This window comes from Eumetopias jubatus, unplaced genomic scaffold (assembly GCF_037043125.1).
Source record: "Eumetopias jubatus isolate StellerSeaLion01/CBP00866 unplaced genomic scaffold, mEumJub1_p1.0 scaffold_16, whole genome shotgun sequence".
In the NCBI taxonomy this organism is placed as follows: Eukaryota; Metazoa; Chordata; class Mammalia; order Carnivora; family Otariidae; genus Eumetopias; species Eumetopias jubatus.
The window spans coordinates 27281667-27855859 of record NW_028274822.1 but is presented as its reverse complement, the minus strand read 5'-3'; the positions used below and the strand labels follow the sequence as shown (position 1 = coordinate 27855859).

Here is a 574193-nt window from a genome sequence, read left to right as displayed (position 1 = left end):
CAGGATCATGACCTGAGCTGAAGGCAGTGGCTTAACCAACGGAGCCACCCAGGGGCCCATCACTCTTTTTTTTTTTTTTTAAGATTTTATTTTTAAGGGGGCACCCGGGTGGCTCAGACTGTTAAGCATCTGCCTTTAGCTCAGGTCGTGATCCCAGGGTCCTGGGATCGAGCCCCGCATCGGGCTCCCTGCTCAGCGGGAAGCCTGCTTCTCCCTCTCCCACTCCCCCTGCTTCTCTCTCAGCGTCTCTCTCTTGTCAAATAAATAAATAAAATCTTTAAAAAAGAAAAAAAAAGATTCTATTTTTAAGTAATCTCTACACCCAGCGTGGGGCTTGAACTTACAACCGGGAGATCAGGGGTTGCACGCTCCACCTAATGAGCCAGTGGGCGCCCCCTATTCACTTTTTTAATGGTGTCTTTTGAAACACAAAGGTTTTTAATTTTCATTAAGTCCAGTTTATCTATCTCCATGCAGTAAGCTGGGGCAGTCAGAGGGCTCACCTTGTTTTTTTCTCTTCTCTTATGAATTAATGTCCTGTGCTTCTTTGTTATTCAATGTCTGAAGACTATAGCTTCCTATATGAGACAGAGCACAGGCAGGGGGAGAGGCAGAGGGAAAGGGAGAAGCAGACTGCCCACTGAGCTGGGAGCCCGAGGCGGGGCTTGATTCCAGGACCTGGAGATCATGACCTGAGCCAAAGACAGATGTCTAACCATCTGAGCCACCCAGGTGCCCCCCTACACACATATTTTAAAATGGTTCCCTCTAAGGGGGGGGATGGGGCTGAGGGACCGAACGTAGGAGGGAGAACTACTTTTCATTTCATGCCCTTTTGGACCTCTGAATTTGTACTATGTGAGTTTATTACAGATCACCCCCCAAAAAAATTAAAAAGAAAACTCTTCAATATTATTTTTAACTTTTGCATAATTTCCCATCAAGTGGATATACCAATGCTTCCTTAGCATTTCCCTAATGCATTTAGAAACATTAGAAACATTACTGTGATAAATAGCTTTTATATGAATCTTTGTTAAAATTCCTCATAGTCAAATTATGGTTCAAAGAATATAAACATTTTTAAGGTTCTTGGCGTATAGTGCCAAATGCTTTTCCAGAGAAGTTGTATCGTCTATACTCTCAGCGGTGGCGGAAGGGGAGGGTTTCCCCCGAAGCTGGATGGGATAAATGGGTGGGGTAAATGGGTGGTCAGTGGCCAAACTAACAAATACCCAGTGTAATCACCAATTTTCCTTTCACACTTTCATGCCATCTGATGTCTACATCCCTTTTCTTCCTTTTCCTCCCAACCCTTTCTAACCATTCTTCCTTAAAACACTGCTTTCTTATCTCTCCTTTCCTCACAAAGCTACCAAGTTTCCCTGTTGCCCCTCGGAATGAAGTCCCAAACACCTCTGCCTGACTTTCAAGACCTTCGGCTCTACCCTGACCTTTCAGATCTCTTGCCCAGCTTCCTGCCCTCCCCGCTCTCCCCACCCCGAGCCAGTCAGGCTGTTCCCTGTTCTGCCACCCTGTCTTTGCCCACGCTTAGGGGGCTACCTGGGTCACTCTTCCTCCTGCTGAAGTTCCACCTTGTCACCACTTCCCCAACTTCTCCAGCCCTGGGTGTCTTCTCACTTCTCGAATCTCTAGAACTTGTCATCCCTATCACACAAACTAGCCCTTAATAATGTATTACTTACATCCTAATGTTCCCTAATTTCTGCTCCTCTTGGATCTCTTACCTCCCCAAGAAGACTTCAAAGCACCTCAAGGTAAGACTGACATTCTCTTGTGTACTCTCATGGATTGGACGATGATGGATCCAGCCAGGGAATTCAGTAAACTCTCTCTGATCATCAACAGCACTACCAATATTTCTTTCAGTCCCCAGGGTCTGCTCCCTCCATTCCAGAAGGTAGGGGCAAACCTGGTGGGAGTACTGGCCAAGTAGCTAAAGCCAGATGGGATCCCTGGACCAAGACCTGGCCAAGCAGAGGCCAGGGTCAGAAAGCATAAGAGGGCGGGAGTCAGCTGTGTCATTCGGTCTGCCGAGTCAGTGTGAAAATAAGAGGCTGGATTTTGTCACTAAGTTTGGAGGCTGCGTAGATGGAGGAACGGAGCAGAGGGTCAGGTCAGGAACAGAATACAAGGGACAAACATCCAGGAGGAGGCTGAAGGGCCCAGGGGCTCATTGCATGGTGGGTGAGGAGGTTTGGCTTGCGTCAAAGCAAGGGTTAATGGTCAATACCATCAAGATTTGAAATTTTAGGGCACCTGGGTGGCTCAGTCCTTGACCTCTCCCTCTGTCACTCCCCCTGCTTGTGTTCCCTCTCTGGCTATCTCTGTCAAATAAATTTTAAAAAATCTTTAAAAAAAAAGATTTGAATTTTCATAATGTGAGTGAGGTAAGGGACTCAAAGGGTCCATTCCTGGTCAAAGAAGTGTAAAGAGGGGAAAAGTTGGATATCTGTTGTCACAGAAGATAACCTACTGCACGCAGAGGCTTGTTTTTTTTGTCAAAAAGTCACCATTAAGGCAAGCCACAGAACAAATTTATAGTACATTTGTCCAGAAAGGATACATATCCAATATTTATATAAGGAACTTGTAAAACTCAAAAGAAACAAACAAAACCAGACAACTTGATTTAAAAAAGCCAAACAGTCGTAAGAACTGTTTCTAGAGGGGTGCCTGGGTGGCTCAGTTGGTTAAGTGTCTGACTCTTGATTTCGGCTCAGGTCATGATCTCAGGGTGGTGAGATGGAGCCCCATGTCGAGCTCCACACTGGGCGTGGAGCCTGCTTAAGATTCTCTTTCCCCTCTCTCTCTCTAAAAAGATTAATTAATTAAAAAGGACTGTTTCTAGGCTGGGGCAGGAAATACAAGCCTAGAGCATCTTGTAGTGTCAGAAAGTGACACACACGCAGAACAATTAAAGGCATATCAAAGGAATACAGGAGCCAGATGAAACCTCCCAGTGGGGGCGCCTGGGTGGCTCAGTCAGTCTGCTTTCGGCTCAGGTTATGATCCCGGGGCCCCGGGGTCAAGCCCCGCATCGGGCTCCCTGCTCTCCCTCTCCCTCTGCCTGCTCCGGCGCCCCACCCCCGCCCCAGCTTGTGCTCTCTCTCTTTTGCTCTCTCCCAAATAAATAAAATTAAAAAGAAAAGAAAAAAAAAACCTTCCAATGGCCAAAGCTGGAACAAACAAAAGAAATATTGGATTATGAGATTATAACCCAAAGTAGGAAACAACTAACCACAAGTCGATACTGATAGAAGTGGGTGCCTGGATACATATATAAATGGAGAAATATAGATCTCTTGGGCAGAATTCCAAATAATCTACATAGACAGTCTGCCTTCACAGGGATGGAGCATAACTGCTCACCTTTTTTTTTTTTTTAAAGATTTTATTTATTTATTTGACACACAGAGAGAGCGAGAGAGAGAGAGAGAGAGAGAGAGAGGGAGAGAGCACGAGCAGGGGGAGCGGCAGGCAGAGGGAGAAGCAGGCTTCCTGCATGAGCAGGGAGCCCGATGTGGGGCTCGATCCCAGGACCCTGGGATCATGGCCCGAGCTGAAGGCAGCGGTTTAACCAACTGAGCCACCCAGGTGCCCCATAACTGCTCACTCTTTAGTGGGAACTGGGAATAGTGGCTTTCTTCCAAAGAATGCAGTGTGGAAGGGACTGGGGAGAGAGCAACCTTACCATGACGAAGCCTGACAAACAGTACATTGGGCAAGTGATCAAGGTTAACTTCAACAGTGATCATTCACAAAGGAGAAAAGAAAAAACCCAACAACAATGATAATTCATGTTGATAGTACCTACCTTTGATGTCATGTGATTAGAATGGTGCTTTATGTCTGTGGTCTTCCACCCAAAACTCAAAACTTCAGTCTAAACATGAGGAAAATGCCAAACTCAAACTGAAAGACATTTTATAAAATACCTGATTAAAACCCCTCAAAACTGTCAAGGTCACCACAAACCAAGAAAGTGTAAGAAATTGTCAGAGCCCAGAGGAGCCTAAGGAGACATGAATAATGTGGTACCCTGGATGAGATCTAAGGAAAAAAAAAAAGGACAATAGGTAAAAGTTAAGGAAATCCAATAGGGTAGAGGAGATATAAAGTAAAAACAAAACAAGAAATCTCAGTAAAATAAGGACGGTAATCCATAGTCTGTCCATCTTGGTTCACTAGTTATGACAGATTAACACCACACTAATGTCCTATCATGATAACTGCCTTAGCGCAAGAAGGCAAGAGGTCCGCTTCAGTTTACTAGCCGGAGTTGTGCCAGGCCTGAAGTGGTACCTTTGGCCAAATCAAAAAGGTTCATACAGAAACCTGAGGATGCCAGCGTTCTAAAACAGACCTCCATGTGGTATTACGCTAAGTGAAATAAGTCAATTGGAGAAAGACAATTATCATATTCCTCCCTAATGTAGAATATAAGGAATAGTGCAGAGGATCATAGGGGAAAGGAGGAAAAACTGGGAAGAAATCAGAGAGGCAGACAAACCATGAGAGACTCTTGACTCTGGGAAACAAACTGAGGGTTGCTGGAGGGGAAGTGGGTGATAGGCATTAAGGAGGGCACGTGATGTGATTTGCACTGGGTGTTATATGCAACTAATGAATCACTGACCACTACATCAAAATAAAAATAAAATAAAACAGAACCTCCATGGCTAATAAGATTCACCGGCTAACTCCAGGGCTCCTGGGGAACATGACTGAGGTGGGTACTGCTGGTTGGTCTTACTCTGCCTCAGAGTCATACCCGTGCAGAACTAAAATAGCAGGCCCGGGACTGCTGTCCTGAGAGAAGCCAGCTTGCAAAGTTAACCCGTTGCTGGTGTCCGGGAACTTGCCTGGTAAACAGTTTCCTAGGGGCGCCTGGGTGGCTCAGTCAGTTAAGCTTCTGCCTTTGGCTCAGGTCATGATCCCAGGGTCCTGGGAGGGAGTCCAGCATTGGGCTCCCTGCTCTGCGGGGAGCCTGCTTCTCCCTCTGCCTCTGTTTCTCATGAATAAATAAATAAAATCTTGAAAAAAAAACTGTCCCTAAAGGCTCAGAGTGGCTCACTGTGCCTAAACTGTACAATGTGTTTTAGGCTGAACACCTGCTTCCTCCTGGGAGTCTGGGATTTGGGTATGTGGTTAGGCAGAGCATGCCTACATGTCCCATCCCGGTAAAAACCTTGGGTACTGAGTTTCTAATGAGCTTCCCTGGCACTCATCACGTATATTGTCACAATTCATTGCTGGAGGAATTAAGTGCATCCCACTTAACTCCACTGGGCAGGGACTCTTGAAAGTTTAGGCCTGGTTTCCTCCAGACATCACTCCATGAGCACATTCCCATTGCTGATTTTGCTTTGTAGCCTCTCAATGTAATAAATCATAGCTATTCAATGAGAAGTTGGGGAACAAGATATTCACATAGTTTTAAAAAAAATACGGAGTGCACCTATTGTCATGAGCACCAGGTATTGTGTGTTGTATCACTAAATTGTACACCTGAAACTAATATTACACTGTATATTAACTAACTGGAATTTAAATAGAAACTTAAAAAAATACTATTATAAAAGATGCTCGGGAGATAGGGAGATTTTAATATGGACTGCATATTATTATTTTTTAAAGATTTTATTTATTTGACAGAGACACAGCTAGAAAGGGAACACAAGCAGGGGGAGTGGGAGAAGCAGGCTTCCCACTGAGCAGGGAGCCCAATGCAGGACTCCCTCCCAGGACCCTGGGATCATGACCTGAGCCGAAGGTCAACGACTGAGCCACCCAGGTACCCCTGGACTGCATATTATTGAATCAGTTTTCTTAGGTATGTTACTGTGGCTATATAGATGGTCTTTTTTTTAAAACAGGAGAAAATCATATGTAATAGGTGTATGTACAGGGAATCCACACGGTAACGGAATTCTGAAGACAATGAGGCAACAGGAAACTCCATATGAGCTAAGGGGAAGGGTAGGGGCCTGTGGGTACAAAAGGGAGAAAACTCACTAGCAAGATGAAAGGAGATGTTTGCAAAAACAAGACTGTTCTATTATGCAGATGAGTTGAAGGTCTTTATTCTTAGGGCAGATTTTTTTTTTTTTTTTTTTAAGAAAGACACTGGGGCGGGTGGAGTGGGAGGAAGCGCAGAGAGAGAGAAAATCCCAAGCAGACTCCACGCTGAATGCAGAACCTGATGCAGGGCTCAACGCCATGACCCTGATCTCATGACCTGAGCAAAATCAAGAGTTGGACGCTTAACTAAACTGAGCCACCCAGGCGCCCCCAGATGCTGAAATTTTTTAGATAAAGTATCAGAAGTGTCAGGATGCTTGCAACTTACTCTCAAATGGTTCCCCAGAAAAATAAAGCAAATGCATCAAAATATTAACAAGTGGCATATATTTATGACTAGTAAATGAGTGTTGCTTGTACTCCTCTTCCAACTTTTCCTTAGGCCTGAGTATTTTCATAACTGGTCTACCTCTTGCCAAAGCCAATTCTTCCTGAACTCTTTTCCAGTTCCGTAAATAGGGATACATTTTTTAATCCAAATGGCACTTTGTACTGGTCACTTACTACATCTCATATGTACTTCTGTAATTACCCAGCATTTTACAGTTATTACAATATATTATCGTTTGTCCTCCCCATCCCCTAGGGAAGTTAAGAGGGTTCTGTTACTCATTTTGTATCCTCTTTAGTGCTCATCTCATAGTTGAGCAATACATAGCTAAACTAAGCACTACGTTAAGATATGCCTATCTTAATATTCTTACATAGATTACAGAGCTGAGACATTAGAGGCCTTCTCCGGAACTAGACTTTATAATCATCAAATAGATTTTAAAATACGTATCTGAAAGCTATAAAACCTCAAATTTCAAAGGTCAAGTGCATTTCTCAGATAATAAGCTGTGCAAAAACACATTTTATGACAGCCTTTTGGCTGCCCCACAGCAGGGCCATTGGGCAGAATATTTAGGCCCATCTGTGAGAACAGCTGGGTGCCTGCAAGGTCTCCCAACCTGCTGGTCTCTAATAAAAAATAAGATTTGAATCTCAATTTGTTTCTCCTGGTTCACTTATTTTGGGCTCTAGCTCAGCAAAACTATTTTTTGGGGGGGAACTTTACTGATTTAAGGAAACTCTTGTCATCTCCTAGCACATTTTCTTCCTTTCCCCAACCACTGCCTCTTAATGTCTAAACACAACGTGGGCCTCAAACTCATGACCCCAAAGTCAAGAGTTACATGCTCCACTGACTCACCCAGCCAGGCGCCCCTTCTACAATTCTTAATCTTGATGAGTAAATGACTTAAAGGACTTAACAAATTACTCCAGCTAGTAGATAGTAGAAACCAAAATCCAGAGGACCGTTCACAGAAATTCTTCTCCTAGGGTGTGTTTGCTCTTAAGACATTGTTTGTCCTGCTCTTATTAGACCAATTAAACCAGACCTACTTTAAAATAGTCTATACAAAGACCCTACTCAAGGCTCAGATAGGTAAAAATGAGCATTTCAGCTTTCATCAGATCATAAAGAAGTCATATGAGCGGAATTTATCCCAAATCATAATCTTCTCATAAATTGTGGAATGTGTAGTATAGATGTGCACAAAGTTCTTATCCGTTGGGTGAAATCAATAGGTTACACATATATCATCAAAGGAAGTGGCACAATTGCAATATGGAGCTGACAAAATAACTGAAGAGAAATGAGTTGCCTTCGGGAAGTAGAAGAGGTTGGGGGTAGGCAAGCAAGGGATTTCCATTTCTCATACAGTCCTGTCTTGCCTTTTCTTTCTTGAAAGTATATACCTGCTTAACAATTTAAAAAGGAAGAGCCCAGAAAAGACCCAGGCACGTGAAACTTAAATACAACACAGGTGTCATGGCAGGTTACATGAAGGAGTCATTTAATAAATGGAGCTAAAAACTGGATATGAAGATGGAAGATTTCTGACCTCTACACAAAACATAACTCCAGCTGGACTGGGACAATCTTGTTGTTTTAAGTAAGCTCTACACCCAACGCGGGGCTCAAACTCACAACCCCAAAATCAAGTCTCTACAGACTGAGTCAGCCAGGGGGTCCAGTGACAGTCAATCTTCTGCTTCAAACATGGCTAAACTACGGTACCGTTTTTGGCCAAACACCAGTCTAATTGCCGTGAAAGTATGTTTTAGACATGATTAACACTTAAAATACTATGAATAAGATTACTTTCCATAACATGGGTGGGTCTCATCTGGTTGAAGGCCTTTAGAGAACCTGAGGTCCACCAAGGAAGAAGGAATTCTGCCTCCAGACCAACTCTTCCCTGGGTCTCCAGCCTGTCCAACCGCCCTTTCAACCTTGCCAGCCACTACAATCTCTCTGTACTCAGCCTATCTGTTGTATTTCTCTCAAGAACTCTAATACCTGGATTAAGCTCTTAGGTAAAAAGAGCAAACCTTTAAAACTCTTAGTAAAAAATGGTTATCTTTGTATACTGTAGGGTAAAGATTTCCCAAATAAGACCGAAAATACTAATCAAAAAAACAGCTTGATTACATTATAAACTGCTGCTTATAAAAGGTATGTTAAAGAATACTAAACAATAAGAAAATATTGACAAATGTTCATCATTCTACTCTCACTCTGTCTCAATCTTTCTTAGCATTTTTTTTTTCATTTCCTTGAGAATTTTAGTTGTCTTATCCTTTTCCTGCCTATAGTCTTCTTGGCAGAGAAGCCAACAAGACTCTTCAACATTACCAAATGTAACCTCTGCCACATATCCAGTTACCTAGTTTATGAATTCTTTAATCAATCACAAAGCACTCTAGAATCTTACAAAGAGCTCAACATGCTTACTAATTTCTCAAACTAATTTCAGTTCTTTTAAAAGAATCACTCAGACTACAGAAAACCACCAAACGATATGGAACCTTTATTTTTAAGGTAATTTCTGTACATCTGGAGTATGAGAGTAATCCTCTTACAAATGGAACTGATTACTAGAATAAATGACGAAAAAACATAACTGGTTATTTCATGTGAATCCACAGGAGTTTAAGCTTCAAATCCAGCCAAGAAGTTTGTTACAATCTCTTTCAGCTTAGCATCTGACTGTTCTGAGATCTTTCCATCAGTCCTATTTGGAAATGAAAAGCAGTTCATCAGTTCTGACCTAAACAAAAATCCAATGACTAGCTACAAGATTCAAAAGAATTTTAACAAGACTTTTTATCTTAAAATTTACAAAAAAGAGGCCATCAATTGTGTTCATACCTTATATTGCCCAACAGGGCCTGGTGCTGGCTGATAACATGAGCCAGGAAAGCATGCTCAAACTTTGTGATCTTGCTGGGCTCCAATTTATCAAGATATCCTCTTACACCAGCATAAATAACAGCCACTTGTTCTTCAATAGCCATGGGAGCTGAAAACAAAAGAATGCCAAGTAAGTTGCTCAAATAAATAAATGCCACATTAACAAAGTCAGAAAAACTTACCTTTTCCTTCTAATTATTAACATGTCTCTACATATCACCTACTCTCTCTTTCTCTGTGACAAACTCCACATTAATACTTTTTCCCACTTCTCTCCCCAGGAAACAGTTTTTTCCTTGTATTTGCAAGCCTTAAAGTGTAATCTGTGGGCATACTCCACAAGCACTGTTTATCAGCTGGCAGCATTTATACTATTTGAGATATAAATAATCTGCTGAAACTTCACAGCAAGATTAAAAAATACTAACATACTTTTAAATCTGCCCAATTCCATTCTCTCACAGCCAAGGAGGAAAGGGGGGGGGAGGAAGAGATCTAATAGGTTTACTTCTCAAAAGAGAAATATTAAGTATATTTAATAAGTTTTCCTGGTTATTCAAATGACAGACTGTATTGAAAGTACAACAGGCATTAATCACATTCAAAACACTGTATCCTTAATGAAAGAACACAACCTATAATAGCTTGTAAGGAGCTGCGGGATACTCCCAGGCGCTTATGCACAGTACACACATGGCTGACATGAAAGAACTCACAATACTGTCCTTGCTTCAGCAGCTCAGTCAGTCGCACGCCACGACTCAAGAGTTGCTGAGTGGCAGCATCGAGGTCAGAACCGAACTGGGCAAAAGCAGCAACCTCACGATACTGAGCCAATTCCAGCTTCATGGTCCCTGCCACCTGAAAAACATAAATGGTCAACTCGTGAAACACAAAGATACCCAACCCACTGACAAAGAGCACTATACAAATACATTATGATTTTAGCCTAATGATATCCCTTCTCCTTGACAAAGTGCTGCAAATTACCTGTTTCATGGCCCTGGTTTGGGCAGCAGATCCAACACGGGACACAGACAAACCAACGTTAATGGCAGGACGGATACCTTTGTAGAACAATTCTGTTTCCAAGAAGATCTACAACATACAGAAAATGACAAATGCTAACAAGCTTTAAAAAAAAAAACTATTTTCAAAATTAAGCCAAAAAACTGAAACCCAACATCTCCAAGGAAAAATGTTAAGTGTCTTCTCATCATAAAGAGCCCCTCCAATCTTTCCCAGCCATATCAACTTACATATTCTATTGCTAAGATTAGTAAGAGATGTGGGGAGAAAAAACAGGCGACAAATTTCTATTAAAATATATGCAGATGAAGTGATTTGGCCTCTGAGATTTGCTTCAAAATTATCTAGGGTGAAGAACAGTAGTGGCTATAAATGAAGCAAAAATGAAGTTTTTTGGTAACAAACTGAAATGGGTGAGAGATATGCGGGGTTCACTATACTGTTCTCCTTACTTTTCTAAACATTAAAGTGGAAGGCATTTAACAAATCGTTCATCAACACTAGTTTCAACCAATGCCTTGGAATCATCCAAAGCTTTTACATTTATTTTAATCATAAAAAAATACCTGTCCATCAGTGATGGAAATGACATTTGTTGGAATGTAAGCAGACACATCACCAGCTTGTGTTTCTATGACTGGTAAAGCAGTCAAGGAGCCACCACCAAAAGAATCGTTCATTTTGGCTGCTCTCTCTAGCAGACGGGAGTGTAGGTAGAACACATCACCAGGATAGGCCTCACGACCAGGGGGCCGGCGGAGCAGCAGAGACATCTGACGATAAGCAACAGCCTACAGTACAGTAAAGGGTTATAAAGTCCAATTACTAGAAGCTAAATTTTGTCACCTTCAATTGTGGTGCAAACATACAAACAGATTCTAAAAATATGTATCCTTTGACCTGTTTGGATAAGTCATCGTAGATGATCAAAGCATGTTTGCCATTATCTCTAAAATATTCTCCCATAGAACAGCCAGAATAAGGAGCCAGGTACTGAAGGGGAGCAGCATCAGAAGCAGTAGCTGAAACCACGATGGTGTACTTCATAGCATCTGGGAAGAAAATAAATTTTAAGTTTCTCAAGGTTATCAACATTTTGATTTTAGAGACTATTATAATAAAAATTAAGTGCTTTACTACATAATTTACCGAAGTCAGATTAACCAGAGCCAGACAGCACCTATTTTAAAGAAAGTCACAAAAACCTTAACATTTATTGTTGTTTTATACTTTTACTTGTTTTTGTTTTACTTATTGAATTACATTAGAAATTTCAGTTCATTAGGGAGTAATTAAAACCAGCCTTCATTAAGTAGACGCTATCCTAAGATTAGCAATAATAGGACTCCCAGAGAACAATGAGACTAAAGTTCTTCCTTTTTTTTTTTTAAAGTAAACCCTACCCTCAAGGTGGAGCTCGAACTCATGACTCCCAACACCATGAGTCGCATGCTCTATCGACTAAGCCAGCGAAGCATCCCTGGACTGAAGTTCTTTAATACCTGCATCTGTAAGTCTCTTCACCAACTGGGCAACAGTGGATCTCTTCTGACCAATAGCAACGTAGATACAGTATAGTTTCTTCTTTTCATCAGTTCCATCATTGAAACGTTTCTGGTTAATGATTGTGTCAATAGCAATTGATGTTTTGCTTTAAAAAGAGAAAGTAAACATAAATCTTGGTAAGTACTTCAAAGGATTTCTCAACTTAAGATTTCAGTATACTGGGGCGCCTGGGTGGCTCAGTCGGTTAAGCGACTGCCTTCGGCTCAGGTCATGATCCTGGAGTCCCGGGATCAAGTCCCGCATCGGGCTCCCTGCTCAGTGGGGAGTCTGCTTCTCCCTCTGACCCTCCCCCCTCTCATGCTCTCTCTCTCTCAAATAAATAAATAAAATCTTAAAAAAAAAAAAAAAGATTTCAGTATACTACTTCTAATCCTCATCACATTCCTCTCTCTCCGTTATATCCAAAGCATTTATCATTCCAAGCATAAAAGTAATCTTTCCACAAGTAAATTTTACTTAGAATGTTTAACAAGCTTTACCCAGTCTGTCGGTCACCAATAATCAGCTCACGCTGACCACGACCAATTGGCACCAAGCTATCCACAGCCTTAATACCAGTCTGCATTGGTTCACGCACAGAGATTCGAGGAATGATCCCAGGGGCTTTCAGGCCAACTCGCCTACGGGTCTTGGAACCAATTGGACCCTGTTATACAATAAAAAGGAGCCCCCAGAACAATCAGTTTTGACGTCTCTTAGAAGCTACAACCACATCTGATAGCTACAACCACACCTAATAACTGTTAAACGTACCTTTCCATCAATGGCATTACCAAGGGCATCTACAACACGGCCCAACAGCTCCTCGCCAACTGGAACATCCACAATGGCTCCTGTTCTCTTCACAATATCTCCTTCCTTAATTAGTTTATCATTTCCAAACACGACAACACCAACATTGTCAGGTTCCAAGTTCAAAGACATACCCTACACAAAAGATACAATTGAACCCCCATGAAGCCTGAGTAGTACTTCTTCCCCTAAGTCAACACTACATGATATGAAAACAGCTAGTTAAAAAAAAAAAAAGTAGACTTGTACTTTAGATCTGATTTACTCAAGTATTTTTACAACAAACAACCTTCTTTGATCAAGACTTAAAACAGCAACATGTTCCCTTGAATACTCTTAGGATAGCATTATGATAAGCCTAACATGCTCCTTTACTGCATCCTCAAAAGAACTAAAAAAAGCAAAGAAACTGAACAGGTCAAGCTTTTTCCACTGCATTTCTTTTGTCAATGGCTTTTGAACCGGGTGATCAGCATGAAATAAAATGATCAACTGGAAATTTTAAGACACAGTTGATTTGCATCTTTTTATGTAAGTAGCACCACAAACAGTTAAAAAAATTATAATGAGAACTCATCAGGTTAGTAGAAAGTGAAATTAAAAGCTACCCAAACAAGGACAAAATGCCATAATGTAACAGTGGTGGGTCATCTCTCATCATTACAACTTTAATTCAAAATATAAAATTTTTAGGTCCCTAATCATTACTAAGGAAAAAGGTTATTCCAGGAACTGAGTCTGGTCAGTAATTAAAGCTCTGTAGAAGTACTTAGAACAAATAGAGGAGTATCATGGAATATCACTGCAGGTAATGTTCAATACAGCAGTCACTAACCACATGTGGCTACTTAAAATTTGAATTAATTAACACCATCTTACCAGAAGTCAGAGACACTTACTTTTCTCTCCAATTAACACATCTCTACATACCACCCACTCTTTCTCTGCGTGAGAAACTCCACACTGTACACACTCAATATCCTCACATGTAAAATAGTTATTATACTTAAACAGCACAGACATAAAATATTTCCATCATTGCAGAAAGTCCTATTAGACAATACCAGACTCTTAGATCTTTAAAGTTAAAAACGAAACTCTGAGTTCATTTATTTCAGCCTCACCTTTCAAAGCTTTGTAACACTGAAGATACGAGAGGCTAAATTTTTAGCCAAGGTCTAACAGCTATGGAGAAAACTTTTGGCTCTATAATTATTCTTCCATATTAAGGCTTTTACCATACCGGTCACTAGTCAGAGGACCAAGACTATCTTTTCCCATGTGTGCTAAGTGGGTAAACCTACTCCCCCTGTCCTATCCAGATATCATGCTGCTTTCCTCAGAAAACCCATGACTCCTACCATTTGTTTTCATCCCACTGGCCAACTAGGCTCAACCTAATGGAAAGAAGGAGACTTCTATCATCAGAGAGCTCCTGATAACTATACCACTAGCTTAACAATAATAGGTCTACTCTTACAAGAAATACAAAGTCAATGACTTTCAACTTTCCACCAGAAATCAATTTAGTTGGAAGTTATCTAATGCTTTTATACGATCTTAATGTCTATAAAAAAGACTTCTTAGAATTTGGCTGAAGGTTTAGTCACTTTTTTTATTTCAGCACCAGTGGCTACAATTTTTGTACACATCAGTCCCTAGAGTAAAAACTTTGGTAACCAAGACCCTTAAGTTTATTCTTTTCACAATCTATGATAATGACTAAATACTGAAGAAGTTGAGATTTAAAGTTAAAATACAAAAAACACTAGCACAATCTCTGAATTACTAAATGAGTAACTCAGAAACCAATCCTAAAACACCAAAATCTCGTTTTACCTTTAAACCTGAAGAAAACTCTACCATTTCTTCTGCCTGAACATTTCTCAGCCCATGTACACGGGCAATACCATCACCAATGCTTAGGACACGCCCCGTCTCTTCAAGGTCAACAGAGGTATCAGCTCCAAGAATACGCTCTTCAAGGATAGAGGACACTTCGGCAGTGCCTATTGAGAGAAAAAAATCCATTGCAAAAATAGCCTTGTCTCAAAATAGCCTTGTCTCAAGATCTTTTTTAAACCCACTTTACCAACAACATAAAAACTAAAGTTTTATAATCACAATAACCAAATTATTCTAAAATGTAAAATGCATGATTCTATTCAAGCTTGATATTTACCACTACTATAAAAACAAATCCAAGTGATGGACAGAAAATTTCACAAGACAAATGTAAGCCAGGTAAGAAGCTAATAAAATTAAGCAACACCATTATAGTAAGAATTTTCATTGTCTACTCATTTGGTTTAATTTCTAAGGAATTTATATCTAAGGAATTAATATCTAAGGAAGTTGAAACCTGACTTTTTGGCTAAACTCTGCAGGAAGCTTAAAAATGCAATCTATTTTTTTTTAAGATTTTATTTATTTATTTGAGAGAGAATGAGAGAGAAAGAGCGCACATGAGAGGGGGGAGGGTCAGAGGGAGAAGCAGACTCCCTGCTGAGCAGGGAGCCCGATGCGGGACTCGATCCCAGGACTCCAGGATCATGACCTGAGCCAAAGGCAGTCGCTTAACCAACTGAGCCACCCAGGCACCCTATTTTTTTTTTTAAGTAGGCTTTACGCCCAGCATGGAGCCCAATGCAGGGTTTAAACCCATGACTCTGAGGGGCGCCTGGGGTGGCTCAGTCGTTAAGCGTCTGCCTTTGGCTCAGGTCATGATCCCAGAGTCCTGGGATCGAGTCCCACATCGGGCTCCCTGCTCAGCGGGAAGCCTGCTTCTCCCTCTCCCACTCCCCCTGCTTGTGTTCCCTCTCTCGCTGTGTCTCTGTCAAATAAATAAATAAAATCTTTTTAATAAATAAGTAAATAAATAAACTCATGACTCTGAAATGGAGACCAGAGCTGAAATCAAGAGTGGGACACTTAACCAACTCAGCCATCCAAGCACCCCAAAAATGCAATCTATTTTCAAAAGAAACCGTTAACAAAGTATGAATATCTTTCCCTTTATAAAGACATGCAAATACTTACTATTCTTCGTCTTAGCGTGTGCAAGATTTATGTATTCACTTGTTTAATCTTTAGTTCAAAGCCCCACTCACACATTCCCAAAGGAATTCCCTAACCTACAGAATCTTCCCATGCTCACCTCCCCACTTCTCTATTTGCAATGTGCAGATTTATACGTTGCCACATACAGATTAGCAGCAATTACCTTCCAAAAACATAAACGTAAAGGTTGTTTTCTAATATTTTTTAGAAGAGGAAAAAGAAATCTTTCATAGTTCAGAAAGGATGCCCACCACCTGATATGTGTACTTTCTGTTTCTACCCAAGGGCGATTGTATCAGAAAAAAAAAGGCTGTAGTATCATGAAAAAAAATATTTCACTAGAACAAGACAACCTACCAAGAAAAAAGGGCTAAATGGCACATTACAGGCAAAGAATCTGATATTTACAGTAACTAAAATTAAGAGAAAAAAATTAACAAATGAAAATAAAAAACGGGGCGCCTGGATGGCTCAGTCGTTAAGCGTCTGCCTTTGGCTCAGGTCATGATCCCAGGGTCCTGGGATGGAGCCCCGCATCGGGCTCCCTGCTTAGTGGGAAGCCTGCTTCTTTCTCCCCCACTCCCCCTGCTTGTGTTCCCTCTCTCGCTGTCTCTCTCTCTCTGCCAAAAAATAAATAAAATCTTTAAAAATCTATAAATTAATTAATTAAAAAAATAGATTAAAAAAAGAAAAGAAAAAAAACAAGTTCTGTAACCTATGTAACTTATTCTTTCCCTTATTGACAAAGCAGTAAGTGTGGTGTATGTAGACTTAGAAATAATGACTTACCAATCTTCTGAAGACGAGTGTTAGAGGCATGGAGGTTCCTTGCAGCAATGAAGGAGGATCCCAAAGCATTTTTGGAGACCTAGTGCATAAACAGTTTTAAAAAGTTTATTTAAAAGGGGCGCCTGGGTGGCTTAGTCAATTAAGCGCTGCCTTTAGCTCGGGTCATGATCCCAGGGTCCTGGATCCTTGATCAACTTATCGGTGAAAATATTAATTGTATTCAAAAATATTCTGCTTAAAACTGGAAAGCTAGTAACCGCATGACAAAGTAGCTTTTGATATGTGCAAAAATGTTATTAAGCAGCTCCTGGTAACACAGTATTTTATAAAAGGCATATTTTAAAAACCAACAGTTACCAAATTATCTTTTCTTTTAAAGGCATCAGGTACAATTATTTCATCTTTCTTTTTTTAAAGAAATCCCCTTTATTTCTTTTTTTAAGATTTTATTTATCTATTCATGAGAGACAGAGAGAGAGAGAGAAGGGCAGAGGGAGAAGCAGGCTCCCAAGGAGCAGGGAGCCTGATGCGGGACTCGATCCCAGGACCCTGGGACCATGACCTGAGCCGAAGGCAGACGCTTAACCATCTGAGCCACCCAGGCGCCCTATTATTTCATCTTTAGATATATTTCAGTTGAACTGTGGATATTCTCAGGAAGATAAACTGCTTCCTAAAAGGGGGAAATATCAAGCCATACCTATTTTACTTTAAAAAAATTAAATTAGTAAATGTTCAAGTTTGATTAGAAATTAAGCATGGTTGGAGCGCCTGGGTGGCTCAGTCGTTAAGCGTCTGCCTTCGGCTCAGGTCCGAGCCCCGCACTGGGCTCCCTGCTCGGCGGGAAGCCTCTTCTCCCTCTCCCACTCCCCCTGCTTGTGTTCCCTCTCTCGCTGTGTCTCTCTCTGTCAAATAAATAAAACCTTTTAAGAAAAAAGAAAAGAAAAAAGAAATTAAGCATGGCTGTGGACTGTTTTTTCCTGGTCAACAAAGCCTACGACAATCTGGACCCCCTCCTTCTTCAAGTTGTAACGCAGTGATTGGTCACTGTCAATTCTGAACCTACTACTTTTTATAGGACCAGATGAAAACTGTTAAAAATGTTCTTTTACGACTACTTGTATTAGAACAGTAAAACATCCAGTGTTTACATGTTTAAGATGGAAACTGATACAATGTCTAAAATGGAAAAAATAAGTAAATGTAAGCCCTAACTTCAAGGCAGATAAGTAAGGAAGGGAACTGACCTTTACAGGCATTTTCCAACCTATATTCTATCTTAAGCTCTCAATTACTGTCTAACGATTCCTCAAGGACGAAATCTTAAAACATGTCAAAGTACCACAAGACAAAGCAAAGTCTTCTTTCTGCCTCAGACAATTTAGGCTTCACTGCTGTCACGGTATCGGCCACATGAAATGCACATTTGCACTGTACGGCCTTTCACAATCGTTGCAGTGTTCAGCACTGAGATCGCCTACTAAGTATTCAGAAAAGCACCTTCATTTATGGCTTTCCCCCGAACCGACCTCCGGGCAGAGGTGAAATGCCGGGGCGTCCTGACCTTCATACAATGTCAGGCTTCCCTAGGTCGCTTCAACTAGAGCTACCAACAGTGCTCTGACCTTCAACGGGGCAGTCCCGGAGAAGCAGCGGGGACAAGCCTCCCCGTTTCAGAGCAGGTGTCGGAGAACTAGCGCTCCAGCCCTGACCTTCAACCAAGGCCCCCTCTTGGACAGCTCTCAACCGAAGTCGTGAACACCCCCTGAGGCCCCATCTCTGCACAGCATCGAGGTCACCACCTCCCCTGCACCGCTCAACACCGTCCCACAAGGATGGCGAGCAACAGGGCCCTTGCGCCGCGGCCCAGTCCGAGGCCGAGTAGCCAGCGGTGCAAGATGGCGGCACCCGCCAGCCCCTCACCCTCCATGCAGCAAGAGCTCTCGAATCAGTACATCACCAGCCACCCGCCGGGCCACCTCCCTTCCGCCGGTTCCCCGCACTCACCAGTCCGGCCCGCCGAGGGAGGGCGCGGGCCACGGCCGCCGCGACGCGCACGGACAGCATCTTTGCACGTTCTCCTTGGGTTGTTTCTCTGCAGCCGCAGCCTCTGCACTGACTGGGACAAAATGGCTGACCGGCGAGGAAGGTCAAGGCAGCATCCCACCTGACCCGGAAGTACCGCCCCTCGCGTTCACCCCCGGATGCGAATCTGCCTTTTGCGGGACGGTTGGGGAGGAGTTACTTTTTTAAAGTACCGTTTTTAGATTTAAAATTAAAAATGAGCGATTAGACCTTTGTCAACTTCGGCCCAGGCTTTCGTTACAGATTTATTTTGACCTATTGAGTTGACCTTGTGGTTGCCCCTGGCGACCATGTGGGTAGTCGAACCCCCTACAAAGAGGCTCTCAGGCCCAGTCCCGGCTGGGGACCGTGTAGGTGTTACCCTGTACTAGGACGCAGCTTGTTTGGAGGTGACGGGAGGCCGACGTTGTGGGGTCCGAGACTACAGCTTTTTTTAAAGCCTTGTAGCAAAATAAACGGTTATCACCGGGGGCTTGCGGAACTGGTTAATCCGTAGATCGCTGGCCGCACCCCCAGACCCTCTTAAAGTCGAAAATTTGGAGCAATCTGAATTTTTGAGAGGCGCCCACACCATTCTACGTGATCCCTTACGCACTCAAGTTCGAAAATCGCAGTTCTTTTAGATTCTATCTAAATGAAATCTGTATATTAGAACAAATTGTTTAAAAATGGTAACAAACACAAGTTCAAGAAGAGTGGTTGCCAATTCTACTGAGAATGGTGCAGAATCAGAAGTCTCACCCCAGACTGAACCAGGATTCAAGGTTTCCTCTACCAACAACTAGTTTCAGGACAGCAGGGACTATGCTTTTACATTTGGAATAAAATGGGGGCGCCTGAGTGTCTCAGTCGGTTGAGCCTCCACCTTGGGCTCAGGTCATGATCCTGGTGTCCTGGGATAGAGTCCCGCATTGGGCTCCCTGATCAGTGGGGAGTCTGCTTCTCCCTCTACCCTATTCCCCTGCTGGTCTGCTTATGATCTCTCTCTCTCTCTCTCTCACCCTGTCTCTCTCAAATAAATAAAATCTTAAAAACCAATTTGGAATAAAATGGAAATGATAGGGATGCCTAGGTGGCTCAGCTGGTTGGTTAAGCATTTGCCTTCTGCCTAGGTCATGGAGCCTGCTTTTCCCTCTCATGCTGCTGCTCCCCCTGCCTGTGCTCTCTTGTGCACGCTCTCTCTCTCTCTCTCTGCCAATAAATAAAATCTTTAAAAAATAATAAAATGGAAAGGATAAAGAAAAAACACCTTCCTATACCAACACATTAACATTAGGGCAGAACTCCCTCACCCATACACAGAATTTTTGCGCTACAGAGATTTTTATGATATGCACAGAATTGTTGGGGGGGGATATTGGGTGTCTTATCTGGTTTACACCCAAAACCTTCATTTGGGTGGAGCATATGAATATCTGGATTAAAAGGGTCATGTCCTAAAATATAGCTTGCAAATGTATTGTCAGCAATCCCTTCTCTAATATTCTATTCCATTTTCGAGGTGAGCATCCTTCTCCTTATGGGTAAGTATAGGCTAACAGGAAAAAAAATTTGGTTTGTAAAAACAGAAAGGTTGGAGGGGTATTTTGTGAAATTTGTAGTGATGAAAGTGGACAAAAGGCATAAAGATAACTTTTTCCCCATACTCGGGGCTATAACAACTTACTTGAAATTTGGTTCCTGAGCAGAGACACATTTGACTAAAACAAAAATAATAAGCAAGCCATACAATATGGTATTGGCTAGTTAGTAAAATTCTTTTGGAAAAAAAAACATTTCATCATTTTAAATATGCATATGACTTAGAAGAAAGATATTTAGTGCTAAGAGTAATCCCCAATTTGATATTAAACCACATATACCAGACTATTGAGTACATGGTCTATGTTTCCTGATGTTTCACAGTATACTACAGGAGGCTGCAGGCAGCAGTGTGGTCTAACTAGCTTTCAAATATAAAACAATCAGAGCCAGAACATTATGGTCAGACTCTAGCTCTACTACCTAATCTTGGTCAAGTCACTTAATCTATGTGTGTGTGTGGTTTTTAATGTGAAAATACGTAGAATAATATGTTCATCTATTTTTACAGGGTACTTGTAAGAATGAAACTAAAATAGGAAAACATAGAAAACTACACATTGCTGTCTCTGTAACTAAAGAGAAACTCTCCTGGCGTTAAATACGGTGATGGAGGGAGAACTTTAGGAAAAGCAAGAAATGAACGAAGAATGGCTGAGTGGCAGTGACAGGGCCAGCAGTTGGATGCTGTCAACTGTTTTTTTTTTTTTTTGCAAAGATTTTATTTATTTATTTGACAGAGAGAGACACAGCGAGAGAGGGAACACAAGCAGGGGGAGTGGGAGAGGGAGAAGCAGGCTTCCCGTGGAGCAGGGAGCCCGATGCGAGGCTCGATCCCAGGACCCTGGGATCATGACCTGAGCTGAAGGCAGATGCTTAAGGACTGAGCCACCCAGGTGCCCCTGTTTCTTTTTTTTATTTAAGTTTTATTTATTTAAGTAATCTCTACACCCCAAGAGGGACTTGAACTCACAACCCAGATCAAAAGTCCCACTCTTCTGATTGAGCTAGCCAGGCACACCAACTGTCAACTATTTTAAAACAGTCTCCAGCACATGTAGCTCTTTGATAGTGGAAACAAGGATAAGACTGCTGCAGCTCATATCGCTAGGGTAAAAATAAAAATTTTAAGTCAATGCACTCCTTGTGGAAGAAACAAATATCTGCTATCCAAAAAACAAGTTTCAGGTATTTTTTTAAGACAAATGATTCAAGTCAGAAATAAAAATATAAGAAAGAAAAAAACAGCCTGGTTCTAGACGGCTGTCCTCCTCTAGGAAATGATACCACCGAGAGCAGAGAGGGCCGCGTGGCGGCAAGCTCATGGTGCTGGAGTCTTGGACCAGCCTTGCCCAAGGACTGAGAGGCCCCCTATCCTAGTAAAAACTACAACTCCCAGAAATCCCGGGCCCAGAAGGGGGCGGAACCAACGATGTGTAGGCGGGGCCTTCAGAGCTAGCTGTGAACTTCTCCCGCGAGGAACTTCTCGAGAAGTGGCGGGAGCGGCGGCTATGGAAGCACAGGAAGAGAAAGAGGCGCAGGTGATGGGGCGGGATCGGGGATTTGTGGCCTCCTGGAGACGGCATCTTTGACACACTCTCCCCGTCCGCGGATCGCCTGGGCACACCATGTTTACTTTTTTCCTACTCCTACTCTGCTGGCCCATCTTTGGTGCCGCCTTCACGACCTGCGAGTCCCACTCTGCTTAGACCCCCGGGAAAGGGCGTTTCCCTTCCTTCGGGGCTTTCCTTGCTTGGACTCAGGCTTGGAGAGCCGTTGAGGAGCCCCTTGGCACGAGATACCTCTCAGCCGACTGGAGTGGGACTTCCGAATCCAAAGCCACTTTCCAGCCAAGCCTCACCGTTCACTGCTGCTTCCTAGTAGGATTTTCACACCTGACCTTCCTCATCCTGCATCCCTACTCTAGGTGCCTCTGGGTACAGCGGGGCTTTTGGTGCGTTGAGGGCAACTCTTTTTTCAGACTTTGCACCTATAAATATGCTTTGGCACCTTCATACTGAGCTTAAAATCATTCGAGTGATGCAAATTATTAGCCTATACCGCTTTGTAGCTTTAGGGAAGGGTGGATTGTCTTCTGATTTTGTTCATTGGGCTTGCTCACTTGTTTCCTGACATCTGGTATCTATCTCCGTAAAGACAAATTATAATGTGAAGTAAGTAGGTTGCCAGAATATTTCTAGAGAACATTTTGTTTGCTTCTGATCACTTGTTTCTCATATTTGCTTCATGCTATTACAATAAACAAGGCTTATAATACTTGCTTTTCTTTTAATGGTTAGGTTGCTGCGTGGTTGAAAAAAATACATGGAGATCACCCCATTCCACAATATGAGGTGAATGCTCGGACCACGGAGATTTTACATCACCTTTCAGAACGCAACAGGGTTCGGGACAGGGATGTCTACTTAGTAATAGAGGACTTGAAACAGAAAGCAAGTGAATATGAATCAGAAGGTGAGATTAATTACAGAATTTTGAATGAGCTAATAACTCGAGGTAACTACATTTTATAACACCAAAGAATACAAAATTAATTTAGTGTAGACTGCTTGTTAGTTTTGCTTCTTATTTCACACAGATTTGCCTCCCACTCCATTATATAGCAACTTAATAAGCCATAAATTTAATTATAATGTAAATTTTATTGGTACTCTGATACCATATAGTAACCCCTAAAACATGTATCTAAACTTAGCCTGACATAAAAGGCTTTGGTTTTTCACTTACATACCTTTCTGGTCTGTTTCCGGGCTCCATGCTTTAGTTTAACGAGCCATCAGGACATCTGAGGTGGCAGCCATGAACTGCAACACTTGAACAAATCAGGTTATCACTATGTATTCATAGGATTGCATTAGAATTTTCTGCTGTGCGTATGTGTCTTGAAAAAGTACATTCAAGACACCTGTTGTTTTTATAATACAAACTACACACAAAAGAATTGACAAAAACTTTCTATAGGTTGGAATATACAAATGAGCAAGAGAGTGAGACTTACAATTGCCCTGTATTTAATTATGTGTGTGGCATGTGTTACATGCAATGTTTTGAATGTAGTGCAGTTTATATTGTAATTCTACTATGTATGGGCTTTTTCCAATTTTCTTTTAAAAATCAACATACAGCAGGGTGCCTGGGTGGCTCAGTTGGTTGAGCGACTGCCTTCGGCTCAGGTCATGATCCTAGAGTCCCTGGATCGAGTCCCGCATCGGGCTCCCTGCTCGGCAGGGAGTCTGCTTCTCCCTCTGACCTTCTTCCCTCTCATGCTCTCTCTCTACCATTCTCTCTCTCTCAATAAATAAATAAAAATCTTAAAAAAAATTAACATACAGCAAAATTGAATTTTGGTTTTAATTCACTGCTTTCAGCATATATATATTACATTTCTACGATATGTAGATAATATGTATATTATTTTATGCAATTGCTTTTTAAATCAGGAGAAAAAAATATGCATGTATGCTCTTTATAATTCTATAGCTACCTTTTCTGATATTCATTGTTTTTTTGTGTGTGCATTCAAGTTATTGTTTGGGGTCACTTGCTTTTGGCCCACAGAACTTCCTTTAGAATTTCTTCTAAGTCAGGGGGCGCCTGGGTGGCTCAGATGGTTAAGCGTCTGCCTTTGGCTCAGGTCATGATCCCAGGGTCCTGGGATCGAGTCCTGCATCAGGCTCCCTGCTCCTTGGGAGCCTGCTTCTCCCTCTGCCTCTCTCTCTCTCTCTCTCTGTCTCTCATGAATAAATAAATAAAAAGTTTAAAAAAAGAAAATTTCTTCTAAGTCAGGACTGTTAACAAATTCTCTGTTTTTGTCTATCTGGGAGTCTTTATTTTGCATTCATTTTTGAAAGATAGTTTTGCTAAATGTAGAATTCTTCACTGATAGTTTTTCTCTTGAACACTTTGAATATGTTATCCCATTGCTTTCTGGCCTCCATTGTTTCTGCCGAGAAGTCAACTATTAATCTTATTGGGGTTTTCTTATAAATAACAAATCCTTTTTCTTTTGCTGTTCTCAGGATTGTCTCCTTATCTTTTACTTCAACATTTTTACTTTGATATATGTGTTTGTGGATCTCTTTGCATTATTTCTGCTTGGGTATGTTGAGTTATTTAATTTTTTGTTGAGTTATTCCGTGGATGTGTAAATTATTGTTTTTCAATAAATATGTTAAGTTCTCAGGCATTATTTCATTATTTCTGACTGTTTTTTTCTGCTTCTTCTGGATTCCCATTGTGCATACGTTGGTGTGCCTAATGGTGTTTCTCATTTTTCTGAGGCTCTTTTTTTTTCTCACTTTTTTCCTCTCTGTTCTTCAGCTTCCATAATTTCTATTGCTTTAATTTCAAGTTCACTTATTATTTATTCTGCTACTTCAAATCTATTGTTCATCTTTTTTTAAAGAATTTATTTATTTATTTGACAGAGAGAGAGATAGGGAGAGCAGGAACACAAGCAGGGGGTGTGGGAGAGGGAGAAGCAGGCTTCCCGCTGAGCAAGGAGCCCGATGTGGGGCTCGATCCCAGGACCCTGGGATCATGACCTGAGCCGTAGGCAGACACTTAACAACTGAGCCACCCAGGTGCCCCTGTTCATTTTCTTTAGTCACCTTCTCATTTTAGTTATTGTACTCTTCAACTCTAGAATTTCCATTTCATTTTTTTTTTAGCAATTTCTATTTCTTCTTGATAGTCTCTATTTGATGCAACATTGTCCTCATACCTTTTGTTACTTCTTTCATCTTGGTTTCCTTTGGTACTGTGAACTTGTTTGCATGGCTGTTTTGAAGTCTTTTCTGGTAAATCCAACATCTGGTCATTCTGACAGGCAGTTTCTGTTGCTTGCTTTTTACCATGGGTCATGCTTTCTTGTTTTACATTCCTATATATTTTTTGTGGAAACAGAACATTTTAGATAATGTATTGTAGCAACTCTGAGTACGAGTCTCCCAACACCCCAGCCCCCCAAAACTTGTTGTCGTTGCTGTTTTCTTATTTGTTTAATGACTGACTTTTTTTTTTAAGATTTTATTTATTTGACAGAGAGATAGAGAGAGAGCACAAGTAGGCAGAGAGGCAGGCAGAGGGAGCGGGAGAAGCAGGCTCCCCGCTGAGCAGGGAACCAGACGACGCTGGGCTTGATCCCAGGACCCTGGGATCATGACCTGAGCCAAAGGCAGCCGCTTAACCAACTGAGCCACCCAGGCGCCCCCCGACTGATTGTTTTTAATGAAGCCTGTTTACCCCTGATGGTGTTAAGCCTGTGATGTTGCTCCTCAGGGAGGCATGTACTTAAGTATCCCCACAGTCACTGTGGGATATCAGGGGTTTTGGTAGGACTGTCTTCCTCTCTTTCATGGACCACATCCAACTGTGCAATTCTGCTAATTGACGGCTGATTATTGTTTCCAACAATGCTGTGGGACATAAGCTACAAGCTAATCCAATCAAATTCTGGCACCCTTAAAGGTATAGTTTCGGAGGGCAATGTTTGATATTTGTTGTGACCTAAGAATGACTTCTCTTACATGTCTTGTTTTCTGCTCCTCCCATGCAAACTAACTAGCCTACAGTTTAACCCGTGTCTTGACTCTTCTCCCAATTGCTTTTTACTATAACTTCCACAATTCTTTAGAGTCTCTCTAGGCTTGGACTTCTCCAGGCTCTGTTGCAAATGAATTCAGCTCCTTTGGGAAGATACTGGGAATTATCTCTTCTGTGGCTTGCTTCTTCCTCTGCCCCAAATCTCTGAGCCAGGGGTCTGGAGTTGGAGGTAGAGACAATAGCAAACTTTTCTCTGAGTGGCACTGCTGGTGTAGATGCTGAGTGCTTGGTGGACAGGGGAGTTCAGCAGCCTTAGGTCCTCTTGGCTTGCCTTTCCTGGTATGGAATCACTACCTCATGAGCCTGGTACAAGGGCCCTTGGGGTAGGGTAGAAGCTCATGCAAGGTAGAGCTTCCATTCCAAAAACAGTGGCTGGGTGGAGGAAGAGAGCCCGCACCTCGCAGCCACATTCACCTAGGGCTTAGTCTCAGCAACAGATAGCTGGTGGCAGGATGAGAAACATTGAAGTCCAATTTCTCCTGGACAGAAAGCCCTCTGGCTGGGAGCAGGGGGCATGGAGATCCCTGTGTTCTTAACTACAACAGTCTGGATTGGAGTCTCCACCTCACTGAACTGGGAGGGAGAAGGAGAGGGTGGTTTTGGTTTAAATACCACAAACTTTCACCTTCTTCATTGAATTTTCATAAATTTTCTAGAATGGATGTTTATTTGCTCTTTGTCCTTAGAACCATTTTCAGAGGCTTTAAATCATTGCGTTTTGGTTCTGGTTTTCGTTGTTGTTGTTTTTACATGGTTGGGTTTCTTGTTTTGTTTTTTACAATGTTCGCCTGTTTCACTGGGGGGTGGGGGGTGGCATGCAGATCTCTTTGCACTGTTAGGCTACAAGTCTTAACTCCTGGTCAACTGATTTTTGACAAGGGTAACAAGGCAATTCAGTGGAGGAAAAAATAGCCTTTTCAAAGACTAGTGCTGGGAGAACTGGATATCCACATGTACAAGAATGAAGTTGGACCCTGCTTCATACCATATGCAAGAATTAATTCAAAATGAATTAAAAACCTAAATGTAAGAGCTGAACCTAAAACTCAGAAGACAATGTCAGTGTATGTCTTCAAGATTTTGAATTTGGCAATGGTTTCTTAGCTATGATTCCCCTAAACACAAGCAACAAAAGAAAAATTAAATAAATTGGACATCATCAAAATTAAAAACTTTTGTTCTCAAAGAATACCATCAAGTAAATGCAAAGACAACCCACAGAATGGGAGAAAGTGTTTGCAAATCATATCTGATAAGGGACTTATATCTATGACATATAAAGAACTCTTACAACTCAATAATAAAAGGATAAATAACCCAATTTAAAATGGGTAAGGAGGGGCGCCTGGGTGGCTCAGTCGTTAAGTGTCTGCCTTCAGCTCAGGTCATGATCCCACGGTCCTGGGATCGAGCCCCACATCAGGCTCCCCGCTCTGCAGGAAGCCTGCTTCTGCCTCTCCCACTCCCCCTACTTGTATTCCCTCTCTCGCTATGTCTCTATCTGTCAGATAAATAAAATCTTTAAAAATAAATAAATAAAATGGGTAAGGAGTATGAATATACATTTCTCCCACGCAGATATAAAAATGGCCATTAAGCCAGCATTATTAGACATCAGGGAAATGCAAATGAAAACCACAATTCTACTTCATACCTACAAGGAGGGCTACAATCAAAAAGAAAAATATTCAGATCTTGGATTATCATTTTATTGATCATTACTAAGTTATGTGAGTGACCACTATGCAAAAATAATAATGATCATAATAACTGTTGTTGAAGATATGGAGAAATTGAAATCCTTGTACATTTTTTTTTAAGATTTTATTTATTTATTTGACAGAGAGAGACACAGCGAGAGAGGGAACACAAGCAGGGGGAGTGGGAGAGGGAGAAGCAGGCTTCCCGCTGAGCAGGGAGCCTGACGCGGGGCTCGATCCCAGGACCCTGGGACCATGACCTGAGCCGAAGGCAGATGCTTAATGACTGAGCCACCCAGGCGCCCCTCCTTGTACATTTCTGGTGGGATTTTAAAATCATACGGTCGCTTTGGAAAACAGTCTGGTAATACCTCAAATGGTTAAACATAGTTACCATATGACTAGCAGTTCTACTCCTGGGTATATACCCAAATATGAAATGAGTAAAGACAGAATGTAGGTTAGTGGTTGCTGGGGCTTCATGGGTTGGGGAATTGGAATATGATGACTAAGAAATGTGGGGTTTTTTGGGGGATGATGAAAGTGTTCTAAAATTGATCATATTGGTGGGTACACAACTCTGTGAATATACTAAAAACCATCAAATTGTATACTTTAAGTGGGTGGATTGTGATAAGATTTCAATAAAGCTATTAAAATTAAAATAAAGCAAACATCTTAGTCACCATAGAACTCTTATATCTTTTCAGCCAAGCATCTTCAGAGCCTTCTCATGGAGAGTGTGAATTTTTCCCCTGCCAATCTTTCAAGCACTGGTTCTAGGTACCTGAATGCTTTGGTTGACAGTGCAGTGGCCCTTGAAACAAAGGATACTTCACTAGCTAGGTAATTCTCATGACAATTTTAATATCTGTAATCATATATATTTTAATGTCTTGACCTAAGGACTTTTTGTTTCTCTGGGTAATTCTATATAGGAAATTAACAATAAATGCAAAATTTACTTAACTCCTCCTTATCATTGCCAGTGAGTATGTGTAATTAATTCAGATAAACTTGGTGTTGTTTAAATTTTCTTCTTCTAAGATTAGGTTTGTGAAGGTTGGTACTCATGTATATTTGGAAAGGGATTAGGTATCACTTACATTGCTCCCTATGAATAATAAGAAAAGCAGTAGGCTAAATTATATCTGATTGAGCATAGTGAATTTTTGAATTTTGGTTATGTCCCCCTTTCTGGGTACAGTAGGTTAAGTAAGTAGGGTGACAGGCATCCCACCTATATAATAATATTATTCTTTTCCAACAACCCTAAGAGGAAACTGAAGCTCAGGAGAGGTGTGTTAAATAATTTCTCCAAGCTGGTAAATGGCAGGATTGGGATTCCAACCCAGTCTGACACCAAAGTCCATATGATTACCACTGGTGGCCATGTCTTAGCTAGGACTACCACTGTAACTTATAGAGAACTGTATAGCTCTTCTACTTAATTGCCCACATAAGGACTTGGAATTAATATATATGCTCAGAGGGTAGCGTTTTAGATATAAGAACATAAGACTATATTGCAGCAGAAATCTAAACTTGAAGCAACTCAGCAGACACCAAATGCCGGTTAATATGCTAGGCATATAACCCTAGCTATGTACGTATATACATACATATATATGTACATATAGATAGATAGATAGATATCAATAGGTGTGTATACACATACATACACAGGCACACGCAGGCACTGGGGAAGCAGAGATGAATAGGATAATAACTGTCAGCAAGAACAGTCTCTGCTCATGGCCAAATAAGGGAGATGGGTATGTAAAACTCTAGCATAGTTTGACATCTGTAGCAATACAAGAATGTACCAGCTGTAGCTAAGTAGCACAGAGAAAGGAGTAGTGAGTTCCAGAATGGGAGTAAATCTTATTTGAGTTTTGAAAGACAAAAGGAAATTTGCCTGAAGAAGGGCTATTCAGGCAATGGGAACAGCATATAAAAAAATGCATAGAGAAAAAAATGCATGGAGGTATGAAACAGCGTGATGATAGAAAAACCCACATAGAGATGTAGTCATTGTTAGAAATGAGGAATAATTGTCATTATTGTCCTTAATGTCCATTTATATGACCAGATTCTTTTTTTAGTTTTATCCCTGCAGTGAATGATTTGACCTCTGATCTTTTCCGTACCAAATCTAAAAATGAAGAAATCAAGCTTGAATTGGCAAAACTTGAAAAAAACCTAACTGCAACTTTAGTGTTAGAAAAATGTCTACAAGAGTAAGTAACCAAGTTGGAAGTGGTGACAATGTTTATTATAAAGGCAAGACACCGTCAGATTTAGTTTTGGCAGTGGGTATGATTTAAAACAACACATTAGGAACTGGGGTCCATAAATGGTTTTCTAAGTAAAAAATGACTTGGATGTAGATAGGGGTTGGTTAGGTACAGACTTTCACCTTTTACTTCATATAATTTTTACCTTTTTTCCTCTTTTACAAATAGCTTATGTTGTTTTTTTTTTAAGATTTATTTATTTATTTGAGATTGAGAGAGTGTGAGCGAGGGTGGAACAGAGGGAGAGGGAGAGAGAATCTTAAGTACACACCCCACTGAGCAGAGAGCCTCATGCAGGGCTCAATCCCTCCACCCCGAGATCATGACCTGAGTGGAAGTGAAAAGTTGGATGCCTAACCAACTGTGACACCCAGGCACCTCAACAAATAGCCTAGGTTTTATAATTTTGAAAATTTTATGTGAATTGTTTTTTTACTTAAAAGTTATGGTGCAACTTAAAGTCACATCATATTTTGTTGCCCGTTCTTATTAGAGCTCTGGTATCCCTCTTTTTTTTTTTTTTAAGATTTATTTATTTATTTTAGAAAGAGAGAGAGAGAGAACGTGTGTGTATGTATTCATGAAAGCGGGGGCTGGAGGGCAGGGAGGGTTATAGGGAGAGAATCTCAAGCAAACTCCCTGCTGAGCACAGAGCTTGACGTAGGCGAGATCTCAGGGCCCTGACATCATGACCCGAGCCGAAATCAAGAGTCAGACACTTGGGTGTCTGGGTGGCTCAGTCGTTAAGTAACTGCCTTCGGCTCAGGTCATGATCCCAGGATCGTGGGATCGAGCCCCGCATCGGGCTCCCTGCTCGGCAGGAAGCCTGCTTCTCCCCCTCCCACTCCCCCTGCTTGTGTTCCCTCTCTCGCTGTCTCTCTCTCTCTCTGTCAATTAAATAAATAAATAAAATCTTTAAAAAAAAAAAGAGTCAGACACTTAATCGACTGAGCCACCCAGGCCCCCTAGAGCTCTGGTATTCCTCTTGATTCTCTGGACCTTCTTTAGGTCACAGTTGCCCCAGAGATTAGATGCTGTAGATCTGGAACGTGGATATGCACAAGTAATTTGATGGTATGTAAATTTACTTAACAAAGATTGCGTATTTATATGCAAGGCACTCTATCATGTCACATTTAGGAAAGAGGACTTTGGGACCTCCATAATTCATGGAGGCTTGGATATATTAAATCAGTTCTTTAAGCAGCAGGTTTACTTTCTCCAAGAATGATTGGCATAGATTAATCTTAAAATTACTTAGTATTCCTTGAGAAAAATTCCAGGTGGCAACATGGAGAGGAAGATGACCTGGAAGAATACATGGTAGCTAGTCTGGGATATAAAATATGTGGTAGAAAATCCAGCGAGTGTATTACCAACTTTTGGCTAATCCAGAGTTGAATCCCAAAAGTAGTGGAGTTTCTTCTTTATAATAATTCCACCAAGGAGAAGAAAATGTTTTCAATTTTACTTTTTATTTATTTTTTTAAAGATTTTATTTATTTATTTGAGAGAGAGAATGAGAGATAGAGAGCATGAGAGGGAAGAGGGTCAGAGGGAGAAGCAGACTGGGACTCGATCCCAGGACTCCAGGATCATGATCTGAGCCGAAGGCAGTCGCTTAACCAACTGAGCCACCCAGGCGCCCTCAATTTTACTTTTTAAAGGGATCTGAAGAAGGCCGAGTTGCATCTGACTACAGAAAGGGCCAAAGTTGACAGTCGTCTTCGGAACATGGACTTCCTGAAAGCAAAGTCAGAAGAGTTCAGATTTGGAATCAGAACTGCAGAGGTTTGTACGAAGGACTGAATATATTTAGTTTTTTTTTTAAATTTTTATAAAGATTTTATTTGTTCATTTGAGAGAGAGAAAGAACATGGGGGTGGGGAGGGTCAGAGGGAGAAGCAGTTCCCTGCTGAGCGGGGAGCCTGAGGGGGGTGGCGGATGTGGGGGGGCTCGATCCTGGGACTCCAGGATCATGATCTGAGCTGAAGGCAGATGCTTAACCGACTGAGCCACCCAGGTGCCCCTATTTAATTCTTTTCCGATTTCTTGTTGACCTTCATCCTTAAAACTAGACAGTATTATTCCTACCTTTTTACAGATAAGGGAACTATGGAGAAGATAGGTAACTTGCCCAAAGTCATGTAGCTGCTTAGCAGCGGATCCAAATTCATATGCAGGCAACCAGGCCCTGAAGCCCAGACTCTTAGCAGTGCACCCATCTTATGGCAGATCTGTGACTGTTTGAAATGATCCACATGCTGCAAAGAAGTGCTTAGATGCGGGGCTCAGTCATTAAGCATCTGCCTTCAGCTCAGGTCATGATCCCAGGATCCTGGGATCGAGCCCCGTACTAGGCTCCCTGCTCAGCGGGAAGCCTGCTTCTCCCTCTCCCACTCCCCCTGCTTGTGTTCCCTCTCTCGCTGTGTCTCTCTCTGTCAAATAAATAAAATCTTAAAAAAAAAAGTGCTTAGATGCATGTATAGTTTTTCATCTGTGATTTATAGCTTCTCATTACTGTGTTATATATGAAAATATGAAATGATGGTCACTTTCAAAATACTGTTTTTAACCGAACTCTGTTTTTTGGAATTCTAGGAGCAACTTTCAGCCAGAGGCATGGATGCGTCTCTGTCTCATCAGTCCCTAGTGGCACTTTCAGAGGTGAGCTCAGTTTAACCCAATTTAGCTTTCTTTAAAATCTTAGTGCACAATCTGCTTTTTCATTTGTTTCTTTGTATAGAGCTTTGTTCACTATTGACCTGTTTTTCTTTACCTCTGTACTTTATGTTCACCAGTATTTATACCTTTATTACTTGGTTAGCTTTAACTATCCTCACGTTTGTTTGGTTTCCTTTATTTATTACTATATGCTAGAAACTCTTTGCTAGAGTTGGTTATATGTTATGGATTTGTTTATAAAATAAATTTATTGAGGGATTATGGGCTAACCATCTAGGTCCCCTTCTCCTTCCACTTACAGTAAAAATGCAGTCTGAAAACTTCTATAGGATGCAATTCTAGGTTTTTAGGTTGTATAAGTGTCTCATTTATTTTGGTGGGAAGAGGGAGTAAGAGGGGTTTTGTTTATTTTATTATTATTTATTATTTTATTCTTAAAATTTTTTACACTTTGATTTTTGGAATCTAAAGTTGACAATTCATCAATACATATTTGAGATCCTAATTGTTCCCTTACATTCTGATTCCTCTTTTTTTTTAAAGATTTTATTTATTTATTTGAGAGAGAGAGAGAGACAGAGCGCACGCACACGTATGCAGGGGGAGGGTCAGAGGGAGAAGCAGACTCCCCGCCGAGCAGGGAGCCCGATGTGGGACTCGATCCCGGGACTCCAGGATCGTGACCTGAGCCGAAGGCAGTTGCCCAACGAACTGAACCACCCAGGCCCCCACATTCTGATTCCTCTTAATCACATTATTCTGTACTCTTAGACAGCGTACTTAGATCCTCTTCTCTTTCTTTTTTTAAAGATTTTATTTATTTATTTATTTGAGGGAGACAGAGGAAAGAGTGAGAGCATGAGCGGGGGACAGGAACAGAGAGGGAGAGGAAGAAGGACAAGCAGAGTGCGCTAAGTGTGGAGCCCGGTGTGGGGCTCGATCCCAGGACCCTGAGATCCTGACCTGAGCCAAAACTAAGAGTCATACACGTAACCATTTGAGCCACCCAGTGCCCCTATTCTCTTTTTTAAAAAGATTTTGTTTTTAAGTAATCTCTACATCCCATGTGGGACTTGAGCTTACAGCCCTGAGATTAAGAGTCACATGCTCCATGGACCAAGCCAGCCAGACGCCCCACTTAAATCCTATTCTTAATAAATGGGAGTATAACTTTCCTCTTGTAAGCGTCTTATAAGGATTATTTCCATTGGAAAGAAGTTTGTTATTCATATATCTTTGAACCTCCTTTGACCTGTTGATACAATTCGATACATTATTTAAAATATCTTAATGTTAATGCTTTATTATGTTTTATTTCAGAAATGAGCAGTGTTTAGTTGCATTATGAATATCTCTATCGCTCTGTGACTCCTGTGTTTTTTCCACCCCCAGAAATTGGCAGAACTAAAACGACAGACTATACCTTTGAAGAAAAAATTGGAGTCCTATTTAGATTTAATGCCGGTAATTATTTTTATGAATTTAAAAAAAAGTCATCTCCAACTTTCCCCAAGGGTACTAAATGATCATGAAAATACCAGGTCCATGTTTAAGGATTTAAAGTCTGCTAAATTTCCATATTGTATGTTCACTGGATACACTTCTATAAGGTTTTTGCCTTTTGAAAAAGACTGTTGCACTTTTTCTCCTTGAGTCCTGGGTGATGCATTATAACCTCTTCTTGTTTTATTTTTCTTTAAAAGAACCCATCCCTTGCTCAGGTGAAAATTGAAGAAGCAAAACGGGAATTAGTAAGTAGTTCCATTTTTTTTTCTTCTGATTTTTTAAAAAGAAAGAAAAAAACTGCTGATAAAGCTCCCTTTATCCTTCTTTCCTTCCTACTCAGAGGTAAACCACAGTCCCAAAGTTGCTATGTGTCATTACCATGCATTTAAAAAAATTTTTTTTTGTTTGTTTTTTTGAGTCAGCTCTACACCCAATGTGGGGCTTGAACTCATGACCCCGAAATCAAGAAGAGTCACATACCCTCCCAACTGAGCCAGCCATGCACTCCACCATGGATATTTTAAATACTTTTTTGGATATGTATATATATTTCTTTTTTTTTTAAGTTTTTTTATTTATTTGACAGAGAGAGACACAGTGAGAGAGGGAACACAAGCAGGGGGAGTGGGAGAGGGAGAAGCAGGCTTCCTGCTGAGCAGGGAGCCCGATGTGGGGCTCGATCCCAGGACCCTGAGACCATGACCTGAGCCGAAGGCAGCCGCTTAACGACTGAGCCACCCAGGCACCCTATATATTTCTTTCCATAAAAAATACATAGTGAGGGCACCTGGGTGGCTCAGATGGTTAAGCGTCTGCCTTCAGCTCAGGTCATGATCCCAGGGTCCTGGGATCGAGTCCCGCATCGGGCTCCCTGCTCCTTGGGAGCCTGCTTCTCCCTCTGCCTCTCTCTCTCTCTCTCTCTCTGTCTCTCATGAATAAATAAATAAATAAATAAAGTTTAAAAAAAATAAAATAAAATACATAGTGATTTTTTATCTCTTTTAAATTTTTGCATAGATTTTCTTGGCTGGAAAAGAGGGGTCAAGAGACATAGAATATTTTAGGCAAAAGAATTAACAAAGGTATAAGAGCTAAAAAAATGGAGGACTTGTCTAAGCTTTGGCAAATGATGTAGTCCAGATGCTTAGGAGTATACAGTGGATGATAGGGCTAAAGAAGATCAATTGGTTTATGATATAAAGGATCTTAAATATAAAGAGGGTTGAACTTAGAGGCTCTAGGGGACCACTGAACATTGCTGTGTGTTTATTTTCTAAGCCAAAAAGAAATGTGATCAAAGCTATGCTTTTTTTTTAAGATTATTTATTTATTGGGGTGCCTGGGTGGCTCAGATGGTTAAGCGTCTGCCTTCAGCTCAGGTCATGATCCCAGGGTCCTGGGATCGAGCCCCACATCAGGCTCCTGGCTCAGCAAGGAGCCTGCTTCTCCCTCTCCCTCTGCCTCTCTCCCTGCTCATTCTTTCTCTTCTCTCTCTCTGTATCTCTGTGTCTCAAATGAATAAATAAAATCCTTAAAAGAATTTAAAAAAAGATTATTTATTTATTTATTTGACAGAGAGAGAGAGCCAGTGAGAGAGGGAACACAAGCAAGGGGAGTGGGAGAGGGAGAAGCGGGCTTCCCACTGAGCAGGGAGCCCAATGCGGGGCTTGATCCCAGGACCGTGGGATCATGACCTGAGCCGAAGGCAGACACTTAACGACTGAGCCAGCCAGGCACCCCAAAGCTATGCTTTTTGATTAGGACAGTTCTTTAGAAAAATTATTCTGGAAAAAAGAAAGAAAGATTATTCTGGAATCAGTGTATAGGGTGGATTGAAGGAGGGAGAAAGAAAATTGCAGAAACTGATTGGCCTATTTTGACCAGGGGAGAAGTAATGAGAAAGTGGCAACAAGAGTGGGAAAGAGGTGACGTGAAAGAAGTTGCAGAAGTACTTTGCTCAAACAGTAGATGTCAGAAAGATGGGTTCAGGGCGCCTGGGTGGCTCAGATGGTTAAGCGTCTGCCTTCGGCTCAGGTCATGATCCCAGGGTCCTGGGATCGAGTCCCGCATCGGGCTCCCTGCTCCTTGGGAGCCTGCTTCTCCCTCTCCTTCTCTCTCTCTCTGTCTCTCATGAATAAATAAAATCTTTAAAAAAAAAAAAAAAGAAAAATGGGTTCATGTATCTTTATACTGATAACAGCGACTCACCTCTCTAAAGGGTTTTTCCCCCTTGAGACGTTTATTAGAATCAGGAGTCTGAAAACTTTTGGGGTGTGGAGAAGGGGGAGATATAAAAGCACGAATTATCTAAAAGCAAATTTAATATTTATAATGGTATTTGTTTAATTTCTTTTCTTTTTTAAGATTTACTTATTTATTTTAGAGAGAGAGCATGCCAGTCGGGAAAGGGGCCGAGGGAGAGGAAGAGAGAGTCTTAAACAGACTCCACGCTGATCATGGAACCCAGTGTGGGGCTCGATCCCACAAGGCTGAGATCATGACCTGAGCCAAAATTGAGTCAGACGCATAACCAACTGCACCACCCAAGTACCCCTGAAATTCTGCTTTAATGTTTTTCTTTTTTGCTTCCCTTACTTTAAATAACACTAGAAGTTAGACCACCTGTTTTATGTCCTTGTTGATAGAATTTATGGTGTTGCTTTCTTCCTTTAGGATACCATTGAAGCTGAACTTACAAAGAAAGTAGACATGATGGAACTGTGACCAGAGTCAAGTAAGCTTCGTCTTCCCTAACAGAGTACATTGAGTAGGACTTGAAAGAATTGTTTTCTCTTGGCCTTCCTTAATAACTTAACTCCTGTGTTCTTAGATGAGATAATAATGTCACTGTTGTTAAACAGTGGTTTCTGGTTATATATTGTATTTCTGTGCCCAAATACATAGTTTTCATATTAAAAAGCATTGTGGGTTCTCTATGTTGCTGGCAGTTAAGTATCCCTCACTGGGTCTCTTTGGTGAACATTATGACATTTGTCATGCAGTCACTTATGAGGTCAGCTAAGTGAAGAGAAGAGTTCTGCAGCTCGGTTATGTTTCTCCCACTCCTCCCTCCAGGGCTCTGCTGTCGTTCCTTCTGATCAGCTCACCTGCCTACTTCCAAATGTTAATATATGCAGGAATTTAGTTTATGAAAGAGCTGACCTTTTAAATCAGTAGTGGAGAGATGGATAATTCAACACATGGTGCTAGATCCTTACTTTATACCTTATGTCAGGATAATCCCAAAGATCAAAGATTTAAATGTTAAAAAAAAAAAAAGTGAGAGGAACCATGAAGAAGCTTTAATGTTTTGACCCTTAAATAATCGTACATTCAGTCGGTAACATGCATCTCAAATCCAGGAGCCGTAAATGAAATGATAGAAATATTTGAAAATTTGGAAATATTAAATATTCCCGTGTGGTAAAATCTTTAATAAGTAAAATCAAAGGACTTCACAAATGTGGTGTAGGGAAAAAAATTTTTCACCATGTTCCTTTTTTTTTTTTTACTATGTTCCTTTTTGTACCTTTAAGAATTTTGCACCATGTGATTAGGAAGCAATCAGTTAAAAAAAAAAAAGAAGAAACAATCAGTTTTGCTTTGTTTGCCATCAGTTTTTTAAAGATTATCTAAATGACCTTAAAAATTTCCCTCTGGGACACCTGGGTGGCTCAGTCAGTTAAGCATCTGCCTTCGGCTCAGGTCATGATCCCAGGGTCCTGGGGTCGAGTCCTGCATTGGGCTCCTTGCTGAGCGGGGAGCCTGCTTCTCCCTCTGCCTGCCTCTGTCTCTCTCTCTCTCTCCGATAAACAAATAAAATCTTTAAAAAAAAAAAATTTCCCTCTCCTGCGGCGCCTGGGTGGCTCAGTTGTTGGGTGTCTGCCTTCGGCTCAGGTCATGATCCCATGGTCCTGGGATCGAGCCCCGCATTGGGCTTCCTGCTCTGTGGGAAGCCTGCTTCCCCCTCTCCCACTCACCCTGCTTGTGTTGCCCCTCTCGCTGTCTCTCTCTCTCTCAAATAAATAATAAAATAAAAAATCTTTTTTTTTTAAGATTTTATTTATTTGAGAGAGAGAGAATGAGAGATAGAGAGCACAAGAGGGAAGAGGGTCAGAGGGAGAAGCAGACTCCCTGCCGAGCAGGGAGCCCGATGCGGGACTCGATCCCGGGCCTCCAGGATCATGACCTGAGCCGGAGGCAGTCCCTTAACCAACTGAGCCACCCAGGCGCCTGGGAAATTTTTTTTTTCTTTAAAGATTTTTTATTTTAGGGCGCCTGGGGCGCCTGGGTGGCTCAGTTGGTTAAGGGACTGCCTCCGGCTCAGGTCATGATCCTGGAGGCCCGGGATCGAGTCCCGCATCGGGCTCCCTGCTCGGCAGGGAGTCTGCTTCTCCCTCTGACCCTCTTCCCTCTTGTGCTCTCTATCTCTCATTCTCTCTCTCTCAAATAAATAAATAAAATCTTTAAATAAATAAATAAATAAATAAATAAATAAATAAAAAATAAAAACTGCATCAGAGCTTGCCCTGTCTTATGGCTCTGGAATTCTGAAACCACTATGTAAAGAAACTTGGACTGTTGAGGATGAGAAACTACATGGAGCAGAAACAGGTAATTCCAGCTGAGCCCTGCCCCCACCCAAGACCAGACAGGCTGCCAAACTGCCAACTGTGTGAACAAGGCCTTCTTAGACTATCCAGCCCTGGCCATGCCCCCACCAGCTACAGATCTCAACCAAGCTGGCCCAGGCCACAAAGTCAACCCATAATATCATGAGAAATAATAAAAATGATTGTTTGAAAGCTTATTTTAAGTTTTGAATTGGTTGTTAGCTAATTGATAAAAGTAGCTTGTGACATAACGTTCAAAGTAAAAGGAGAGCAAAAGATATACACTGTAAGAACCAAAGAAACTTGGTACCAGCAGAATTTTATAAAACAGTAATTATATTAAATGTAAGTGAGAAAGTGTTTTAGTTAAAAGATCAAGATCAAAAAAATAGGTTTTTAAGAAAACCTCTAAGTATATTGCCATACATGAGAGAAATATCTTAAAAGTAAGGATAAATGGATCCACAGATATGATACCTTACATACTTCTCTTAGTAATTGATAGAACAGGCAGGAAAAAATTACACAGGATATGGAATATTGAAACAACACAATTAACAAACTTGATCCAATGGACATATAAAGAATCCTATACCAACTGCCACTAGATACATGTTCTTTTTAGGTGCATCCAGAGCATTTACAAAAATTGTCCAGGGGTGCCTGGTTGACTCAGTCAGTATAGCATGTGACTCCTGATCTCAGGGTCATGAGTTCAAGCCCCACACTGGGCATGGAGCTTACCTAGGGAAAAAAAAAGTTTGTCCAAATGGTGGGCAGGAAAAGAAATCTCAACCACTACAAGAGCTCTGAAATCATATACAGCATATTCTCTCATCACAATGCAATTAGATAAAAACAAATAACTAAAAAGTTGAATGTTTGGAATTTAAGAAATATATTCTAAATAACCGATAAATAATAATATGAATTAGAAAATATTTAGAACTGAACAATTATGAGAACTATATATCAAAACTTGGATTTCTGCTTTTTGCTCTGATGGAGAAGAGTGATTAGATTGATTGTCTTGCTTTACACAGAAAAACAAACAAAAATAGGAAACTATAGGGACTCCTGGGTGGCTCAGATGGTTAAGCTTAAGCCTGCCTTCAGCTCGGGTCATGATCTCCAGGTCCTGGGATCGAGTTCCACATCAGGCTCCCTGCTCAGCAGGGAGTCTGCTTCTCCCTTTCCCTCTGCCTCTCCCCCTGCTTGTGCTCTCTCTGTCTCTCTCTTTCTCTCAAATGAATTAAAAAAAAAATCTTAAAAAAAAATAGGAAACTGTAGTCGTCAGACACTGAATAACAAAGAAGCACAGGACAGGGGCGCCTGGGTGGCTTGGTTAAGCGTCTGCCTTCGGCTCAGGTCATGATCCCAGGGTCCTGGGATCCAGCCCCACATCGGGCTCCCTGCCCAGCGGGGAGCCTGCTTCTCCCTCTCCCTCTGTTGCTCCCCCTGGTTGTGCTCTCTCACTCTCTCTCTCTGTGAAATAAATAAAATCTTAAAAAAAAAAAAGCAGCACAGGACATTGATTCATAAGAGAAAAAAACAAGGTGAGCCCTCTGACTGCCCCAGCTTACTACATGGAGATAGATAAACTGGACTTAATGAAAATTAAAAACATTTGTGTTTCAAAAGACCCCATTAAGAAAGTGAATAGGGGGCGCCCAGCTTGCTCATTAGGTGGAGCGTGCAACCCTTGATCTCCGGGTTGTAAGTTCAAGCCCCACATTGGGTGTAGAGATTACTTAAAAATAAAGTCTTAAAAAAAACAGCGAATAGGGGCACCTGGGTGGCTCAGTCATTGAGCGTCTGCCTTTGGCTCGGGTAGTGATCCCAGGGTCCTGGGATGGAGCCCCGCATCGGGCTCCCCGCTCAGCGGGAGGTCTGCTTCTCCCTCTCCCACTCCCCCTGCTTGTGTTCCCTCTCTCGCTGTGTCTCTCTCTGTCAGATAAATAAAATCTTTAAAAAAAAAATGAATAGACAATCTGCAGAATGGGGGGAAATACTTGCAAATCACATATCTGATAAGGGACTTATATCCAGAATCTGTAAAAATTCTTACAACTTAATAAAAGGCAAACAGTCCAATTAAAAAATGAGTAAGGGATTTGAACAGACATTTCTCTAGTGAAGATGTACAAATGCCCACATAAGTACATGAAAAGATGCTTGACATCATTAGTTATTAGGGAAATAAAAATCAAAAGCACCATGAGATGCTACCTCATACTCACTAAGATGGCTAGAATAAAAAAGACATAGTAACAAATGTTGGTGAAGATGTGGACAAATTGGAACCCTCATACACTAATGGTAGGAATAAAATGGGACAGTTGTTTCGAAAAACAGTTTGGCAAGGTCTCAAATAATTAAATATAAAGTTACTACATGACCCAGCAGTTCAACTCCTAGGTATATACCCAAGAGAAATGAAAACACAGGTCCACACAAAAACTTGTATGTGAATGTTTACATTAGGATTATTCACAAGAACCCAGATGCCCACCATCTGATGAGTGGACAAACAAAATAGGGTGTATCCCTACAATGGAGTGTTATTCATCCATAAAAAGGAATGAACTACTGATTCATGCTACACCATGGATGAACCCTGAAATCGTTATGCTAAGTGAAAGAAGCCAGTCACAAAGACCGTATGTTATAATATTTGATTCACATGAAATGTCCAGAAACAGAGACAGAAAGCAAATTGATGCTGCTTAGGGCTGAGAGGATGAGAGAATGGGGTGATAGCTAAAGGGTACAGAGTTCCTCTTGAGGTCATGGTTGCACGTGTCTGTGAATATATTGAAAACCATTGAATTATACCTTATTTTTTTTTAAGTGGGTTCCATGCCCAGTGTGGGGATGTTCAGTGCGGGGCTTGAACTCATGACCCTGAGATCAAGACCTGAGCTGATATCAAAAATAGGACACTTAACCAACTGAGCCATCCAGGTGTCCCAAATTACATACTTGCAATGGGTGGATTGTATGGTAAATAAAGCTGTTGAAGGAAAGGTATGCAGATTAAAAAAGTAGAGCTGTTTCTATTTGCAGATGAAGTTAGTGACGTGAGCATCCATCCCTGGAAGGGGATGTGAGGTGTGGGCAAGCAAATATCCAAAGCAGCCCAGAATTAAACCTTTTGTTCTAATTCCATTTCTAGGTCTCTGACCTGCATATTTTCTGGAAAGATCAAATATACCCATATGGAAGGGTTTGGGGAGCAGTGTATGAGAAGGAGCCTTTGTTTTTTTTGTCTCTAATTCTGGCCCCTGGACTGCATGTCTGTCTATAGAGAACCACTGCTTTACCCCAAAATACTTCTGCATTGATCTCATAAGTACAGAGACATTCTTAAATAATCATAGTAAAATGGTCAAATTCAGGAAATTTAACATTGATAAAATATTACAATCTGATAGATAGTCCCTACTTAAATTTCTCTAGTTGTCTGAATAATGTGCTTCATAGGTAGGGGGATGGGTGAAATAGATAAAGGAGAGTAAGAGATACAAACTTCCAGCTACAGAATAAATAAGTCACAGAGGTGAAAAGTGCAGCATAGGAAATATAGTCAATAAGACTGTAAAAATGTTTGGTGACAAATGATGACTGACTGCACTTACCGTGGTGAGTACTGAGTAATGTATAGAATTGTTGAATCATTACATAATGATTGTACACCTGAAGTTAATAGAACACTATATGTTAATTATGCTTCAATTTTTAAAAATGTGGGATGCTCAGGGGCACGTGGCTGGCTCAGTTCATGGAGTATGTGACTCTTGATCTCGGGGTTTAAGTTCAAGCCCCACATTGGGTATAGAGATTATTTAAAAATAAAATCTTTAGGGGCGCCTGGGTGGCTCAGTCATTAAGCGTCTGCCTTCGGCTTAGGTCATGATCCCAGGGTCCTGGGATCGAGCCCCGCATCGGGCTCCTTGCTCCGCGGGAAGCCTGCTCCTCCTTCTCCCACTCCCCCTGCTTGTGTTCCCTCTCTTGCTGTGTCTCTCTCTGTCAAATAAATAAACAGAATCTTTTAAAAAAATAAATAACTAAATAAAATCTTTAAAAAAAAAGTAGGATGCTCAGGTGGATAAAAGTTTTATTAAAAAAACAAACACAAAAAAAAACAGGCTTCCTAACAATTGTTTTTCCAATCCAGGGCCATACATTGTGTGTTGTTGTCTCTGTCTGAAGCCAGCTTTTGATACCTGGTTTTGACCATTTTGCTTTTAACTGTTTCATTACACCCCCATTTCTAGGTCTGTGAAACTTTTCCCCTCCAAATGAGCTAGTCCAGCCAGGATGGCACAAACCTAGGGACTATGCATATTGAGGTCCAAGCCCTGAAGAGTCGCTATGCTTTGCCCCATGTTCTGCCCTGTGGGAAGGGCAGTATTCACAAGAGATTTGCCTTTGCCTATACTAAATTAAGAAGTTGTGACCTAGGCAGGGGCTCAAGTTTCCAGCAAAGTGGGATTAGCTATTACAGCTTCTGCGGCTTGGGAGGCTGGTGAAGCTCGATATTGGGTAAGAAGTGCAGCATGAATGAAAAGATGTTCCTCATCAAAATGTGTCTGAAGCTATTTTAGGAGTGGACTGAGGATTGTGTGTGTGGATGTCCTTGGAGCCTGTTTGGTTGCCAGGGGATCTTTTTCTTGTGATTGATCACGGGAGCACGTGACAGATGGTGCACCACAGCCTGGCTAGGACCCTGTGCCTACATGTCCTGGCTTTGATGAAACACCACCCAAAGAGGCCACTCTGTCAGCTATATTTAGTACCATGGTGCACGCATGTCCTTCTGACCTTAGCTTCCTCTCACGTTGTACAGATAATATATTTTTAGGTTTATGTCACAGCGCCCAGCTCTCACATTTACAGTTTTCTTTAAATTCTGCAGCAGTGGTCTTGGGCTGACAGCCTGCCTCCACCGTGGTGGGAAAAAGAATTGCTCTCTCTGCCTTTTCAGGATCCAGATTTTCTACAGCATGTTCAGACGCTGAGCATGAAACCTCATTCTTACACGTCCTAGCAATGTGACCTTAAGGACGTCATGTAAACTCTCAGGTGTCCAAAGGATATAATAGCTGCCCTCCCTCCCTTATCACTCATTCCATTCGTTCACTTATTTAGCAACAAGCTTTATTAAATACTGTGTGTTAGGTTGTGGGGGCCTCAGAGATAAATAAGAATTTCCCCTCAGTCTCAGAGAGGCAATTTATAAATTCACAGAATATCAGACTGGAATGAATTGTCCAGTCCAAATTTTAGTCTTATAGACCAGGAAACTGAGGGCCAAAGAAGTAAAATAACTGCCCAGATGTCACACCCAGTCACTGACCAAGTTGGGATTAGAACCCAGATCGCTTATTTCCCAGCCCAAGGATCTTTGCTCTGTATCACCTGCTTTTAACTAAACTGTAGTGAGCTTCAATTTTCCTTACATAGCCTTACATTAACATTGTAAAATTAGTATCAATGATTGAGAAAATATACAGTAATTAAAACCTAATATGAAGTCAGAAATTAATACCATTTTGGGGGTACCTGGATGGCACAGTCTGTTAAGCGTTCAACCCTTGGTTTCCACTTAGGTCATGATCTCAGGGTCGTGAGATCAAGCCCCATGTCAGGCTCCATACTCAGCATGGAGTTTGCTTGGATTCTCTCTCCCTCTCCCTCTGAGTCGCCCAGGTGCCCCACAAATGTATATTCCTTTTTTTTTTTAAGATTTTATTTATGTATTTGACAGACAGAGACACAGCAAGAGAGGGAACACAAGCCGGGGGGGGGTGGGAGAGGGAGAAGCAGGCTTCCCTTGGAGCAGGGAGCCCGATGCGGGGCTCGATCCCAGGACCCTGAGATCATGACCTGAGCCGAAGGCAGATGCTTAACAACTAAGCCACCCAGGTGCCCCTCAAATGTATATTCTTTTTTTTTTTTTAAGATTTTTTTATTTATTTGACAGAGAGAGACACAGTGAGAGAGGGAACACAAGCAGGGGGAGCGGCAGACAGAGGGAGAAGCAGGCTCCCCGCCGAGCAGGGAGCCCGATGTGGGGCTCGATCCCAGGACCCTGGGATCATGACCTGAGCCGAAGGCAGACGCTTAACGACTGAGCCACCCTGGCGCCCTCAAATGTATATTCTTAAGTAACTTTCTTTTTGAAGCAGAACACATATGGCAAAATCATAAGTGTATAGTTCGATGAATTTTCACAAAGTGAGTATACCCATGTGTACATCACTCAGATTAGGATACACATATAGAATATCACCTAGAGACCACCTTCCATACGTACCTCCCAGTTATCAATCTCACAAAGATAATAAAAATCACATTAAACAAAATCACATGGGTTAATTTACCCTGTTTTAGAACTTTATTTAAGTGAAATCATACAGCAGTTACCTATATTGTGTCTAGCTGTTTTCATGCATTATATATTTCACATCTGTTGGCAATGTTGCAGATAGCCAAACTTGTTTATTTTGACTGCTTTAAAGCAGTGATTCTCAGTGGGTGGGGAGGGGGTTTAATGTCTCCTCCCAGGAGACATTTGGCAGTATCTGGAGACATTTTCGGTTGTCACAACCGAGAAAGTGCTACTGTCATCTAGGGGAAAAGGCTAGGGGTGCTGTTAAATATGCTACAATCACAGGTTGGCCGCTCATGCTTGTTGACCATCTGGTTACCCTATTTTATGAGTTCCTTGTTGAGTATTTTGCCCATTTTTCTATTAGGCTGTTTGCCTTTTTCTTTTTGATTTGTAGGCGTTTTTTTTTTTAAGATTTTATTTATTTATTTGACAGTGAGAGACACAGCGAGAGAGGGAACACAAGCAGGGGGAGCGGCAGACAGAGGGAGAAGCAGGCTCCCCGCGAGCAGGGAGCCCGTTGCGGGGCTTGATCCCAGGACCCTGGGACCATGACCTGAGCCGAAGGCAGTCGCTTAACCAACTGAGCCACCCAGGCGCCCTCTTCCTTCCATTATGTCTTAGTTTTCAGTCACCGTTTAACAAAATTACCACAAACTTAGCATCTTAAAACAAAACATTTATCGGGGTGCCTGGATGGCTCTGTCATTAAGCATCTGCCTTCAGCTCAGGTCATGATTCCAGGGTTCCTGAGATCGAGCCCCACATCTGGCTCCCTGCTTGGCAGGAAGCCTGCTTCTTCCTCTCCTACTCCCTCTGCTTGTGCTCCCTCTCTTGCTGTGTCTCTGTCAAATCAATAAAATCTTTAAAAAAATAAAATAAAACAAAACATTTGTCATCTCACAGTTTCTGTGGGTCAGATGTCTGGCCACAGCATATGTGGGTCCTAGACAAGACTGCAGTTAAGGTGTTGGTCAGGCCTGGGTTCTCATGTAGGGCTTGACTGGAAAAGACTCCTTCCCTGTTCATTCAGTTTGTTGGCTGAATTCATTTCCTTAAGGTTGTAGGACTAAGGGCTTCTGTTTCTTGCTAGCTATCAGCTGAGGCTGCCTTCAGCTCTGAGTAGCTAGCTACCCAAAGTCCCTTGCCAAGTGAGATCCTCCAATATGGCCACTTACTTCTGGAAGCCAGCAAGGGAGTTGAGACTCCAGTAGACAGCAGCAGGCAGGTGCCATGATCTTTTTTTTTTAAGATTTATTTTTTTTTAAAGATTTTATTTATTTGACAGAGAGAGAAATAGTGAGAGCAGGAACACAAGCAGGGGGAGTGGGAGAGGGAGAAGCAGGTTTCCCACGGAGCAGGGAGCCCGATGCGGGGCTCAATCCCAGGACCCTGGGATCGTGACCTGAGCTGAAGGCAGATGTTTACCGAATGAGCCACCCAGGTGTGCCAATAAATAAATCTTTAAAAAAGGGCGCCTGGGTGGCTCATTTGGTAAACATCTGCCTTCAGCTCAGGTCACGATCCCAGGGTCCTGGGATTGAGCCCCGCATCGGGCTCCCTGCTCTGCAGGAAGCCTGCTTCTCCCTCTCCCCCTGCTTGTGTTTCCTCTCTCACTGTGTCTCTCTCTGTCAAATAAATAAAAATAAAATCTTTAAAAATAAGTAAATAAATACAATTTATTTGTTAATATGAGAGAGAGAGGGAAAGTGTGTGCACATGTATGCATGCAGGAAGGGGCAGAGGGAGAGAGAATCTCAAGCAGACTCCCTACCAAGCAAGGAGCCCAACACAGGGCTCAGTCCCACCACACAAGATCATGACCTGAGCCAAAATCAACAGCTGGACGCCCAACCGACTGAGCTACCTAGGCGCCCTACCATGATCTTATATAGCATAATCGTGTAATCTCATCATTCAGGTATTCACGTAATCATGTACTTCTCATCACCTTTGCCTTATTCCCTTGATTATAAGGAAGCCACAGGCCCTGTCTGTCCTCAAGAGTGGATCACACAGGTCACGAACACCAGGAGGCAAGAATCATAAGGGCCATCACAAGAGTCTATCCACACATCATTTCTGCCAAGAAGTAGCCTGTTCATCTTAACATTGTTCATTTGAAAGTAATGTGTATTTTTTCAGTGGCTGCTTTTAAGATTTTCTCTTTGGTTTTCAGAAACCCCATGATATTCTAGGTGTGTTTTCTTTAAACTTCTCTTAAGTTTCATAAAACTCCTTGTATTAGTGGCTTGATAGTTTTCATCTATTTGAGAAAATTCAGCCATAATGTCTTCAAATACTGCTTCTGCTTTTTTCTCTCTTTCCTTGCTGGTATTCCCAATTACCCACACATTAGCCTTTCTCACTGTATCTCATATGCTTCTTACACTCTTTTCTGTATTTTCCATCCTTTTTTTCTTTCATTTTTTTGTCTTTTTTCTCTCTTGAGTTGGATATTTGTACCAACCTATCTTCTAGATTACTAATCTTCTTCCTGTTAATCTGCTGCTGTTAGGCACTTTTTCCCCCTCCCCCAACCACCCCAAATCAAGACACAGCTTTTATTGTATCTTTAAAATATCACAAATAAGTCGGAGGAATCATCTGGCATCTTGCTGTTTCTGTAGCTGGGCAACTTAGCTCTTGTTCATCAGCCTGCTAAACTGTGTTCCTTTCTCAGAAACATAGATACCATCCAAACATTTTCTGGTATCCTTGTTTTTAACTGTTGTGGCTTACTGAATCAAAGCAGCTGAATTTGGTACAAGTTCAATGTCATTTCCTTTCAAGAATTAACTCCCCTTTCTGGGCTCAAGATACTGAGCAAGCGATGCTAGGCCTCATCTGAATCCCATGTGTATTTTTCACCCAAGAAATTTTGGATTTCAATAAGAGAACCATTCTCCTGAATAACAACATTGATGAGAAGTGAGCATACGTAGACCACATCTTATAACAGAAGCCCAGTGTAACACCCTTGATCATGTTCTCTACGTGACTACACATAGTGTGAATGGTAGCCAGTTCCTTTCTATTTCTCTGCCATTTGTCAACTCGGAGCCTCTTCTTTTTCCTTCCAAGGAGACTGAGATCTACATTGATGCGTTTGAAAGTCCTCCACAGGGTTTCTGTGGGGCCCTTCACAATAACAGTGCATCCCTTCAGAGTGATGTCGACATTTTCTGGAATGTCAACAGTCTGTGGAGAACAGTCGTCACTCTCACAGTAGATGCTGCAAAAAAGAGAACCTTGTGAGACACTTCTGTTGTATTACTGCCCAGCTTTTCAGCGTTCCTCTCCCACGCCATTAATGATTCAGCACATTTCTCAAAGCGGTCAGGTAGCAAGAATTTCCTGTCCCTTTCGGGAAAGGAAGAATCAGCCAGACTAAGAATCAAATTGATAATGAGACAGATTAACAGGAAAAGTAAAATTTTCCTGCATACGTGGAATCCACACAGACATGGAAATTCCAAAGATAGGCAAAATGGGGTATATATGTCAGTTTGAACCAAGGAAAAGGGGGTAGGGGTCTGGGACTTCAAAAGGAAGGAATGCAATTTACAGGACGATGAAAAAAAGTAAATGGTAAATAAATGTTTGCTGGGCCACTAGAAAACAATAATGGCACATGGAGAGGAGTTTGATCAAACAGACCTTGCTACGTTCCTCCCTGTCCACCATAACTAGTTCATATCATAATATAGTTATGGTGAGAGCTTTTTTCCTGGAGCAGGTCCTCTATGAATTCTTTTAGGCAGTTGTGGGGGAGGTAAAGAGCTTTTCCTGAACTTGCTGGATTTTGATTGTTTTTTAACTCAATAATTTTCATGCCAAAATGGCCCATCTTGGTGGGGGGGCCTGCTCTTGGCCCCTAAAACACTCAGTTCTTAGAATTTCCCTTCTCTCTGGAATCTTGGCTCCTTGGCTCCTGGGCAGCTCTCTGATGCCTTCAAACAGAATTTTCCCTTTCCATTTTTCTCGGCTTTCCAGTTGTTCTCAGCAAAAGGATTAATCCACCCACTTAGGCCCACTTTTATACTTTAATGTAGATTTCTCTATACCACCCCACCTGGTCTGAAATTTATACTTCAGTTCACATCCTTTTATAGGAAGCAAATATCTCACAAACCAGGTATCATCAGACATATGTTTATAACTGGCTTATAGACCTCTGCAACACTGTGGACATATGAAGTGCAAACACTGTAGGGGCGCCTGGCCTAGAACATCGTAGAGCAATGCAACTCTTGATTTTGGGGTTGTGAGCTCAAGCCCCACCTTGGGTGTACAGCTTCCTTAAAAAAATAAAAAATAAATAATTTAAAAAAATATTTTATTTATTTGACACAACGAGGCATAGCAAGAGAGGGAACACAAGCAGGGGAAGCAGGAGAGGGAGAAGCAGGCTGCCTGTGGAGGAGGGAGCCCGATGCGGGGCTCTATCCCAGGACTTTGGGATCATGACCTGAGCCGAAGGCAGACGCTTAACGACTGAGCCACCCAGGCACCCCTAATTTTTTTTTAAAGTGCAAACATTGTAATTCATCTTTCTTCTCTCCTTTTATTTATTCACATGGGACAGAAGTACCAACACACTCATTCAGTTCAACACCAGGTAGATGCAAATGTGGGAAAAACTCTAAGCCCTCCGTTCATCTAATAAAGTCATGGCCCAAGGAAGAAATTCCAGAGGGAAGGTGTCTAGCCTTGCTCTCTGAGCAACAATATCTGTTTGGAATAAAATGGATTTCTCAGAAAAAATGTATGAAGCCAGGTATGGCAGGGGGCTTTCTTTGCTATTTATCTGAAATTCTAACTTAACTGGGTATCTTGTATTTTTATTTGCTAAACTGGCCACCAGTGTGTATTCTCCCCTGATGGTCTCTCTAAAAGAGGATTGATTCCAATGTAATGGAAATCTTGACAATGGGAGTTATAACTTTCATGGTCATTAATGCAAGTAAAAAATGGAAATAAATTTCGTTTTGAACCCAGCCCCTTACCGAATTATCTTATCGTTCTAATATTTTTCAGTTGGTTTTCTTGGTTTCCAGTTACATAATCATTTCACAGCAAATAATGATAAATTAACTTCCTCCTTATCAACTTTGATTCTTCTCTTTTTTTCTTAGGAGGTACTCTCATATTAATACCAAAGTGGTGATGGTGGTAACAGTTAGTGTTTTAGTCATTACTGCTATGTAACAAACTACCCCCACCCTGACATATAACAACCATGGATTCTGTAGATGGGGAATCTGGACAGGGCACAGTGGGCGTGACTTACCCTTGCTCCTTACTATCTGGTGTTTCAAGTTGGGAAGATTTAAAGGCTAGGGATGATTCACTAGCTGCAGGGTGGGATCATTGATGTCTTCAATCAACATGGCTGAGAGTTTTGCTGGTCCAGTCGGGCTCTGGCCGACACATTTACACATGACCTCTCTAAGTGATCTCTCCATGATAGCTAATTTGGGCTCCTTCCCAACATGGTAGCTGGCTTTTAAGAGTGAACATCTCAACAGAGCAAGGCAGAAGTGTATTGCATTGTTATGATCTAACCTTAAAAATCACAAAGCATCACTTACTTTGATCTATCCAAGCAGATAGGCAAAAGTTCAAGGGCAAGGGAGAAACACAGACTCCCTACCCAGTGGTTGGATTGTCAGTATTACATTCTAAGAAAAGTATGTGGGTAGAAGATATCCTTGAGGCCAGCTTTGGAACATAAAATCTAACAAAAGGAATGGCCTTATTGTGTTCCTGAGTTGAATAGAAATTCTTCCACTAAAACTTTAAGCCTCAGTTCCAATTTATTTATTTATCATATCAAAGAAATCCCCCTATTCTGATTTTATTAAGTTTTTAAAAAAAATAATAGGGGTGCCTGGGTGGCTCAGTCAGTCGAGTGTCCAACTCTTGACCTCAGGGTTGTGAGTCCAAACCCTGCGTTGGGCATGGAGCCTACTTAAAAAATTTTTTTTCATTTAAAAGTAAAATTAAAATACATAAGTAAATAATAGATGATGTGTTTTCTCAAAGGTCTTTTCAGCATTCATGAAGCATCTATTGAAGAGGCATCAAAATAAGATAAAAATGAATGAGGTTGTGTTTGCTCTCTTTGAGCCGTGTCTACAGCTGATCCCTTCATTCAGTGAGTATTTCTGAGCACTTACTGTGTGCCAGACCCTCTGCTAGGCACTCAGACGGAACACTGAGCCAAAACAGAAGTTGGTTCCAGCCTTCAGGAAGCTTGTAGCCAAAATGATCCAGATCCAGTTCAGTGTCTGAAATCTGGCTTTTGTGCCAACAAATGCAGGAAGGGAAGTTACTTCCCACCCTCCCATCCAAATCCCAAACAAACTCAGTAACTTGGTCCTGCAAACTCTCATTTCCGTGCCATCCAATCACTGGTCTCAATTGTGTTTGAAGACATGGGGCATTTACATGTATAATTTTAGCCATCAGAGGGCAGTCACAGTTAAAAAACACTTTCATAGGGCGCCTGGGTGGCTCAGTCCTTAAGCGGCTGCCTTAGGCTCAGGTCATGATCCCAGGGTCCTAGGATTGAGCTCCGCATCGGGCTCCCTGCTCAGCGACAGGCCTGCTTCTCCCTCTCCCACTCCCCCTGCTTGTGCTCTCTCTCTCTCTCTCTCTCTCCCTCGCTGTGCCTCTCTGTCAAATAAATAAATAAATAAAATCTTTAAAAAAGAAAAATACTAAAATAATAATAATAATACTATAAAAAAACAAAAACAAAAAACACTTTCATAGGGGAAGAAAGAGAACAAACCCAATTCTTGAAAGGCTATCCCCAGGGTTCCGGGGCCAGAGTCAATCCCCATGGTGGGATTATTTCCAACAGAGACATAGCCCAGCACCCAAACCACTCTCCCACTTCGGGCCTGGGGATCCCACCAATTATCACAAGGCTCTGTTCCCTTGAGTGGAGGATGACGTCATGGAAACTGACATGGACCATAATGAAGTAGATCAGAGGGTCTCCCAAACTAAACAGTTTAGAAGAAGTTAACTACATAGGAACCTCCACAGGGAGGGGCCTAGTGTACCCACATACCCACCTCCTTTCAAGTCCTCACTGAGGAGAGTCAGTCAGTGAGCATTTATAGAGCAGTGTCTTCTCAACAACCAGCCCTGTATGGGCAGGGGTAAAACAGACTTGTTCTGATTACAGAGAGGCCTCGCTTACACAACATGAGAAAGCAGTAAGGACAGCCTCAAGGCAAAGAGCGTCTGTTCCAGGGGAAGCGCACAGGAGGCCACCCAAGACAATAGCTTCTCCAGATGCAGCATGCAGCCCTGACCCTTGGGGTCCTGCCAGTGAAGGTGGTGCTTCCAGAAACCCCAGTCCTTCTCTTTCCTAGCCTAGAGTGAATGATCTATTTCCAGCTTGTTTTGTTTTGTTTTGCTTTTTGCTTGTCTGATGTGTTTTATCAGAGCCCCACATCCCCTTCCCAATCTGGGGCTTGAGCAGCTTTGGGAACACATAAGCAACAGAGACTTTCAGGCTCCTTCCTACCCAGGCTCCTCCCCTCTCTACATCAACGATAGCAAAGCCCGCCTAAATGAGAAGAGGGAGAGGAAGGAAAATGGTTAGTATCTCAAAAATATTCTCCTCCCGGGTGCCTGGGTGGCTCAGTTGGTTGAGCGACTGCCTTTGGCTCAGGTCATGGTCCCGGAGTCCCGGGATCGGGTCCCACATCGGGCTCCCTGCTCAGCGGGGAGTCTGCTTCTCCCTCTGACCCTCTTCCCTCTCGTGCTCTCTCTCATTCTCTCTCTCTCAAATAAATAAATAAAATCTTTAAAAAAAAAAAAATATTCTCCTCCCACAGGATTGCGAGACTGCACAAGACTTAGCCTGAGACTGGCATAGGGCAAGAACCTGATGAGTGTTAGTTATTCTATGTCCGCAATCCCTTTCTGGAATTCCCCAAGCTCTAAAAGCCCAAAGGTCTTTTATAATTCATTTGGCAAAACTAATCTGACCTGAATTCATCTGGTGACAAAATCTCATCTGAACCACAATGCCACTAATTTTGGTCCATGTGTACCACTTGGTGTGAGTACTCATGGATTCCGCTACAGAAATCTACAATGCTTGATCACAGGGTGTTGTCCCAAACTCCACTGCATGAGTCGTTGAGTCTATGATGTAAGCACCTGATTGTCTCTCTAAAATCGAACATTCTGAATTCTGAAACATAACTGCCTCTAGGACCTGTTTCTATATGAAATCTAGGTTCTATATCTTATCTTTCCTATTATCTAGCTATGTGATATCGATATGGTAGACTGACCATAGGGTGGTCCTAAGATTCATGTCTCCTACATTATGCATGCCCTGTATAATCCCCTCCCTTTGAGTGTGGGCAGGACCTGTGACTTGCTTCTAAGTAAAAGAATATGGCAACGGTGAAGAGATTTTGAAGATATAATTAAAATCTCAAATCAACTGATTTTTTTATTTAATCAAAGGGAAAATTATCCTGAGTGAGTCTGAGTTAATCAGGTAAGAGCCTTTAAAAGAGGGACTAGGTTAGGGCATCTGGGTGGCTCAGTCGGTTAAATGTCTGACTTGATTTTGGTTTAGTTCATAATCTCAGGGTCATGAGATCAAGCCCCAGATTGGGCTCTGGGCTCGGTGGGGAGTCTGCTTGAGATTCTCTCCCTCTGCCCTTCCCCCCACACTCTCTCTAAAATAAATACATAAATAATTTTATGTATTTATTTTTTTTAAAGAGGGACTAGGCCCTTCCTGAGGTCAGAGGCTCTCAGATGTTGGCTTTGAAGAAGCGGCCATGTCATAAGTGGGTCTCTGGAGAGGGCCATGTGGCAGGGAACTATGGTCAGTCTTTCATCACGGAGAGTATCCAGCTGACCACCAGGAAGAAATGAGGACCTCAGTCCTGTGACCATGAGAAGATGAATCTTGCCCGTGAGGGAATTCTGCCAACAGCCCAAGGGGGCCTGGAAACAGATCTTTCCCCACGGGAGACTCTGATGAGACAGGAGCCCCAACTGATACCTGGATTCCAGCATAACAAAACTGGGAAGCGGTGGACCCAGCTAAGCCAAAACCAGAATCCTGATCCATGAAAGCTGAGCTAATAAGTGTGTGTTGTTCTAATCCACTAGATTGGGTCATTGGTTATGCGGTATAGAGAACCAGCACATTGGAGACATCCCTTAACCTCCTTGGGCTCTGGTTATTCATCTGCAAATTGGGGAAGCAGCTGGTCACACCTAGCAGCCTCTCCAACTCCTGCCTTGGAGACTCGATATACGGGGCAGATGCTGGGTGCTTCGGTGTTGGGAGGGAGAATGATTTTTTTTTGTGGCTGAGTGGATGCAGGGAAGGGGCCGTGGATGCCAAGGTGGTGTGCCGTTGAGGCTTCTGATGCACAAGCAGAGAAAAACGCAGGCAGCTGAGGACTCACCCTGAGTCCCCAGTGACCTGGCTGCCAGGCTGGATACTGACCACCGCGGGCATTGCTTCTGGCTGCAGGAGCCATCGTCTTTCAGAAGCGGGAAAAACAAGCATCCTCGTTGCCCTGCTCTGTAAGGGAAGCTTCGCCACCCTGGGCACCCGCCCCCATCTCTGTCAGTTTAGGAAGGGACAGAAGGTCCCCTCTCACACTTTTCATCTCCAGATACCTAAAGTTCTTGGGTGGGCGGCCTCAGGAACCGACCTGGGGAACTCACGGGGAGCTGAGTCAGGGAGGGTATCGGGTTTCCTATGAGCTCTTGACAAAGCTCGAAAGTAGGTGAGGTTGTGCTTCCGTGTTCTCCCACCAGGCCAATCCATCATGTCCCCTTGCTCTCCATACTCCTGCTCCTGTCACAGGGGCCCCAGACCACTAACATGCCCCAGAGCTGGCGCATCAACTCTCTGTCTTGCCTCCCCCAAATACTCCCTCAGACACAGCTGACAGGCTCGTTTGACTGGCTGAAGCAATTGTCCCTTATTAAATTCCTTAGGGGATGATCTCATTAAGCCTTGTTATGGGTCACTTCTATTTCAGGGAGAATAAATTTGCTGGAATCTTTCTATGGGCAGCTAGTTCACTGAAACCTGAAGTAGGGGTGGGGGAAGGGTAGGCACGGGCAAGGTGGGGAGCAGGTGGGCAGTGGGACTGGCTGGGTGAGGAGCTAGGAGCTGGTGGAAGCTGTGTCTTATTTCTCAGTTGATCTCACACTAGAGGAGAAGGAGAAGGCAGGGGCTCCACATGAGGGGGACCGATAAGACGGAAGACACAGGCCATGGACCAGGAGGGGAGATAAAAACAAGGGCGCCCTGCAGCCTGATCTGCAAGATAGCCTCCTAGCTGCCTCCCAGGCCTCTGGGCCCAACCCTGCCCAACACAGGAGTCCAGACTGGCATGAAGTGATAAGGGCCTAGGCCAAGATGTGGCAACAGAGATGGAAAAGAAGGGGATGTGAGGAGACTTGGAAACCAATTTAATACGAGGACGAAGGAGAGGAAAGTGCCCAAGATGACCTTGGAAGATCCCTGGGGAATGGGAAGAAGTGCCAGCAAACAAGCCCAGCAGGCGCCTCAGATCAATAGCAAGCTCACGGCTCTACCATTTGAAGAATCCCTCTTCACCCAGTTGGAAAAAATGACTGTATCCAGTCTTCTGGCTCTTCAGCCATGATGCGCGCAGGCGGTGAATTGGGTATCCACCGTGGCCTGGCCCCTCTGCTGGGCACTGGGGACGCAACTATAAACAAGCACACTGCCCAGGCCAAGCGGCTCCAGCCCCTTCTGAGCAGTTAGCCCCTCTCAGAATGTTTTACTTCAATTCCATTTCAAACAGCTGTGCTGATCCTCAGCATGGGCACTTCTCAGGAGAGGGCATAAAGACGGAGGAGAGTTTTGTCGGGGACCTTAACATCAAGTGAACTTGGTATGGCTGGAAGACAGGTGGCAGCTAATTAGTCGAGTGGCCCCAGGCTGGTGTCTTGAACTTGTGGACCTGGCTTCCTTCACCTGTAAAGGAGAGGGGGGGATTAGATGATTCCTGGAAACTCTCCTACCTTTCTTTCTTTTCTTTGTTTCATGGATGGACAAGTGCTGCGACAAGTTTGATTTCTACAGAAGTGGAGGGTAGTCCTTTATTCCAGAAAACAATAGTAATGTGAGCACCCACAGGGTGGGCGTGGGGTGTGACATGGAACCTCTGTTCCCTACTCCTCGTGTTTCCATGTGGAGCTGACTCCATTGAGCCACATTCCTGGAGTCTCCCTGGTCTCTCTCTCTCTCTCTCTGGAAGAAAGACATATGATTGGGAAGTTTGAGGGAAGGACCTGAGCATGCTACACTAAGACCAGCTTCCCAAGTTCACATGTTGAGGCCCTAACCCCCAGTACCTCAGAATGTGGCTGTATTTGGAGATGGGGCCCTTAAAGAGGGGATTAAGTTAAAATGGAGTTGTTAGGGTGCGCCCCGGTCCACGATGGCCCTTGTCCTTAGGAGGTTAGGACACAGACCACACAGACTGAGGAGGGGCTAGCTGAAGACACAGTAGGAAGGCCATCTGCAAACCAAAGAGACCTTAGAAGAAACTAACCTTGCTGACACCTTGATCTTGAGCTTCCAGCCTCTGGCACTGTGAGGAGATAACTTTCTGTTGGTTAAGTCCTCCTGTCTGTGATACTTTACTATGGCAGCCCTCGCAAACTAATACAGTATTCTCTTTAGGACTTGCCTGACTATGGGGATGTATATTCAGAGTGGCTCGTCATGCACCAAACCTGCTTCATGGGGGACGGCTGAGTCTGTCCAGGTCTGTCTGCTGCTCGGTGAATGTCTGTCTGCAGTGGCTGGGACATATCAGGAAGTCCCTAGGGATGGCACATGTATACCGTGTCCTCCAATCTAGTTTGTATCTTTAAATGTTCATCTATTTCCTGTGTCTTATTTCTCAGTTGGTCCCAAACTAGAGGAGGAGGAGAGTCGGGGTTATTTATTGTACCTTGTACCTCCAGCCCCACCCCAGGAAGGAAAGGAAAAAGCACCATAGCCTATGTGACATATTAAACCCCTCTCCCACAGATGCCCTCACCACTCCCAAATGGGCACTCTGTGTCCAGGCCCACTCATCCCCAGCGTGGCCTGGCTCTTAGAGTCCACGGGGGATGCCCACCTATTATATATTTCCTCTTCTTCTCTATGCTGCAAAATTCTCTTCATTCTTCAAGTCTTGGTTCAGAGGTCTCCTCCTAGCTGAGTCTTCCTTGGGGCCCAGGTCTTGCTTGAAGCTTCCTCATGTCAGTTCCTATGACTCGGTACATATTTCTATTATTTTGTCATACCATCCTAATGTTAGGTGGCCTCGTGTCTGTGTTCTCCACTAGGACAGACTAGGCTGAGCACGATACCTGGAAGGACTTCCTCTGGTCACATCTCTGTCCCCAGTGCTAGCTTGGTGCTTGGCTCCAAAGCAGGTGTCCATAAAGTGCTGGAGTATGAATGAGTGGCAGGATGACATTTTTGACATGTTCATCTGTGTGTTTCTCATAGTTTTCCACCCCACCCCTTCCATTTCAAGTGGATTGGCTGGTTGGTAATTCCTTCATTTGGGCTTGGTGTAAAGCAATGACTTCCTGTCCTTCAAAAAAAATCTAAACTCATTGGGTTTCATCTGTGTGTCCGTGTGTGCGCGCGCGTGTGTGTGTGTGTGTGTGTGTTGTGGGGGAAGGATGGGAGTAAAGAGGGGAGATGGCTTTTGAGAAAGAAAACATGAAGGCCTAGAAGGGGAGGGAGGTGTGGGTGCCCTCACCCTTGCACAGCCATCCATGATGGAGGTGGCCAGTCCTCCTTTATGGGGTGGGAGCAAAGATTTCTGCTTCCCAAAAGAACATGAAAACAGAGCCAGCTGCCACCCATCACTCTCTCTTTCTCTCTCTCTCAAATAAATGAATAAAATCTTTTTTAAAAAGTTCAGCAATGACTGACATGGTTTTTCCTGCCAGGTGGGGGCCTCAGAGTAGAAATTAAATCGACTTCTAGAACATAAAGAAAGTGATGTTTCTTGCACACTTGAGTTGGGAGGACTAGATTATCATCCACTAGAAATGAATTCTGGATCCTGCAAGTCCTGAAATGTTTCTCCCTTTCCCCCTCTTCTGACCTAGAAATTTTGCCAAGACCTGACTGGTTCAGAATTTAGCCCCTCGTCCCCTCATCCGTTGCCTGGAGTGTGGCAATTTGGGGAGAACTTTATCATTCTCAAGACTGTATGGTGACTTGTCCTCTGAGCAGCCTGGGGCAGCCCCAGAAGGCGAATCCTTCAGGCATTGGATGTTCCCTTCCAGAGACTCAAAGTCCCAGTACGGAAAATTGTATCCTTCCCTCAATGAGGATGGAGAGTAAAGGTGCTGCTCAAGGTCAAGCTCCGTGCATGGGAGGGAGAGGCACCCAGGGAGGCCAGAGAAGAAGCTCCACAGGGAAATGAACCCAAGTGGGTAGGGGGTAGGGGTGAGGTTGTGTGTGACAGGAAGGATCCTTCTAGCCGGCACTGGGCCACTGGGAGCAAGGTGCCCAAGAATGTCGTGAGATCAATAGAACTCTCTCTCTCTCTCTCTTAGGTGCAGCTAGTCACCTCTACTGCAGTTAAGACCTCTTAGAAACCATAAACATCTCTTTCCCATCTTTAGCCTCTCTCTCGTCCCTGCTTCCCCCTCTACCTTGGTGCAGAGCCAAAGCTCCCAAGGGATGGTGTGGTAAAAAAATGTCCAACTTCCTCACCCTCAGTTGGCCCAAGGACACACCATCTGTCTCTGAGGTAGACTGGGGAGGACAATATCTGTTGAGAGGAGGAGAGCAGACCAGCAAAGAGAAGAGAGGAGGCTGAGTGGGGACTGGGTGGGAGAGAGAGAAGAGAGGGAGGAGAGCCTGGGTTTGGGTTTGGGTGCCCCCCCCAAAACAGAGTCTGAGACAAGAGCTGTACACAGGTAGTTGATTTGTGAAGCTCCTTGGGAAACAGTGATATGAGGAGAGAGGGAGAGCCATTCCGGGGGAATGCTACCACACTGGTCTCCATGGAGGCTGAGTGGGACATGGTCCTGCTGTTTGCCTCTGAGGAGCGCTGCAGAAGGGGCCACAGAGTTGTCCACCTGAGGGAAAGAAGACGGGACATTTATCCATCAGCTCTGGCCTCTGCCAGCTGAGTGTCACCCTGTGGGCTGTTGATTCCTTCTTCCAGGTTCCTCCAGAGTCGACTGTCTGCCCCAGGAGGGAAGCCCCAGGGCAGGTGACATTAGCACACAGGGGAGCCGGGGCACAATGCAAGAGCAGAGGGTGAAGCAGAAGATGCAGCAAAGGAATGGAGAGAGAGGAAGGGAACGAGGGCGGGTGATAGGGAGGGGAAGACAGGATGGACCGAATAAGTCCCTGTTTGGGGGAGAGCTACAAGCCCAGCAGAGGCGGCCCAGTAGCCACTGGGACCGTCCACAGAGCTCCTGGAACTGGCTGGGGTGGGCCCTTGTGTCATCGCCTTGTCTGCTACCAGGCGCCAGCGGGCATAGGGCAGTCTTGGCAGTGACGGTACATCTCCCCCCACTGGGAGCCAGGAGCAGCCTCTTTGGGCCTTTCCAGGAAGATAAAAGTTCTCAGTGTTTCTGGCTCTTCTAGTTCAACAACATCCACTTAGGGGTTCTGGCTAAAAACACACCTCTCCCAAGAGGCAGACTGATGGGCTACGACTACACAAAAGGATCATGACCTGCCAGAATGGAAGCAAGCTTCTGGCATTCCTTGTGGCAATGGGAAATCCAGCTGGGGGCATGGTTGCTGCCCCTACTCCAAACCTTCAGTGCTGGGCAGATTTGAGGAGACAGGCTCTTGAAGCTTCTGAAGTTTAGAAAGGCCTGGAACATTCCATATTTGTATTCTATCTACACTGTAGACCCAGGCTCCTCCCACCATAGAGTAGGACTCTTATTACACAGCATTGACCTTTCCTTCTCTGAAGTATTATCGTACTACTAATAATCAATAGCCCAGACTGATCTCTCGATTGTCTTCTTCTTCTTTTTTTTTTTTTTAAGATTTTATTTATTTATTTATTTGACAGAGAGAGAGAGAGCAAGAGAGCACAAGCAGGGGGAGTAGCAGAGGGAGAGGGAGAAGCAGGCTCCCTGCTAAGCAGAGAGCCCGATGCAGGGCTCGATCCCAGGACCCTGGGCTCATGACCTGAGCCAAAGGCAGAAGCTTAACCAACTGAGCCACCCAGGCACCCTCTCAACTGTCTTCTTCTTTTTTTTTTAAAATAATTTTTTATTGTTATGTTAATCACCATACATTACATCATTAGTTTTTGATGTAGTGTTCCATGATTCATTGTTTGTGCATAACACCCAGTGCTCCACGCAGAATGTGCCCTCTTTAATACCCATCACCAGGCTAACCCATCCCCCCCCCCAGAACCCTCAGTTTGTTTTTCAGAGTCCATCGTCTCTAATGGTTCGTCTCCCCCTCCGACTTCCCCTACTGCTATCTTCTTCTTTTTTTTTTCTTAACATATATTGCATTATTTGTTTCAGAAGTACAGATCTGCGATTCATCAGTCTTGTACAATTCACAGTGCTCACCATAGCACATACCCTCCCCAATGTCTATCACCCAGCTACCCAATCCCTCCCACCCCCCACCACTCCAGCAACCCTCAGTTTCTCAACTGTCTTCTTAATGTTCTTTTCCCTTGAGTTATTCTGGACTTCTTTAATTGTAAATTCCAAAGCTTCTTGGTTCCCAGTACACCAGAACTACAAAAGAATTGGGTTGAGGCTCCGTAAGAATGTATAGATGAATGTGTCCTCCTAGGCTGTCAGATTGTTGTGATTTGAGAATTCTGAAAAACCTGGCTAACAAAAATACCTCCCTCCTCCCAGCTGACCTGCCTTGCCATCTGAAATTCCTATCTTTTATGTCATTCCTTGATGGCTTCTAGAGAAGCGTTTATGTTAGTTGGACAAAATGCCATCGCCTGGGAGAGGTCACGTGTTAGTCAGCTGTAACTCTAGTAAGAATTGGGTTCCTTAATTAATTGTTGTTAAGATGTGGAGACTAGAAGCCTTAGAGATTGAGTCCTAGGCCAGGATGTTTTGGTTGTCAGAGGTGGGGAATAGAGAGGCAAAGAAGGCTAAAGTCCTGGGCTTTGAGTGGTGGTGACAACACTGACTGGGTCAAGGAGGGTCCTGGATGTAGTAAGCACAGACGCACCAAAGAGAAACGAATTTTACGGTTTTGCCTTAGGTAAGGCCAATGGGTACATCCCATGAACAAACAAGATCTTAGTTCTCTGAGGGCAGGGACTGGCCAGGAGACATCTCATACATCCTTCAGACTGACCCACAGTGCATGCGTGTGTGTTCTCTTGGGAGCTGGCTTTGCACACACACATCACTCCATGAGGCCTCCCCACCAGCTGGTCTTTTGCCCTTCTGGTGACTTGAAGGACTCACAGCAAAAACCACAAGCAGGATTAAAAAGCCAAAGCGCCTCTACTGAGTGCTTTAAGGGACACAACAAGCAAAATTAGCCAAACAAAAACATTTTTTCCGCAAAATAAAAGGGCTATCTTTAAGTCCCCCTTCTCTGCCTGAGGGTTACTCATGATTTTCAGTAAAGGACAGTAACTCTAGAGGAGGGAGGCCTTTGGAAGCTGCCTGGTGCTGGCCGGCCTGGCTGGTGAGGGCCCTCCCAGCCTGCTGTCCCCACACAGGTTCTGTAAATCTCTGCTTTGTCTTTTTCCCAGGGGGCCCCATCCTGTTTCTCAAAGCCTGGTGCCTTTGCACTGACTCCTCAAGAGAGGAGTCACATGAGATACTCTGCTTCATTTAATTTTAGGTTATTGTTGCTGCTGTCAGTCTATTGAAGTACTTTAATGAATGCTTGTATTGTTCTCGGGCTGGAGCCTTTTTCAAATGATCAGCACATTATAAAACACAATAATGAGTCTAATTCCCACCACCCCCCAACACACACGCACGCACACACAATGGCATTGCTAAGTCCCCCAGATATGTACGGTAGTGAAGAGTCTGGGATTTAGGGGCAGCCGAGCTAGGTTTGGCCCTGACTCTCCTGTTCAGTGCTGGTGACCTTGGGCAAGTCCATTCATTCATTCATTCATTCATCCAGTAAGCATTTATTCAGTATCTCTTTGTGTTAGTCATATAATCTCTGCAAAATGTTTTTTTTTTTAAAGATTTTATTTATTTGACAGTGAGAGAGAGAGAGAGTGCTTGTGCATGAGCAGAGCGAGGGGCAGAGGGAGAAGCAGATCCCCTGCTGAGCAGGGAGCCCTGATGTGATGCAGGGCTGGATCCCAGGACCCCAGGATCATGATCTGAGCCAAAGGCAGATGCTTAACCGATTGAGCCACCCAGGTGCCCCTCTCTGCAAAATGTTAACAATGCCTGCTCTCACTACTTTTCCTGACTGTTTAGAAGACCTAACGAAACCATACTTGTGAAGTGTTATAGGTAAGCTCTGAACACGTTTGTGCTGTTGGCATTCATCAGCAAAACGCTTTAAAAAAAAGCACTGGAGGGGTAGCGGAGGAGAGCCCAAACCCAGAGTCTATACACTACTTGTACAAGAAATACACCTATTCCGGGGGCGCCTGGGTGGCTCAGTTGGTTAAGCGACTGCCTTCGGCTCAGGTCATGATCCTGGAGTCCCGGGATCGAGTCCCACATCGGGCTCCCTGCTCAGCGGGGAGTCTGCTTCTCCCTCTGACCCTCTTTCCTCTCGTGCTCTCTATCTCTCATTCTCTCTCTCTCTCTCAAATAAATAAATAAAATCTTTAAAAAAAAAAAAAAAAAGAAATACACCTATTCCGGGCTGTCTGGTGTGTCCCATACTTCGGGAGCCCAGCCTTTCCTCAAGCCAGACTTTGCCTGGCATACCTTTCTCTTCATTTCTGTCCTTGGAAACCCTGCTTTCTCCAAGGCCCTGGTCGAAAGCTTCCTCTTCTACAAAGTCTTCCTTGCTCTTGGGTCTTCATTTCTTCCTCCCACATGTCCTTCCTCTGCTTTGGGGATTGCCACGTCCCACTCGTGAACTCTGGTGATTTGTTTCTAGATTGAGCACTGTTACCAGACAGACAGCAGTGTTCTGGAAGGAGGTGAGAGGTGTCCTGTTCCAGGAATCCTGGAAAAGATCTGGCTCTGCCCCTTCAGCTCATGTGAACTTGGTCAGGTGCAGTGTCTTCTCTGAGCCTCAGTTTCTTCTTCTGTAAAGCCTACCTGCCCTTGCTGACTGTGGGGAGGATGAATGAGATGCCACATGTCAAGTGTGCCTTGCTTTTAGTGGATAGGCTTTCAATAGATGTCATTTATTTATTCGAGAGAGAGAGAGAGAGAGAGAGACAGAGGGAAAAACAGGCCCCCCAAGGAGCAGGGAGCCCTATGCAGGGCTCGATCCCAGGACCTCAGGATCATGACCTGAGCTGAAGGCAGCTGCTTAACCATCTGAGCCACCCAGGGGCCCAATAGATGTCTTTTAAATAAAATTGAAGGGCATTCATGCAGACTTCTGTGGGCTCTCCTGAGACACAAATAGAGGGAGTAGCCACTTAGTAGGTGCAAATGAGGAACGTTGGGACAGTCTCTACACAGGATTTGGTACCTGAAATATCATCAGGAAAGGTGAATCCCTCCTCACAGGCACTCCTTTGTGTTCCAGTACCATGGGGAGAGGTGAAGCATCAAACCACTCCGCCTCCCCAGGTGTTGGGTGCCGGCAGCATTGACCTGCAGTGAAAACGTGGAGACACCACAGGGGAGCAAGGTGAGGAGTCTGAGATTTGGTAGGACTGGTCTTGCTTAACACGACATTTATTTAAAACCAAGTATGTTCATTTTTGGTCAAAGTTTTTATGATCGCACCCATTCTCTGACAAGAGGTGGGTGTTCCAATAATTCAGTTCAATTCCCTGAGTTAGTGCAGACCCTACAAGAGGGCCCCCACTTCAGATGCCAGGAGCAAGGGGCATCCCCAGGCTACCCACATTTATGCCTGGCAGACTATGGATTTGGGGGCTCCCATGACTCTCCCATAAGTTCACTAGAATGTCTCACAGAACTCAGGAGAGTATTTTACCTATGATTACTGGCCTACTTCAAAGGATACAACTCAGGAAGAGCCAAATGGAAAAGAAACATGGTGGGGTTTGGCGCAGAGCTTCCAAGCCCTCCCCAGGAGGGCCACCCTCCCAGCATCTCAGTGTGCTCACCAGCATGCGGTCTCTGTGAATCCTATCATTCAGGGGTTTTTATGACGTTTCATGAAGTAGGCATGATTAATTAAATCAGTGGCCATTGGTGACTGAATTCAACCTCCAGCCCTTCTCCCCAGCCCGGAGTGCGGGTGGGGCTGAGTGTTCCAACACTCTCCTCGGGAGGTTGGCTTCTCCAGCAACTGGCCCCCATTCTGAAGCTACCTGTGGGCCCACCCAGAGAACCCTCATTAGCATAAACTCAGGTGGGGTTGAAAGGGCTTTCCTAAGAATGACAAAAGGCACTCTTATCACTTAGGAAATTCCAAGGCTTTTAGGAGCTCTGTGCCAGGAACTGAGGACAAAGACCACACAGTTTTAATTATGCCACAGATCCCCTGATGTTATTCTTACTTAAATATCATAGTTTTCAGAGCTGGAGAGGGGAAGGTGGGGGGCCGGGGACCTTCTCCATAAGGCTGGTGTTTCCATGGCACTGAAGCCCTTGAGTCTTTTCTTTCAAATCCCAGTGTGTCTTCGGAACCATCCTATCCGCCAACAAGGAAGGGGCTAGGGCTCCAGGCCCTTCCCTTCTTTCCTAGTGCTTTCCTTCCTTCTCCTTCAACAGCAACCGGATTGAGCCTTTCCCCTCCTAGAGCTCTCCCTGCCCTGTGGTTGGTCAGCGTGGGGTCAATTCCTTGTTGTTCGCGGGCAAGGAAGGATCTGCTGTCTGAGGTCTTGATCATAACACTTAGCAGAGGGCAGAGGGGGAGACGGCACACCCTGCTTCCGTCCTAGGGCTGAAGGAATGCAGCCCAGATGCCCTACACTCACCCGCAGCCCCCTACCTCCCTTCCGGCAGTTCCTCTCCTCACTCCTCTGCAGTCCAGCCACAGGCCGCTTGGCCCGAGGGTTGTTGTCCTCCAAACATCCCAGGGGCTTTTCCACCTCTTGCCCCTTTTCCCTCAAGGTCAGCTTCTCTGCATATTTTTCTGTCAGTCACAAACATTTCTTGGATTGTCCTGTCTGCCGCGCTGTGTGCTGGACACCAAGGGAGCTCAGAGGACAGAGGCAGGAGCTTTGCCCTCAGGCACTTACTCTCTTGTCCTGTGTATCAGTGCTGGCTCCTCCCTCAGGCATCCCTCACTGCCCTCGACTGCGGGCCTACCTCCTCCCAGCCTCTCACCCACTTGGCGTCTGGCACCACTTGTCTTGACATCCCTTCAGGCTTCTGGGTCTCCCCAGCTCGATGCTCAGACGGACTTCCTCCATTCACACCCGCGTCCTCGTGTCTGCCACAGAACAGACACTGCCCTCTCTGGTGAGTCAGACGGGTGAGGAGGAAGGACATGCCCAACAGGTACACGGGGGCACACGTTACCAAGGGAACAAACAGTTCCTGAGATGGGCAGTGGGGTGCATGTCCGAGGAAGCCCTCGCTCTTTCCACCCTGGAGGTCCCACAGGGTCGGGTCCTGTGTCACACAGAGCTAGTCCCTACATTGAAAAACGAGAGGACAACACACACTTGTTGAGAAATGTTAAATTGTCCATTACGTTTATTTCCACGTTTTAATACAAGTTATAGACTTTCCATATAGAGGGGGTGTCACGGGGGTCACCTGATTGGAAAGAGGGACGGGGAGCCCAAGACAGAGAAGCCTCACTCAGCCACCCCAGAGAACAGGGGAGCTGAGGGAGGTGTCCCCTCCCAGCCAGTCTCAGCCACGAACGGCTCCACTCTCACGGCCCCTTCTGCCCTGTTCCGTTCTGGTTCCATGTGAACTTGGGAGCTGAGTAGGCAGCATCATTGTACTTAACCAGTGTGAGTCTGGGTGCCTGTGGGAGGTGTGTGGCTGCAGTGTTGCCATCAGAACAAGGGTCCTGTTTATGGAGTGCTCTCTCTGAGGCAAGAATTGTGCTGATAGCTTTACATATGCAAGCCACCTCATTCCTAGCCCTTACAAAAGCCTGCAAGGTAGTGTCAGGAGTCATCTGTGGTGAACAGGTGAGGACCCTTATGCTTGGCAGGGTTACCGAACTGCCCAGGGGGTCGCAGCTAGAGGGAGGCAGACCTGTAACCAAATTCAGATCTGTCAGATTCCAGAGCCCCTAGTGCTGATGACCATGTGACCCTCTGCTACTTGGAATCCTTAGAATGTTCTGGGTGGCCTTCCACATGGAGGACATAATTTAATTCTGTGGAATAATGCTCTGAGTTAAAGTGGGTAGTGTTAACTCTGGAAGGGGTGACATTTCTGAGGTTATGTGGCTAGCGCAGTGCAGAGGTTCAACGCTTCCCCGTACAGCGCATACTGGGAGATTGTAGTGAATGCTGGTCATGCTGGGGTTGGAGGGTAGAGGGGTGGGTGGTTACGCTGAGGGTGGGGTAGCCTGGTTCTTAGCAATCTGAGAAGAGAGAGAGGGGGCAGCCTGGAGCCCACAGATAAGGGTTCTGTCTCTCCGATCTCCCACTTTCCTCATCTAGAGAGTGGTCCTAATAGTAACGTCCACCTTACAGGAGGAAATGGCAGAAGTAACCTGCTTGGTCAGGAGGGAAGGGCCTATAGTCAAAGCAAGGCCAGCCACGCTCTGATGCTACCGTTCAGGCCACCATTTCTAACAGGCACCTGCTGCAGACCCAGTCCCAGTGCTGGTGGTACACCAGGTGTAAGCGGTGATGCTAGAGAGTGATTCAGACAGGCCCGGCCTTGGCCTCCAAGACTTGGGACCTAAGTTGAGAGAAGAACCACCGCTACGATTCAGTAATAACACTGCAGGTAGGCGAAGGGATGAACATGTGTGCAGGCTGGTGTCTCTGAACAGAGGGATCATGTTCAATTTCTGGTAGAGACAATGGGATGGAGGGGGTTGCTAGTGATGGGGGGGTAGGGGGGCTGGGCCAGGCTGGTTTTATGGAGATGGGATTTCAGGAGCTTGGAGACCTGAGCTGTGGGGTCTCCTAGGGGAGACCCCACAGCTGTGGGGAGACCAGCTGTGCTGCACGTGGGATTCTGGGAGACAATTCAGTATGTCTACAGCCTTAATGAGATAAGATTGTCAAGGAGAAGTTTTAAAATCGAAGGTATTAGCCCACATTTATTCTTTCACTTCAAGACTGACAGGTGTGATCTTCGTAGTAAAATTTTCTTTTTTTCTTCTGAAAGAGCTTGGGCTCTTATCACTACCCCACAACTTCTCAAATTCCTTGAGGACTAAGGTAGCAGGGAAATAAGTGAACAAAGGGATGAAAAAGTGAGTGAAATATACATAGACAAAACGTTTATTAGGCAGGCAGTATGTTCTCAGTGAGTCTCAAAGAGGTAGGTGGTGGTAGAGGTTGGGAGAGCAAGCCCTAGAGTTGGACTGTTTGTGTCGGAGTCTTGTCCTGCCACTTACTGATGTGTGACCCTGGGTGGGTCACTTTAACGATTCCAGGCCTGTTTCCATTTTTGTCACCTGGGGCTGGTAATGGTACTGAGCTCATAGGGTTGTTGTGCAGATTAAATGAATGAATCCATTTAAACACATGCTACAGTGCCTGGCACACAGTGAGCATTCAAAAAAAGTTAGCTATTAATATAAAATTATTTTTATCAATGTATTCGTTTAATCATGGATGGAAAACTCCCATGCTTGTGGGCAGTCAGCATAAATGAGTGAACTGGGGGAGCTGAAGCACCAGATCTGAAGGAGAGACTGATGTTAAGGGAAATGTGGGGCCAGCGCTGTGATTTCCATAATCTCCTCTTGGGTAGTGTCACCCCAGGTGTCAGCACGGCTCCTGAAAGAGTGAAGACCTTCTACATTTTCTCCTCACGCTCTTATTTATTCATTTACTTCTCAAAACCCTGACTTTGGGAGCGCCGGCCCTTGCTTAGATCTCGAATTGCGTTTTGTTCTCCGTACCTCTGAGTCCAGTACGGGCCAGGTGGCCGGGCGCCCACTTCACCTTTCCTCCAGGTCCCGCGTACAGCACGTTTCTTTCAATCACAGACCTAAAAGAAGGGCCTCGAAAACTCAGAGTACCCGGGTGCGTCACCCTGCCCACGGTGAAGTGCAAATGAGAGGAGTGACTCTGCAGAGGTGGAATTTGGGGCGTTTGCAGCGCGCGGAGGGGCGGAGCGGGCTCTCCCCGGCTGACCCTGACTCACCAGCAGGTGGCGGTCTATCTGTCAGGCCTGCAACGTAACCGACCAAAAACTTGAACGGGATGTTGTTGCCACTGCAAGAGACTAGCGCAGCCGAGTCTCCTCGAGCCAAGCTGTCGGCATCCGCGAAAAAGTGGGGAGAGAAGAGAGCGGACCCCCTGCTGGAGTCACTCAAGGATTCAGACACTACGAGCTTCATTCGGGAAGGCTTCAGAAGGGGTGAGTACCGAGAAGCGCACGGAAAAGGGGGTGTTGTCCTTCTCTTAGGGCATTGTCCTTGGCTTGCACTGACTGGTTTCCGACTCTCTGGGAAGGACAGTTCTGGGAGGGAGCTGCCTGATCAGATGGATGGAGCGCGGGAAAGAAGCCGGGGAAGCTGGTGCCTGCGCGTCAGGCACTCTGCAGCGGGAGGAGCGCGTATTCCCTTCCGCCAGATGGCGCTCTCTGGCTTTCCCTCGGCCTCCCGCTCCAGTCCCGGGAGGCCGCCGCCGCAGCGGCCGCTCTAGCCGACCCGTGCGGGCTCTGTGGTTCCGGGCGGAAGTGAGGCGCCGAGCGGAACGGCCTCTGGTGACATTTTCTCCGGGCGGCGCGGACGAGTGAAGGGACTTGGAGGTGGAGGCTGTGGAGGTGGCGAGATTCGCTTTAGCCTCGGCCGGGCTTTGACCGCGACCCTCAGCTCGCCGCCGGGGCTTGTGCTGAGGAGGAGAAGGCGGCGGTGGCCGTCGCGCCCCGAGTCACCGCGGCCCGTGGAGTCCCGGTCGGGGGGTCGGTGCGTGCCCCGACGGGGCGCGCGGAGCAGGCGAGGAGGTACAGAGCTGCCGCGGAGCGCAGGTGAGTCGGGAAGGTGCGCAGGGCTGGGGCCCGGCTGCGTCCCGGGGAGGGGTCGAGTTGGGTTGGAGGGGTGCGGGCCGCGGGTGTGGGCTCTGCGGCGCCCGGGCTCCGGGGTCGTGACGGGCCCGGCCGGCGGGCGCAGAGTGTTGGCGCCCGGACTTGGCGGGACGCACGGCCCGGGTGGGGGCTCCCGGCAGGAGCGGAATCGCTGGACGCCTTGTTCGTCCGCCCGCTGGTGACCCTCGGGTCCTCCCAACCCGGCCGAGCTGGCGGGCGGAGCTTCCTCTCCCCTTCCCGGGGTCGCGGGTCCCTCTCCCGGGGGGCTGCGAGGAGGCTGGTGTTGCCGCTGCCCACGGGCCGCGCGGGGGAGCGGCTTTTCGGCCCTGGAGTTGTCTTCACGCAACTTTCCGGCGCCCCGGCCCGCGGGAGAAGAGGCGGTGGTAGCCCTGCCAACTCTGCCAGCTCCGCGAGCCGGGATCTAGCGCCGACACCTGTCCCTGCTCCCAGGAGCCCAGGCGGCCTCCCCAGCGCCGTGGCCTAAGAGGAGGGAGAAAAGGCTTCCTTCGGCTGGCGCCGCTAGCCTCTCGGCGCTTCCCCTACCTTCGGTCAGCAGACGCAGCCGGTCGATGGGAGGCATGTGTCAGCCTCCAAAATTGACCTCTTCTGGAGAGTTTGTCAACTTTATGTAGAAAATCGGCGAAGATGTAAACTGACGGGCCCGAAGTTAAAGATCGTTGTCTTCTTTGACTCTTCCCGGGGGTTTTTCACTTCTCTCCAGTAGCACTTTATGCTTTGTAATTTATTTCTTATAGCACCGACCTCAGTTTATGGTTGGGGCCGCAGCCCCCACGAGAAACCGCAGGTCGTTCATTCTCTCTTTTAAGTCCTCCTCTCTGCTGTCGCAGAATAGAGGCTCGCAGGTTGAACGAATGAACCTCTCTCTCTACTTGTTCTTCCAGATCGAACCGCCCGAGCAGTTTATGCTTAATGTGCTTTTCATTTCTTGACTGAGCTTTTGCTTTCTGAATCCATCCACCCAGTAGGATGAAAATCTCACTGATGATGCTTTGTCAAGGTTGGACCTCTTAATTACAAATACATCTGGCAGTTTTGCTTAGGCTATTATTGTGTAGTGTTGTTGGGCACATGCTAACAGTTTGAATCACTCCCTTTCTTCTCCTGGGATATTTTAAGGATGGAGGCTATTAACTTTCTAATGTAGTTTTGCTGATCTAGGCAATCTGGATTCCTCCATTAAGAGCATTGCCTTTTGGTTTAACAAGCATTTTTAGAGGCCTACAGTTGATAGTTATTTCCTGATGTCCTGAGGAGTCACAACGCTAACCATTTGTTAGTGGGAAGTGTAATATTTTGTGTGTCTAATCTGGCCAATAGGATGCTTAGTTGAGTGCTTTATGCACAGTAGGTGCTCAGTAAATAAAAAATTGAGTTAAATTTTAGTTCAGGAAACTAAGATGGAATTTACTGCAATGACCTATCATGCTTTAAAAAGAATCTTAGTGAAATTTCATGCAGTTCCATTGAGAAATAAAAATATTTTAGCCATTTTTATTGTTTGTTATTTATTTATTTATTTTTTAGAGATTTTATTTATTTATTTGACAGAGAACAGAAGTAGGCAGAGCAGCAGGCAGAGGGAGACGGAGAAGCAGGCTCTCCACCGAGCAGGGAGCAGGGAGCTGACATGGGGCTCGATCCCAGGACCCTGGGATCATGACCTGAGCAGCCCTTAACTGGCTGAGCCACCCAGGCACCCCTATTTTTAGCCATTTTTAAATCAGAGTGCTTTTCAGTACCACTGTACTCTTAAAACTTCAAACTATACTTATTTTTCATAACATTAACATTTTGTAGATGTAAACTTCAATATAAGTGTATACAATATGAAAGGCAGAGAGAAATTTCCAGGTAATTATATCTAAAGTATCAGCTAAATGATTTCTTAATGAAAATATTTTTTTCTGACCTCTTTTTGTGAAAAAGAAGTGGAGCTGGAAGCTTTCCCCAGTGCTAGCTTCATATTACGTTCACAGTGTAGTTGTTACGTTACTGATTTAGTTTATATTATTATTAAATGCATTTATGAAAGTGTTCTAATGCTCTTTGTCTTATACTCTTCGTGATTAACCCAAGATCTGATATTAAAGATAAATTCCTCTTAGATTTTAATTTAATGCAGTTCTCTTGGAACTGAGTGCTCAGTATATGTCCTTCAAAGATTTTATTTTATAAGTGACATTGGTACCTTAAGTACCATACAGTCTACTGTATGACTAGTAACTTCTCCAAGCTTGTGTAACTTGGAAATTTAGTATTCAAGGAGTTGTTTTGCTGGGATCCTAAATCTTTCGGTTTTGTTCTGACATCTGCGTGAGTAAACTTGATGTATGTGGAATTAGAATGTTTTTTTATTTATTTTATTTATTTTAATTTTTTTTTAAAGATTTTATTTATTTGACAGAGACACAGCAAGAGAGGGAACACGAGCAGGGGGAGTGGGGGAGGGAGAAGCAGGCTTCCCCGCGGAGCAGGGAGCCCGATGTGGGGCTCGATCCCAGGACCCTGGGATCATGACCTGAGCCGAAGGCAGACGCTTAACGACTGAGCCACCCAGGCGCCCCTAGAATGGTTTTGTTTTTGTTCTTTCTTTCTTTTTAAAGTTTGGAACAGGTGTATAGTAGAGACCTAAACCCTATGTTTGTAATTTTGGCAAATCATCTTAGACTTCCCTAATTTTCCTGCATGTGATTAGAGATGTGAAAATAAATGTATATTCATGCTTACGTGCTTATGATTGACAGTACTTGAGAAAACCTGTAAAAGATTAAAAATGTGGTACTTTTTTTTTTTTAAAGATTTTATTTATTTGAGAGCCAGTGAGCATGAGCAGGGGGAGGGGCAGAGGGAGAAGCAGACTCCCTGCTGAGCAGGGAGCCTGATGGCTGGATCCCAGGATCTGGACTCTGGGATCATGACCTGAGCCGAAGTAGATACTTAACCGACTGAGCCACCCAGGTGTCCCAAAATAGTGCTACTTTTAAAATTTTATTTTTTTATTATTTTTTTAAGATTTTGTTTATTTGAGAGAGAGAGAATGAGAGGGGGGAGGGTCAGAGGGAGAAGCAGACTCCCTGCTAAGCAGGGAGCCCTGTGTGGGACTCAGTCCCAGGACTCCAGGATCATGGCCTGAGCCAAAGGCAGTCGCTCAACCAACTGAGCCACCCAGGAGCCCCTAAAATTTTTATTTTTAAGTAAATGTTACACCCAACATGGGGCTCAAACACGATCCTGAGATCGAGTCACATGCCCTATGGATTGAGCCAGTCAGGTGCCCCTCAAAATGTGCTATTAATGTGTTTTCTTTTGAACCGTACCAATTATGGGATTCTGTATTATTTTAGGAAAGAATCTGGGCCCAAATAAATTTTCTTGGATAGCTGTAGTGAAAATGAAATAGATATATTAGTAATTGGGGAAGAGCTATTGAAAACTTTGAGAAAACAGAGGACAACACATTTAGGTAGAACCTCTTCTCACAACACTAACTTACTGGTTGCCTACTGTGTGCCACTAGTGCTCTAGTTGCTAGAGATACACTGGTGAGAAGGACTGACAAGGTCCTGGTGCTAAAAGAACTTAAACATTTAAATCTGACTTTGAGATGAGTTTCCAGGTGGGCCTTCCAGGCTAGGTAACAGCTTACCCAAGGTCATGAGTGTCGATCTTGACTGGTTAAGTGTGGCCAGTGCCTTGAGTTTACAGAGGGATAGGTTGTGAAGGTACCTTACTCTGCTAAAGTGTTATTTTCTTTCAGGGGAAAAAAGCTAAGGTGGAATATGAAGGAGGTGATAGGCATTCCTTTTGAAAGATTTTCTTCATCCTTATGTTCAGTGAGTAGAACTGTTACTGGTTCAATTTTATTATTATTTTAGAGAGAGCAAGCGAGTGAGCGAACGGAGAGGGGCAGAGGGAGAAGGGGGAGAGAGAATCTTAAGCAGGCTCACTGTGGGGCGTGACAGTGACGCTGGGCTCAATCCCAGGACCCTGAGATCATGACCTGAGCCGAAATCAAGAGTCAGACACTCATTTGACTGAGCCACCCAGGTGCCCCACTGATTTTCATTTTTTATTTTGGGTTGATTCTTACTTGTCAGATTGGTAGTTATTTTTCTTTAGTTTTTAAATTCCAGTCTTAAATTTAAATTTGATTGTTGTCATGAAACTTTTCTAAATCCTTTTAAGGTTTATCTTTAATTGTACCTACATTCCTTACTCTTTCAGGGCTCATGGTAGATAGGGGAAATAGTGTTTTCTGATTGTGTGGGCAGCCTCTCAGCACAAGTGGGATTGATGTTCAGTTTTCACACTCAGCCTACAGATCCTTGTAAAAGGAAGGAGCAGGGTGAAACTAAGAAGTATTTTATATTCCTTCTATATTTCTGGGCTAAGGGAGGAAATGTGTGTTGTATATATTATACATATTTTTCATAACATATTAGTAGTAGATGATAATAGTAAACATGGTTTAAAAATAACACAAAATAACCAGCATACTCAGATTTGACGATTGTCTTGTTTAGGATTTGTGGCTTTATAGTGTTCATTTTAAGTTTTGTTTCTGTTCTCTTTCATGTCTTTATTTAAAACAGGGACCTCTGATTCTGTCACTTAATAGCCAAGAGATAGATGGTATAAATTCTAATTTATTAATTTGACTTGATTCAATTTTAAAACTACCTGGATGGTTATTTTCTAGTTAAGATTAATTAAAAGTAGAAACCTACCACAGAACTGACTTATTTGTATGTGGGGGTGCTTATACCTGGTTAAATCAGAAGCCCATTTACTGAGTACTTAGGTGCCAGGTAGGGATGGGTAGAAAGAGAAAAGAAACAATTTCTGCATAAGGTACTCAAATCTAGTGAGCCAGATGTCCTGTAAGCTTCTTTCGTGCCCTAAAATGTGAAGAAAAGTAGGCTATACCAGAAAAAAGTACGGTATGGAAAAGTGTAGTATGGAGTTGTCTTTTCCTTTATAAAATCATTTTATTTTATTTTTTTAAGATTTTATTTATTTATTTGACAGAGAGAGACACAGTTAGAGAGGGAACACAAGCAAGGGAAGTGGGAGAGGGAGAGGCAGGCCTCCCGCTGAGCAGGGAGCCTGATGCGGGGCTCATGACCTGAGCCAAAGGCAGAAGCTTAATGACTGAGCCACCCAGGCGCCCCTAAAATCATTTCAAATAAGGTATTGGAGAATGACATTTTTCTTCCTCCTTGCCCGCCCCTCCCATGACATTTTTCTTAAATAGGTCTCTAAATGTGAAAGAAAATGATTGGAGACTTGAATTTTCTTTTTTGTATTGCCAGTTCATTTATAAAATACTTTCTCCTCTGCCTGGAATTCAAGTCCGTGTATTAGTAAATTAATTTTGATTGTTCGGAGAGCAAGAAAATTAAATCTTTTAAAACTTATAGCAGTCATTCCTAAGACTGTGGATAAACTAGGCTTGTGCTTAGGTAATTTAGAGTTTTAAGTTTTCATTAGCGTGGTAAACATTAGGGAAACAAGATACTGACCAAAGTGTCCAGAAGTTATTTTATACTGAGTTGTCTGGTTTAAAAAAAAAAAAAAAAACTTTTATGATGTTCTGAGTCAGCATTTTGCTAGGTGCCTTATAATTAGAGAAAGGTATTGTTGGGGATAGGGAAGTTGGGTGTGGACTAAAACTCTGGGAAAACAGGACTGTTTTCCTGTCTGTATTAAGAACAAAAACCTCATGTGGTTAAGATTTTAAGTGGTATCCTGTCTGCCCTAGTTTTAACCTAGCATAGAAGCATAGTTTATTCTTACATCAGTGCTTTATCATCAAGGGTTTCCCATTACTTTATTACACTACAGTCCATCATATAATTGCTATGTTAGGTTTTTGGCATCATTTATCTTGGGGACCTCAGGTCCTAGCATGTGGTGACCCATCTTTATCCCATCTTTATGTGTACTATATTCTGAGGGAGATAGAAATGGCCAGAGCAGAGATCTTGGAGGAAATCTAGAACCTGTGTTTTAAAGTATCCTTGATTTATACTGATGGTGCTTTTGAGTACTTAGAGGGTCTTACATCAGCCATAGTGCATTCTTTCCTTTTGGTATTTCCTTGGCTCTTGATGCTAGTTTATTCACAGTCTGAGGCTGGGCCAGATACATGTCAGTAGTGGTAGTATCTGCAACATGAAGTGATTTGAGCAGTTATTATCACTCTTGGTCTATTTATAGAGCTTGTATCAGTGGAGAAGAGGTTGGCTGGCAAGCAAGCAAAGCCACTCTCTTCCCGTGGTTGCAATCTCACAATTTATATTTCAGTCTGGGTGGGCCAAATCCATTCAGCTGCGTTAATTTTTAGTGTTCCTTTTCTGTACTCCAATCTTTTAGCACTGCAGTTTCTTAGTCAACTTCACTCATGAAGGAAAAAACCCAAGTAACTATTATCACACTGAAAATATTTAGCAATAATTCCTTACTGTCATATGATATTTAGTGTTCAGATTGCTCCATTGTCTCATAAATGTATTTTTATACTTATTCTCACTGAATCAAAAAAGGTCTGTGTATTGTTTGGTAATCTAAAGGTCCCCCCCCCGGCAAATTGTTGAAGAAACAGTTTTCCCCATTTGAATTTGTCAGTTACATTCCTATGGTGGTTTTAAACATGTTCCTCTGTCCCCTCGGTCTCTTGTTATTTGGTATTAGGTTTAGAGGCTTGATCAGATTCAGTTTCTATAATGTATATTGTTTTTTTTTTTTAAGATTTTATTTGAAAGCGGGGGGAGCAGGAGTGGGAGAGGGAGAAGCAGGCTCCTCACTGAGCAGGGAGCCTGATGTGAGGCACGATCCTGAGATCATGACCCAAGCCCAAGGCACTTAACCAAGTGAGCCACCCAGGCACCCTTGTAATGTATATTGTTTCTCTCCTTTTTCTTTGAAGGGGCAAAAATATACCTTATCGATGATGTTGAGTAATTGCATCAGGAGGCACATAACATTTGGTTCTCTGTGGTGTTAGCAGCTGTTGATACTCATTGCTGAGCTGCATTACTTAATTACTCCTAATTCCTCACTCTGAATGCCTTTCATCATTCCCAGTTCTGAGGCTTTTATACTGAACCTTGTTTATAGCCTTTTCAACCTCTCCCTTTTGAGAGCTAAGGGGACAGATGAGTTGCTGTGGAGAAGAGGGCTATTTCCGCTACATTGTAATATTATAGGGGGTTTATTTCAGGCCTGATCTTTGGTTTCTGCACTGTTCATATTATCCATGCTACCTACACCTTCTCAGGGGAAAAACTCACCCCAAATCCAACAAATAATCAAAAGAAGTCCTTTGGGAGCAAAATTTGTTTTGAGATATTGGTGCTTACTAAGATAAGAGTACTGTTGTCATTAAAGTAGGTTAGTGGGCACCTGGGTGGCTGAGTTAAGCTTCTGCCGTTGGCTCAGGTCATGACTCCAGGGTCCTGGGATCGAGTCCCTGCATGGGGCTCCTTGCTCAGCGGGAGTCTGCTTCTCCCTCTGCCCCCTCTCCCACTTGTGCTCTCGTGCTCTCTCTCTCAAAAATAAATGAAATCTTAAAAAAAAATTAAAAAAATGAAGTGTGTATATATAAAAATTAGAAAAAAGGTTAATTTTTCTATTTCAAAAGATTTGGCAACATCACTGTTATAGACATAATGGACTCTCTTCCTAGAACTGAACATCTGGGGAGGGGGGCTTTTTGTGACCTTTAGTAAGATAATGCTGCTTTTACCTTATTTGTGTTATGTTGCCTTTTAGTTTCATAGTGTCTGATTTTTGCATCTTTATGCATAAGTTCACAACATTTATATACAGTATTCTAAGGAAACAGATTTACTAGGCTATTAGCAGTGGTGTCTGTTTTTGTCTTCCGTTTTTATGTGGAAAGATAAAGGAGAGTTACACTGTCAGAAATCATGTTGACTCTGTGTAATGGAATACGTTTTTATATACTAGTTGATAGTGCTGTTAAGCAAAGAAGGGGTTTCTTTAGTGGTCTTGGTGATTTTTAAAAATGATTCAGTTCATCAGTTTAACAAATATTTATTAAATATTATGTATTAGGGAAAAAGCATTATATATTAGGAACTGTGAATGAACTGAAGATGATTAACATAATCCCTGTTTTCAAAGGAGATTGCAGTATAATGGGGCTGAGGGGGGTGAGTAAAAACATTTGCACAAGTAACTGGTTTCTTTTTATTGCTTTCTTCATAATGTGCTGTTTCCCTCCTCCCCCGTGTTTAAGGTTAACTCTTAATTTCTTGGGCTTAAATTTTCTCGGTGTGTGTGTGTGTGTTTGCTTTAAAAATCACTCTCATAGCAGTGTATGTGTTGTGTGCCACAGTCAGAAAAATCAGGTAATAATTAGTAGGTGCTAATTTTTTGGGTGATTATTTATATTGTCATTCTCTCCCACCATTAGATTGTCATACTATCTGTTCTGATACCCAACTTGTCTGACACTGTAGAGTCACTTTATAATCTTTGACAGTTGCCTACATCAGCAGGAAGTAGGCATACAGAACTGTTTGAAAGCCATTCTAGTTTTATTTTCTTGGCTTGCAATGTGTCTCTTGGTCTCTGTCTTCTGTTCATGTTTATATTTTAAAAAGTAAAACCATGCAAAACTTCAAAACACCTTAACGTGGGCTTTTTTTTTTTTTTTAAGTTTTTAGGTGTAGGGTAGGCTAAGTTTGGCAAAGAACTTAGAGAGTGGTTTTAAAGACCCATAATTGATTGTCATGGATTTTGCTTTTTTTTAAATCTTGGTCCCAATTACTAGGAAAGTTACTACTGCTTAAAGTGAGTCAGTAGAATATGCAGGCTATAATCTATTTTATATCTTAACTGTCTTGGAGGCAGAAATTTCTATTCTCTTAGAGTTAAGCTGCATTGTTGGTGGTGGTCTCATGATTTTTCTTTTTTTAAGTTCCATTCATATAAGAAGTGTTTTTACAACAGCATAGAAGCAGTCCAGTTGCTTTGATTTTTAGTGCTAGGAGAGTGCATCATTTTTTTTTCTTCAATCACCTATGCATTCATTTCTTTAGAGAAAGAGGTAAACATCAGAGTATAAAACCAAGGCCAAAATAACTTTGCAGAATTAGACTGTGTCCAGGAAACCAGTCACAATTCAACTGGATTGGACTTCAACACAGAAATGATTGTGTTCCTCCAAATAATCTTCAATTTTGGAAGCTTACATTCTTTGAATATGTGGAAAGATAAATACACCTTCTTCTGCTGTCAGTTGCTGAGAAAGAACTTTGTTCTCCTGATGGACCAACACTATTTCTTTTTTGCTGCTCTTTTCCCTTCTCCTTTCTTTGGTTTCCCCTTGCCACGAAGCTTCTTTAGACGCAACTGCTCATCCCTGAAGTCCTGGTGCTCGTCTCTATAGAGGCCAAGAAAACATACAGTCCCCATGAGCGCAAAATAAGTGTTGTGATTTGGATACCCGTCATAAGTCTCCTTCCTCTTGGCCAGAGGCTGCTCACTGAACAGTTTCACCACTTTCATGGATTTGGAATCAGTAGGCCTGGCCACTTCACCGAACAGCCGGGCACTCAGACGAGTCATGTGCAAGGCATATTCTGAAAGTGAAGACATTTCTTGAGCAGCAAGGAGCAAGAGTCCCTACTCACGACCTTCCTCTCCCGTGCGCTCCTCTCCCGCAAGAATGCATCATTTTTGAATCATAGATTCAGTAATAAATGCATAGTTGAGGGGTGCCTGGCTGGCTCTGTCAGTAGAGCATGTGACTTGATCTCAGGGTTATAAGTTTAGAGCCCCATGTTGGGTATAGCAATTACTTAAAAATAATTTTTTTTTTAATGGAACAGCCTCTTTTTTTTTTTTTTTTTTTAGGGGGGAATGGGCAGAGGGAGAGGGGGAGAGAGAACCTTAAGCAGGCTCCTTGTCCAGCGTGGAGCCCCATGTGGGTCTTGATCTTACAACCCTGAGGTCGTGACCTGAGCCGAAATCAAGAGTTGGATGCTTAACCCACTGAGCCACCCAGGTGCCCCCAAAATAAAAAGTCCTTAAAAAAACCCAAAAACAAACACCTGAACAAACACATATAACTGAATATTTAAACTGTAAGCCAGCTAATAATATTTGGATTTCAAAGCTAAACCAATTAAAAAAATAACTAAAATATTTGCTTAGACTGCTGTGAGGCTATTTGGACAGCACTTCCCTTAATAACTCCTTCCCTCCTTTATATGGCATAGTTTTAACTTTTTTTTTAACCATTTTATTTTTATTTATTTGAGAGAGAGAGGGAGAGCCCCAGAGGGAGAAGTAGACTCCCTACTGAGCAGAGAGCCTGATGCGGGGCTTGATCCCAGGACCCTGAGATCATGACCCTGAGCTGAACGCAGATGCTTAACCGACTAAGCCACCCAGGTGTCCCAGCATAGTTTTTACTTTTATTGATTAATTGTACGGTATGCCTTGGGCATGGTTTTAAGTAAGTACAGTATGGAAAAGTATACTGCTTGTGTGGTTTCTGTAAAGTGAATAAAAACAATGGATATTTGGTTTTAGGGAAAGTTATCAGAGTAGCCCTGTTTACTTAAGTGTAAAATGTTGATATATTTTGATTTACACAAAATTTTTTTTTTTTTTGGTTAAAGTTTATTATTATTTTTTTTTTAGTAATCTCTACAGCCAGTGTGGGACTTGAACCCATGACTCCAAGATAAAGAGTTGCACCCTCGGGGCACCTGGGTGGCTTAGTCGGTTAAGCGGCTGCCTTTGGCTCAGGTCATGATCCCAGGGTTCTGGGATCAAGCCCCGCGTTGGGCTCCTTGCTCAGTGGGAGCTTGCTTCTCCCTCTCCCTCTGCCTGCTGCTTCCCCTGATTGAGCATGCGCGCTCTGTCTGTCAAATAAAATCTTAAAAAAAAAAAAATGGCACATTCTTCCAGCTGAACCAGCCAGGTGCCCCACAAAACATGTATTCTTGTATAATTGTGGGTGAAACCAAATTATGAAGTGGCTTAGTATTTATTTAAACATTAATAGCTTATATTAATTGAGCCATAGATTTAAACCAGGAAAAAAATGGCATGTTATTTGCATTTCCTGTAGCTGCTATTGAAAAAATATTTGTCACTTAAGCCTTTATCATTATTATATATATCTGAAAGGCATGTGTTAAGCTAATATGATGCATTTGTAGATAAAGTTAGTGCTGAAGTAAAGGGTAACTGCACTTCTGGCAGAGTTCGTCCTTAAAATTTTTAAATGGTTGGGAAATTATTAAAAAATAAGGGATTTTAAAATGCCAATGTTTGAAAAAGCAAAATGTCCTCAAGATTCTATTTTAATGAAACTTATTTTTAAAAAATGATATCAGAGGCCCTAGCAAAATATCTCTTGCTTAATAAATACTGAATATAAATATATGTTGTTCAACAAATATTAAGTGTCTGGTAGGTTTTGGGTATTTTTCTAGATGCTGCAGATACAATAATCAGTGGGACAAATCCCCTGCCCTCTTGTATCTCATATTCTATGAAGCAGACAATAAACTGTAAACACAAATGAGCAAGGTAATTTTAGTCTCCTTTTAAAAAACAGAATAATGGGATATGGGTGAGAGAGGAGGTGTTTTAGTATATTTAAGGAAGGCCTTTTAAAGGTGAGTTTGAATTGAGATCTGAAATATAAGAGCGAGCCAACTTTCAAAAAAGAGCGACAGGGAGTGCTTTCCTGGTAGTGGGAACAGCAAGTGCAAAATCCCATGAATCAGAAAAGATCTTAGCATGTTGAAGAATTTGGAGCCTAATGAAGCAAAATGATGCTGAGGTGAGACTTGAGCAATATATGCCTTATAGGCCTTACTGTTGAAACTAGGTCTAAGCAAGGAGCAGTCTTGTTTACCTTCTTTGGTGTGCAGTGTAGATGTGCCTTGATTCACACAGAAGAGATATTCTTGTATATTTATGGGCAAAACCCAAATTTTAAATATCAAACCTCAAATACATTAGGAAAGCTTATTTTAAAGGAGTCTATATGAAAGCCTTATCTTTAAAGTGTATAACCTAAATGATCTTTTGTAAAGATCCAGATGTTCAGAACTTCATTTTGGTTAAAGGAGGCTACTTGTGTAGCACAATCTAGTCTTAGGTTAAGAAGCAGGTTGGAAATTCAGAAACTGTTCTAAATATATCTATCTAAATCTATCTAAATATATCTTGGCCATTGACCTATATATTCTTTTCTTAGAAATGAGGATTATATATTTCAGGTTAACTATGAGCAATAATTAATAAAAATAATTATAATGTTCTGGAAACCTAAATGGAATTGTTTAGGTAGTTGTCAGTGCAGATAGACCACTTATTGTGTGTATCTTTTTAAATTATAGCCTTTTTTTTTTTAAAGATTTTATTTATTTATTTGACATAGAGAACAAGTAGGCAGAGAGGCAGGCAGAGGGAGAGGGAGAAGCAGGCTCCCTGCTGAGCAGGGAGCCTGATGCAGGACTCCATCCCAGGACCGTGGGATCATGACCTGAGCCGAAGGCAGCTGCTTAACCTGCTGAGCCACCCAGGTGCCCTTTAAATTATAGCTTTAAAAAAAGCCTACAAATAGGCAATAAAATAGCCATCAGTTCTTAAAAATGGTGACTAAAGGCTTTTCAGTTGAAATCGCCTATATCTTTTCTTGCTTTTTAAAATATTCCTTGAGGGGTGCCTGGGTGGTTCAGTCAGTTGGGCATCCAACTCGTGATTTTGGCTCAGGTCATGATCTAATCTCCTGGGCGGTGAGATCGAGCCCTCAGTTGGGCTTTGCACTCAGCAGGGAGTCTGCTTGGTATTCTCTCCCTCTACTCGTGCATGCTCTCTCTCTCCCTCTCTCTCCCTCTCTCTCTCTCTCTCTCTCTCTCTCTCTCTCTCTCTCTCTCTCTGTCTCACACACACACACACACACACACACACACAGATAAATCTTTATTTATTTATTTATTTTAAAGATTTTATTTTTTACTTGAGAGAGCCAGAGAGAGAGAGCACGAGCAGGGTGAGGGACAGGGGGAGAAGCAGACTCCCCACTGAGCGCACAGCCCAGTGTGGGGCTCGATCCTGGGATTCTGGGATCATGACCTGAGACGAAGCAGACCCTTAACCAACTGAGCCACCCAGGTGCCCCAATAAATAAATCTTTAAAAATAAAATAACCCTTGAAAGTTTTTGAAACATTGAGGTCTTGGCTAATTCATGGTTGAGTTTTATGCTGTATCTAAAATTGGCAGTAGTCATCAGTAATAGTGCTTACAGGCACTAGTTTTCTAATGGTGAGAAGCAAAGGCCAGAGCAGTGCAGATTGCTCTCATGTCGACTTTTCAGTGAAGTCCGCAAGTAAATCCGTTAGCTGTGCTGGTTTTCTGTTAGCAGCGATGACTGTAATATGTGTATATTGTAGCATCCCATGCATTTTTTAAAAAGCAAGAATGAGATGTAATAGGTTCATTTAACTTTGATTTTGATAAGTCCAGTGTGCAGCTGGCCTCTAACCTAGTTGGAGCCGGGAACTCATTTGATATCCGGGCACTCTTTTTCTGTTTGTATACTGGCTTCTACTGTCTACTGCTTTTCTTTGTGGGCTTCATTTTCAGTCAGGCGTTCCTCTCATGAGAGCACAGTTGACTTTCCAGCAGCTCCAAGCTTACAATTTCCTCAGCATTTAAGAAAAATGAATAGACTTTATATTTTAGAGCAGTTTTAGGTTTGCTGAGAAATGGAGAGGAAGTTCCTATATACCTCCTCTTCGGTTTCCCTGTTATTAACGCCTTGCATTAATTTGGTACATTTGTTAACAATTATGAGCTAATATTGATACATTACAAAGTCCAAGTTTATATTAGGTCTCACTTTTTGTGTTGAAAAATAGAGATACCATACCACGGAATAACAGTTCTGTGGATTTTGACAGATGTCTAATGCCTGTCTATCATTATGGTATCCGACAGAGTAGTTTCACTGCCTTACAGATCTCCTTTGCTTCACCTGTCATTCCTCCCCCTTCTCCATTTCTCCTTGGCAACCATGGGTTTTTGTTTGTTTTTTTTTTTTTTGACTTTATTTATTTTAATAGACTTTATTTCTCTTTTTTAGTAGTTTGTTTAGAGCAAAATCGAACGGAAGGTACAGAGATTTTTCCATATGCCCCTTGCTCTCACACATGCATAGTCTGCCCCATTATCAACAACCCCCATCACAGTGTACGTTTCTAACAACTGAGGAACCTGCATTGACACATCGTCACCCAGAATCCATAGTTAACATTAGAGCTCACTCTTGGAGTTGTACAATTTTTGGGTTTGGACAAATTTATAATGTATATCCACCACTGTAATATTATACAGAGTAGTTTCATGCCCTAAAAATCCTCTCTGCTCCACCTGTTCATCTTTCCCTCCTCTAGACCTCTGGCAACCACTGATCTTTTTACTGTCTCCATAGTTTTGCCTTTTCAAAAATGTCTTATAGTTTGAGTAATAGAGTATGTAGCCTTTCCTATTGGCTTCTTTTACTTAGTAATATGCATTTAAGTTTTTTCCATGTCTTTTCATGGCTTAATGGCTCATTTCTTTTTTTTGTTAGAGAGATTTATTTTACAGAGTGAGAAAGCAGGCACAGGTAGGGGGAGGGGCAGAGGGAAAGGGAGAGAATCTCAAACAGATGCCCTGCTGAGCTTGGATCTCGAGATGAGGGGCTCAGTCTCACCACGCTGAGGTCACGACCTGAGCCAAAATCAAGAGTCAGATTGGACCCTTAACCAAGTGGGCTGCACGGGTGCCCCATAGCTCATTTCTTTTTAGCACTGAATAATATTCCATTGTCTGGATGTACAACAGTTTGCTTGAATGGTTACCTGCTGAAGGACATCTTGGTGGCTTCCAGTTTTTGGCTGTATATCCTTTAGCGCTTTTGACTGAAATCACAATATTGAAAGCACTCTTTTTCTTGACTTTATTACTGTTATCAATAACAAATATTTATGTCTCCCCCCCCAATGGTGTAAGAATTTATTACTAGTTTTTCAAAAGATGCCAAGTGTTAGAAGAAATTTTTCTCCTAGGCTAGGACAAGAACAGGTCTGTTTTAAAAACAATAAAATGCAAATTAAATGTTTCTCTTTTGTTAATCTAGCATTCAATGGTTTACAAAATATTTTCTCACACATTAGTGAAATTAATACTCAAAATAACATTCTGAAGGGGGGTGCCTGGGTGGCTCAGTTGGTTACGTGTCTGACTCTTGGTTTTTGGCTCAGGTCATGATCTCAGGGTGTGAGATTGAGCCCCACGTCTGGCTCCGTGCTCAACAGGGAGTCTGCTTGAGACTCTCTTTCCCTTTCCCTCTGCCTCCCGCCCCCGAAAAATAAATCTTAAAAATAACATTCTGAGGTTAGTACTGTGTCATTTTCTAGCTGGAAAATAGGCTCAGAGAAGTTACATGACTTGTCCAAAGTCATACAGTTGCTAGATAAAAACTAAAGTCCTTTTACTGTAAATCTTGTGGGTTTTGCATGGCACTTTGCTCTCCCTTTACTTTATCCTAACATGTTTAAGTGTTTCAAAATCTGCAGATTCTCTGTATAAACTCCTCTGTATAATCATGATTTGTTTCTCTAAGTCCAAAGCCCTTACACTTTGGTTTAACAAAACTACCACCTAATTATTTATGAAAAAATAGGATTGAGGATTATCAATAGCAAATATTTATTGAGCAGCTCCTTATTTTAAGGTATGGTGCTAGGTGGGATATACTGTGGAGTGATGAGTGGTAAAGAACTTGCTTCTGTGAAAATCCCAACTCCAGTATTGACTTTGTGCAAATTCCTTAACTTTACCCCATCTGTAAAATAGGGTGATAGTATCTGCCTTATAGAGTTGTTGGGGGTGGGTTATACATTTAAATGCTTAGCTGATTTTCTGGAGACTAAAGAGTGCTTTATTTTAAATATTTTTACTTATTTATTTGACAGAGTGAGAGGGAGAGCAAAGCAGAGGGAGAGGGAGAAGCAGGCTCTCTGCTGACAGGGAGCCCGATGTGGGGCTTGATCCCGGAACCCCGGGTTCATGACCAGGGCCACCTAGGCTCCCTTATTTTATTTTATTTTTTAAAAGATTTATTTGTGAGAGAGTGGGAGTGTGTGCGCACCCATACAAGCGGGGGGAGGGGCAGAGAGATAAGCAGACTCCCCGCTGAACGTGGGGCTCGACCCCAGGACCCTGAGATCATGACCTGAGTCGAAGCCAGAAGCTTAACTGACTGAGCCACTCAGACACCCCAAGAGTGCTTGATTTTAATGTTATTATTTATATGTATATAAACAGATGTAGTGTATCCTTGGGCATCAAACAGTTCTATGCAATCATGCCAAAGGCTGGATTATTTGCAGTTATTTTTACTAAAATGTAAGATTAGCACTAAAATAACTACTAAAACAACTGCTCGTCTTTCCTATATACATGCTATTTATTGAGAAGTGTCTAAATAGTGTGTTGAGCAATACATGTCTATGATGCTTTAGACTTTTTAAAGCATTCTTACATTGTTTCTCTTAACCTGCAAAATCTGTATTTCCATTCCCTACTCAACTTTTTAAGTTTTACAGATAAGGAACTGAAGAACAAAGGGAGAGACTCATCTTAGGTTACATAGTTAGTAGCAGAGCTAAGGTTAGAACCCAAGTTTCTGACTCCTACCTAAATTATTTTTTTCTTTCTCTACTTTGCTGCCTTTCTTTTTCATGTCATTACTTTTATATAAAGTGAGAGTCAGGTGCAGACAAATAGAGACAATGGTAACTGATTCTCAAAGATTTGAATTTTTCTTTTTTTTAAAAATATTTTATTTAAGTATTGGAGAAAATGAACAAGCAGGGAGAGTGGCAGGGAGAGGGAGAAGCAGGCTCCCTGCTGATAGAGAGCCCAATGCAGGGCTCTATTCCAGGACCCTGGGATCATGACCTGAGCCGAAGGCAGATGCTTAACCAACTGAGCCACCAGGCGCCCCAGTATTTGAATTATTTTTCTAATTCGTTGTTTTATTTGGTCTTAGGAATGCCAAGAATACTTTAATGTTATTGGCAGGAAAATCCATCCCCAATCTCTGCTGAGTTTTAGACCTGAATATTAAATACTTAGTGCTTCTCCCACATTTCTTTGTATGTCTCAAAGGCACTTGAAAATCCCTAAGCCTAAAACCAAACTCTTGATGTCCTTTTCCCCTCCATTCATTATACAGGTCCTTTCATGTTCCCTTAGTGATTGGTTCTATTGTCAGACTAGTTGCAGAATCCAGAAACCAGAGACTTGTTCTTGACACCTGCCTTTCTCACTCCGCATATGTGCTCTATGGTCTCGTCTGCATCCACATCTCTCTGTTGCCAGTACCATCAGTCTAGAGCTACTGTAATTTTTTGCCTTGCCTTCGAATTGTTCTGTTGACATTTATTTGTCTTCTTTTCCATCCTGTCCCTGCTATGCTGCCAAAGTGCTCTTTTTGAAGTACAAATCAGCTTAAATCTATATCTCCTTCCTCTCTTTTAAAACAGTGGGTTCCTATTTACTTTTCAAGGAAGCCTTCTTACATCTTTTAGGCTATGTTACATTCCTCTTCCTTTTCTCTTTTTATGGTGCCAGTATATCTTCTCTCTGTAATACTTACTATAGTAGTAAATTTTATATTTATTTGTGTGATTATTCAACTGTGTGGTTGTTCAGTTGTCTCTTCCTTAGACTGTAAGTACTGTTAAGGTACTATATATTTCCTAGTGCCTGGCACGGTAGCTGACACTAGGTACTCAATAAATATGTGCTGAATACATGAATGTATCCAGATAACATTGTAGAGAAGTGACATGTTAGTTCTGTGAGGGCCTTGAAGTGAAGAAGAGAATAGAAAGGCTAAAAAAATACTGTTTCTTGAAATTTGACTCTGTGGTTGTTATGTATTAGGTACTTTAAATGTGTTACTCATTTCATCTTGACAAGGACTGAAGTTTCATAAACAAGGAAATTGAGGCTTAGAGGACATTAATAATTTGTCAGTGGACACATAGCACTTCAAATTCCCTTTTCTAGTGTCAGGACTGGTGTTTTTATGAACTTTTTCTTTTTTTTTTTTAAAGATTTTATTTATTTGACAGAGACACAGCAAGAGAGGGAACACAAGCAGGGGGAGTGGGAGAGGGAGAAGCAGGCTCCCCGCTGAGCAGGGAGCCTGATGCGGGGCTCGATCCCAGGACTCCGGGATCATGACCTGAGCTGAAGGCATACCCTTAACGACTGAGCCACCCAGGCACCCCTCCACTATGATTATTATAATAGCCCAGGCAGTGGGTCATGGTAGCTTCAACCAGGCAGTAGAGAAATGAAAATACTTGTAGGATGTATTGGATGGCCAAGTTGATAGGACTTGGTGATGGAATGGGATTTTGGGGTATGTTTTTGGATTTGGTAATGAGACAGAGTTAATTGTACATTAATTGCTTGCTAGAGGAGAGGCAAGTTTGGGTATTTTTTTTAACATTAAATTTGCTGTATCTTTGAGATGATTTAAATAGAATGTCAAGGATGCAATTGATCATCAGGATTTGGGGATCTTTGGAAGAGCCCTTTGGGCTAAAGGTGTGAATTTGGGAGTTAAGGGTGTGGATGATACCACTTAGAAGTACAATAAGAGAAAGGAGGGCCTAAGACTGGGCCATGAAAAACTAAATTTGGAGCTTCTGGGTTGTTGAACACTAGGAAGTTGGGGAGAGTGGCATGCCCGGAGAGGGCATGGAAGCTCCACATACTTTCCCTATGTGTCTCTTCATCTGGCTGTTGCTTCATATCCTTTAACAAACTGGTAAATGTCTATTAGTCCACCAAGATGACCTGGTGGAAGCTCCTCAGACGGGGGTTATTAAAGCAGCAACTTTGGACATGACACACCCAGGGCCCTTTCCCACAGATAATCCATTGTTGAAGTTGAAGAACATCACTCTTAACACCTCACGTTGGAAGTGTTCCTCATCAAGCCAGATGACAGACGATGGAATATTTGGTTGAACAGATGATGGAATATTTGGCTTCTCTCAGTGGCCTTCCCATTTCTAATGACGTGGTACTTAAATGATCTTATGTGGGCTGAGAATTCAGTGGGATGAAACATGGCAGTTTAAATGGGGAAAAAATTCTTAAAAAACATAATTTAGAGAGATGAGAATAAGTCAGTAAAGGAGATATAAGTTGGTTGAATTGGAGAGGAAGGAGGAAAAACCAGAGTAGTGTGATGGTATAGAAGTCAATGGAAAGGGATTTTCAAGGAGGGAATGGTCACCAGCATCAGATACTGCAGAGAGGTAAGGAATGAAGACTAAAAATGTCTCTTGGATTTAGTGACTTGAAATAAAGGTAGTTTTAGCAAACTTTAGGTGGAATGATGGGAACAGAGATTAGATTACATTGGGTTAAGCAGTGGAAGATAAGGAATTAGGGATGCTGATAGATCCTAAAGTTTGATAGTTGAAGTGAAAGAACAAGAAAGGTGTGCTTTTGGGAGTGCTTGAGTGGCTCAGTCAGTTAAGCGTCCGTCTTGGTTTTGGCTCAGGTCATGATTTCAGGGTTGTGAGGTTGAGCCATGCATGGACTCTGTGCTCAGCGGGGAGTCTGCTTTAGGTTCTCTCTCTCTGCCCCTCACCCTGCTCATGCTCTCTCTCTCTCAAAAATAAATAAAATCTTAAAAAAAAGAGAAGTGTGTTTTTGTGTTTTTTAAAGGTGAGACTTGGACATATGTTTCAAACTTTTTGTTCTCTTGACAGTCTTTGCAGAGCAGAAATTTTTAATTCAAATAAAGTCTTTTTTATGGGTTGTGTTTTTGGTATCATATTTAGCAATTCATTGTCAAACCGAAGTTCACCTGAATTTTCTCTTGGTTCCCCACTAGAAGTTTTATAGTTTTGCATTTTACATTTATGTCTCATCCATTTTTGAGTTAATTTTTGTGAAAGGTGTAAGGTCTGTGTCTAGACGATTTTTTTTTCATGTGACTGTCCAATTGTTCCAGTACAATTTGGTTAATAGACTTTATGCACTGAATTGCTTTTCTTGTTCTTTTGTCAATGGTCAGTTAAATGTGTTTGCATGGATCTATTTCTGGGCTCACTATATTCTGTTCCATTGATCTGTGTTACCCGTTCTTTGGCTAATACTACACTGTCTTGATTAGCTTTTATAGTTAAGTCTTGAAGTTGGGTAATGTCAGTCCTTCAGTCTTCGGTATTGTGTTGACTATTCTGAATCTTTTGCCTTTCCATATAAACTTTAGGATCTATATGTCAATATGTGCAAGATAGCTTGGGGATTTGATTGGGAATACACTGAATCATTAGATCAGGTTGGGAAAAATTAATGTCTCAACAATAATGAGCCTTCCACTACATGAATATAGACTATTCCCCCATTTGTTTATAACATCTTGAAGGTTAAGAATAGACAACGTTGATCTGTGGTGATAAAGTCTGAAAAATGGTTACTTTTGGGAGAGGGCAGGTAATGATTAGAGATGGCATGGGGGAGGCTTCTGGAATTTGGGGAATGCTCTGTATCTGTGTGGTCATTATATGGGTATGTTCATTTTGTAAAAATTATCAAATTATATATTTAACAATGTGTGTACTTCTCTTTGGTAATATTTTCAATATTTCTTAAAAAAAAAAACCTTAGAGTCTGACTATTTTGATTAAAGAGCAGAAAACTTGTATCCAAATTTGTATTTTAGTGGTCCAACACCTACTTAGTAGCTTTGAAATTTTGTGGGTATAGTTTTTGGGGGGAGGGAAGTAGGTAAGGAATTTAAATATTGAGGCTAAGAGCAGACTCATATTAAAGGTTTTGGTGTTCCTTGTAGTTGTTTTTATGTTAGGTTTTTGGTCATAGGTATAGACAGAATTTTTTCTTAGTATCAATTTTAGACAAAATGAAAAACCAAGGTAGACTAAATCTTGAGAAAAAATCTATGTTATAAATTGTATTTGAAACAGTGTTCTCCCAGGGGTGGTTTGTGTAAGCCCTATCACTTGGTATTTGACACTAGATTAGATAAAACAGTAGAAGGTTTCCTGTTTGGAAAAATCCTACTTTATTGCAAGGAAATAGGATCACTTGTAAGGATTTTTTTTAACTGAAATTTTTGTGACAGAGGAAATATTATCTCTTCTACTCTAATGGTCAGAAGCATTGTTATTTTGTCATTAAAACATTGATCCTCTTTAAAGTTGCTTTTGGGGGGGTCGGGGTGGCTCAGTTGTTAAGCTCTGTCTTTGGCTCAGGTCATGACCCCAGGGTCCTGGGATCAAGCCCTGCATCCGGCTCCCTGCTCCACGGGAAGCCTGCTTCTCCCTCTCCCACTCCCCTGCTGTGTTCCCTCTCTCACTGTGTCTCTTTCTGTTAAATAAATAAAATCTTAAAAAAAAAAAAAGGTAGGGACGCCTGGGTGGTTCAGTTCGTTAAGCGGCTTCCTTCGGCCCGGGTCATGATCCCAGGGTCCTGGGATCGAGTCCCACATCAGGCTCCTTGCTCAGCAGGGAGCCTGCTTCTCCCTCTCTCTGCTTCTGCTTCTGCTCTGTCAAATAAATAAAATCTTAAAAAAAAAAAAAGTAGCTTTTTTGTCTAAATAGAAAGCCGTATTTAATGCATTGTTTTGTATAAGAGCAATGTTGGAATTCGTGAATTATCTAATACTGTGGCTTGTACATGTGGAGAAGCAGTGTAAGTTAATGGGTTCGTATAGATTGTTTGAAGCATTAGCTGCTTATATTTCTTACAGGTCTAGGGTGGTGATATGAAATAAACAGATGTAAGAGTGCTTACAATTAAAATGCCTGATTTTACATGACTGTAGAGGAAAATTGTACCTAGAAGCAGTTTCACTTAATGGGCTGTGCTGGTGTCAACTTGTGGTTTCAACGGAAAAGTGCCTGTAGCAACAGTAAACTTCTAACAGCAAATGACTTCAGTTTGCATTTGTCACATTAGGAAGGACAATACAGTTTCAGTTTATTCATTCATTTTGTCATTATAATGGTGTAAAAGGATGGTTAGTTGCTCATTAGGAGTAAAATTGAACAGCATAAAAGGCAAGCCTTTCTTAATGTTGAGTGCTTAATGATTTTATATATACTGCTATGTCAAAACTCTCAGGAGGGTTTCCTGTAGTGGTTGGCCTTAGATAAGACCCCATCAATCATGGTCCATTCTCACAATGCTAGTTCAGGAAGTTGTTAAACATCTCAGACTGTATTGTGAGAAGGAAGACTTTCTTCTGTGTGTTTTATTGATACTTTCATATCTTTTTTTCCTCCAAGGATAATTGTTTTACCATTAGTTTATACACTAAAGCAACAGATTCACATTTAAAAAAATTCTGTTTAGAATTTCTTCTCTGTTAATTTTATGCTTTCTCCCTGGATTAGCTTATATATTCATCTAGCACCTCTATTTACACTGATAATGTCCAAATCTGTATTTCTGTATTTTTTTCTTCGAGACCTATGTTCCTAAGTATTATGTAGTTCAAATTAAAGTTGCTTATTTCTCTTTTTACTTTTCCATTAGTTCACATCCTTTTTTTGTTTTTGTTTTTGTTTTAAAGAGAGGGAGAGAGTAAAAAGGGGGGAGGGTTGGGGTAGAGGGAGAAAGAGAACCTTCAGCAGACTCCATGTCCAGCACAGAGCCGGACATGGGGCTCAGTCTCACAACCGTGAGATCATGACCTGAGCCGAGTTGGACACATAACTCACTGAGCACCCAGGCGCCCTCCAGTAGTCCACATCTTAATTTGGGGTTACCCTGTACCCAGTTGTAAATGCCAGCAACCACCCAGGAGTGGGGTGTTCCATACTGTCATATGGGTTGAATTGGTTGATAATATTCAAGTCTTCTAAATTCTTCTTGACTTTCTGTCTTGTTTTATCTGTTTACAGTGAGGGCTAGAAATCTGCAACTATTGGTGTTGAATTCTCTCCTTTTCATTTTGTTAGCTTTTGCTTCATATATTTTGATTTTCATATTTTCCTGATATATTAACCTTTGTATCATTATGAAATGTCCTTTTTTGTCTCTAGTAATATTTCTTGTCTTAAAGTCTATTTTATCTGATGTTGATATAAACATTTTAGCTCTCCTATGGTTGCTCTTTGCATAATATATCTTTTTCCATTTTCTGTTAACCTATTGTATCTTTGAACCTAAGGTATGTTTTTTAGACTGCATACAGTTGGATCTTTTGTTGTTGTTTCGTGTTTTTACAATTGGATCTTTTGGAGCCCAAGGCGGGGCTTGATCCCAGGACCCCGAGATCATGACCAGAGCTGACGGCAGATGCTTAGCGACTGAGCTACCCAGGCGCCCCTACAATTGGATCTTTTTTTATCCATTCTGACAATATTTTGCTATTTGGTTAGAGTATTTAGCCATTTATATTTAATACAATTATTAATATGGTTGGATTTACATTTGCCATTTTATTTTTTAATGTCTCATTTGTTGTTCCTGTGTACCTTCTTTACTGTCTTTTTTTGGGGGGGGTTTTAACTGTATTTTTTGAGGTTTTTCTTTTTTCTTTTTTTTTTAAGGTTGCTCTAGGGATTGATTATATCTGTATCTTCATTTATCAGTCTTCTTCAAATTAATATTTACTTAATTTCAGTAAAATATAGAAACATTGTACCAGTAGAGAGGAGCTCCATCTTCTCTCTCCTTTTTATAGTATTACTTTTATATATGTGACATCTCTGTGTGTTATAAATCTCAGTGTTATAATTATTGCTTTTTGCAACCATTTATTTTTTTAAAAGAAGGTAAGAGAAGAAGTAATCATTTATAGGGTCTTTTATGTTAACATACATATTTACCACTTTTTGTTGTCTGCATTTCATTTTGTGGATTTGAGTCACAAATTCTTTCCTTTTAGCCTAAAGAATTTCCTTTATTATTTCTTGTAAAGCAGGTCTGCTACCAATGAAATTTCTTACTCTGCTTATCTAGGAATTTTTTTTTACATTTTATTTTATATTGTTTTATTTTATTTTATTTTTTGCAATCTCTCCACCCAATGTTGGGCTCGGACCCATGACCCTGAGATCAAGAGGCACATGGTCTTCCCACTGAGCCAGCCAGGCACCCCCATTAAGAAAATTTAAAAAAAATTTTTTTTTTTTTTATAAAAAAGATTTTATTTTTTTTGACAGAGACAGAGAGGGAACACAAGCAGGGGGAGTGGGAGAGGGAGAAGCAGACTTCCCACAGAGCAGGGAGCCTGATGTGGGGCTTGATCCCAGGACCCTGGGATCATGACTGGAGCTGGAGGCAGACTCTTAACAACTGAGCCACCCAGACGCCCCCCCCCCCAATTTTTTTTAAAGTAATCTTTATGCCCAACACGGGGCTCAAACTCACTACCTCAGGGTTCAAGAGTCACATGCTCTACTGACTAAGCCAGTCAGGTGTCCCTTTTGTCTTTGTTTTGGAAAGAATATTTTTTTTGGATATAGAATTCTTATTTTTTCCCCTTAGCACTTTGAATGTCATTCTACCTTCTGGCCTCTAGTGTTTCAAAATGAGAAATCAGCTATTGATCTAATATGGTTTCCTTGTATATGATGAATTTTTTTTTATTGCTTTCAAGATTTTTCTCATTGTCTTTCACTTGTTTGACTATGATGTATCTATGTGGATCTTTATTGAGGTCTACTTTGAGATTTGTTGAGCTTCTTGGATATGTGTGGATTGATGTTTTTCATCAGTTTAGAGGATGTTTGGGGCCATTATTTTTTCAGGTATTTTTTCTACCTCTTTCTTTCTAGGATTCCTGTTAAACACATGTTGATATTCTTGACATTGTCCTTCATGTTTTAGAGGCCCTATTCATTTTAATCTTTTTCTTTCTATTCTTCAGATTGCACAGTTTCTATTGACTTATTTTGTTCACTGATTTCTTTATTCTGCCATCTTGAACCTGTTATTGAGCCCTTTTCCTGAAATTTCTTTTCAGTTTTATACTTTCCAACTGCAGAATGTCCATTTGTTCCCCTGTTAATAATTTGTTCCCTTATTGAGATTCTCTACTTGTTGACTCATTGTTATACTTTTCTTTAATTTTTAAAATGTACTTTCCTTTAGTACTTTGAGCATATTTAAAATAGCTCTTTTGGGGTGCCTGGGTGGCTCAGTGGGTTAAATGTCTGCCTTCAGCTCAGGTCATGATCCCAGGGTTCTGGGATCGAGTTCCGCATCGGGCTCCCTGCTCAGCAGGGAGCCTGATTCTCCCTCTGCCCCTCCCCCTGCTTGTGCTTTCTCTTCTCTGACAAATAAATAAATATTTAAAAAAGTAAAATAGGTCTTTCGATTTCTTTGTGAAATTCATCATCTGAGGACATTGTTTTTCTAGTGACTGCTTTTTATCTCCTGTGTATGAGTCACATTTCCTATTTTTTTCAAAGGTCTCTTAATTTTTTATTGAAAACTGGACACTTTAGATAATATTTTGCAGCTTTGGATTCTTACTATTTTTCCCTTTAAAAGGGTTGCTGTGTTTTTGTTTAGGTAACTGGGATGAATCTGAAATGTCTCTCCTGCAGTGTGTTGTTGTTTATGTCTCTGCTCAGTTTTTTTGTTTTAACTTTTCAACCTAGCTTTCTGTTCTTTGCTCTTGTCCTTTCCAGCATAGTTTACTGGTCAGCCAGTATTTGGACAGAAATTGTGCTCAAATACCTCCCTCCAGTAAAGATTTTTGGCATCTCCTCTGCATAATCCTGTAGCCTTAGCCAAGAATATGCTTGACCCATTCATGATCACATCCTCAGGCTAGTGGATCCCTTGATTGCCCTGTCTGCCTGCTGCTTAGATTGTCACTTGCACCTATAATGCCCCTGGGTGTAGGTGTGGCCCACCATTCCAGATTGAGTGAGGCCCCTTTGTAAATGCAAACACAGATCCTCTAGGCCTGTGCCATCTAATTAGGCAGAACCTATTGAGCTGGGAGGTTGGGGGGGGGGAATGGGAGTGGCCCCAGGTAGGTCCCCTACTGTTCTTTATAAAAATCCTGCAGGTTTTTATATTTTAAGATTTAATTATTCATTTGACAGAGAGAGAGAGCTCACAGGCAGGGGGAGGGGTAGATGGAGAGAGAGTCCTGAAGCAGGCTCCCCGCTGAGTTGGGAGCCCAACACGGCTCCATCCCAGGACCCTGAGATCATGACCTGAGCCAAAACCAAGAGTCTGCTGCTTAACTGACTATGCCACCCAAGCGCCCCAAACCTGCAGTTTTTTTTGTTTTTTTTTTTAAGATTTATTTATTTGAGAGAGCGCTTGTGAGCGAGTGCGTAAAAGCAGGGGGAGGGGCAGAGAGTGAGGGAGAAGCAGACTCCCCACTGAGCAGGGAGCCTGACGAGGGGGCTGGGGGGCTCCATCCCAGGACCCTGAGATCATGAGCTGAGATGAAGGCAGACACTTAACTGACTAACCTGCAGGTTCCCCAATCCTGCAGGTTTTTAAGCATCAGTACTTCTCTTTGGTGCAGGCATTTGATAGATTTCCAGAGCTCTGAAGTGTTTTTTTTTTTTTAAGATTTATTTATTTATTCGAAAGAGAGCACGCACACACAAGTGGGAGGGAGGAGAGAGAATCTCAAGCAGACTGCGCCCACTGGGGAGCCCGACTGGGGGGGGGCGTGTGGGTGTGGGGGGTCCCCAATGCAGGGCTGATCTCATGACCCTGAGATCATTACCTGAGCTGAAACCAAGAGTCAGGTGCCCAGCCAGCTGGCACCCCTGAAGTGGTTGTTTTGATTAATTTTGTTTTGCTTTATAATTACATTTTGGGGGTATTTTGGTGACCCTTTCCCATGCTCACAGCCAGGTGTCTTGCCTTACCAATACTTATGAAACCCTACATACTCATCATCTATCGCTGCTTCTTCACACTGAGGTAACCACTATCCTGACATTTTGGTTATCATTCCTGAGCTTTTTTTAAAAGTAGTTTTACAGCACAACTAAGTATCCATATATATTATGTCATTTCGTATTGTCTTGTTTTGAACTTTATATACATTGACCGATACGGGTTTTTTTTTTTTTTCAATTTGCTTTTTTTTTGTTTGTTTTGTTTTTGCTTATTGTTTTTATTGTTTTATCCATGTTGATATAGTTGTCTTTTGTTTCTACTGCTATATGCTCCTTTACTGTAGGAATGTACCACGGCTTATTTTTCCATTCCACTGTTTGTCAGTAGATGTTTTGTTTTTGTTTTGTCTATCACAGAGACAGTGCTGCTATGACACATGTGTTTCTCTAGACAGTGTTTTTCAAGCTTTTAGGTCACCACCTATTGGGTTGTGAAATCAATTGACTGAGTCATGAACAACACTACATTTTTTAAATATATAGAATGAAAAAATATCTGAGTGCTTTACATAAGTTTCTGTCTCATGAATGTAACCACAGGAAGCTCCAAACTCCTACGTCACCCCTTATTTCCTACACTCTAATCTTCAGAAAGTACTGCACATTCCCTGTTCTTTCCCTCCCCTCCTTCTCCACCTCATTTCTACTTCGGTTCATCATCAGAGAAATCACCAATATTCTTAACTTCCTCTCTCAACTTCCCCTCACCTTCCTGCACTAGTAACACTGTGGCTTTCCACTGAGGGCACAGCTTCACCTTGCAAGGGGTGCCTGTGCTTTTTTTTCTCCTGCATCCTTCTCTGGCCTGGATTTCCTTGTTCCTCATCGCCACTTTTCAGATAATTTTCCTCTTCCATTAATCCCCATACGGCTGTCCTCTTTTGACCACTGACTGTAGTGATTTTTGTTCCTTGCTTAGCGTCATTTTGTCCATTATAACTCTTGTCTTTAATTCTTCATGATTTCAATATACACAGATGATCCTTTTGACACTGCCCACTCAGTTCTGTGAACTCTCATAATGATTTTGTTCTCTACCTCAGCCAGTTATTTTCACAGTCATACTCTAACCAGTGCTTCTCGAACTATCTGTTGTGAAGGACTAGTATATATATATATTTTAAAGATCTTATTTATTTATTAGAGAGAGGGGGGAGAGAACTTGCGTGGGCGCATGAGCCGGTGGGGGGGAGAAGAAGGAGAAGCAGACTCCCCCCGCCCCCCCCCCGGCCACCCCAAGCAGGGAGCCCGGCATGGGGCTCGATCCCAGGACCCTGAGATCATGACCTGAGCCAAAGACAGACACTTAACTGACTGAGCCACCCAGGTGCCCCAGAACCAGTGTATTTTTATTTCCAGTCCGCCATTGGTGGATGTTTGTGGTAAAATACAATTAATTAGGGTGCATGGGAGCAGGGAGCTGCCTCCTCCCTCTGCCTCTCCCTCTGTCTCTCATGAATAAATAAATAAAATCTTTAAAAAAATACAATTGTTTACTAGGAAATTGAAATGCTGTTTGTGGTTGTCATGACATGTCATGACAATACCAAATTGCTGTATAAGTCTCTAATCAATTTTCTTAATTTTTGTACTTCTCTCAGTGCAGACAGTCCTTTAAGAACACCACTTTGAGTGGCACTATTTTAGATCTCATCAGTTACCAGTAAATGCAACCCTTCTGTAATCCATTTCATTCGCAGTGTTCTTGGACTACCACCTTCTCTTTGCAGTTCACTATAGTACCTTGACTCCACTGGGATGTCCATTCCATTGGACATTTTCACTGCCCTGTACCTTCTGGATGTGATCATTATAATCATTTCCTTGTATACACTCTTGTTTTTTTCTTTGCTTAGTAAAACGAGAATTCTGGTTAAACCCAGCTTCTTCCTCCTCTGTGCTTAGACTTACACAGCTGAATTTCAGAGGAGAAAAACAGACCTGTGTGTGCCAGTCTCACTTGAAGTTCATGCTATAACCCTTAAAGTGGACCTTTATTATTGTCTGAAAATCATATACTGTAACTTCTCTGGTGTCTTCATTTTCACCATACTTTTTCACATGTGGTCTTCTGATCACCCTCAACACCACCTCATTCATCTTCACTCTTAATGATGACCTTGCTTTCTACTTACCTGAAAAATTTGTAGTCAGAGGGAACTTCATAGATTGCTGTTGTGTTTATCATTGGGCCATGAAATTAGAATGACACCTTTAGTCTTGACAGTTTCTGTCTTAAGGTCTGTTTTGCCTAATAATCATAGAGATAAATAAGCTGGGGGATTATGTGATTTTTGTTTCATTTATATATTTTTTTTACTTCTTTAAACCTTTATAAGTCCCTGTGTATGGAATATGGACATTAAACAGTAACAGTTTTGCAAAGTGCCGTGAAAGAAAAGAGGTGTGTAATCTTTTTTCCCCCCTAAAGATTTTATTTATTTATTTGACAGAGAGACAGCGAGAGAGGGAACACAAGCAGGGGGAGTGGGAGAGGGAGAAGCAGGCTTCCCGCTGAGCAGGGACCCCAATATGGGGCTGGATCCCAGGACCTGGGATCATGACCTGAGCCGAAGGCAGATATGCCTAGCGACTGAGCCACCCAGGTGTCCCAAAGTAGGTGTGTAATCAATATATAACAGAGATCCTATTAGTAAGGTACCAAAGGCTACCCCAAGGAGATGATACTTATTATCTGTGAAGAGTAGCCAGCAAGGGGGCAGGCACAAAATGAGTGTGAAAGGCCAGAGATCTGAAAAAGCCATTCATGATACATTCTTTGTATCTGGAAGGAGTTAGGGTGTGAGTGGCCCAAGATGAAGCTGGAGATGTGGGCAGAGGTTTTGGGCAGGTAAGAGCAATCACACACTACTTTCTCCCCTTAAGTTTGTGTTAATAATCCCTACCTAGTGTGGAAATTGAGTAGTATTGCAAATTATTCTTTTTGACACTATGTAAATTACTGTGCTTAGCAGTTTTATTCTCCTCACATTTTCTGTAGCAAGTGTTATAATCCTTTTCCATTTTCACAAACCTCCAAATGTGCTCTTTTCACCTTGTATTAAGTTTTGCTGACCAAGAATGAGGTCTGATATGAGAGAAACACCCTCCAGATTTTCACAGTAGCCTCATTTAGCCTTATACTTTGTACTTTCCACTCCTTTTCACTTAATACTTTCCACTTCCCTGTCTCAGAGGGGCATTGTATTGCTTCCTTTCCATGGTTTAGCTCTCCTACCTGTGCTCTTCTTTCATTATCTTAGTTTCTTAGTGAACACAGGACTAATAAAACAAATGCTGCATTTTGATTTTCCAGAACTGAAGGCCTGTTTTTAATTAATTAATTTTTTTAAAGACTTTATTTGAGAGAGAGCGAGCGCATGTGCGCACCCGAGTGGGGGGTGGTGGTAGAAGAATAGGGAGAAGTAGACTCCCCGCTGAGCAGGGAGCCTGATGTGGGTCTCAATCCCAGAACCCTGGGATCATGACCTGAGCTGAAGGCAGGTGCTTAAGGGATTGAGCCACCCAGACACCCCTTTATTTTTATTTATTTTTTTTAAAGATTTATTTTAGAGAGTGCGAAAGAGCGCAAGTGCTCGGAAGAGTGAGTGGGGGGGGGTGGAAGGGCAGAGGGAGAGACCCTTCAAGCAGACTCCTACTTGAGCACAGGGCTCGATCTTACAACCTGAGATCATGACCTGAGCCAAACCAAGACGACGATGCTTAGACGATGATGCTTAACTGGCTGAGCCACCCAGGCATCCCTGACAGCTTGAGTTTGAAAATTATTGCATATCATCCTTTTTAAAGGGGAGAGAGAAACTCAGATAAAACTCAAGTTGCCTTGAACTACTCTCCTTTTGGTCATCCCCCTACTCTTGTAAGACATTTATAAAATACTTTCTGTTTATGTGAAATCTAAAAAAACCCCTTTCTATAAACATGTTATATTTGCCTTGTAAAAATATTGTTCTGCCTGCTGTATAGAGCACAGGTTTGTGGGCAGGAGCAACACTGAATATATATAGACAGGAGATGATGATTGTTGGTTGTTCCATTGAAAAATAAATTAAGGAGGTTGTGGTTAGAGTGGTTGACAGTGGATATGGAGAATACTAGGCTAGAAATATGAGGTGGGACTGATAGGAATTAGTGAATGATGGGATGCAGTGAGTAAAGGAGAAGGCATTGTCAAGGGTAACCCTCAGGTTTCTGACGTGAGCAACTGAAGTATTAGTGGTGTTATTTTTTTTTAAGATTATTTATTTATTTAATAAATATATATATAGAGAGAGAGGGAGGGAGGGAGAAAGCTTGCAGGCAAGCACGCATGCAGGGAGGAGGAGCAGAGGGAGAGGGCAAGAGACTCTTAAGCAGATTCTGCGCTCAGCACAGAGCCCAATGTGCACAGGGCTCAATCTCACAACTCTGAGATCAGGACCTGAGGTGAAACCAAGAGTCAGATGCTCAACCAGCTGTTCCAGCCAGGTGACCCATAGTGGTGCTGTTTTTACTGAGCTAGGGAAAGATAGAGAAGGAGCAGTGTGGGGTAACTCAGAGATGACTAATTTGGTTTTGGACATGAGATTATGGTGCCTTTGTGAAATCTAAATGCAGATGTCAAATGGCTTGTTTGGGTAGACTGGTATAGAGCTTGGAGAAGAGCTGAGATGGAGAGACAGAATTACTAGTATAGGGATGGTATTGGAAACTGGATGTAGGGCGCCTGGGTGGCTCAGTCGTTAAGCATCTGCCTTTGGCTCAGGTCATCATCCCAAGGTCTGCAGGAAGCCTGCTTCTCCCTCTCCCGCTCCCCCTACTTGTGTTCCCTCTCTCACTGTGTCTCTCTCTGTCACATAAAATCTTAAAAAAAAAAAAAAAAACTGGATGTGGAAGAGGGTTACTTTGAGGGGTGTGAGAAGGACCTAGTTCTAGGACTAACACCCAAGGTTTGGTAGAGGACGTTAAGTCTATAAAGTAACCAGAAGAAGGGAAACCTGGGAAACCAAAGAAAAACATTAGCTTAAGGAGGAGAGGCGGGTGGTTAAGCATAGAATGCTGCTTAGACATCAAGATGAGGGCCAAATTGTTCGTTTGCTTTAAATGTACCAGGGGTCGTTAATGACCCTGATAAGAACTGTTCTACAGGTTTAATAAAAGCAGATGTCAGATGGGATTGGGTTGGAGGAGTACGAGAGGTAAGGAAATAGAGGCAGGGAATTTAGACAGCTCTCAATGAGGTTGTGAGAAGAGAATGGTTTCTGGAGGAGATGAGAGGTTGAGGCGGTAAGTAGAATTTTTTCAAATGAATGAGTAAATGGATGGATGGACGATCCATTTGAGTGTGAGAAGTTGATGAATGCCAAGGAATAATCACTAAGGCTCTAAGGAAAGGAGCGGGGATTAACTGTAATACCCATGTAGAAGGGGACCGCCTTTAGAGTGGAGGGAAGAACAGCATGGTGGAAAATGTTCTTCTAAGGAAATAAATGCTGTATGTTATATATTTACTACTTAATTGTGAATTTACTATTAAACTGGGTGGTCGAGAGCCTTTTATCCCATTTGTAAGATGCAACTATCATTCAATAGTTTTATCTTTTTCTACTGCCAGCTACTTTTGATTACCTCTACCAAGAAAATCCACGTTTTTTCCCGGACCAAAAACAATATATGCAGTAAATACTCTGGTTGTTGGGGAGGATTACCCTGTACACATGACATCTTTCCCCCATGTTTAGAGTACTTTATTTTTATTCTACTGCAGGGAGTTTTGTTAGAGCTTGTATTTTCACTTCCTGTGACTTTTTTTTCTTGTGTTTTATGAATTATGACAAAATTTCACTACGGGGGGAGACTCTAATAGACTTCACTGACTAAATTTGACCTAAGCAGTAGTTGGTATCATGAGCAGAAAGGTACCAACTCCCTTTTTCTTCAGAAGACTTTAAAGTAGACTTTTATGTTTGAGTGGGGTTTTGAATAGGCAATACTTGTACATGATAGTAGAATCAAGAGGTAAAAACTACGTACAGTGAAAAGGTTTTTTGACTCCTGTTCTCTCATTCGCTTTCTTTCCTTGCCAAAGTAGTTGGTGTTAACTATTTTAAGTATCCTCCCAGGGATTCTGTACATCTACAGATGAACTCACATATAAGTATAATTTTGTTCTTTATTTACACTAATGGTATAATGTACCTTTTTTATTCATTTAACATTATGTATTGAAAATTGCTCCATATTAGTGTATTAAAGAACTTTTTCATCCTTTATGGGCACATTGTATGGACGTATCACTATTAGCTAACTGGTGTCCTATTTATGGTTGATGCTAGTGTTTGTGATTAAAATTGTTTTTTTAGGCAGCAGAAGTCATTGTAGATCTAAATAAACTTAAATATAAGGATCTTGAAATGAAAGATAATTGAGTTGTCATATTGAAAGACAATGATAATGTCATGTTTTCTTACAAAGAAAAACAGTTTAGATTTATTTGTCCTACCCACACAATTTATTTACTGAACAAACAGGAGTTTTATGGTCATATTAACATATTTACCTTTCCACCTGATGTTATATTATGTACTTTGAAAAGGTCCAGTGCTTCCTGCTTTCAAAAATTAGTTCGAGGCTTTTGATTCTTGTGCTTTATGGCTGACATTAATTTCATTTCTCAAATATTTCATCTGTAAGAAAAATTTTTATTCTGGAATATATAACATCATTCTCTACAGAAGAATCAACTCTTGTTTCTATTTAGTTACAAAATCTTGGTTTATTCCTTATATTTGGGGTATTTCATATCTCAATATTTTATTTCCTGTTTGTATTGCCAACGTGCTTCAGTTATGACACTGGCAGTTTGCCGGTTTAACTTTTACTCCCTCTGTTGGCTTTCAGAGGTGTTACATTCCTTTTGGAATGGTGTTAGGAATAACATTTATGCTTTTTTTCATTTAAGTCAAAAATTAGTAATGATGCAAATATGAAATAGGCTACATATGGGATTGTTTTACATTAATGGATGTTTCCGGTGGCCATGAATATTCTGGTTTTCATGAATGTGTTGAGGAACCTTCATCAGAATGTCTGTTTCATCAGCAGCTGAGAACAAGGCCATGAAAAACAAAAAATAGGAATATAGAATATTCATGTTTATAGTATGCAAAAAATAGGCGTGGCATGTTAGAGCCATAAAAGGATTTTCTGAATATCTTCTAGTTGCCGTCTACCATATATTAAACTGTCAAGTAATAGAATTGATAGAGTGAAGTGATGAAGATGTCTTATGGCATCTGATTAGCACATCATCTAGCTCAGTGTTTGTGTCTGTTACCAGTGGGACATCATGATAATTGCCTTCTATAACATTATATGTACAGAATGAGGTATTTACTTGCTTTGCACATTCTTAGCACCATCCTTTTAAAACCAAACCATCAGTTAATGGAGTTTGCTTTGTATAGGTCATAGCTCTTGTAGTTAAAGATTATGTCCTGTTTCTCCATGATTAAGTAGAGTTGTTGCACACTCAATAGGGGAAGGATGTTAGGTTCTAAAGTTAGCATATAGGTGCACCTGGGTAGCTCAGTCAGTTGAACATCCAACTCTTGGTTTCCGCTCAGGTCATGATCTCAGGGTGTTGGGATCCAGCCCTGAGCTCAGCGAGGAGTCTGCTTGAGATTCTCTCCCTTTCCCTCTCCCTCCTCCTCTGCCCCTCTTCCAGTCATGGTCTCTCTCTCTCAAATAAATAAAATCTTAAAAAAAGAAAATAAAGTCAGGGACGCCTGGGTGGCTCAAGTTGGTTAAGCGGCTGCCTTCGGCTCAGGTCATAATCCCAGAGTCCTGGGATCAAGCCCCACATCAGGCTCCCTGCTCCTTGGAGAGCCTGCTTCTCCCTCTCCCTCTGCCTGCCTCTCTGCCTACTTGAGCTCTCTGTCAAATAAAGAAATAAAATCTTAAAATAAAAAAGCATATAAGGTGGAAAATGTGTGTAGGGTGTTTTCTCTTAAGCTCCTTAAGTCATTCATAGACTAGAATGTACTAGGTTTTCTGGGTTCACAAAGTAGTTGATCTGTATTTAGTGGCTCTGTTTATGAAACAAAACATGTTGAAACACTAGACTCACATTCAGCCTGAAGAGAGGTATATGGGAACTAGGAAGGATTGTGAGGAAACAGCATAGTCAGGCCTGGCCTCTTAATACCCCTGTAGAGCAACTCTTCCTGAGGGGAATAGCAGATAGGTTTGAAGCATACAATTACTTTGAGTGCTCATTTGCCAAATACATATAATTGAAAGTTTTTTTTTTTTAACGTGTGTACATTTGATGTTACTCCACTATAACGTCCTCTCTTTGAGGATTTGAATATAAAAGTAATCATTCTAGCTAACTTTTTTTTTTTTAAGATTTTATTTATTTATTCATGAAAGACAGAGAGAGAGAAGCAGAGGGAGAAGCAGGCTCCCAAGGAGCAGGGAGCCCGATGCGGGACTCAATCCCAGGACCCTGGGATCATGACCTGAGCCGAAGGCAGATGCCCAACCATCTGAGCTACCCAGGCGCGCATAGCTAACTTGTTTTTGAGACTAGTTTTTTTGAAGCATTCTTTTTCATATATGTTAAAGTCAGAACATACACATTTAACTGTATCGGAGTTTTGAGGACCCCTTTCTTGAACATTTTAAGTAACGTTTTAAAATTGAAAATCCTTGTTTGGTTCCTTGCTGGGCTTGCAAGTTCAGTAATTGAGGATTAATATTATGCCATTTTTAGTAGTTGTGTATGCTAGTATTTTGATAGTACTGAGTCCTTTGAATTTGACTGTTAAGCAGATGACAGGTACATTTTAAAGGCCTGTGTGATGGTAGCTTTTGCTACTAATTTAGAAAGGTAGGCATGTTGTGCTGATTAAATAATCTTCCATTTCTGTTTATTGATTTTGTGTGTTTTTGTACAGGTTACTTTCGTGTTGCATCTTTGACCTAGTTTCCTAGACTCTGCTCCATGATTTAACTTGAAAGTCTGAAATGAAGATGGAGGAGGCAGTGGGAAAAGTCGAAGAACTCATTGAGTCTGAAGTCCCACCAAAAACATCCGAACAAGAGACAGCTAAGGAGGAAGATGGATCTGTAGAACTGGAATCTCAAGTTCAGAAAGATGGGGTAGTGGATTCTACAGTTCTTTCTTCAATGCCCTGCTTATTGATGGAACTGAGAAGGGACTCTTCTGAGTCTCAGTTAGCATCCACAGAAAGTGACAAGCCGACCACTGGCCGAGTTTATGAGAGTGACTCCTCTAATCACTGCATGCTTTCCCCTTCCTCTAGTGGTCACCTGGCTGATTCAGACACGTTGTCTTCTGCAGAAGAGAATGAACCCTCCCAGGCAGAAACAGCGGTGGAAGGAGACCCTTCTGGAGTGTCTGGTGCCGCAGTCGGGCGCAAGTCTCGGCGTTCCCGATCTGAAAGTGAAACATCTACTATGGCAGCCAAGAAAAACCGGCAATCCAGTGATAAACAGAATGGCCGAGTCGCCAAGGTTAAAGGTCATCGGAGCCAAAAGCACAAGGAGAGAATCAGGCTACTGAGACAGAAAAGGGAGGCTGCTGCGCGGAAGAAGTATAACCTATTGCAGGACAGTAGTACCAGTGATAGTGACCTGACTTGTGACTCAAGCACGAGCTCATCAGATGATGATGAAGAGGTTTCAGGGAGCAGCAAGACAATCACTGCAGAGATACCAGGTAGAGGATGTTTTTTAAACTGACTGTAGAGCGACCGATGGCATTTCTAAGATGTCAGGCTCAGTTAGATGAGTGACACTTGAAAAAATCCAGGAGACCTGCAGCTCTGTAAATTTGAAGACTGCAGTGTATTAACAAGACAAGGCCAATTTTAAAAACCTGTTCTGAGGTTTCTAGTGCACTTTAGCACGTCAGCAAAAAAATATTTAAATGGTTAATGATAGGGACAAGATTATTTTTAAGTAATGGAATTTCTCACACGTCTCTTTCTCTGTAACACATTATCTGAACTCCCATCATTGCCTTTTTAGCACTGCTTAGGTTTAATACTCACTGTTCAGCATTATTACTAAGTAAATTCTCCTCAGGAATAGGCACTTTGCTTTATTATATAGCCACTGTACTCGAGCTGATGGTGTCTGAAATGACATGTTCTATCTTCCGTTAAAGTTTTCTAGTATCTGTTCCTCCTAGAACAGTAGTTTTATGAGTTTTCCCCCAGTTCAGTGCATGATGAGATAGTTACCTTGTACATTTTTCTATTCTAAGTTGTCCCTTGCATTGGAAAGAATGCCTTTTTGCAGTATTTTCCCTTTACTCTCCCAAGCTTTAAGAAGTTTGATAGAAATCTGCTTATTCTAGCTCTCACTGGTATAAGGGTGTATAATTTATTACATGTTAGACATTATCTGCTTTTTCCATATTATCATGACTGGTACTGTGTACTACAAAAGCAGTCCTGAGATTTCAAGGTGGAAGAAAGAGGAGGTCTGAATGGTTCTTAATTGGTGAATTCTCGTTATTGAAGAGACTCTTATGATTAGGAACATTGTGTACCTGGCATTTAATAGATGATGACAGCATTGTTTATTGCTACATTAAAGAAGGGGAGGTTTTGATTTTTAAAATTTTATGGGTGACTGTTCTTTCCTCTTAGTTTTCTGAAAAGTTTGTTTCTACACATGAAGACAGCATATTGCTGATCTACAAAGAATATTTCAAGAAAAATCATATTGGTTAATTAAGCCTGTAGCCAGCCAAACTTACAATAAACTCAGTAACAAGAATGATCCTATAGGTGTTCATCTTATTATAATAAAAGTCTCATCCATATAGTATATTAAATATGAGTTTTTAACAATTAGAAATGCTTAGTGTTTTAATATCTGTTGAATTCCTTTGGTAGTTCCTTGTGTTAAAATTGCTGGGAAGGTGGTTTATTTGAAGTTCATCAGTTGAATGCATGAGAGAAGCAGACTTTGGGGTTGTTCTCAGGCAGATTCTAGGTATATTTCAGTTTTGCATTTAATATTTTTTAGAACGGTTGATTAACACCTGTAAAATTGTTTGTTCATGCATTCTTATGTCCTGTGTTCTGATCTATTAATCAAGATCATAATGATACAGTGCTTAATTTCACTCACTAAACAGATTTTAATGTAACCACCCCAGTATTTTGCCTCCTTATGGAAAGGGAGAAGAAGGTGGGTAAACAACAAAATAGACCCAGTTATAGAGGTGGCATGAGAAATGTGTTCATGGGCACTCTCCTGTTTGGCTTACATAGATTAGGTGTGCTTTGTTTATATTATCTAAACCTCTTTGCTAATTGACTACTTTCACCAGTGTTTAAAACTTCTAAAACACTGGTGGTCTGTTTCTCATCTGTTCTGAATTTTATACAAACCAAAACACCAAAGTAAGTTATCTGAATCTATGATTTAATTTCTCTCGTTCACACCATTTAGTAAGTTTGTCGCTTTTGAAAGTTTGTAGAGTTTTCTAAGGTAATCCCTGGAAAATCAAATGGTAGGTAAGGTGCCGGGCCACTATATATGACTGCCTACACTGTAAATACAGCACAGTTTCAGGAGGTACTGTTCATATAAGCGGGCATGCAAAGCAGCAAGGATGGAACAGCCCAAGTTTAAATATTAGGAAGTTCCTTTCAACTGTCTATATTGCTATCCCTAAAAAATTGTGACATCGTGCATTTTTAATGTAATAATTATGTGTATGTCAGTTTCCTGAGTCACATTATGACTTCAGGGAAGGGGATACACTCAACCTAAAAGTAAGGGCAATTGTCGAAAAGTTGTATAAATTGTAAAGATTGGATAAATTATGCACTGACCTGAGTGCAGCAACATAGACATTCAGGTGAACTTAAACTGGATGTGCCTGACAGAATCTCTTGGATGTTGACATTTGAATCAAGCTGTTTACACAGAATGGAAATCAAGAGGAAAAGTAAAAACTGAGATTCTTGCTATCCTTTTTCATCAAGGTACAACTAATTTAGTAATTCAGAAAATGCTTCATTTATAAGCTTTGTCAGCAGCATAAACGTTGAAGGAATTAGGCCAAATGTTCTTATGCCAAATTTACAATTAATGCATTTTCTTTTTTCATTTTTATTTTTTTATGCATTTTCTTTTAAAGAGTGAAAATGATGGAGACTTCTGTATTCTATAGTGCATGATCATGCTTAATTGAGCTCGATATCTGGAAATAGATGTTTATGAAGATTGTTTTTTACTTAACAGTTAACTGACAGGCAGCTAATTAATTATCCACACTGAATCATTCTCTCCATGAGGTTTTTGAGACTATATTGCTGTTTTAAGAATCTGTTTGGAGATATCATACCAAGATAATTCTGGCAGTTCTTGCATTTGGGGGACTTAGAGATGAGCAAAAATATAGAGTATTTTGTAGTGAATATTAATGTGAAAATACTTTGTAGGGGTCTTGTGTATTCAAGGCTTTTAATCAAATATCTCATTTATCTTTATAGATGACCTTTTTGTACTTTTAATCACTCCTTGCAGTTTTATGGTGGGATGTCACTTCTCTAAAATCACTTTAAGTTGAAACTAGTTCTGTAAAGTCCGCTCTTGCAGGGAATTTTGATTTTAGTGAATGTGAATAATGGACATCGGACTCCATTCAGTTAAAGAAATCAGTTCTCTGAACAGACTTACTTACGTCCATCAGTGTACATGGGCAGCAGGGAAAAGTTTTTCCAATAACTTTTTTTTAAAGATTTTATTTATTTGAGATAGTGAGCAAGAGAGCAGGAGTGAGGGAGCAGAGGGAAAGGGAGATGCAGACTCCCCACTGAGCAGGGAGCCTGATGGGGGCTCGATCCCAGGACCCCAGGATCATGACCTGAGCCGAAGGCAGAGGCTTAACCGACTTCACCCAGGGGCCCATACCTGTTGTTTTTAGCATAGAGTAAACCTCAGGGTGGCTTCGTCTTGTCTTGGCTATAATGACCTGCTTTTGTGTGGTTTAATAGTCCACTGTATAAATGCCTCTTCAGACTGAGGTTCCAAAAATAGAATCCACCTTCATAGGTAAGGGTCAGTTTTGTTTGCATTTAGAAAATCTAATTTTGCATTTAGGAAATACCTATTTCAGAGAATGTCAGGGAGGCTGTTGAGGACAACTGAGATCACCTAATTCTCAGTCCATGTGGCCAGGTCCAGCCCCACTGAAGCCAGGATCTCAGTACCCCTTACTCACCATACACACTTCTGCGCTGAAATGCACCCTGATAAGCTATTATCTTACCTCACAGTGTTTCTGAGGCAGAGACTTACTATGCTTCATCAATTAATTCTTGTTTGAAAATAAAAAAGAATTTTTTTAAGTAGTAAATGCTTTGTAGAAAATTTTGAAAATAGAAAAATGTGAAGTAAAAGATTAAAATCATTCACAATCCTGCTTTTGTTAACATTTGAGTATGTTGCCTTTCACAATATGTAACAAAATTTATCACCCTATGTATACTTCTATCTTCCTTTCCCTCTTAACATTGCGTTTTGCACATTTTAACTAAACACAATATTCTCCCTAAAATGTATGGAGTTTGAATTATTTAGTTAACTATAAGATAAATTCCCCAATGTTTGGCCTTTGGGCTGCTATTATGAGAAAAGTCTATGAATACTTTAAGGCTCTTGACACATACTGTCAAACTGTTTTTTAAAATATATTAAGTTTATTGCATCCAGGAGTTTGTGTATTCGTTGCATTATGTTCTTTTTATTGAATATTTATGTTTTTAAAAACTCTTGCTGAGGGGCGCCTGGGTGGCTCAGTCGGTTAAGCGTCTGCCTTCTGCTCAGGTCATGATCCCAGAGTCCTGGGATCGAGCCACCTGCATCAGGCTCCCTGCTCAGCGAGGAGCCTGCTTCTCCCTCTCCCATTCCCCCTGCTTGTGTTCCCTCTCTAGCTTTGTCACTCTCTGTCAAATAAATAAAATCTTAAAAAAAAAAAAACTTGCTGATTTGATGGAAGAATTGTATCCTAGTGTTAATTTCCATTTCTTTGATCACTAGTGAAGCTGAAAAATCATGTTTGGCCATTTGTTATTTTGGTAAACATTCTATTCATATTCTTTGCACATTTTTCTTCTGCCACATTTGTTTTTCTTACTGATTTGTGAGGGTTCTTAGCCTGTTGAGGATTGAATTACTTGAAATATTTTTATATTAAGCAGTGGCAACTCATGGGAGAAGGCCCAAACCCACATCAGCAGTCCTATAAATTTTTTCCTAGATTGAATATGAGTGGCTACAAGCTCCACATTCCTATTTTAAGCCTCTTATAATCTTACTGTATTTTGGTGGCTATTTAGGAGACTCACTAAATACATTGATAACAAATACACTGAGACATAGTAATCAGGTGAAAACTGCCTATTTTCAGCTTAGTAAATGCAAACAAGGCAGGTGAAATCCGTGCAGTTTTCAGTCTCACTATAGGTTAGAATCACTTGGGAGCATTTAAAACTAATGATGCCCAGGCCCCACGCCAGACCAATTAAATCAGAATCTCTGGGTTTCACCTAAGGCATCAGCATTTTTTCCAAGCTTTTTTGAGATACAGTTGACGTATAACATCATATAAGTTGAAGGTGTACAATGTGATGATTTGATGTATGTATATATTGCAAAATGATTACTACTGTAGGTTTAATTAACAAATCTATCACTTCACATAGTTATAATGTGTTGAGAACTTTTAAGATTTGCTCTCAACAACTTTCAAAAATACAACACATTGTTAACTGCCGTCACCATGCTGTACATTATATCCGAGAACTTATTCATCTTATAACTGGAAGTTTATACCCTTTGATCACTTTCACCCATCTCCCCATTCAGCCACAATCTACTCTATGTTTATGAGTTTAGTTATTTTAGATTTTACCTACACGTGAGATCATGCATATTTTAAAGCTCCCCAGGTGATTACAGTGAGCAGCCAGGGCTGAGAGCTACTCTTCAGTTAAGTGGTGATGTTAAGTCTCCCATAGCTAAAAATCATTGTGAAACTGGTAGTCTGACTCAGTTTTGTTACTGCTAATGGCAGGTTATGAACAACAGAGTCTAGTTTTTAAAAATCATATTAGTTATAAAAACCACAGCACAGTTTTGTATTAATTAACAGGCATAAGCATTTTTTTCTTTTACTCCACTTAAGTGATTATTTTGAAAGCATGCATTGTTTAAATGTGTTTTCTCTATGGTATAATGTCTGGATAATGTTACCTTAAATTTGGAAGCTTTGCAATCTTACTGGTGGGTATCTTTTGGCAATCTCTTATGTTAAAGCACTGAGGTATTATTTTTTCAGCCTGCTTTTCCTAACTTCCTAAAGTTGAGTGCCTATATTAACTGTGTATATGCAAAAGTGTAAGCTTTGCTTTCAATAAGTCTTTTTCTCAAAGTAGGATATATCTTAATATTAATAAAAGGATACATGTGTGTTTAAGGTGAGAATATGGTCCCTGTTTTTTTTTTTTTAGAGCAGTTTTAGGTTTATAGCAAAATTGAGCAGAAGACAGATACTTCCCATATATTCTCTGCCCCTACATATGTACAAACTCCCCCACTGTTAGCACCGCCCACCAGAGACAGTGAAAAACCTACATTGACATTATCATTCAGAGTCCATATTTACATTAGGGTTCATTCTTGGTGTTGTACATTCTGTGGGTCTTGACAAATGTATAGTTAATTGGTCCTTGATTTTAATACTTTAAAATGTCTTGTTTATCAGTGTTTATTGCTGGTAGTCATTTCTATGAGGCTGCAACTTATCTCAGTATCCCTAGCATAAGTATTCTTATACCATTTTCTGAATTCAGCCATTTTTCAGTGTTTGCTGAAAAATAAACAGCACCAGAATATGAAATAGATCAAAGTAGCCATCGTAATTTCCTGTCCTATACACTTAAGTTTATCCAGCACTTATAATGGGGATAAAACCGCTTAAAGAAAGTTTAATATTCTTTAAATTTCATTTAGTGTTTCCATAAGCCAAACACAAATTTTGGGGAAAGTATGTTTTTCTTGAGAAAATTTTTGTATAAACAAGATTTTCTTTTTTTTATTAAAAGATTTTATTTATTTATTTGACAGAAACATAGCGAGAGAGGGAACACAAGCAAGGGGAGTGGGAGAGGGAGAAGCAGACCTCTCGCCGAGCTAGGAGCCCAACGTGGGGCTCGATCCCAGTACCCTGGGACCATGACCCGAGCTGAAGGCAGACACCCAACGACTGAGCCACCCAGGCGCCCCAAGATTTTTTTTTTTAAACGTGAGGACAAGGGATGGAGTAGTCAGGGGAAAAGGAAAAATATGAACTTAGAGAATAATAAACTCCATGAGGTTTTTATTTGCTAAGTAGAATTGGGCCAAAAATTTGTCCCATAGCCGTTTAGGCATTGGAAAGAGGTGGCGAGACTGATTAAAAAGTTCTCATTATCTAGGAGAAACACTGCTATTCTTAATACTGAGACCTGGGAAATTTTTCTTTTGCGTCTTTATAAAAAGCCACTATGAGATAAAGTAAACCATATTTTCAGAAATACCCTGGAATAAATACAGTAGAGCATTTCATAGGGCTGTTCTTTATAAGACTTCTTGAGATAGGTAGAAGGGTTAAGGCCAAGATTGATTTCCATCATTCATTTATTCAGCGAATATTTGAGCACCTATTATGCAGCATGTGAGTGCAGCAGTGAATGACATATTAAGTCATAGAACTTAATCTTTTTTTGAGGAGACGGATTATAAATGAATTCATCAAATACACACTATGGATAATAAAGGAGGATATAAGAGATAAAGATTGACAGGTGGAAAAGCTATTTTAGATAGTACTGTAGTCAAGAGTGGTCTGACGAGGTAACATTTTTTTAATAGCTCCCTAAAGAGGTTGGCATAATTAGTTTTATTGGAGACCCAATCCAGTCCAAACCAAAGATAATCTTACCTAGTTCAAGGATAAAACAGTATATGTAGAGGAACATATCCTAAACTGGAATCCCATGAGGTGACTTCCTACTGGATATTAATAGCTGTACACTGTTCACACATTTGGAAAGTGCTGGACCATGTCGAAACAGGTTTCTTTACTGCAGGACAACTCGGAGCCGTTAATGTGCTCTGCAGAGGGGGAGGATATGATTTGTAGCATATCCTAAACTTAACCACAAAACTTTTTTTTTTTTAAAGGCATACCTTTTAGCACTTGCACAGACCAGGGTTTGTAAAAAGCTGACCCAGAGGCATATACGTGGATTGTATATATTCTTTACGTAGTTTCCCATAAGGAATATTTTTAAACTTAATTATAAGAGCATTTGATAAGAATCAGTAAGTTGAGAATTAATTGATTTATTATGGGTCGGCTGTGAAAACAGCTTTTAGAATTTCAAAGTCAAAACAGTGAAAATACTCAGGGATATAATGGTTTTCAACCAAGTGAATCACCTGGGGAGCTTAAAACAAATAAAACAAACCTTCAGTGCCTAGGAGCCCTGGATTTTGATATTTGTTAAACCACTCCAGGTTTTTATGTTCAGCAAAGGTTAAAAACCACTCTTACAGATTAATAATTAGTTGTGTAGTAACAGAATACAAGTTGCCAGGCAAATAATATTGAAGCTGTGAAAAATGGTAGTGTGTTATTTAATTTTTCTTGGAATTACTTTTGTTAATTTAAGTGCTTATCAATGCTTTATATGGCTCTTTCTAGTAATGCTTAAGCCATTTTCCTAATTAAGCATGTCATAATAAATATTTTCTGAATTAATGATGTTTTATCAAATGGGCCTCAAATGTCTTTAAAGCTGACTTCAGTCATGCTGGGGGATCTGAAGGAGCGCCCAGGGAAATTCCAGGATTACTTGACAGGGGTGCTGTGTATGATAGGAACTGCATAGGCAATGCCCTGGAAGAGGCCATGAGCTGTTTTTCCGAGATGCAGAGGCAGACAGAGGAGCAGTTTCACGTGTGGATGGAAAAGCTAACTCACCTTGACACTGGCGAAGAGAACAAGCAGCTATGGAACCCAGGGAACTTAAAATGCAACTAGTTGGCCAAAGAATTTCCCCTCTCACCCAGTCAGGTGCTTACATGCAGATGCCTGATTTCCAAGAACTACCACAGCAGCCCTTTGGTTCTTGTGTGACTTGTCGAAATGTTGACAGTACAGTAGAATTCCCAAAGACTTATAACGGTCTTCCAGTTAACTTTGCCGAAAATGGGAACATTACAGAACAACCTTTGAATCTGTCACAAAGTCAATTGTGTTTACTATCTGGTTTTTGGCTTGTGTAAGAAGGAATATGGTTTTGCCTATTATAAGTTTCTTTTGATGGTGTTTAAAAAATTATAATAGTAAACAGTTTCTTTTAAAAATTAGCTATTTAAGACAGCAGAGTTGGATAAATTTTAGCTTGTGTTTTGTTACATATGGTTGGAACATAGAACCATATTTAGATGATAATAGGAGCAATCCTCATCTTTATGCTTTTTTCATGCCAAAAATATAAATAAGATATAAGATAGGGAATGTTAAGTGAATCCAAATAGGTAAGTGATTAATACCTTGAGAATCTCTTAGCATTTATTCTCTAAAAACACTATGGACTCCCTTCTGTTTCCAAAGGAGGGAATCATGTAATTAATCCCACTCTGAAGATCATAAATGATGAATGTACTGCATGAACATTTTTATATCATTCTAACGTATGTCATTTAATGAATGCATTTGTTGCTAGTCTTTAATGATTTATAACTTTCAATAACATTTGTATGCAGGAAGAATGAATTAACTTTTGAGGAAATGTATACTCTACCTACTATGCAAGATATTGTAAAGAAAGCAGAATAGAATGGAGTTTTGAGTATATGCATGAGATTTTTCATTGCTACATAGATGAATTTTTATCTTGAGCATTAACTTAAAGCTCAGTGCCTGAAGCAGTAACCTGGCAGACATCATTCAGTCAATTGTCTGGTACCCTGATATAAAGGGTACTTCTAGAGGAAACAGATGAAGTTGTCACTCTATTAAGCGTGTGTATTGAATGGGTTTTTAAGTTACTAGTGACTAAGTGTATTAGCTAATGTACTACCGATTTAATTTTGTTTTTTAGCCCCGGACAGAAAATAAACGGCCCTTTGGCATGTTAAAGGGCCCATAGAGTATGTCAAAGGGGAGAAAATATCACAGGATTGAAAGTCTTGCAACATGATAGCTGTTTTTATGTGCGGCCTGGGATTGGGAAATATTGGTATTTTATCTTTTCTGGGTTGGTAAGACTATTGTGAGAAACCGCTGAATTAGGATGAAATTTTTTAGTAGGAATATGTAACTTTGCTAACACTTTTTTTTTGTTTAAGATTTTGCTTTATACTGGATTTACTTACAATAAAAATTTATTAGTCTTTCCCTTCAAATTTATAACTTGTAACTTCTCAATATGAAAAAGGTTAATTATTTTAATATATAATGAAGTTACAACTTTGGGAAAACTCTAATTCTCTGTTTTGTAAGAGGAAGGATGGATAGTTTATATAAAAATGAAGACCTTTATTTTAATAATTTATCAGTAACTTTACTCAGAAAATTGTCAGTACATTTTCTATTTAGTTCTTTATCCAAATATTTGCAGCTTCTAAATTAACTGTAATAGAACAAGTCAGTTTTTTTTCTTTTCTAGTTTTTATTATTTGGAAAATAAACTGTGATTTTTTTTTTTTTTTTCTTTGTAGAAACTGATGGATGAGAATTGGGAGTTAACTTTGGGGGAGGCTTGTTAATGTGCTCCGTTCTCTCTGAAGAATGTATGGTAGGAATTGGTGAAGAAGACTAGAAGTCTCTTCTCTATTGTGTAATGACTGTCAGATTTCCTGAACTTTATATTTGACAAATAGGGGTAAGGTTTGAACACCAGTGCAACTTGCAATAAATTTCTTAACATCAGTTAAGCTCTTACATAACGTTAGTATGAATTTTCACCATAAGCTATATAGGAGTTTATTATAACTGATGTATTTTTCTCTGAAATGATAGTGCAACATTTGTAAATGACTTCAGCCAGTATTTTTCTTTTTTTAGATTAAGTTTTATATCAACAGGAAGAACATACTGGTTTGGGATGACTGACTAGATTTTAACTAATCTGTAATCTTCACTTGAATTTGAAATATTTTCAGGGAAGTTTGTTCTGTCTTCAGTTTCTTACTGGGATCACGGATTTTACTAGACATGGACTTTTAGGCATAAAAAAATGTTAATTTAGGGCTCCTGGGTGGCTCAGTCGTTAAGCATCTGCCTTTGGCTCAGGTCATGATCCCAGGGTCCTGGGATCGAGCCCCGCATCAGGCTCCCTGCTCCACAGGAAGCCTGCTTCTCCCTCTCCCACTCCCCCTGCTTGTGTTCCCTCTCTCGCTGTGTCTTTCTCTGTCAAATAAATAAAATCTTTTAAAAAAAAGTTAATTTAGGGGGGTGCCTAGCTCGCTCTGTTGGTAGAGCGTGCAACTTTTGATCTCAGAGTCATGAGTTCAAACCCCACATTGGGCATGGAGCCTACTTTAAGTAAAAAATAAATAAATAAATAAATAAATAAATAAGTTAATTTAATTTCAGCATGTTAACGTGACTACTTTTTAATGCATGTATAAACTGCTTTAAGCACTCAGCAGGTTTCTTTTTTGTTTCATGATTTAATATTTGATAATATTAAGCATGTACTGCTATTTTTTATTTTTAAAATAGAAAATATGAATTCATCTTTTAAGAATAACACAAATTATTCCTGGTATTGATTGGATATATTCTAGTTTTTGTTATTAGATAATTGAGCAAAAAGTCTACAGAAATATTTTTTGCATTTAAGAGAAAAAATGACAAAATTTCAGTGGAATAGAATTACCAAACATAAGTTTTAATAATTGATATTCTAGGTAGGAATGACATTTAGGATATTTGGGAAGGTGTTAAACAATAATTTTGGGAAGCCTTTCTACATAATTTTGGATAAAGAGGTGAAAAGAGTTTTTGGTAGAAAGAAAAGGACCGCCAAAATATATTGATTTCATTCACAGAATATATTCCAACATATTAAAATTTATTCTAAAGTAGAATTGGACACTTTGTGGTTTGGAGTGTTTAACCTTAGGAATAATTTTGTAGCAGAAACATACATGCAAATTTTATCCTGATTTTCAGTTTCTCACAGTGCCTTGAAAATGTGTTGCTGTCTTAGGGAATATTGTTTTGAAAAACAGTAAGTTTTTATATGAGTTGTGCTTTAAAATGATTACACCTTGTCCAGATTGCACAATTTAAAAATTCCTCTTTCAAAAAAGTTTGTCTTTATATTATGTATATTTAAAGAAGTATCAAGTGTTGAAGTAGTTTTAATACTTATTTTTATATGACTGCTGTTGTGGATTAGTGAATTCTCCTTTAGTGAGGCAAAGTCTGTATCCCTGAGATTATACCCCCTCATCCATGGGGATTATGTTCCAAGACCCACGTGGATGCCTGAAACCATGGATAGTACCAAACTCTTCATATACTGTTTTTTCCTATACAAACATACCTGTGATAAAGTTTAATTATAAACTAGGCACAGTAAGAGATTAACAACAATAATAAAATAGAACAGTTATGATAATATATTGTAATAAAGGTTACGTGATTGTAGTCTCAAAATCTCTCATAGTACTCACCCTTTTTGTGGTGATGTGAGGTGATAAAATGGGTAAGTGATGAGAGGAAGTGAGGTGAATGACACAGGCGCTATGACATAGTGTTAGGCTACTGTTGACCTTCTGACCATTTGTCAGAAGGAGGATCATCTGCTTCCGGACCGCTGTTGACTGATGTAACTGACACCATGGAAGTGAAACCACGGCTAAAGGGGACTGTTGTACTTAAAAGGACTACAACTAAGAAGTGGGAATGACTTTTGGATCATGTGTGGCATTTTAGTGTAGGTATTGTTTTAGAAGTGCCTAGTGGTCTTCCCTAATGTCTCTTGAATTCCCTTAATTTTCCTAGAATTTTACAAAGGGTAAAAAATATCCTGTGTGGACCTTTTTGTAGTATATAAAGGGCTAATGCTGGGAAGAAACTTCTTTCAACCTAAAACATTAATCTAGACGTGGTTGAAATGCTTTTTATTTAAGAATATAGTCCCATATTTGAGCATGTCATTTCTTTAATATGTACATATGGAATTAGGTGATGATTTTTAAAAAGGGGCATTATCCCCTCACTAAAGGTAAATGTGCTTTCAGATACTCTGTCTACAGACTTCCTGCCTAGTTTGTACTAACTCAGTGTTCTAAAACATTAGATTTTTAATCATTTTAAGAGCATTTAACCAGCAGATTAGAACGATCTGGTTATTCGAGCCACTTGTTAGATAATAAGTTTCTTAATTGTATTGATGTGTATTTTGTGCACATTATTAAAAATGAGTGAAATAAAAGCCCAAATAAAATTTTAATTTAGAACACAACGCAGTGAAATTAAAATCTTAAGATTTAATGTTTTGCATGAAGTGTTATTTTAACTTAGAAGTAAAGGATTCTGTCATTGAAAAAGCCTGTTTTCTTGTTATCAAGTAAGAGGAATGAGCCTCATCTCAAGGATGTGTGTCTGCGCGTGCGTGCGTACACATGTGCCCATTCAGAATTCTGAAATAATTTCTGTATTTTTATTAATGTTTTATTTGACAAGTTGTTGGAGACAGACAACTATGTAATAGTCTTACAGGGATTTTAATGGATTCACATCATTAACATCCATTCATTGCTTCCTACATGTATGTAAGAAAAAGAGTTGCCTACATATAAGCCTAGTTAGGGTGATTAAATTGGCGAAAAATGTTACTTTATGGATTTTCTTTTTTTTGTCGAGTAAAAGTTTTTGACCTCTTGTTTATTTCACTAGCAGACTGAGTAAAAAATAATTTTGCTTCATTGCTTTTGTCATTCTCTACTGTTACAGGTTTAACAGTGGAGATCCAGATCTCTGGGTCTAGGTATATCTCAATTTACCTAAGATTTATTACTTAAAATTTGTATGCAAGTCAGAATATTAGAAATGAAATAATTTTAAATGTATTAAATCTGCTTGTTAATAAAAGAAATGCTATAATCTTTTTGTTGAGCAAATAAAGCACCCAAGTTGATATTACTGATAATTTTCATTTTTAATGTATAGCTGAATTTGCCTAATGGTACAGCTACATGGAAGTCATAGGAAAGATGGCAAATAGGTTTCTTGCTGTCATTTGTTTAGAATAACAGATTATAGGTAAGCTGTTTTAAAGATGGTGACCTTTTAAAGTAATTGTACCTGTTACGTTTTGTTTAGCTTATATTGATTTCCTTCTCTCCTGTTTGAGTTATTTAAATGATACAGTGATGGCAACAATGAAAAAGATTTTGTGGAATGTCACATATTAGAAAATACAGCATCAAAACCATTTCAGCCAATTTATTAAACTTGAAATTTTTTTACTGTTCAGTAAAAATTTTCTTGAAGAAAAATTCATCTCAAAATCCTTTCTAAAAATGGCATGTATCCATAATCATTGTACAGATAAGAAACTTGTCTTCTTAATTTGACTAGAACAAATTATACACAACATGAATAACTTCTGAGTTTCTATACTTCTCATTTTTCTCTTGATTTTTGTTTTTAATTTCTCTGACTTTTAGGAAAGTTATTGGGGATTGAAAACAAGCTACTAGTTTACTAGCATTGAGTAAATCTTATATTAAATTTACCACAACATAAAATAGAAGACATCCTAAAAAGTGAGGGAATAATAATCTATAAGGAAATATATTCTTTGGTAATGAAATCTTATAACTTTAAGATTTGGGGAGAATGTTATCAAATAACTGATTTTATTTTATCGCATTTTCTTTATATCTTTTACCTAACTGCATTTGAAGTGTAATAACAAATCTAGATAAATAAAAGTTTTAAAAAAGAAATGTTTCTTGTTACTCTGTTGAGGACAGCATTGGTTATATTAGTGATTCTCTACCAGTTAATTCACATTAGGTGTTTGGGAATCAAGAAGCTTGCTTTTCCATAATGAAATGATGGTATTAGTTTGTAGTTAGAGTAATTAATAATAGGTTTTACATGATTTTTTTTAAAGATTTTATTTATTTATTGACAGAGACACAAGCGAGAGAGGGAACACAAGCAGAGGGAGTGGGAGAGGGAGAAGCAGGCTTCCCGTGGAGCAGGGAGCCCGATGTGGGGCTTGATCTCAGGACCCTGGGATCATGACTTGAGCTGAAGGCAGATGCTTAACGACTGAGCCACCCAGGTGCCCCTACATGATGTTTTTGAGATAATTTTCAGGTTTTTTGTAATTGGTGTATTGAGAAAGGTAATAACAAATACCAGTGTTAATACAAAAGTTGAGATTCTTTTCCTTTACATGTCCTAGTAAGTTACCCTCTTAAAAATTGAGGAATATTTGGAAAATAGAATTTAGACTGCGAGGAGTAATCAGAAAGGAATGGAGGTATCTTTAGGAGGGAGCATAGACATGGAGATGTGGCTAAAATCATACCTAATTTTTATGTCCTTCCTATATGTAATGCAGCTATTTTAGTTCTCTATAGATCTGAATACTAAAGCAGTAGGTTGTGAGTTTGTGTCTGAAAAAGGAAGAAAAATTGAAAGATGGTGACCTCTTCAGGTGCCCTGTTTTCTATATTTTTAGGGTTTTTTTGAACATCCAGATATGTATTACCCAAGTTATCTCATGAATAACCTCCCAATTTTCCCAGCTTTATAGTTAGTGGTGAAATGTTAAAATTAAATTTTCTTTCTTGCAATCAACTTTCTAACAACTCTGATAATCTTGAATATTTGCTTTTACCTCTTTGATCCTTTCAAAATTAACTCTTAGTATCATAGGTAACTTTTCTGGGTGGACAAAATGACTTGTCATTTACCAGTATGATATAAGGACAGACGGAATGCTTAAAACTTTATTCCCACCTTGCAAACTTTATAGTCTCAAAAATTTTAATAATTGAGATGAGTATAATGGAAAAAGTACAAAATAGACATTGACTCAGTTTTATTTTGAAAATGACTTAATGCCAAGTGCCTGGCTGGCTCCATTGGTGGAACATGTGACTCTTGATCTTGGGGTTGTGAGTTCGAGCCCCACTTTGGGTGCAGAGATTACTTAAAAACAAGTAAAAATTTAATTAAAAAATAGAAATGACTTACTGCCTAAACATAAATTTTCAGTGCATATTGCACATTTCATTTCCATTTAGCCCTGTTTTCTCAGACAATTTTCTTTTCACCGAAATAGCTTTTGATATTATTTTGCAGAAAATACACACACACAGTTTTTGGTATTTAAAGCTATTTTTCTAGAGATGGCACTTTTCTATATAGATTTTTGTTTTTTTCTGGTAGATGTAATTATTCGTCTTTTCCAGGAGCTGCTTTGAAAACGACTGCTTTCTGTTTCTTCAAATTGTTGTGTGTGTGTGTATATACATACATACACTTTGATAGTAATAAAAATATAGCATAGTATTCTCAAGTATTTTTTCTCATTTGCAAATATAAATTTTCACTTTGGTAAGTATTTTGGTATGTAATGAAAAAACCTTCTCTCTTGAGTAGGTTCTGCTAACATGCAGATTTCCTTCTGGAGGTTTGCCCTTTCTCTCGATTCCTCATACCCACACTCTTATTCCCCCACACCTCATTCTCTCACCTGGCCACTACACACACATACTAAGAACCCTTCTTTCAGGTGTAACTGTTTTCAGTCTATCTGGTTTGAGGCTAAGTGTGATTTTCATTATTGTCTTGATGTTGTAGGTAATGGCACTGGGCCTAGGCCCTCTAATGACTGTGGCAATAGAGCTTGTATGGGATCATTTAGCAGTAACAAGATAGATTTTTCCTCTCCTCATGAGGGGTTCAGGAGATTGGCTGTAATAGGGACAACAGAAGGAATGTTCTCTGGGCTTTACTGTATATTACTATAGTCATAGAAATGGGAGTTGAAGGGGCAAAGCATCTGTTGGGCCATTTGCCCCACCTTTCCTTGGGCCTAAGACTTAACCAATAGAGAAAGAGAAGTGGCATTTCTAGGATGTCTGGGATACAAGAGGAGTTCCTGTCTCCTAGATCTAATCACACTTCATACTGACAGCACTGACTGACGGCACTTGTTTTAGTGGGAGGGCTCTGTACGCAAGGATGGTGCAAAATATGAAATAATCCAAAAATGTTCTCTATTTGTCTTTGAAACACTTTTATATGAATACATCCACTGATAGGACACTTCAGACAAAACTAAAAGTAAAAAAGCCCCATTTGTGGTGATCTCAGTAATCCTAGCAGAGCATTTACTTCACAAGTTGGGTTAATCTTATGACCAGTATGAGGCACCAATCCAGACAGTGATGTTTTCGCAAAGCTGCTTGCTTGCAGGCTCTGTAGGGCAGAATTTGCATGTAAAGAAAAGCAACCAAATAATAAAGTAGGGCAGGTGCTAATTATAATGGAAGGATAGGGCAGTGGACCAGTATTGTGCTGTTATGTCATCTTTAACTCTTGCCATAACCTTGTGAAGAAACAATCTTACAGCTAAGTAGTAGTAGGCAGGACTTTTAGCCTATTATGTTTGCTGCCAAAGATCTTTGTGTTTCTTATGCTGCTGTCTCCTGTATCTTCCCAGTTCCCTCAACACTGAACAACTGTAATATAATTGATTCTGCTTCCACCTAAGTAGGACTTAAATCTTTCATCTGTAAAACAAGAATGGTAATTATGTATTACCTTATGTAATTTAAAAATTGTGTGCTTTTGATTATCAAATTTGAAAAGGGGTTTGTCAGGGATAAACATAGTAAAGGATGTTGGTTTTATTTTGCCTCTTTATTTTTGATTCAAATTCTTTCAATGAGGTTTAAAAGAATGTAGTTTTTAAAAAGAACATATTGAGAAAACAAATTCATAAAATTAAACACCCGATGACAACAGAAGTACAGAAGGTTTAAGGTCCATAAAAGTGTACACTTCACTATATCAGGAATGTGTGATGACACAGACACATCTGTATTTATTATTTGCAAAGTTAGAACAGTGTTTATAGGCCAGGAGGTCAGTGAGAGGGTCCAAACCTATTTCTAGCATAAAGTGGACTAATTGATGTTCTTAAGGCAGTGGATTGCTTGACTTTTAATTTTTCTTGCCTTATAATCATAACGACCAGCAAAAATTTCAAAATATTTCGATCGCGAGGAGAAACATCACTTTGATTAACCACAGACCAATAGTTATTAGCTAATTGTGTCAAATATACCTTTTTGAGATATGCTTTTAATGATTATAGAAAAACTAGTAAGTTCATTATTATAAATTTGTGTTTTAAGATTGTGACAGACTTCAAGGTTAGCAGATGGGAGATTGTGCAGTTTGGCTAATCCTTAAATATTGTAACATGGAATGTGCTTACATTAATGATTAAATTTTAAATTGGAAATGTTTCCATGTATAACTACTTAAAGGGACTATTTTGTTGTTTTTGAAAGTGAAAATAATCTTAGTAGCAGTGCAGCAGCGTAGAGGAATAATCAAGTGGGAGGGAGGACAGTATCTCCCTCTTTATTCCATCCTGTAATGAATTGTTAGAGTCAAATTGGAAGCATAGTCGTTGCTTCTGTTATTAATGTGTTGAATTTTGCTAGCTCCTCCTCAGTGGCTTTTTTCCCCCTTTCATTTAAAAGGCAGATGAAATTAGTACAGGATCTTACCTGTCTCTTAATTCTGCTATGTAGCAAGAATCACTTTTAAAAGAATATCACAAATTATCACCATCAGTTAGCTAATACTTAATGGTTAAAGTCCACGCCCTGATGTTGAGTGCTTTAAACATACCTTATTTAATCTTGGTTTGCTAATGATAAATGTAAGATGACCTTAGAACACAAGATTCTTTTTTTTAAAGATTTTATTCATTTATTTGAGAGAGAGATAACGAACAAGTAGGCAGAGAGGCAGGCAAAGGCAGAGGGAGAGGGAGAAGCAGGCTCCCCACTGAGCAGGGAGCCTAATGCGGGGCTTGATCGCAGGACCCTGGGATCATGACCTGAGCCGAAGGCAACGGCTTAACCAACTGAGCCACCCAGGCGCTCCAGAACACAAGATTCTTAACTGTGGTTTCTTGTTGGAAGAAAGATAAAAAGACAACCATTCCTATTAAAGTTTGTGTAGTATTGTCATTGTTTTGGATATACTGGAAATGAGAAATGACACTGATGATAATTTAACTTGTAAGTGTAATTAAAATATGAAAATATTACTGTCTTTGTTTATGATGAATACTAAATTTAAGCTAAGCTATAAGGTGTGCTGTTTGGAAATAATGGAAGATACAAGAATGAAGCCAGATAACAAGTTTATGCTTGTATTTCCTACTGATGAAGACTTTCAGACAAGTTATTGCCATGGGTAGGTGATGTTAACTCTGCATGCACATATACAACTATACTCTTTGCATGACTCTACATGTAGGAGTGGTACAATTTTGACTTGACTGTTGACCTGATGCCTCAATTTGGTGGGTTGGGGTGGGGGGGGTGTGTGAGCAAGAGGTTGTGAATGGTCCTAGTGGTATAAATTTTAAAATAAATCACTAATTTATTGTAAAAACAACACTTAACTGAAGCCTTTTTAAAAATAGAACATTTGGTCAAATAGTCAATATTGTACTTGACCCTCATATCTTCTGCACCCAAGTATTTGGACATCACACAGTATCTTGATTCCATAATAATCATTTTGAACTCTGACGAGAACTCCATAAATGATAGAGCTTTCTTTTCCTTTTTAGAAAAGAAAAATATCAAACATGAACCAATTTTTTTGCTATTTGAGCTAAAATCCATTACCAACTGATACTGAGGCCACACTATTGAATTTTATGAACTTGATTTACCCTTTTGGGAGAATTGGAAAGTATTTTTAAGTAGTCAACTGAAATTGTCATGATCGTCAGAATTTCATATTGTGACATGTCTGTTCTTTATACAGTGGCTCTTAACAACTCATTTGCTTTTATTTGGTCATTTTTATTTTAAAAATGTTGCTACATAAACCTGTGATTTGAGAACTTTGCTTTAAGGGATAAATACCCCAAATGTGTTCCATCTTTTGTTCAGTGACAATTTACACAATGGATGTTTGTATTAAAACTAATCTTTCATTGTGTTCTATTTTAATGATTCATTGGCGTATGTATTCATAGTCAAGAGTTTCATAAAATAGGCGTGTTTAATGTTAAACAGTCTTGATCTTAAAAAATCTTTATGGAAGTACATAATTTGCCTGCACTTCATAAATAGCTGTTGGGGGAGAAACTGCATTCTTTTATTTCTGCTTTATTCTAAAATGGAGATAGTAGTAAGGGATGTGTTTTATAATTGAATGAAAACTGTATTTTTGCTTTTTGCTGTTGCACTAGAAAAAGGGTAGCATTAGCATTTTAAAGCATGTATCTGTTCTACAAGCATGAATATTGAGTTATTTTAGCATGAATCACTGCAGTTTAATTACTCTGGAGCTCTGCTGCCTTTTTCAGTTAGTTAGGGTGATTTGGAGGTAGAAGGGATCTCTTATTTTCCAGTAAGAACTTCAATGTCTTCCTCTAAAATAACCCATAAGGTTGCATATCATTGCCTTGGAGCGTGAGCTGGTTGTTTTTCTCAGGAAAAAGAAAATTTGTCCCTAACAAGACATCCAAAGCAAAATCCTGAAGGTGGATTTTGTGAGTATTTTCTTTTTTGTAGAATGTTGTAAAATATATAACATCCCTGATATTTGTAAAGGGCTTTACGGGACATAGTCAAGTAGAACTCTTAGTGTTAGCCTTAGTTCTTTAGAATAGGAAAATACGTATTTGATTTTCTTCTCTGAATCTATTAGTGACTTTTTAAGTACTAGCTATTAAGAGAAAGAACTAGATTCATTCTCTTAAAAACTATAAAATGAGTTTTAATAGTTTGCCTCAGTTTTTTTCCTTTAAAAAATCAGTTTTACTCTCTGTGGAGTCTTCCCCTTTTTCATAATCTTTTGCTCTTTAGAAATATGGCAAGAACTCAATGTAACTTTGTTCAGTATACTGTTGTCCTCCATTCTTCATAATTATACTCCTTTTCTCCTTTTCAAATGTGTCCCTCATCTTTATAAGCTTGGGTTATCTTTTCCACTTTCACATCATGTACAAAATATTAGGTGTATAAAGTGCAGCTTTTCTGACCAGATAGAATAATAAGATAAAGGCAACTGGCATTTGGAGGGCTCTTACAGAAGTATTTTTCACCCCAGAAGTTAGATACAAGTATACATTTTCTTTCCTCCCTAGATGGACCTCCAGTTGTAGCTCATTATGATATGTCTGACACCAGCTCTGACCCAGAAGTGGTAAATGTGGACAATTTATTGGCGGCTGCAGTAGTTCAAGAGCACAGTAATTCTATAGGAGGCCAGGACACAGGAGCTACCTGGAGGACCAGCGGGCTTCTAGAGGAGCTGAATGCGGAGGCAGGTTGGTCTCCCTCCCCTCCCCCTCTCTCCTGGTGTACTGTGCATGTGTCCCAGCAGCTGTTTTCCTTGTAGTGCCCCTGCCAATGAGAGCAGGCCAACTAGACATCTGGCATTAGATGATTGTGACTATCCAGGGTGCCATTTGTAACTGAAAAGGATGTGGGTAGCATGTCATTCATCTTTCCTAATGTGAAGGAAGCAAAAATGAGAAATAATGGTAGGCATAGGTAGATTCCAGTAGACCTATTTCTTGGGTTAAAAATACTTCACATACGTTAAAAATCGTCCAGATGGCCTTAATACTCCTCCCCGCCCCTCTTCTCCAGGGGCTTGCTGCACTTAAATCTGTACTGCGACCTTACCTTGCAGTGTGGGGAGGGAGCTGATTAAACTGGCCCCTGGGGGCTGCTGCTGTGCGGGGCTGCAGTGTTTCTTCTGCTTCTTGGTGTGCCTGTCACTGTCAGTTCCTCTATGGTAGCTCTCACGTTGTCTCTTCCAACCCTTTTCATTCAGTTTCTGCTTCTGGTATCTCAGGAAAATCTCTCTCCCTCCCTGTCTTGCATAATTTATCTGGGCTCTATGATGATTCTGAAGAGTGATATTTACTCACTAAAAAAAAACCATTGCATTGCTTTTGAAAATATTGCCCAGTGCCTCCAAGTCTCCTTAATTGTGTTCCTCAACACTTTTTCAACATTCTTTCTCATTTAAACCTTTTTCTTAAAGCACTAGTACTTAAGTTTGAAAAGAGAGGGGGAGGGGATTGAGAGACTGCTTTTAGTGTGCATTTTCCTACTTTAGTGTTACAGAAGGATTATAGCTTCCTAGTTAAATTATAAATTGCATTGGCTTTTATGAGCTTCTCTTATAGTTTAATCACTACCTAAAATATTATGTTTATGGGTTTTACAAAAATAATGGATTTAGAACATATATATATATTGAAATTGCTAGGAAATAAGAAAGGAGACAGCGCTCCACAGATCATTGCCCTTAATTCTTCCTTCCATAATCTGATTGGAACAAAATAAAAATCTCTTGTTTGTTGAGTTTCTGCTTAATTTATTGTAGCTAATTTTGGAGCAGGACCTGACTTTAGCTTTAAATATGTTTTGACTGCTAACTGCCTATTTGACCTTGGACAAAGTGTCCTCTGGACTTCAGTTTTTGTATGTATACATACTTGCTTTGCCCAACAAGGATCTTTTAAGGATTTATTAATATGTATAAGTACTTTAAAAATTAAGCAGTAATTTATATTAAAGGAGAGTAGTTTGACCACATTTTGTGCAATATATATTTCTAAGTTAGATGATTTGTTCTATACACTGGATAGTTTATCTTCATTTTTCTTCTGTTCACCAGTGATCCATTCTACTTCACTTTTATTTCCCTGTTTCTTAGTCTTACCGTTAAATGTAGATCACTGTATAGTAAAGTCTTGGGGAAAACATGAATGATTACTTTTTGTTTTGTTTTTCATGTAGAGAATTTTAATATTAGTTTGAGCCATATGGAATTGTTAATATTTGACCTATAACAAACCCAGCAGTTTCAGACAATTCAACCTAATAGTGCAAAGATGTAGGCTTTAAAGTATCCTTAAAGTTACCAGTATCGGGGATAGCATCACATTTTTTTTTTTAAAGATTTTATTTATTTATTTGACAGAGAGAGACACAGTGAGAGAGGGAACACAAGCAGGGGGAGTGGAAAAGGGAGAAGCAGGCTTCCTGCTGAGCAGGGAGCCCGATGCGGGGCTCGATCCCAGGGCCTCGGATCATGACCTGAGCTGAAGGCAGACGCTTAACGACTGAGCCACCCAGGCACCCCGATAGCATCACATTTTAAGATTCAAGTAATTGTTAGCTTGATTGTTTAAAACATCACTAGCCTTTATGTACTTAATTCTATTTTTGATTGTTTTTTTTGAATTTCAGTCACAAATTTTTAAAGAATATATCACTCAGGTACCTTCTTAAGAGCCACCATTCTTAAATGAAACATTACAAAAATATGTAATGGAAACACCCACAGCTTCAACTCTGTTCCCTTTCCTTTTCCCTCTCCATTCCAAAGCTGTCTTGAATTTGGTGTATTTAATGTTTGGTATTCCCGTGTGTTTCTTTATATTTTTACTGCATTTATTATGTCTCTGTAAACAAGCATGTTTTAATACTAATTGATATTATATTGAACGTAACGATTTGTAACTTGCTTTTTTCAACATTTCGTGTTTTGTTCTTGTTGATAAATATAGCTCTAGTTCATTCATTTTTCACTGCTGTTTAGTATTCACTGTATGAATATATCATAGTTGACCTACCCATTCTCTTTATTGGACATTTAGGATGCTATTCCAAATGATGCTACCATTAACATTTCTTGTACATGTCTTTTGGTACACGTATGTGATTAATTTCTTTAGGATATGATATATAGAGAACATATGCATGTATTGGGCCACACATATTGTGTGTAGATTTTTGTATATCATCACTGTTCAACAGATCCTCATCACATTTTCTTATGAAGCCATATATTGGCTCAAAGTCTTTTCTAAATCTGACAATCAGGTATGTGAGTGATAAAACTTAATAATACACTATGGTCTTGATATAATTGTCTTAGTGGGAGCCCATCTCGCAAATTTTGAATATACTTAACAGTGCCACAACAAAATGTTAACAGAATTCATGCTTGCTTGCCAGTTTATAGTTTTGAGATTTGAACTCTAGCATCAATGAGATGTCATTCTTATGGTTTGAGTTTAAGGTAAGTTTTTTTTTTTTAAGATTTTATTTATTTCGGAGGGAGAGAGAGACAGGGAGGGAGGGAATAAAAGAGAGAATGAGTGGGGGAAGCAACAGAGAGAGAGGGAGAAGCAGGCTCCCCACTGAGCAGGGAGTCTGATGCATTTGGATCAGGACCTGAAAGGCAGACGTTTAACTGACTGAGCCACCGAATTGCCCCCCCTTTTTTAGATTTTTTTTTTTTTTAATTTATTTGCAGGGAGACACAGCGAGAAAGGGGAACACAAGCAGGCGGAGTGGGAGAGGGAAAAGCAGGCTTCCTGCGGAGCAGGGAGCCCAATGCAGGGCTTGATCCCAGGACTCTGGGATCATGACCTGAGCCAAAGGCAGACGCTTAACGACTGAACCACCCAGGCGCCCCCACCCAAGTGCCTCTTAAGATAAATGTTCTTGTGGTTAATCTGAGTTGTCCTACTCTCCCTCCCAACAAAATAAAAACCCAGTCACTGAACAGACTCTTCAGGGGTTAATCAGTAGCATTTCAGATCAGGTGTGCAGCCCCACTCCATTTAGGATGCTATAAGTATTCCTTGGAGATAGAGTAGCTTGCCTCTTTTTCCAGGCAATTAGACAATGATTTTTTTTTTAAGATTTTATTTATTTGAGAGAGAGAGTGAGTGAGCAGGGAGAGCGGGGGTGGGAGAAGGAGACACAGACTCCTAGCTGAGCAGGGAGCCCGATGTGGGGCTTGATCCCAGGACCCTAGGATCATGACCTGAGCCGAAGGCAGCTGCTTAACTGACTGAGCCACCCAAGCATCCTAGGTGATGTTTGTATATGGAAAAGAGTTTTTACTCTTCAGTTTTAGTTTTAACCAAGGAAAAGAATTGAGATAATAGGAAAGCCAGTGGTCAACAAAAGACCTAAGCTTTCCATTTCAGCTGTTGTCATGTGTTTCCTTCTTTCCTGATGCTAGAATTGAACAGTGTAGTAGGTAGCAGCCTGCTGCCAACAAACAGCCTGGTTTGAACCAGCAGCCACTTACATACTGTGTGAACTCAGGTAAATTACATAAAGCCTCAGTTTTTCTTCTCTGCAAACCGGGATAAAACTAGTATCCATCCCAAAAGGTTATTGTTCCCATTAGGTGAAATAATGTCCATACTGTACTTAGTGCAGAATACAGCACAAGGTAGGACCTCAGGAATGCTGGCCGGCCTTATGTTAGCGTACGTATGCTGAAGTAGGCTGAGTAAGGAAGTGATTAATGGACCTAATCAGTGAATTTCTAATTTACTGTTCTGTCCCGGAGTGAGTTGCTCTGGCCACAGGAATTTCCTATACTTGGCCTGAGCATAAAAATTACTTAGGGTGCTTCTAAAAATTCAGAATCCTAAATTTCTCCCTGAGGATTCTGTACATAGATCTGGTATGGGGTCTGGAAAATCTGTTTCTAGTAATCACTCCCAGGTAACTCTTGTGTTGGACATGTTGAGGAAACTGTATCAGTAAATAGGAATATGGCTTAATTTTTACTTATTGCTAGTAGTAGTTCACTGTAAATGTAAAAGTAGATAAGGCTAAAACAAGCAGAAATCTGAAGTACTCTTGGTATGGAAGGCTTATAATTGTGGTAAACTAAATTTATTTAGAGTGAACCCCCCCCCAGAAATTAAAACTTTTATAGAAATGATATGTTTTTCCCATCAGCCTTCTTATCAAGAAGGTAGCCCATGAGCATGTTCCCATCCTTAAAATAGGGATGATGATCTTGATTTGTCCAGAACACTAGTTATAGTGCAGAGAAACAAATCTTGGGTTTCCTGTTCTTAGCCTATGGCTTTTTATAATCAGACCAGAATGGCCATGTTTCTATTAATAGCACTTTGAAGTCAGTGTATCAGTCTTGTGAAGGAGACCACATTTGGTCAGGTTTCGCTTGTTTTTACCTGGTCCTTATGAACTCTAAGATTTTAGTTTTCTGACCCTCTTTTGCCCTACTTTTTAAAGTTTTTCACATTCTTACTGAAAAAACTAAATGCAAGGTAATAATTCACTTGTTTTCAAGCTAAATGAACGATGACTTGAGATATTAACCTTTTTATACCTAATATGTCGCTGTCCTCCTGTCCTTTAACGTGCTGCAAATTGGCTTTGGACTAGTTCTTAGTAGATTTGTGATTTTAAAAGTAGCTACATTATTTCTTTTGAAGACAAAAAGAAAATGTTTGCCGTGATAATTTAGTTATTATTTTATGCTGTTTTCTTTCTGACTTGTGTATTGAAACGGTCTTTAGAATTTCTCATAGAGTGAAAGAAGTTATCTTTCCGAAGAGCTACACAGCCAGCTGCCCCCATAGTTAAATAAGTCCTCTGACTTATTTTCAGTTTACTATATGGTAATTGTGGTATTTACACTTTTTCTACAGGGCTTATTCTTGTCCTGCAACAGGAAACTGATTATTGCCACTGACAGTATTCGAGAACCCCAGAGCATCTTTGAGGCTCCGTTTTGTGTATGTTTTAGCCATTGCTCTGTCATTGGATTCCTGTGAGGTCATGGGTTGGAGGGTTGACAGTGGAGGATGGCCCAAAGGCCAGAGAATCTGAAGCTGTGCACAGGAACTCCCAAAGGAATGTATGACATACTGAAGAGGGTTACGTTGAGAGAAAAGGACTAATTGCCCTGGCTCTGAAATAGACCGCAGAGGGGATATATTCCTGGCTCTTGGAGAAAGCCTTGGTGTCTCTTGTAGAGCATGGTGTCCCATAAACTTGGTGGGGTCGCAGCTGACTTACTATCTGAGTGGCACATTTTATCTAATGGCTCTGACGAGAAATGTGGCAAAACTCTCACAATCATTAGTCTAGAGTTAACATTCACCAGGAAATTTGTGTTTAGCCCCCATCACTTAATCTCAGCGTCCCTTATTTTATTTTATACTGATTTTTAGACTAAAGAGTAAAAATACTGGCCACAGGAGCCAACCCTGATTTTAAGTGATCAGTTTTAGAACATCACACAAGTTCTGTAAATATCAGCAGGGTGGGATTACAGTTTTTATGGCCCAGATTGTGCTAACAAAATGGTTTGACTTGATGTAATAATGGGAAGGTGGTATGTAAAATACTAGTTTCTGGATCCATAATGGATGAATAACGTTAGAAGAATCTTAAATATTGACGGTAGTTACCTTGTTTTTCTTAAGATACTATAGTAAAATTGTGAGTAAAAGTAGCATAGTAATTTTTCATTTCTTCCCCTTTATTATTTTTCTGTTCTTCCCCTTTCTTTAAACAAAGAAAGGCAAAGAGATATTTCCAGATCTGAAGTGAGGCTCTGTAGGTGATAGGGTCAGAATGAGGGGCCTAATCAATAAAGATTGGTTATTCAGAAATATTGATGACTGAGACAGGACATTTCATAAGTTGGAATTATAAATTAGAACTGTAGGCTACCCTCAGATAAAAAAAAAAGAATTAAAAAAAATTGGAACTATGGAGAGAGAACTGAGCACAGAGATACTAAGAACTAATTGTGTCATATTCTTGTCATGTTTTCTTAATTACTGTTGAAAAGATTTGAGTCTTTTCAAGGAGGAGTAGTTTAGTTATAGCAACCATGATTCCTACAATCTGCCCTTTTAGTTTGGTTTAATTCAGTTATCTTGTTTATTTTTATTTTTATTTATTTATTTATTTTTTAAAGATTTATTTATTTGAGAGAGCGAGAATGGGAGAGAGAGTACATGAGAGGGGAAGAGGGTCAGAGGGAGAAGCAGGCTCCCCGCCGAGCAGGGAGCCCGATGCGGGACTCGATCCCGGGACTCCAGGATCATGACTTGAGCCGAAGGCAGTCGCCTAACCAACTGCGCCACCCAGGCGCCCTCTTGTTTATTTTTAGGATGGTAAGGGCTGAGCCCCTTGCTATGAGTCTAACCACAGGGAGTGTTAAGTGCCTCTTGAGCCTTGGCTCCCTAGAGAGTAGGTGTGGAGAATTTGGGGGTGGTTGTCCACATGAATAACAAGCACTCACATAGTCATAAGTAATCATGGTAGCAGGACTTAAAGTGGAAAGAGAGAGAAACTAACCCCGGTGCCAGTAACGTTCCATGGAGGGGTGAAACTGTCCTGTAGTTAGTATTTGGAAGTGCTCTGGGAGATGGGGGCTGCTGGTGTTGTACATGAGGATGGAGGGCAGTATTCGTAAGTGATTGTGGTCCCCCAACTGTGGCGTAGGAGCAGCTTCCAAGGACTACATGGTTGGTGGCATTTTCAGGAGAGTCGGATTTCCACAGGGAGGTGAAAAGTTCAGTGCAGTTTTCCATGGATCTGGCATTCCAGAGGGCAGTGGAAAGGTTGTAGGAAGGTAAGTGTGGGTGGCTGGAGCAAAGGAGAATAACAGTGGAGTGGAGGATGAGACAGGAGAGCAGTGGATGGGTCCCAGAGGCTTGTGTTTGTGGGTGGCCAAGAAGATAGAATTACAGTGTTTTACTTCTCATAATCACTGGTTTTCTTGCTACCTCTTCCTCTTGCTTTCTCCTTTTCCACGGGGGCTCTTGTATACTCTCATGCTGTTACTTCCCTTATACTGTTCTTCCGCCTCACTGACCCATCACCCAGCCCTTTGCCAGCCCCCTGCTAGCGTCACTTCTTGCCTGCTCCAGCATGTTTAAACCCAGCTCTCCTGTGCCATATCCCCAGCTCCCTGTATAGCGGGCTTTCCTGTTGCACCTAGCTGGCATAGTCTGATCCCTGGACGCACACTTGGAACCTGTATCACTCTGCTTAGCATAGCTGGAGAAAATCAAATAGCGGCAGAATCGTGGGTTGAGTTAGCTTCCTAATCTGCAGTGTCACCCTGGCTCTCAGTGCTGCGCAGCAGATCCTGTCTTTCCTTAGGCAGTTCTGTCTTCATATGGCTATTTCACTTTTCTGAACCCTCACCCTGCAACCCACCCACACCTGTGCTCTGCACATGGCCTTGCCGCATTCTTCACAGATGAACCTTGCCTCAGCCTTCTGCCATCACGCCTGTTTCTGCTCTGCCTTTTTTCCACATATGGCCGGGTCTCTCCCATCTTTTAACGTTCTTCATACACACACATCCCTCTCCCTCAAACCCATTTTCCTTGCTCAGTACTATCCTATTGCCTTTTTCTTCATAGCCAAACTATTTAAAATGTGTCTGTTCTTCCTTCCTTTCTGTTATTCTTCAGCTTGCTTTGCTACATTGGGTTTAGCCCTGTCACTCCTCTGAGGCTCTTCTTGCCAAGGTACATGTATGGTCATCTTATTGCTGATTCTAGTGGACTCTACCTAGTCCCTCTTCTCATTGGGCCTCTCTTTTGGGCACTGATAAGCACTTCTTCCTAGAAATGCTCATTCCATGGTGTCCTGGCTTCATATTTTAAGGTTTTCTTTCTACCTCTCACTTAACTTGGTGAGCTCCCCTTCATCTGTCCGTCCTTAATTATTGGTGTTTGTCAGGGTTCTGTTCTAGGCCTCCTTCACTCCTCTGCTGCCCTTTGCCTTCCCACCTACTGCCGAGGACTCTATTTCCTCCCCAGACCTCTGACCTGAGCTTTAGAATAGTAACCCCAGCTGTGCCTGTTGGACATCTTAGAGGCACGCCATCATCATGTCCTGAGCAACCACCCTCATTTGTTCATTGGTGCACTGAAGGGCATTGTAACTCTGTCCAGTTACCTAAAGCAGAAACCTAGCCATTATTTTTTGCTAAGTTTGTTTGTTGATTTGCCTGATTCCCAGCATTACTAACCCTCTGTATATACATGTACACAGATAGTATCCCCCCATTTTGTTTCTTTACTAGTTTAGGCCATAGTAGTCCTTTCTCACCCAGGAAACTATAGCAGTCTAACTGGTTTTCTTGCCTTTCATAATTCCCTGCCCTGATATTAGGTCCATTTGTACACTCCAAAAGGAAATTTTTGAAAATGGAAAACCAGATCATGTCACTGCTTAAATTCTTCAGTGGTTTCCTACTTCTCAAGTTCAAGTCCAGACACCTTACCTTCTGAGCCCTGCTGACTTTCTCAGCCTCATTTCCCATTACTGTTTCTACTACATTACCCCACATTTTAATGAATTATTATACCCTAAAGGGCAACACAGTGTTCCTTACTGCTACTTTTCCTCACCTGTGCCTACTCTTCCCTAAGAGCTCTGCATCCTCGATTATTCCCAAGTCTGGGAAATTTCCCTTTTCTGTGTCTTTAAACGTACTCCTTACTTCTCTAACAGAGCAATTTTCAAGCCATAGTATGATGGACTGCTTTTTATAATACCTGAGTATATTGTGAGCTAGTTGAGGGTAGACACTATATACCTCCTGTCTCTGTTCTCCGTAATATTCCTAGCACCTAGTGCATAGCCTGTCATAAACAAGTATTTATTGTAGGAACAAATAGATGAGGTAAATTGTTATAGTTGTACAAAGCAAGGCTGCTCAAAAGATTGAATATGGACAAGTTGAAGGTTTGAAAAAAGACTATCAATTTATATTTCTTCCTAGCAGTGCAGTAGGAACAGTACATGTGATAATAGTTGTAACTTCAACACTGAACTAGAAATTGGACAAAACACTTGACCACAAGCAAGGTATTGGGGTCAGAGCAAGAATCTGAGTTTACCAAATCAAGACTTAACCATACATACTCCCCATTTAAGCAACCACCCCAGATTTAACAAAACTGGGTTTTGTCTGGTGAATGCTGCCTTTCATATGCTCGTCGGATTCAGTTATTTCCCCACTGCCAATATTTAGAATCCTATTTCTGCTGTTCTTTAATAGAGAAAGTCAAGCCCTTGCAGACTGTAATATAATCTCAATCACCAGTTGTATCTGGGAGCCATTTTAAGCTTTGTGGTCTTCTGTTTTCTCATATGCATCATAGTCAACCGAATAAAAAAAGATAATATTAAAGAATTGTAAAAAGAAAAAAAAAAAGACCCACAGTTATATTCAAACTTGATTGCCTTTTACCAGCTTTCACCCAGCACCAAAATATTTTTATAGTGTTATATGTGACACTTTCTGTGTTATGCATACACTTCCCCAAGTTTCTTCGTAGGCAGTAGTCACTGTCTTTGGACATCATTGCATTTTGCTTATTTAAAGTTTTTTCCCTTAGGCTAAATTCTCAGAGATGGGACTGCAGGGTCAGAGGGTTTAAAAATTAGAAGGCTTTTGCTTTGGGACTGTCTATAACTTTCCAAAAGGGTTATACTGAAAGTTCTCAGGAGTATGAAAGTACAAGGTTTCTCAGTGACCTTGAAGCATTGGAATGAGTGATGTGAAGGGGGATGAGGGAGGGGGAAGTGAGAGTCGTGTGTGTAAAATCTTACTGATCGTGGTTTATATGAGGTGTCACCAAGGATTTTATTTTTTTTTAAAAGATTGATTGATTGATTGATTTGACACAGCGAGAGAGGGAGCACAAGCAGGGGGAGTGGGAGAGGGAGAAGCAGGCTTCCCGCCGAGCAGGGAGCCCGATGCGGGGCTGGATCCCAGGACCCTGGGATCATGACCTGAGCCGAAGGCAGATGCTTAACGACTGAGCCACCCAGCCGCCCCAAGGATTTTTTTTTTTTAAATATAGAGACATAATATTGTGTCAGATGACAATATATTTAAATAAAAATACCTTTTAAAGAGTAATTGAAAATTTGTACCTGTTGCAACTCGGTTTTTTCATAACTCCTAGATATTCTAAATTTCCGAAAGGCCAGAACACTTAAGAGCTGGGTACATAGACTGAATTATTTTAACTCTTGTTAGAATTGTTTATATCGCTGTGTACTTTGCTACTTGCTCTTAGCCTTTATTGAGAGAGTTCTATGAAGCTCATGTTTTCGGTGCGTTGGAGAGTGTGTTTTACTGCACCATGTAATAGATGCTTTGTGAAGCCCCTTGTGAAAAAGTTCTTACATGCCCCAATGCCACAAATTGTTACGCTTTTCCAAGAGTATGTGGTTTCCTTCTGTCTAATAAGAACTGTCAGCAACGTACAGGTTATATTTCAGTTGCTCGGAACAAAAACTGTGATCTGCCTCTAGCCTTTTCTTTTAGATGTGGTTTAGATTTTGTCAGCTCTCCATTCCTTTTGAGAAAGACTGTTAAAATTGTTTAAAATTTAAAATTGTTAAATCCTTCATAAAGCATTCCAGTATAAATATGATATTAGTGAGTATTTCTGTTATTTATTCCACTTATGCCTTTGAACATTTCTGGTTTAGAATTTTGTTCTACTAAAATTCACCGGTTAGCAGTAGAGAACCCTGTTGCCCCCTAGGTGGTGACAAACCTGTTATACAGGTCATTTAAAACAGACAGGAGTTGAATGCAAAAAGCATTGTGGAATAAAATAGAGTATTATCACAGTTTATATATACCTATTTACTAAAGTACTCAAAGTTTTTTTTTTTTTTTTCTTCCTAAGGAATAGAGAGCCAGAGACTTGACAGTTTCACTCTGGTGAGCTCTCTTACAGCAGTCCTGTTTCTGTGATTAAACCTTGATGGGAAATCTGTCAATGAGTTGTTCAGGCTGCTTGTAGGAAGTCAAACTGTAGAGCTTATTTTTTCCCCCTTCTCTCTCAGGTCATTTGGATCCAGGATTCCTAGCAAGTGACAAGACATCAGCTGGCAATGCACCTCTCAATGAAGAAATTAATATTGCCTCTTCAGATAGTGAAGTGGAGATTGTGGGAGTTCAGGAACATGCAAGGTAGGATATTAAGTGGAGCATTCTGATATTTTAAATGTGAATTTGATTTTAACGAGAAGCCAAGTGAGAAGAAAATGGTAGTCCTCATGGCATGGCTGGCATGAATGGTGGGAGCTATCTCTCAGCTTCCTTTGGCTTAAAAAATGCTTTTTGATTAGACATGATATGAGCTTCAGAATGTGTTGCATATTGTCTCCTATCAAAAACTTTTCAACCATACATGTATGTGAAATAGAACTGATGTTTTCCTCTTTTATTTTTAGCAAATGTCTAGATAGCTTGACAGATTTTTCTCTTATGGCTTAAGTATCACCCTACTTTTCCCCCTGTCATTCATATTTTCTTGCCTTTCACTTTATCTGGAAATCTTTTGGGAGCAAACAATTGGTAAATATACATCGGACATCATACCTCTATTGCTTGTTTCCTAAAGCACCTCTCCTTATCTTTCATTAAAACTTGTGAGTTGCTCTGTCTGTTCCTAACATAGTAGATTTCTAGTGATGTTCATGTGACTCAGGCAGTCCTCTTTTTTTAGGATTAAAAAAAGCCACAAGATGTCAACTTTGTGTAGTATTACAAAAATTTTTGAAATTTGTCATTCTTTAGGTTTAGGGGTGAGCAGACTAGCCCACAGGTCAAATCTGGTCTGCTGCCTGTTTTTGTATGGACCTTAAGCACAGACTGGTTTACATTTTTAAATGGTTAAGGGTAGGGGGAGGGGAGATCAAAAGAAGAAGAAGGTTTTGTGACATGTGAAAATTATATGAAAAGAAATTCAAATAAATTGCATTTATCCATAAATAAAATTTTATGGGAACGGAGCCATATTTGTTCATCTACATATTGTCTATGGCTGTTGCCCTCCAGTGACAGTGTTGAGAAGTTTCAGCAGATGCCTCATAGTCCTCAAAGCCCAAGATACTTACCTCTACCCCCTTGTAGAAAAAATGTACTGACTCTCGCTTTAAGATAATGTTCCTAAGAATTAGTTATAGCCCTCTCAGCGGTACTCCTGAGGAACATTTCACACACACACTAAAGAACAAAAATGTAGACTTTGGAAAATCTGTATTCTACATTAGCAAACAACTTTTCTCCTGGGCCACAAGAGTTAAGTTGTGATTTCCTGATTGCCCCAAGTAGGTATATGATACAATATCTATATTACCTGGCTCTTAGATCTGATTTTATTCTTTGGTTAGAAAGGTAATAAAACATTCACCAGCATTTCTTCTGTCATGTATATAAAAGGTGAACTTAGGAGTGGAGAGTGCAGGCAAAATACACATGTGTGTAACTTGAGGCTATGTTTGTCTTAATGAGAACTGATCTAATTTCTGAGAGCATTTTTCAGGTCGTACCTGTTGGGACTTTAAGGATGTAGAGTTAAGTCATTGTTTAATATGTCTTCTCCCCAAAAGTGGCCCGTACTCAGATGTTATCAGACTTAAACACTTCCTCCTCTCTCCTGTGTTTATGCCATAAGTATGTCTGCATGGCTGCTTCCTTTTTTCTTTCCCGTTTTTAATGGTTATTTCCCCTATTCTGGTGGGAAAGAATTTTCATTCTTCAGTCTTTCCTTAATCTCCTTCTTTGTCCTTTTTTTTCTTCCTTAGTCAAGAACTTTTCCCTGTTCTCTCTTTTCATCTATTCGCCACATGCCAACTTATCCCTCAGATGAGAGGATAGAGCTTCTGATTTTTTCCTTTACTTTAGCATGTGTTTGCCATTATTTATTTTACCATTGTTCCTTACAATATAGAAGACATGATTATCCTTTAATCCCTACCATAAACCTTATCTTGCCTATTAACAAATTGATAGAGGTAAATTATCTTCAGTTTTGCCAGGAGCACATTATCCATTCACCAACTTCCTCTTGAGTTACATTTCATGTTTTAATTCACTATTAGTCATGTGTTCCTACTGAAGTAGCAAAGAGTAGGTAATAACCTGTGTTGCTTACCTGATCTCTTTGTCTCTGAGACATATTACTTGGTCCAGTTCTCTATTAACTTCTATCAGATCTCCCTTCTTTACTGTTTACTTGTGCCTAGAAGTGTTACAGAGTGAGCCACCTTTCTTCTTGGCTTCTTTGTTCAACTTTTCTTCCATCATAAACTCTTTAGCTTCTTTTTTTCTACCAGTATTTTGGTATCTGGAGTTAAAATTATCATTATATTTCTGTTAAAACTTGGAAATTTAAATTCTAAGTTCTTACCCACCACACACACACACACACACACTCACTCTCACTCCCTCTCTCTTTCTCTAGTATACCCGTCTCCATACTTAATAGGTCTTTTATCCAGATTGTCATTTTACTCTATAGACCTGTTTGTTCCACTCTTAAACTAAGTCAAGTGACTGGCTACGTTGTAAATAATACGCTGTAATGTTACTTTCAAGGACTTTTTCTTTACAGGTTCTGGATCATCAGGATATGTTTTATTCTGATCCTTTGGTTTGGATCCTGTGGAAATGCTATCTTAGAGGTGACAAATTGATTATGAAATCTCAGAGATGGTGATTACTGCCCATATGATAGAATGTACAGTTGGCAAGTTTTGTTTGAGTACTTTGAACTGACTCCTGTGTCATTCTGAGGGGATCTTTTATTTTGCTTTTTGGGCCTAGCACTGAATAGAGTCTCACTGGCTCTTTTATGTCTTTCTGAACATTTTTCCAGTACTTTCTTTAGATGAAGCCTGACAGTCTTTTAAATATTTGAGATTTAAAAATCTGAGAAGCAGGTGGGGGGAGAAGCTCTCTTGGTTGCTTCAGAGTGACCACTTTGGCTGCCTGTATCTCATCTGGAATTTATTTCTTTTACAGGTCTAGGGTTGCAGTTATGAAGTATTGATGGGCTTCTGGCAGGGTTATCGCTTGGAAAAAGGTTTTAGGTTTTGATCCACATCTTTTCTAATTTGATTTGCATGCATAGATGTTTTGTGTGGATTTGGTTGTCCTGTTCTTATTTTTTCTTTTGATATTCTACCTTGCTGTGGGCTTTCTGAGAGTTTTTAAAAAACTCAGACGTGGTTCTTGAATTGTTCTCTTTGGGATTGGGATTGCTCTGACTTGAATTGTGTTGCCATTTTTCCATATTGGAAGCATTTTGTGTCACATTGACTCAGTAGTTCTAGTTATGTTGTGTCTTTTTTTTTAAACAGTTCTTCTTTTCTCGCATGTTAATATCTTTCCCTCCTTTTTAAATTTAGATTTTGATATGTTCTCTTAGTTTCTGTGTTTCTTCTAGTCATAGACTAGAAAGCATGTCTTCTGAACTAATGGTTTGAATGCATCTTTTATGGCTGTCTTGTATTGCTGTGATTAACTCCAGACATTACCTAAATGTTATCATTTCTAGATGTTAATTTTGGGACAGTCCATTTTCACAAGATGTTCTTCGCCAATGAGATAGAGACTTTTCCAGCACCTCTAGTTCCTCTGTGCCCATTTAATTTTGCAGAAGTTTTAATTTATGACCCTCTGCCAATATTTTTCTTTGTCCTTGGTCCTTTTTCCTTTTCTTCTACTAGCCTCATTGGTAATTGCCCTAGGAAGATGAATGCATACAGAATAGGCCTTTCTGTTACGGAACTGTTGGAACAGTTTCTTTGGTACCTGTCCTGTGAAGCTTTTGGGAATAATCAGATCCTTACCTCATTTCACTGTAGTCTTTGGTCCTGTGTTCATTTGTCTTAATGTTGGTTCATCTCTCAACAGAAGAACTGATGCTAGAATCCTTTTGCATTTAAGACTGATTGCTTCCTAGGACCAATTGCAAACATTAATCTTCAAAAAAGCAAGGGAGACGGACAGGCATTTCCCTGAAGCCAAGGATTCATTTCATCTTCACTTAAGAAAAATAAGTAGGAATATTATCTAAGAGGTCACGTTCATGCTCTATAAATGAGAGCAAAAATGATTAATGTTTAAGGTTGTTTTCTTAGGATAGTAAGGTAACTATCAAAAGCTGATCATCAGAGCCTGCCCTCTTTTTGTGTTTTTTCTTTTCCACTGTGAAGTCTCTCCTTTATTGGTTTCAGTATATGAAGAGCAGGAAATTATTCTTTCAAAACTTATTATTTATAAAGTAAGTTTTTTTGGGGGGAAGTGAGTCCTAAGCATTTTCTTGGATATGACTCAAAATATGACTCTAGGTTATGTTTTATGCCTATTGCCCATCATACACAGATTCGATGGCTTTGTGAAAGCACAGCCGGTATCTGCACTAGAATTGGATTGGATCAATTAAAAAACAGCTGAGTATGTTCCCACGCCAGATCTTTCATCATACAGAAAAGGGTTTTGTGATAATCCATGAAACTGTATTTTATGTTCCTAGCCTTACCAGAAATTTGAGCCTCTCGTATCCTTCTTTATAGGGCATCTCTATAGGGCTGATAACAGTTGTTCTGGTCCCTTTTCCTCCTGAAATTTTTTCCCTCCCTATCTGGTATAAGTTGATCTATAATGTACACCATCATATAAAATAGTTGAACTGTTTCTCCAGCATTCTTTTGTTTACCAGCTTGGGTCTTTTTGCCCTGTACTTAAAAAGGAAATGTGGTAAAAGCCTTGTTCTGGCCTCATCCATCTCTTAGCTACCATTTTATTCAAGAAGGTTGAGGTCATTAAATCACAAAAAATTTCTTGAATGTTTTATTGGCTTATAACACACACAGAAAAGTTGTAAGTGTACATTATACTTTTTGCAAACTGCCCACATTCAGGTAACTAGTCCTCTGATCAAGAAACAACTCCATCTTCCATTTACAACCTTCCCACCATTGTGCCCCCCTGTGACTACCAGCCTCACTTCTAAAACGAGAGTTTTGCCTGTATTCAAAATCTTAAAGTCGATACTAACCTTAGAAGTCATCTTAGAATACTCTTAATATTCCTAACAGATACCCTAGCACTTGCTTGAACGTTTAAAAGGCAGTGTATTCCATTAGCTGTAAATGTTGTGTAGTAATGATCATCTAAAACTTCCTTCCATAAACTGATTCGTGGTTGTTAGTTTGCTCTTGAGATCCCTGTACAAGGTGGATCACCTTCTTCCATGGTGATTCTCCCTTTTTTGGGAATTGACCTTCCAGTTGCAGTTAAATAGGAGCTGAGAAAGCTTTTGACTGAAGATGGGATCATCACATAATCCAGAGAATCTAAAATTTTGAAATGAGAGAAACAGACAGAGGGTTGAGGCTTGAATCAAATGAATGAGACCTAGTTATTCCATCATCCTTAGGTTCTTTGAGGTGCTCAAGTGTCTTTCCAGCAAATTCTTTTTTTTGCTTAAAGTAGTCCAAGTTGGTTTCCAGTAACTGGATTCTTATGTAACATAACTACAGAAGTGATCTAATTCAGAGAGTTGAAGTGCCTCATCTCCTTATTCTCCTTCTGTGTCTATCAGTCCTCAGTGGTATGTACTGTCTCTACACCTCTCACTCTCCTACTTTGAGTATGTTCTAGAATCTGCTTTGCTGTTTATTGAATGATTCCCAGGGGCCAGGCAGTGCTCCTTACAATCAGACATAGTATAGTGCTTCAGGTGCAGTCTGAGGAAGGCACAGTTACTTAGTGGAAAATAAACTCCCTGATGGAGACCTTTTTTGGGGTCCTGTGCTTAACTTGCTTAAGACCCTGGACAGTTGTTGTATGGCCTTGGTTTTCCCTTCTGTAAAATCTGATCCCTTTTATTTTATTTTTTAAAGATTTGTTTATTTATTTTAGAGAGCGCACTCAAGAGAGCAAGAATGAGAGTGAGCGTGGGGTGGGGAGGGCAGAGGGAGAGAGAAACTCTCAAGCAGACTCCACTATGATCTGGGAGCCTGACACCGGGCTCAGTCGTGACCTGAGCTGAAACCAAGAGTCAGACGCTTAACCAGCTGAGCCACCCAGGAGCCCCTGGATCAGATCCTTTTTAAAGCCACTCCCTTGTATGATTACTTAGGGAGCAGTGCAGAGTAAGAGTTGGGACTAAATACCTCTTTTATTTTGGAGATATTTCTAGGAATTCTGCCAAAGATTGCATTGATTCTCTCTCTAGCCATTCGTTCTCTGAATTCTGCTAAGTTCTAGCCTCCTTTAATTAGTACTTGTACAGATGAGCTTTTGAATTGTTGAAGAACTTTATATATTTAAATTGTTAATCTGGGCCTATTTTTGCACTTGGCTTTACACTCACTATGTTTTGCCTTATCTAATTTAATACACACATTTGTAAAGCAACAAGCTGATGTGAAAAGCAGTGGACTCAAGATCAGACCTGGCTTGAAGCTCTTTGGCCCACCACTTTCAAGCAGTGTGACCCTGGGCAAATCATGTAACCACTTGAATCCTGTTTCCCTTTTGGTTGAGTATGGATAGTAACTTCTCATAGGTCTACCTCATAGGTCTGTTGGGATTGTCAAATGAGGTGAGACTGCTTAAGAAACTCAGTATGCTAGTGCCATCAGTCATCAAAACCATTTCTGTAAATGTCGCATGGACTCCTTTGGCTGACATTCTTTTGTGATTACAAGATCACTTCATCTGAGTATACTTAATGGATTGGACAGATCTGGATTAGTCTTTGGACCTTATGTCTCATATTTTAGTGCTTTTCACTAGCTAATCTTTGAAACCATAGTAGCCTCTGGGTTAATAGCTACTTTGCCCATTCTGAACAGATAATGGGCTCTGGTATGGTAACAAATCCACAGTCTGCCCCTTGCTTTGGCCCCAGGGGATCTGTTTCTTGGCACCTCTCTTGGTAAAGGAGTAACTTTCAGGCTACCTTTGTAGGAGCAAGGCCTCTTTGCAGGATCTTAAGAGTCCTTCAGCAGTTTTGCAACTAAATCTTATCCATTGTTACCGTAATGTTCTTTTGCATCTGGTAGTGCAGGTAGCGGTGGGTAGAGCTGGAATTCTCCAGTGATCCAGCACCACTTGTTGTACGCAGCCTGTTCCAGCAGCTGCTCAGGACCCACTGTAGTAGTTTATGTGACTAGAATCCTACCAGCTGTCACTTTCACGTATATTACACAGGCTCTGGTCAGTAAGTTAGATGTGAGGACCAAAGTAGCACCAAAAGCTTGAGCGGCCTGCCTTCCCTCTCATCAGAATCCAGAGTCCCTCAGTGATTCATCCAGGAGGCTCGCAGTTCTAGCATTTGATTGGAATGTGGAATTCATTATGTCAGTGTTTCAGAAACCGTTTTCTTCCAGTGAACTCTTGGTGAGATTTATCAGCAAGGCAGTTATGTCCCTCTGATAAAGCACTTTTAGAGGACCTTAACAGACGGAGCACTTCAGCCTTGTTACTTTCCCTGAACTAAAATATAAAACACATAAGCAGTTCAGATGAATGAACCAGGTGTTCTGTTGTGACCTTCAGGATAAGGGAAATTGATCCTTTATGCATGACCTAGTACTTATAGACTCCTAGAAATCCAGTCTGTAAAGGAGTATTACTGTTACTCTCTTGGAAGATATTATTCCCAGGATGGCATAGAACTTATTTAGGAGAACAGCTTATACCTATATTTCTTACTGTTTCATTTGGTTAGACTAAGATTGTTTGGGTATCTTAATTTTGCTCTGGATTTATATTCTGCCCTGTCCTGAAGACCTCAGAGGTTTAATTGTGTTAAGAGAAACATTATGTTATCTGTCCATTTCAGTAACAGATCTAGACGTAACTCAGGAGTTTCTGAGACAAGACTCTTGTCCGTTTTTAGGCTAAATTGAGAGAGCCGGGCAGGTAGACAAAGAGGGAGGAAGAAGGGAAGGATATTGGTTGTGAGTTTCATGAACTCACACAGTAGGCTTATCTTTGTAAAAGTATCAGTCAGTGCTACTGAAGCCATATTGCCTTCTATTTTCCCTGTGGTGGGATTAACCAGGCTTATGCTTTTGCTCTTCACCTTGGTTGCAGGTGTGTTCATCCTCGAGGAGGTGTGATTCAGAGCGTTTCGTCGTGGAAGCACGGTTCCGGCACGCAGTATGTCAGCACCCGGCAAACACAGTCATGGACCGCTGTGACTCCCCAGCAGACTTGGGCTTCACCCGCGGAAGTTGTTGATCTTACCTTGGATGAGGATAGCAGACGTAAATACCTACTGTAATACACGGTCACTGTGGTTCCTCTGCACTGTTCCCTTCCACTTCCTCCTCCTCCTCTTTGTGACATGGAAGTTCATTGTCATAGCTTCAGCCTCAGAAGCTGTTTGTGGCATTTGTATAATCAAAACTCATGGAAAATTGCCCCCCTCCCCTCCTTTTTTTTTTTTTTTAAATTAAAAGAAGTCACTTAGGAAAATAACTTAGCACAGAGAAAAGAATTTCTTCTTTCCCTCAGTAGGAATATGAGGATGATGAATTTATTAGAGAGCTTCATGTTACTTGGTGACTTTTGATCTTAGGAAACTCTGCCTTCCTTTTAGAATAATATTTTAATTACCAGGTGAAATGGATATCAGTTTTTGAATCTTGTATTTATTTTTCTGTGTAATAAAATTAATATCTAGGCTTGACCACTGTCAGCCCACCCATTGGCACTCCTACCTTAGGGCATTTGCACATATTTAGTCAGGTCCTTCTTGGCACCTAGTAGGGCATGTGCATTTGAAAACCTGTCCTTAAAAATAGAAGACAGAAGTATTACTTTTCTTTTAGCTTAGTCTTCTGCCTTCTTTCCTGACTTTGCTCCTGGCTGACTTCCCATAATACAAATAATTGATACGGCCCTTTGTGTTTATAAATACTGCTAAGGTGACTTAGTTGGTCTCCTTGTTGCAATAATTCATAACTCTTTGGAAAATGTCTGCTTTTGGGGCAGAGGCATTTCAGATAGATACCCACCATGAGGTTTTCTGGGCATGGGAGGAGAGTATTAAGAGATCAGTAGGAAAATCTCTCTCTCTCAACTTTTTTTCCTGGTTTGTTCAAATAATGGGAGAACACAGAAACCTATTAGGTAGAATATGAAGAGTTGCATTCACTCTTAGACTGTGGGCACTTACAAGTCTGAGAAGACAGTGCCTTCTTTCATGCTGGTCTCTTCATACAGGAGGAACAACTGTTTTAACACTTGAGCTGAAATAGACCTGATGCTATATTTGGGTCTTTTTCTCCTCTACCATCTAAAAGTGGAAAAAGCAAAATGCACCATAAGAAACCAGATGCAAAGCACATAAATGACACTGTAGGTTTTACAGTCTCTCAATAAGCAAAGAGTGATAGGAGCTTCAGGGAATTCAGGAAATGCCAGTGTTGGAGTTTTGTGGCATTAGTTACTACCTTTTTTCCTCTAACATGTTGTAGTTAGTAGTGAATTCTTTTACAAGCAATACCTAGTTAGAACACTATGTACTGTGCACAGGGAGGAGTGAAGTACTATTGGCTTAGAAGACCTCATCTTTTGTTTTTCCGTGGTTTTTGTTTGCTTTTCTTTTGTTTCCATACTTGCCATATAACATTGCTGTAGCCCTTTGCTTCCCTCCCCAGATGCCGTGGTGGCTCTTCCTTATCATAAGAGCATGGAATTACCATTTTCAGTTGTCAATCAGTGGACACACATGTACCAAGTACCTGTCCTGCGTAACGCACGGTGCAGGGTAGGTGCAGCGGGGCTGCCAAGACAAATGGGGACACCCCTGCGTGCACATGCTTCAGAGTCCGCCTGGCTCCACCTGCCTGGCCTTTTCTTCTTCTTCTTCTTCTTTTTTTGGTAAAGACTCATTTAGTCCTTTACCCTTCTTCCTGCTGCTTTCGTTCTTCCATGTACCTCTTCCATGGGAGTGGATATAAGCGTGTGTCCTTTGATCTTCTCTGATAGCCTCTCATTTGATCTGGCCTCTGTTCTTCATCAACTTTTTATTTTCCTGTCAATCTACTTTTTAATAGATCAGGCTTTTAAAAGATCATGAACCTCCAGTTTTAGCACCTCATATATCAAGTCTCTCACATGGCCACAGTTTTAGACAAAAACCAAAGATCCAGAGGCCAGCGCGAAATAGGACCTTCTGCAGATTCACTACTGGTGTATCCTTGGACCTTCATATTTTACTTTAGGATTAATTTATTGAATTTTACTGTTACACGTTGTTTTTGACTTGAATTAAAATGCTAGACAAAGCAGAAATGTACAATTTCTGGTCTGTGTTCTCCAGGAAAATCATTGGGAAATGAATAGAGTGGATTATATGACTTGAAGTTTTTGCAGCTTATTTTTTCCCCAGCATCAGGGCAGAGCCCCATTTTAAAGAATGTTTTCGTATTATCTATTCTTATGTTAATAGTGTGTTTTGTCTACTTCCACACAGCAGGTGATTTCCCATGACATGCTTTCTTTAGCCCCTAATAGTCATCCTCTAAAGAGAATTCTTCTGGTGTGCTGTGTGCACTGTGGATTGGGAGCAGAGAGCAGAGTCATAACCAAGCTCTTCTGTGGCCTTTTGCTTTTACACCAGGTCACACTTTTCCCCGCACCTGCCCCTGTTCCAGCATCCTGACTACCTGACTTGATGCACCAGAGCAGGGATTTAGAAATTAATATGCAAAAGGGGGAGGGGAAGGGATGGTAGAGACAGTCAACTCTTTTCCCCTGCAGGGTTGGGATTTTTCCACCTACTAACTAGAGAGAGACTCTGTTTCAACTCTTCTTTCATTGCCAGATCCAGAAGAGTGGGGGTGTGGTTTCTGGCAAGGCATTGTACTGATAAAATTCTGTGGGTAACAACTCCTGTGACATTTGAAATTTCTCTTAAAGGGATTGTTGTTAACCAAAGTGTTGGATTTGGTAGCGTAAATACTTCTTTATGCTTCACAGAACATTGTTCAAAGTAATATCTCTGCTAAAGTGGTGCACTTGGGTCACAGGTTGGATTGTGGCACAAATTCAGTTAAGTCCCTTCCTGCCCTCCGGTTTGAGAGCACAGAGCAAGAACTGGCTGTCGCGTCCTTGTTGCTGCCCTAGAACTAGAACACGTACATGCTGCTCACCAGCAGCTGTCTTCTCATTCTGATGGAAGGGGCAAGACTGAATGGACTCCAGTATTCGTTACAATTGAGCATTGCATAAACTCGGCTTTTATTGTTCTCAATTGTGAATATGAACCCTCTGATTTGCTAAGTTAGTCAGTTGTTCACTGTTACTTTTAGCAGATTAGCACCATAGTTAACTTAAAAATGAATTTGCCTGCTTTTTATACTGTGTCACAAGGTTTTTGAAAGAGCTGGGGACACAATGTTGTCTTTTACTTTAAACTTTTTTTTTCAAATGCAAGGAGCCCGTAATTTCTGTTTTCTAGTATGTGTATGATGTGACTTCCATGTATATATAAAAATGCGCCCTAACCAAACTTCCTCAGATTGTGCACTGTTTGTTTAAAATAATCACGTATTTTAGTCCAATGCTGTTGTATTTTTCATTTTATTTAAAACACTACATACTTCTTATTCTTTTAACAAATTTTAAAGGGTAGTGATCTTAAAAGAAAAATCACTGGATAACTAGGAAATATTTTTGTTGTTGTTTTGTTTTTTAAAGAGTACAAAGGTCCTATGAAGCCTTTTGCTCCTCTTACCATGAAAATGAAATGTTAGCCATTGTATGGCTAGGAACCAATGCACTTGGTGGTTAACAGGTCTGCTGTTGCTGGAGTGTGAGCGTGGACTTGATGCAGTGACGACAAATCATTGCTTAGAATTAATGTTTTAAAATGTGCAACTGTAGTTTTTAAAACAAAATTTAGTTCTTCTTTACATTCATTATTTAGTTTTTGTTTCCATTTAGTATTTAATGGTCTTTGGAGAAAAAAATAATAAAACAGAGTGTTATATATATATTTTTTGGTGCAAGATAAGATTTTCTGTTTTTTGAAATAAGTCTGTAGCATAAAGGTTAAACTATTTTAAGACAAAATAAAATAGAGTGTATTTAAACAATGATAATTTCTGAGGATTTTTTTTCCTATCTGCTTCAGTTAATTAGATGGTGTCTGGAGCAGCTTCTAAGTTAGCTTTTGGATGTGAAAGTGGATTATATTTTGTTAACAGATCTTATTGGCATGCCGACTTTTTCCAAGCAATAGTTGTATCCTACTCCCAAGATGTTTTGCACGTGGCTGTTGGTGTGTTCGATCTAGATAAAAGTCGCTTTGCACTGGCTTTCCTCTAGCCCCTGCCTTCCTTTCCAGCTAGGACCAGTGAGATTTCAAAGAGAGCAGAAAACTTCCTAGCACCTTTGCTCCTGGGCAGAAAACTCAGCAGACTGTTACTTCCCAGGGGCCAGCACCAGACGCCCAACTGCATGCACTTTGCATGTGGTTGAACATCGAATCAAATATAGGGGGTATCAAAACAGCCTAAAGAACTTGTCCTTTAATTTGGTTCTATATTCAGGGGTTTTATTTAGCTATAAAAATTATGGAAACTACATATTGACATCACATGACTTTTTTCATTTATCTTCATGTTAAAGGGAACAAGGAACTGAGGGGAATGAGGCCTGTTTTTACTAAAACACCACTCCTGGGTCTCTTCATGTTCCTCGGGAATTCTTGGTTCTACTTGCCCTGGAAAGGGGTCCATTAACAATGAGGAAATGCAGTGTTAGCAGTTGGGAAATGTTTTCAGCATTCTGGAACGGTTCTATTGAACTGCCTTGTATCTGAGACCTCGACATGTTAGTGCCTGTGAGAAACTCTTCTTTTCTTGGACTCCAGAAGAAAACTGTTTATCTAGGGCCCTGCTTTTGATCCCTTTTGCCCTCGGATGCCGCTTTTATAGAATGAGCAAGTAAAATAATTTGTGGCTAGTTCTTAATCTCATTCTGCCTTCCTCCTTCTATGCTTGGCTGGCTTTTGGCCTCGCCTTGCCTTATTGGTGTGTTTTTCACGGTAGATGACAGCTATTTATAACTTTACTCCTGAGAAAAATTATAGATAATGCTTGACCAAATATATAAATAGCTCTTTGGCTCCAATTTTGTAGCTGAAGTAAAGTGAACCTCTTCTAGGTTTTGTTGTGTGTGTGTGTGTGTTTTGTTTTTTAAAGATTTTGTTTAACGCAGAGAGCGCACAAGCAGGGGGAGCGGCAGAGGGAGAAGCAGGCTCCCTGCTGAGCAGGGAGCCCGATGCGGGGCTCGATCCCAGGACCCTGGGATCATGACCTGAGCCAAAGGCAGACGCCTAACGACTGAGCCACCCAGGGGTCCCTGGGTTTGGTTGTTTTAACTCTATTGCTCATCTAGGAAGGAGTGAACTTCCTAGGTCATTGGTAGGTCTGACTTTCTTGACTCCATGTTTGAGAGCACCAAGTCACAGAGTCTGAGAAGTTCCTGGGCTACAGTGGACCTTTGGCTGGGAGAATCGGCTTATAGCAGAAGAAAGCAGTAGAAAATACCAGAAGGAACAGTGGGCTCGGACAAAGATGCAGGTGATGATTTGTGCGCCTCCTAGAGATGCAGAAAGAGGACCCATTTGCTCCAGAGGCTGTGGCACTGTTCGGTTCGGTGCTGCGATGGTGCATCTCTGCATAGGCGCAGGCCTTGTAGATGGAGGGGGCTTTAGGCAGGGATCCCTTTGTGTGATGAGGATTCACTGTTTCTTTGTTTCAGCCTAGCCTTGCCATCCCCCATTTGGTGGGGTGGGTGAGTGAAGGGTCAGCACGAGTGCTGGCAGTGAAGTCAAACCTCAGAAGGGGGCTGTGGCAGCAGCAACCCATGTGACCTCAGATCCTGGCCTGCTGGTTGGGAATACCCTTTGCTTGTAAATTATGTCGATCTAGCTTCTTATTCTTTGGTGAAAGAAGCTATATGATACCAGCTTTTTCCTTCGTGCTTTTGATAATTGACACTTGAGAGGAGTCATTTCTGTTTCCTTTCCGTGATGACTCCATTCTAAGAGTGGGAAGGTGAAATATTGTTCACTGTTGAGCCCTCACACTTGTAATGGAGTCTGAAGCAAGCAAGTCTGACATTAGGATGGACCTTGGGACCTGGAGCGCCAGGGGCCATTAGACCAGAGGCAGGGAGGGTGTGGTGGCTAGTGTATAAAAAGCTTGAACCAGAGACTAGGAGACCCATGAAAGACTATCTGACCACCTAAGGGAGTTAATTTCTATACTTGTAAAATGAAGAATTTCTCAGATCTCTTGTCTGAGACTGAAAGGTAGGGCAATGTTCTTTTAGGAGATAATTTGTTGTTCTGCAAAGCCGTTAGGCTTTTCAGGCAAGAATTCAGGAGAGCGGCTCACTGCAGGAAGCTGTTCAGAGGACTACAGTTCTGTCCTCTCAGACTTTTGGAAGGCATTGGTTGACTAACGCTCACAGAACCTTGACTTTTGACAATCTCTTTTGTTTTCAAAGTTTTAAGAGTGTTTATTTCAAAATTTCCACATGGGAATAAGGAGTGGTACAGATTGTTATCCTAATTTTGCAGATTGGAAGACTGAGAACAGAAGAATAACAACTTTTCCAGATTTGCATGGCTAGACTTTGCAAGAACAGATTTTTTCTATGGTCCAAATTAGGACTTTTTAGCTTTAAGAAAAACAAAACCTCTTTTCTCCACCTGGTTTTCCTTCATTCTTTTTGCTACTGATTCTACTTTGCTCTGGCTTGAGAAGAATTGGAAGTCTTCCTGAGAAGGTAATGTTTGATTGAGTCCCTTTACTCCTAGGTAAGTGGTCAAAGATTTAAACCTCAGAACCACACACTTGAGTATGCTTCCCAGCACAGGCTCTGGAGTGACCATGGAAACTTTTTCCATAGATAGATTCCGTGTCTCATAGTTTGTGGAACGGGAAACTACAGATGGCCAGTAAACATAGGAAAGATGCTTGGTTGGGCTCACTACTAATTATGGAAACACATACTTAACTTTACAGGATGCCATTTCACACAGGCAGGATCGGGAATACATTTAAATCCAACCAGGACACAGAAGAGTGGCAACTTACTTGTCTTTTTGTGTGAGCATAACCTGCTACAACTACTTTGGAAAACAGTGGAATTGTCTAGTAAAGCCGAATATGTGTATACCTCATGTATGGGCTGAATGTTTATGTCCCCCCCTACCCTACCCCAAATTCATGTGTTGAAGCCCTACTCCCTGGTCTGATGATATTTGGAGGTGGGGCCCTTGGGCAGTAATTACATTTGGATAACATGGGAGTCCCTGTGATAGGGTTAGTGTTCTTATAAGACAAGGAGGAGACCTGAGCTTCACATGTGAGGACACCGTAAGAAGGAGGCATACTGCCAGGAAGAGAGCTCTTACCCAAATCCAACCATGCTGGCACCCTGGTCTTGGACGTCCAGACTCCAGAACTGTGAGAAAAAAAATCTCTGTTGTTTAAGCCACCCACTCTATAATATTTTGCTATGGCATCCTGAGCTGACTAAGGTGTCTCATGACCCACAAATTCCTCCACACCTTGGGATAATATTCTTGAGCAGGTTTTAAACGTTCGTGGTAGCCTATATAGGGAAGTCATGAAATCAGTTCAAGTGTCTGTAAACCATCTTTTGTTTATTTAAGGGAATAGAACAACACAGCAGAAAACAGTATTATTACATGAAACTTTTGTTATATGCTGATACACACCTACACGCAAGTAAGTATATGTATGTGTGCAAAGGGTCAAGATACAAAGCACATTTTTTTTACTGGGGGTTGTAGTCAAACAGATACGGAAAGCCATGGTTCTAGAGAAACTAGTTTATGTGCTCAAAAATATTTAGTGTCATTTTCCCCAGTTTTTGGCTGTTTCAACATGGATGTTTATTATTTATTTATACAATGTTTAGCCACTGTGGAAATTAATGAACGAGATCTATATTCATATACTTAGAGCAGTTTTATCAACATAGATAAATCTCCATGTAGAAAAAGGAAGTTTCAGATTATGCGTTACATGATGCCATTTACATGAAGCTTAAAAGGACAAAACACTACATATTAATAAAGGATACATACACGTGTAGTAAGACTATAAAGAAATTCATGAGAATAATAAACACCAAATTCAGGGTAATGGTTGCTCCCAGAAGGGGAGGTGGGGTGAGAGGGGACACGGGGACTTCAACTTTGTGCGTGAAACTTCTTAGGTTGGGTAGTGGGGGCACAGACGTGTGTTATTCTTTGTGCTTTTTCATGTATCTTAAATATTTCATAATAAAATTAAATTTTTTTCCTCTGTCTCAAGTAGAAAGAACAAAAGCTCCTTAGGACTTCCCAGATGATATTAGTGGGCATGGGTAAGATCTGAAGCTGATTCTTTTTAGATGTCCTCAACACTTTTTTCCCCCCTCAGCACTTGTTGTATATGTTACCAAAAGCACAAACAACAACAAAAAAATAAAACTGGTGAATTGCACTTCATCAGAATAAACTTTGTGCTTCAAAGGACACCACCATTAAGAAGACAAAAAGACAATTCACTGAGTGGGAGAAATATTTGCAAAACTTTGTCTGGTGAGGGACTTTGATCTAGAATAAATAAGGAGCTCTTACCAGTCAATAATAAAAAGACAAACCAATAAATGGACAAGGGATCTGAATAGATGTATGTCTTTATACATCTATTCATGGTCAATAACACATGAAAAGATGTTAAATGTCATTAGTCATCAGGGAAATGCACCTCCAAACCACAGTAAAATACCGCTTCACCACTCCTAGAATAGCTAGAATCAAAAAAGTCAGATAACATGTCGGTGAGGAAGTGGAGAAATCGGGAGCCTCGTATGCTGCTGTGAGGTGGTGTGGCCACTTTGGAAGATGGTTTGACTGTTACCATACGACTCAGCCACTCCTATCCTAAGTATATCCCAAAAGAAACGGAAACCTAGGTTCACACAAAAACTTAAATCCAAGTGTTAATGGCAGCTCTAGTCATAGTAGCCAAAAGGTGGCGACAATGCAAGTGGCTGTCAGCTAGCCGCTGAGTGAGTGAGCAGCGTGTGATCTAGCCGCACAGTTGGGTATCCAGCCGTAGATAGGAATGAAGTACTGATACATGGTACAGCACGGGTGAACCTTGAAGGCAGGCATATCAAAGAAGCCAGTTACAAAAGCTCACATATTCTTTCATCTATGGGAAATGTCCAGAATGGACAAATTACAGCAACAAGTAGATTAGTGGTTGCCAGGGCCTGGAGGGGAAGTGGGAATAGGGAGTGAGGGCTAATGGGTTAAGTTTCTCTTTGGGTGGGTGAAGAAAATACTCTAACATTCCAGAGTGGTGATGGCACACCACTCTGACTATATTAAAAGCCACTGAATTATTACACTTTAAAGGGGTGAATTTTATGGTATGTGTATGATATTTCAGTATATCTGTTAATTGAAAAAATACCAAATCCTTTGGAATCAAGAGGACCACGCTTTTTAAGATGTTACTATCTTGGCATGAATGGGTGCCACACACTGCAGAAACTGGGTTTAGGTAAATTACAACCCAGTGATGAAAAGGGACCCAGGAGACCAATGTGACAGGAATTGAAGGCAAGCAGGCCCAACTTCAGTGCAGATCGCCCTGCCCCCAAGATGCAGCTTTGGGAGGGGACCCACCCTCCGAAGAGAGTTGCAAAGTGCTGAGGTTTCTGTGCAGATCAGATTTACCACTGGGGATGAAGGTTATCGTGAAAGAAACCAGCTCTTCCCTCTAAAGTGCGAGTGCATGCCCCCGGCCCCTGGCCCTGGCCCATAAAGTTTGCAGCCACCTTCGGGCACCATGTCTGACAGCCAACACCCTGCCAGAGTGGCCCTCGCCGCATCCTTCGGCCAGTGAGGCACGGTGGGCGGGCCCGGGGCGGTTTCCCACTGCCCTGCGAGGTTCTGCTGCAGCAGTTCCCAAGTGTGACGGGCCCCAAGTCGCTGTCACTGTTCCGCCTGGGAGCCCGGTGTTCCCTAGAGGGCTTGAGGCGGAAAACGTGTTGGGACCTTGGCTTTTAGGCTGTGCCGGGTAGTACTTGTTCTCTTTCATCCCAAAGTGGATGACTAAATTCTACCAGTCAGCTTTTTGGGCCCTTGGCAGAGTACCTTAGTTTGTGAAGTTACAAATGTGAACCTCCCCCTCTGATGAAATCATCCCAATCCTGTCGGCATAGGCACGAGCCAGGCAGCACCAGAAGGAGGACGGCCCGTCACAGGCTGCCGCAGCAGTTGTGCAATTAGCCCTGTCACAGCTAACCTGCAGATCCTGACGAAGTGCCCAGGGCGGTGGGGAAGGCATTCAGGCGGCTCTGCAGGGGCAGCTGACCAACTGCAACTGAAGGATGTTGTTATTTTAACAACCAATAGAACCAATCTGGTGTATAATCAGATGATCCCATCTTGCGTTCTGTGCCACCCTCTGTGCCACCCATCAAGTGGGGATGATAGTACCCGCCTTACAGGCTTGTCATTAGAGGGGTGAGTGAGTGGTGAGTGAGTGACGTCCAAACCGTGCCCTCTGTCTTGCCAGCCCTGCTCCAGGCAGTTGGCTGGCTCAACCAGGAAGTGTGTAGATCAAATAAAACTAGGCTGTAGGCTGCTAACAGTTTCCCAGCAGCAAGACTAAATCCTTACAATATTCTCGAAACAAGTGAAGTACTTTCAAGAAGGCAAGCAACAGTTCGCACCTGTGCTAACTGGCATGGGGCAGGGGGGAAAAAGTTCCAAGGTCTGGATTTGAGTCCTGCCTTCATTGCTCACAAGCTCTGTGACCTACTACCATCGGCCACCTCTCTGGATCCCAGCCTTTTGTTCTCTGAAAGGAGGATACATGCACGCCTACCATGGGTCGATCAAAGAAGATCGTAAAATAGCAGAGGATGATTCGAAGCACTTCAGAAGTTACAGACCCAAATGATAACAAAGCAGGGTTGGCGATGGAAGCAATCATTGGGCGAGACCAGTGGGGGTGTGGCAGAGTGCAGAGAGCCTGGGCCTTGTCTAAGGGAGAAGCTGCATCTCTTTTGTGAGAAAGTGCAGGCTTGATGTTGTCAGGTCTGTGGATTTTTTTTCAAGAGAGAAAGGGAATCAGGATTTTTAAAATGCAAATGTGAAATTTCTGATCTGTGTATATTTTTGTGTGGCCATGGTCAGACCTGCTGAAGATACAACCTGAGTAGATCTGTTGGTACAGGAAGAAATAAAAAGGTGGACCTGTGCCACCCCCACCTCTCCTGCCACCCCCACCCGCACCCCAGTCTTTTTGCATGGGATAAAAAGCAGGGAGCCCGAGTAAGTCTGGTGCTCCAATCCTCATTCTGTACAGGTTGCTGAGCCTTTGAAGCTGCAGGTGAGCCTTCGCTGTAAGGGACAGTGCATCCTAGGGGCTGTGGTCGCTCGCAATCTTGGTCTAGTGTATTGCCTGAGTACATGTCTAGTTGGCTAGGCAGTCAGCCAAAGGGAATAGAGGCCAATTCCGTGTCATCAGCCCTGTAACCTGGATCAATCCTAGTTGACCTCACTCAGCCAGAAAGTGTGTGGGCCAAAGAGAACTTGCCTGCAGGTCTGATTTAGCCTGTAGGCTGCTAGTTTGCTATCCCCGTACCATGCAAATTTCACTGGTTCAGCAAACCCTTAGTAAATACTCGCTATACGCTGGGCACTGCGCCAGTCCCCAGAGACACGAAGGTGACTGGAAGCCAGTCCTCATTCTCAAGTAGCTTTGCTTTGTCTGGAGTAACAAATCATTGTCACAAAGCCTAACAGGCGCTGAGACAGAGCTCCGTGCAGTGGGAACAAAAGGAAGGCTGCCTAGGCCAGCATTGGGGTGGAATGAACAAATGGGGAAAGAGCTCCTGCAGAAGGTGACGGCTGAGCTAAGTTCATGGGAGGGGTAGGAACGGTGGGGTCTGAGGAAGTAGAGAGTGGAGGATGTGGTGGGTGTCGTTCAAGGCACAAAGCTTAGGTGAAGCATGAAGGTGAGAAAGAGCAAGTTTGGCTTAATAGAGAAGCTGCCAGTTGGGAGAAATGGGGTGAGTGGTGGGGAGTAAGCCAGAGATCTAGTTGGGAGCCCTGTGGGGAAGGGCCTTGAATGCCTCACTAACATCCCACAGACACTCTGGGTACTGGTCTCCCTCAAGAGAACAGGAAACTTACCCTCAGCCCGCCTACAGTGAAAGGCAGCAGTGTAGCTCTGAAGTGATGGGAGCACTAAGGTGTTGTGCAGAGGGGAGGAATGAGAGCAGCTCTCCCTTGTGGTAAAATGGGTGAATGAACTAGAAGAGACCCAAGGTTGGAAATGGGGAGTTCGATTAGGAAGCTTCTGCAGGAATTGAGCAGATAAACGAAGAAGGCTGCATCAAGGTGGTGAGAAGGAGAACAGGGAGGAGAGGTCTGACTGAAGAAATCAATGTAAGAGGTTGAATCTTCAGGACTTGGTGACAGAGAGTTGGGGTGGTGCAGAGCATGTGAATGAGGAACAAAGAGGAAGCGAGGAACTCCCAGGTTATTGTACCCACTGAGGAGGAAATGCTGAAAAGGGGTCGAGAAAGGGGTCAAGTGTGGAGAATGTAGCAGAGGCTTTGGGGTGTCCCATGTCACCTTCCTCTAAGATGAGGACAAGTTATTGTCCTTTGTATCCTCTGCTGTTAGGAAGGAGACAGAGCACTTGATGGACCCCTTTGGCTTTGGGACACATATATAGCATATTTGGAAATACTAATCCAGTCCATTCATGGAGTGACTTGGAGCAGGAAAGGGCTTTGCAGCAAGCCTGCTTCCCAGGCAAGCTGCTCTGTGTGGACCACGCAACCCAGCAAGTCCAGTGGTGCTACAGGTATCCATGGTGGGTAAGGATGCAGCATGGAGTCTCTGGCAAAGCCCCAGGAGGAGAGGTGTATCATGGACCCGATAGGTTCAGGAGCAGGACTATGCTTTCTAGTCCCCATTTGAAAAGCAGCTCCCAGCATGCTCTTGGGCCCTGACCACAGGACGTCAGTTGACTGAGACCTTGGAGTTGCTCATCATGAGCAGGGTTTTGTACCATTCATGTCATAAATTCATTTGACTCTAAGATGGAAGTGGCAACATCTAGAATCAGGTGTCAGCAGGGCCAGGGGCCACAAGTAAGCTGCACAAAGAGACTCGCTGCATATGCCTCTTCCCCAGACCTCCAAGGCACACCCTCCCCCCCACCCCCCGCCACCGTTGCATTGATGTCTCTCTCTCAGTTCGTGCCAAGCATTTTCTTGTGATCAGCTGATGGAGGAAGAAAGGTTTTAGGCCTGGTTCAACGTGCTGGTGTTGGCCAAAAATGGACTGTGGGTTTCACTAAAGCCCCATGCAGGGTAGCCCTGAAAGACAGTGGTTCGTGGAGCCTTTCCAGGTGGGCAGAACTTCAAGCAGAACACCTGTAATTCAATGTGGTTCAGGGGGAGAAGTGTGTATTTTATAAGGATATGTATCTTGTGCAGTGGCCATCAGTTGGGTTGGTTGGTTGGTCAGGTGCCTGAAAAGAAAATGCCGAGAAGAGGGAGACAAGGAGCTGTGGGGAAGGGGCATGTGGATTGTTCTTTGGGCGTGGGCACAAAGCGTGTGGGTCTTTGTGTTCACGCTCATGCTGGTCAGAGTGCACCCACCACATGGACAACATGGTGCTCCGTGGAGGTCAGCCTTGTCCTCAGCCATCCCCGGGCTTGCGTGCTGAGCTCATGCACGGGGTAGCCATGGTGACGGATGGAGGCAGGCAGGGGTCTGGCGGCAGCAGCTCCCCCTCGAAGGCGGTCTGGCCCTGCCACTGCTGACTGGTCTGTGGGCACAGAGGCCCTGAGCCCTTGACCGGCGTTCAGCTGCTTGCCGGAAGTTGATTACGTTGGGCCCCTCCCCCCCTGGAAAGAGCCGCTAATCCTCCTTCTGGGGATGGATACTTTAGTGTTAATCTGAGTGTTTACAGACTGCCTGATTTATTTACATGTGATGACTCATCGCCTCAGATCAAGAGGCCCATTTCATGACAAAGGAAGTACAACAGTGGGTGCAGGACGGCGGGACGGGCTGGTCTGGTACATACCAAATCGCGGGACGCAGCGGACCGACTAGAGTGATGGGACCGTTGGCAGAAACTCAGCTAAGATCCCAGCTGGAGGAGGACACTCAGTTGGGCGTAGTCCCCAGAATACAGCCGGTGGGCGGGGCTGTGTCCCCAGTCGTGGGAATACACGGGTCCAGGAGTCCAGGGTGGAGGGCGGGTTGGTCCCTCTCCCCGCCACTCTCTCTGCTCCGCTCACACCAGGTGAAAGGGTGGCTGGGACGCAGGGCTTCGGGGCCTGGCCGTGTCAGAGAAGGGCCCCTGACAACAGCCATGGCCTGACAAGGCTACGCCCGCTGAGGCTCAGAGCACTCAGGGATGTGGGTCTGAGTCACTCGGTCAGGCGACAACCTCGACTAGCTGACAGAAACATCTAGAACAGGTGGTGAAGGAGGGTAATGATCAGCAGTTTCAGCCTCGACTTGCACCAGTGAGTGGCTTGTGGTGAATCCCACCGACTCTCCCATGCACACTATTGTCACTAGATTATGGCTGGCCACTGCCTTGAAGACTCGGTGACGGAATGGACTTCATGGGGCACAGGTGGGTTGGAGTGCAAGGGGCGGATCGGGGTAGACCAGTTTGGGTGCCCTGCATCACATCCTCTTGGTCACCCTCTGATTTCACCTACAGCCATGGTGGATGTTCTTGGTGAGCCTTCACTCCTGTTGACAGCACCCCCATTGAAGCCCAGGGAGTGTGTCATTCTCCTGTCTATTCTAGCACTTTCCTCAAAGCCACAGAGGTCTGTTTGGCTTGCATGGCTCAAAGCAGCCCAGAAGTTTGGGGAGTTAGTGGCCCTGGGACAGCCCTTAACGACGAAGTATGGAAGCCACTGGCTAGATGTCCCCCCCCCCACCACCACGTGCCCTGGTTAGGGGCTGAAGGCCCAGCCTTACATCTTTTGGTTGGACAATTCTGGGGGCCATTCTGTATGTCTCTCAGGAGATTCCCAGTGGAAGTGAGCCCCCACTGCTCCCAACGCTGACTTCGTTGTCGGGCCTTACATTGGCTTTTCCTCCTTTGCTCTTTCACTGTCTGTTCCTCATTCCCATTTCCTGAGACCACCTCCCGATTAAACCACCTGCACCCAGTCCTCATCTCCGGCTTTGCTTCTGGGAGAATCCAAACTAAGACAAGAAGCAAGTGTCTGCGTCCACTCTGCATCTGACAGGCTGAAGAGGCATCTAGGGAACAGGAGGCAGGTAGGGGCCACAGGACTTTGGGAGATGCAGATTTATATATTAGCATAAGATGGCAGATAAAATCACAGGCCCAGGGAAAACCCATATTTAAGAGGTCAGTGAAAGAGAAGCACCCTTTAAGAGCAGTGGTTTCAACCAGGGGCCATTTTGCCCCCCAGGGGCCATTGGACGATGCCTGAGGACATTTTTGGTGGTCACAACAGCGGATGGGGAGGGGTAGAGGAGGCGCGGACGCTGCTCTTGGCGTCTGGTGAGTGGAGGTCAGGGATGCAGCTAAACATCCTACAGGGCAGAGGGCAGATCCCCATTACGAATGACCCAGCCCCAAATGTGAATAGTGCTGAGGGTAAGAAACTGTCCTGAGAAGATTGCAAAGGGGCGGCAGAAGGGGCGGGAAGAAAACGGGGAGGAGGTGGTGCTGTGACAGCCAGAGTTTCGCGGGGCCAGAGGGACGGGCAGGTCAGTGCTGCCGGCGGGTCGGGAGGGCGGGACCCATAGCTGCCTACCTAGCTTAGCAGCAAGGACCTTCACCCAAGCAGTTCCGCCAGCCCTGAGGGGCAGAAGTTGGTTGGTGCGGAGGGGGGCCCGAGTGGAAGGCCGTTAGTGAGGACAGGACAGAGCCACCCCAGGAGCTTGCAGGCGAAGGACAGGAAGGGCTGCTGGGACTAGCGAGCAGGAACAGCAGAGAGAAGAACGAGTTTACAAAAGATCCCGGAAAGACCAAACATCCTGCGTGTGCGATGATCAAGAACCAGGGGCCACGGGGACCGAGATGACTGATGGTAGACAGTGCCCCTGGGCGTCCGTGCTACCAAAATCCAGAGCACAGGGACACTCACTTGGGTCAAGTAAGAAAACCTTCCTCTGAGGTTGGAAGGAGGCAGCTGTAGGGAGAGAGTGTAGCCTGCTGAGGGGCTAACTTGGGGCCTCTTTGTTCTTTAGAAGTCTAGGAGCCGGCTGCCTGCAGGGCACGCGAAGGCAGAGGTGCGGCAGGGCGGGAGGCTTGTTAAGAAGTCCCTGATGCTAGAGGGGTGCCTGGCTGGCTCAGTCGGTTAAGCGACTGCCTTCGGCTTGGGTCACGATCCTGGAGTCCCGGGATCGAGTCCCGCGTCGGGCTCCCTGCTCGGCGGGGAGTCTGCTTCTCCCTCTGACCCTCCCCCCTCTCGTGCTCTCTCTCTCTCTATCTCATTCTTTCTCTCAAATAAATAAATAAAATCTTAAAAAAAAAAAAAAAAAGAAGTCCCTGATGCTAGATTACATATGGTGGTTGATTGTATTGCTCTGCTCGCCCAGAACAGTCTCCTTGGGAAGTTTGTCCTTTTTCTTGCCTGGTGTGTTCCAGAGGTGAGCACAAGGGATTGTGGGCCCTCCAGTCTCCCCTGAGACGCCAGCTGGCACTCCTCTTCTCTGTGGAATGCCTGTGGAGACCCAGAGTTCTCTGCCGAGAGCTTTGTGGACTTGGGGTTTAGGTTTTGGGGTCACCTCTGCCTCTTGGTTCCCGTGTCTACATGCGCTCTCTGTTCTGCCACAGATTCAGACTTGGAGGTGAAACCCTTCTCTCCTTCTGCAGAACCACCTCACACCAAAGGTTTGGTTCGTGGCCAGGTCTGGGTCTTGCAGCATCCACCCTTGAGCCGTTGTGTGAGCACCCTGCTCTTCCTCTTCCCATCCCTCTCCCCACCCCCGTTTACTCAGTCCTCCTGAGTTCCCCAATCCTGAGGCTTTGCCCAAACTGTCAGGGTGCACGGTAGACAAAGAGAGCTTCCTCTTACGCATGAAGGTGTGCTTTCTGGAAGACTACAGCTTCATCAGTTGGAGTGTGGGGGCCTCGACGATTTATGCCCAAACCCACTGCAGCTACTCTAAACCCCACTCTCTGAGATCTAGTCTCACCTTGCAAGGTATTAGCTCTTCCAGGGACCGTGGAGGGAGAAGTGAAAAGGCAGAGCAAGGCTAGAGGCCAAGAGGCCCGAGTGGGAAAAGGATCGCAACCCACCCAACCCCCTCCTGTCTCCAGAGGCCCGGCTTAGGGGTCAGGAGGCCCGGCTGCGGGAACTTTTTCCCCTGCTTGTCAGCCTTGTGGTCTTCGGCCTCTGTGTTCCCATCTGTACAGTGAGGAGAAGGAAGGGAGGAACAGAGATTTAATGAAATAGGATCTATGTATACCTGCCTCAGAGTAGCTACTTAATCTGTTCTAGATGCCACATTCCTCCTGCTTCTGCAACAACAAAACAAATGCGAGTCTTAATGATTCTCATCTGGGTGCTCAGAATCATTAACGAAATGTTTGGTGGCCCTCCACCCCTTCCTTCTCCGGTGCTGGTCAATCCGTCAGCAACCCACACCATCCCTCGCCACGAGATCTGCATTTAGTTTGGAGATTAAAATGAATTCGTATTTCAGGGGCACCTGGGTGGCTCAGTTGGTTAAGCAACTGCCTTCAGCTCCGGTCATGATCCTGGAGTCCTGGGATCGAGTCCCACATCGGGTTCCCTGCTCGGCAGGGAGTCTGCTTCTCCCTCTGATCCTCCCCCCTCTCATGTGCGCGCTCTCTCTCTCTCTCTCAAATAAATAAATAAAATCTTTAAAAAAATAAAATGAATTCATTTCATCAAAAAATTATTTTGTATTTTGATTGGTCATGAGGAAATTGCTACTGCCTCCCCCCCCAACCCACACACCCAGACAGGGCCAGACCCCCTCTCACCAAGGGGTAGTTTTAGGGCTCCTGATGCAATTCTGGAAGCGCCCAGCAGGGGGCAGCCTAGCTCTTCTCCGTCTCCTGCTCAGTGGCGAACTGCTGGCTGCCTGGAGACTTGGTGGAGGCTCTCTACTCGAGGGTTTGGCAGACTCTTTTGACCGTGACCCACAGCTGGACGTACATTTTTACATCAGTACTGGTTTGTGCACATGTTTATCTTGCTAAGCATTACTTACCCTTACTACATGGGTGCACTCTGATCTATTTCTAGGATGGACATTGGGGAAGATATGTGCTACGGTGAGCGCTGTGAATTGTGTAAGACTGTTGAATCACAGATCTGTACTTCTGAAACAAATAACGCAACATATTTTAAGAAAAAAGAAAAAGAAGAAGATAGCAGGAGAGGAAGAATGAAGGGGAGTAAGTCAGAGGGGGAGACGAACCAGGAGAGATGATGGACTCTGAAAAACAAACTGAGGTTTCTGGAGGGGAGGAGGGTGGGGGGATGGGTTAGCCTGGTGATGGGTATTGAGGAGGGCACATTCTGCATGGAGCACTGGGTGTTATGAACAAACAATGAATCATGGAACAGTACACCAAAACAAATTATGTAATATATGGTGATTAACATAACAATAAAAAATAAAAAAAACATAAAAAAATAAAAATAATAATAAAATACCTAGGAATAAACTTAAAAAAAATGCTACTCACACCCACCAATAGATGGACACCTGTACTCTGAAACCCACTGGGAATCTAAGCCCCGGGAGTGGGGACGGGGAGGTGGGGTGGGGTAGGGGGATAGATTTGGGATCACCTAGGGTAGGATCTCGCAGTACAGTGGTTAAAGGTGTGGGCTTGGGAGCCAGGCTACCTCCTGGAACCCCAGCTCTGCCCTTTCTTCCATCTGTGGCCCTGGACTCCACCCCTCTGTGCTCCGTACAAGACAGCTCGGCTTGTACAGCTCCTTTCCCATGCAGAAGCAAGGATTGCTGCAGAGTGCCGATCACCATGCAAAGCCTGCCTGGTGTCTCACGGACTCACTCATCCAACATGTGTTGGCCCGGGTTACCGAAGAGAACTGGGCAGAAAGCTCTGGGCCTGGCAGAGGTAGCTGAAGAGCGCACAGACGATTACAACAACGTCAGAGCTCAGCAGCTCTCCGATTATGGTCCCAGCAGCAGCAGAAGCTGAAACTTGTTAGAAAGGCCATCTCGGGCCTGAGCCCAGGGGTATAAAATCAGAAACCCGGGGTCAATGCTGGTGCACACCCAATCTGAGAATGACTGCCAGAGCCTACCAGACTTCGCAGCACTTGAGAGTCACCTAGGGGCACCCCATACCAATTAACCATAATGTCTGGGAGGGGGAGCCAGGCATCACAAGTTTTTAAAAAGATCCCCAGGTGATCCCAATGTGCAGTGAAGCAGGGGAACCATTGCCCCAACCCATGCCTGGGCAGGCAGGGGCGGCGGCGGTGGTGTGGTGGACATCCGAGAGAGCTTCCTGGAGGTGGTGTCAGGTAGGCAGCAGCCTTCAATGCAGTGGCGGCTTGTGAGCACACATGAGTTCGAGGGGAATGTGGAGGGTGACGGAATTGCTCATGCCCACAGAAGGTTCTAAAAGGACTATAATCTAGTGCTGAAGAAGCTGGGCTCTAGACACCAGCCGTCTGGCCGGGAGTCCTGCTGCGCCCTGACTAGCTAGTGGGACTGCAGGCAAGTTAGCCTGTGTGCTCCTTATGCACGTGGGCTTCCTGTGAGGATCAAGCACCTATAAGAAATGTTCCTTCGGGGCACCTGGGTGGCTCAGTCATTAAGCGTCTGCCTTTGGCTCGGCTCAGGTCCTGATCCCGGGGTCCTGGGATCGAGCCCCGCATCGGGCTCCCCGCTCCACAGGAAGCCTGCTTCTCCCTCTCCCACTCCCGCTGCTTGTGTTCCCTCTCTCGCTGTGTCTCTCTCTGTCAAATAAATAAAATCTTAAAAAAAAAAAAAGTAAAAAGAAATGTTCCTTCTTACTGTCGGGATGGGGTTATAATTGTAAGTTGAGCTACAGGCCCAGACACGAGCAGAATATCTCAGGAGATGACACTGGAGAGATGGGACAAAGCCATGGGAGGCTTTACCACCACGCTCTGGACCCACAGGCTCCAGGGAGCCTCGGGGAGAAGTGTGTGGAGAATGTACTAGAGAACAGCGTGGCCACAGGAGTGTGGGTGGGGAGGGGGGGTGTGGAGCCCCGAAGTAGGTCGGAGTGATGGCGGCCGGCCTGGCAGAGAGGGCTGGGAGAGGGCCTACTAAGACGGGGCAATGGGATCCGGAGATGAGGCAGGGTCCCATTCGGGGTCAGACAAAGAGGCCTTCCGACCCTCCCACTCCCCCCGCCCCTTCCACACGCTCTTCCCGGGCACTGCTGGGCGGTTTGCGTTCAGGAGGAGCCGGTCCTGGGTGAAGGGCAGTGAAGGCTCATCCAGGCAGGTGCACTTCTTGTCCCTCGAACGTGTCATGCATGTTCCCACCTCCAGGCCTTGCCCACGCTTCTGCCTCTCCTGGCTCTCAGAATCCTGCTTTCAACCCATGCCCCCCCTCCTCCACACACACACACCCCAGGGCTCACCTCCTTGAAGCCTCCTGACCACAGCGACTGTCCTGGGCCGTCGCCGCCGTGCCGCTCACTCCTGTCGTCAGTGTTGTACCCGGGCCACCTGCGATAGAAGCACCCGGAGGCCAAAGAGGGTCTCAGGATGCCCGGCCAAGTGTTTTGCTGAGCAGATGTGGGGAGTAAGCCCCCCTGATTGGGTTGGGAGGGAAACCCAGAATTCAACTACCAGCCAGGAGGGGCTTGTTGAGAATTAGATGATCAGAGGTGTCAGTGGGGGCCTGGGCTCCGAGGGGCTCGGTAGGAGAGAACAGACCATGGAAACTTCTCAGTGTCCACCTCCCTGGTGTCTCCGGGGGGGGGTTAGGCACATCCCTCTTGTTTCTGTGATGTGGTCCCTCCTTCATCCTGCAGCGAGGGGTGGCCACAGCTGGGCCCTCTCTGCACCCCTGCCAGGCCCCTCCGAGGCAGCTTCTCCCAGCACCTGGCGGTGGGGGTGAGGGGTGAGGCCAGCACCCAGAGAGGGGCAGGACCAGGGGCGGCTCAAGCAAGACCACTTAGCCTCCGAGGAGGCTGACTGTATGCCTGCGGCCCTGTTAGGTGCTGCCCAAGAGGCACCAGAAATACTAACACAAAAGCCCCAGAAACAACAGGAGAATGGACCAGTGAATTGCATAACACAGACGCCAATGCCTGGGGTTATGTAAGGAAGTGAGAGTTCAGACCCAGACAAACCTGGGTTTGTTCACCGGCCGAGGGACGGTGAGGAATGTGAACCTCTCCAAAACTCCGTTGCCCCGTCTGCTAAATGGGGATCACAGTAGCACCTGTCATTCAAGTGATTAAAACTTCAATTGCATAGATTCAAATATATGATACAGTGATGAACTAAGTGATACATTGTGATGAAGGATGTAGAGTCCTTCAGCAAAGCGTCTGGCACAGAATGAGCTCTACTGGGTGGGAGCTGGTACTGTTGCTGCTGTTTGCTTGGTTGTGAATGGTTACAGTTCAGGAAAGGGTGAAGCCACTGAATGATCATGAATGGCCTGAGACAGGACTCAGTAGGATGGGTTAGAGAAGAGAGGAAGGACTAACCAGCCAGAGGGAGCAAAATGTCCGGATTTTCTAAAAGAAAGGATTATGACTGCTGGGATGTAAGTTTAACGTCACTCAACAGCATTGTAGAATTATCAAACAGATGGGTTGGGAGCACTTTACAGAGAACCACGCTTTTCTGGAATTAATTCATTAAATCGTGTCAAACCAAACTCTCAGTGACTTTCATTATCAAAGGATTTTGTTTTCCATTCACTCAGCATATTTATTGTCAGCATGTTAGGAAAAGCAGAGCATATCTTGGCAAGGCACTCAGTGAAGTTTTCCATGCTCTCCGTGTGAACATGAGAGAGATATACGAGCAGGGTGGTGGATGGGTAGGCAAGGTCTGTAACAATACGAACAGTTTCTCCCCAGGAGCTGGATGAACGGATGGACATCACCGCGGAGAGCCATCCCTATGGCAGGTCCCCGAGCTCTAGTCCTGTCATGGAGGCCCCGGAGGAGCCCATGATGGGGAGGGTGGTACACTAGAGCACGTAGTTGGCACTTACGGATTCAGGACCGATAATCTGATGGATAACAGCATATTTATGGGGATGAGTGGACACAATACAATAATTAAAGTCACAGAACTCCTGGAAAATCAGTGCTACCACAGGGAGACTGGCGGGATTCTAAAGGGATAGACACACATTTGCTTCTTCATTCATTCCGTTGCATGAAATTTCTTAAGCCCTAGCTGTTTGCCAGCCACATGTGCACCCTGATGGGAGCAGGTCTCTGGGGAGCTGAGCTCAGGACACACCAGAAGATGAAGGCAAAATGGGCAGTCGGTCCCTCCACACCCAGGCGAGAGGATCTGAGTCTCAGGCGTAAGAGTGGTGAGAATGGAACTTCCAGTGCTTATTTTAAGATAGTCTTTGCTTGCTTCGCAGTTGCCCTGGGGGTCCTTCCTCAGCACCCCGCAAGGGCAGAGTGCACGGGAAGCACTCAGCGAACATTTGACAGGGAATGGGACTGTTACTATGGTGGGAGGAGGGCCGGAACTGAACCCCAGACGATCAACAGGGATTCCGTTACTTACTTAGTGAGGCCTTCATTGCAATAAGTATAACCTGAATGTTTACCGCGTGCCTGCTGCCATATTGCTCCAAGCTGATGCTGCGAACATGAGACATAGTTTCACCCTAGAGGGATTCACAGTATGACAATCTGACTGGGGAGAGAGAGACAAAGCTAGCCAGAATGAAAGTGCTTATAGGAGACTGTTATAAGGTGAACCTAGATAAAGGTATAATTAGTACCTTTAGGCACAATTAGGAAGTAATTAGTCAAAGGCGCCACCAAAGAGGAGATGGCATTTGAGTTCTAGGATGGCCCAGGGTGGGAACGGGTAGAAGGAATTCCCAGCATATGGAAAAAGAGCAAGGTACAAAGTATAGTCCAGGAATGGCAAGGTCCTTCTCAGTCGGCTTTGTGGTGCATTTACTTCTGTCTCTTCCCGCAGGGTGGTTCCACACCTGTGGGCCCGTACCTCTGTCGGGCTGTAGCTGAACCCCTCCTTCCCTTCTCTGAAAACTGCCCCACCTGCATCTAACACAGTTACAGCAAGAGGAGTCATGAGCACATACACATCTGCCCATCAGGCCAGAGTTGATTGGTCCAGGGATGGGGCTGTGGCCAAACTGGACCACTCAGGGTCTTCCTGGGAATTTGAACTCAGGACACCAGCTCCCAGGCCAGCCTCATTAGTCTCTTGTGGTCAATGTAAATTTGGGCGTTATGGGGTCCTGGGAAGGCCCTAGCAATGTGTGCACATGGCCATATAGTTTTATAGGATTTGCAAAAGTAAGATAATTTTCAATGTAATTGGTTAAGTCCGCTGTCTCTTTCCTTTCCTTCCCTCCGTCGCCTCCTCTCATGATGGATGGTGTTGGAGTGGCTCTGGGTAGCTGAGAATCTAGCTAAGGGGAAGTGGAGTTGAAGGTTCATTGAGTTAGGGTTAACTGGGATCCCTTTATGTGATTTGTAGCCACATACAGCTATAGTCAGTGTAGAAACGGCTTCGGGAATATTCCTGTGGCTCACTGTGATCATCAGGACACCCAGGGACAACATGAGCTATGGAACATGTGGGTAGTGCAGGAGAAATGATGGGTTTGAAATGTTTGAAATGATGGGTTCTTCTGGTTATCAGATACATAAAAATCAGAAACTTTTGGGGTTTTTTTTGTTTGTCTTTTGTTTTCAAAGATTTTATTTGTTTGAGAGGGAGAGCACAAGCAGGGGGAGCAGCAAGCAGAGGGAGAGGGAGAAGCAGGCTCCCCGCTGAGCAAGACGCAAGGACCCCGGGATCATGACCTGAGCCGAAGGCAGCCACTTAACCAACTGAGCCACCCAGGCCCCCAGAAACTTCGGTTTTATTGATCCTATAATTGACAAAGTTCTCTCCTTGCCCAAAGTCTACTCAGTCTCAACTGGGCCCTGACGGTTGGGCTTCCACATTTGTGTTTGCACGGTCCAATTTTAGCAAGAACCCTGCTAAGTGAGTTGAGCCTGAATTCCCCAGCCTCCAGATCTGGTCACTGTCATCCTCCATTAGCACCCAGGTGATATCTGAACACCCTGGCCTGCCCTCAGTAAGAGTCCTGTGAGGTCAGCTTAACCAGAGTCCTTTGAGGGCTCCTCTGAATGATTTTCCACCCAATGACCCTCCCCTGCTCCTTGGCTAGAAATTCCTATGTTTCCAGCTTGTGTGCCGGGTTGAGCCTGATCTGTCTCCTCTACTACAAAACCTGCTGTAGTAGGCTGCTTCAATAAAGTCTTTCTTACCCTCTTTCTCGCAAGTGTCATGACTAATTTTTTTAACCTAATACACACCATACTTTTTTTTTTTTTAAGTGGGAATCACATGCAATTGGATATATCAGATTTTTTTGTGTTTAAATTTCTGGCTGATTTGAACAAGAAAACTTGAAATGCCCTGAATTCCCATAGCTCACATACAAAAGAAACTGATAGACATTTTCCCAAGTTTTGTGACAATCCTAAACATATATATGACAATACCAATAATCATTTGTGACCGGGAACCTTTTCTAAACTATCCATAATAGACAAACAAATTTGGATCAACCATGCTAGAGGAAAGACTGGAATATTTTTGCATTTTCTCTGTGGAAAACCATTAGAGAATGGTTCCAAGCAGAGGTCATCAAACAGGATGTTTGATAAGCCAAAAAAAAAAAATATATATATATATATATATATACACATATATATAGGAGTAACGTACAGTATAGGTAGATTCAGCTGCAAATTCATTAAACTATTGTTTTTTTTCCTGGATTTGGTGATATATTTGGTATTTCTTAGCTTTATAACATTTGTAAATTTGTTATGCTTTCTTTTCCCATTCTAGATACATTTTCAGGTTTGGACCCATTTTGGATCTGTCATTTTGTACTCTTGTTCTTCCAGAGTCTACCTGGAAGAACACCTCCCACCCCCCAGAAATGCAGTGTAAGCTTCAGGCCCCTCCGCCCCCTGTCCCGGTCCTGCACGTCTGTGACCTGGTCACTCTTTCGGCCCCTGTGCCTTTCCTCCCAGGCAGGGCTGGTGGCCTGACCTTCTGCCAAACCTTCTTCCAGGACGTCTTAGAGATGAGCTGGTTAATCCCGCCGTGATCTCTTCTGCCTGAAGAGAGGCAACGCACGTGGCATCCATTATTACATTTGGTCCTTACTGCAAACCATTAGGGGAAAAAAACCCGCTCTTTTTATTATGGGAATGTTCAACTTTCCAGAAAAGGAGGCAGAATAACATGGCCCATGCTGGCGGGTCGGGCTTGGTGAGGTCCGGTGGCACTGCGCTAGCCAGTGGAGGAGCCAGAAGGTAAGTCTCTGCGGTCAGAATCCTCTCTCCTTGCTGCCCCCGTGCTTCACAATGCTTGACATGTATGATTAGGGGGTCACATCTGTGCCCTTCTGCCAGGCTGGGAGCCAGGCGGAACCTCTGACCCATGGGGCCCCGCCGGGAAGTCAGCAGGAGCCCTGAGGCTTCCTTGGGAACATGAAATGGGACCTTGGCTACCTCTCCTGGAGCCTCCCTCCTCCTGGACAGCAGGCTTGCAGGCTGGTGGGGGCAGCATCAGAATCACTGGGGGGGGGGTTGCGGTTCCCAGCTATGTTCTGTGCACCCCACCCAGCCTATTCTGAAACAAGCCAGAGTACAGACCAGACAGATGCATTTTGGAAACTTCCAGGCAAATCTGACACCCACCCAGTTTCAGGATGAGAACCAGGCCAGAGGGGCTCCTGAGAGTAACCAGGAGCCTGCAGGGGCCCTGATGGGCTCGCAGCCGAATGGAGCCACCCGCTCCTAGAGGAGCACAGAGCCCGACGGCCTGGGGGGAGTCCCTGACCCACCTCTTCACTAGCCTTTGGATCCTGGCAAGTCACTTGACCCTAGAATCTGCCCGCTTCTCTGTATATGGAAATCACTGGAGCACTTTACCTGAAATGTGATAATGCTCAGAAAGCATCTAGCGCAGAATTTGACACATACGGCTCAAAAATGTGAGCCACTGCCCCTCCTTCCTACACTGACATCAGCCAAGCGTGAAGGGAAAGGTAGACAGTGTTCCCTTCCCCGAGGCCCAGGCCAGGGATGGGCTTCCCTCCCTGCCTCACATGGAGGAGGCAGGAAGCCAGGCGGGGGCCAGGGACTCATCCTGACATCCAGTCCGGCCAGTATCTCCTTTCAGCTCAGAGCAGCCGGGACCACCCTCTTTTGTCTGGGGCTGGGGAGACCAGTTTGGGGCAATAGTCTCTGGTGTCACCCATTCCCTGTCCCTTCTGCAGGCAGCTGGGGGTGTCCTGTGGGGCAGGGGAAGCCTGCAGACAGTCTTTCCTTTTCAACAGGAACAGGTGGGCAGCTGAGCCAGAGAAGGAAGGGGGAGGGCTGGGAGGGTGCTGCTGGAGGCTGTTTTTCTCAGGCTCCCCAGCCTCCCCTTTCCCTCCTCTCCGGCAGCCCTGATCCCTGGGGTGCTCAGGCCCTCATGCTACCAAAGAGCCTGTTCAGGAGGATAGAGGTTTAATAAACTCATTTTCCTGAAGGCGTTGAGGACCGAATGCACTTCATTTCAGACAGGGCAGTGCCCTGTGGTGGTATTCTTCAAATATCCTTACTCCAGTGCTCAGGCTCAGACTGGGGAGAGCCCGGGGTCTTGGAGTCCTCCTCCAGGTAGGTGCCCCCGTGGGCCGCCAGGGCCAAGTGCGTTGGAGAAACTCAGCCATTCCACAAGGGAGGGTCTCCTCAGCTAGGAGGCCCCTTCCATGGCCTTCTCCTCCTCAAGCCAGTCGGGGCGGGAAGCCCACAGGCAGGCTTCTGGCCTGGGGGGGCCACCCTGGACTTGCCCCCACGCCGTTCCCCACCCCCAACAAAGGCCAGCACCTCGGGCATTAATCCGAGCCTGACTGGATGGGCGAGGACACAGGGCGGCCACTAGCCCCGCTGGAGATTAGGTCCGACGAATCCCATGTTTGGGGCCCTGGCTGGGCCCTATCCCATCAGCCATTGGACCCGCACGGTCCTGTGTGCTGTATCCTCCTGCCCTACCCTCAGGCCTGTCTCGTGTGCCCTGTACGCACGTGGCAAGAGGAAACAGCTTTGATGTACATACGGCCAAATGGAGGAGCTTAAAACTGAGCCAAGAGAAAAAAGTCAGAGTGAGAGCTATAACACAACCCAGTTACATTAATTAAAACTACATGTGGCCCAAACAAGAATGTACATGTGTCAAAAACAGGAAACCTCTTAGGAAGGTGCCCTCTGGAGGGAGGGAGAGAGAGAGAGAGATGAGGGAGCGGGGTCCAAAGGAAATGGGCGAATGGGGGGAGAAGGAAGGAGGGAGTGAGGGAGGGAGGGAGGGAGAGAGGAAGGGGAGGGAGAACAAGGGGAGAGGGGGGGAGGGGCAGGGAAGGGGCGGGAGGGAGAGGGAACATGAAGGAGGGAGAGAGGGAAGGAGGCAGAAGGAGGGAGGCAGGGAGACAGAGGGAGGGAGAGGGAGGGAGGAACACTCTTTACAAATCACCACTGGATGTTTCTTCTGGGAATAATTTGGATTTACTTAACACGTATATTCTTTCATGTAAAAACATAAGGCCTATACAATTTTCAAAAATGGGAAATGTGTTGATTTATAATTTCTTGAGGACATATTCCCCACCCCCTTTTGTCAAAAGCCATGTCAGGTCTTACAGAACAAAGGGCAGGTACAACGTTGTCTTTAAAACGTAGTTTATTTATTTATTTTTTAAAGATTTTATTTATTTATTTGACAGAGAGAGACACAGCGAGAGAGGGAACACAAGCAGGGGGAGTGGGAGAGGGAGAAGCAGGCTTCCCGCGGAGCAGGGAGCCGGAGGGACGGACGCGGGGCTCGATCCCAGGACCCTGGGATCCTGACCTGAACCGAAGGCAGACGCCTAACGACTGAGCCACCCAGGTGCCCCTAAAACGTACTTTAAAGCCGAAGCGGCAGCGAGTCTCTGCATAAGCGAAGGGAAGGGCTCAGTGAGGAATGTGTCACAGATGAGCTGTCACTGGCCACACTCTCCTGGGGTCGGCGCCATTTGAAAGTGCTGCTAGTGAGGTTCAGACGTGCAACACGTGAGGGTACGGAATGGTGGGGCCTGAGCCAGGTGGAAAAGAGAAGAACCGACAATGGAGAGTTGTGTGCACCTGCTCTAGAGAGCTCTGAGGAGGGAGAGGATTCTCGTAGCCTAGATGACTCTGATCACAGATCAGATCAAATATCACCAAACATACGAACCCGCACGGAGGCTTTGCATGGTAGGCTGTGATCAGGGGTGTTAGTCCAGGAGGCTCCCCGGAGGAGGTGAGTGCTAGAAGCCAGGGGCTGATCTGGCTGGACAGGAGATATGGTCTCAGAAAGCAAAGGTAGCTGATTTGGACCCCTTGATCTGCAGGGAGACAAGTGAGACCATCTTCCCAGGCACACTCCCTTAATTAGCCTTTCTCAGCACCTTTGAAAGGGGGTGAGGCCAAGGGCTGCGGCTGAACCTGGAGTGGGGCATCATGCCTGAGATAGCTGAGCAGTTGCATCCACAGTGGGAAAGAACAAACCTACTGCCCCCCACTGCTCGAACCAACCAGGATAAGCGTAGCCATGACAGCTTGGCAGGCCTTAGCTGACCACAGGTCAGGCAGAACTATGACTCCGTGGAAGGATGCTGGGGTGGCCCAGGAAGAGGGCTGAGTAGAAGGTGTCAGAGCTCCGCCTCCAAATCTAGGGGTCAGAAGGTGCTGGAAAAGGCCCTGGAGCCCCGGCCACACCCTCCTCTCTCCCAGCCTTTCCCCATGTGCGTCTGTTTGCCTTTCTATGTTTTTATAGTTTGGATGGCTTTCTAAAAGTCACCTCCTCTGTGAAGCCTTCCTGGATGCCAGCAAGCAGAGAAGTTCCTCCCACTTTTTTCATGTCTCTATGAAACCCTCAGGACACTGTGTGGAATTCTTCTCTCCTTCTAAACTATGACTACTGCAGGCATAGGACCCCTAGTCGCCCAGATGGGGCCTGGCCCAGAGAAGGTAGGTGCCACACAGTAATAAGAAAATGAGATATCCCTAATATATAAAGAACATTTAAAAATTGAAGGAATAAAAGACATTTAAAACTCTGTAGAATGGACAAAAGATATGAACAATTCACACACAAAACACAAAAATAGCCCTTAAACATAAAAATATTAAGAAAAATGCTGATTTAAACCACACTGAGATACCATTTCTCACTCCTCCGATTGGCAAAAATGTAGCAGCTCCACGATCCAGTCTGTTAGCGTGGCTATGGGGACATGGGCTGTCTTACACGGTGCTGGTGGGAAGGCCAAATGGCACAATCCACAGAGAAGGATTTGTCAAGACCTAAGGAACCCGTGTGTACGTTTATCCTTCACCCCGGAGACCTGCTGCGCGGGCTTACCTAGCTTCACCTCCACAGCTCGGAGATAGCTCAGCACGCGGCTCAGAGCGGCGGGATTTGCGATTTTCAGACAGAGGCAGCTGTCTAAATATCAAAGCAGGGAGGCTGGTTGAATAAACCAGGACATCCACCCTGGGGGATACTACACAGCTCTGGAGTGAATGAGGATAGGTGAACTCCAGGCAGAAGCTTTTAACCTGAAGTTCATGGGCAGACTTCGTGGAGTCCAAGAACCTGCCAGATCACATGAGATTTGCATCTGTGTGTATTTTCACTTTGGAGACAGGCCCATGGTTTCCATCTGAGAGAGCTGTGGCTCTCAAAGAGTTAAAAATCACTGCCCCAGATGCTTCCAGCATGAAAGGTCTCTCACTGATGTTATTATGTCGGCTGGAAAGAGCCTTCGGTATTTTAGGGGTGGGGGGATGAACATAGTGAAATTAGGGTTTTAAGTACCTGAAAAAAAATTTCAATCTGGTAACAAATACCTGTAGAAAGTGTGTTTTAAAAAGCTGAAAGCACACACACACACACACACATCAAAAATTAGAACTTCCCCATAATTATTCCACCTGATTAGCATTATGGTAGCTTTTTATTTTTAGGTATAGATATCGGAGAGTCCACTTTTAGACAACAGGCTTGAGCGATGGAAACTTGACCAAGGCACAAGGGCCCACAGCCACCTGGCTGAATACACATGGGCCCAGCAGGTGACCCACCTCGAAATATCCAGGGGCCCTAACTGACCAGTGGGCTACTCACAACCAGTCACAGTTACCGAAAAAGGGAAAAGCCCATACTTCCCCATACCGCCCCACCTTCCGCCTTTAAATACAGCCGCCACCCTCTGCCTTCTTGTAGGCAGCGGCCTCTCCTCCTTGGCCTGCCTGGGATGCTTGCTGGGGCATTCAATCATTCAATAAACTTCTATCTCCTGTGTTCTGCCTCAGGTGAATTTTTTTTAAAGATTTTTATTTATTTATTCATGAGAGACAGAGAGAGAGAGAAGCAGAGGGAGAAGCAGGCTCCCGAGGAGCAGGGAGCCCGATGCGGGACTCGATCCCAGGACCCTGGGACCATGACCTGAGCCGAAGGCAGACGCTTAACTATCTGAGCCACCCAGGCGCCCCTCAGGTGAATCTTTTAACCACCGCCCCACCCACCGCCCCTACGCCTCCAGCTTCCACCCAATCATCACCGCACATTTGGGGGCCCCCATCCAATCCGACAGACACCAGAGACATGATATGAAGCTGTTTCCTCTGACATTCATTTTCGTGGCTGCAGAATGTCACACATGGGAATTTGTTTTTGTTTTGTTTTGTTTTTGTTTTTTGCTAGAGAAGAAAATCGTTTTAAGGGTGGCTGTGCTGAGGGCACCAGGTTAGTAAGGATCTGACGCCAAGAGAAGCCCCAGGAGGCGTTGACCGAGGGTAGAAAGCCCTTTCACTAGACGAGGAAACCGAACCCCCAAATGGGGATGTGCCCTCTGAGCTCTTTTCCAGTTATTGACAGAGGAGGCAGGAACTCCAGGGTTTCCAGCCTGTGAGGGGTCAGCTCTGGGAGGCAGCTTCCCTGGGGGCCCTCCCATCCTGGGAAAGGTGGGAACTAGGCTCCCAGCCCTGGCCTCCCAGCGGGTTGGGGGGAAGGAGGAGGGGTGGAAGGCTTGCTGCAGGTGGGGAAGGAGGATCCTTGGCGGCTGGAGCGGGGAGGGGCCTCAGGCTGGGGAAGGGAACGTCATTTGCTGCCGAAAAGCGGAAAACCCCAGGAGGAGTCTCCGGCCTAGCTGCTCACCGCCGCCCCCCCCCACCAAGTCTGGGGCTTCTCGATGGGAGGGGCAGGTGCTGGCCTCCAGGGCACAGCTGCTCTGTGGTGCTGGGGTGACAGGTGGCTGACTGGGGCACCCTGGGAGGGGATGGGAGTGGGGAGGACCCAAGGAGGAACCGTCCCAGCCTCTGGCCTGGAGTCTTCAAGCTCCCTCCCCTCTCCTCCTTGCCCTAAACAGAAGGGAGCTGGGATGGCTTTATAAAGAGGGGCGAAAGTCTGGGGGCCCGCAGGCACTGTTCCGAGCTGGGCAGCAGGGGCCAGGGGTTCCTTGAAGCTGGCTCTGCAGCCGAAGTCTGGGGTTGTTGCTCAGCTCCGCCACATTCCGGTTCTGTGACCTTGGGCAAGTGACAGCCTGGGTGCCTCAACGTGCCTGTGCCCGTCTGTAATCTACAGCATAATAATAGAACTCAGTCCGAGCCTGAAAGAAGGTGGAGTTAACAGTGTCAAGTTCTCAGAACAATGCTGGCACATCCTGCGTGCCCAGGAAGTGTGAGCGCTGATTAGCGTTCGCCTCTTTCCCGTACAGGGCCTGAGGCCTCGGCAGTGCAGCTCCCACGGGCGGACCGCTGGCAACTGCCAACAGGGAACATTTCGCCTCTCTTTTAAGCTTGTGCGGGTGCAGGTAGGTCCTGCCCTTGTCGGAAAGGCTTCTGTTCCCATTATGTCTCCAGTGGGAGGAAGGAATGCCTGGAGCATTCCTTTTCAGCCCCCTTGGTGTCCTGTGACCCCAGAGACACATGGATGAGGGTGGGGCAGGGGGATGGGTCCCCTCTTCTGCCTCAGTAAGACGGAGCTCAGTGTATGGCTGAGCACAAGCAGATTGGCTGGGAATCGTGTATCAGCCGAGAGCAGGCCTGGAGTGTGTGTGTGTGTGTGTGTAAAGAGAGAGAGAACTTGTGTCCATCTTTGTACTTCTGCTTCCTTGGTCTATAGCTGTCACTAGAAACACCTGTCCAGCTATGGATGACATTTCCAGACCTCTGCTCTGTCTTCCTGTGGGTGGGGCCATGGGCTTCATTCTTGCCAAAGGCACTGAGTAGAGGGATGGCTGTTAAGAAGCAGCCAAGGGATGGCTGTTAAGAAGCAGGGATGGCTGTTAAGGGCTGTTTAGGGACCCTAAATCACTAGGTGGGAAATGCTGCTTGCATCCCAACAATGGGTGCTCCATTGTTGGGAACTGAATATTTGTGTTACCCCCTCCCCTGAAAATTCATATATCGAGGCCCTAATCTCCACTGTGATGGTATTTGGAGGTGGGTCTTTGGGGAGGTAAGTAGGTCGTGAGGGTGGGGCTCTCACGAATGGGATTAATGCCCTTATAAGAGGAGCCCCGAGAGAGACCATCTCTCTCTGCCATGTGGGCACACATCAGGGAAAGTGGCTATCCATGAACCAGAAAGCGGGTCCTCAGCAGACACTGAATCTGCCAGCACCTGTAGATCATGGGACTTCACCGCCCCAAGAACTGGGAGAAATACATGTTGTTGTTTAAGTTGCCCGGTCTATGGTCAGCCCGAGCTAAGACACTCACTATTGGATAAGGAGCGATATATTCTGAAATGTTTGAGGTTTATTAATTACAGCAGCTAGTATTACTCTAACTCATGCATAGGAAGATGGGGGTTAGGGAAGGCTTCACACAGATGTTCAAACCTGAGCAAGGTTTGAAGGATGAGCAGAACTTCCAGTGGTGGAATCGGGATGGGAGGGCAGATTTCTGCTCAGTAGAAGAAAGAATTGTTGGCCAGTGATAGTTAGCCTTATAAAATCTCTGTGACGCGGGGAGTGTGTAAGCAGTGACTGTCAGGAATGTTACCCTGGGTAGCGTGTGGGACCAGATACCCCCTGATGTCCTTCCAGCTTCATAAGGACCTGGGGTACCCCACAGGTTGCCCAAAATATCTCCCAGCTTCACTCAGGGCTCTCCGAGCCTGGAGCAAGAACCCACTACTAACTACCCACAATGACCATGTTAATTGGGTATACTGAGAAGCCACCTACAGTTCCCACTGTGGTGAGCAGGCTGTGTACCAGAAATCTCTATGTGAGCCAGTTGTTTGGAACTCAGAATGCGTTTTCCCATAGAAACCAAGTTATAAATGGTGGTGGTTTTTCAGGTCAGTCCACAAATTTCTACTTAACTCATCATGTTCCTGAAGTTTATCATTAGCAGTACAATGTTAATTGCCCTGTTCACCTTTTATAGTGTGGTTTGTTTGAGAAAATGCATTTCAGGTTCCAATGGGGGGATGCAGGCATAACATCTCACTTCTAAGTGGTATCAAGGGGCTGGTGGCTCTTTGGGGAGATGGAGGGATGGGGCAAGTGTTTCAGGCACCAGGAGCTCCTTAGTTCTGCCCCACCATAGACAGAGGGCTCCATGCCCCAGAGGCGCCAAATTGAGGCACAATGGGCCATGTCCCAGCCATAAGATGGGGCGGGAGCAGGAATTCAGACACCAATGGCTGCCCCACCTTGTTGGAGCAGATCAGTCATAGTACCTGCACATACTCAATGGCCTTGCTCAGGAAAGTAGCTGAACCCTGACTGGTCCAAGCAGGCCCCTGATTGCAGGCAGCCCATGTGTGGGTCACTTGGTTACCATCTGACTGGAGCGGCTCTGCCCATGAGGGGCCATGGTGGTGTGCGGAGCCAATCCACGTGGCTACCTCCAGAATCCAGACTCTGGATTAGAGATGGGCTGGGTCAGCTGGTAGGCAGGAAGGATTGGAATGGAGACACACATTCATCAGTCAGGGCTCCAGGACGTAAGCACCAGGTGCTGACTCTCCCTGATTAAACTGAAAAGAAGTTTCTGAAAAGCACACTGGGATGCACACTCTAGCAGGCCCTGTCAGTGCCCTGCCCAGACCCCTCTGCATTCACGGCCACTCATCAAGTCTGCTTATGGTGACAGTCTTTGGATCTCTGACCACAGGGAGCGCACTGGGCCCGAGTGCAGGGCAAACCCAAAGTGCTGGTGAGTTCATGCCCCTGGAAGCAGCTCTGAGCCAATGATGGATGGGGAGCTGGTCAGAAAGGCCCCTTTCCTCAACTGAGCTAACTCTGAGGCCTGTTCCACACTCTCTCCAGAGCTCTCCCCAAGGACTGAGCTCCAGTTGCCCTGAGCGGTAACCAGCTTGATATAACAGTTATCTATTGCTGTGGAGCACCATCCATCCAAAAACTGTGTGGTGTAAAATAATAATGATGAATTATTTCTCATGATTCTGTGGGTTGGATGACAACTCTGCAGTTGGTGTCATCTTGTGCAGCTGTGTTCCATAGGAAAGAAGGTACAAGATAGCCTCGTACGTCTGGCAGTTGGCTGGGGGCCTCAGTTTCCCTCCATGTGACCCCTCATCCTCCACTAGGGCTAGACCAGCTTCCTGGTGAGGTAGTCTCAGGGCAGTGTTCAGAAAGGGCCCAGGCAGAAGCTGCAAGGCCTCGTTAGGCTCCAGGACTCATTCCGTGCCTCTTCCACTTCTATTCTATTGGTCTAAACAAGGCCTGAGGCTGGCCAGATCCACGGGCTGGAGAAATACACTTCCCCCTGGATGGGGAGCATGCTGGGTACTGGATGGGACGAAAGGGGATCATGAAACAACCCACCACACCCGCTAACACATACTTTATTAACTTCCTTCTCTAGCTCTCTTCCTCTCTTCTTTTTTGTAAGATCTTATTTATTTATTTGAGACAGAGCAAGAGTGAGAGAGAGAGAGCAGGGGGAGGGGCAGAGGGAGAAGCAGACTCCCCGCTGAGCAGGGAGTCTGATGTGGGACTCGATCCCAGGACCCTGGGATCATGACCTGAGCTGAAGGTAGACCCTTAACCGACTGGACCACCCAGGCGCCCCTCTCTTCCTCTCTTCTACCATTACTTCCCAGGAGAAATAGTTACTAGTTACACTTGAATATTTGAATCACTGTCTCCTCTGGGGAACCTAAACCAAGATCCATGCAGAATCACCTGGAGAGCTAGGAACCAGGTTTGAGGCTCCACTCCCAGGAAGGATGGCCCCCGCCTAGAGGAAGTCAGTGCCACTGTCCCCAAGCTAGATGCCTGTGCTATCTGGTACTTTCTTCTTCAGGTGCTCACGTCTGCTCCGAGCCTGGTGTGAGTGATACTAAATAATGGAGTCTATGTCACCCGCCTGAAGCCTTACTGCCAAGGAGGCTGCGGAGGCCAGGGTTGTGGGCTTGGCTGTGGGGAGGAGGGCTCATGAGGATGGAGATGCCCCCAAACGTAGCAAGGACGTTCGACAATGTCCGCTTCCCACCCAGAGAGAAGGTGAGGGAAAGAGTGGCACCAGACAGGAGGAGGTCCCCAGAGCTGCCCCTGGGGGCTTTCCCTGTTTGTCCTGTCTGTTCCAGTGTCAGTCCTCACGCTTTCTGACCATTATGTCTTCCTTTCTTAAGGTGGTTTAGGTGAGTCTTGATTTCTTTCTACCGAAGTCATCCTACTAACAAAGCGCAAGCTCCCGTGGACACAGGCACCGAAGCCATGGGGTTAGCTGTCCCACCTGGGCCTGGAATTGGTACCGCCAGACCTCCTATGGAGAGTGGCAGCTTCCAGGAAACCTCTCTCTCACCGAGAGGCCACCTGGTCATGTGCAACCGTCTGCCGTGGCCCCTCAAAGACGGCATCTGTCCACATGGCACCAGCATCTTATGAGTATGAGTTCTTTTTTAGAAAAGATTTATTTATTTATTTATTTGAGAGAGAGAGAGAGAGAGCGCCACACAAGCAGGGGGAGAGAGAATCTCTCATGGCCCCATGGCCCACACGGGGCTCCATCTCATGACCCTGAGATCACAACCTGAGCCGAAATCCACAGACACTCAACCAACTGAGCCACCCAGGCGCCCCCATGAGTATGAATTCTTATGAGTATGTTATGCTTTACTTCTGGTGGCTGTCTTGCTTGTTAGTTCATCTGTTGGTTCATTTGTTCACCCCACAAATTGCTTATTGTATATCTTGGAAATATTCATTCTCTTGGGAAGAAGCTCCGATGCAAAGCTATTAAGTAAGAGCAAATGCATGAGTCTTTGTACAGTGCTTACAGATAGACATTGGAACAATTTCCAAGTCATAGCCTTCCAATATTGCTGTACTTTTATTTGTTTAATTGATTTTAAAAGCCAATATGATGCATACACAAATTTGGAAAGTCAGATAGTGCTAAAAGTCTTATGACAGTGTGGTGATTCCTTGCTCCACCTTTCCTTACTTTACTAGTTCTCCTCCTTAAAGGCAACCACCAAACTCCGTTACTGTTTCTTCTGGAATTTACTCATTCCTATATGTCTGAAGAATATGCCTATGCTGCTTTTGATTACTTAATTATAGGTTTAATTAATTGATTTCTTATTATGATAGATGAAGTTTAATGCTCTTACACTAATGTCCTCTCTCCTTCCCCTCCCCCAACTTTCCAATATGTTTTTGGGGTTTGTTTGTGTTTTTAGAAAGGGTGAGGTGAGGGGAGGAGCTGAGGGAGAGGAGGAGAGAGAATCCTAAGCAGACTCAGGGCTCGATCTCACAACCCTGAGATCATGACCTGAGCAGAAATCAAGAGTCGGACGCTTAACCGACTGAGCCACCCAGGCGCCCAGTGCTAAAAGTCTTATGACAGTGTGGTGATTCCTTGCTCCACCTTTCCTTACTTTACTAGTTCTCCTCCTTAAAGGCAACCACCAAACTCCGTTACTGTTTCTTCTGGAATTTACTCATTCCTATATGTCTGAAGAATATGCCTATGCTGCTTTTGATTACTTAATTATAGGTTTAATTAATTGATTTCTTATTATGATAGATGAAGTTTAATGCTCTTACACTAATGTCCTCTCTCCTTCCCCTCCCCCAACTTTCCAATATGTTTTTGGGGTTTGTTTGTTTTTTTAGAAAGGGTGAGGTGAGGGGAGGAGCTGAGGGAGAGGAGGAGAGAGAATCCTAAGCAGACTCAGGGCTCGATCTCACAACCCTGAGATCATGACCTGAGCAGAAATCAAGAGTCGGACGCTTAACCGACTGAGCCACCCAGGCTCCCCTCCAATATGGTTATTTTATAATTTAAGTCAACATTCAGAGTCTATAGTATTATGCCTATGTGAAAATTATTCACAGCTGAGCTTTGTAATTCGTGCTATTCTTTCCTTTCTGTTTTCTCTGGCCTTTGTTTTCCCCAAAGTTAATAATTGCTTTGTTACTTTCATTTGTCTAACTTACTTTCTTTTTTTTTAAAGATTTATTTATTTATTTATTTGAGAGAGAGAGAGAGAGAGAGAGAGAGAGAAAGAGCACTAGTGGGGGGAGGAGCAAAGGGAGCAGCGGAAGGAGAAGCAGGCTCTCCGCTGAGCGGGGAGCCTGCCATGGGGCTCAATCCCAAGACCCTGAGATCATGACCTGAGCCGAAGGCAGATGCTTTAACCAACTGAGCCACCCAGGCGCCCTGCTTACCCTTCTTTATAGCCATTGCATATTCTTTCCATAGTACTCTTGTCCATAAGGTCAGTCATAGGAGGTAATCCATCATTTCCAGTTTTTTCCCTGGAGCTGTCCTTCCTGGAGACCTTCGTTTTCCTTTAGTCTGGATTTGCTGTTCTCCAGGCCTCCTACCCAGTGCTTGTCTTGGGATTTCCTTTTGCTGTCATCCTTAAAATTCCCTTTGCCTCTCTCTGGAGTTGGGGGTCTGTGCGTCCTGGATCTCATGGCTTTCTCTTCCTCAGTTTTTTACACTCTTGCTCTGGTAATGCACCTTGTCTGGCGAACAATGGATAGCAGCAGAAGGCATGATGATGACCACTCCAGTTTGGTCTGTCTGCCCTCCAGAGTCTCCCTCTGTCATCCTCCAGAAAATGCCTTTGACTTTTCTTTTGGTTGGATCTCTTGTTTCCTGCATCCATCTTTCTTGGTTTTAGTGGTGAACAACTTCTAGTAGCTTCCTGAGAAGGGGTTTGCACTGGTGATCTTTGGAGACTTTGCATGGCTGAAAAATACTCCTCTCCTACCTGATTAATAATTAGTCTGGACATAGAATACAAGGGTGGAAATCATGTTCCTTTAGAATATTGAGGGCCTGAGGGTTGCTGGAGTGGTGGGGGGTGGGAGGGATGGGGTGGCTGGGTGATAGACACTGGGGAGGGTATGTGCTGTGGTGAGCGCTGTGAATTGTGCAGGACTGTTGAATCACAGATCCGTACCTCTGAAACAAATAATACATTATATGTTAAAAAAAAAAAAAAGAAGATAGCAGGAGGGGAAGAATGAACGGGGGGAAATTGGAGGGGGAGATGAACCATGAGAGATGATGGACTCTGAAAAACAAACCGAGGGTTCTAGAGGGGAGGGGGGTGGGGGATGGGTTAGCCTGGTGATGGGTATTAAGGAGGGCGCGTTCTGCGTGGAGCACTGGGTGTTATGCACAAACAATGAATCATGGAACACTGCATCAAAAACTAATGATGTAATGTATGGTGATTAACATAACAATAACACAATTAAAAAAAAAATATCGAGGGCCTTGCTTCATCATCTTCTTTGCCAGTATGACTGCTGAGAGGCTCAAATCCATTAGAAGCACTGACCCCACATTTCTCCCTGGAAGTTGACCAGATTTTCTCCTGTTCTCAGTATTCTGAAAACTCCTAGTGATCTACATTGGGATGGGACTGCTTCCAGCCACTATGCTGGAAGCTCAGTGGGCTATTCAGTCTTCATGGTGCAGAATTATTATTCTTTTTTAAAAATTTTTATTTATTTAAATAAACCCTACACCCAACATGGTGCCTGAACTCACAACCCTGAGATCAAGAGTCACATGCTCCTCCGACTAAGCCAGCCAGGTGCTCCCATGGTGCAGAATTGTTATTATTACTTTTTAAAGAGTTTGTTATGTATGCATGTCTTTAGAGCATGAGCAGGGGAAGGGACAGACGCAGAGGGAGAGAGAGAATATCAAGCTGACTCTGTGCTGAGTGCAGAGGCTCAGGGCTCCATCTCACGACCCTCAGATCATGACCTGAGCTGAAATCGAGTCAGATGCTTAACTCACTGAATCACCCAGGCGTCCCCCATGGTGCAGAATTATTAAGAAGACCTTGGGAACTCACTGTGGGTTGCCTAGACCTAAGCCAGGGCCCCTATCTCCAGCAATGGCAAACATCAGGTACCCTGAATCCAGTCTGCCTGGTGCCTCAATAGCCTATGATTACCCCCTTGACAAAACTGCTTTCCTACAGTTGCCTATGAGAGGGAGACCCCGTGAGGAGGAGGTCCCTCCCCTGGGACCAACTGCACCCTGGCCCCAGCAAACCTCTCTGTGGAATCATGGGAGATTCAGGGGCTCCCACTGAGTTTCCCGTGTCTGTTCACATGTTTAGGATTTCTAATCATTCTTTTTTTGTTGTTCTCTAAATGATCTTTTTAAAAAAACACACTTCCATTCGAGGATGCAATGTCTGTTATTTCTCTGGGGATATTAATGATCTTTTAAAAATCTTTTTTATCTTTTCTGCTGCCTCAGTTCCTTTGGTTTCTAGATTCCTTATTAGAGGTCTTTCTAGGAAGTCTGGTAATCTTTGGTTGTCTGCTCATAATTACGTATAGTGGTGAACGGGGAGGAACGCGAGCGCTCATTGGAGGGAGCAGTGACTGGGGCACTTTGACTTTGAGCCTCACTGTAGGGTGATCTTGGTGGACCTTCTGTTGGGGATCCTCTGGGTCAATGTCTTTATTTAGGTTTTTCCTGTTGGATGGTCAAATGCCCAGAGAGTTGTCTTCTGATCTCCTGCCTGGAGAGCAAAGACCGGTGCCAGTCCCGTGGGGGCTGGGTTGGGAAGGAGAACTGGAGGGTAGGTTTCAAGGGATTCAAGACTGAATCCCTGCCTGAAGACTCTCTTCTCTGCTTTAACTTCTGCGGAGAATAAGCTCCAGCCCCTGCCCTGAGGGAGAAGGACAGGTGTCCAGCACTGCAGAGTTGGGGAGGGGCCTGGAGGACGGGCAGCTTCCCAGGTCTCCCTGTCTCCACCAGCCCCCTTCCCCCCAGCTCCTCCCAGGGCACTGCGGCAGTTAGCGCTTGGGCGCACCGAGAACTCTGCAGTAGAATTGGATCCTGGCTGAATTTCTCTCCCTCTGGTTTTAGGATTTCGCTCCCTTGGGGCTGCCCATGTCCAGTTACCACTTGTCCATTTCCAGCCCCCCCCCCGCCAATATGTCACTGTAAGCTCCTGTCTTCTCTCCTCTGACCTTGTATGTTTATGTCCTAAAAAAAAAAAAAATCTTTTCATTAGTTGTAGTGAACTTTGGAAGGGAGCAAGCCTAGATGCGCATGTTCAGTCTGCCATGGCAAGTCATCATAGCCTCGCTATATGCTCCAACTAGTCTACCGAGTGACCAGCAACTCGCAGAGGCTCGGTCCTGCTGACCTCTCTCTGCCGCAAAGCAGTTCAAATTGCTGCAGCTGGGAGGCGGAGACAGGTTCCCTCGGGACAGACCCCCAGAGCCCCAACCTCTCGGGGTCTGTCAGAGCCCCCACACCTGCAGCCCCTTCACAGGGAGCTCGGAGGGAGGGAGGCCCAGTACCCACTGGGCAAGTGGGTACTACTCGGGTGAGAAGGCATGGTGTCCAGCCAGGCGTGTCCAAGGACAACCCAACCCGCTGGCCTGGGTGGATAGCACCCTTTGCAACCACGTGGCTAGGTGCTGTGGAGAGCAGGGAGGATGGACCACACACTGGAAAGACGCTGACGTTATTCTTTCTGGGCTTCATTCAAATACTGCCTTCTGAAGCCAGATCATTTTGGGGGCTTAGGACCCTTCTTTTCAGAACTGGGCCTGATTCTTTGTCAGGTTAACTCCTCCCTGGTGATGATGTCCTCCCATATGTTGGCAGAGTCTTCTGGTGCCTGAAAAAAAAAAGGCTGTCTTAGTCAGTTTGGTACTTTGCTATAACAAAGTACCACAGACTGGGTGGCTTATAAACAACAGAAATTTATTTCTCTCAGTCCTGGAGGCTGGAAGTCTGAAATCAGTGTGCCAGCATGGTCAAGTTCTGGTGGGGACCTTCTTCTGGATTGTAGAAAGGCCAACTTCTCGTGTGTCCTCACAGGACAGAGAGCAGAGGGGAAGCAAGCTCTCTTAGGACCTTCCTCTTTTTTTTTTCTTATGACTCTTCTTTTTTAATTTAAATTTTGTTAGTTAACATATAATGCAATATTGATTTCTGGAGTAGAATTCAGTGATTCATCCCTACATACAAAACCCAGTGCTCATCACAACAAGTGCCCTCCTTAATACCCATCACCCATCTAGCCCATCCCCCACCCGCCTCCTTCCATCAACCCTCAGTTTGTTCTCTGTTGTTAAGAAGCACTTACGGCTTGTTTCCCTCTCTCCTTTTTCTCTTTTCCCCCTTCCCTTATGTTCATCTCTTTTCTTTCTTAAATTCCACATATGAGTGAGATCATACAGTATTTGTCTTTCTCTGACTTATTTCACTTAGCATAATACACTCTAGTTCCATCCATGTCATTGCGAATGGCAAGATTTCATTCTTTTTGATGGCTGAATAATATTCCATTGTATGTGTATACCACATCTTCTTTATCCATTCATCAGTTGGTGGACATTTGGGCTCTTTCCATAGTTTGGCTATTGTTTTTTTTTTTTTTTTTTTAATCTAAGACCTTGCCGTTTGTTGACTTTTTTTGAAAAAATCAAGTTGTAAACTTTTATTACAAATTAAAAATGAGGTTCTTAAAAATCTCAACTTGACCAGGTATGAAACAATTTAAAAACCTTTAAAGGTGTATTGAGAAAAACCAGGCTTTAAAAACAAAGCAAAACAAAACAAAACACATTTGTCATTACCAAACAGAGACGTCTGTAAATAATAATAAAAAATAATAAAAATCTAATATTTTCTATATATATTCTAATAAAAATCCCATGCTGCATAGATATTGCAGATAGTTCTATTTATCTGGTCAATGGTCGAAAAGCAAGCATTTAAGGTCTTCAGCTCCAATCTTTTGTTCATTCCTTATTGCTGGAATTTCATCTTCATTTCTTCGCGGTGGATGACTAAGCCGGATGCTGGTAGAGTTGGTAAGCTGGCATTTGCTCAGCCCCGCTCTGCTCAGCCTCCGGAGCGGGGCGAATTCTCAGCTGGTGGATTGGCTGTTGTTGTCTCTTTGCCATCTCGTGGTTTAGGGTTTTCTGGGCGTCTGTGTCGGTAATTGAAGTTGCGGCGGTACCGAGGTTGAGGTGGTTGCTGACCTTGGGTCTCCTCTCCTTGATTTTCCTTATCTTCCTCATTGCCATCCTTTCTAGGCTCTCTTGGCGAGGAGGACCCCTGCGGAATCGTGGTCTATAGCCCTGGCACATATTCTGTCTCAGTGGTCTACCTTGTTCTCCTGCACCCTGGTTGTCAGCACCTTCCATCCCTTCTCCCTGCACAGGAGGGTTGGAATACTGTGGTCGCCACCCAGAGGGTCTCCGCATGTGGTGGGAACCGGTGCCATTGGGCCTGGCCTTCAGGAGCACTTTCCGACCCCTCGTCCTTTCTCTCACTATTCAGGTAATTCTGCTGGGAATTGTATGGAGGACGCCTGCACTGGGGAGCGTGTCTATAATGGTTAGGGTCTGCTGCTTATTTACTGCTTTGCTCTGGAACTCCACCAGGGCCTGTCACATCTGCTGCCTCCGCACCCTTTTCTCCTTCAACAACACCAAACTCCACAGTCTCTCCCTCCCCTACACCGTGAAGGTACTTCCTGGGGTTGTTCTTCTTCACGGCGGTCTGGTGTACAAATACTTCTTCCTAGGTGTCACTCCTGTTGATGAAACCATATCCGTTTCTTACATTGAACCATTTTACTGTTCCCCAAACCTTCATTGCGATGACCTTCTTGTCCGCACCGGCAGGTGCCTTCGATGTGAGGCTTCCCGGGGTGTGATGGTAACTAGGCGGTGGGGCTGCTCAGGGCTCTGTGGGGTCTGCTCTCCGCTCCCGCTACCGATCGAACTCCATAGTTTGGCTATTGTTGATAATGCTGCTATAAACATCAGAGTGCATGCACCCCTTCAAATCTGTATTTTTGTATCCTTTGGGTAAATACCTAGTAGTGCTGGTAATTAATTCCATGTTCCACTTTTTAAGAAACCACCATGCTGTTTTCCTGAGCCTGACTTTGAAATCCACTAAATGTGCCCTCCACCGTGAGGCTTCAGTCCCCAGCTCTCTGCCCATCTCCTAGTTCAAGATCAGCCAGGCCCTCCTCTGTGTTCAGAGGCACATGTGCATGACAAACACAACCCTTGTCAGGCTGTCTTCTAGTCATCTGTTTGCTGGTGTCTAGGCTGTAAGTGCCCTGAGGACAGGGACGGGGACATCCCCGGTCTCACATCCCCAGAGCATCGTGTGCGCTCTTGACTCAGGGCGAGCCAATCATGACATGAATCCGTGTTTGTTTGACTGACGGGGTCACCAGCTGCTCACCCACCCACTGGCCAGTTGTCTGTTAACTGAGGGAACAACGTAGCACTCTCCCTCTTCTCTCTGCCAAATCACATCCTTTCATTCTGGGCTGGAAAAGAAATAGTCGTTACTTCTCTGCCCGTGAGGTGATTTAAGTGTGGGCTTAGGGATCGGAGGCTTACTAGTTAGGTTGCTACGGAAAATTTTTTGAAGCTCTCTGAGCCTCAGTTCCCTCATCGGTATAATGGGGGTAATACCGGGACCTACCGCAAGTGGCCGCTGTGCAGATTGAATAGACAACGTTTAGCGCAGTGCCGGCCCCCCCAGCCCCCCCCGCCCCCCCCCCCCCCCCGCCTCCGCCGCCTTGTCTCCCTGGGGCTACCACGTCCTGGCCGCCAGGAAATGCTACTGTCCCCGGTACCCTCACCGCCGCTAATTTCCAGGTGTCTCACGGTCCCCTGTCCTCCTGGGCCTGCAGGGACCTGGGACTCATTCGTGCAGCCTTGGATGGAAGTACGTAGCATGAACCTGCTGCCGACCCCTGGCGACAACCCTTCAGACTCCCGTCAGCCATTACTGCTGTGACCTCACTTAGGGGCGGGTCCTCTGGGTCAGATGCCCAAAAGGGTTTAAGAATCCAGGGGTCAGGGAGCGTCAGCCCAGGCAGGGACTCTGAAGAGCACCCGGATGAACGCCTCGCTGTACACGCATGGATGCATGGGCCCCAGAAGGACAGACACAGGAGGTAGGAGCCCCTGGTCACCGGAAGTCTTCCCGCTGAGTGACACTCGTGGGTGATCCCCTTCCTGAGTTGGGGGATGGACTGGCTTTTGTAGACTCTCCCTTCTGGGTCTGAGAGTCCCTGAGCCAAGGCCCCCCACGCAGCCCTTGTCCCTGTGGATGGCAGCTCATTTCCTTCTTCATTCAGTTTGAACACTCCCCATCTGGCTTTGCTTTGGAGCAGTTATTATTTGTAATCAACATCAATTCAGCCCTAATGATGTAACCTGAACACATTGTAGGGTGAAGTCTGCACCACAGCTGCCTCGCAGGGGGACATCCCCAGGTCTGGCTGGCCTCTGACCTCTTCCTACCTCCGTCTGGGTCCATTAGGGGGTAGGGGCTGGGCCTTTGCCCTAAGCCCTTCCCTGTCTTGAGGACCAGCCTGTCAAATCCACCCCTCTGCCAGGCCCAAACGTGCAACTCTTTATCTTTGGAGCCCGACCCAGGGCACCCATACTACCCAGAGAAGCAGAGACAGGGGACCCAGGAGAAGGGAGAGGGAAACAAAAGGCTCTGCTAGTCAATTCCGAGGATGTGGTAAACATACTGAGGAGGGCTGAGCACACACTTCCTGAGCTATGGGAAGACTCAGCTTCTGGAAGGTGGACAGGTCAGAGAGGAGCTGTTGCGTAAATTTACTTGAACATTTACAGCTTTCTCTCAAGGCCACTGAACCCAAAGGAGTGAGGGGCAGTGGTGTTTTAAGGTGCTGTGCCTGATTTGGGGACAACTGTAGAGGGGATGGGCTGGGAGAGTCTGGGCCCCTCAAGTTCCACTGGAAAGTGAGGCCAATACCTCCAACAGGGCAAGGGGCCGGCCTGGCCTCTGGGGGTTGGGACATAGAGTGACTGATGCCAGCAACGTGTGGTGTCCTGTGGTGGAGTGACCAGGCCTAGGTGGCAGGCCCGGGTATAAATTTTGCACCCTGGACTTGGACAAAGTGACCTAATTTCTTGGAGCCTCGCCTTCCCCTCTGTGCTCATTGCAGGGAGAGATGAGAAGCATTGTGAGGGGAGGCATGAGGATGCCTCTGGGAGGCTCTGCCCATGGGAGGCTTCAGGCCCCAAAATGCCTCATTGCCACACCCATCTCTTCCCTCAGCGCCGTCCCGGGCCCCATCTCCCAAAGGATGGATCACCTAATACTAACACGGAGTTCACTGTGGGCCCGTCAGACGCTGGCTGCAAAGTCAGAAAGTAGGTTGAAGATCAAAATATTGGCCTGAGAATCTGATTTTTTTTTTTTAAAAGAAAATCCTCAATTCCTGTTGGATTAGAAATTCTTTTGTTCTCCCTCAGCAGGCCCAGAGCAGCAGAGCCAGAAGGGGAAGTGTTTTTAAAGTCACTCTCTTGCTCAAGATGGCACAGCGGCTCCCCATTGCCAATGGATAGGCATTGAACAGCCACCCGAGCTGAGGTCTGCGGGGTGCTGTGCCAACAGACGCAGCAGAAGCTGCCCTTGGGGCCGACAATCTAGCCATCACAGCTGGGCTCTTCCCAGATAGCCCTCACCATCTGCAGGAGATTTACCAGGGAGGAGGCAGGGCTTGCTATAATGCAGGCTCCTGGGGCCTGCTCTGGGACCTCCTGATCAGACTCTCAGGGGCTGGGACCTTTTAAGCAAGTTCTCCATATGATTCTTATGTACACTGAAGTGTGAGAACCAGCCCCTCAGGACAGTAAATCTAGGGACTGCCCTCTGCCTCCAACATGGGTTTCCACCCCTCATGCAACCCCACCAACCAAGAAGGGAGAATGAGGGAACTAAGGAGTGAGATAAAGTTGTAATGTCCCCCTTGCCTGCAAGGGCAGGCTAAGCCATTCATCCTGTCACACCCAATTTGTTCCAGCCGCCCTTAACATTTGCTGATTACATTCAGGCACATTCCCCCCTGCTCTTCTCTTCCTCATGGCCTCCTGATGTGCATGAAAGTAGTGCCTCTCTTTAGGAACTTAGAACTTACACATTTCCAGAAGCCTGAACAAAGCCTTGCATGCCACCTCTGTCTAGTACCCACATAGGCAGGAATCAGTGGTCATGTGGTGATTTTATACCTGCCTGCACGTGGGAGGAAGTGAGAGAAGGCTATAAAGTAACAATGGCTTCAGCGAGATAGACAGTGAATTCTTTTCCATTTTAAAGAAGTCACGGAGAGGCCAACTGGGGCTTACTGAGTGGCTTTATGCAATCATCCCGTGTCCAGGCTCTTTGAAACTTGCTTCTCCACCAGCTGCATGAGATTCATTATATACTGTCCATTTCATGGTCCTAAATGGCTGCTCTAGCTCCAGCCCTTACAGCCATCTTCCAGGAAGTACAAAGGATAAAGAGGAGAAGAAAGGCTCATCTCTTTGCCTTGGAGAATACTTCCTGGGAGTAGCACATGAACTTTTGCTTTCAGCCCATCAGTCAGAATTTAGTTATGCAGCTATACCTGGCTGCAGAGGAATCTGGGAAATGTAGTCATTATTCCCGGTGGCCATATGTCCAATGAAAAGTCAGACATTGTATGGTAAGGAAAAAGGGGAGAACGTATAATCGGGGCCGCTAGCACTCTGCAGCACCATTGTAGTCTTCCTCAATCTGGGGCATGTTTGCTCTGGTGATCCTTACATTTGAATTGATTTATGAATGTGTATGATTGCCTTATGTCTAATAAGAATGCAATCAGAGAAAATGTGGAAAAGATAGTAAGAGAATCAGATAATTACAAAGGGAATGAGACTAAAGCATAAGTTTTCAGAGACAGGTATATGTAATCACTTTGGATTTGGGAGCAGAGGGGCTTGGAAAGCACCTTTGAAATCTGACATCCTCATAAGGGGAGGAGTGCTCATAGAACATTCTTTCCCTGGTTAAAAATGTCAGGGGTGTCCTCTGTTCCTCCTTTACACTCCTACACTTTGGATCAATGTGCTGTTCCTAAGTCTGACTTCCAACCTCAGCTCATTATTTATCCCGCTGATTTCCTAGGCCCTAGAATCTGCCCCCACCCCCGTTCATTCTGTGCATAGATGGATTCCTCTTCCTGATCAGCTCACCCCTCTGCTCAGAAACCTCCAGGGTTCCCCATACCCTACCAAATATATTCTTAATTTCTTCACCAGGCACACACACACACACACACACACACACACACACACACACACACACACACACACACACTGTAGTTTCATCAAATAAAACCCCTCGCTGTTTCCCTGATTCACCGTGTGTCTTGGCTTCTTTGGGGCTCTGCCTAAGCCAGTCAGCACTGGCCTTCCATATGAGGCTTTGCCTGGTTCCACTGGCTCCTGCCACAGAAAAACATGTCTGGGCTTGCTGATGGAGGATGAGAGACATGTGGAGCAGGGCCACCCTGCAACCCCCAGATTGGCCGTTGTGAGAAGCAGAGCCAGTTCAGATGCCTCAGAGCAGAGGGGGGCCGGCCAGCCCGCAGATCTGTGAGAATAAATGCTTACGGGCTTCTTGTGTGCCCCTGTGATTTTACAACTATTTCTTATGTAATATTTTTGCAGCGATTGTTAACTGATCCACCTGATTATGGACATTCAGTGTGAATACCTGCAGCATTTTCAGTGCGTTTTTTAGAGTACTAGTCCCTTCTACCTTCAGTTAGGATTAGGTGTGGCTATGAACACAAAGACCCAAAGAAACTGTGGCTTAAATAAGATCAGAGTTGATTTCTCTCCCTTATGAAGGTCGAGAAGCAGGTAACCCATCATGGTGAACTGGATGGTGAGCTGGAGAAGTCCGTGTTGCTGAGCACTTGATGCAGCAGAGCAGGGACCGTCCGAGGCCCTGCCTGGGAACTGACAATCGGCCCGAGCTTCTGGCCTAGGCCTCTGTCCAATACGAAGAACAAGCACCATTTCCTAACTTGCCCAACCACAGGAAACATCTTTTTGTGCGCCTGCAGAGTACAAGGATGTGTGCTGGCTGTTTGGTTTGTGCTTTATTTTTTACTTTTATTTTTGGAAAAATTTCAAATATAAACTGTACTAGTCAGGGTTCTCCAGAGAAACTGAACCAATAGGATAGATAGAGTGAGGGAGATTTATTATAAGGGTTTGGCTCATGTGGTTATGGAGACTCAGATGTCCCACAGTCTGCCGTCTGTAAACTGGAGACCCAGGAAAGCTGCTGGTGGAGTTCCATTCCAAACCTGAAGGCCTGAGAACCAGGGGAGCCAATGATGGAGGTCCCAGGCCAAGTCTGAAGGCCCGAGAACTAGGAGCACTGAGGTCTGAGGACAGGAGAAGTTGGATGTCTCAGCTCAAGCAGGAGAACAAATTTGCCCTTCCTCCACCTCTGTGTTCTACTGGAGCCCTCTGTGGATTGGATGATGCCCACCCGCACTGGGGAGAGTATCTCCTTTACTCTGTCTACCCACTCAAATGCCAACCTCTTCCAGAATCACCCTCACAGACGTCCGGAAATAACGTTTCGCCAGCTCTCTGCGCATCCCAGTCATGTTGACACACAAAAGTAGAGAGAATAATGTAATGAATCCCCATGTGTCTGTCATTCAATTTCAACAATTACCATCTCAATGCCAACTTAGTTTCACCTATACTCCTCCCCCAGGAGAGGTAAGAACCTTCCAGACTTTATGTATTTATTAAAATAAATACATAAATAATTTTTAAGTGATCTCTACACCCAACGTGGGGCTCGAACTCAGAACCCTGAGATCAAGAGTCGCACGCTCCACCAGCTAGGCCAGTCAGGTGCCTCCCAAACATCGTTTAATATTATCTGCAAAGCATTTGTAAATACAAGGATGCTTTGTGTAAACATAACCGCAATACCATCATCCCATCTGAAAAAACCCAATTCCTTAATATCCTAATATACAATGTCCGCATCTGCCCAATTATTTTTATAGTTTATTCTAATCATGTTGCACAAAAGTCTAAATGCTGCATTGGTGGATGTATCCCCTCTGTCTCTATAGGTCGCCCCTCTGTCTCCTTTTTTCTGCCTTATCATTCATTTTTTGAAGAAAAGGGTTGGTTTGTCCTGTAGCATTTCCATGATTTAGATTCTCCTCATTGCATCCAATGGTATCTTTTATTTTTATTTATTTATTTGAGAGAGAGCAAGCATGAGTGGGGGGAGGGGAAGAGGGAAAGGGAGAAGCCGACTCCCCGCTGAGCAGGGAGCCAGGACCCTGAGATCATGACCTGAGCTGAAGGCAGATGCTTAACCCGACTGAGCCACCCAGGCGCCCCCAATGATATCTTTTAATATGTTTCTCACTTTCCTGTGCTTCCTATCAATTGGGAATTAAGATCTAGAAGTTTGATTAGGCTCAGGTTCCATTTTCTGAAAAGACGACTTCATAGCGGGCAGGCTGTTCTTCTATTAGGAGACATGTCACTTCCCACTGTCTCTCTTTTCGTGACGTTAACAGCTGTCGATGGTCATTGCCTAGAACTATCATTTCACTATGATGATATTCTCATTATATCATTTCTTCTTCATTTATTATCCAATACTTCTGTAAAGAGAAACTTCCCCTCATCAGATATTTCATTAACCTGAAGTAGAGTCCATAGAGGAAAGGCAGATGCATGCTGGATTCTATTTACCAGTTGTTTGTTTGCCTGTTTTAAATGATTTCCTGGCATCCTCCAAAACAACTCTATTTTCTAAGAAAGCCATCCCATAGAATTCCTGCTTCCATCCCTTTCGCCAGGACATAGTCACAGGAGCTCAACTCACTGCCAGGAGGGCTGGGACCTTCAGCCCTTAACCTGGGCAGCCGGGAGCTCAGAGAATTTCCCTATTACAATGGAGAAGGGGATCCGCGGCCCCCAGGTCCCTCTCCGTTCCCCGTCGGCTCATCCCTGGTTAAGGGCTGAGGCAAGCTCCTGGCACACCAGCTCCTGTCAGAGCGCGTGCACACAACACATGCGTCCCCGGTCCCGTCCCACCAGCTCTGCCTGCCCCGTGTCCCTGCGCTGTGCAGAGAGCAGAGCTCTCTCCTGCGGACTCACTCTTCCCATGCTCTTGTTACTGCTCCCCTTCCTTCCCCCCCCTCCTCCTCCTTCCCTCTCTCTCTCTCTCTCTCCCCACTCCTCCTCCCTTCCTTCCCCCCCTCCTCCTCCTTCCCTCTCTCTCTCTCTCTCTCCCCCCACTCCTCCTCCCTTCCTTCCCCCCCTCCTCCTCCTTCCCTCTCTCTCTCTCCCCACTCCTCCTCCCTTCCTTCCCCCCCTTCCCTCTCTCTCTCTCCCCCCCACTCCTCCTCCCTTCCTTCCCCTCCCTCTCCTCCTCCTTCCCTCTCTCTCTCTCCCCCCACTCCTCCTCCCTTCCTTCCCCCCCTCCTCCTCCTTCCCTCTCTCTCTCTCCCCCCCCACTCCTCCTCCCTTCCTTCCCCTCCCTTCCTTCCCCCCCTCCTCCTTCCCTCTCTCTCTCTCTCTCCCCCCCCACTCCTCCTCCCTTCCTTCCCCTCCCTTCTCTTTCCCCTCCTCCCCAGCTCCTTCTCCTTCTGCTCCTGTGTTTACTTCTGGGCCCAGTTTCATGTTTCGCCTCTCTCATTTTCTCAGCCTGTTTAGGGACCACTCCTGTCCTGCTCTGTCCTGAAGGATTTCTTGAGACTCAAGCCCACCTTGACTTTGGCCTGACTCATGGTCATCCCTGGTTATGGGCAGCTGTTCTGGGATCCCTCTTTATTTTCTCAGGGTCATGCCCTGACTCCCCAGTGTCAGTGCCCCACTGTGCCTCTTCCCGTGCGAGGAGGCTGCATCTGGAACTCTGGCCACATTTAGCACAGAGGCTGTTGTGACTCCAGTCACGGAGGGGCATTTACTGAAGTCCAGCTGGTTTGCACAGATTTTCAAAGCTGGGTCTACCTGATGCCAGCCCAACCTGGAGAGGAGCAGAAATTCTGTGGTCTGTCTTGGAAAATTGTTCATGTCTACATGGCTGATGTGCTGAATTTGCTTCCGTTTGTTGAATAAAATGCAACGGTGGTCATCACCCAGATCTAATATTGGGATCTTAGAGGAGTAGCTCTCGAAACAGATGCGTCTGGGCCCCAGAAACATGAAGCTCTGTAGAACCCCCTCTGCGGGTGGCCAAGATGGAGGCAAAAGAGAGTGAGGAATCCCCGTGTGAGTCAAGGTCCAAGGGGACAATGCTATTTCTACCTTAGAGGGTCATGTTTCTCCAGTTTGGATCAGGAATTACAGATTGACCTTCACCTTCCATTGTTTAAATATATCTTCCCACTAAGCCTGCAAACTTGCTCTAGGTCTTGACTTTGGCAGGGGGCAGGAAGCGCACATAAAGAAAAAACCCCAATGAATGAAATATTTCCACAAATCTTCCTATTCTCAGGAATCTGCTTTATTGTACTTCCGTGGACTTTAACTAATGGGAAGAAGGTGGAAAACAGTCATCCTGGCATGATGGAGAACCAGTGGGAAGTAGCAGCAATACTAGGCTATGTGCCAGGAAATAGGGATTCTTGTTCTAACTTAGCCAGGAATGGCGGTGCCCTTGTTCATGACCCCAATTCTGAGCCTCAGTTTCCTTACCCATAAGACAAAGAGATGGGTAAAACAATAATCATATTTCATTCTTGGGGATACACTATATGCCCTGTTTTAATGCTTCTAGAATCTTCCATACTCTTTTCAGACTCCACAGTTATCTTCGCATTTGACACTCACAATACACCTTTAAGGTACTGACAGGGGTTATTATTATTCCCATTACACAGATGGTTGCACTGAGGCTGAGGAATAGTAAACTCCCAAGCTTTCGTTGGTAATGAAACCCCTCCTCCTAATCCAGAATAGTTCCTTCTAAGCAGGAGGCTCATGCCTGTGCCTGAATGTGGGCATATTGGTGAATGTGGGCAATCTGTCTGTTATGTTCCTCCGCTGTGTGAGTGAGAAGGGTGCGATTAGTAGTTGGACTCATGATTTCCCTGGGTTTACAGGGAACTCATTGATGTTTGCTTTTGTCGGATGGATGTTCCATGTTATGGTATAATTTACACTGAATGCTTTAACTAGGCGATCATAAATAGTAACAGGAGGGCCAGGGGTAGTAGGCAAGGAGAGATGGACCAATAAAGGGGCAAGAATTCAGAGGTGAATTGTTGGCACTATTGTATGTACTCTGTAAGTACGACTTCACTTGGTCTTCACATTAATTCTATGAGGAAGGTTGCTATAATCATGCCCATTTTACAGATATTGAAACCAAGGCCTAGAGAAGTTAAGCAACTCGTCCAAGCTAGTAAGTGGCCGAGCCAGAATGTGAAGCCAGGCAATCTGGTTTCAGAGTTTATAGCCTAACCACTCCGTTGTCAAGGTCAGATTGGGTAGTCATATAAGCCTTTGTGAGCTGCTCTGGTATAAATTCAGATACCAAAAAAAAAAAAAAAAAAGAGAGAGAGAGAGAGAATGCCCCACTCAAAGCTACAGGGTTGCAGGGAAAGTGGCACACCATATTTTGCTGATAGTATTGACAATGAGTTTCATCTTTTTGTGAGCAATATGTGGCAAGACCCATAAAGTTTCTCCATATTTGTCAATTTAAGAATGCCAACCCTAGGGTCTCCTGGGTGGCTCAGTTGGTTAAGTGGCTTACTCTTGATTTCCGCCCAGGTCATGATCTCAGGGTCCTGGGATGCCCCCCCCCCCCATCAGGCTCAGCAGGGAGTCTGAGGATTCTCTCTTTTCCTCTCCCTCTGCCCCTGCTTGTGTGCGTGCTCGCTCTCTCTCTCAAATAAATGAATAAATAAATCTTACAAAAAAGAGTGCCAACCCTAGAAGTTTGTTCTAAGCTTACAGCTCAACAAAAGCAGCAAGCTATAGGCATGAAGCTTATTGTGTGATATCCAGTAATGCAGCAAGTGCAATGCCCAAGAATAGAGCATGATTAAGTAATTTCACAGAACCTTCACTAGTTGGAATACTATGAAAACATTTAAAATGAAAATTATGAAGGTAATTGTGTAGAAGGATGGGGAACTGTCTCTGATAAAATGTTAAGATTAAAACACAGAATAAAAAATATGTAGATTTCGATGACCAATCTGGTCTCTATGCATATTGGCAAAGCCTGAAATAGAACACGAAATACTTCTAGTAGCTAGGTGTTTGTTAAGGTCTTCTTATTTTTTAGGATTTTTATTAGTGGTGACATTATGTTTATTTGACAGATCATGAAAACAGGAAAGAGCTGGTGGCAGAAGCTTGTTGAAATGACCCTCAAGAGGTGGGGTGGGTCTGGTGGGCAGTCCTCCCCCCCGACTTCACCCCAGAGTTCTCTGGGGGCAGCCGCAGGTGTCTGGGTGGAAAGAGGTCTGAGAGTTAACGTGTGCCTGGGACGGAGAGAACAGTGTGCCCTGGGTCTGCCTCACCTCGCTCTTGCCGTTCTTTGTCTCAGCTTAGAAGCCACTTTTCTGCGGTCAACCCAGTTGCCACCCCCCACCCCCAAATGGGCTACGTGCCCCTCCTAGGTGTCCCCTTCCCCAGCACTCTATGCTAAGCTCCATGTCTACACCTAGCAGGCTTTTGGGTGATGGCATTTATATTGCTGAGGCCCCTCTGCACTACAGGGGTTGGGATGTCAGGGGGCTGGCCCTGCATGGCCCCCTTAACGCCCTGACACAAATACCTCATGTATTCAATGAATGATCATCTTTTGCCTTGTCTCTAAAATGGGGGGAGCCTGGGTTGTATTAGATTCCTTTTAGCTCCATATGCTGTGATTTTACTATCTAATTTTTATCAGACTCATTAAATAAAGGAGCCACCGGGTTTAAAGACAAGTCCCAATGTCGGAAGTGTCCTCCATCTTTCCACCTGTGGATGGGCTCCCCAAGCGGACTCTGGCCTCGGTGTGGACTATGAGCGTGGTCTGGGGTCACGCTGGGAATCTTCATAGCACGTGGGCTGAGTGTGCCTGGACACAGCCTTCGCAGTCCACCTGACAACAGGGCTGTGGGGAGTGGGGGGATGCTCTTCACTTCAGTCCTGCCTGTACCTGGCAGACCAGCCACAGGCCACATGTGACGCGGCGGCTCTACCTCCACTGTGAATCCTAGGAGCCTGCTAGCCCTGATGTCATGTGTGCCTTCGGGGCTGAGGAAGTGGGCGTGTCTGTGCACATGGCTGCTTGTGCCCCTGTCAGAGCAGGGCGGAGGGAGGGTGACCAAGTGGCTCTGGGTTTTCTGGGTGAGTGTGTCTCTGTATGGAATCAGTGCACATTACTTCAGTGTATGAGTGGATTTCGATTCAGCAAATAATTATTGTGAGCTTTGTGCTCTGCAAAAGCAACAAAGCGTTGCCACGGGCAGGGAGCCTGGGAGTGTACATATCTGCATTGTGTGTCCCCTCTGTGTGTCTTTGGAAATGTGTTCTTGGCACGTGTCCTGCCTTCACAAGGCTTTTGGTGTGTGCATGTCTGTGTGTCAGTGCCTGGATCCTGTGTGCGGCTGCTCGCTCGCTTTCCACCTTCACTTGTGCCCGCAGTCAGGCTCTGCACGTGCGCCATTCCCCATGCGCACGTCCCCGAGTGACCTGTGCGCGGTGTGCAAGGACCTCCGGGTCGTGTGCACTTGGTGCGCTCGTGCCAGTCTCTCCGCACGCACGAACGCACCTCCACATGTCTGGGTGCACGTCCCCCTCAGTGTGTGCACGTTCCGTGTGCACGCCAACCGTGTCTGTGTGCGGGGCACTTCACGCGCGCGCTCGGGCCTGCGGGCGGCCAGGGACCCGCGCCAGGCTCCACACGCCCCGCGGGGCTGACCTCCTCCCCACCCCCGCGCCGGGCCGCGGGCCTCCGCGATTGGCCGCCCGCGCCCTCGCAGCCGTCACCCCTCCCGCCCCGCCCCCCCCGCCACCCGCGCGCCCGCGGTCCCCGCTGTCCCCCGCGGTTCCGGCGAGGCCGCGCCGCGCTGCGCTCCGCTCCCATTGGCTGCGCGCGCCTTTGTGTGGCGGCAGCTGCGGCCCCAGCGCCTTTGAATGTCGAGAGGGGCCGGGAAGGGAGCCTTTCCATGGGCCATCTGTCTCCCCGCCAGCCGCCGCCCCACCGCCGCCCGCGCCCCGCGCTCCGCCTCCCGCCCCGGCGGCTCCCGCAGCCGCGCCGCCGCCCGCGCCCGCGCCCCGGAGCCGCGCCACAAAGGGCCCGCGCGCAGCCGCCGCCGCCGCGCGAGGAGCCAGGATGGTCCTGGTCCACGTCGGCTATCTCGTGCTTCCAGTGTTTGGCTCTGTGCGAAACAGAGGTATCGCTTTTTCCTTTCGGGGTCCGCTTCGGAGCGTGGATCGCCGCAGGCACCGGGGCGGGGGCGGGCGCCGCGGGCGGCGGGGGGCTCAGGGCACACCCGTGGGGACGCAGGACGAGGGGTGGCTTCTCCCCTCTCCCTTTTGGGGGACCCCCCAGTGTGGGGGTGGCCGCCCTCGTGGGAGCTTTTGTAGTGAAGTTAGCGTTTGGCGAATTTGGGTCCCTCCCTCCCCAGCCCCATTTTTTATTCTTTGCGGCGGACGCGATTCCCCCAAATCACAGCCCCTTCCCCTAATACCTAGCCCTGTATGATCGAAAGAAGGAGAGAGATACATGACTGTGTGCGTGCGCGCGCGTGTGTGTATGTGTGTGCAAGCGTACTTGGCTTTCTGTTATTTGGTTTTTTTGAGGCATATGTATGTTTTGTGTTATTTGTGTTTGTATTCCTTCATCTTTTGGTTATCGCTACCGCTGGCTGGTTAGCTGGGATCTGGTATCTGCCCTATCCCGTGCCCCAGCCCCCACCCTCTGGTGGCCACTTGCACGATTTCCCGTCCGGTCCCATCGTTTTCTCCCCTTTAACCCTTTTTTGTATCGCCCTTGTGCTACCTCCCTTCCCCCCCCCCCCATTGTCTTTGTATGACAGTTGCATTTATGGATTCAAAATGCTTGGGTGTGTGTATGTGAGCGCGTGTGTCAGGGTGTGTGCGCCTCGGAGTCAGACGTGCACTGCTGTGCACCCCTGGTCCCGGCCGGAGCGGGGTGCCCGGCCCTCGGGTGTTGCGCTGTGTGTGCGGATGAGGTGCGAAGCTGCCCCCACGCCGGGCCTTTGCCCTGGGCAGGCGTTGACAAAGCAGCAGGCCGGCGCCGGCTTTGTTTTTAACTGTGATACATGGGGTGTGTTTGCACGGTCCCCCTTCCCCACATCCCCTTTCCCTTACATTCTGCTCCAACAATAGCTTGGTTTCCCCCTCTTCTCCCCCCCCCACATTTCTTCCATTTTCTTTTAATCAAAAATTCCCACCTCCCAAAGCGAATCCGAGATGCATTTAGATTCATTTTTTTTTTTCTTTTTGTATTCTGCCTCTGGACTCACATTTCTCTTCTTGGAAATGTTTCTGTTACCCTCTCCCACTCCAAGTCTGCTTAAATCCCTGCTGGCTGAGGCCCTCCCCCACTCCCCCCTCCCTCACGCACAGAATGATGTCTTCCCTTTGCGACCAGGGCTGCTCCTTCGAGTCAGAGCAGGGGGTGGGGTCGCGGGGCGAGCGCTTTAGTGCGCCCCAGGGGCCCGATTGGGCAAGAAAATGAAAGCCCGGCCCTCTTTCTTCCAGCCCAGCTGTCCCCAGCCCCACGCCTCTCCCCAGAACCTAAAAGGCAAGGTTGGCCCCCTTAGGCCTGTTTGAACCGCAGTTTTTTTGTGTGATGATAGAATGATGACATTCTGCATTTATCAAATCTTTTTTTTTTCTTCATTGTGTAGCTCAGTGAATGGTCAACTCGCTGCTGTGTGCGCTGTGACCCTTCTGCCTCCGCATTTAGCTGTATTGTGACACCCCTCTTAACCATCTCCTGTCTCCATCTGAGGAAAGCATTGCTATTTAAGCGGCAGTATCCCTATCTCAGGCCGGCCTAGCGGTGGAGGGGGTGTGTATGGAGTAGGTCGGGGCGGGGGCGGGTGAGCTCTCCCTGGAAATGTCAACCCCCTCCCCCAATACACAATTATGTCTTCTTACTTGGCATTTCCTCTTAAAACGGGTGTGGAACATTACACTAGGCAGAAATTCAAAAATGATTAAGAAGGATGTTGAGCCTGAAAGTATAATTATCCTGATTAAATCATTATCATCCTCATTAATACCACAGATCTCTAAATACCATTGCAGGATGCCGATTTTACGTTTTGAAATTCAAATTGCTCAGCTGCCTTTAAATTTCATTTTTAATATGCTCCCCCCCAACAAGGTCCCCTCCCCGCCCCCCCAATAAATTCTGCCCCTCAGTCAAAGTTTACTTTCATGGCAAACACGCCCACAGGAAATTCAAGGGCTGAGGGTGAGTTGGGCTGTGGGTAAAATTTAGCACAATGAGATAAGAATTCATGACCTTTCGATAGAGGATACTAATGCTTAACCCAACAAGGTCCTACACCACAATCTTCTTGTAAAACTATTAGATAGCTTGCCAGCTTAAGTCTGTTCTTTTTAGTTTCCATTGTAGTAGTATAGGATGTAGGCCATTTCAGGATAGATGTAGAGAAATAACCATTTTTGTATCTTCATCTTGTTTAGCTGAGTACATTGCACTGTAAATCCCTGTTAAGTGGATTCCTTTTGCCTTGGCTTGGAGGCTCTGGCACCCCATTTCCCACTTACCTGGGTGCCCGTCAGCTAGCTTCTTGGCAGCACCCAGGCATAAGTGAAGAGAGTACATTTAGTCGGAGGCAAAAAATAATAAGTATATGTATATATGTATATGAAAATCTTGAATGAAATAATGGTTGCTGTTACCCCATAGCCTCTGAAAATTTGGTGCAGCAAGGTCCCTGGCTTAAGGGGGAGCCATGGCCATGGTGTCTTAATTGTTTAATTGTACGATGTCAAGAGCATCTTTGGACATCCGCCCTGGCCCTCAGAGCTGCCCCTTTAACAGCCGGCTCCCTTCTGCTGCCTCACCAGCCGGACCTGCTGGAAAACTGCAACAAAACGACGGCAGTAATGTAAGAATAAGGCCCCTACTTCGAGGGTCCTTCCAAAAGAAAGTCCCAAGTGGCTGCCCCAGATTGCCATTTGGCAATCTGAAAAGAAAGAGCAAAAAAAAAAAAAAAAAAAAAAAAAAGAAGAAGAAGAAAGAATCCCCAGCAAAATGGTTTTCCATTAAACAGGGATAGTGTGTTCTGCTGTGCTGAATTACTTCCTGTTCTTATTTTGTGGGTAATTTTTTCTGTATCAAATATCCTTTTGGTTGTGTATCTTTTTCACCTTTTCTTGTACTAAAACTAAAGCATGATCTGTATTTTTTTACATCCCCCAGTTGACAATGTACAGCGCTCGGTTAGAGATGTCACCCTGCTGAAACGTACTGTGGTCGTGTAGCCCGGGCCATCTGCTCATTGTACGCTGCTTTTGTTCTGTTGCTCCTTCCGAAGCATGGTGGGCCCAGCCTTTTTTTTTGGTATCGTGTGCATGATGACATTGTTACACACAGAATCCACTAATACTAATATACAATCTCTCAATAAAGAACTAGTTTTCCTATATTAACCTAGTGTGCTTTTTCTCTTGCTGTTTCCCCATTTATTGTCGTATCCTGCTGTTTAGATTTTTTCCCTTGCTTTTCTATCCCCACCCTCACCCACCCACCCACCCACCCACCCACCCACCCACCACTCCCACCTCCCATTGTAAGATTCGAGTGAATGCCTTTTTTTTTTTTTACTTTCCTTTCTTTATTTCCTTTTCCTTTTCCTTTCTTCCTTTCTTTTCTCTTTCTCTTCTTCTTTCCTTTCCTTTCTTTTCTTTTTCTTTCTTTCTTTCTTTTTTTTTTTTTTTTTGGTGGTACAGATATGGTGACTTTAATCCCAACTAGTCCGTATCTTTTTACAGTAGACATCTGGGGCCATGGGAAAGGTCAGTTGCCCGGCCACACCGAAACAGCTCAACCGTGTAGAGACAACCCCTATCTTTGGCCACCTGTGCAGCCTGCACATTTCACCATAATTTCTGAGTTAACACGGCACTCGGTTTGTGATGCTGGTGAAGAGGTGGGGATATAACACTTAGGTTGAGAAAAGGGATACTGTTCTTAACTAGCAATCTTGTAGCATTTCAGACTCGCCTGAAAAACCCATTTTTAGTTGTGTTTTAACTTTTCCTTTTACTGTCTCATTGATTTACTGTCCTTATAAACCATGCCGGGGGTAACATGTTACATGTAGTTGAAGCCATGGTCTAGAATTTTAAAGTACCCTCTTCTATGTACATCTTTAAGTTCTTGGGACCTGCAGTGTAAGTTTTGCATTGAGATCCTGCATAAAGAAAATGTTGGGAACAGAAACCAACTCAGACCACCCCCCACATTTATCCCAGGGTCAGCAGCCTGACCTGTTACCGTAGAAATAAGAGGGTCTGTGTCCTCTGTAGGCTGTAAGCCAGTTAAAGCTGATTATAGCCTAGTTCCCGGACAGCTGCCTCATCTGTGGTCCTAGTGCCTCTCTTGAGAAAGAAAGCCAGATCTCTGCCGTTGTCTAAGTGTGTAGGGGTGTGTGTGTGTGTGTGTGTGTGTGTGTGTGTGTGTGTATAGGAGGTGGGGCACAGATCAGGAGGGAAGTCAGGACCTACCCCCAAACTGAATTGGAAGAAGAGCCCTTAACGTGTATCTGTTTTCCATAATTACATTTGAGAAGCCAGTGGAGAGGTATTTTTCCCCCAGAGTGGAACCCAAATTCAAGCATTTGTCAATTACACCTATTCAGTTTCAGCCCAGAACAAGTCTTGCTAAATGAGGCATTTTAGACACGGAGGAAATAGGTTGATTAAAGAAATTCTCAGTTCCTCCAAAGGGTCATCATTTTGGAGCTGTTCTTCCCAGACCATACCTCCTCCTCCCTCCCCCAGGCTGTCTCCCGGGGCCCCTCTGCCCCACGGCTGGCATTCCTTCTCCACGCAGGTGCACCCTGCCTGACCACAGTGCTGCCTTGCCTTCTTTGTGGCTTGGTTGGACTCTCCTCTCCTCCCATTACTGCCCTTTCTGCTCTGGCCCTTTGTTCTTGTGCTCTGCCCAGCCTGGGTGGGAAAGCTGAGCTGATTTACTGTGACACATGGACACACATGGAAGTTCCCAGCGGAGGCTCATGCTGTAGTTGGTGCAAGAAGAGATATGCAGGCCTTCAAGGATTTTTTTTTTCCTTCTTCTCCTCCTCCTTTTTCTTCTTTAATTTCGATTTACACAAAACTTTTAATTTTGTTCCTAGTTTGAGAAAGCAGAAGCAACCATTCTCCAACCCATCTTCAAAAGCGGTAAAACTACCCCCCAAAATCAGGTGATGACCCTCGTTTTTGTCCTAGAGAGCAGTGGCTATTATTAGATTGATGTTAACCAGCTCTAAGATTCTACTTCTCTAGATTAGTGTTATATATGTCTGAATTAGTTAATCGATACATTGCACGGATGGGCTCGTAACCTAGCAATAATATAGAAAGATAGTGGGGTTAATGGGAAGTCATGTTTCAGCAATTTATCAAATGCATACTCTATTTTCACCCAGATTGTCAGAAGAAACACATTCAGATGAAGAAGCCCTTTCCCCCTTGACTGGATGATCCAATCATTACAAAGCCATTGTACTTTGTATCTACTCTCTCAACCATCTGACACATATCCGTTTTAATAACTTTTGACTCCGGGATTTTGGAAAAGCCATCTGTTACTTAGATCCTACACCATAGACTTTCTAGTGAGAAGAAGCACAGCTCTTGTTTACCAGTCTTCTTTTCAAACAAAAGAATTCGTGAAGCTAGCAGCAGATAAGGACCACTTAAATGATGAGTTTTCTTAAATAATCGTTATCCATAAACCAGCCAATACTATGAATCCCTCGAGATTAGGGGAAAAGACCATCAAGGGTCTTGATGCTCCAAGATGCAAGTGACTGAGACTGGGTCACCTCTCTTCGTCTTACAGTTTGCTTACCTCCTGCCCTATCCTTTCCCCCCACATCCTTCCCATCTTTAAATTAAGGTGTCCCACTGGAAAACTCACTGGTTTCCTGCGCTAGGGAAGCAAAACTCCATGCCAGATCCAAGTGCATTGTGAAGCCCCTTTCCTGGCCAGGAGACACAGGCCCCCGACTCCAGTTCAGGGTGTGACTCTGGATCTCTCAGTCCTACCTCACTTGGGCTTGCACAAAGGTGCAAGACATTTGTGCCTTAGTTTTTCTGTGGATCTAACTAGCTCTTTAAACATTCCTGGCTTAACATAGTACGAACGTGAATCAGTGTTTATTGGTTTCCAGCAGGGCTTTGCCACAGAGGAGCCAATATATTTCCATGAGAGTTGGGGGAGAGGGGTGGGGACAGCTTGCCTTAGAGAGACTCTAAGGATTTTCTGGATTACTTAAGAACCCAAAGCAAACATTCGTAACCCCACAGCAGAATCCACTTGCAATGCCTGTGACTTCGTGTGTTCAGTCATTCGTTCATCCACTCACTCACTTGTTTATTCATGTAGTTAGTGGGTGTTTACTGAATACCTACTTGGGGCCAAGTTAAGGGGGATACAAAAGCAATGTAGGACCTGGGTGTCTGCCCTCCCAAGGGAGGCTTATGCTGAGGCTGGGAGACGAATGCTTAGGAAACCGGATGCTGTCTAAGATGTTCTGTGCCAAAGCACCCAAATGATGGCAGAACATCCGGACTGGGTGAGGTGGAAAGCGCCTGGGGCCATCCGGGGGTTAAGTTCTAGTCCTGTCTTGGCCCGGAAGGGTGAATTTAGACCACTGCTCTGAGCATCATTCAAACAGTGACCATCCTGATACCTGACAGGGTGTGTTTAGACTATTCAAAGGCACCTGGCACGCAGCAGGTGCCTAGGGCCTCCTGGATGGCTGCCCTCCATCCCCCATAACCCTGGGAATTTATTGGTGAGGGATTAAATAAAGTTTCAGAAACAACCTTGCTGAGGAGGTGGGTTAAGATGTGCTTCAAAGGGTAGTGTGCTTCAGGAGGGAGGAAGAGGGAGAAGGGCTCTAGGTGGGGGTGGAGAAGGAGCGAGACTTTGGCTAAGGCCAAGAGGCTCTGCTGATTTGGCAAGAACAGGAAGTGCATATGAGGAGGGGTGTGTATGTGTGTGTGGGCGTGCATGTGTGTAGGGGTATGCGTGCAGGTCTGCTGCCTTGCGTGGCCTCAGGAGGCACGGGGACCATTGTCTGTCTTTGAATGGTTCTCCCCAGAGCACGGCTCTAGGAGTTAAGCAGCACAAGGTCTGGAGAATGTGGGACAAAGGGCCGGAAGATACTTTGAAGCCAGTTTCGGAAGGCCTCGGGAAGCTCCGGGAGAGTTTGAACTTGCTCCTTTAGCCATTGGGAGCTCTCTGGGGAGAGTGGTATTTCAACAACTCATTGTGGCAGCCGGTGACAGAGGGGTGAGCCTAGGGGCTGAGGCCAGGGAGGAGGCCATGGCAGGCTTCCGGGGCTGATGGAAGCCTACACCAAAGGTCTGGGGGATGGGAAGGACGGTTCCCACGAGGAGCCTTACCATAAGAAGAAGTGAGCAGAACTGAGTCCAGCGGAGGGGACAAACCAGGAAGATGGGAGCAACAGTTAGTTTCAGGGAGAGATGAGTTCAGTGGGTTTGAGATGCCAAGAGTGACAGAAAGAAGGGGACCATGGCACTGTCCTGGGATTAAAGACTTCTAGTAAGTACCCGGTGGGGTTAGGAAATTCACTTCAATAAAAATTCTTCATGTTTCCATGACAACTCCTCAAAAACCTCTCTCTCCAGTCTTGGAATCCCCTTATCTGGTTGTATGCACACATCTTTAGTCAGGAGGCCATTCTCTCCGTGGCCTGCCTCTCTTGCGACATGGACCCCCTGGGTGCTGCGCCCCGCTGTGCCCTGATATCTCAGCCTGAAGGATTTTCATCCAATCTCACCCCTCTTGAGAAGAGAGACTCCAAGGCAGGCAAGTGCCAGGGTCACGCCCTCATGGGTTTGCAAAAAAGGTTGGCTCTGCCCATGTGAGGAGGAAGAACCTGGGGGTTCAACAACTTCCATCTAGGTTCGATCATGGAAGGACTAGAATGACATTTTGGGAGGGGAAAAAATAATCTCAGGCGTCCACCCCTCTGAGATCATGCCAGTGAAATTCCTCCCACATTTCTGTGCATACATATATGTATATTTTTGGTCAAGCTGCAAACACAGTAATGCGCAATCCTGCATTCTCCATTTTTTTTTTTAACGTAACATGTCACAGCCTTTTCATGCTTTCCTATGTTGTTTTGACAAGCATCACTGTTCCTGGCTGCACAATATTCCCCATGAACCGTGACTCTGCACCTGGGCTCGGGGCCATGGGAGGCACTCACATGGCCCTGGATTGCAGGGCTGCTGTGGGCCCCAGGGGAGGAGAGGTGGGTGGCGTGGGGCTGACGGCTCCGGAGCCTCTCTGCTCACCATCAGCCCCTCCCATCGGTAGGCCCAGATAGCTGGAGGGGAGGGCAGGTCAGAGAGGGCTTGGGGAAGGAAGAAGGTTTGAAGCCACTTTTGAGATCTGAGTGCTGGTCTTTGTTCTGCCATAGACTTCTGTGATCTCGGGCAGGTCAACGTCCTCCCCTGGGTCTCGGTTGGACCGCCAGTCACATGGGGAGGATAGACCCATCATGTCCGTCCTCCAGGACTTGTCCCGTGAAGTGATGCGTGGGAAACAAAGCGCGAAGCCAGCCCAAGGCAATGGTAGCAATAATGAGTGGCGTTTCTTGGTGCTGGGCCTCAGATGGGCCGTGCGGTGCAGTGGGAACAGCTGGGGCTCACTGTCCTGCCCTGCCCCGGGGTGGCCTGCGGCCGGCTGACTACTCCACGCACTCACTTGCTGTCTGCCAAGGGAGCTAATGGCCCAGTGGTCCCTTCCTGCGTGAAAACACTGGGCTTTCCCTAGATGTGAGGCACCCTTCATTGCCTCTTTGACTTTCCACAGGGGTAGCAGCCGTGCGCTCTTTAGTGCCCGGTGGCTAGACCACCTCCCCTGGGCAGCCGGGAGCGCTGTGGGACGGCAGGGGGCATGGCCCGCCAGCCCAGCTCAGGCTCGCGTGATGCCCGAGTGAGAAGTTCCCCTTGTTCCCTAACGCATCCTTTCCCTGAATCATCCCCCCGGGGTGCACCAGCCCGAGCAGGGGAGCCACCCCCAGGGTGGCCTGTCCCACTGGGGCTCAGCCACTCCTCCGAGGTAGCGGGGTGCAGCTAGGAGAGGAAGTGGCGGCTGCTGACTCAGCACCAGCCTGCCACGTGGAGAGGGGGTGGAAGAACTCTCTCAGGCTGGGAGGAAGTGGGAATTCGGCCGACACCTGTCTCAAGGAAGGGCAGGAAGCTTTGCAACAGCTGCTGCTCCCAGTCTGGGGCTGAGAGTGGGAGGGAGGGAGAGGGGGGCGCTCTCCAGTGTCCCTCCCCCCAACAGCCAGCTTCGCTGGGCCTCTGCTCCCCCAGCAGCCGGGGCCTCCATACCACCCTCCTCAGTGCGCAGGGCCTGACTGTCTGTCCCCTAGGACCACCCCTCTCCTAGAGCAACTGCTCCTAGGTTCCCAAACACTGTGGGCGGGAATGGATTAATGCCTCCCCCCAGGGCTGCCGATAGCAGGAGTCTTCCTGAAGCCAAAGGGTGGTCCTCCCGAAGAGCCCTCAGCCTCTAAGGCATTCCCTGGAGGCCGAGCTGGAATGGACTGGCCAGGAAAGGGCCCTGCGGAGCAGAGCTGAGAAATCCGACTCTGGGGAAGGTGAGGCATGACAGGGGGAACACTGGTGTCCACAGACCCTCTTCAAGGCGCCCGGCATGGCCAGCCACCCCCGGCTCAGTAGCCTGTGCTTGGTGGTGAGGGAGACCGAAGAGGCAGCTGGACAGAGCCTCGGCCTCGACTGAGTCAGAGCTCACCAGAGCCCCTGCTGAACCCCTGGTTAGGTGGGCTGTGGCCCTGGCCTCCCCTTTGGTGGACCCATGTTCCTCGGGGCATAGGTGGAAGTCAGGCCTAAGGGGGGAGCTCGGTTCGCTGGTCTGTAGGGAAGCTGGGCCTGGGAGGCGGCACCTGCTGGACTTCCTTTGGCTGAGGGGATAGATCCTGAGGCTGCCCCCTGCCCGGGAGGCAGGGCTGGAGCCAAGCCAAGAGGGGAAGGGCAGTAAGAGGCGGTGGGAGGGGGCTTGGGCCCCCCAGAGCCTGAGGAGCCCAGCCTTCTCCCTGCCAGGAGGAAAGGGCTTACGGGAGGGGTGAGAGGAAGAGAGGTCACAGGTGGTGAAGGGGACAACAGCCAGCCAGCCCTCCCCTGGGCAGGTGAGCTGGGAGTGTGATGGAGAGGGTGGGCGAGGAGCCCAGACACGAACTTGGGGTGCATTTTCCCATTCTATCCCCACCGCATCCTGAAGGGCCCTTGACCTGTCCAATCTTCCCCAGGAGACAGGTGGAGGAAAGAAGGAGCATGGAGGATGGGAAGGTGGGAGGAAGAAGTTAGAGACATGCCCTGTTGTCACTGTCCCCACTCCTCAGCAGGGGCCGCTCATCATCTCCTGAGGACTCACGACGTCTGTGTCGGTCCCTGCAGAGTCCTTCCTTGGGCTCACCATGGCAGGGTGGTCCTGGCCTGCCCTCTGGGAGCATCCAGACTACAGGGGAGCTGGGAAGGGTGTGCAATCCAGAGCAGAACCCTTGACTCCCGGCAAAAAAGGGGCTTGCCGTGCCCCAGCAAAACATGGCGTGGTGTCCAGTTTTACTGCTAAATCTGGGAGAAAGGGGGTTTTATATGAGTTCCTTGTCTACAAGGAACTCTTAAGTCACCAGTTGCAAATGTTGCATGAACTTTGGAGTGAAAATATAGGACTCTGATGACATATTTCATGCGGGCGGGCCAGACAGTAGCCCTATGGCTGGGGGCTGGTTGTTTCACACCCCTCTGACATGCGGGTACTCCTGGGGAAGAGTATGAGGAGCGCCAGGTGAAGCAAGGTCTCCTCGTCACAGAACTGGAAACCCTAGCCTGTCCAGGGGCTGGAGTTGCAAAACCAGCTCCCGAGTGCCCCAGTCAGGACTGGGCCCGGATCTTGTGACTCTGGGGGCCCGTGCTCTTCTTGGGTCTTGACTCAAGGCGAGTTGGAAGCGGCCCAAGCTCCAGCAGCTCCAACAGGGGTGGTGGAGTGATGCTTTGTCGGAAGCACAACTGGGTGAGGCTGAAGACCCGTGTGGGGCTTGACTGGATAGAGAAAAGGATGGTATTTCAGTATGGTGGCCGATCTGCCATATTGTTCCCTAGTCCGGGGGGCTAGGGCCAGGACTGGGAGCGAGGGTCTGAGCGGGGAGGTGGACAAGAATGCCATGAGGAAGCATGTGAGGGAGGCTTTCTTGTGGGGGAGGCCCAGCCGGGCTGCCCCCGGGACTCTAAGGACCCTCATTGTTACTGTAGTAAAATATACACAGCGCTTCCCTCTTCTCTGCGGTTTTGAGTTCGCAGTTTCAGTTCCCCCCTGTCAGACAGTCCAGAAACAGAAGCTCCTCCTTCTGACGTGCGGTCAGAAGGTCGGTGATAGCCCAGCCTAACCCGACGTCACATGGCCGCCCAGTGTCCTTCACCTCACTTCCTGTCCTCACGCAGGCATGTTCCCACCTCGCATCATCACAAGAAGAAGGGTGAGGACAGTACGGTGAGCTATTTTGAGACACAGACCACATTCACATAACTTTTATTAGAGCGTATTAGTACAATTGTTGTAATTTATTCTTAGCTATTGTTAATCTCTTACTGTGCTCTTCTTCTAAATTAAATTTATGCCAGGTATGTGTGTATAGGAAAAAAAACATAGTATATATAGGGCCCGGTGCTATCTGCTGTTTCAGACATCGACTGGGGGTCTTGGAACGTATTTCCTGTGGATAAGGGGGAACTAGGGCAGAGCATAACATTTGCTGTTTGAACTGCCCCCCCCCCCTTTTTAAGATGTTATTTATTTATTTGACAGAGAGACACACAGCGAGAGCAGGAACACAGGCAGGGGGAGTGGGAGAGGGAGAAGCAGGCTTCCCGCGGAGCAGGGAGTCCGATGCGGGGCTCGATCCCAGGACCCTGGGATCACGACAGTGATCTGATCTTGAGCTGAAGGCAGATGCCCAACTACTGAGCCACCCGGGCACCCTGTGTGAACCCTTTGAAAGTGTACAATCCACAGGCATTGAGTGTACTCAGAACGTTGTGCCACTATCACCACTTTTTACTTTGAAAACCTTTTCATCACCCCAGACAGAAACTAAGGGCTGCCTTGACTTTGAGGCCTGCTCCTGGGCCGGGCAAGGCTCTGCTTGCGGGCTCTCCTTGAGGACAACTGGGGACACTAAGTGGTAGCAAGAAGGGCACCGATCTTGGCATCCAGGAATCTTGGGTTCTGGCCTAGCCAGGTGACTCTGGACCTCCCCGAGCTTCATCTCTTCGTCAGAAAAACTGGAGATGATTGTTATGGGTGCCGGCACCAGGGGGAGGTGAGGATGGAGACCGGATGAAGTACAAGGCACTCGGAGCCCTGGGCGGTGCTTAGCCAGAGGTGGTCATTCTCCAGCTCCCTCTGAACACACACCCCGTTTGCTCAGGCCTGGAACCCTGGAACAGTCTAGGGGGTCCTAAGGGAGTGCAAAGGGGCAGACAAGAGAGGGCCGGGCATGTTTCAGAGTCACTGCATAAGCAGTTAATGAGAACCTAGGATGGGCTGTGGGCAGCCAAGGCACACACAGCTTCTGGCTCACAGCCTCGCTGGGGAGAGCCCTGAGCACCCCTGAAGTGGGTGGAGAACACAAGCTGGGCTCCGCAGAGGGCCAAGCTGATGGTCGTGCTGGCTAGAAAGCCTGGCCCAGCCTGGAGGCAACTGGTCAGGGCTGGCACACGGGATGGGGAGAGGTCACTGAGGCCTGGAGAAGCCAGGAGAGCCTCCTGGGAGAGGCAGAACTGGAGCCGCTCCCCAAGAGGGAGATCTGAACCTCTGCTGCCTGGGAGAGTTCTCAGGTCAGCCTGCCTTCCCGGCCCTGTGCCCCGCCCCCCGACATAGACCCTGATCTGATCCAAGAGGTGAATGTTCAGAGTCCTGTGGCTGTCATCCTTGTCTGATTTTTTTTTTTTTTTCTTTTCTGGAGCATTGGGTCCTCTCATTTCACTGTCATGCCACCCATTCCAGTCCCTTCCTCCCTGCTATCTCCCCTGGGCCTGGCCATTTCCCCTGCAATTCTCTGCCCCCTCTCCCACCCCTGCCTGGCCAGGCCGCCTGAGGGCCCCAGTGGGTCCACATGCCATCCCTCGGGTACACCGGCAGAGGGCGAGGATGCCCCGGGGGAGCTGGGGGCTTCGTGACCGCCCTCTCAAGTGGGCAACCCTCTCAGGGCACTGGTTCCGTTCTCTGCAGAATGGGGTGCTCCTCCCGACCTGCCGGGCTGAGTGAGGATGAAATGAGGTGGGGGATGGACGATGTCCACCCTGACGCCTGACCCAGGCGATGGGGCTACTCTCGTCATACGTGGCTGTCTGCTAGGGAGTTGCCACGTACAGAATCCTCTGCCTGCTTCTAGAAGGCACTCTGAATTTGGTAAGGGGAACAGAGGGGAGGAGGAAAAACTTCTTTGAGCCCAAGTGTTCTCATCTGTAAAATGGGAACAATTCTGATCAACCCACCTCCCCTCCCCGCACTGGCCCCCAACAGGGTTATACTGAGGCTGAGATTTGATGGTGGATTTGTTCAGCTCATCTGACAGCTGTGCACGGAGCATGTGCCCCGGGCCAGGTGTTGTGCCCGGCCCTGGGGACACAAGGAGAACAGCGACAACAAAAGCACCAGCAGATGCTCCCCCGGGCACTTGTCTGGGCCAGCCACTCTCCTAAGCTCCTTACCTACCCTCACCAGACCCAGTGGGAGGGGAAGCAGATGCGCGGACAGACAGGAAGGTCCCAGGTAGGTACTGGGTGCTCTCCTAGCCTGGGGGAGCTGACCCCGAGCTGAGTCTTAAGGGATGCGTGGGCTTGCCCAGGAGAAGGGGTGGGGCAGCGTGTTGCGGGCAGAGGGGCCGCGGGGGCACAGGGCAGGCTGAGGAGCAGAATGCCGCCCCCGCTAATCCTGCGGGGGAGCTGGGGCTTTGTCACTCCTGGGTGTCAGCATTGCAGTATTGTCCGCAGATCTGCCTGCCGGCTCGCTTTTGTCAGGAAGGAAGTGCACACGCTCTCCCCAGAGGTGTATGTCCTGAGCTTAGGGCTGAGGGCAAGCCCAGGGCTGTGCCGTTGAAGGCCTAGGAAACAAGGTTGACATCTCGACAGCCCCCCGCCCCAGGAAGCCATGAGGGGGCAGAGTAGCCTCCCCCACCTTCCAGGGGTTTTCATGGTCTCCTGCTGGGAGGGCCGGCAGGGGTCCAGAGGAGGGCAAGGTGAGGGGGATGTGGCGTCGAGTGGGGGGCGTCCTGGAGGACAAGTGGGTGGAGCCGACCCTTGCAGTAGGGCCCCGGGGTAGCGTCTTCCACTCTATCCATCCAAACCCTGGGACCCCCTGAGCTGTTCAAAGTTGTTTCTGCAGAAGAGTTACATGTTCCCCCAATGAGCAAACTGCTCTGTGCGTCACGCCTGTGGCGGAGAGCCCCGATGCGTGCGAGCACGCGGACAACCCCCCACCCCCACCCCCCGCCTCTACAGCCAGCCCTTTGGTTCTGCCTGGGTAGCACTTCCCCACGCTAACTGCCGGCAGACCTGTGTGTGCTCGTGTGAGTCCTAAAACAGCCCTTGAACTTGGTGCATGGAGACTGTTTGGGAGATGCCAGCCCGGGAACTGGGTCATCTAGCTCAAGGCTGGCCCAGCAACTCCTTATACTGCAGAGAAATGGCAGCTAAGAAAGGCCATGGAAGGTGGCCCATCTGTTGGTGACTGCCTGTCTCGAAGTCCTCTCCCCGCCCCAAGTCTTCCTCCTAGGAGGGCCATCTTTACCTGCCGAAGAGAAGACTGTGAGATCGGGAGGTCAGGGGTGAGCCCGTCACTCCCTCCCAGCGACACCCTTGCTGGCCAGCCCTGGGGAGCTCTGCCAGTGGCCAGGGAGCCGAGGGGGCCCTGGAGGGAATGGCCTTGTACCAAAGCCCCACTCTGCTTCAGACTTCCCTCCTACCTTTTTATATTTATGACCTTGTCCAGGTGCCATGGCGGGGGGCTTTTTCCCTGCCCAGCTGTGAGCCCCCATGCCCCTTGGCCCCCAGCTACGTTTGACACACAGTCTACATGGCACTTGATATTCACATACTTGTGCCTCCAGATGCTCAGCCCCAGCGCGCACTCAGCCCTGAACGGTCCCAATGTAATATGCATTCATACACAATCCGCACACGGTTAGGACACAGCACACACTCTCAGTCACACTCATTAACATCTGTGCTGGATGGGAGCATGGAGCACCCACACACACATTCACAGATGCCAATCAGCGCACACATCCCCGCTTGGCAGCCCACATATATGCATACACACCGGTACATCCATGACACCTACTTGCATTATCTCACAAAAGGCAAGCTTAAATGTCCCCAGATGGGACTTCCTTCTCCTTCTTGTCACTGACATGCCTGCCACCTGTGCCCGATGAGGCCCCCATCCCACCATCACTGAGTTCACACAGTTAATCGTCCAAAAAAGAGATGGAGACCTTCAGCCAGGATAAAGCCGCGAGGCCTGAGCCTCTCCATATGCCGCTGGCCAAGTTAAGGGACCCAGACCTGCCTCAGAGCTGGGCCGCGTGACACCTAGTTGTCCCCATCTCAGGGCTCTGCTTTCTCCACGGGGCCTTGCTGAGGCCCAGGAGGGGCAGTGTCTGTGTGGGCTAATGTGGGGGGCATGGCTGACTTGCCGGGGTGTCCACTATAGTCACCTGATGATGGATAAAGCAAACCGCAAAAGCCCCTTTTGGATGTCAAGTGGCCTGGAGGGCTTCATGGAGGAGGTGGGGCTTGAGCTGGGGAGAAGGCTGAGGACCGTGCCATCAAGAAGCAAGAGAGGGGAGGACAGGGAGGTGGGGAGGCCACGTGAAGAGCATGGGGAGGAGTGAGCGTGGCTGGCAGCCTCCCCAACCCAGAGAACCCCAGCGGTGATTATGGGAACAGTTTGAGCAGAGATGAGAGAAGAAGCAGCGAGGTCTGGAAGTGGCCAGTAGCCCTACGCTGCTGGGATTTCCTCCTGCCGACCTGGGAGACCCCTCATTTAGTGCTCGGTTTCTGCACCCAGGTGGTTGGGGGAATTAAAGAGACCATGCAGTATTAATGTTGCTGCCTTGTTTTATAAAGTGTCCTAACAAGATGGTAAGCCAGGCACACTCAGTCTTATTTACAACTGCTATTATTTCTCTGACATGGAGATTAATTTGATGATAGCTGTTTATAAGCTCTTCTATCATCAGATGGGCCCATTACCTGGGAGGAGAGGAGGGCTGGATTTAATTTGTGAACAGTGCGCTGGGTTCTCCTGCTCCAGAGTGTGTGTGGGAGTCATGGTCATAAATCACGGAAGGCAACAGCAGTGAGGAGACCGGAGGCCCGGGAGCTCCCTGAGCCGGTGACGTGCGGGAGAGGCATATCCCAGCAGGTGGGCAGGTCTGCAGGCCCAGGGAGCTAGGTGGGGGAGCACAACCACCTGTGCAGGGAGAGAGACACTGGGGGGTCACCCAGCCAAGGAGCTTCCAACTCTGGAATCTACACCAAGTAAGAATCATCTGGGAGCTTATTAAAATGCGGATTCCCCTAGCCTAGGGGTAGGGCTTGGGAGTACCTGAGTCTGGACTGTTCTCAGAGGAGGCCTGCCTGGTATGCTCTTGCCTAGACGAGTCTTGGCCTATGGATGGGCCAAGGTGGCCTCCAGGTTCCCTCTGCTCCGAAAAAAAAAGGCTTCTCTTCCCTGGATTTCTGGAGAGAAAAGGACAGAAGAAGGGCCGGCAAAGAATGAGCAAAATGGTAAAGTTTGCAAAGGTTGTGTCCCTGCACCCATGGGGCCCCCCAGCATTGTTGCCACTCAGCTGGCTGTGAGACCCTCCTGCCCAGCAGGAGAGAAACATTAGTTCATGAATGTTGTCCTTCTTTGTCCCTCTGAGGGCTTTATAGGCATCACCTCTCAGGCATCTTATGTCGATCTTCGGGTTATCTTTTATTAAAGCCAATTGAAAGATAAGAAAACTGAGGTGTTGCAAGAAGCAGTGTTAAATTTCATGGCCTAGAAACTGAGGCCTGGGTTTAAATGAAGCTTGGACATGGCTGTCCTTTCTATGACCTCAGGCAGTATTCCTAACCTGGAGGCAGGCCCCCCCCCCCACGGACACCGCACCCCTCCGCAGAGAGTAAGATTACTGCGTATGTTGGCGTAGGGATCTGTAAGAACTTGAGGTGCTCAAGGAGCCCTCCTGCTCCATGGACCTAAGCAGCCTTCCTCCAAGGGCTGGCTCTATTTTCCTGAGGGGGGCCTCTGGCACAGAATGCAATGGATCTTTCTCCACTGGTAGCCTGGCAGATCCTGTCCCTGCAAGTCAGTGGGGGAGATGGGTTGTGGAGGACAAGGGCCTACCTGACTCACACAAGGAACCCTCATCTTGCTCTGATGGGTGGCAGTGGCCCATGGGCAGTGACCTTGCCCCTTGCCTTTCCCCTTGCTTTTCCTGGGCCTGTCCCCAGGATGGCGGCTTTATGCCCTCTGCCTCCCAGGCCTGGGCCTTTCCTTCCCTGTCCGCTCTTGGCAGCTTTTGCAGGGTTCTGCTGGGGGGACTTCTGAGAATTCTTCGGGCCAAACATCCTCATTTCCGTCTCCTTGGGTGCCGTAAGCCCCATCCAGGACACTTGCTTTGAGGAACTAGTAAAAGCTCATAAAATGGGAAGGGAGCCAGTACAGACTCCATCAGATGCCCTCCCCTAGTCGAGAATCCACACTTGTGTTAATGTAGTCTAAGTTTGTATTAGCTGTTCTGGGCACACAACACCCTTTTATCGAGCTTAGTTCAGGTGGACCAGAACTCTCCAATCTGCCAACAGCTGCTATGGAGACTCTTTGTCTTAGCCTAGTGGAGCTGGTTTATTCAGTAAGGTGTAAGTTTGGCTCTGGTGACCACGATGCAAAATAAAGGTGGCTTAAAGGGTGTAGCAATTCTCTAGAACAGCCTGGAGTTAGTGGTCCTGGGTAGTCATGGTTGGTGGGTACTTGATGTCAATCATTAGGTACCTCCACTCTTGTTGCTCCACCCCTCCCTAGGGTGTGGCCCTTTTCTGCATGGTCCAGGATGGTTCACCCCCACGTCCACTTTCCAAGCAGTGGGTTGGAGGAAGAAAAGAGAGGGCAGGCGGCACATAACACAACGCTGCCTGGTACCCACTCACATCCCATTGGTCAGAACGGGCCCACATGACCATGTGTGGCTGCAAAGGAGGCTGGGAAATGTAGTCGTCATTCTGGAAGGTCATGTGCCAGCTAAATTTGGGGGTTCTGTTACCATAGAAGGAGAGAATAGATATTGGGAGACAAGTCGTCTTTGCCTCAGTTGGTTCTTAGACCCATACATTAGGCCTTACCGTGATCCTAGTTAAAGATTGTCCTGTGCGTGCACTTCTCCATTTAGTGTTGCGGTAGGTGGGCTAGCATGCTCCCCACGGCTTCACGAAGCCCCAAGGTGGGAAGGAGAAGCCACCCTCCCTCCACCCTGGTATCAAACCCCTGTGCCGTATTGATGGCATGTACGCATTCATTTAATTACAGATTCTTGTGGTCCCGGTGACTAGCTCTCATTTTGCATCTTGCTCACAAGAATGTAGTAAGGTGTTAGAGCAGAGGCTGAGGTGATGACTGGAAGTGCCCAGCCCAGGAGGTGGTGTGCAGTAGACCTTCAGCAAGTGCTGTGTGTCCTTGGGCAAGGTACTTAAACTCTCGGTGCTTCAGTTTTCTCATCTGAGAAATGGTGATGTAATCGTGGCCAGCTGCTGGGGCTGTTGGGGAGATTCAGTGAGAGCCCACAGGCAGCACTGAGCCATGGCTGGGGCAGGGCATGGTAACTGCCACAGAGGCAGGATGGCTTGGGGGTCAAGAGCACAGGCTCCAGGTCAGGAGGCTGGGAGAGAGTGAGGCTCTAACCTCCTGAGAAGTTTCGTGAGCCACATGGGATCCCTAGAGCTTTCCGCACAGGTTCCTGGTAAGTAGTGGGCACTCAATGAATGCTAGCTTGCTCCCTGGGCCCCACCCTACCACCCCTGGTAAGGGGTATGACATACCAATCCCTGAATCCCTCCCCTTCCCTCAGCAGGTGGTTGGTGGAGACATGGGGAAGGACTCTGGGAATCGGAGCGGGGGTGATGGGGCCAAGGAGCTGCCGCTGGGTAGAGGACAGGCCCCATGTTCCGGCCTCAGACCCTCTGCTGTGGGAAATGGGATGTGCCTCCGGGAGCAATAACTAGACCCAGACTTCCCACATTGAGGGCTGGGAACATGTTCCCGGGGCTCCTGGTGGGTGGCCTGACTGCACCCCAGGTGATTCTGTCTTTCTGTCTGCCAAGACTCAGCTCTCCGGGTTTTTACTGGAAGCCTGGAATGGTAGGACTGGAAAGGACCCAGAGAGATCTGGCTCATCACCCCACCCCCTCGTTTTAGGAAACAGAGCCTGGAGAGAGGCAGGGGCTTGGCCAAGGGCCCTCAGCCAGGGTGAAGACCCAGACCCTCCTCTTGGTCTCTGTTCTTGCTCCTGAACCAGGGGGGCAGGAGCCATGAGCCTCTGTGTTCCCCACTTCTCTTTGCCCTCCTCTGCCTTCTGCCCCCAAATACTCTGTCTCTTCTCAGGCTGCAGTCACCTGTCTGGGGAAGGCCCAGGGAGGGGCCCGCGCATTAGCAGAGGCACCTGCGGAGCGGGGTTCGGGGGACAATCTCTTGGGGGAGCAGCTACGATGGGGAGGGGGCATTGCAGGGTCAGGGACTGGGGGCCTGGGCTCACAGGTGTGCGCCGAAGGACGAGAGTGGGCACCATGGGACTTGCCTCCTAGGGTCAGGGTGGAGATTAGCTGACACAAGTTTGTGACCTGTGAGGGGCCTTTCAGGTTTGAGGGCTTCTGTCCATCAGGGCCGTAAAGGTGAGGTTTCTTGGGCACGAGGCACAGGATGGGAAGGAGAAGAATCATGGTCAGGATGCGTCGGCACCAAGATCAAACAGAGCCATTGACAAACAGGAGAAACAGGAGAAATCTTGACAAGAGTCTCCATAGTTGGTTAGAATCTTTCTGGGGTCTCTGCCCCACACTTCAGGCTGTTCACACAACATACTGCTGTTGTCAGCCATCAGTAGGCTTCTGAGCTGTACGCACACTTCTTGCATTTCACATCTCTGACACTGGAGTGCACTTGATCAATGCCCATGTGTTCTAGTTTAATTGCCTTTTAAAAATCTTTTTGTTGTCGATAAGGGGATGGTTCACCATGCAATTGACGGCCTCCTAGAACTGATGAAATTTGGCAGCTTTTTTATGCCCCCCATTCACAAAGCTTTGGGGGCCACCAATAAGTCTGTAGGACTCTCAGAGGCAAACATCAGTGCCAAGTGTGTGATTCATAACATCTAGGTTCCTTTTTCAACCTACACATCCCCCTTCGTCTTGTTTTTAACATTTCACGACCCTCTCTTGAGTCCTTACTCAGGGGGATGAGCGCATTGGGGAGGGCCGGAAGTCAGCAAATTGGGAGACAAAATTCGTAGGACCCGTTGGATGAGGAGCAGCCTTGTTAACATTTCTGGGGGCCTTGGGTTCTTTGCTGGTCCGATGGGAGGAGCATTCTCTTTCCGCCTTACTCTTCAGGGGCTGGGGAGGACCACAGTGTACACTTGCTGTCTAAAAGGCTCTGGAAAGGTCAGACCTGCCCCAGAGTTAATATTCTAGGAAAAATGCGAACTTCCTTGACTTTCCCTCCCTCCCCAAACCAACTGTCCAAGCCCCCTTCCTGTGCCTATCAGAAGATTGCTGATCTTCTAGATAGTCAGATGACCCTTCAGGGATGCTGATGCCTCCCCCTCCCGTTCCTCTGTCTCCCAGTGCCCTGGGAGGTCCCTTGCTGGGCCTCTGCCATCCCTGAATTCAGTGTCTGCCTGGCCTCCTGGCAGCTCCCTCCTTGTCTCCACCCCTTGTGAACTCAGCTGCCCCCTCAGGACCTTCCCCAAGCCCAGCTGTGCACACGTGAGCCAAAGCCTTGCATGGCCCCACGATGTTTGCGGGACCCCAGCACCAAAGTACCCAGGATGGCCCCGCCACGTGGGGGATTTGACCGGTATGGATGATGATGATGATGGTGGTGGTGAAGGTGATGATAAAGATGGTGATGAAGGGCCTCTAGTGGTGGGAGGAGGCAGGGCCTTGTGATGGGGCTGCTCTGCCAGGCCAAGGCCACGGGCCACTCCTTGGCAGGGTTCCCATGATGCTCGGCCCTAGGCCAGGAGGAGGTTGGCTCAGGGCAGGTCCAAGCTGCTGCCATTCCACCCTCATTGCCCCCCTTGATTTATTACTGAAATATTTATTAAGGCCCTACTCTGTGCCAGGAACTTGTAGAAGATGACAAAGAGATGGCTTTATCTCCCTGCCTTTCATTCATTCATTCGTTCACTCATTCCCAAATGTTGAGTGAGCGACTGACCCTGTTCCAGGCATGCTCTAGGCTCCAAGTTTGCAGCATCTGCACCCCGACTTCACGGAGCTGACCCTCCAGCGGGGGCTGGCTGACGGCGAATAAGTAAGCAGGTCAACAGCATGCGAAGGCGACACGCGCTAGGGGGCAGGATAGCTCAGGGCATGGGGGCAGTGATGCTGGGGCGGGGGTGCCAGGAGAGGCAGGGGTGCTTACCTTACGTCCACACTGGGGAGAAGCTCTGTGGTCAGCGCGAGGCGCTGCGCGGAGGGCAGCGACAGAGGGCCCCAGAGGCTGTAGGGGGCCGAATCTCGCCTCCCTTGTGAGCACGGCCGAGTCTGGCTGCTTCCTGCCTCCTGGCTGGGCTGGAGGGTCCCCCTTACCGGGCACTCTGAGCACAGCCTCAGTCCGTCCTCCTATCCCTGGGAGGTAGATCCCGTCATTATCCCTAGTTTACAGATGGGGAAGCTGAGGCACAGAGAGGTCGCCAAAGCCTACACAGCATGTAGAGGCCGAGCTGGACTCAGACCCAGGCAGGGGACCCCAAAGTCTGAGTTGTCACCACCCTGCTACGCTGCCCCCGTATGTCGCGGTCACACCCCTGGGTCCAGTGGGTTCTCGAGCCCTGCCACCAGACGGCTGCCTCTCTCGCCCTCACCCCTCAGGGTAGGGGTGCTGACTGGTCGGGGTAGCACCCAGCACGGCATTCAGGGTCTTCCTCGGTGCTGGGCTCACTCTCCCTTTATATGTGAGGAAACTGAGGCCCAGAGGGGCAAACTGACTTGCTCTGAGCCACATACTAATTAATAACCAAATAGGTTCAGGGAGTCTCCTCTCCTGCCTCCTCGTCCCTCTGTCTGGTTTCTTTGCCCAGGAGCGTCAGGGCTGGTGGCCGGGCCATGGGAGGGGGGAGGCTGGGAGGAGGTGCGAGCACGGCGGGTCCGTCCATCTGCTCAGGACCATCTCCGGGGAGAGGGCAGGTGACGTAAGGGGGACTCGCACGCCCACGCCACCAAGGACGCCCACGAGTCAGGCCCACGACAGGCGGTTGAGAGTAGAGTGGGTGCCCGAGTCTTGGCGCCCGTTCCCGGGCCCCGCCTCCCCAGGCCGCCTTCCATGGCACTCCCCTCTGCTCCCTCATGGCGCTGCCTCTTGTCCCCCTAACTCCTGGCCTCCATTTGAGATCTTGGTCAAATCTGGTCGTGGTGTGGAGACCTAGACTTTACACTCAGGGGAAACTGAGACCCTAAAGATTGGGGAGGCTTCCTCCAGAGCCAGGTGGAGCCCTGGTTGGGAGGGCAACGTTCCGTGCCTTTGGGCTGCAATGGTGGCCTCAGGTAGGGACAATGGGTTCTGCCATTAGGGTTACCTGGGGAGCGGGACAAAATCCATATTCCCAGGCCCTACTGCACAGATACCTTTCTGAGGTAGGAATCTGTATTCTCAAGGACCTGTGACTTTTAAATGCAAATGAGTTGTTTTGTCATTAAAGAAGAGAGACACGCACCTGCATCTGGGAAAAATGTAAGCTGTAGGAGGACTCATTGCTGAGAGCAGGCTTCTTTCCTGTTCCACGGCCCTCTCCCCACGGGTGACGGTCGTTAACACTCCTCCTAGATTAAGCAGCAGGGGCAGCCCTTGACGGGGCACGTACTGTGTTGAACAGAACCCTTCTGTCCCTGCCTTCTGGGAGCACAGAGTCTAGTTGAGGTGACGGGGTGAAACAGATGACCCACAAATATGCATGTCGTCATGAGAGGGGAGAAGGGTCCCGACGACCAGAATGGGGTATTTGGAGGGAGCACAGCAGGGATGACCTCGTTTGGCTGTGCTGTGCTGGAGGGGGTGGTGGCAGAGGGGCGAGGATTTCCGGGTGTCCTATCCAGGATGCCAGGGGGTTCTCCTGCAACCCTCAGGCTCCACTCACTTCTTTCTCTGTGTCTGGTGTACAGAGGGGAGCAAGACTCCTCCCGATGTTTCAGAGTCACCTTCCAGTTGGGGACACAGGACATCAGTCTTGCTAAGGATTGTACTGGCTGCTTTAGGATTGTCTTAAGGCTAAATGAGTGGCTTAAACCAATAGAGATCTATTTTGTCACAGTTCCAGAAGCTAGGAGTCTGGAATGAAGATGTTGGCAGGGCCATGCTCCCTCTGAAGGCTCTGAGAAGGATCCTTCCTTGCTTCTTCTCTCTTCTGCTGGTGGCTGGGAGTCCTTGGCTTGTAGACACATTCCTCCAATCGCTGCCTCTGTCATCATGTGGCCTTCTCCCTGTGTGTCTCTATGTCTCCACGGGGCCTTCTTATAAGGACACCAGTCTCTGGATGAGGGCCCGCTCTCTCTCATTGTGACCTCATCTGAACTCGGTCACATCTGCAAAGACCCTATTTCCAAATAAGGTCCCTTGCATAGGTACAAGGGGTTTCGACTTCACCATGTCTTTTCGGCAGGACACAACTCAACCCACAGCAAGGATGAAACATGCGGGCCCCGGAGTGACCCAGCCTGGGAGGGCAGTGAGGGCTCCAGGAGGGGGGCCCTGGGTCCCTGCAGGCTGTGGTGGGCAGGGCAGGGCAGCCTCAAGAAGGGGAAGGTCTGGATGGTTGGGGAGGCTCCAGGTACGTGGGGAGGAGGGTGGAGCAGAGCAAGTGGATGCGTGAAAGACAGCCCAGAGGCAGGAATGCACCAAGCACACACAGCCATAGGGAAGAGGCACCAAGGACCTCCTCAGAGCTGCCTTCTAGAACTGTGAGTCCAGGAAAATGAGGCCATGGCAGTTGGGAAGCCTGCAGCACATCCTACGGGTCACCCGTTTGCTCCTCCCTTGAAGTCAGTGAGGGGGGCTCCGGGGGTGTCCTCTGTGACCTTTTCCAACTGCTGGCTCTGGCCTTCAGATATAGTGGCTGCAGAGAGGGGAGAAGTGACCATCACTTGGGCTCCTGGGAGGAATAGCACCTGTCCCCAAAGCCCAGAGCCTCTGGCCCCTTGATGACAGGCTCCAAACACTCAGGACCGTCCCTTCCTTGCCTTATGCCCACACAACTAGCTCCTTTTTCCATCTTTTCCCTTCTCACACGCTCAGGGAGGAACCTGCAGGTGGGATGACACCCACCTTGTTCCCCGGGGCCTAGACAAGGATTCGCTCGGAGGATGCACACAAGAAATACTCTTTTGACTTAAAAAGAAGAGCACAGCGAGAAGAGAGACTCCTGACAATGTCACCCTCAGATCTTGTCCCTGCAGAGGCCCAGACCCCCCAGCCCTTCATGCAACCACTGTGTCAGGAGGACCGGGCTCCCGTCCTGACACTGTGGCTGAGCTGAGGTGGCACTTGGGTGAGGAGCCGCCCCCTCCCAGGCCTCAGGAGTCCTCCCTGTAAAGTGGAGGCAGCCGTGCCCACTGCACAGGGCTCTCATGAGAAGGAAACGTGAACAGCTGTCCAGAAGCTAGAATCATGCACTTTGATTCAGTCTGACAACCTGAGACCTATGTCAGGCCCAGGGGGCTCAGGATGGGCAAGACAGGCTGTGTCCTGCCTGCAGGGGTTATGGATGGTCTGCTGGGATGGATTTCAGCTGGTGCAGGGGTCAGGTTAAACCACTCCCCAGGTGGTAGCCCATAAGAGGGGAGTGGACTGATGAGGAGGAGTCAGTCGGGCAAAGAACGGGAGGAGAGTTCTCAGCAAAGGGAATGGCATCTTGGAGACTAGAGCCCATGGCCTGTCCTAGAAGCCGTCTGGTATGGTTGGAGCATAGAGAGCAAAGGCGATGTAAGAACTGAGGCCAGAGCCCACATGGACTCCACCTGAAAGGTGGAGTTGGCATTTTCTGTGGTTTAAAATCCAGATTATTTCTCTCACCTGTGTAGAAGTCTGGAGGTAGCAATCCAAGGCTGGTGGGCTTCAAAGTGTCAGAGAGTCAGGCTCCTTCTAATAATTGCTCTGCCATTCATGACTTCCATTCCCAAAGCCATTTGTGGCCCAAAATGGCTGCTAAAGCTCCAGCCCTTGTATTTTCATTCCAGCCAATACAAAGGAAGAAGGGGTGAGGATGCCTTCTCAAATTAAGGCATTTCCTAGAAATTACATGTACCATTTCCATGTAAATCCTGTTGGGCAGCTTGTAGTCTCAGAATTACATTTAGCTTTAAGGGAGGCTGGGAAATGGTCTTTATTCCAGATAGCCACGGGCCAGCTGAAAACGAGGTGTTCTATTACTGTGGAAAGAGAAGATGGATATTGGGAGATAAGTCATGGCCTCCACCATAGTCATTATGGTTAGTATTTCCGTTGATGAGGGTACTCTGGACCCAGAATGGCGACATGCATCATGAATCCATGCACTGGCATCATTGAGAGGCTTCCACTTCACTGCCCCAAACAGAGCTAGCCTTGTCCCACTAATGTGGTCCATTCAAGGGCCCCCCCACTCCTCCACGGAGCCTTCACTCTCTGCCAGGATGTTGAAGGTGTTGGAGGTCTTCCCTCCTGCTGCTAGGTTGGGAGGAGGGATAATGTCTTTGTGGCCAGCCATGGAGGACCACAGGGGGACAACAGTAGACTCAAATGGGTAGTCAGACTCAAATGGGTAGTCAGACTCAAACGGGTAGTCAGACTCAAACGGGTAGTCAGACTCAATTGGCATAGCATTCCTACTGCTTCTGTGGGCTAACCTGGGAAGCTAGGGTTCCTAAGAAAACGCATTTGGAATTCTATCATATCGTTTACAAACAAACCTGGAAACCCAGGTTGCTTGTGTCCTATTCTCAAACATTTCCATGGCAAATCCCTGCTTTCCAGCCTTGCCCTGCTCTCTTCTCTTTTGGGCCCAAAGCAGCGGGTAGCACCGGGCAAAGGACCCCAGACTGCGGAAGTTATCAGAGCTTCCCTGGGGGCCAGGAGGTGGGGTGCTACGGGAGAACCCCTCCCTGCCCCCGGGACTGCCCTTCACAGGCACATGAGGTGGGGTGAGGAATTCTGTCTGGGGTGCCGCCAGCAGTCAGACACTGGAGGGGCTGGTCTGGTCCCAGGACCCTGCACTGGGAAGGAGAGGAGTGCCGTCCAGCCTGGGGGTGTTCCCACTGCTCTCGGGGACCCATGGGGACTGCAGCGCGGTGGAGGAGGGAGGAACCCAGGGGCCGGGCTCAGCACCCCAGCTGGAGACTTCCCACCGGCTTTCAAAGGGGACTTTCATGGGACAGGCATTTAAAGGAAGATCTCTGCAAACAGAAGTTGAAGACTCCAGCCAGCCCCTCAGTGAGCAGCTGATGAGAGGTGGGAGATGGGCTGGGCAGGGGACAGTGACTTGCTGGAGACCCACACTGCGGGCCGGCAAAGCCGGGGTATGAGCACCTTTTCCCAGACGCCCGGTGTCTTACCACCGTGCACCACATAGCCTGCAGTCGAGTTGGATTAGGTGCTAGCTTCTTGATCTTCTGAGAGCCCTAGGTGCTCTAAGCGGGGCTTCACTCCGGCTCCAGATGGGAAGATGAAAAGGTGAACGCTCATCCTTGCTCTCCAAAGTGAAATTTTATTTTTATTTTTGGTTATATCTATATTCAATTGACGTGTAGTTAACAACAATGTTACATTGGTTTCAGGTGCACACCAGAGTTCCAAAACAAAATTTTACCTCAATCCTTGTGAACATGCTCTTCTAAAAAACAGAAAAAATAGTAATTATACATTATGATATGGAAATCATTACGTATGTGTATATACATCATACATATATGCATATATGTTTATTAATATTTGCCTGGGCACCATAGGGGCATGATGTAGTACCCAAAAGGCAGAGGGTGCACACAGTGAAAGGGGGGCTTCCTCCCCTGTGTCCAGCCACCCAGGGGCCCTCCAGAGTTTCCTCTGGACCGTGTCAAGGACTGTCATGCTCATTCCGGTCAGCCCTGTTGATCCCTGTTAATGTGATGTTCAGTGTGGTTATTAAGTATACGTGATTATGAAAGGAGAGGAGCAGCGGGGCCGACTGTCCAGGAAAGGGCCTGTCTCACTCAGCATGGGGTGGTGGCCTTGGTGTGAGGGCCTGTCCCCTACCCACGCATGGGCTAGCAGACCCTGAGGCCTCCGGCCCCACCTCTGCTGGCTCCTGGGAGAATGACCCTCCAACCATCCTTGGACCTTAGTCTACTGGACTAGCAAGCGGATCTCCAAGATGCTTTTCAGCTCAAATTTCCCTGAGTCTCTTATCTGCTTCATGCCCCATTTCCCCACTTAAAGCCATTAAGAAATAGGGCAGCATTGAAGATAATAGCTCACTTATGTCCCAGAAGGATTTCAAAGCATTTACACAGTGCGAGCGAAATGGAACTCAAATTCAGCTGTGGTTGGCCTGCCAAAGGCACCCCCTCCTGTCCCGTCCCCACTCAAATATGGTGGCAGGGGAGGCCCCAGGCCCTGGGCTTGGGAACAGGTCCAAGGTGACAAGGGGCTGGAGGCAGCAGCTTCCGTCCGAGGCCAGTCTTTTCTCCACCAGGCCATGAAGTAGGCCCCAGGAGGCCCACGGGATGGGTTCTTGAGATCACCACGATTCCCTTCAAGGTTTTTCAAGAAAGTTGGTTTCTTCCCCAGCTTCCTTAGACCTGGGTTTGCTGTCTTAGAGCCAGCTGGGAGAGTCCCTCAGGGGCGTTCCTAAAAGGAATAACAGACTTTGACAAGACGCTGGCCTCATAGGAGCGGGTCGGTAGAAGGGCGGTGGGGATGTCGTGTGGAAAGGTCCCACTGGCCCCAGGACCTTGGCCCCCTCATTCGCCACGCCCGCAATTCCATCCTGGGTATCGTCCTCGTGCCTCACGTCCTAGTCTTGAAAACCCTGAAAAGCGCCACAGAAGCCACCCAAACAGATGGGGGTGCAGCCACACCTCACTCATTGAACCAGTGAGAGCTTCAAGGCTTTGTGACGTGCAGACTCGGGGTAGCTCAGCCTTGGCCAACAACGCTCTGGGAACACGATCTGGTGAAGAGACAAGAGGGAGCTCTGCGAACCATCCCAAGTTCAGTGGTGTTTTAAGTAGGTTGTGTTCAAAGCGCCTGACAAGGTTTTCTTGCCGGCAGTCCCCTCTGGCCCTTTTCTTTAAACGACAGAAGCACAGCATCCTCGTGCTGAAAGGCTCTTAGAGGTGTCTTCGCTCAGCCCTCCACTGGGCACAGGTGGAGGCTGAGGGTCGGAGGGGGAGAATCAGAGGATGAGGTGCTGGCAAAGAGCCAGCCAGACCCCAGGGCCCTTGTGTGGATCCACAGCTGCACAAAGAGTGTGGAGCGGGACCCAGGCCAGCCCCTCTGTTGCCTACAGCAGGGAAGCTCCCCAGGGCCCGGTGCAGGACCGACACACAGTAAATGCTCAATAAATATGAGTTGAGCCAAGAAATGGGAATTATAACTCATCTAAGTCAGAGGGGTCTGGATAAATGTGGCTTTGCTGTGCTGCCAGCCGAGAAAATCCCTCCTTCCTTGGGCTTTGAATGTGGCTCTGAAGATGAGCACTCTTAATTTGCTCACCTCCTTTGACTGCAGAGGAAGCAAAAGCTGTCTCCTACCTGGCAGAACAGATGGCTCTTTTCTAGATGTTCAGAAGATTGGAAGGAACACACCCCAGGGCCCCCCGCCGGGTCTGCTGTGGTTGGCAAAGCTCCGGCCTGCCGGGCGGGGGGCGGGGGGAGGGGGCTATGCCGGCCAGGAAGGGGAGCCTGTCCCCGCTTCTCATCTTGAGGCACCCACGAGTCAGGACTTTCCCTTTGGTCTCTGGGTCCCTGACTCATCCCTGCACACCGCCCACCCCCACCCATGTGTTGGTTGATCCCTATTCTGAGCGCAGCCCTGTTGTGGGTGCAGGGGAGGGGACGTGGGGGAGAGCAGGTGGTCAAGCCACAGCCCAGCCATGGGGGGTTTATGGGCAGGTGGAGGACTCTCATTGCCATAGGGAGCTGGCCGTGTCTCCCCAGCCTGGCTGCGAGCTCCTTGAGGACAGGGAAATTGCCTCTTTGCCTTGGGTCTCCTTGGACTGTCTGAGCAGAATTGAAAAGTTCACACGGAACAGCTGGGGCCACCAGTGAGAACGTGACCTCCTGACTCACCTCTCAGAGGGCCTACAGCCTGGGCTCTTCTCCCTGGAACCCCTTTCCTAAAGACAAAAGGTCTTCTGAGATCTTTTCTCCCCACCCCCTACCCATGTACTTCCTTGCCAGCCAGAAGTTTGCTTGGATCAAAAAATCCTCAAGAGTTACCCCAGATGTGTTTCAGTGTTCTAACAAAGCATCAGAGTAAAGGCTCCAAGGGCGTAGAGCACGCACTCTGACGTGACCACAGAGTGCCTCATTTTGTGGCACCTTCCAGGACCTTTAGTGGCGCCTGCCTCACACAGAGGTGAGGTGACCACCTGGGCATGTGGTTTCAGGTCATCCTCCACCCCTCATCGCGAGCAGCCCTCCTCCATCTGCTGCGTGATGCCTGGATTTTAGGACTGGTTTACAGTTGCATTTTATTTTCTTCAGAAGTGCCCCAAAAAGGGGATGGAAGCTTTGTGGAGTCTCCTCTGGTGGTTTTACAAGGTTGCCCTTAGGCTCCCTCTGACAAGCTGTCCTTGCGTGTTGGTTGGGGGTGGTCTCTTTGCTGAGGAAAACAGCCCTGGGTGCATAGAAACCAGGGGAAGCAGGTCCAGCGGATTCGTCCAAGCTCCTCCTGCCTGGGCCGGAGGAGAGGGGCCTGGACAGCAGGGGCCTAGATGAGAGGTGGCCTCAGCCCTGGCCTTGAGGTTCCCAGGTGTGCTCTCTAGAAACTTGAGTTCCCTATCTGCATTACCCACCCCACACCCCTGACTCAAGGCCAAGTAGGGTCAAGGGTCCAGGGGTTCTGTTCTGGGGGGGACTGATGTCTGTCTCCAGAAGTTTCTGAAGGAGACTTTTCTATGCTAAGTAAACACAGGTAATTATTTCTTCACAAGGATGCTGGCTTTTGCCGTGCGGGGTCCCGGCTTTGAAATCTGGCCAGGTACCTTCTCATGTTGTGACCTTGGACATCTCACTTCACTTCTGGGCTTCCACATCCTCCTTCAGAGCTCTAACTTTGTGGCCAGATTTTCCTGAGAGTACAGGGTGTGAGCAAGGGACACCGTCATGACTGCAGGCAAGGGGTAGAGCAAGGTGGTCGCCCTGAGGGAGGTTACAATCATTTGCATTGCAAAGGAAATGTCATACCTTGTGAGCAAAGGATGGGGTAATAGTACAAATTGGGGTCTAATTAAGAGATAATGTTTGGGATGCAGGCTTTAGTCCTTTGGGAGATTAGGGGAGGTGAGCTGGGAAGGACTGATAGTGTTCTCTCCCCTCCTCCCCAAGGCCAGCCCAGCCCAGCCCCAAAATTGTTCTTCCCAAATGTCCCCTCAGATGCTGTAGTTCATTTTGTGATAAGCCCCTGAGAACTTGGTGAGGGATCAAGGAGAATTGCTCCCAGCTTTCCCTATGCTCTTAGTATGTGAGAGTGCCCTGTAATGCCTTCGGGGGGATTCCAGGAGAACTGCTTGATAGCCCAGTGGTCATTAAATGCAGGAGTCAGGACAGAGGAATAGTAGGATTTCTGAAAAGCTTCTAGACTAGGAGGAAGGCGATTCTTTCTGGAATGGCCCAAGGATAGCTGCGCCTTGAGATTTTTCTCTACCCTTCCTAGTCTTGGAATTAGGTTGAATCCATCCATTCATTCACTCATTCATTCATTTACTTAGCACACACATACGGATGGTCCACTGTATGTCAGGCGCAGAGCTGGAGCCTAGGGAAATGGGGGCAAACCAAACAGTCCTGGAGAGTGAAATGCAAGTCTAGCAAAAAGCCTTCTGTGTCCTGCGGGAGAGAATGGATTTTCTGAAACTGGCTTGGGGCCCAGTCCTCCTATTGAGCTTCTGGGATTCACACCAAAAGGAAATTCATCATATACTTAATTTCTAAGAAAAAGGAAATAAATCACCAAGCAAAACAACACTGTGGACCTTACAAAGCAAACACAACAGGAAGACACTGGGGTTGGGTGGATGATGAAAGTCTCCTTCCAGGCTGCCCATCTGCGGGGGGGATGTGGGATCTCTTCTTACAGATGCAGCGTTTTGGGGCTTTTCCAAGGACCTTTTGGGATTTAGCCTTGTATTCCACTGGTTCAACCCCCTCCAGATGTTGGGTAGACCAGATGACCCCTGAGGTCTCCATCTGCTTTAAAATTCAACAATCCAGGGATTTTCAGGATCTAAGCTCAAACCGGAAGATTGTGTTAATGTTCAGCATGCGTGATGGAGAATCATTTGTCCATAGCAGTGACCCGGAAAGTGAGCGTGCTTCTGCTTGGAAGAAAAGTGGCTCTCTGTTCCGTGCATTTGTGCCAAAGCCCTGTGCTGACACTCTTTGAAGCAGGGTTGAATTGGTTCTTGAGAGAGAGAGATCGGTTTGTGGGACTGCTAACCTGGTATCTTCATAATCAGGCAGTGTCTTCATAGTGAAAAAGTAGCCGTCAACCTGGGCCTTACCCCATTGTCTAAAGCTTCCAGCATGATGGAGTGAGTTGTGTTTGAATAACCTCTGGCAACATACTCCACCAAACTGGCCTTGGCTTCTTCCCCACCTGCAGCCTGTGACCTGCACTTTAGCGGAGACCAGACCCCAGCTCCCCTGAATATCAGGTTACGGGTATGCCACTCAAGACTTCCTGAGTGTCAGAATCTCTTAGATGTTTGAAACAATTCGGATGGTTGGTCTCTTCTTCTGTGTATTCATTGCCGCTGCTCCAAGTTGGGAGCAGGCATCTCTACTTTTAACCAACTCCCTCCATGGGTTTGATGCCCAGCTAAGGTTGAGAACTGCTCCCTGAGGCTCTCCAAGGGTGGTCCCCTGGGCAGCTCCCTCACCTGGGAGCTTGTGAAACATGCAGGGTCCTGGGCCCCTCCCCAGAGCCGCTAAATGAGAAGCCATCTGGTGGCTCAGGTGCCCCAGGCCTTGTCGGCTTCCCTGGATCCCCACAAGCCCTGTGCTCCTGCAGAGAAACCCTTCCCAGGTGAGGCTTGTTGGAAGTTCACTAACGGGGTTCACCCGTAGAGACGGAGGTTGGGCCTGGCTGCTACTGGGCAAGATGGGGTTGGGGTCCTGAACAGAGAATAAAATATGTTGGTTAAATCATTTGCCCTTCCCCCAATCTCCCCTTTCCTGCGCCCACCGCCTGCCCACATCACCACCCTGGCCCCCCGGAGCTGTGGTTTGGGAAACCAGGAAGTCAGGACAGGGTCAAGTCAAGGGATAGAGAAGCAGGAGGATGCCCCCAAGTGCCCTGGCTTCCTTGTGGGCCGGGGCACCCAGGTCACCTTGGTCCGGATTTGTCATGGGCTTTGTTCCAGGCCTCATCCGCTGTGTAGCAGGAGGGCAGCTGGAATTTCTCCTGCGACCGTTCTGTTCTGCAGTTCTGTTCTCTTCGGGACAGCTCCACGGAGGTGGGTCTTTTCTGTTGCTCAGAGGGTCCCGGAGCGCTTACGTGGTACCAAGGCCTGGCTGCCAATCAAGATGTGGGTCAGCCTGCACCGAGCATCTGCATGATGCTGGGGTGCAAGCCCCGCTCTGCCGTTCATGAGCTGTGTGACTTTGGGCAAGTCACTTAGCCTCTTTGAACCTCATCGTCCTCACGTTTGTTTACTCATATCCATTCAACCAATAGCTACTTTGAAGTAAGCTGGACTTGGCCACACGTCATTTCTGAGAGCTGGCTATGGTGTCCCGTACGGACCATGTCAGGAAGCATCCCGAGGGTGAGGCAGATTCCTTTTAGGGTAGAACAAAGGGACCAGTATCTACATGGGAATGTGCCATTAGGGGGCACGAAAGCGCTGCTGGGCTGTGGGGTGGCTACAGGTCCTTGAAGGCTGGACTGCCTGCCATGTCTCAGCAATGCCAAGTTCAGGGGTGCTCGAGAACCCAGGTCCTGCGTGGGACCCTGTGGAGGGTGCCGATCGGTATGGTAGCACATTCTGGAGAGAGCCTGGTTGAAGAACGCTGGAGCTCAGTTGGAGTGCATCCTGAGGCAGGACCCTTGGCTTCTTCCTGTCTCAGTGCTGGGAGCCATAAACCTGCCACTCTCCCTCCCAGAGGTCCTGTGGGGACTCAATGAAAGAGTGCACAAGACAGTCTGGAAACAGTGCTCTCGGATGTCAGGGCGTCATTGTGTCCCCCACGACCCCTGTGGGGGGCACCCATGCTCACTCCCAGCTCACCGCACATTCTGGTTGGCTTGGGTCCTGGAAGAGAGGGCCACCGGCTGTGGCCCTAGCCACGTTTCCATGGCAACAGGCAGGCAGGGGTCCGGAGAGAGGCTGGCCTTGGGGGGGTGGTTAGGGGTTCTCCTGTGCGGGCTTGGGGGAGGGGAGGCAGGGCTCCTGAGCCACGCCTGTTCTTGCTCTGAGCCCAGGAATGAAAGGTTCTGTTGCCTCTGGCCAGGCTGTTTTATCTACACGTGTTCAATCTTGTGCATTTTGCAAGGGACAAAATCCATGTTTCCTTTACCCTAACCACACTGCAGTGCTGTTATGTAAGGGCTGCGTGGTGTCCAGGAGGCCTCCTGGGGCATAGGGAAAATAAGATTCCTCACCTCTGTGGCCTCCACTCTCTCTTCTCTCCCCGAAGCCTTTTGGGGGCGTCACCAACCCTGCTCTGAAAACAGGAAGCACATGTGTGCGTGCGTGTGTGCGTGTAGGCCCCTGTGTGTTGGAGGATGTGCTCAAGGGTGGGCTTCCAACTCCAAAGGTAGCAAGTGCACAGAGGGCTTCCCCATCTTCTTGGTACCCACACGAAGCCTCCTGAGGGGATGCAGACTCCTCGGGGGCCTCCAGGGCCGTGAACTTGATGACTTGATGCCATGGCTCTTGGTCTAGCGTGGCTAATGCTCAGCCTTGGGGAATGATGATGCCAGCCAAAGGCTCTGGATAATAACAATGCACATTTCCACAGAGCTTCGTGCAGGCTTGCTAAGGTTGCCTTACTTTTTCATCCTGACAATCACCTTGAAAGCAGCTGGCCCCCAGAAAAATGAGGAAAGTGGGAGCGCAGCGGTGCTGAGGGACTGGGCTGGGGTGGCCAGGGAGGGGTGGGCTCTGTCCGGGCCTCCCGACTCCCCAGCGGCCCACGGGGTCCTGGCTGGGAGGACTGGCCTAGTTGGACACATCCCAGAGAACATGTCAATGTGATGGTGTCTCTTGCCATTGATGACCCAATTCCAAGTGATGTGACGACAAGAAAGAGCACGTGCTGGGGACACAGGGGGGCTTGATAAACCCCTGCTGACGCCGAGAATGGGGCTGAGCTCCCCAGTAGAAGCTCTACGGGCTCCAGGGACAGCCTGCCGCTAGCCATTAGAGCAGACCCGTGTGTAAATAGCCCTGTGTGGTTCTTCCCAGGACTGGACCCTTCCCAGGATCCAAGCAGGAGGGAGGTTGTGAGTGCAGGGCAGCCGGGCCAAGAGCGGCTCAGTGTCTGGGATGGCCTGCTAGGCCTCGGACCCAGCCCCGCGCCCTGAGCGCTCCGGCAGCTGCCCGCGTTCCCCAAGCAGATGGGCAGTTGCTCCCACAAAGGGCATGTATGGCGCCCGGGCTGCCGTTCCCATGGCAAACTTGGGCCCCTCGTGTTTCTAATTACCCCTGGTGTTCTTTCCTTCCCTCGGTGTGAGCAAGGCCAGGCTGGGGCATTCTTGTCATCCTGGCTTCCCAGCTCCCCTCCCTACCAAGTGTCCCGGCATGGAGCCCTTCCCACAAACAGGAAAACTGGGCCCAGGCAGCTGGTGCGCCAGCCAGGAGGGGTGGCTTTTGTTTTCTATGAAAATCATCCTATTTTAGGACCTCCGGCTGGCTCAGTCTGTGGAGCACGTGGCTCTTGATCTCAAGGTCCTGAGTTCAAGCCCTACGTTGGGCATAGAATTTACTAAAAAAAAAAAAAAAAAAAAAATTGTTCTATTTTCATTGATTAATTATTGTTTATGGTGGCAAAATAGACATAACATAAAATTGTAACCATTTTAGCCATTTTTTTTAAGTGCACAGCTCGGTGGCATTAAGTATATTCGCATTGTTGGGCAAACATTACCACCATCCATCTCCAGAACTTTGTCATCTTCCCCAGTTGAAACTGTTCCCCATAAACACTAACACCCCAACCCCCTCTCTTCAGCCCCTGGCAATCTGTACTTTACCTTGTGTCTCTACGGGTTTCACTACTGTAGGAACCTCGTGTAAGTGGAAATAGACAATATCTACCCTTTTGTGACTGGCTTATTTCACTCACAATAACGTCCAACAGGCTCACCCATGTTTTACTGTGTGTCAGAGTTTCCTTCCTCAGCCAGGTGGCTTTTTAAATACCTTCTCTTTTGCTCTAATTCTTTGATTTTTAAACTTAAAAAAAGGGCTCAGCTGTTTTCTTCCCCACGCAAAATCTCGCCTGGAGGCCCTTGAGTAAGGCCCACGAGAGCAGAGGTGCTCTGGCTGAACTGGGGGGGTGAACCCACACCCTGAGTGCGGGGTCCCTGGAGACCCTCCCTGGGAGCTCCTGGGTCCCGGGCAGAGCTTCTGCCTCGGGGAGCCCTGCACGTCTTCGAGAGGGAGCAAGCTTCGGTCCCGGGTCGCTGCGGGCCCTGGCCTCCCTCCATCACTCCACTCCCCTCCTGCCTCCTTGGCTTTCCTTCCAAATGTCCTCTTCATGTCTCTGGACCCCAGCCAGACCCCTCGGACCAGAGAAAGTTAAAAAATGTCCTTTGCTGGGGGATCTGGGGTTCCTTCTTGCCAACCTCCCCCAGCCTGTGTTTATCAGCGTCTGTCTGTCTGAGTTTCTTCTGAGACATGGTGGAAACCTCCTGTCTCTCCTCCCCACCGGCCCCGCTCACCTCCTAACACCTGCTATAGCTCTCCTCCACGCAGAGTCTTCCGGCTCCTTCCAGGCTGCCCAAGCCCCACTCTGTTCTGCTCCCGCTGGCCTCATCCATATATTGGCTCTAGATGGTTCCTTTCCCTTTCATCAAAAATTACTTGTCCTGAGCTCCCTTTCCTTAGCACCGTGCGAGTATTCATTGCCATGTTAGTTGCTGCATGAGTTTATGGGCCTCGGGGAGCTCTACGTTCATCAGAGACTCTCGGTTCCTGGCAGTTTTCGGGGGAATGTCCAGAGCACACAGGGAATTTCAGACCCCGCGGCAGGCAGGCTCGGGGGTGGGGCGTGATCCTTGGGGTTGGGAGCAGCACACGGACTGGAGTCCCTTTTGGGTGTCCTGTAAGCCCATCGCGGCAACCACAGCTCTGCTTCCATCACACGGCTGTGGATCGGTGGGTCAGCTATGATGTGCTGGGGAAACCACAGCGCAGGCTGAGACCCTGCCCTGCACGAGACTGTGAGTCTGGGCACTTTACTTCACCTCCTTTTGCTTCCATTTCCTTATCTGTAAAATGGGACCATGATGTCCGCAGGGTTGTCCAGGGACAAAATGAGATAGAGCCTGTGAGTGCTGGGGCCAGGCCGGCACAGTCAGGCCCAGCACGCACCGGCCACTCTGAGTAGCACCCTTGCCGGTGGCTGGGGGCCACCAGCACCTCTCTGCCCCTGCTGTCCGCTCGGAGCCTCCTCTCTGCAGCCCCAGCTTCTAGACAGCAACGCTGTTGCCTGGCGTTCCTAAAATCAATGCACAGCAAGGAGGGAGCTGACACCGTTTGGCTACCTTCTCTGTGTCAGGAATCTCTGGGAGGAAAGTGTTAGTATGCCCACTTTGCAGACAAGGAAACCGAGGTTCACGAAGGAGCATGACCAGGACCACATGGTCAGGACAATGGCAGAGGACGCAGCGTGGCTCTCGCCCGCCCAGCATCCGGCTTTGTCCCTGTCAGGTGGAGGCACGGGCATAAAGGAAGCAGAATATGCAGCTTCTTGGAGAGAGAGTTTTGTCAGGATTTGTTTTTTTTTTCTTTTTTTAAAGATTTTATTTATTTACTTATTTGTCAGGGAGAGAGAGAGAGAGCGCACAAGCAGGGGGAGCGGCAGACAGAGCAGGGAGAGGGAGAAGCAGACTCCCCGCTGAGCAGGGAGCCCGATGCGGGACTTGATCCCAGGACCCTGGGACCACGACCTGAGCCGAAGGCAGGCGCTTAACCGACTGCGCCCCTCAGGCGCCCCTGTCCAGGGCCTTTTGAAGCCTCCTGGATGGGACCCCAGACCCCACCTGTGCATCAGAACAGTAGGCTAGAATCTGTGGGATGTTGCAAAATCATGGGCCAATGACTGGAAAGGAATTTCCTTTTTTTTTTTTTTTCCTTTGGAAAGGAATTTCTTTTGGGGCCTCAATTCAGTTCATTTGAAGTTAGTTCAACAAACACGGGGTTAAGAATATTTTATGTGCAGGAGCGCCTGGGTGGCTCAGTCGTTAAGCATCTGCCTTCAGCTCAGGTCATGATCCCAGGGTCCTGGGATCGAGCCCCGCACTGGGCTCCCTGCTCCGCGGGAGCCTGCATCTCCCACTCCCCCTGCTTGTGTTCCCTCTCTCGCTGTGTCTCCCTCTGTCGAATAAATAAATAAAATCTTTTTTTTTTTAAGAATATTTTATGTGCAGAGGATCAGGGGATGGCAGAGGCCCAAAGATGCAATACCCAGCCCCTGTCCCGGGGGCGCCCTCACCGCTGGGAGGAGGTTGCTGCATTGGGTGAGCAGGCAGAGAGGTTAAAGTATTGGCCACTCACCTGAACTCCGAGTCAGCACGCGGTCTGACGATGGGCTGTTTTCAACTGTGAACATATGTATAGGAAAGGTCTTAGGAAGGTGTAAATTGTATCACATTTTATTATATCTTTAGTAAATAGCCTTTAATGAAAAGAATAATGTTTCATAAAACTGAGACTGGATATTTGAGATGTGATGTCATCCGTCCCTCCTTCTGTCCTCCCTCGTTTCTTCTTTCTCTTTCCCTCACTGCCTAGTCTTCAACAGGTAGCCACTGGCACCTGCCACGTGCTAGACACGCAAGCTTATTCTAGCTACAGGTTGCAATAAGGAGCTTATAGTGAGGTGAGGGAGACAGACAAAAGGTAATATCGAAACTGAGACTGCTCTATAAAAGTCTACTTAAAGAAAAAGACAGGGACACCTGGGGGGGCTCAGTCAGTTGTGTCTGACTCTTGGTTTTGGCTCAGGTCATGATCTCAGGGTTGTGAGATGGAGCCCCGAGTCGGGCTCTGTGCTCAGCACAGAGTCTGCTTGAAAGATTCTCTCCCTCTGCTCACCCCCACCCCTTTCTCAAATAAATAAATAAATAAATCTTTCTTTAAAAAATTTTTTTTTAAAGATTTCATTTATTTGATGGAGAGAGAGACAGCGAGAGAGGGAACACAAGCAGGGGGAGAGGGAGAGGGAGAAGCAGGCTTCCCGTGGAGCAGGGAGCCCGATGCGGGGCTCGATCCCAGGACCCTGGGATCATGACCTGAGCCAAAGGCAGACGCTTAACGACTGAGCCACCCAGGCGCCCCAAATAAATCCTTAAAAAAAAAAAAAAGACAGTATCAGCATTGCTCCAAAATGCCTACTCAGGGAGGTGCCACAAGAGCCCTCTGGAGGGTACTTTGCCTAGTCCTGGGGCAGGGGGCAGCTGGAGGAAGTTTTCCAGGAAGAAGTGATGTGGGAGAGGTGACTAGAAGGACAGCAGTATTTTGTCGGGTGAAGGGCTGGAGGATGAGGTGGGGAGCTGGAGAGAAGGTAACAGGTAGAGAGAAAAGTGTGTATAAAGGCTCTATGAACCAAATGTATGGGAAGTCAAGGGAGGGTGTAATTAAATTTGCTTGGGGGCAGAGGAAAGGGAGATAGACAAAAGCTTCAGGGAGGGGCTGGTGTTTGGGGCATTGTAGGATGAGTAGGAGTTTGATAAGCAAAGGTTGAGGGCACTTTGAGCAGAGGGAGAAGCACGTGCTAATATATGCAGGCTATATTTAGAGGATGATGTTCAGGCCATCATGTCTGAGAGAAAGAGTACAGGGAGGTGGGACTTGGCATGATCAGGAATCTCTGAGAAAGATCTGGGGAGTAGGAGGGAGGTGGTAGGACACCAAGTAGGTGATAGTGGGCTACAGGAGGGAGGTGGTACAGGAATGGAGAGGCAAGGCTGTTTCAAGAGGCCCTTGGGAATCGGGTGGCGGGTCTTGGCAGCTGATGAGCCACAGTCGTTGAGCTGAGGCCAGTGGAAGGTGGCCGTGGGCTTTGCATCTTGAGCTAACTACTCTGCAGATCCTAGTGTGGACCTCATTAATGCTCCAAGGGACCCCCAGCCATTTATCACTTTGTATTGGGGGAGCAAGATTGAGGGTAGGGTTCAAAAGCAAGATAAGGACCCCACACATCCGCTCGGGTGGCCTGGCTCTAGTTCGCCGGGTAATACACGGGAGTTTCTCCTCTTTGCCCATGCCACAGGGGAGAAAAGAGGCTGTGGGCTGTGTGGCTGCTGAACGCACAGAGCCGTCAGGGTCAGTGTCAGGGCCAGAAGCCAGGCACCTGGGGCATGTGTTCTAGAACATTCGTCCCTCTGAACACAGTCTGGGAGAGGGACAGTGGTGACCTGTTGTAGCCCTTTCTCTATAACTCACCACGAGATTGGAAAAGCTTCAGGGAGCTTGAGGGGAAGCTCTGAGGGGTCTTCACCGCCGGATGTCAAACCGCCTCCTCCCCCAGCATGGCTCAGATGAGTAAGCAGCTGAAAGTAACCACCAGTCAAGGGGAGGGACTCCAGGGCCCCGAATGGGGCTCACCTGCTCCGAGTTAGGGGAATGCCAAGGGGCAGCAGCCGACGTCTGGTCCCCAGGATGCATGGATGCAAGGCAGGGAAGGAAAGGGACAGCTTTAGGGCCTCATTGTCCCTGCTGGGAGCCCCCAGTCCCCCTGCGCTGCCCCCCATTCTACTCTGTGATAAGAAGAGCTGGAAATGACATGGTCCTGGTGAGTCACTCAGTCAAGGAAAGTTCCCCTATCTCTCTTTGGGGGGGCATTTAGTCCAGAGGATGTCTCCACTTTGACAAACACATCCTCTCCTTTAAATTTAACTTGAAATTTAAGAGAACAAATCAGTCTCATAGGGCAAAGTGCTGGTTTCCTCTCATCCCTCCAGACTCTTAGAGGTCCCTCCCTCCTCCCTTCCCACCACCCTCCCACCCTCTATCCATTTTACGGATGAGAGAATAAGCCCAGAGAAGTTGAGCGAGCTGCCTGAGGTCACACAGTGCATTGGCCTGGCACAGCTGTCCTGGTCCTCACCCCTTTCTCCGGACCACAAAGGAAACTGAGCCAATGCATGAGCTTGTGCCTTTGGGTGGGGACCCCTTTGGGTGGGGCTGTGGTCTCAAGGAGCCAGTCTGGTCCTGCCCAGGCTAGGGGCCGGAGGGGGAGCCTGCCTGGAGGAGCCGGTGCCCCGGGCCCCCTTTGGTGGGTGCAGGGGCATCCACTGGCCTGAAGGAGCCCCGAGGACCTTGCTTACGTTTTCCCTGAGAGGAATAAAGTAAAGTAATAATGACGATGACAAGCACAAGGTCAACAGCAGGGGTAATAGTAATAGTAATCGCGGGCTCCGGCGAGCTGTTCCCGTGGGCCAGGCGTGGCTCTCAGTGCTCCACCTACGTGAACTCTGGCCCCCGGCCTGTCTGTCCTTAGATCCCCAAGCTTCTGAATCCGCAGCCTTAGGGAGACACTGTGCTCCCTGCTGGCTGCCAGAGAAGCTCAGGTTGGGTGCGGGCTGGGAGCCGGTGGCTTCTGAGGTCCCCCCACTCCCAGTCTCTGGGGTCCTGGAGCTCTAAACGCAGCCTGCATACCCTGGGCTGGCTGCCGCCGAGTGGCCCCCCACTAACTACGGGGAAAGAGAGGCCGGAAGGCAAGGCGGGGTGTCCACCTGTGTCAGGTCCCCGTCATCACACTCTCCCCAGCCCTGCTCCCCAGAGCCAGCCCCACGGTGCAGAAGGAAGGAAAAGGACAGAGGGGGACTTACGCAGAATGTAACCCCAGCCTGGCTTGGGTTTCTTTCTCTCTCAGAAACAGATCTTTCATAGAGAACATCCTAGATCCTTTTTTTTTTTTTAAAGGTTTTATTTATCTGACAGAGAGAGAGAGCAGTGGTTGAGGGGGTGGGGCAGAGGGAGAGGGAGAAGCAGACTCCCCGCTGAGCGTGGAACCCCACGTGGGGCTCGATCCCAGGACCCCGAGATCATGACCTGAGCCAAAGGCAGACGCTTCGCCAGCTGAGCCACCCAGGCGCCCCTGAGCATCCTTGATCCTTGGGTTCCTCTGGCCATGTGCGGGAGTGTGGCAAAGCCTTTACAGGGTGTCAGTCTCCCCGGCTGTAAAATGGGGACGATGCTATCCCTCTGACCCACGGAACGAGAGGAGGGAAGCAGAGCTGTTCTAAGTGAGGCGGGATTGCGGCGACTGCCAGCCCGGTGTGGCGATGAGCCTGAGCACGTCCTCTGTTGTCCGCGGTTGAAGCCAGGGTCCTTCCCGACTTGCTGATCCAGCTCTGGTCCCTGATGAGCGAGGCTCCCCCCAACTCAGGCCACCAGGGCAGGCCCCGCCCCCCGGAGACTGTGGCCTGTGCCGGGGGCAGAGCTGTGCTTCTGCACCGCCTCCCTCCCTGCAGTCCCGGGGTGCAGGCTGTCCCTCGCTCTGAGCTTCCAGGGCTCTCAGCAGCATCCACGTCCTCCTCTTTCCACAGAGTCCTCCTGGAGGGAAAAAGCGCATCTTTTAAGACTCTCAGGAATACAGCTTTAGTGGTGGGATTTCAGGGACCCCCAGGGAGAAGGTATTTTTGGAGAAATGCACTTTTCCCTGGCTCTCGGCTTCAGATGCACTGCAGAGCGCAGAGCCCCTGGCTGGGCCCCCACTGCATCTGCGTTTCTGCAGACCTGTGGTATTCAGAGATGAGATTTTTTATTTTTACAATGTATGTCATTTAATGTTTTAATATTAATACCTTCATCTAGTGTCTGTCTCTTATTTTCCCATTGCTTATTTTACCTACCGTTAAGGGTAAAATCCTGCCCGCTCCAAGACCCCCATCGGCTCTGTGGACACTTGCCTAGCATGAGTTTTCAGCTCTTCCAGCCATCCCCGTCTCGGGTCCATCTCATCCGCCACAACTTCGGGAGGCGTGGTCTCCTCCCCGCGCAGGGAAAGAAAGAGGCTTAGGGAGGGCCAGGGTTGGCCCGAGGCTTCCCTCCTGGTGAAGAGGCAGCAGAACTGGGCTGAGATGAGCAGAGCTGAGATGTCTGCCTCTCACGGCCCCAGATCTGGAACCTCACGCACACTCCAGCCTGCCCAGCCAGCGCGGCCACATCACGCCCCCCCCACCCCCGCCTCCCGCCCCGTGCCCTCCGTCCTCTTATGCGCGAGGCCAGGGTCAGGCCAAGGGTCCAACGCAGGCCAGGGTAGGAGCCCGTCATGTGAGACAGACTTGGGGGGATGGTTGCCCAAGAGGGGGCTGTGGTCAGCCCCCATCCAGCTGTGGGAAGCTGTTGGTATTGGGGCTGAAGACAGAGGGTCAGGCCAAGACAGTGTCAAAGTCAGATTTTCAAAATGTTAAAGACATAATTCTCCTACAAATATATGGTGAGTACGAGTCAAAGAATTACTTAAGTTGTTTATGAGAGAATCAGCAGGATTTATATACAAATGCATACATGTTAATGGAAAAAAAAGAATGCTAGAGTAAAATTGCTAAATTGGATACTAAACTGGTAGTTTCCATTGAGCAAAAATCATTTGCGCCTTACCAGGTTCCTGAGGATGATGTCTACCTTTACAGAGACTGGGTTCCATCAACAGTAAACAGTAAGTCAGATAAAGTTATCTTGCCCTAGAAAGCCAGGTGACTCTTAGGCAGGACCATTTGTGTTCTAGTATGACTTTGAAAGCATGCAGTCTCCTTTTTTGTCTTATTTTAAAGTTTTGGGTATTTTTCCTTAATAGCAGGCAAAAACAGCCAAGAGGTAAAACTGAAGGATTCCAGCCAGAGAGAGCCCAAGACAGAGATGACACTGAGGATTTTTTACCATCCAAGGCCACTTCCCCACCTCTTCTGGCCCTGCCCCACCTACTTGGTTGACCCCTCCCTTCATTTAGAACATTCCATTCTGGTAATTAGGATAACCTGGACCGGACACTTTATGATGAACATGGATCCGAGAAGGCTGGAGACACCCAAGGGCTGATCTGGGACTCCCCGTAGGTGCCCAGTCTTCCTGTGGGGTGTGGGTGTGTGCGTGCACGTGTGCGTGCGTGCATGGGATTCCACTCTCTTCTCACACACAGGGACCCTCTCCTTTAGAGCTCTGCCACGCACTGGGGCTTGAGAGCCTCTTCTTTTTTGAAAGAACCCTGGCCCTTATTGTCTACTCTTCCAAATCCATTGCTCTTTCCTTGACTTTTCCCCACAGACATATATTCCCCTATTCCTGCCCCACCACAGAGTCCCACACGTAGCACCTTCCATGAAAGCAAACTCCCTCCCTCAGGTACACTGAAGAAGCATGGCTTCCTGATAGAAAGGGGGTCCATCTCTATCTTCCACTTCTTCCCACTTGGGGCCAAGGCCAGCCCCTTCTGCACTTTTGCATGAATTAGAAAATGGCTTGCTTCCCCCAGTCAGAGCCAGGGCGTAAACACAGCTGCTTAAGTCCTGATCACTCCTTTGCAAGACATCTTTGTGCCCGACACAGACAGCACATCCACATATAATGGCCCCATTCCCTCCCCCTCAGAGATTTCTAGAGTAGTCTCCAGGGCCCCCTTCAACCTCTTGGTTGGCAAACCTTTTGAATTCTCGATGGGAGGTAGTCCAACCAGCACGGACATATGTTCTCTGAGATCCTGCTCTCCACACTCTTATCTCTTGAGCTAGAGACAAAGGTTCCCCGGGCAATGTGAGGTCAGGGGCCAGAAGAAGCCCCTCCAACCCCAGCAATTATAGGGCTTCTTCCTGGGCCCTAAATCAAATTGCATGGGAAAGAGAGTTACGTTGTACATTCTTTTGGGAGATGAGAGTGGTGGCGCATCTTCACAGTTGGGTGTAAATGACTGAGAACAGATTGTCTTGACTGGAGGGGCTCTGGGAACTAGGAAGACGTGTACGTGTGCGCGCACATGCGTGCATGGGCACACGTGCAGAAAGCGGTTCTAGAGAGGAAGATGATGTACAAGGATGTTGAGGCCAAGACTAGGAGCTTTCCATGTTGGCTCTGATGACCCTACTGGACAAAGAACCACGTCTGGAGCTTCTAAATCCCGCAGGTTTTGCTCCTCTCCGCTGATGGGTGGAAGGAGGAATGAGCCTTGTTTGAAATGCACAGAGAGAAAATCTAAATCTAAATACAAGCCTCACAGTCCCTGATCTGAACATGTCAGCTCTCTCACCCTCTGGAGTGTGAGTGGAGTATCCGCCACCTCTCCCGGAGCCTCTCTGCCACTCCCCCACCCCAGCCTCTTGCTCTTCTCCTACGGTTTTGGCAGGACCCCCTGGAGGTAATTAATTGATAAATCAGTGTTTGCCTTCAGCTTGGAAGAGTGATTTTTCCCCCCTCTGTAAGTGACAAGTGTTTCAGCTGAGCCCAACGAGGTGTCTGGGGCTGGAGGGGTTGCTTTTATTAATACGTGCCAAGAAGATTGTAATATCATCTCCATAAAATGAAGGGACAGGGCTAGATGACATCATGGTGGTATCTGATAACTCTGACACTCGGGCGACATGGACCCCATGTCTACAGGAGGAAGCTTCCACGCCATTTGGGCCTTCCGCGCAGTTGTTTTGCCAAAAGGAGGTATTGGGGTCCACCCACAGCCTCATGGGGCCTTGGCAGTAAATGCCTCGGCCCATCAGTTAAGGGGGGAGTGTTCTCCCGGGTAAGAAGGAAATGGGTACCCATTGTGCCACGGTTTATTCTCTTTCTCCTGGCTGCCTCAGTGCCCACACTGGAGAGGCAGGCTGAAGGAAAGGCTCCCTATCCATGTACAAGGATCTGTGGACTCTGACACCTTGGCTACTCTCTAATCATCAACATGGTCACCATCATCGCCATCACCTCTGGCATTCATATATTCAGGTGGTTTATCAAATAGCCACCATATACGTAGTTGTCCCATTTGAGGCATAAATTCCTGCTTTGATGGAGTTGGGACAGACATAATCATCATTATTTGACAGGAAGTGGTGGCTCAGAGGGCTTAATATCAATGTCCTCCTAAGGCCGCAAGTACTGGGGCCAGAACTGGAATCCAGCTCTCTTTCCATGGTATCTTATGACTTGACCCCAGATCCATCCATCCATCCAGTAGATAATTACTAAGAGCCAAGCATGTAGGTAGGGTTACAGCAGTAAACAAAAATAAACCTGTTCCCTGTCCCTAGCTGCTATGGGTTAAGTGGAGATTCTCTTTTCCGTAGATAGAAAGATCCAAGGTGGAGAGTGAAGGCCTGGGCATGAAGCTCTCAGAGGAAGATTTTGCTTTCCCTTCCTATCACTTCCTTTTTCCTTCGGCCCACAGCAGACCAGTTTTAAGTCATTTTGATTTCTAGAAACTTTGGCATGGTGAGCAGGATTTGGGTAGCAGCAGGGCAGCTAAACACTAGCCAAGGGGAGCAAGGACACTGATGTTTATAGGCACTGCTGGGTGCTGGTGCTGACCAGGCATTTTGCAGACACATCTCATCTAATTCATTTCTCACGACATCCCCGAGGGAGAGTGGGTCAGGTTCAGAGAGACAGTGATTTCTAGGGGTGCAGTATGATGTCCTGATGTGCCTTTTCAGCCCACGGCTCTGTTCTGGCCAGCTCAGCAGACAAGTTTCTTGATGACTTGTGGTTCTCAACTTTAGTGTCCAGCCACATATGAACAAGACCGATGACCAGAACCCACCTCTAGAGGGTCCCATAGTGTGTGGGGGGGAGGTTAAAATAAACTCCTGCATTAAACCAAGTTGCTCCCTCTGACCCCAATGCCATGATTCCAATGCTGTAGTCCCCTGAAGTTGGGAAAGCAGCTTTCCTCAAGACAGTGAGAGCCTTTGGGAATAAATCCAGTATGAAAACAGTGCTTAGCTCTGGGGATGAGGCATTTGGTTAGAACTTGCAGTATTCAGCGCTTGTAAGGGAGAAACTTGTCCAAACTTTGGTGCCGAGGTCCTCTTGATGCTGTGAGAAACATGGAAAGTCCCGTGCTTCCAAATCCGCCTGAGCGCAGGTCTGGAAGGTGGGAAGAAGTGAGGACAGCAGATCTGAAGGAGGTCCGGAACTGAGCTGGCAGGTTGACTGAGGGGTGCAAGGGCCCAGAGAATGGGAACAGACAGACACCCCAGGTGGCTGCCATGGCAGAGGCAAAGGCTAAAGGAGAGAGCTTTCCTGTGTCTGCCGTTGGGGACTTCTGAAATCCCAACTTCGGGGCTCCCAAAAGCAGACTCTTGAAGCAGAAGGTAACCTTAGGGGTTATCTACTTATGGGAACAGCCAATGTGGGGCACACAGGCTGCCAGCCAAGTTCCGGGTGGCGGGGGGAGGGACAGACATCCTCAGTGGCCACGGCAACCTTCCCACAAGCCTGGAGGCAGCTTCAGAATTCACACAGCACTGCAGCCGGGATGTTCCCAGCTTCGAGCTGGCACGGGGGTCCCATGCTTGCCTCTTTGCCATTCCCAATCTAGATGAACTCCCCCATTGGAGCCATGAAGAACAGGAGGCTGAGAGAGGCTTGCTCAATGGTTATTTGGAATTACTGCTGGGAAGTGAGAGAGGGTAGCTGCGTAATAAGATGCCCTCGTCAAGGGGGGCTGGGTCCTGGCTAGGTAAGATTGACCTCTCCTGTATGGAACGTTGCCTTTGCCTTGAAAATTCACCACTCACATGTTATATTACAGGCTTGACTATCTGGGAACTTTTTAAACCCACTGCTTCCTGGGTGCATTTGGTCCTAGGACCCTTTCGTGGCCTAGAAGCTGCTCAGGCCTGCAGGACAATTTGTTCCTGAAACACACTTTGGGATCTGCAGGGTGAGCAGAAAGAGATTGGGTGGCAAGATGCTCATGCTCTGTTTTCAGGGTCTGCCTCAGCCAGGATCAAGGACGCGGGAGGACACGGGGATGGTCCTAAATAAAGCAGCCCTCAGTTGGGGTCTGTGGGGTCATTGACTCATGGCTTCTTCTTGCTCTGGTGGTGTAGGCTTCTCAGGTGGGCCTGTGGGTGGTGTGTGTGTGAAGGGGGTGGGCAAGGGCCTGCTCACCAAATCCTTGTCCACAAGAAAAAACATCTCTTTTGGAAGGTCGTTTTAAGATAAATCAAAGAAAATTCCATTTCCCCAGAGTGAGGAGTAAACCTAGAGAATCAAGAGACATGTTTGTGTGGAGAGGTGGGTGTGAGTGAAAATTTAACACGCCACTTAGGGGCGGTCAAAAAAGGAGCTAAGAACACAGAGGTAGAAAAGGGAAAAAGAAAAAAAAAAAGATACAAAACACTGAAACAGCTATCATGGAGCTCATGTGCTCAACCCTGGGGCATAGGTTGCCCCAGATTTCTTTGGATTTCTTTCATAGTTTATTGACTCTTAGTTTACAAAGAGTTCTACCAGTCTTGGTGCTCAGTCCACAACAGATTGAAAACAACAAGTTGGAAGGGGAAGGACGGGCTCAGGGACAGCAGAACTTATAATGGAGATGACTGGGTACATACTCGTCCTGTATCATAACTCACCATTGGGTAATTCTGACCACGAGGAAACGGGAGGATCCATTATATTTGGTTACTATAAGGAGTTAGGAAACTAAGGGAGCCTTTAGGAAAGATTTCCATACTAAATGATGGAGATTAAATGGGTAAGTTTATGTCATGGGGAAAATTCACGTATGTGAATCTTTCTCAACAAGGCTGATAAATGAAGCATCGCTATAAATTCTGAATGCTCTAGATGCCTTCCCCTGGGACAGATGCATAGCATGTATAGGAAGCAGAGCGTGGCCGAGTCCTCTGGTTCAAGTCCTTCATTCTGTTAGGCACAGAAGGGGAGGCAGGGTGGGCAGGAGCCAGCCAGTCAGAGGCCCACAGCTGATGGAGAGAGGGACAGTCTAGCTCTCCCCTGTCTTTCTCCACTGGGAGTAAGCCCCACAGCTTTCCCTAACATCGCTAGACCCTGTGACTCCCCCTCGTCCTGTCTGCCCGCATCCCCCCTCTCCCCCACCTCCCCGGTGTGGAGTTGGCATAGGAATGGGGCATTGTGGGAGATTCTGCCAGGGTGGGGGGTCTCTCAGGAAACCGACTCCATCAGCCAGCCCTGGTCTGACAGCAGGTGACAGTGGTTGGAGATGGGTCACTGCGTCTGTGTCCTCAGGTGGCATGGCTGGTTTCACAAAGCTCTGGCATATAGATTCTATTTTCAGTGGAGCTTGATTTTCAAGCTTGTGGACTTCCGGCTTCCTGTGAAACGGAACACTCACCCTCTCCGAGCGATGGAAATAGGCCAGTTTCTTCTATTTTTCTCACTCTAGGACAGTGAACCCATCCCCCCTGCCACGAGCACTTCCGGTGGGGACTAAGGAGACAGGAGGGGAACGCGGGAGCGGGGGACTCAGAACCCGGGAGGCCTGGGCTCGGGCTCCTGTTGCAGCTCCAGTGAGCAGGGAGCCCTTGCTCTGCCTACTCGATTGGCCTCATCTGTAGAATGGGGCTCTGACGCCTCATAGCGGGGTGAGGCCCAGACCAGATACTGGATGTGAATCATTTAGGAAGCAGTCGGTGGACGGCGGTGATTCTTCTATTAAAGGGGATCCTTACTGACTTGCCATTTAGGAGAGCGGTCACTGGAATTCTTGAGAGCAACACGCACGGTGGAAACACTTCACCTTTCATATTGGTCTGAAAGTGTGACAGACTGGGTTTGAATCGGGTTCTGCTTTGGCCAGCAGGGTGGCGGCAGGTGAGAGCTGCTACCTCACAGGGCTGAGGACAAAATGGCGCCAGGCCACGGCTCCCTCAGTGGGCGCCATGGCTTCTTGCTTTGTCATCTCCGGCTCCCTGTTCACTAGCACTTCCGTGTGGGCCGTATTCCACAGGAATTATGTTGTTTAGTCTTGAGACGGGAGATTGGGGTTCTAGAGTCAGCGCCTTCCCAGCGGCCTGTAACCTGGAGCAAGTCCTTCGCAGGCTCTGGGCTGTAGGCTCTCTCTGTTGGGTGGGAAGGACATTACTGCTCCCTTAGGTTGTGAGGAGAATCAGAGCCGAGGCTTGGGGAGCCTGGCACGGTGCCTGGCTCACTGCATGCTCCCGCTCTCAGAAACGACAACCCTGATGTTCCTGCCCGGGCTCCAGCCCCAGTGTCTTCATTCGGGATGTGTGTTGGACCCACTCTGTGCTTCCCCACCTGTGCCCCGGGGAGCCCCGGGGCTCCTGGGAGCCTCCTAGGCAGACCTTGGAGGGGGCAGGGGTGGTTGGCACAGCCAGGTTCTCCCACCTTCCCTTCAACCTAAGCTGCCCTGCTTGGGTCTGTTGACATTTAAAATACATTTGTGCAACACTGACCAAGTGGTCACTTGGGCTCTTTCCAGGCTGTGCTGTGTGAAGAGCTTTGGACATGTCGATCTCCAGACAGTGTCCTCTCCACACTTCTCTTCCCAAGCCTGGCCCCCACCACACATGCAGCCACCCCCACCCAGACACACCGCACACACACACCACATACAGCACACCGCATGGACCGCACCCCATAGCACACCACATACCCCACCTACATTGCACAGCTTACACACCATACCTGTCACACACCCAACGCCACACTGCATCATATAACGCCCACCACACAACATACCCCACAACACACACAACATATTCACCTCACAACACTACACACACGATGCACACATGGAACCCATGCTACACATACCTACACACAAACACCACACCCCCACGTACACACATCCCTCCTCTCGATCCTGCCTCCATGCCGTTCCCCTGTCAGCCCCTCCCCTTACCTGGCCTTCACTTTCAGCCTGCCTCTTCCCCAGAGACGCTTGGCTTACGCAAGGCTGCACTCTCCTTCCTTACTGGGGTGTTTGACTGGATTCAGCTGGGGGCTCCTTGCTGCCCGGAATGGCCCTCCGTGTCCACCCTGTACGCTCCTCCAGGCTAAGGCCCTCGGTGCCCTCCTGCGGTCACTTGTTGGCCATACTTGGTGGGAGAGGACAACACTCAGTGTTGTACTGTTTGCCAGGTCTTGAGAGCCACTCTTGGAACCTGCGAGGCTCTCTGTGGCAGTATCCCAGGCCCGCTGGCCTGCCTGAGGAAGCCCGTGCGTGGGGGGCTGGGTCAGTACACAGGGGACGACCCGTGGAATGAGGTCGAGCCTGGCAGGTGCTGCAGCAGCCTCAGGGCAGATGGAGACACTGTCCCTGGCCCCTGCCCAGGTACCCAGCTTGGGACTGGGCCCATGTGAGCAAGCCACCCAGCGCCCTCACTCCTGCTTGCAGGGGGACAGGGAGCCTCCATGGAGCTGAAGTGCGGGAGATGCACGGTCCTGGCCTGTAGGCAGTGAGTGACTCCTGGTCCTCTTCCCCTCTGGGTCCAGCCCCAGGAACACGAGAACCACCATGTAAGAGCTCGGAAGGAAATAGGAGTCCCCGAGGCAGCCTCCCCATGTCATTGGCACAGAGACCCGGAGGCCCCCAAACTCACTCCCCGCTGCACAGCCCCTTGGTGCAGGATAAGGCCTTTCCAGTGGGGGTTCGGGGAGGGGGGAGCTATGTCCTGCTCTATGGGCCTCACACATTCAGATTTTTCATGGGTCAGGTTTGCTTCATCGTGGCTCTGTATTTAACAGCAGAAGCATGAAGGGGCACTGTGTTATGAATTCTAATATTTGTCAAGAGGATATGCCCACTGGTTTCATTCTGACAACATCCAGTTAAGTTTGAGGAGAGCTTCGTGGTGTGAATCTTCCCAGCCCGTTCTGGGAAGGTGTGAGGACAGCCTGGGGCCCTGGGCCCTGGGCCAAGCTGCATCTGACCAGGCGACCTCTCCTCCTTCCCAGCAGCTCTGTGGGAGGCAGGCTGCCCAACCACAGCCTCCCAGGGGGCAGACCCCGTGTGCACTCCTTCCCCGTGTTCCCACCTCCTTCCTCTATGGCCTCACGCCCTGCCCAGGCCATGGCCCCCTCCTCTGCCCTCCAGGGAGGACCAGAGCTGGCCCATGTACTGGTGAACTCACCAAAGGGCGAGGTCTGGGACCCGCTGTCACCCCACTCCAAATACTTGTCCAATCTCGATGTGTCCTCCAGGTTCTAAAACCTCCCACGCAGTGAAGCCATTTTCCAATTCCTAGGAGTGTCAGCTACTCTGCAGAGGTCAACAGGGCGATGGCCCAGTAAGTAGAAAAGAGAGTAGACTCACAGTGTGGAGACTGGAAGTCAGGAGAACTCATCTTGGACTCTGGAGTCTGACAGACCTGGGTTCAATGCCTGTCTCCGTCACATTAATGGCTGTGTAGTTCCTTAAGCTTCTGAATCTTGGTTGATGTGAGGCTTAGAAAAGAGAAGGTGCCCACTGCCTGGGGTTGTAGGTGGCTCTAGGGGCACTGGTTCCTGGCATTATGAGAAGCAGGGAGAGTGGCCTTAGGTGCCCTAACCTTTCCCTTTAGCTTTCTGCTGCCCAGGAGCAACCCCAGGGCATGGGGAGTGCACACTCTGCTGCAAACCAGACTGTCACAAATTTCCTTCCTCCAGAACCTTCTCACTTGGGGATGGTGAGATGATGAGGGGGCTCCTACAGAGAGACAGACTTGAAACAGGGTGAGAATATGAACCTCAAGAGATCAAGTGCATGCCCTGATTTCACTATAGGAGGCCATCTTTCTGGGACACGAGTGCGAGCCCTGGCCTGGGCATCCCGCATGTGTCCCAGCCCCCTGCACCAGCTCATTGCCCAACACTGAGGTAGCTCCTTCCTTCTAGCCTGCCAGGTGGCCCTGACATTTGATTGGTCGCTGCTGGGAAGGCCTCTCCCCTTCCCTCCCAGTCTGCTAGCTGACACCCAAATGACTCTTCCAGACTTCTGCTTCTGGGGGGTCCTGAGTCACCAGGCTTCCTTGCTCCCCCTACAGCCCCATTTGGCTCCTAGCTCATCTCCTCACACAGCTGCAATAGAGGAGATTTCTGCTGAGATCCAGACTGATCAAATAGAATACAGTCTCGAGTGGCTTGAAGTATGTCCATAACTAACCATCCTGGTGGTGTTTTCCTACTTCCTTCTATTTGGGGATTAACAGACCCCACCACACCCCACCCCAAATCCAAACAAGCAGGAATCCAGAAAAGACAGAGCTTTCCCTTCATGTCCCGGCCACTGTGCAAGGCCCACTGTGGATCCTGATAAATGGTCCCATGATTATTCCTGCAGGAGCCAAAGGCCTTCTTAATTAACAAAGGAAGGGTCCAGTGTATTTCACTACACGCTAGTTCTTTAAAAACAGATGCCCTAACAGAGGGTACAGGGTATCTCTGGGAACCTGCAACATTCAGTTAACATGAACTGTTATGTGGAACTTGGCTCCGAGTGTGCTAGAAATCCCATGCAAAGCCTCACTTAGCTTATGGAGATGGCTACCTTTGGGCCACAGACTGCCAGAAACTCAGAAATGTCCCCCGCCTTGTTGGAACTCCAGCTGGACCCTCAAGTCCATCCAGACTAGCTGAGATCCCATTTTACAGACATGTGGGGTTATGGGCTCAAAGGGAAAGGTGGGCTGGCTATCGTTGGCACCCAACGGGAGACTGCTGCTCTACAAGGGACCTCCCAGGAAGCATGCAGGGGACCTTGAACCCCACCTCTCCAGGGGCTGTGTGACTGCCTCCGCTTGCCGTGTGCCAGGGACTGGGGCTGGAGACCTTGGGGTTTCACTACTGACATTCTGGGCTACAGAATTCTCTATAGTGCGGGCTCTCCTCTGCCTCGCAGGATGTTCAGCGGCATCCCTGGCCCCTCCCACTGGAGGCCAGCAGCAACACTTGTCCCCCCAACTTCGTGACAATATCTCCATTGACTCCGTGTCAAGTGTCCCCTGAGGGGCGAGATCGCTGCCACTTGAGAACTGTGGTTTTACATGTCACCACACATAATCCTAGCAGCCCCTTGAGGGACCAGCCTGGGTTATCACCTCCGCTTTCCAGATGAACTCACCGAGGCTGGGGGAGTTAGGCAATATCTTCGCAGTTAGGCAATGGCAGAGCCAGGACCCCAACCGGAGCCTGCCACCTACCCCCGAAGTCGATGATTTTAACCATGAATCTAACCACGATTCCGGCTGCAGAGGAGGAGATCTCATTCACTCTCTGAAGCTGCAAGGAGCCGGGGATATCTGCTGGTGCTCACCTGGGAGAACGCCCGAGCTTGGGTTTGGGAAAAGGGAGCTAATAGGTTCAACGCAAGGGTCCCAACTATGAATTCTCTTCCAGGGCCAGGCAGGGATGGGAAGAAGTAGCTGAGTGGTAGAGCGGCTTGCCTTCTGCAGTGGGGCTGGCTGGCCTTGGAGCCCGTGTCTCTATCTAGGGCCATAGTCACGCTGCGTCCTGAGCCCCCAACACCCAGGGGCTGAGCACCGTAATCATCTGTTGGGGCTCACAATTCCCCAGGAAACCCCGGCAGTGCCCCTGGTCTCGTGGGGGCTCGGTGGGGTGCACTCGTGGGTGTGTGGTCCGCTGCTCTGGGCTGGGCTCTCTGGCGCATCCGTGCTCCTGCGCAGACACGGGGGCTGTCCCGGCTTTGTGCTCTGCGGGCTCGGCGACCGGCGGCTTAGCTTCGGCTTGCTCGCGTGGGGAAGTGGGAAGCAGCAATCTGAGAGGGAGAAACGAGGAGAGGAAATGGGCAAGGCCCTCTGAGGCCGAGGCTTGGAACTGGAACAGGCACGTCTGCCTCACTCTACTGGCCGAAACGAGTCACCGAGCCAGCCCAGATTCTAGGGCGCAGAAACAGACGCTGCCTCTAATGCGAGGGGCTGCCAAGTCACTGCGCGAGCAAATGGAGACAGGGAGTGGGCACCCGCGGCCATTTCTGTATTCCTTCTCTCCAACAGTTCATCCGGCCTTCTGGAAGGCCCCTGGGGGCCCAGGCCCTGTTAGTGAGAGAGGGAAGGGAAATGTTAGCAGGTTCAGGCTTCTGCAGAGCAATCCCGGCTGCCAGGATGCAGAGCAGGTCTCCTGTCAGCTCTCAGGCTGGTGAGCTCCTGGAGGATATGGCCTTTGTTCACCCCTCAGTTCAAAGAATCTAACACGTGTGACACACAGTAGGTTCTCAGTTGTGAAGTATGAAATTAATTCAATAAGTTCACCTCAGTTTAATTCAATGTCACCTGATTTCAGTGGTTTTTGTTAAGTACCTACTGTCTACTGAGTTTGGCCCTACTTAATCCAAGAGAGTCAGAAGAACGTCCAGTCCTCTGCCTGGCTATCGGGACCACGAACCAAACGTTGGGCATGACTGACGGCGCACGTGACTGAGACGACATCCAGACAGCCTTGGAAGTGCTGGCCTTGCAAACCACACCCATATTGTGACAGCCTGGGCCATCCAGGGAAGGGCGTGAAGAGGCCCGGGTCTCTGGAAACTCTTCCCAAGTTCTTGGCACCATGTGGGTTGGGTGGATTTTCTGCTGATTTTCCAAGTGGTTCAGTTTAGCCAAATCCAGCGGGTGTCTCGGCAGCCTGCTGGCTTCCCTTTTCCTTTGAAAGCCCGAGAGCTTTGGAAGGGAAATCTGAGACGGTGCTTGAGATTCACCACAATGCTGTCTGTATAAGGGCAGCCGGGATGGGAGAGGCTTTCAAAGCCCCAGATTCTTAGAAACAGGAAGCTGCCTTCTGCCAGGAGTCAATGAGGTTAGCCTCCCCCGGCCAGGCCTGGAGTCCAGGCTTCATGTTGGCCAAGCGGGCCCGTGCCCCAGGCGTCCCCTCTTCCTGCTCTCCAGTGTGAAGAGGAAGGAAGGGGCCTTAATGAGATATCATTCCTCTCTCTCATCTCCACCTTCAGCCTTTCCCAGAGTCAGGAATGGGGCCTGGCGTGGGTGGTAAAGTGGGATTCTTTCCAGATCAGGAAGTAATCAGACCACTGTGCGTGACTTCTCAGTGGTGACTGAGAGTAGAGATCACCGTGTCAGTCACTAGGTCAGGGTGTGTGGAACATGTGTGTGTTGGGGAGTGGTAATGGGGAGGTGGCGGTGTGTGTGTGTGTGTGTGTGTGTGTGTGTGTGGCCCTGGGGAGGTGGCAGGGTGCGAGGAAGGAGGCAGATAGAAGAGCAAATACTAGACCAGATATTATAGGTCGAGTGTGCATCTGGTGGCCTGAGTCTTTGCCAGAAGCTGTGGATGGTCCAGGAGAAGAAATGCAGCCCCTTACCTCACAAGGTTCCCCCCCAAGTGGGGACAAGTATCTGGCACAGCTGAGACCATTGACCAGCAGGGTTGGACAGTGTCCCGCGAAGTGTCACATGGTATGGCTGGGACATCGGGGCCAGAGGGATAGAGTGGGTAGGTGAGGGAAGCTTGGAGAAGAGAAGAGTGGAGTCAGTGGGATTGAGGGTTCTGGAATGCCGGGGAGCCCAGCATCGCTGCCTGCGGTTGAACTGAGAGCACACAGTCCAGCCCCGGGGCTCTGTGGAGACCAGTGGCCTGATAGCTGCCATCAAGGGGTCTGCTCCCCATGCCAGGAGAGGCCACACACCCCAAATGCAGTGACCCTGCCTTCCTCTGCTTGGTCCTCTTGGGTGGGGTGGGTGCTTACTGTGCGTTTTCCCTCCTTCCCCCCTTGGATCCCATCTCACATGAGACACGTCACCAATACCTAGTCACCACGTAGGCCTTGTGTAAGGCAGCGGTTCGGAAAAGGTGGTGTGATAAGGGCTGTCCTGGGAGTGCTTGGTGAAGTGTCGGGCCCCTGGGTGGCTGTCAGAGACAGCGGTGCAGCAAACCTGCCTAGGGGCCTGGGAATCTGCATCTGAACAAAGTCCCCAGGAGGACCTGGAAACTGCTTCCGTGCATTATGATTGCAAAATACCTTCAACTACAGAGTTTGCCCAGAACTCCCTCTGCCTGTGATGTGAGCTGAGCAGGGAGAGCTGCGCCCATTTCCCGGATGGGGACAGTGGAACCCATGAGGAGCATTCGCTCAGGGGCACACGGGGGTAGAGGGTAGAACTGGGACGCCCTTTTCCATCAAATACTCTCACTAGACTGGGTCAGGCAGCAAGGCCTCCTGGGAATGTGTGCACTTGAACTGGGCAAAGGCATGTGACTCCCCAGGAAGAGCCTGATTTATCTGGTTAGCTAATGTGCTGTGGGTGCTGACTGGCGGCAGGGAACAGAGTCCTGGGGGCCTGGGACACAGGATGGATAGGCTTTGACAGGCAGAGAAGGGGAGGCGATGAAAGGAAGGGTCAGCTGGTAATGACAGTGTCCAGTGCTGCCTTCGACCAGTCCTGGAGGCGAGTACTGGCTGCCCTTCTCCTTCTCACCGCTGGGAGGACCACCGGAGCGCTTTGGGCATCGTAGACTGTTACAAAATTGGAAGGCAGCTCACTTTACAGGTGAGGAGGCTGAGAGGCAGACACAGGAAACGACTCACACAATAATCAATCAGCGGACTAGGGCACACGCGTAGATTGTTTCAGATTCAATAGCCACTCATCCAGCATTGATGCACCTTCCTCCTTTCTGGTCCAGGACCTGCCCTTGCTCTTCTGTGCCATCTTGGACTGTTTCTCTGGTTTTCTTTCCAATTCCCTGATACTGAGCCCTCCCATTCTACATTGTGGTTGGCTTTTCCAAAGCACTTTTGTGTACACCATCGTGAAAGGTGATGGGGGCAAGCAACCCACTTTACAGATGAAGAAACTGAGCCTCAGGGTTAGTGGAGCTCAGCTATGGGACCAGACCCTGGCTATCTTCTGATCTTCAGGCCTTTGGCGTTGGACATTCTGACTCTCAGAGTGGGCACCCCAAGGTCACACCAGGACCCTCACCCCACCTCTTAATCTTCCACTAGTTTCATTTCCCAGGGCTTGGATGTCCTGGTTTCCCTCTCTAGCTCCAGCTCTGACTTCGAAGAATGGGCTGGGCCTTTCTGACCCTTGTTTATCACCCCTAGTGTCGGCTCCTCTCCTCTGAGCCTTTTGCCTGGACCACATGAGCAGTCTCTGGAGGCCGTCTTTGTATTTGGGCTTGGCCAGTTTCTGCATCGAGGGCAGGGACCTGACTCCTCACTTCTCTGTGTTCCCTAAGAGAGGGACTGGGCACCCGGCAGGCCTCCAGTGAATAGATGTTTATTAAGGGTTCTGATGGCTTCCTCCTGGCCTGTTAAAAGAGTGCTGTCCTTGCCCTCGTCCCCTTCCCGATGGACTCAGATCAAACGGGGAGCCTCTGTCTGTTAATGGGCGGTTTGTAAGATTGTGTGACCTGCAGAAATGGGGGAAAACATCGCCTAGATAATGTCATTTCTAGGCAGTCAGAACGCCCCCCTGTTCTCACAAGTCCCCAGCTGTTCCGAACATTCCCTGATGCGTCAATGTGCCTCTTAGTGTGGTGGGCCGAGTCAGACAGTCTGCTGGGGATGGTCTGTCGTCTTCCTCGCTCTGAACACAGCCTGAATTGTGCCAGCTTCTCGGCAGCCCTGGCACCATGCTCCTGAGGGCCAAATCCTGTTTCTCTGTTTGCATTTCTCCTTCCGTGGTCTTCTGTTAAAACGAAATGTGCTGGTAAGAGCTCAGGGTTAAGGCTCAGGGAGGCATGTACAACCCAGCTCTTCTGGGTCTTCTGGGGAGAGCAGCTTCTGGATGGGCAGGTGGAAGGGATGGGGATGGGGTCCAGGGAGGCCAAAGCCTCTAGAAACCGAGATTGCCGCCATCAAAGCTAAGCCTTGTATGGAAATGCTGGGAGGCCTGACCCTCCCATAAGGATTGAGAGACTGATCGTGCAGGCTGAGCACCCCAGGGCCATGTGACACAGGAGGTGAGGGCACAGGAAGCCTAGAACCGGGTCCCCAGGGCCCTGCTCGGACCTGCTCGGAGCTGAAGGCAAGGCTTGCTCCTCTAGGCTGTCTAAGGGGGAGGTCCTGGGACAGTGGGTCCATTACCTAGGAAGCTGCTTCACCAGCCACACCAGCCTTCCCAGCAGCCGGCCGGCTGGACGGGCCACTCCGAACTCAGCAGGTCAGCAGACCAAGTTCCAGCCAAAGTCAGAGGGTGGCATGCGACACTGTACCCCACCTCCATTTCTCCAACCAACTCTGTCCCTCAAGGACACTTTTTCCTTACTGTGGAGTTTTTCTGACCTCTCAGTGTCATTCCATTAAGAACGAAGACTCCATGTATTTAAATTCTGTAATGGATCCAAGAGCAAGAAGGCACAAAAGGAACTTGGCAAAACCCTTATCCTCTTTTGAGCAGGCAAAGTGACTTGCCCATGGTCACCCAGCAGCTCAGGGCCTCGCTCTTCCTGGACCACACCTGGGTTGGAGGATGGAGCAAAGGAACGCACAAAGGGCTCTCCCTCTGTCCTGCCATCTTCCCACTAAACCATCTTTAAGAGATGCCCACCACCTCCAGGACTACCCTCTAAGTGCCTGTGACCCTCATAGCAGCCCTGGTGGCTCAATTCCTTCCCGGGGGGCTTCCAGGTATCACGGACCTTTGAGTTGAGGAGGCCTTGGACGTGTCTTCTCCTCTGCTCCTCAAATAGGGCAGGAAGACACATCCCAGTCCAGGAGCCTGGCTGATAACACGCATCTCCTGCCAGATTGGGGCTTTTGCACTGAGGGAGGGGCCACCGGCTTTCATCTGCTCTTTGCGGGTGGGTGGGGGACTCTCAGTGAGACCTATTTACACAGAGAATTGGAAGCTGCAGATCTGATGCAGACTCACAAAACCGCTCCTCGATACCCAGCAGGAGGTCTTGGACTTGGCTTGCTCTGTGGGAGGTCTCACATGTTGTTTGGGAGGCAATGCATTCTTTCCTCCCCCGTTACAGAAAATCTTATTGAGGTCTAGGTGATGCTCCATAAACTGCATGTATTTAAATTGTAAAGTCTGATGAGTTTTGACGTATGTATATGTCTATTCCCTGCTGGTTGGCTCTTCTTGACTAATTCATTTATTAGATCAGCTACTTATTGAGAACATCCTACATGCCATGGGCTTTTCCAACCTTATACTCTCTCTAAATTCAACTCTCCAACCCCAGTTTCACTAGGTGGCCAGTTAAAATACAGGATGCTCAGTTAAACTAGAATCACAGATAAACAATGAATAGGGCTTTTTCGAAGGGGTATAAATATGTCCCAAATATTGCATGTGACATATTTATACTAAAAATCGTTTGTTGCTTATCTCAAATTATTTTTTTTAAAGATTTTATTTATTTAGTTGAGAAAGAAAGAGAGAGAGCACGAGTAGGGGGAGGGGCAGAAGCAGGCTCCCCACTGAGCAGGGAGCCCAACAAGGGGCTCAATCCCAGGACCCCAGGATCATAATCTGAGCCAAAGGCAGACGCCTAACTGACTGAGCCACCCAGGCGCCCCTGATTATCTGAAATTCTAACTTAACTGGGCATCCTGCGTTTTTATTTGCTAACTGGCAACTGTAAGCTCTACCCTCTTGTGTTGTATAGAATTCACATGTTCCCTCTGCCAAGGAACAGCCCTTCTGGTGTTTGAAGACAAATCTCAGCACTCCCGTGTGTTCTGAACCTTCCTGGTGTTTCAGGGTCCTGGACAGCACCTCCTCTGGTCTCCCTGTCGTGCATTTAATTAACGATGTTAAGACTGTTAGCCTTTCTCAAGTCACGTTCCATGGTCTCTGCCGACCTCTCATTCACTTGGGTGCCATCAGGCAGGCCTCCCCTCCAGCTCTTAGTCATCTTGAACTGTCTTGGCTCCTTCATCTATGCCACTGTCATTTCATCTTGTTGGTTTGTCCATGTCTCTAGGCCATTGCCATTTGGCATGTCATGGAAGCTAGAGTGTGTAACCTAAGCAACAAGTCCATCCCTCCCAGATTAGAAGAGATTCAAACCCGATACGCCTGACTGGTAGATCTGCAGTCAAGTAATGGATGAACAGGTGGACCTGGCCAAGGCTAGGCACGGACACCTTTGGTGTACCCCTGCAGAGAGCCCTCCCTTCCCCACTTCCTGTGGATTGACATTAACCAACACTCCCTGGGCCAGCTTACCTAAGTGGAGTATCTATTACCCAGACTACATTTCTCATTTCATCTACAAACATTTCATAACACTCTTCTTCAATTTTCTGATTCATTCATTTCAGGGAGTATTTATAGAATGCTTCCTTGTGCGGTGTGCCAGATGCCTGGTGAAAATCAGATCCATTACGCTCTGGTGTTCTTCCTCTCCCAATCGAGGTAACCCCATTGCCAAGGCCCATTCTATGGGGAACTCGACTGGCCCCTACTGTTTATCAGACTCCTCTTGCTTCCCCTTCCCTTTTTAAACCATTTTGAAATCCATTAAAAATTTGTCAAGGTGTTTTATATTCCAATTTAAAGTTTCTTGATTTCATCTCTTTTCCTTGTGGGAAAATTTAAACACAATGCATGGTTGGAAACATCTGCCCCTCCCCACCTATTCTTGATTCTGCCAAAATTGCTCAGTAGCTCTGCGGTCTCATCTGCAAGCCCTTCCCCTGTGCCACACTATAATTTAACAGAGTTGAAAGACATGTGTCCGGTGAATGTGCCGAAGAGCTGTCTGCCTTACTCTTCTTAACTTCTGCTTCTAATGAATTCTAAGTAATTTGATGGATGTAGGTCAAGGACAGGAGAAAGGGCGACAGAAAGAAGCTAATAGATAGTAAGCACTTCTTTTGCGTCAGATACATAATGCGTTCAGCGTTCATGATATCACTCCCCCTCTCCTCGAACTCGATGCAGCAGGGACTATTAGTCCCATTTTCGAGCTGGAGAAAGTGAGGCCAAGAAGTTCAGAGAAGTGAAGTCATGCAGCCGGTGTGTCTGTGGGATATTTGCAGAATTCACATCCAGCACTGTTGAGCTTCAAAGGCTGGGTTCTCTCCACTGTACTACAGACCTGTGCTGAACTTGAAGCAAGTATCATATGGCAAAACTCAGTTTTTAGAGAGATGAAGTTCATCATATGATTCTTTTTTTTTTTTTTTTTACCTAGGATCTGCTTCACAAAGTGAGTGGACTGTTTTGAACACATCCTTTGCTCACCGTATGGCAGACTGCGCTGTTGCGCTCTGGGACACAGGGAGGTTGAGTGACTTGTTGAGGATCCCAGAGGAGAATTTTTAGCTGTGGGGCAGACTGAGAGGCCAGTCTTCTTCAGCTCTGAGGGCTTCCCAGGAATCGCGGCGTCTGGGTGAGATGTCTGTGGCCCAGGGAGGGGGGGCAGTGCAGGGACTGGGCGCTGTGGAGTCCTGCGGGCCCCAGGGCGGGAGTGTGCAGGGTGGGGCGCCCCTGACGAGAGGTGGGCCTGGGCCAGTGGCCCAGGTAGGGATGATGAGGGCCATAGACACAGCTGGGGCAGGGGGCTGGGGCAGTGGGGGAAGGCGGCAGAAAGGACACAAGTGAGTGGAGGATTGGACAGAAAGGGTGCAGGAGAGAGAGACAGAGAGAGGGAGAGAGAGAGCGAGGTGACCCTGGGAAAGGTTCGCAGGCCCCTGCCCTGGCCATGGGTCCAGGTGGGATCTGTGCAGCCCAAGGGGTGAGACAGGTGGAGGAGCAGGTGGGAGGGGGATCACTTTGCTTGGGCTGGGCAGCGTCAGCAGCTCAGTGGGGCGCCCTGGCTGGCGACTTAGGGTCTGACACTGGCTGCAGAGATTTGGGGTTACCTCCAGGAGGGTAGTGGGTTTTCTAGACCTTCCCCGAAACAAACCTCCCTGCAGAACCAGCATGCCCTTTCTCCCACCCAGTGAGATTCCGCTGGGATTTGTGCATATGTGTGTGCCCTCACACACCCACACACATCCCACAGTCCCCTGCACTTGTCCACTCACACACGTGTACATACACACTCACCCCCACACGTGCACACCCTCACACACTTACCCACATACTCACACACATATCCACACACTCACATACACACCCATGTGTGCATCTTTATACACTCACCCAACACACACTCCTCTTGAACACACTCACTCACACGCTAGAACACAGCTACACATTGTGTATCCCTTACCCACGCGTCCACATCCACATGCATAGTCCCCTTACACATCCACACTCCCTCCATACACACTCATACGCCTGTATATATTTGCACACTGACATACGCATGTCTATACCTTCCCATACTCATCCATGCACACACTCCCCTCATATACACATCCACACACTAGTACACACTCGCACACGTGGTATACACCCTCACCCCCCCAACTCTCATGCAACCCATTCACACGCTCCCCTCATCCACACATGCTCACTCCCACGCCCACACTCGTACACATTCGCACACTCACTCAGGCACACAGCCTCACACACACGTGTAGCCTTTCTTGTCTCCCTCCCACTCAGAAATGGCTCCTGCTGCAGAGCCAGGCCTTCACAACCTCCTGAGAGCCGGGCCGCCCTCTGGGGACTGGGTGCCCAAGGCAGAGGAACAGCTCCACTCTCAGGTGGCCCGTACTTGGGGTGGCTCCCTGCTCCCCATCACCATCGAGCTGGTGGGCGCTGGCTGGGGCTGGAGCAGAACCTCTCGAGGATTGTCACCCTTCTGTCCCTGGTTCCAGGCCCCCAGGAAACAGGGCACCAGAGTGTCCCTGGAGGGGAACAAAGTGTAGAAACTCCAAGAATTCATAGGGAGCTTCTCATTTGTCTCGTTGTGCGGATGAGAACCTACCCTGCCCAGGGTCACCCTGCCCGGTGGTGGCAGGTTAGGGACTAGAACACCAGCAGCTGGGGCAAGGGGAGCTCTCCGTGCCCGGGTGACACGTCTGATCCTCGGAGGGGTCAGAGGTGGTCCTGTTTCGAAGGTTGGGCACAGAGCCTACCCACAGCACTGAGTCCAGATGCTGGGCTGTGGGGCCCCCCCGCCCCTGTCCCCTGGAGCTGCTGTCCCTGGGGCAGGGCCCAGCTGGCACCTGCGAGTGGGCAGTGAGGGCAGTTGTCAGGCAGCTCCAGGCACTCCCCCATCTCGCCCAGAATCCTGGGACTGACAGGGACACCCAGGGACAGGGCTGGTGTCACCCTCCTTCTGTCCCCGAACAGCCTAGTTTCCCTTTAAAAATCACTATTTATGGAGCTCTTATTTAAGAGTTATCTAAAACCCTCTCAAACCTGACTCTTGCCCTCGCCTCTACCAGCTCTTGGGGGAAATGAGGACTATAAATTGCATCCTACCGCATACAGTTGGGCTTCCTTTGATCTGCCTTGTATTCCCCTGTGTTTGAGATCTATTTGAAGTACTGGGATCAGGGAACGAGGGCTAGGGCCTCCCTTTCCAGGGAGCGTGAGGCCTTCACCCCACAGGGTGGGAGACCGGCTCTGGCCTGGGCATCCACCTCAGACCCCCCAGGCAGGGGTGGTGGCAGGTTTCCCCTCTGAGCCTGTCTCCTGACCCTCCTGATCACCTCCCCCCCCGCCCCACACACACACCGAGCATCACCACTGCTGGCTGGCCTGGGGATTAGCTCTGTCTTGCTTGCTCACATGTGCTTTCTCTCTTTGGTACATATTATCTTTATTATTAGTCTGTGGCTTTATTTCTTCCCGCATTACAAAATCCTGTAACAAGAAATTTGGAAAACATCATTCCTAATCCCATCACCCAACAAGACCATGGTAACCTGTTGGTGTCCTTCCTTCTAGATTTTCTCCCTAGGCCAATGAGGTCTTGTTTAGTTTGTTTTTTTGTCTTTTGATTTTGTTTTGAAGTTGAAGGTTAATCCCCTGTAATGCAGAGGCTGTTTCCAGACCGGTGGCTCCAGCAGTGGCTTGCATGGGAAAAAAAATGAATCACAACCGCTAATCATAGCTGGATTTTTAAAATTAAGGGCAGGGGAGCACTGGCTGGGGGCTGGCGCTGGACGTGCTGCCTGAGGCATGTCAGGGAACTCCTGCTTGGAAGGCACATATGCTCTAGGTAGGGTGGTGAGAGCTACCCTGGTGAAAAGTTGGGTGACATCACAGGCATTACATCATCACAAATGTCACAAGGCTGCTTGGAGGAACCTTGCCTATTGAGAAGGACGGCAATGTACAGCACCTTCAGCAATCCAGGGAGGCAAAGATCTGGCAAGGGCATCAGAGAAGCCTTCCTGGGGGAGGTGGGTTGGTGGCTGAACGCTGAAGTCTTTGAAGATGGACGTTGGGGAAGGGGGCTATATTTTAGATTGGGGAAACATCCTGGGGAGATGGTTGGAGGCAGGAAAGCTCCAGTATGTATGGAGGTCTGGAAGTAGCTCAGTGAAGCAGGCGGGGTGGGGGAGGGAGAGAAGGGGGGCCGGAGTCAGATGTGAAGGGTGACATCTGTCTTGGAAGGAGTAGCTAAACCAGGCACTGTGATGGAGGTTGCTGATTTAGTGGAAGTTGAGCAGGAGGAATCTCAGGTCAGCTTCAAGGAGCAGTAAAGGGCCACTGAGGAAGTGGAAGGGGGAAATCTGCCAAGGAGTAGCACTTGCCTGGCTGTCTCTTGGCCTACCATCCACCTGCGCCACCAGAGCTGGTCTCAGGCTGATCTGACCGGCTTCCACTTGGTTCCCAGCATCTATAATGACAGCCCGGAGGCAGCGGAACGTCTAGAGAGGTGAAACATTCAGCACACAGAGCCAGACTTCCTAGATTCAAATCCCAGGTCTATCCCATTAAAGCCCATGAGCGAAGACCACCAGGAACACACCCGTAGCCAAACCCAGTTAGCGTGCCAGCCCGCTGCAGCAAGGGAGGGCACGCATCCTGGGACACTGTGGGGCACCTCCAAAGGGGGCGTTAAAGAAGGGGCACCTGTGGAGTTCGGGGGCTGGGATGAATCCCTGCACGGTCTTGATCAGAGTTTGTAAACGAGCGGGTTGCTGGAACAGTCAGAAGTCGTATCTTTAGAAGGCGCGAGTCTGTTCAGAATTGCTGTCAGATCAGTTTGTCTGTGGTCTTATCTTGGAACATATGGGTGTGAAGGAGCTGGTGTCAAAGCATTTGACTTAGCTAGTCTGCGCTGTGCCGTTTATCTGTTTTGTGAGTCATTGCACGGGCCTTTTTGCAAGTTGTGGGTTCTCTTTCAAGGCTCAGTTCCCTAGTCACTGCCTACCTGCCCGCAGGGCCATGTCCTCCTTCATGTTTGTCCTTGGGCTAGTTACTGGCCCTCACTGTGCCTTGGTCTTCTCATTGATTAAGAGGAAGTCATAGGAGCAGCCAGGCCATGGGGTCCTGAGGATCGCATGGGTTAACAGGCGTGAAGCATCGAACAGTGCTGAGCGCACAGTGGGTGCCTTATACGTATCCGCCATCATAACTACTGCACACCTTCAAGACTGAGAAAAGGAATGTTGATATCCTTACTGCCCCCAAAGGAAAGAAAGCCTGCAAATTTATTTTCCACTTATGGGGGTGGGGGGAAAGGAGACACCGTGATATGAGAGACCTGGACCACAGCAGGATGGTGTCCAGGGGAGCGGCCACCGTGTGATCTAGGACACGCAAGTCCTGTTTGACTGGCGTGATCTTCTGTGGAGTAAAGGAAGGGGATGGAAGGATGCTTTGAGGTCTGAGGCACATCTGTGTGCAAATGAGGGTGGTGACACACTCCTCCTCAGTGTGACCAAGGACAGTGCAGGAGGAAATGCACTAAAGCAATGACGCTCTGGGGTGTGGATTTGATAGGGAAAGAACTGTCTGGCTCTGGGTTGTTAAGTCCCGGGGTGGGGAGCCGGAAGGGCCGTGGGCTGCTGGCCACACCTGACCAGGGTGGAAGTTGAGGTGCACTGGAGAGACCCCCCCGCTGCAACGGGCGTCAGGTGCCTTTGAGTGGCGGGGCGACAGCTTTCTGCCTCTCATTCTTCTCTCTTGGTCTTAGCCTCCCATTTATAAGAGAGAGGATTCAGAGACCTTTCAGGCTCACTGCTTTCTTCGCTGCAAGGCATTCTGGAGATCATGTTCATTCTTTCTCGTGACTGCACAATATTCGTTGAGTCCATGTGCCACTCTCCATGGACACTTGGCGGTTCTCGGTCTTGCGCACTGACAAGCTGCTGAGCACAGTTTGTACATCTGTCTCTATGGACTTGTCCACACTTAGCCGTGGGATGCCAGGTGGCGCTACCCGGGACAGGGGCTGTGCATTTGTAACTTGCGCGGCCATCCCCAGATTCCCCCTCCACAGTGGCTGCACCAGTTATAATCCCACTGCCGAGTGTGGGCCCTGCTATCTTACGCACGTGGCTGGGGTGCGGGGTGGGATTTCTTGACGATCTCTCAATATACCTATCTTGTCTGAGGCTTCATGATCCGGAGTCCTGCTCTGCTGCTGCTCCCGGTTCTTAAGGCAGCGAATGCTCAGCTGGGCTTGGCTTCTTTTCAAGCTCCTCTCTTTGCACTTGTTTTCTGCTTCCCACCCCGATTTCAGAAAGAGAGGAGAGGGGAGAGAGAGAGAGAGAGAGAGAGAGAGAGAATGAGAGAGTCCCAGGTGTTCAGTGTCTCACTAGTGATGTGCCCACAACGGTCATCATCCCAACTTCTGTGAACACACACCTTGCTTCCCACAGGAAGGGAGGAGGAGAAGAAGACCAGCCAGCTGTGTGTGTCCTGGGGCAGGTCAGAACCCTTGGGCTGCGGGGCTGAAGAGCAAACTCACTGTCTAGGTCTTCGGTGAGGGATCATCATTCTTAGCCTACCAAGGCTCCCGATACTTAAAGGTAATTTCCCCACAGGAAGGTGCTGGTGGGGCGGAGACCTCGGTTGTGACCTGGAGCCATGCCCGGAAATACTCCAAGCTATCACCAACAGCCATCCCATAGCTGAGGGGGAGGGACCTCTCCAACAAACGCAAATCTGTCACAAAGGAAGTGTAAACACAACGAGCAAGTGGGAGGGGGGTGCCTCTTGTCCCTTCCGTTCTTGTCGTTCGCATAGCGCTTGGTGAGCTCACTTTTATGCATCATTTCCTCGATTGTCTAGGCTGATGCAAGTGGTCAGCAAGTCATCCCTGCATCCCACACGTGTGTCTATGTAACGTTTACAGGGCCCTTCTCTCTCTCTCTCTCTCTCTTTCTCATACACACACACACTCACTCTTTAAACAAACGTCTCCCCAGCACCAGTGTGTCCCAGGTGCTGGCTGTGCATGGGTGACAGATGACCAAGACCCTGCCTCCACCCAGCGGAAGAGTTGCTTAGACAAGGCCTCTTGTGACAAAGGACGGGATGCAAAGTGACGAGTGTCTTAGACAAGACGGGCAAATTGCATCCTACAGACCCCTCCTCACTCCCAGTGACAGCTCTCTTAGTTTTTGTTCCCTGAGCATCGGGTGGTTTTAAGGGAGGGCAGTAGAGTAGATAAGAGAGGACTGCTCCACAGAGCAGGTGGGGTGAGGCTCGCAAGCGAGGGCTTCAGGCCTAGCGTTTGCTGGGTAACAGGGTCACTGGCAAGTTGCTCTGGGTTGGGCCAGTTTGCTGAAAGTTGAGAACTACAGGGGCATTGGCTAGAGAAGGGAAAGAGACAATACTTCCTCGGGGCCTCTACCCTTGGCCTTTGGTGGTGACATAAGGCCATCTGGCTATCATTAAGAGGCCACGTGCTTCAGGATCAGATTCTTTCTCATCCTGGCCGTTGAGAGGGAGTTGCATGGAGCCATTTGCACTCTCTTGCCGATACCCCTTTACTACTGATCCGTTCATCTCAACACATGTTTGTGAAGTGCCTACTGTGTGCCGGCAGTGAGCCAGGCAGTGGAGGTCCTGCCTCATGGAGTTGGCATTCCATATGTGTCCTCCACTGTGATGGACCACCCATCCCAGGGAGGCTCACTTGGCTCTTAGTGGGGGACTCTTGAAAAAGTCTTCACATTCCAAAGGGCTGAGGCTGTACTGATGGAATCTCAGGCACGGGTCAGGTGTTTGGGCTGTTCACCCAATGTGAACAAGAATGAAATCCTGCCCGTTCGTGACAGCATGGATGGACCTTGAGAGTATTATGCTAAGTGACATAAGTCAGACAGAGCCAGGCAAATCATACCATTATTATTTCACTTACCAGGGGAATCTGGAGAGCCAACCAAGTAAACAGACAAAACAAAACAAAAAGAAACAGACTTAGAAAAACAGAGAACAACTGGTGTTTGCAGAGGGGATGGGGGTTGGGGGGATGAGCGAAATAGGTGAAGGAGATTAAGAGGTGCAAACTTCCAGTGAAAAGTCAGTCAGTCATGGGGATGAAAAGCACAGCTTAGGGAATATAGGTAACAATATCTTACTAACTTTGTATGGTGACAGATGGTAGCTACCCTTAACATGGTGATCGTTTCATATTGTAGATGTTGTACTAAACCTGAAACTAATCATAATATGGTATGTGATAGACACTTCATTAAAAAAAATAAAAGGGGGTGTCATTCAGCCGAGTAGCTGGACATGCCTGAAATATGGCCGGGGGCTGAGCCCTATGTGTCTGTAATCTTCACATCCCCTTGGTCCCTTTCTCTTGGTTGCCCACTGGGAAGAGGAGGGGCTGGGGGACCATGGCGTCCAGCCCCCTGGAGGGGCATCAGAGATGCCAAGCTCCCTGGGCTAAAAGCCTCTTGTTAGCAGAGTAATTGCATTGGACCTGCACAGGCAGGGAGCAGAGGTATCCAAGCCAGCCATGCTATTTTTAAACGTCCTCTCTTCCCCAAGTGCACATCTCAAGCTCAGCGGGAGAGAATGGCTCATCTCGAGGCTTGGGAATCAAAGCATCACTCCCCACCTCCCCCCACCCCAAGTTTAACCAAAGTTTAAGTCTCCCCACCCTCGTCCTGCAAATCACATCTCATATGGGATCCTGCCACAACCACATGTCCTGGTGTGGGAAACGGGTAGACTCCAGGGGCCACGGGGTGGACAGGACGTATCCTGGTTTGGGCTGACTGCCCAGCCGGCTGGAGGCAGGCCAACAGCCCTGGTCTCTTGGTTGCCTGGCAGCCCTGGAGGCTCACCACTAGGCCAGTGGGCAAACATGTCCCTGCCGGTCTGCTGTCTGCCACCGTCTTTGACTCTTGGTAGCAGCTCACAGCTGCCTGTCAGGCTCTGAAGACAGCAGGGTAAGAGCAGAGAGCAGGCGCCCTCCCGTCAAACGTGCCTCTGGGAGCTGAGCCCCATACGGCGCACAGCCCATGGTGGTGGAGACGGCTCCAGGGAGGCCAGCCTCTCAGTCATGGCGCTGCGGAGGCCCCCTCCTTTGTCTGATTCTTCCCACTTGCCGCACGTCTGCTCCCTAACACCCCCCCAACCCCCCACCCCCTAGCAGCTCCAGCCATGGGTTGGCAGTGAAATGCTCCCCTGCCAGGGGACACAGGGAAGACAGGAAGGGAATTGCTGGTGGTCCCGACAGCCCCCCACTCTTGGAGAAGGACAAGGCCACCTCAGGGAGGAGCTGTGCTGGATGTGGAGTTGCTGCTTCAGCCATCATGGAGTGAATGCCTCTAGAGGTCACACCTGCAGGGCAGGTACCGCTGTGCCCAGTTATAGCTGAGACACAGAGGCCCGAAGAGGAGACGGCTCAAGGTCACTGGCAAATCCTTCCTGTCTCCCTGACAAGGGTCCTCCATGCCCCGCCAGAATTCCTGAGGCCTCGGATGTTCAGGAAAGAGTGAGACTTTGGCTTCAAAGAGCACAGCGCTCTCAGGGGCTGGAGGTGTCCCAAGCATCTTCCTGCCTTAGCTGGGGGTGGGGGGTGGGGGCAGTGGGCAGGGTGGCCAGGCTAAGCGGCCCTCTGTAAAAGTTTGTCGCTTCGGGTGACAGGTCTTGGACTCAGTTTTCAAAAGTGTTTGGTTCAAACATTGCAAGCTGGGGACCCTGCCAGGACCTCTTCTCAGAGAGTGGAATTCGAATAAGGTGGGCTGTCCCGACCCTTTCCAAGGGCACCGATTCTCAAGGTCACACCCAAAGCAGCACTGTTTATGAAGCAACATCACTCAAGCCCAGCGTTATCTAGAAGCAGACCATGTGGTGACATCTAAGGGGCCCTGGGAAGGCCCTCTCCACCCCAAAGTCTGTCTGCTGCAGCCTGGCCCATGGTGCCTGAGCTTAACACCACGGGAGGACGGCCTTCCGTTGGGTTTCTCAGCAGTTCTGGGTTGTAGGTTCTGAGTGGGGTCAGAGGACCTCCCTGGTCCTGTGGGACGGAAACCCCAGTGCACCTTGTGTTAGCCCTGACACCTGGGGTAACGTGATGACCCGTTGTTTACTTTCCTTGTGCCCCTGTTGGCTTATCGTTAAACTGGGGAGAGGGCGAAAGCTGAAACTGGGGGAGAAGAGTGGGAGACACTGTGGGCCGCCCTGGGAACGGGGGTGAAGAAGTGGGAGGACAGAAAGGGGGGCAGGACAACACCAGAGACTGACCAGCTTGCCCATTTTGCTGTACTTCACCTTTATTATTGTTTTTAAAAGCTACTTTGCGTACTTTGAAAACTACACAATATATACGCACGGTAGGAAAAGATGTATAGAGACAGAGAAAACCACATCCCCCTCCTTCCCTTGCCCTCTGCAAGGGAACCACTGTTGTTAGAGCACATGTGCCCTTCTAGAAATCGTCTGCTGCGCAGACATTATAACCGCAGACTTTACCTGATGTTACTGCAGGACCCTCAGGCTCTTCTGTGAGTGTTTGTTCCAATACCCTTCCTACCAGGCCTCCCTGGTGTGAGTCGTTGTACCCTTTTTAAAGTACTTTACCCCAGCACGTCTCCTCTGAACCCGTGACCAGCCTGGACACCGAGATGGCAGCCTCCTTATGCGTCTTACAGGTTGGGAAGCTGGAATTCAGAGAGGGCAGGCTACTTGCCTAAGGCCATCCCGAGAGTAAGACTGAACTTGAATGCAACTCACCTGGGTCCCAGGGAAGAGGTACCCCACTGCTTCCTTGCAGGAAAATACCCCACTCCCCCTTCTCGTGTTGGGTACAGAGCAGATATTTAACCAAAAAATGATCGACCTGGCAAAGCAGGGCTATGTGTAGCCATGGCCAACAGGCAGGCCTAACTGCAGCGGGCCAGGGAGCAGGCTGTGGATCAAGGCCACAGCTGCCCTCTATGTGTGTGCACGCTCACACACACACACACACACACACACACACACACACACACACACACCCCTCAGACTCCCGAAGGGCAAATGCAGCATGTAGAACCCCGTGCTCCTCATGGCTTCCCTTGCCTTAGTGGAGAGGGAGGGGTGCAATGGCAGCTGGGAAGGGTCATGGGAGAAGACGTATTAGGTTCGTTGGGGGCCACTTTGCACCCAGTAAACCTCCTCACTCTGTGCCGTCACAACATTATGGATGGGGAGCTTTCGTGGCTCACAGACACCGCCAGCTTCAGGTGTTACCTGAAGCCCAGGACATGGGGGCAGGGGGCAGTTTCAGGGCCTGGGAGAGCCCTACGTCTTTTCAAAGCATCCCCTTCCCTGGGCCTGGAAGACTTTGGCCAGAGTTTAACTGACATCACTTAATGCCCATGAGAGACCTAAAGCGGTAACCTTACCAGTGATTTGCTTATGGAGTCCCCCTTGTCAATGTTCTCGGCCCCGTATTTTGGTGGTGCGGACAATGAAAGTAAGAGAGGCTCAGCATGAGAAAACTAGACTCCCAATCCCCAGCCCTGGGCCAAGGGATGTTGGTAAGGCTCTCTGACCCTCTGAGCCTCAGTTTCTTCATCTCTAAAACGGGACCAGTCTCCACAATTCACTGTGCTGGGTCGCTGGGGGGCTGAATTTGGGAAATGCTTTCTAAGAGGTGACGCAATGTACCGATGTTACTGTCGGCATCACCGAGGCACTGAAATGGAGTTCCGGAGGGAATCTCGAGCACCTGGGGTGCCGGTAAGACAAGCAGGGAGGCAGAAAACGGTGCCCGAAGCCCTGGAGGTGGACGCCAACCTCGGACGGAAGAGTCAGGATAAGCCAGGGCTGCACCAGCTGGCTACTCAGGGCTGGGGACTGTCCCTCAGCCTTTTTGACTTTGCTGTTGGCATTTTCCCTGCTAATTAACATGTCATGGGGGTGGAGAGCAGGAAAAACACAAAACAATGGATTTGTCTCTTTGCCAGCACATCTGGGAACAGGCTGGGTGTGGGAGGTCAAAAAGCAGGCTAAAAAATCAGTGCTTCACATTCTCAAGGAAGCACATGGCCCTGCGGGGTTCAGCTCTCTGCTGCTGTTGCTGATGAAAGCACGAGGAAATCAGGTTCAACCGCAGCCTCTGGAGGCAGAGAGGAGAGCCACTGAAAGCTCTTTTGGCTTTGGCAGGGGAAAAGGGTGATGCAGCGACCTGGCCAAATATAAGTCACCCATCCATCCATCCATGCATCCATCCGTCCGTCCGTCTATCTCTCCACCCAGTAAATGTTCAGTGTGCACCTGCATACCATCCAGGCCTCTCGGAGGGGCTCTAGGTGTTTCGGGGAGGGATGAGGATTTTGCTCTCTAAACATCCAGACTCACATTCAAAACAGAGCATCACTCAAAACAGAGCATCCCTCAAAATTGAGTTCCCACATCAATAAATGGCAACATCATCGGTATCAGCTAGCTTTTTTCTATATGACAACTACTCTAAAGCATGGATTCAGAACAACCACCGTTTGTTCAGCTCACAATTCAGTGGGTTGATAATTTGGGTTGAGCTCAGCTGGGACCTCCGGTCTTGTCTGGGCTCAGTGACATATCCGCAGTCAGCTGAGACAGACTGGTATAGGATGGCCTCGGCTAGGAGAGTTTTCCCAGATTCACAAGTGTCTCATCCTCCAGTGGGTTAGCCTGGGCTTGTTTATGTGGGAGAAGCAAGGGTCCAGGAGAGTGGGAACGGGCAAGTCTCTTAGAGCCCAGCCTCAGAACTGGCATGATGTCACTTTCACTACATTCTACTGGCCAAAGCCAGTCACATGGCCAGGCACAGAATCAAGGATGGAGAAGTAGAGGCTGCCTCTTGATGGGAGGAGCTACAAATCACCTGGCTACTGTTTTGAACTGTCAGCCTACAGTCTTTGTTGCTCCGGACTGAAGATCTGGAGTCCTCTTTGTCCTCGGTCTCACATTCCACGTCTAATCCCTCAGCAAATCTAGTTATCTCTACCCTTGACATATATTTTGAATCCGACCACCCCTTCCTCCCTCTGCACCATTCTCACCCAGGTCCAAGAAACCTTTATCTCTTTCTTGGTTCCTGCTTCTTCCCATTTATCCCTATAGCCTGTTCTCAACACAGCTGCCAGAGTAAACCAAATCTTCTCACTTCTCTGCTCAGACACCCCCTTTGGCTCCTAATCTCACTTGGCCCCTTATAATGGCATCTTATAATGGCCAACGAGGCCTGCAACGAGGCCACTTGGCATCTTATAATGGCCAACGAGGGCCTGCACGATCTGTTCCCGATATCTAGCTCACCTAAGCTCTTACCACTCTCCCCTACCTCCCTCTGCTCCACCCACACTGGCCTCCAGATGGTCCTCAAAATGCCAGGCTTCTCTCTCCACAGGGCCTTTGCACTGCAGACCCGTCTGCGTGGAAAGCTCTTCTCCTGGTATCTTCATGCTGAATCCTTGGCCCCTCTTTAGCTCTTGACAAAAACATCGCCTTCTCACCAAAGGCCCTCCTGGCCATCCTGTCTAAAATCGAAACATTCCCCCCACTCATCCTCCTTCCCTGCTTCAGTTTTCTCCATGGATCTTATCAGCATCATCACTGAAGGACGTATTTTCTTATGTATCTACTTCGTGTGTAGACCAACACTGTCCAACAGAAATATAATGTAAGACACATATATAATTTAATTTCTTTTCTAGCAGCCACATTAAAAAAGTAAAAAGAAACCGGTGAAATTTGTTTTAATAATATACATGATCTACTCCAAAATATCCAAAATGTATCTTTTCAACATATAATTAATTCGAAAGTTGTTAGTGTTTTTTTTTTGTTTTTACATTATTTTGTTTGTACTAAGTCTTCGAAGTCTGGTGCATATTTACACTGGCAGCCTATATCAGTTTAGACCAGCCACGTCTCACATGCGGAACCGTCCCATGTGGTGAGCACACGGGATAATACAGAATGAGAGCACCGTCTTGTGAGGACAAAGATTTCCTTTCATGGCTGCATCCCTAGCACCCGGAACAGTGCCTGGCTCCTAAGAGGCACGCAGTCAATACCGGGTGAATGAATAAGTCAAGTTTGGAATCAAATGCAAGTATGTGGCCAGAGTTTCAGGCCCAGCAAAGGGCTACTACCGGCTGGCTGGCTTCATCCTCAGGGCTGCTGGGCAGAGCTGTGAAGGGGATAAAGACAGACTTTCTCTCCCAGCGTGGCTACCTCATTCAACACCTCCATGCTTTTCCCACCTCTCTGGACTGACGGAATACTCTGCACGGCCATCCCCGCTGAACATCAGGGACTTAATGTGTTGCAGGAGTGTAAGGAGTGTGAGCCACGCTTAACCCAAGGCAGTGCCTCCCTCCCGGGAATTTTTGGCTCCGGTGGGAATGCTATTACTGGGCCATGAATCACTTCGTCGTTCCTGGGTTCACCCCGGGAGTAGGAGGCCAGGGGTGGTGCCTCTGTGGGCAGGGAGCCCTCGGGTGGCCCAGTGCTGGGTGCCCTGGGCACGCTCCCCTGCCTGCCATCTTACTGTAGACCATGCTTGCGGCTGGCTGGGGAGCGAGGGGACTTGGGAGGAGGGGTGTTCCCTGTACCCAGCCCCGGGCCAGGCCCAGTGGAGGGCGGGCAGCGTCCAGCCTCTGCGAGGCGCTTGCCCCGGCGGGGTCTCAGCGTTCAGCCCGCCAGGTGGGCAGAGGCACTACACGCTCATTCTGCGGACCTGAAGGCCAGAGCTGAGGGCTTGTGTGGGGACCCCCTCCATGAAAGTGGGCATAGTCTGGCCCTGGGCGGGTCTTAGGCCAGCTGGGGTGACCTGATGGAAGGGACAGGGGCCTAAAATAAGTATACAGGATGCCAAGCGATGAGCTGAGCGCACAGCTGGCCTGGGCCCGCCTGGGGAAGGCCCGTCCGGTGGAGGGAGGCTGGTGCTATTACAGGCCAAGCCAGTGGCAGCCGAGGGGCAGACAGAGTCACTGGAGGTGACCTGAGATGGGCCTTTGCTGCTGGTGAGGCCTGTGGGATCTGCCAGTTGTGAGACCCCTGTAGCTCTGCTCCTCCCGGGCATCTTCTCCCTCCTCCCCCTCCCTCTTCCCTCGTGGTATCTCCCACCGGTCCTCCCAGCTCTCCCTCTCTCAGCTAGTTCAACCGAGGTCCTCCGGGCCTCCCTCCTTTGTCTCTGTCTCCGTCTCTCCCACACCCCTCGCCCCAGGGTGCTGGCCGAAGTGCCCGTGAGCAGTAATGGCTGGGAATCGAACTTAAGTGCGTCTGGCTCCCTCTGAAAGCAAGCAGATGCCCACCCACTGATGCGATTTGATTTCAGGGGCTTGGGGAGGCCACGGACTCCCCCAGTGCCTGGGCTCACTGGCTTCTCTCTGAAACCCCACCAGTAAAACTTCATAATGTGATCCTGCCAAAACACACCTGCTTCTGAGCAAGGCCCGGTCTGAACTCCTCTACACTCTTCTGAGGAGGAGTGTGGGGGAGGACTTGGCGTCAGAACAGACAGAAATGTCCTGGTGGGGAATGGTGTTACCTGCAGCCCTGTCCCGGGTGCTCACAGGGCCGGTGTTCACCTCTGTGTAGGTGGAACCTGTGCTCTGAGAACCTCGGGAGGAAGTGTCCATCACAGCAGCTCGCTGAACTTGGTCTGCCCGCTGGGCACCATGCAGGGCTAAGGTGACCGGGTCCAGGTAGCGTCCTTGCACTTCTTGAAAGTCGTTGGGGTTTGGTTGCTGTTTTTTGTTTTTTGTTTTTAATTTACTGGACTGTCAAGACTGTGCGCGGAGTACTTGAACTCATGACCTAGGAGTCGCAGCACATGGCTTACAAAAGCTAACCAATGCCATCAACAGTGCGGACCCTCCTTCCCCGGCCAGGAAGGCGAGAGGAGGGCTTCTGGTCTGGGTCTGCGGCCGCTTCCCCTGAGTGAGTTGGTTGTGATTCATAGCGACCCCCTCACATGCTCGGCCACCCCCATCCCTGCTGAACTTGACACCGGGCCCCGTTATTCACTGAAAGACTCTGACAGAGTCTTTCTAACTGCGATGTTCCCCAGGTTAGTCCTTTTGCCTTATACTTAGGCTCCCTTCGTTCCTGGCTCCCAAGCCCACCGGGGCGAATGCACGGGGCGGGGGCAGTTGTTCCGCACACTGCCAAGGCTGTTAGCAAGATGCTTCTTCCTACATGTTCCATTGTTCATTTTCATTCATTCATTCATTCATTCATTCATTCATTCAAGTTCTTACTATGTATTAGGATCTGTGCCAGGTCCTGGGAATATAGGTGAATGAGATAGACCCAGGTCTTGCCCTCATGTAGTGAGGTCTCCTGACCATAGACGCCCTCCACAAAATGCCCTTTTATGAGTGTGCTGGGAATGTTTTTGTTTTGTTTTTTAAAAGATTTTATTTATTTGAGAGAGAGAGAGAGAGAGAAAGCATGAGTGGGGGGGGGCAGGGGAGAAGCAGATTCCCCGCTGAGCAGGGAGCCCGATGTGGGGCTTGATCCTAGGACCCTGGAATCATGACCTGAGCCGAAGGCAGATGCTTAACTGACTGAGCCACCCGGGGGCCCTCTGGGAATGTTTTTATAGGCCTCTTTGGTGTTGGATGGCGAAAAGATATCTTCTGGGATAGCTGATGCCTGGAAGACGGTCCCATTCCCCATAGACATTTTTGTCTGCAATTGCAGACGGTCCCCAGGTGGCCACGCCCTCCTAGGCTCCCTGGCCCTAATTCCGGTCCCAGAGGGCGACTGGAGGGAAACACTGGCCTTTTGCAACTTGCTAGAAGTATGCAATTTAATTGTCTCAGGTCGGGGCAAGTAGGCTTTCTTAGGATGGAAATTCCCCTCCCAGCAGTGGTTTGAGAGCCTGGAATTCAGTTCCTGGGAAGAAGCTGAGCTTTTCATTAGAGATCAAAGACTGGCCCCGGGGAGCATTCACATTGCTGTTCTGGGCATATCCCCTTTGGGCATATCACTTCCTTTCTAGGCTTTGTTGGTCCGGGAACCAAACTATGGAGAGGGAGGAAAGGAGATGTCTGGCAGCCCCAGGAGCCACGCTGGGGAATAAGGTCTTTCGTGGGGTTGATCAGACTGGAGCAGAAGAGGTTAAACCAATTTACCTGGAGGAGATGAAGGAGTGGGAAGAGCAGTGGAGGAAGCTGGGTTCTGGGCAGATGGCCCACTTTCCCTCTTCCCCATCTCTGGTTTGTCTGGTCTGCCATCGAGTACTCAGCTCATGAAGTACACCCCGGACTCCTGGTCTTGCGATTCAAGACTCCCCATAACTTACCCCCCCCACCCCACATCTTTCCTGTATCACCTCCCCAAGTGTTGTGTCCTGCACATGACTGGGTCACAAAGGATGCATTTCTTGTCACACGGAACTCTGATGTGGCCCGGGCTGGAGAAGTCAGTGTGGGCCATTGGGAGGCTCAGCCAATGCAGGAAATGGAATCAGCAGGGGAAACAGGAGACCCTTGGGGGGCTCCATGGAATAGAACAGGGAGTCTGACTTGTGGCTCACTTCTCCCCTGCACCCAGGCTCAGGTCTCCAAGCTTGGGGGCTGAGGACTCAGGCTTGCCCTCTCCTTGCCGCTGTGCTCCATCCTGCCTTCCCCCAGCGCCTGGCCTGGCCTTTCCGGGCCCCCGAAGACCAGTCTGGCATGGGGAGACGAGACAGTGAGTTCGCATCCTCTCATGGTGGGCCCCCGGAAGGGGTCCTGCAGGGGCTCCCGGCCAGGCCCTGCCCCAGTGTCCACACTCCACTGCCGGGCCGTTCGGGGGCCTCTGCGTGGGCAGAACTCTGGGGAACATAGTGACATTCTAAGAGACGTCTTCCTTGTGTTGACCCAAATCGGCCAGAAAGAGCTTCATCCCTTTGCAGGCAGCTATTACCTGCCCCAGAGGGTCCTCTTCCCGGCTCCCGCCCAGACGCGTCAGCTCTTCTTCGTATCAGACCGCCCAAGGGCCCGGACCACCTTGGCCTCATCCTCGGAGTCCAGTTTACCCACGTGCATGTTCATACGAGGCGCCCCGAATTGGTGCCTGTACCCAGGGGTCTCATTCATCCTTTTCATGAGTCAAACCCTGTGAGGCATAAGACTTCCCAGGGCCCCGTAGATTTGCCCTGCTATGGAAGCGCCCAATGGGCTAGGAACCTGGGACAAGCCCTTGGCCTTTTCTTAGGCCAGCGGGCAGGCCTGAGGCTGCTGCCCAAGGAGACTGGACTGTGCCGAAGGAATCTCAGTCCGCATGGTTATTCCTCAGCCTGTCCCACCCTCCAGGGGAATGGCAGCTGGGCCCTTGTCATATCATGGCTACCTCCTTAGGCAGGAACACGCTTTGTCCTGGGAGCATTTGGGGAGACGGAGGGGGGTGAGGCAGGGGAGGTGGGACCACCAGGGCCATGGCACGTCATTTCCACCTGGACAGGTGGGTTCCTCTCTGGGAGTACCATGTGGGGACACGCATGGGCACGTGGGGCCCCGGCGCTGGCAGAGCTGGGGGATGAGCCCCGAGCCCTAGTCCCCAGCTCAGCCGTCACTAACCGGGAGGCCCTGGACGGGCCACCCCACATTTCCCTCCTCGGGGTTCTCCTCTGTTCAACAGGGCTATCCACTCTCTGAGTATCATTTAGCTTGAATATTCAATGATTCCATGAAGAACTCTATTTCCTTATAGGTGATAATGTAATCTTTACCTTTTCTGAGATCATGAGGGTCTTTCCTCCTTTTCCTTCCTTCCTTCCCCCTTTCTTCCCTGTCTTCCTCCTCCTTCCCCTTTCTCTTTTCCTCTCCCTTTCATTTTTCTCATCCCCTCCCCCTCCCAGAAGATTCCTAAGTCCCTTCTAAGAACAAAGGATATCTACTGCATCGTATTTACCCCCAAAACACTCACATCACAGCTTATTTTTGGAGATAAAATTTGCCCACGAATGAAATGTCCAAAATAAGAAGTGAATGCCACAGTGAAATGGGGAGGGGCGTCCCCTGTGGCTGGGAAGGCCCTGGAGCGCTCCGAGGGGGACGGGCATCTGCCCTGGGGAGTCCAGGCTGCACAGGGCATGACAGTATGGGTAGAGAGGGAGCAGCGCTGGGGCAGAGAATGGCTGTCAAGGGCTGGAGGCAGGCAAGGCCCTGGGGGTCCAGGAGAGGTGAGAGGGAAGGTCACACAGGGCAGAGAGAGAGAGAGAGAGAGAGAGAGAGAGGCCAGGAGGGGAATCTGGGCAAGGAACGCTCAGAATTGGGTGTTAGGATAATGTGGCAGCCCTTCGGAAGGTGGGTTTTGAAGGTCAGCACCGGTCTGCTCTGCTTCTCGCTGTGTTTAGCCCACTTCAGATGCTGGGCATCACACAGATCTCAGCAGGGGCTGGGGCAGGAGACAGGGGGCTGGGCTTCCAGCTCTGGGCCCCTGGGGGCAGCACAGCAGTCTGTTCAGAAACACCTTCCAGGCCTTTCTACTTGGCTTCCCAGTGAGCAAGATGAGAGGCCTGGCGGGAAGATGTTCATGGCCTCAGACAGCCGAGACTTTTTAGCAGGTGTATAGGATCAGGTGTCATCACTGTGGGTCACAAGTCTAGGAGACTAAGGCCCAGAGAAGTCCGACGTCCTGTCCCAGTCTGACTGCAGGGGGAGGCACCCTGGCCTCTAGGACAGGGCCCTGACGCCAGACAACTTTGCCTGGCTTTGAAAGCCTCTTTGGTAGCAGAGGCCTTCCTCACTGGCCTCTTGTGGACAGCAATCTGCTTTTAAAAGACTGGTTTTCTCTGCTGCTTGAGAGCAGCTTTTCACAAAGGAGTAAACTCTGACCCCAGCCCTAGCTTCTGGGAAAGGGCTCAGCAGGGACCAGACTTCTAGCTGTTTCCCATCCTCTGTCTCCCCACACCGTCCTGGGGCCCTTGGGAGGGAGTCTCCGGGGCACCCCCTCCCTTCTGACTCTTCGGGCCCCCTCCCCTCCCCTCCCCTCCCCTCTGCCTGTTCTGCCCCCAGCTCTGAGGGAGGGTGACGCTGGGTCAATGAGCCGAGGTTCAGCAGGAACCGGACACCCTGAGAACTGGCCTGGGGAGGATGGGACACACCAGGCCGGTTGTCCCTGGAGATCTGGAGGGTTTGGGTCCTGCCCTCCCCTCCCAGGGTCCCATCGCTATGGGACCCAGGGAGGAGCAAGGGAGCTTTGGCCCTGGCCAGCTGGTAGGCTCTGCAACAGGGACTGTGGGTAGTCCTTATGCCCGAGCCACCCACCAGCGGAAGGTGACGGTCACCAGGGGCCACCTGCATGGGCAGCAGCCCAGGCTGAAGAGATGCCAGGACCCCTTCCCTTTTCATCTGAGGGCTTGAAGGTGGTGCCTCTGGGCCCCGGAGTCTTGGGGACGAAAGCACCTTTACTTCAGGGTGACCTTGTTGGTGCAGATGAGAATACAGCTAGAATATTCCTGCAGCTCAGGAGGCTGCCTGCTCTGAAAGCCTCTGTTAGGCCTCATGGCTTTGCTGTCTCAGTCACCGTCCCGGGCACACTGACCTGTTGGCCTGGCTTCCCTCTGCTGCCGCCCAGGCCCAGCCCTGAGGCTCCCCAGGCCCCCTTGACTCCGTCCCCCGGCCAGAAACCACAGGCCGGCCCCGGGGGTCCTCTGGGCATACTGGCCCCATTTCTGTGCCACCCTCCTCCTCAGGAGGCCCCCTCGCTGCCACCCCTGCTTTATCAAGCCTCCTAGTTCCCTGGGCTCCGGCCCCTCCTTCCCATCAACAGCCTGCTTTCGGGAAAGACCTCAGTTTAAATCTCTGCTCTGTCCTTCACCAGATGCGTGTCAATGAACCTTTCAGAGACTCGGGAAATCTGTCACTGTTATCCCCACGCACCTGGCGCACAGCCATTAGCCCCAGAGTCCCCAGCTTCTTAGCTTCCCCTCCCCTGTGGGGTGGTATGGTTTCTGTCTTCTGATCCACCCACTCTCCAGCTCCCAGCCTATTCAGGCTCCCTGCCCACGAGGCACAAATCAGTCCCCGGTCCCCAGGCACTGGTGGAGCACCTGCTGTGTCCCGTGTGGGCCAGGTGGGCATCCGGCGGGCCCCTCGTCTGCGTCCCCTGCCCCCGCTGTGCAGGGCTAGACCCGGGCCTCCCTCCGCAGCCCTGCCCCGCCCCGCGCCCGCCCCTGGCCCCTGCTGCTCCCAGCCAGCTCCCCTGCCGTGCTGTGAGCACTGAGTTTCTGAATTCAAAGACGCACATGTTTTTCTTCCGTTTCCCAAACTAATTTGTGTCCTATACTTGATGGGTTTCTTGTTTCTGGGCACTCCTTCGTTCCCTTCACTCCCTCAAAATGTTATTTAGCTCATGACGAAGCTTGCAATCGATGGCATTTCAGCCCTGAGGAAGTATGATAAATGGATAGTGTAATCAGGGACATCTGGAGATTATTTTTTAACCCAAGGGAGTAACTCTAATGGGAAAAATTGTGGGTTGTCTATTGATGGGGGCATTTTGGGATGTAAGTGCTGTTCAGACGTCACTGATCACTGGCTTGTCATGCGCCCCGATATTCTATGCTGAGAACTTTCCTGCTCTGGTCTTAGAGACCAGATAGAATAGCTATTTCTGCTATTTTCACAGACCCTAAGGCCAGAGGATTGAGGAGAGCCCAGGGTCCCTGACTGGCTGTCTCCTGGCTTCAATTCCCTTCTGAGCAGGGACGCTGAGACTGAGAATCCTCCGGGAGATGACGGGGAGAGGGACCCAGAGTCCCAGAATGGGAAGTCAAAGGGTCTTTGCGGGTAGAAACTGCCCCAAATAGGGGACAAATAGACACTTGGGTTCCCCTTTCTCTTGCTGCCCATCCTGAGAGAGGGTGCCTGCTCTCATCTCCCAGTGCACCGACCGGAGGGTCCAAATGGCAGGGGAGCGCAGCCTCTCTGGGCTGGGACAGTCAGTCGGCCTTCTTCCTAATGGGCCGTCCCAGAAGCCCAAAGGCTCCCCTCACAGGGTGGGCGCCCTGGTGGCAGGATGCTGGCCAGCCCGGCCTGACTGGTCTCCGGCCAATCCGCAGCTTTCAAACCCGGAGTTCACCCGGGTCCTTCCTGCCATTCTCGTTCCCTCTGGATTTCAAACCAGTCTGCCATCAACCTGTCTCTGTGCAACAAGTCTCCCTCAGACCCCCCACAGTCAGTCAGCAGCTCTTCACTGAACGCCAGCTCCCAAAGAGGTGCGTGGGGACCCAGAAACAGTAAGACACGAAGCTCAGCCAGCTGGGGGTGGTGAGTGTGAAGACACGGCTCAAGGTAGCCCCTGCCAGGTGCCAAATGAGTGGTACAGACAGGGCATTCTCCAGGAACTCAGAGGAGGCTGGTGGGCAGGGGAGGCATTTTTGGAAGAGCGGAGAGATGACCTTTAAAGACAGGGAAGGCAGCCGGTGAGGTGTGAGCAAAGGCCCCTCAGTGGGAATGTGTGTGGTGTGTCTGGAATGTTGAGTTGACCAACGTGGATGGCGGGGGGCAAGCTTGGTGGAGTTAGCGGGGATCAGGAAGATGGAGCTTCCTATCAGGCTAAAGGGTGTGCACCTCACCTGTAAGCCATGGGGAGCTCCCCACTGGAAGACAGACCGGTTAGGAAACTTGGCTAAAACGCTTTGTTCTGTGTACAGACTTGGCTTGCTTCCTTTACAGCTGCACTCTCCAATGGGGAAGGCACTAACCGCAGGGGGCAGTTGAGCTCTTGGAAGGTGGGGCTAGTCGGAATTGAGATGCATTGTTAAGTGCAAAATCTACACTGGATTCTGAAGAGTTCCTACACAATAAAAAACAATGTAAAATATCTCATTTTTTTTCTCTCAAGTACATGTTGAAATATTAACACTTTGGATATATCGACCTATGTAATATATAGTTTTAAAATTAAGTTCAAATGTGTCTTTTTACTTCTTCGAAGGATAGCTACCAGAAAATTTTAAGTTCCACACAGTGGCTCACCTTATCATTTTTTTTGGGACAAGGCTGGATTAGAGTCTTTACAATATACTCTTTTTGTGCAATTCCCTTTCTCCATAGTCATGACTGTCTTTCACTTCTTTTGAGATTTTATTGATTGGTTGATTGATTGATTTACGAGAGGGTGAGCAGGGAGAGGAGCAGAGGGAGAGGGACCAGCAGACTCCATGCTGAGCGGGGAGCCCGAGAGACTCGGGGCTCGATCTCATGACTTGAGCCGAAAACAAGAGTCGGACGCTTAACCGACTGCGCCACCCAGGCATCCTCTCTTCTTTTCCTTATCTCTCAACAGCTGTCCTTCCCTCTTCTTGCCCCTGTCCTTCTGTCACCTTGGCCTTCTCTTTTGATGGTCGGGTGAGGCAACAGGTGGCGGAGTGAGGGAGAAGGGGGAATCTAGCGCCAGCTTGCGTAGGCCACAGCTCTGGGATTCAGCAAAGCCAGAATGCAACAGGCAGAGAGGCCCTACTTATCCAGAATGTTGGTAGAAATTGCCCTTCTAGAAAATTCTTTTCTGGCTCATTTGAGGGCAGTCAGAAATTCTTTTTATTTTCATTTGGGTTTGTAAATACTTTTAAAAATCTATCAATGACATGCACGTCATTTACAAAGTTGAAAGGCACCAGTATATAAGATACATGTAGTAATGTGTCTGCCCCGTGCCCTCCCCTATAGCCCAAAGCTCAACACACGCCACTCTTCTTCGGGTATTTACTTCCTGAAATACATAAATTACTAAGTAAATTTCTAAATAAAATTCTTATAATGCTATTTGTTGATTTTTCAATTTTGACATTATATATTTTCTCCTTATTAAGAGAGAAATGTCCTGTTCTAATACAGTTTATTAATATTTTATTATTCATATGTAAATATTGTTCACTGCTGAACCAAGTAGTGCATGACAATTGCACTTTCTTGCACAACTGTTTCTTTTCTTGGAGGTAATAACTGCTTATTTTATCTTATTTTTTGGCTACCTTGCTTTTTATGACATTTGTACAAGTTCTTACCAAATTTCTCTATCAAATTGCAAAATTCCTTCAAATACTATGTTTATGTGGCTAAATCTCTTGGTAACCCTATCATTTCCATCCCTGCCTCCAAGATACCCTCTCAGAGCCCCTGCCCTCCTGCTCCCCTCTGACATAGTGGCTGGAGCCCCTGCCCAGCTTGGGGGAGCCCATCTCTCTCAGGTGCTACCCCTATTTTTTGCTCCTCTTTCTTGGTTTGTGTCTGAGAAAGGGTGCCGAGAAGGTTGATGTTTTTGAGACTCTGCATGCTTGAAGATGTCTTTATTTTATCCTCACACTTGAGCAGTCAATAGTTCGGCTGGGCATAGAGTCCTAGATTGAGATCTTTTCTCCCCCTCAGTATCCTGAAGGCAGTTGCTCTCCTATTTTCACGCTTCCAACGTTGCTCTTGAAAAATCTCATGTTATTTTGCTCTCCTGACCCTTTGTGTGGCCCCTGTTTGCTTTCTCTCTGGAAGGTGTTAGAATCATCTTTGCTCCTACAATTTGGACATCTCACAGGTGCTTCAATGTGGGGTTCTTCTCCCATCTATTTTGCGGGGCACTCAGGGAGACTTTTCTATCGAGAAACTCAGACCGTCAGTTCTGGGAAATACTTTTTGCAACGTTTTTCATAATCTCCTCCCCACTGTTTCCTCCACCCTTTCTCTCTCACTAGTTATGTGTATGGAACCTCCCGACCCACCCTTCTATGTTTATATCTGTTTTTCTCTTACTTATTGTTTCTTGGTTTTCTCGTTCTGCTTCCTGGGAAAGTTCCCCAGCTTTATCTTCTGACCCTCCTGTTTTTAATTTCCAAGAGCTCTCTCTCTTGTTTTCTCTTAGCTCCTTTTAAAAAAATCTTCTTGTTTCATGGATCCATGAAACAAATCCATCTTTCTCGGAAGATATTAATTATAGTGTTTTGAAGTTTATTTTTTCCTGGTCCTTGCATTACTTCTGTTCCTTGGAGTTCCTTTTCTTTTCTCATTTTTAACATTTGATACATTCTTTCTGTTTTCACCCTGTAATCTTCCTCTAAGACTGGTTACCCTTGGGCTATCTGTTCATAGTGAAGAGTAGGTCACTAAAAACTGCCCAGAAACTGTGTGTTGAGTGTGTGTGTGTGTGTGTGTGTGTGTGTGTGTGTACTTTTAAATTTATGGGCTTCATTACGGAGCGGCCAGTTGGGGATCCAACCATTTTACTGGGGACTCCCAACTAGAAGTTTCTGTAAGGGCTCTTTCCGGGACCAGTTTCCAGCATGCTGGATGACAGTGCTTTCAGAACCAAGTGTCAGAAGGCGGTGCCCCTTGCTTGAGCATGGTGCTGCACACCTGCCCTCCTCTATTGGAGCCTGTCTGGCCCAGTTTCCATGCAAAATGTCAGGATGAGGGAGGGGTAGGTGGTCAGTGCCTCCATGGGAAAGGGGAGAAGCTCCAGGCAGAATTGGTCCTCATACGGACTTGTGATCGGTGCCCTCTCTCTTGCCTTCCAAAGCAGCCAGCACCTCCAATTCCTGACCTTTCCAGCACGGGTGACAAGATCTGTCCACTTCTCGTTGGCCACCCCTTCGCTGGCGCTGGATTTCCGGTTTCTCATTTCTGCTAATTCCTCCATCTGCTTTCCATCTTCCAAAAATCTGTTGATATCTGTTGCCTGCACGTGTCACTTCTACTGTTCTCTCTGTCCTTATCTACTTATCTTCTCTTTATTCCTTTGCTCTCATTTCAGTGGGGGTTGGAGGAGCAGATATGTGTTGAACCTGCCACATGTAGCAGGAAGTCCCTGTAAACATTTCTGACGTTTGCCAAGTTTCTGAAGTTTGCCAAGTCCTGTCGCCTTACTTAGTAAAGGACCCCCCCTGGCGAGAGCTGGATCATTACTCATGGAGAATTTGTAAAGGCTTTCCTGTCGTCAGGGTCAATTTTACTTAGAAAAGTTGAGGAGACTAGATTAAACGTACCCTGAACCCAGCTTATTCCTGGAAGTGGTTGCTTTTAAATTAATTATAACATTGTAACAAATTATTTAATTTTTATTTAAATAAAAATGACTTTTTTGAATTAGTCTTTTTCACAAAACTGAATGGAAAACAATGTCGGGTTGTTTGTCTCTAGAAATTAGGGCTCCCTATGGGCTGGGTCCTCGGGGAGGCTGGACTGCCTTTTCTCTAGGTGCCATCTACTAAAACAGGCTGTCGGGCCCATGAAGTTGCATGGGAGGAGGCTTACAACTCCTCTAACAAGTGTGTTGGTTTTTTTAAAGGATGCTGGCTTCTCTGTTCACCGCCCGGAACACTCCCCACCCCCTCCCCGCGCCAGCACACACAGCCCAGAGCTTCTACCTGGCAGTGGTGAGGATGAACACGTGGACCCCAAAGCAATGACATCGCTGCGTTCCAAGGAAGACGGCCAGCGGCACCAGCTGCAGGGCGTCCCCTCGGCAGGGGAGGGGCGCAGGGCGGGTCCTCATGGAGTCTTCTCTGTCCTTGCCTCTCCAGGTGCCCCTTTTCAAAGGTCTCAGCATCCTCACGCTACCTCCTGCCGCCACTTCCACCTGGGCCCCCCGCAGCCGCAGCAGCTGGCGCCCGACTTCCCCCTGGCGCACCCCGTGCAGTCGCAGCCGGGCCTCAGCGCCCACATGGCCCCGGCCCACCAGCACAGCGGCACCCTGCACCAGTCGCTGACTCCGCTGCCCACCCTGCAGTTCCAGGACGTCACCGGTCCCTCCTTCCTACCTCAGGCCCTGCACCAGCAATACCTCCTGCAGCAGCAGCTCCTGGAAGCCCAGCACCGCAGGCTCGTCTCGCACCCGAGGTGGGCGGGGCCGGGGCGGGGCCGGGGCGGGGCCTCGGCAGGACACCTGGCTCCCAGCTGCCACCGCCCCGCCGGCCGGCCCGGTGGGCAGTCACTACGTGGGGTTCCGTGCGGGAGGCAGCTTTTGCTCCAGTTAGAGGCATTCGTTTCAGGCAGTGAACGCCACCTGGACCCGACACGGGTTCCCTCGGTAGCCAGTGTGTGTCATTGTCACATCACCCAGCTGCAGGGACAAGGCCCAGGTGACTGGTGGTTTATAGTGCTCATGGTGGTCTTCTGCTCGGTGGGGGAGATGGGATCCCTCATGTCCCCTGGAGCTTCATGATCACCTGATTCTAACACCTAGTTCCCTAAGGGACACCAAAGGACACAGCTGCTTCGGCCCCGCCGCCAGAAAGCCCATGGTCTGGTTGTGGGGACCAGCTATGAAACAAATGGAGAGTAAAATTAGATAATACTGGACAAGTCACTTCACCTCTCTGAGCCTCAACTGTTAAAGAGAGTTTGATTACATCAGTGGTTCTCAAACATTTTTGCCTTAGGACCCTTCACACTCTTCAAAATTACTGAGGATTACACAAGCTTCTGTTTATGTGGGTTATGACTATTGATACTTGCCATGTTGGAAATTAAAACTGAGAAATTTAGGGCGCCTGGGTGGCTCAGTCGTTAAGCGTCTGCCTTCGGCTTAGGTCATGATCCCAGGGTCCTGGGATCGAGTCCCACATCAGGCTCCCTGTTTGGCGGGAAGCCTGCTTCTCCCTCTCCCACTCTCCCTGCTTGTGTTCCCTCTCTCGCTGTCTCTCTCTCTGGTAAAAAATAAATAAAATCTTTAAAAAAAATTTAAAAAAACTGAGAAATTTAAACCATATTTATTAATTCATTTAAAAATACAAGAACAAACTTATATGTTAACACCAATTATATCTTTTTTGAAAAGAAGGTATACATACATGTAGTGAGAAGAAGGGCTTTTTGTTTTTACATATTTGCAAATTCTTAATGCCTGGCTTAATAGAAGACAGCTGTGTTCTCATGTCTGCTTCTGCCTTCAATCTGTTGCAGAATCACATGTAGTTTCTAGAGAACTTCACCATTCACCTGTGAGAGAATGAGATTAGAAAAGCACGAAACATCCTAGCACTGTTATGAAAATAGGGGTTGGGGTGCCTGGGGCAGAGGTGAATGTTGTAGCAGGTCAGAGGGAGGACAGGTCACATGGCTGCAGTGTGCAGGGAGGCTTTCCTGTAGGCGGTAGGTGGCTTTGACCGGGGCCGTGAAAGCTGGGAAGAGTGTAGAGAAGGATGGACAGAGAAGGGTGTGGTGGGACCAGAGGGGTCCACCGGTGTGGGAAAGCCTACAGGAGGCACATCTATGTGCCCTGGAGACAGCCCAGGAAATTCAGAGGGAAAAAGTAGAAGGAGCAGAGGAGGCAAGGGAGTCTGGGTGGGACCAGTGGCCGCACCGAGGGAGAGGCCTCAGGGCAGTGGGCTGCCCCCCACCCCCCTGCTGCTGGCTGGGAAGCGTCCTTGGAATTCGGGAAGAGGGGCAAAGCCCACTGCTCTGTAGGCTGTAGGCTCAGGCTGGCCAGGGCTGCTCTGTGCTCCTGCGGGCTGGGCTGGCCCGGGGCAGTCCTGACACCGTGGGCCCTCCTTCCCTTCCCGTGCAGGCGGAGTCAGGAGCGCGTGTCTGTCCATCCTCACCGCCTCCACCCCAGCTTCGACTTCGGCCACCAACTCCAGACGCCTCAGCCTAGGTATTTGGCTGAGGGCACTGACTGGTGAGTCTTTGGGGTGCCTAAGCAAGGGCGGGGGGGGGAGGAGAGGCTTGCCTGATTCGCGGAGTTCCTATTTCCTTCACTTTGAATGGCACAGAGGACCTTGCCTTCAAGCTCCCGCTGTTGCCTGTGCCCCTAGACACACTCAAGGCCACATGGCCCCCACTGGGCCTGGTTTCAGCAGTTAGCTCAGGATGTGGCTGGATAGCATCATGTGCCCAGCTTGGGGCTCTGTGCTCAAGGTCCTGCAGGGGAGGAGGGGACAGAGATACAAAACATTTCCCAAGGTCAATGAGGGCAGGAAACCAGTGGTTTCTGGGAGGCAGGCAGAAAGGAGAGTCTCAGGAGCTAGCTAGTCAGGGAAGGCTTGCCGGAGGGGGTGGACCTTGAGGAATACACAGAGAAGAGCCAGGGCAACCCAGCAAGACCAAACACAGGCTTGTGGAGGCAGAGCCAGCAAGGTTGGAGGTAAGGACTGTGGACAGAAGCTGGGGAGAGAGATTGAGGACTTTGCTGTGGTGTATTTGTAGGCACCATGTCCTTGTCCTCCAAAATCTCTTGCCCTCGGGACACAGAGGGACAGAGGTCTTTGTTGCCCTGCGACGCAGTGTTGCTTGGTTTGGGGTCCTCCATCCCACCTGACTCTGGTTCTAGCTCCGCACTTGGCTGACCTACACTAGGGTGCGATGTGTACGCCCAAACACTTGAAAAAGACGTGCAGTTCCCTGAGGCATTTAGGTTTAGAGGGCATCACGCCTGCAACTTATTTTTAAATAGTTCAGGGAAAAAGCCCACGGAGAAGTATGTGTGTAGCTGTTGTAAGTATACATGGAGAGAGAGAGAAGGAACTACAAATGTAGCCAAATAGTAAAACATTAACACATGGGGAGTCCGGGTGAAGGGTATCCAGGAATTCTTTGGGCTGGTCTTGCAACTTTGGGGTCAACAATGTTGTTGTTTTAGAGAACGTAAAACAAACAAACAGAAAACTTCTGTGGAGAGGCAGGGACTATATTTCAAAAAACCAGAGGTGCACTGTGTCATTTTTCAGCCGTCAGTCAGGCAGACTGGGCATCCAGGAATGGTTCAAAAGTTCTGGTTGACTGCATGTGAAAGGTGCTTCCAGGGGCAGGAAATAGTTGTTCTAACGTGTTCCCATGTCTCCCAGCCCTCTGCTGGTTCTGGGAGACGCTCTGTGAAATTGAACACTTCCTCAAAAGAGAGGCTACAGGGCGACCAACTTCAGCCCAGGCTTTTTCTAATTAGCAGATTCAAATCAGGAAGATTTAATTGCAGTTTGGATTGAATTCTGTCCCTCAGCAGTCAAGTCCATCCAATTTGATTCAATTCAGCGCACACTGAGGGATTTGAACAAACACAGGGCAGCCAGCGTGGCGAGTGGGACCCGGGAGGTGACATGGGTGAGTGGTGAGCATTGTCCTGGGGTGGTGTCAGGAGCTGCGCAGGTGTGAGCCTCCCCAGCTCGCTTGCCAGCTCCCTCGCTTTTGCCAGATCCCCCGTCCTTCTGCACTTCACTCCCTCTGCCCTCCTGACCTCTGTCTGCTTGAGAAACACAAAGACTGAAGCCCTGAGAGGCCTCTGCTGGGGGTGAGGGAGGCTCCTGCCCTGAGTCACACCTGGGTTCACCCTGGGCTTTTTCTGCCTGGCCTGTCCCCACCCCTCCTAAAGGATATTTGAACCCTATCCAGGCAGCTTCTCTTAGTTGGGCAGCTTGGCCTGGGAGTGTGTGGGAGCTGCAGGGCTTGCAGGAACAATCCCAAATATGCCCCCTCTTTGGTCCGCACCTGATAACTCGACCCTGACCTTGAGCTCCGATGTCTCTGTCTGTCATCATGCTCCTTCTCTGACTCATACCCGGCTTCATACTTCCCGCTGTGATGCCCGGGTTCTGATCGCACCCCGCCCCACCGCCCAGCCCTAGCCCTGGCCAGGCAGAGCCCCCCAGAGACACCTGGGACCTGTGAGACGGCAGGTGGAGGACAAGAGCCTCCTACTGTCCTTCCCCTGCAGGCAGCTCTGCCTCGGCCAACACTCCAGATTCACCTGCGAGAAGGTGCCAGCACTTAAGCCCCCGGGAAGAATGTCAGGGTCTATGTTAGCAAGCAGACCACAGCACGCTTCAAGGTCATTGATAGTGAGTGGAAAATAAAGTTTAGCTTGATATTTAGACACAACTGACAAAAAAACTCTGCACTGAGACATTGCCCCCCCTACATATATAGACACACACACACACACACTCACACTCATACACACACACACACACACACACACATCACATCTGGAAGCAGAAATTCCTTCAATGCCCCTCGTATCTTTTTCCTTAGTTTGGATGTATTTGTTGAAGCAATGTGGGCTGCTTTTTCTACTTTCCCTCTCTCTGGATCGTGCTGGTTGTGCTCTGCTGTCCCCTCAGATGTCCCTCAGTTTTTCTCTGTTCCCGGTGCACTGGCGCTTAGATCAAGGGTTGAGCAGATTCACGTTCAACTCTTACTATTTCTTGGCAAAAATACTGAAAAGGGATATATTCTCCCAGCAGAAAGCTGGTTGTCCGTCCTTCTGTGGTGTTAGCAGCAATTGGTGATCTTCACCAGGAGCCTTTATTTCTTTCGGGGATGCAGGGAGGTGACAGATAACTCCATCATCCCTTATTCATTTATTAGCTAGAGAGCTTTTATAAAGAGAAATTTCCCTTCATCAACCATTTGGCTACCCTCGGTCCAGTTAACAGAGGAAAGGCAGGATCAGTGTTGGATTCTTCCCCTTTCTTTACTAGTTTTCAAAATGAAGCTTTGGTTCCCTGACATCCTTCAAAGGGACCGGTTTTCTTTGTATAATTTAGTATAATTTCCCTCTCATGGATCCGAACCTGTTCGAGGAGTTTCCATCTGCTGGAATTATGCTCACTGACATGCCGCTTGTCCAAGCCCTGCCCAGTGGGAACCTCTTCAGGATGGTTCCTGAATCCTCTTGACATGACCTTGACAACTTCCTTGCTTTCAGTTGTGACAAGAGGTTTCAAATCATTTTGCACATTTTCTGCTCCAGACCCGAAATTGGCCAGTTCCCAAGGAGCCTCGGTTCCTCTTCAGTTGCAAAGATTGGTTAATTTTTTACGTGAAATGAGTTTTCCTGTCCTTGTAGGAGCGGGGGGCAGGGGTCCAGGATAGCTTTCCCAGCCTCACGGCTACCGGGGCCCCTCTTCCATGTTTTCTCTCACAGTGGCACAAATATGACCTCTGCTCCCGCCTCCGCCTAACTTGTCTTCCCTTTGCTCCATACCCCTGACTGGCTCTATTTGGATCCTTCTAGCGTTTCTCTCAGGGATGGGCTTTGCCTTGGGAGGGAGCTTCGGTGCGCTCATTTTAACAAGTTTTTTGAGGCATAGACTGTTCCAGCCCCTTCAGCCCTGGCAGACCCCTTTCCTCCCCTAAGTCTCTGTTTTCTTCACTTTAAAAAGAGGGGAAGGGGCAGGTGATGCCGAGTCCCTTGCCGCTCTGGTGGTCTGTGACTCCGTCTTGTCCCTGGGCTCGAGGTCTGACATCCCTCCCGTAGGCAGATGGCTGAAGTCCACCGCCCTGTGGTTCACTGTGGCCTTGTCCCTGCAGGGATCTCAGTGTGGACGCCGGCTTGAGCCCGGCCCAGTTCCAGGTGCGGCCCATCCCTCAGCACTATCAGCATTACCTAGCGACTCCTCGAATGCACCACTTTCCCAGAAACTCCTCCTCTACGCAGATGGTGAGTGCAAGGGCTCTGCCAGGAAACCGACCCCCTTGCTGCCTGGGGGTGCCGGCGGTGGACTAAGGCCAGAGGCTCCCCCGTGTCCTGCTGTCATGCTGTCCTTCCCTCCCTGCTCCTGTTCCCACCCTGGCTTGATGGCACCTGCCAGACGAAAGCCAGTACTGTGGGCGGGACTGAGTGGGGCACTGGAGGAGGGAAAGGGGCGCAAGGTGGGCTGTGGTCTGTGGGGAAGAGGCTCGGGGCTAAGAACAGCCAGGGTAGTCCCTCATTATCACCTCATTTAGCTAATTTCTTGGGGTCAGCGCCTCCCTGGGCTTTGATTTTACTTATCTATGAGATGGCATGGAGATGCCTGCTTCGTCCCTCTCACGGCGGGGGTGGGGGGTGGCTGGCAAGGGCCTTCGTTAGGGACAAAGGAGCCCCCACAGGTGGCCCTCGGGCTGGGCCTGCTGATCCAGTTCTGCTTTGTGCAAGGGGCTGGCCTTTGTCACTGCAGGGTGCTGCGATTGCAGAAAGGGGCAGGCCCTGGCACGGCCAGCTCCATGGGGCAGAGGTGAAGACAGGCCATTAAAGCAGCTACGGACTGATTGAGAAGTCTTATCTCCAGACAGCTCGTTTGTGTTGCTGCCCTACAACACATTTCTCCCCTTCCAGCCCTTGTCTCTGCCATTAACCACCCCGTTCCTCAGTCTCCTTGTTTGCACAATGAGAGGTTTGGATGAGTGATCGCTGAAGCCCTTGTCCACTCTGAGGTTCTCGGGTTGGTGTCATGAAGCACCATCTCCTAAGAGAAAAAGCTAACATTTATTGAGCGCTTAGTGCATGGCAGGCCCTGTTCTAACCACTTTATGCGAATTACCCAGAACCTTACATGAGAGGGTATTTATCCCTGTTTTTCAGATGGGCAAACTGAGGCATAGAGAGGTTAAGTAACAGAGCTCAGGAGAGGAGCTATGATGGAAATCTGGCCCCTCCATCTCATAGCCGGGGCCAGGATGAGGTGAGCAGGGCAGGGCCTTGCCAGGGCAGGGTCAGATCCTGTTTTTATTTAAAATTTTGGTATTTTGTTCATTATGGACTTTTTGCATTAATTTTGATTTTTTTAAAAGAAATATTGCATTAAAATATTATTTACCTTGATTATTGAGTCTATTGTGCTAAAATATTATTTACCTTGATTACTGAGTCTTTTGTGCTGAAATCTGTGCTCTCCTTTGTCCCGCCTGGGTAGGACGTGGCCCACCCTCTTCACCGTCTGAGGCATGGCCTGAGGCGGTGCTGAGCAGAGGGGAAGGAAGTGGCCCACGGCCACCCAACTGCCTCGTTTGAAGCCAGGGTCTGCCATTTGGTTGCATAACTTAGGCACTCACTTTATCTGTTTGTGTCTCATTTCCCCTACCAGTAAAATGGGGGTAGTAATTGCACCCACATCCTAGATCTCATGAGATCAATTAGTCACGTGAAGTACTTAGACAGAGCCTGCCTTGAAATAAATGCCGATTCAGCTTAGTCATCTTACTAATTATATTAGTATACAGTGTATATATTTACTAATCTATATTCACTTTATTGATTTTGTTATTTTTTCTGGGGCCGGTCTGGCACGGGCTTGGTTCTTGACAAGGAGAGGAGGGTATTGGAGCAGGAAAGAGAGCACTTTTGCCTGAAGAATCTCGGGATGTGCAGATTGGCCGGTTATGGGGGGAGAAGTCAGATGCTGGACTCGTGCAGCCTGGAATCCTATCCGAGGCGTTTTCTCCCCAACAGGTCGTCCATGAAATCCGAAACTACCCTTACCCTCAGCTTCACTTCCTTGCTCTCCAGGGACTGAACCCCAGCAGACACACCTCCGCAGTGCGGGAGAGCTACGAGGTACGCCCGCTCCTCTGTCTGGCTCCAGCTGGCTCGGTGGAGACACCATTATTGTTCATTGTTCCCTCCTCCTTTCTCCTGCTGGTGGGTGGGGCATGGGAGGTTGCGGGGAACTTCGGGGATGAGAGTATGAGAGAGAAGAGAGAGCGAGTAAAGATGTTGGGGTCTTTCAGTACCAGACAAGTTCTTCCCAATGGCTATGTGAATGCCTCTTGCTAACATCTTTCAATGCCCTTCCTCCTTATTGCGTGCGTGTGTGCGTGCGTGCGTGCGTGCGCGTGTGTGTGTTTGTGTGAGTTAGTGCATGCAGAGTGCATATGTCCACATTTTTCTCTTTGTAGGAGCTGCTGCAGCTTGAGGACAGGTTGGGAAATGTGACTCGGGGAGCTGTACAGAACACCATTGAGAGGTTCACCTTCCCCCACAAATACAAGAAGGTGAGGGTGCTCGCAGGTCAGCCTGCGTAGTTGAGGGGTTGTGGTTAGGTGCTCTGAAGCTGTGATGATTTCCCAGGGTCTTCTCCCCTGTCTCCATCAGGTGTGACCAGGAGAGATGGGGGTGCCTCTCATCATAAAGGAGGAAGGCTGTGTGTGTGTGTGCACGTGGACTTGTGAATGGGTGTGTTAGGTAGGCATACAGGTGTATGAATGCTCGTATCTGAATGAGGTGGGCAAAGGGAGCACCTGCAGTGAAGATGAGTGAAGCTAAGTTACACCTTAGAAAAGAAGTCCAAGTCCAATCCCACATGGGGACAAATGGGCAACTAAGGTCAGAGCAAGAGCTTCCAATCCTCATTGAGCATCAGGATCACCTGGGGAGCCTTTAAAGCCACACGTTCAAGGCTCTACCCCAAGCCTGTAGAAGTAGATTCTCAACAGTTATGGCTCAGGAATGTGGAGTAGGATTAGGACCCAGGAATCTGATCGTTTTTTTTTTTTTAAGATTTATTTATTTATTTGAAAGAGACAGAATGGGAGAGAGAGAGAAAGAGAGAGCATATGAGAGGGGGGAGGGTCAGAGGGCGAGCAGACTCCCTGCTGAGCAGGGAGCCCGATGCGGGACTCGATCCCGGGACTCCAAGATCATGACCTGAGCCGAAGGCAGTCGCTTAACCAACTGAGCCACCCAGGCGCCCTGGAATCTGATCTTTAAAACATTTTTAAATTCAAATAAATAAAAAATTTGGAAGCAACCACGATGTCATTCAATAAGTGAGTGGATAAACAACAGTGGTGCACCCATACGATGGAATATTATTCCATGATTTAAAAAAAAATGAGCCATGGAAAGAGATTAGGGAAACTTAAATGCATATTACTAAGTGAAAGAAGCCAACCCTAAAAGGCTGCATACTGTATGATTCCAACTATATAAGCATTCTGGAGAAGGCAAAACTAGATCGTTTAAAGGTCCCTTGTTGCCAGGGGCTTTGGGGGGAGGGATAGACTGTGAATGGGGGGATCACAGGCTATTTTTAGTGAAATTATTGCATGCCACTGTAATGGTTGACACATGACATTGTGCATTTGTCAAAACCCACAGAACACTACAACAGGAAGAATGAACCCTAATATAAACTCTTTAGTTAATAACAGTGTATCACTATCAGTCCATCAGTTGTAACAAATGTACCACACTAATGCAAGATGTTAATAACAGGTCAAACTCTGTGTGTGTGTGTGCGTGTGTGTGTGTGTGTGTGTGTGTGTGTGTGTGTGTTGAGTGGGGGAGGGATATGTGAATGGGCTGTATTCTCTGCTCAATTTTAATGTAAGCTAAAATTGCTCTACAAAATAAATTCTGCCATGAAAACAAATACTTTTTTAAAAATTTAAGAATTAAAAGCTTGACAAGTGCTGAGAGACTTGGCATGGGAAAGTGCTCATTGAAGTCAAGCCAGAGCCCATCTTCACTGCCTCATGAGGCACTAGGGGCACAATGGTTGTGAGCACTAAGTGGCAGAGTCAGATAGGGCCAGTTTTTAATTTCAGTGTTACTACTGTTTTGTTTGGGCTGCTATAACAAAGTACCATCAGCTGGGTGGCTTAAACTGCAGACATTTATTTCTCACAGTTCTGAAGGCTGGGAAGTCCAAGATCAAGGCACTGGGTTCTCTTCCTGACTTGTAGATGGCTCCATTCTTGCTGTATCTTCGGATGGCCGAGAGAGGAAGCTCTGGTGTCTTTTCCTCTTCTTATAGGGGCACTAATCCCATCACAGGGGCTCTGTCTTCATGACATCACCTAAACCTAATTAGCTTCTAGAGACCCCATCTCCTAATACCATCACATTGGGGGGTAGGGCATCAACATATGAATTTGGGTGTGGGAGGCACAGACATTCAGTCCATAACCACCACCGGTAGCTGTGTAACCCTGGACAACTTACTTGGCTTTTCTGGCCCCTTCCCTGTCCTTTTTAATGTAAAATAGGAATGATGTGTTAGTAGCAACCATAAGGGGTTCTCCAGGGATTCAGTGGGACAATGCATATAACAGCTTAGCACAGTGCCTAGTATCTGGTGAGTGATCAGGGAGGGTGAACTGCTTTCACCTTGATATAAGGCTCACTTGTTCTAGGCTTGCAGAGATGCCCATGATATCAATTCAAAGACCATGAATCTTGGTCTGTGCAGATCCTCATAGAGGCATTGGATTCATCCACAAGTTATTTCAACCAACATTTTTTATCTACAATGTGTCCTATACGGGTAGGGTATTCATAGAAGAAATGACAGTATTTCAGTCACTAAGGGTATCATCAGCAAAAGGAAGATGATCATTCTCCGCAGGGTGAGCTTTAGGCTGTTGGAGGAGAACAGGAAAGGGGATGAGGGGCGTGTTCAGGAGTCCAGAGCAGCTTCCACTCCTCTGACCAGGGCATACTCACTCTTGCCAGGGCCACATACTGCACCTGCCCTCAGTGCCACAGGCCTTGAGGAGACAGGGAGAGAACACATACTGAGGATGGAAAGGGAACACGAACCAAGCCAATGACATAAAGAGTTGAGGTAAAGCTGATGAGAATAAAGGGAGAATTAGGGGAATAAAATATTATAAGAAAGAAATAAGAATTAAAAATATGAAATGATAACGTTTAGGACCCAAATAAAATGTGAAAAAGACTTTAAAAATTTAAACTGAGAGTCAAATAATAAAAAACAAAAAAATATTTTACAATAGTGATGATAAAAATAAAAAATATAAAAGAAATATAGTCATGCAGACAAATATAAAAAATAGGAATTAGGTAAAGATATGAAAACAACATACAGAATTAAAACCAATAACATTGACCTGAGAGGGAATGTGAATGAGGACAAAAAGGTACAGGCAGAAGGGATAAAATAAATATGAAATACGGGCGCCTGGGTGGCTCAGTTGGTTAAGCGACTGCCTTCGGCTCGGGTCATGACCCTGGAGTCCCGGGGATCGAGTCCCGCATCGGGCTCCCTGCTCGGCAGGGAGTCTGCTTCTCCCTCTGACCCTCCCCCTTCTCATGTGCTCTCTCTCTCTCTCATTCTCTCTCTCTCTCTTTCTCCAATAAATAAATAAAATCTTAAAAAAAATAATTATGAAATACATGCTGAGAAGAGTTACTATTAAACTAAAAGGTACAGAGATAACGAGAAGACAAAACCCAGAAGACCTAAAAGATTGAAAATACAAAAGAGAAGACAGGGTAAGATTTGAAGAGACAATAATTAAAGAAATATAGATTAGGGACGCCTGGGTCGCACAGTCGGTTAAGCATCCAACTCGTGGTTTTGGCTCAGGTTGTGATTGCAGGGTCGTGAGATCGAGTCCAGAGTTGGGTTCCATGCTCACAGTAGAGTCTCCTTAAGACTCTCTCTCCCTCTCTCTCTGCCCCTCCCCCTGCTCTCTCTCTTTCTCTCAAATAAATAAATCTTAAAAAATATATATAGATTAGATGTAGTGGAATAAGGTAAGACTATTTGTTTGAAATCATTAACTATAAAAAGGAAATCATGAATAATGGTGGGAAAATAACAGTAGAAAATAGGCAAGTAGTGAGTCTTATTAGTATCTTTTATAGAACATCCCTTTTCTCAAAGGACCAACTGAAAGAAGGCCACTCCTCCCAGAAACACAGCTGGGCTGTTAGGCAGGCAGACCATCATGACTCCATTCAGACTCAATAGCCATGATGATTATATGGGACTATGGATGTAATTCTGATTTTCTGGGTTCTAGACGAGGGAACACTTACTGCAGTGGCTATCACATGGTTTGCAGTTGGAGTATATAGGGCCCAGGGAGGCTGAGAGCAGAAAGCATAGATTTTCTTCTATGTTCCAGTGAAGAGGCTCTAATACTCCAGGGACCACATCAGACTAAGGAACTCCAGAGCTTAGGACCAGGGACTGGAGTGGGGAAACCTAGCATCTGGGCCTGGCTCCAAGGTCACAGTTATTCTGTGGGTGGTGTTTTGTTTTGTTTTGTTTTTTCTTTAAATCTTGTGACTCTTCAGATTTTTCTCTTGGCAAAATGACCTTTAAGTCTGCTTCTCTCTGGAGAGGGGACAGAAGGGCTAGTTTTCTTCCCATGGATATTATCAGACTGTTTCACTGCACAGCTTGGAGATGGGGACAAGAAAGCTGGGCTGATTTCATTCACTGATTAGATTCCTTCCTCCCCAGAATGTTTTTTAAAGCACTGATAATGTGCCTTCTGCTTGGCCAAGTGTGGAACTCTACCCGAGGAAGGGTGAACCATGGTCCACACAATCTAAGAACTTGGAACTTTCTACATAGCAGTTAATGATTTTCAAATAATTAGCATAGAATTTAAAACAGTTCAACTAAAGTCAACAAATATAAACAAAGTGACTACATGATGTCTAAACTCATTTTGGAGCTAGTGCCTATATCTTAAAGGAATTTTCTAGATAGGAAGAAATCCAACAATATAAAATAACAGTATGGTAAAAATTATAGGAGTTGAGGAATTTTGCCTTCATCTAGTAATGAATGAATAAATGAGTAGACCTTGGTAGAGTGAAAGAAATAAAGGAAGAAGGGAAGGAGAGGAGGAAAGGAGGAAGGAAGGAAAGAAGGAAGGAAGGAAGACAGGAAGACAGGATGGATGGATGGATGGATGGTTGGATGGATGGATGGATGGAAGGGTAGATGGGTAGATGGATGGAAGTTTGGGTGGTTGGAGGCTGAGTGGGTAAATGGATGGGTGGGTGAGTGGATGCTTGGGTGGTTGGGTAGATGAATGTATGTATGGATATATGGATGCTTGGGTGGCTGGGTAGATGAATGCACGTATGGATATATGCATGGATGGGTGGAAGGGTAGATGGGTGGATGGGTGAGACGTTGGGTGGATGGAGGGCGAGTGAGTGAGTGGATGGGTGGATGAGTGGACGGGTGGAGGAGTAAATGGATGAGTGGATGGAGGGATGAAGCATGCTGGACGTGAATGCGGAGGCAGAAGCCTGGAGGCAGGAATCTAGGTAGGAAAGGACATAAGGAGGAGTGGACAGTATGAGGGGAATAGGAAGGAGAAGTAGTTTATGCACAAGCCATAGTTTTGCCATGGACTGATTCATTAGACACCCAATTCCTTTCCAAACTCTATACCCCTCAGCCAGGATAACCACCACTGTATCCTGAGGCAAGGGGGAAGAGTTGGGGAGGGGGCCGGGAAAAGGGCCTGGGGTGAGCATACAAGTCTGGGGATTCCTTAAGAATTTAGGAAGACACTGACTCACAGATAAGGGAGGGGGAGGCTGTGGTCGAAAGACAGTGGTCACCAGGTGAGCTGAGCCAGGTACCTAATGCTTCTCCTCTGCTTCTCATAGCGAAGACCCCAGGATGGCAAGGGCAAGAAGGAAGAGGGGGAGGAGTCAGACACAGACGAGAAATGCACAATCTGTCTGTCTATGCTGGAAGATGGAGAAGATGTGAGGTAGGAGACCCGCCTCTTCTGTTTCCCCTCCCTTCCCCCCGACAGGTGTTAGTAATCAGTCATGTGCCGTATGTCAGGGGTACGGTGCTTGTTCTCTTGTGCGTGTGTGTGCTAAGTGTGCTGCTATAGTGGGCTATGTGGTTGTTCTGGGAAGGTGGGGTGTGGAATGTTCTAGATGTGTGACGTTTATGGTGTGGACTGGTGGACACAAAGTGTAAGAGAACAGAGTGATGTTTGGCCTGGATGGGTCTCAGACAAAGTCATGGCTTTGTCTCAGGCTGGTCTGAAAGGGCTTCATGGAGGAGGAGGGCCATGGGGTGATCCTCCCTGTCATGACTTCTCATCCCAGCCACAGCCTCACTCTGGGGCAGGGCTCCCAAGACCCTCTTTGGCCCGTCCCCCAGTGGTGCCAGTGTGGGTCCCCCCCCAGCCTGTGATAGCCGCCCCTGGCCTGCCGGGGACCCCTCCCTTTCCGCCAGTCGTCTGACCCTCCCTTCTCTTCCAGGCGCCTACCCTGTATGCATCTCTTCCACCAACTGTGTGTGGACCAGTGGCTCGCCATGAGCAAGAAATGTCCCATCTGCCGAGTGGACATTGAGACACAACTGGGAGCCGACAGCTGAGGGAGGAATTAGCCCGTGGATGCCCCATTTTCCTTCACCAGGTCCCCCCACGGCCATAGCCCTTGCAGCCAAACTTTGCCTTCTGAGCCATTTGATGTAGAGGAAAAGCCTGCAAGCACATTTTGTGGAAAGAGGAGTAGGCGGTATCGGTGTCTGAGGGAAAGGAGGGGTGGGGGGAGGACCCCCCCATCCAGAATGGTGACTGCCCCCATCCACCTCGCTGCGCGGGAGGGAGCTGGCCGTGCCCGGAGCAGGGGTGGGAAGGGGGGGCCCACGCTGCTGAGAATCTGGATGTGAACTGGAAGGTCCTAGCTGATAGACAGGCCCCTCAATCCTGTCCTTTGAAGGATTGTATATATACCTCTCGACCACGTAGAAACCATGTAGGGGTCTCTAGCTATTTCTGTGGATGGCAGCCGGAGCATGTTAGCTTAAGAAAAATATTGTGTGTGGTGCTCTAGTCATCTTGTGGTGGACATGTCGCTATTACGAATTCGCACCAAATATTTCTCATTGAGTTCCTTGTTTTGGTGCCTGACTGAACCAACCAACGACAGCCCAAATCTTCCCGTCTTTATGAGAAAAAAAGGAAAAAGGAATCAAAGGTGGGGGAAAAAAAAAAAAGCCAAATCCTGTTTCTGGTGAGAAAGGATGATTTTTTTTTTTTTTCCCCACCCAGGTTGGGAGGCGGGAGGGGGGGGTTCTTGTTTTGTTTTCGGTTTTGTTTTTTCCTTTGCTTTTGTTTTTCTCATGTTTACAGTGCATGGAGTGTGGAAGGGGAGCATCTGGGGAAGGGGAGGACTGGAAAAGGAGCAGATGGGGGGCTTAGGCGGGCCCCCGAGGGGCTCAGCCAGGGTGAGGAAGGCAGAGTTTGAGTAGGAGAAGGGGAGATTCCGTCTGGAAGGAGGGCTCCCCAGTTCCAGGGCCCAACTACTCAGTTCCAGCCATGTCCCCGGTTCCACGTGGAACTAGGGAGGGGCCCGCCTTCAGCTAGAGTTGCCCCCGTGTTCCTTGGAGCCAGGGTGTCCCTGCTCACGCCACCTTCTTCCTTTTGGCTGTGCTTAAGCCCTGTCACAAAGAGGCAATTTTGGCCACTGCCTCCCTATGCAAAAAATTAACTGGATGATGAAGATTTGTTAGCACGGGTGGTAGACACTTGGCCTTGGCCAAAGTGCTCTTGGCTAGCACTCAGGGGCTGAGGTCAAACACTGTGGACCTGGAGGAGGGCCTTCAGCTTCCTTTGGGGGGTCTCAGATCCCAATGGAGTCTCTCAGAGATGGCCCCGGTCCTGAGACTGTGTTGGCTGGGTTTGGGAGGCCCTGGGTCCCTAGTCTCTGGCTCTTTCTCTGACTCTTTGACAACCGTGGGCAAATCCCGCTCTTTCTCTGTGCCTCATTTTCCTTCTCCTTAGAGGGGAGACAAACGACAGTGCATCCCCATTGCCCCCTCTTCTACCTCACCCAGACATTGTGAGGACTGACACTCTCCACACAACAAATTCATGCTCCGTCCTGAGAACCTCCTTGGGGTTTAGGGACGGGGTGGGGGGGTGGTGGAGAGACTGACATGGAAGTTCCAAGTGACACCACACCATGTGTCTTTCTGCACCACCCTGCGATTTTTCTTGAACCTCAAAGGGAGCAGAGAGTTGGGAGGACAGAAGAGAGGAGATGGGAAGATCCACCAAATTCCAACCCCAGCCCAGTTTTCTTCACCCACAGGTGGAAAACCCCAGCCCAGCTGGAATTCTGCTCCCTTCCTTTGCCTCTCCCCCTCCCTAATTTGCACTGCCCTCAAAGCCTCCCCCCTCCCCCAGTCTCAATGCCCTCATACCAGTAAGAGAAGACTAAGGAGGACAGAATACTTATCCCATACATGAAGAAATTCTGTAAGGTTAAGAAAACCTGAGTCTGCACTGCTGCTACCAAGGGTACATCCAGCACCAATGGGTAAAAATGACTGAGAGGCAGATTTGGGCTTGAGGTAGAACCTTCTAGCACAACCAGAGCTGTCAGGCGGAGGCATGGCTCTTCCGGACACCTGCAGGCACAGAATGGGGGATGTGGCTGGCTTCTGGTGGGAGGGTTACTCAAGGATCTTCCTCAGACTGAGGCTTCTTCCAGCACCCATACTCTGGTGTTCTATAAAATCTTTACCGAGTGCCTGCTCAGTGCGGGGAAAGAGGACAATATCCCTGCCTTGAGGAACTTAAAGCTGAGGAGCCAAGACGCATATAATAGCACAAAAATGGTGACTAGCTGATGCAGGGTTAACAGCAATGAGCATTACATTGTCCAGTTCCATGGTTCCAGTGTGCGAACCGTGTCTCCAGGGCTAAAGGCTGGAGAACCCACTGGTGTAGAAAGTGCTCCCGAGTCAGGATTTCAGGGAGAGCCAGTTACCAGTAGCCACAGGGAGTGGGGAATTCTCCCCAGCCTGCGGTGACCTGGGGGTAGCCAGGGTGGTCCAGGGAAGGTCACTCCCCTCTCAGTCTGGGGCTCTTGTGCTCTCTGAGGCTGGTTCAAAAGGCTAGCAAGTAGAGGGAGTCGGCACGGAGGCAGATGGCGCGAGAGCTGGGGTGTGGGTTCTAGTCTTGGTTCTTCAATGACAATGCATGCCACGCTGCTGGGCCTCAGTTTCCCCAGCTGTAAGGCAAGGAGGTTGGGTTGGATGCTTGCTAAATTTCCTTCCAACACTCACATTCTCTGATCCTCCCTGACATCAACACATCTTTCAAGTGGTAGGACTGAGTGCCTACCGAGCTGTTGTAAACAACTTCCTGCGGGCACCAACATCTGTCTCAGAGGCTGTGAGTGGGACGCATGCGGTCCCCTCCTCCTCCCTGTACTGGGCAGGCTCTGAGTGCCCCAGGCTAACATTAGGCACTGACTGGGGTGGGGATCGCCCCAGAGGGGAGAGGTCAGCCACCGACTTTGGGGGGGGGTGGATCCTGAAGCCCTCCTCCCCTCCCCATCTCTCTGGGGCCCTTGTACCCTGTAGGTGGGCATAGGAGGGGATGTGGACTCAGGCCCCTGCCAGCTCCAGGCTCCTTAGCCGGACAGCTCTCTGGGTGAGAACCCGGGAGAGGAGTCTGTGCTTCTGCGCCCTCGAAGCCCCCTCTCCCTTTTTGGGGAGCCCTGGGAAGATGACGAAGAGGCAGGCGCCAGGCCTCAGCATCTTGTACCCACCACCTCCAGGAGGGGACACCGCCGGTATTCCTCCTCCTGCTCAACTCAAGGGACTCAGACCCTTTCCTGACTGAGACGCATGAGTGCCTTCTGGGGCAGAGCCACCCCAGGATTCAAGGTGGGCCTCCCAGCCGCAGTGCAGCCCGGGCCAAAGAGGGTCGCCAAGGACGCCAATCCACGAAACCAACCAACGCCACAGGCGGCTGGCTCGGGGCAGAGGCCCAGGCGCGGGGCTCCTCCACCTGCCGGGACCCCTGGGCCCCCCCCCCCGCCCCCGCACCCCCCCTCCCCCGGCCCAGCAGCTGTGGCAGGACTCAAGCTCCTCTTCTGCAAATGCTCCCAGCCCCCCTGCAAGTATTCTCAACTCTTTATGCCTAATGAACAAGCACAGTTTTTTCAAAGGTGAAGACAAAGCACCAGATCTTTTTTTTTTTTCCTGAAGAAATCCCCCAAGCCCCCCGCCCGCCGCCTGCTGGCGGGGCAAACACTCCCCGCGTGGGGCTGTAGCAACGTCTGTCAGGTCCCCTGTCGTGTTTCATCTCCTGCGCGTAGAGCAAATGCTAGAGCGATTTCAGCTGATAGAAAAACAAAAATGAAAAAAAAAACACAAAAAACAAAAAACATGGCACGTTGCTAGTTTACAGGGTTTTGTGAGTTTAAATGCCTTATATTTAACAATCATAATTTATGACTAACTTGTAGATATCGTGGGTTCTTATTTAATTATTTTTATAGTTGTTTTGCATTTTTAATTATAATTTATTTATTTAGAAAGGATACTAATTTTTTTTATTACTCCTATTACCTCATTTTGGCGTTGTTTCTGGGAGTGGAATGCTTTGCATGCATTGGTACGATGACAAACAACTATGAATACAAAAAAAAAAAATTTAAATAAAATTCCGCGAACTTTATTTCGTCCAAACTATCAGGGTGTGTGATTGCAAGCTGTCCTACTGTGGTGCTGGCCTCTTTGGATACATTCCATACGAAATGCAAACCTTTGATTCTGTATGCTGTGACCTAGTGAAAAACTCCAATATAGTGACTGTATTTAGCACATATATAAATATAATTTGCACTCGTCAGCAGACTGGGCTAATCCTTTCACTTGCTACCCTGGCCCCCTCCCCAAATCCCCATCATTAATCTCTTTTTCTTTCTTCCCTTACCCTTCGCACAACCTCAGCCCACCCCACCTTCATCCTCCCAGCTAGGTCCGGGGCACTAGGGGTCACTCTCTCCACTTGGGCTCCAGATCTCTCTGGTTCCAGAACCGGGCCCCTCAGACATTACCAGCAGGAGCATCTGAAAGCCAAAAAGACTGATTTATTAGAAAGAGCCTTGGACTGGGGGGTCAGGAGGCTCAGGTTCTCAGACCAGCTCCATTGCAAACTTCCCTGTGAACTTGAGCAAGTCATTTGGCCTCCTTGAGTCTCGGTGTTCTGCGCAGGGCTGAGGGAGGCGAAGGGGAGGGTGTCTAGGGTCCCTCAGACCCAGAGAGACAATGACACAGAAGGGGGGGGTGGGACACCACGCTGTGCTGTCTCACCCTCTCAGGCGAGAAGGAAGGGGAAGAGAAAGGATGGAGGGATGGAAAGAAGGAGGGCATCCTGCGGGGGACAGGGAGGCGGGATAGGCGGACACATCCTGGACACAGGACATGTGCTTTCACAAGCCTTGGTGGGCCTTTGCAGAGCCAGCTGAAATCCACGTGTTGTTGTTAGTTGTGGGGATGGGGTAGGCAGAATACCAGCCCCAAAGTGTGATGTTTGGGATTGCCACTCCAACCTGTCCTCTCTTGGAGCCCGTGTTGTTGAGCAGAGCCCTGGGACACAGATTCGGGACTCCCGGTCTCTCCTCCCAGGGTCTTCTCCTCCTTGGCGCTCTGTCTTTTTTCCTTGGAGGCTGTGGGTGGGAGGGGCTGCTGTGGAGGATGGGGCAGGGCCCTCTGGCCTCACTGCTCCTGAGAAGGAATGCCCGGGGAGGGTTTGGGGAATCGGTGGCCTCAAAGGCTGGCAGTGCCCTGAGCCCAGATGTCTTTGAGCCAACAAAGAGAGAGAGGAGGTCCGTGCCCGCAGGAGAGGCCTCTGGGCCCCGCTGTGACCCTGGCCGGGAGAAGGAGGACCACTCCCGTGCTCCCTGCATGTTTGCCTCCTCCCTTCTGTCCTCCCTCCCTTCCTTTCCCGCTCATCCTTCCCTCTTGCCTCTTGACATCACTGCCTTTGCCTGGTGGAGACGTCCATCCTCCACATGAGGCCCCTGGGATGGTGCTGATGGGGGAGGAGGCGGAGGCCCAGACTCGCCCCGCGGACGGCCCCGGGCTTGCAGGAAGTGGCCGGGCCTCGTCGGGCCCCTACGCCCCAACTTTGCTCCAGCAAGACTATGGGTCCCGTTCCCTGGGCTTCCTGCCTGCTGCCTGCCCAGCTTCCCTTCCTGCCTCTGCCCTGGAGCCTCGGAGATGGCCTGTGGGGTCGACCACCGGGGTGCGCGACCACCACACCGCCAGGCCTGGCGGACACTGCCCCCTCGGCAGGGCTCCTGGGCGGACATGCCTTACGCTGCTTTGCGGGGTCAGAGTGGGAAGGGGCCCTTTGCCCTGGCTGGGCTGTGCCCCCCCTCCCCTCCCCCCCCACCCCTCCCCGAGCCCCCGCCCTGGCCTTGGCTGTGGCTCACTTCTCAGCTCTAGAGCCAGCCGCACCGGGCCTGCTGGGGTAATTCGGTTGCCCCTGGTAAGTGAAAGGATTCTCCTCAGTGTTGATTGTCCTTTTTTGTAACCCTCCTGCTGTTCTGTTCTGTTGTGCTGTGCAACATTTTGCTACATAGACTATTTTATAGCAGAAAGCTAGAAGAATATTTATTATGAATATTAAAGCAATAGTGCATCAATGAAAAGGCGGAGACATTAGGAATTGTGTAAATGCTTAGATTCACTTTTGGTGGATTTTTTGTACTTTATTTATAACTAATAAAAATGAACTGCATTGCTAACTACACCTCACTTGTGCAGGGTGCTTATTTCTCTGCGTACCCAGGGGCATCTGGAGAAAGCCTCTCACAGACCTGTCTTTGTCTAAGAAATGAGGTAATATTCACCGTTTTCCCATCCATTTTCCTCGCTGTCTGTCCCTGTCGGTCACCTGTTCCCCCTTCTCCCTCCCCTCTTCTCCCTCCCCTCTTCTCCTCCCCCCCTTCCCCTCCTCCTTCCGCCTCTTCCTTTCCCTCATCCCTCCCCTCCCCTCTCCTTCCTCCCTCCCCTCCCCTCCCCTCCCCTCCCTTCCCCCCTTCTCTTTCTTCCTCCTTCTCTCTTATTTATCCTTTTTTTTTTAAACCTCTTTATCGCTCAAAAAATCTGTTCAGTGCCACGGACTTAATTAACCTGCTTCCTAAACTTTAGTCTATGAATCTTAAAGGGGAAAGTTCTCATTTTTGATCAGTTTTCAATTGTAATCGCTTGCATTTTGAACTAGAGGGTTCCTCAGCTTCTCTGTGAGGGAGGACTTTTGCTTTCCAGCAGCAGGCGTGGATTTCTTATTTCTTTGTAAGAGCCCAGGATACCCTGCGTCGTGGTCTCAAGTCCCTTCCCAATGTGTGGATCAGTGAACTGAAAGGTGACTTTCTTTCATCGCCTGAAAACAGAACTGATATTAGTAAGCCTTTTCTTTTAAGTAACTGACTTCACTTTTTAGAGCAGTTTTGGGTTTACAGAACAAGGAGCAGAAAGTACAGAGGGTCCCCCGTGCTCTCTCTCCCCCTGTAACTAACACCTCTCCTCAGTGGGATACATTTGTTACAACTGATGAGCCAATATTGAGACATTATTATTAACGAAAATCCCTAGTTTGCAGGAGGTTCAAATCCCTCGTCGTTGTGCAAGCGAGATGATCCAAAATGCTGTCTGTAGCCTTCCACACAGTTCCATCGGTGTCTCTTGATCCAAGAACCAGGGCTCTGTCTCCAGTGCCGAACGCAGCACTCACCAGGACCCGGCGTGGGGACAGGGCAGAGACGGCTCCCTTCCCTGGTCTTGCACACTGTGAAAATGGGAATGGCAGACTAGGCTCCCTCCAGCTTTTGAATTCTGCAGCTTTCTAGTTACAGGCCCTGCATCCCTCCATTATCCCTATTAGTCTCTGTGCATCCCCGTGGTGGAGGTGACCCTGGGAGGCCAGGCCTGGGCTAGCTTTGGGCTGGGGGGAGGGGGCTGGGACACTAGTTCTCTTTCCGTGGGTACCGTGCCCCCCCAACAATGGGCCGATGCACACCCTTCCTAATCCCCTCCACCTCGCTTCCCCCAACCGTGCTGAGGCAGCGCCTGGGAGGAAAGAGATTCCTCAGAGAACAGCGAGGCCCGAGACTCCCAGTCACGGAGAAGGTCCCCCCCACCCCCACCCCGGGATGGGACCTTAAGTTAAGGAAGAAGAGTCTCTGAATTAGTCAGTGTTCTCTGGAGGAACAGAGCAGTAGGAAGTATATTCCAGCGGGGATTTATTGAGAAGAACTGGCTTGCATGACTGTGGAGGCTGAGTCCAAGCACCTGCTGTCTGTCTGCGGGCTGGCGGCGTGGGAAGGCCTGAGCACCAGCAGAGCCCACGGTGAGAATCCCAGTCCCAGGGCAGGAAAGGGACAGAGTCTCCCTTTCTCTGCTCTTTGTTCCATTCAGGGCCATCTACCTTCTGAGTCAAATACTAATCTCATCCGGAAACCCTTCTGGCCACATCCCCAGTGACATTGCGTCTGGGGACCCCATGGCCAGCCCAAGGAACCATTCCGTTTTTCTTCCCCTCAACCCCAGGGAGCCGGTGCTCTGCTCCCTCCACCCTGGTCTCCCTCCCGCTTCTCCCCAGCAGGCCTGCTCCCTGGGGGAACCCCCACTGCTCCTGGGAAGTAGGAAACAAGAAAGTTCTCTTCCCTGGGCATTCATTTCCCGCCGCCCCCCCGCCCCCCACTCCTCTTGCCCTCATCCACATGCCCCAGGAGCAGCCTTAAGCCCAGGAAATAACACTGCTTCCCCACACTCGCCCTGCACTTGCTGAGCGGCCTTCTGTCTCGGGAACCACCCCGTGGTCCCCACCACCGGCCTGAGAAGCTGTTCTTTCCTCTGTTTCACGGATCCAGCTTCCATTCAGAGTTTCTTTTGCGGAAGGCCCTGCCCTTGGGTTTCCTGAGCCACCTGTTAGCTGTGTGACTTTGGGCAAATTACTTAAACTCTCCGGGCTTCAGTTTCTTCATCTATAAAATGGGATCATGTTAGCGTCTGCCTCATATATGTCTTTATGAGGATTTGATGAACTAATATATGGAAAGTGCTTACCACATGTCTGGTACCTAGTATGCGCTAGATGAATATTAGCTGTGATGGTGGTGATGATGATGATGATGATGATGATGATGATGTTTAAAGAAAATCCTTGCCTTCCATAGTCTTTCTCCTCCGTCCTCCTGTTCTCCCCTCCGTCTCCATTTCCCAGAGAGTTTTCCAGGCCCATCAATGTCTACTCTTCCCTTCTGGCCACCCTGGCCATGGGCAGCCACCACCAATGGCCAATTCAGTAAGAGGGTTGGTAGCTAAGACCTCAAAACCAAGACTTCTGGAATCTCACGGCTCTGTAGCCGGCTTTCTTCATTCATTTGGAGACTCTAGAAGAAAAGCCACACTGAGGTCTTTAGGCCAAAGGCACAGAACTCCTCTTCCCTCCAGCTCATAAGCAGTACCACCTCCCTCATCATCCGGGTGCCCCTATCCAAACTTCCCCTGTTAAACTTAGGGCAAAAAGGCTCTTTCCTCCCTTCCTTTCCAGGCTCTTGACTCCCTTTGTCCAAAGCTGAGGCTCCCCCACCTGTTCCCCGAAGCCCCTTACCTTGCCCTCGAGGGGCATTTGGGTGCCTGCCAGTGGTTGATGCCCGGTGCCATGCTCTGCCAAGGGGTTGGACCAGATGGGGGTACCCGTTCAGGATGCACACACAGCACAAGAGCTCCTCAGGACGCAGGGCGCCCACAGTAGTTCTGTGGGTGGGCCCCACAGAATCAGAATTCAGAAGGTGTGTAACTGAACTGAGCCGAGTTTACTTTTATCAAAATCTTGGAAGAAAAATGTTGTTCAGCCAAAGAGCTGAGGAAATAAAATTGGAAGGTTTTTGTTGAACCTACTTAAGAGCAGATGTGTTTTTTAGACCTTGGTGCAACAGTTTGTATGTAAATAACTTGTGCTAACTGCAAATGAGTCTTATCTTTTCTTTGATGTGGACCCCCCAGGGTATTTATTTGGAAATACTTTGTTAGCAGTTACTCCAAAGCAATAGAATTAAGGTTCTCTCCAAATATTCCTTAAAGTAGACTTGTCTCTAAAAAAAAAAGTAGGCTTGTCTCTAAATCAGGAGAGGAAAGGTGGAGCGGATAGGAAACGTTGTCACTCAAGAAGCCATCCTTATAAGAAGCTCCGAGCACAGCGAGTTGTCGAGTTGTCGGGTGCCAGGGGGATCTGGGGAGCGAATGAGCAGCTCTGGCCGGGATCCAGGAAAGGAAGGGAGATTCTGGGGGAGGAAGAGACCGGTCCTTCCTTTGTTTCCTTTACCCTGGGTCCCAGTGAGGGGCTCTGTCTTGGCTGGAGGAGGGGTGGCGTCCAGCACCACCTGCCCGTGGCCAAAGGCCCAGCAATGTCCCTGGGGCTCTGTTGGCAGCACGGCCTCGGGTGAGCCGGGTTCAGGAGGGACTGTCCCAAGAGGAAGGGCCTGTTCACCGTCACCCTGGCCAGTGGCTGGGATGGAATTTCGAACTGCTGGGGTAGAGAGCTTTGTGGCTGCTACAGAGGGAGTAACTTCCTGCTTGGGGCCAGGACTAGGGGGAGCCGAGGGAGGTGCCGCGTGGGCAGCATTTAAGGGCCTCACTCTTAGCTGTGGCCCTGCCTTTGCAGGAGCCTGAGGTTGAGCTCCCACTTAAATTTTGCACCCCAGGCTTCTTGCCTGCTTCACCCTCATCCCAGCCTTGCTTTCTGTCCTCCAAGAGGGGAGTTCCTGTGATTGCCTACAAGGCAGAGCGTCCTGTGCGTGTCCCTCACTCCTTCCTCAGGGGGAGGGCAGCAGCCGAGTGAGGGCAGATTGCCCAACTTGGAGGCCATGCCCCTCACTTTTGCCTGCAGCCTCAGCACAGACTGGTGGAAGGAAGGAGGCCTGCAGGGCCCCCAATGATAGGACTTGCCGAGGGTCCCAACACTCCCTCCGGCCAGGGGCTGCCTAAAGAAGCAGGACCTGACAGGTGTTGAATCCTGCAAGCCTGGGGACTCCCCTGCCTAGCCCCTCCCCACCGCCATGCGCCTCTCCCCCCCACCCCCTCCCTCCACCTCCTCCACGGAGTGTGAAGGACATCAGACAGCCTAGTTCAAGCCCAGCTTCACCCCTAGGAGCCCCTGGGTGAGTCAGAGGCTCGCTGGGGTGCTAAGTTCCCTGCTCCCACAAAGCAGGGAGGGTGGACTAGCATGGGGCCTGGGAACAGGGGTTGGGCGGGTGCCAGGAGACCTCAGGCAGACAGGACTGAGTCAGCAGGGAGCACGGTGGTGCTCGGCATTGCTGGAGGGTACCCTGCTGCACGTGGGGCCCGTGACAGGGATGACCCAGGCCCCAAGAACTTGGGGAACCAGGCTGGGGGGAAGTGTACCTGAATGAGCCAAAGGTGTGACCGTTGTTTGTGGGGTCTTCACAGAGTTTCATCAGGGCTTGACAAGTCCTTTGTGAGGCCAGCAAAGGGGGCAGGGCAGGTAAGGGACAGAAAGTAAAGGGACGAAGGTCATGGGGTGTGTCCTCAACCCAGGCCTGCCCTATCCGGGTAAGAGTTGCTGACACTGGGCCCCTCAGCAGCATGATGACACCAGCTTCGGCTGGAGCCACGAGACAACGGAGGCCGCAACCCACAGCGAGGGCACTCAGTGCTTGCCCGACAACGGGGCGGACCACTGTTTTCAACTTCGAGCTGACCGTCTTTCTTCATTCAGACACAGGGGAGGGGCTGAGGAGGAGGCCGTGGCTATGCGGACAGGACCCTCAGAAATGGCTGCTGGTGGCGTGAGAGTACCCCCTTCCTTCTGGCTGCCCTCTTATCCAATGCTAGGGATGAGGGGTGGGCTGGCCGGCTGCTGATGGCAGAGATGAGTGGCCTGAATGCCCAGAGCTCGCCAGAGCAAAGGATGCCCGAGGACCTCCTCTATAGGTATCTTAGGTCCTAAAAAGAAGACAGATTGGAGGGCTGAAGGGATGGGGAAAGAACCCCCACGGGCCTCCTTCCTTTCTTTCCTTCCCCAAGGGATGGGAACCTGGGGTCAGCAAGAGGGGGAGCAGGAGTGACAGCGCGAGGCGGGGAGGAAGTGGAGGGACTGCCCCCCCACGCACCCACCGCGGTGCACACACACGCGCACGCACACATGTACACACACGCGTGCACTCCTCCTCCACGTCGGGTCCCCTTGTGAGAGGACTGAGTTAGGGGATGGGCTAAGACGAATCCTGAGTGTGCTTTGGCCTTTAGAGAGGAGCCGGACATTTCAATTGCAGAACAGTTAGGGGCTTTGTGGTTTAAAGTGGTGGTTGCTCTTTTTCTGACCTAAGAGGGTTCAGAAGAGCTTCGAGGCTTGGTTAAGGGTTCGTCCTGGGACAGGGGTGGTGGGAGGATGGGGCGGTGGGGAGGCGGAGGATGCAGATGGCGAAAACCAGTTTCAATAAAGCTGTTTCACGATTACTTCTCCCCGACCCCCACCCCAGCTCCCTGGAGTCCTGCTCCCTTGCTCAACGTGACAGACACACTCCCCCTTCAGTGCAGGCCTTGAATTCAAACTGCCTGCAGATGAACTCATTTCGCCCTCCCGGTGACTGGTAGCTGTCATCATTCTCCCTGTGGCACAGGTGAGGAACCTGCGATCCCAGGAGACGGAATAATGTGCCCAAGCTCTCCCAAGCTCTCCGGCTGGAGCTGGGGCTCAAGCCCAGGCAGGCTGCCTCGGAGCCAGTGCCTGCAACCTCAGCCTTTCTCCAACGGTCTCCGGGAACTCCTGGAACTTGCTTCAGACTCACAAAGCCTCGCTAAGGGTTCCCACCGGTCTGGGCTACGGGACAGTGGGTGACAGGGCGGGTCCTTGGAAACCCTGGTGCAGGGTACCCTCCTGGAGGATGACTTCCTTCCCACTCAGTCCTGCTTCTGTAGGAAAGTCAGAAGTCAGGTGCTGAGTTCTGTGGCATTCTTGCTGCGCATTGCAGATCTCTTTGTGTTTGTCCATCAGGGAGGATGTGTGTGTGTGTGTGTGTGTGTGTGTGTGTGTGTGTGTGTGTGTGTGTGGTTCTCCCACTGCCTCTCCATCAAGGTCCTATCCCCCTGAGGGCAGAGACCATACCCTTATATTGTTCCCCTGAGCTCTCAGCACACATCGCCCGCCCCGTGGGGAGTCACGGGAGCCCCAGGAACCACGGGTGATGGTGATGGTGCTAACTCATCCCGTGTCCCCTCCTCCTGGCCCGGCCCGAGTGTGCCAGTGACCAGGCTTTTCCAGGTCCTGCCCCCCCATCAACTTCTGTTCAGTTCTCTGGGTCTCACCTGTGTTATCACAGGCTAGGATAACCAGTGAGCACCTGGGCACCATTCTCTGTAAATGATGGAAAAAAATCATGTACCTTATCACAGGCTCACGAATCCCCCCCCCGGGGCTAAAACACTTCCCCCTGATGTTTTTCTCCATTTGCCACTGGATTTATTGAAACTGGGGAAAAGGATGCATTTCTTAGTGAGCAGATGCCAAGATGAGTTCTTTGTGGGGTGTGGTTGGTAATAATTTAATTAGCCCAGCTTTTTTGGGAAAAACATGTTAATTAGTTTTTCGCTTAAAATACACCATCTCCATGGCCTCTTCTTCCCCACTTCTATCCCCTGGGTGAAGCCCCAATTTCCCGTCCACACTTGGCAGCAAGTCTCAGCCTAGCCATTGCTGTTATTGGAGAAGAAAATGCAGAAGGTGCAGCCATGGATGATGACACCTGTTGATTGACTCCTGTAGGTCCGGGAGACTGGGAAGGGGCAGGACACCCCCCCAGCAGTCACCCGCAGAGGCCTCTGGAGAACCACGAAGTGAGGAAGAACCACGAAGAACCCCAGTCCCAGCTCCAGGAGGCTTTGGGAAAGGACTACTGAAACCCCAAGGTGGAGGTCAGGAGCATCTCGGTGGAGGGCTGGGAGGGAGAGCCTCCAGCCCCTCAGACGGAAGGGAAGAGGTCTCTCCAGGTAAGCCCATCCCCCCGCTTCTTGTCCAGCCACCTGCCGCAGTTGAAGATGGTGGCCACGCCGGTGCTGGTGTTGGTGACTTCCACCTTGTCCACCAGCCAGCCCGAGTAGTGGCCGCTGCCGTCGTGTTCCACCCGCACCTTGCGCAGCTCGCCCAGCTCCAGCGTCTCCAAGAAGAAGCGGTCGGTGCTGCCCCGCTCGAAGAGGTTGCGCATTTTCTGCTTCAGCTCCCGCTTGCCCGTGTCCCCGTTGGCCCCAAAGATGGTCACGAAGACATTGGCGTCGGTGCCTGCCCCTGGCTCATAGCCCGTCGTCACGATGACCTCGTACTTGACTGGCACCAGGCTCTGCACCCTGCTGGCGAAGCTCTCCGTCGTCTTGGTGACCTCGAATACCTTGAAGTACTTCCTCTTCCTCTTGAGGGGGATGAGGCAGTCACAGTTGAAGAAGTACCTGGGGGAGGGGAGGGAGGAGGCTCAGGGGGCACCAGCCGAGGCTCTCGCCCTCCCCCTGGGCCCCGGGTCCATACATGATTCCTTTCCCAGGTGGCAGGATATTGGGGCTGGAAATGTCTGCATTAAAATATGAGGATGGAGTCTGTTTGTCTTAAAATTCACAGTGAGTGGCTTCTCTATCCTTTTACCCCTCCCCCCAAATCCATGTGCAATCCACCAGCAAATCCCACTGACCCCATCTTTAAAATAGGTCCAGAATCAGCCACTTGGAAAAGTATGCAGTATCTCACTATCCTCTCTGCTGCCCCTCTGGTCCAAGTCACCAGCACCTCCTTCTCCCTGGGATAGATCAGACGCCTAGCTGGTCTCCCTGCTTCCTGCTACCTGTGGTCCATTCTTTACACAGCAGCCAAGTGACTCTGTAGACATAGAAGCCCGAGAATGTAATTCCTCTGCTCAGAACCCTCCAATGGCTTCTTAGGTTAAGTGAAAACCACCACCTTACAAAGGTCTGAAAGACCCTCTGTGATTAGACCCTCTGCCCCGTGTTTGCTTTTCTGACCCAGCACCTGGCCTTCTCTAAGCTCACTCCACACTAACCATGCTGGTCCCCTTGCTCTTTCAAAGGGACTGATGAATATTTCTACCCAGTATAGTCACCTTCAGAGATAGCTGCAGGATCCAGAGTGACAATCCCAGGCAAAGCCAAGTGGAGATGTCACTGGGGAACATGTGCTGTCAAGTCCCTTGCACTGGGCTGAGTTGAACTATGAGTGTGTGTGTGTGTGTGTGTGTGTGTGTGTGTGTGTGTGTGTGTGCGCGCGTGCGAGTGTGCATGTCCTCATGGTCTGTAGAGCAAAAGGGGTTAGAGAAAGTACTTACTGAAGAAGCTACCATAAGCAGTAGCAAATCTAGGGACAAGAGAAATGTCTTGGACCAAAAAGTCCCCTCTCGACCCCCACCCCCCACAACCCCAATTTTAGCCTCTGGGCAATGGTAGTGAGACCAATAATTAAGTACAAAGGAGGAAGTCAGAGGGCATGGTGGGAAAATGATGCACGGGAACAAAGGTACATGGGGTCTGCCCCAGCCCTGCCACCTCCCACCCATGTGACCTTGGACAAGCCACGTCCCCTACCCGGACCTTGGTTTTCCCATCAGCAATGCTAGCGGTTTGAATTGAACAACTGCTATGGTTTCTTCCCACTCCCAACTCCTAATACTTTAACAGCTTCGGAAATAAGCTCTCCTGGCACTGACCGATGACGTCAGGAATGCAGCCCTGACGGGGCGTGCCCAGTGGTGCAAAATCAGACCCCTTTTAGATGAAAATCCATAACTGCAAAAAGAGCTTGCTTTTCTGCATGCTTCCTAAATGCTAGGGCTTTGCGTTCTTGCATCTCATTAGTTCCCACAACAACACAGAGCTGTAGGCATCATTCTCCCATTTCACAGAAGGGGAAACTAAGTCTTTAAGAAGAGAAGTCACTGCCCAAGGTGAGCCAGAGCCGGGCCCGCAGCCAGCCTGCCCAGCCACTGGAGGAGCCAGCCACTGAAAGACACGGGCAGGAAATTTGAATTCTGCTTCAAGATCTCTCTTCCCCCAGTTATCACTTGATAAATGTGGATTGTTGTTACATACACTTTCTTAGAGGGGATATAACTTCATTCTTTGTTTAGACATTCTTTAAAAATGTATTTCTTTATGCAAATTCTCACTGATATACATAATTCTATATAAATGCACAAATCATGCGATCACATGCGTGTTTTTCTAAATGCACTTTTTCTTCTCCTTTCTGCGTGGCTGTCTCCTTTTTCCCTCTTTCCTTTCTACTTCAACGTCCCACCTTTACCTCAGATAACCCATGTAACAGTTGCAGGTGTCTCTTGCCAAGTTTCCTTCCATTTCACCCAACCCTGCACAGACCCACATAGACACAGACATATGCGGGACGTCAGTGTTCCCTCTACAAAATGGCATCATATAATATGTGTTTTCCCATATCTTGCTTTTCCTGGGAATTGCTCCAAGTCATCTGGTACATATTTAATTCATTATTTTTAATGGCTGAAAAATATTCCCTGGTATAGCTATAAGGAAAAGCTTTCTAATAGATCTAATTATAAGATCACCAAAATGTGGGACCCTAGGGCTTTGTGGAGTTAAGACTCTAGATGTGGAAGGACACATTCCGGGCTTTTCCCGCTAGAAATGAGGATAGGGTCATCAGAAAGAGTAAAGGCAAAAGCAAAGAATAGCGAATGAAAAGAATTTAAATATATTTGAAAAACATGTAAATCTGATCACACTTCTGTGAACAGTGTGCTCGTGAGATATTATAAAGTGTCAGAGACAGTGGAGTCACCAAATACTCCTGGTGGCCATCTCTGATGGGTAAGGTTTAGGGAGGTGTTACTTTCTTTTATAGACTTTGTGAATTATTTGAATCTTTATAATGACTGTGTATTTTTTAAGGATTTATTTATTTATTTATTTTAAAGATTTTATTTATTTGAGAGAGAGAGCATGAGCCGGGGGGGGGGGGGGGAGGGGCAGAGGGAGAGGGAGAAGCATGCTCCATGCTGAGCAGGGAGCCCGACACAGGGCTCAATCCCAGGACCACCTGGGCCGAAGGCAGATGCTTAACCAACTGAGCCACCCAGGTGCCCCAAAGATTTATTTATTTATTTGAGAGAGCGACAGAGAGAGAGAGTAGGGTGGGGGGGGAACAGAGCGAGAGAGAATCTCAAGCAGGCTTCATGCTGTGCTTGGGGCCTGATGCCGGGCTCAATCCCACGACTCTGAGATCATGACCTGAGCCAAAACCAAGAGTCTGACATTCAACCGGCTGGGCCACTCAGGCACCCCAATATAATGATTGTGTGTTATATATGGTATTGAGATAAAACAATAAAGTTATTTCTGGTTAAAAGAAAAAAGAAAGGAAAGCCCGTGTGTGTGTCCTTGCACTGCAATCCTGAGGATCTTAGTGGTGAAGGAGAACAGGTTAGGAGGTACTGCCCATTGCAGGGGAGGAGGAAACGGTTGAAAGATGAAAATTGGAGATTAGTGTGTTTATAGGAGATTGAGATTAAATTCGTTTGTAATTCACGGAAGTCCAGCTATTACGGTTAACATGGTGGTTGGAAAGGAACTGTGGATGCAGGTACACCATCCCTCAGGAACCACAGGCGGGGCGGTTGGGGTATGAGCTCTGAGAGCTCCCTGAGCTGGGGCCCCTGTCATCCTCCTCCCCCAGCGCCAGACTCCAGTGAACACCCAGCTCTCTTCCCAAAGGGGAGAGTGAGCACAGGGAGGTGAGGGGTTACTGCCTGAGGCCACACGGCTCAGTATCCAGGGTCTGACTCCCTGCACCCCCTTCCCATTGGGAGGATCCCCCACCCCATGGACATCCCTTCCTCCTCCTCCAGCCCTGGTGACATCATGACAAAAGGCCACACTCTTGAGGGTGTAGCAATGGGGGCTTCTTTCCCCTGGAAGAGAAATCCTACAACTTGGGCCCAGGACTGTGGGGTAGGAAGTTCATGGGCTGAGCTTGTTTTTCCCCTCCCTTCAGAGACTGGAAGGTGCTGGGTGGTGCTGAGATTTGGGGCTCACTCTCTTTCTCACAGCAGACATTGTCGGTTCAAAGCTAACTAAAGTGGGGACGATTTCATTTTATTATTGCGTTGTATTATATTGTCTTTGCTTGTCTGGTTTATTACCGGGGTCTGTGGAGGTGTGGTATCAGCAGCCACACTCCATGTGGTTGGGAGGCAGTACTGGGTGGCAGAGGGGCTTTGCCCTGGCCCCGGCTTGCTGGGTGAGTTGGTAACTCCTCCGGGCCTTCTGTGTCCCCTTCTCCAGTCCCCATCAGTACTGCTCCAAGCAGCCACACCCAGAACTCTGGCAGGATTCATTGTACCTGCTGGTTTTTCTCTAAAAGAGCAATTAGTAACACTGCAGCCTGAAAGGGACTCAATTATGTCTCACCTCCAAATTCATATGTTGAAGCCCTAACCCCCAGTGTGATGGCATTTGGATATTTGGGAGGTGATTAGGTTTAGAGGAGGTCATGAGGGTGGGGCCCCTTGATGGGAATAGTGCCCTTATGGCTCAGTCAGTTAAGTGTCTGCCTTTGGCTCAGGTCATGATCCCGGGGTCCTGGGATTGAGTCCCGCATCGGGCTCCCTGCTCGGTAGGGAGCCTGCTTCTCCCTCTCCCTCTGCCGTTCCCCCTGCTTATTCTCTCTCTCTCTTAAAAAAAAGAAAGAAGAGGAAGAGGTACCTGAGTTCTCTCTCTCTCTTTCTTGCTCTCTCTGCCATAATGACACAGCAAGCCAGGAAGAGAGGCCTCATCAGGACCCAGCCATGTTGGTACACTGACCTCCCATTTCCAGCCTTCCAAATGGTGAGAAAAAGATGTCTGCTATTTGAGCCGCCACTCAGTCTGTGGTCTTTTGATACAGCGGGAAGGGGTGGGGGGTGGGGGGGGTGGGGGGGAGCGCAGACGGACCGGCTCTGAGCAGCTTGGGCTTCTGGAGGCCGGAGCCTGCACCTAGCTGCTGCTTCTGTCCCCTGCGCTCCCCGGGCACCGGGAAGGCATGGCCATGGGCAGGGCCAGCTCCGGGGTTCTGGGGTGGGGGGCAGCAAGCAGGCTGGCCCTGGGAGTTGTGCACCTCGCCTGTCACTCACTCCCTGGGCCTAGCCTCCTCAAGGCAAGCAGTGGCCCCAGCACCCCCTTCCTCCCCTCCTGGTGCCTTCACACTGTCCTTCCTGCCTTCCAGGGCCTCCTGCTTTCTGGCATCCAATGTGGTAACCAAGTGGTTTTAATTAGAAAAACCGATGGCTGTGGACTGTTACCCAGGTAACTAAAACCCTTAATCCTCCAGAAATGCCCGAGGCTCCAGAAGGCCCTGGAGGGTGGGGGTGGGGGGGAAGCAAAGCTCCTTATCCAGAGTCCTCAGAGGCAGGTGGGCCAAGGGATGACTCCTGCTGGTCTGGTCCCCACTCTGCCCACCGCGACGGCAGGGCTTTCACGGGGACGGCGGAAGCAGCCGGCTTCAAAGCTGTGTTTCTTTGTCGTTGCACAGAGATGGGAGGGGAAGGGAAGGGAAGCGTCCGCTGTCTGGCGTTGTCTGGCTTACTCAGTGTTTTTCAAGGAAGCATCCCTGGATTAAAAGGCTGGAGCATCCAAGCTCATCTGCTCTAGTCCCTGCCTCTGAGGGTGGGCCCACAGCTCAGAAAGCTCCAGAACACTACCACTGCCTCTTCCCTTCCTGCCTTGCAAGTTTCCTGAATGAGGTGGCCTCAAAGGGGACAGCTCCCTGGGGCCTGGTGGCTAGCCCATGCTCTAGCCCTTCTGTCCCTTCAGAGTCAGCAGCACTTCCGGGGGGAAGGGCGGAGGCACAGTACATACACGTTGCCGTACTCCATCTCCGTGATGGTGATGGTCTTGACGTGCCAGACCAGCTCTCTCTTGGGGATGAACCGGTCCTCCCTGGCGAGGTGGCCCACGCAGAGGGAGGCAATGTCCCCCAAGTAGACACTGTCAAACTCGAACGTGTCTGTGGTCCCCCTGCAGGATACAAAGGTATGGCCCTCAAGAGCTGCCCGTGTCCACTGAAGGAGGTGAGCATTTATTGAGTGCCTACTGTATTCCAGGCACTGGTCTGAGGAGCAGGGATGGAATTGGCGACCACAGCCTGAATGCACCAGGGATTGGTAACATCATGCAGCACATGGAGCTGGGAGGAGGGCGAGGCCCTGGGCCCTGGGTATTGGGCTGGGGAGGGTGGTGGGATTCAGAGAGCAGAGCCTCCGGAGGAAGGGAAGAGGCCCTGAGGGGGACCTGACTGGGCACAGTCCTGGAATGGGGACTGCGAGGGAGGAGGCATAGGCACCCCTGGGAGGAGTACTGGCTTGGCTGCAGTTGGGGTTCAGCCAAGGGAAGAGGAGAGGCGGGGTGCGGCCATCTGTGCTGGTCCGGAGTGCCAGTCTAAGGAGCTCAGACCTCATCCTGACGCAAGGGAGTTCGAATGGGAGGTTTAGTGGGTCCCGGGCGGGGAAGGCTTCTGTAAGCAGTTCTGGCGGACGCGGGGAGATGAAGTGGGCATCTGGGCAGTTCAGAGGGGGGCTCTGGTGTGCAGGAGGAGGGGAGATTCTCCAGCGTGCCTGCCAACCAGGAACGGTGAGAAGAGGCACCTTTACCCAAAACCCAAGGCTGATTTCCCTAGAGAGCCTTCACAGAGGGTCTCTCCTCCCTTCCTCCTTCGAAGGAGAACTCAGTTCTGTGCTGTCTCCCATGATGACTCTCTTGCCATCTCATGGCTGAATGTTTTCCTTTTCAACTAGACCGTGAGCTTCTGGTCTGCACGGACTTAGAGAAGGTCTGCAATGCTACCTGGTTCTGCTGCAAAGTGGGCTCTCTTTAATGAGTTAATTATTAATTTTTGCTGTAGCTTTCCATTAACTTCTAAAAACTGAAATATATTTGACATAAGACTGTGTAAATTTAAGGTATACAACATGTTAATTTAATATAGTTATATATTATAACTATATAACTATATAACTGTATATTGTAGTATGACTGCCATTGTAGCGATAATTAGCACCTCTAGCACGTTACAGAATTAGCCTTTCTTTTTAGTGATTGACATAATTAAATTCTCATACAGTGGCCTTCCTTTGAGTGGCAATCCCCTCCTTTGCCTTTTATAAAGGAAATTCCTCCATCGAGTTTGCACAGGGTTGGCACACAATAGGAGATCCATAAGTGCAGTTTAGGCCCATTTGTATATTTATGGTGCCCACCAAGGGGGTTGATTTTTGGGGGTCCCTCTCTTACCCACCCCACCCACCACCACTCCTTTGTGGGAACCCCTCTTCCTACTTCCTAAAGGCCCGCTGTCGGGAAGAATTTTCCACAAGAAACTCTTTGGATCGGTTCTTCCTGCCTTCGAGGACGAGCCAGACGTTCTCCCTGGTTTCGCCTCCGTTGCCCGTTTCTATGACGATCTCATAGGCTGCGGTGGAGAAGGTGGGAGAGGGTCAGCTGGGGTGAAGCACCCCCCACCGGTGGCTTCCAGGTCCCCCATCTGATCTTAGACCACAGCCTGGGGGCAGGCTGAAGTCTCCACAATGAGGAGAACTAGAAGGAGAACGTGCCCCCTCTGGGGCTACTGTAAGCACCTCTTTTAGTTAGAGAGCAACCGCTTTGCCTAGTGACCGTGGCTGTGGCTGGGAGTGAAGCGGGAGGAAGCAGCAGGTGGGGATGAGTTTTGGGAGAGGTGCTGGGGCCTGGCTTTCAAGGATGGACAGCCCCCAAGATGCAAAACGGAGATCAGGAGCAGAGAGAGGGAGGAAAGAGGAAAGGGACAGGGAAGCCTGGGCAGGCGAGACTGCGTGAGAGCCTTGAAGTTTGTGCCCAAGCATCAGGTCTTGCCCGGTCTCAGTTCTCACTCTGGTGTCGCCCTGAGCACCACTGCCCTCTTCCCCTGCACTGCCCTCAAGCATGTCTGCATTCACTCGGCAACATTTGTTATGTGGGTGCCAAGTGTCAGGAGGCGGCTAGGTTCTGGGGGACACTGGAACTCCCTCTGTAGCCCCAGACACACACTGACTACCACAGCCCGCAGAAGGAATGTGCTAATCTTGCACATAAAAAGGGCAGAAGGAGCTCAGGGCGAGAGGAAAAATCAGCAGCTTATTACCTCTCCAACCCCATCGTCTCGTATTTTCTCCCTTGCTCCCTCCGTGCACCCTGCCTCCCTGCTGTCCCTGGAGCTCTGGGGCGTGCCCTCATTCCCAGCGCTGCAGCACTGCCCCCCTTGCTCTCTTCACCCACACCAACTTGGCTCAGCCTTCACCTCATCCTTGCTCATGGAGGTCCGCCTCAACCCCCCTAATTAAGATAGCAACCCCACTGCCCCCAGCACTCCTGGCCTGCCTTCAGGTGCTCCATATTTTTCTCTTCCCTTTATAACTTGTTACCTCGTAACATGTGATGTAGTTTGCTTATTATTTTACTATTTATTGTACTCTCCCTCCCATCTGGATGGAAGCTCCATAAGGGCGGGGCGGCGGGGGGGAATCCTTCGTTTTGCTCACTGATAGATCCCAAGTGCCCAGAACAGTGCCTGGCACCACAGGCACTCAATACATATTTGATGAGCAAATGAATGAACGATCGGGCCACAGGAAGCCTCAGGAAGGAGGCAGCATTTGAGCCTGCGCTCGAAGAAGAGCCATGATGACCATTGGCAGAAAATGCCGGGAGGTTCTAGGCAGAGGGAGGAGCACAAGCAAAGACTGAGGGGGTGAGGAGGGCTGGGAGTTCACATGAGCCAGCTCACATGAGCCAGCTCCCGTGCCCCAGGGACCTGGCCAGAGATGGAGCTGTCCAGAGTGTCCCCCGTGCATGTGGCTCTTGCAGCAGTAAAGGAATCACTGAGGGTTTGGGATTCTGTATGCAAAGGACAGCTCCGCTTCTGCACCTTTCTCCCAGAGATGTGATAAAGACAACGGAGAGAAGGCGAGGCTGTGCCTGCAGCTCAGTGTAATGCTAGCCCTTCTGCCCTTGTGACTTCTCTCAAGGAGAGTGTCTACTGCTGAGACGGGTGGAATGAATCTGGACAAAGGGGCAGGTAGCCAGTGATAGGGGTGGAGAGCCACAGAGAGCACACAACTCCTGAAGAAGGTGAGGCTCTGGGGGTCTGTACAAATTCCAGCCCAGGACACTGAGGACCTGTGATGGTGGAGCCATTGTCAGGTCCCAATGCCATTCTGCTTTCCCCACAGAGGGTGGGGTGAGTTCTGCAAACCCAACACCTGGGAATTCCAAGGGGATCCTGGGCTTTGTTGAGGAAATGGTTTGTTGGCACCTAGGGGAGGAGGCAAGGGAGATAGGAACCTACAGGCTCACTAGGTGAACTCAAGTCAGAGATTCAGGAACCACTGTAGATGGAGTGCAAATGGACCATAATCCTTCCCTGTTGGTCCTGAGGGTAAGATAGCAAAGTAAGGTGTGTCAGCAAGGACATTTAGAGAAAGTTTCAATGAACATAGTTCACCCTGTCTTCTTTCCCGGTATTTCATCCATGGCTTGATAAAAATGTGGAGGGCGTGACTCTCAACTTTGTGTATATGTTGCTGGGGGGAAATGGATGGAGGAGCATCAGGGGCCTGAAGGAATGGGGCAGGTGGGAATGGTGAGCCCAGGCTAGCGGCCAGCACACCCACAGGGCAAGCCTGGCTGGGGAAAGGAGCTCAGCAGCTGCAGCGTGAGTCACCAACACAAAGGGGCCACCAGCAAAGCCACCATGGGCTCTGGGGGCATGAGTGGGTTTCAAGTGGCAAGACAGGAGAGGGGAGAGCAACCACCCTTGAAATCTTGCTCTTGGGCATGGCATCTGCAGGGGAAGATGAACAAGAAATTCAGGATACCCCATCATGTGAGCAGTTGCTGGATAAACAGGTGTTTGTCCTGAGGCAGGAAGTGCGGGGGCACAGGATGCTGGGCAGTGCCAGGAGGAGGACACTGGGCTCCTGGAACTTGCTCCAGATCACCTTTCCCACCTCACATTGTCAGGGAGGACTCCTGCTTTGTGGTTCAGTGGGCCGGTCAGAATCTTCCCTTGGGAGACACGGTCTTCCCTTCCACTGAGAATGTTAAGCCGAAAGCTATGGGATTGGGCCTACGAGCGACCATCTTCCCACAATGTAGAGAAAGAAGCAGAGCTGAGAGAAATTGGAGACAGAGATGTACTGAAATGACTGGAGCCTCTGGAGACAACCAAGTTGAAGCCAGCTCCACCTGAGACTTCCAAGTTCTGGGAACCAACACACTCCCTCTTTGCTAGAGCCAGCTTAGATCTGGGGTTCAGGCACAAACAACCAAGAGTCCTGACCGCTCCTGAAATTTTCCGTTTGACTCCACTGGACTCCCAAAGAATGGGAGCTTTGAGAACCTGAGTATGAAGATGGATTTTCTAACAGAGCTGCCTGGTGAAGCAGTGAGTCCTCCATCCCTGGGGAGTTGGTCATCAAACGGGACTATATCTGGCCTAGAAATGTTGTAGATTAAGGCTGACTGAGCAGCCCTAAAAGGTGTCAAGGGAGGGAGAACAGGAAGGAGAAGGGCTGTGAAGAGGGGGGGCACTGGTCCTGCTGGAGGATGTCCCAGTGAGAGAGAGCCTCCCAGGGGTGTGTGCTTGCGTGTGTGTGCGCGTGCATATGTGAATGTGTGTGCATGCGTGTGCACACATGAGCATGCAACCCTACTGCTCAGTCCTTACTCTGGATTAATTGCAACAGAATCTGGGAGTAGGACCCAGATGTCATTGTTATTTAAATGTTGCTGAAGGCTTTCAGCTTTGCTGCACACTGGAATCATCTGCAGAGGCAGGTGCTTGCAGAGGGCTGGGAGCAGCTTCTGGAACTGCTAACAAGACTTAGAGGTGAAGGCAGAGAACAAGGGTTAAGTCAGGTGGGGCAATTGACCCATCTGGAGACCAGCCAAGCCCAATAAAGACGAGAGAGCCTGCAGCAGGGCAGTGAGTCCTGGTCTAGGAATCAGGTCACCTGGGTCCCACCAGCTGTGAATGGGCCTTAGATGTGTCATTTCACCCTTCTGGGTTTTTGTTTTCCGTACCCATGGTATAGAGGTGTGAATTTGCACCCACCCTATGCGGTGGGAGTAGAGCTGTGAAGACCTAATGAGAACAGAGGCGTAGAGTGCTTTCCACAGACGAAGTTCTGTTCGAGTACTGAGAGGGTGTTTGTTCTCACAAGCTGAGTACCCAGAAGCGCCCCGGGGTCACAGACACTGAGAGTAAATGCCACCAGGGCAGGGTCTTGGTTTCATCCATTGGTGTGTCCCAGACCTCAGAAGAGGCTGTGGCACTTGGCAGGTGCTCAGTAAATCTTTACCAAATGGTTAAATAAAGGTAGCTGAGGATTGGGATGTTTGGCTCCAGCTATGTCCAAGGCTCTCCCCAGGGTGACCCTCCATCTGAGGACACAGGTATGGTCATCTGTCTCCCCATGGACACCTACAGGGCACCGCTCTGTCCTCCGAGGCCTCTAAGGAAAGACAGATCACCCCGGCCGGCTCCTGGGCTCCATGCCCCTGCTGTCCAATCTCCAGTCTGTAACATCCTTCCGGAACTAAAGCAAGTGCTGCCTCCCCTCAGCAATCTCCCTGCCAACCCAGCCCCCGCAGGTCTTAGCAGCTGTTTGGCAGGAAATCTGTGAAGAAGGCTCAGTGATTATGCTCTGAGCCGCACAAATCTCTCCTCCCCTGAACACCAATAGCCTGAGGAGCCTCTATTGCTCTTCTTGGCAGTATGTAAGGGGCTTAAGCGTTCCTATTGCATAAGGGGCTTAACGCTTCTCCCTCTAACAAGACATGAGGCTCTTCTTCCGTTTGCTGAGCACTAACTGCACACTTACCAAGTCCCAAAGCCTACAGAGCTGCAGAAGGCTACAAACATGAGTGACTCTGTCCCTGACCTCTGGGAGCTTCTAGTTGTATGGGAGACTAACCATGTGCAAAGGCTGATACAAATAAACTGGAGGTCACAAAGCAGTGTGCACTACTCACAGCATCTATAATGAAGCTGGGCACCCGGTAATTCCTCAGTAAGTGTGGCGTCCACCCTCTGAATTAGGGAGGAATCCTTGCACGGTAAACCTGACAAGGGGGTGCTTGGCCCCTCCTTTGGATGCTCCCTGGGACATAGTGCTCACTATCTCTAGGAGCAGTTAATTTCACAGTTGGGTAGTTTGGATGGTGTGGCCAACATGAGTGGGTGGCTTTCTACCAGAGAGCCATGCTGTCCTTCCTTGGTATACAGTTTTCCCCCCCCCCGGGAGGGGCTGTCCAGTAAGGGACTACATTTCCCAGATGCCCTTGCATCTAGGTGGAGCCAAGTGATCGGTTCTCACCAGTAGAAAGTGAGTCAATTTGTTAAGAAGGTAGGGGAGCATGCCTTCTCCATGCTCTTTTCCCTTTTGCGAGAACTATGGGAGCCATATTTTGAAAATGGCAGAGACATAGATCAAAAGAGCCTGGGGCCCTGAAACACAGTGTGGAAGGTCTCCTGCCAGTAACCACACTGGATGGTTTATTACATGAGTGAGAAATACATTTTGGTTTGTTAAGCCTTGAAATTTGGGGGCTCGCCTCTTACTGCAGTTAACATTACCTTAACAACTGAGGTTAAAAATCCTTTCTTTACAACTGGGCTCTGCCTTTGATAAGACTTCTTCGAATCTGCTGAACCCAGACACTGTATTAAAGAAACAACTCCCTAGTCCCGGGATGGCCATCCACTTTACGGATCCATTACTTTTTCCCTTTAAATATCCCCTGAGGATCAAAGAAAGTGGCTGCTGGAGATGCTGACTCCACTACACATTCTGTTTCCAGAAGTCTTGATTTGTCAGCTCTTGCCACAGGCACCAATTGTATGGAGCCCGTGATATAAAATATAAAAATAAACCAGAGACAGAGCTTCCCACCAAAGTGCCCAGCCCAGCCCTCAGGGCAGGGTGAACTTGTCCCCTGTGGTTTTCCTGCTACCTAATTAGTCCCTGTGACTGGGGCCAAGATCGAGGACCAGTGTCTTGGCTGTTCCAAGTTCACCAAGTAATATTTAGGGTGTTTATTTATGTACCTTCCCAAAATTCTTTCCTTCATTGGACATCTGATTCCCTTCCAGCTATAACAGTCTCCACTTCAGATTTACCAACGCCGTTCCCCACCCCCCTCCTGAGCCTCCTCTTATTTAATTCTGAAGACTCAGCCCACGAGTCACACCTGCCCCCCACGTACTGGTCTCCTCCAGCTCATCACGGATCTCGTTGTTGGCACAGGCGAAGTCACGGAGCGTCTGCCTGTCTCCCTCCCTCCTGGAGAGCCAGCAGTCGCACTGGAAGCGGAAGGTCTCATCACGCGAGTTGTCCTTCACGTTGATGTAGCTCAGGTGCCAGCCAGGAAAGATCCCTGTGGGAAAGACACGGTGGGGACCGGAAGCTGAACATGCTGCCCCCCCTTTCAGCTTTCTGCTGCCCCCAGCCCACTGGCCGCGCAGCCCCACACGAATTCTCTGTCCTCTGTGGGCCTGGCTTTCCTTGTTGATGAAATGAGGAGGTAGGCTAGATGATCTCTGAGGGCTTCTCTAGCCCTGGGCATGTAATTCTCTTTGCAAAATCCTTAGCTTGGGGTTCATGAGCCCTTAGAGGATCTGTGTATGGAAATGAAGCAATCTAAGGGCCCGGAGAAATTGTGCTGTAATTACACATTTCACCAGGGAGAGGGCTCATAGCTTCTATCAGATTCACAATGGGGGCCACTGACTTTCTGGGAGTTCACACAGCTGAAGGATGAATCCTATTACTTCCTGACACTAGTATGCACCTGACTCATGCCCGTTATCCTTCCAGAATCAGTTCAGGCATCACCTCCTCCGGGAAGCCTTCCCTAGCATCCCCTGATTGCCCAGTAGACCTGTATCTGGCATCCCTGCACCTGCCTTGACCACACCCTGACCACCCCGTGTCATCATTGTTTCCATGTGTCTCCTCCCCTGACCATGAGCTTTTGGGGTCAGGGACCTGGTCTTATTTGTTTTTGTTTCCCTAATGCCTGGCATATTGACTATCATGTAGTATCTGCTCCATGAATGCTGGATGTATATGTTATGACTTTGAGGACCTTGGCTCTTCAGCAGTCATAGAAGGGATTCGAAGCTGCTATTTCTTCAGGGTATACGTTAAACTTGAAAGGTCTTGGCCTAATATTGAACATACAGCTATTTCTGTTATAACTGGCAGGGCTTCCCTCAGAAGTGCTCCCCCCAAATCACAGCTATCAAGTATAAATCTCTGTGCATTTGTCGTGGCAGCTGCGTATTATTTGTACCACACACTGATTCAGTTACTCTCCACCCTTCAAACTCCCTGAGAACTCTGAATGCCAAAGCACCCATCACACGTGGGGGGAAATCCGGTTGTGTGACAGGTTATGGTGATGGTGCAGGCTGCTCATAAGTTGTCCACAAGGCAACCTCGCAAGGAAGGCATGTATATGCCCAACTCTCATGTCTTGCCCTCCCATGTCACCGGGGTGTCCGTGGGGGCGGTCCCATGTCCCCACCAAAAAGCCCTTCTCTAGGATTGGACACTGCCCTCAGCAATACCTGTAGATCCTACTGCTGGTCTCAAGGGTCTTAGAAGCACAAAGACACACAGAGATGGACACACACTTCTAGTCCCTCGGACTTCGGGGGGTGTGGGGGGTAGATGTGGAGGCTCCCGGGCAGGGCATACATACTGGCAGTCCTAGGATAGCCTAATTCTGGGTTTAAAAAGCACTTAATATAGCTTTTAATTTATTTTTATTTTTTATTTTTTAAAGATTTTATTTATTTGACAGAGACACAGCGAGAGAGGGAACACAAGCAGGGGGAGTGGGAGAGGGAGAAGCAGGTTTCCCGCTGAGCAGGGAGCCCGATGCGGGGCTCGATGTGGGGCTTGATCCCAGGACCCTAGGATCATGACCTGAGCCGAAGGCAGACGCTTAACAACTGAGCCACCCAGGCGCCCCACTTCATATATTTTTTTAAACATAGGTCTTTACTGAAGTAGAAACCCATGAGTGCTAAAACAATTATGTTAAAATTTAAAACACTTCTGTTGAGTTAAACAGTGGTGAGTAATTTTATCAATAAACTTAAAAAAAAATCTCAATAATATTTTTACTTTTCCACACTGGGGCCAGTTCTGTAAGATTATAAATCGGCTGCTTTCTGAGATGGTCCCTGATAATATCATGAAACTGATGTAACTGCTTAATAATCCCTGGTGTGTTCAGTCTGGAAATGATGCACAGGAGACCTATCGGAGCAGTCCTTACAGGCTTCCAGAGTGGAGCAGAGAAAGGGAGAGGCAAGTAAAAAGGAAGGCAGAAAAAGAGAAGCCAAAATGTTGGGCCTCTTGGAAGGTGTGTGTGTGTGTGTGTGTGTGTGTGCATGTGCGCGTGTGTGTGAGAGAGAGAGAGAGATGGTTTCTGCTATCCAGACCTTACCCAAATCAACTATAATAGAATCTCTGAAGTAGGAGCTAGGCATCAATGGTCTTTACAGCTGCCCAGTGATTTCAATGAATAGCAAGGCTGAGAACTAGGACCTGCACTGTAATCACCTGGGCCCCCCTCCTGGAGATTCTGATTGAGTGGGTTCGTAGTGAGGTCCAAGAATTTCCATCTCTAACTAGTTCCTAGGTCATGCTAATGCTGTTGGTCCCAGAGCCACACCTTGAGAATCACTGGCTTAATGATCTCTCCTGACTCCAGGATGATGGTCTTGCTATGACATCATGACAAAACGATCAATGGGAATCAATGGGAATTATAACTGTGTGAGAGTGTGTGTATGCATGAGTGTTAGTGGAGAGGGATGATATTAATTGGAGAGGTGGGTCATCACGAGATCATTTCTATTGCCGAACACACTATTCACCCTGCTTCTCACCCCAAGTAGATTTCACTCCTGAATTACTCCCTGAATTCCAGGCAGGGTGGTGACAGTGAGCTGAGGGGCAGTGTGGATTCGGAGCGGCTTTAACTTTATCCACAGACAGTTCAGTGCTATAATGTAGGGGTGAAGACAACCAGAGAGAAAGAATGTGCCTAGCCCGGGTTGCCCTGATGCTTGGTTGCTTCTCTTCCCACACTTCCCCCTTTCCCCTGTCCTCAGAAAGCACGGCATTGTCTCACCAATCCCCAATTCTCTTTAAGTAGAAGTTCTGAAAAACAAACAAACAAAAACCCTCCTTCCATGGTAAATAGCAGTCTAACCCCAACTCCTTTAAGATGAAAGAAACTTGTCCTCAGCTCTTTTCTCATTGCTGATTTAGTTGCCTTGTTTTAGAAATGTTCAATGTGACTGACAGGCATCCTACCACAACTAACTCTGCTAAGAATCTATCAGACATGTAGCTGTAAACAGGCAGCTCTGGGCAGGCTGATGTCATATGGTTGGCTTTTACTGGTGAAGACAAAGCCATAGTTACAGCTTGGTTAACAGTGTGGCCAGCACTAGCCTGATGGTGGAGACCCTGCATAACCCTGTGGACCAACAGGGAACCATCTGAGACCTACAATTAGAGAGTCTGTTTCCTTACAAAGTCTCCTCTTTTTAAAAGTTTATTTATTTGAGACAGAGAGAAGGAGAGACCGCTTGTGCAAGAGAAAGCATGAGCAGGGGAAGGGGCAAGAGGAAGAGGGAGAAGCAGGCTCTTTGCTCAGATGCGGGACTTGATCCTAGGACCCTGGGATCATGACTTGAGCTGAAGGCAGATGCTTAACTGACTGAGCCACCCAGGTGCCCACAAAGTCTCCTCTTTTAAAGTTATACTTTATCTTTTTTACACAAAGACAGTAACCCCGCACTGCTGGACATACCTTTTCACTCATAGCCAATCCGTATCAGAACATATCTGCCCCATCCTCTTTCATAGTTGTATGGGTTTCCTTTCTATGCAGACGCTAGAAATTATGGAGGCTCACACTACCTTGTGGACAGAGAGTTGTTCTCCAGATTTTTACTCCTATACTTGATGCTACAGTTATTATCCTTCCACGTATATCATAGTGAACTCTTTAAATCATAGATCAAATTTTGTGGTAAAAAGATTCTTCATGGGGCACCTGGGTGACTCAGTTAAGCATCCTGCCTTCAGCTCAGGTCATGATCCTAGAGTCTCAGGATCGAGCTTCGCATCTGGTTCCCTGCTCAGCTGGGAATCTGTTTCTTCCTTTCTCTCTCCCTCTGCTCCTCCCCCTGATAGTTCTCTCTCTTCCTTTCTGACTCTCTCTTAAATAAATAAAATCTTTTAATAAATAAAATCTTAAAAAAAGGTTTTTCATTTCCCCAGAGTTTTCATCAGAGGAAGCAAGAGAGCAAGATGAATTAGAAAATAAACACAATATGTTATAATTTGTTTAGTATTAGAAAAGCTATACAGGTAATTGGAATTAAAGGGAAGAATAAATCATTTACCCTTATTTTCTTCTCTGGACTATATTTCATGGTAATCATGGGAGCATTTTTTTAACAAAAGAATTGTAGCTAATAAGTGGATAAGAAAGGGCAATTAGATAATCGCTATTTGCAATCCTAATTGATCATCACTGGATGAAGCCATTAGACGAACAGTTATTGGGGGAGCGGGGTAACCGTACTGACAGTCCCTGGATCCACTATTCAGTGTGAGCATCAAGAAGAGTAGGATGGCTGTGAGGTAATGGGAAGTACATGGTTCCATTTTAAAGAAGTCCTGAGGTCACCTATAGAGTATTCTTGCCAAAGAAAGTTGAACCTGAATCCAAGCATGCCTTTAGAGCTGACTTCCAGATCGTAGGAAATACGGGGAATCAAGAGGCAAAGACGCTATGATAAGCAGACAGACAGGTCCAGAATGTAGACATTCTATAGATCACTGGGCCCAATCCTTTCCACAAGCCAATGGCATGACAAAACAAAGGGAGTAGGCATGCTCTGCATTTGAAGATAATGAAGGGAGATGGCGGCTGAACGTAGAGCGTGGACCCTGTTTGCATCCAGATTCAAGCAAACCCAAAAGTACAAAGGCATTTTTTATGTTAAGGAAATGTGCATATGGAGTAGAAATCGGATGACACAAGGAAATCATTGTGAAGTGTGATAGTGGCATTGTGTTTCACTTAAAAATGTCCATTTTGAAAAGGGAAACATACTAAACATGTTTGGGATGAAATAATATGAAGTTAGGGTTTGATTTTATACCACCTAGCAACAAAAAGAAATTAAGAACGAAAAAGAAAAAGTGAAAAGAGGAAAGCGGATATGACAAATCGTGAATGTTCAATCTATGCGATGGGTATATGGAGGTTCATTATACCCTTTTTCCTCACTTTTGTGCATCCTTACAATTTTTTTTAATTTTTTATTGTTATGTTAATCACCATATATTACATAATTTGTTTTGGTGTAGTGTTCCATGATTCATTGTTTGTTCATAACACCCAGTGCTCCATGCAGAATGTGCCCTCCTCAATACCCATCACCAGGCTAACCCATCCCCCCACCCTCCTCCCCTCCAGAAACCTCAGTTTGTTTTTCAGAGTCCATCATCTCTCCTGGTTCGTCTCCCCCTCTGACTTACTCCCCTTCATTCTTCCTCTCCTGCTATTCCTTACAATTTTTTATAAAAAAATTACTGGATTAAAAAAAAGACGGAAAGGTAGATTCAAGGAAAGGAGATGACTGCCATGCTATGAAGTTAACTAAACGTTTGTAACTTAACTTATGTGGCATCACAACTTTCTTTGTGCAAGGCTCTCAAATGAAATATTTTTGTCCTCATAAATTGCTATGCAAGGGAAGCATAATGTAGCTTGAATATTTTTAAACTAAATATGAAAAAATGTGGCAGAGAGAGAGAGCTTAAGGACATATTTAGCTGCCTTGGTTTATATTAACATTTAAGCTTCCATCTATGGAGGAGAAAGTTACTATAAAGAGGAAGCTAGGCCCAGAACCTGGACTTCCCTGTACCTCTCCTGAACCTAGTATCCCAACCACCTGGGTTCACTGAGGATACAGACAGACATCCTCCTTTCCCTGCTTTCAGATCCAAAGTCTGAATGGAGGGGAGGAGGCCCACTTTTCTGCCTACAAAAGAAAGCGGAGAACATCTGTGCCCTGGGGTTAGCCAGGGGCCCTTATGGGACCAAGGCAATCAGATAGTCTTGAGTTATCCAAGGGAGGGGTCAGGCTCTTTGAAGAGCATGCCACCTAAACCACAGGAGTAGCAACACACAATAGAGCTGGACCTGTAAGGAGCTGTCCGTGGTGCTGAGCTGCTTCCCTTTCCTTTTGACAGTGGGGATACACAAAATGAATGGCTGTCAAGTTTATGCATAGAAGGAAAAATGCATCAAGAAAAATGAGGTCTAGATATGTGCATAGTTAGTGTTGGGGACAAGGTGGGGAAGTCGGTATTAGTGGACCTAGTCATGACCCTGAGATTCATGGCCAGGACTTAATTGTTTAACGTATCAAGGCATGGGGAAAAAGTCTTGATTCCAGAGCAATGTGGGTTTCCTGTGACTGAGGCATGAAAAAAACCAGGAATGGATCTGAGAGAGTGAAACGTGGCTATAAATAAATTTCATTAAAACTATATTAAGTCCCTACTATAGTACAGGCAATGTGATAGGCATTAGGGAAAGAGCAATGAACAAGACAATGGTGTAATTAGGAGCTAAGCTTGAATTCTAAAATTTGTCTAGAAACACAGGACATTTTCTAACTGATGGAAGGGTCAAAATGGTGGCAATCAACAGTTTTTAGTTGCCTGCCACCCTGGGGTAGAGGGGTCAACATGCTGCCAGGGGGATGGTGGAAAGCTGAGGTCTGTTATCCCCACCACCCTGACCTTGAGCAGGAGCTACCTTTGTTGTCATGCCACACCCTCAGCTTGCAGAGGTGGCCCAGGCTCAGCATGTCAGAGAAGTTGAATGTGTCTGTGTTGTTCCGCTCAAACTTGTCCCAGTTGGCTGACTGCTTCAGGGCCAGGGTCCCGCTGTCCCCGTTCTCTCCGAAGATGATGATGTACACATTGGCATCCGTGCCTGCTCCTAGGGGGTGCACAGAATAAGGGCTTTGGGTGCTAGCTTCTCCAACACACAGCCCACTTGCTCTGGTTTCCATCCTGGCTTCCTTGGAGGAACCAGTGGTGCAGATGGGAAGTTTAGCTTTGATGAGGCCAGTGGGGAGTTTGGAAAGGGCTGATTAGTTTACTGGGACTCCTGGGTCTCCCAATTCTATCCTTCGTCTTATCTCTGTGCCTTATAGATGCTATTGGGCTAACTGGAGTCCTGGTTAGCAAGTGTGAGTAGTTTAGTGCAAAAACTCATTTATTTTTGGGGAAATACACCCATACTTAAAAGGTGTGCCATGAAGACTGGATTTGCAGTTTAGAAATTCAGGCTGTTTCCGGCACAACCTGGGTTCAGGAGGAAATAGGAAAGTTCTTTGTTCCCCAGATCTAACCCTGGTTGACAGTCTATACTAGAGCTTTGTATCATTTGCTTGAGCCGAACAGAGGTACTGAACCTAGTTAAAAAGAAAATGTTTCTGGAAAAGGTAGCTCGATGAAGCTGTTCTGACACACACACACACCCTACAGTTATCAAGGGACTTACCAACTATTTTCTGAGAACACATTATGAGGGGATTTGGGGATAGAAAACATGTGGACACTTGGAACTTTTAGCAAAAATCATGAAGCCTCCACTGTTAGGAGAAATGAAGAAGAGAGGTGCCAACAAATTTACCCACTATACAGACCCATCGCTCACGCCTGAGATCCTACCATGAAAGCCTAATTTCTTTGGCTAAATGCTTCTCTGTTGAAAATGTAAGCTATTAGGACCAACAAGTTAATCCCTCACTAGTCATTTATAATCAGCGCAAATGAGTTTGTCACATTCCTCACAACAGCTCCTGGAGAACAGGTGTGATATGGAGAAGGACAGGCGGGACACAATGCCTCCATGATGAGGTGTGTTCCCTCTCAACCTCAGGCCTTTGCACACACTAGCATTTTTGCTTGGAAAGCCCTTCAGCAGGTGTTCCATCTGCCTCAGTGGCTTCTGTTTGTCTTTCTGCACGAGACTTTGGTATCACCTCTGGGAAGCCCTCCATGACCCTTGCCCCTGATCCCCAGCTAGGTAAAGCACCCTCTTCTGGGCTCCCCAGCTCCTGTGCAGACCTCTGTCAGAGCTTCACTGTCATTGTTCTACTAGAATGTCAGACTCACAAGCACCCAGGGTCATTTCTCCATCCTAAGACTCTAGGCCAAAGTTGGCACACAGAAGATGGTTGCCAAACACATGTGGGAAGGAACCCAAGGGCATCTGAGATGCACAGCACGAAGGTGAGGGGCATGAGGCAGCAGCAGGAAGACGGAGGGCCTCTGAGTCATGCTCCCACACAGTTTTCAAAAGTGCTGACCATAGTGCCCGGTCAGGTTTTCCCAGACCTCCTTGAGGGAGGAGGGGCAGAGCCAATTCAGGCATTGGGAGGAAATACTTTGTCTGGACAGAAAGTGACACATGGTGGAAAGGACTTGCATTGACTAACATTTGAAATGTCAGCCAAAGAAAAGTGAGAGCCTGACCAGGGCCCAGGACCTGAGCCAGAATTTGAGGAAGGGCAAGGGAAGTGGGATGTGGGACTGGGAGATGGGAGGGATGCCCTGACTCACCCAGGATGTCACTGGTCTTGACTGAGACAGTGTAGGATGTCCACTCCATCATCTCCTCCCCATCAATGACAGCACACATTTCACACACAAGGGTCTTCTTGCCCTTCCGCTGGGACAGCCAGTCTCCATAGTAGAACATGGTCAGGTCTCCAGTATTCATGTTCTTCAGGAGGATCTGGGTAAGAGGAGCCAGTGTGGGCACACCCTCCCTCACCTCCACCAGCTGTCCACCTGCGAATGCAGCCCCCTTGGCTGAATGCCAAGGACCCACGATTCCAGACCCAAGATGAATTCTTCTGACTAAGACTCTCCGGGACAAAGACCCTGCCCGGTATGCCTTGCATAGGGTCTGAAGCCCCTTAGTTTGGGGATTTGGAAATGGAAAATTCACCCAAACATGTTTCTGAGAGGTACCTGTCACTGTGCACAAAAAAAGTTTGTTGAATGAATGACAGAAAAACAGGCCAACCAAACCACTATCAGCCACAAATACCTGAAGTTAGCCAAGTTGTCCTTGGTGTGGGCACCCATATTGTTGGCTCAAGAAAAATCTGCTACTGGCTGAACAGGGGAGTGGGGGCCTGAGGGGACTCAGGACAGATAGCCTTTGGTGGCTGGGCGATTTGAGGACTGAATCAGGGAAAAGAGTCCAAGATGGAAAAAGAGGCAGCCACCTAATGTGGGATCACAGGGCACCAAAAGCTCCTGCCATCCTGCCGGAAGTGCCCAACATTAGAGCCTCTGCTGCCCTGGTTCTCGCTGTTCCTCTCTCAGTCCTCCCAATTTACCTCCTCCAAGAAGTACATGCGAAGTCTCTGTGCACATACTGACAGCGCATTCTGGACACAAATAACTAAAACTACATTCTCTGGTTAATTCACGCCAAAGGGCACACTGGATTACACAGGTCTGATTCATGTTATAACCCTCTTAAGTGACATTTGCCCTTTAACCAGGTCCACCGACAACCCAAAAGAGCAGGAGGAAGGGCTAGGCTATGGGTGGAAGGAAGACATTTTACCCTCTCCAGGAACCACTCGGGCCGGCAGCCCAGGCCATCAATTCGGATCCGCATCTTGGTGAATGGAGCAATGTCCAGAATCTCCATGATGAAGGTGTCATTCTGCTCCCGCTCAAATCTGGGGGAAGAGAGTAAGGGCATGAAGTGAGGATGCTGGCTACAGTGAGGAGGCAAGGGGAGGCTCCCAGTGACTCCCCAAGAGTCTGTCTCTTGCACCCCAGATGTGTTCCTGAAAGAATGGGTGAAGTGTGTTTGGCTGATAGCAATGACCCTGAATCAGGCTATGGGTCCTAATCTCAGTCTGCTAGCCTCCTAGAGCAGTCCAAGCTTCTCTCTGGGACTTGATTTCCTCATCCTTAGTCTGGGGGCAATGATACTGGCCCTGCAATCTCATAAAACTGTCAGGAGAATCAAATGAATGTGATATCAACTTAAAATGTAAAAGGAATTCCATACCTGCAAAGCTTCAGATGAGATTCTAGGAGCGACAGGGCTGCCATGAATGGTGGGGCAGGTTGTACCCTGCTCAACTCTAGATGGTACCATTTACATTTTTCTATACACAATCTGCAAAACTAAATGTAGTGGCCTGAGATTAGGTAATGCTACCAATAACTAGTAAATGGCAGGCAAATCGAAGGTAACATTGCTTTTGTTGCTATTACTATTTTTCTGCTGAATGACCTCATCATCTCAGAGGTGCTCTATCTTGATGTCTTACTGCTCTTCCTACAGGGCTACATGTATAATGCAACCTTTAGTGCTGATTGCTTGACTGCTGACTGATTCCACATGCTGTTGCTGATAAGCCCTTGGGGGTAACGCAAGCGGCACTGAAGATAGGGCGCTGCATGGTAATTGTGCTTCCTTGTATACAAGACACACGTTTAAAACCAGAGGCCACAGCCAGCGGGCGTTGGGACTGAAAACGCTGCAAACCAAGAACTACTCCTGGTCTTAGAGGCAGTGGTGGAACAGAGACCTAATCTTTTTTAATAACTGCACTCATGTGTATTTTATGATGATTAGAAGTGAAAACATTCTCCCAGAAGTCTGCCCTAAATCCCCCCTGTTCTAATTTAAGCCCTGCCTGTCCTGGCCCTGTGGAAACTAGAAGCAGGTGTTTACAAGTTCCCTCGTCGAGCTCATATCACATACTGAGATTCTCTCAAATGATCTTTCAACTAGTTGATTCCTCACCAGGTGTATAATTTTGCAGATCTAGGGAATGTTAGAATTCTTTGCTTTGTGTTTCTCTTTAATTTTCACCCTTTGAATTTAGCCAAGTATTCCCATTTTATGGAGACTTTTTGGTGGGGCAGGTATAAAAGGGAGAAAGAAATAAGCTTTTCTTCCAGAAGACTAAAGAGTGGATGACTCTGTCCCCTCACCCTTTATTACAGGCTAGACCCCCAATTACACCTGGATGGACCTCCTTTTCTCAGGGTAAAAGGCCCACAACCAAAGCGAAAACCCCTCGTGGGGGCGCCTGGGTGGCTCAGTTGGTTAAGTGACTGCCTTTGGCTCAGGTCATGATCCTGGAGTCCCGGGATCGAGTCCCGCATCGGGCTTCCTGCTCAGCGGGGAGTCTGCTTCTTCCTCTGACCCTCTTCCCTCTCGTGCTTTCTATCTCATTCTCTCTCTCTCAAATAAATAAATAAAATCTTTAAAAAAAAAAAAGAAAACCCCTCGTGGCCCTCATCCCTCTACGACTCACTACCCACATCTTTCCTGCTGCCCCAGACCCCCTTAAGACACCTCAGCTGACACGCAGGAAGGCTCCTGCATTGAGGGGCCACCTCAGATCAGAGGCGGTCAGCGGTCTGTGACTGCTGCATCATAAAATACACATGAGTGCAACTTTTGGCTACCCCTCAATCCATTCCTGTTCTGGTTTCCTTCTGTTCCCTGCCCCCCACCAAAGGCTGTCCTTGGGAAAGGACCTAGCACCCACTCGCTCACTGGTCTCTGTGACTTAGAACAGCCCAGAGAGCTAACCAGGGCCAAAGCTTTTGTGTGGAAAAGCAGCTATTCAATGGAAGAATTTTATTCATTGCTAAGAAGCTAGGGAAGGTTTGCGGGTAGGGAGCCTGAGAAGGGGCTGGCTGGAAGACAGGGAAGAAGGGTGTGGGGTCCAAAGCTGGCCTCACTGGGGCTGCTGCTCAGGCAGTCTGCCTTTGTGCCTGTAGAGGCGTGGTTGGGGCTCTTGGGAATCGCCGGGGTCAAAGCCTCTGCTGCAGCTTTAGGCTAGACCTAGTTGCTTCCAGGCAGGACTCTCTACACCGAGGGCCATCTAGTTCATGGCCTGTTGTCTCCAGTGACGGGCCCCCCGTCAGCCTGGTGCAGCTCTTTCCCTCTTTGGGCAGCTGTGGCCAACTCCTAATAAGTTTGGTTTACACTGAGCTGGGCCTTGCCTCACGGGCCCCAGCTCTGCCCACCAGAGCTAATGTTTTCATTGTCAACAGTTCGGCCACACTCGGTGCCTCTACTCCCCTCCCAGCCCCATGCAGCAGGCCATCTGACCTCTCTTCTCTGGGCCTCCATCAATGGCATAGTAGGCGGCAGTGAAAATGAGCAAATTGCAGCCACACTCAGTGGCTCAGAGAAATCTGAAAATCCTAATATCGAGGAAAGAAATAAAATATAAAAGAATACCTGCAACCTGGTTCACTTACAAAACCCCGAAATCCAGACTAAATGGAAACTGGTTGTTTAGGGAGGCCCGCACAGGGTAGGGATAAAACAATAAAGGAAAGCAGAAAGGGATCTACCTTAAAAGCCAAGACAATGCTCACTTCTAGGGGTGGGGAGGTACAGTGAACAGGCGATGTCCGATTCTTGGCCTGGGGGGTGGCTGCATAGGTTTTGCTCTGTACTTGTTTACAATTTATGTACATATATATGTTATGCATGTTACATTTGTCATATATATATATATATGAACAGATGGCTGGATACAAATAAATATAACTATATTCTCTGATTAGTTGGTGCCAAAGAGGCATGAGGTTATGGGATTATATAGATCATGGAAGGACATCTATCCCCACCCATATATATTTCCTAATAAACATTAAAAAAATTAAATGTCCCTGGAACTGTTGACTATTCCTTATATGACAGGGTTTTCAGAGCCATGCTCTGTGGGTCACAGCCCCTGTGGTAGGCTGATAAATACCCCCCCTGAAGGTGGCCCTTAATGCAGTCACAAGTGTCTTTATAAGAAGGAGGCAAAGAGAGATTTGACACATACACAAGGGAGAAGGTGATGTGAAGATGGAGCAGGGAGAGACTGCAAGATGCTGGCCTTGAAGACTGGAGAGACGCGGCCACAAGCCAAGGAAGTCGGGCAGCCCCCAGAAGCTGGGAGAGGCAAGGAATGGATTCTCCCCCAGAGCCTTTGAAGGGGGTGCGGCTGGGCTTGATTTCTGCCGAGTGATACTGACTTCAGATTTCTGGCCTCAGGAAACGGGAGAGAATACATTCCTGTGGTTTGAAGTCACTAGATTTGCCGTAAATTTTTATCACAACCCCAAGAGGCATGGATGGAGCACTTCAGGACGTGAAGGGGGCAGATGAGGGCAGACTGCCCTGGAACCAGCACAGGGGGAGCTCCAAGGATGGGTGAGTAGCAGGACGACCACCTCCGTGGTGGTGTCAGTGTCCACGGATGCTGACGTGCCTGGGAGGTAAAAGGCACAGCCAATAGCCTCTGGCTCCTCAGATCCCTCCTCAGGGACCATTAAGATAAGTGAACACGGTGCATGCCCCCATGAGATATAAGAAGGCGACAGGGAGCTCAGTCCACCTGCCTGCATCCATATTGCATGAGCATCCTTGCCGTGGTTTGAATGTAGACCACAGTCAAATAAATCTCAAACAGATTCTAAATATCTGTCATCCTCAATGCCAAGATTAGGCCCCGTGCATGTTCAAATCCACCAGTGCCCTCGTAAAGCATGGCCTCCAGGTTGAAGATGATGTGTCAGGACAGCTGACCCAGCAGTGGGGGCTGGGGTTTTTCCAACTGCCTGACCTGGGGGCCCTCAAATGCAGCCTGCCTTCTTCTTGTGTCCCCTGAGACTTGCCTCCAAGCCTGACTGAGGGAAGGACTCAGCCTCCCCACCCACTCCCATGCCCTTGAAGTCCCCAAAGATGGGCCCCTTCCATTCTCAGAGCTTTAATGCTAACCAGGTAGTGTGAGGTCTAAGTGATAAAGAGACAAAACTCACCAGCTTATCAAAGGCCTGGCCACAGTTACTGGCCTAAGACTTCCCACCTGCCTCCTAAAATGGCAACTGGAACCCTACTGGGCTCTTCCCTCTGCTGGCATTCCCTTGGGCTCAGCTCCTCATCTTTGCACTGAAGGCTTATGAAAGCCATGGGGAAATTCTGTTGGGCAGACCCACAGAACTCTGAATTCCCTTTGCTTCCAGACCAAGGAAACTTCCTTGTCTCTACTGGGCCTGGGAATGATTCCTTACAGGCACTTACTTCCCTAAAAAAAGCCACATACCCTTGTCAGCTTCCCCTAATGTAAACATCTTACATCACCATGGTCCAGGGAACGAAAGCAGGAGATTCACAAGGATACAATGCTATCATCTAATACACAGACCTTACAGTAAACATTTTTAAGTGATGGAGGGAAGGAAGGAGGGATGGAAGGATACAGGGAAGGCAGGAAGGAAGGCGCGTGCTCTGGGCTGAGGTGATCAAGGAAGGCTTCCTGGAGGAGGTAGATTTGAGCTGGCCCCTGGAAGAGAAAGGTCCTGAGACAGAAGGGACTGGATGAAGGGCATTCCAGGAGGGAGGAATCACATGGATAAAGCTGTGGAGGCTAGAAGGCCCTAAGGAATGAGGGGAGAGAGTGAGGGAAGCAGTCTGATTGAGGCAGGGTGGGATTAGAGGCTGGGGGACTGGATGTGCAGAGGGGTGAGGGGCGGAGGCCATCTCTGGATACCTGGCCTTCTTTTTGTCCAGCTTCACTTCCTCTGTGCTGCCATTGATGCCGTAGAGGGTCATGAAGATGTTGGAGTCAGTACCACCGCCGACCACGTCACCCGTCCACACTGTCATCTCATAGAGCACCTGCCGGGAGAGGGATGCGGGCCCTGAGCCTTGGCCTGCCTCACTCTCCCCAGGGCAAGAGGCCCTCCAAGCCCTGTGGCTCTGAAAAGAGCCCTTCCCCTAATCAACTGCTAATGCCTGGAGAACACGAGTCGGGCCTTGTCCCTCTGTGTCCTTGGCCGTGTCCAGTCCGGTGCTAGAGAGGAGTTCAGTCTCTGAGAGAGAACACGTGTGCACCAGAAGCAAGACTGAAAGCCCCGAATTCCCCAGTTTCTTTGTCAACCAAACCCCAGCCTGAGCTCATGTAATTGAGCAGCATGTGGTGGCAGGACGGTGGCTTTTGGAGTCATCCAGCACGCCACTTGTTCCCCGGGCCTGCCATCAGCCAGCTGTCGAACTTGGACAGGCCCCCCCACCCTGGCCAGGCTCTGCTTCCTTCCCCCGAGAAACAGGGATAGACGTCTGGTGGAGTGAGGGCTGCAGACCGTTCAGCAGTGCAGTGAGAGCCCATGCCAGGCCTGCCACGTGCTGTGGGTCAGCAAGCACAGCCCCAGGTCCATCCCCACGTCAGGCACAGCCGGCATACGCTGTGAGCGCCCGTGAGCAGTGACGTTTGGAGGACACACATTGATTCCATGATTTGCTCTTCAGGTTGGGATTTTGCCCTTTTGCCTGAGGTTTGTTCCAAAGAGGAAGTGTTTATCTGTCTCCACTGGAGGGGGGAGGGGGCAGACTGCTCTTCCCTGCACGGTGCCCTCACTGGTTCTTTCTCCAGAGGCAGCCTGTGTGGCAAGAGAGGCCACCTTTACCTGTGCTCTGGAGAGTCCTCTGGCTTCTTACTCCATTCCCTCTTGCCAGGTGCCCAACGACTAGCATAGGTCTCGATGGCTCAGGAGAGGTTTGCACACTTGGCCACGGAAATGCCAGGCTGACCATCTCCTCTGAACCCAGCTGGCCCTTCCCTTCTCCTGAGACTGCAGCATTGCATTCTCACCCGGTCCCCCCTAGCCAGAAGCCCTCGAACTCAGAACCCAAGTTATTTGTCACAGTGATAATGTTCCCGAGATTGTGCCTGTTGGGTACTGGGTGCTTGTCAAGCAGCATCTCGGATCTTCGCCATGATACCATGAGGTTAGGAGTGGTCTTTGCAGGCCTGGCCCAGAGGACAAGTTCAGTACTTGTTTGCCAAGGTAATGATTGAAGAGCCTCTTGCTTTATCAGGAAGATCCTCTCAGACCTTAACACGGTATCATGGTGGCAGGAGGAGCTACTGGGAATGAAGGCAGGAGCCTGATGCTTTTTTGCTCTTATTCAGACAGGTATGAAAAATAGAAAGATCAAAATGAGTGCTTTGGTGACCCCATGGAGACTGGCCCCTTAAGGCTAGTCCCTCCAGACTGTTGTGCTCTCTGGGCCCATCTTTCTCTCCTTTACACAGACACATCTCTTTTTAGGTAATAGGTTGTTTCCAGAAAGAGACACAGAAATGGAGCTTTTGTAATTCTGGTCTGATATCTCCTGGGGAGATGGCCAGTCCAAAGAAGCCTGTGGTTCTTTGCAAAGTGATAAACCTGTGTTCTTTTGTAACATGAATAATAGGGGCGTGGGTCTGCATTTCCACAGACTAGAGGGCTTGGGGGAGACACAGCTGTACTGAGTGGGGTGTGCATGTGTGTGTGTGGGGGGGGGCGACACGCACACAGACACACTCTCGCCCACATGCATGCTGGGAACTGGGTCAGGACAGAGGTCCCTGGATGAACTGTGTGCTCACCCACACCATCCGTCTGGCCACAGATGGAGATGTCTGGGTAAGTTGTGGGGGGGTGTATCTATGCTATAGAAAGTTCTGCTTTCTGGCTCTCAAGCAGGGGAGGGGCAGGCATCCACACTCCTGCCTGTCAAGGTTCTCAGAGCCCCAAACTCAGCCCTTCCTTCTGTTTCCATATGCAATATAAGCAGGGCACACTCAGGTCCAGGGTGATTTCTTCTTATCTTTGTGAGACACCTTCTGACCTAAATCTCTAGCCCATTGGTTTGGATTCAGGAAGAGAGATGAGGGCTGGAGCATCCTGTTGACTCCACAGTTTTTCGGAGGGAAAGAGAAGCCTGTAGGGTCGCATGAACCAGGGCCATCTGAGCCACCAACTGGCCATGTATCCTTGGGCCCAGCACTCAGGCACCCAGTGCTGACTTGTGAGTTCACACAACTTTGCCCCTGGTCATTTGACCAGTTAGAGATGGAGCCAGGACAGGAGCTCAGAGCTCCTGCCTTAAAGAGGGTCTCGTGCACGCAGCTCTCACTGTACTGCAAGATCCTGAGGCACATGGTAGCCCAAATGCTATCTTTCCCCACCACTGTCCTTGGGTGTTGAGGGAGCCTTTAGAGAAAAAACAAAACAATCTATGCAGAGCTTGCAAAACGCTTCACAGACTGTTCATGATTTCATTTGTTCTCATCAAGACCTTACCTGGAACAGGATGGAAAGCGTTACTTCCGTGGACTGTATGAGAAGACCGAGGCGATGTGGCCAAGGTCACACAGCAGCAGACCCAAAGAGACTTGAGTCTCTTGGCTCTTAGCAAAGGGTGTCTGGCTGGTATACCAGGCTGCAGCCCCTGCCAGTGGCCCAGCGACGAGTCGCCTGCTTCCCTCACTTCTGTCTCCCCTTCTGCTCTCCCACCCCACCCTGCATGGCCCTTGCCATGCCATATGCACACCCAGGCCCCTCTCTATACCTTCTTCCCAATATTCACCACCATGGCGTCCAGGAGGTCGAAGACGCGGGAGGTGACACCGTCGCCTCGGTCCTTGGCAAGCCAGCAGTTGCAGCGCAACGTGTACTTGGTACCCTGGGTAGGCACAGCCAGACACAGCTCCTCCACCAGCCAGCAGCTCTCGGGGGAGGCCCCATCGTGGCCCAGCTGGGAGGGGACACACCAGGGCCGTGAGGGTCTGGGTAAAACTGGGAAAGAAGCCCTCGCCACTCAGCCTCCCCTTCCCTGTTCTGCACCCTCCTTCCTCGGTGCTTCCTCCTAATGTGCTCTGTGCACCACGACCCAGGCCCCCCCCATGGAGGTGAGGAGGTTTTGCAGATGAAATAGAGGTCTCTAATCAGATGATTTTGAGTTAATCAAAAGATTATTCTGGGTGGGCCTCACCTAATCAGGCAAGCCCTTTAAGAGAGGGTCCAGATGTTAGAGATGGGAGAAGTCAGAGAGATTTGAAGCAGAAGAGATCATGTCTTATTGGCCTTGACAAAACAAACTGCCATGTTTTGGAGAAGGTCATGTGACAGGGGAGGCCTGCAGCCTCTGGGAATTGGCGGCCTCAGTCTTACAACTGCAAGGAAATGGATTCTGCCAGAGACCCGTGAACTTGGAAGAGGACCCCCAGCCTCAGAGGAGACCACAGCCCTAGCAGCTACTTGATTTCAGCCCAGTGAGACCTTGGGAAGAGGACCCAGCTAATTCACATCTGGACTCCTGACCCGGGAAACTGGGAAATAATATATCTATGTGATCTTATGCTAAGTTTGTGGTAATTTGTTACATAGCAACAGAAAACTAACACACCAGGCATCCCCATTAGGTGGGTGGAAAACTGAGACCTGGCAGGGCAGTGGCTCATTCAAGGTCACCTAGTTGATGGCAGAGGCCAGGGCACCTCCCCCCATGACCTGGTCTGAGGTGGGGCTCCAGGTCAGTTACTCTGCCTGCCCTCTACACCTCCACCTACTATGTCCTGGTTGGCTCCTTCCTTCCCTGGGGGTGGGCGCCATCCCAGGACCCGGGGACCAGCACCTCTATTTTCTTGATGATGCCCACATCCAAGCCTGCAACATAGAATTCCTCCACGGAGCCACAGCTGAAGCCCTTCTTCCCCCGGGGGAAGTCCAGCCAGATGCGGTTACTGCGCTCGTCACCCTCCCCAATGAGTAAGATGAAGGCCCGGCTGTCGGTGGCTGCATCCTTGTGCTTTCCGGTGGTGACCGACACATGGTAGGGAATCACTGCAAGAGATTATGGGGCCAGGTGGACACGGGTGGGCTCACAGACTTGGAAATGACTTTTGGAGAGCACAGATCTCGGCTCCCTGCCTCTGAGACAAAGTGAAACAGAACTTTCCAGACCGGTGAATGATCTATGGGGAGCATCTACTCTCCAGGGAATGAGAGATTGTTATCTCCCAAGTGAAGATCATCCTAAAAGAGCATCCTTGCCACTTCTAAAAGCCCTGCTGACCAGTGATCTCAGTTGTACCTAGCACTCCCATGTGAAGTAGAGCAAGACCAACAGCCTTTCTGTAGTCAGCAAAAATAAGGTTGGAAAAAACAAGGTCTCACGGAAAGTAGGAATTTGGGGAAGAAAAATAGAATAGTATTGTATGTATAACATGGTAAATGAAAGCTCTAGAAGGCATCCATTTCCAAAACAGACCAGAATAATCAGTATAAAACCTTGCTCGGGTAGTGCAGCGCAGAGTTCTAGTTGCCCAGCAAGTGCCCATTCTTCTTGCAGCTAGGGGTGCTTCATAAAATGTAAGCAGACATTGTTGGGTGGGTTTCCGGGGAAATTTCTGACTCATCTGGGAAGAGCACCCTTTTGCCCCTTACCCTTCCATTCGTTCTGCTTGGAATGTGGATGCAATGGCTGGAGCTCCAGCAGTCATGTAGGAACCATGGACAACCTTTAGGATGGAAGTCCCTGACTTCACTGGAACCTGCTGTATCAGTCCCTGTTGCCTACCTTTGAACTTTTATGTGAGAGAAAAGAAAAATCCTCATTTGTTTAAGCCACCATCTTGTCTCGGTCACTTACAGTTACTGATACAAGTTGGAAACCCTTTTCTGGGATCATCTTCCTCAATATCTTGGGAGACAATGTTCTGGTATAGGCTATAGGTAATATGGTTATAGGTTGTACAATTTGTATCTCTTTGAAAGTTTCCAAACTAGCCCTTCCTGGCTGGAATTACCAGCATTGTAATTCTGCACCTGCCCACAGCCTTATTTCATCTTTACAGGAAGCTTCCTTGGCCTTTCACAGTTGATCATAGTGCTTAATTCAGGAGGAGCACTTTCTTGTGGGTCCTGTCACTTATTCACAGAGTGAAAAGGTAGAATATAAAATGATTGGCTCTCTCTGCCCAGCCCCAGGGACACCCCCCCCCCTCGCCCCGCCAACGTGGACTCCTGGAGGGGAATAGAGTGGTTGTCACGCTCTATACTTAAGACAGCTGAACAGATAGGCAGTGACCTTAAATGTCAGATAAACAAACACAGAACTGCTTTATCTCAAAAATCTGGTTGGAAAAACGAGCTTGTCAGGGCATTACAATATCGTTTTATGGAGGAGGGAAGAATTGAGGCCAAAAGAGTGACTTGTTGAGGCTACATATATTCTTGTCAGAAGCAGAAATGGACCTTAAATCCCATAAAGCCATCTTAGGACTTTTTCCCCTTCCTCACCACATCACACTGTGCCTCAGGTCTGCATGGCTGAAGTCTTCCATGTGGTGCTCTACTGACATGCAAGGGGGTCCTCACTGTTGCTGTTGATTTCTGTCTGATGAGAACTGTCCCAGGCGCTCGGGGCTGAACCTATACCCTGCGAGTCCGGGCGAGGGCAGAGTATACCACGATGCCCTCCTGGTGGTGGGTCAGTGGATTAAGGGCATCATGCCCCTAACTTCTCTTAGCCTTTGTTCCCCCTTCTGCAACAGGGCTGACGGCTGCCCTTGCAGGTTGTTGTGGGGATGGAAACAGGCGGTCTGAGTGAATTATAAAGCATTAGGTAGAAGTCAGATGATGGTGGGGCAAACGCACGGCCTGTCCAAGAATCGCTTAAACACATGTCCAGGCGCCTGCCCCTCTTTCTCTGAGTTCCCTGCCTGGCTTACCTGGGCCCTCCTGCACGTAGCCCACCATGGGCCCCGTCACTGTGGCGATGTCCACGTCGGCCATCTTGGAGCTCAGGGCGATCTCCCAGAAGTCAGCGGGGCTACTGCAGTTGCTGCTTCGGTCCCCAGTGTACTCCTGCCCAGAAGAGCCCAGCCCTGCCCACTACAGCTCTGGCACCTTCTGCCAGAGTACGAGGCACGAGGATGGGGGCGAGCCGTGGCTGAGCCAAATCCCCCCACCCCGCACCGCCACTGCCTTTCCTGCACCTTCTCGTAGAAGAGCCTCTCGAGCCGCCCGTCTTCCTTCTTCAGGGACAGCCAGCGCCCGCACAGGAACAGGAACTCGTCCTCGTTGGTGTCATTCCAGATCTCCACCTTTTCCACATACCAGTCTGCACACCACTTGGTGTTGTCGTGGCGGAGCTTGATCTTGTAGATGACACCCAGGTCAGCAGCCTCGATGATGAATGTGTCCGCCTGGGGAGTCCAGATGTTGGGGACTGGGTGGGGTGCGCCCCACCTCCACCCACGGCAGCCCTGACTGTCCAGTACCTTCTACCCCACTCAGCCTTTGGGCTGAACAGACTTTCCTAGCTGGGAGCCCTCCAGGCACAAGTCCCTAACCCGAAGTGTTGGGTATTCCGCGGCCTCCCTTTCACAATGGCCCCATTTTGCAGGCCCGTTCCTCCTGGGGTACACCTTGTGGATGTCCGGAAGATGGAATGTGAGTGGGTATGAGGCAGACAAGGGTGCTCAGCCTGGTCCTGGTACCTGGATGTCCTTGGTTATGTTGAGTGTCAGCATGAATTCAGGTGGGAGGCTGGCGGGAGGAATGGGAGGGGGCTTGAAACACCCAGGGGGAGGCTGGGAGGCCTTCAGAGGAGCCACTGGGCCAGGCCAGGGAGAGGAGACAGCAGGGAGAGGCTCTGATGGAGGCCAAGCCGAGGAGAGCTCAGGGACACCATCTGGAATGCAGGTGCAGGCAGGTTTTCTGTGGGGTGTGATGTAAGGCCCTCTAGGTCCCTGATTATCCCTTCAGTAAAGGGTTGTGACCCTCCCAGGTGCTTGGATTCTTTTGGGATTGCTCAGTGAGATGTAGCGTTCTAGGCCTTGGGTGAGGTGCGGTTAAAACACGGGCTGAATGTGGCCGGCAGGAGCCTAGGGCAGGAGAGTAGAGGCTGGTGGTCCTGAGTTACAGCACTTTTCTTCCAGATGATGGAAGATGTGCTGAGTCACTACAGAGTGCTAGGAACTCAGACATAAATACAATGAGGAAGCCTCTGCCCCTCCTGGGGACCTCCCAGCCCAGGGCAGGGGGAGGAGGAGGTGGGTAACTACGGTCCATGTGCAGAAGTAGCCGCCTGTCCGTGGACTAGAGGCAGGGCTGGGAAGATTCTTCAGGTAGTGGCATGAAGCTAAGGATGGGGTGGCTGGGCCTTTTGGCCCCCCGGGCAGGTCAGTCTGCGGGTGGAGGAGACTGCAGGTGAGCCATGCACAGCTGACTCGGCAGGCCACAGTGCTCTGACAAGTGGCTAAGTTCACTAGGGCAGAAACAGGCACAGCCTATGACCGAGCAATCCCACTTCTTTGCTTTTGTCCTGAGGGGACGCCTTTTTATGTGCACAAGGATTTTCACTGCAGGATAATTTTTACAGTGGAACGCTAGGAGCCATCCGCCGTCCAGTGCTTGGAGAATGGCTAAGTAAGCGTGGCAATATTGTGTGTAGAATGTCACGTGTGTGGTGGTTACGAAGGACGAGCCAGTTCCATCTATGCTTGAATATCCTGACATAGAAAGATTTCCAAGGTACTCCCCTGTGCATTCTGTGGTGGACACTTCACACAGATTGGCCGGGTGGGCCACAAAAGGTCGTGAATCCTGCAAAGGGCTCAGGCCAGATCTGGGATCATGGAGAGCCCCCGGCGGGCTGCATGACTGTCAGCTTTGGATTCGTGAAATGAGGAGGCTCCAGCGAGGGGCGGGGAGGGGGGATAGAGCAGGGAGCCCAGGTGGTTCAATAAGCCAGGTCAGCTAAGGAAGGGCTCAGGAGCTGACAGGGCTGATCTAGGAGCCGTGTAGAAGGGAGAATCTCCAAGACCTGGCTTTGGGCTGGAAGTGGGTGGGTGGGTGCTCATGGGGGGAGGGTGGCAATGGGCACTTCTGTATTGTGGAGGAAATGGTCAGAGAAATGGAAGCTGCTAGATGTTCAGCAGTGAACTTAAAGTCACATAAACTGTCCGTGAGTAAACCAGAAGTAGCTCTAGCTCCCTTGAGAGGAGGGAAGGAAGAGAAAGGGATGGGTAATAGAACAGGGCAAAGGTTTTCCTTACAATGTAACAATAGCTAAGAGAGAAAAAATCTGACTCTGAGCCCAGAAGGGAATGGATTGCATGGCCTTCATTTATAAGTTCATTCACTAATGTGCTCTACAGATATTTGCTGTGCCTACAGCCTGGCTCCGTGGATCTGGCCACAAAGAAACAGGGATCTGTCAGCTGTGTGCTGCACGCTGCTGTCTTACAGTGCATTCTCCACGTGTCCGCCCAGGCACCACTGAAGGCAGGGGAAGGTGAGCTCCCCCATCCTCAACAACACTCAGCACTAACGAAGAGCTAAGCAGTTCAGATGTTTTAATTCAGTGAACTTCTTTTACGGTGGAAGAAACTGAGACACAGAGATGTTAAGTAACTTGCCCAAGACCACACAGCTAGTCAGTGTCAGAGCCAGGATGTGAATTCAGGTGGTCTGGCCCTGGCCACAGGTCTGACCCCTGAACGGCACTGCCACATCCCAGCATATGTGAGTGAGCTTGATAATCGTGTTCCCAGTGTAGCGTCGGGGACACCACATGAGTCATTTGACCTCTTAGCATTCCATTTTGTCCAAAATAGTTAGGCCTCCTATTAGCTACCTTACAAGTGCAGCAAACAATTAACATCTCACATACGTGTGTGTGTGTGTGTGTGTGTGTGAAATTATTTCTCCCCCCCCCCCCCCATACAAAGTGTTCTTCCATCTCTTGTCCTGTTTGTCAGCCCAGGGGGCTCAGTAGCCATCACACTGCTATTCCCACTTCAGAAGCAGTAAACCAAGGCTAAAGGTAAATAGTTCCTACCTGGATGATGGAACAAATGAATGGGCGCCCCAGGGCCTGACTCCCCCGGGGCCTTGAGGCCAGGCTGGGACTCCTTCCAGATGGCCTGGCTCATGCACCAGCCAGCTGCAGACCTGCTTAGATGCCGCTGCTATCCTTGCCCCAGAGCAAATTTCCTTCTCACAAGTAGCAAATGTTTCCGTGCCAAGGATCACGCCTAGCTGAGGGTGGGGCTTAAGGAGACCCCTGCTAAATACCCACTGGTCAATGCAGGAAACCCCCACGTGTGCATGGCCATGGGCAAGACCACAGATCGGGTTACCTTGCTCTGATCACCCTGAAGCTACAGCCTGGCCTGTGGGGAATTCTGGCAGATTTCGGCGAGCAGAGAGAAGGGAAAGAGGCTGAGGCTGAATGAAGGGGGTGAGGCAGAAAGGGCGCCGGAGACTGCTGAGCCACAGTGGGAGAGGGAAGCCGAGCTGCTGGGAAGGAAGTCGGGACAGATGCCTTCCTTTTCCTAAAACCACAGTATGTCAGAGCCCTTTGCCTAATAGAGGCTTTTCTTGGCACCCCAATAGATAGTCCAGGTCCAGGTGCACTCCAACTGGGGCAGTGGGGTACTTGCCTGCTCCTCTGATCCCTCTGTGGCTCCCATGGGCCTCGGTGCTGCCCAGAGCTCTGCACAGCACAGCTTAGCCCATTCACATCAGGCTCCTCATTTTGTAGACGAGGAAACCAAATCCAGAGAGGGTCAACCAGATCAGGAGCTGTTGGTAGGAGCAGGCCTCCAGCCCCGGAGATGGGGCAGTTCCCGCCACTCTGGTGACCCGCCCACAGTGAGCTGACTTTTCTGATGATTTCTCCTGACCCCCCAGACAGCCAGCAACCTGGGTCTCAAACAGTCCTCAGACAAGCCCTACTCTCTGCTCTACCTCCCCCCCCAGATCAGGACCCAGGGCCCACGCACAGGCTCAGAGAGAGGACCAGCCACTCTGCAGGAGGAAGTGCCAAGGGTAAATGCCCACACAAGGGAGCACGACCCTGCACAAGGTTCAGGGACAGCCTCTGGCACCAAGAGGAGCTGACCCCAGGACACTGGACCCAGGAGGGGAGGGGAAGGGGTAAACTCTGTGTGCCCTACGTACTGTTCCTTTCTCGAACTTGTTGGTACGGTTCTCTGACTTGCCAAGGTACCGCTCCCCGGTGTCCCCCAGATCTCCATAGATGGTGATGTAGACCTTGGCGTCCGTCCCTGCCCCTGGAACGTTTCCTGTGAAGATCTGCACCGAGTACAGCACAACTGGGCGGGTAGTCAGACCGACGGACCGACAGATGGACAGACAAAGAGAAGAAAAGAATGGCATTGCTTTAGGATGGAGGGAACTGGATTTGTAGGAGGTATTAAGCCCTCCTTGGGGCCCCAAGGAGGAGTTAGCATCTGCCTTTCATTTGTTCACTTGTGCACATTCTGCTACAAATCTGCAAGGATTCACCGGTGGGGGCGGCGGGGGAGGGAACGTCTGCCCACCCGATCTGGACACGGCTGTCCTCTAAGACCCGGAGGATGGAGGCTTCTCCCAGCAGCTCTCGAACCATCCACCCATCAGCTGCCTGCGCTTTGGGGGCGGGGGGGGGTGATGCAGGAGATGGCCCAAGATGTATGTGCGCTGTGGTCACTACATCTACCTGCCCTGACATGCGACAATAATATGCCTTCCCATTTGGGGGTTCCCAGGACCCACACCAGTTGCTTCTAAACAGTCTTTGGAAAAAAATCAAGTATTCTTTTGAAAGTATAGCCTCCCCATAGTGTCCATGTCCTTATTTTTATTTATTCTTCAGCTCCCTGCCATGCGGCACCTGCCCCCCGGTGACCACCACCCTCTCCTTCACCCGCTGTGGCCTGTGGCAAGGGCTCTGTGAATGCTGGTGTGACAGTTATTAAAAATTATTAAGGAAAATAAAAACAAACGTGGTCTTGTCTTTGTTTTGCTGCTGTGGGCTCATCAAGGAAGAATAAGGTATCTCCTTTTCCAACCTCCACCCCAGGGGGAAAGGCGAGCTGTGCATTTTTACAAGGCGAAGAATTCTTTGTCTCCTCTCCCTATGCCTTTGTCCCAAGAGCTTTGGCATTTCAGGCCAAGAAGAGGGGACTTCGCTGGATGATCCCGAGAAGAAGGATGGAAATTGTGGCTGTGAGGTGAAGGGTGGGAGTGGCCAGACCGGGAGGAAGGTTCATGTCCCCAGCCTGCGAGGGGGGCGAGGGCTCGGGAGTCCCCTGGGCTGGCAGGGACCTGTACTCAGAGTCCCTACAGGGAGATGGCTGCAGGGTTATCTGGGAACTTGAAGCAAGGAGGCCTCATGGCCAAAGAGCGAGTCTCAGGAGGAAGCTGAAATGTTTCTGGCCACCTAGAGAAATGAGGCCTGTGTGTCTGTGGAGAGCCAGCAGCCCCTGTCACCACGTGGCGGGAGGACACCGGTGTCCGTGGTACCCGCCCTGGACTAAGGGCCAGGCCCTTCCTGAGGCTCAGGATTCTCATGAAACCCAAAAAGAGAGATTCTCCCTCCTCGTCGTGACTGAGATGGACTTTCTTCCCAACCCTTGCAAGTGGGCTCAGACCACATTTAATTAAATCGAGAAAAGGAAGGTGACGTGAGTTGCTCATACCCATGGTTATGGAACGTGTTCACGCCCACCGCGTCGTTCCTATTATTTTCCTCTTTTTCCCTTGGACTCCACAGAGCTATTCTCTCCTGCTCTCCATCTGCCTCTCTGGTCGCTCCTTCTGGAGCAGCTTTACGGGTTCCTAATCTTCTTCCCCGCCCCTCAGATGCCTGGTGCTGTCCGCTTTCCTCAGTTCCCCTCCTGCACACCCTGGGCGTTGACTTCCGTGAGTTCCCCGAGTCTGTATCTCCAACCCAGCTCCCTCCTGTGCTCTGGATCCACCACCCTGTCACCTAGGGGACACGTCCGCCTTGACTAGATGTCACAAACTCACCTGCAAACCTGAACTCTGCCAGCCCCTTTCCAAACCTTCTCCCTACCCACCCTCCCTGCCCAGCACTCTGCTCTGCAGAACTCCACGGTGCCCTGTGAGGCTGCTCTCAGGGACCTGTCCCTACCCAGGCCAGGAACCGGGACTCGCCATACTGCCCTCCACCCCTGCCTCGCTCAGCTCAGTGCAACATCTGTCAGCATTTCATGCATTGCATTAATAACTAAAATCTCCTCTCTGGTGTTTAAGAGTCAACATTACCCAGGTCTGTCTGGCTCATACTGACAGGAGGTGACATTAGGAATCTTGTCACAGTTTAGACACAACAACCGACTGTCCTCCCTTGCACGTTTTCTCCCTAGTCACTCCCTGGCTGTATGTTCGGCCCTGCTTCCACACTGACACAGGACCTTTCCTAGGAGCCCTTGCCCCAGAGTGGGGTGCTGCTGTGTCACCAGGGGCTGCGGCTGAATGGCCCTCCTTCTCCCCCTCCTCCACCCTCCGCTGCTCTTTCCAGGCCTCGGGGAATGGAAAACTGATTCAGCGTCTGGGTGCTGAGCAATGCAGTGGTGCAGACAAATCCGGCTATTTCTGGGACCTCCTCCCTCCCTGTTCCACCCAAGCCACACAGCTCTCAGTGGAAAGATGTTTCCCTAGAAACATCGCCAGGCAGGAGTGGGTTTGTGGCATGTTATTAATACAGAACAGCCCAAGTGGGCCGCTGGGACAGTTTTCCGGGGTGTCCTCTGGGATCCAAGTAGAAAAGGGAATTTTCCCCCCAAGACTTAATAGCAAAGGGATTTGGGTAGGGGAAGGCACATTACGGAGGCGACACCTGTTTTTATCTCTAAGCAAGTGGCAACTGAGATGAAGGGAAATGTTAGAGCTATGGCTGGTTTACACCCCCCTGGTTCCATATGGGGCCTGGAATCTTGGAGTTTACTCCCTTTTTTTCCAAGAAGGGATGCAACACAACAAATGGGAGCTGGATCTCCAAGCTCTCAGAGCATCTCTGATCTGTGCAGACTGCCCCTCGTGGAGGGACCTGTGGTATTCTTGCGTGTATCACCAGTGGTGGAAAGCCTGTTTTTTGCAAGTGAATTTGATTTTTGGCGCAGCTAAAGCTCATTCAGGGCTGACCGAATAGCCTGGGGATTGATGGGACAATGGCCCTGCTGGTCAAAAAAGAGGCGTGACTGTCCCCGTGGTCCAGGAGGAAAGCACACACGCAATGTAAGAGGAAAGGAGAAGAGAAGGCTAAGGACAGAGTGTGAGGAATACCACCTGGCGTGAGAGAGGAGAACAGTACTCAGCGGCCCAGGCAGAGAAGTAAGAAGAGAAGAGAATGGTCCCCAAGCAAAGGGAAAAGCACACGGAGGGCGTGGTCAGGCGGATGCAGATCCTGCAGAGAGCGCCGCGTGAGGAACGGGCACTTAGAGAAAAGAAAGCCATGGCCCCGGATCTTCTGAGACTGCACCCAAGCCCTGTGCACAGCTCCAGCTACACACAAGTCTGGGATGTTTCTTGGTTCAAATGTAGTAGAGACAGTTGGATCCCGTGGGAGCAGAGAGGGCTGAGCTCTGCAGAGGACTAGCTGAGTCAGTGAAGAGGAGGGAGGCCCCCAAGGACCAGGAGAACCCAGGCACGGGAGAACATGCACGTGGGTACGGTGTGTCCCGCTGTCAGGCCAGGGAAGGACAGCTAGGACCCTGAAGGACAGCTATCAGCTGTGTGAACGTGGGCAGGTCAGACCCCCTCTGTGGGCCTCAGGTGCCTCCGCTATTGACTGGAGTTAACAACAGACCCTGCGTCCTAGGTGCAAACGCTCGGCCTGGCACGAGGCAGGTACCCGACAAGGGGGGGAGGCTGCTGCTGACTGCGAGGAGGGTGCCACACTTACTGTCCAGAGGTTCTTCTACTTCCTTGTAGACTTGTCTTAAGGACCCATCTCTCATGTATTTCTCAGTGAAGATGTCATAAGGGACCAGTTCCCGAATGGTCTTCTTGTCGTCCTCCGATGTGGCAAGCCATCGATCACAAGGGAAAGTCAAGGTCTCTGTGCCCTGGGGTGAGGAGGCAAGAGGAAAATTAGTCCTTTGTGCGGACCCTTCCGACTTCAGTGGTTCATCAGCACGTCAACACTCATGGGGACCAAGGACAAGGGTCATGGAGCCCCGCAGACAAAGCAAAAGTTGCAGCGGAGGCCAGGCTCTGCCCCAATTCCAGCAGATTCATTCTTACTCAAAGACTTCAACAACCGCATCAGGGGTTGGCTCTTCAAGGCAGGGTCCCCAGGGTCACTTAAAAATAGATATCGGAACCCCATTCCACAGACTCAGATTCCATGGGTAAGAGGAGGGGCTCAGTATTTTAAAATTACTCTCAAATCACTCAACCACAGCCACTCCTGAGACCTGCCTTCCATGTTTAGAATTCTGTGGCTTCAGAATGTTTGCCAAGTTGTTCCACTGGATTTCTTTCTGTGAATTGACCTTGAGCAGCAGGAAGGGCATGCTTGGTCACTCACTAGCAGTGTGGTCCTGGGGGTGGGGAGCAGAGATAGGGTGGCCCAGACGCTCCTCCTTGACCCCCTACGTGAAGTTCTAAAAGATTCCGCCTTGGACCTGAGCTGGTTCCTACACTTGGAGTAAACTGGGTGAACTGTCCTCAGATTTTACCTCAACTTAATAAGGCTGCAGGTTCTTTTTCTTTTGTTTTTTAAAGATTTATTTTTATTTATTTGAGAGAGAGAGAGAGCACGAGCGAGCAGGGGGAGGGGCAGAGGGAGAAAGAGAATCTGAGCAGACTCCCTGCTGAGCGTGGAGCCCGACAAGGGGCTCGATCTCATAACTCTGAGATCATGACCTAAGCTGAAATCAGGAGTCCAACACTTAGCTGACTGAGCCACCCAGGCACCCATAAGGCTGTAGTTTCTTATCAGGAATTCGGCTTGAATCTCTTCTGGAAAGCGGCAAAAGAAATAGCAGGACAGATGAGTCAGGAACTCACATCTTTATCTGGGAGGAGCCTGCGGATGTCCACGTGGGAGCAGTGCCACCCAGGATTTACGCCCGTATTGTCATGGCCAATCCGAATTTTCTCAATGATTTCTCCCACGTCTTCTAACTGTGGAAAGGAGAAAAGGCACCAGGTGGGAGCTGAAAGGTCCGGGAAAGTACAACCTCGGAAACATCCTGCCTCCCCAGGGCATCTGCTCTTGAGTCCCTTTGAATGTCCAGGGGCCACTTTCTCCTACCATGTCCCCCCTGTCTGGCTGAGCTAGCCCCTCCTCTCCTCTATGCATGCCATGCTCAGGCTTCCCTTCCTCTCTCCCCACTTAAAACCAGCCTAGACTCCAGAACTCAGTTCAATCAACCTCTGGGGCACTGTCCCCCCTTTCATGGTGGAGCCTGCCTCTCCGTCTTCCATTACTTACCATTGTGGCAGCTCGTTCCCAGCTTGAGAACCAACCTGGGTATCAGAAGATGAGTTCTGGTTCCGCCCATGCCCTGTCTTGCCAGCCTGGCCTTCTTCTTGGCCCCTAAGAGCCCCTCTGTCTCCAACCACCCCTCTTCTATATCCCTCAAATTCCAGTCCCTCAAACTTGACATTCTCTTGCCACAGGGCCTTTGCACAGGCTCCCCCTGCCCCTCCACTTTCTTCTTCTTTACCTAAACCTCAACCTCACCATTCAGATCTCAGATCAAGGATCGCTCTCTCAGGGAAGCCTTCTTGACCACCTCAAAGAAGTCAAATCTCTTTATGACAGGCACTTATAGCATCCCATGGCACCCCTGGCCCCTGCCCCAGCACTTCTGCAACCTGCAGAACGTTCTGCAATTCTGCAGAACGGGCCACCTGGCTGGCACGGGCAAATTCTTGGTGCTAGGAGACAGCAGTCAGCTCCGGGGTGGGTGAGGCCTGTGATGAGTGAATGGCATCTGAATGATAGATGAAGTCATTCATCAAATGCAAAGCCTCTGGAACCACAGACAGAAGTGACCTCTGAATGAAACAGAACAGCTTCAAGGGCAGGCCCATCGGCACTGCTTGAGGAACGTCCCCCCACTCCCATCCCCACCCTCAACCTTCCCAATTGGACCTGCGACCCATATAACCTGAGGCAAGGCACTTGACCTTCCAGGCTTCAACTTTCTTCTCAATAAAATGGGGAAGAACAATGTCTTACTCAAAGGAAGGCAGAGGCATGGGCAGGGTAGTCCCCTGAGGTCACTTCTAGGTCTAAGATCTCAGCCATGGTTCTTTCTGTCAACCATTCTCTCCTTCCAGGTGACCAGCATGGTGCCACACTGCTGGAAACTGCAGCACTGGCCCCTTCCCCGCTCCCTACCAGCCAGCTCACCCTCGCTTCACCACAGAAGTGCTGTCCCCTGTGAGCCCCCGAGGGGCAGTCTGATCACTAAACACAGATCGGTGACCTCAGGTTGACATTAATGCTCTGGACATTTTTAATCAGGCCTCATTCCCTCATGGTGGGAGAGGCACAGAAGCTATGGAGGAAACCGTCTGCCCACGGAATGTCCACCTGTGGACACTGAGCTGTTGGCTGCATCGAGGACTAAAGATTCACCTGTGTCTCCCTCTGCCCAGGGGCCTCTTCTCCTCCTTCGCCATCCCATCTCTGAGGTTTGAGATGCGTGGACCTGGGCTTCAGTGGTACTTCTGGAGCCCGAATCATCCAGCCACTCGGTCAGGCATGCCATGTCAGGTGGCTGTCTCAGCAGTGACCCTCGACGAGCAAGGAGGCCACTAGGGGACTGCTAGCCACGGATGGTGGGACTCAGGGAGAGACTCAGAATCAGAGGAAACCCTAGTATTCTCCCAAGAGGTGGAAGAGCTAAGCAGAGAAGGTCCTGGAATCGAACTGCTTGAGTCTAAATCTTGGCTCTGCCCTTGTTAATTATGATGTCCTGAGCAAGTCTGTAACCCTGCCAGTTCAGCTGGAAGAAGCGGTAATCATACCACCAACTCTGGGGTGGTGATAAAGACGCCACACTCAGAACAGGGCAGGCACAAGGCAAGTGTAGAATAAATATGAGTTATGATTGCTGTTTTCCTAGCCATTCCCTGTGTTTTAGGACAAAGCCACAGAGAGAGGGAGTGGCTTGCTCGTGAGTTTGCGTCTGAGCCAGAACCAGAACCAGAACCAGAACGTGGGGTCATGTGCCTGTGATCTGGTGCTCTATGTCTCACCTGAAGATTGGTCAGAAAAGAGATACGGAGAGACAGGGACATAAAGCTTTTTCATTTGTTTCCAAACTCTCACGCTCCCCCAACAGCCAGAGAGATTTGAAAAGGAAAAAGAAAAAGCAACAAATTACCGTCAAATTATAGCTGCCGATTAGCAGGAATTTCATTGATAAATCTCCATGGAAGTCATGCTGATGTGTAATCCCAGCCCCCCACTGACGTACCATGCCATCCTGGGCGGATGAGCTGTTGCTGTGTGTGGATGAATGAATCACCCTTGAATTTTCCTTGTGAAAGACTCCACCAAGGTGGCGACCTTCCCACAAGTGCTGACTGCTCCCAGAGAAGGTGGGGGAGGGAGCAGGGAATCCCCCAGCACAGACACTGGCCGGGGAAGGAGGAAGGGGTTCTGGACTTTGTTTCCCATCAGAAGATAAGGGGCGTTTCTCCAAAGGTCCCCACTATCTGGAGAGTCCAGGCTCCTGAGACATCCAGCTCTTTTCCTTCAGAGCTGTCCCCTCTAAGTCTTGCTTCAGCCAGTCCTCTACGCCATCATGTCACTCTCCCGCTGTCCATCTGATCAAACCTCATACCACATGCTGTGTTTATTTCCACCTCTGGCCCTTGGCCACAATGTTCCCCTTGCTAGGAATGCCTCCCCTTCTTGTCCCTGTTTATAGTCGCATTCAGTCCAGCTCAAAGTCACCCCCTCCGGGGAGCCTTCTTCTTTCTCCGAGTACCCATCCCATGCTCAATTAATCCCTTACTTGCCCTCATCACCAAGGGCTAGTGTCCAGGGGCTAAGAGCACATATTCTGAGCCAGTTCTCCTGCGTCTGAATCCTGCTTCCACTACACCCTAGCTGTGTGAATTTCTGCAAGCTTCTCCACCCCCTGTCCTCAGTTTCCCCATCTTTGAGCAGGGATAACTACAGCACAGAGGTGCTGTGGTGGTTAAGTGAGTTAACGGATAAAGCCCTATGGCGGTGCCTTCTTACCCAAAGGATTAGTTATTCTAAGGATGACCGGACTCTCTCATTAGCCTTATACGGAGGTTTGGGGTTCTCCAGCTGGACTGCAAGCCCCTTACAGGCAGACTCCGGGTCCTCCCCTTCTCTCGTCTCTCCCACCTAACCCAGCACACAGTGGAGTGCACAGGGGAGACACTGAGCTGAAGTGCACAGGATGCCCAGGTGCTGTGACCTACACCTATAGTAAACATGGAACAAGCAAGCCCCCAGGCCAGAAGGGGAGCTGGGCCACATACGGGATGTCTGGAAGCCTGGCTCTCCCCCAGGGATACATGTGTGTTGTTGCTAGCACTGGAGTTGGTCCCAGTGGAACCGGAACTGTGCCTCTATTTTCCCCAAGCCTTGTCCACTCCTTGGCACCTTAGATCCTGATACTAGTCCCATTGGGGCAGGGGAGGTGCCCAGTCCTCCTGGTGACTCAGATGTACTGAGTGAGGCCCAGTGAGGCTGGATGAACCACCTGGCTTCCTTACCAACAGCAGCCCATTAGGGTGCCTCTGGACGCACGGCTCTTCCTCCCATCTTCTGGTGCCCCCCGCACCTCCCAATGCTGGCTCCCCCGGCAGCCCGCGGAGCCCGCGTACCTCCATGATGAAGCGGGAGGCTGACTTCCTCTCAAAGAACAGCTTCTGCTCTCTCTTGTTAGTGCACAGGTACTTCTGCTGGGTGCACACTGCGTCACAGCCATAGATGACGATGAAGATGTTGGCATCCGTCCCGGCGCCGAAGACGTCGCTGGTGTACAGGGTGATCTCATAAGGGACAACTGAGGGCGGATGGAGGGTGAAGTCAGAGGGGAGGTGAGAACAGAAAACAGAAACAGATCAAATTCTTCACCGGCACCACCGCCCCGGGGCCCCGTCACCAGGAGCTGCTGCCCAGGGACCTGGATCTTCTTCACATGGTTGCTTAGCAACTGCAGGTGTAGGGGGAGAGGGGAGGCAGTGTCCTGTCACAGCTAGTACCCACAGTAAGCCCCTGTCACCTCAGACCAGGGTCTCTGTGCCTCTCCCATCACAGAGCTAGTCCAGCAGTTTGGCTGAAAGCACAAGCTCTACCCTGGCTTTCTGTGTGACCTGGGCAAGTCACTTAGGAGCCTCAGTTTCCTCTTCTGTAAAGTGTCCTCACCATGGTCCTTCACTGTAGAGAATATAAACAGGAGGGTTATATCTCAGGGGGCAATGGACCAATCGGATCAGCGGTTTACAGGGTGAGAAATATTTCTCTTCTGGCCCTCACTTGCTCCACGCTAGCCTGCCCTCCCAAGCCCTCCATAACTCACCTGGCCCTTGTTGGGTTGGATACTGGGGTGGGGGGTAACCTTGTGGACTCCTTAAAAGGGAGGCTGACTCATCAGTACCGTCGGTAAGCGGCTTCCAGTTGGGTGGCCGTCAGCATGCGTAGAGACCAGCATTGCCCACTGGGTGCTAAGGACCCTTCACCTCAGAAACTCTTTGGGTGCTTATTAAACATACAGATTCCCAACCTCTCTTCAGATTCTCTATGAGATGGGTTCTAGTGATCTAAATATTTAACTCAGACTTTACACTGGAGCTTGAGACCAGCAGTTTAAGAGTGTGCGGCTAATTACAGATTGAGATCCATTAGCAGGTTGTAAAATAAATTTCTTGGGTAAAATTCTTAAAATAAATTTTAAGTCACCAGGATTTAAAAAATATATGGAATTAAATAGAATTGAATAAAAAATATCATCTCTGTGGACATCACCCATAGTAAGGGTAAACATTTTTTGTGACACTTATTTGTTGCATATGTATATAAATATATATATATATATTCTAAGTCACAATAATAAAAAAATATTAAAAACCCAGAAAAACAGTGTAAGTAGAAATCTACCCTATCCTTGGTCTCAAGCTCAAAAGGGATCACATTAAAAGTCACCTTCTCACAAGTGGCCCTAACGTTTTCCAACTTTGCTCCAAAGCAAATGAATTTTCTTTTCATTGGTTTATTACGCTGGTCACTCTGCTGTCGAACTGCAGCTGTAAGGCCTATAGGAATGGTACTTGCCATTCGCTGAGTGCTCGCCCTGTGCCAGACTCTCTACCGAGCGTTCTACCTTCCTCATCTACAACCTTCACAATGACCTGTGGAGGAGATATTATACTTTAGAGATGAGGAAAGCAAGGCTCAGGGAGGGGAAGTAACTTGCCCCAGGTCATATGGCTGGTCAGAGGCGGAACTCTAACTTGAGCCCCGGCTTGTCTGAGCCCTAAGTCCTGGGTGGTCAACCTCTAGGGGTGCTATTGTCCTGAACTGGAGGTGAGTACTGCTCCTACCCTACAGGTCCCAGGGCCTTTGTCCTGGGGAGGTGACCACAGTCCCCACAGTGGCCTGGACAGCGCCCTCACCAAGGTTAAGGAAAAACACAGGCCATTGCAATAATGGAGGCAACTTCCTTGGAGTCCTCTTGGGTGTCTCCATGGTCTAAGGCCCAGAAGGCCTTGAGCAGAGAAGATGGCAATGGACTTGAGCTTTCCTGAGACTAGCTGGCAGTGGGAGAAGCCCTGGAAATATCTACGCAGAAAGAGCCCACCATTCGTCCCTCATCGCCCTAGGCCTGGGCTCCGATGTGTTCCCTGGTCTCTAGTTCTGCCTCTGCCATTGAGGAGCTGTGTGTCCTTGGGCAAATGGATGTACTTCTCTGGGCCTTTTTCTTTGTCTATAAAATAAGAGGGCTTAACAGAATTTGGTTTTCAGACGGTTTAACCGAAATTAATTTTCAGTGGAATGTTTTTGTGCAATTCTTAAAAATACCTTTAGGAAGAATGTTCAGGGAAAAACAACAACAACAACAAACTTGACTTCTTAAAGCCGAGGAGCTGCTGTGGATGGCATGAACTGGGGAGCTGTTCCCTCTCATCCTTTCCCCTCCCCCACCAGCTGCCCTGAGACACCCTCCCCCACCCTGGCTTTGATACCATCAATTCTCAGATCACAGGGCTTAAGGCTGAGGTGCCTCTCAGCCCTAACGTGGCATGATTCTGACCTTTGAGGCTTCACGCTATGTGGCGCTATAAGTTTAGACCATCACAATGGTCCCTTTCCTAATGGACCACCTTTCCTGTGCAGGCAGCACATTTCAGTCGGTCCGGAAGCAGAGCCATCTTGCTCTGTTCTTCTGGATTCACGCATATTGGGCAGCCTTGATGAACGGCCAAATCTAGTTCTAAGCCTTCTAGGCCCCTGAGAATGACACCTGGCCACCACTCCTGGGACTGCAGCTCCCCAGCCCCTGGAGCTTCCTGGCTTTGGGCCCTCAAGACCCTTCCCAAACAAGAAAATAGGTTCTGAGCAGCAGATCCTCCCCTCTGGGCACCTGCCTGGTGAAAACCGCCCTTTGAAGCTGCCTGCATAGCTCTCTAGTCCGAAAGGAAACCTCTCCTGCATTTTATTGATTGATTGATTGATCGATAAATGTGAGTCGAAGACAAAGGGCAAATGGGCTTGCTTTCATATCAGGCTAGAACTGAATATTTTCAAGGTCAGGCCATACCAATCCAGAGCAAGGCCCGTCCTAGGGCATGAAGAGAGAAATGGCTACTTGTGCCTGGAAGCGTCTAACCCAGCACTGCTATCAAGTCTGCGTACATCTGTCAGGTCAGTGTGTCTGTCCCAGACTGCAGGTGGCTCCTGGGGGCAGTGGCTAGAGCCAGGGTTTGCTTTGTATATGCAGAGATTTTACTGGAGGGAAATGTCACTTTCTTTTGGGCTTTTGACCAGAAAATATCTTCATGGATCAGGTCTTTTCCAGTTGAATTGCTTTAGGCAAAAAAAAAAAACAAAAAACAAAAACCATCACTGATTCACATTGTGTAATTATGAGCTGTTTGGGGGAAATCTTCTGGTATAGCTAATTATTTGGTTAGGAAAAAAATTGTATTCTGTGGGTTTGGTTCTGATGTTAGCATATTCAGACAGATTTTTATAGTTTGGTTGATTCCAGCTGGATTCCCAGCACCTAGCATGTACCAACATGTAAATAAACATTGAATACATACTTTCTGATAACACTGGAAAGGAAATGTCAGAACTTGACCAAATTGTTCCCCTTCCCCCTTTCCTTTAGCTGGCAAAAGGAATTACATCGATCATCTTTTCAAGTTCTTTTTTCCCCCCAGTCAGGATAAAATCTGATAGCGGTGATTTCTCTGTCCTATTACTGACTAGATTAAAGATGGGTGATGGGGCTGATAATGACCTCTCACAGTTTAGACTTTGATCTTTCTTCCCTTTGGGGTCTTACAAGGAAACCGAGTCCCAGAGAGGTCAGGCTCTCTGCCTGTTGTCACCAGCTGGTTTGGGGTGGAGGCTGGGATAAGTCCCATATTTCCATACCCTGGATCCAAGACACTGCGCACAGCCCACAGAGGGCCCAGGGTATTTGGGAGAGGAGCAAGAGACCCAAATCTCCAAGGTGGGGCCTGGCCCAGGTCAGGGCTGGAGGAGGGGCTGGGACCAAGTTGGAGTAGTGGGCGACGGGGTGTGGGAGGAGGGCCAGCCTTGCCGCACGCGCTTCCTACATGGTGTGTACAGCCTTGTCTGCAGCTCTGCGTGGAAGAGGTCCCTGACGATGGCTCCATCATCCTCATTCTTCGCCAGCCAGCGGCCACAGGGGAATGTCATGCACTTTCCAAGAGATGGGGCATCCACCTCTACCCAGTCTACAAACCAGCCTGGAGCCTTGCCTGGAGAGAAGGAAACACAGAACCCACCAAGGAGCTCCACACAGATGGTTCACTGTGGGCAAGTTCAGGGACTCCAAACTTTCTCCCCTGCCCCATGGTTGACATGTATGGCTGTACCCCGCACAAGCCATTCCTGTCGCTGAGAGCTTTGCTAGAATGACTCCTGTTCAGATGTACACCCAGCTGAAGGCTGAAGCTGGGTCACACTCCAGGCTGCTGTCAGTGAAATTAGCAAGAGCACAGGAGCCTGGGGAAGAGGTGACAGAAGGTGACAGCAAGCACACTGTCCAGGGTGGAAGACACTCTAAAGAGGGAGCGCAGAGATGCCAGAGAGAGCCTGTGTTAACAAGGATTTCATAATTCCACCCAGCGGCAAGGATGACAGTCTGAGCTCCCTGGCTTCCGTTTGGGGTGCATGAAGGGAATCTGTGAAGGACTGATGGTCTTCCCTGGGAAGATGAGTGACTGGGCTTAAAGAAGGAAGTGGAAGTTGAGCAGAGAACTCTGTCTCTCCATCCCAGGGGCCAGTGAGAGTGACTCCTTCCTTAGGCTTAAAATTTAGTGAAAAGACCAAGAAAACAAGTCCTACTTTACTAAAAGAGAACAAGTTTGGCTGTAGTGTCAGTGGGTTCTGGGAAGAATTGACTAGATCGGTAGTTCTCAAAGCGGAGTCCAGCAGCCTCAGCATCATGTGTGAGAAATATAAATGCTTGGGCCCCACCCTAGACCTACTGAATCAACGCCCGTGTGGGTGAGGCCCAGAAATCTATGTTTAACAAACCCCCAAGGTGGCTCTGTTGCTCACTGAAGTTGGAGAACCACTGAGCTAGATCGGGGATTCTCAAATGTGGCCGTGCAAAGAAATAACTGACAGTAGGGGTTTGGAGAAATCACTGGGGTCCAGGCCCCAGCTCAGGGGCCAATTAGACCAGAATCTCTGTGTGCAGCCAGGGACTGAGGAAGGGACTGAGAAAGCTGGGTCACCATGGAAGGCAGATGACATCCAGGTTTCCTGCACATTCTTTCCCAGACACCCACAGGGACCTGTAAGGACAGAGGGGGAGGGAAGCCAGACCTGTGTTATCATGACCAATCCTGACTTTCCACAGATCTCCCAGGTCCAGCGTCTCCACTGTGAAGATTTCGATGCTGTCCCTTTCAAACTTGTCGCTGTTGGTCTTGGAGGATTTCAGGAGGGTCGTTCCTGCCAACCAAATGGCCCCCGCATGACTGGCTGGGCCCGAGACCTTCAAATCTAGTCTGACTGCCCCTTTTAGTCCCTCCTCATAATGACCAAATTTTTCTGACTTTCATAAAATTTAGACTTTGCAAGTACTATCCAACGGGCACCTTTGCATATTTAGTGCGTATTTAGCAAGTGGGGGGGTGTCCTTTTATTGAGCTTTGTAATTAGTCTTCAAGGTATGTATTTTTATTTCCAGTTTGTACCTAAAGAACAGGAGACACACCAAGAGGTCTTATTCAAGACCATCCAGGAGAGAGTGGTGGGGCCCTAAGTCAGTGTCAGCTCTGTTTCCACACTCCTCATGTTTCTCTACATGGGGAGGAAGCCAGTGACAAAACCACCCTCCCCATGCTCCCTGGGGCATCATGGACATCCTTGAACAGAAGGAGAAAGCTGGCAGAAGTCAGAGAACAGACCAGTCACTGTTTGGACTGGGAGGCCCTTCACTATGGTTTCAAAAGGTAAACAGAGTGATGCCTCCAGGAAGGTCCCAGGAAATGGTAGAGTTTCAGAAAGGCCTAGAGCAAGAGTGACCAAAGGATCCGGCACCATTACCTAAGGAGAGGATGCTGAAGGGAAGATGATTCATATGGCTTCCAAATACTTCTAGGGTGGTAGACATAGCAATGAGGACAGGAGAGAGCACTGGGGGCTCTCTGGCCCCTGGAGTACAACAGGACTGACTTAGTAAGATTTAGGAAGAATCTCTAAAGGAACCAAAGTTCACAATCCAAGTAGACAAGTCACCTCATGTGGAGATTTTTTTTTTTTAAAGATTTATTTATTTATTTATTTATTTATTTATTTATTTATTTGAGAGAGAGAAAGGGAGAGAGAGTGCAAGCGGGGGCAGGGGCAGTGGGGGAGAGAGTCTCTAGCAGACTCCCTGCTGAGTGTGGAGCCCAATGCCGACTCAATCCCAGACCCTGAGATCATGACCTGAGCCGAAATTAACAGCTGGATGCTAACCAACTGAGCCATGCAGGTGCCCCTCACTTGGAGATTTTTAAGAAAAAGGAAACTGCCTTTCTCCAATAGGGCCGGTTGCATGTAATCTGTCAAGTGTGTGAGGCATGCAAGAATACACAACAGGAAAAGGTCAGTCTCTTCCAGAAAACTGGAATGAATGTGGACCCTTATCTTTCACCATACACAAAAGTCAACTCAAAATGGATTACAAATTTAAACATAAGACTTGAAACTGTAAAACTCATAGAAGAAAACATAGGGGGAAAGCTTCATGACATTGGTCTTGGCAATGATTTCATGGATATGACATCAAAAGCATTAGGCAACAAAAACTAAAACAAACAAGTGGGTTGAATCAAACTAAAAAGTTTCTGAACAAAGGAAACAATCAACAGAATGAAAAAGCAACTTACAGAATGGGAGAAAACATTTGCAAACCATATTCTGATAAGGGTTTCATTACCACAATATCCTACAATTCAATAACAAAGAGCTAATAACGCAATGAAAAAAAATGGGCTACGGACTTAAATGGACATTTCTCCAAAGAAGACATACAAATGGCCAACAGTGTATGAACAAAATGTTCATTGTCACCAAGCTTCAGGGAAATGCAAATCAGAACCACAACGAGATCTCATCTCACACCTATCAGGATGGCTACCATCAAAAATCAAAAGACAGCAATTGGTGAGGATGTGAAGAAACTGGAACTCTTGTACACAGTTGGTGGGAATGCAAAATGGTGTAGTTGCTATGGAAAATAGTATGAAAGAGCCTAAAAAAATTAAAAATAGAACTACCATATGATCCAGCAATCCCACTTCTGGGTATATATCCAAAAGAATTGAAATCAGGATCTTGAAAAGCTATTAGCACTCCTGTGTTCATTACAGCACTATTAACAATAGCTAAGGTGTGGAAAAAAACTAACTGTCCATTAACTGATGAGCAGACAGAAAAAACTGTGATATATCCATATAATGGAATACTATTCGGCCTTAAAAAAGAAGGAAGTTCTCCAGTATGCAACACTGTGGATGGTCCTTGAGGACATTACATTGAGTGAAATAAGCCAGACACAGAAAGACAAATACAGCATGATGCCACTTACACAAAGGATCCAAAATAGTCAAATTCATAAAATCAAAGACTAGAATGGTGGTTACCAGGAGCTGGGGAGAGGAGAAGATGGGGAGTTATTAATCAACAAGCGTCCTTTCAGTTTAGTAAGATTAATGAGCTCCAGAGATCTGCTGTACAACCTGTATCTATCGTCAACAGTGATGCATTATACATTTAAAATTTGTTAAGAGGATAGATCTCATGTTAAGTGTTCTTCCCACAGTAAAATAAAGTAAAACAATAAAAGGGAATTCTTGCAAAACAGAGGCGGGACCAGGATTTCCTTGGAAAGTTCTATTGACTCTCCTTATCTCCTTGGGGAGGAATGTGGGTGAGCCTCGGCCCCGCGTTGCTTACTTACCAGTGTTGTCTTGTGTGCCAAAGAGCGTGATGAAGACGTTGGCATCTGTGCCCGCATTCTTCTTGTCCCCAGTTTTTACGGTCACTGAGAATGTGGTAGATTTGTCTGCCGGGAGAGGAGTGTGGAGAAGTGAGTGGTAGATTGTCCCTCCCATGGAGGGAGGAGGGAGAAAACATACTGAGTACTTTTCTACATTCATGTTGACCATTTCTATGAATTGCTTTACTTGCAGCATGTGTTGTTCTGCAGTTGCCTTTAGTCTGGAAACTTCCTCAGGGCAAGGTGAGGTCTCCCCCACCTCCAGGTCACACAGGAAGCTCTCAATCAACAGAGGTGTAGGATGCTTAGGGGAGACGGGCTCATCAGCCAGGAGCTTGGTCTGACTCCTCCAGGTTGGGAAGAGTTTTAGGGATGCAAGTTTCAAGGAAGGGAAGCATCTTAGAATTCTTGAAAGTTCATTCTTTCCCTTGACAAAAATGTATTGAGAGCTTATAATGTGCCTGGAGGGGAGGACGCAAAACTAAATCAGAGCCAGCTACAACTATTCTATTCTATTCTATTCTATTCTATTCTATTCTATATTCTATTCTATTCTATTCTATTCTATTCTATTCTATTCTATTCTATTCTATTCTATTCTATTCTATATTCTATTCTATTCTATTCTATTCTATTCTATTCTATTCTCTTCTATTCTATTCTATTCTATTCTAATCCTGCCCAATCCCATTCCACTCCATTCCTGACAGTAACTCTGTGCTAAGCCATGTACTTTACACCGAGCCTTATGCTAGACATGTGGGAACATGTCTTGTCACCTCCCCACTCTTGCCATGGAGGAATGAGAAGGCAGTATAGAAACGGCCAGAGGAGGAGTTGCCCAGAGCCCACAGGGAAAGGGAAGATGGAGACTGAGGATGGGGGGAGAGGCAGAAGGGAGGGATGCTGGAGGGAAGAACCAGCTCCAGTTTAGGAAACCTTTCTGCTCGAGGGCCAGGTTGTCGAGGGGGTTGCTGTCACCCCCTCCCCCACCCTCCTCATCCTGGCTTGGCAGCACGCAGGACTCGTCCACTGGCAGTAGCTCCCGGGACAGCTGGCCATCATCCTCCTCCACAGCCAGCCAGCGTTGGCATGGAAAGTAGTACCTGTGGGGTGGGGAATAAGGTAAGGCTGGGGACGTCTCTTTGGAAAGGTTTCATGAAGGAGCAGTCCTGGGTGGCAAAGCGAGAGGCCCTCAGGGGCCCAGACACTCGCGTCTGCCCCCCTCCCAAAAGCATGGCCCTCCCATCCTACCTAGCCTAGGGATTACCCTGTAAGAGTCACTTGCCTGGAGCAGACAACAAATATGAGGACAAGGTTTGACGATAACCCATTGAAAATGGCTGTGTAATAGCGCCTGGAGTGTATCAAACCCCCACTCAGGGTCGTGCTGGAGGTATCTAGAAGAAGAGCTTTCAGGGACTATACCGGAATGAATCTGGTAGCCAAAGCTACTTTGGCAGAGAATATTGTACACAGTAGGTGTTCAATACCTAAGGGCTGAATAAATGGATTTTAATGGAATGATACCCAATTATGCTTCTGGAAGGTACAAAGAGTGTGGCTAAGAAGCAGGCACAGCAGAAAGCTGGCAGCATCTAGGGAAGGGAGGTCCAAGTTAGACTCCTCAGGACTGAAGCCGAGCCCAGTGAAATGGAAACACCTAGATAAAGAGAAGTGGGGGGGGGTGCAGGGATCACAGAGGCAGAGGCAGCAACATGGGGTAGTTAAGGACTCACCTCTGGAGCCATACTGGGTTTGAATCCTGGCTCTGCCACTTAACAGTCCTGTGACCTTGAGCAAGTTTCTTTACCTCTCTGTGTTAGGGTTGCCAGATTTAGCCAATGAAATCACAGGACTCCTAGTTAAATTTGAATTTCAGAGAAGCAATGAATAATATTTTAGCAGAAGTATGTACTATCCAATATTTGGGGCATACTTACACTACAACATTATTCACTGCTTCTCTGGAATTCAATAACTGGCCATTCTGTATTTTATCTGGTAACCGCACTCTGTGCTTCAGTTTACCATTCTGTAAAATGAGGATCATATTGCTTATTTCAAAGTTGTCACGAGGATTATGTGAGTTAAACATTTTAAAGTGCTCATAAAAACGTCCGGTTCTTGGTAAGAATTTGTTAATACTATTGCTGTTGTTATTCTTATTATTGTACTTCCCTTTGTTTCTCCTCTGCCCATGTGTGCGATCTCTGGAGCCTGTGGGCTGGACAGATCCCCTTGGGCGCCCAAGCTCCCAGAACAGCTCAGGGGGTCGGGGAATACAGCCAGCCCATCTGTAAACTGGGGCCATTCCACCCCATCTCCACCCCTTCCTGCCAGTCTGGATGCCCAAGTCTGGAGTCTGGAGAGGAGGAAGCAGTGTGGGCTGAGGGTCTCACCTCTGTCGGAGCCCCATGTTCCCCAATAGACATTACAGACTCCCAAGGCCAACATGCTAGCGGAGCAGAACCTGAGACCACTACTTCAGCCCGCGGGCTCACACGGGGTATAGAGGGGCAATTCTGTGTTCATGGACATGGATTCAAAGGGTGGAAGAGCTCGACCAGGGGTGATAGAGACTAAATTGCAGTTAAATTAGTGTTTAAGTGAAAAATGCATATTGCTCCACATCCCAGTCTTTAAATTATGAACAGGAAAGTTACATTTTTATTCAACCAATTAACCTATGAATAATAGGCTTTAGCTCTAAATTAGGGCCAATTAAAGGAGAGACAGAAATAAAGAAAGGAGTGGGGTTGGAGCAGAGGCAGAGACAATGAGAGTGGGAAGCTGGAGCAGAACAAGGACAGAGGGAGGAGACACAAAGAAGGAGTGGGAGACTGATCCCCGGAGAGAGAAACCAGTCAGACAGACGGAAGGGGTAAGGCACAAGCCCGCCCACACCTGCCAAGCATGTGCAAGTGCAGGGGCCCAGAAGCTGGCTTTCACGGAGCGCCCTCCCCACTGCCCCTGAGATTCTGTGCTGGGACCTCGAAGCCCCTCAGCCCCACCACTGGCTGTGGGAGCCCCTCGGCCCTGCTTCTGTGCCTCCCACATCACACCCACAGTTCAGCTGATTGAGCACCCTTTGTTCCAAGCCCCAAACATCAAGGTTTGTGAAGGCCCATCTGAAATGCCGCCTCAGACCGAGGAGCGCCCCGACACCCCCCCCACCACAAAGCCCCCCTCTCCCTGAACCCCCTCGGCAGTTGGGGGCGCCACCCTGAGACGCTCTGCCTTGCAGCCCCCACGGCCCCATGAGCTCCTTCACAATCCTGCACACGCCCATTCCTGCCTTGCTGTGTGGCTTTTACAGCCTGCCCCGCTGGATCTGCACTGCCAAGGCAGAGGAGTCCGTGCCGCTTTCCACTGGGGGCCAGGCGCGGCACTGGGCCCTCACACGGGTCATCTCAGTTAGTCCTCATCACGACTTTGTGAGCGAGTTTTATTACGCCCATTGCAGGGATGGGAGAACTGAGGCTCAGAGCAGCCCCGCGCCCCCCTCAAGGCCACACACGTCAAGCGTGGAAGAGACGGGAATTGGACCTAAAACATCTGCTTCCTAGACCATCACAGTTTCCGGCTCTTCAAGGGCAGAGTCGGAATCAGCCACCTGACCCTCAGCACTCCGCATGCCATGTGTTTGCTGAATGAACCAATGAATCAATACATCAAACGTAATTTTTATTCCTTCGTTGACTTAGTATTTGTGGTAGGCCTGTTGTGCACAGGCCCTCTTCTAGATACTGGGGAGGACACGGCAGGGAACAAAACAGAGGAAGCTGTTAGCTTAGGCAGGGACCTTACATTCAGTTATGGGGAGAGGAAAAATGACGAGATACTGCATTTGAGGGGCGCCTGGGTGGCTCAGTCGGTTAAGCATCTGCCTTCGGCTCAGGTCATGATCCCAGGGTCGTGGGACTGGGCCCTGCCTTGAGCTTCCTGCTCAGCGGGGAGTCTGCTTCTCCCTCTCTCTCTGCTTCTCCCCTCTGCTTGTGTGCTCTCTCACATGAATAATGAATAAATAAAATCTTTAAAAAAAATACTACAGCTGATGGTAGATCAAATGATAAGTGAGGTAGAGAAAAAGAAACAGAGGAAAAGAAATAAAAGTTCCAAAGGGGGTTGGGACCTTGATGAGTAGGTGACACCTGAGCACAGAGACCTTACCTAGAGAAAGTATGAGAGTGAGCCATTGTGGGAAGGAGTACCAGGGAGAGGGGACAGCATATGCAAAGGCCCTGAGGTGGGACCATGACCATCACGTTCAAGGAACAGCAAAGAGTGAGCAAGATGGAGATCAGGACCAAGAGTTAAGGAGGGGGCATGGGGCAGGCCCCACTGGAAGTGCTCTGGCTCTTACTCAGAGTGAATGGGAGCCTCTGCAGGTTATTAAGCAGAGGAGGAACACGTCCCTGTGGGCTGGACTGCCATAGACACAGGAGGGCCGCGGTGCAGCAGAGGGACCAGGCAGGAGCCTCTGACCAGGGCTGGGGAAGATGGAGAGATGGAGTCTGACTCACACCACCAAGACAGGATGGCGAGGGAGGGAGAGGAGATGAGGAAGCCGGGAGTGGAGGAGGGAAGAAAAAGAGAGACAGAGGGAAGAAGATGAGTAAAGCGAAGATACCATTCACCAGAGTGATAAAAATACAAAATATTTGGGCATAAACTTAATAAGACTAGAAAATTGTGTAGCATTGCTGAGATACTAGAAGGAACAGTTGGATAAATGGAAATGCATACCTGGGAGCACCACTTAATACTCTAAATATATAATTCTCCACACATACATTTAATGGCATAACAATCAAAATTCCAGCGGGATTTTTTTTTTCAAATCACTTAATGTCTTGATTTGAAAAGGTAAGAAAAGCTAATATTTTTTAAAGAATAATGGAAGAGGAGAGTAATACGCTGAGCGAAATAAGTCTATCAGAGAAAGACAATTATCCTATGGTTTCACTCATATGTGGGATATAAGATACAGGGCAGAGAACAGTGGGGGAAAGGAGTGAAAACTGAATCAGAGTTGGAGACAAACCATGAGAGACTCTTAACTATGGGAAACAAACTGAGGGTTGCTGGGGTGGGGGTGGGGGATGGGGTAACTGGATGACAGGCAGGGTAGAGGTGGGAGATGGGGTGAGACCCATCACCCACTGCCCTGCACAGAGGGGGGAACCCAAGAACAGAGCATGCTCTAAGAGATACCAGATCGCAGGCCAAGAAGTGAAGTCAACACACACTTACTGGGTGCCCACTATATTCCAGGCACTGGCAGGCCCTCAGCAGAGCCATAACCCACTCAGGATCTTGCCTGCTTTCCTCTCTACCTCCTTCCACACCTCCCTACCACACCTCGGGCCTTTCATGTCCATTGTCCCCTGGCCCCTTTTGCTCAAGAGGCAATGGGGCGTAATGGTGGAAACACACCAGATTCATCATTGATGATCTGGAGTTCTGGTCTTGGCTCCGGCATGAATTGGCTCTAGGGCTGTGGCTTCACCTCCTTGGGGCATGATTCCCTCACCTGTCAGGAGGACAATGTCCCCTTCCCAACCTAGCTCCTCGTGGTTGCTGGGAATCTGGAACAGGGGCCTGCAAACTATGGCCTGGTGGCCAAATCTGGCCTGCTCACCTGTTTACATACACCCCAGAAGCTAATCACGAATTTTACATTTTTAAATGGTTGAAAAAATCTAAGGAACAGTATCACTTTGTGACATGTGAAAATTACATGAAATTCAAGTTTCAGTGTTCATGAATCCAGTTTTACTGGAACACAGCCACATCCATCCAGTTAGGTATCATCTGTGGCTGCTTCCCTGTTGCAAAGCAAATAGATCAACTGAGACAGAGAACAAATGGTCCCAAAGCCTAAAATATTTACTCTCTGGCCATTACAGAAAAAGTCTGCTTACTCCTGGTCTAGAACATTAAAACAATGGTACCGGAAGCCACTTCGTATGTGGAGGGACAGATAGGTGACTAAGTCCGGGCATGGAGAATGACAGGGACAGGAAACGTGACCTTCTGAACTGATGGATCTCAAGAACTAGAGGGAAGGACCTACCAGACTGTCCCTTGACAGGGCAGTAGCTCCCCAGGGGGCTGCCCAGTAAGAAGGAAGAGAGGGAGGCAATGCCCACCCAGCCGCCCCACTCCCACCCTCAGCCCTTTTTCCAGGGTTGTCTCAGAGGCAGCCGTGGCTGTCCCCCCCTCCCCCCGCCCCGCCCCGCCCCAAGCCCAACTCACGTGATCTCTTTGTTCAGGTCCGTGATGTCTATTCTGTCCAGGAACCAGCCTGGTCTGTTGCCTGAGTTGTCATGGCGAATCCGGATCTTGGTCAGAGCTCCCAGGTCAATAGCATAGATGGTGAAGGTGTCAGTCTGGGAAGGGCCAGGGAAGCACTCAGAGGGAAGGCACCCCCTTTGGCGTGCACGCGTGCGCGCGTGCGCGTGCGCGCACACACACACACACACACACACACACACACACACACACACACACACGGTACCTCCACCACACACACAGTCCGACCATCAGCTTCACCTTCCCAGCACCTAGGGCAGCCTGAGGCCAGTTCGGGGGAAAATGCAGCCGGCTGACTGGTGGATGGTCTGCACTGTCGTTTTTTTTAACCCGCCCCCACCAGGGGGTCTTCTCACTCTTGCTGTGTCCCAAAGGGTGGAGGGAGGAGGGAGAGAGCCATGAAGGTGACCAAGCCACAGAGGAGAAGGTAGGTTGGCTGGCTGCCCGCATTTGTGTTATGGGATGTGTGCGTGTGTGTGCGTGCTTGTGTGTGTGTGTGTGTGCGTGTGCATGCATGCGCGCGCGCGTGTGTGTAGGGCCACTGTTGGGTGTGTGCTGAAATTCCGAGCTAAGTGTGAACCTGTGTGCATAAACCCCTTCAACCACACATTTTGATTAAGCACCTGGGATGAGCCAAAGTGCAAATCCAAAGTGATTTACAGAATTCAAAGTGTAAATCCAAAGTAACTCACAGAAACAGGAGACTTGCCCTTGCTTACCACATAGGTGGGAAGACAATGTGTACGACACGAGTGTGTGTACATGCCCTGCAGGAGGCGGGCAGCCTCAGGACCTGAGGCTTTATATTGAAAAACACTGCAAGTCTACAGAAAACTTGCAGAAACAGTACGATGAAATTTTGCAAGCCCTTCCCCTAGATTTCACATTTGCTTGCCCTGTCTCTTTTGCTCATTGTCTATTTTTTTCTGAATCATGTTAAAGTAAGTGGCAGATACCATGATTCTTCACCTCCGAAGTCTTCAGCAGAGCTTTCCCAAAACAGGGGTTCTCATATAATCACGGGACAATTACCAAATTCAGGAAACATAACATTGACACAATATTACTATCTAACATATAAGTCTGTATGCAAATTTCATCCAGCGTGCCAGTTATGCCCTCTCTAGCAGTTTTCTTCCAATCTGGGATCATAGTGGCTATAATTTTTTTAAATTTTTTATTTATTTGACAGAGAGAGACACAGCGAGAGAGGGAACACAAGCAGGGGGAGTGGGAGAGGGAGAAGCAGGCTTCCCGCGGAGCAGGGAGCCTGATGCGGGGCTCGATCCCAGGACCCCGGGATCACGACCTGAGCCGAAGGCAGACGCTTAACGACTGAGCCACCCAGGTGCCCCGTGGCTATAATTTTTAAAGGAAAGTATCAAAACAGGAAATAAGCCCTAATCCTCAAGTCATGGCAAGGGAGTGTTGGAAGACAAGGCAGACAGCCTCTGAAGTACATCAGAGGAGCCCCCGGGTACTTTCGTGGGTTGGGTTTCTTTCTTTTCTTCCTCTGTGTGGAGGAGGGAACGTGGCTTTGAGATCAGGGGCAGGAATGAGAAAGGTGACACGGGACAGTCTTCCAGCTAGAGCATACTGTAAAATCTGGAAAGACAAAGAGCACAGCTGGGTTTTTCACGCTTTTCCCACTATACCTGGAAGAGGGGCATGCGTGCATTTCTTTCAATGCTCAAAAGCCTTTGTGTCTCCCACCACAGCAGGCAGGACGTGGGCCAGGCTTCTCAACCTTCTTTCAAGGTTCTCATGCCCCACTCCCCTTCATCGGGCTCATCAAGCTTCCCAGGGGCAGTGCCCACCCTGGCTCAGCTCTAACACAGCGCAGCGGGAAGATTCATTGTCCTCGAGCTGGCCTTCCACATTTCCAGCCCACATCTTTGTCCTGCGGTCCCATGCCCGAGGTACACCTGTCACTGTCATCCTTAGACATCTATACCACAGTCCCCTGCCATGGCCCAGGGTACAGCTCTCCTTCCTACCGTGTTTTCCCCAAAGCACCATCAGTACTTCCCCCTTGAACCCCTGCTCTGGCCACTCAGCACCTGAGCTTCTGCTACCTCTACTAGCTCTGGTTAGTTCCTGCAGGCCTCACGGTGCTTGACGCCCCACTCCCCGGGCCTTTCTTATGGCCCCCAGCACAAAGTGCCGGTGCCTACAGAGGAGCCACTCCCATGATATCTGGGTGGACTGGACAAAGCACCCTGCTGGACATCATGCTGTTGGGGGCCAGGGGGTGGCCTCAGGAATCAGCAGTCTCCACCACCTGCCCAAGGGCCAGAGAGCCCGCACTCTACCTGTCCCTGCTCAAACTTGTTGGGCTTGTCTGACTTCTTCAGGGGCCGCTCGCCAGTGTCTCCATACTCCTCACCGTAAATGGTCAGGTAGACGTTGGCATCGGTGCCAGCCTTGGGCACGTTCCCTGTGATCACCTGGACCTCATAGGTGTTGGCTGGGGACAGAGAAAAATGCAGCGTTGAGGATACCAGCGCTCAGGGTGGATCTGAGGCTCAGCCTCTCAGATGCAGCCAGCTCACGGGAGCGGGAAGGACCCACGGATTCCTCTGCACCTGCACTAGCCTGGAACTAAACCTATCCCTCCTCCCCACTCAAGACTCTCCTTTGCCATGAAGCCCGAGGAGGCTGGGAGTCAGGGGAAAATGGCTTCAGCAGCCCTCCTACCTCATGCCCCACTGGGAGCCATAGTGAACTATATCCAGGCTCCTCCTGGAGCTCCGAACCCCTCCTGAGAGCTGCAGCACAGGGGCAGAGCTAGGCCCATACAGAGACCTGTCTGTGGTGGGTGTTCAGACACAGGTCAGGAGACCTATTTGGGAACCATGATGGGTGCCCCCCGCTCTGGGGCCGCCATGTGACAGGAGAGCTAGACACCCCCCTGCACCAAGCCCCCTTCAGCGGCCGGGCGCACCCCTCCCCAGGCTTACGCTCAGGACCCGGCCGGCCTGCCGGCACCAGCTCCACGACCAGTTCATTGTCCTCCTTGCCCCGGGCGAGCCAGCGGTGGGCTTCGAACTTGTACTCCTCAATCACCTCCTGCATCCCAGGCCCAAATTGCTCCTCCTCCTCCTCCTCTGTCTCCTCCTCCTCCTCCTCCGACGAGGACTCCTCCGACGAGGACTCCTCCTCCTCACCCCCCTCGTCCTCCTGGGCACTGCCCTTCTTCTTCTTCTTCTTCCTCTGCAGCTTGGCCTTCAGCCGCTCCTTCTTGAGCAGCTGCCGCAGCTTGTCCCTCTCCTTCTTCTTCTGGGCCTCCTCCTCGGGCGTGAGGTCCGCCTCCCGCACCACCAGGTGTCGCAGCCACAGTGTGTCCACGAACCAGCTGGGTCCGAAGCCTTCGCCCGTGTGCCCCAGCCGGATCTTGAAGACCTCACCCACGTCCTCCGCCTCCAGCTGTGCAAAGCGCAGGGCAGTGGCTGGGGCGGCCCCTGGCATCCTCCCCGCCTCCCCTGCGGAGCCCAGCACGGGCCTGTGTGCGGAGCTGCAGGATGGGGAGGCCCCGAGGCCCAGGGCCTCCGGACCAGAGGCTTCCACCAACTCCCCTTCTCCGACCACCTTCAGCCTGGTTGCTGCACCAGCCTTCCAGGACCTCTTGGAGGCCCCACCCTCCACCCAAACCTATTTCCTTTTAACCCCAGGCGATGGTCAGGATGACCCTGTCTCTCGGTCTCTTCCCCTTCTCCCCCACCCCACGTATGCACATGCACGCACACACACGTGCACATCACACTCATTCCTGTTACTCCTGGTTCCGGAGCTTTCTTCATGCATTCCCCTCACCCAGAATGCCTTGATTCCCTCTTCTACCTCCAAGTAAAAGCTATTCATCCCATTTTCTGAGCTTTATTACTACTTTCCTTTTTAGTTTGTGCCTCTCTGCATTCTCTTTCCAACGTTATTTTTTTATCATGAATCACATATAACTTTGGAAATAAGCAAGAAAAAAAAGTGTTATTTTTCAAAAACAAAAAAATCTCACCCACATCCCCAGGAACCCCGAGCCCCTCCCCAGCACATGGCCTTTTCCGTCCCCGACAGCACAGAGCAGGCCCCGAGCTTGGCTATGGTCCTGGCCCGTCCTGGATGCCCTCCCTGTCCACATGAGTTGCTCCCTGCCCACTGGAACAGAAATTCCTAAAGATAGGGACCGTTCGTTCTTGCTTCTCTCCCCCATGGGGTCTGGCATACGGCTGGCTCAAAGGGCAGTGTGGATGGATTTAGCTTTCTTCAGAAGATCAGGTCCTCTAGCCTTCGGTCTGCCACTATGTTCTAAGCCTCACACTGCAGTGAGGCCCAGTCGCTGCAGACCTCAGGGGAGGGCTCACATGGGGTGCCTGCTGGTTGGGCCACTCTTAGGGTTCCCCACTCTGATGGTCTGGGTGTCTGACACTTTTCAAAGTCTGGTGCCACCAATTTTCTCACATGTGTCCTAGTGAAACTAAGATCTGGGGCTGTCCCCATGCATTGCTCAATGCCCTATAATTGGCGTCTGGGCCTAGATGAGAACTCAGGTCTTCTGACTCTGTTCATGAAGCTACGATGTAGCCAAAACCACCCTTATGAGAAAATGATCAGCATCAGCCAAAATGGAGCCCAGGAGCCCCGAGAAAGAGGCATTTTTTCCTTCTCAGCTACTGAGAGGATGGGCTCTGGACCTGATAAGTTCCTTCTTCAGCACATGAAATCTCTCCAGAATTTTCCAAGCACAGCATCCTGCCATCAACCTCTGCAGGCAGGCCTGCTCACCTTCCCCTCCGCGCACATCTGTCTGCCCAGCCATGACTGCGTCCAACACCACCTCCAGCCACACAGCCTGGTGGCACTGGAAGATGCCCTGCTCTCTTACGTCTCCACAGCTGGTCATAATTTCCCATGGACTTTCTCTGACATTGGCTGTTTTGATCCTCCCAAGGACTGTGAAGCAGGCTAGGGAGGTAGTCTAAGGCTAGGTTTGAACTGATGAAGAATCTGAGGCTCAGAGAGGTGCAATCCTATGGCCTCTACCTCCTCAGCGGTGTAATGGGGGGTTGGACTCAGTGAGGCCGCCTCCAGCACTAAATGTTCCATACACCTTGGTCCAGCTCAGCCAGGCCCTTCTCTGCTGGGCCCTGGGGTAGGACTCTTTGCTGAGGGCTGTCTGTGGCACACAAACACACAGAGAACACCCAGCACGAATATGCTTCCGGCATACCCATATCTGCGCACATACACACGCGCTAGTATCCCATACAGACACTCATATTTCCCCCAAGGGGCATCACACTTGCATCCTCCTCTCCTACCAGCGATATGCTCACATCCTCATCTCTTCTTCTTCTCTACTCAAAGGGAAGTGCAGAGTCCTGGGGCACTCAGAACACAGCCAGGAGACTCCTCCCCAGATCCCGCGTGGGAAGCATGGCCCTGCCCACAGGCGGGGGGAGCTGTATAACCAGAGGCTGGCAGCGGCTGCAGTAAACAGTAATCAGGGGCCTCCTGCCGTACTTCGCCAAATTAGAACCATCTACTCCAGCAGTACTCAGAATTGCAGCATGTTAGCCTCCCTGGAAGAGCTTCTAGAAGCCTAACCCAGAAAACATGCCCCACCATAGAGGTTCTGACTTAACTGATCCAGATGTGGGCCGGGCAGTCCTTTTTTTTTCCTCTTAAAGCTCCCCAGCTGATTCTAAGAAGCAGCCAGGGATGAGAACCACTGATCTAGTCCAATCCCTTCATTTTGGGGCACCCACTGGCGCTCTGTGGGCACCCCCACTGCCTTACCCCCACATACCTGGAATGTGTCCTTGGATGCACGATCGAAAACTTTCGAGCGGCTGGAGAGGAAGAGCACTTCTGTCTTGCCGTCCTCACCATAGATCTGTATGTAGACTCGGGCGGTGGTGCCTGCGCCACCCACGTCCCCCGTCCAAATCTCAACCTCATAATGGACCACTGGGTGGGCACATGGCGGAAAAACAGGACATTCAGCAATATTAGCAACAGCAGGGATAGTGACAAAACAGACATTCCTGACCCCATACCATGTCTGGTGCTTCACAGGTATTATCTTCTCTAATCCTCTCATCAGCAACATGATGAGGACTATCACCGCCATTTTGCAGGCTGACAAATTGAGGCTTAGAGGGACTGAGTAGGTGGTAGAAATGGCAAGCTCAGCCAATCAGACTCCAAAGCCCAGTCATCCACTGCACCACATTCCTGGAGCCAAGAATGAGGAATAGTCAATATACCAGCTAGCATTCTTTACTGTGTGCCTACCCGTGGGCGGACACCACAGAACAGAAAGAAGCAAAGTCTGTGTGTTTGTCTCTTTTCCTTATTTTCAGTAAAGGACAAGGGATTGAAATTACACTTTTCTGTTTTAATATATATATATATTCTTAAAAATTTTATTTATTTATTTGAGAGAGAGAGCATGCATGTGTACACAGAGCAGGGAGAGACAGAGGAAGAGGGAGAGAGAAACCCAGGCAGACTCCGCTGAGTGTGGAGCCCAATGCGGGGCTCAGTCTCATGACCCTGAGATCAGACCTGAGCTGAAATCAAGAGTTGGACACTCAACTGACTGAGCCACCCAAGCACACGTACTCTACCCCCAACATGGGGCTTGAACTCAGGGCCCCAAGATCAAAAGTCATATGCTCTACCGACTGAGCCAGCCAGGCACCCCTGAAATAATAATTTTCATTTAAATATATGATCTTTCAGATGATATCAACAGATACATCTACACAGATAGAGTTGTCTGTATTTTGAAGTAATACTTTATCAAGCGGTTAGAGGGTGGAAATGTGATACAGGTATGCACCACTAGAGGGCATTTCCCAGTGAAGAGCAAAACGTCTACCAGAACTAAGGGATCATAGTTTTTCAGGGACTGCTATAAGACTTGCACTCCCAGCAATGCCATAACAAGGTATTATGATTTTTTTTCCCCAAGATAAGACTTATTTTCAACAAGATGGAGGACCTTCCATTACCATAGCAATGTGAGAGGTTTGGGGCAGAAAGCAAGAGGACTGGTTGAGAGCCTAAAGAAGTTGAACTAGAGATACCAGGATCAGCTGGGAATGCAGGTGGGTGAGTGTATGGACAACGAGGGGATTCAGTAAAAGCTGACATTCCGAATGGAGAGAATACCCAACCTCATTCCCTCTCTCAGATCCTAGAGCAATAAGCAGCCAGGATTACACAAAACTTGGACAGATAAAAATTAGCATTCAGAAAGCAAGAACCAACTATCAGAAATTAACAGGGGGTAGCTGAAATAAAATATTCCATAGCAAGAATAAAATCAAGGACAGTACATAAGAACAAAAGAGGAAATTTCCCAAGAACAAAATGACAGATGATAGAAACGTAAGAAAATCAGAAGAATTCCAACATCTTACCAAGAGTTCAGTTCTAAAGAATACAGAGAATATAGAGTTGGAAATTGTCAAAGAAATAATAGCCAAAGAAGTCCCAGAATTAAAAAATGCGTCTAGAAGGAGCCCATGAGTTTCCAGAACAACAGATGAAATTAAAATCACGAAAGCCAGTGAGGACATCATGGAATTTCAGAATGCCAGAAATGAAACTAGGATCCTATAAACTTTTAGAGAGAAAAAAATCCCAAAGGTTCAGATAACAGAATGGCATCAGACTTCCCAGCTGCAACACTGGGAGCCAGAAGATGGTAGAATAATTCCTTCTAAACTTTAAGGGAAACTGAGTTCTAAATCAGAATTCTGTAATGAGCCAAATTCCTGATCAATTGTGAGACATTTGCAGACACTTCTCTTCCATACACCTTTTCTCAGGAAGCTATTCAGTAGAAATGAAAAGAAGGAAGAAACCAAAGAAGAGGAAGACATGTAGTCCAGGAAACAGGAGATCCAACCAGGAGAAAAAAGAAAGGAATTTCCAAAAAGATGGCCAAAAGGAAGTCTCAAAGGACAGTTTCATGGCAGCCTAGAACCTTGAGAGGTTCCTAAAGGAATGTCTTAGGACGGCGAGTGAGTAGAAGGAGGTAGAGAGGAAACAGAATTGCTGTTGAGTTTGGACTTAGGAAAAGAATTTTAGTTCTTTTGGAGGGATGGAGATAAAATGATGTTATGAGAGAACTGTTTCTTTCCCTCCAAATTCATTGTTGAAGCCTAACCCCTAGTAATTTAGAATGTGACTTATTTGGAGATAGGGCCTTTAAAGAGAAGATTAAGTTAAATTGAGGCCATTAGGGTGAGGCCCTAATCCATTATGACTGCTGTCTTTATAAGAGGACGAGATTAGGACACACACATGCAAATGCCCAAAAGAAAGACCATATGAACCTGCAGCAAGAAGGCAGCTATCTGCGAGGCAAAGAGAAAGGCCTCAGAAGAAACATAACTTCCTGACACTCTGATCATGGACTTCTGTGGGAAAATAAATTTCTATTGTTTAAGCCACTAGTCGTGGTATTTTGTTATGGCAGCCCTAGCACACTAATACAGATAGGTAGGTATAATAGAAATACAGATGGGTATATAGAAAACTACACGAATGAAAAATGAGGCTATTAATAACTTCAGAAAAAAACAAAAAGTTGTACACTAATTGAAATGCAATCATCATACAATAGGGGTCTCAGCAGTGAATAATATTTACATAGTTATGGTAATGTAAAAATTGAATACTGATTTAATTTTATGGAAGGCTGGAAGGAGGGGAAGTGTGTATGTACACACACACACACACAAATACACGTGTGTTAAAAGAGCTAAGCTCTTCTCTTCCATTGGAGGAAGTTAAGAGTTAATGTCTATGAATAAAATAATAAAGAAATTGGTAAACAAATTAATAAAAATATAGAGATAAATTTCAGAGGAAAAGTGGAAGTAATTTAAAAATTGTTACCTCTGAAGAAGGGGGATGGTAAGGCGAAGTGAACTACCGCTTTTTAAAAATCTGTACCTTGTTAACCAGTACCTGTAGTACGGTGATAGAAATCAAATTTTAATTTCTAAAAGGAGGAAAAGGATTGATTTTTCATACTGGCAGGTACCATTACAAAGCATGTACGTGTATGTGACACAGCCCTCAAGGAACCTACAGGATTAGTTGGGGAGAGAAAATGCACACATGAAAAGACATAAGGAGTTCCGGGCAAGGAAGAGGTAAGTGCATATTGGGGTTCCTTCTCAGGGAAGCTTCTGGTGGAAGTGAGCCTTGGGCAATAGCGTTCAGGGTAGATGTAGAAATGCAGAGGTGAGGGAAATGATATTCTCTGTATCAGTTTTTGGTGCCACTGTCTTCCTGACCCTCTAGATAAACTCTTGTTTCTCTGACCCCTACCATGACTACGGCTCTCACATCATGTACAAAGGGTGGCCAGATCACCTTGAACTTCACCTTCATTCAGAGATGTCGCCACCCTGTCCCAAAATGTCCTCCACCCCCATGCCATGACTGTCACTCTATCCCGCTTCATTTTCTTCATCGCTCTTACTTGGCAATGTATTATATATTTATTGTTTGCCTCCCCTGGTGGAATGTAAATTCCACAAAGGCAAGGATTTGGTCTACTTTGTGCCTAGGGCAGTGCTGGCTCAGAGAAACAGTCAATATATATACTTATTAAATAAATGTATGAATAAACAGCTTTATCTCCTCAGCCAGTCTTCCCAGGGGAAGACACATACTATGTCTCAAACTCTTATACACAGGGCTGAGAATGTACATTTCTTAATAGAGTCATTTACTGCCTTTATTCCAGGAAAAAATGTTTCATCCATTGAGTCCTCAGTTTCCCCATCTGTACAATGAGCCCTTCTGCCCCTCCAAGAACCGTGATACCATAGCCAATCGAAGCCCCATTATCTCCCCTTAGAAACAAGATCCAAGTCACCCCATAGTCCCTCCTCCTTCCCCACGGCCCCATCCCATAGGCGAAACAACGCTGATGGTCAATGCTGCCTCCATACATTCCTGGATCTCCACGACCTCACTGGGATAGAGCTCCACCTCCAGGCGCCCATCGGCCTGGTTCTTGTCCAGCCAGCGGTTGGCGGGGAAGGTGTACTGCTTGCCTTGGCGGGGCACGCGGATCTGGACGCTGCCGAGGAACCAGCTGGTGTGCATGCCCGTGCTGTCATGCCCAATCACCAGCCGACTGATCTGGAGGGAAACCCAGGGTGCGAGTGAGCGAAGAGCTGGTGTGTAGAAACCTCTATACCTCCATCCCTACCCACTCTGCCCCCCCCCCCCCAAACAACACTGGTACAAATTGCTGTCCTCAACCCAGATCTTCAGTTCCGCAGAAGAGAGGGGCTCAGCAGGAGGAGGCTGGGTCTCAGTCTTGTCTACCACCAGCCCGCTGGGGGACTAGGGGACCACTTTTCCTGCCTGGAGCCTCCGTTCCCTCCTCTTAAGAGCAGCTCACCTCTCGGGGAAGTTGTGAGAGGCAAGCGGGGGCAAGTGGGTGTGGCATGAACTTTGAAAGCGCCAGCATGTACTTGGGTAGTGGCCACACAAGAAAGCAAACATTCAAAACATTAACCATTTGCTTCCGATTAGCCATGTTATTGATTTGGCTTTGTTTGGCTTTAAAACAATACACTATTGAACATATTTTCTGCATTTCTTCTTTGACATACCTCTCTAGAGGTGACAGGATAGGTAGACAACCTCTCAGGACAGCCTCTCTGTGGTTCTCTGCTCAACCCCTCCTCTCACTCTGGGCCCCGAGGATCATCCATCTCTTTCCAGTAACACTCAACGGTCCACTTGCTTTGCTATTTTACATTTTAACATCTTTACATTTAACATAGATGACTGCGTAGATCATCGTGTTACCATCCTTATGAGTAGTTGGTTCTTCAATGTTAAAACCGCTTTAGTGCTTTTTTGAAATGCTGTTTGCAGGGCAATTCTAACATTAGGTGGAATTATCAAATAGCCTTTGAGATCCCCGCCAAGCCTCCCCCAGATTCTCTCTGTGATGGTTTGGAGAGGAAATGCTAGCCATGAGTCTGGGGTCAGAAGGCTAGTTCTAGAGAACTGTCCCTCCAAGCCCTGTTTTTGCTCTTACGAGTACGAAGTGCCTCTTTGAGCTGATAACGAAAACAACCATCATAATTGAGTGCCTGTAGCCTGGGTCCCCTGGAATTGGAGGAAGGAAACCAGCTTTGTTTACAAAGCCCGATAGCCTTTCGGGTGGGTGCCAAGGGTCACAGGAGGGCTTCACTGTCTGTGGTGCTGGGACAGTGACGGGACCAGCTGGATGAGTAAAGACGGGACAAGTGTCTTCTACCTGACCCAACGGGAAGCTCCTTAAGGACAGAACTCCTTAAGTTCTTTCAATTCCAGAACACCTGCACCTCCCTGGAGCAATAGTTCAGTCAACAGCAGCTAGTGTTGACTGCGCACTTACTGTGGGCAGGGGGGTGTTAGAACATAGTTAATGCTACCAACAATTCCCTTAGCATTCCCCATTGTTATGAATGAATGAGGCAAACGAAGGTGGGAAGTCACTGCCAGGCTTGGCAGGTAAATGGAAAAGTGGAGGGGCCTCACGCAATCAGCTGCCAGACTGACCCTCCCAACCTCTCAGCCACACTGCTTGCTGGGGGGTTTCAGAAATACAAGGAAGGGCCTCAAACACCATTCCCCTCCCCCTGAGATGTCTCGTCTATCTGCTGGCTGTTGCCAGAAATCCTCAGTAAAGGGATCAGCATTTCACTCTATGGTTATTAATTCAGTGGAAAATGTAAATATATTTTAATGAAGGAAAACCTTGATTTAAGCTCATTACCATCGAGGGATAAAAAGGACTGACATGAGATCTTTCCCCAAGAGCACTTTCATGGAGTACCTGAAATAGGGTGAGGCTCAGAGAGAGGGGAAAGGAAGTGTAGGAAAGGAAGGTTGTAGACGGAGAGCTTGTCGGCATCCCGGTTCCTGCTAGCCACACCGTGAGAAGGGCAGGTGGTAACAGGAGCCCAGCTCAGAAATTTCTAGAAAAGTTTCCCATACTGTGGTCCAGGGTGTCAGATCTGTGCTTTTCCAGATGAAGAGCTCAGACTGCTAGCAGCAGGGCCACCTGGGGCCTTGACAGAGGGAGACCGTCAGGTGCCATCTTCAAAGGCAGAATCTCTCCAGTGTTGCTCGGGGTGCACACTGAAACAAGTCTCCTGAGAAGAACTCAGATGCACACTCGGGTTTGGAAATGGGAAGTACTTTCAGCCCCACTTTTCTTCCCTGCATTCCAGTGTCCCCTTCTTCAGTGTCTGGGACCCAGCTACACTGGTCTTGGCTACGTAGGTAAAGGAAATGTTGGGACTACAGACACCAAAAATAGACATGCCATCCCTAAAGGGACTGTGGAAGCTTACCCACTGTTGACATATCTTCTGCTGCTCTGGGTCATAGCTGGAAAACAACATACCTCACCTATCCCCAAGTGGGCATTTTTTCCCTTCAAAATGGGTTCACCTGTGTGCATGTGAGGGCATATACGTGTGTGATGTGTGTGCATGTGGGTGTGGGTGTGATGTGTAAGTGCATGTGCATGTGAGCGGGTGTGTGCACCCACATATGGGTATATGTGGGGTGAGTGAGACCGTGTTTCGTGGTCTTGGGAAGGAGACTTACAGTACCAATATTCAGGGTCTCGAGGGTGAACTCATCCACCCGGGCACGTTCAAAATAGTCTTGCAGATTGTTGTCGGAGACCAGGAGAACTTGCTTGATGGTGTCAGATTTATCCCCGTAGAGCTTGATGTAGACCCTGGAGTCTGTGCTGGCCCCAGAGACATCACCTGTCTTCAAGCTGATGTGGTAGCGGAAGTCTAGGCAGTCCAAGGTGGGAGAGAGGGAGGAAGGGGTTAGCGCAGGGCGTGTGGGAAGGGCTGGAGCAGGAGGGTGGTCTGCAGCCAGGGTGGGACACTGAGCTAGGGGTCAGCAGCTGAGCCCTTGCTCTAAGTAGCCCTGTGATGGGGCAGGGCTCCCTTCATCTCTGTCGGGTCCTCTCATTGACAACACTGGGATGCTAATCTCTGCTTGGCCTGCCCACGAGGTGTGAGCACGCCGAGAACAGGAAAGCATTCAAAGAACCCTGAGTGCAAGAGACTTGAAGGACCTAAGGCAACCACCTTGTCCAGTTTCTCATCTGATGGATGAGGAAACGGAGGCAGAGGGGCATCGAGCCTGGCAGACAGTGTTTAAAGCGTTTTATACGCAGTGTTGTTTCTAAGTATTCTGATCTCGGCTTTACAAGTGAGGGATCACAGCCTTAGAAGGGAACATGTTTGGCTCAAGATGTCAACAGTTCGGGAGGAGCCAGCCAGGAGTGAAAGTCTAATGTGGACTTAAAGCCCCATCATGAAATAGGGCACCATGCCGATGGTGCTCCATTTTAACACCCAGAAAGGTCTGCGCCGTCTGTGCCTAAGGGAGGATAAAAATGTCTGTTTGGCTAGTGTTACTGCCTCTGTTGCTCGTATTGACATTCAATGCCACGATGAGACTGTGCACACAAGCCCAGACAGCGGAGAAAATTCCAGATCCTCCCTCAGAGCCTCTTCCTCTCCATCCTCCCCATTGCTGCCCCCGGGGGAATGAAGGAAAGAGCTCATGCTCGTTCCAAGGGCTGGCTTCCGTGCAGCAAGGGGAGGGTGCCTCTCTCACCAGGGGCACACCCGCCACCCGGTCATCAGGACGACTCACTCTTCAGTGCTGCATTGCTGTCACTGGGCAGCAACTCTCGGACCAGTTGACCGTCTTCCTTATCCTTGTCCAGCCACCTGGGAGGCAGACAAGGGGCTGTTAGCTCTTGGAGTGGCCGACGGCCACCCATCATGCTGCTCCCGCAGAGTAACCAGGGAGGTCAGAACTGTACGTTCAGCAGAGGAAAAGACTGTACAGGAGCTGAGAACAAAGGGTCACCACCCAGACTGGGGAGGGAGGACCGCCCTAAGGTGGTGATATGGGCTGAGGTTGGAAGGGCGACAGGGAGTTGGCTGGGAGAAGAGAGAGGTGCCGTCCTGAGGGAACAGCATATGCCGGGATGGAGCAGAGCCTCCAGGAGCTGAATGAAGGCCACTGGGGATGGAAGGCAGTGAGGGAAAGAGTAGCTAGCTTTCGGGGAAATGAGAAGGATCACAGGATATAGGACCCTTGGCAATCACAGTAAAGAGTTCATCTTGAAAGCCAAGAACGCCGGAGTCACTGTTATCAGCAAAAACAACCACCTCTTTTTGGGAGAGCCTAATGTGTGCACGGCGCTGTGCTGAGGGCTCTGGGGAGGGGGAGAAGGCACAAAAGATACACTGACATCAGTAAGACACTGCTCAGCCCCTAGAGAACGTACGGTCTAGTTAAGAAGAGAGGATAGACTAGGGGCGCCTGGGCGGCTCAGTCCGCTAAGCAGCCAACTCTTGATTTCCGCTCAGGTCATGATCTCAGGGTTGGGAGATGGAGCCTCGCAATGAGCGCCACGCTCAGCACGGAGTCTGTTTGAGATTCTCTCTCCCTCCCCCTTTGCCCCTCCGCCCCCTCATGCACGTGCTGCCTCTCTTAATTAAAAGAAAAAGAAGATAGGAGAGACTTGCCAGGGCACTGAAGTCCAGGACAAGGATGACTGTTGGCCCAAAGTAAGTGCAACAGGAATTTAGAGAAATGAGAACAGTTTGTGGGAAGGGGCTTACTGAGTCCTCAAGGAGGAATGAGATTTGCCAACAAGGAGAAGTTGGGTCTGGACCCTACAGGGCTGGGTTTGATGGCCGTGACTCATCTATTCCTCAGAGTGGGCCATGGCCCCAGCTCTCTGCGGGCCATCCACCTGGGGGCAACACATCGGACTGGCTCACCCGAAAACTCCATCCCCACCGAGCATGGGGATGCAGCCAGAGACATCAGACGGCCGTGCAAGCAGAGATGCCCAGGCCCCAGTACTCCCGAGGGTCTGTGATGCAGGTCACGGCAGTAGAAGAGACACCCTCAGTGTTCTCCAGCACCCTGGGGAAGCCAAGGTGCTCACCTCTGGACCAGCGTCTCCCAATTTGCTTCTGCATTGGAGCTCGGCTTGGCAACCCAGCCCGATTATACTCCTGGCAGGGAGGTGCCTCCTGGCCACAGAACCCATCAAAGGAAACCAAGGCATCGCCTTCTCTCCAGCCCCCGACATGGAGCTCAGGCCTCCTTAAACCACAGTCCCTCTGCCAATATACCCCACCCAAGGGTAGGATCCGCATCCCTTCTCTCTCGCCCTCCCTCCCCAAGCACGTGATCTTCTATTCCCACAGGATATTGCTGCCTGCTGGCGATTAGCTTGCACAAAATGTTAGTCGGCAGCTAAGTGATTACACTGGTCATGGGCTTTAGTGCTGTGAGTCTCAACACCAAAATCATCTGGGATTCCAAGACATGAAGATGCAATTGCAGAATTCTTGGCACTGACAATGAAGGGGAAAGGAGAGATAGTTGAGAGCAGGGACTACTGCCTCAAGTCCCTCCAACAAACCCATTAGGAGCCCCCCCCCCCCGTCCCGTGGAGGTCACCCGGCATCCACAGACAGAGACTGCCGAGAAGGGTGTAGCATGGCCGGGCTCTCACTCACAGGGATGGGAAGGGTGGAAGCCAGCAGGCCTGCGGCCATGGGGAAACCCACGCGCCCTCCTGCCACTCTCCACCACTCACCCATCCCCAGGCCCGCCCCAGCAGTAAAGGGACACCGTGGCTTGTCATTTTAACTTCCAACTGAAGGGTATTAATAGATATTTCCAAATATAGTCATTTTCTTTCTGCTTCATACATTTGGACCCGGGTTCAGCGTGAGATGCTACTAAATGGGTGAGCCCCTCTGCTGGTGATTTTATTGCTCTTTCCCTGAGCTCACAAGAAATGTGTAAGTATGCACACACGTGTGCACACAACACACAGCTGCCAGAGAAAACGCTTACACCACCTGACCCTGGCAGAGAATTTGATAAAGAGGCCCGTGTGTTCTCCCCCCCCCCCACCCCCCGGCAGTTAACACACAGCTCAGGTGAAAAAGCAGCAGCGTGGGAGAGCAGGCTCTACCTCCAGGTGCTTCAAAGGCCTCCCGGGTTCCCAGTCGGTAAATGCCACCCCCACATGCCTCAGCAAGGTACAGGAATTCATTTTCTTAAAAAGGCATGAACGCTTTAAGTGTCTGGGGGCAGGGAGGACTCCAGGGTGTTTGGGGGCCTTGGCTCGCCTTCTGCCCTGCAATCGGCATCACCTCTGTCATTGGCAGACTCGGCTCCTTTCAGAATGCAACCCCATATCACCCTCGCCATCACTGTCGGACACATGCTGGTCAGGAAGGCGCAGAAGACCAGAGAAGTTAAGAAATTTGCCCAAAGCCACACAGCAGGCGGGTGGCTAGACTCCTGGTCCCACACTCGCCCTGCACCAGGCATGTAGCAATGCAGGCAGTGTGGACACACCGACTTTTTCCTCATCCCCTTTCCAGGTTCCCTGTCCTCCTACTGACCCCGTCTCAGGGCTCGGTCCTCACAATTCTTCATCCACACTCTCCCTGAAGGATCCCATCCATTTCCCTGACTTTAAATTCCATCGCTATGCTCTCATATCCTGGAGCTATTTCTCAAGGCCTGACTCTGCCTACTCGACTCACAAGCCCCTCAAACCTAATATGCCCCAGCTAAACCTCTAGAGTCCAGCCCAGCCCCACCCTCAAGCCTTCCCCCCCAGGCTCCCGGCTTCAGCAAAGGGAGCATGACTTCTGCCCACCTACCAAAGGCAGAGACCTGGGTCTCCAATTGCCCTCTCTCTTGTGGGCACATCCCATGAGCTCTATCTCCAGGCCCTGTCTCTGGCGTAGCCCCTTCCCCCTACCTCCACTGCCACTACCTAGGGCAAGCTGCCATGTTACGGACTTAAATGTGTCCCCTACAAATGATGTATTAAAGCCTTAAGCCCCAGTACCTCAGAATGTGACCTTCTTTGGAAATAGTGTCCTTACAGAGGTAATCAAGGTAAAATGAGGTCCTTAGGGTTGGCCTTAATCCCAAATGACTGGTGTCCTCATAAAAAAGGGAAATGTGAACACGGAGACAGACATGTACAGAGGGAAGATGATGTGAAGACCCAGGGAGAAGATGACCATCTACATGCCAAGAATGCCTGTGACCACCAGAAGCCGAGAGGCACGGGGCAGATCTCATTCAGAGGGAACACGGCCCTGCAGACGCCTTGTACTTGGACTTCTGGCCTCCAGAACTATGCGACAGTAATTCTGTTGTTTAAGACACTCAGTCTGTAGCGTGTTCTCACAGCAGCCTAGCAAACTAATACGTGCCATCGCGGGCCCTGCAAAGCCTCCCACCAGGCTCCGTTTCTCCTCTGGATCCCCCATAGCCTGCCCTCCACCCAGAAGCCAGAGGGAACTTCCTCAGATGGACGTTCCTTGCCCAAAGCCACATAGTGGCTGCCTGTCCCTGCCTGACACTAGCCTCTGTCCACCGCTGACCTCACCTGGTGGCCTTCTCTTTTGTCCACCTGCTTTGGTCTCAGTTAAGTTCTAGAACCCTCAAGCTCTTTCCCCAGCACTTTCCTTTCTATCCCTTAGGAAGTCAGCCCAACTGCCCCCTCTGCAGACAGAACTTACCCACCTCCTCCATCTCTAACCAGCCCACCTCAGTGTGGCCGCTCCCACTGGCTCTGCGCCATCGTGTGTTTCCTTCATCCTGTACCTCAGAGTTCGTAAGTATGGCTTTCTCTGTTTAGTTCCTTGCTTATTGTTTAGTTCCCCTTTCGGCTATACACTTCATGAGGTCGGGGAGCAAGTGGATAGTAAGTGCTTAATAAATCTCTTTCGAGGGACGCCTGGGTGGCTCAGTCGGTTAAGCGTCTGCCTTCGGCTTAGGTCATGATCCCAGCATCCTGGGATCGAATCCCACATCGGGCTCCTTGCTCAGCAAGGAGCCTGCTTCTCCCTCTGCCTGCCTCTGCCTCTCTCTCTCTCTGATAAAAAAAAAAAAAAATCTTAAAAAAAAAAATCTCTTTCGAGTGCATGGGGATAAAGCTGCTCCACCTGGCATCCCAGCTGGGCAGGCTCCCGGCCCAGTGGGGGTGGGGGGGGGAATGAATCAGTGATGGACCTGGAGAGAGACCAGAACTCTCCCACCTCATCTTTCATCCTCACGTGCCAGGCAGCCCCCTACCAGCCCCAGCATGAGCCTCCTCCTCGGTCCTGTGCCTCAAGCCACTTCTCCAACCTGGATGACCCACCCTCCCTTCTCACCATCGACCCCCCCCCCCCGATCATTCCTGGCCCAGATCTAGTTCTACCTGTTTCTAGAAGCCTTCCTCAGCCTTCTCAGCCTTTACTCTGAGCCTCTTTCTGTCCATTAGTGCCACTTACTTAGAGCTACCGGAGTCATTATTTATCTTTTTGATATAATCCCTTATAATACTAACAGTGGCTAGACTTTGAAGACTGTAGAGACCTTTGTGATGGACAAAAATGTTTCATAATTATTGTCCCAGTGGCCTTCCATGGCTGGGAAACTACTCCTCCTGGACTTGTGCGGGTGGTAAGCAATTCGGCTGTAGCAAATACGTCTGAGTGAACATGCATGCACACGAGTGCATTTGTGTGCATGGTTAGAGAAAAAGGAACATATTCACCGCAGGGCTGTTGGGCAGCTTGCCCCCACCCACTCCAAGGAAGACTGTCTTTAGCACAGCCACCCTCAGGAAGCCTGGGCCAGCCCTAATGAAGGGAGCTTGGACATGCAGCACCTTGTTGATGGGTGCAGGCTGAGTCCTTCGCAGAGCCCCAACCTAAGCAGACTGCGTGCACTTCCCAGATGTTGCCACAGGTGAATGTGAATGGCCAGCTTGACGGTGCAAAAAAAAAAAAAAAAAATTGATACTGCTTCTTGTTCTAAAAACCTCTGTCAGTAACTTCTAGAGTCAATGGTACCCCAAACTGGTTATGAAAGAAACCCAAATGTTTAAGAAGAAAGAGAAACGAAACTTTACCTCACTAGCAAGCTGGGGAAAGGGAATGAAAACAAAGTAAGGTATCTTGAGAAGACATTCACAGGGACAGATGTGGTTGAAGGCCCATTCAAATTGGAAAAAAAAAAAACAAACACCTTTGACTCAAAAGTTGAATTCAGTGGGTAACTAATAATCTGAGGGAACTCCGTTAAATTCTGAAATTGTCATACTGTATCTTTAAAAAGTAACAACACTCTGGTACTTAAATAGACACCCCAGCGGTGCCCTGGGACACCAGACACCAGTGGCTCATCACCTGCAGGTGCGGTGGGGACATGAGTCTAAGCACCAGCAGCAGGGGCCACCTCTTCCTGCCCTGGTTCCATCCTTAAGCCACGACTGTGCTCCCTGGTCTGTGGTAGCGGGCAGGGCTGAGTCTCCCCAAAGCCAGGGCCCGGGACCGAAGCTGGAGAACACAGAGAGCAGCAGGACCACGCACCTGAGACACGGGAACTCCACGTTGTCGCTCTCGGGCTGCCCCTCTTCTCTCACCAGCACCCGCTCCAGGAACCAGCCGCTTCCCCCGCCTTTGCCGTCATGCCTGATCCTCACCCGCCTCACCTTCCGCATGGTGACCGACTCAATGGTGAACTCGTCGGCCTTCAGAGAGGAAGACCGCAAGGTCACTTGGACGGTGGCTCCCTTGGGGACCCAAACACCAAGGGGAGACACAGGCCCAGAAATCAGAAGAGCCGGGGCTGATGGGTTGGGCTACTGATCTTTCACAGGTGGGTTGAGGGATACCTAGAAAGAACAGGTCTAACCCCTCCTCCAACTGCTCCCACTGGGAAGTCATCCTATGTCAAGTTTCCAACAAGGGAGGGCTTTATTTTCTGGTTAAACAATGGCCATTCCCTACGATCTCCTTCTAAAAGGCAGATCTCCCAGGAGGAGGAACATGATAAGCTGTTACCAGGCACTAACCATATATCATCAATTCATTCCTTGGCTAAACAACTCGGGCTCCTGCTACCGAAGGATACCAGCCCCCTTTTGAGGCATGGCTAGGACTGACCTGGGAGGGGGGACCAGTGGTCTCGCTAATTGCACAGTTTTGCCTGCCAGTGGGGCAGCAGAAGTGCAGTAGGGGCTGGAGAGTTGCTAAGCCTACATGAGCACACCCGGGAGCCTCCAGGAACAGGAACATAAAGGTGGGATTGATGGGCAAAGGAGTCAGAAGAGGTAGAAGAGTAGGAAAGGGTGAGTGTGCGTGGGAGGGAGAGAGGAAACCTATAAATCTATGTGAAGTTGCCCCCTCTGTCCCTCCCCAAATGAACCTCGGTCCACCCACAACACTCAGATTATTTTTACCACCATAGCCTTCTTGTGTCTGGGACCCCAAGGACTGGGCCAGCCTGGAGTGGCCTCAGAGAGAGGCCTCCACTCGATTTCCAAGGCTCGCCCTGCCCTCGCCGAGGATGGGGCAGCAGAGGTGGGGCGAGAGCCGAGGCTTGTGGTAGGTCAGTCCGCAAATCCGCTTCACCTGGTAAGCGCCTTGGGCCTCGTTTGATTGCAACAACTCTACTGAGCACCTACTCTGTGATGTAGGCCAGGCGGTACATCTGCATCCTTAATCTTCACATCGGCTGGCCACAGGTGGGCATCTCTTCCCCATTTTAGATGTGGGGAAACTGAGGCTGGGAGAATGGACCAACTGGCCCCACACTGGGTTTGCCCCCAGATCTGCCTGACAGTTTCCCCATTGCCCCATACAGCCTCCCCAGGAAACCCATTTGACAGGTGGGGAAATGAAGGGGAGCACCCAGCACATCTGTGAAGAGGCTAGGGGCAGAACCCAGCTCTTCCAGTCCCGTATTTAGTGTCTTTCTTGGTTTCTCCTTCAAAAAGGAAATGGAGAAAATGCCCCCAGTGTCACGTCTAGCGGAGAAGGCCAAGTTCCCAGCTTTCTACTAGCCTGGGTCCTCCAGTCCTCAAGCCAAGGTGCCCAGCATCCCTCCCTGCCTGGTGCCGCTCCTACCCCCAAATGTCTTCCTGTTCTGCCCCCTTCTCAAAGCTTATGGGAGGGGACCATGACCCACCAGGCCCCAGCTGGATTGTCCCAGGAGCCTAGAGGGTGTCATGCATGTTAGTTCGCTGTTCCCCTAAGTACGCCTCTCTGATGGCCGGGGCACCCATATCAGCTTCAGCAGAGCAGGGAAGAACAGGGGAAGGGGACCTGGGGCCAGGGCGTGGGGGTGGGTAGGGACGGGGCATGGCTGTACTCACACTGCCCTTCTCAAACAGGTTGGTGTTATTCCTGCAGTTGTACAGCAGCCGCTCGCCTGTGTCCCCCACGTCGCCATAAAGGCAGAGGTAGACATTGGCATCGGTTCCTGCGCCTTCGAGTTCTCCGGTGCACACGGTCACCCGGTACCGGGCCACTGTCAGGGAGAGGAAGGGACACAGGCTCACCGGCCGCCCCCCCCCAATCCTAGCACTGGTCCTGCTGCTCCTGCCTCTAAGCGCTGCCCCCCGCCCCCCGCCCAGGTCTCGCCTGGGCTGCCCTTGCGGCCTCCCTGGCTATGCAAACCCCATCCCACCCAGTCAAAGGTCAGCTCACCTGCAGGTCCATCTTCCCAGACAAACCAGAGGTTCCCAGGCCTAGTCAAGCATCAGAATCCCCTGGGAAATTCTTGTAAGAATGCAGATTCCCGTGTCCCACCGAGACTTCTCTAATTTTAGTTTCCAGAGGTAGGATCCCTAAAACTGCTTTGTTTATATGCTCCCCCAGGACACTCCGAGGGGGTTGGCAGTGTTTGGGGACCACAGGTCTGACTCAAACATTTTGACCCTTGATTCCATCCAGCCCAGCAGACTCTTTTGCCTCGGGTTGTTCTCCAACTCATGTGTCCTGTGTTCTCAAGTAAGATAGCTTTTTTTTGTGAGCCAGAACTGAGCCCCCCTTTGCTTCAGAATGGAAAGGCACAAAATGCCCCTCCCACTGTGGGAGGGGCAGCAGCTTCTTTCCCTATTGAAAATGTACCTTGGAGGAGGCAGACCTGCATGCCTGCACATCAGAGCCTTCCTTCTCACTTCGAATAAGCTAGAAAGTGAAATTCATTCATTCATTCATTCACTCACTCACTCATTCATTTGCCCTGTATCTACTGACTGAAGCCCAGTAGGTGCTAGGCACCATTACAGGACCAGGATTCAGCAGTGAGCAAGACAGACAGACTCGTGCCCCCATGGAGCTTCCATCAGAGGTGAGAATAGATGGGTGGAGAGGAAAGATGGACAGTAAAATCATAACAAATTATGAACAGGAAAATTTCTGAGTTATGTCTGCAACAAAGATTACATAGGAGAGGGGTTCCCCAGAATGGGATGGAAGTGGAGGCAGGGAATATGGTGAGGCAGTAAAAAGGATTCAGAGAGGCAGAAAATCTTGCAGCAAGAAGTTGACGTCTGGTAGAATGCCACTGATAAGGAGCCAGCCACCGGAAAGTCTGAGAGAAGAGGGTGCGAGTAAGTGCGGGAAGACCCAGTGTAGGGATGAGCAGCGAATATTCCAGGAGCAGAGAGAAGGCCAGTATGGCTTGGGTGAAGGAGGATTAGATGAAGTCCTGAAGTGGACCAAGGCCAGCATGGTGGGGGGGGCAGCGTGTATGTGACAGGCCAAGGTAAGAAGTGTGACTTCCTTTGGTTGGTTGTTTTTTTTAATACAATGGGAAGCCACTGGAGGGCTTTAAGCAAGAAGTAACCTGATCTGATTTATGGGGTTTTTTAAATAATTTTTTTATTGTTATGTTAATCACCATACATGACATCATTAGTTTTTGATGTAGTGTTCCATGATTCATTGTTCGTGCATAACACCCAGTGCTCCACGCAGAATGTGCCCTCTTTAATACTATTCACTAGGCTAACCCATCCCCCCACCCCCCTCCCCTTGATCTGATTTATGTTTTAAAGAGCACTCTGGCTGCCACGTGGAGAACTGACTGTAGGGGAAGAAGGAGTGAATCAGAGAGGCCAGTTAGGAGAATAATTACAGTTGTCTAGAAAAGACAGGAGGGTGTCTAGGACTGGGGGTGCGGTGGAGATGGAGAGAAGCCAGGAGATTAGAGACATATTTTTGAGGTAGAACCAACAGTCCTTGGTGATGGATTGGATAAGTAATTGAGAGAAAGAGGAATCATGGATGACTCCTAGGTTTTGGCTTGGGTAACCAGGTAGATAGTATTTCCAGTAAGAAGTAGGAATGCCTGAGGGAAGGATGGGTTTGGATATAGAAATCAATGGTTCTGTCTGTTCATTATAAATGTGTGCTGTCTATTAGAAGTTCATAAAGAGAGGCCGAGATGGCAGTTGAATATGTGTCTGGAGAGTCAGGACTATTGACATGACTTTGGTCATCACTGGCACATGGATTCTGTTGAAAGCTTTGGGACCAGATGAGGTCCCCCACAGAGAGGATTATAGAGGGACACAAACATTAGGGATCAAGCCCAGGAGAAGGTAGCAACTCAGATGAGAAGCAACCAGTGAAGCAAGGGGAAAAGGCACTGCTGGACATGTCTCTGAAGCCAAGAGAAGGGAGGAATGATCGTCTGTAGCAAATGCCACAGAGGACAGAGAGTGGCCTTTGGTTTAGCTACATGGAAAGCACTGGCATCAAGGACAAGAGTAGCCTTAGTGAAATTATGGGGGAGGGAAAGAAGCCCTATAGCAAGAGTCTGAGTACAGAATAGGAGGTGAGAAAGTAGATATAGTACTTGGATGCCTGGATGTAATTCCTTCAATTAGTCTGTTGTGAAGAGGAATACAAAAGAGAAATAATAGCTGGAGTGGGGTCTAAGTTTAGGGAAGTTTTATTTTAAAATGTTTAAGATGTGAGATACTACATTGTTATACTAAATGGGAATGATCCTGTAGAGAAAAAGAAAATGATAATGCAGGAGAGAAGAACTAGTGAAGTTCTTTGGAGAGGAAAAAGAAGAATGACCAGAGCATAAATAGAGGACTAGCTTTTCTAGGATTCAAGAAACTACAACTATAGAGACTGGAGGGAGGGCAGAGGTGTGGCCACAAAGGCAGTGATCGGTTGTAGGACAGCTGTTGAGTACAAATTGAGATATACTGAGTCATGAATTTAAAATGAGACCAGTCTACAAGGCTGCATGATTTCCTACAGCAAGTCCACAATAACTAAATAGGTCATTTGTTGGCTTTACCTAGGATAGGGTTTATCCAAGCAAGGATGATAGAGAGATATAAGGGCAGAAAAGGTAAGGGCATGTTTAGAGGTAGACTGTAATGGTGGCCCAGGCAATCTTGAGCCAGGTTTGGTTTGAGAAAACTGAGTATAAGAAGAAAGTGATAATAAAATCAGTGGATTATAGGTCTTGATGAAGTTGAAAAATGTTAGGGTGGGAAAGGCAAAACTATGGGGCCAGTAAAAAGATCAGTGGTTGCCAGGGTTTGGGTAGGGGAGGAGGGAAAGATAAATAGGCAGAGCACAGAGGATTGTTTAGGGCAGTGAAGTTACTCTTCTAATACCATAATGGTGGATACATGTCATTATAAATTTGTCCAAACCCACAGAATGTACAATACCAAGAGTGCTCCGCAAGTAAACCATGAACTCAGGGTGCTAAGGATGTATCAGTGTAGGTTCATTAATTATAACAAATGTACCACTCTGGCAGGGGATGATGATAATGGAGAGGGCATGCATGTGTGGGGGAAGGGAGTATATGATAAATCTCTATACCTACCTCCCAATTTTGCTGTGAACCTAAAACTGCTCTAAAAAATAAAGTTGATTTTTAAAAATTAAGGAGATATTAAGATATTCTCAGATAAACAAAAACTGAAAAAATTCATTACTAATAGACCTGCCCTATAAGAAAAAGTTTATTTATTTATTTATTTATTTATTTATTTATTTATTTATTTATGTGAGGGAGAACTTGAGTGGGGGGAGGGGCTGAGGGAGGAGGAGGCTCTCCGCAGGGCTTGATCCTAAGACCCCGAGATCATGACCTAAGCTGAAGGCAGATGCTTAACCAACTGAGCCACCCAGGAACCCCACCCTACAAGAAAATTTAAAGGGAATCTTTCACATTAGACATTAGACAGCAACTTGAATTCACCCAAAGGAATAAGAGCACCAGTTAAAGCAATAACATAGTAAATATATAGACAGTATGGTGTAATTTTTGTTTGTAATTATTTTCTTCTCATATTTTATATAAAAGACAACTGCATAAAGCAATAAATATAAAACACTGGTGACTTTATAATGTATACAGCTGTAATTTGTATGACAGCATAGCACAAAGGAGGGGGAAGAGAATAAACCTATATTGGAACAAAGTTTTTGTATATTATTGAAATTAAGTTGATATTAATCTGAACTAGATTGTTACAAGTTAAGATATTAATTGTAATTCTCTGGTCAACCATTAAAAACTAACAAAAATATATATATTAAAAGAAACAAGAAAAATGGTATTCTAGGAAATATTTAACACAAAGGAAAGTGGTAATATAAAAATAGAGGGACAGAAAAAAAGATATGAGACATAAAAAGCAAATAGCAAAATGGCAGGCATAAATCCTGCCGTATCAATAATTACATTAACTATAAATGAACTAAATATTTCAATCAAAAGGCAGAGTGTGTGGTCATCCCGCAGAGACAGGGTGGTCCTTTCACCCCGTATTTGCTCAGATATCAAGACTGATGATGCCATACATGTACCAAGAGTGAATATAAGATGTATCATTCACATAATGAGGAGTTCCTGGGAGAGTATGGTAGGTTTCCAAGAAGGTACAAATATGGCTTGAGGCAGCAGGGAGGAGTGACTAGCTTGGGATTTTATGGTGATTAGGAGATAAGAGTTCCCTTGTGGGGGGTCAGGACTTGCATGGCTTGAACTTTCCACCAGTGCTAAGAGAGGAAGCATCCAGTCTTATCAAATTGCCCAGATGTCAGGCAGAAAGTGGGAGGGGTAGTGTAGCTTGAAAGCTGTTAGCTGTCAAACACCAAAAAAAGTCACACTATTACACAGAGAGTGGCAAAATTGATAATGAATCTAACTATCTGCCATATACAGAGATACACTGTAGATTCAAAGACATAAATAGGTTGAAAGTAAAAGAATGGCCACCAGAACTGACTATAACTGAATAGACTTATAACAAGGGTAAAGATTAAATCAGTAAAAAAAACCCAAAAAACTACTCACAAAGGAAAGCTCAGTCCTCAATGTCTTCACCGCTGAATTCTACCAAGCATTCAAAGAAGAATTAATACCAATTCTCCCCAAATTCTTCCAAAGCATAGGGGGGAATATTTCCAACTCATTTTATGAGGTCAGCATTACTCTAATACCAAACCAGACAGAGATATCACAAGAAAAGAAAATTACATGCCTATCTCTTTTATGAATATGGATGCAAAAATCCTCAACAAAATACTAGTAAATCAAATCCAGCAACATAAAGAATTATACACCTTGACAAAGTAGAATTTATCCTAAGGATACAAGTTTTGAAAATCAGTTAATGTTATGTATCATATCAAGACAATAAAAACAAATATGATTATTTCAATAGGTTCAGAAAACACATATGACAAAATCTAACACTCTTTCATGATACGAAAACCATCAACAAACTAGGAATAAAAGGGAACTTCATCAACCCATAAAGTCATCTATGAAATACCTACAGCCAACACATAATTAATGGTGACAGACTGGATGCTTCCCTTAAGATCAGAAACAAGACAAGGGTATCTGCTCTCACCATTTGTTTTCAACATGGTATTGGAGGTTTTCGCCAAAGCAGTTAGGCATCCAGATTGGAAAGGAAGAAGTAAAACTATCTCTGTGCATGGATGACATGATCTTATACACAGAAAATCATTAGGATTCCATTGAAAACTATCTGTACTAATACATGAGTTCAGCAAAGTTGTAGAGTATAAGATCAATATACCTGAATCATTGTATTTCTATTCTTTTGCAATAAACATTCTGAAAATGAAATTAATAAAACATCTCCATTCAAAAGAGCTTATTCTTAATCCTGACAAAGGACAGTTCTGCTCTTTCAGCTGTAACTATCAGGCAATTCCCAGAAGCAAACTGATGAGGGAATGTAGCAATCCCTTTGCCTGGAAATTCCAGTCCTGTTTGCTCAGGAGCGTTAAGGTTCATTTGGCTGGAAGTTCTCAGGACTCCTGATCTTCTCCAGGGGCTCCTCCCAGCCCACCAGCCATTGAGGCCCCAGACTCCTTCCTGGCAGGAAGTCTACGGACAATTAAAAATAATTGTATTGTTAAGCATCAGCAGTGAAAGACTTCAAACAGATGGGTAAGTACCAGAGCCTCTTGTACTTTAATTTAAAAATTACAGCTCAGCCTGATTAACAAGAAGCTCCTCTTTTCAGCAGTTGAGTCCAGTGGTCTCCTGCCCACTCATCAGTGGTGTGTAATCACTTCTGCTGCACATGCAGGGGAGAATGCAGATCACATGGCTTCTACCATCCCACAAAATTCCTGAGGAAGGGCAGGGTAGACATATATCACAAGCCGTGCGTATCTAGTCTGTGTCCCCGGTCCGTGTTAGTCAGTGAGGTCACTCCTCAAAGCCTCTTGATGTCAGACATGGCATTAATTGCTTCTTTGACTGGCCCTTGTTTTTTAAGTAAACCCAGAGCAACATAATTCAAAGTTAGAGAACTGCTTTTTTTTTTTTTAATTTATTTTTATCTATTTATTTGAGAGAGAGAGAAAGGGTGCATGCATGTGCGGGGTGGGGGGTGTGTGTGGAAGAGCAGAGGGGAGGGAGAGAGATAAGCAGACTCTGTGCTGAGCACAGAGTCTGACATGGGGCTCAATTCCAGGCCCCCAAGATCATGACTTGAGCAGAAACAAAGAGCCAGACGCTTCACCAACTGAGCCACCCAGGTGCCCCAAGAATGGTTTTGAATTGGTTCTTATTTTATGTGAGTCTAACACTTTCTACTTAAGGGACTGCCAGATAGCCCTGCACATTATTCACTATACCCTGGTACCAACTGGGGAAGTGGGACTTGCCATTAGCTCTATTTACTGTTACAAAGAAGCATCCAGACCACAAAAGGAGATCCAAGTTCCTGTAGAGGTGAATGAGGACCTTCAAATTTCAAAAGAAATTTATGTGGGCCAGATAAAGTATCTGGGAGATAGAATCCAAGTTGACATGGGCTTGAAAGCACTGCCAAGGACCTCCCAGAAGACATCAAACTGCCATTAGAGCCAGGACAGACAGCCCTTCGATCCAATCCTGTTCACTAGAGACTTTTTTTCCCCATTAAAATGGTTCTTTAATAGTATTACAGAAGGCAAAAACCAACAGCTATGACAGGCCCACATCTTGTACACTGTTTAAAATGTTACACGCACGTTTACACATGTAACCTATAGACACGCTCTTCCTCCCTACCCCTTCTACAACCATCTCTCCTTGTCTGTCAAATCCCTACTCAGACAAGACCTAGCTCAAATGGCACCTCATCTGCCGGTTCTCCCAATGTCCTGGGCAGAAAGTTCATCTCGCCACTGTGTCTCCACGGCATTCTTTCACCGAGTCCTGCCACAGCCAACTTCAAAATGGCTCTTGAATTTATCCTCTCTCTAGTCTAGCCAATTCTTGCCCACTTCCAGTATCTCTTCTTCTCCCTGCTTGATGACTTCTTATAGGTTTGCCCCTAAATCCATCCTCCATACATCCAGGAGAAATGCTGTGAAGAAGGAGCTAGAAGGAGTTCCAGGATGGGGTGGAGTGTCACCAAGGTCATGAGCGGGCTGGAGTGTCACCAAGGTCATGAGCGGGCTGGGAGGTAGGAGCCTGAGCCAGAGGTGGGGCGTGTTGCTCAGAGGAGTTTCATGGGATGATCCCGAGGGAGGTACTGGGGTGGGGAGTAAGTGGGGGTGGGAGGCAGCGATCATCAGAGTGCATGAGGGCCTGGATATGGGCGAGGTGATTTTCCACATGCACATTGAGAGGAGCAGGACAGAGACTCTGAAGTTTTGATGTGCAAAAAAATTACTTGGTATGCTTGATAAAAATGCAGGTTATCAGGTATAGCCCTCAAAGAATCTAATCAACATCTCTGGGGTGTGGCCAAATTGTGTCCCCCCACTGCCCCTCCATTCAGTTTAAGTCCTAACCCAGGGCGCCTGGGTGGCTCAGTCGTTAAGCGGCTGCCTTCTGCTCAGGTCGTATCCCAGGGTCCTGGGATCGAGCCCCACATCGGGCTCCCTGCTCAGTGGGGAGCCTGCTTCTACCTCTCCCTCTGCCTGCCGCTCTGCCTACTTGTGCTCTCTATCTCTCCGTCAAATAAATAAATAAAATCTTAAAAAAAAAAAAAAAGTCCTAATCCACAGCATCTCAGAATGCGACAATAGGGAGGTAGGGCTTTTAAAGAGGTGATTAAGCTAAAATGAGATCCTACGGGTGAGCCCTAATCCAACATGACATAAGAAAGGGTGAGGACACTGACAAGAGCACACACAGAGGGAAGACTCTGTCAGGACACAGCAAGAAGGCGGCCATCTACAAGCCAAGGATAGAGGCCTCAGAAGAACCCAACCGTGCTGACCCGTCTTGGGCTTCTAGCCTCTAGAATTGTGGGAAAATTAATTTCTGCTGTTTAAGCCCCTGGTCTGTGGTATTTTGTTATGGGAGCCCGAGCAGACTAATATACTGCCCTAGAACAATGGCAGGAGTTGGGGGTCTGGAGAATGACCGAGAGACATATGACACCACCTTCAGTGAAAGAAAAAAGTAACCAGAGGACACCAGAAGATGGGATTGATGTGGGGCGGAGGCGACATTGTGAGATGGCGTGAGCCCCACATCTGAGAGTGCAGAGGAAGTCGGGCAAAGCCCCTCCCCCTGGCTCCACAGTCTGTGAGGAGGGAAAACAGGTTTGGAGGGACGAGGTAGCCAGGCTTCAGTCAAGGTAAAGAGGACGTGGAGGTAAAGAACATCTTGGGTATTTCTAAGTAAAAACGGTAGGTTTCTTTCTGGAAAAACCTCACTAAAATGACAATATATAACAGGTATTTTCAGGACTTAACCAGACCAAAAAAAAGGACAAGTAGAGATAACAGCAACAAGATTTGGGGAGCTTGACAGCCCCTGGAAAAGTGATTAATATCTTAGTGCAGTGGTTCCTCAGCAGCAGCATCACCTAGAAATCTGTGAGACAAATTCCTGGGTCTCACCCCGGACTTCCTGAGTCAGAAACCCTGTGGGTGGGGCTGCACACTCTGTGGCAACAAGTTCTCTGGGTGATAACACACATGGAAGTTTGAGGATCCCTGACTCACCAGAACTGACCAGAGCTATCACTTGTGAAATTTGAGAGGCAACCAGCAAAAAGGCTCCGGAATGAAAGCACCAGGTAACTTCAGAAACAGGAAGTGAGGAGCTAAAGTCATGAGAACTGGTTAGAAAGATCGAGGAAGCCGTTAGGTCCCAAGACCCCCTCCCCACTGGTTCGCATTTGCAGGCTCCATTCCAGCACACAAAGGGGACAGATCTGACAAGAGCAGGTGTGTTTCTGCCTCACTAGGCTACATTATTATATCAAGTCCCAATTTGGGGCAGAATCCTGTTACCTACCATGTTCCCAGGGAGATGGTTGCCTTGTTGTCTCAGAAAATAGCACTGAATGTGAAAAGACAGAATACAGCCCCTGACCCAGGAGGCGGGAGACCTTGTTCTAGGCCTGACTCTGTCTTCAACATATATATATATATAATCAGGACAAGAACTCCTCATTTTCCTGAATTGCATTAGGCTATTTTAAAGGCCTTCAAACCCAAATATTCTATGGTCACATTTTTAATTACAAATGAAGAAGAAGCATAAAGTAGATGATAGATCGTGCTAAATGCCAGCATTGCCTAATTAGCCTAATAGACGGGGTGATCCCTTAATAGATATTTGCCATGTGGAGTTTCTATGTTTTTGGGTAGTTACTTCTATTTAAATCATTTCAACAAATATATACAGAGCTTCTACTGGATGTACAAATGTCTGAGAAGTGACACTATCCAAATATTTAGAAGAGCTACTGGGAACTATGAGTGACGTTGTTTTCGATATATTCTTAACTCTTTGTAATTTTGCAGTATTACTCTACGATTTAAAAATTAAGGACTGCCACAGTGATAGCAAATAGGTTAATCATCTTAAGTGCCAATTCTGATCAATTGCTAATCTCTGCTTGGAGTGCTGTATTGGGAGCTTTGAAATTCATTTCAGACTCAGTGGGAGAGAAAGCTCTGATCGCTTAGTGATGTCTGCCAAGGGAATAGGGCAGAACACATGCTGTGCCTCTGTGTCTTCTGCTACTATCATCTAGAGGCAAAATGATCTCCCTTTACCCCTGTGAATGTGGAAACTGGACCCCAGATTAAAAGCTTAGTTCCTCTCCTACGAGCCTTAAACAGAAACAGAGGACTCATCCCAGGAAGCCAATCATGGCTTCCAGATGTATCTTCCTTTTGGGGAGCATCTCATGCATAATTTGAAGAGAATGTTTCTTTAATGTCAGGAAGGCTATGGAGAAGCACTGCTCCGTGCAGATTCTTCTCATCCCCTCAGCCACCTGAAGACCCTTAAATGTCGCCTCCCTCCCCCACGCCCACCACCACAGAGCTCTGGCATCATGCCTTAGAGAAGCCATCCCTGCCTCCCCCGGGATGGAGAGCTGGTCAGTACTCACTGCCCATTATCCTCCGCACTGTCGGGCCCTCCGCGGTCATTTCTCTCACGATTTCATTGTCATCCTCGTTGGCATCCAGCCAACGACTGCAGTTGAAGTTGTACTTGTCCTTGGTCAGAGTGTTTACCAGGGTCATCTGGAATGAAGTCCTGGGGTGAGCAAGAGGTCCTACCCGCGATAGACCACACCCTGGGGTCGCCATTCTGCCATCTCAACAAAGGGAGGCCAAGGCCATCCCGTAGAGATGACTCTTGTGGAAGGTGGAGTTCCAGATTAACATCTATCCCTCGTGCTCCCTGGAGACCCATGCTTCCTTAGCAGCCAGGTGACTAGGGAAGAATGCAAGTCTCCTAACACCTAAGCATTTTCTCAGTCGACTTTGGAGGTCCTCTCCCCATCAGGACGTCCCCGTGTCCTATGTCCAAATTCGGGTCTCACTCTGAGACCCACGCTTACTCACCCCCACTCCCAAGAGAAATAAAGGCAAACTTAGGTGACAGGGTCATTAGAAAGGGACCATTCTGGTTCCTCTCCCGAGCACCTCCCAAGCCCCGGGATGGCACACCTCACCCTTTCTAAATGCCATCCGGAACCAGGGCTCCTTCTGTCATGCCACACCCGAATCTTGTAAAACCTGCCAAGATCCGGGAGCTCAATCTACGGGGAGAATTGACAAGGTTTGGGTGGACATAATCAAATGAAATGTGTTTAACCTCACAGCTGACCCCTTGCCAGGAGGGCACCCGCTCTGGGCCGTGTCTTCAGCAGTGAGGATGGCTTTGTTTCAAGCCACCCTCGTAGACTGTGTCCTCTCACGCCCTTGCAACCAGGGGCACGTGAGGGCAAGACAGCCGTGTAGGGCCCGGGTTCAGTCTGGCCTGGCGAAATCGAACAAAAATAACTGACCCACAGTAGGATCCTGAATAAAGAAAATCTTCCAAGCAATAAACTCCCAGTAACAAAACCCATATGGCAATCCTGAAAATTAGCACAGGCCCACAGCCCCAGGACTCCACTGGACACTAAAACAGACTAAAAGATCAATACAGCAGTCATGCCCTTTCCCTAGGGGCTCGCAGTCTAGCCGGGAAGACAAATACATGAAGAGCAATGAACTGAGTGTATAACAGAAGCACCAGTAGGGTGCTCTGGGAAGACAGCTGAAAATTACAAATCATTCTCACCTAAAGGTCAGAGCACACTTCTGTTGGCAAAACAAGCCTTGCTCTAGTTATATACGCATCAGAAATTTAAAGCTAAGTTTCTTTTAAAATATTCTACCGTTTATACTTTCCCTTCAATTTGCTCCTCACTCTCTAATTCAGTCCACATCAGACGGTTTGACGTTAATGTGTTCAGGGTCTCTGTTCTACAATGATTCCCCAGGTTTCAAGGCTCTTCAAGAACATGCTATACCTGCTTCTTTCCCCCAGGCTTGGTTCTGGAGTGTCTGATTCAGGCGAAGGGCCAGATGCAAAGTGGACCCCATTCAGTCAATAGGTCACTCTGACACCCCTTGCAGGGGCCTGAAGTTCTGGTAGCACCTTTTTGTCTTCAAACTTGATTCAAAATCTGGCTCAGAAAACCATCCTCATGACAAATACCTTTTATATCCCTTCCTCCTCCCTCCCACCGTATTACACTTCCCTCCTACCCTAAATTTCTCGATTACGCCTGGTTTGAACCACTTATTGTTGGGATTCAGGAGAATCTCGTCCGTCCGCCCCTTCTGTCCATAAATCTGGATGAAGATGGGAGAGTTGGTACCAGCTTTCTTCAAGTCGGTTGTCCAGACCCACAGGGACCAAGGGAATGCTGCAGAGACAGGTCAAGTTGTCCCATAAAGACTTCAGGAATAAAGAATTTTCATGTTACCAGTGGGGAAGAGAAGCAAATCAAAGGTGTTCAGGACTAAAGTGCAGATCATGCACAGGTGTGGCCCACTCTCAGAAACCCACTATAACAGGTGCCAATATTAGGGACCCAGGGATTCCTTGCTATTTGAAAGAGGGTACCTCAATGATCCTTTTAATGACAAAAGCCTATTAGTATGTTTTAAAGAGGAAAAAGAGCTGACTCCCTGCACCCTATGTATATTCAAAGTGCACTGTGTTGAACCATTCAGTTTAACATCTAGCCCATCACAGCAGCTTATTCAATTTGGGGGTCACGGGGGTACTATCCATGGTGCTGGGTATGTAACTCTATGGGGCCTTTACCTTGGAGAACTGAGCTTCCTGCGGAGCCCATTCTCTTCCTCTCTAGAGGAGAAATGAGAAGCAAAAGTGGACCCCTACACAGCGGAGCTCTTGCCCAGGGGTCTGACATCCTGGCTTCTGCTGGCCCTGTCTGGGAAGCCACCAGCCTCTGGGCCCTCTTCACCTACTTTTCAGCCTCTTCTTCCTGAGAGACACCATCTCGTAGAGCTGCCTCTCGATCAGCCCATCTACCTTCTTCTCATCCAGCCAGTTGCTGCAAGGGAAGGTCTGTTGGATGCCCGTGAAGGGGCACAGAATCACCACCTGTGGCGGGGGGGGGGGGGCAGATCATGAGTCTCCTGCAGCAGGTCCCCTGGTTGGGACCTCCTTACAATGTCTGACAGCCTCTTCATGTTAAGGGTGGTCTACATGAGGATTCTCAAGGAATGGCACTTTTCTTCCTGTTGCCAGTCTCATTAAATCTTAGATCAAGAAATACCTCCCCCAAGGAGTCTTCCCGAGTAGGTATTATCCATCTTCCAATTTACCAGCCCAAATCTCAAATTCTTCCCCCTACACAAAACACCTTCTTTGAACACCATATTTCTCCATGCACATAAAATCTCAGTCTAAACCAAATGAACTAGAATACTAAATTAATTCCCTATATTTGTCTTGTAGGAAAAAGGTCAATCACATAAAAGGCAATGAATATCTGGGATATAATACAAAAACAAACTACCCTCTTCTGGGCTTGTGCCTCATTCAACCTTCTTTCTCACACTTTCTCTCCTCTACTCACATTCTGAACTCATGGGTTTAGAACTCAGAAGTGTGACCAGCCTAGGTCACTCACATTAGCTATGGCCAAAGGAATGTTCTTGTGACATTACAAAATTTTCTATCAGCCAAGAATTGACTATTCACACTGCTAGATTCTCAGATTTACCTTCTTTTTAACTTGAAAACTAATTTGACCCTACCCCTGATCAAGCATTTTGACTAGCCACTGTCTTAACTGTGTTTGTTTGTTGTCAGTTTTTCATGGTTACTGCCATTGACTGTAATTTCTTTGGATTGAATTATGACCCTTAGATATACCCAGATATCTCTGAGAATTCAACTAATACTTACTCTCTGACCATGGTAGCTATATGAAACCTTAACTTATAAACACCAAGGGGAAGGGAGATAAAAGATCGGGGGAGGGAAGTCTGTACCCCCTCAGCCTCCCAGAGAAACTCTCTTCCCTCAAGATAAATGATGGCTCAGAGCCTCAGGTGGCAGCCTCGTCAAACACGTTGGTCCTGTGACACAAATGTATTAGCAATTAATATAGTCTACCCTCACATGCATTCATCATATGGGAAAGCAGAGGTCCAGAAAAGGGAATGAAGTGCCCAAGTTTGCAGTCAGTTGGTGGCAATACCAGAAGCACAAATGCTCCTGACTTATAATTATCAGTGCAGGGCCTTTTATACCCATCAGCAAGAATTTCAGGGTTCCTATTATGGCTGAGGTCCACTGGGACCCATGATTGCACTCCATCTTTTATGCTATGCGACCATGTATTCAGAAGTGGACCAACCCATACACCTCCTCCACTTGGGCGCGCACACACACACACACACGCGCACACACACACACACACTCTCTCTCTCTCTGTCTCTCTCTCTAAAATAAATATTATATGTTGGCTAAATGAACATAATAAAAATAAATAAATCTTTAAAAAAACTAGATTCAAGAAGAAATAGAATGCCTGAATAATTCTATAACCAGCAAAACAGAAACAACAATTTGTTAAAATCATTAATTTCACACACACAAAATCCCAAATAATTTTGCAAGAGACTGGAACCAAACATTTGGGGAATAGATCATTGCAATTTTATATACCCTGTTTTAGGAAAGAGAATAATTCTCATTTCATGCCAGGATCAAACATGTCAAGGACTAGATGAGAAAGGAAAATTAAGGGCCATGCCCCTCATGAACATATACACAAAAATTTTATATAAAATCTTAGCAAACCAATTCCAGAAACACATAAAATTAAAATCCATTATGACCAAGTTTGTCTTGAAGAAATTCACAGTCGGTTTGCCATTAGAAAATACAGTCATATCGGGGCGCCTGGGTGGCTCAGTCAGTTAAGCGTCTGCCTTCAGCTTGGGATCTGATCCCAGGGTCCTGGGATTGAGCCCCACAACAGGCTCCCTGCTCGGTGGGGAGCCTGCTTCTCCCTCTCCCTCTGCCCCTCCCCCCCTGCTCCTGATTGCTCTCTCTCTCTCTGCACTCTCTCTCTCAATAAATAAAATGTTCAGGAAAAAAAAAAGAAAATGCAGTCATATGATTCACCAAATTAATAAAAGAGAAAAGCCTTATGACTATTGCACTAAGTGCAGAAAAAGCATTAGATAAAATTCAACAGTTCATAATAAAAACTTTGAACAATACAAAATAGAAGAGTATTTCCTTAATCTAAGACTGTCTACCAAAACCCCCAACAATCATAATTAACTAAATAGAACATTAGAAATAGTTCCTTTAAAATCAACAACAAAACAAAGATGTCTACTATTAACCCTCTGTTCAGCATTGTACTGCTCATGTGGTCAAATAAAATATAAATTAAATATAAGCTTTGGAAAGAAAGAAACCAAACTGTCATCATTCACAGACAATATGACTTTCCATAAAGAAAATTCCCCAAAAATCTATAGACAAATCATCAGAATTAATTAGAGTTTAGTAAGATGGCTGTTTGTAAACTCAATGTACAAAAGTACTTCTATTTCTACATCAGCAACAAGTAGTTTAAAAATATAAGTTTAAACAGATATCATTTATAATAGCAACAAAAATTGTAAGGGCTCTATGAATATATCTAACAAAGACATGTAAGACCTTTATCAAGAAAAATATAAAACTATATTGAAAAACATTAAAGGAGACCTAAATTTTAAGAGGTATACAATGTTCATAGATACAAAAAATATCTAATAAAGACGTCAATGCTTCCAAATGGATCTATAGATCCAATTGAATTCTGTTCAACACAGTTCTTCAGGGAACTTAGCAAGAAAATTCTAAAACTTCCATGGAAAGGTTAAAGGTCATGAATATTAACACATTCCTGAGGAAAAAGAATAAGAGAGAGAGAGAGAGTGCGAACAAGTGGGGGGGTGGGGCAGAGAGAGAGGGAGAAGTAGACTCCCTGCTGAGCAGGGGGAGGCCCATGTGGGGCTCAATCCCAGGACCCCAGGATCATGACCTGAGCCAAAGGCAGATGCTTAACTGAGCCACCCAGGAGCCCCCCAAATACTTGTTGACTGAGAGATTTATAAGCTGAAGTGAAACAACACCAAGAATCGGGACAGTTTATAACTACCAGCTAGCACTTGCATTTGGCCCTTGGATGCATGCACAGAACAGCCCTCATTCCTGACCATAAGCAGAACAAGATGGATGGGCACGTTACCAACCCAACTGCCCAATGAAAGGGCCTGCCCATGTGCTCTGTCATTGGTCCAAAGGAAGTAGGAAGCAGGAAGCAGGTCAGCATTTCTCTTTGCAAGTTAAAGAAGAGGGGCTGATGCCCACCCCGGGAGGGCATCCCTTACCTTCTCGCAGTACCAGCCTCTATTGACGCCCACATTGCTGTGCCCGATGGAGACCCGACTCAGAGGACTGAGGAGGACAGCCAGCTCGATGTGGAAGATGTCTGTGCGGCCACGGTCAAACACACCACCTTCCAGGAAGATTTTCCCACTGTTCTTATTCCCTCTGGCCCCATACATGACCAGGTAGATTTTGGATTTGGTCCCAGCCCCCCGGACATCCCCAGTGAAGACGGTGACCACATACGAGATAGCTGGTGTAGAAGCCACAGGGGAGGAGAAAGTTAGTGCCAGCTGGTTACAAAATCCCACCCACACTCTCCTCTCCCCGGCTCCAGCCTCCCTAGACCCTCCCTCCTCCATACATCCTCATTTCCCCCCTTTCCTCCTCCCCAAGATGACATCCAGTACCCCTCTCCGCTCCATGTTATCTGAGTTTCGGAATAAACTGCAGGTATTACTATAAGAAGCTGCCAGCCCTGATTACAAAAACTAACAAAGAGAAGGCAGAATTTGAGTTGGCTAAGAATAGTACTTGTTATTAACGTTAATTACCACGTGCCTATTATTAATAGCTGCCGGATGAATTCTGTTATGTCTGATTTAATTATAACCGTCAACTCCATTAATGGAGATTTATATTCAAGGCTATCTGATTCATTTCACTTGCTCTTTTGCTCATAACTTAAAAAGACAACTTTTAAGAGAGGGCACTAATGTCCTCCTTCGCTGCCTGACGTGGTAGGGTGAGGGAAGGAGACAACATTGTGGTTGGGCCATCAAACTGGGGTTTGATCAGTCAGGAGGCAAGATGAGGACATGAAGTTCTGGGCAAGAGCCAGCAAACGGCGATTAAGCTCTGAGATGGGACTGAGTAAGAGAATACACTGGAGGCAAACATCGAAACTCTGCTAAGGTCTGGCCTCCCCTCATTTTGTCCTGGAGTTGAAGGCAATGGCCCTTTAGTCCTTGTCAGTTCTCCCGAGCTCGCACACACCCCTCCACCCTACCCCCAGCCCCACCTTCCACCCCAGAGCCCAGGGAGATGAAAATCCCAAATTTTCTTTGGAGCTATAGCACATGCGGCTCCGTGGATGCCTTTTTCATTTATACACTTACACCTTCCTTTGTTCAACAAATGCTGATTGAGCGCTTACTACATGCAAGGCCTCAGGGAGACCATGAAGATGGGAAAAAGTGGCCACTGCCCTCAAAGAGGGGCTCTCCAGCTCTACTTCTCCAAAACACACAGACCTGGGACATACGTCCACAGCCCAGGCTACCAGCAATGCCCAGCCCTCGCCGGCCATTTCTCCTGCTCCTCTACCACTGGGGCAAGTAAGAGTCACATGGTGAAAGGGGTCATAGCAGACCCACTCTGGTATCTGTTTTTAAGTAAATACTTTGCAAACTTCAGTTACAAATGACGTGTGAGGTTGAAGGGTGTTGGAGCAGAGGAACACTGGATTTCCTAACTGAGAGCAGTCATGGTCTACGTACGGCAAAGGAAGGGAGTGCTCTATCCACAGGAGGAAGGCAGGGCTCAGAGGGAGTGGCGGGTAGCACAAAGAAGAGAAATGGCATCACAGGCTGAGGAGAACGATGTTCTAAAGATAAAGAGAGAGAAAGAGTAAGACCAGCAGTGAGGGGAGGGGAAGGCATGGCTGAGGTGGGGGGGGCAGCTGAGCAGAAGACAGGTGGATGAGGCGGGGCGTAGGTTCAGGAAAGAGGGACAGGTGTATGGATGAGGTGGAGGGGGATGGGTGGGGAGGTGGAAGTGGGGAGATAAGATGTTGAAAGATGCTGCCAAGAGCTGGAGCTAAACTGTAGAGCAATTTGCATACTGCGCCCCAGAACTTGGATGTATTCTCTATGCAGTGCCGAGCAACAGGAGGCTATGCAGCAGAGCACCTTCTCAGATGTGCACATTCACAACACTGATTTTCTCGAACATCCATGAACTCTCATGCTGGGAGTTGCAGGTTTTCTGTGGAATTCACACAGGGTAGAGATTTAGGTGGCAGATCAAATCCTAGATCTGTCACTTACCAGCTATATGACCTTGGACAGGTCTCTTAACATCTATGTGACTCAGTTTGCTCATCTGTGAAATGGGAGCGTTAACAGTTCCTATGTTACAGGGTCACTGTGGGGATTAAAGGAGCTGAAATGGGTCAGGTGCCTGGCAGAGGGCCCGGCGTATAGTAAGCACTCAATAGCAGGAGGAGTTAAGAGCAAATCCATATTCTCATAAACGTCCACATGGAATAGGAGTTCACATTCCAGCTTCATGCAGCGGAAAACTTCTTTTGCCCTGGGAAGTTAGTATCTGCCCAGGGGCATCTCCCCACCTCCTCTGGTATCAGCAGAGCCCCAGGCTCCAGCCCAAAGGGACAGAACACTTTCAAGAGCAGGAGGAGTGGCTGGCTCCCACTTGATCACAGGCCTCCAGGCCCACAGATGAGAACACGGAGCCTTGGGCAAAATGAAATATCAGCCAATCAGACTTCCCCCTTCTCCAGTTCTACCTGTGGTCTCAGCTCCGCCCACTAAGATATCCCTTTGGATTTTGCCATCATCTTCGTCCAGGGCCAGCCAGCGGTTAAGGGGGAAGTCATATTTCCTTTTGTTCCCAATATCTTCAATGATAATCTGGGAAGGAGAAGAGAGGGAGGGAATGGCCAGTGTCATGGAGGGCTCACCTGGTGATCGAATCCCTCCACCACTCGAGTGCACTCTGAGAATACACTCTCACCTTCCTGGTGGCCCACTAAGCTTCTTACAAGGACACACCTGGTGCAGAGCACTGAGAGGCACATGGGGATGACTGAGCCACTCTTCCCTCTTCCATTACAGATCATTTAAAAAACTCAATGCAGGAAATTTGGCAGGATGTGCCCTGTGAGACCTGGGTGTGAAGCCTGGATTTGTGGACCACAACAAGAGCATCATCTTCCCCACCTGCTGAAGGGTTGGGAGAGGCTGGACTTCGGCCCTAAACTTCTTGGTGAGGAGCAGAGTCCACACAAAGAGAACTACGAGCCCCAAATCAGGCACACAGAATCCTGGGATCTGGTGATCAGGTCCGAAAACATCAGTCACTGACAGGGAGGATAATGGAATCGGCCATTTATGAAGCTTCCCGCAGGGCACCCACATGTGAGCTAGGTTGGAGAGACTGAGATAAGGGGGTCTTTCAGAGTTTACGGAGAAGCCGAGGGGCTCTCCCAAATGTCCCAGGACCCCAACTGAAAACCTACTCTAAGATAAGCAGACTGGTCAATAACTAGAACATGCCCTCCACTCCTAGCACTGTGCAGACAGAAGCATCTGCGGACACACAGGGTAAGCTGGAAAGTGGACATGTCTGTGCAGGTGTTCCCAAGACTGCCCGAGAGAAGGGACTCTGATTTCAATGAAAGACTCATTTCTTAATATCCAAGTGTCTGCAGTGTGTCAACAGGGCACACATGGGCTGCCTGAAGGCATCCCACCTTGTTCTAATCCCATGTTCGTATAGGAACCTTCTGGGCTAAGAACAGTCTTCCTGAGGACACCACTCACTAGCGGGGAGCCAGTGGCCTACGCCAGTAACTGGAAGCCACACCAGGCTTCTCTCCTCAGATAAATCAGTATTCCGGCTTCGGTATATAAATCAGTCCCTTGTGAGTTTGGTTGGTGTGAGTCACCCTTCAGAGCCTGCTGATTTGGTTGTCTGTACTTCTCAAGCTGAGTGCCTGGACACCACTGTGGCCCAGCCCAGAGAGTCTTCTGCCGCCGAAGTCCAGCCTCTCCCAACCCTCCTATCTGCACATTTCTCTGTGGCTTTCATCTCCGTGTTAGGGGGAGATTGGGGAGTCAATGACAAAGGTCTGAGGCTTCAACCTGCCTCCTAACCCCCCTTACTCTGATGCTCACCGAGTTGGAAAAGCAAAGTGAAGGAAGATAGGACTTGGTTTATCAGACAGGCTATCAAGTCTACTAATAAAACCTAGATGTACAGATTCACCATCTCTGTCTTTAAATGTTCACAGACGAGTGTGCCAGCCATGGTTTCAAGAGCCAGAGCACCACCCTCACAGCCCATGGAGTCCATCAATAAAGGGCCTTCCACTGGCCTAGTGTCTGATGGAAATTCCTGACCTGAGAAGTTTAGCTAATCTGAAAAATAAAATGTGTACCATTCAATACCCCTACAGGACAAAACTAGCTGAATCACAAAGAGACGATATTTGAAAAATAAATTTTTGAATAACAACCAAGACGCTAAAAACTAGATGTTCCAAAAATACTAAATACAAAGAAAGGCCGAGAGAGAAGATAAAAGCTTAAGTACTGGTACAGAAAGTATGAAAGTCCATGGACAGTTCTAGAAATTTTCCAGATGCATATTAAACTGTGTAAACAATTATCTGTGAAAATTCGTGGCCGCAAGGTCTGCAAGATGAGGCTGGAGGAAGCCGGCTCCCCGAGAGCCAACTATCTGGGAGCACCTCTGGGACGCACACCACAGCGGGAAGGAGCAGAGGTGCAGGCAGGGAAGGAAATGACCGAGCGCTGCAGTACAGAGAAACTAGCCGGGGAGAGGGGGCAGAGGGTTCTCCCAAAGGCATTCTGGCCTCTGCTGACATGGGTCCTGGCTGACTCAGGACCCCTGTTGCTCAGAGGGGCATTCCCAAGAGTCCCTTGTAAGACAGGAGGGAGCAGCTTTCCCACTTCTGTTCACAACCTCCTCAGACAGCTCTGAGTTTTCATGGAGTTCCTTGTAAGACTTCAGGACGTCTCAGGAATGGTTTTTGCTAACAGAATGAAAGGTTGGTGTTCCAGCCAGAGTGCTGCTTCACAGATTCTGTCGTTACGGCAGAAACCATTGTAGAAGAAGACTGGGGAAACAGAAACCCCCTGCCCCATGACTGAGAGCAGCACACGCCTGGAGAGAGAGAGAGAGACAGAAAGAGAGAGAGGGTGTGTGTGTGAGAGAGAGACAGAGAGACAGAGAGAGACAGACAGACAGAAGCAATGACCAAATAAAAAACAAGAACCATTATCTCCTGGGGGGAACACCCTCCATCGGAAGACAAGCCCCCAGGCAGGGCTCGCCTTCTCAGAGGCGAGAAGGAAAGCCGGGGTCACAGGCCCCCGGAGTGGTGAGGCCTGTCCACGCTGGAGCCCGCTGTCTCAGCAGCGACAAGGACACAGCCGAGTCAGAAGGCAAGACCAGCCAACGGGAAAAGCCAAGAAGGTTACACTATCCTGAAGGAGAGGAGGAAAAGGTGGAGCGGCCAAGTAGGGGTCCTCTCTTCCCTGTTCTTTAGACACACCCAAATGATCGGGGGCCTTGGGGATTTCATTTCCGCCGGCCCCCCACCCCTTACAAGGGTAAACACACGGGCGTGAGCACATGGAGCGGGGCCTGGAGTCAGCAGGTTTTAGATCGATGTGGAGCGTCAGCTGTGATTCATAGCAGCTCTCCGCGCTCTACATTGGGAGAACTTCCACCGATTTTATATAACCTGAGGGGAACAGAGGCCCGTTCTGTGCAAAACTGAACACACACAGAACAATGTGAGGAGGATGAAGGGTCTCCTCCCTCCTGCCCACGTGCCAAGGTGCCCAAGATACACAGAGTCTGGGGGGGGCCCATGAAGGGTGGACCCGCTGTGTACCAGCCACCACAGCAGGCAATGCACGTAAAACAAACCTCTGCCTTCAAGGAGTTTTCAATCTTCCCTTTAAAAATGCATATGGGTTATCCAGTAGAAGTGGCCCATGACCTGTGAGCAGCCATCGCGACATTCCCAGAGCCACTGCTGAACTGTGCCTTCCTGTTAGAGTTCTAAGATCATAGGGCAAAGGGCAGGCAAGTTTTGACACAGAAGAAAAAAAGGAGGAAGACTTTTGGAGCTTATGAACCCACTTTAAAATAAATCTCACCATCTAGGAGTTAGCAGGGAAGACCTGGACTCATGGAAGAGTGAGAGAATGTTCTATGGGGGAAACTGAGGCCCACCAAAGGAAGGGGAGCTCTTCTTGTCACGAGGCTATCCTTAGCCCCAGGCTCCAGGTCTCAGTCATTACACTGAAAAACTCTGTCACATAATATAAATAACTGTAAACGGCAGCATCTGAATGGTGACACCCTAACATTCTCTTCTTCCTCCGCACCTCCTCTCTGAGCCCACCCACACACCTACTCTCTCATCACCACCTCTGACCACTGCTCCACCTCAGTCAATAAAGACCTCTGACGGCTTATTATGATCAGGATCTGGAAAGGTCCTTCCCACACCTACCTCCCTAATATTATTTCCCACTTCGCAGTCCTCTGAGCCCTGTGCTCTGGCCCAGAGCTACTCAGTATCCCTGCCCTACCCTCCGGCTCCTCCTCATCTGCCCACAGGAGCCCTCCTCCCTGCCCCTCCTGGCAAAACCCTACCCATCTTCATGGCCCAGCTCCAGTGGACCCCTGAGGCCCCGAGAGACATAGCTCACCCCCACAACCTTCATTTGTACCTTACTCAAGTCTTTTATCTCCTCCTGTTTTGCATTAAACTCAGGGTAATTCTGATTTCTGGTCTTCACACCAGGAAATTTGGTCTGATCCACGCTACTCTAATTGTGGGACTCCCAAGACAGAATGTTTGTTCATTGAAAGCAGGGCTGTCCCTGGAAGTCTGGGATATAAGGGTACGGCAGGTATGATTATTTTAGGGACTTACTCTTTTAAGGAGCAGAACAGTGTTTATCATAACAGCTGCATTTGGTAGCCGCATAAATGTTTGTTGAGTTTTAATTGGTAATGGGAGGACACACTGAGCTTCTTGACATCCCTGAAATCAACTCCACGAGCCCGTCTCCTCGTCCTGCCAGGGCCAGTGCAGTGGTGCAGGCTGCGCTACAATTCCCAGCTGCACGCAGCAGGCGATCTCCGCATGTGGACTGTCTTAACACGTGACATCGTGGAGGGAATCCAGACTGGGAGTCCAGAGGACCTGAGGCACGTCCCAGGCCTGCCACTGAAGAGCTGCAGGGCCTTGGGCCAGTCTCTTTACTGCAGCAGATGGACCAAGGACAGGACCCACTGGTGCATGATGTTCCATCTTGTGACTATTGCTCTTCCTAGGCGGTCTTTGAACTGCACAGACCATTTGAGTTGATCAAGACTGTGAGCTAACCAGACGTGGGGGCCCAAACCCTGGGTGGGGGCAAGAGCTGGGGGTGGGGAGGATGCCAGCCCTCCAACTCCGGGAGAGGGAGAGGCAGGGAGGAAGGGGTGCGTGGGTGACCTTGAAGCCCATCTGCCTGGGCTGAGAAGCACACATGGGCAGCCGACTAGAGGGGCGACCACCTATGAAGGAGTTAATTATACTGGATTTTAGATTTATCCCACCAAGCCCTTGAATGTAAATACCTAAGGAGTGGTTGTCATGTGGAAGTCCAAGGCAACCAGCCTGGCAACTTCGAGGACCAGGAGCACTTACTGTGCAAGTGTCAAATCTGGAAACATGGCCAGTTCAACAGCCCCTTTAATTGGCGTCCCTAGGGAGCCGAGGGCCAGCAGATCAGTCAGAGTGAACTGAGGAGGGGCAGCGCGAGGTGCGAGGCAGCGGAGGCAGGGGAGGCGGGACGCCGGAGCTGGCTGCCCATGGCGTAGTCACAGACTGCCTTCCCCCAGCCTCTGGCTTCCAGCTTGTACCCACCCTGCCTGGGACCTAAAGCCTTCCTTCCTCCCTTCCTCAGGAAAATAGCTAGGAAATCCAGGCACAATGGTCTACAAAGTGCTTGAGTTAATTTTTTGTCTTATCCCCAGGAAGCATTTTGGTTTGGCTTCAGGTATAGGAATAGGCTGTTAGGAGGTTTTCAGAAAGCAGCGAAACTTGGAGAGGGACAAACCGCCTTGGTACTGGGGGGTGGACGGAGTGGGCAGGTAGGGCCCTGAACTCACCCCTGCACATGATACAGCCGCAAAAGGAATAACCAGCCTCACACTGAAAGTAGCCTGCCTGGCCTTCTGGTTCAAAATAGTGTCTGACTAGCAAATAAGAAAAGAAATAGGAAAGAAAGAAGAAGGGAGAGGGGGAGGGCGGCAGGAAAGGTGGAAACATCATTCCAAAGAATCAGAAGAAAAGCAGAACTCTGCCAAGGGCCTCACACAGCATACAGTACAAGGATTCAGGGAAGCGGGCGTGCTTCGTGGAATACAAGAAGATTTGGTCTTTACGAAATAGGACTAAACATCTTTAAGGATGGCAGGGGCTGCACGGAAAAGGCAAAAGGTGATATTAAAAGGGAACTAGGTTGAATAAGGAAAGGTATCAAGAGAACCAAAAAGCAGCAAATCTGTCAAAGTTCTCACCATCCGGCGCGTCCTTTAACCAACTCCTGGGAATTTATCATAAGAAGTAATCTTAGCTGTGCATAAAGATAAACTACAAGGATGTGGGTCACTGCCCTCTTTATAGTATCGGAATGCTGAGGAAAAGGATGTTCAACAAAAGAAGATCGGTTTAATCAGTCCTGGTGTATCTGTGCACTGCAACACTAGCGCACTCACCAAAAAATTACATTGTAAAACCTTCATGGCATTTTATTTAAATAACATGGGGACATTTGCATACTCTGTTTCAAAGTGGAAACAGAGCAGCTCGTAAAACACTGTTTACAATGACCCCGTTTTATAAAAAATGATATATGTATATTAATTCACAGAAAAATATCCGGAGGATATGTACCAAGATATGCTCACTGATTATCTCTGGGTGGTGAAATCATGGTGGTTTAGGTTTATCTCATTTTGTGTTCATGTGTATTTCCTAACTTTTTACAATGACTACGTATTACTTTTATAGGAAGGAAAAAAATAATAGAAACATTCAGAATTAAAATGCACATTGACAGGAGAAAGGAAGGGACCTGGTAGTTTGGAAGAGTCAATCAATGACGGGGTGGCAGAAGGTGATACGTTCTCACAGGATGCAAAGCACAGAGGCAGGAAGGGGCCACAGGAAGCTGAGCACTTTGCCAAGCAGAGAACGGAGATCCTATAAATGGCTGATTGGTGCTCCCGAAGAAGAGGCCAGAACAGATGCCATCCAAGCAAGAATCTGGTATATCATAGGAGATCTCTTTCCTGAGCTATAAATAAATAAATAAATAAATAAATAAATATCCTTTGCATCAAAGACTCATCATGTCCCTGAGAAATTAAAAACAAAAGCAAAAGGAAGGGCGGGAGGGTAAGGGGATGAGAGTATAAAGGAACTAACATAGGTCCCCCTCTTCTAGACTTTTTATTATAAATATAAAGAAAAAAATTCTGCAAGGATTCTGGCTGGAAAAAACAAAAACAAAAACAAAATAAAACAGATCATCTTGAAAGAAACAAAAATCCCCTTGGCTTCAATATCAAATTTCAGAAGGCAACGGAATGCAATTTCCAACATCTTAAAGGGAAAAAAAGAAAAGGAAAAAAACATGTTCTCACTCTGCCAAGCTGTCCTTTCCTTTGAGCATGAAGACAACAAAGGGGCCTGTTCTGGCGTGCAAACCCGCCTTGTTTGTGAAGTTTCTCGAGAGAGTGCATCGGATGAGTGGGCCCGTGTGACCAAGAAGGAACCTGACCTGGGGGTGGGAGGTGCAACTGCAAAACCTTGCCAAGGCCACACTCAGGCTCTGGGGTGTACCTTGCAGCTCTGTGCACTAACCCTGGGTCTTCACTCAGACTGTGTTCCTTCCCAGATGGAGGAACGTGGCTGCAGTCATAAAACACACCTGTCTCTTCTCCTTCCTCCTCCCTGAGGACACACCCCTGCCTGCTCACTGGCTACTTAGGGTTCTGGACTCCTGCCCCATTTCTTCGCCAATCCAAGCAGCATTTAGCCTCCTGGAACCCTGTTCAGCACCAGGCTTGCGGCTCTTAAAACCAGGGAAGCCCCCTCCTTTCCAAAGGAACCTTGGCCACTCCTCACTTCACCAATTCATGCCCCATTCCAGGCCAAGAGCTGGGGTGGTGCCCTCAAGGAATGTCCAGCCTAGTTATGGAGAGGAGTGCGGCAGACATGCGAGGATGCTCACTCAGCCCTTTCCCAAGCACCTTCTTCTTAGCCTACTTCTACTATAAAGACTGGAAAGCCAGCCACTTGTCCTACTTTCCACTGTAGCTAGGGTGACCACACAACTCATTTCTGACCAATGAAATGTAGGCAGAAGGCCCAAGGAGGGCATTGTGTCTTTCAAAATAAAGCAAGGCTTGCCAGGAAAAAAAAAAAAATGGTTTTCCCCTTTGGTCTTCCCTTCTCTTTCTGCCTGGAACACAGATAAGATGGCTAGAGATTCAGCAGCCATCATGTGATCATGAGGCAACAAGCTGGGGGATAAAAGCCACAGTGCCCAGGATGGTGACACAGCAAGACAGCAGCTGTCCTAAAAGCAGCTGTACCAGCCCTGAGCTGACCACATCTGGATTTTGTGTGAGATGAGAAAAATAAGCCCTGGTTATATAACACTGCACTTCAATCGTCTGACAACTGCCGTCAAACACTGCTGATATAAGAAGGTAATGAAGTTAAGCAATAACAAAACCTCACCTATCAGGCAGCCTCATTCTGCAGTCAAATTGTTATAAGTCAGAGTGGTTTCTGTTTTAAGCAATAAGATCTTTTTCAAAATATTTTTCAAATACATATTCTATAATAACCTTTCCCTATCCTTCTGTAATGAGCTGAAATCTACTGATAGCCTCATGAAGGGAGATATGTGGGATTGTAGCCCATTTTCTAAGTGACCTCAGACTTCTGTGGATTTTGAATATTCTTTTGGCTTTTTATATCTTCTTCAGAGAAGAAGAAGAAGAAGGTCCCCATTACAGTCCTCAATAGCCCTACCTAATACGATGACTCTTTCCCTCTCTAGTCTTTTGCTGTAGGTTTTAAGTTGTAGGCAAGAGTTTGCTAGAAGAGATTATAATGGGCACTAGGCTGAGAGAGAGTCTGAGGGGTCTTGACTTCAAAATCAGCGCAAGGCAAGAGAGAGCCAGAGGCATGAGCTCTCCTCACAAACTCTGAACCAGATAAAGGTTAGTTCCTCAGAAGCCTTTTTGTTTTCTTCTTGCTTCCTACCTTCGTCCTGGGTTGGTAAGATTATGAGGCACCTAAATGCAGATGTTGCAAGGCAACAGCCCAAGATAAGTCACAAGAAACCTTATGATTTAGGGTCCAATGAATGCCCTAAGCAGGCAGGGTTATAAGCATTCACGGGAGGGAGAGGTTCTGGTGGGCCAGAGTCAGGGAGAGCTTGAGTCTTGCAGGACGATGAGGCCCTGGCTACTTTTGGATGGGAGCCCCGGGCTTTCTGGGAATGTGGTAACATGTGCAGGGCCTGGGAGGCTGGGAGTCAGGCAGCATGGTTGGCCAGGAGGCTTTGGCAGAAGAGTGGAGACAGATAGACCAAGAGAGGGAGGTTCGGCTGAAATACGCCCTCTGAAGAGCCAGAATTCCCCGCCCAGGCCACAGGGACCACAGAAAGGCAGCCGAACCTACCTTGGACAGGAACCAACCTGCAGACCCGCCCTTGTTGTTGTGGCCAACATTGATCTTCATCAGCTGCCCCAGATCCGGAGCATCCAGCATGAACTTGTCTTCAGCTCCCCTTTCAAAGTTGTCCTTTTCATTTTCCAACCTACGCTCCCCTGTATACACACACAGGTAAGAAACTTACAAAGGAGACCAGAGGAGGAGAAAAAACCCACTTCTATCTCAGCTTAATGCTCTGCCCACTGGAGGTGGGTCTCGAAAGTCCACAAGGTGGGAGGTGGTGGGGGGTGGGGCAGGGACAGGTGGTACATAGTAGGTGCTTTCTGCCCTTCCACTCCATTTTGCTGTGAACCTAAAACTACTCTAACGACAATGTTAAATTTTTTTAAGAAGTCAACCCTGAGATCTCTGGGCTCTGTAAATCCCTCCAACCTCCAGTCAAGGGAGAAGCTTGCCCTGCATGTGGCTCGTGCCCAGGTCCCATAACTGGGTTTCTGCTTTCTGCCTTAGTCTAGAGTTCCCATTCTGGTAACCCCATGCGCACCCCCATCCTTAGAGCTGAAGTCCTGCCTGGCTTGTCCCAGCCTCTTATCCTGAACTGGGAGCATAGCCATGGAAGTTGGTCCAGGGCTGTGCTGGGCCCCTGACAGCCAAGAGATGTCCTTAGGCCTGCCTCCTTTTCTGGAAAACAGCAATGACAGCTACCATCAGACATCCTAGTTCCTCATAGATTTTTTTTTCTTTTCTCTCTATTTGTCACCACAATCCAAGAGGGGGTATTATTAATTCTGTCTTGTGGATGAAGAAACAGGCTTAGAGAAGCCCGATAACATGCCAGAAGTCACGTGGGTGATAAGCACATCGTTAGGATCCATTCTAACCTGTTCTTTCTACTTTGCAATTTTCCACTATTATGTCCCCAAGCCTGCAGGTCATATTAACACTTACAGCCCCACCTAAGCACCAGCTTCGCACTTATGCCATCCATTTGCTTTATTTCCTAAAATTTAATTCTTTACATCTTTCTACATTTTGAAGTGCAACCATTCAAACCCTATAGAAAGCAGTATAAGACACCCATACACCTACCACCAGATTTCAGAGGCAGAACAGGTGCTAACACTCTGCCTAATTGGCTTAGACCTTTCTCTTTTTTAAAGAAGAGATGACAAGTAGGTCTAAAGTCTCACTGGCCACCCGACTCTCCTACTCCCTCCCCCAAATAAACCCCACCCACAAGCGACCTGTATTGTCTCCGTGAATTTTGGTTTGCACGTGGACGTATTCATAGAGAACATGTACTATTTTTTGCACGTTTTAGAATTTACAAGAATAACATCACAGTGCATATCTTTCTGTCTCAGGTTCGTCATCCACACAGCGGGGATGTGAACAGCACCACCGCATAGGGTCCGCTGTGAGGATGAACCGAATGGGTCCCCACGAAGTGGCTGCCCGAGCTAAGCGCTGTGTTCATGAGGTGCTTCACGTATTCTGGGAATACGTTGTAAAATTTATACCAGTTCAGAATTATCACATCTTCCAGGTTAACTGTTCCTTTCATCATTGTCTGATATATTTTTTTATTTCTAACAAAGTGTTTTTGCCTTAAAGTTTAATTTGGCCAATAATAATACAGCTGTGCCACCTTCTTCTGTGTTGTTGATGTGCTCCTGATACACTTCATTGCATTCTCTTTATTTTCAGCCCTTCTGCATCCCATGTTTAAGCTGGATTTTATTTCTTTTCATTTAATATGAGAATACCTATCCTTTAACTGATGAGTTTAGTTTATTTCTATTTATTGTGATTATTTGTACATTTATTTTATTTTTTTATTATTAGCCATACTTTTTCTTTGCTTCTCTTTCCTCATTTCCTGCCTTCTATTGGATTGGCTGAGGCTTTATTCCCTCTACTGGTTTAGAAGTTATACATTTCTTATGGGGGGGTTACTTTTACAATTTTAATATGCATGCTTGACTTATTGAAGTCTAAAGTTCATCAATACCTATACTCTCCTATCGCTTGGGGATGAGCTGTGACCAAGAACTTAATTATATTTAAACTTTCATTATTTACCTTCCTTCTCAAAGATGATCGTGTTCTAGTATTTTGGGTCCACATTTTCTCATGCCCTGATGATAGTCACTATCAGTATTGTTTACTATAGTCAATGCTTGCTTAGCTTTGTTACATCAGTACCAATATTTTTGCTCAATTATTTTCTTGCTTCACCTTTCTTGTGGGTATGATTTCCTTTTTCTTAAAGTATCTTCTTCAGCGGCTGTTTAAGTATAGGTCTATGAGTGGTAAACCCTATTTTTCTTTGCTTGCATGGCAATTCAGTAATTTTGCCCTCACTCCAGAATGATAGCCTAGCTGGACACAGAATTCTAGACTGATATATATTCTTGCTCAGAACATTAAAGCTATTATTCCATGAACTTATGACCTTGTATAAGGAGCTTATAGGAATTTACTATCATTCTAATTGGTTTTGTAGAAGATGATCTGCCAACTCTGGTTACCTTTAAGATCTTTCTCTTTGCACTTGGTTCCCCCACAATGTATCTAAATGTGGATTTGTTTTCCTTCATCCTGCTCAGTGACTCCTTCTGTCACTTGAGTCTGAAAATTCATGTCTTTGCTCAATTTTGAAAAAGTTTCAGCCATTATCTTTTCAAGTATTTCCTTTCACCTATTCTATTCTCTGTTGGAACTCCTGTTCAACATCCATCAGAACTTATTCTGTCCTTCATGAATCATGACCTCTCTCATTTGTATTTTCCTCTTCATGTCTCTGCTCTATTTTGTTCATATTTGTGTTACAGTTCATAAGTCTCTATTCAGTGGTTTCTAATTGTGTTGTGAAACACATGCATTAAGTGTTTATATTTAGTAACTATATTTTTATTTCCTATATTTCTGTTTTCTATACTTTTCATGGTGCCTTGTTGTTTTCTTCAATTGTTTTGTTCCTGTCTGTAGTCCATTTAAACATATTTAAACTACAGCTTTTCTCAGATTACTCTATTATCTGAAAAATTTTTTTAAAGATTTTATATATTTATTTGACAGAGAAAGACACAGTGAGAGAGGGAACACAAGCAGGGGAAGTGGGAGAGGGAGAAGCAGGCTTCCTGCGGAGCAGAGAGCCCAGTGAGGGGCTCGATCCCAGGACCCTGGGATCATGACTAAGCCGAAGGCAGACGCTTAACGACTGAGCCACCCAGGCGCCCCTATTATCTGAAATTCTTGAGCATTTACTCTTGACTGTTGTGTCCACTGATGTTTAGTCATGGGGGATTATGTCCTTGAGTGTTTTGTAGTTTCGGAAAGTGAACTCATCTCCAGTACCTTATCTTTGGGAATCTCACGCAGTCTTGCAAATGCTTCTGCAAGCACCAAAGGTATTACTGGCATGGAACGAATTTTCTGTGCTTGGGGGAGGGGAGGTCCCCAAACCACACTTGTAGTATAAAATCAGATGTCAAGCCCACATGAGTGCGAGCAGAAGGTATCAATTTCTCAACAACTCTGTCTTTTTAATCTAGAGCTCTTGCAGAGATAAGGTTATTGTACTGATGAGCCAACTTTTTCCTGACCTGTTTTTTTCACTGAAGATGTTCCTGTGAACCTTCAGGGCTCCTGGCTTTACCTGCGGTTCTAATTTTGCCTATTTTGCTTCATGCAGGACACAATCTTATTTTCTGACCCCAAGTGGGTATGGAAATCTATCCTGTAGATTGTTGAACATGAAAGGTCCCTCCTTCCAAACGCCATAGCACCAATTCATACCTAATACTTCTGTTTTTTTTTTAAGATTGATTTATTTATTTGAGAGAGCGAGAATGAGAGAGAGAGAGAGAGAGAAAGAGTACATGAGAGAGGGGAGGATTAGAGGGAGAAGCAGGCTCCTCGCTGAGCAGGGAGCCCAATGCGGGACTCGATCCTGGAACTCCAGGATCATGACCTGAGCCGAAGGCAGTCGCTTAACCAACCGAGCCACCCAGGTGCCCCCTAATACTTCGGTTTTGAGTTCCCTCTTCATTTCTGGCACCTGGAGATTTCTCTTTTTGTTTCTTAAGCTCAGCAATGCATTTTAAATTCTTTAATATATTGCATCCAAAATTCGGATCTCAGTAGCTTTTCTGACTCCTCTGTTATTTCATTAACTTGGAGGAAGCAGGAGAGAACCACCTGTCTCAGTTCTACTGGCCTGAATGTCCTCCCAACACTTGTAGCCATGCTTGCGTCTTCAGTTCTTGCTTCACCTATGAAGACAAGTCTAATGATCTATCCCTGGCTCCATTCTACTCTGCACCAAACCACTGCACTGAATCAGGCCATGCCCAGCCACATTCAAAATATAATGCAAGATGGCCACGGAGCTGAAGGAGATAAAGAAAGTAAGAATGAGTTCCTTGGTGATGTAAAGCTTGGGTCTGTTCATTGTCTAGGAGGAAGGACAAGTTTAAACAGACCCAGACCAAACACCCTATTCTGAAAACACATCACACACATGGATTTTACGAGATGGGCACCTGGCTGCCCAGGGAAGGCCATGAACAGCCACACTGCAAGCAGAATTGCAGCTCAACAGAGGAGACTGGAGCTGCTTTCCTCTGCTAGGCGTCGGGGGAACAGCCCACCTAAGAAGCAGAACTGGGCACAGCTTGGGAAGAAAGGATTTCTTACCTGTGTCTCCATACTCTCCAAAGATATTGATGAAGACGTCAGCATCGGTCCCCGCCCCAATGACATCACCGGTATACACCCTGACCTCATACTTGTTACCTGGGAAGGAGGACAGAGAAAGCCTCGGCTCGTTAGGATCCTGAAGAGAGAACAACAAAGGCCCCAAGGTAGCTACTACACCACCCACCCTTCCCTCCAACAGAGCCTGAAGTATCACCATTGCTGTCAAGAACACGGTAAGAAACAAGCTGCCTGACATTGGTTCCAAATGGTCATTGCCAGTATCTATGTGTAGCAAGTTAAGGCACCGCACACCTTAAACTTAGACAATGTTACATGTCAGTTATATCTCAATAAAGCTGAAATAAAAAGTCAAATGGTCATTGCTAAATGGTGTGCGCAGCATAAATCAGGTAGAGGGAACTTCTGTTTTTATCTACTAACATGCTACCTTGGGATGCATGAATCAGCCCCAATCCAGATGCCACACTGAACCAGACCACCAGCCCATCTCCCCTGGATACTGAAATGCTTCTTACTGGGCCCACTGCACATCTACTCTGCCCTCTCCAATCTGTTCTCCACACTTCATCACAGTGTAAAAATTCACTGGGGAAAATACATTCTGCAAATGAAAATCAAATTTATATGTAAATTATCAGGGCCATACCCAATGCAAAAACTAGAGGCACTGAGAGTAGCCAGCAAATGCATGCTTAGTGGTTACCTCACTTAAAGATCTGTATTGCTTCCCGTATCTTTCCCCAATTGGCAGAACCCCATGCACTGTAACCTCCAAATGCCTCAGCGCTGGCCATGGCCTTGTGGGGGGATGGGGCTCAATGTAAACTACACAACAGGCTGAGCTCTGCCTAGGTCTCCCCAGCTGGAGCCTGCCTTAGAGTGAAGGAGCGAAGGAGAGGGGTTGCTGTGTGGTGCAGCAAGGAAGGCTCCTCTAGACTTTCTTTGGGTGCTAACAATTCCAAGGGCTGAGGTGATTTTCCCCTCCCTTTCCCCTTCCTTCAGTGACTTTTTATTTTTTATGTAGGAGAATTTTGTTCAGATTTCTTATGCCCAATATGTGAAATTTATAAAACTAGAGGTGTTTCACTAACTCAAAAAGGTATCTGTACCCCCCTGTTTGTTGCAGCATTATTTACAATAGCCAAGACATGGAAAAAACCTAAGTTTCCATCAATGGAAGAATAGATAAAGAAGTATACACACTCACACACATGCACACAAACATACATAAATATATAATGGAATATTATTCAGCCACGAGAAAGAAGGGAATCTTGACGTTTGCAATAACATGGATGGACCCTGAGGGCATTATGCTAACTAAACTAGGCCAGTCACATAAAGACAAATACAGCATGATTCCACTGATAATGTGGAATCCAAAAAACAAACAACAACAACAAAAAACAAAAACACCCCTAAAAATCCCCCAAACCAGAACAAAACAACCGCAAACCCATAGATACAGAGAACAGATTGGTGGTTGCCAGAAGTGGGGTACAGGAAGTAAACAAGATGAGTCAAAAGGTACAAACCTTCGGTTATAAGATAAATAAATTAGGACCTGTAATGCACGGCATGGCAACTGTAGTGAATAATACTGTATTGCCTATCTGCAAGGTGCTGAGAGAGTAGATCTTAAAAGTTCTCATCACAAGAAAAAAATGTGTCATTATATGTGGTGATGGATGTTAACTGGACTTTTTATGATGCTCATTTCTCAGTATATACACATACCAAATCATTATTTTGTATACCTGAAACTAATATAATGTTTTATGTCAATTATACCTCAATAAAAATAAACTGGAACTGTTTTAATTGAGGCCCAGAGTTCCAGGCCTTCTGCCTGCCCATCTCCTCCCATCTCCTTCCTAATGTCCTAGCCCCCAGGGGCTTTCTCCTCCGCATTCCTTGGCTCTGCCATGTTGTCTGTGTCAATGATTCCCAAGTTTACCATCTATCGCCTTGCATGGTTAGCTGTTTCCTGCAGGTGAGGCTTCCAAGTTCTTCAAGAACTTAAAAAAGGTCTGGGGCAGGACCTCCTTCTCATGTATAGCCCCCCAAAACAGCCCCTAGCACATTTTGCTGAGCACATACTAGAGTCTCACTAAGTATGTCAGAAAGCAACTTGATTCGCATTTCCTAAAGCTCAAAGTCCCAGGGAAGTCACTCAGGGCAAAGGAGTGAGGTGGGGGAGATAAGGAGAAAACTTAATTTCACCCAGTTCCTATCTTGAATCCTGCCCAGCAGCTGCCATCTAGAGATGACATGATGCCGAATGTTGCGGGGCACCCACAGAGGACACCCCCAATATCCACAGCCCTGAAGGCTGATCTTTAACCTGCTGAGAACCTGAGCCGGGAGGGAACAATTCTCTCCTTGAACCTCACTTGGTGAGATCCCTCACAAGAGAGGGAAGACCCTCCAATTCTTGTCCCCAACCAAAGAGCTCCCAGATTCCCACCCCACTTTCTTCCCCATGAAGACCCCTCTGAGATGGGAGACAGAACCAGGGTCTTCAGAAGAACCCCTAGGTCAGTGACTTGAAGTCTGAGCCACATTCAGGTTACCTGGGGAGCTTGCCGACCGGGCAGGTTTCCAGCCCACCCCCCCTTCCCCGAAGATCCTGTGACATCTGTAGAGGACCAGGAGGGCCCTGGCCGGTCCAGCAGCGCCTGCTCCTGATCATCTTCCAAGTCGCAGAGGCCTCTGGCTGCGGGCTGTTCTTTCCTCCTCTGAGAACCCTTCATTTGGGTTCACACCCTTTCTCAGCTCCAGTCTAGGGCTTACTTCACACAGAGGCAAGTCCCCTCTGCAGGGTGACAAGATGCCCCGGGTCCCCTTGGCTGGTGATGCCAGGGTGAGGTGGGGGCTGGGGGAGGCCCTAAAGGCCACTGCTGAGTATCAGTGGGTCAGAGAGGGCGACAGGACTCCAGAAAGAATGGGGCACAGTGCAGCAGGAGGAAAGGATAAGGGGGGCTGGGGAGCCCTTGGGGAAGGAGCAGCAGACATTCTGCATCATTCCAGAAGGCAGAATTGGACTTAGCACTTGAATTATAAAGAAGGATATTTTAGCTCACCAAAAGAAACATTTTCTAGTAGCTAGGGCTATCCAACAAAGGCAGGAGATGACCTTGGGGGAAGTTAGTTTCCCATCCCTAGAGACATCTAAGCAGTCACTTTGTGACAAGCACATTGGTGGAGAGCCATCTGTCAGGGAGGCTGTAAAGAAAATACCAGAGGTGAAAGAATGTGAGAACACTAAGGGTCTTTTTCAGTCTGCAATTCCATGACATCTGACCAGGAAAGGCAGGCTGCAGACTAGAGAGGGAAGCCAAGAGATGGGGGGGGGGGGGGGGGGAGGTGCCCGAGGCTGGTGCAGGCAGGCCTGGGGAGCAGGAGCCCACGCAGGGCTTTGGGAACACAAAGCATCCCCTTCCCAGGAAAGTCCAGAGAAGCAGGCATCAAGGCTGAAATAAGGCCACGTAGGAGACAAGGGTGGAAGGAGTTTCCAGAACTTTCCAGCTGAGGTGGACAAGGGGCCCAAGCCCAGGGGTCAGAAAATCAGATGAACAGAATGCAGGAAAAAATCAGTTCTGGGATAAGGTTGGACTGTTCTCTAACCTCTGCAGAACTCTCTATGGCAAGATGGGGCCCTGGGTTCTCGTGTGGTTGGCTGGGTGAGGAGCAGCACCCCCGTGTGCCAGATGACCTCCTATCAAATTGAGGAGAGGCTGAGAAAAGCAGCAGGGTGGACAGGCATACCTCACAAAACTGTTCTCTAAAAGGCCCTGAAGAGGGACAATGAGGCTTATTATATTACTGTTCTCCCGGCTTTGCTTCCACATTTCCTCTCCAAGCAGAACCCCATCCTATCTCATGTGCCGTTTTTCCAAACAAGGCCTAGGGCCCTGTGCCAACCCTAAATTGTGATAAAATGCATATACTGTTGAGAGAACATGACGGGATAAAAGCAGGGCTTCATTCTCTCATGGCTGGCCGACTCAGCACAGTGCACCCGGCCTTACTCCCAAGAGGTCATGAGAGCTCCCCACTTTCCCGTGATCAGGATTTCAATGAGCACAAACTTGCCATTCTGGTCACAAGTGGGTTTGTGTATGTCGAATTCACCCCTTAGATCTGGTGATCCGTGTGAGAGCAAAATGTCCGTATGTGAAATGTGGCTGCCTCCCTGGTGAAAGGACCAGCCAGAGGGGAAGGTCCCAGGCCAGGAAAAACCCCTGCCCCAGAGGCCAGAAGGGAACAAGGGGGGCCAGAGAAAGCAGATGAGAGCAAAGAGTTCAAAGAGGATGGCCGGGGCTGGCCCACATTCTAGGGCAAAGAATACTAAACGGTCACCCAGGCCTTGCAGCTCATGAGGCCCCTGCAAGTCCTTGATGTCATCTGAACCATACAACGGCCACACGATACAGGCAGAACAGATACTGTTGACATTCTCATTTACAGATGAGGAAACGGAGGCTCAGGGGGCAAGGCGTCTTGCCCGGGGCCACACAGCTGCTAAATGATGCAAGAGGGGCTCAAAGCCAGGTCTCTTTTCCCTGAAGCTAGGGCTCTTTCTAGAATGTGTCTGGGCCTCTCATTCTCTGTGCCAAGGGGTAGGCACATTTTTTCTGTAAAGTGCCAGATAGTAAATATTTCAGGCCTTGCAGGCCACCTGGTCTCTTTTGCAAGGACTCGACTCTGCAGGGGTTATCATGAAGGCAGCCATGAGCCAGCCATACGGTAGTACCCCCCTCCCCTTACCTGCGAGACTACGGTGGAGATCCCCAGAGGATGCCTGCGACCCTGGCGCGCACCCACCCCTACAGAAACTAGGTTTTTTTCCTATACAGACACAGAGATTACTAATAATGTTACAACAACTGCAATAATATGCTGTAATAAAAGTGGTGTGAGTGTGGGCTCCCTCTCTCAAAATTCCTTCCCGTACTGGGCTCACCCCTCTGGAGATGATGGGAGAGGACAAATGCCTGCATGATCACCACGTGAAGAGAACGACGCAGGCTCCAGGACTCGCCTTCCGACCACCGGTCATGAGTGGAGCCTCTGCTTCGGAGGCGGACTGACCTCCTGAAACCGCGCACGCCGGACGCGCGGCGTAAAACTACGTAAGCAAGTGGGCGTGGCCTTGTGCCAATGAACTTTATGGACTTCATAGAACTTTATTGAACTTCATAGAACTCTCCTGTGTCATCAGATATTATTCGTGTTTGATTTCTTTTCAACCTTGAAAAAATGTAAACATCTCTGTTCGCTCCAGGTCCTCACAAGACTATACCTAGTCGGCCCACAGCCTGTATGTAGATGGCCACCCGCTGCCCCAAGCTGTCTTGTGCTTTCCAGGCACTGTTCTGTGTTTCTCGGCAGGGGACTGCAGGCAGTTCTCTGCTCGGTGGCCTGGAATGGGAGTGGAAGTGCTTGGTGCAGGGGTGGCCAGCCTGCTGGTCGCAGGGTGATCACAGCACACTCATCACTAGCTAAGCAGCTCAAGGCTCTGAAGACTGGGGAACGGTTGCCCTTTTTCTGTGGGGCTGGAGGGGGTGAGAAGGACCATGTCCTGCCTAGTGTGGGCAGGGAGGGCCAGCTTTCCCTGTCCCTACAATGCTGGGTGACTGGGCTGAGCTCAACGTTCCCCTGAGTGCAGTACAGTATGGGGGCCTGGGCTGGGGTTTCCTGAAGGTGGGGACAGATGGCAGCATCAGTTCTGCAACTTCAGGCATTGTGCCTTCAGCTCTTTGCTTGGCTGAGAGTGAACAAGGAGCAGAGATGGAAAGAGAGGGTGAAGGTCAGGTTGGAGGAGGGACTAGCAAGTTCACTGACCTTCCTGAGCAAGCATGGGACCAACAGGGCCTAGTGATGTATCGCAGGAACGGTTGCCCAAGACAGTTCTTCGGTTGGCTTGTGGTTTAATCAACGCTATAACATTTTCCCTTGAACTGATTTCTCTCTGGCCTTTTAGTGGGTAACCATTAGCTCATAGGGTGCCTTTCTACAAATCAGAAAAAGTCTCCCTTCCTCAAGACACTTTACTGCCATCTGTTGGATAATTGTCATAATAGATACACAAACCTACAACCTCTATCATGTGAAAAGTGTCTCCTTACATAGTCTCAGTTGTGCCGTGCACAACCTGCATATCTGAACCCGGCAACACTACCTTTCAGAGTTGTTGCCTTTCCCTGAAGGTCAGTGAGAACTCAAAGAAGCCAAAGTAGTTTGAGCGTTGATCCGAACAATATACAGTAAGGGAAATGGACCAGAGATTAAGGTAATCCCAGGGTACCTTCCAGAGCCAAACAGAACTGAGTTGGGGTACTGCAGGTATGGCATAAGTTGCAGCTTAAAGACAGGTGGCCGCCTTAAGGCCCTGCTTGCCCTGCCCAGGGGATCCACCAGGCGAGCCTTGCACCCTCTTTCCTCTGCAGGCTGCATGGCAGAGGCACAGCCCTGCTCCCTCTGAACAGGAACCATGTCCCCTGTGGGCCAACCGGAAGCTGCCTGTGTGGGCTTCCAGAAAAGGCAGGCATGGCAGGCCCGAGCTGCCGCCTGCGCCTGGTGCGCCAGCCTCCCCCACAGCCTCGCCTGCGCTCTGTCTGGAACAGTCAGCACACAGCAGCGACAGGACACATCTGAGAGAGCCACCTTGGGCGGCGGGGGGGGGGGGGGGGGGGGAAGCACAGCCACGAGTGGGCCGCATCCCCCAGATCTCGCTGCCGAGCCGGGCTGAGCTGCTCGTCACGTTCCCGATGACAGAAGTCAAGCAAATGCCCGGAAACGAAGCCTCGGTCCCGCTTGCCAAGGAAGGGACCCTCCCACACCCAACGTGATCTGAGCCTCCCAGCTGCTCACGTGGCCCGGGCTTTTTTAGGAAGCAGGGAATCATGAATGAAGTCCTGCTGCGTTGACGCACGGTGTTTCTTTCCCTAGCCTCGAGCATTCTCAGGTCCTGCATGGTTAGAACGCGGCTTCATTCACTCGGGGCCGGTGAGAGGAGGTGAGGGGGAGGCAGGGGGCTGGCGGGACTTGACTTCGGCCCAGCCCCACCGGAGTCCACAGCTGCTCCCTGGCACCCATCACTTCCGCTCAGCCCGAGCCAGCCGCTGCAGAAGCGAGATCTCACCCGCGCCGCGGAGGAGGACACGGAACCCAGCGAGAGACACCGGCGGGACTGCCCTGGGGGTGGGGGCGAGCGGAATGTTCTCCCCCAGCCATGGAAGGCCCCCCCCCCGCGAATCCTTGCGCCTGCGCGGGTGCGGGAAGGGGTGGACCCCGGAAGACCCAGCGCGGGGAGCTGGGTCACAGCCCCCGAGCAGTGAAGGTCCTCCCAGGTCCAGAGACTCGAGTCTACCTCCCCCCTTGCTGCCCCCAAAAGGTTTCCTCTTCCTTCCCTCTGGTCCAGAGGTCCACATCTCTCACCCAGAGTCACCCGATTCTTCAATTAGGACTTGGAACTCCTCTGCTTTCTCGAGAATTCCCTCAACCTTGCCGCCCCTGCAGACACACGCACTTACCAAAGTGGTAAGAGCCTCTGATGCTTACGGAGGACTGACATGGCCCGTCACATCTCTTTCTCCTGTAATCCTCACGATGGCAGACCCTATTACTACTGCGGTCACCACTCACTGAGAAAGCATTGGAAGCAGCAGGTTAAGAAACCTAATCAAGTTCCCACAGTCAGCAAGGGTGAAGCCCAGATTTGGACTCAAGAGGTCCGGGCAGGGAGGTTCTCTCTCAGCTGTCACTGTGCCCACCCTGCCAGGTCTAGCTTAGAGCCCACCTCCCAAGCCCGCGGTGCTCCACTCTAGAACTCTCCAGGCGTGTATCACTTATTTGGTACCTAACAGGTGCTCAAGCACATGCTGAGCCTGGTTACGCGAGGACATTAAAACATCGCTCAGTCATTAACGGTTGCTCCTGGGTGGTAATCAAGAAAAAGCACTCTGTCCCTTGTTTCACTGCCAAATCATAGATAGCTAGTATCCTTTCCTAGGACACTGTGATGTAAGCCTGATGTTATCAGGTGCTGAAAGACTATGGAGTAGGTACGCTTTCACTCCTTTTAGCTCATTGTGCTCACGCCCTCATCCAATTCATTGCCAAGCCCCAGAGAGCCATTTCCACATGTCCCTCAGACACTCATCTCCCTTGGTTCCCACCCCCACTGCTCTGCAGTACCCTTCCTTTCCACCTGCACACCCCAGCAATCTTGGCTCTATTTCTCACCTTTCCACCCCAGACTCCACTCCGCTGCTGGGAAACCAGCACTTCTCGTCCCCTGCTGGAGGAACCAGAACGCCACACAGCCTTCCTGGAGGGCAGGTGAGTAATACCTGTCAGAAGGCTTACTATTTTACAAACCCCTTGAACTAACAATTCAATCCCTGTGCATAACAATTCATTTATACTAGGAAATAATTGTGTTCATAAATGACCTATAAAGATGTCTATCACAGCATATCACAGCATCGTTAATAACGAAAAATTGAGAACAACCTAAAAATATCCAAAACGGGCAATCGTTGGGGTGAATTACAATATTCACCCATGCGACCATTTAAAATAATGGTTTAGAAGATTGTTCAATGTTATGATATGATATTAAGTGAAAAAACCTGGTTACAAAGTTGACTGTAATACAATACCACTTTTAATAGTGGTTAATATATTCATACATAAAAAAGAAAAGGAAGGAAATTCAAAATGTTAACAGCAGTATCTCCAGGGCTCTCCTACACGGCTATTAAGTTCAAGGCTCTGGGTTTACTCTTGGGTCCATCACTTCTATGCAAATGACCTAACCTCTCTGTGCCTTAGTTTGCTTCACCTATAAAATGGGAATAATAATAATAAATCTGTCATGGCAGTGTTGTGAAGATTAGATAGATAGATAGAGATTAGAACAATGTCTGACATTGAGTGAGTGCCCAATAAAAATTAGCTATTATCATTTTGGGGGTATGGGATTATGGAAGCTTTTATTCTTCTTGCTTATTTGTACTTTTGACAATTTTTACAATAGCCATACTTTTCCCCCTGTAATTGAAAACTAAAGATTGACGTCACCTAAAGCCAACACTTGAATAAGTCACGCCCTCTGTAGTCCAGAGGAGCTGTTGAGAACCGCCAGTCTGTAAGACACACCTAAAGAAAATCCATGCACTTGATAGATAACCTTACATGAACTGGCTTTGGTACCAGAAACCTTTGAGTTTGCTGGTCAGGGCAGCTAGGAGGCTAGAGGGAGGGTTGAGGACTGGACTAAGGAAGAGAAAAGACAGAGGCAGGGGCCCACCAAAGACATCCAGCCCCGGGTAGGTGGGAACCCTTTCTCTGACACCCTTGCGCCACTCTGGCCAACACTTGGAGCTCAGGGGAAGGGTCCAGCAGGAAACCACTGGTGGCTGGAATGGACACCCACAGCTGGATCATTGCCAAGGCAATTTCTGTATTATAAGTTCCAATTATCATGCATACAAAATGCAGCTCTGAGAAAGTGCTCTCCACTAATAGGGAAAAAAAAACGGTTATTATGAACACCTATTTGAAAACCTCATTCTGTTTGGAAGCCTAGCAAACTCCTTCCCAACTAGGAAGCCTCAATTGGGCATCACCTCCTCTATGAAGCCCTCCTGATTTCTCCTTCCTCTATGCTTCCATTGGTCTAGGTCATTCCCTACTTAGGACATTCTGTCTTTTTGCACTGATTATTTACTGGCTCGACTCTCTCCCTTTTAGTCTCTAAGTTCCTAGAGAGAAAGACCTGTACATATTTACCCTGAGCAAAGGATCTGGTACATAAAAGATTCCCCAAAGTGCCCACTGAAAACTGAATGACATTGGAAGAGCACAAGGTGGCATCTGGAGCCCAGGGCACTAGCTCTGCCCACATTGGGTGACCAAGAGCCAGTGGCTTAACTTCCTGAGGCTTCTGTTTTCTTATCGATAAAATGGAGGAAGAGTTGATAAGGTCCCTTCCGGTCCTGAAATTCTCTGATATTCCTCACTGAGGCCTCATTGGAAACAGTTCTCTGCTTCCCACTCTTTCCGGAGATGATTTTCTGCAACGTTAGGTGGGAGCAGATGGGGTGGGCGGGGAGCTGCTGCGAAGTTCAGAGGAGGAGAGCGCTGCAGGACTGGCCCAGCTCCCCCACACCCCGCCCGAAACCCTGACGGCCCAGGCCCACCTCCAGAGGGTTTGAGGGAACAATGACTCCCAAGCAGCATCCACAGCAAATAGAGCTCAGAGGGCTCTGGGTAATGTTTGAGCTGGGTTAAGGGGAAACATCAGGGAGAAGGAAAGGGGTGTGGAAGAGAGGTTCTCCCTGCAGGCTTCCACTGAAATCAAGGTCATGAGCCTATTTCCAGTTGTCTAGATGAGCCTGGTGGATTCTAGAGGGGATCCTGGCACTCAGTGGCTCCAAAGTCCTACCTGATTCTGAAAGGCCAGAATCTTGAGTCTGTGCATCTCAGAGTCAGAAAAAACCTGGATGTAGGGGAAGAAGAAGGGAAAACATCAGGATCGTAACAAGCAGCACCTCCTCAATACTGGTGTCATTTACTGAGCACTTACGCTGTGGCCAGCAATGCGTTAAGTGTTTACGTTCATTTCCCCCAATGAATCAGCTCAACCACTTTATGAAGTGGGAATTCACGCTGTCCCCACTTTACGGATGAAGAGATAGAGGCACAGAGCGTAAGACATCTGCTCCTGCTTACCCAACAAGTGGAGTGGCAGAGCCAGGTCTGGGCGGCAGAGAATGGGGGTCTGGCACCTTGCTCACGGTGGAGGGATGGGCACTATGCAGAAGAATGCTAAGTATGGGAGGGGGTGAAATGAGAAAAAAGTATCCACAACAGAAGGGAGGACACCAAAAGCCGGTTTCCTCTGCTCCATGGAGGAGGCCTAGCCCTAGACCCATCCTTCTCATTTTGGTTAACTCTATTAATCCTAAAAAGACCCTGAGAAACCACCCACAGAGGAAGAAGCTGAGGATGGGAGTGGAACTGAGATCCGCCCCGGGTCTCATCACTGTTGGTGGCAAAGCCAGAACTAAATTAAGGGTTTATCGTCCCTTGTGCTTTCTGACCCAGAGAGCTATATTTTAAAGTCAATGATTTGATTACCGGGTGGTATCATCCTATAGAATGTGGGAGTAAGTCAGGGCTGCTGGTTTAATTGGCAGAGCCCTCGTGATGGGTGCTTTCTGCCTCCATCAGCCAGGCTGCTTGCATGCTGTGTTTGCTTTTGCACCAGGCAGTTCTCTGGTAGGCCCATCATAATCCGCTGCAGGTCAGCGAAATTTGCACATGCCTTGAAAATGTTAATCGCGAGCCCTTTCTTGTCCAATCCCTTCTTCAAATGCACCATGGGCACTGTGCCCAGCACGGTCTTGCCAAGACCGGGTGCACATCTGGAGCTGTGTGATAATCGCTGTGCTGCACACCGTGGGCCGTAATGAAATTATAAACCCAGTTGCCTGATGAAATCACTGGGAGTGGAAACAATGCTTATGCTGGACAAACACAATCCCATTTCTACCTGTTCCCTGGCCTCTGAGCAGCTTTCAGCCCCAGCATTAGCTGTCCCATTTGCTACAACATGAAGAAGAAAGAAAGAAAGAAAGAAGAAGAAGAAAAAGAAGAAGAAGAAGAAGAAGAAGAAGAAGAAGAAGAAGAAAAAGAAAGGAAGGAAGAAGGAAGGGCGGAGGAAGCCAGACTAGGAGCCTGGCCGAAAAGGTCATCCGCCCTTCCCAGCCTCCCAACCACCTGCGTGCTTCTGGCCCACCTGCCCAAGCCGATGCTACTTCTGCAAGCAGCCCCTTGGTCTCTTTGGGGCATTGCACAGTACTAGCTGCAGCCATATTTACTATTAGACCACCAAAGAAGATAAATGCTCCTTTTCCCAAAGGAAGCCTAGGGTACAGGCTCAGCTGGGAGAAGGGGAGGGGCAGGACCCACTTCCGACCCAGCCCTTCTGAATGCGAGGGCCTCCTCTGCTGCCGGCAAGGCCTGGGTCTGAAACATCGATACGCTGTTGTGCCTGCTTTCCGACAGCCCTGGGGTGTGAACAGCCCCCAGGCCAGCTGGAACTCAGCTCTTGGCTTCCGAGGCCTGTCACATTGCCAAGTTGGCAGAACTTTCCCCAAGCAATGTGGTGTGGGCTCAGTACTAATTTAAGCCACGTGATCATCTCAGCGCTTTTTAAGGTGGGAGGGTTTGTGGGTTGGTGCTGGGATGAGGACAATTACTTGGCCAGAAGGCAGGAAGTGACATCATATTAGCAGTGAGAAAGCCAGGCAGGGTCTGTCCTAAACGGGTCTGGCCCACTCCAGCCTCAGAGATGTGTCCTGAGCCTCCCTGGGGCCAGAGGGATGGGCAGCCCTGTGCTCTCAGCCCGTGCAACTCCGCACCATACTCACAATCGCACCTGCGTGCTGGGCCCCAGGGATGTCACACCAGAAGTAACAACATCAAGGTTCGGGGAGTGAATTCAGGGGGTGGGAGACCTGGAGCCAGGGAAGGGAGACAAGGAGACATTCAGCTAGCAGAATACCAGAAGAAAGCCAGTGCTACAAAGGACCCAAGAGAACATCTAGTCCAACCTTCTGGTAAGATGAAGCAGCAGCCCAGAGGGGACCAGTAACCTGTCTAAGGCACACAGTAATCAAAGGGCAAGACTAGAAGCCAGTTACCTGCCCCCCACTCCCTCGTAGAGCTCTTTCCACCCATCTCTGCTGCTGGTCTTCATAAGTGGGTGTGTCTACACATGACCCCCCACCAACCACCACACACACACACACACACACACACACACACACACACACACACAGAGGAGCCTGTTTTTTACTAATCTCCCTCAAGCCCCTGAGTCCCAGTGGCCAAGTTGGCAGGTAGGGAGACCCCAGAGAAACCTGAGCTTGGCTGGAGAGCCCAGAGAGACATATATTCAGCAGTTAGCACCCAAACAGGCCAATAGCAGTCCCTGAGATATGGGGTGTCTCAGCCATCTATCCATCTTAAAACACCAGGGTGGGTTACAACCCACCCCATCAGCCACAGTGGCTACTTCTGGCCATGAATTGGCCAGATCACATGTGAATCTCAGGGAGCAGGCTGAAAAGTTTCCCCTCCCTGCCCATGAGATTCTCTACACATCCCTGACTGCAGCTGGGAGGGGCAGACCCCCTGGAGAATCCACTTCTGTGTAGGGCACAGACGTCAATTTCTCCAGGGTTTCAAGGGGGAGAACGCAAGGCAAGGGGGTAGGCAGTGCTTTCCGGAGAGGCTGGGGCTTTACCCCCAGCAGGGCTTGGGTAGCATGGGGAAAACTGAAGCACAGGATGAAGGAGAGCATGGAAGGGGGAAAGGCGCTGGCTCTGATGTTTCCTCTCACCCTGAAATATGTTTTGTTGACAGCCTTCTCTCTAACCGACCTGACACAGAAGTCTGGGAGCAAGGGTAACCCTTCCAGGCAGTGGTCTTTGGGTCCTTGCGGGGCTTGATGGAACAGGGCCTGAGCCCCAGAAACTTCTGTCAGGAGTCTGGCTTCCACGCCACCATCAGGGAGCAGGTGGGGAGAGAATGTCTCATCCTCAGACCCGTTTCCTATGGGTCCCTTGAAACTTCCTCATGGTTTATAAGTGCTGGAAAGAACAGCTTTCAGAGCCACCGTCTGCCAGACACTGGAGCCAACACAATCTGAGCAAACAAGTTGAGAAATGGGAGCTGCTGGTCTGGGACTAAGAAACAGAGGGAGAGGTAGGAGGTGGTCTATGCATGCTCACCTTGACCTTGATATAGGTGTAAAGTGGGGATAATAATAGACCTCACCTCCGAGGGGCACTGTGGATTTGTACAGTGTATGCATATGAAGACACAAGACTATAGAAACATTTTGTCTAAAGGTCACCTAGCTAGAAGGTAGTATTTTGGGGATTTGGACCTAAGACTTTTATGTCTTGAGACATGGAGCTCTGAACCATGTGATGCCCTCCCCTCTCCTTGAGTGTAGCTCGTACTATGGTAGTCTGTGTCCTCACTGGACTACAAGCAACTGGAGTGTCTGGACCGTATCCTTAACCCAGACCCAGCATTTAAGAGCAGCTCAGGGAGCGGAGGGGCATGACCCATGATAGCCGCTAATGGCGATGCTTCAGCTCAAGGCCTGGGAGACTGTGCTGAGATTCTGGCCAGAGGCCCTCAGTGTACAGATGTCAAGGTAGCTACTCTGCCCCTCTGGGTTCTGAGTTGTCAAGAGGGGAAGCCATTCTAGACAGAAATCCTCTAAGAAGAGAGTCAGACATCCATGGCAATGAGGGGATGCCAAGAGGCAGATGGCGGGATGGAAAATTCACTACAATTCTGGAGCAATTCGATAGCCAAGACTGTATTCCCACGGATAGTCAATGCAGACATGCTGAACGAGCGGCTGCCAGCCTTCCACAGGCCCCAGAATGTGCCAGGACCCCTGACACCCACTCTAAGAGGGAGACGAGCATAGAGATGGCTGCTAACTCCCTAGTAGGGTGCGTGTATGTCTGAGATTATTAATCAGGAGGTGTGATGTCTCCTCGACCATTCGGCTAAGATATGGAGGGGAGCCAGCCAAAAATGGGACACCCACTCCTGCTGACTCACGTGGGAATGAGTCAGGAAAATCCAGGTTGTTTCTCCAGAAGCCTTGAAGTCCTGGGCAAGAATTGAGGACTTGGGATGGAGACAGCATTTTCATCTTTTCTTCCAGGGGAATAAGAGCCCTTTGACTGCAAAGTCAGTGTGGTGTATTGTCACCGTGGTGTATTGGGTTAATGGAAAGGCGGGATTGGTTATAAGAAGCAGGACATCAAGGGAGCCTGGATATCCAAACAATCTTAAAACAACAAAGTTGGAAGTCTTATGCATCATGATTTCTGAACTTCCTACAAAGCTACAATAATCAAAACAGTTCAGTACTGACTTAAGAGCAGACATTTGGGTCAATGAGAAGAATAGTGAGCCCAGAAATAAGCCCTTGTGTATATGGCCAAGTGATATTTGACAAGGGTGCCAAAACCATTCAATGGGGACGGGACAGTCTTTACAACAAATGATGCTAGGAAAACTGGATCTCCACGTGCAAAAAAAAAAAAAAAAAAAACAACAACAACCCAAAATTGGACCTTTATTTCATTCCCTATACAAAAATTAACTAAAAATGGATCAATGGTTTAAACATAAGAGGTAGAAGTATAACACTTTTAGAAGAAAACATGGGACAAAATCTTCATGATATTGGGTATGGCGATGATGGTTGGATGTGACACCAAAAGCACAGGCAACAAAAGAAAAAATCATAAATTGGACTCATAAAAATTAAAAACTATTGTGCATCAACACAACTCATTTCAACAGAGGGAAAAGGCAACCCATGGAATGGGAGACAATATTTGTAAATCAAATCACACCAGCTAAGAAGTTAATATCCACAAATACATTCTGGATGGACCCCTACAATTGAACAATGAGAGCAAACAGCCCAATTTTAAAATAGGCAAAGGAATTGAATGGACGTTTCTCCAAAGAAGATGTACAAATGACCCATAAGCACAAGAAGAGATGCCTGACGTCAGTAATCATGGTTATTATTTAAAAGACAACAACAACAACAGAAAATGAAGCGTCGGTGAGTATGTAGAGAAACTGGAACCCTCATGCATTGTTAGTGGGAACGTGAAATGATGTCGCTACCGTAGAAAACAGTATGGCAGTTCCTCAAAAAGTTAAACATAGAGTTACTACCTGATCCAGTAATTCCACTGCTGGGTCTGTACCCAAAAGAAATGAAAGCAGGAATTTGAATAGCTATTTGTACACTAACATTCATGACGTTATTTATAATAGCCAAAAGATAGAAACAACCCCAATGTCCATCAACCGTTGAGTGGGTCAATAAAACAGGGTCTAGGCATATAATGGACTATTATTCAGCCCGACAAAGAAAGGAAGTTCCCACACATGCTGTGACATGGGTGGACCTTGAAGACATTATGCTAAAGTAAAATAAGCCAGTCACAAAAGAACAAATAGTCTATGATTCCACTTATGTAAGATCCCTAAGGAGTCAAATTTATAGAGACAGAGGGTAGAGCAGAGGTTCCCTGGAGCTGGAGGAAATGGGAACAGGGAGTCATTATTTTATGCGGACAGCGTTTCAGTTGGGGAAGATGAAGAAGTTCCGGAGGTGGATGGTGGTGATGGTTGCACAGCATTGTGGATTTACTTAATGCCACTGAATTAGACATTTAAACATGGTTAAGAAAGTGAATTTTATATGTTTTACCACAATAATAATTTTAAAAAGAAGTAGGTTGATGGAGTCAGGGAGGCCTGTGCACTCTGTTCTGAGGAGCCCCCATCTGGAACACAGGGTTCTTGTCTAGGAGGTACATTCTTGGGGAGCCCTGGCAAACCAGAGCTGCTCAGCGAGGCAGGCTGGACATGTGCCCCGAGAGAAGCCAAGAGCAGCCTGTCTTCACACGGCTGAGGGGCAGACAGGAAAATGTACAGGGTGTTTGTCAGCAGAGGCCTGCAACAGACAAGCAGAGGAAGTGCCAGGGAGACCGTTTGGGGTTTAATTTCCCGCAGATCTTTCTGACAACCAGTGCCACTTAGCACTGGAACGGCTGGGTGATTGGGAGCCGTCCACCGCTCAAGAAAGGCTAGATTCAAACCAAGGCTGGAGAAGTAACCGGTGGGGATGTACGCTGTGAAAGGGATTCTTGTGACCGTAGGAGACTGGTCCTTCTGCCCTCGATGAGCCCTAGCTGTGACCCCTCAGGCCCTGGTCTCTTAGGGGCCAGGCTGGTTGCCCTGCCCAGGGACGGGCAGAAAGCCTCTTCCAAGAATTAGGAGCCCTGCATTCTAGTGTCAGCTCCATCTGTGGTCGGCTGTTTGATGTTAGATGAATCACCACCTCTCTGAGCATCAGTTAACCCATCTGTGTAACCAACACCTGCCCGCCCTCCTTCACCTTGCCTCCCCCAGAGGTGTGCTAGGGATGGAGTGAAGCCAGGACTCATGAAGAGGAGAGCCCAGATATCTTACCAGCCTCCTCCGCTCCTCCGTATTTCTACTTTCCCTTCCTCACAGATCAGGGCTGGTACTGTTTCCCGGTGCTCAGTTTGCACGCCACTGGTGGCACGTGGGATGCTAACGGTGATACAGGAGGGTTATCTACCATTGTGCATTTGTTTTAATATGTGCTGATGTATACCTGATATTTATAGCCAATAACAGGGTTTTTTTTGTGATAATAATATCCACTTTCTTCTTAAACTGACTTACAAGACAATAGACAAGTTGCCAAAAGTGAGCTTAAGAAGAAGAATAAGAAAATAATAAAGGAAGTTGTTGTACTTGAATAAAGCAAAAATCTTGAAGATGGAATGTGAGTGGCTGGGGTTTGGAAACCTCCAGTGGTTGAGGGGACACAACAACCTGTCTCCCCTCACCCCAGTGACAGATCCCCAAGGCCTGGCAATCAGACACAGAGGAAACCAAAAGGTGAAATGTTTGGGTTGGCCCTGATGCCTGGTTTCCTTAGGGTGTCAGATGCAGAGATTTTTACCAACCAACTGAGAACCACTGAGAAACTGAACTTGTCTCTAGGATCTTCCAGCCACACAACTGTGAGTTGGCCGTCATCCACCCCCTTCTTTTGCAACCTCCTGTCCCTTTCCTTCCTCATGCCTACCTTTGCCAGAGTGGGATCCACGAAGGAAGAGGGTGGCCCTGACCAGGCATTCACCCCAACGGCTTAGGAAGATGTTGGGCACTTTCCCACATTTAAAGAGAACCCTAGAGAGGTAAAAGTAATCTCCATGGCAAAAGTCAGGCACTGTGCCATGCAGTGGAGGGTGACATTCTTGTCCAGGGCAGAAGTCCTAAAGCTCTGCAGCTCACTGACACCCACAGGTAGGGCAAGCTCCCCTCATGCCTGTGTCTTTAAGCCTGATATACGAGATCCCTTGTAGGGGAACCATCTAGAAACCTGATCAAGGTCCAGCCCGTCCACCCCTGCCACTACCTTCTGATCACCTCTGTCAAAGGGTCAGTCAGTCAGCCTAGAACACCTACCCTCCCTGAAGAGCAGGAATGAAAGAAGGTTCCAGCTAACTATCAGCCAGAACTTCAGGAGATGGTCCTGGGGGTGGGGAGGAGGGAGCAAGGCTATCCAACTAATGAACCACCATGTCTTGGAGGGTCGTGAAGGGGTGAAATACACACTTAAAATGTCCCCTTCTGTTATTGCCCACATCCCACGTCTTAAAGTATTTTCATCTATCAAACTGCATGGATGAAGAAATAATTATCTTCCCCGTTTTGATCAGAGACGTTCTGCAGCAACCAAACATCAAGTTGGTGTAATTCCAGGTGAAAAACAAAGAGAGTTAAACTCTTGTTTAACGAGGTGATCAGAAGACTTTAAGTCTCTTTAAGGGGATCAGTGAGTCCAAGATGGTACCTCCCTACAGCCATGGCAAGCAGGGGTGTCGAGCAGTATTTAATGGCATAGAAACAAACATGCTCTAAAACAGGATGTACCAGCCCATTCTTTCAAACTATACATGCATGGAGAAGACTAGAAATGCATGGAGAAGACTAGAAATGAGTGCACAAAAATGTCACCAGTGATGTTTATCCAGGTGATAGAATTACAGGCATTCCGTTTTTATGTTTGCACGTGTCTCTGTTTTCTAAATTCTCTACAACGATCAAATTTGGCTTTTGTTAAGAAGAGAAAGATCAATAACATATCCTTTTAAGAAAAGAAACAGTGATGTTGCAAGTTATGATGATGGGGGCCACAGAGGAACGAGGCAAGTTCAAGGTCAGCTAGAAGGTAGAAAGTCAGAGGTAGACAGAGAAAGGAGAGCTGAAGCCCAGTGGGACAAGGGGTATGTTTCCTTCTGCCCAGCTGGGTTGCAAGAGAGGATGGGATTTGGAGACCACAGGGCACGTGTTGGATGGCCGAGTCTAAGGGGTGCGCCTCCCCTCTGTTGCTTTGTTGAGTGACCCTGGCAAAGGCACTTTCCCTGGCTACCAAATGCCTTTCCCTCCGATGGCCTATGACTCTCGGCAAGCAAGGTGTTGTGATGGTGGTACCCACATGTGATGTCTCCTCTTTTGGAAAGGCAAATATGTCCAATAATGAGGTAGGGTGAGGTCAGCACTTTAGGGGACAAAAGTGTGATAAAATAGGTCATGGGATATGGTGTGTGTTCTTCCATGATTTGTCCCCCTGCCTCCCGTGGAGCTAAAATGACTGAATTTAAGGCCTCTGATGCACTTGAAATTAGTTGTTTCCCTCCTCATAAAATTAGGAAGAGATGGGGATGGCTTGATGGCGCCCTGGAAGCCGTGAGTTCTGATTCTTATCCGCCACGCCCTGGCCATAGCTCCCCTTCCTTTGGGCATCAGTAGAACGGCAAAGAAACAGGATGGCAGGGACAGCTCCTTTGACCTCAGAGAGGACGCTCGGCGGGTACCTATCAGCGAGAGTTGTCGAAAACACAGGACATGCTGAGAACTGCCCCCACCCCTCAGTCATGCGTCCGGTCCTCTCGCTTTCCCCTTCCCCTGAACCCCCAGAGCACATAAGCTGGCTCTTGGGAAAGCCACGTGGAGAGATGGGGCTTCAGCCGGGCCCTAGCCAACAGGAGGACCCTGGAGGAGTGGCAAAGGGGACAGGGGACTGGCCAGAGCAAGAGAGAGGCACGGGCCAGCCTGGGGCAGGGAGGGATGGCGGGCAGGCCGGCCTCAGCACTGACCTCGGGGAGCGTCCATGGGGTCGAAGCTGGCTAGCAGGTCACGGCACCGCTGGCGGTCACCTTCTACCGTGCTCAGCCAGCTGTTGCAGTTGAAGTAGTAACGGAGGTGAGGCCGCTTCATGTCGGTGACAATCACACGATCCAGGTACCAGCTGGCATTCAGGCCCGTGTCGTCGTGCTCGATCCTGGGGCGGAAGCAGACACCCACACGTCATTGGCAGAACGGAGACAACACCCCTTCCACACTGGAATACCCAAATGTTCACTCCAAAGAGGGGTTCCATCATTTTGTTCTTGTGGTTGCTTTACCCCTCGAACCTCAACTTCCTCATCTGCAAAATGGGAATACCCTGCAAGGTAGAGGTGCTTATTAATGAGTGTTACATGGTTACATCACTGGCAAGGTAATAACGCCTGCCACAGAAAATCCGGGATTGCCTAGGCTTGCGGCAGGACCATCTTGAGCTTCCCTTCCCTCTCTGGCCTCCAGACCCCCAGACCTACCCCCCCAGATACTCACCTTAGTCCCACCACCCAGATTGATGCCCCCTGGCCGTCTAGACTGACGTGGCCCCGTGGAAATATCACACGAGCTGCATGTGTGAGCCATGTACGTAAGCTTAGATTTTCTAGTAGCCACATTAAAAAAGAAGAAAAAGGACCGGGGAAGTTCATCTTAATAATGTATTCTATTTCATCCATTTATCACTTCAACACCTAACCATGTGAAAATTTACTAATGAGATATTTGACATTCTTTTCTTTTACTAAATTTTCAAAAAGCTAGTGTGTTTATATATGCCTACAGTGCATCTCAATTTGGACCAGCCACATTTCAAGTGCTCAGTAGCCACACGTGGCCAGGGTCCATCGTATCCGGCAGCACAGATCCTCACTCTTCAAAAATCTGGCCTCCCAAATTTCCCCCACTTCCTACAGTCCCCCTCAGGCTTTGGCAGGCCCAGTTTTTCCTCTGAGGTCAGTGTCTCCTCCGACCTTGACCTCTGGATGGCCTCACTTTGCACCAAGCGTCTCCTCCCTGCTCGTTGCAGTGAGGCGCTATCTTTGCTATTTGTGGGACAAACACAAACTCAAGGCAGCACATTCCAGACGGACTGATGGTGTACACGAGGATGCACGTCTCTGCCTGTCAGAGAGCCCAGCGCAGTAGGACCTCAGAGTAATAGTTGCCTTTCCCCGCACCAACACCCTCTCCCGACCCTCCCCTTCCCTGTTCGTCACACAGCCAGTGCCAGGGCCCTCCTGTGTCCCTTACTTCCCCAGGAAAGTTCGTGGTCTTATACTTTCTAGTGGGAGGAAGACAAATCAGGACTGAACTGAGGAAGCACTTGACCCCCATCCAGGCCCTAGCCTGGGTGCAAGCAGACCACAGATGACCCTGACATCCTGACAAATGGGCGTGAACTTGAATGGGCATGGGTAGTCGGGAGGGAGGGGGCACAGGGAGGGCAACTGAAGGCTCTTCCTTGGCAACCAGGCTGATAGAGTTCTCCTTCCCCACATGCTCACACCAACGCCCCCAGAGGGCAACAAGAGGCGTCCTGCAACGTGACCTGGCATCTCTAACCCGTGCTGAGTGCCCGCTACTATCTAAGCACTAACTCACTGAGTCCTCACTACCTCGTTACTACAAGTGAGGGAAGTGGGGCTTAGAGAGGAATTGTCTGAAGTCCCACAGCTAGCAAATGGCAGGCCAGACATTTGAACCACAGTGATCCGGACTCAGAATTGGCTCCTGACCACTGTGTTCGTGCCTCTCAGAGCTGATTTCCCCAGTTTGTGAGACAGCGTCTCAAACTGTCTTAACCCAAAGAAGTGAATCTCTAATGGGCGAGTTTGGGGTGGGTGGGAAAGATTTGGGCCTTCAATCACCCCTCAAATGACATCAGGGAATAATCAACACCCAGAAAGTGTCAGGAGTGACGTCAGTCCCTAATCTACTGGCCTTCTTCTCACTCCCTCCCTGGTCAGGGGCCAGATTCCTACCTGATTTTGTAGATGAGGCCCACATTGTTGGTTCTCACCCGGAACACGTCGACGTTGGCTTTCTCAAAGGCAGATTCACTCCTACAATGAACGTGTACACAGTTAGCACAGATTTGCACTTGGCTCACAAGCCCGGGAGGAGAGCCAAGGGCTGGCAACCCCCTTCTTCCTCCACCGTCCCAGTCTCGGGAGGTGCTACGAGTCACTGCTCCCATTCTAAGAATCCTTTCCAACAGAGGGCGAGGTTGGTTAGTATTCACTCCTTGCTTTCACAGTCAAGTTGTCCTGTGATGCTTGCCATGTGTCACTAGGACAAGTATGGTGGGCAATATTAGCCCCATTTTACAAACAGGGACTCTGCTAGCTGGTAGCAGAGCTGGGACCAGAACCTGGATCTCCAAAGTCATGACCCAACGGGCTCTGGTTGCTCTGAGTTGGGACAGTGGAGGAAGAAGGCAGGCACAGTGAATGCCATGGTGCTCTTGGGTCTGCAGGCCCCCGGGCCTCTCCTCACTTGCCTTGCTCTTGCTGGAGGAAATTGCAATGGCAGCCCCAAGCGGATGCAGACCTTGGGTTGTGGTCCACGGTCCTGCCATTCCAACAAGGAAGGAAACATTCAACCCAAACCAGCAACCAAGGGAGTGGGGCGGTGAGGGAATACATATCTGGCATTACACAGATGGTGTGAACAGAAGCAAGTACACCTGAGATGTTCCTCAACGAGCTGCCCAGGTGAGTCCAAACTCAGGAGCGTCCTAGATTCCATCAGCTTAGACACAGGAGGGCAGGAGCAACCTCACCACAGAGTCCTCCGGGAGCAGAAGCTGGAATCTCATGTGGACATCGGCTGCGTCCTCTGTGTGGGCTGGGACGCTGCCAGTGGAGCCTGCTTACAGCTCTTCCTGCCCCCACAGTGAAGCCGGAGAGCTGTGGACGTCCCCCCGGGCCCCCAGCTGGGGCTCCCAGCACCAGCACACAGCCCCCAGGAAAAGAAAAGCGTGAAACACACATGCCTATTTATTGGCCATTACTGTGTTTCCAAATAAAGAGGGAAGTGAAGAACCTTCTCTCTAAGGCAACAAGGCTCCCACTCTCTCAGCCACAGAAGGCTTGTAAGGTTCTACGGACTCGGAAGCTGTGGTCCTGCAAACAGGCCCACTTTAGCAAAGAGTCTGTCCTCAGAAGTCTCCTGAAGGTGGGCGCATCATGAGGCATGAGGCCTCAGGCCTTCCTAAAGCAGGCAGAGCTCATGAAGTCAGGTGATAAGCATACACAGAGGCAGCCTTGTCAGGGGACAAGTTGAGGTCTGGGCACAGAGGGTGAGGAGGAGAAAGTGCTAGAAATTTCTGGATTTTTGTTCGAGTGAAAGGACCCATTTGCAGGCTTGCTGCACATACCTGTCAGAACCTCACTTCCAACAGTGAATAATGACACAGCCCGTGTTTTGTTACATGGTGTGCCATGGTGTGGAAAACACATGAACATCGATTCTGTGCCTTGGGATTGTGTGAATGGGAAAGAAGTGAATAGGAGGTATTTTCTGTTTCAACATGAGATAAGGAAATACATTTTTAGAAGAGACAAAATCTCTATATCTCTACATCGACCTAGGAAAGAGTGGCCCTGGGAAGCTGTGTGGAAGAATATCATGCAGCCGTCAAAAACTCCTGTTATAAAAGAAGAGTTAATAGAACAGACACAGGCTTATGATATAGGCTTAAAAGAAAAAGCAGATTAAAAATAGAATGTGTGAACAGAACGACCAACACAACAGGATGCCAACTGCATTTAAAAACAATGGAGTGGAAGGATTTATCCAAAAATATCGTGTCTAGATGGTAAGACTATTATGAAATGTTGGTTATTTATTCTTGTCTGTATACATTTCTTTTAAGTTTTCTGAAGGGAACGCATCTTGATTTGCAATCACAAACACAGCGCAGTCCCGTTTCCGCAGCCCCCGCTCCCCACGGCCTGCAGCTGCCTGGCGTGAATCCTCGGGGACGGGTTTGAGGATGGTCAGGCTTAATCTGCTGCGGGGCCTGGAATTTGGGAAACAGCCAATGCTGATGAGCAGGGGGAAGGGGGGCGATTTGGAGGGAAAGCAGCTGGTGTCCTGAGGAGCCTCTGACCACAGCCCCTTCTGGAGAAGCTCTGACAGCTGCCTTTAACCTTCAGAAAGGCCCTGTGCCCTTGACCAGGTGGCACGTGCATTCGGACGTCCCAGTGTGTTTGTTAATAGTTGACCATGGCGCTTTACTGTCCCTCGGACAACAAATGTTAGAAAGCGAGGTGGAAGGAGGGAGACCAGGAGAGAGAGGTCTACCACGATGGGCAGAGGGTCTCCGGACCCCAGCGGAGTGTTCCAGGGTATCACAGGATGTGGAGCAATTGTCCGCAGAGCTCATGCGATGGGGCCCAACATCTCCCTGGCAGGGCCTCTCTCCAGAGGAAGGAAGGGAGGGACTACAGAGACAGACCTACCCGGACTCTCTTCTTGCAGAGGGGGGCCAGGATAATCCCAAAGAAGCCCCAACTGCCACCCACCAGGTCAGATTCTGAAATGCCCACCTCTGGGAAGTCAGAAGGCAATATCGGTTGGTTTCAGAGAACTGACTGGAGGCAAGAGAGAAGTACCAAAGGACAGAGGATCCCCCGGCAAAGGAAACATGAGAAATGCAGACTTCTTCACGTTCCCTTGTGGGGGAATGTGGCTGCCCCGTGGCTCCTGGCCGCTTAGCAAATGAAGGCTAATACAGTCAGCAGCCCCCTGCCTGCCCGGGGCCTGCCCATTCAGCGGGGACCCCTACCCAGGAGAGCCTGTGAAGGCCGCACAGGGCATTTTAGCTGCCAACCTGGCAGAGCTAGCGGGCTAAAATGCCAGGCGTTCTCCGACACTCAGACGGTGAATTCTCAACAGGAGAACCACGTTCCAGAAGATGCATGAGATCCCATCCTTTTGCCATATTCTGAACATGTGACCCAGTGCTGGGGGTGGTCCTGGGTAACAGGGAAGGGCACCCAGAACATGGGGCCTTCCCCTGGGAGCCATGGCTGTTGACATTCACATGGTGTGGGGTCGGGGTGGAGGTCAGCTGACAGGGGATCCAAGTGAACGTGCCACTCTCTTTGCTGCCTAACAGAGGACCCCGTGTGTACTGAGGAGTCAGACACCGGACCACGAGGGTCAGAACAGTCAGCATGTTAACATCAGGAACCAGACAATTGCAGCAGAATTATTTTGTATTGGGAAATAAACATTCTGAAAGGCCAGGTGGGAGGCAGGTGAAGTCCAGGGGCACAGGAGAAAAGGCAGAAGACAGGGCAGGAACAGAGAGAGGAGAGAGAATAGAGAGGGCGTGGGAGACGCAGGAGAGGAAGGTGGAGTGAGGGGGCGTGGCCACACGCCCTGGAGAAAGCAGCCAGGGAGAAATTCCAGGGTAGGCAGGGGCTTAATCTTCAGACGTCAGAATCTGTCTAAGATTCCATTTCAAGTCGTTTGCATTGCTGTGCTGGGAACTCGCTCTGGTGCCCTGAGTATCAGGGAAGTCTATACACTCAAAACACCCTGTAGCCTCTGTGTGTGTGTGCGCGCGTGTGTGTAAAGCAAGGAAAAGGAGCTGGGTGCCAGCTGACACACGAGTTGGCTTTGGGGTGAGGTAGGGCCTCGAGGAGGGAACAGCAGCCCACAGCGAGATGAGAAACTGAGAGCCAGACCCCAGGGCAGGGGTGGGGGCGAAGGGTGGGCTGGAACGCCTGCCTCTAAATGTCACAGCAAGGCGACCTCTGCGGCCCTCAGCGTCTGGGTTCCTGGAGCAGCCCGGAATTCCTTGGAAAGCGGTGTTCCCCTCCCAGGCCCAAGGTCTCCACCTTGAACTGAAAGCATCTTAGGTGGCGAGGATTGTGTCTTTGCAATTCTCTCTGCAGACACTTCCTCAGGTCTCACAGCGGCCAAGTTAATCTTTCTTGGCCATGTTGTAAGTCGGGCCTCTGCTGATCAGCTTGTAAGCAAGGCCTTCTAAAGCCCGGTCCTCCCCTCCTGGCTCCGTGCCGCCACTGTGTGTCTGCAAGCTGATCCCTGGGGTCTCAGGTACCCTCCCCCTGCTCCTCTCTCATCTGAGTCTCTTTCACTACCCGAGGCCCAGATCACCTGCCCTTCCCTGTAAAGTCCCGTTCTGGCCACCCTGACAACGCAGCACTTACGGGGCTCTGACTGTTTGCAAGCACCTGGGAGAGGGGCCGGAGGGATGAAGCCGACCTCCCCTCACCGTCCACTCCACCTGGCATCCCTCTGCACATCACGTCCCCAGCCTCCCAGGACAGACAGCGGGGGCTACAAAATGAGCCCCACCTCTGAACCCTCCTGCTCCCCCTGGGCTCCTGCAGAGCCCTCCAGGCCAGGCCGACCGGGGTCCGGGCCAGACCTGTGCCCTTGCTGCCCAACCCGGAGCACGACACAGGTACGGAGAGACCTGCTGAGTCATGGGGTGGTGGCCGGGGGGGGGGGGGGGGGTTGCTGATTTCTGTCCGTGGAGCTGGCGTTGAGATGTTGGCTGACGTGTGACACCTGGGGACCTCCTGACCCTGTCCTTCTCTCTGCCATGATGCAGTCTTCCCTTCTGCCCCTGGAATTCACGCCCCTGGGAAGGGGGACTCAGTGACAAACCTGCCTACTGGCTTATGAAGGGTGACTCTGGGACCTTCCCGAGAGGCTGTTTTGACAAATGGAAACAGTGGGGGGGGGGGGAAGAGCGAGGGTACTAGGTGCAAGAAAGTAGGAAAAACAGTGAGGAACCACCTTGAAAGGAGAAAATGGTTCTTTTTGTTTAAGAGAGGCAGGCGGGGACTCCAGTAACCACCCAGGCTGATTTCCCAGAGCCTAGTGGCTTCTCCCTAGAGTAGTGCTCTCTGGGGAGGTCTCATGGCAGAGGATGGGCATTTCATGTCTTCTCTTTACCGTGCCCACATCACTGGAGAGAAAGACTTCCGCAAGCCAGTCACTCTGCAGGGTAAGCAGTACAAGAAGGCGGGTACCCTGTTCTGCGGAAATGGACAAAATTGGACGTTACGCCGGCCTCGATGAGGCCACTTTTAGGCCACAGCCCACGCTCAGGGCAAACCTGGGGGCAGGGCCAGGTCAGTCTGCGAAGCACAGAGTTTGTGGATGTCCTGGCCTGGGGGCCCCACCGCTCCACAGCCTCCCCTACCGCCCCCCCACCCCCACCCCACAGGAGGTCGCAGCCTGGAGGCTCAGGAGGCCTGGAGGGGAAGCTCCCGCACACCCTCCGGGCCACAGGGCCCGTGCTCGAGGAAAATGTCCACATCCCCTGGGGTTTGAGGACCAGCTTTACCATCTAGAAGCTCTATGACTCAGAGCTCATCTCCCCTCCTCTCGAGGCCTCAGTTTCCCCATGAATGAGTTGAAATAAATTTAGTGGATTTTCACATTTTTCTTGGCTATAGGACTCTTGGTGCAAATAAAATCCGACTCAGAAAGTCGGTGGGCAAGACAACCATAAATCGAGCTACTGTGGAGGAAGGAAGGATGGGGGCACAGTGGGCTCAGAATCGGCTGACCTATCCCCAGTTCTGTTCAGCACAGATCGCAAACCAGCTGTCTACAACAGTGCTCTAGCCCCTAGACAGCTCTGGAATTGTAGGACCCTGCTAACGTGTCCCCATGTTTTGCTCTGGGTATATCTGTGTGCACTCGTGTGTGGTCAGGGGAGAGGATCAAAATGAAGAGGCAGCAGCCCCTGTTGTTAATGGATTACAAATGACACGGAGGACACAAAGCGTACACGCAAACACACACACAGAGCACATCTACACCAACACACATGCACAAGTACACACACAAGAAGTCCATGTGGCGGACTCGAGCATGCATTAGCTGGCAGGCAGGTGCTGTGTGATGGTGAGCCCTAGGAGAGACACAGGCGCAGAGCATTCTAAACTCCTGGCTCCTTTGAATGCATGATTTTGTCTCCTCCTCTCAACCGCCCTGTGGTTTTTGTAAAAGGGGATCAGATCACTCCCAGATGCTAGATGAGGAAGCCAAGGCCTTGGATGCAAAGAGATTTGGCCAAAGTGACATGGCAACTATGTGGTAAAGCTGGACCCAGACCCAGGGTTCCTGGTCCTGAGTGTCTTCTCCCACAGCAAGGGACAGCTAATATGATTCTTGGGAATTCTGAGATCCAAAGTGGGCATTACTTCGCACGAACACCAACAGGAAGGTTGACGGGAGATCACTGGGAAGGACCCAGTTGACATGTGGTCTGTCGTTAGCAGAGGCCCCGTGCCACTTAATATGCATGTGGACACACGGGTCTTCTCCCTGGGTTCCAGAACTGCATCAGTCCCAACTAGTGGCCCACAGTCCCACCAAGGCCAAGTTGGTACTCACTTGCTGGTGAGATGGAGCTTGGGAGAGAGCCCATTCTCTCCAAAAAGGGTGATGAAAACATTGGCATCTGTCCCTGCACCACGAACATCCCCCGTGGCTGTGACCACCTCATACACTGGAGGAGAAAAGAAGACAGATTACAGGCTTATCAGAAAACCCAGGATCCTACATGGGCTTGGAGAAGCCAGAGCTCCTGTCAGCTCCGCAGGGGATACCCAGCCAAAAGGTCTCTATACACCCCTGCTACAGCCCATAAACCTCTGAGGCAGGGTCAGACCCACACCCAGTTCTGCTGTAAGACCAAACCTGTTTAATGGTGCACGCTCATTTTACAGGTGAGGAACCTGCAGGACGGGAGGGGCGGGTCACACAGCACCCAGTGTCATCACTGGAGCCCAGCCCAGGGCCTCAGGACACCTAGTCCGTGATCTTTGCAGCACAGCATCCAGATGCCTCCTAGACATGGCCTTCAGAGCCTGCCCCTGCTCTCACCCTCCTCTCTATGAATGCAGTTGCATTGCCAGCCCTCACCTCCCCTGACCTTCTGAGCACTACCATTGCTGGCCCAGGATGAGCTATCCCAGAGCTGAGTGATGCAGAGAGCTTCGCCAGGGCTCCTTTCTTGACAGGGGCACTGATTTCCGCTCTTTGGTTCCTAGAAGCCTCTACTGTTTGCTATTAATGCCTTTTCTTTGGAAATCCCTGGTTCTGATGAAGATCCCAATCAAGGCACTGCGAGACAAGAGAGGAAGCAGTATGTTTGCACAACTCCTTGTCTCTTGTGATAAGCAAATCCTTAATTCTTCATAGTCTACACTACAGCGGTGCCTGATCTGTAGACAAGCCCTGGATTCCTCCCTGGGACAACTCCAGACCTAAAGTGTTGCCCACATGGCTTTGCACGTACACAGGGGCATTTCCAAACTGTCCACAGAAGAATGAGAAGCATGGTGGAAATTCCAGGACCACATCACATGAGAAAGGACACAGAGGTCTGGAGATGTGTGGTTTGGAGGAAAGGAGAGTCCGGGGTGTGAGAGGGATGAGGAAGCTGCCTCAAAGGGCACACAGCTCCTTCTTAAATAGCACATTGGCCATAAAAAAATTGATAAATTGGACTTATTGAAATGAAGCCCATTATCTGAATGAAAAGGCAAGTCACAAACTAGAAGATATTTGGAATGCATATATCTAACAAAGGACTCATGCTCAGAAGATGTAAAGAACTCACACAAATCAGTAAGGAAAACAGATACCACACTATTTTTTTAATGGGCAGCAAATTGTTTAAAGATAAACACACACTTACCATAACATCCAGACATTCCATTTTTAGGTATTTATCCAAGGGGAATAAAAACATGTCTACACAAAGACCTACATACAAATGTTCATAGCAACTCTATTCATAATAACTCTAAACTGGAAACAACCTAAAAATCCAAGCACAGATGAATGGATGAATAAGTTGTGGTATATCCATACAATGGAATACTACTCAGCAACAAAAAGGAATGAACTACCCTCATATGTGATATAGATGAATCTCAAGCAGGTTATGCTGAGCAAAAGAAGTCAGACACAAACCCTATGCACTGTAATGTTATTTACATGAAGCTTTAGAAAAGACTAATCTATTTTAACAGAAAGCAGAACATGGTTGCCCTGGAGTTGGAAGCAGAGGGAACTGACTAAGGAGGGGCACAGGGAACTTTGGGGGATAATTTAAATGCTTTATATATAGATTGTGCTAATGGTTATACAGATGTATACATATTTCAATGCCTGTCAAACAGCACATTTAAAATAGGTGCATTTTATTATGAGGTAATTATATTTCAATAAAATTGTATTTCAATAAAATTGGAAAATGGGCAAAAGACTTAAACAGGCATGTCCTAGGAGAGGATACCCAAGTGGTCAATAAGCATATGGAAGAGTGCTCAGCATCATTATTCATCAGGGAAATGCAAATTGAAATTACAATGAGATACTACCATATACCCACCAGGATGACTAAAACTAAAAAGACCGACAATACTAAGTGTTGGCAAAAATGTGGAGCTACTGGCACTCTCACACATTGCTGGTGGGAGTGTAAATTGGTTCAAGCACCAGGAGCTAAACATATGCCCATTCTATGATTCAGCAATTCTACTTCTAATTATAAATCCCAAAGAAATGAGTGCACGTGTCCATCAAAAGATGTGTACAAGATTCGTAGCAGCTTTATGCATAATAGCTAAAAACCAGAAATAACCCAAATGCCCACCAGCAATAGAATGGTTAAATAAATGATGTATTTATAAAATACAATAGTACCCAAAAAAGAACAAACTATATAGCAAGTCACAACATGGGTAAATCTCTCAGAATGTTGAGTGAAAGAGGAGCTAGACACAAATATGTGTATACTGTATGGTTTTGTTTATCTGAAGTTCAAGAATGGAAAAATCTAATCTATACTGATAGAACGGGGAGAGCTGTTACCTTTGGGAAGGAGAGTGAAGGAACTTTCTGAAGGCTGGAAAAGTTCTGTGTCCTGATCTGAATGGTAATTCCACAAGCATGCACATACATGAAAAGTCATCAGGTGGTACCTTTATGAAAGTTTTGTACTGTGTATATATTACTCCTTGATTTAAAAATTTTAATTAAAAACTCCGTTCAGATAGCTGAAGAACTATCTTGTGGAGGACAAATGTCCCGTGGAAAACATAAGATTCTGTTTGGCTCCAGAGGGGAGGGCCCCAAAGAGCACTGATCAGCACAAAGAATTATCAAGGGCACCACGGTGTTGCTCCTAGCACAGACCCTGGCAAGCAGGAAGAGCACAATAAATAATTACCTGGGAGAATGAACGAGAAAATGAATGAATGAATCAGTCAGTGAAATGAATGTAGATTATGGAGCTAAACTGACCAATATTTGAATCCCAATTCTATCATTACTGCTTATGTGATTTCAACCAAATTCCCCACGGAACCTCAATTTCCTCATCTCTGTAGCAGGAATAATCTCTTCCTTGAAGGATTATGAGAAGGATTAAATCAGATAAAACAAAATTTTCAGTGCTCATTCTCATTGACTCAAGCATTTCTACTTCTGGGAACTTATCTTACAGACACTCTTCCACAGTCAGATGAAAGATACATATTCCTTAAGTGGTAGACTGCCAGCATCATCACCATCTCATCATCACCTTCATGGTCATCATCATCATCATCATCATCACCTTCATGGTCATTGTCAGCGTCATCACCATCATCACCTTCATGGTCATCGTCCTCTCCATCGCCAACATCAACAGCATCATCATCATGCTTGCCATTATCCCCATTAACAATATTCTTGGGGAGGCTGCCTTGGGATACCATACCCCTACAGATGCTGGCAACCCCTGTCTGAGATGCACAAGACGAGAGTGTCCCAGGGCTGGAAGCTTGTGCAGGATGGCCTCTGAGGTCCCTTGTATCTCACATTCTGATATGAATCACTCTCTTCCCCTCAGGGCCCCGTCTTAGCCAGGAAAGAGACCAATGCACTGGGCTCAGCCTTCCCTCAGGGCACTGAGGGAGCCACTCTGCTCCCTCCGGCTGTTTGTGAACTCCAGTGTAGCCTGGAGGTGGCCTGAGGAACAGAGAGGGAAACCTAGGCTTTCTTCTTTTCCTTCTTCTTCTTCCCCAACACACTCACCCCGGTAATGCAAGAACCCAGAGCTCAACGGGAGCAGGAAACATGTTGTTCTAGAGAGTAGTAGTGACACCGCGGGGTTGGTGTGTGACTACCGCATCTTCCACATTTACTGCCAGTGTCCTGCCCTGTCTGGAGAGCCTGTGGGCCCACGTCTCTGAGAAATGTCAGCGTGGCACTCACCTCGATTTACTCTTCTCCAAGTGTTTTCACCACAGTCAAGAGCAGGCACCAACCAGACCAGCTAGATTCAAATTCTGAGTCTGCTACTTACGAGCTTTGTGATCTTGGGCAAGTTACTTAGCTTCACCATGCCTCAGTTTCCTCATCTGAGAAAGAAGACTAGAATGCAACCTACACCTTGGGTGGCTGTGAAGGTTACATTGATTAAGACAAGCGGAGAGCTTCTCCATGAACCTAGCACCCCGAGGGTCATTCTGTGTGGCAGCACTGAGAGGTGAAGTGGGGACTTGCCTTGGGAGAGGGTATTTGAAATTCTTGTTCTCTCTCCCACTTGTGACTTTGCTCAAGTCACTGAAGTTCCAGGGCCTCAGTCCTTAACCTGTGAAATGGGACTAATCACATCTGCCTTGACTGTTCTCAGGAATCTTCAAGATCAAATGTGAGCATGGAAGTAAAAAAGGCTTCACAAAGGGTAAAAAGAAGAGCAAACATGTGAGGGACCAGATGGTCACACTGGAGCCCGCAGAGCCCCTGAACAGAAGTGGACAGGGTAGTGGCTACCAGGAGGTTGAGGATGCACTCCCCGGCAACGATGTGTGCTAGGGAGACCACCCCGGAAGCTGAGAGTACTTGTCGAGGGTGCTGCACGCACATTCAGCCACAGACCTCTTCCCACTAACTGGTCTGAGTTTGGGGTGCCTGCACCGGGGGAAGGCAGCAATGCCTCACTTGTCCCAGGCCTGCCTTGTGCCAGCCCTCACCTCCACTCCGAGAGGCACCCAGGACACTGTGCCAGGAAAGGGACCCCCGCTGAACCACTGCGTCCATGTGGTGACCACCTTCTCTGAGCCTGGGTCTGTGCTGGGAGCTGGGTGAGGAGAGAGGACAAATAAAGCAAGGCTCCACCTTCATGGGGGGCAGGGTGGCTGAGGCTCAAGAAGCTACAAGCCCAACAACACCAGGCTTATGTGAAGCAATGGAACAATGAAGAAGTGAATATAGGCAAGGAACTCATGTTGAACTGGAATTAAGGAAGGCTCCGTGGAAGAGGGGGCCCTGAGCTGGGCTTTCAAAGTTAAGATAAGAAGAGGGAGAACAAGCTCATGGGCAGGCACAGGGCAGGCGTTCAATAGATATCTGGTGACTGAATGGATGAATGGGTGAATGAATGAATAGATGGATGGATGGAGGGATAGATGGACAAATGAATGAGTGAATGGATGAATGGGTGAATGAATGAATGAGTGAATGAATGGATGGATGGATGGATGAATGAGTAAATGAATAAATGAGTGAGTGAATGAATGAATCTGGACCTTCCAGGGACTAGCAAGCCACTTCAGAGTCAGCCCTGAGAATGTAATGCCTTCAGGGACCAGGCAGTCAGCACCAATGAGTGGAACAGATCTCATCTGAGTGATAGGGAGCGGTGGAGACTGTGACAAACCGGCCATCCACAGCTTACAGGCACTCACAGTCAAAATCTTTCAGAACATTTATAAAGGCAAAAAAAAAAAACAAAACACAACCAAACCAAACCAACAAAAACCCTCTGCTGGCCAAAACGAACTCTTGGATCCCCAGCCCAGCCCTCTCTGGTTACCTGCTAAGAAGGGGGGCCCTTTGAGGCAGCCCCCGTACACCCCAGGGGAGGATGAGCCTAGAAGGACAAGCCCCGGGGTGCAGAACGAGTGCCCTCCCCACGTGGGCCCCAGACCCCTTCTCCATCGCCAGGGTGGCAGCAGACCCCACTCCCGCTGGGCAGGTGGTGAGGGGTCAGGCCTCCTCCGCACGCCCCTCCCCACACCCTACACCCCTCCACAGCCTGAGCAGAGCAGGGAGCTCTGGGCCATCAGGCTGCAGGGTGGAGATCAGGCTGGAACTTGGCGCTTGGGATGTATAGCACTGGAGAGTGTGGGCACTGCCATTCTAGTCTAATCTGTGCCAATAAGGTCTGCGTCTAAGGGCAGCTGGTCTTGACTCTACAGCGGGGACCCCAGTGGAATGCCTGCCCGTTACTCCCAGGTGATGGAGGACAGTCCCGGGGCACGAGGCTGCATCGGAACCTGCCATCCCTCCTCCACGCACGGGGAAGGGCCGTGTGCCCTGCCCGGCCTGCCGCCCGCACCTCTGGCCTTGTAGTACTCATGCTGCAGCTCGACCTCATCGTCCTCCGAGGCGTAGTTCAGCAGCTCCTCCTCGTACACGGCGAGAAAGTCGATGTCTTTCTTTCTCCTCTTTTTCTTCTGGGGCATCATTTTGCCGGCTGCCCCTTCCTGGCACTTGCGGGCTCACGGCGCCCACCTCCTTGCACTTTCTTGGCCCCGAGGCCCTTTCTCCCTGAGAGAGTGCCCACCTCTGGGTGGCCCAGAGGCCACGCTTGGGTTCCCTGTGTCCACACCTGTCCTCTCCGGCCACGGAGCAGAGCCTCGCGGTGCCCTATCTCTGCCCTTCCTGTCCCTGGCCCCTCTCTCTGCCCCCCTCCCTCCCCATCAGCCACCTCCTCCTGCACCTGCCCTGAGGCTTCGCCTTGGGCCTCATCTCTTATTCATGGGGACTGAGGGCAGGCTGTCCTCCTTAGCCCGCCCCTCTCCTCCCTTCCTGGAGAATCAGGTGACATCGAGCCCTTGGCATCTTTTCCCCACCTGGCCCCATAGCAAGGGGGCCCCCTGGGGCCCCTCTGGGTCACCCCAGGGGCAGGTGGGGGCCTCCCCCTTGGAGATCCCCGTAACCTCACAGCATTCTAGGGCCGTGAACAATGTCCCCAGGGCCCGGGGCCTCCCTGAAGAGGGCAGGGCCCCGAGTCCTCCGAGCTACCAGGACTCAGAGGCCTCTGTTTCTCTCCATTATTCATGCCTCTGCTCACCTTACGAAGCAGGCAAGGTTCTTACTGGATCCTTCTCGTTCCATCTCTCTGCTTCCGTCTCCTTGAGACAGCTGGCTTCTGGAAGAGACCATTTGGCTGGTGGAAACCTACTGCCCTTCAGAGATGCGGCTCTGACCAGCACTCTGACAATTCACAAAGCATTTTCTGAGGCGTGAGTTCCCAGCAACGCCAGGCCAGAGCCATGGATGCTGGAGAGGCCCACTGCATCATGGGTGACCCCCTCATGCCTGGCCAGGCCAGGCATCTGTTTTAACAAGAACTCTGTTTGCCCACATTGCTTTCTGCATTTTCAAATGAAATGGGCCAAACCCTCAGAGCCCACGCCACTTGGCCCTTACTCCTCCAAATGCTGCCCCACACGGGATTCTGAGCTGGGGCAAGAGAACCAGGGCCCAGAGGCCCCTCTCCACCCTCAATCAGCAAGAAAAGTTTCCCTTAGGACCATTAGACTCCTCTACCTTGCTTATTTTATTTTGTTAAGATTTTATTAAGGCAATTAAGATTTTATTAAGATTTCTTACAACCCGAGTTGTAAGATTTCTGTATAAATCCCGAAATGCTAGAAATTTCCTATCTACTTGGAACTCTTATCCCTGTCTTGGCAGTATGAGGTCTTTGGACAGAATTAGAACTGCTCAGCACCTCCTGGCTGTGTGGCCTTGGACGACGCCTGGCTCTCCATCCGTGGAAGGGGGATAATGACCCATTAAGGCGTACTGAGCATTTGGAGAAAGTGCTCAGTAAGCAGAAGCCTCGGGAACACAGTAAGGGCTTACCAAATGCCTGTGACTCCTAATCAGGGTTTCTCTCTTATTTAGCATGATGTGTGTGTGTGGGGGGGGCAGGTAATGCTTTACTATCATCTCAGATTGTTCCAGAAGCCCTCCTTTGGGTCCCGTTCGCAAGGACTGGCTCCACGTGTCCTCCTTCCTTTGTGGGGCCCAACCCACAGCAACACATCAGAAGCTACAGGTAAACACACTGGATCATCTGTGTGCTTCAAAGTTCCTGGGAGGACTATCTTGTAAGGGCCTGTTTCCTTGTCCATCTCCCACCACCACCACCCCACCACCTCTCCCAGCCACAAGCTCTTTGGGGGGCAGAGATCATGCCTCCCTGTTCCCTGTTAGGCTCCCAGGACCTATCATATGCCTGGCACACGGTGGGCTTCGTAAGCATCCGTTCAGCGGATGCATGCACACATGTGTGCATGAGCAAATTGCAGGCAGACCTATAAAGCAGTCATGAACACAAGGCCCACTGCGCAAGGGAAACACAAGGAACGGATACCATTCTGAGCACGTGTGGCCTAGAGAAGAGGGCACTGCCTCCCATGTAAACGACCGTCCCGTAGAGCAAGCACTGGTCTATTCTGTGTGCCTGAAAAGGTAGTCTTACCACTGTGGGCGGTGACTGAAGAAAGGCAGGGCTCAATCCAATCCAGGAAGAGAAGGATGGGACCCTGAGTACTGCCTAGGGTGACATACAGTGGCCGGATGGCATCGCTTGTCAACCTACAGCAGGGGGCGCTCCAGCGGCCCTTGTGGGTTTGGCTTGGACAGCCGTCCATCTCGCAGCTGGGCTACGCTACGATGCTGGATGGCAGGTGCAGGCAGACAGTGGACGAACCATGACGGCTCACCCAGCCCGGGGCCACCGCAGTGGGCCAGGGGCCAGGGAAGAGCACTAGCCAGCGCCAGGCTCTGCTGCAAAAGCCAGGGCCAGAAAGCAGCTCTATCCCCAGACCAGGAGGAGGAAAGACTCAGCCAGGACCGGGGCCTCTGGCATGAGGTGGGGTTTGGAAAGGAGAAGGGAGTTGGTCGGCAGCCACCACGAGACGTTCACTCGCTCCTCCTTTGTCACCTCCGTGTCCTACCACCTGGCGGCCCCGAGCTGAGCCCACCTACTGAGCCCTTAGCCGCGAGCCCCAGAACCCAGGACCCTGGCCACCACCTCACCTTCTCTGTTCTACAGCGTCTCCTCTCCGAGATGCTCTCTGTCAAGGTCAATGTTTCCTAAAGTAGGATTCCAGGGATGCCTGGATTAGCCCTGCAGAACTCACCAAATGCCGATTTCAGACCCCTCACCCCCACTACAGACCTACTGAAAATCTCTGAAGATGAAACTTGGGGATCTACAGTTTCAACAAGCCCCTGTCCTCGGCAAGGGTGGGGATTTGCTCTCTAAAATTAGAGAGCAAGTGGGGACGACACCTGCCCAGGTGAACTCACTCACTTGATTAGTTCATCTGAACTAAGGGGAGGGGCTCAGCAAGCTTCTGTCCCAGAGAAGCACACAGGAGTCACCTGGAGAGTTTTTAATGCTGATGCCTGGGTCCCACCCTGGAGATGTCAATTTATGCGGTCTAGGTCAGCAGTGGAGCCTGGGCATTGGGAGTTTTCAAAGCTCCCAGCAGATACAGGACATCTGAGCAGCAGTAAGCACTCACACCCTTCCCCAAAGTCTGGGGCAGCTTCATTTTCTGGAGCCACCAGCGTCCTCACCTCACCACGGGGAGACGTCATCGCCCAGGAGAGATCAACTTCACCTCCTCCCCTGTTCTGCGGAGGAACAGCCCTGAAATCCGCTCCAAGTCCTGATGAGCGGGGGCACAGTGAAGTTCGACCGTGGGTGATGCACGCCCCCTGCTGGCAGTATGTGGTTTGACCTCTGGTTAATTCTACTTTTGGGCTCTTTAGAAAGAGACTCTAAATACAGAGAAATTATTAGGATTACTACAGAAAAAACTATACATCCAGACAAAAACTAAAATGTTCATTTTGCATGAAGTCTGATTCAGATAAAAAACAAGAAAATGTTTATTGGACTGTTTTTGCAAAAAATTAAAATCAAAATATTTTTAGAGAATCCATGGCATTAAAATACAATGATTAAGAGAACAGGGTCTGAAACAGTACCAAATGTTGACAGGGACATGGAGCAACTCGAACTCTCATACCACTGGTGGCAGTGGTAATTGGTACGGTCTCTTTGGAAAAGAGCTTGCACTCTTTTCTAAAGCTCACCAGACACTTCCCACACAACCCAGAAATTCCACCCCTGGGTGTTTACCTAAAAGAGATGAAAATACATGTCCACACAAAAGCTGCATGTGAAAGTTCATACAAGCCTTATTCATAAGAGCCAAAACCCAGAAAACAACTCAGATGCCCATCAACTGGCTAATACTTACTCAGCCAGAAAAAGGGAGAAGCAGTGATACATGCTACATCATGGACAAATCTCGAAAGCATTAAACCAAGTGAAAAGAACCAGTCAGAAAAAAAAAAACCACCGGGCGCCTGGGTGGCTCAGTTGGTTAAGCGACTGCCTTCGGCTCAGGTCATGATCCTGGAGTCCCGGGATCGAGTCCCGCATCGGGCTCCCTGCTTGGCAGGGAGTCTGCTTCTCCCTCTGACCCTCTTCCCTCTCATGCTCTCTATCTCTCATTCTCTCTCTCTCAAATAAATAAATAAAATCTTTAAAAAAAAAAAAGAAAAAAAGAAAAAAAAACCACCTTCTGTCTGATGACAGTTATGTGACATTCCAGAAGATGTAAAGCCAGACCAGTGGTTGCAGGGGCTGGGCATGAGGGCAGGGGATTGATGACAAGGTGACCTGAGAAGGCAGTGCTTTGCCCCAGGGCTCTACCCTATCTCTCTTACTGGCCTGTCCCATCTGCTGACTTTCCATGTCCAGGTGAGAGTCCATCTGCTTACAGCCCACAGTGCAGCCTGGCCACTGACCTGACCTCATCCCCAGCTTTGTGGTGTTAGGACCCTGCGTGGGGTTGGCTGGGAAACGGCGCTCAGGGCAGGCTTGGCAGACTCACTCTGACCCCAAGCAAGGCCACGGTCCATGCCCACCACATCCTCCATCTATACTTAGCATCCTCCAGTCTAAACTGTGCAAGGTGGTTATGTACCCTAACTGATAAAGCTGATACTTGGATTCCCGTCCGTTTCTTGTGTACTGATAAAAACACAAAGAGCAGACATAGTAATTATAGGAATCCCAAACCTCTGATTATAGGGAAAGGGCTGTTTATCCCACAGACCATTTGCATATGCGCACAAATGCATACACATACACTTACAAAATGATCTCATTGCCCGGGCCTCATTCCCCTTCCAGTGCATCCTCCTGCTGCTGAATGGATTCTCCTAAAGCTTGCCTTTGGTCCTGTCACTTTCCAGTTCAAAAACCTTCCCTCACACCTCAGTGCAAACAAACTTTGTCAGCCAAGACTGTGGATTGCAAGCAGCGGAAACGAACACTGGCTAGTTTAAGCAGAAAAATTATTGTTTGAAAAGTTACTGTTGGGGGAAGGGGATCTCAGAATTTCCAAGAGGTCTTAGGGACTGCATCCTAGAAAGGAGGCCTGGAATTGTACTGACCTGGGGAGGCCCCTAGTGCCCCCAATACTGCGCCTGGGTATGCAGTTTGTACCAAGCTTCAGCACTGGTCTCTGCCGCCCCCGCGGGTGCCTCCCCTCCCCAGAACAGCCTCTGCTGCCTTCTGCCAATTCGGAGTCCGGGGCTTGTGCATCTGATTGGCTGAGCCAAAGTCATGTGCCTACACCTTGCTGCAAAGGAGGCTGGGAAAGTGAGTATTTGGCATTTTCTTTTTTTTTTTTAAGATTTTATTTATTTATTTGAGAGACAGAGAGATAGCAAGAGAGAGCATGAGCGGGGGGAGAGGGAGCAGTCCCCCCACTGAGCAGGGAGCCTGATGCGAGGCTTGATCCCAGGACCCAGGGTCCTCAGATCTCATGACCTGAGCTGAAGGGAGTTGCTCAACCGACTGAGCCACCCAGGCGCCCACGGCATTTTCAACTCTGACATTGGGAGCTGTCCCCTCCTCAAACTTTAGAAGGGCGCTCAGAGGTTACGTTGCCAAAAGAATCCCACAAATGTCCCCGACACGAATTCTAGCACCTCTAGCTGACATGGGAGGCCCTCTGTAATCAGACCCAACCTCCGCCTTAGTGGAGTTAACACTGTAGTTCAACTGAAGACATCCCTGGTGCTTTCCTTCTGCAAGCCTCAGCTCACTCTGACATTAGAACTGCAGCATGCATTTCGTGTGCATTTCTGTGTCAGCCAGCTATTGCTACATAATGAGCAACCACAAAACACTCAGTGGTATAGGCATTCTTTCTCACAGGTCTGGACCGTGGCTGCGGTGACTCGCTTACCTTGGGCTCAACTGGCAGCGCTGCATCAAGCTGCAGGACTGGCTGCACTTGGCTGGGAAAGCTCTGTCTGTGTTGGGTTCACTCCGAGCTCTTCTCGTGGCCGTGGTTGGAAGGGCAAGGGGGTGACTCTGATGCCGTGAGCACACTTAAGCCCTCCACTTGCATCCCATCGGCTAACATCCTTTGGCTATGCCCAGCAACACACTTGGCCGGGTCCAGAGGCAAGGGCTGTAACATTTCATAGCAAAGGATGTGGACACAGCAAGGGGTGAAGAATGGGGACCCGTAATTCCATCTACCCCCACCCCTCTCCATTCCACCAGCCTGCACTCCCTTTCAAGGAAGTCATGTGTTCCCTGGTGCCTCCTAGAGTATGAATGTGGCCCTCAAGACACGTTAAAGGAACGTGTGTGTTGGGGCGAGTGGGGTGTAGAGAGCACATGTAAGTACAAAGAGTTTGAGCATGTGTCCTGGATGCTCTGGTCCCCACCTGTGGCTCTCCACCACTGCATGTCCCCGATTTCTCACCCAAGGTAACCAGCTAGTCTGCTATCTCGAAATGAACCGCATCCTAGCCTGGAAGCAGGGCAGGTGATGCAGTGCTGTGAGGCTGGGCGTTTTCCTGTTTCATGGAAATGTTAGCTCCCACAGCCATTGTAGGCTCCCTGGGGTATTAGAAAAGCTTGCCTTCAACCACTTCTGCTCCCTCCAATCCACTCTGCTCAGAGCCACCAAGGGATTTTACTTAAAAACAAATCAGATTGTGAGCCTCTGATAGGTGTTCATGAAATAAATAAATGAACTACATTCAACTTCCATCCCCCAGCTTACTAATACATATATTCATTCATTCAAAAATATGTATTGAACTCCTGCTTCCCTGACCCCCAGATTTGTTTCTTATGATGATAGACTAGAATACAGTCCCCAGGTCTCAGCATCCTTAGATTCCACAGTTGCTTGCTTGAGTGTTTGGTATTTTACATCTGTAATAAGAAACGTTTAGGGGCACCTGGGTGGCTCAGTCGTTAAGCGTCTGCCTTCGGCTCAGGTCATGATCCCGGGCTCCTGGGATCGAGCCCCGCATCGGGCTCCCTGCTCGGCGGGAAGCCTGCTTCTCCCACTCCCCCTGCTTGTGTTCCTGCTCTCGCTGTCCCTGTCTCTGTCAGATGAATAAATAAAATCTTTAAAAAAAAAATAAGAAACGTTTAAATATCTTGCAGCCGACATCCATCCATTCTTGTTAGGAGGAAGGTAAAAGGTGAGCTGAGATCCGGGTTCCATAGGAGACCACGTGCACAGAGATATGTCTTCCGCTGGAGGGAGCTGGGGAGCTGGGGACAGGGAGCCACAGGAGGGTCAGGAAGAGGAGCCAGAGCGGCAGGCTGAGGCTGGGGTGGCATGGCATGTGCACACCCGGAGGCTGGCCCCGGGTTGGGCCGGCCAAGGACATGTCCGCCTGGGGGTGCCGAACATTCCATTTGGGGTTGCATGTTTGGAAGTGGTTTGCATCCCTTTCCCCTCCCCTCCTGCATCACTCTGGGATGCATAATCCGATCATTGATATCAAGGTAGGGTCTGCATCTAGTACCCGAGTAGTCAAGGGATATAAAACAAAAACATGCTTAGAAGCAGGAGTCTGAAGGCAGAGGGACGGTAAAAGTGCCAGCCTCTGGGAGTTGGCACATTGTCTTCTCCGATGGGAAAGCACGAGGAAGGTTTTGGACTTCCCCAAGATGAAGATTTGGGGAGTCTTTTCTACAGGCTAGCCCCAGTCAGGGGTTTATGCATGAATTTTAAAAATTGTATATATGTTTTATGCACACACATACACACACACACACAATCCTATTTTAAACACACACATGGAGAAGGTAATTAGAGCTCAGATGCCTTTTGATGTGATTCCAGACCTTGACAGCGACCTTGCTTTGAGAGAGGTAGGTCTGCATAGCTTCCAGGTCTGAGCACATCTGAAGCACCACCTGCTCAGGCAGCCCTCCGGCCCTCCTGGAGTCTCCCTCCTCTGACTTGAGCCTGCAGTCCCCTCCCCATGTCCTCCTGTGTCCTGTAGAGTGTCGCTTCAGCACTGCACCTGACTTGGTCTGGATCTGGTCTCTGAGCCCTTCCTGTGAGCCCACCGCTCCCCTGGCAGACACCAGGTCTCATGAGGACCCCACCCAAGCCCGCCCAAACGTGTGCCCAGGGTGGCCAGGAGGCTCTCGCAAGACCCGGCAGCCTCCTCCCATGGGGCTGTTCCCTGTGGCCCCATCCCCGAACACACACACAGCCACAGCCAAAGAGCCTTTGCTAGATGAACCGCGTGACCGGTTTTATTGGGTGTAAATGGAGGGCCTTTCAAGCGCAGTGACAGATACAAAGTACCCTGATTATGCTCTGAGGAGAGATCAGTCATCACTCCTGAGTCCCTCGGGGACAGGCACACACTGCCGGCACCAGGCTGCAGGGGTGCCTGCGGACCCCCGCGCGTGAGCGCCGGCTGCGTGAAGAGAAGGGGAGGGCTGCAGCCCCCGCTCCCCGGCTCCTCCCCCGCACAGGGCAGTTCTCCCCGCAGCGATCAGGGCAGCGGAGGGAGCGAGCCAGGGGTACCAGCAACAGTCCAGTTCCACTCGGATCGCGAGTCTCCACGTCCCAGCAAATGACACCCGGTCTCCCTCTTCTGCAGTGGGAAAGGCTCTCTGGAGCACGATGCAGTGTGATTCGGCTCCTGAGAGAGGACAGCACGAGAGGCGCGGGGCTGAGGAGCACCCGGAGGTCATGGCCGCGTGGCCACTTTGTCTTCACACGCACCAGACCCTCGGGGACAAACTCCTCTGCCTTCACGGGAGCCCCGAGGCAGGGCTTCCTGTAAACTGACCTGGAGCCCGGCTGAAGTCGTGCACAGCTGCGGGGCAGGGAGTACCCGGGAGCACCCGGCTGCTGGGCAAAAGGTTCCCACTCCTCCTCTGCTGACCTCCATCGTCTGTCCTGGCTTCGTTTGGGGAGCAAGTTGGCGGGGGACTGACTCTAAACTGTAACACTGAATCCCCCAGTGTATGCTCATTGAGATAAAGTGTTCTTTCAAAAAAAGAAATAATACATATGCATACATTTCAGTTCAAACAATACGGCTTTGAAAAAGAGTTATGGCTTTCTGAAGGGAGGGCCGTCGGGTCCAGAAAGGAAATTTTGCAGGCCACCAAGAAGACCCTGTCGCATCCCTAAAACATTTGTGCAAAGTGTGGGAGCCCCAGGGAGGACCAGCTGTCCTCCCAAAGCAACCTGAGGCAGAAGGACATGCTCAGAAGGCAGCCACAGTGGAGAGTCAAGGGTCCTGCTGAAGAAGGCTACAGGAGAGCTGGCTCCTGGCTGGGCTGGTAGGATCTGTTGCTTGAGACGACCCCCCCCCCCCCGCCCCACTGCCCAGCCTCCTCCCAAACAGCCAGAGCACTAGGGGCCTGCGTCACTGGGTCTGATGCCAGCTCCCTCCACAATCCCACTTCGCTCAGGCCTGTGGCCTTGGGTGACTCTGCCAAGGACAACTGTCTCCATTCCCAGCCCACTCTGGGTACAGCCACTGAGTGTTCTGGCTCTGGATACCCTGAGTGCAGGACCTAGAGAGGAACGAATACCCAAAAGGACCCTCCCCAGACCCGGGCAGGGCGTGAGGCCAGGGGTGAAGCCCAGGCCTGGCCCAGATGCCACTCAGCCTGACCACCTCAGAGGGAAGAAAGCAGAAAAGCCCCACAGGCTAGAGCAGGGGCCCCTCCCACCACTTGGGAAGCTTGGCCACCCAGCACCAGGACTCCACCACCAATCCCATGTGCCCTGGGACATGCCACCGTCATCTTTCTGGGCCTCAGTCAGGTAGGGATGCCCCTAACTGCCCCAGCCTTCTCATAGGAACACAGCCAATCTTAGTGAGAAATCGACGATGAAGGTGTTTAGAAAGTAGAAACCTGTGCGGGGTGGGCCCCGGGGCAGGGGGGGGGGTGGGTTGTTCATATTCTTAAATTCGCAGATAAATCACAGGCCTGGGTCACTGCAGAGCCTGCCCTGGTCCCAGCCCGACAAAGCCACCACAGGTGGAAGCTGAGATGCAGAAAGAGAATTCCCTGTCCCGTGCCCCCCCCCGCATCCACCACACTGCAGTTCCCTTCAAGGGAGAGGGGAGGTGGGAGGGGAGGGGTGCATACCCCCCTTCTCCTCGCTTTTTTTTCTTGGGGGAAGGGGTAGCAAATGTCAGAGGGAGCACGTAAGTCCAAAGGAGTGACTTTGCCCATCTCGTGTATCCTACGTTATCAGATAATGAACCATTGCATCTACCTGAACTTCAGGATAACTGAGCGCTAACCTTTTAAGCACCAATATTTCCATGATGGTGTTTTAAGTGTTTGGGATGGAAATAATTCCAAAATGGGTAAGCAGCTTCTCCACCTTCTGAAACACAGATCTGAACGCCGTTTGTTTCTGCACCCATGTGTGGTTGCAGATATCACTGGGTGAGCAGATCGAAAACGCTTTGTTGCCCTCAGGGTTGTGACAACGTATTTACCCCTCCACTAAATGGCCTCAGATCACATGGTGTTTTCTCAGATGTATAGTTTTGGTCTTTTTAATGCCGTTACTGTTAGGCTTTTAGCTGCCACTTCTTGCTGGATCTAGCACCTGTTGTCATTCTCTTCATTCACTTTATTATGAGAAACCAGAATCAAGTTCCCTAAAATTGAATTTAAAATTAAAGTGAATGCCACGAGGGATCTGCTGCTAGCAAAATGTTTGGTCTTTAATACAGAGCTTTATAGCTATTTCAGGGGCTCAAAATTAATTTTCCTTCATCTGAGTCCCCACCGACCTAAGGGCTGAGTGAGCTTGCTTGGGTAAGTGGTCCTGGGAAGTGAGGTGTGCTTTGACTTTGTTTCGGTAAGATGGTGACCATATTCTCCCTTAACAAGTCTTCAAGGTGTTCAGGGGGTCTTGTAAACTTTGCGGTTGAGTGCGGGATTCCGAGGGGCCGTTCAGATAAAGTTCTCACTGGGACTACACCACTGGGGGTGTCTGCAGAGGGAAGGGGCAGGGGACATGGATCCCGTTGGAGGGAGGAGAGATGGAGGCAGGATCCAGATACTAAGTAGCTGGTTTCAACTGGAGCCTCTTCCAAAGGGAGGCGGAGAAGGAAGGAAGAGCCTAATGCAATGGGGAGGGACCCCTAGTCCCTGGGTCACACAGGCCATTTCTATAGGACGTCTCCTCATCACTACCTTCCTGCTTGTTTTCCGTGGGTGCAGTGGGGGCAGGGACAGATCACAGAGCCCATCTTCCACCCCCAGGGGCCCAGGAACTCTCTGTGCTGAGACTGCGGTGTCCTGCTCACCTTCCAGCACCGGTCATAAAATGACCTTCACCTGGTCACAGGTTGGTGGTCCCCAGTTCCAGAGACATCAACCCCTTAGCTCTGATCACAAATGCATCCTAAAAACCCAGGCACAAATAAATTCTCAATTCAGGCACACTCTGAGCCTCCTAACCTGGGGGAAGCAATCTATGTACCTTTGCTTTAAAAATATTTCTTAATGTTTATTTCAGTGTTTAAAATGTTCGGAAAAGGAAAATCTATTTGGTAGCTTTACGAAGCCTCAGGCTTGAATTAGCTTTTCTCAACCCCCAGAGGGGAAAAAATGTAAGAGAACAGGGTCAAGCTAGTTAGAAGATCCTCTAAAGCAGGGGCCAGGGACCAGCATCACTGTTGCTTGGGGTGCTGGCTAAGAAAGGCCCGAGACCAGCTCACCATATCAGAGACCGCAGGATGGGGCCCAGGAGCACCGCCCCCCCTGCCCCCAGCTCTCCAGGTGACTCAGACTCTGACTCGGTTTCTAGTTCAAGAACTGCTGCTCTAGAATAGTGGCTCTCAACCCTGGCTGCATATGAGAATCATCGGGAGAGTTTGAAAGAATCTAGTACCTTGGTCATACTTCAGACAACTGGATCAGAGCCTCTTGGGGGCGGGCGGGGTCCAGGCAGGAGTATTTCTCAAAGCTCCTCAGGTGACTCCAAAGTACAGCCAACGTGGAGCCCCTCTGCCTTAGGGCAATGAATCTTAACCGCTGTGTGATAGAGTCACAGAAGATTTTTTAAAATAAAGACAGGAGGCCCTATCCTTAAGCCAACCGAATCAGATTCTCTGGGAGGGTGAGGATGTGGCGGGGCCGGGGGGAGGGGTATTTTATAAAGATCCCCAGGTGATTATAATGTGCACACAAGGCTGAGAACCACAATTCCAAAGGAAATCAAACTTTTACCCCAAAGCTGAGCAAGTCATTTTGTTGAAGGAAAATGAGTTACTTAGTTGCCAAGGGAACCATCCCCTGAATGGAAAGAAAGACAGTCACTGATTTCTGGCTTTTGTGCCAAGAGCTAAATCACTGACTGAAGTGTATATTTCTCTCTTGCTCTCCCTCTCCCTGGTTTTTTGAAATGGAAAAAAAAAAAAAAAAAAAGGAGGGGTTTCAAAGAAGAGACTCTGCAGGGGAAAATATCTAAAGACTTAAAAAAGATGGGCAGAGCAGCTGCCTCTCAGGGCACTGTCCGGCCAGAACAGCTGAACCCAGCCAGCAAAGCAGACCAGGTCCACTCTGAGCCTCAGCAAAGGTGCCAAGATAATCAGAAGCCAGGGACAGACCAAGGGCCCAGGACAACTGCCCCAGGCAAAAGGAAAATCAGAATTCTATTACAGAGACACTGAAAACAGTTAATGTCATTTAAGAACAGCTTGTACCTACCTAAATGATTCTCTATGAAATAAACCAGTCACAAAAAGACAGATACCATATGATTCCACTTATACAAAGTACTTAGAATAGTCAAATTCACAGAGATTGAAAGCAGAGCGGTGGTTGCCGGGCGCTGGGGGAGGGGAAATGGGAGTTGTCCTCTGATAGACACAGAGTTTGTTCTGCAACATGAAAACTATTCTGGAGGTTGGTCGCACAACAATGTGAACGTATTTAACACTACTGGGCTGTACACTTACAAATGGCTAAAATGGTAAATTCAATGTCTTGTGTTTTTTATGACAATCAAAATTAGAAAGAAAAAGAAATCGGTTAGTGTCAAGGCGAAAACAGATTTCATAAATGTTTTAGATTCCCAATTATTTTTTTTTGTTGCTAGTTTAATAGTGGGTTTATTTTATATTCATATTTATAGAAAGCGCATAAGTTGGGTTGTGTGGCAGATTTTTACTTTCACTCTTTTCTCATCTAAGACCCTAGTCTCAATTTCGAGCCAGACCCCTCACCTGGTGGCAGCCACCTAACGGGGCATCGCGGGGCACGGTTCTCCAGCAGTTGTGCTGACTTTGAAGGAAGGAAGAGGCACGGGTGGCCCAGGTTTCTGGGCTGAGTGAGGGAGAGTCATTCACGGCGGGGGGGGGGGGGGGGAGGGCTGGGGCAGGGAGGGGGCCGAGGAAGCCATACTTGCAGAGTGTCTAGTTTGTGCCGGGCTCTGTGCTCAGCATTGTGCAACCCTACTTCACTTAACCCTCGCCACGGCCGGAGTGGCTGGCGTCCGGGTCTCGCTCCTCCAAAAACGAATCAGGGGCGCCTGGGTGGCTCAGTCGGTTGAGCATCTGCCTTCAGCTCGGGTCATGATCTCAGAGTCCTGGGATTGAGCCCCACATCGGGCTCCCTGCTCTTCTGGGAAGCCTGCTTCTCCTTCTCCTCCCCCTTTGTGCTCTCTCTCACTATCTCTGTCACTATCTGTCTCTCTCAAATAAATAAATACAATCTTAAAAAAGAAAGAAAACGAATCAGAGCCTTCAGGGGCTTCGGCAGCCCCCTCAAGGTCACCCAGCTAGTAAGTGCTAAGAGCCTTGGAGCCAGGTTGTCCTTTCAACTATGCCAGTCGAGGACACGATGAGGTTGGAGATCAGCACAGGTACAGAGGATCAGGAGGCCACGGTGAGCATGCTTCTGACGCTCGGAGGGAGACCCTGCCTGCAGGTGAGGGGGTTGAGACGCAGGGACAGCCCAGACGCTGTGAAGAGATGAGCTTTCTGGGAGGGCTCCCGCTGAGAGGAGGGAGCCCCGAGGAAGCCTCACCGGGGGTGACTCAACGAAGGGGCCTGAGAAGGAGCATTCAGAGACAGGAGGAACGTCAGGAGAGGAAACAAAGGAGGAGAAGACTCGAAAGGACGGCGACGCCATCCCTCTCACCTGTCACATGAATGTGAGGGATGAGGCCGGAGAAGCGGCAGCTGCTTTGGCAATAACTCTGGCAGGCCCTGTCCTCTTTCCCTGATAACTGTCCCCAGACTTGCCAACTCCCAGCACAGCTCCTGTGTCGCGTGTGGGCTCTCGGTGCAGCGAATGGACGCGCCCCGGGAGGGCAGGGGCTACTGTGTGATTCTGGGCCGCCGGCCCCTAGCACAATGCCCCCGCACAAAGTGAGTGCTCGATAATTACTTGTTGAAGGCCTGGCTGAAGCCAGCCCTGTGCCCTCCCTCCACCGGCAGGAAGTGCGCCCCCTCCCCTCCCCCCACTCAGTGGAGTGAGGCCCCCCCCGCGGCGCCCCCCCCCCCCCCCCCCCCCCCCGGCCCCCAGGCTCTCTGCAGCACCAGGTGATTAGCGGGCAGAACTGCCTCGGCAGCATTGCAGAGTCTCAAAGGCTGCGTCTGACCTTGAGCCACCTTCCATTCTGCTTGGCTAAGCACTGAGTCATTTACTTGTTTTTGCTGTCTTTCAACCCTAGAGCAGTGGGTTTAGCACAAAGGAAGACATGAGGGTTGTTTTATTTGTGGGGAATCGATTTCCCTTAAATAAGAATTTAGCTGGTAGTCTGCACTGCACAGTGGGATGGGGGGGGGGGGAAGCTGCGGGGGGGGGGGGCGGAACACGGTGGGGGCTTCTTGAGTCAATGCCCAGGAAACAATGAGCCTTTGGAAACAATGTTTTTCCCACAAACAGGGACTGCCAGACAACCAGCAGGGCCTGGAAGTCAGGAGACTGGGTGAGTCCCAACTGGGGCACCGGCTGGCCATGGGGCCTTGGGCAAGTCACTCAACATGCTGTCACTTACCATTTACTCTTTCTGGGCAGCTCTCCTCACCTGCAAGATGTAGAGATGACCTCAACTCCCTCCAGTGCCCAAATGGCACCCATTCTACCACGGGTGGCTGAGTGCTGCCAAGGCGCGTGGCGGTGGGGGACACCTCCAAGCAGAGACAGCCTTCTGGACCCATGACAGCCTCCCGGAGCATTTGTCCCTGGAGTGGGGCCCAGTAGCGCCCTGCAGTGGCACCTCCATCAGTATCCCTCTTGTTCCAGCCCTTGTGACACTGGCTGAGAAGCAGCTAAGACTGAGGTCCAGAGCATCGGCTTGGGGGTTCCACACATCTGAGTGCGTCTTCCTCCACCGGGTGCCTGACTATGAGCAAGTCACTAAACAACTCTGAGCCTCCGCCTCACCTGTCCCATGGGAGCCTTCTTACCTAAGGGGGCCTTGTGGTGATCACAGGAGATAACTACAAAGAAAGTGCACTGTGCAGGGCCTGACACAGAATGAGAGCACACTAAATGTTAGCTATTATAATAGTAAATACTATTTGTGGCTCAGATCCGTACATCAGGAATACCTCCAAAAACAAATTAGAGATAATAAAGACCCTAGAGATTTTCCCAAGGCCCTGGTGGTAGATATGAGGAAACAGATCTGTGGGGAGAGAAGAGACTCACCCTAAGATCCACAGGCAGAAATGGGACCATGAGTCCTGATTCCTCTATGGGGTGGATCATTGCGTTCTCTCCTCAGCTCCTACGAGGGCCCTGCTGGGGCAGATGCCAACCCGTGGCACCCTCAAGCGGTGGGAACTCTGATGTCTGATTCGCCACGGTTCCTGCCCCCAACACGGCCCTCCCTGGAACAGAAGTGTTACCCAGGGGGCTTGGTCCACAGCAGGCATTCAGTAGAGCCCTAGGCAGGATTTGACCCAGGCCACCTACCCCTTCGAGGTCTGTTTCCTTAAATGGGAAAAAAAGGTCTTTTGGAGCCTCGAAGTCCTGACATGCCACGGTTTCAAGAACTGGGCTTAATTAACCACAAGCACATGGCTGGAAAGTTCAGCTAGCCGGAACCTTCCCCAGAAGTACCTTCCTTGGGAGGAACGGGCGGAGCCCAAGAAAGCCCAGTCACCCACTGCCCTAGCACAGGTCTTCCCAGCTTATGGCCCACTAGGGTCCATGCTGTCTTACTGGCTGCGTCCCTGCTCTACAGACAAGCAGCCCGAGACTTGCCCAGTCAGGACCAGGGCTCAGAATGAAGGAGGATCTAGAATAGTGTTGTGCACGGAGCATGCACTCCATAACCACCCACCAACATGAAACACAAGCCCACACAAAGTGGTTTTGCCAAGGAGGGAGCCCTGGACCGGGAGCCTGGAGGCCAGGGACTGAGCCCATGCTCTCCCCTGTCTCTCACTGGTTGGGCCTCCTGCTCTGGCTGTAAAAGGTGGTCACTGGATGGCGGGGTCCCCTCCCTGCTGAGACCTCGCAGCTCCCCGCCCTCCTCAGGGCACCCAGCAGGCTGGGCTGGGGTCTGTGTACGGCCTGCCCTCCATCCCTAGAAGAAAGCGACTCTGCCATTATTCGTCACCCTATCTTCCCAAGCCCACTCCAGACCTAAGCAGAATAGGTTTCTGGAAAAAGGCGGGAGGGAGGGAGGGTGGGAGGAAGGGGTCTGACGTCCCTCTGGAACTAACGTTCCACATGCCCACAAAGCTAGGTTCTAAGGCAAGTCACCGCAAGTGTCTATTAGGTAGGACCTCGCTGATGGTGAAAACACCACAGGGGAAGGAAAGGCAATGAACTTCAGAGTTAACCCCTTTCGGCCCAGGCCCAGTTAACTTCCCAAAGCACAGGCCTGTGGGTCCGTGTGTGTGAAGGCCGCCAGGCTGTGGGATGTGGGGAGTCTGCCTGCCCCGTGGGACCCTCAGTGATGCTGGTGTCGGAGGCCATGACGCACTTCCATCTGCAGAGTTCATCAGTTACATGTCAGTGCTTTCCAGCCCAGAGCCTACAGTTCCAGTGCAGGAACACAATGTAGCAGGATTCCAAAGGATTCAGGAACAGAGAGGGGATCTTATAAATAACTTCTGGTTAAAACAGAGCTGAAAATAAGGACACAGGAGAGGAAACAGATTGCGAAGCGCAGGTTGAGTCAACACCATTGGCTTGAAAACCTTCGTGCAAATGGCTGGTCCTTCTCATCCGAAGATCACACACAGGATTGGACCTGGAGGCGCCAAGACTGTGTGTGTGCCTGAGGATGTGGGTGAAAGCGCGAGGCTCCCATCACACGGTGTTGAGATGAAGATGCTAAGAGACACGGGGCTTGCAGTAGATCTCACGGCGTCACTTAAGGGACTCAAATCAGTTGGAGTGACCGTGGTTAAGACCCTGGACCTCCCTGAGCCACTCTGTCTTCACAGGAGGGTCTGGCTGCTGGGTTGATCTGTAAGCTCTGAGATTCTAGATAGCAATTCACAGCTGGGGCCGCGGTATAAAACCCTGGAAGCCAAAAGTCGGAATTAAATCTTGACCGTGCTCACAGTTCCGGTCTCCCTCGTTTCCGTTCTGGAGGGCCTTCCTTTAGCTGCAGCAAGGCCACTACAGTGTGTGCTCTCCCCAATGCTAAAATTGAGTGCAAATGTGCTTTATTCACTTGCAATCCCTCAAGGCCCCTGATCTTGGGGCGTGGCTCAGCAGCATGCTACCCGTGGGCAGGGCGGGGATACGCCCCCCCCCCCCCCCCCCCCCCCCCCCCCCCCGCCCCGCGCAGGCCAGAGAGCCTAGCACACAGCCGGCTCTGCCCCGGGGGCCCCCAGTCCTGCCTCCTGGCCCACACCACCCACGCAGGAAGCTGAACGCCCGAGGTAGTGACAGCCTGAACGCCAGCCACCGCCCCCCGTCCCCCCGCCCTCACCCCGCCCGGCGCAGGAAGGAGAGGAGGAGCGGGGTCCTGCTCGCCGCGGGGGCCGGCCAGCCCGCGCCACCCTCAGCAGCAGTTGCAGGCGCCCGTGTGCACGCGCAGGATGCCCCGGCTGTGCAGGTGCAGGAAGTTGAATATCTCGGAGGGCATGGCGTGGAAGCCGGGACGAGGCTTGACGTTGTCATAGTAGTGGTGGGTGATGTAGAGGCCCGAGGGGTTCATGGGGAAGGCCCAGAAGCCGAACAGGTGCACCTCCTCGCAGAGCTCGAGCGCCGCCGTGGCCAGGATGAGGCCGGTGCTGATGCGCTTGGCGCGCACCCCCAGGCTGAGCCAGTAGCGCGACACGTTGACCAGGTACTGCGGGTGGAAGTAGTACACGGCCTGCGGCGACTCAAAGTCATCCAGCACGTACTTGACACGGATGGACACGTCGGTGTTGCGCGTGTTGTAGAAGGCGGGCAGCAGCACCGACGCGTTCTCGTACACCTGCAGCACCCGATAGAAGGGCCGCCGCCACTTCTCCAACTTGTGGAACCTGGGCGGGGCCAGAGCAAGACGGTCGGCAGCCCACTCTCCAGGCCATGTGCCCCCCGGAGCCACCTGCCGCCCCCACCGGCCACCCGCCACCCCGGGGCCTCTTCGGAGCACGCAGGGCACTCCAGGCCACCCTGCTGCTCCCTTTCATTTCCTTCGCCTCCGAAGATGAATGCCCTGCCTTTCTCGGGACGGCTGTATTTGTGTAAGTGGACCCAAAGGGACAACAATGTAGGGACTGCCGTGCTTCACCCCAAGGGATGAGGGCATCCCAGGGTGGACTCGGTGGGGCAGGGGTGAGGAAGTGGAGGCTCTCCCTGGAGTCCTCAGGCCATTCACCTGTGCTTTCTCTCCCAAGGTCCCCAGTGAAGTTCACCAAATGAGTCTGCCTGTCCTCTCGGCCGCTCCTCCCCCACAGCCCCTCCCTGCCCTTCTTCCTCACATTAAAGGGCCCTCCCGTGGGCTCATCTCCCTCCTCTCCCCTAATCCTTCACTGCGCTGACTCTGTAAGTATCCTTGGGCACCTCACCTGATTTACTGACTCCCCACCCTCTGGTCTCTGGCTGTCCCCCGTCTTGCCCCTAGCCTGACCTGGATGGTGTGACTGTGCCCCTGGCTGGAGTTTTAACCCCTGAACCCCCTTCCCTGAGGCCTCCCACATGCACAGACCCCAGGAAGGGCACTCAGTGGGGACTGAGATCTTTGCGTGAGGCTTCTCCCCAGAGCCACCTGGACACAGGAGCATAGGAAGCTGCCTGCCCCCATCACACACTGGAAAGCTTTATGGCCCATCTAGGTGAAGACTGTCCGGACCAGTGCTGTCCAAGGGAACTATCATGTAGGCCACATATGTAATTTTCAATGTCCTAATGATCACATTTAGATAAGCAGAAAGACATGGGTGAAATTTATTTTTATATTCTATTGAATGCTCACAATGTTTTATTTAACTTGATATACCCAAAATACTACTATTTCAACATGTAATCAACATAAACAATTGAGGAGCTGTGGCCCATCGTCTTTTTCATGGTAAATCTTTGGAATCAGGTGTGTGTCTCCTGCTACAGACAGCACCTGTCAATCTGGATGCCGCATTCCCCATGGCCGGTAGCCACGTGTGGCAGTCAGGGCTGCTCTCCTGGATAGCATGAGTCTAGGGGAGGCTCACTGACCTCTCTGTGATGATGCTGGGGTTCACAGTGACCACATCTGTCTTCACGCCCACATCCATGGTGTACTTCTCTGAGATGGGGGGTAGGTTGCACCTGCAGAAGACACAAGGCAGCCTGGCTGCATGTACTCACTCATTCCAGAGGGAGCTGGAGAGTGGGCAGCGCGAGGGTGTGGGGAAAGGAAGACGGTGCTCACACGCAGAAGGGTGCCGAGGCAGCCAGCGGGGTGGAACCTTGGTAGCCTGTGCACAGAGGGGCAAGTTCAATTCCTTCCCTCTCCCACACTGAGTGGCACAGTGATTATGGATCCATGACCCATGAGACCCCACTACAGCCTCAACCCCAATCCCTTTGCTTTAAGCTTTTATTTTCAACCCATTTTCTTGATCCAGGCTAAAGACTGTAAGCGAGGATCACCAAAGAGATAAGAGGGGGCTCTATCCAAGGAAGAAGAAATACAAGGGCCAGTCTCCAGCTTAAAGCCAGGGCAAGCCAACACTGGTGTCAGCCACAAGGTTGCCCTGGTTCCAAACACTGCTTCTGGAAGAGAACTCAACCACGGAGGAGGCTGCAACCTCCCATTCCGCAGATGTGGAGACTTGAGGCCCTGACAGGTTTGGCCACTGGCCCCGAAGGACAGGGCTGGAGAAGGGAATAAGCCAGAGTGTAAAAGTGTGCAGGGGTGGGGAGTGGGGACCGGTCACCTGAAGGGCAGCATTAGGACACAGGGCATTAGGGCATGGGGCTGGGGCACCCCCGGAGGGAAGGGCAGGGAGCGGGAGGGCTGTGGGGGGGTAGAAGCAGCAGGTGCAGGGCCGGGGCTGTTCTTTTACCGGAAGACAAAGTCGGCACTGTTGATCTCCCGCCCACAGCGGCTGTTCTTTAGGATGCCTCCGTTGCCCACCACTGCACACTTCTTAAACTGGGACCGGTAGTAGGGCATGTCCTGGGGGAGACGGGCACACAGCTGTCAGGGGCAATGCCCTCCCTGCCTTCTTCCGCTGCCCTCACCCCTGTACCGACGGCCACCTCTCCGAGCCAGCCTGGCAGGGACTGTGGGGGGAAAGTGGTTATTCCACCTTGCAGATGAGAAGAGCGGTCAGGAGACTTGTTCTCAGTCCCCCTGGCAATTACGAAAGCTGGAAGAGAAGCCGGGTCTCCACAGCCTTTTTCGACAAGCCCTGGGATGCCTCAGGTTTCCTGAAAGAAGGGAGTACAGGTGATGGCCAGTCCTGCTTGCTTTTGGTTTTCCCAGTGTTTGGAAGCTCATCTTCTTTATGACTTCCAGGATGCGTAGGCTACTGGTTCGTGCAGATGTGCTGGGGGGTGACAGCAGCAGAGACGGGCACAGGGCCCTAAACCTGGCCCTCCCCCCTTTCAGCTCAGGGCAAGGTACACAGGGAGGACGTAGGCCTGGGACACCAAGGTAATACGGCCTGGAACAGATGCTGGGACTTGGAAACAGCAGAACAAGAGACCAAGGGTTGAGAAGCAAGGCCACCACAGGGGAGCAGTGAGAGCCTGAAACACCTCAGATCTCTGCAGAGGAAGGGCTCAGAGTACAGGAGAGCCCGGGTCTCACCCCCCAGCGACAGTGGCCCTTGCAGGAGCCCTGGGCATGACCACCTCACAGCACCTTGACCTTGTCACGCCCTGACTGCTGGGCTTACATCGGTCTGGGCGCCGGCTGCCCACAAAGGTTCCCTGGCCATGCCCTCCAGGGGACCCCAGGCAAGTGCTGGCTGGCCTGAGGGGTTAAGAGTCCTGGTCCTGCCACATCCCTGCTCTAGGTCATAATCCCCCCCTGGGCAGCCGGGGGCAGACGGAGCCCAGCAGCCACAAGCACGGCACAGGCAGAAGCACAGACCTGGAGTCAAGGGTAGGGAGACCAACCACCCCAGCTGGCCCAGGACTGGGGAGCTTTGCCTACGATGCAGGACTTTGCTTGGGTCCACCCAGGAGAGTCTGAGGCCAACCAGGATTGGGCGCCTGAGGCAAAAGCCCCAAGCTCAGCCCTGGTTTTGCCCCATCATGAGATGAAGGAACCATGGACTGGTGTTCTGAGTTCTCAGCAACTCAGTTTTTCCACCTGCAAAATTCGGATAATAACATGCGAGTGTCATGCTTTTCAACGCGATGATGCAGAGCAGAGTTTCTCAACTTGGCGCTTGTTGACATTTTGGACCAGACCATTCCTCATTGTGGGGGGCTGACCCATGCGCTGCAGAACGTTTAGCAGCAGCATCCCGTCGCCTCTCCCCACTAGACGACAAGGATATCACGACGACCAAAATGTTTCCAAACATTGCCAGAGGTCCCCATGGTTAAGAACCACTGGTGTAAACGAAAAGCCTACCCAATGTGGTGCTTGACCCACGGGTATCTCTGCACGGGGACCAGGTTGTTATTACTGTCATGAGGCCCCAAAGCTCCCCCCGGGGGCCCACAAGCCTGCGGGGCTCCCCTCCTAGCACACAGCAGCTGGCCAGCCCTGAATGATCATGGCCCTGGTGGCACCTTGGGCTTCCGGTGGGGCCCACCACCAGGTGGCGTCATGGAAAATCACACCACAGCGGACCCTCAGGAAGGAGGCTAGATCTGCAGGAGGCGCTGCGTCTGTCTGTGGGAAGCTGTCCCTCAAGGCCCATTTTCCCTGGAGGGATGGGCCCAGAGGCCACGGGGCGGGGGGGGGAGGTGGGAGGGGGGGAAAGGGTATCTCAGAGCCAGCGGGGAAAACGGCACTGCTTGACTTCTACCAGGGAAAGGAAAAAACCAAAGTTATCTTTGGAGAGAGGGAGGCCTTTATGTTCTATGTCAGTGTTTCCCAAACTTCTGCACATCAAAAACAACCTGGAGTACTTTCTGAAAATAGAAATTCCTGGGCTCCATCCCAGAACCACGGAATCAGAATCTCTAGGGTGGGGGTAGGAGACCGAGAAGCTGTATCTTATACAAACCCGAAGAAAGACTTACCCTGAGGCAATACTTTACGTCACAGGATCTGATTGGGGGGAGGGGGTGGCTCATTACGGCCTCCGGCCACATCAGACCTGCCCGGTTCTGTATACTGCCCCCACCCCCACCCCCTCCGACCGAGCTAAGCATGGATTTTATCTTTGTAAATCGTTGGGGGGAAAATCAAAAGAAGAACATTTTGTGACATGTAAAAATTAGGTGCAGTTCACATTTCAGTGCCTAACAGGAACTAGAGCATCCCGGAGCCCAGCCACCCTCACAGGCTCACGGAGGTCTGTGGCCGCTTTGTGCTGGCACCATAAAGGTAAACAGCTATGACAGAGACCATATGGCCTGCAAAACTTAAAATGTTTACTCTCTGGCCCTTCCCAGGGAACATTTGGCAACCCTGCTCTAACTCCCTGGGCCTCGGCAGTCCAAACCCATGGCCCTCCGTGGACCCATATGTCATAACCGAGCTGTGCGTCACCCACTGGCACGACCCACACGAGATGCAAATCCACCTGCTGTCCCCAGCCTCCTGTTCCGGGCCTTGCAAGACCCACCTCGAAGTTGGCTTGTATCCATCATCCTCCAGCGCTGTGATGGGGGAGAGTCTGTGTGACCCTCTGTGTAAGTACCAGAACGCAGGGAGCCCTCCTGTGGAAGCAGGGCAGCCCAGACCCTCGGATTTCATCCAGAAAGACCTGAACACGCCCCCATTCAGCATGTCTACACACTGGACCCACTAAGTCCTGCTCTGGACCCAGCAATCTCCAGGAGGTGCTTATGCACACATCCAGTGAAATCTTCCTCCTCTTTAGATGATAACCATCAGAATGAGCTGAAAATGCAGGTTCCAGGGCCCCTTCTCTGAGAGTCTGATGCCGCTATCAGGCCACAGGTGAGTGCATATGCCCAGCCTTCAGTGACCTGAGCCGTCAAGCAGGGGGATCACTTACCCTGAGTTCCCCCTGGTGGCCAGGGAGCCACTGTGCTAGTCCTGAAGAACAACCTACCTCCAGACTTCTTTTATGTAAAGGAGAACAATTAACATCTAACTTGTTTAAGTGAGATTTTCTGTTATGAGCAGCCACACCTATTCCTAGCCCAAACTCCAGTGTTACGGACAGGGAGACTGAGGCCTTGGAAGACATCATAACCATCCAAGGTCAGCCAACGTGAGATCAGTCTTTCTCGCTTTGCTTTCTACTGGTTTGTGATTTCTTGGGCACACAACCTTTGCATGAACGTTTTTTGCTCCTGCGCCTGCCTCCAGTGGGAGACTTAATCACTGTCCCAGGTGTCTTCAGGATGTCCTCGGCAAGCAACGCAATAACCAAAATTTGATAAGCAAAGTCCCTCAAAGAGTAGCCAGTTGGCATTCACCGGGCCCAGACAGGAGCCCTGGAAGACAGTCTACTGAGCCAACCAGAGCCAGGACAGTGGATGCGGAGGGCGTAGCAGAGGGATGCCACACCCCGCAGGCAGGGCCGCATAGGGCCATGTGGGGTCGCCCCTTTGCCCCGCCCAGACTGCCCTGCCCAAAGCAGCACCTTGGGAAACATGCGGAAGATTTCCTGGTTGATGTGGTAGATGCCGCTGGTGTCCACTTCATACTTGAGCTTCGTCCCCAGGGGGGTGTTCTTCTGGGTGGTGAAGAGGAAGGAGGGGGCATTGCAGCACCTGGACAGAGTGGACCTGCCAGGTAGGAGACAGAGCGGGAGAGACAGGTGACATGGGGCAGAGCCAAGCTGCTGGAAGAACAGGGGGGTCATGGAACTGAGGCTCCTCAAGGTGATCAGGGAGCTCCGTGCTCTCCTACCCCTTCCCGCACTCACCCCCCACCCCACACCCCTGCTCATGCTGTTCCTCTGCCTTCAACACGCCTCCCAGTGCCTGGGCCTTTCCTCCTTTCCTCACGCTGTCCTTGATCCCCGTGAGCTCCCAGCTGCCCACCCCACGGACCTCGCTGGCCTCTGAAGACCTGGAGCACAGACTGGATACCCTCCACTTCATCACCTACCGACTCTCTCCCCGCCTGAATGAAAGCCCCTTGATGGCAGGGACCCTGCCTCTCTGGATCCTGCCCGGTGTTAGTCACACGAGTGTGGACAGCCAGCTGCCGGCCATGGTGGGATGAATCACGCCTCACCCGGGCGCTCATCAAGATCCACTAAGCATTCTACTACTTCCTGGAAACAATTGTTTCTCCAGCCTTGATGGAAATCTGGGGATAGAGAGCTCATCCTTGGGTTCCTGGCCCCTATCAGACTATAAACAAGGCAATTACCCTGTCTCGGCGGGGGAAAACCCCAAGACAAAATGGTCAATGGAAGCGTGCAATTTCAATCATTTAGAAAGTGTTTTAGGAAGAGGGGTTGTCAGAAAGTGGGCTGGTGGGCTGGTGCTGGACCACTTCCTGCAGAAAAAGGAGTCTGACTGATTTCCAAAATAGGTTCTCAGGAGTTCATTGTTTTTAAAAAAAAAAAAAGCCCTGGCTTTCACTCACCAAAAAAAAAAAAAAACACTCAAACACAAGCTACAGAAGGGTTAAAGCTCAGATGATGCAAGCAGGCTTTACAAAAATAAAAAATAAAAAAATAAACCCTCCTAGGGAGAAGGTAGCTGCTGAGGCAGCCCTGGGAGCCGGCCAGGCCGGAGACGGCAGAGATGTCCATCATCCTTTGGGTCGGAGCTAGTGCTCCACCTGGTCACTCCCTCTCTGAGGCCTGGTGAGGGGTCGGGCCCTGGGACCTGTCCTCCCGTGCCCTGGGGGCCCAAAGCCCTCCACAGCTAACAAACAGGCCAACTTCTACTCTCTCACATGGGGGTTTTGAGCCCACAAGGCTCCATTTCTTCCAGAAGCAGCAGTGGGTGCCAACTCCACACTGGCCTGCTCCCCACAACACTGGCTCCAGGCACAGTCCCATGCAGCACCTAGGCAGCCCCAGGAGGGATGGGACACCTTCTCCATGGAGCCGGGATGATGACCACCACCAACGTTTGAGGAGGAGCTTTCTGGAAAATTCCCCTCCAAGGTCTGGGATGGAAACTTGGGGTAGCCACCCTGGTGTCAAGAGGCTTGGGTTCTAGTTTCTGGTCTGCTCCCACCAGCGGTGGGGCCCTGGTCAGGTGTTTTCCCCAGGCTGGACCTCAGCTCCCTTGTCTGTAGAACGCAGCCTTGGCTGGTCCACCTCTGACCCTCGGTAATTCTGTGACTGTAGGTTGCCAAAGCCAGGAAGGTTATAAAATTATTTTTTATGACTTTCTCTCTTGCAAGGATTTCACTGGGGGGCTCAGCTGACCGCCGGTCACAGAGAGAGGCCTTTCCTGTGGAGTGTTGAGTTTCAGAATGTGACTAAGGCCTCCCAGAGTGGGGGCCAGGCAGAGGCCATGGGTCAGCATTGGCCCATTTAGCTTTGCTGGTCCAGGAACTCAATCTTGTCAGCCTGCTGGAGAATACTCCATAGAGGGAGACTGACTCCCATTAACCAAGTTCACGAATGACTGATACATAAACCAGAATGCCAATGTGTCTATTTGTAGGCGGTAGGATGGGGGAAGGCCTCAGCTACAGGGCCCCTCTCCTACAACTGGAAAGCTCATGTCTGTCTTCTAACACACCCCTTCCATGCCGCCCACTTCACCGTGCCAGGCTCTTACAAGCCTGAATTAAGAATCTCATCACGGTTCAATGAGCTTGTGACGAGAGCAAAGGGAGGCCACCCAGTAGCCTTGAAGGTTTTTCCATTTAGAACCTAGCAAGACCTGATGTCATCTCCCTTTTCCACACCTGAAACTACTCCCCCCCACCGCCCCGCCCCCGGAAGGGTCCCGGCTTCCCCGGAGCCTCTCCCCAGAATAGTTCCGGCTGATCCCTGCTGAAGGCCCCCACATTCATCCTTGGTTTTCTTCTGCCACCTCATCTTCCTGTTGCTTCCTTATTTCCTTAGATTTATTTGTGAATCCCAGTGAGGAGACTTCTGGGCTGCTCTCAGCTCTCAGCTCAGACAATATCCTTTTGCATCCCATGGACCTCATCTAGGCTGGGTGTGGATGAGCCACACCACCAGGATGCTCAGGCCTCGGCCACCCCACCATAACACCTCTTGCTAAAAGGCAGATTTGGGGTGGCACCTGCCGCATAGATCTTGGCCCTCTTCCCGCCTCCCAGCACTCTGCTCAAGTTCACGTTCGACTTTTATGATGGGGGCATGTGTGGCCTTAGCCGGGAATCCGCAGTCTCATCGGGGCCTCTGGGTCGGGGCTGCTGGCACCTGCTCTTCAGGGGTTACCATGGTAGACATCCTCATTTCTAGAAATGTGCCACTTAAAACCACGACTCGGTCTCTAGATGGGGCCCGGAACTGCACCAAACTGGAACAAATGACTTCGAAGGAAAAGACAAAATGCTGAGTGTCATTTGCTTTCCACAGCCTCCCAGGCAGGATGGCCGCGTCTGATGGCTCCTTGGTACATATGAACTCCAGCCTGACTTGCCCACCTCCGGTTCATGCACATGAACCTAGAATCCCACCGATTCCACTCCGTGAGCTCCATCTGCACCACAACAATACTGGGAACTCACAGGAGTTCAGCGATGGAGAGACCCCCCTACAGTTCCCACCCATCAAAAGGAATTTGTGGACACCTGCTGACTGCTTAGCTCTCGCAGACAGGGGAACCTGAAGCTATGGCTCTTGCCTCTCTGGGAGCTTATAACCTATCAGTTTGGGTGAGAAAGCAATCATAGATGAATTTGCAGCAGGCCTCACGCTTCTGGTGCAGGCTGCCCCACGAGGGGGTGGCAACGGGGGGGCGGCCAGAGGAGATGCTTAGCGCGCCTTCTCGCTCAGGCCTGCTGGAGATGTGGAGCCCAGCGCGGCACCGTGACGGGCTGTCATGGAGACGACACCCCTGACCCCGTGGGGCTGCCACGAGGACGAAGGGCCGGAATGTGGGGGACAGCCGCCAGCAAGGTGCCCCCCTCAGCCTGTGCACTGAGTCAGAACCTCCCCACGGCCCAGATCCCAAAGCCCAGGCGGGGCCAGCTCTGGGGAAGATGAGCCCGGGGCAGGGCCCTGCGGGACGGGGTGGCAGGAAGGAGAACAGCACCAAAGGCAGGGCTGGGGAGGGCAGACAAATCACAGATACTTGAACTGGTTGGCTTCAGAGATATTCATCGCCCATCTGCACATCTGCAGGCTCTTCCATCTGTCAAACAGCTCCGACTGCTTCACCCTTTGGGAGGGGAGGACAGGAGAGCACGTGAAAGGGGCCAGGCTGGACAGAGTTGTAGGCATTCCCAAACCTCCCTTTCTGCTCCCCAGGTGCCACATCCTGGGGTGGTCCTTTCCATGAACGGAGTTTTCTTATTTGGGGCATTCTGGATGCTCTGGCGTCTGGGGCCTTGCTCATTCCTAGAGATAGCCAACTGCTCTCCTGCAAGCATGCCTTCTACCTTCCTCATCGTCAGTTCTGTCAACTGAGCCACCAGCCTTAAGGGAACTCAGGAACGCTCCGAATTACAGACAAAATCCCCTGTCTGTCCGCCCATGTGCATATCTTAGGGGAGAATCTGAAGCTTTCATTGGCTTCTCAAAGAGGTCTTTGATTCTAAAAACAGGGCAAATACTCACTTAACCTTAAAGTAAAAACCAGGTTCATTCTGCAGAGCTGGGTCCCCTGTGTTTTGTTGGAGGGGAACCAGTTGCTCCCAAAGAGGGCAAGCCTCCCCAACAGAAGGAACGCACACATGACTGATGTGGGGAGGGGTGATTGCTGGAGAGGTCATACAGGATGGCAGCAACGTGTGTAGATTTTGGAGCCAGAAGAGGAGCTGGGCCCTGGACCGAGTTCAGACACCTCCTAACTAAGGGACTTCAGATAGGGTATTTGACCTCTCGGAGCTTCATCTGTATAATGAGCATAATAATAGATTATCACTCACAGTCCCAGATTTGTTAAGATTATTAAATAAAATGATAAAATAAAGGGCTAGGCATGGGAAGTGCACACGGAAAGTTCCTGAGAGAGGTAAGTTATTTTTATGGTTAAACTGCACTACCATGAGGATGCTCGCTCACGATCCCCTGACTTTTCCCTTTTGTAAAACCCATAACCTGTCCTTGCTCACTCCTAATTTTTCCCACAAGATAGTAAATACTGTGGGGTCAGGGGGTCATGCCTGAGGTCACCCCCATAAATCCAGTGCTAAGGCCCATGGCCAATGTGTGGGAAATAGGTGTTGAGCATATCAATAAATTAGTGAATGAACCCATAAGTCTGAGTTCAAATAGAGTCTATAATTATTGATTGAACTCCTCTATATGGCAGGAACTGGGGATAGAGCAGAGAACAAAAGAGCTTGCTGTTCCTATGGAGCTTAAATACTAGTAAGGAGGCAAATGGAAAACAGATATGTATGCATATGACAACAAAAGCACAAATGACAAAAGCAAAAACAGACAAGTTGGGACCATGTCAAACTACAAAGCTTCTGTATAGCAAAGGACCACAACAGAGAGAAAAGTCAACATACAGAACGGGAGAAAGTATTTGCAGACCATATATCTGATAAGGGGTTAAAATCCAAAATAGATAAGGAACTCCTACAACTCAACAGCGGAAGACCAAATAACCTGATTTTAAAACGGGCAGAAGTGGGGCACCTGGGTGGCTCAGTCAGTTAAGCATCTGCCTTTGGCTCAGGTCATGATCCCGGGGTCCTGGGATTGAGCCCCCCATCAGGTAGTCTGCTTCTCTCTGTCCCTCTGCCCCCCACACCGCTCGTGCGCTCTCTCCTCTCTCTCAAATAAATAAATAAAATCTTTTATAAAAATTAAACAAAGCAAAATAAAATGGGCAGAAGGCTTGACAGACATTTCTCCAAAGAATACATCTAGATGGCCAACAGGCACATGAAAAGGCACTCAACATCACTTATCATCAGGGAAAAGCAAACTGAAACTGCAACGAGATATCATCTCACACCTGTTAGGATGGCTAAAATCAAGAAAACAAAAAAGATCACCAGCGTTGGCGGGGATGTGGAAAAAAGGGAAGCCTGGCACAGTGCTGGTAGGAATGCACACTGGCGTGGCCAGCATGGAAAACAGCATGAAGTTCCTCCAAAAATTAAAAATAGAACTACCCTACGATCCAGCAACTCCACTTCTGGGTATATATCCAAAAGAACTGCCATCAGGATGGGAAAAGAACTAGGTGCACTCCCATGTTCACTGCGGCATTATTCAGTAGTAAGCAGGGTATGGAAACCAGCTAAATGTCCCCTGATGAGTGAATGGATAAAGAAAATGTGCTACAGATGTACAATGGAATACTCTTCAGCCTCTCACCAGAAAGAAATCTGCCATAGGTGACAAGCTGGATGAATCTGGAGGACATTGTACTGCGTGAAATAAGGCGGTCATGGAAGGATGCACACAACATGATTCCACTCACGAAGCATCTCAACAGTCGATCTCAGAGAAACAGGGAGTAGAATGGCGGTTGTTGGAGGCTTTGGGAAAGAGAAAGGGGGAGCTCCTGGCTGCTCCACGATCTACTTATTCTAATGAATAAGTGCTAGAGATCCGTTGTACAACTGAGTGCGACATTTAACAATACTGGATTGTACGCTTAAGAGGGCAGATCTCGTGTCAAGTGTTATTAGCCCAACTAAGAAAAAGAAAACAGATAATAATGCCGTGTCAGGGAGAGGTGAGTGCTATGAAGAAAAATGAAGCAAGGTAAAGGAACTAAAAAGTGACTGTTTCAGAAGGGCTGGTCAGAGAAGGCTTCCCTGAAGAGGAGAACTTTGTACAAAGAACTGGAATGGTTGGAGTGAGCCATGTAAACACCTGGGGAAGGAGTATTCCAGGCAAAGAGAAAAGTGAGTACAAAGGCACTGGGGCAGGAACTTAGTTGGCAGGTTTAAGGAGCTGGAAGGAACCCCTCCTCCCAAGCTGATGCCTCCCTCTGGCTTCCCCAAACCTCCCACCGTAGCCCTCCCCTCTCGGGTTAATGTGACATCTGAAGAGAGGCATCACACAGCACCCCCGCCTCACCCACTGCTTCCCTCCCCTGCTCTCTGCAACCCATAGGCCCCTAGAACAGCACCCGACATGGCCAGTGCCTCAGACACCTCCTGGAAACACAGTCCTCGCAGGACTGCAGGCCGGAGTCCCAAGTCCAACTGTCACCAGCATCTGGGTCCCATTCTCTGTGCCAATGCCTGTCACGCGCTGGACAAAAGCTGGGGCCCGAACACCCAATCTTGAATCCTGGCTCCATCCCCGACTTGCAGTGGACAAGTCACTGAATCTCTCTGAGACTTGGATGCTTTATCTGTACAACGGATATAATAACCTCTGCTCTGTTAATCTCCAGGGTTGTCAGAAAGATCAAATGAGATGATATGCATAAAAATACTTTATAAATTGCTTTACAAATGTAGAGATCACTTTTACTTTAAAGATGAGGGGTTGAGCTGGGGCACCTGGGTGGCTCAGTTGGTTAAGCGACGGCCTTCGGCTCAGGTCATGATCCTGGAGTCCCGGGATCGAGTCCCGCATCGGGCTCCCTGCTCGGCGGGGAGTCCGCTTCTCCCTCTGACCCTTCCCCCTCTCATGTGCTCTCTCTCTCTCTCTCATTCTCGCTCTCTCAAATGAATGAATGAATGAATGAATAAATAAATAAATAAAATCTTTAAAGATGAGGGGTTGACCCCAGGCTCTGATCTCCTTTCTCTGCAGACACCACTAAAATTCCAGAAGAGGAATAAAAAAGTTAATAGACCTACCAGATGAATAGAATGATGGCAGTGGGGAGAGTTCAGTGGAAGAGAGATTTCGACAAGTGTGTGGAAGGAGGGGGATCATATGGAGGGATGACATGGCCCAGAGACAGAGTCCAACCCCACGGGACATTTTTAAAGGGGGTGGAGGGTGGGGATGGGGCATGGTGCTGAAAATGAGCATCAGCTGTAAGTCCGTATCCAGAACCATCAAACCCACCCCCACAGCAGCCAAATATTCAGTGTCCAGCAGAGGGAGGGGAGGGATGGAATCAGACTGTCAGTTCCTACCAAAAAAACCCAAAAAACAAAAACAAATTATCATTCCCAGTGAAAAGCTTTGGACATTCTAACAGCAAAAGGAATAGCATCTCCAACAATGACTCTTGAGGAAGTCCTGCTCTCCTACAGAGTTCCTATCAGCTTTTTATTGTTCTAAATTTAAATACGAATAAGATAAGCAAGGATCACCTGGTCAACTGGAAGGAAACAGATGAAGACAAACCCATCAGTTAAAATATCCAAAGAGAGGGGCGCCTGAGTGGCTCAGTCCGGTCCATCTGCCTTCGGCTCAGATCATGATCCCAGGGTCCTGGGATGGAGCCCCGCATGGGGGGCGGGGGGGGGGGTCCCTGCTCAGCGGGGAGTCTGCTTCTCCCTCTCCCTCTGCCTCTCTTCCCAGTTTGTGCTCTCTCTCTCAAATAAATAAATAAAATCTTTAAAAAAAATATCCAAAGAGAAAAATATTGGAGGAACAAAATACAACTTTAAAATAGTCTACTTAGTGTCTCCAGAGAGTCTAAAAGACATGACATCCTTAAAGATAGGAATAGATTGCTCTGAGGGCAAAGAAAGAGCTCTGGGGTGGGGACAAGTTCGCTGAAAGAACTGGAAAATGAAGTCAAGGACTTTTCTCAGAAAATGGAAGCAATTGGCAGAGACAGAAAAAATGGCATCAAACAGGGAGCACCACATGAGCGATCCAGAAGGTCCGGTGTACAACCCTTTTAGAAGGACCAGAAAGAGGAAGTAGAGAGGAATGGAGAGAAGGAAATATTTTATTTTATTTTATTTTATTTTTAAAGATTTTATTTATGTATTTGACAGAGAGACACAGCGAGAGAGGGAACACAAGCAGGGGGAGTGGGAGAGGGAGAAGCAGGCTTCCCGCGGAGCAGGGAGCCCGATGCGGGGCTCGATCCCAGGACCCTGGGATCATGACCTGAGCCAAAGGCAGACGCTTAATGACTGAGCCACCCAGGCGTCCTAGGCAATATTTTACAAATCCAAAAGAACGTTCAAGAATTTGGACATGAGCCCCAGATGCAGAGGTCCAACAGGTGTCTATCCTGAAGCATATCACCCAGACATTTCAGAACTGCAGGATCCGGAAACACTCCAAAGAAAAAGGTTGCCTCCAAAGGAGCAGGTGGCATCATGTTCCCATCACCCTGGACACTAGAAGGTGATGGGGGAAGTCTTCAGCACATTCGGGGGGGAAATGATTTTCTCCTAAAATTCCAACCCCACCAAACCAACAATCAGGTATAAGGGAAGAATTAAGTCATTTAGACATAGAACTCAAAACCTGACCTCCTACCCATCATTTGGAAATGACTATTGGAAGATGGGTAGAAGCAAAATGAAGGCGTAAACAAGAAGTAGCTGTCGGTTCTCCGCAAAACTGAATCCAAGCAAAGAAGGCAGGGAAGGGAAGTGCCTGGGACACTGGCACCTGGCCCAGCAAGAGAGCAGCCTGTCCAGCCTGAAGCACAAGGATAAAGAGAGACTCTGAGGGGAAGGCTGGTTGGTGGAGAGGCAAGCAGAAACCCCAAACAGGGCATAATAGAGACAAAGAGTTCAAGAGGAAAAAGATGAGTAGAAGCTCCAGAAAAAAAAGGGGGGGAGGGGGAGGAGGTACGAGAAAGGAAGGAGAATCACTATTTTCTGTTCTTTAAACTTTAGAGTCAACCTAGAGAGGAAACCCCCAAAAAAGGCTCATTATGGGTACCAATAGAATGACCTTTTAAAGGTAAATACACGGATGACCGGAACCAAAACATAGGGACGATTTTCATAGCCCTACCTTACAAAGTACAGGCTCAAGAGCTACTGCCAGTATTTGGTAGAACCAGAAATAAGTTACTCAGGCAATCTACAGACAGAAGAACTAAAAATAGCACTATCCCCCAACCCAGAAGAGTGGGGAGGGGGTGGGGGCGGCATAAGGGGGCTGAATCCTCACCCACCAAGGCAGGACGTCAGTGCATGCCGCAGTAAGTTGAGAAATAACAGCAGGTGCGTGTTACTGAGAGGTGTGGAGGTAATGACCAGAAGAAACAGCCAGAGTCCAAAGGAGCAGGCTGCAGGGCGAAGGTGTGGGGCAGGGGACTGTGGCTTTTTATTATTAGCAGCTTCTTGATCCTACTTGATTTTTCCTGCCATGTGCAAGAGATGGTGAAGATAAGGAGGTGATCGTCACCATCTCTGTTCTTTCTCCCTCTTTTCTCCGCTGGCCTCCTCTGTTTCCACCCAGCTCTCCTATATGTGCCCTGCCCACGTCCTGAGCCCGTGCAGGCTCACCCTCGGGGGCTCAGAGACGCCTGGGCACGAAGGGGCCTCCCAACCTCTGTTCCTGGGTGCAGCGCAGGCCTCCCTACCCCAGAAAGATGGGGAAGGGGTGGCAGGAGAGGCCCCAGGGTGACGTCCCAGACACCACCCCCACCTGGTGGCAGGAACTGGCTCCAAAACCAAGAGACTCTAGAATGACTCCCTTCAAATAAATAATTTCTACAAGTATTAGTGACAATGCCTTTCATAATAAATCAGCACAGAGTAACTCCTCCTGCGTCTGCCATCGTCAGGGACCAAGGTCTTCTCCACGTGGGAATTTTCCAGCTGACTGGTTTCTACCAGTGTTTGGAGCAATTTTGGATCAGAATCATTCCCAGATGAATCACACCCCTCCCTGTCTCCTCAGAATGCCGGCTGACATTCTTACGCCTTAAGGGCCTCACAGCCCAGCCGCGCAGCCCCCTCCACACACAGATGGCGACTTAACCTTTCCCCGATGACTCAGAGTCTCCACTGGGAGCAGCGCTCATGGCCCCGGGCCAGAGCACAGTGAGGCCCGCAGGTACCCGGATGATGCTAGGACCATTAGAGTCCAAGGCTGGCCTCTGGGATCTCTGATGTCAGCCCTGGAGGCCCCACCCAGCTTCAGCTTGCAGGCCCAGGAAAGGAGCCGCCAGCCTCATGCCTGTGCCCGGGAAAGAGCCTCCACCTTTCCTCTCCTCTCACAGACCCAGGGCCACCAGGGCCCAGGCTCCCAGGGTGTGGGGACCACGCAGAGGTGAAGGACACAGGGCGGTGCAAGGCCCAGGCGTCACCAGCTGGGACAGCTGCTCAGCTCAGGAGAACTAGAGCGGGTGCCGCAAGGCAGAGAGGAGAGCTCAAGCCTAACGCGCAGAGCACCAAACACGTGTCCCTGACAAGGGACAAAGGTGGGCACCGATCACGGGAAAGGTGAGGTGCCTCACCCACCCCACGATGTTGTGATGCAGGGCCTGGGTGGAAGCTGGGATAGGGACTGTTAGGGGCTGAATCGTCTCTCCCTCAAAACTCCTATGCTGCGATCCTAAGCTCTAAGATCTCAGAATGTGGCTCTTTGGAGACAAGGTCTTTAAGGAGGTGGTTAAGCTGAAATGAGGCCATTAGGGTGAGCCCGTATCCAGTATGACGGGTGTCCTTATTAGAAGAGGAAACGAGGACACAGGTACAGAAGGAAGTCCATGTGAAGACAGAGGGAGAAGGCGGCCATCGGCAAGCCACGCAGAGAGGCCTCCGCACCAACCCTGCCGGCACCTCGATCTCAGACTTCCCACCGCCGGAGCTGTGGGATCTACCAAAGTTCCATTGTTTCGGCCCCCGGCCTGTGGTGCTTGGTTATGGAGGCTCTCGCCAACTCACAGAGGGGCTAACGCAAACACAGAGGCAGTGCATGGCTAGAGGAATGGGAAGTCACCGAGAAGGATGGCCCACTTATGGGGACTCTCAGATCTTCGGGTCTAGACTCTGAGGTGACCATGAAGAAACTAGCTGCATTTTATAATTTAAAACGAGTTTATTTACCTTGGAAGACACTAAGGTATGCTGTTAACAAGCAAGCCCTGCCTTTCCAGAATGGCACATCTAAGGGCCTGAGGTCTTTGAATTCCGGGAAAAGACAAAGGATCTCTGCTCAGGAGCTGATAAATTTGGCTTGTGCCTGAGGTCCGGATGGCCATGTTTGCCACTAAATCCCAACTCCTCACTGATCACATCACACACACGCCACTGCCACCTGCTTAAAGCCTTCCCACGGGTTCCCGCGGCCCTCAGACAGTGACAGAATCTGAATCCCGGTCCGCACAGCATGGCCTCACCAGGTCGGGCCCCCGTCTGCCCCTTCAGCAACATGGCTCCTGTGTCCCCCCCCCCCCCACACACACACACTGGCATTCAAGCTGCCTTGACCCTTCAGAGCGGGGACACGGCAGGCTTCTTCCCGGCACAGGGCCTTTGCACAGACTGTTCCCTCAGTCTGGAACCTTCTGGAACCTGGCCTACTTCCCTCCTACCTCCCTTCCAACAGGAGCGCCAGGATCCCTTCCTCAGAGAAGCTTTGCCTGACAACACCCTCCCCGCCCCAGCCCAAGTCCAGTTCCCTGCCATCCCCTTGTGTCCCTAGGGTACGTAGGTCTCACTGGGCTGTGAGCTCCATGAGGGCGGGGACCATGGTGCACTGTGTGTGCTCAGCGCAGGGCTGGGTGGGTCGATGGGAGGGTGACCTGCCTCCCGTGTTTACCTCTAGAGAGGGTACGGAGCCCTTTGGTTAGTTCAGGGACCATAACGCAGCTAGCCCCAGCTGGACGCGTCCTGGGAGCTTCCCTGCAGCTACTAAACTTCTGGATTCTGAATGACAGCCCCGAAAACCTGCTGCAGCTACTGCCCCTGGGGGTGGGTCCAGCAGGGGAAGAAAAGGGAGGGAGGCATATGAACACTGACAGAGCACCCATTATGTGTGCTACTGTGGGCATGGACTGCAGGGCTATCTGCTCTCACATACCTTATTTCAACTAGTCTTGTGGTGACCCATAAGAGCTAGGTAATAGTGTCCCAATTTTTATAGGTAAGGAAAGGCTCAGAGAGGTTAAGTAATTTGCATAAAGATGCAGAGCTGTTAAGATCCCAGGTCTGCCAGCCCCCAGGCCCATGCTCCGTCTATGACCCACACTGCATGGCAATCGTGTCAAATGGCAAAAGGCGCAGCGGCTCCTGCCTGGGGGCCACAGACCGTGATCCCAGTATCATGTCGGGGGCCCAGGAGTCCACAAGAGCCCCCAAAACCACCTGAGTCTGAATAAACTATAGTCCTTCCACATCCAGACAGGACTGTTTTCAAATACATATGAATTTTACTTGAAACCAAATGCCATGATGAGCACAACAACATTCCTCTCAGCGGGTGATGAATTCGTGGTGGTCCCATGTGGGAGAGAAGGCTGGCGGAAGCTCCCACTCACTGAAATGTGCAGCGTGTACTGTGCTTTTTCTCCCATAGGTTGTAAAAGAGCCGTAGGTGTTGTACTGTTGAGTGAGGAGCAGAAAGTACAGTTCTTTTGTGATTTGTGAAAAAAATAAATAAATAGAGCACATCCGTGCACAGGTGCTGGTTGATGCAGACTCTCTGGGGAGATGCACAAGGACACCTGGGGTGCCTCTGACGAGGACCGAGGGGCTGTGAGGGGGATTTTCACTATACGCCTTTTTGTACCACTCGAATGCTGTATCATTTAAATAATTAAAAAGTTTTTAATCTAATGACTATAAAATGTTGAAAAGGCAATAGCAAGAGGGCACTGCTTAACCCTCCACTCGGAGTCCTGAATTTCAGGTAAGATGCTCCCGTGCTCTCTTTGGCTTCCGTACAGGAGGACCCCAGGCACAATGTCTTGGAGACTGGTAATTGAGACAGGGACTGAATCCCCTGAGTCACCAGAGGTGACCTTGCAAACTTGGCCTTTTTTCATAGAATGCACAATTATCCCTGCTCTCCAAATGCCAGAGGCCCGGCGAAAGGAGATCTTATTCTCGCTCTGTGGGGTCCATGCCCCCACCGCCCACCTCCCCCCCACCCCCGGGGTCCTGCCTGTCATTCTCGCTCTGTGGGGTCCTGCCCCATCCCACGTGCCCACCACCCACCCTGGCCACACTCACATGGACAGCACCTTCACTTCCAAGATTTCGTGCCTCAGCTCCAGGCATCTCGTGGAGTTATATTCAAACGGGCCCTCGTAAAATTCAAAGTACCTGGGAACCAACAGGGACAGAGGTTACTACGCGAAGAAGCCGGCCAGACTTTGGGGGGGGGGGGACTGTGGGGCTCTTGGTGGGGGCGGGTCGATCCTGGTCAAATTAACAGAGCACACCAGCCCCACCCCAGCAGATGGTGGGGGCCCCCAGGACTGCTGGGGCCCTCTGGCTTGATCACTGGGTGGTTGATTACTCCCAGCACCCCACTACCCCAGGAGTGTAAGCCTTTACAAGGCATGAACTCATCTCAGCAAATCATGACATTCAGAAGCAGGTTTGGTTCCAAATTAGTGGCTGCAAAGAGAAGGGAAGGGGGAGGATGCCCCGGGCATGGTCTCATTCTTGAGCTTCTGTGTGAGGCAGCACTTTCAACACTTTCCTGCCCCTTTCTCCTCCCCTTGGGACAAGAGCACAGTTAAGATCTGCTGCTTTTTCTACAAGTCAGTAGCTCACTTGACCCTCATGCTCCTGCTGTGCCTAAGTGAGGCTGACATTTCTTTCTCCCCATTTGGCAGCTGAGAAAGCTGAGGCTAAGGAGACGGAGCTCAGGTCCCATGAGCAGTAGGACCAGGCCAAGCTTGAGCTGGGTCCCACCACAGGGGAGCCCAAGCCCTTCCCAACACCGGCTGGCTCCACGCATGCCAGAGCCACCTCAGGGTCCCTTCTGCAGCTCCACGCAGAATCCAGTTCCAGCCAGTGCTTGCTGAGCCCTTACCTCGGGCCAAGTGCTTGCTGTGGATGCATCCACTTTTCATCTTTAGAACTAGCCTACAAGGTAAGTCATCAGCATGAGCATCTGGAATGAGCTCTGGAGCTCTGGAGTTCACTCACTCGCCCAGAGCCACGTAGATGGTAGATGGCAAAGCTGGGACATGAGCCTGCACATTGACTCGAGGCTACTCTTGTCCACTCACCTATAAGGACAGCTGGTGTCCCCTGAAAAGGGCCCTGTGGCCTCCCACAGCCACTGGGTGAGGAGACCTTTAAAGCTGACCCCTCTCACACCTGAAGTTCCCACCAGCCCAGAGAGGGAAGAGTACCTGCCTGAGGGCTGGTGGGTGGAGGGTTCCCACAGACATAAAACATAGCTGTTCACTGCTGAGCTCAGCCACGGAGGCAGGATGGGGCCCGTCCTCGCAGCCTCTCTCTCTGGAGGTTGCTCAGAAAAGGCTGGGGGATTGGATCCTGGACTGCTCAACACCAGAGAATCCAGAAGCCTGCAGGGTTGAGCCACTCTAAATGTGGGGTCAGCGTCCTGGTGACAGGTGGCTCTGGCGAATCAGAAGTGGGAGTGGTGCCCCAGGGCTGCTCCTGGGCCCTGTGCGCCGTGACTGAGGATTTAAAATAAAATCATTCCTCGAGCATCTCCCAGAAACCTTCCCGACACATGGGGGTGGTTACTTCCCATGCGTTCTCACATGCCTCAGTTCTGTGTCATGGATGTGCTGCTTTCCACACAGAAAGGCATTTTACCCAATAAAGTGGCTTCTTCTTAAAATACCTGCATTTAAATAACTTCTGTAGGTAGTATCATATTTAACTCTTTAAATTATATATTTTAAAATATTTGTTCTTAATCTTCATAGAATTTAATGGTTAAGTGTTAGTTATATTTTTCAGCACTTTTAAGTAATATTTTTAAATATTAAAACATTTTATACAATAAATTGGCTCCTATTGACAAAATGAAATTGGCTCCTTGTTTTCATGTCATGAAAGAATTGAAGCAGAATTCCTAAGAACTAGGCATTGTGGATTCCCAAAATATCACACTCACCTTTTCCTGCTGCCCCGTGTTTTGGAACTCCTTTGTCTGTCTTTCTCATCTGGCAAACCCAAATTGATCCTTCAGTACCCAGCTCAAATGCCCCCACTTCTGCGAAGCCTTCTCTGACCCTCACTCCTGGGGTCCCTCTTACTTTGTCTCTTAATTAAAAGCAAATATAACATTTTTTTAATCAACATATAATGCATTATTTGTTTCAGGGGTACAGGTCTGTGATTCATCAGTCTTACATAATTCACAGCGCTCACCATAGCACATACCCTCCCCAATGTCTATCACCCAGCCACCCCACCCCTCCCACCCCCTCCAGTCCAGCAACCCTCAGTTTGTTTCCTGAGATTAATAGTCTCTTATGGTTTGTCTCCCTCTTTGGTTTCGTCTTGTTTCATTTTCCCCTCCCTTCCCCTATGATCCTCTGTCTTGTTTCTCAAATTCCTCATTATCAGTGAGATCATATGATACTTGTCTTTGATTTACTTATTTCACTTAGCATAATACCCTCTAGTTCCATCCACGTCGTTAATTAGAGCAAATAACATTGTATTTTAACAGTCTGTTTATGTATCTGTTTTCCCTTCCAAACGGTGTTGTGAATATCTCAAACACCGGGACTCTGTCTGTGTTACCTCTGTACATTTTGTACTACAGATGCTGGCAAGCTAAAAACTACATTTCCCAGACTCCCTTGCAGCTAGGGTGCAGATGCAATTTAGGTTCAACCAGTCAGAAGCGTTTACATGAGACTGATTCAGAGCTGTGTTGTAGGGTTATAGGTAAAGAATGACGAGGCTCCAGGCACTGTTTTGCTGGTGCCGAATGTGGCAGAAGTGGCATGGCTCTTGGAAACTGCAGTGGTAGCAGTACCCTCATGATTATACTTCTATGTAAATATATTACAATTATTATATGTTTATTATTATATATTATATATAAACTGCAGTGGCACCACACCCTATTATATTTATATATAAATATATTATATTTATTATTATATATTATTTATTATTATTATATATTATATTCTTTCCCCTAAATAAATCCCTTTCTGCTTTCACTAGCTCAATGGATTCAGTTACCTACAATTAAGAACAAGGGATCAGCATGAGGCCACCAGAAAAATCCATGACCTTGGCTGTAACTCACATCATTTTCCAGTCACACAACAATAAGTGAGGTCTGGTGTCGTAGCACAAAGATCATTTGCAACCAGAGCCATTGGCACTAAGTCCTTTGGAATCAACTGGGTCATGTGAATCCATGATCTCAGGCTGCTACAAAGAAAAGCTCCAGATTCATATGGTGCAGGAGTTATTTAGGAGAGACTTACCCCAGTGGTCTCAGGGGGCTGGGAGTCTTGCAGACACATCTTTGTTATGCTGCTAAGCCAGTTGTGTGACTTTGGTCAATCGCTTGCCTGCTCTGGGCCTCTTCTTTCTCCTCCTTAAAATAATCTCTTTGAACTACGTGATAGCCAAGGGCCCAGGCAGCACTACAGTATGATCTCTCAGTGTTTCCCACTCACTAACCAAGCCAGAATATGACTGTGGATGGATGATCCACAAAGACGAGGAAGAAACTCGCAAAGACCAGGCAGCACTCCCCTGCCATCAGCCAGCCCCTCCAATGTCTCCATAAGGCCCTCCCCGCCTTACCTCTGGCAGCCTCCACTCGGTCTCCCTCTCTCCTGAAACCCCAACCTCACCCATACAGGGAACTGGGAGGTACAGTGATTCCAAATGCTCTTGTGCCGTGTGTTTGGTGGCTATTCGGTGGACAGGCTTTCAGAACGGGGTCATAGTCCTTCCCTGCCCCCCATAAGCCACCCTAGGCCCATCACTTTTGTGAGCCTTACTTTCTTCATCTGTAAAATCCACACACAAAAAAAGTGCAGTTCATGTGTGACAGGGTGGAGAGAAGACATTGATGAGAAATTTGGGGAAAGTCCCAGGACAGTGCCCGGCACACAGCCAAGTGCCCAAGAAATGTTCACTCCTTTCTTGCTCCTTTCTCCTGCCACTAAAGGGCAAGAGTTGCCCGAGAGTCAGTGATTGCTTATGGCTCCTCAGCTGGCTGGTGGCAGAGCTGGGTCAGGCACAAGTACCCTCAGGAAGTTTCTCTGCCATCTGGATCAGCTGGCATCCTTCTTCCACGGCTACCAGTAAACCCCTCCCCGCCACCCTGCAGCTAGAGCCCGTGCTGCGTTCTGCTTGGACGCGGGGATGTCCCTGATCACCTGTCTCTGCTGCAGACTCCATGGATAAACTGTGTGTCTGAAGCTTTAACATCCGGGCCTTGTTGACCCTGGGGAGACTGTCCCTCCCAGGGCTAGCCAATTCCTTGAGATAGTAACCACCTGTGAGCACCTTTCTTATGCAAACAAACCAATCCAGAGCTCACAACCCCCCCCACCACCTCCCACGGTGGGGGGCCTCTTTCTCCCTGCCCTGATCATCCCAGGGCCAGGTACCAGACAACTAGGGGCAGCCTTTATGCCCCGGAGCCCAGTGAAATTATTCAGACTGATGACTCCCAAGCCTGTGTACCTGTCTCACCTGTTTCTTCCACAGTAGAGGCTCTTGCCCACTTTTTCCCGTCACTCCCTCTGCTCCTGACCCCCCCCCCGCCCCGGCCTCCGGTGCTCCCCTATGGTGTGGCGTGCCTCCTGTCTCTGGGCATCTGTGGGTATAAAACCCTCTTCCTTCCTGGCAATGACTCCCATGTCTGTGTGTCTCACAAGGCACGACTATGACAAAGCCCAGCCACCCTGAAAACACTCCACGTGGTACCCCAGGCAAGCCATAAAAACCATGCCCTGCCTAGGGCGAAAGCCCTCGTTTTCCCAGCTGAAAATGGAGCTAATAGCTCTTGCTGACATCCCCATCCGACCTGGGCTCTGCTCCTCTGGGCTGCCCTGCTCCGTCCCAGTCTCTGAAGATAATCTAACTTGGGGAAATGAGATTGTAACAAGCGCCGCCAAGCGTGCCCTCGCATTCTGCTTCTGAAAGGACACCTGCGTCCTGCATTCTGGGAAAAGCCGTGGTAATCCTTGTTTGGCCTGGACACAGATTTCTATGCAGATATCAAAAATGAGGCTTCCAGTTTCTTTCTGGAATGACATGGGAAGATGCTCGCATGACATAACTTGCTGAGTGGAAAATGCAAGTTACAACACTGTGATCTCCCAAAGGAATGGGACATACATATGTGAATGCCCAGGGCAAAGGGAAAGGCCGTAACAAGGCACTAACAGTGGGCTTCTTGGAGTAATGGGACCATGAACGATTTTTAAAAATACCTTTCTGTATTTTTATGTTTTCTGTAATGGGGTTATGATTTTTAAATGCCCTTTTATTGAAGTCCTAGATCTCCCTCGAAACAGCTCAAGCTTCCCCTTAACCTGCTGTAAGACTGAGAAAAGCAATTTCTCCCACTTTCTCAACTCCATTAGCCTCTCAAGGTGAGTTAGTCACTGTCTCTTCTTCCAGTTTTGGAAAGGTGATCTCTGCCCAGCACAGAGGGGAGGGGCTCGGTAACACATTTGGCACCGCGCAGGTATAAATAGCCTCAGCCGGTCAGCCCAGCAGCATCTCAGATGCCACTTGGCTTCCGGCAGCCACATCCGGGACTGGCACCAAGTTGCGTCCGTCCTGCCCCATCTCGGTGCCCTCAGGAACTGCGGCGGGGGGGGCGGGCAGCCCCAGCTGCCTGACCAGTGGCAGGACTGGTCCTGCCACTCCCTTCTCCCTAAGGGAGAAGACAACGGCAGAGGTGACCACGACGGCCCTCCTCCTCCCCAGACTTGGGCTCTGGTTTTGCAGGCTGCAGAGGCCTCATTTCAGCATGCCCAGGGGCACGCGTGCATCCCTGCCAGCCTTTCTCCACAAGCCTGTCCCTCAGCGGGCTCTCCTGTTGGCCTGAACCCCCTCCAGAGCTTCGTCGGGGCCATGGTGTCTTTCTTGGAGGCCACCGTACTTTGAGCCCCAGCACCACTGGCCAGTACAAGATAAGGCCCTTGCATTCAGCTAACACCAGCTAACACTGCCTTTCTTCCCCAGGTGCTGATGGTGTTCAAGAGAACAGGAGCCCAGGGAGGTCCCGACATCCTTCAAGAGCTTCCACCAGCCCAGCAAGCAGGGAAGCAGCCCCAGCTCAGCAATTGGAAGCCCTGGGCTCCTCTCGAACCTGGTGCAGAGTCTCAGGGGACCACAGAGTGGTTCATTTATTCCACACTGGGTAGAAACCCAGTGAGGGTATGACACCTCTGTGCAAATTAGGAAAAAGTACCTTTTTCTCCAGGTGAATTAGGCCACATGCCAGTCACATGGCTTATCAAGTGAGAGTGACCTACTGGCTAGGTATCTTTGTGCAGTGCCCACCCTGCACAACCGGCCATGGCAGCCTGATACTGGACTCTTGAATTTTGTCTTGTTTAATCCGCCCAACAGCCCTATGAGGCAGGCATTGTTTCCCCATTTTATACCCAGGACTCAGACTGCAAGCGGTAAAGCAACTTGCCCAAAGTCATTCAGCTAGTAAATGGGGGCTCTGGAAAGGGCTTTCCCAGGGCTTTCAAGAGCCCAAACCCATGTTCTTCTGTCGCGGCAGTGCACTCCTTCTCCCTGATTCTGACAAGCCACAGTTGGGGGGCGGTTCTCGGTGAACAGCCCCCTCCCCTTCAGGGAGCTCAGCGCTATTTCAGAGCGAGAACAGGTGCCATCTCGAGACAGCACACTACCTGTCAGAGCAAATGCACCGAAATGAGAGTCTGCAAATTGCAGCCTGACAATTCAAAGGACTGTAGTGTCTTCCCAAATAGGTACAGAGAGAAGCGAGAAGGGCTCGGCTGTCAGTGACTTACAGGTCACAGCTGCCAGGGGGAGATGCTCCCCTCCCTGGGGCGGGGGCTGGAGAGACCTGGCTCAGACCCTTGACTAGATGCTGGCTCTCTCTGGGCCACCAGTTCCCCATCCGTGCATGGGAATCTGCAGGGGCATTTGAAGTTTCAGAGCTGGAAGCTAAAAAAGCCCGATGTTGGGAACGCAACCCTGATAGTCCTGTGATTAATCTGCTCCCGGTGTGAACTTCACTGGAGTGTCATTCCCGGCATGGGGTGGGGGTTGAAGGGGTCAGGGGCAAAGCCTATTGCCCCTCCTCCCCCGCTGCAGCCAGTGGTTTTTCGGGGCCCCCTGATCCAGTGTCTCGATATCCCATGCAAGAGGACACATGCGGTGGCCCTCCCTTCTGGGCCGGACCAGGGAGCCCGGAAAAACTCCCCTGTGTAAACTCCAGTCCACCTCCCGGTGTCTAAACTAGCACTGGTTCCCCTACCGCCCCTGCCCCACTTCACCACCCTGCCCCCCAGGTGCCACAGGCGGCACCCTCCCGGTCTCCTCGCCCTTCGCCTCCCACCCCGCTCGTCACCTCTGCGCCCTCTGGCACCCTTCTCCCCCTCCCGGCACGAGGGGCGTGAGTCCGTCCTCTTTTCTCCCTGGAGGCGTGTCTCTGTCTGGAACGTTCTTCCTCACCATGTCTCTCTAGTTGCTCCCGGCTTATTGGCCAGAGCCTTCCCTGCCCTCCCTCTTCTGCGCCCACAGCGCCCTGCATGCTCCGCCTCCGTCCTTATTACACTGCACTCTGCCCAACAACCCCATTCCCGGGCCAGGGCCCTCGACGGATGGCTCTTCTTCTCTTTCGCTCACCGAAGATTTACTGACCCACGACTACGTGCCAGGTACTGGGATAGGCCGGGAGGCCGTGATGACCAAGCCAGATAAAGCCCCCACCCTCACAGACTTCCAGGATAGGAGACAAATGAAATATGAATGCAACACAGAGCCAGGTAGAGATGAGCGCTATAAAAGTAAAGCAGGCAAGGGGGCTGGAGGGCACCTGGAAGGGTGGTAGGAAGTCAAGGACGGCCTCTCCGGACAAAGACAGACGGAGCCGTCAGCAGTGGTCCAGGACGAACATTCTAGAGAAGGAACAGCAAGTTAACACAAACACGCCGAGGATGGACAATGCCAGAGGGCTGCAGGGACAGGGCCGTGGGGTGATGGGCGGTGAGAGGAATCGAGGCCCGGGGGTGAGTGGCACCGGGTCCAGCTGGGCTTGGGGGCTGCTCGATACGGCAGCATGCTGGAGCAGAGGAAACGCATGGCCCGATGTGAAAGCTGCCTCTGGCCGCCGTAGGGAGACCGTGCCGTCCAGCCAGAGCAGACAGGGGGATGGTGGACTGCGCCAAGAGGCAGCAAAGAGGTGCGAGAAGGAGACCGAGCAGGACATGCGTTAAGAATAGAACCAGCAGGATGTGCTGATGGCAAGACTGGAAAGGTGGAAAAAAAGGAGAGAAATCAACGGTAACTCCTAAGATTTTAGCCTGGACAGCTAGTTGGATCACAGAGCCATGGTAAGAGGAGGGAATGATGGAGAAAAACAGCCTGGGCCTGAATCAAAGGAAGCTTGCTGTGACTGTCAGGCATTCAAGGGGAGATCATAGGTAGGCAGTCAGAGTCACACGTCTGCAGCCCAGTGCAGAGGTCAGGGTCAGAGATACACGCTCCACGGTCAAGGGACAAAGGACTTAGAGAGATCTCAGGGGAGGGCGGAGAGCAGAGGGCAAGCCTGCGGCTCCAACAGACATTTGGATGGTGGCAGGGGAGATGGGCCACCAAAGGAGTCTGAGAAGGAGAGTCGTGGGAAGGAGGAAAATCCGGAGATCCCAAAGACACGGATGCCAGGAGCAGAGAGCACTTCCAGGACAGAGGGCCAGCTCTGTCCAGAGCTAATGAACGCCAAGGAAGAGGAGGAAAGAGAAGGTCCCACTGACCTAGCAACTAGGTGGTCGTCGGTGATCCTGACAAGAGCAGATTCAGCGGAGCAGGAAGGCAGAAGCCCCACTGGCATGGGCTGAAGTGAGAACGGAAGTGGGAGATGCTGGGGACAGTGATGGCGGAAGTCTGTGATGAGCGCTGGGTGCCAAGGACTGCATGTCTGTGTCCCCCCAAAATTCACATGCTGAAATCCTAACCCCCAAGGTGATGGTATTAGGAGGTGGGGTCTTTGGGGTGATTAGGTCATGAGGGTGCAGCTCTCATGAATGGGATCAGGGCCTTTATAAAAGGGACCACAGCAAGCTCCCCCACCCTCTTCCTACCATGTGAGGGGACAGCAAGATGACAGTGGGCTCCCACCAGAACCCAACCGTGCTGTCACCCTGATCTCCAGCATGCAGCCTCCAGAACTGTCAGAGACAGTGCACTGCTTACAAGCCACCCAGATCTATAGGACTTTGTGGAAGCAGCCCACCCGTACCGGGACAGGGAGCACGTGAAGACTCAGTCCTGGCTGAGGGGGCAAGAATGGCATTTCCCTCAACGTGGGAAGAACCAGCCAGAGTTAGAAGGAACACACCTCAGTGTTCTCTGAGACCCTGAAGGCCCCAGTGGAGCGTGAGGGAGGGAAGGTTTACACTCCACGCGAGGAGGCCTGCGTGGGGAGGACAGCCTCTGTGAACCCCGTTGTCCCCATCCCAGCACAGTCTTTAGGGCTCTCGATGTAGGAGGTGCAGGCTATGCGTGACTATGTGGATTGGAAAGCTGGGACAGCCCGGTGTGCCTTACCAGCTGGGCACCCCCTAAACTGCTTATCAGGTGGATGCTGGGTCCTCCTGGCCTGACTCCGGCCCCCTTTTTCTTTCCATTCTGGGAGCTGACCTGGGGTGAGGCCCTGACAGTCACCCTTGACCATCTGATCTGGAAATGAGGCCTAGAGGGGGAAGTCCTCATACCCAGCTGTGAGTCGGGGTGAAGCTGGGGCCTGGATCTACCCAGAAGGTCCTCTTAGGGGACCCTACTAGTGACTGAGCAAGGCGGGAGCTTACCAGATGGGAAGCTGGGGCACAGAACCATTCACCTAAGTGGTTATTTGTCCAGGAGACTCAATTCAGACTCAACCAAGGGCCGCAAAGCTCAAGGTCCAGGGGGACTATGGGACAACACCACTTGGCGAGTCCAAGACACCCACAACCTGGCCTCCACAGACAGCCTCCTGCCTGTTGGCCACCAGAGGCCCTCATCAGGTACATGGGAGGAGATGGGGAAGCCATACCAACTTTGTTTTGCTTTTCCAGCATGCAGCCCAGAACATTCTGCCAAACCTGATTCTCCAAACTCTTCTCCATTGGATGGAGCCCGAGAACTCCATCCCTCTTTTTATTTTTTATTTTTTGTCCTTTCCCACAGACTTAAAAATTGACCGCAGAGGCTTATGCTAAACCAGCCTGCACCACAAGTCAGGTGCACGGGCGCCAGCCCTCAAGAGCTGTCACCACACCTGCAAGTCCAACGTGGAAAATTCTTTCCCCTGGGGTAACCTTGCCCCCAAGGGCTCCTCTTTGAAATGTAGAATGTCCAGGAGCAGGTAGAAGGAAGCATTTGTCAGGTGTAATAATCAAGAAAGCACTAAGCACAGTGGGGGGAGAGGGGGTAGGAGAATGATACAGAAGATGGAGGGGTGGGGAGACGAGAGACCCTAAAGATGGAGCAGGACACCCAACCCTACCCAGGCTGACCTGTCCACAACCCAGGAAGCAGAAGCCCTCTGTCTAGCATGGCCTTAGTCCCTAGACTCTGGAGTGGAGGATGCTGTGTGGGCCAGCTCCGTCAGCCACCACCTCGAAGTGGTGACTCGGTATCCTCATCTGGAATATGCAGGCAACGACAGGACCCGCCTCAGGCACTGGAGGGTGAGGATTGAGTGCAGGAACAGGTGCAGGTGCCCAGCACAGCACCTGGCACACAGTCAGCCCTTACCTGCCGAGATCCCAGCCAAGTCCTGCCCCTCCATGGAAGCACCTCTGACCTCCACGCTGAGCTCTTGGCACACTCGCCATCGGTGCCACGCAATTTATTACCTAATTATATACCATCTTGAAACAATTAGGGAACAACTGAATACAGCATAATAAAATGGTAACTGAATCGCAGCTCTGAAATATGACCATCCTGAAGCCCACATTGCAAGGTGCCTGCTAGACACACACGCAGATCGCACCCTGAGTGAAGGGCTCTGGCCCAGGCCCTGGACTCTCACCCAGCTCACTCTTCAGTGGAGCAGAGTCTCCTGTGTTATCGGTTTGAGGCTGGCTCTTTTCTCCCATGGCTGGTGCTACTCTCCCACTCAGGAAGTCCCCTGCACCCCAGCCTGGAAGCCCAGCAACACGGGGAGAATGCTGTCCCAGGAACGGGCAGCTTGGATGGGCATCAGCCTGGGCAGTTTTGCTCCAGACATCAGACAGTGGGCTGCACACTGCCTCTTGCCATCCCACCGCAGCCCAGGAGGGCTGAGGCTGTACAGAATCTGGGACAGGGGCTGATGGGACCGTCCAGCCGGGCCGCCTGTGGGCTGTGTCTGAAGCTGGAGGGTCTGGAGGGCCCTGGATATGCTCGCACAGGTGGTCCAGGCCGGTTCTCGGGATCTGCGGAATGCCTGAGCAAACACGGAGACGTTTATGTGCACTTGCCAGAGAGCTGAGTGTATGTGAAATGATAGAAAGAGCCCTCCGGGCAGACACTTCTTACAGAATGTACAGGTAAGGGGGCTGTCCAGGAAGGCTTCAAGGAGGAGGTGGAGTGGGAGATGGACACCGACAGGATGAGAAGGACTTGATGTGGAGCAGGGTCCAGGTGGCAGAAGCTGAGTGAAGCCCTATGCGCTGTGGCTACAGGCCTGGTTCAGAGTCAGCACCTGGGGGGACTCCTGGCCCAGCTGCCCTCAGCCCCTTTGACTCAGTCCTACCCCCGGGACGTGCTCAGGCAGTGCATGCAACACTCCCACCCTGCAGGACCATGACCACCACAGGTGCTGCTGCCTGCCCCTGCCCTCTGGGCCATCTCTGGGGGGCCCAGGCAGAGGGCTCAAGGCACTGAACTGGCTGTGGAGGACACGGGCGCTCCCCACCCGCACATCTACCGTTCCAGAACTGCTGTGGTGCTCTGTGCATGGCGTCTGGGAGGGCTTCTCATTCAGTCATTGCAGGAGTGTATACTCTGCCTTCACTGTCTTCTCTCTCCTGCTGAGCCAGCCCCTCCCCCTCTGACAGGCTGCCCAGAGTGCTCCGATGGTCCTACCTTCTGCTCTTCTCAAGAGAACGTTCTCCCATCATTCCAAACTGTGAAGGAGTTTATGATTCAAAGTGCTTCCCCTCTGGGGATTAATTTTCAAAGACAGTGCCAGAGACAGATTTATTCAAAGGAATACATCTCTAAGGGAGAATTCGGGAACCCCGAAATGTAAGTTTGCTTTTTTTTTTTTTTTTACCAACAGCCTTTACTGTGCACCTGCTTAATTCATTATTTTATTCCATTAACATGCATTGAGCTCCTTCTACATGCTAGGTGCTACCTGGGTGCTGAGGGCTCACATCACTGTCTAGTGCGGGAGAAAGAAACACAAACATAACCCCAACATGATGAGAAGTGTCTTCAAAGACCTTCCTGCTTGCGTTCAAGGCACCCACTTAAATAGCAGCATTTGCTGATTCAAACTGAGTCCTATCTGCTCACTAAAACAGCTCCCCGGAGGACTCTCACTGGACACTTTTAGACCCACACTTGAAATTAATAAAGCTGTATGTCGATGTATATTTTATAACTCACACACTTTCCAACTCAGCCTGGACTTCTCCTAGTTCATGTCCAATGAGAAGACCTGACTGCAGCCATTCTGAGCACTCTCTGGCCTGGATTTTCTTTGTGGTCTTATTTGGACTTTTCCAGACCGATTGCTTGGACCTGCTCCTTCTCCCAAGACTCCTGTTTGAATATACAATTTATGAGTCATTTGCTTTTTCTGCCTCTCTTTATGCTCTGGTTATATGTGGTACCTCCTAACTTCCCCTCCAACCACGTTAATAATAAATAACACACTTTACCACACCACGACCCACCACACAACTATACGGAGCAAAATATGGCATGCACTGAATTATTCAGAAGGTGAAAAATACCACAAAGTACACCACATATTCCAGGCGTAGAGACTTGTTCACCGGGATGATGTACTTTCACCCTGAAGAGCACTCTCCACAGCGGCATTAGGCCCCCTCTCCCCCCAGCCCTGCAAATCTGCTGCCAGGAGCTGTCCTACCCATTATGAAGAGGGCAGAAGCCACTCCTACGCCGAGGTAAAAAAAAAAAATCTCCAACATACGGTTCAGTTCTAATTACATTAACCATTATTTCCCACATGTGGGAACGATGCATATTATGGTTTCTCACATATGTAATAGTACTTTGGGGGGGTCAACCAGAAATTGTGAACTGACGTTGGAATTGTCCCAGAAGAAGTTGGGCTGTGTGCTCATCACATCTGTTCCATGACTAAGGGGGCTCTGGGTCAAATGGCAGCTCTCCAGAAGGAAATCAGCTCAGCTGCGGAGCACGGTGACGAAAGGGTGCCTTAGTTCTGAAACCAAATGGTTAGAGACCAGCGGTGGCTCTGACCCTGGGGGGTCCCGGGTGACAGGGAAGAGGGGGCTGTCCAGGGTCACTGTGGCGGGGGAGAAAAATAAAAGGGAGGGGAAGTGAAGGAGGGAGTAGTGAAGAAAAGAGATGGGGGGGAAGCAGGAACTAGGGAACAAGAAAGGGTAGCAGGAAGGAGGGGAGAACAGGTCGGGCAGAGAGGCAGAGAAATCAGCAACAAAATGCAGAGAGAGGAGGAGAGGGAAAGCCCGCTGGCAACAGGAGAAGGTGCAAGGAGCGCTCTTGCTGGGGTCTCCCCCCAGAGATGGCTCCCAGGGGCCTGTCCCTTCTTGCTCAGTTGATTAAGCACCTTCTAGCCAAACCTCTCGGCGAGTTCTTCAAAGAGTCCTACCCAGGAAGGCAGACACTGCGGACTTACCTAGACCACCCCCATCTGGGTGGGTGAGTCACACAGCAGAAGGGCCAACAGTGGAGGTGTGATACTTAGAAGGGACAATTCTGGATGCCCCACTCTTACTGGGTGACATCCCAGGGCCCAGCAGCTGGCCGGGGCTCTACCCCCGTATATGGAAAGAACTGGCCAGAGTAAGACCTGGGTTTCTGAGGCTGGCCCACACACTAAGTCCTGTCTGTGAACACTGCCACCGCTGAGATGCTTCTGACGTTGGAACCACGTCTGTACTTTTTCAAAGCACTGAACAGAATCATACGTATCCGGGTGGGGGGGGCGGTCCTTAAAAAACACATTACTTCTCCTCTGTGGGGTCAATTTAAGGTTTTAGTGTCAAAATTAACAACAGCAAAAACTCAGGCCTCTTTCCCAGGGAAACAGACCTGACAGCACATACCGAGAAATGCAAAAATTAAGGGACCAAACAACTTAATTGGCCCCTGGAAACCCTTAGCTGGCAAGTCCCAGTCACACCCAGAGAAAGCATTCTGCCTTGTCTGAAAGACTTCCCCACCATGCCCTCCCCGCCATGAGTGCCCCCCACCAGAGCATCCTGCATTTCACGCATTCAACAAACGCTGAGCTCCTGAGTATAGAGTGCCCCTCGTTACTGATTTCACTCCCAACACAACAGCAGAGCAGGAAGGAAGAACCATGCGATGGCAAGGATGTCAAATCTCAGCACCATCTTGATGGGAATCGTTCTTTCCCAGCCAAGGTCAGCCCCGCCTGGGGGCAGAATAGGAACTTCCCGTACCACGGGACATCCGAGGAGCAGAGCCCATGCCCTGTGCCCGACGCCCACCCCTGATGCCACCCACACACAGACCTACACACACCTGTGGGCCAACATCCGAAACCTTTGCAGCAGGGACGGAGTGAAAAGCCCCCACTTCCAAGGAAAGCTTGAGATCCAGACTCCACACCCCCTCCAGCTCCCCGCTCCCTGAGAGAGGGGCCAGTGAGTCCCCGCTGTGCTGTGGTTGGGTCCTAGCCCTCACCCCTCATGTCAAAGGCGGGGTGCCAAACGCAGTGAGCTTTGAGCCACCTGCTTCTCCCCTGAGGGTAGCTCTGGGGGTGGGCCACGGGCAGGGCTCTGAGGCCACCTCAGGATGGGCTTCCCCCCCCTCCCTGGTCATTTGCCGGGGGGTCTGTACCTGGAGCTGGAGGTACTGCCGCTCTGCACTGCCGGGTCGTCCGTGACATTAAAGAGCCCCGTCCAATTGGCCAGCTGGTCGCCACTCTGCCAACCAAACTGGAGGCCTCTGGCAAGAAAACGAGGCAGTCGGTACTCAGCACTCACCCACGGGCTGAAACCCATCTAACCAGAGAGCCTCCTTCTGTTGCCGTGCCGAGGGACACGTCACCTTGATCGCTCGCTTACTGGAGATAAAGGGGATCCCCACCCATGAGGAGGACGATGATAAACCAAAGCCCGGTATCGTGTTCTCTGCTCATTTACCTCCATCCCCTCTCTCCGCCTCTACCAGCAGAGCTGAGGTCACACGCTATAAACACGAGGAAACTGAGGCTTAGCGAGGTCAGGGTCAGAGAGCTCGGCTACCTCCTATGTGGTGAGTCCCTCAACCCCCACCACTGGAGACTTAGACCGGAAGAGCTCTCAGGCTCCAGCACTTTGGCGGCCTCGGAGGGCCACACTGCAAAGCTTTTCATGCAATCCGGCTCTCCCAGGCATAAGGGTACACCTCCTGGTTGGAGACTCCACACCCATGGTCATCTCTGCTCCCTCCCCACCCCTGACTGAAATGATAGCAAAGGAATAAATAAGGATGTGAGCACGGAGAGGAGGCGATGGAGGGGGGGCCAGTGACAACACCATGGAAGATGAAAAGCAGATGGGTAATTAATTCCCCTAAGACCCGAAAGAGTGGAGCCCCAAATGTTTATGGGCAGTCGATCTCTTCCCTGTGCACAACTCAAGAAGGCTCTGAAATTGGGGGTCCGGGGCCACTGAGGGCAGGAGCGCAGAGTGGGGCTGAAAGTGGGAGGGCTGTTTCAGGTTTGTATGAGGAGCGGCGGGACACCCCCCCAACACCGGCTCCCCTCCTTCAGCCCACGCAGTGTGGGCACAGAACCGGCCTGCCCCACAGACGGCAGGAGGCTGCGCTCCAGGTAGCTGACCCACAGAAGTTCTGCAATTTTCCTCATACATGGAGACACCAATCTGGAACCCACCCACCCCACACCCTGTCTCACAGGTGGCGAGGGTGGATTTTAGGAGGGAACCAGACCAAGTCAAAAAGAAAAAAACAAAGCAAAACAAAAAAACCACTATGGAGGAATAGGACTGTGTCACCTGATCACCCTAGCACAGGGGTTCTCCACCCGGCACTACGGACATCCGGGGCTGGGTCATTCTGTGTTGTGGGGCTGTCCTGTGCATTGCTGGGTGCTGAGCTGTGCCCCTCCCCGTCTCTACTCTCTAGATGCCAGGAACACCTCAACCCACACCCTCCATTGGGATGATCGAAAATGTCTCCAGAGGTTGCCAAGCATCCCCTGGGGGGCCAAATCCCCCCAGCTGAGAACCACTGTCCTAAGACAATGCCCACCTCACAGAGCTCCAACGAACCTTCCTTCCGGAGACTGGCTCGCCCTGAAATATGAACAGGCAGTGAAAGGCCACCAACCAGCACGCAAGAAAAGCTTTAACCTCAAAGTCAGAGAACAAAACAAACAGCAAGGGGCGCCCACCGAGGAAGCCTGGGGGAGTGCGTGCCCAGAGCCCGTGACTACCCCTTTCCCTCCCCCTCGCCCACAGGCAAAGCAAGCAACGGGAACAGAAATGCCCAACGTGTTATCATTGTGAGGCTAAGGCTAACCTTGAGTTGACTCCATGTGGAAAAAAATAATAAAAGAAGAAAGTCATTCAGAAAACATCAGTACTTAACTTTCGTGGGAGGATAATCTATTGAATTATTTATTCCAAGAAGGGAGCTGGGCTTTTTATTCTCTTACTTTAGGACCCTGTGTGTTGTGGGGGCTGAAAGCTTCCCAGCTCCCTGAAGAAACTGTGCTAGGCAGCCAGGAGGGGAGCAAACCGCCTTCGGGTCTAGGAGGGGTAGCTGGCAGAAGATGCCTCAAGTCCAGGAAGCCAGCTTCCTGCTTTGGGGTTCCCCCACCACATCCCCCTCTAAACAGACAGGGGAGCCTCAGAAAGACCACAGCTTGGGGCACCCCAGGAGGCTGGACCCAGGGCTCCAGGAGCCTCCAGAGAGCAGTGAGCAGACTGACCAAGGCCGGGGTGGCCCTGGGAGCCCCCCAGCTGCTTTGTTCCACACAAACCTGGGGTAGTGGGGGGAGGAGGGTGGATGGAAGGCCCCTCAAGGATGAGAGACTCAGTTTCCCACCAGCTGGTGGATAAAGCTCAGTTAAAAGAAGAAAAGGAAATGAACTCTTCCTTTCACACCAAGTTCGTGAAATAAAAGGTATTACCACTTTTCCATCATTCATCAGCAAGTTGCTTGTGTCGTACTTCACAACTGACTGAGGACATTTTTCCTTTATCTTCAAGCTATTTTTATTTTATTATATAGGTAGATATATTTCAAATATTTATTATATTATTCTATATTTATTGAACAGCCCTGCCAGGCTGGGTGCTGGGGTTCAACAATGAACCAACCAAAAAAAACTCTGCCCCAAGGACACTTAACTGCTACCAGAGGGAGACAGATACAGTGACAATAAGCTAACAGGTGACACGTGTAGATGCCGACAAGCGCTGTGGGAAAAAGAAAGGGCAGCGAGGGGGATGAGGAGTTTGGGGTGGTGAGGGGTGCTGGTCCACACTGGGTGGCCAGGGGGCCTCTCTGAGAGGGTGACATGGAGCAGGACAGGAAGTGGGTGATGAGGCAGCAGGTGGCTCCCGAGGAAGAATGTTCCAGCACTGGCACCTGTGCTGGCCCTGAGGGGTGTGATGGCTTCTTCCGGGGCTGGCAAGAGGGTCTTTGTAGTTGGGACTGAGCCAGGGCAGGTGGCAGGTGACAGGGCATGGGCCGAGAGAAGCAGCGTCACCTTGCTGTGCTCCCTCAAAGCCATCTAAGAGGGAGGTGGGACCACGTCATCTCCTGAGGAGCCAAGAACTCCGCCAGGCCACCAGGGAGTCTGCGAGCGCCAGGCCCTCCCCTACCTCCCCCCGCTCTGGGTCTCCAGAAGGATCTGGTCAGAAAAGGCCTCTCTGAGAAGGTGCCAAGACCTTCCCACCCAGATGCAAGTGGAAGTGCCTGCCAGCTGGGAAGCCTTTTCAGCGAGATTAATGGGCATAATTACCAGGTTCCACAAGTTCCTTTGCCCGTCCCCGCTCCTCACTCACTAGTGACTCACGGTATTTCTCTGTGAAGGGCCGGATGGTAACCTTCCCCCCAGAAGAACCTCAGGGGGAAAGGGAAGTGGATTCATCCCTGTGGGGACTTTCATGTGGGGCCACAGAAAAGCTGCTGTAAGGTGGGGGCTTCCTGAGGGAGGAGAGGAGTTGGGGGGGGGCTGTCCTCCCTACAAGCACTGCCCAGAGGTGGCAGAGGTTTGGCCTCCTTGAGAGCCCCCAGGCCTGGAACCCATAGCCCCAGGGAGCAGACAGAGGCTCCTGGATTCTAAGACCTTCCATGGCTCTGCAGAGGCTTCTGGCTAAGGAACGGCTGGGCCAGGGCCCAGGGGTCTCCGTACTGACAGTGCTGGGGCAAGGGTACACACGGGGGTACACACGGGGACACCCAGCCGTGGGAGGGGTCCAGAGAGAGAAACCAGACAAGCTCCAGGCACAATTGTGAGACCACCTTGCCACCCCCAGTCTATGCACCGCAGAGGAGCCTGGGCCCCCCAGGCCCACATCCAAACGTCGCGCTCCCTGGGCCGGCGCTCCAGACCTCCCCTTCCAGAGAGGCTGCTGCAGCAGGAGCACAGGGTGAGGGAGGGGCTGGGGCTGCGCACACAGTCTTCGTCTGTCCTCCGGCACTAAGACCCCCACCGGCGGACTACAGCGAGCAGAGTGGGGACCCCCTGCCTCCTTGGAGGGCAGTGGGGTGATGTGGACACAGGGGGCCCTCAAACACTCATGCATGCATTCACTCCAACCACTCTCCTTTAAGAGCACCCACTAATTCTATCTTCTCCATCTTAGGACACGTCCCCAACTCTCCGATGTTAGCAGCCCACGCTAACTAACAACCCTCTCCCCCAAACCTGGGGAACCCCGTCCAGCTGAACTTCTCCAATCATTTCATTCCTGCCCCAGCCTTTGCTTCTGCTCGTTCCTACGACTCCGATGGGTTGAATTGTGTCCCTCCAAAATTCCTATGTTGACATCCTCACCCCTATTACCTGTGAAATAGGGTCACTGCAGAGTTAATTCATTAAATTAGGATGAGGTCATGCTGAAGTGGGGGGGGCGGCTACTCCAATATGACCGACTGGTGTCTTTATAAAGAGGGGAAATTTGGACATGGGCACGTACACAGGGAGAATGCCAAGTGAAGATGAAGGGAGAGATCTACGAGCCAAGGAGGGCCAAAGATTACAGGCAAACCAGCAGAAGCTGCAGGGCAGACATGGAACAGATTCTCCCTCACAGCCCTCTGAAGGGACCGACCCTGCTGACACCTTCGTCCCAGATGTCCGGCCTCCAGAACTGCATGACAGCAACTTTCTGTTGAAGCCACCCAGTTCGTGGTCCTGTGACAGCAGTCCTACCCGACAATACACTTGAGTTCCCTCTCTAATCCTCCAGGGCAGGAACTTACTCTTCCTTCAAGACTCCGTTCAGATGCTCAGCCTGGGCCCGCAGTTCCCCAGCTTGGCTCTGCGGGGCCCTGGGGTACCCTTTGTGACTGCAGAGGAGGGAGGGGACATGGCAGAGGGTGGGGTTGAGGAACAGGGAGCCAGGTGGGCAGGACTGAAGCCCCCACTCTGTGTCAAACGAGTACCCTCCTTTCTCCATTTAAGACACAGGCTTCCACGTTGTCTGAGGCTCTAGGAGTCTCTCTGTCCTGGAACCCCAGCACACTTGGCACTTAGTATGTAGGAGAGTTTGTCAACTTTTCACAAGTGCTTGGTCCTTCTCTCCGAAGGGCTCCTTGAGAGGAAGCCTGTTTCATACATCTTGGCAACCAGAGACTAGGGCAGTATTATCCAACAGAAATACACCAGGAGCCACAGATGTCATCTAGAATGTTCTGGTAGCCACATTATAAAAAAAATAAAAATAAAAAATATCAAACATCATAAAATTCCATAGAACTAGCTATACACAGACACACAAATGAGTGTACGTAAAACTAGGGAAATTTGAGTAAGGTGGATGGATTGTATGGATGTGAATTTCCTGGCTGTAATATTGTACTATAATTTTGAAAGATGTTGCCATCTGGGCAAACAGGAGGAAGGTATGCAGATTCTCTCTGTATTATTTCTTGCAACAGTATGTGAATCTACAATTCTCAAAATAAAAAGGTTTCTAAGAAGTAAAAAAAAAAAGGTGAAATGAATTTTAATAATATATTTTATTTAACCTAACACATCCAAAATATTGTCATTTCAACATATAATCAATGAGGTTTATCCGTGGTGTGATTATTGCTAGTTGAAAAATTAATGGGATAGGTTACATCTTTTTTCATATTATGTCTTTGAAATCTAGTGTGTATTTTATACTTACAGCACATCTCAGTTTAGACTAGTCATGTTTCCAGTGTTCCATAGCCACACATGGCGAGTGCCTATTATATTGGACACCAAAGGTCTGGTACATAAAGGGCCTGTGAGTTATGCTTGCTGATGAACAAACGAATGAATGAATGAATGAACCAATTAGTGAAACTTAACCAGGAGGAGGCTGGGACTAGATGTGCAGAATGGCACCTCCACCAGCTGGAGGGCACTGGGTGGGAGGCCACAGGGGTGGGAACATCTGCTCTGCAAGCACTGGCTGGGGGAAGAGGGCCCAGAGTGATGAACTGGTGTCAGGATAGCAACCCAGCCTGACACTGAGAAAAGAGAAAACACTGGGGGAGTCTTGAGTCCTGTAAGCCTTCTTCTGGGGGGGCTGTGGTTTATTTCTGGGGAAAGAGCGGTGTTGATCCCAGAAATACTGATCCTCAGCCTGATGGCCCGGGGAAGAGTGGAGAACTGGTGTACTGGGGGGCGGGGGGGGGGGCTTGTTTTCCTTTACTCAGAGGCTCAACAGGAGCAACACAAATCGGGTACCATCTCAGGCTGGAGTGAGCGCGAATGCATTTTATTCTCCCAATAACCTTGGCAGTCCCGCCCCCATCCCCTGGCTTACCAGCCTCTTTCCCATCTCCCGTGCCTGCAGGACCTGTGCGCCCCCTCACAGACAGGACCGGCAAAGCCTGACCCGAGCCTTTGTGCTGAAGGGCCAGCCCCCCTCCTCAGAGCTGGGAAAGAGAACAGCCCTCCTGCTCATTCTCTCACATTGCAGAACACTAAACTGAGATCCTAGAGGGAGGCCATCCGCCTCACCAAGCACCAGGGAATAAAAAGAAATTCAAAAGCCTTCCATGACTGCCACCCCCTGCACCTGCAGCCTCAACACCCCAGCCTGTCCCCCAGAATCACCCCCTGAAATAAACTAGCTCTCCAAAGCCCACATCAGCTCCTGCCAGGCTACTCATCACCCAACTGCTATCTCCTTTGAACCCTACGAGCTTTATCACCTATGCCACACAACTGCAAGTTTATTTATACAGTTTTACATGTTTTTCATGTTTGTCTCTTTATGTGTGCTCTAAGTTCCTTAAGAATATGCATCATAGCTAATAATTTTTAGTAACATCCCCTCTCCCCCCCCCGCCCCAGTACAAAGCTGAGTGCGCATTTAATTGCTATTTGATAATTATTAGGAAAAGTTTAGGGGTTCCTTTTTTCAAAAAAAAGATTTGTTTGTTTGTTTGTTTGTTTAGAGAGACAGCTGGGCAGTGAGCAGAGGGAGAGAGACAAGCAGACTTTTGGAGCCCGACGTGGGGCTGGATCTCACCACCCTGAGATCATGACCTGAGCAGAAATCAAGAGTCAGATGCTTGACGGACTGAGCCACCCAAGCACCCCTAGAGGTTCCCTTTGTATGCATCCATTCATTCAGCAATTAATGTCAGGCACTGTGCTAGGTCCTGGGAATTCAGAGATGGATAAAACGTCTTTTTAAGGATCTTGCAAGCTATGTGACCTTATACAAGTTACTCACCTCTCTGAGTGAGTATTAAATGAGGATGATTGTACCTGTTTAACAGGACTCTTGTAAGGATTAAATGAAAGAATCCTCAGTTAGGACTATCTCCTTAGGTCAGAGCCTGGCTCATGAACCCTTAAGGAATGTTAATAATTAATATCATTACCTGATAAATCCTTCACCCGTGTGTGGTAGGGAGGGGACAGGGGTCCCTATACATAGGGTTAAGGGCTAAACTTGGGAAGTTCTGGATCAGAGGGTATTAGAGGAGAAGTAAGTGGGCCTGGATAAGTCACAGAAGAGATGCTAAGACCTCTAAGAGGTCCAATTTCCCTGAAAAGTACAGATGTCAAAAAGAAAAGAACGGGACCAAGAGAGGGGTAGGGAGAAGTGTGAGAGGGCAGCACTGCATCCCTGGAGGACATGTGGGGCAGGGATAGGCAGCTGACAGACAACCAAGTGCAGCCTGGGTCAGGGTCAGGGTCAGGACTGGACGGAAGCAAGCAAGGCTCCCAGGGCCCTACCCTCCCAGGCTCACGCAGGTGCAGGGCAGACCCCTGAGAGGGAGGCCTCCTCGAGTCTTGTCCCCTGGGTGCCAGGCTTCCCTCACCCTAATCCCAGCCCTGCGTCAGATGCTCAAGACAAGCTTGCTCTGATCAGCCAAACAAGGTCATCCTGCCGGCCCAGCACACACCCTGGTGCCGGTCAGCTCAGCATCCCTTCTCCTCTCTGGGGAACCATCCATTTCCACCAGGTCCCCATGAGGCACCTGCCCCCCTCCAGAACCAGCCCCTGGATAGACCCTCCCACCCCTGTGGTCCTATCTCCTGGGCTGTGCCTGTTTCTCAGGGCAGTCGAAGAGAAGGAGGGTTGGTTGCATGAGGAGAGCCTTCCAATGCAACTTCAGATACAGCACGGAGTCAGGCTGTGCTTTTTCTTGACCCAGTTTCATATCCTCAGGTCTCAGGCCTGCACCAGCCACATGCAGGCAGCCCAGATCTGCACCCTCCGTGCGCAGGAGAGCAAGGCTGGAGGGAAGAGCATAGAGGAGAGTCTGCTCTACAAAAGGCAGAACAAAACAGACCCAACCTCTGCTCCTGTGTGGTTGAAGAAATCATCTTAACCAGGAAGGAAACGGAATTAGCAACTTACAGTCTTCCCCCAAGAAAAACATTAGGTGTGGATGGCTGTACAGGTGAGTTCTACCAAACTTTCAAAGAATAGATGATCTCAGACCTGCATAAATCATCCCACAGAATAAAGAAGGAATGTTCCCAACTCTTTTTACAAGACTGGTTTTAAGACCAGACAGAGACAGCATTCTATAAGAAAATGACATGCCAATATCATTCACTAACATGAGATATAATATCTTAAATAAAAATACCGGCCAACAAAATCTCCCATCACAGAAAATAAATAATACACCATAAACAAGCTGGGTTCATCCCCCAAATTATAAGTTTAACACCTATTAATGTAATTTATCACATCAAAAGATTAAAGGCAAAAAACTACATATTATCCAAGAGCAGTAGAAAAAGCATCTGATAAAATGAATATCCAAACACGGTAAGACAAGTAAACAAAACTTGTTAGCATACTCCACAAGGGAGTCTTAATCTCTTAGAGGTTATCTACAAAAAACAAAAACAAAAACTTAAGCAGACACTTGTACTATAATTCTCCTTAAAGTCAGGTTTAATCATACAATATACAAAAAATAACTCAAAATGGAGCAAAGACTTCAACATAAGAGCTACAATTCTAAAACTCTTAGAAGAAAACACAGGGGCTAATCTTTGTGACACTGAGCAGTGTACATAGGCAATGATTTAATAGATACAGCACCTAAAGCACAAGCAACCAACAACTATATATATATATATATATATATATATGAATAAGAATTGATCAAAATTAAACATTTTCAAAGGATATCATCAAGAAAGTAAAAAGACAACCCCTAGAATAAGAGAAATGTTTGCAAATCAATATATTTAGAAGCTATAAAGAACTCTCACAACTCAATCACGGAAAGACAAATCATCCAATTTAAAAATGGGCAAAGGATGTGAATAGGCATTTCTCCAAAGGAAACATACAAATGGCAAATAAGCACATGAAAGTATGTTCTACATCATTAGTTATCAGAGAAATACAAAATCAAACCCACAATGGAATACCACTTCAAAACCACCAAGATGGCTATGACCAAAAGGACAGATAAAAATGAGTGTTTTTTAAAAATATGGAAAAATTGGAACCCTTATGCACTGCATGGAGGGAGTATAAAATGGCATAACCACTTTGGAAAAGAGTGTGGCAATTCCTCAAATGGTAAAATGTAGAGTTACCATATGAGCCAGCAATCCCACTTGCAGGTATATACCCAAGAAAAATGAAAATGGGGCACGTGGGTGGCTCAGTTGGTTAAGCAACTGCCTTCGGCTCAGGTCATGATCCTGGAGTCCCGGGATCGAGTCCCGCATCGGGCTCCCTGCTCAGCAGGGAGTCTGCTTCTCCCTCTGACTCTCTTCCCTCTCGTGCTATCTCTCATTCTCTTTCTCTCAAATAAATAATAAAATAAAATCTTTAAAGAAAGAAAAATGAAAATGCATGTCCACACAGAAACTTGGACACAAATCCTCATCACAGCATTATTTGTAATAGTGAAAACAAGAACCCAGTTTCCACCACTGAAGAACAGACAGATAAAATGTCGTATATTTATAAATGGAATATTATTCATCAACAAAAAGAAATGAAGTATTGGGGCACCTGGGTGGCTCAGTCGGTTAAGCAGCCAACTCTTAATTTCAGCCCAGGTCACGACCTCAAGGTCTTGAGATCAAGCCCCATGTCAGGCTCCACACTTAGCACGGGGTCTGCTGGAGATTCTCTGCCCCTCCCCTCACTCGTGTTCAGGTGCTCTCTCTCAAATAAATAAATAAATCTTAAAAAAAAAAAAAAGAAAGGAAGGAAGTACTGACACATGCCATAACGTGGATGAACCTTGAAAACATCACACTTAATGAAAGATGAAAGTCATACTGGACCACATATCATATGATTCCATTTGTATGAAATGTCCAGAACAGACAAACCTATGGAGACAGAAGATACACTAGCGTATGTGTGCATCCCTACAGCTAGGAGAAATGGGAGTCCTGGGGGATGATGGTTAAGGAGTACAGTTTCTTTTCGGGATAATGAAAATGTTTTAAAATTGATTGTGGTGATGGATGCACAATGGTGTGAATATACCAAAAGTCATTTAATTGTATATTTGGATAAAGCTATTTTAAAAGAGAGTTAAAAAAGAAAAAAAAATCAGGATTAAGGCCAGGATATTCACGATGACATTTTTATTGAACCTTATATCAAAGGTCCTAGCCAGCTCAATGAGACAAGAAAAATAATTAAAGTACAGGGTTGTGATAAAAGAAAAAAAAAAGTCTATGCAGAAATCCCAGAAGATTCTACAGACAAATTATTGTCATTATGTATATACTATCCAGGTTGCTGGTTATAAAATCTATCTACAAGAAGATCAGATTTATTTCTATATACTAGCTACAAATGCTATACAAATACTGTATATACTACATATATATACGTATGTATACTTTAGAATATACATTTGTGTATATACAAATGTTTAGAAAATTTAATTTTTAAAAATAAATTTTTACAATAGCAGTAAAAACTATGTGGCTAGAAATAAGCCTAGCAATGTTCAAATTCTTTACGAAGAATTACAAAATGTCATTGAAAGACATAAAAAGAGGACATGCGAGGCCCACGCCTATCTGGTCTTCCTCTGAGATTAAGTTTAAAAGGCAGGTTGAGACCAGATTGTAAAAACAAAATCTACAGTGACCTTTCTAACTAACAGAGAAACAACAACAACAACAAAAACCTACTGCCCTTTCCCTGCCCCTCTGTTAAAGTGTAAGTACTTTTAGTCCTCTGCACTCTTAGGGATGCAAGTTCATGTGAAGATTTTTAGCACTAACAAAGGAGCTTGGGGGCAGTGGAGGGCCTAAAGGAAGACGGTACAAATTCCATGCCCCTGATTCGAGAAAATCCTTCTTTGGACCCATCGCCCCCGCCCCCCAGAACTGTCCTTGCCCATATAGCCAAATCCAGGTAGGTCTTATCCTACCTGATCCCTCTGCAGTGGGTGTCACGGGTGACCGTCGCTCTCTGCTTGGCACCATTATGCCTTGGTTTCCTTAACACCCGTTCCCCTCTACCTCTCTGCAGCCTCAGTTTCCAGAGCCAGCTCTCCTCTCTGGACCCTTAGATGCAGGCAGTCCTTAAGGCTCTCCTTTGTGCCCCGGGCTTCATCATCCTCACTCTGCTCTCTCCTGGGTGATCTCATCCAACCTCATCACGGGGACCAGTGTTTTTCTTTCTTTCTTTTTTTAAGGATTTTATTTATTGGGGCGCCTGGGTGGCTCAGTCGGTTGAGCGACTGTCTTCGGCTCAGGTCATGATCCTGGAGTCCCGGGATCGAGTCCCGCATCGGGCTCCCTGCTCGGTGGGGAGTCTGCTTCTCCCTCTGACCCTCTCCCCTCTCGTGCTCTCTCTCTATCTCATTCTCTCTCAAATAAATAAATAAAATCTTTAAAGATTTTTAAAGAGAGATGAGGGTCAGAGGGAGAAGCAGACTCCCCGCCGAGCAGGGAGCCCGATGCAGGACTCGATCCCAGGACTCCAGGATCATGACCTGAGCCGAAGGCAGTCGCTCAACCGAATGAGCCACCCAGGAGCCCGGGACCAGTGTTTTTCTAACTAAGGGTTTCAAACCAACAAGTTATAAAATCAACTTGGTGGTTTACCCCGAGAATTTCTTCAACTTTTGTATTGTGGTAAAATATACATAACAGAAATTTACTGTTTTAACTATTTTTAAGTCTACAGTTCAGTGGCATTAAGTGTAGTCAATCCATTATGCAGCCATCACCACCATCCGTCTCCAAGACGTTTTCATCTTCCCGAACTGAAACTCTGTCCCCATTAAACACTAACCTCCCACCCTACCTCCAGCCCCTGGCAACCACCATTCTACTTTCTGTCCCTATGAACTGATTAATCCAGGTGCCTCATGTAAGTAGAACCATAGAATATCCGTCATTTTGTGTCCGGTTTATTGTAGCATAATGTCTTCAGGATTCATCCATGTTGAGAAAAAAAAAGATTCATCCATGTTATGTATCAGATTTCCCTTCCTTTTTAAGGCTGAATTTATTTTGTAAATTAAGTGGAATAGAAAATATTAAAAGCACATTTCTTATAATAAGGCCAAACATTGTTTCACAAAATGGCTGTTTCAGATGTGTATGTGAGTGTGTTCTAGATCCCTGGGTATAACACAGTTCTTACTGTGCCTGTTTCAGATGTGTATGAGTGTGTTCTAGATCCCTGGGTATAACACAGTTCTTACTGTGGCTAACAATTATAAAAGTTGGGAAAACACTGATTTTGATGGTAACTAAATAATCTGCATTGCTAGCCTGGCTCTTCTCCGCCCACAGTTCCAGAGCTCATTTCCAAGGAGCTGCTGGATAGCTCCATGTGGATCTCCTTGCAGTGAGTGTCCTAACAGATCCAGACTTAAATTTGTTACCCTCTTCCCTCCAGACATGCTTCTTCTCACACATTTCCTACTCGATTCTCCATAATCAGGCCCTGCCTGCCTCACCTTGCCCCCAGCTACACAGCTGTGATATCTGAGTCATGCAGAATTACTTAGCTCTCCCCTGCACTTTGCTATCTTTATTCAAGCTGGCTTTCAACCCCTTTCCTTCCTCCTCCCCCATGCCTACGGATCATTTTCCTTTCTTCAAGACCCCCTTCAAATGCCTCCATGCACCTTGAAGCCATCCTGATCCACTACGGCTCCCTCCTCATTTCTGGAAGCTCTTGCTCACACCTCCAATTTGGCTTATGTACGTATTACGTGCCTTTCTGTCTTCCTAATAGACTGCAAGCTCCCCGGAGACCGTGGACTGTGTCCGCCTGCCACACGACTCTCCTCAGCACTTAGCGTGGTGTTCAGCATAGAGCAAATCTTCATTAAGTATGTGTTCAACAAAGCGCAGGCAGGAGGAAGCCAAGAACATCAACAGCAAACTTCGCAGCTTTGTCTCATGCTCTCTCTTCCCAGTCCAGAGTGTGCACATTCTCCACAGACACTATGCCCCCTGAGCCATCTGCACTGCCCACCTTCTCCCCTTCTGAGCACCGGAGGTGTTTGCAAGATGGGCCCCAGAGTCCTGATCGCTCCAACGGGCACCCCCAGAAGTGGCCACAGCACAGCACAGGCAGAGACCAGGGGCCAAGGAAAGAACACATACCAACTCACATCCCCCACTCCCTTCTGGTGAAGTCTGTCCCGAATTCTCACTGAAATAGCTTGTCACCTTTGCGCCCCTGAGCTCTTTGTAAGGTGGGAAACAATGGAGGCTTTGCTGAATACATCATCAGCCCAGCTCAGAACGGAAACGAAGAATGGCAGCCTTCAGGAACCCCCAACGTCCAAAGTGGATCTGCCCTCCACACCAGATTCTCCTCACTTTGTACCAGGCTGTAACAAGAGCCTCCCAGCCTCTCCCCATCGCTAACCTCTCCTTACAAAGCCCAAATAACCTTCCATCCCCGGAGGCTTTTATCATATCATTACCCTGCTCAAAGACCACATGTGGCTCCCTATGACTGAATGAACCCAGTTCAACCTGTCCTTCCCCATCCACAAAGCACCTCACTAAAGCTGCTCACCCAACATTCCATCTGTCCCCATTCTCCACGTTCTCCCTTATACCAGTTGGATCCATTTCTTCACTGTGTCTTCCAGTTACGCTGGGCGCACGTGGGCACACGCACACATACACACACACCACTTTTAATCATTTCCTCATTATCCAATATTTATTGAGAGCTTACTACATGCCAGGCATCATATTTGGTGCTCAGGGTGCAGGTGGCACCAAAATAGAGTGAATCCCTGCCTCCTGGAGCTTTCGGTCCAGAGCAGGGTTTCTCCACTTCAGCCCTATTGATATTTAGGGCTGGATAACGCTTTCCTGTGGGAAGCAGATGGTGCACTGTGCAATCTTCAGCAGCATCCCTGGCCTCTATCCATAAGACACCAGTAGCACTCTCCTCTCCCAGTGTGACAACCAAAAATGTTTCCAGATATCACCTGGGGGTAACATTGTTCTCCCTTGAGAACTGTGGGTCTAGAGCAGCAGGGGGAGCTTGTTAGGAACCATGTGGGCACCTGGTAACAAGCACGTACTGGATCTATCCCCAGACAGTCCAGTTCTGAGCCCAAGCACCTGCATATCAGTGGCCCTGCAGGCGATTCTCATGAGGCTGTCCCAAGATCTCTGCTTGGGGAACACTCAAGTGTGAGGTATTTCTAGACAGGACACAGACCAATAATCACATCAAGTCAGTTCATTATGATTGTATGTATACGAAACAAGACAGGTGAATGCATGAGTGGGTAGTCTGGGCATGGGAGGGGGAAAGGAGGTGGTGCCCCATCTCTGCACCTTTGCTCACACACTCTTCAGTTCACACGTTCCCCGCACACACACCCATCTAAATCTCACCCTTCCTTCAAGGGCCCACTCAGGTTCTACCTCCTCCAGGCAGTCTTCCCTAACTACTCCAGCCCATTGGTACCTCCTTCCTCAGACAAGTTAACACTTACTACTTAACTATCTCCTCTGCAGTCATTCTGTTTCCCCAAAGAGATCTCAAGCCTCCTGAACACCAGGACCACATCATCTGCCTCCTCACAGACCCCCACAGCAACTTTCCAGGATCAAGTATAGGCCAGTTCTGCTTGCTTGACTGGATTAACCCATGTCCCTAGAGTGAGGCCTGAGAGGAGTCATCTGAGATTCAGGGAGTCAGGATCTATATGTGAGGGAGGATGGGAGGCAACTTGCATGGCCGCTGAACTCTGGGCAGCTCGCACATCCACGCAAGACCAGGGAGGGCTTGCTAGAGCAAAGCAGTTAGTAGATGAGCTGGCGCTGAGCATGGGTACTGATGTTTTCCCACTGTTGACAAGGCAGCAGGGACCCCAGCAGCCCCAGCAGTGCTGAGTAGGTGCCAACAGGGTGCAGGAACCCAGAGTCACCTGCTGAGGAGGTAACAAGTGCAGCAGGTGGAAGCCAGCAGGGGCCCAGCAGTCCTTGCATGGGGTTATCTTGGAGGCACGGCAGTAGCCAGAAGGGGAGGCAGACCCAAGCCAGCCAGGAGACCCCGAAAATGTCCTTTAAAGCCACCAGCACCATGCAAAGCTCATCAGCTGCCCTCCCCCAGGGAAGAATGCTGTCTGGGGAGGTCAGGGGCTGTGGCTGGCTAAAAAACAAATGTTCCAGGCAAGGGGCCTCATACTCCCCAGCTCTGGGGGGGGGGGGGGGGGAAGGGAGGGAAGGGGGGAAAAGGGAAGTAGCCTAACTGCAACAAAGAACAAACCTCCAGGCAAAAGGAGAGATAAGCTATTTCCGAAAGGGTCGCTCTGAGGTGGGAGTATCCTGCGGTAACCGCTATCCCCAAGCTCTGAAACGGGCAGAGTACCCCGAAGGCGTCTCTCCTCGCCAGGAGAACAAAACAGCTGGGATTTTCGCATACACAGGGACCCGGGCTGTGACAGCTCCTACTGCTCCTTCTTCCAACAGAGTTGGCGGTGGATGGGGGCGGGGGGGGGGGTGGGTGGTGGTGGAGGAAGAGAGCCCAACGAGGGGAGAGTTAACTCCTGCTGCAGCTCTGACCTTCTGGGTAAGCATGAGAGAGAACCATCTGTTTCAGGACGGATCAGGTTGTGAGTTTCACACATCCAGTGGTTACTGGTTCATGAAAATTGACGATCCCTGTCGCAGCCCCAGCCCACTATCACTCCCCACCTAACCTGGCGCTCCTGGGGTTGGGGGGATGCTCTTCCCCCAAGAGCCCCCACAGGAGTTCAGAACTCACAGGGTAATCCTATCCGGTTTTGAGCCCTCCACTCCCGGAAGCCTCCCCTCCAACCAAACGGCCATGGCACTGTAGATTTGGGGGACACCCATCTGACCCCTGTGGCCCCTCGGGGCGTTCAGATGGATTTGTCAACAGCGTGGCCGCTCGGAATTCCAAGCTGTCCCTCATTTTCACAAGAGAACAAAGTTGTCGGGCCCCTCCGGCCCACGCAGGGCAGGCTCTCTGCTGCCGCTGGGAGGAGAGATGCGCTTCGGAGGGCCAGGACCCAAACCTAACGCGGCGGTGCTCGCGGCCAAAGTGCCGACCCCGGGGTCACTCACTCCGGGGACGACGCTGTGGCCGCCACCTGGGGGCTCGCCCGCGAGCTCCGTGCACCCCCACCCGCGCTCGGACTTTCTTACCTCTTGATATAGTTTCTGCCGTACAAGATCTGTTGCAGCAAGGTCACCAAGGCGAAGGCGCAGATGAAAATGAAGAGTAAAGTTCGGTTCCCCAACAAATCCCGGTTCGCCGAGGGGTCTGCGTAGCGCATCCTGGCGGCCGCACGCGCACGGCGGGGCGCGGCGGGCGCCGGACGCCGGGGGGCCCCCGCAATCACGCGCGGGATTTCGGGGCCCCGGCGGGGCGCGCGGTCGACCAGGCGCCTCTAGGCGCTGTTAGGCGGGCGGGGGACTTGGCGGGGCAAAGTTTCCGCCTGGCGGGGCGGGCGCAGGGGGCATCCGAGCGTGGCCGGCGCCGGAGCGGCGGGCAGGGCAGACCCGGTGGCCGAGAGCTCGGCCGCGGCCCCGGGCCTTCCCTCCGGACGCCTTTACCTCTGGGCGCCCGTGCCCGGCAGCCGCGGATTTCCCTGCGGAGAGGCGACTCCAGGTGCCCCAGGCCCGGGGCGGCCCCTCCCCGCCGAGGTGATGACCAATGGGGAGTCGGGCCCGGGCGCCGTCCGCCCGAGCAGCACAGAGCGCGGCGCACCGCCCCCTCCGGTCGGGCGCCGGATCGCGGTCGCCCAGCGCGGTGCCCGGCCGCGGGCGGGCCACGTCCGATCCTCGGGCCCGCAGCGAGGCAGCGCGAAGGTTAGCCTTCAGTTCTGCAGATGGGAGGTGGGGGGGACCAAACACCCGGACAGGCTGGCGAATGCCTGGCGGGCGGTGGAGAGGGGGAGGGGTGGAGCGGAAAACGCCGGGTTTGAATCGTGGAATTAAAAAAGGGGGCAGGAAGGGGAAGCCGCGGCTGCGGAGCTGGGCATGCTGGAAGGGAGCGTTTGCTTGCGGCGCGCAGGGCACTGAGTCACCGCGGTGACCGCGTCCTCGCGCTCGGGAGATTTCTCCGGAGAAAGCGGAGCAAGGTCAGCGGGCAACCCTTCAAGGACGGCGCGCGCGGCTCCTGCATGCTGATGGCCTGCGGGGCTGCCCGCCTGCGCCCCGGGCACCACTCTGCAGGGAGAAAATCCAGAGGCTCTACACCCCGACCCTAGGCCTCCTCTCTTTCCCCAGCTGCAGCCCGCGGCTGTTCGTCAAAGACCTTGTTGTCACCGAGACACTGGGACCTTGTCTCATCCTTGGAGCCGCTCATAAATCTTAGGTCAGGCGGCCGGCCGCCTTAGGGTACCACGGTCCCCAAAAGCTTTAGTAAGTCAGCAAGTCTGGAAAGGTTTGTGCTTCAGAGGGCACGCCAGGGAAAATAAACACAGAAGTCGCGCCTCTTCAGAAATCCAAGTCCCTAAATGTGCTCCCCTTTTCCTAAACCCCCGCTCTGAAAGCCAGGTGCCAGCCCTGTCATCCCGACACCGCAGTCTCCCGAGGCCTGGAGAGTCACGTGCCCGCGGCGTTCACCATGGAGCCCTCGCTGGATGATTTCTGGGCGCCCCTTCCCAGGGCCCCACAACCGCTGGGAAGGTTCTGGAGTCCGGGCAAGGATTCGGCTCCCAACTAGACTGAAACTCTAATCGCAGCAAGAAAAAGTGACTTTGATGAGGAAGCGTCCAGTCTCCAATGCTCTGGCCTTACCCTTTAGTAGTTTGCTCTTCGAGCTGGAAAGACCAAGAACAGGGAGGCAAATCTCATGATTAGGGATTCACCAATAAGCTTGGAATTCGTGTTAATGCACAAGGAGGCAGTGGAACCTGTCCTATCTGTAAAGAGTTTATGTACCAAAATATCTATGAGGTCAATTAAAGAAAGAACATATAAACATTTAGATGGCCCATTCAATCCCTATATTTATTTGGTGTCTTACACATCAAAAAGTGCTTGCTCTTGCATATATTAATTGAATTAGTGCCTGCTAGCCTCTAGCTAACCCACTTTACAATCAAAAGGACCAAAGCTCTGGTTGGCCAAAGTAACTCACCTAGCAAGAAGTGTTTGGAATGGGAGATGTGGCATTTTCCCCCAGAGAGGCAGGGCTGGCTTCACGGGTGGGGGACCAGTGCCCCACCCGCACCCCTACCCTTGGCTTAATGTTCCACTCTTGCTGTCTTTAACTTCTTAATAATTTTTGAACTAGGGGCGCCTGGGTGGCTCAGTCGGTTGAGCGGCTGCCTTCAGCTCAGGTCATGATCCCAGGGTCCTGGGATCAAGCCCCGCATCGGGCTCCTTGCTCAGCAGGGAGCCTGCTTCTCCCCTGCTTGCCACTCCCCCTGCTTGGGCTTGCTCTCTCCTCCTCTCTCTGTGTCAAATAAATACATTAAATAAAATCTTTAAAAAAATAATAATTTTTGAACTAGGAGGCCCTGCATTTTGCTTTGCACTGGACCACACACATTATGTGGCGGGTCCTGCACAGCAGTCCAAGTTGACAGAGTCTAATTTTTCACTTCTTTGGTCCTCCCCTGCAGAGGTCATGAGGTACCATCCCCATCACTGCTGGGGAAGCACTCTCATTTCCTTTCTTTTCCTGCTGATTCCCCACCCCCATCAAGTACCCTCTCTGATAGCTGTCTTTGAACGCATAGTGCCTTGGAAAAACAAAACGAATCTATTTTAAAATAAGAAATCTAAATTATTCTAAAAACGTACAGCTTGCTGAGTTTCCACAAGCTGAACACACTCATGTAACCAGCACACAGATCAAGAAACAAAAACATTATCAGTCCCCCCCGCCCCCCGCAAGACCCCTCTCCGGATCCTTTCCAGTTACTATGTACTCAAGAGTAACCATTATTCTGACTTTTAACCCCAAAGATCAGTGCTTCCCGTTCTTGCATTTTATACAAACAGAATCATACCTTATATATTCTTTCATGTCTGATTTCTTTCACTCACCATCAGTTGGAAGGTCCCTCCATGTCGTTGTGTATGGTAGGAAGAATTCTAAGATTCTTAGAGAATCCCCTGAGATTCCTCATCCTCTCTGGTACTCGCACTTTCTCCCAGTTATTCAATCGACCATCAGTCTAGGTGCTGCTGTAAAGGGATGGTGGGATGTAATTAAGGCCCAAATCAGTTGGCTTTAAGGGAGACTATTCTCAGTGGGACTGATCACATGAGCCTTTACAAGGGACTAAGCTCTTCCTGGTGACAGAGATTTTGAAGCATGAGACAGATGGACTCGAGGGAAGCTCTTCCCTGTTGGCTTTGGTGACAGAGGGTTCCACATGGCAAGAGCTCTTGACGGCCTCTGAGAGCCAAGACTGGCTCCTGGCTCACAGGCCACAAGGAAATGGGGGACGTCAGTCCTCCAATCATAAGAAAGACCCTGAATTCCGCCACAACCTGAATGAACTGGGAAGAGGGTCCTGAGCTCCTGGCCTGTGAGGCCCTCCGAGGAGAAGCGAGATTTAAGACCTACGCCACTGCGAGCTGGTAAAAGCCTATGTTGTTTTCAGCCACTGAATTGGTTTGGCCATGTGTTTCCCAGTGCCAGAAAACGAATACTTCGCATACTATGGTTTAGAGAGTTTACAGATACCATTCTAGTCTGTTCGATCTTATTTCTGTATCGTATGTCATGGCTGGACTGTGACACAGCCTACTTACCCACTGTACTGTTGACGGACCCCCGGAGAGCTGCCCCCCACGAGCCTTCCCGTGTGCGTCTTTCGGTGAATACACGCATGCTTGTCTGTGGGTAGCTGTATTTAGAAGTGAAATTGCTGGGTCACAGAAGGCTCAGCTTTAGTGATTCCTTCCAAACAGTTTTCCAAAGGGCCAGGTTTTTCTTTTCATAGGTATTTGATTCAAACCTGCCATGACCTAATGGGAATTGGTCCACACCCCAGCTGATGCTAACATTAACCGGCTAATCTAATAGCGAAAACCCCACCAAGCTAAGAGCCAAAAGAGTCCAGAGAAAGGAATTACTTAATGCTGGGTGCGGACTCTCCCTGATGGCCAGGTGGCCTGCAGGAATCTGCAGTGAGGGCTGATGCCGACTTTGGCCACAGCTGGGAACTCTGGGGTAGTCTTCTATGTGCGATGTGTTTGGATCACTTGATACCGTGCAAACGATCAGCAATAGTCCAGCGCACCTCTGCTGACAGGGCTCTCCTAATCCTAACAGTGTCTTAAATCCGACCATCTTGGTATCAAGTTGGGAGGTACCTTTAACATACACTCAGATACAAGCGTCGGCGGTGGAGTCAGAGACCAAAGATCTTGAAACAAGGAGGTCCGCAGTCCCTGTTGTTGCTATTAATATATGGATCTAGGTTCCATTTTAGGCCAAATCTATATTCTGATTGTGGAATTGCAGCAAACACTCGGAAGGCCTTGCAAACAAAAGAGTAAACACATGGATAGCTGATCACTATGCCAGATTCAGTGAACACCATTTTTATATCCTAATTGCCAGCAATGGGGACAGCTGCATCATTGTTTAAAACACACACGCACGCACAATTAAGCCAAGAACAAATGTCAACACTGGCACAATCTGCTAAATTACTGATAACTGATGGGCATTACTCATGCTGTGAGCATTGTCTCCAGTAGGAAACGGAAAGACTCCTTTTTTTAAAAGAAGGCCTTAGAGATTTCTGCTGGTTTAAGAAAGCCAGGGTTTGTAACATTACGGCACAACTGCAACCTGCCAGGTTATGTAAGTGACATTCCACCCATGTGTTCACGGAGTTTGTGATAAGTACATGCTGTTCTTATGCCTCTTTATATTTGTGTTAACAAGGCAGGCTCCAAGAGGCTGATTCCTGATTTGGGGACACTTTGTCTGTGCTGAGGGTGTCTTGCAGCCACTGAGCAAAAGTGCCCAGTGATAATCTCAGAATCTAGAGAACTGGGGTTCACCATTGCTCGGTCAGCTGCAGACACTGGAGCCTACTGGTTTTTATTAAGTTATTATTATAGAATAGCACTAGAATTTAAACCCTGTGCTCACTTCCCTTACAATGTACGAGGTGTGTTCAGAATAACGTATTAAATAATCCTGAACAAGGCTATGAAGTCACATTATGGCCTTCACATCTCCAACCTGAGAGACACTTCCTTTGGTCCTAGCACCACCCCCTGGGGATTCCTCTGCTGTATCTGCCCTGATGGGTCCAGTCGGTTTCCAAAGGCAGAGACAGGCTTCTTGGTATTAATACACAATAGCTCCTGCATCGAAGAGCAGAAAAGGCTCATTTCCCCCTTGGGGATGTCACACTCCCACAGGGAGCCAGAAACAGCTACACGCTTTATCATGAGGTCACTCGGGACATGTTTAGATGACACGGTATCTTCTTTACTCACCCTCGAGGCCAAGTCCTGGGGTAGAAACCCTGGGATCAGGTTCTGCCCTCCGAGGAGGAGCTCTGAAAAATTCAGCTGAGAGAATGTTTTTCATTTCCAGTCTAGTGCAGGCTCCTCGACATGTTTTGTTGGTGGTCTGTATAATGCCAAAACCTCAAAAGAATGCCCTGGGAACACAGCTGCTTAGAAAAGTTTAATGTTCCCTGGGTACCTGAAAAGAGAAAAGGGATGTGTGTCCCACTATGATCATCCATTTCTAAAACACCAGAGGAGATTCCCGGTCCTAACACCATGGCCACAGCAAAGTATGTGTCACTTAGCCTCTGTCCTAGGTTCTCAAAGGCCAGGCTTTCAGTGCCTGTGGTGCGAGTGTCTACTATGTGCTAGATATTACGTGACATGCCAAGGAAATGAGAATCTGTAAGTCACAGTCAGTGCCCTTAAAGGAATTTAGGTGGCAGTGAAGAAGACAGACAGTACCCTCTAGTAGGGCAAGTAAGCCGCTAACCCAAATGGGGGGTGGCAGGCTGGGGAGGTGGGTAGGGAGCTGAATGGCAAGGAAGGGGTTCAGACGAGGTAGCCTTTGACCCGAATTGTGCCGGGGAAGGATGATTCGCCAGGTCAAGGACTGGGGCAGGGGCAATGCGGACAAAGCCTGGCAGTGGGACACGTGGCCCACTGGGCTCAGGGTGGCTGGAGAGATGAGGCTGGAGGAGTGGGCAGGAGCCGGAGCACAGGAGTCGGGATTTTATCCACGGAACTATTGCAAGATTTTAAGTAGGAGAATAATATGATCAGATTTGCATTTTGGGTAAATCAACCTCCAGGTTGGTAGAGAGCGGCTGGAGGGAGAAATGCCTGAAAAGGCATGGGCGTGACAGCCTAGCTCTCTTTTCGCTGACAGCACCAGACCCCTCCCCACCGCTGCAGCATCACACACACCCCTACCCAGGGGCAGGCAGCCCCACCACTCTTCTCATTGTTGTGCCAACTTGAGAAGGAATTCTCTGCCGCCTTCCAGGGGAGCAGGCACGGGCTTACTGCCTCATATATGAACACTGTCGCTGTATGAAGTGCTTCATCGGCCCTCTTATTTGGTGTTCATGGAAATTGGTGAAGTGTGGTTAGGGCCGGACCACTGCACACTGGTACAATCGCAGAGCGTGTCTCCAGGACACCCTTTTTGCCACTTTCTGAGGTTCCCTCTGCTCCACAGGTTCCTGGTGCAAAAACACTCTCTTCTTCCTCCCTTTGAAAACCCTGCCCTTGGGAAAGGCTCTGATAGCTTTCATTTATATCCTAGTGCCTGTAGTAGAGGTGATGTCCTATTAGAACCACACGCAGAGCCGTGTGAAGAGACCTATGGGTGACCTATGGGTGACCATCACCTTAACCACATCCTCAGACATTCCCGGTGCAGTCTAACAGGGAGGGGTTTTCTAGAGGAATACATACCTGGTTTTATAAATAGGGATTAGTGGAAACAGGATTTGTGTCTAAGGGAAATTTATCATCATCCAACCACATCAGTACTTACACTGGAAGAACAACAGGATTGATGTATTCTGCCCAAACACCCTGATAACCGATCATTGTTCACAAGCGTGGTCACTGGTACGACAGCCCTCACCTGGCTATGTTGTGGATTTGCCCAGATGGCCACTACTTACGGGCCGAGTGGACAGTGCTGTATACCAGGGGTCAGCAACCTGAAAGGGCTTTGTGAGCCATACAGTCGCTGTTGCACACAGCTCTGCTGTTGTAATGTGAAAGAATAAACAATAAGGAAACACAGGAGTGTGACCAGAGTTGGTCCACAGATTACAGTTTGCTTCTCCGCCCAGAGCCACACCATGTGATTTGCAGAGCCCCATGCAAAAGTCCGACTCCACTGAACTAGAGAATCACCGTGAAAGGCATTCCCCTGTGTTTGGGCAGGATGTCTACGAAGGCCTGATAAATTATAACATGTTAATCTGTTCCACCGTCAACATGTTTGCACAGATTCAATTACCCTTGAAGTACAGCTTGGAGATCATGGGATGACATTTCCATGCAGAAAGTTCCCCCTAACCTGGACCATCTCTTTCATAAACATAGGCCCCTGGTCACCAGGGACTCCTGAGCACAAATATGGGTTGCTTGGTGAGATGCCATCTCACTTCTGGAGACAATAAATTCTTGTGTTCTAAAGGTCATCGTGTCAGTTAGATCTTTTGGCTAAAGTAACAAAGACCATAAAGAAATGTATTATCCCACATATCAGAAAAACTGGAGGTGGGGTGAGCTCTGCAACTGGCTAATCAATCTTTCTAGAACCCAGGTTCTTCCCATCCTCTGCTCTACCATCTAAAGTATAGGCTTCTTTTTAAGAGTGGCTGTCCTCATGGTTATATGAGAGCTGCCATTAGTAATTGGGAGGATAGCAGGAGAGAGAAAGAGAGAGAGAGACTCCTCCAACCTAGGATCAATAATAATCACCAGAGGGATGCCATGCACTGACCGGGTTATACTGCATTCCTGAACCAGTCACTGACAACGGCAGGGTATTATCCTAGTTGGTTTAGTCTACTAAAGAACCCTTCCCAGGAGCCAGGGTCAATCCCAGAAACCACATAGCTGCTTACACAGTTGGAGATGGAATGGATGTTGGAGAGTCAACCCAACATCATCAAGAGCAGCACTTGTTCACTTACATTTCCTTTCTTCCTTTTGATGGCGTACCATTGCTGTCATTGATTAGTGTTGATGACAGACAAACGAGAGAGTGAGAAAAGATGCCCCTCCAATGTCCCAGAAATGTTGTTTCAGAACCATGAAGAGGATCACCTGTGGCCCTGTCTCCTGCCCATTTCCCCAGACATACACACGTTATTGGTTCACTGACAGCAGCACCTACGACTGTACTCACCAAGCTTGCGGTACAAGAAAGAAGCCAGGCAACAGGTCAGCCAAATTACAAGTGTGGACACAGATTATGTTTACGTCTGAATGCCTTGGTGTCTGGCTGCAAAGACAGAGACAGGCTGGGGAAAGTAGTTGCCAGTGTGGGGGTGGGGAGATGTTACAGGATGGTGGGAAGGAGCTCAGGAAGGGGAGTCAGAGGAGACATGCTTTAGGTCACAGCCCTAGGAGCTCAGGAGAGACACCTGCCTTCTCTAACCCACTGGTATCCTCACATGGAAACTGGAAAATATAATATCTAGCCCTCAAAGTAGTTGTTTTTGAAGATCAAATGTGAAATTATAAAAGCATTTTGTAAACCATAAAGCTATACAACTCTAAGATAAACAGCATTATTTGCAATGGCCCGAGATAGAGAGATTTCATAAATGTTGAGTCTCAACAGATTTGTGAAGGGGGTCAGGTGTCCTCAGCAGCCTCCCTCATCCCCATCAGCCCTGACTACTCCAAGTGCCCAGGACTGTCTACTGCCCATAACTCTGTGGCATCCCCACTGAAGCCCAGACCTGGATCTGCCCCCTTCGCTCTCCTCCTATCAAAACTTACCCATCTTGAGTCTCACCATCCCATCTCCTTAACACACATCTGCAACTCACCGAGGGAAGCACAGAATGGTGGAGAGCACAGCCCTCAGGGGCAGAATCCGGAATTGTAGGCCCTGCTCTGCCACTGACCAGCCCTCTGAATTCAGGCTACATTAACCTAGTGGCAATCTTGGACTTTGAACCCATAAAATAAAAGAGAGTTGTGGTTTTTAAAACTTTCTCCAGCGTGGAAACCTGGCTTTGAAGCACAGCGGTGCTCCGTGCCCTCCATCCTCCCCTCCTGCACTTCTTGGCCTGAATGGCAGCCCAGAAGTACCATTATAAAAATGCAAGGGCTTTGCTGAAGCATATTTTGAAAACCACTGAGCTAAATGATCCCCCAAGGGCCCATTCGTCTTTACAATTCTCTAACTCAGTTTCTACTTCTAAGATAAATGACTTCATGCTAATGTGAGACATAATATAATATGGTTCCCCCACCTAGAATCATTTGTATTTAAGTACGAATTCTCAAAGATGCATACTCTTATGAATTCACAAATAAAGATGGAATTTCAGGCACCATGTATGTGAAAGGGGTAGTTGAGAGACTCCCTGGATCCCCTGAAATCACTCAACCTGGGTCATCCATTCAGCGTTCATGTAGGGCCTAATTTTGAAGTGGTTAATGGCATTTTTCAGGGTGGTGAGTGACCTGTTGGCTCCCCAATTTGGGACCTGCCAAAGCATGGGCTCCCATCAGCTCCATGGTTAACCACGAGGCCCAAGGAAGACAAGGAAAGTCATCGTGTCTTTCACGGGGCAGGGAAGGAGTATGAGTTATAATCAGGTTCTGCTCTGGGTACAGAAATTCCCCAAATAACAAGACTTAATATACACAGTTTGTTTTTTGGTTTTTTTTACCTGTGACATAACAGACATTCAGAGGTGAGCAATCCAAGGCTCAGAGAGTGGCTCCATTCAAAAAAGTCTTTGAAGATCCAGGCTCCCTGTAGCTCATTACTCTACTATTCCAAGGAAGGAGGACCCATGACCAATGGTGGGTTCCATGTCAGGAGTGAGTTAGCCACAAGGCAGGGGTCAACAATTCCCAGAATTTCAGTTCTGGGATCTATATGTTGGCCCAGACTCTTGAGAATTTTACCGGAATATCTTCAGATTCTTCAACATAACTTTTAATGTCATTTGAATAGATGCAGATTAGAGCTGCATAAGTAATAGAGTGTGTGAACTTTGAAAATACATCGGTACTCAATAACTATATGCTAAAAAGTTCCTATTTTCTTTTTAACCTTTTTAAGAAGTATAACATATGTACAGAGAAGTATGCAAATCGTGGTGTACAGCCCCATGAATTACCACAAAGTGAAGACACCCAAGGAACCACCACTAAGATGAAAGAAAGAAGGAAGGGGCGCCTGGGGGGCTCAGTCGTTAGGCGTCTGCCTTCGGCTCAGGTCGTGGTCCCGGGGTCCTGGAATCGAGCCCCGCGTCGGGCTCCCTGCTCCGCGGGGAGCCTGCTTCTCCCTCTGCCTCTGCCTGTAGCTCCCCCAGCTTGTGCTCTCTCTTTCTCTCTCTCTCTCTCTGTCAAATAAATAAATAAATAATCTTTTTTAAAAAAGAGAAAGAAAGAAGGAAACCACCAGCGCCCGGACCCGCCTCGTGCCGCTCCCAATCCAATGTGCCCCGTCATTTCTCTTCGCTCCTTTCATCCTCTATCCTCTCTTTGTCTTCTCTCCTGCTCACCTCACACCCCAGGCCTCTCAGAAACCCCGGGGGGGCAGGGGTGAGGGTGGTGGTGGGTCACATATTGAGGCTGTTTTGCCTTCTGGCACATAGCATGTGGCAACAACATGACCTGTGGAGCCAGACTTACCAAGATCTAGATCTTAGCTCCTCTGCTCACTAGCTTTGTGAATCCGAGCAAGAGACACCATCTCTGTCCTGTGGGTCAGATCACCGTCCGGCAGCATGCTGGGCACTCCGTGCATGGTGGCCCATGTGACGGTCACTGCATTTTCCTTTTTATTCCTTTGGTTGGGCCTTTTAAGAGCCCCGGGAGGCACTCATTACCTCTATTTCACAGATAGATGCCGAGATGTCCACTGAGGCAAAATGGCCTGCCCTACACTGCCTGGTGGGTCGGCAGCCGAGGAAGGGCCAGCCTCTGAGCTCTGAGGCTGCACCAGCATGTGTCCTGGAGTTGCAGCCCTCCTACCCCAGAGGGGCTGAGACCAGGCAGGCAATTCGGACCCGCCCACGGGCCCCCGGCCGTCCAGATGCTTGTTTGGCCCAGAGGTGCCTGGTTCCTTAACTGGTTCACTGTCACCTTCATGCTTGTCTCTGCCCCGCAAGAGGGTTTCCTCAATAGATACACAATTGCCGGCCTTACAACATCTGCTGATAAAACCTTCCCCAGCAGGATTGGGTTCTGGTGGTGTCTAATAATAACTGCAGACACCAAGGAGTAAATAGCTGGCCATGCAAAGAGTGTGTGGGACCCTCCAGGAGCAGACAGAATGTGGAGCATTCAGGGTCAAGGCAGCGTCTGTGGCCAGGACAGGGGCAGGGCTGGGAGGGGGCAAGCTGGGCAGCTGGTGGGAGGAGGAGGACAGTGAACCAAAGTCAGGCCCCGGCCTGGCCATGTTGGCAGCACTGGGCTGTCCCTGCCATTATCCAACAACTACTCCTGGATAATGTCCCTGGGATGGGTGCTGGGCAAGACATGCCTCTGTGTGGTTTGGGGGCTCGGGGGAAACTCCTCATCCCTCCCTAAGGTGTTCAGACATTTATTTAGAAGGGGCCGGGTCTTTCCTTCTTTGAGACAAAGAAGACTGAGAAGCAAGTAACCCTAGGAGAGGAGGCCTAGGGATGTGAACAAAGTGAAGTGCGGAGCACAAGAATGACAGCCTCCCATGGAGGTGGTTCAGCCAAGCCCTGCGGTTTCTCCTTGTCTGCTCTGGAATCCTGTCCTCCGCTTGCTCACCATGTCACAGCTCCTTTCCTTCTCCACCGGGGTGTGGAACAGCACCACGGGGCCCTGAACGCTCACTGTGTGCTAGGCACTCTTCATGGCACTTCCCTGCTCTTAATGCGCGTAATCTCCCTTGAATGAAGGTAGATGAAGGAACTGTTATGGAGCTTACACACCTGGGGACACAGAGGCACAAAAGGTTCAGTAACTGTCCAAGGTGCCAGAGCTAGGTAGAGGAGAGAGTGGGATCTGCACCCAGGCCCCGAGGCCCCCAGTCCCCCAGGTCCCACAGCCCACCCTCCTGCTTCCTGCTGCAGGGTGCACGTTCCCTAGACTCCTGTGCTCTCCCCCAAGCCGTAGGACCCCAGGACCCAGGGCAGAGTCAGCTTGCTCGTGGGTGGCCAGATCCGACCCCTTCATACCTTTTCCAGGCTCCCATCACCAATGGCTCACCCTCTCCTCAGCCTGCTCTGTAAACTCAATGTTTGGTACTGAGGCTGGCTGCCTTCCCCTTGCCCTGGCCTCCTGCCTCCAGGCTGGGAGGTTGGGACGGCCATCCAGAAGATGCAACCATGAGCCAGCCTCAGGGGCCTCCACCTCCCTGCGCCTGCATGCTTCTCCTCCCTCCCCCTGGGGGAGCCCCCACTGCGGGAGGCAGAGAAGCCTGGCCAAGAACTTGGGCTCTGGAGTCAGGCTGCCTTGGTTCTAATGGTGATCCAGCCAGTTACATTTTGTCTCCCTGGAAAAGTTTCTTGCCCTCTCTGAGCCTCAGTTTCTTTCTTTATGAAATAGGTTAATAAAAGAAACTACCTTCCAGGGTTACGCTGGGGACTGAGATTGAGCACACCCTCACCCACTTAAAAGGCAGTCAGAGGCACGGGAAGCATTCAGGTAATGTTAGCGCATACCGTGACCGCGTCTTGTCAAGCACATTCTGAAACCATAAAGTCAGAAATTCTACTTTCTAACCACAACTTCCCACTTTTCATTCTTAAAGATCTTTAGCCCCCACTAGACTGCTCTGCTGTGTTAGAATGGGGCTGGAGTCCCCGTTCTCCAGTGTACGGGCCACCTCCCGGCTTCTTGTCCTTTCCTGCTTCACTAAATAAAACCCCGTGGTCAATCACTTTACTGACATTCTTATAATTACCCACGATTTCCTCATGCTTGGTTTGTTTCTATCAGGATCAGGTTCAGTGGTATATAATAGAAAACCCAAAATAACCCTTCTTAAAATCATTAGAGTGTATTTCTCTCTCACATAAAAGAAATCCAGGGGCGCCTGGGTGGCTCAGTCGTTAAGCGTCTGCCTTTGGCTCGGATCATGATCCCAGGGTCCTGGGATTGAGCCCCGCATCGGGCTCCCTGCTCAGCGGGAAACCTGCTTCTCCCTCTCCCATTCCCCCTTTTTGTGTTCCCTCCCTTGCTGTCTCTCTCTCTGTCAAATAAATAAATAAAATCTTAAAAGAAAGAAAGAAAGAAAGAAAGAAATCCAGAGGTGGTTAGCTCAGGGGTGGGATGGTAGCTCTAAGTGCATGAGGGACCCATGCTCCTCTTCTCTTGCTGTTTGCCCATGTTCTAGCACATTGTCTCGGAGTCCAAAATGGCTGTTGGAGCTCCAGCCATGGTGTCTACATTCCAGACAGCACAATGGAGGAAGAGAGCCTCCCCATGCAACACGCTCCTCTTACATCCCAACAGCCAGAACCCAGTCACATAGCCTCACCCAGTCACTACTTACTTCCTGCCCCAAATAAGAGGGAAGAGGAGGGAGGACAGTCCTCTGGCTGTACCCCCCTGGTCCATCCCCAGCCGGTGATGATTTCACCACCCACTCCTGCTGGCCTGCTGCTGGAGAAAGTAACACAGTCATGCTGACAGGCACTTCTGGAGATGGTGGTTTCCAGCCCCACAGAGCCCCCCACACTCCTGGATGAGGCTTTTCCCTGCTCTTTTGCCTGCCTCGTGGCAGTCATCCCAAGTATTTGGTCACTCCCCTGAAAAGCTCCCTCCCTTCCTCCCTCTCCTCTGTCTTTAGATGTCTTTTTCACTCCTCCGAAGCTGCCCCAGCTCCCCTCAGAGCTGACTGCCACCCAAGAAGGAGCCGACCTGCTCTTTCCCTTGAATCCTACAACTGACAGAAATGACCTGATGAGAGCTGAGGCCCCAGTGACCCACAGCTTCATCTGGACGCGCTCCCAGGGTGATTTGTTTTTAAACTCGGCATCGATGCTCGCTCCATGCTTCACTCTGAAGGAGGCTCCCAGGGAAAGTCCGAGGCCCCAAGAAGGCTGACTTGGCTTGTTTTGGGGGCCTTGGTCCCCCCCAGCAGCCCTTAGATCCTTCCTCACAGCAGCTGGTGGGCCTCGGAACAAAGAGAAGAGCCCCCTGAAGAAAGCTCAGCATCCTCTGGCTGCGTCGGCCCCAGCTCCCTACAACACTGGCACGCGGGCACCGGGCACACCATCCACCTCTAAAAAGAGGCAAAGTGACTTGAGAGAAAGAATGTCAGTATTTCCCCACGCGAAGGGAGCCGTGTCTCTATTCTTACGAACGTCCCCTTTGCATTCCCAGCTGCTTGTAAGGAGCAGTCTGGGAGCAGATGTCCCTGGGTTTAGGGACTGGCTGAGGGAGCCGCCCCACACTTCAATAAATGGAGAGGAAGCCACCAACCCGCTCCCGGACAAAACCTTGGTTTCTGCCCTGCTGGGAGGGCCTGGAGTGGGGTGCGGTTCTGGGGGCTCACGCGAGTTCTCGCGGCCCCGGCAGCAAGCACCCTCCTCCACTGCTCCCGTCGGGGCTAATGAGGGCTGGGGCCAAAAGACTGCTCAGGAGCTAAGGGGTTCCTACTTGGTGTGAAAAGTCTGCCTTACAGGTTGCTATAAAAAGGAGGAAAATAACAGATGTGCTTCTTCGTCTGTCTTTATGTTCCCTGTTTCATTTATCACACACATCTTGCAATAGCTATGCATTTTCACATTTCCCTCACTTCCTCCCTCCAACGTGAATTACTTAAAATAACAGCCGCCACTCAGGGTCAGCCTCAGCCATGACGAGGGAGATACTCGGGGATGAGGACTGTGCCCAGAAGAATCCTCAGGTGACCCCTGCCCCCAGCACCATCCCCCAGACTCCCCAGCTTTTCAGCAGTGCTGTGGCCTTTTCTTCCGCAGCCAGAGGTGGTGCTGAGTGAGGCCGCCTGGGGACTCATCTCCCACTGCAGACGCTCCGAGGACACTGGAAACTTCCCTGAGGACAAGGTTGGCTGGGAGAGCAAGAGACAGCAGGACACGGTCCATCCAGCATGGAAGGAGCACCTGATCAGAGACAGGACCTGGGTTCTGGTCTAATACATTCTCTCAGCATGCTGTGTGGCCATGGGCAAGTTGCATCCCCTCTCTGGGTCTCAGACTCCTCATCTGTGAAAATAATGGTGTGTGAGGCCCCGTCCTGTGCTGGGTTCCTCCCCGGAGCCTCTCCAGCATTCAGTCCTGGCCCCTAAATCTCTCTTCTCCGTCCCTCACCAATTAGGTTTGCCAATGTCTTAGTTAGCTGCCTATTCATGTCATTCCTGGTCTAATGTAGTACACTCTGGACTGTTTTTCCAACCTCCCTGCCAGCCTCTAGAGTCTGTTCTCCACATTGTCACGAGACTTCGCAACGCCGATCTCACGCACTGTTTAAAACCCATCAGATGCTCTTCACCGCATTTGACTCCTTAGCCAGGCATGCAAGGATTATCACTGTCCCGCTCTATTCTCTTTCCATAGCTTCTGACCTCATTCACAAATATTTTTTGAGCACTGCTCTGTGCCAAGCCCTGTTCTAGGAGCTCAGAATACAGCAATAAATCTTCAAGAGTCAGTTCAATTGTCATCTCCCTTGGAAAGCTTTCCCACACTCCACTCCTTCATGCCCACCAGCTGGGTGAGTTCATTGCCTCTCTCTCTGGGTGTGCAAGCTGCTAAACCTGCCAGACTGGGAGAGAGCTGAGAACAGCAACCTCTCCTTCATTGCTGTATCACCAGTGGGCATACCTAGGGAAGTTGTGTTCAGTTAATGCTTGCTCAATGGGTTGGTCAGTTTTATGTGTCGACTTGGCCAGGGCCAGTACCCAACATTTGGTCAAACACTACTCTACATGCTTCAGTGAAGGCATTTTTTAGATGAGATTAACATTTAAATCAGAAAACTTTGAATAAAGCTGATTACTCTTCACAATATGGGTGGGCCCCATCCAATCAGGTGAAGGCCCTAGGAAAAAAAAGATCAACCTCCCCCCAAGGAAGGGGAAATTCTGCATTTGGACTACCTTGAGTCTCGAGCTGCAACATCAGCTCTTCCCTGGGTCTCCAGCCTGCCAGCCTGCCCTGCAGATTTAGGACTCACCAACCCCCACAATCACGAGAGACAATTCCTTAAACATTCTCTCTCTCTCTCTACACACACACACACCCTATTGGTTCTGTTTCTCTGGAGAACCCTAATACACTGAGTGAATGATGCCACCCCCACTTATCCAATACCTGTGCCTAAAGAAGATGTAGGAGGAGGAGGAAGAAAAATGGGTAGCTTTTTCATATGCTTATTAGCCATTTTTATATCTTTCTTTATGAAGAACCTGCATAGGTCTTTTGTCCTTTTCATAATGCTGTTGTCTTTTATTATTGATTTGTAGGAGGCTTTCAAGATACATTCTGGATACATGTTCTTTGTCAAAGTGGCTTATAAATATTTCCTCCTGGAATGTGGTCTGTGTTTTTATTTCTGACATGATTAGAAGTTTTTTTTGATTAGTAGAAATTTTTAATTTTGATGAAGTCAAATCTACCCATGTTTTTCTGCTATGATTAGGGACTTAGGTGTTTTAAGAATGTTTTCTCTAGAAGCTTTGTAGATTTACCTTTTGCACTTAAATTTAGGACCTATTTCAAATCAATCTTTGTATGGTGTGAGGTAGAGGTCAAGGTTCATTTCTGCTCCATAGGGACATTCAGTGTTCCAGTCCCATTTTTGGGAAAGACATTCCTTTCCCCCATTATTCATTTAGTGCTCTTATTAAAAATCAAGTTATACTCTATGGGCTTACCTCTAGATTTGATATTCTATTCCATTGATCTATTTAGTTATCCATATGCCAATACCATATTGTCCTATTATAATTTCATAGTGTGTCTTGAAATCTGGCAGTATAAATTCTCCAACTTCAATCTTTAAGACTGTTTTGCTTATTCTAGGTCCTTCTGCAATTTCATGTACATCTTAGAATAAGCTTTCCAATTTCTGCAAAAAGTCTGATGGGATTATAATTGGGATAGCATCTTAACAATATGACATCTGGACCAAATTAAGTCTTCAAATCTATGAACATAGAATACATCTCCATTTACTCATATCTTACTGAGTTTCTCTCAGCTCTGCTCTATAGTTTTCAGCATACAGGCCTCCCACATCTTTTGTTAAATTTCTTCCTAAGTATTTTATGTTTTTTGATGTTATTGTAAACAGCATTTTAAAAATAAACTATTTTTTAGAACTGTTTTAGATTTGGGGCACCTGGGTGGCTCAGTCAGTTAAGCATCTGACTCTTGATCTCAGCTCAGATCTTGATCTCAGGGTTGTGAGTTCAAGCCCCGCACTGGACTCCACACTGGGCTCCACGCTGAGCATGGAGCCTACTTCAAAAAAAAAAAAAGTTTTTAGATTTAAAAAAACATTGTAAAGGTAGTACAGAGAGCTCCTAAATAACCCACACTTAGTTTTTCCTATTGTCAACAAATTCATTAGTGTGGTGCATCTTTCACAATTAATGAACAATACTGATATGATGTTATTAACTAGAGTCCAGTGTGTAATATTTCCTTAGTTTTTACCTAAAGTCCCTTTTCTGTCCCAGGATCCCATCCTGAACACCACATTACATTTAGTTGTCATGTGTCTTTAGGCTCCTTTGGACTGTAACAGTTTCTCAGTTTCCTTGTTTGTGATGACAGTTTTGAGGAGGTATTTTGTAGAATGCCCTTCAAGTGGGGTTCATCTGATTCTTTTCTCATGATTAGACTGAGCTTATTGGTATTTGGCAAGAAGACCACAGAGGTAAAGTGCCATTTTCATCATATCGTGTCAACAGCACATACTATCAACATAACTAATCACTGTTGATTTTGACCTTGAAGCAGAGTTTGTCAGCCTTCACTGCAATGTTACTTCACCCCTTCTCTGTGCTATACCCTTGGGAAAGAAGTCTTCACCATGTGTAGCCCCGCTTAAGGAGTGGAGAGTTATGGTCCACATCTTTCAGGGTAGAGTTATTTGGAATTCTTTTCCATGGGCGATCTGTTTATTCTCCCCCATGGATTTATTCCCCCTCTACAGCTGTGCTAATGTATACATCATTTGCCATCCGTGTCTATTCTTTGGCGAAATTTCTGTTCAAATATTTTGCCTATTTAATAATTGGTTGTTTGTTTTCTTATTCTTAGTTAAATTTTTACACATACCTATATATTTTTTTCCAGATACAGATGTGTCTTTTGCAAGTATTTTCTCCCAGTCTGCAACTCCTCTTTTAATTTTTTCAACAGTGTGTTTTGAAACAACAGAATTTTATTTTAGTGAAGTTCAGAGTATCTTTGTTCCTAGTGAGTGTTTATGGTGTTGACTAAGAAGTCACTGCCGAACACAAGATCATAAAGATTCTCTCTCTGTTTCCTTCTGTAAGTTTCACAGCTTCAGGAATTATATTTAGGTCTGGGACTCATTTTTTCTTTTCTTCTTTCTTTTCTTTCTTTCTTTCTTTCTTTCTTTCTTTTCTTTCTCTTTCTTTCTTTCTTTCTTTCTTTCTTTCTTTCTTTCTTTCTTTCTTTCTTTTCTTTCTTTTTTTTCTTTCTTTCTTTCTTTCTTTCTTTCTTTCTTTCTTTCTTTCTTTCTTTCTTTCTTTCTTCCTTTCTTCTTTCTTTCTCTTTCTTTCTCTTTTTCTTTCTTTCTTTCTTTTTCTTTCTTTCTCTTCCTTCCTTCCTTCCTTCCTTTTTTTCTTCCTTCCTTCCTTCCTTCCTTCCTTCCTTCCTTCTTCTCCTTCCCTTTCTTTCGACAGAGTGCAAGTGAGGGCCGGGGAGGTGGAGAGGGAAGGGCAGAAAGGAGAGAAAGAACCCCAACTTGGGGCTCGATCTCACGGCCCTGAGATCATGACATGAGCCAAAATCAAGAGTTGGACCCTTAACTGACTAAGCCACCCAGGTGCCCCTGAAACTCATTTTTTCTTAACCAATAATTCCTTTGTTTAGAGGCAACAATTGATAGTTGGCATTTCCATGAAGTTTTTTTTAAGCTGAGGAAGTTCAAAGTGTTTGTGTAGACTGCCTTTAAAAAAAACAACACAACTTTATTTTTCAGAGCAGTTTTAGGTTCACAGCAAAATTGAGCAGAAAGTACAGAGTGTTCCCATGTACCTCCACCCCACTTTCCCCCCACATGCACAGCCTCCCCCACCACCAACATCCCCACCAGAACAGGAAATGTGTCACAATCAGTGAACCTGCATGGGCACATCATTATCATCTGGAGTCCATAGTTCATATTACAGTTCACTCAGTGTTGTACATTAGATGGGTTTGGACAAATGTATAATGACATGTATCCATCCTTATAGTATCTCACAGAGTAGTTTCAGTGCCCTAAAATTCCCCTGTGCTCTGCCTATTTATCTCTCCTCCCCCATCCCCACCTTTACCAACCCCTGAGCTTTTCACTATCTCCACACTTTTGCCTTTTCCAGAATGTCATATAGTTGGAACCACACAGTATGTAGCCTTTTCAGATTGGTTTTTTTCACTTAGTAACATGCATCTAAGGTTCCACCATGTCTTTTCATGGCTTGATAGCTCATTTCTTGTCAGTGCTGAGTAACCATTCCATTGTTTGGATGTGCACGGTTTATCCATTCACCTACTGAAGGACATCTTTATTGATTCCAAGTTTGGGCTATTATGACTAAAGCTGCTATAAACATCAATGTGCAGGTTTTTGAGTGGACACAAACTTTCAACTGCTCTGGGTAAAGACAAAGGGGCACGATTGCTGGATCATATGGTAAAAGAATGTTTAATTTTGTAAGAAGTTGCCAAACTGGCTTCCAATGCGGCCGTACCAGCAGTGAATGAGAGTTCCTGTTGCTCCACATCCTGGCCACCCTTTGGTGTTGTCAGTGTTTTGGATTTGGGCCAGTCTAATAGGTTGTTTTAGTTTGCACTTCCATAATGACCTCTCATTTGAGCATCTTTTCATATATTTACTTGCCATCTGTGTATCTTCTTTGGTGAGGTATCTGGGTTTTTGCCTATTTTTTTACTTTTGCCCATTTTTTAAATGGAGCTGTTTTCTTATTGTTGAGTTTTAAGAGGTCTTTGTATATTTAGAACAACGATCCTTTATCAGAAATGTCTTCTGCAAATATTTTCTCCCTGTGTCTCACCTTCTCATTTTCTTTACAATGACTTTCGCAGAGCAGGAGTTTTTAGTTTTTATTTTTTCAAAATTTTTTTAAATTCTAGTTAGTTAACATATAGTGTAATATTGGTTTCAGGAGTAGAATTCAGTGATTCATCACTTACATATAACACTCAGTGCTCATCATAACAAGTGGCCTCCTTAAGGCCCACCCATCTGGCCCATCCCCCACCCACCACCCTCCATCAACCCTGTTTGTTCTCTGTAGTTAAGAGTCTCTTATGGTTTGCCTCTCTTTTTTTTCCTTCCTGTATGTTCATCTGTTTTGTTTCTTAAATTCTACATATGAGTGAAATCATATAGTGTATTTCTTACTCTGACTTATTTCACTTTTCATAATATACTCTAGCTCCATCCACACCACTGCAAATGGCAAGATTTCCTTCTTTTTGATGGCTGAGTAACATTCCATTGTATATATACACCATATCTTCTTTAGTTGTCTAATGTCTAAATGTCTCAGTTGATGGACATTTGGGCTCTTTCCATAGTTTGGCTATCGTTGATAATGTTGCTATAAACATAGGGGTGCATGTGTCCCTTCAAATCTGTATTTTTGTATCCTTTGGGTAAATACCTAGTAGTGCAATTGCTGGGTCATAGGGTAGTTCTATTTTTAACTTTTTTGAGAAACCTCCATATTGTTTTCCAGAGTGGCTGCACCAGTTTGCATTCCCACCAACAGTGTAAGAGGGTTCCCCTTTCTCCACATCCTCGACAACCTCTGTCATTTACTGCATTGTTAACATTAGCCATTCTGACAGGTGTTGAGGTGGTATCTCATCATGGTTTTGATTTGTATTTCCCTGATGATGAGTGGTGCTGAGCATCTTTCCATGTGTCTATTAGCCATTTGTATGTTTACTTTAGAAAATGCCTATTCATGTCTTCTGCCCATTTCTTAACTAGATTATTATTATTATACAGAAATACAGAGTATTTGGTTTTTGGGTGTTGAGATTGTTAAGTTCTTTACAGAGTTAAGATACTAACCCTTTATCAGATATGTCATTTGCAAATATCTCCTCCCATTCTGTAGGCTGTCTTTTAGTTTTGTTGATTGTTTCCTTTGCTGTGCTGAAGCTTTTTATCTTGATGGTCCCAATAATTCATTTTTGCTTTTGTTTCCCTTGCCTTCAGAGACATGTCTAGTAAGAAGTTGCTACAGCCAAGGTCAAAGAGGTTGCTGTCTGTGTTCTCCTCTAAGATTTTGATGGTTTCCTGTCTCATAGGAGGTCTTTAGACCTTGCTATAAACACCTATAGACCTTCCTTAGATCTTTCATCCATTTTGGATTTATTTTTGTGTATGGTGTAAGAAAGCGGTCCAGCTTCATTCTTCTGCATGTGGCTGTCCAGTTTTCCTAACACCCTCTGTTGAAGAGACTTTTCTCCATTGGATTTTTTTTCCCTGCCTTGTCAAAGATTAGTTGACCAGAGAGCTGTGGGCCCATTTCTGGGTTTTCTATTCTGTTCCACTGATCTACATGTCTGTTTTTATGTCAGTACTATACTCGCTTGACGACTACACCTTTGTAATACAGCTTGACGGTCCAGAATCATGCCTCCAGCTTTGCTTTTCTTTTTCAGAATTGCTTTGGCTCTTTGGGGTCTTTTGTGGTTCCATATAAATTTCAGGATTGTTTGTTCTAGCTCTGTGAAAAATGCTGGTGGTATTTTGATAGGGATTGCATTAAATGTGTAGATTGTTTTGGGGTAGTATAGACAGTTTAACAATGTTCGTTCTTCCAATCCATGAGCATGGAATGTTTTTCCATTTCTTTTTGTCGTCTTCAATTTCTTTCATAAGTGTTCTATAGAGTTCAGAGTAGGAGTTTTTAGTTTTAATTAAGTGCAGCTTATCAATTATTTCTTTTGTGGATTTTACCTTCAATGTTGTATGTAAAAAGTCATCATCATACCCAAGATCATGCAGATTTTCACCTGTGTTATCATCCAGCAAATTTGTCATTTGCTTCTATTTCTGTGAGGTTGTGTTGCCTATTTCTCCAAGAAATCATAAAAACCTTGAGGTTTTAAATCTCTGTATTCTCCACAGCATCTTGCATGCAGTAGATGCTCAACAGAATGATGGCTGAACAGGCTGACTTAACCAATAAGGAAAAAATGAAGGTTCCGTAATTAAAGGCTGCACCCTATCTTTCTGGCTCCAGCTCTCATGAGCCCACCGTTCTCACTGTACACATGCAGGTAGAAAAATAATGACTAGAGGCCACAACAAAATTGTGAAGTCCCCAGAGCCTTCTGTATATCCATCCTCCCTTTCCTATGACCTTGACACACAGTGGCCTTCATGGTTTCCTCATCTTTTTGCTTGGTAGCTGTCCAAAAAAGAAAAAAAAATTCTTATGTGCTTGGAGTAGAGCTTATTCACAATAATGCTTACCAGTTTCTTTTATATCATGAAAGGATTTTTCTCTTATAAAGGAAATGAGGGGCATTAATAAGTAGATGAAGAAGGATGCTAAGAGAATGTTGCCCTGGAGCGTGTGGGTGGCTTAGTCATCAAGTGTCTGCCTTCGGCTTGGGTCATGATCCCAGGGTCCTGGGATCAAGCCCACATCAGGCTCCCTGCTCAGTGGGAAGCCTGCTTCTCCCTCTCCCACTCCCCCTGCTTGTGTTCCCTCTCTCGCTGTGTCTCTCTCTGTCAAATAAATAGATAAAATCTTAAAAAAAAAAAAGAGAGGGAGAGAATGTTGCCCTAAAATCATGCCATGCCTAACACTTGTCCTGGGGAGAATGGGGCAAGGTCTGGGTCTGTCCCCTGAGATGTATGTGTGTGTGTGTGTGTGTGTGTGTGTGTGTGTGTGCAAGAAAGAGAGACAAAGACATCAGCTAAGAGAATACTATTCATAGTTAATAGATTGGAGTGTTTACACAGTGAGAAGAGGAAAAAATTTTAATGAGCCGTCAATATAAAAATGATACTAATCACAGTTATTTAGTAGAACAGCTTGCCATTTCCAGCAGATTACCATGCAGCATCCTAAGTATGTAAGTCAGGGATTTTTAGACCCTTCTTCAGAACATGGGTTTCTGTGGCAACGTTTCCAGGACCCCACCACCCCCATCCCACCTGAGCCACTCCTCCTCATCTACTTACAAGATTTAATTTGAAAGACAGTTTCACCAAAGATGAAGAAAAGAGAACGGGGACCAGGGCCAAGGAGGGAAGGACTCCACAAAGCACTGACATGAAAGATTAAATCTAGGCTAGATGAACTTGTGACTTGGATTAAACTTTTTCCTCCAACTCTGAAAAAAAGCAGCACAATAAGAGGGCAATGGCTTGACGATATTAAAATGCATTACAAAGCCTTGATAATTAAAACAGTATGGCAGTGATACGTGAAGGGACAGATTACTGAAAGAACAGAATCAAAAGTACAGAAATAGACCAAAACACGCACAGCCATTTGGTAAAAAATGAAGACGGCTCATAAAAGAAAAACAGCTGCTCCGAGTTATGAAATGGTCCTTGACGGGGAGACAAATGAGAAATCTCCTGAATTCTTGGAGGAAGTATGCTCTGAATGGGGCCTTTACTTTTTCTCCTTCTACCCATGGTGTTGGGTTTGCCTGAGCTAAAATAAAATAGAGCACTTGCCGTAATCTTGTCTTCCTTTCTAAATTCAGATAATTAAAGGCAGCTGGACAGCAGGCTGAGTTCCTGCTTCGTTAAATCTCCGTTCACCCAAGAGTCCTTCCAAGCTGCCCCACTCTGGCCCTCCTGCCTCGGGCCCCACGTCCCTCCCACTGCGGGGCCAGGTGCCCCTGGGCAGTGATGCAGGGCATCTTCAGGGGCCGGAGGCCCTTCCCAACCCCCATGCAGGCCAAGGCCCAGATACACGAGAAAGCAGAAAGCAGCTCTACTGTGGGCGCCCGCTCTGCCTGGCTCCTAGCCCCTGAATTCTGGTTGGCCTGGGGTACAGTGTGGTCACCACAGGTTTGTAAAACTCCCCAGGTGTTCCAAGGGTGCAGCTAGGGTTGAGAATGACCGCTTTAATTTGCAAGGTTATCTTTCTTTCCATAGAGCATGGTAAATCATTCTCTGGTGATGCATGATTAAAAATAAGAGGATGTACGTGGAAGCGCTTGGCACGTACGGGGCTACCTAACTGGCATCCATTGGTGTCATCAGAACCTTCAGCGTGGGGCCCACAGGCTGAAGGAGAAGGCTCTCAGCCTCTCGGATGCTCACATTGCAGCTGCTGTTCGGTGACATGTTGTGCTGGGTGACAGGTGTGCAGGACCGGCCTTCCGTTACCGATGCTGATTTCAGGCGGCTCGACCTCCTCCGGGTTTTTTTCTTCTAACAACTCCATTGCTGCCAATTGCAGAGGCTGTCGCCGATCCCCCGGGGGGAGCTCTCAGGTGAGCAGGCTTCGTGAGCCAAGGGGCATCCCTGCTGCGCAGCCTGTGTCTGAGGGTTGTAACTGCCTCTTTCCTTCTCCAGGACTGTCCCTCCCCACAGAGCTCAGGCGGGCGCTGCCTGTGTCTAGCCGCGCACGCCACTCCTGTGTCTTAGTGCCGGAAACAGCTTAGCTGTCCATACTGCCTGGTGGGGCGCCTCTTAAAATACTTTCTTTGTAGCCAACTTGGTAATATGTTGTAGTTCTCCACACTCTCTGCTCTCCTCTCTCTCACTCACTCTCTCTCAAATAAAATCTATAAAAATGCATATATATATGTGTGTATATATGCGCTTTAACACACCCTATGTTTATAGCAGTGTTATTTACAATGGTCAAGATATGGAAGCAGCCCAAGTGTCCATTGATAGATGAATGGATAAAGAAGATGTGGTGTATACATACAATGGAATATCACTCAGCCATAAAAAAGACTGAAATCCTGCCATTTACAATGACATATTTAGAGAGTATGCTGCCAAGTGAAGTCAGTCAGAGAAAGACAAATACCATTTGATTTCACTCCTATGTGGAATTAAAAAACAAAACAAAACAAATGAGCAAAGGGGAAAAAGAGAGAGAGAAACAAACCAAGAAACAGACTCTTAACTATTGAGAACCAACTGCTGGTCACCAGAGGGGAAGGGGGTGGGGGGCCGGGTGAAACAAGTGATAGGAATTAAGGGGAGCACTTGTGATGACACAGGGTGATGTATGGAAGTGCTGAATCACTACATTATACATCTGAAACTAACACAACACTGTATGTTGACTGGAGTTAAAAACTTTTTAAAATATATAAGCACTTTATTCACTAGTTCATATGTCAGTTTTTTTGGTTTGTTGTTGTTGAAATCTTTATCATAATAGTAGACTTTGGTATCCATAATTTGTTTCATTTACCCATTAAATACAAATAAACCAGTGGTCAATTATACACTGCACTTTATAAGTTTCGATCTTGCTTACTAAATAATTTTGGTAAAAAACTACCACACATGTTAAATGAAGGAGGCACTTAGATTTGAATCTCTTAGAAAATTCACTCTGTTAGTAATAAAGCAGTTTCCCGATTCGTCACTTTCTTCAGTTATCCCCAGTCTGCCCTTTGGTCCTCAGTGGTCCTGGGTCAGAGCTAAATCTGAAGATTAGGACCCCAGGGCAGGGGGGCTCAAGGAGAAAGCTTAGCAGACCTCCTGCTCTAGACAGAATGTTTGTGTCCCCCCAGAATTCCGATGTTGACACCTACCCCGCCCCATGTGATGATATGGGGAGGTGGGGCCTTCGGGAGGTGATTAGGTCATGAGGCTGGAGCCCTCAAGAATGGGATTAGGGTCCTTATAAGGGGACGAAGAGATCAGAGCTCTCTCTTTGTACCACATGCTACAATGAACAGTCAATGGTCTGCGACCCGGAAGAGGGGCCAGAACCCAACCGTGCTGGCCCCCTGATCCCAGACTTCTGGCCTCCAGAATGGTGAGAAATACACGCCTGTTGTGTGTAAACCACCCTGTCCCTGCTACTTTGATAATTCAGCCCAGACTAAGACACCTCCTAAATTCTCCCAGGCCTGGAAGTCAATTTTGTTCCTCATTTGTACGGTTTTACACCTTACTCTCCCTAACAGGCCTGCGCACTCGTGAGCAGGGATCGGGGCTGCTCCTGTGAAACTCAGCACTGTGTTGGGCACAGGCTAGCCTGCCAGTGACTAACTCTTTAATCCAGAGGAGGTTTTACCACGAAGCTGAGGAAACTTAAGCTCCCGGGACCCCTTTAAAGGCCCTACGAGGGCTCTAGGCACGTGTTCACCCGTCATAGGTATTGGTAAAATTTGCAGATAATGCAACATATGCAATTATAAATGCATGATGTTTCTTAATGGGAATTGTGAGAAATAAAGTGCATCAGAATTCCAGTGTTTTTCAAACACAAACCTGTAGTGAGTGGTACTACGAACAGTGGGTATGTCTGTGAAGCTGAGTATGCATCCTACCAGCAATAAATTCGGACCAACTGCTAGAAAACTGAACTTTCTGTTCTCTCTATAGAAAATCTTACAAACTATGAAACGATGAAAATATGCAGTAATGTCTGAGCAATGTTTTATAGAGGTATGTCAAGCAGTTAATAAAAAAAAAATTTCTGCTGGACTTTTTGTGGTATTTATCAGTCTGCAGTAAAGGGTTAGCTTAACAGATTCAGACTGTTCAAACTTTGCACATTCTAAAGATTGGTCCTTTACGGGCTCCTGGGAGAGAACTTCTGAGCCCTTGGAATATCCTGATAAGAGGTTGTTTTTAAATACCTGAGGCCTTGGGCCACATTCTGTCAGTGTGAACAGATAGTTTAGGCTAACAGTGAGACCGATGGGGAATGCCTGCTTTTGTGTGTCCAAAGCCCTGGGCCATACCCTATCAGTGTGACCTCTGGGGGGCTGGAGACTGAGTAGCTAAGATCAGCTGCATGGGAGCTGCTTGCCTGTTCGACTGACACCTCCCCCAGTACGAGCCCTGGACACAAGTCTCAGGTGGGCTCACTTGTTCGGTGACACTTCGCAGACGTTGATGCACAGCATGGATGGGAGAATTCTGTGCTGCCCGTGCAACCTCACCGGGACAGGACGAATAGGAGCCTGCACCTGGTCTCTCCTGGACCCCACCCTCTGTGCGTTTCCCCTTTGCGGATTTTCATCTGCATCCTCTCCCTGTAATAAACCACAACCACTAGCCTAACTGCTTTTCTGAGTCCTTCTAGCTTATCACAGAGCCCGAGGGTGGTCCTACAGACCTCCAACACAGTCAGCTTTTCGAATTTGCAACTGCTCTGATCTTTTTCACCCTCTGTAAATATTTACTTTCCTATCTAACCTTGTTTTCCTAATACTGCATTTTCCCGAAGAGGGACCCCAAAACTGCATAATGTCCAAACTCTACAAAATGTGGATCTACCTTTGAGTCCACATTCTCTCTTCTCTGGGGCCTTTTCTCATGCTAATACCTTCACTTGGGGAGGAGTCAGCTGAGCCGAGTCACCTGAAAATTCCCTACTTCCTTTGGTTTTGGGCCAGAACTTTGCCCTCCCTCTGTCATGCCAGGGCCGTTACCCTACCCCACCGCCCCTAAGACTTCACCCACAACTCTGTTTTAGCATGTATCCCATCACAACGTCATTACTTACATTACAGACGCACATGTGTCTGCCTCGCGAGGCCGGGCAGGGCCTGGCTCTGTGGTTATTCCCTCCGGAAGGGAGGGGAGACAGAATGAGTCCAAGCATCTGGCAGAGGTAATGTGATGAGTCAGAATTTGTGTTTATCACCAGATAGATCTTGAGCTTCCCCTCTCCCCGCCGCATTTACTAGCTGTGAGGGGTCAAACAAGTTTCTCTCTCTCAGTGCCCCAGTCTCCTTGATGGAAAATGGGTGACATGCCACTTGCCTGAAAGGCTATCTTGAGCACTGAGTAAGAAGAGGCAGGTGAAAACGTAGCCAGCAATCTGAGTAAGAGGCTGGAACGAGGTGCCCTGAACTCGAATGTCAGTTTCCCTCTTACTGGCGCGGGACTGTGGCCACCTCAATGTCTCCGTTGTGTAATGGAGATATCAGTGCCTCCCTCACAGGGTCACTGTGCTGACTAAGCGAGCTAACCAGTGCCTGGCTCGTAGGAAGGGGTCAGTAAATGTCAGCTACTGTTAGACACTCAAGGAAGGCTAATTCCTTTCTCTTTCGTGGCATGCGGAGCAGGAATAAATCTGTTCATAAACTCCGGCATTTGTGTTTATTTCCTCTCAATAAATATGATCCTGCTTGTGCCCCCGTCCCACTCCCACTCACGGAACAGGTAGGAAATCCAGCCTCAGGCACGGGGAGAGCCTCCCCCACACCCATACCCAAGAGGTGCTGGGGTCTGAAGAGGTTCCAGGTACCAGCCACCGCTCCTGTGGGCACCCTGGAGTACCGGCTCTTTGGACATGCTTGGGAAGAGCTCCTGACATGCCTTTGGCTGTCCCTGGCCATCAGACCTTTGGGCAGCAGCCGTGAAGGGGCACTGGTCACCATCAGAAACCCACTGTCCTCTCTCCCCGGCTTGGAGGGCTCTCTTAAGTCTGGGTAGGGACCATCCTGACCACCCCAAGGACCTGCAGCAATATTCCCTCAAAGGGCTGCGGGCCAGGGTAGCTTCCTAAATCAGCACCAACGCCCAGAGGCTAGCGCCCCTCGCTCCCCTGCTGGGGTGTGAGGGGACGATGGAGTAAAGAGAGACAGAAAAGGACCTGGAGCTTCAGGGTGGACTTCTCCTGCTACCCCCATTCCTGACTGCAGCAGGCTTTCCCTTGCAGCGAGGGCTCTCTTGTGTACACGGGAGCCTTGGGAATTATCAACCTTCCCTACAGCAGGTGACTGGGCCTCGGTGGGCCGCAGCTTCCTACAGCCCTACAGGTCCACTCACCTACTCACTCATTCCAGGTACTTCCTACTTCCAGGCACAAGGGTTCTTAGCCCCGGCTGCCCCTTGGAATACCTACCTCCACCCGCATCCCCCCCTCTGATCCCCCACCTGGAGCTTTCTAAAAAGTGCCCATGCTGGACCCCCATTCTCCAGAAATTGACTTAATCAGTCAGAGGTGGAGGCCCAGTCACAGGTTAATTCTTAAAACGCTCCCCAAGTGACTCTGATGTGCAGCCGGGGCTGGGAACCACGGGGTTAGAGCTTGTGGATTTGGATGAAACGGGTGAACTTGCACTGTCCTTTGGCACCCACCTGCCACGACCTCCTCCCGAGCTCTATGTAGGATGGTTACTGCTCCTCCCAGGACAGCAGGGCCTGATGGGAAAGGTCTTGGGTTGGAAGTCAGTTTGGAGTCCTGTCTGACCTTTGGTGAATAGTCTGTAGTTTAGTTTCCCTTTGGAAAATGAGAGAGAGAGAGAGAGAGAGAGAGAAATAGATTTCTACCCTATATTCCTCATGGGATTATGAGATATAGCTTTTCGGGGATTAAAAAAAAAGTTATAGAAAAGGGCATTTTTTATATATCCCCAATAAAGTCAGTACCCTAACACAGGAAATATGTTTTAGTATCTTTACCTCTCTCCAGAGCTCAGAGCAATCTTACCTGTAAGCTCTGAGGAGAATTGCAAAGAAAAGAAATTGGTGGGGGTATTAATAAAAGCAACAAAACGTAAGCCTGGTCCTAGTTACAAAATAAGAAAAATGCAATAGCCTTATTATATCCAAATATATCCAATTAAAAAGTATGCTAAAGAGCATTCAGTTTAAAACCAAACTGATTTTAAATTAGGGACTCAAACTGAGTGAAATACAGGAACTCATGCTAGCAAATACTTTCATGCCTTGTGGTTTCCTAATTTTATTAGCTTGTGTTGCTTCACTGTTATTTATCTTGCTTACAACTTGTGGTGTAAAAAGCGAATGTTTGGGCTTAATTAGGGGCTTGGGAAATGAGAACCATTTATTCTAACCTGAGATTAAAATAATCAGATAATTTTGATCACATCCATAAACTGAAAGGGAGTGATAATAGTACTTAATAGAAGCTGGGTATTGCTCTCATGGCTTTACCTGTATTTTAATCCTCCAAAATGACAAACTCAAAGGGAAGGTACTCCAATTATCCTCATTTTGCACGAGAAGAAGCTGGAACACAGAGCACTTTAGTAGCTGCCAAGATCACACAAGCAGTGAGTGGTGGACAGGGACACAGAATTTGAACCCAGGCTAGCCCCAGAGTCTACACTCTTAACCGCTACCTCAGGATCTGGCCAGACTGCTCAATTCCAAGGGACAGGAAGCATAGCTCTGGTTCTTCTCCCTCCAGAGACCTCATCCCAAACCACAGAACACAGGCTTTTCTTTGTGTTTCTACTGATGTCAAAGGAGAGCACCAACAATCCCCTATGCTGGTGAGCACTACTAATAGAGGTATTTTATGTGTTATTTATTCAACAAATATTTACTGAGTGCCTTTCAAAGCACTGAGGGTAAAAGAGCAAAGGAGGCAAGATCCTTGCCTACAACAGGTCTACCTTCTGATGAGAGAAAAGGTAAGTAGATAGTTGTCTGTCCTTGGCAGCAGGACAATGACTCCTGGGGAGGGAAGCCCAGAGTGCCAGGAGAGCTCTTGAGAGAGAGTTGTACCCAAAGCTGGGGAGGCCAGGGATTGTTGGGGTTTTCCTGGAGAAGTGACCCTTCACCTTGGCTGCATACTAGAAACACTAGGAAGATTTCAAAAGATTGCCAAGCCCAGGCCACAGCCCAGACTAAACCATCAGAATCTCTTGAGCAATTTTTTAAGAGCCCCTAAAACAGCAACCTCTAAAAGAACAGCATTACTATCCCCTGGGAACTTGTTAGAAATCCCATCCCAGATCTCCTAAGTCAGCTTTCCAGGGGCTTCTAACACAAACTCAAGTTTGAGCAGTGGGTTGAGCAGTGGTTCTCAAACTTAAACGGGCATCAGAATTGCCTGCAGGACTCCTTAAAATACATTTAGTTTGCAAAGCCCCGGAGGCCTCACCCCCAGAGTCTTGGTTCAGTCTCAGTTCTGACAGAGTCCCCCAGTTAGAGAACACTAAGAGAACCACGGCCCTAGAGAAAGGGATGGCCAAACTGGAATCTGAAGGGTAACTCAGCATGGTGAGGAGGGTGAACGGCTGGGATGAAAACATACTGATCACTCCATTGTATTTTTCTATTTTATTTCTGCTTTTTTTTTTAATTTACTATGCTAGTCTTATTCTAACTTTATATGGATTGTCTCATCCATTTTCAGCCTAGCTTTTCTAATATACATCTTTGAGGCTACAAACCTCCAAGTATTACTCTAGCTGCATCCCAAAAGTTTTGATGTACCATGTTTTCATTGTCATTCAATTCTAAATACTTCCTAATGTCTAATACTATTTCTTCTTGAACTCAGGAGTTATTTACAAGTAGGTTTCTTAATTTCCAGACAGGATTTTTTGCACTGATTTCTAGCTTAATTGCATTGTGGTCAGAGAACATACTTCTGGTACTTCAACCCTTTGAGATTTGAAATTGCTGGCCTAGTCTTTGGTCAGTTTTTACGACGTGTCCCACTTGTGCTCTAAAGGAATGTGTATTCTGCAGCTGGTCGATATAGGGTCCTCTATATGTTCACTAAACCATGTTTTTCATGTTATTTAATTCGGTACATTTCTAATTTTTTAATATGCTTGTTCTATTCATTACAAAGACAGGTGTGTTACTATTTCCTACAACTGGATTTTTTCATTCTCAATGCAGTTCTGACATTTTCTGCAATATATATTTTGGCTATGTTACTAAGTGCATGTAACTTTAAAACTGTTTTATCTGATAATTTTGTGGCTGTTCTGATGTTAATACAGTTACATCAATGTTCTCTGGTTTAGAGTTTGCCTAATGTATCTTCTGCTATCTATTTAAGTCCAGTATTTCTGTGCTCTTGTTTCAGATTCTTTTGTAAACAGCATATTCTCTCATATGACCATCTTTGTCAATAAGTAGAGATTTAGCAGAGATTAAGAAAAACTTATGTATGAGACACATGCTTTCCATTTATCCCACAATTTTGATGTTTCTATTTCTCTCCTTTATTTCTATCATTTGGATTTATTATTTATTTTATTTTTTTATTTTTTACATCCCACTTATCCACCTGCCAGTTTGGAAGTTGCTTGTTGTAGCAGGGGCACTAACCTGGCCAGACACCTGTCTGCATGCAGCCAAGTGGACAACACCCAGTGTTGTCAGGCAGTGCTTTTTAAACTGCTGGTTGACACAGTTTAATGTGTCAGGAAATCAATGCAGTGGGTCACAATCAGCAGTTTTTAAAAAAATAGAAATATCAGAAATATCTACTGAAATGGCTATTAGAATAGAAAGTACCTAATAGAGAGCCCATGGACTCTCTACAGGAACGAGACAAGTCTCAATAAACACTATGGCTGAGACAAACAGTATAGGAAAAACAGTGAGGGGCAGGTGATGAACAGATGAAATGGAAGGAACAGGTCATTTCCTCTTTTGTAGAATGGAGCTCCATTTGACTTTCTGGCCCAGGCAGGGTCATTCCTGTATTATTTGAATTTTATATTAACACAATCCACTCTTGGTCCTATAATCCACTGTTGGTGAACGTGTCAATACTCTGACAGTTGTTCAATTACGATGAGTTCATTTTTTAGAAAGAATACTATCAAGGATAGCATTTTTCAAATCGAAAACAAGACTTAAAAGTCATCACTCTATTAAATTTGCTAACACTCCTAAGAATGTGAATGTTTTTGGGGCGCCTGGGTGGCTCAGTCGTTGAGCATCTGCCTTCAGCTCAGGTCATGATCCTGGGGTCCTGGGATCAAGCCCCACGTCTGGCTCCCTGCTTGGAGGGGAGTCTGCTTCTCCCTCTCCCACTCCCCCTGCTTGTGTTCCTGCTCTCGCTGTCAATCTGTCAAATAAATAATGGAATCTTTAAAAAAGAATGTGAATGTTTTTATGACAATGGTCTGAATGAAATAAAAATAGAGGTGGTATTATATCTCATTTTTCTGTCACAAACACTCATTACATTCCAGGAAAGAAATCTGAAACATTAAAAAAAAAATTTAGTGACTTCCCTTCTACCCAAGAAGGAACTGGATGTATCCTTATGCCTGCAACAATCAAAACATCCAAAAAATATGTAAAACAATTGCTCCTAAGGCACTGGACATCAGGCGGCAAAAGACAGTGATCCCCAGGAGTGAGGAAACAAATGGGGTGCACCCTACTGCCTAGAGAGATTCTCAGCTGCAGCACAGAGAACCTAGGCAGAGCCCAGAAGAGCCCCTGGATTAAGGAAATGGAGCCAAGAACCCAGAGAGACCAAGGTGGTGAGAATTTGCAAGACAGAGTGCCAGAGACAAGGAGCTAAACAGAGAGGCACCCCCTAAGAAATTCATCCCCGTGGTTATCCCTAAGTGTGTGTGAGGAAATGATCTGAGGTTGGGGAAAGAACTACCTGGAAGAATTAGGGGGGAACAATGCTTAGCACTCACACAGAGCCAGGAATAGTACCTATTCCCAACAGCTAGAGTGTAAAAACTCCTAATTCAAGAGGCACTGGGTACAATAACCGGGAAGATCTTGCCCCAGTAGTGGGGAATAGTTAGCTCTAGAGAGACCACTGTTCTGGAGTTACAAATCTTAAAAGCAGGACCTGAAAGGATCAAATGTTTCCAAGTAGCAAACTGTATCCCAGAGCAATGCTCAACTATATTCACAGGAATACAGATATATTCAGCACTTGACAAGGTAAAATTTACAATGTCTGGCACATAAACAAATATTACCAGGCATACAAAGAAGCAGGGAAACATGACCAATAATTAGGAGAAATATCAATCAATCAAAAGCAAACCAGAACTGACCCAGATGTTAGAATTTGCTGATAAGGACAGTAAGACAGTTATTGTAACTTTATTCCACATGCTCAAAAATCAAATAGCAACTTGGAAGAGACTAAAATTAGACCCCAAATGAACTTCCAGAGATGAAAAATATACTGAATGAAATTACCAGATGATCAGTCATGCTGTATTTAAATGATAATGAAGTCATATATACTTCTTAGATATATAAGGACCAATACTGTTTCTCAAACTTTTCTTTAAAAAAATAGGTGTGGGGGGGGCACCCGGGTGGCTCAGTTGGTTGAGCATCTGACGATCTCAGCGCAGGTTTTTTTTTTTTTTTTTTTTTTAAGATTTTATTTATTTATTTGACAGAGAGAGAGACACAGCAAAAGAGGAAACAAAAGCAGGGGGAGTGGGAGAGGGAGAAGCAGGCTTCCCGCTGAGCAGGAAGCCCGATGTGGGACTCGATCCCAGGACCCTGGGATCATGACCTGAGCCGAAGGCAGACGCTTAACAACTGAGCCACCCAGGCGCCCTCAGCTCAGGTCTTGATCTCAGGGTATTCAGTTCAAGCCCCTTGATGGGCTCCATGCTGGGCATGGAACCTACTTAAGAAAATAGTAAAATAATATGTGTATATACAAAGCGTGTATATTAAGACATAATGTAAAATATATTTCTTACTGTGGTCACAAGTGAAAGTTTAGAATCACTAACGGAGGGCCTTGTAAGTCATGTTTTGTAAAAGCGTTTGTATTTTATCGAGTGAGCCAGGAAAACATTGAAGAGTTGTAAGCAGAGCAGTTACCTGATTCAATCTGTGTTTTAAGAAGACAAATTTGTTGCTATGAGAAATAGCCATAGGGAGGCCAGGATGAAAGCAACAAGACATGTTTCCTACAATTACAATCGTCCAGGTAAGAAAAAGACATATATGCAGCATGACCACCCCCGGCCTCCCGCCATGCAGCCAGACCGTGTAATTACCTGCGGAGACGGAAGTTTTCCTCAAGAATTAAAAACCTAGGCTTCTGTATCCCCCAACACATGGCTGCTATGAATGAGAGATAGTCCATCAGCTCTGAAAATATGTATCTCCAAATCATTATATAAATCACCGAAAAACCAGTATTGATTCACGTTCCACATGTTTTAGATCAAAGTTCTCTTTTATCTTTTAAAATGAGCAATCCATGCACACAGTCCAACTTGCAGTACAAAGTTATTATGAGGTTCAGATGAAATAACGATGTGGGAGATAGAACTCTACGTTGTTTAAGTTAGAATGCTGTTACTACCATGTCTTCCCCCATTAAAATAAAATGCCTTTAAGGACCTAATCCTACTGCTAGAGCTTTACTTCTTTAACTAAAGACATGAGTAGGGATGCTTTGAGTCAAGCTACCATTTGATGGCATGAAAGAAAAGGGCTGACTCGGAGGTTAGGGCGTGCAGGAGAAAAGGCTGTGGGCTCTCACATCCTGGACAAGAAGAGGTACAACCAATAAGGAAAAGAGTTTAGAACAGCTGGGAAGCTGACATGACCAAGGAAAATGCTGCCAAATTTGGCTTAGCCACAGCTCTACTGGGGAGGGAAAGTGGTACTTCCTTTACCTCTCATCTTATTCACTTAAAAGTAGTAGACATGACCAAGAAATAAAGTTATAAATAGAGAGTGCTTGGGAGGAAAACTGGCATTAAATATTATTATTGAAAATAAAACCTGCTGCTTCTGCTTGAGGCCAAGATGGAATAACAGGAGTCAGACTTACCCCTCTACCTGAAACAATGGGAAAAAGTGTGAAAAAATAATTCTCCAAGACACTGGATGTATGGTAATGAAGGAAAGCAATCCGAGAGGGATGGGGAAACAAGCCAGATGAGTCCTATGTCTCAGGCCACAGGGCAAGAAGTGGGAATGCAGGAGGAAGCCAAGAGTCCTCTTCAAAAGTTGAAGAGTCCTTCCAGCATGAAAGGAGCTTGGAAGTCGTCACTCCCACCCTAGCAACAGGAAGAAAGCTCAAACTGAAAACCAACAACCCTTCTAGATCCAGCAGAGAACTAGTATCACAGTGCAAACTGCTGGCAGGCAGACACAGAGAATCACCAGCAATCAGAGCAGAAGCCCCAAAGCAGAAACCATCACAGGAACCAACAGTGGGCCCCTGTCACCCAGTATATCATGTCTGACTTTCAACAAAAAAATTATATGGCATACTAAAAAACCAAAAAGACAGTTTGAAGAGACAGAGCAAGCACCAGAACCAGACCCACATATGGCAGAGATACTGAAATTACCAGGTTGGGATTTAAAACAACTTATGATTAATAAGGTAAGGACTCCAATGAAAAAAATGGGACACCATGCAAGAACAGAGAGATAACACATAAAGATAAAAACTCTAAGAAAGCATCAAAAATAAATGCTAGAAATAAAAAATGCTGTCACAAAAATAATACCTTTGATGGGCTCATCAACACACTGGACATGGCTGAGTAAAGAATCAGTGAGCTTGAAGAAATGTTAATAAAAACCTCCAAAATGGAAATGGAAATGAAAAAAAGAGAGAGAGAGAGCGAGAACAGGATATCCAAGAACTGTGGGACAGTTATAAGGGTATAACATACACTTGGTAAGAATACCAGAGCGTAAAGAAAAAGAGAAAGGAACCAAAGAAATACTTGAAACAATAATCACAGAGAATTTCCCAAAATTAATGAGACACCAAACCACAGATTCAGGAAGCTCTGAGAACACCAAGCAGGATAAATATTTTAAAAACCTACATTAAGCATATCATATTCAAACTGCAGAAAATCAAAGAGACAGAAAATCTTGCAAGAAGCCAAAGGAAGAAAACATCTTTACCTATAGAGAAGCCATGGTAAGAATGACATCGACTTATCTTCAGAAACCACATAAGGAAAAAGAGAGTGCAGTGAAATATTTAAAGTGGTGGGGGAAAAAAGACCTAACCAACCTAGAATTATGTCACTAGCCAAATTAACCTTCAAGAGTGAAGGCAAAATAATGACTCTCTCAGACAAACAAAAATAAAGGGAATTTGTTAACTGCAGACTTGTCTAGCAAGAAATGTTAAAAGAGATTCTCCTGAAAGAAGGAAAATGATGTGGGGCGCCTGGGTGGCTCAGTTGGTTAAGCGACTGCCTTCGGCTCAGGTCATAATCCTGGAGTCCCGGGATCGAGTCCCACATTAGGCTCCCTGCTCTGCAGGGAGTCTGCTTCTCCCTCTGACCCTCTTCCCTCTCGTGCTCTCTGTCTCTCATTCTCTCTCTCTCAATATAAATAAATAAAATCTTTAAAAAAAAAACAAGGAAAATGATGTAGGTCAGGAACTCAGATCTGCTTAGAGGAGGAGTATTAGAGGAGGAATACACGAAGGTAAAATAAAATCTTTTAGTTTTCTTATTCTTATTTGAATAGTTTGTTCAAAATAATAAAAGCAATAAAATATTCAGTGATTATAGCTACGGATAAGTTCACTGAAGGACAGTATCATAAGAGACAGAGGGAGGAATTGGGAATACTCAGTATAAGACACTTTACATTACCTGTGCAGCAGTACAGAACTACTTGACAGATGACAGGGATTAGCTGTAAATGTATATTGCAAAGTCAAGGGCAACCACTAAAAAAAAAAAAAAAGTTTTAAAAAAAAGGTAGAATTTAAAAATAAATAAAAAGAAAAAACAAAAATAAAAAAGAATTGACATACTGCAAAGAAAAAATGGAATATAAAATGCAGAAAAAGAGGAAAAAAAAACCCAAATAAGATGGGCAACAAACAGAAAGCAGGAAAAAACATGGCACGTATTGACCCACCTATATAAAAAATCACTTTAAATGTCAATGGTGTAAATGCACCAATTAAAGGATAGATTGCCTTCGGCTCAGGTCATGATCCTGGAGTCCTGGAATCGGGTCCCGCATCGGGCTCCCAGCTCAGCAGTGAATCAAAAAAAACAAGACCAAACTATATTGTCTACCAGAAACCCACTTTACACATAAAGACACAGATAATAAAAAGTAAAGGAATGGAAAAAGATGTACCATGCTAATACTAAGAAAGCTAGAATAGCTAGCTCTATTAATTTCAGGCAAAGCAGACTTCAGAAGGAGGAAAGCTATCAGGGAAAATGGGGTCAATTCTTCAAGAAGACAGAGCAGTTCTTAATGTGTCTGCACCTAATAGTAAGTCAAAATATTTGAGGCAAAACCAGATAGAACCTCAAGAAGAGATGGATACAACCACCACACAGTTGGAAATTTCAACACCTACCAGTAATGGGCAGATCCAGCAGGCCCAAAATCAGGACGTAAGGAACTGCATAGTGCCATCCACCAGATCTAAGGGGCATCTATAGAACACCTCATCTGACAACACTCTTCTCAAGCCCACACAGACACTCATCAAGAGTGATCACATTCTGGGTAAAACACACCCTAGCAAGTTTAAAAGAACAGAAAACATATAATATGCTCTCAGACCAAAACAGAATTAAATTAGAAAGCAATTAAGAGAGGACACAGAAAATCCCC

General features: G+C 48.1%; 6 protein-coding genes, 1 long non-coding RNA gene and 2 pseudogenes across 13 annotated transcripts; 4 read left to right on the top strand and 5 right to left on the bottom strand.

Annotated features, from left to right (window-relative positions):
• Positions 1–8943: 8943 nt before the first annotated feature.
• ATP5F1A (ATP synthase F1 subunit alpha) lies at positions 8944–18729 on the bottom strand. Its single transcript, XM_028098155.2, has 12 exons — positions 18593–18729; positions 16586–16664; positions 14576–14745; positions 12698–12871; positions 12424–12590; positions 11881–12029; positions 11279–11430; positions 10945–11169; positions 10340–10447; positions 10066–10210; positions 9308–9458; positions 8944–9170 (listed from the first exon to the last, which is right to left on the bottom strand). The coding sequence occupies exons 1-12, from the start codon at positions 18650–18652 to the stop codon at positions 9089–9091; spliced, it is 1662 nt and encodes a 553-aa protein (XP_027953956.1). The 5' UTR covers positions 18653–18729; the 3' UTR covers positions 8944–9088.
• A 2989-nt stretch (positions 18730–21718) lies between these two features.
• On the top strand, positions 21719–37509 carry HAUS1 (HAUS augmin like complex subunit 1). Its single transcript, XM_028098347.2, has 9 exons — positions 21719–21792; positions 22552–22726; positions 28287–28422; positions 29682–29816; positions 31541–31664; positions 32475–32540; positions 33951–34022; positions 34262–34309; positions 36738–37509. The coding sequence occupies exons 1-9, from the start codon at positions 21763–21765 to the stop codon at positions 36786–36788; spliced, it is 837 nt and encodes a 278-aa protein (XP_027954148.1). The 5' UTR covers positions 21719–21762; the 3' UTR covers positions 36789–37509.
• Positions 37510–68564: 31055 nt separating this feature from the next.
• On the top strand, positions 68565–149964 carry ARK2N (arkadia (RNF111) N-terminal like PKA signaling regulator 2N). 3 transcript variants are annotated; one of them, XM_028098201.2, is made up of 5 exons: positions 68565–68693; positions 105333–106117; positions 126870–127052; positions 138430–138556; positions 146486–149964. In XM_028098201.2, exons 2-5 carry the CDS (start codon positions 105403–105405, stop codon positions 146673–146675), a joined length of 1215 nt encoding a protein of 404 aa, XP_027954002.1. In that variant the 5' UTR covers positions 68565–68693; positions 105333–105402; the 3' UTR covers positions 146676–149964. The 3 variants fall into 3 exon arrangements, with proteins under 3 accessions (XP_027954002.1, XP_027954001.1, XP_027954003.1); XM_028098200.2 differs by lacking the exon at positions 68565–68693 and adding an exon at positions 69029–69305; XM_028098202.2 differs by lacking the exons at positions 68565–68693; positions 126870–127052 and adding an exon at positions 69029–69305.
• LOC114205002 (small ribosomal subunit protein mS33 pseudogene) lies at positions 78624–79052 on the bottom strand (annotated as a pseudogene).
• A 39109-nt stretch (positions 149965–189073) lies between the features above and the next one.
• LOC114204980 (Y-box-binding protein 1 pseudogene) lies at positions 189074–190022 on the bottom strand (annotated as a pseudogene).
• A 1080-nt stretch (positions 190023–191102) lies between these two features.
• Positions 191103–200728, top strand: LOC148162260 (uncharacterized). Its single transcript, XR_015766974.1, has 3 exons — positions 191103–191214; positions 194771–195844; positions 200434–200728. It is a non-coding gene; the product is annotated as an uncharacterized LOC148162260 (long non-coding RNA).
• Positions 200729–202439: 1711 nt separating this feature from the next.
• Positions 202440–304137, top strand: ARK2C (arkadia (RNF111) C-terminal like ring finger ubiquitin ligase 2C). Its single transcript, XM_028098350.2, has 8 exons — positions 202440–202500; positions 289723–290038; positions 291708–291818; positions 295445–295574; positions 297345–297449; positions 297791–297886; positions 303279–303385; positions 303891–304137. The coding sequence occupies exons 1-8, from the start codon at positions 202440–202442 to the stop codon at positions 304006–304008; spliced, it is 1044 nt and encodes a 347-aa protein (XP_027954151.1). The 3' UTR covers positions 304009–304137.
• A 13289-nt stretch (positions 304138–317426) lies between these two features.
• On the bottom strand, positions 317427–466573 carry LOXHD1 (lipoxygenase homology PLAT domains 1). Of its 3 annotated transcripts, XM_088019417.1 has the most exons (41): positions 466444–466573; positions 460440–460554; positions 454031–454111; positions 452024–452208; positions 432165–432263; positions 427470–427618; positions 418461–418584; positions 415936–416186; positions 412498–412633; positions 411766–411926; positions 410682–410768; positions 410112–410247; positions 399600–399754; positions 397813–397973; positions 392045–392121; positions 390971–391167; positions 388303–388495; positions 384129–384289; positions 381286–381751; positions 380638–380792; positions 378269–378402; positions 372947–373113; positions 371969–372073; positions 369343–369471; positions 368103–368267; positions 364140–364321; positions 360324–360440; positions 359215–359377; positions 355464–355618; positions 351491–351700; positions 351224–351359; positions 349126–349334; positions 348061–348246; positions 345215–345342; positions 340252–340369; positions 339231–339405; positions 337414–337599; positions 330751–330921; positions 324808–324940; positions 323332–323490; positions 317427–317907 (listed from the first exon to the last, which is right to left on the bottom strand). In XM_088019417.1, the coding sequence occupies exons 1-41, from the start codon at positions 466571–466573 to the stop codon at positions 317427–317429; spliced, it is 6828 nt and encodes a 2275-aa protein (XP_087875543.1). The 3 variants fall into 3 exon arrangements, with proteins under 3 accessions (XP_087875543.1, XP_027954221.1, XP_087875544.1); XM_028098420.1 differs by lacking the exon at positions 348061–348246; XM_088019418.1 differs by lacking the exons at positions 369343–369471; positions 384129–384289; positions 388303–388495; ... (14 more) ...; positions 460440–460554; positions 466444–466573 and having other exon boundaries at positions 381286–381400.
• Positions 466574–484447: 17874 nt separating this feature from the next.
• On the bottom strand, positions 484448–535654 carry ST8SIA5 (ST8 alpha-N-acetyl-neuraminide alpha-2,8-sialyltransferase 5). Of its 3 annotated transcripts, XM_028098379.2 has the most exons (8): positions 535524–535654; positions 519074–519181; positions 504104–504196; positions 494203–494289; positions 490602–490746; positions 486924–487036; positions 486091–486183; positions 484448–484916 (listed from the first exon to the last, which is right to left on the bottom strand). In XM_028098379.2, the coding sequence occupies exons 1-8, from the start codon at positions 535652–535654 to the stop codon at positions 484448–484450; spliced, it is 1239 nt and encodes a 412-aa protein (XP_027954180.1). The 3 variants fall into 3 exon arrangements, with proteins under 3 accessions (XP_027954180.1, XP_027954181.1, XP_027954182.1); XM_028098380.2 differs by lacking the exon at positions 519074–519181; XM_028098381.2 differs by lacking the exons at positions 504104–504196; positions 519074–519181.
• Between the last annotated feature and the right edge of the window lie 38539 nt (positions 535655–574193).

Bases quoted from the DNA above. Each gene is read 5' to 3' on its own strand.
- ATP5F1A (XM_028098155.2), bottom strand. From the start codon at position 18,652: ATGCTGTCCGTGCGCGTCGCGGCGGCCGTGGCCCGCGCCCTCCCTCGG. The intron at 11,170-11,278 runs GTCAAAGGATAC...ACTGTACTGTAG, and splicing joins ACGATGACTTATCCAAACAG to GCTGTTGCTTATCGTCAGAT. The intron at 10,211-10,339 runs GTAATTTGCAGC...TATGTTTTTCAG, and splicing joins AAACCAGGGCCATGAAACAG to GTGGCAGGGACCATGAAGCT.
- HAUS1 (XM_028098347.2), top strand. From the start codon at position 21,763: ATGGAAGCACAGGAAGAGAAAGAGGCGCAG. The intron at 21,793-22,551 runs GTGATGGGGCGG...TTTAATGGTTAG, and splicing joins AGGAAGAGAAAGAGGCGCAG to GTTGCTGCGTGGTTGAAAAA. The intron at 32,541-33,950 runs GTGAGCTCAGTT...TTCCACCCCCAG, and splicing joins CCCTAGTGGCACTTTCAGAG to AAATTGGCAGAACTAAAACG.
- ARK2N (XM_028098201.2), top strand. From the start codon at position 105,403: ATGAAGATGGAGGAGGCAGTGGGAAAAGTCGAAGAACTCATTGAGTCT. The intron at 127,053-138,429 runs GTTGGTCTCCCT...CTTCTCTCTCAG, and splicing joins GGAGCTGAATGCGGAGGCAG to GTCATTTGGATCCAGGATTC. The intron at 138,557-146,485 runs GTAGGATATTAA...CCTTGGTTGCAG, and splicing joins GGAGTTCAGGAACATGCAAG to GTGTGTTCATCCTCGAGGAG.
- ARK2C (XM_028098350.2), top strand. From the start codon at position 202,440: ATGGTCCTGGTCCACGTCGGCTATCTCGTGCTTCCAGTGTTTGGCTCT. The intron at 297,450-297,790 runs GTACGCCCGCTC...TTCTCTTTGTAG, and splicing joins CAGTGCGGGAGAGCTACGAG to GAGCTGCTGCAGCTTGAGGA. The intron at 303,386-303,890 runs GTAGGAGACCCG...CTTCTCTTCCAG, and splicing joins GAAGATGGAGAAGATGTGAG to GCGCCTACCCTGTATGCATC.
- LOXHD1 (XM_088019417.1), bottom strand. From the start codon at position 466,573: ATGATGCCCCAGAAGAAAAAGAGGAGAAAGAAAGACATCGACTTTCTC. The intron at 432,264-452,023 runs GTCAGTGCTGAG...CCTCCTTCCCAG, and splicing joins CCCCATGGACGCTCCCCGAG to GTAACAAGTATGAGGTCAGG. The intron at 391,168-392,044 runs GTGAGTCGTCCT...TGGACTGCCTAG, and splicing joins CAGCAATGCAGCACTGAAGA to ACTTCCGCTACCACATCAGC.
- ST8SIA5 (XM_028098379.2), bottom strand. From the start codon at position 535,654: ATGCGCTACGCAGACCCCTCGGCGAACCGGGATTTGTTGGGGAACCGA. The intron at 494,290-504,103 runs GTGAGTGTGGCC...CCCCTCCCAAAG, and splicing joins GAAGTGAAGGTGCTGTCCAT to GGTGAAGCAGTCGGAGCTGT. The intron at 490,747-494,202 runs GTATCTGTGATT...CCTACCTGGCAG, and splicing joins TCTGAAGCCAACCAGTTCAA to GTCCACTCTGTCCAGGTGCT.